General features: G+C 39.9%; 3 protein-coding genes, 1 long non-coding RNA gene and 1 pseudogene across 24 annotated transcripts; 3 read left to right on the top strand and 2 right to left on the bottom strand.

Annotated features, from left to right (window-relative positions):
• Nucleotides 1-51,610: 51,610 nt before the first annotated feature.
• On the top strand, nt 51,611-68,084 carry LOC126074898 (translationally-controlled tumor protein-like; annotated as a pseudogene).
• A 51,241-nt stretch (nt 68,085-119,325) lies between these two features.
• MKX (mohawk homeobox) lies at nt 119,326-200,774 on the bottom strand. Of its 11 annotated transcripts, none has more exons than XM_049881749.1 (8): nt 199,986-200,774; nt 197,446-197,707; nt 195,448-195,607; nt 186,637-186,790; nt 185,874-186,209; nt 129,136-129,231; nt 122,091-122,124; nt 119,326-121,985 (listed from the first exon to the last, which is right to left on the bottom strand). In XM_049881749.1, the coding sequence occupies exons 2-8, from the start codon at nt 197,631-197,633 to the stop codon at nt 121,799-121,801; spliced, it is 1,155 nt and encodes a 384-aa protein (XP_049737706.1). In that variant the 5' UTR covers nt 197,634-197,707; nt 199,986-200,774; the 3' UTR covers nt 119,326-121,798. The 11 variants fall into 11 exon arrangements, with proteins under 11 accessions (XP_049737706.1, XP_049737709.1, XP_049737710.1 ...); XM_049881752.1 differs by lacking the exon at nt 199,986-200,774 and adding an exon at nt 199,685-199,973; XM_049881753.1 differs by lacking the exon at nt 199,986-200,774 and adding an exon at nt 198,983-199,652.
• Nucleotides 195,732-213,018, top strand: LOC126074900 (uncharacterized). 6 transcript variants are annotated; one of them, XR_007517058.1, is made up of 4 exons: nt 195,732-198,140; nt 205,426-205,558; nt 206,569-209,930; nt 210,064-213,018. It is a non-coding gene; the product is annotated as an uncharacterized LOC126074900 (long non-coding RNA). The 6 variants fall into 6 exon arrangements; XR_007517056.1 differs by having other exon boundaries at nt 195,732-199,171; XR_007517059.1 differs by having other exon boundaries at nt 195,750-205,558; nt 206,569-206,788; nt 209,794-209,930.
• Nucleotides 213,019-312,770: 99,752 nt separating this feature from the next.
• Nucleotides 312,771-570,383, bottom strand: ODAD2 (outer dynein arm docking complex subunit 2). Of its 6 annotated transcripts, none has more exons than XM_049881739.1 (20): nt 569,975-570,383; nt 566,063-566,325; nt 559,658-559,815; nt 548,275-548,470; nt 547,582-547,688; nt 547,045-547,181; nt 544,350-544,466; nt 525,747-525,940; nt 520,276-520,371; nt 513,528-513,675; nt 482,070-482,216; nt 481,461-481,670; nt 475,967-476,209; nt 472,530-472,640; nt 470,168-470,322; nt 467,344-467,586; nt 425,444-425,558; nt 387,482-387,670; nt 386,000-386,221; nt 312,771-313,382 (listed from the first exon to the last, which is right to left on the bottom strand). In XM_049881739.1, exons 2-20 carry the CDS (start codon nt 566,284-566,286, stop codon nt 313,269-313,271), a joined length of 3,126 nt encoding a protein of 1,041 aa, XP_049737696.1. In that variant the 5' UTR covers nt 566,287-566,325; nt 569,975-570,383; the 3' UTR covers nt 312,771-313,268. The 6 variants fall into 6 exon arrangements, with proteins under 6 accessions (XP_049737696.1, XP_049737697.1, XP_049737699.1 ...); XM_049881740.1 differs by lacking the exon at nt 569,975-570,383 and adding an exon at nt 569,634-569,905; XM_049881741.1 differs by lacking the exon at nt 312,771-313,382 and adding an exon at nt 363,435-364,088 and having other exon boundaries at nt 569,975-570,382.
• LOC126074837 (uncharacterized) lies at nt 567,401-572,862 on the top strand. The gene is made up of 3 exons (XM_049881625.1): nt 567,401-567,410; nt 569,649-571,705; nt 572,760-572,862. The coding sequence occupies exons 1-2, from the start codon at nt 567,401-567,403 to the stop codon at nt 570,329-570,331; spliced, it is 693 nt and encodes a 230-aa protein (XP_049737582.1). The 3' UTR covers nt 570,332-571,705; nt 572,760-572,862.
• The last annotated feature ends 3,854 nt before the right edge of the window (nt 572,863-576,716 follow it).

The raw sequence follows: 576,716 nt of genomic DNA, 5'->3' as shown, positions 1-576,716 counted from the left end.
AGGAGCCGATCAGCAGGTCTTTCTCTCACGGAAAGGCAACGCTTGGTTAGCAGCTGAGTGCTTAACCGTTATGCCACCAAGGGCTCCTTTGCCTTCCATTTTAGGATTTACTTTTCTCATCCCCTTTAGTTTTATTTGTGAATAAAACATTTATATTGTTCAAAAGTCAATACTGTATAAAAAGATATATCAGAGAAGGTGTGTTCCTATCCCTATTTATCCTGTTCTCACACACTCCCCATATACACTCTTGAACCTTTTTTTTTTTTTTCACGTAATGTACCCTGAAAAATTATATATGATCAGTTCCTAGAGCTCTTCCTCATTCTTGTTATATGGTTGCACGTGCTCCATGGTGTGGAACACGTAGTTCAAACAATTGCCTATGAATGGGCATTTGCAGTGTTTCCAGTGTTTTACAATTAAAAATAAAGCTGCAGTGGTTAACTTTCTATGTATATTGTTTCGTATTCTCAGAGGATGCATTCCTATGGCAATTTTTAAAATCAATCTTTATTGAAGTATATTTTACACATAATAAAATTGACTCATTTTAAGTACATTTCAATGAGTTTTACACTTGAGTAACTTGTGTAAGAGCCCTGGGCAGAGTGGTTAAGCGCTTGGCTGCTAACCAAAAGGTCTGTGGTTCGAACCCACCAGCCGCTCTGCAGGAGAAAGATGTGGCAGTCTGCCTCCATAAAGATTACAGTCTTTGAAACCCTGTGGGGGCAGTTCTACTCTGTACTGTAGGGTCACTATGAGTCGGAATCAACACGACAGCCACGGGTTTGGGTTAACTTCTGTAACCACTACCACAGTTAAGATTTAGAACATTACACTACCTCAAGAATTCCCATGTGCATAATGTTTGGCTCCCGTTCTTAATCCCACCTCCACTATGCCTGACACTGCCTGGAGCTTTTGGGGTGTTCCAGGCACGTTGGCTCCTACTATTACTGCAGTCTCTACCTGTGTGTCCTGGATTGCATTTTTCACCTCTGTTATGCATTAGAGGCATCCATCCTTTTTCCATTTTGCATAAATCTGTAGAAATATCTGTAGAAATATGTTCTTCACTGTCTTCACTATTAGCATTGTTCTTTTTTTCAATTCCTTTAATATATTTTTTAACATAGTCTCAAGTGGAACAACTTATGTGCTTGTGTGTACCACCTGCTAAGCAAGAAGTATATTTTCTTTTAACTCTCATGTTTATTTTTGATTTTTGTGTGGACAAAGTTGTTAATCTTTTATGGCTTCTGGATTTCCATTTTAGTTAAGGAGGCAACCCTACCTCAAGGTTATTCAAATACTCTTGTAAGTTTTGTCTTTTATGTGTTTGGCTTTACATTTCGTGGTGTGCAATCCATCTGGAATTTATTTTTGTTTAGGGTGTGAGGTGTGTCTAAATTTATTCTAGGCTGATGGGAAATTATGCCAACAATATTTTTTCACTGAATAGAAATGCCATAAATAGTCGATTTATTCAACAAAGATTTAATACCTCTTATTTGCCAGACAGTGTTCTAGGCCCTGGAGATACTGTGGAGGATAAATAAAAGTCAGTGCCTTCAAGTAGTGTACGTACTAGGGTGGGAAACAGTGAGCAAATAAATTATGTGATTTTGAATAGCAATAAGATCTAGGAAGAAAATAGACCAGGGAAACAGGATATAAAAGGAAGTCAGGGTCAAACAGTCCCTGCCTGAACAAGTGACATTTGAGCGGAGACCCAAGTGAACAAGGAAGGATCCTGCTCTGCAGAACTCTGGGGAAAGAGCAAGTGTGAAAGGGCCTGAGCAGATCCAGCTTGAAGAGTTCTAGCAAGGCCAGCGTGTTTGGAGCATAGGGAGTGAGCCGAAAGTAGAAGAAAAAAGAAAGCAGGAGTCAGACCATGTAGAACCTTGTAAGCCCTGATGAGAGTTTGGATTTCAGGCTGCATGAGATGGGAAGCCACTGGAGACCTTTGAACGGAGAAGTTGTACCATTTAAGATTAGTTAGGTACAGATGTATATAATATAGTTCAAAATAATAGTCGCTTAAACATGCAAGGATTTATTTTCTTGTATAGACATCCAGAAGTGGCTCCATGGGCCATTTCTATCCTTAGGTTTCCATCTTTGAGACTACCTCATGGTCCAAGCTGGCTGTAAGAACTCCAGCTATCATATCCACATTCCAGATAGCAGGAAGAAGAGAAAGACAAAAGAGCATACTTTGTGACTGCGTCAGCTCCTTCAGGAACCTTTCCGAAGATTTACATAATAACTTTTCTCATTTATTTCATTGGTTGGAATGTAATCACTTGGCCACACCTACCTGTCAGGAAAAGTGGAGAATACTGTCTTGGTTGGGCACATTGCCACCCAACAGCATTAAAGTTCTGTTAACAACTGTTAGTTTCCTAGGGCTGCTGTAAACAGTTACCAGAAACCAGGTGGCTTAAAAATGTGAGAAATGTATTCTCTCACAGTTCTAGAGGCTAGAAGGCTGAAATCAAGGTGTCCACTGGGCCATGCTCCCTCCGAAGGCTCTGGGGGAGGATCCTTCCTTGCCTCTTCTAGATTCTGGTGGTTGTTGGCAATCCTTGTTCCTTGCTTTGCTGCTGCATCACTCCAGCCTCCAATTATCACATGACACTTTCCCTGTGTGTCTCTCTGCCTCCAAATCTCCCTCTCCATACCAGGACACCAGTCACTGGATTTAGGGTCTACCCTGATCCAGTATGGCCTCATAGTAATTATATCTGCAAAGACCCTATTTTAAAATAAGATCACATGAGATTCTGTGTAGACATGAAATTTGGGGGGATACTATTCAACTCCGTACAGTATGGAAAAAGGAGAGGATGTTATTGGGTAGATAATTAACCAACTTTGCCACAGAAGTAATGTGATCTGATACATGTTTCAAAAAAAAAATCACTGAACTGTTGTTATCTGAGAGCAACAGCATGCAGGGAGACCAAAGAAGAGGCTGTTCCAAAGGTCTGGGGAAATGATGGTGGCAGCTTGAACTAACGGTGGTAACAGGGGACATGGTGAGAAGTAATCAGATCCAAGGTACAGTCTGTAAGTATATACAGCAAGATTTGCTCATGCATTGGATGAGGAAGGTGAAAAAAAGAGGAATCAAAGGAGGATTCCTAGGCATTTTCCATTAGCAACTGGGTAATCTGTGTTCCATAGGAGATGGGAATTATAGAGTAAGAAAGAAGTTTGGGGAGGGAAATAATTTTATTTTGGATTTATTAGACTTGAGTTGCCTGTTGGATATCCAACTGGAAATTTTGAATAAAGATTTGGTTATAAGGGCCTGGGGCTCAGAGAGAAGGAGAGCTCTGGAAATATGTATTTGAGAATTATCACCACATAGATGGAATTTAGAGCTACAGACACACATGAGTTATATATGTGATACCGAGGGAGAGAATATAGAGAGAAGAAGAAAGGGCTAAGTAATAAACCCTAGGACTTCACTATTTAGACAACAAGAGGAGGAGCCAATAAAGGAGATTGAGCAGGAGTTGCCAAGAAAATCAGGAGTATATGGTGTCCTGGAAGTCAATTTAAGAAAGGATTTTAAAAGAAAGGTATGGCCAATAGTAATAGTAAAAACCAGTTGCCATCGAGTTGATTCCAACTCATGGTGACCCCTTGTGTATCAGAGTAGAACTATGCTGTATAGAATTTTCAATGGTTGATTATTCAGAATTAGATTGCCAGACCTTTCTTCTGAGAGCCTCTGGGTGGACTTGAACCTCCAGTCTTTCGGGTAGCATAAGCATTTAACTGTTTGCACCACCCAGGAACTCCAATAGTAATAATAGTCAATGCTTATTGAATGCTTATGGTTGGCCAGGCATTTTCAAAGTGCTTTATGTTTATTAAATCATAAAATTCTTCTAAAACTCTATAACATAGTATTACAATAGTATTATCAATCTCTTTTCACAAATTAAGAAAGTTTGGCATGGGGAGATAAGTAACATGCTGTCTTAGTTATCTAGTGCTGCTGTAACAAATACTGCAAGTGGGTGGCTTTAACAAACATTTCTTTTCTCACAGTTTAGGAGGCTAGAAGTTTGAATTCAGGACGAAGGCTCTAGGGGAAGGCTTTCTCTCTCTGTTGGCTTTGGGAGAAGGTCCTTGTCTCTTCGGTTTCTATTCTTTGGCTCCTTGGTTATCTACGTGTGGTGTGATATCTATCTTTCCCCATCTCTGCTTTCTCGCTTGCTTGTTTAATCTTTTATATCTCAAAAGAGATTGACTTAAGACACACCTTACACTGATCCAAATAAATAAATAAAAACACCTGTTGCTGTGGAGTCGATTCTGACTAACAGCCTTGGAAACCCTATGAGGCAGTTCTGTTCTATACAGTTGCTATGAGTCAGAATCAACTTGATAGGCAGTGGGTATACCTGTGGTTTTAATACCGCCTAGGAATGAGTTTTCTTTGTTATATTAATGAGACAGTATTAGTATCATCATCATGTGGTTTCCAAGGCTGTAATCTTTACAGAGGAGCCCTGGTGGCACAGTGGCTAAGAGCTCAGCTGCTAACCAAAATGTCGGCAGTTCAAATCCACCAGCAGCTCCTTGGAAACCCCGTGGGCAGTTCTGTCCTGTCCCATAGGGTTGCTATGAGTTGAAATTGACTCGATGGCAGTAGGTTTGGGTTTTTTGTTGTTGTTTAATCCTTGTGGAAGCAGACTGCCACATCTTTCTCTGCAGAGTGGCTGGTGGGTTCGAACCACTGACCTTTCAGTTAGCAGCCAAGTGCTTAACCACGGCACCACCAGGGCTCTTTAACCACAGGTATAGGGGTTAGAATTTACAACACATATTTTAGGGGATATCTTAGTTATCTAATGCTGCAATAACAGAAATACTGTGGTGGCTTTAACAAAGAGAAGTTAATTTTCTCACAGTGAAGTAGGCTAAAAGTCCAAATTCAGGGTGTCAGCTCCAAGGGAAGGCTTTTTCTTTGTCAGACTTCTCATCAATCTTCCTCCAGACTAGGAGCTTCTCTGCACAGGGACCCCAGATCCAAAGAACGCGTTCTGCTCCTGGCACTGCTTCCTTGGAGATACGAGGTCCCCGCCTCTCTGCTTGCTTCTTTGTTTTATATCTCAAGAGATGCCTCAAGACACAATTCAGTCTTGTAGGTTGAGTCCTGCCTCACTAACACAACTGCCACCATCCTCCATCATTAACATCATAGAGGCAGGATTTACAACATAAGGAAAATCACACAATACTGGGACTCATGGCCCAGCCAAATTGATACCTGCATTTTTTGGGGGACATAATTCAATCCATGACAGGGGAACACAATTCAAACCATCACATTTGCCCAAGTTCTCAGAGCTGATTCAAGACCAGCCATCTGGCTCCAGAGCCTGTGCTGCCCTCTTGTACCGAGCGCTTTGAAACACTATATTCTGCTGTCGAGAGTTGAGACATGTAAGAACAGAGAATTGACACTTAGATTTGGCAAGATGGAGGCCGTTGGTGACCTAGACAGATTTTAGAGGTGTGGCGGATGGAAGCCTGATGGGAGTGAGTTCAAGAGACCATGGGAAAGAAGGAAGCAGAGGCAGAGAGAATCAGCAATTCTTTGCAACCTTTGTCTGTAATGCCTTGGTAGCTGGAAGAGTAAGTGAATGTAGAGAAAGGGCAGGATGGGAGATGTTACAGAATGTTTGTATGCCAGTGGGAACGATCAACTAGAGAGCAAGAAAATAATACACAGGCATGAGAAGGGAAACTTGTAGCAATAAAGCTCTATTCTGATTGTTTCTGTGTTGTCAATGTAAAAAGCAAGGTCAATGACTGAGGTGAGTAGTGGGGAGGGTTTGAGGAAAGAGAAGATGGGAAATAATCACCTAGGAGAGAGGACCACAGCAGAGCCAACAAGCAGTGCAAATGGATCATTTGAAATTTGCGGTCAAAAACAGTAAGAGGCCGGTTAGTTTAATTGTGTGTTTTTCTCCAGGCACGTTCAGCTGGGCATAGAGTGGGTGGGAAGTTTAATTTAACCAGTGCTGGGATCTTCTCAAGGCAATAGGAATGGAGAAGAGACGTACAGTGGTTTGAGAGTGCGTGCAAGGGGCTAAAATTTCAGCGATGCACTGTGGAATCTAATCTGGGTGATAAGGGAAGAGAGGTCAAAGGGAAGTTGTTGACATAAAATAAATAAAACTGGTAGAGCCAAAGGATGGGCATCCCTAATGGGGTCACAGAGACTTGGCCTGGACATACCAAGCGACGTGAACTGGAAAGATAGGCAAGCATCAGAGAGATGCTTGACACTGAGATTTTAGGGGCAGATCAAGGTTATAACCACGTATGGGTGATAGAGGTTGGGAAGAAGAAACAGTTGGAAGTGAGGAGATCAAGGTGCTAGATAGATCATGGATGTTCCTTCAATCCCACACGTAGCTGAATCTGTTTCTAGAGTCTATTCTGTTACACCAGTGTAGTCCTAGGCCAAAATCACAACTGTTTGATTTACAGTAGATTTATAAATCAAGCTCTTACCCACACTATTTTTTTTAAACAATTATTACCTTGGCAACCATTTTATCCAGCTACAATAAAGTCCATTGGCATTCTGACAGAAGCTGTATTAAATTTATATATTTGTGAAGGTGACATTTTTAAAAGTCTTCCCATCCAGAAACATGACATATCTTTCCGTTTACTCAGGTCTTGCTTTATGTCCTTCAATAAAATTTTAGAGTTTCCTTCATATAGGCTCTATTTTTTCATGTATTTCTAGTATTTTATTATTTTTATGACTATAGTGCATGAAAAATGTTCCCACTTCCATTTCTCATTTATTTTTATCTGTAATAAAAAATTACTATTTATATATTTTATTTGTATATTTAGGTAGTGCTTCTTGTTGCCCTGGTGGTGCAATCGTTAACTACTCAGCTGTTAACCAAAAAATTGGTGGTTTAAACCCACCCAGAAACTCCAAGGGGGAGAAGACCGGGCGATGTGTTCACATAAAGATTACAACCTAGAATATCCTATGGAGCAGTTCTACCCTGTCACATGGGGTTGCTATGAGTGGGAATTGACTTGATGGCAAAAACAATAACAAACGTGAAAAAATAGATAATTTTTTCTGTTCCTGATTTTTATGATAATTTAGTATTTTGCCTCTTCATGTAATATTTGTTTCCTTTTATTTCAGAAGTGGTGTTCAATTTTGTCAAGCTGATTTAGTTTCATTCTTTTAATATTTTACATCAATTTTATTTGAATAGCAGTTGAATTTTTTCAAATTCTTTTTTGCCGCCCATTGATATAATCAAATGATTTTGTTGCTGGGTTTAACATAAAGAATTATGATGAAGGTTTCCTATTGCTAAATCCTCCTTACATTTTTGGAATATATCTTACTGTGTGTATTATGTTTTTCTTTAATACATCACTGCATTCAAGTTACTTTTATGTTTATTTATAGCTTTTGCATCTATAAGGTACACAAAGGCATGGACTGGGTTTTGTAAACTAATCTATTGTCAGCACCTAGAACAACAACAGTAGCTCCCCGTAGAGCTCTAGGGGCTCCATTGTGTTCTATGGGAAATGGCATCAAGTGGAGGTTAACCAGGCATAAATTGTGTGGCCATCAGGGAGGCCCTACCCAGAATAATGTCTGATCCTTAGTAGACCAAAAACAAACCCATTGCTGTCTAGTCGATTCCAACTCGTAGTGACCTCATGTGTTACAGAGGAGAACTGTTCCATAGGGTTTTTTTGGAGGTAATCTTTACAGGAGCAGATTTCCAGGCCTTTCTTTTGCAGAGCTGCTGGGTGGGTTCAAGTCAACCTTTAGGTTAGTAGTCGAGCGTGCGCCTTTTGTGTCACTCAGGGACCTACAGTAGATCAGTCTACCCTAAGCTTTCAAATTTATTGCCCTTGACTTATACACCACTTTGTTTCTTACTTTTAATTTCTTTCATAGTCGGGGTCAGATTTGTCGGGGTTTCATGTGTTTTATTTGTATTTTCCCAAAGAACAAGATTTTATTTTTATTTTAAGATTTCAGCCTTTATTATCTGTTAAAACTTCTTATGTTGAAATGATTTTTAAACCTTTTAAACTCAAATAAAAAAAAAAAAACTTTATTTTGAAATAATCACAGGTTCTCAAGAAATTGCAAAGACAGCACAGAGAGGTTACACGCACTCTTCACCCAGTTTTCCCCAGTGGTTACATCGTACATGAGCGGGAGATTGACATTGATACAGTGTGTGTGTGTGTGTGTGTGTGTGTGTGTGTGTGTATTATGCCACTTTGCCACATGTGTAGATGAGTGTAACTGCCACTGCAGTCAAGATACAGACCAGTTCCCCCACCACAAGGACCTCTCCCATGCTCGGTGCTCCTCTACAGTCACACCTCTAACACCTGGCAACCATTAATTTGTTCAAGACGTCCTTCATTTTGTCATTTCAAGAGTGCTATATAAATAGAACCATACACGATGTGACCTTTTGAGATTGGCTTTTTTCACTTAGCATAATGTGCTTGAAATCCAAACAAGCTGTCGCGTGTATCCGTAGTTCTTTTGTTCTATTGCTGAGTAGTATTCCGTGGTATGCGTGTACCACAGTTTGTTTAATCACTCACCTAATGCAGGACTTTTGGTTGTGTCCAGTCTTGGGTTATTACAAATAAAGCTGCCACAAACATGCATGTACAGATTTTTTGGGCCCAGGAGTACAATTGCAGGGTCATCGGTCCTTATTCTTCATTCTCTATGACTTTCTTTTGATGTATCATAATTAAAAAAAAAAATTCTTTAATTGGACACTTAATTTAGTTGCATATTTAGTTACTTATTGTCAGTCTTTCTTTTTTAGTAATACAAGCATTTAATCTAGTTTCTTTTGTTTATAGTTTACTTATATCCAAATAGTTTCATATCAAGTGTTCTTTTTAATTTTTCTAATTTCTAATATCAATTTTAATTATGTCTTTGAGTAGGAACTATTTTAAAGAGTGTGCCTTAATATCGTATTTGTAAGTATTTTGTTTTTGCCTTTAGGTTATTTTTCCTAGTTGTTGTAAATTTCTACTGCAGTTGAGTTTACAATCCAATTGTGGTGAGAGAATTTGGAACATAAAATCCCTTTACTTTTTGGAATTCGTTAAGGTTTTCCTGGTGGCCAACTGTTTGATTTATTTATTTGTTTTCTGGTTGGTTGGTTCATATTTTATCATTACTTATTTTAGACTTGCTGTTGGATAGCCCAGGACAGCCAAGTGCAAGAGCAATAGGTTCCATTCATCTGGCATTCATGAGACCACCTGATTCTGATTCTAAGCTACAATGATGTTTTCATTGTAGCCCAGTTTGGGGCATCTAAAATTTTTCCAAGAAGAAGAGAGCTGGGATATGAAAAAAAAAAAAAAAAAAAATTTTTTTTTTTTTTTATAGACTAAAAAACAGTACTTAAGCTGGCTAAGATGAAGACCAAGAAGAAATATAATTAAAGAAAGAAAAACAGTATTACTTACTGTCTCATGGGTGCCAGGTCTTATGCTGGTCTTTCACTCATTATTCATTAAACCTTCACAGCAGTCCAGTGAGTAGGTGTGACAGTTTTTCTTTGGCAGAGAAAATCAAAGCACACAAAGATTAACTTTTCCAAGGTCACAAAGCTACTAAAAATAGAACTGGGATTTTTGATTTTTAAAAATATTTCATGGGTATAAGAAGTTTAATATATATTATTTATAGGATACAAAGTTTTATATAAATACATCTGTTAAGTAAACTGTTTTTGTATCATTCTATGTCTTAGTTATCTAGTGCTGCTATAACAGAAATACCACAAGTGGATGGCTTTAACAAGCAGAAATTTATTCTGTCACAGTTTAGGAGACAAGAAGTCTGAATTCAGGGTGCAAGCTCCAGGGGAAGGCTTTCTCTCTCTTTCAACTCTTGGGGAAGGTCCTTCTCATCAGTTTTCCCCTGGTCTAGGAGAGTCTTGGAAACCCTGGTGGCATAGTGGTTAAGAGCTAAGGCTGCTAACGAAAAGCTCAGCAGTTTAAATCCACCAGGTGCTCCTTGGAAACTCTATGGGGCAGTTCTGCTCTGCCCTATACGGTTGCTATGTTGGAATCGACTCAACGGCAACGGGTTTGGTTTCTTTTTTTTCAGGAGCGTCTCAGCTCAGGGACCCTGGGTCCAAAGGATGCACTCTGCTCCTGGCACTACTTTCGTGGTGGTATGAGGTCCTACTGTCTTTACTCGCTTCTCTCTTTTATATCTCAAAAGAAATTGACTTAAAACACAACCTAATCTTGTAGATTGAATCCTGCCTCATTAACATCATAGCGGAAGGATTTACAACACTTAGGAAAATCACATCAGATGACAAAATGGTGGACAATCACACAATACTGGGAATCATGGCCTAGCCAAGTTGACACATATTTTTGGGGGACACAATTTAATCCATATCATTCTATAACCATGTTATTTTGTCTACTACAGTCTCAAATTCTGAGAGTTGTATTAGAGATATTATCATGATAGGTGATTTTATCAAGTTCCTATAGCTCTAGAAGTTTTTACTTTAGACCATAAAGAAATGCAATGTGTATATTCGTTATGATCATATCTTTTTTCATTACATGATAAATACCCTCTCTTTGTCCTTTTCATTGTTTTGGGCCTTGGGATTTTGCTTAATCTGATGGTAATATTTCAATTGTGTGCTTTGTTGCTTGTATTTCATTTTTCATAAATATCTATATCTTTATAAAAGAATCTAGGTAATATAGATGTTATAAAGAATAATATGATGAACACCCTTTGAAGTCCTTTTGTGTGTGTGTGTATAATGTATAATTTAGTTTGGTGGTTTGTTTAAGCCTATACATGACAGCCATGGTGATAAAATTTTAAAGGCAAATTTTTTTTAACCTTTAGATATTCTCTTCCGACTTTGGGAAAATTTTGAAGGACATGCAAAATATAAATACAGGAATACAGATTTATTTTCAATCTTTACTTAGATTGTTTAAGTGTAAGCCCCCCAAAAGAGCACAGGACTGGGATGGAGTCAAAGATAGGCAAACAAAACTGTGAAAACCTCACCTTCATACACAGATTTGATGGGGCGGGGACCTGGTTGAAGCATCCAAGGCAAAGAACACGGAAATGCCAAAATTTATTTGGTTCTAATTGATTAAGGTGAACTATTGGAAATGACGATTTCAATCTCCAGTGATGAGTATCATTTGTAAAAATTACATCCGAGGGCATTTTTTTCTGAATCACAAGCCACACTTCAGCATATTCTCCGTCTGCAGAGAAAGACACATTGTTTTACTCTTCCAATAACAGATAAAAGCTCTTTGGAAGCTAATTTATTGTTGTATTTTAAGCTCTGGAGCTTGCAAATTGCTATTGCCAGGATCGCATGGCTTGGGACAGGACTTGTAATTTGTGAGACAACAATATAAAAAATAAAAAGGGAAGATTTTTTGATTTTCAGTCAGTGTGTTGGTTAAGGTTGTGTATCAGCTTGGCCTGGCCATGATTCTCAGTGGTTTGGCAGCTATGTAATAATGTAATCACCTCCACGATGAGATCTGCTATGAGCAGCCAGTCAGTTGAAAGGAAGTTTTCTTGGGGGGTGTGGCCTGCATCCAGTAGATGTGGACTTTCTGGCAAAGCTCCTTGGCTTTTGCTTGCTCTGGATCCTGCAGCTCGCTCATCATCTGACCTCTGGTCCTTAGGACATGAGCTAGCAGCTTACCTGCTGATTTTGGGATTCATCGACCTCCATAGCCTGTAAGCCAGATTCCTGCTGTCTGACGTGCTGATCTTGGGTTTGCTGGCCCCTGCAGCTATGTAAGTCAGGAGGAGCCTCTAGCCTGAACCCACGGACTTGGGACTTGCCATCCTGTACAACCGCGTGAGGCATTTTCTTGATACAAATCTCTCTGTTTCTCTCTCTCTAGATATACATATATACATGCTTCACTGACTTTGCTTCTCAGAGAACCCAGCCTAAGACAGTCAGGATGTTGCAAGGAAGGTCTATGTGGAGCATCAAGATCAACTTAGTTTTGTTATTCCTGAAAGTTTGAAAGTTAGTGATTCGATATGTGAAGTGTATGTTCAGAGCAGAATTGTAGCCTATCACGTCAGCTATTTCTCTGCACAATTAGGTTTGAGGAACAGAAGTTGACTGGTGGTATATCGAAATCCGAATAATAATCAATCACTTATAATGAAATTCTATGTTTTATTCTTTTCATAGGCAACTTTGACCATTCCCCAAATGTGCGACATAATATTGTGCACAGTTATGCACACCACAAGTTGAATTAGTTATTTTTAAGGGAAAAGTATGTCAAGAAAGATGGTTCTTTTCTATAAGAAATGTTTGTGGTGGTTATGTTATTTTCTTTTTAATAGTCAAATAAAAGAGAAAGACAAGATGTAAACAAGCAGCTGAACAATCAGTTTCTAAATAATATTTTCCAACTCCCCATGAGGTGGCAGCAGCTCATAAGGAACCTGACAGATCCTGCCATGAGTGTCATAGTCAGAGGTAGACCCTGTCCCACTTAGAACTTTTCCAGGCTGTGCTTCTTTTGCTAGTTTTGTTCTCCTGTCGCTTTGGCCCCATCCCCCATCCCTTTTTTAGTCAAAGTGCAACCACCAATCACCTTTTTTTATTAGATCTGAGTCTTTTTGTTCTGAAATGGCCTGCTTATGCTGATGTCAACAGACAGACTTTATAGCAGCCCTCAGGGCCAAATCACGGTTGAGTATCCACAGTGGTTGACTTGGCTGAATGTGGAAGAAATGAAAGCTTAACTGATCTTGCATTTTGGAGAAGGGGATTCCTTCTTTCCCACGGTGTGTCTTTTATCTTTTTAAACTGATGTTTCTATGGATTGAATAGGGGTGTTACAGAGAAAAGGAGGGTACCACCAGTATCTATCAAAAACTGAGTTAATTTATGGCTTTAACATAATTCATTTATTTACTTTTATATTTTTGCTTTAAAACCATTTTGGAGATTAAAGACAAGATTGTATTAGGATTCTTTTTGGGAGGAAAGGGAACTGTTTTCTGGAAACACTCAGTTAAAATGATTTAAAATTGCACTGCATTTTCTGTCAAACTTTTAAAAAACTAAATTGTTCAATGATTTTGATTCCAGGATATTGAATACATTTAATTCTAATAGGCTTCCTTCTGTGACTGTTTCAAATTACGACACAATTCTGCCATTGTATTCCTCATCAGAATCTGGCACTATCCCTCTTTTTCCAACTTACTTTGCTTAAATCAATGACACTACGTCTGAACAGAGTCATGACAGACATGCTAGACATAAGTACATGTTTGCAATGTTACAGTTATTCTTCAAAGGTTTAAAAGTCTTTTTTTTCAACTCGAACGCACTTGCCACTAGAAATCTTGGTTCTAGTGCTAAAGTCTACATTTTTATTGGAGATATTTTTATTTCTTTAATTTTTGCTTCTATATTGGTTAATTTCTTCCTCTATATTTTTTTTAGACTTGTTTTTGGTTTGCTTAAAACTTCTTAATTTGAATGGTTAGCTCATTATTTTCAATCCTGCTTGCATTTAAGACTACACATTTTCCTCTTAGGACTACATTTCCTGCATGCTATTGTTTTTTACATGTGACAGTCATTTTCAAATAGTTTGTAATTTCAAACTCCTTAGCATTCTTAACCAAAAATTCTTTATTATAAGAATGTTTAGTTTAGTTCTCCCTCCCCCCACCGCATCAACTGTATACATTTCTGGTGGGGAATAGCAGGGCTTTATTTTGTGGTGTTAATTTCTGGTATCATTGTACTGAGGTCAAAGCATGGCCTTAAAATTTTCTCTGTTTTGGAATTTTTTAAAAAACTTTCCCTTTGTGGCCTGATACTGGGAAAGAAATATAGTAGGCACATTCTGTATCCATGGACACTGACAAACGGTCCTCCAAAGTGCCTATAATGGTTTATCTTACTGTATGGAAGATCTGTTTTTTTGCATCCTTACCAACATGTGGTATTATCATTTGATAGCAAAAGGCATCTGATTGTTTCAATTTAGATTTTTATTGTTACTGAGATTGAACGTTTCTTTATATACTTATTTGCTTTAAATTTTATCTTCTTTTTTTGGAGGGGTCCCTTTTCTCTTAGATTATTAGGATTTTTTTCTTAATGATTTGTAGGAGTGTCTGGTTTTTGCAACTTAGTGCAATTTTTTATTATCACCTTTTTTTTATTGTGCTTTAAGTGAAAGTTTACAATTCAAGTCAGTTTCTCATACAAGAACCTATACACACATTGTTATGTGACCCTACTTGCTCTCCCTACAATGTGACAACACACCCTTCCTCTCCACCCTGTATTCCTCATGTCCATTCAACCAGCTCCTGCCCCCTCTGCCTTCTCATCTTGCCTCTGGACAGGAGCTGCCCACATAGTCTCATGTGTCTACTTGAGCTAAGAAGCACACTCCTCACCGGTATCATTTTATGTCTTCCAGTCCAGTCTAATCTTTGAAGATTTGGCTTCAGGAATGGTTTTAGTTCTGGGGTAACAGAGAGTCCAGGGGCCATGTCCTGTGGGGTTCCTCCAGTTTCAGGCAGACCATTAAGTCTGGTCTTTTTACTAGAATTTGAGGTTTGCATCCCACTTTTCTCCTGCTCCATTAGGGATTCTCTGTTGTGTTCCCTGACAGGGCAATCCTTGGTGGTAGCCAAGCACCATCTACTTCTTCCGGTCTTGGGCTGATGAAGTCTCTGGGTTATGTGGCCCCTTCTGTCTCTTGGGCTCATATTTTCCTGTGTTTTTGGTGTTCTTCATTCTCTTTTGCTCCAACTGGTTTGGAACCAATTGATGCATCTTAGATGGCCACTTGCTAGCTTTTAAGACTCCAGACACCACTCACCAAAGTGGGATGCAAAACATTTTCTTAATACACATTATTATGCCAATTGACCTAGATGTCGCCTGAAACCATAGTGTCCAGAGCCCCGCCTCTGCTACTGTGTCCCTCAAAGTGTTTGGTTGTATTCAGGAAACTTCTTAGCTTTTTGTTTAGTCCGCTTATGCTAACTTTCCCTGTATAGTATGCAACTTAGTGCAATTTTGCAAATATTTTCTCCAAATTGTCATTTGTTTTATATTCCACAATTTTGCATGCATCTTGAAGAGCCTGGGAACAATGAGTTATGAGCTCCTGTTCTGCATATTCTAGTTAGGAGATCTCATCTAAACTCCTGGTTGCAACTTTTGATTTTAAAGTCTATATTTCCCACAGAGACCTTTTTCTGAGGCCCAAATCATTATAACCAACTTTCGAATGCCTCATGGGATCCTTAAACCTCGTATTTCTAAAACTCAATTGACTATTCTCTCCTCCGAGAATGCCTTACTTGTATATCCCTATCTGAACATCAGTTACCCAAGCCAGAAAGCCAGGAGGTCCTAGGCTCTTTCCTCTGACTTCCTATCCAATCATTGACAATGTCCAATAGATGCTACTTCATTAACATTCTTAATTTCTTTCCTTTTCCTTAATCCTCACTGTTTATCCTTAGTTCAGGTCTTCATTAGATATCTCCTCTGTTGTTGTTGTTGTGTGCTGTCGGGTCAGTTCTCAGAGTGGAGCTGCTTCATAGGGTTTCCAAAGCGCAGCTGGTGGATTTGAACTGCCAACCTTTTGGTTAGCAGCCAAACTCTCAACTACTACACCACTAGGGCTTCAAAATACCTCCTTTACTGCAACTATGTCCTGTACTATTAAAGTTTTACAATTGGTTTCTAAATCTGATCTTGCCTCTAATCAATTCAACTGCCACACTTGTTACTAGAATATTTTTTCTAAGAGATAAAAATGATGATGCTTGATAATAGAGGAGTAGTTTATACCAGACTAACCCTCACACAGCTAAAAGTTATAAACTGCACAGATAAAAGTTATAAACTGCACAAAATACAAAAACAACTGTTTGAAGACACTGAAGAGCCACCAAAAACAGGCAGAAAATGGAAGAGATTCAACCTTGGAAGAAAGAGACCATACTGAATGCCATCCACATATGTATGGCTTCTCCCATAAGGGGATACCTTAATCTGTGAGGTGCAGGGTGGCTTGAACTGAAGCAGAAAGCTCCAGTCTTATTGAACTGAGGTCTCAAAGCATGAAATTTGGAGCTACCAGAGCATCTGAAATTTTTTTATCCTAGATAGGATTAAGCTACAAATAGGAAAGCCACAACATAGTTAAAAACACCCCTCAAATCCTGTTCTGTAAACCATGTGTATATCTGAATGCATGTGTAGGGAGACTATAGGGAGTGGGAAGGCTGAAAGCATTGAGCAGGTATCTCAGTCGCTACCCACTAAACAAGTGGCAGAGTTGGAATTCCACCAAGTTAGAGCAGACATGTTGGGCTTTACATGTAATCCTACAATGGCCATGGCTTAGGAGTAAAGACTACATCCCACGACTAAGAAATTTGCTTTGGCACAGCAGTTAAGATCTCGACTGCTAACCAAAAGGCCAACAGTTCGAATCTACCAGCTGCTCCTTGGAAACCCTATGGGGTAGTCCTGCTGTGTCCTATAGAGTTGATACGAGTTGAAATCAACACGATAACAACAGGTTTGGTTTTTGTACAAGTGTTGCTACCTTTTTTTCTCATATAACAACATCTCTGCAAAATATAGGACTTCCAAAGGGTTTATGTTGAATGTTAAGTTGTTTTGTTTGTTTTATACTCACTTTTGGAAGGGCAGAATAAGAAGAAATCAAATTCAGTTGTGGAGGTTAGATGGAATGGGGTAAGAGGAAGGGAGGATGTGGCCTTTTTAAGTCTTTAATGATGTATAATTCACTTCTTAATGGCCCTCTGTTTAGTATGCAGCAAACCAAAACTATAATTTGTAATTCCTTTACTGGTAAATTAGAATAAAGATTGGATGAGTTAAAAACAGAACAAAACAAAACAAAAGAAATTTGCCTTGAGGTGAGGACAGAACTGAAACAGACATGGCCTAACAAAGTTTAAAACTATTCTACAAGAAGTTTAGGGTCATCAGCCAGTGATCGGCCGACTGGGAAACAATCAACAATATTCAGAGGAAGATAACAGAATCCTGAGTCTCTACAATGCATCATTCACAATGCCCTTATGAAAGCAAAATTTAATAGGTAAGTGAATAAACATGAACACAGAGGCAACAGAAACCAACCCTGAGATGGTCCAGACACTAGAATTAGCAGATAAGGACTTTAAAGCAGCTATTGTGAATATGTTCAAAGACTTAAAGGAAAATATGCCATAATGAGTTAACAGAGGAGTAATCTCAGTTAGAAATGGAAAAAAAAAAAGCACATATGGAATTATAGAAATGAAAAGTGCTATATTTGAAATGAAATGTTTACTGGATGAGCTTAACAATGAATTACAAATGGCAGAAGAAAGGACCATAATCATGAAGATAAATCAATAGAATGTATTCAGTCTGAAGAACACAGAGAAAAAAGACTATAATAAATGGACAGAACCTCAGGGACCTGACTGAAAACACTAAGTGCTCTTGTGTGTATGTAATTGGAGTCCCAGAAGAGGATGAGTATGAGAATGCAGCATAAAAATTGAAGATATAATAGCTAAGAATTTCCAAAATTTACTCAAAAATAGAAACCTACTGATCCCCTCCACCCCTCAAAAAATTATTAGAGAACCCAAAGTAATATAAATTTAGGTAAAGGAAGCCACACCTCTGTATGTAATAATCAAAATTTGAAAACAGAGTTTCAAAGAGTAAAACCTTGAGAATAGCAAGGGAAACACGGATACAAATGATGTCTTACTTCTCATCAGAAAAAATGGAGGCCATAAGACAATGAAACAACATATTAAATGTGTTAAAAGGAAAAAAAAATCCTGTTTACCCAGAATTCTATATCCATCTAAAATACCCTTCAGAACTTAAGTTGGAATAAAGACATTTTTTGCATAGAGGAGAACTGAATTTGTTGCCAGCACACTTGCACTACCAGTCTAAAGAAAGTTATTCAGGCTAAGGGAATGACAGATGGAAACTTGGCACTCCAGGAAGGAATGAAGGTCACGCAAATGGTAAATTTGTGAGTTCATATAGAAGAGTATCTCTCTCTCTCTCTCTTTTTTTGTTTCTCCTCTCACTTTCCTAACAAATACAACTGACTTTTTTTAATAACCAAATTATTTTAATATCAATACCGTTGTCCATATTGTCAGTACTGTTGTCAATGCTACTATGGTCAATATTGTTTATTGAATGACTTCAATATTATTAGGCCCTTTGTTGTTGTTGTTGTTAGGTGCCGTTGAGTTGGTTCTGACTCATAGTGACCCTATGCACAACAGAATGAAACACTGCCCGGTCCTGCGCCATCCTTAAAATCGTTGTTATGCTCGAGCTCATTGTTGTAGCCACTGTGTCAATCCACCTCATCGAGGGTCTTCCTCTTTTCCGCTGACCCTGTACTCTGCCAAGCATGATGTCCTTCTCCAGGGACTGATCCCTCCTGACAACGTGTCCAAAGTATGTAAGATTCAGTCTCGCCATCCTTGCCTCTAAGGAGCATTCTGGCCCCACTTCTTCCAAGACAGATTTGTTTGTTCTTTTGGCAGTCTGTGGTATATTCAATATTCTTTGCCAACACCACAATTCAAAGGCATCAACTCTTCTTCGGTCTTCCTTATTCACTGTCCAGCTTTCACATGCATATGATGTGATTGAAAATACCATGGCTTGGGTCAGGCGCACCTTAATCTTCAGGGTGACATCTTTGCCCTTCAACACTTTGAAGAGGTCCTTTGCAGCAGATTTACCCAATGCAATGCGTCTTTTGATTTCTTGACTGCTGCTTCCATGGCTGTTGATTGTGGATCCAAGTAAAATGAAATCCTTGACAACTTCAATCTTTTCTCTGTTTATCATGATGTTGCTCACTGGTCCAGTTATGAGGACCTTTAACATACATTAATTTACTTCTCACAACAAATCTAAAGAGTGGATACATTTTCTATTGTACATTTGAGCGATCTGAGGTAATTGCAACCTACATAAAGTCCCACAGTTAGAAGGGACAGAGGTGGCATTCCAACCTGTTTTTCTGACTGTAATCTTTTAGAGATTTTCTGAGGTAGTTCCCAGCTTTAATATTCTTTGATCTCACAGCCATCTTGGAATGCTCTCATAATTACCATTATGGCAACACAATAGAGCCAGCGGAAACCAGAGATCCAGGATTTGCCTCTTTTAACATATATGCATTCTCGTGGGTTAGTTCTTGAAATGCCAGAGAAACCCTGGTGGCGTAGTGGTTAAGTGCTATGGCTGCTAGCCAAAGTGTTGGCAGTTCAAATCCGCCAGGTGGTCCTTGGACATTCTATGGGGCGGCTCTAGTCTGTCCTATAGGGTCGATATGAGTCAGAATCGACTGGTTTTATTTATTTATTTATTTATAACATATATGCATTCTTGTGGGTTAGTTCTTGAAATGCCAGAGAATTGTGACACTAGTTACTCACATTGCCTTTTTTTTTTTTTTTTAAATTAAATCTTTATTTTAGAATAGTTTTAGGTTTACAGGAAAATTTCAAAGAAAGTACAGAGATTTCCATATACCACACTCCTAGTTTCCCCTATTATTACATCTTGCATTAGTATGGTGTCTTAGTCATCTAGTGCTGCCGTAACAGAAATACCACATGTGGATGGCTTTAACCAAACTAAAAACCAAACCCAGTGCCGACGAGCCGATTCCGACTCATAGCGACCCTATAGGACAGAGTAGAACTGCCCCACAGAGTTTCCAAGGAGCACCTGGTAGATTTGAACTGCCGACCTTTTTGTTAGCAGCTGTAACACTTAACCACTACGCCATCAGGGTTTCCAGTGGATGGCTTTATCAAAGAGAAATTTATTTCCTCACAGTAAAGTAGGCTAAAAGTCCAAATTCAGGGCATCAGCTCCAGGGGAAGGCTTTCTCTATCAGCTCTGGAGGAAGGTCCTTCTCATCAATTTTCCTCTGGACTAGGAGCTTCTTCGTTTGGGAACCCTGGGTCCAAAGGATGCACTCCGCTCCTGGCGCTACTTTCTTGGTGGTATGAGGTCCCCCGCTCTCTGTTTGCTTCCATTTTATCTCTTGTAAGATAAAGGGTGGTGCAGGCCACACCCCAGGGAAACTCCTTTTACATTGGATCAGGGATGTGACCTGAGCAAGGGTGTTACATCCCGCCCTAATCCTTTTTAATCACAGGCAGAGATTATGATTTATAACACATAGGAGAATCACAAAATGGAGGAAAACCACACAATACTGGGAATCATGGCCTAATCAAGTTGACACATATTTTGGGGGGATACAATTCAATCCATGACATATGGTATTTGTGAAAATTAATGGACCAGTAATAATAATACATTGTTATTAGCTAAAGTCCATACTTAATTCAGATTTCATTAGCTTTTACCTAACGTCATTTTTTCTGTTTAAGGATACCATCCAGGATACCACATTACATTTAGTTATCCTGCCTTCTTAGGTTCTTCTTGGCTGTGACCGTTTCTCAGACTTTCCTTGTTGATAACCTTGACAGTTTTGAGAAGTACTGGTCATATGTTTTGTAGAATGTCCCTCGATAGGGATTTGTCCGATATTTTCCTCATGATTAGAGTGGGGGTCATGGGTCAGAGGCAAAGTGACATTTTCTCACATTTTACAAGGACTCGTACTGTTGACATGATTTATAACTACCGATGTTAACCTTCGTTACATGGCTGAGATAGTTTGTCAGGTTTCTCTACTGTAAAGTCACTCCTTTTTTTTTTTTTCTTGTCAACTATGTGCAGCTCACACTTAAGGAGTGGAGAGTTGTGTTCTACTCCCTTGATAGTGACATATCTATCGCAGTTATTTGAAATATATCTGCATGGGATGTGTGTCTCTTTTCCCCCACTTACTAATTTACTTAATCATTTATTTATACTAGTGTGGACCCATGGGTACTTATTTTATACTTAGGGTCATAATCCAGCTTTCAGTTGGATTCTGTGCTCCTTTGACATATCCCCATCAATACGGTGTTTTGGTTTTTTTTTTTTAAACACTCTCTTACATTCTGGCACTACAAGATGCTTCGGGCTATATTTCCCGTCCTGTTCTTAGAATCAGCCTTTTCTACAAGGCCTGGGTTCCTTTTATTGGAGAAGGGTATTAGAAATCCAGATCTGGGTGCTAGGTGTATTCATTGTTACTGGGGTGTCATTGCTTCTAGACCCCTCAGCTGATAAAGCAAGAAAACATATGCGTGGATACTAACCTGTGTATATACACATACCCATAAATATTTCTATTTGGAACTAACTGTATCTATATCATGCTAAACTAGAGTTCATAGTGACACTTCCATCTCTAATCCATTATCACGTGGATCATTCTGGGCTTCTCCCTTGGCTTGTCTGTAACCTCCCACTCCTACAGTGAGAAGCCTCATTGCCGCCATCCATCATCCATTTACTTAATTACTCAGTTACAGTACACATGTATAGAAGTTTCAAAATTGTTAACGTGTATCCCTAGGAAAACAACTTTATCAACTAGAGAACAGTGGTTATGTGCAGTGTTTATGCACTGTTCCTTTATGTACATACACTTCCTTTTCCCTTTATTCTTACAAACTCATTTCCAAAGTTACTTAGGTCAGTACCTTTTCCCCCCAACCTCTTCAGTGAGATTTTTTCATATATTTGTAATACAGTTCAAGATTTTCTTTTTTGTGTGTAACATTCTGTACACCATTCTAGGATCCCCCACAACCTCCTAAATGATTTTTTTTTTAAGTTCTCGTACGTTAAGGTTCACTCTTTGTGCTGTAAAGTTCTATGTGTTTTTGCAAATCTACAGTGTTATGTGTCCACCATTACAATACTGTGCAAAATAGTTTTATTGCCCTAAAAAAGTCTGTACATTACTATTCAACTCTCCCCCCACTCCCAAACCCCTGGCAACCACTGACCTTTTTGTCATCTCTTTAGTTTTGCCTTTTCCAAAATACCATATAAATAAAATCATACAGTATGTAGCCTTTTCAGACTGGTTTCTTTCACTTAGCAATATGCTTTTACGTTTCCTCCATGTCTTTTTGCAGCTTGATTAACAGTGGCCCTGGGCAGGTGGGGCCACCGAGCAGTACTGTTAACCCAGTATGGCCCAACATCCTTCCTCGAGCATGGTAAAGTGTTAATTAAAAGATTAATGAGCTTGACTTGTGCTTATGAGCTGAAATTATTGTAAAGTTATCTAAAAGAAGAGTGTCGTATGTTTAGACAGGGATGGAATTTCAGTGCTTGCATAGGTGCTGTTTTCCGTAGATACACCCCTTGCTATAGCGGGTTAACAGAAACTGCTTAGTGGCACCATATGCCCAGGGCTAGTGCCATACCTGCCATACCCTAGTTACGCCTCTGTCTTGATAGCTCATTTCTTCTTATCACTGAGTAATACTCCATTGTTGGACGTACCACAGTTTGTTTATCCATTCACCTACTGAAGGATATCTTGATTGTTTCCAATTTTGGGCAATTATGAATAAAGCTGCTATAAACATTCACGTGCAGGTTTTTGTGTAGACGTAAGTTTTCAATTCATTTGAGTAAATACCTAGGAATGTGATTGTTGGGTCATATAGCAAGCCTACTTTTAGCTTTGTAAGAAACTGCCAGACTGTCCCAAAGTGACTCTACCATTCTGCATGCCAGCTAGCAATGAATAGCGTTCCTCTTGCTCCACATCCTCACCCGCATTTGGTGTTGTCAGTGTTTTGGATTTTAGCTATTCTAAAAAAAAAAAAAAATTTAATAGGTATGTGGAAACCCTGGTGGTGTAGTGGTTAAGTGCTGTGGCTGCTAACCAAAGGGTTGGCAGTCCGAATCTGCCAGGCACTCCTTGGAAATTCTATGGTGCAGTTCTACTATGTCCCATAGGGTACTGGGTTGGGTTTTAATAGGTATGGAGTGGTAGCTCCTTGCTTTTTCACTTTTGAAAGATAATTTCTCTTGATACAGAATTCAAGATTGGTGGTTTTTTATCTTCAACAGTTCAAATATTTTACTCTGCTGTCTTCTTGCTTGCATAGTTTCTGATGAAAAAACAAAACGAAAAAAGATGCCGCTGAGTTGACTCCAACTTATGGTGACCCCATGTATGTCAGAGTAGAACACTGTGCTTCATGGGGTTTTCAATGGCTGATTTTTCAGTAGATCACCAGGCTTTTCCTCTGAGGTGTCTCTGAGGGACTTGAACCTCCAACATTTTGGTTAGCAGCTGAGGATTTTAACTGTTTGCTGAATCATTTGGGCTGGTTAGGTGGCCTTGGGAGCAGGTATCCTAGGGTAAAGTTAGATTCTTTAATTGCCTTTCTGCCTTTTTCCTCTTGGTCTTCCCACTCCTCACCTCTGTGCTCTGGTCACTACCTCCATCCCTACTAAGTCTGTTTCCTCTCTTTCCTGGTTGCTCCTTGCCTTGACAGTCACTGCTCCTCAACACCAGTGTCTCAAAGTCATTTTACAGGGATGGAGGGGCCATACCACCTAATTAACACAATCCAAAGAATGAATGACAACAATTATACAAAGTAATGGCAGAAAGGATATAAAAAGAAGATATGGTTCTTTATGGATTCTGCACAGGCCTATAAAAATTCAATTTATGTACTACAAAAGATTACACATGTTATACAGTTGAAACGCCTCTACTGAATCCTGAAATGTATATGCGTTGGGCCTGTGTTTCATCTAGGGTTGTCTCTTTATATTATTATATGAAATGCACTTTTAAGGTCTTTGATGAGAACCACATGGTAGAGTGTTGCTGTTTAGCTGTAGAATGGGGTAGGCCCTTTGCCTGTACAATGCATCCCGTGTATATTTCCTGTTTGGTGGATGACCTGCTTTTCTGAGTATATTAACACATGCATCTTTTTGAAACCGTGAAATCTGATGATACGACCCATATTAGTATATTTAAGCTGAGCTGCTGATAGAATTCAAAACTTATTAGCTGAAGGTATCATCCTTTCTGTATATTTAAAATAGAATATTTTTTAAATTGTTGCCGTTGTTGATCTCTCTAACATTCTTTCTGTGTTATGCCTGAAGAAAGGGTAGACAAACAAAAGAACAGAGAAATAAACGAGCAGTAGGCAGAGATGGCAAATCCTAGCAAACTCATTAATCATACATTTTGTATGGAGGCCAGCTGATATTTAATTTTGTAATATTTAAGAATACAGTATATGTTAAGCAATTTAACAGCATGAGCGTTGTCTTAGTTATCTAGTGCTGCTATAATGGCAATACCACAAGTGGGTGACTTTAACAAACAGAAATTTATTTTCTCAAATTTTAGGAGGCTAGAATCCTGAATTCAGAGGGCCAGCTGTAGGGGAAAGCTTTCTCTCTCTCTTGGCTCTGGAGGAAGGTCCTTGTCTCTTTGGCTTCTGCTTCCTAGTTCCTTGGAGATCTCCGTGTGTCTTGGTATCTATCTTCCCTGAGTCTAGGAGGTTCTCAGTGTAGCGACTCTGGGTCCAAAGGATATACTCAGCTCCTGACTCTTCTTTCTTGGTGCTAGTTGTGTCCCTCTCTTCTCTACTTGCTTCTCTCTCCTTTTTTTCTCTTGCAAGATAAAAGATGCAAATCAAGCAAAGGTGTGACTTAAGTAAGGACTTGACTTGAAGAAGGCTGTGACTTGAGTCAAGATATATCCTACACTAATCCTGCCTCATGAACATACAGAAGTTTAGGATTCACAACACATAATTACACAATATGGGGCTCTGGTGGTGTAGTGGTTAAAGCATTAGGCTGCTAACCAAAAGGTCTGTGGTTTGGACCCACCAGTCACTGTGTGGGACAAAGATGTGGCAGTCTGCTTCCATAAAGATTTACAGCCTTGGAAACCATATGGGGCCATCCTACTCTGTCCTATAGGGTCACTATGAGTCACAACTGAGTTGATGGCAATGGGTTTTTTATTTCCAAATACTAAAAAATGGAGGACAATTTCATCAGATCACAAAATGGAGGACAATTACACAATACTGGGAATCATGGCCTAGCCAAGTTGACACATATATTTGGAAGACACAGTTCAATCCATGACAAATGTAATTTCATCTAAGCTCCCAATTGAAAGATTTTTGTTTTTATAAAATATTTTTTAATTTATGAAATATTTCAGAGGTACAGAAAATACAGAGCAAAGCATCTATGTACTTAAGATCCAGATTTAATGAATCTTAACATCTGTCCGATTTATTTTTAAATAAAACAGATATAGATAAAGCCCCCTTTCTGGCTTTCCCTGATTTCGTTATTCTTCCCCTCTCCCTCCATAAAGCTATTCACTCTCTTTAAATTGGTGACTATTTTTCCCATTCAGACTTTTGGTTCTTGTGAAGTTTTTGAACAGTGATAAAAATATACATTTTTGTTTGACATATTTGAAACTTTATATAAACTTATATATATATAATTTGATAAATGAGGAATGGGTACATATAGACCCACTCCTTACTTATTGACATGGTTAGGTTCCAAAAACCAGGTTGTTATGTGAAAATCAACATTATGCAAAAATGGAGGATGACCACATCGGATCACAAAATGAAATATGACTACACCATTACATAACTGCCAAACCACTGAGGATCATGACTTAGGCAAGTTGACATATAACCTTACCCATCACAGCCAGCATTACTCTTGCTTTGCACCTGGGCATTCATTACTGCCAGACATATGTCGTTAATGAGCAAAATAGTCAAATAGTAGATTTTTTACTATTGTTGTAAATGCAAAATGTCAGATGACGAGATAGTCAATAAGTGAGGAATAGGTGAATATCACATCTATCATTTTGCAACTTGTTTCTGTACCTCAACATTGCCTTCTTTAAAAAAAAATTACTGTGGTAAAATATATATAACAAAAAATTTGCTGTTTTAACCATTTTTAAGTGTACAATTCAGTGACATTTATTACCTTCACCATATTGTGCAACCATCTTCACTATTTCCAAAATATTTTCATCACCCCAAACAGAAACTCAGTACCCCTTAAAAAATAGTTCCCCATTGCCCCCTGATCCAGCCTCTGTAACTACTAATCTGCTTTCTGTCTTTATGCATTTGTCTATTTGAGGTATTTCATATATGTGGGATCATACAATATTTGTCCTTTTGTGTCTGGCTTATTTCACTTAGTTTTTTCAAGGTTCCTCTTTGTGGTAGCATGTATGTGAACTCCATTTCTCTTTGTGACTAAATAATATTCCATTGTACGGGTATACCACATTTGTTTATCCATTCACCTGTTGATGGACACCTGGGTTGTTTCCACCTTTTGGCTATTGTGAATAATGCTGCTATGAACACAAGTATCTGCTTGAGTCCCTGCTTTCAAGTCTTTTGGGTATATACCTAGGAGTGGAATTGCTGAGGTATATTATAATCCTATGTTTAAATTTCTGAGGAACTGCCAAATTGTTTCTCACAGTGGCTGCACCATTTTACAATCTGATGAGCAATGCATGATGGTACCAGTTTCTCCACATCCTTGTCAACACTTTTTATTTTCTATTTTCCTGATAATAGCAATCCTAAACCAAAAAAACCCAAAACTGTTGCTGTCAAGTCAATTCCTACTCATAGCAACCCTATAGGACAGAGTAGAACTGCCCCATAGAGTTTTCTAAGGACTGCCTGGTGGATTTGAACTGCAGACCTTTTGGTTATCAGCCACAGCACTTAAACCACTACACCACCAGGGTTTCCATAGCAATCCTAGTGGGTGTGAAACAGTATCTCATTGTAGCTTGGATTTATTTTTTTAATGACTTATGTTAAGCATCTTTTCATACGCATATTTTCCATCTGCATATTTTCTTTGGAGAAATGCCTATTCAAGTCATTTGCCCATTTGGTGATTAGGTTGTTTGTCTTTTTGTTGTTGAGTTGTAGAAGTTCTTTATGTATTTTGGATATTAAACCCTTATCAGATATATGATTTACAAAATTTTCTCTCATTCTGTCTTTTCACTTTCATGATGATGTCTTTTGATGCACAAAAGGTTTTATTTTGATGAAGTCCAGTTTATCTGTTTTTTGCTTTATTGCTCATGCTTTTGGTGTCATATATAAGAATCCATTATCAAAAACAAGGTCTTGAGGCTTTACTCCTATGTTTTCTTATAAGGGTTTTATAGTTTTAGTTCTTATATTTAGGTCATTGATTCATTTTGAATTAATTTTCATTGTGGTGATTGTTGTTAGCTGCTGTCAAGTTGGCCTCTGACTCAGGGCAACTCCTTGTGCAGCGGAACCGTGCACTGCCCCATCCTGAGCTATCTCCATGCTTGGTTGTGGATCAGACCATTGTGATCTATAGAGTTTTCATTGGCTAGTTTTCAGAAATAAATTGCCAGTCCTTTCTTCCTTGTCCATCTTAGTCTGGAAGCTCCACTGAAACCAGTATCAGCAACAACCAGGCTTATACTTTAAATTTTTTTTAAGAATTTTATTTTGTTGTTGTTGCTGAGAATATACACAGCAAAACATGTTTCATGTCCCCATGAAAAAGCCATGAACCTAAACCTCCAAACCAAGGAACCAAATCCCATAAGGTGTTTGGTTGTACACAAGCAGCCTCAGCAGCTACTCTTTTTTTTTTTTTTTTTTGGTTGTCGTTTTAAATATATCTATCACACAACTTTTGCAATTCAACTTCTTACAGATGTACAACTTATGGACAGCAATTACGTTAATCAGCTGTGCAACCCTACTGTTAATCAATGTGACTTTTCCATTACCATAAAGTGAAAGCCTGCAAGCAGCCAACGATTGTTGGCTATTCACCTCAAGCAACAGAGGAAGAAGGAGAGTCAGGAATAGGAGGAGAAAATGGAATGTGTGGCTAATCGCCTCCATGCACAACTGCCTCCTTTGCCATGAGACCAGAAGAACTAGATGGTGCCCAGCTACCATTACTGAGCATTTTGATCAAAATTCTATAGAAGAATCCTGATCAAAAGGGTGACAATACTGAACAGAATTTCAAATTTAATGGACTGCAGATATCCCGGAGCCGTGAAGGCTGGACAAATCCCTGAAACTATTGCCCTGAGATAATCTTTAAACCTTAAACCAAAAATGTCACTGAAGCCTTCTTAAAGCCAAACGATAGTTTAGCTTAACTAGTAAAAAATGTCTGCCTTGAGCATTATGCTCTTTTAAGGTCTGTCTATATGGGATCAAATTGACAACAGCAACTCAAAAGATTTGATGGGAACCTTAGGGGGCAGTGAGTTTATGTTAATGGGGAACAACTCAGAAAAGGAGAATGAGAATGGTTGCACAATTTGAAGAATATAATGTCACATGCAGAAATTGTTGAATTGGTGTATGTCTTCCTGTGTATATTCTCAACAATGCAAAATAAAATTATTAAAAAAAATTTTGCTGATCCTGTTGTAGACAATGCAGATATGCATGTAGAATATCTTTTTTTTTTTTTTTTGGTACTTCACATAACATTTATATCTCTGCAGTGTGAGATATATTCTGAGCACTAATCCACAATACTGCTAGACAGAACTTCTGGTATGGTCCTTTTAATGTCCTCTTTTAAGATCTTTTTAATCAACTGTTGTTACATATTATAAAGAGAGAGCGCCTCTAGGTTTAAACTTACAGACCATCTTCATCAGAACTGAGTATCTACTTTGTACTCAAAGTTACTTTAAAAGGATTCATTTACTTTTAATCGCTAAAGATTACTCAAAATCAGTATAGCTGCTATTCTTTCATTTAGCAAATATTTATTAAAAAAAATCTAAATAGCAGACACTATATTATAACAATGGTTAATAAGTCAGATATAGTCTCATTCCTTAAAGACTTTACAGACAGACTAAAGTGAGATACTGTCAGTTATAATACAGAAGGATAAGTGTTATGAAAAGGCTTATGGTAGCTCGGGGTGGGAATTTACCTTTCTATTTTTCTTTTGAGTTGATAGTCTGCTCCTAAATAATGTAAGGTGTAACTAAACAATATTTTAAATAGATTTTATTTAAGAACAGCTTTAGATTTACAAAACAATTGAGAAAGTAGTACAGAGAGTTCCCAAATATAAATTTTTTGGAATTCTTTTGCATGGGAGATTTGTCTCTACCACAGCACAGATTCATGGATATTTATTTTATACTTTGGTTCATAATCCAAAAGTATGTTGTTTATTGTATTACTCAAATTGTTCTAGCTTTGGCCGTTGGGGGCTTTTTCAGTTGGCTCCTGTGCTCCTTGGACATAACCCTGGCAACGTGGGTTTTTAAAAACACACTTTTGTGATTTCTGACACTACAAGATGCTCCAGGTTATATCTACTGCTCCAGGTTATATCAGCCGTTTCTCCAAGGAGCCCTGATTCCTTTTATTGGAGAAGGGTATTTGTAAAAATGGCATGGGGGGTGATGTCTGACTTCCTCTAACTTCACAAGGGGGAAGGAGAATCAAGATCAACAGCCCAAGGCTGATTCCTATGAGGTGGAGGTCAGAAATGCCCCCTATCCTCCATCTTTACCAATTCTGACACCAACCATCCATCCCATGGCACTCTGTACTGTGCTGAGTTAGATCATTCATTGCAATGACCACACAGAACTCACAGACAATACTCATAATTATGGGGTTTATTAAGGAAGTGATAGGTTACAATTCAGGTTCAGAAATACACAGGATATGGTTCTTCCATCAGGACAGCCTCTTCCCAGCCGTGCTTGCAGGCACACCTTTCCCTGGCCCTCTGCCTCTGCCTCTGCCTCTGCCCAAAGGCACTCGGCTTTCTTACCGCATGGCCAGGAAGCCTATTGTGCGGTCTCTCCTGCCACTGCTTCTCTGCCACCACTTCTCTTCTACCACTTCTTGCCGTCTTCAGGGTTACAGCTTGCTCGGTCTCCTTGGTCCAGGAGCTTCTCGGCACAGGATCCCAGGTCCAAAGGATGTGCTGGCTCCTGGCTGTTTTTCTTTGGTGGTGGTAGGATCTTCTCTTTCCTGGCTCATTTCAAGCCCAGCAGGATGGCAAAACTGACCAATCCCTTTGGTGGGCCACAATTACCCTATCACGCAGTCCCGCCCCATCACTTGGGTGGCAGTTACAAGACCATGGCTAGAAAGGCCACAAAAAAACCATCCATTGCACCACATGCAGTATTAGAAACGAAGACCTGGTTTTATGAAATACAGAGCACTGGAATAATGACCTCCTATACCTACATGGTTATCAGAACCTATACCCCTACCCCACCACTTTAAAAAAAAGTATCCATTTGAATATTGAGGTAAACCACCAGAAATCTTAGAATATTTTATTTAATACAAACATCCATTATGCTCTGAAGGTCAAACAAAGACTCATACATACAGTCCTTCTAAGTACAAATACTAATTCCCAAGGACATTGCACTTGAGATCCGTATTAAGGAAAAGACACATTTTCTTAACATAATATGCACAGAACCCTGCCTACTCTTAGGATAATACTTCTATTATTACAGCAAATAGGCATTCTTCCCTTTGGATGGGGGTCACATTTTGCCCAAACAAATACCCTGCAGATATTTTGTGGGTGAAGATGGGGCTCATGTGGTGGGCTGAACAATGGCCCCCCAAAGTTATCCATGTTCTAATCCTTGGAACCTGTTGCTATAAGCTGGAATTTGTGTCCAGCTGATTGGAAGGTGGAACAGTGTGACAAACAACCATCCTGGGTTCATGTAGCTCACATATTCCTCAGGTCTTTCTAAGTTTCAGAGGAAGTAAATGCTTGCGTTTTGAAACTTTTTCCCCAAGATTCATTGGGCTTCCTCCAGTTTTAACAACTTCCATTTCTGCCTGATTCGGTGAGATTTGACTTTTTTTTCAGGATCTATCCCTAAAAAAAAAAAAAAAAACCTACTTGGGCATACAATTTAAAAGAAAAAAATAAGAGGATAAGATTTCCAGAGCAAATGTCACTGTATTTTTCAGTTTTGCATCCCAGAAACAACGAATTGTCATATGAGAAAACAAAGGTGAAAGGTTAGTAAAAGGAATAAGGGAGACTGTATTTAAACAAACAAATTTCAGTTTAGTTAATGTCATCCTGGAACACTTAACAAGCTCAAATGTTTGTTGTAAGAATTAACTGACTGATTAGAAAAAAACTAAGGTGACATTGTATTGCATTGATGTTTTTAAATAAGACAAATCACGTGGAGTCTGTCATGGATTGAATTGTGTCCTCCAAAAATATGTGTAATCCCAGTGTTGTGCAATTGTCCTCCGTTTTGTGGTATTGTATGTGTTGTAAATTCTAAACCTCAGGATTAGGGTAGGGTGTATCTTGAGCACAGGGACCCTGGGTCCAAAGGACATGCTCCACTCTTGGCTCTTCTTTCTTGGTGGTAGTGAGGTCCCTCTACTCTTTGCTTGCTTCTCGTTCCTTTTATCTCTTGTAAGATAAAAGGTGTGACTCAAGCAAAGGTGTTATTTGAGTAAGGCTGTGACTTATGTAAGGTAGTAACTTGTTTCCACACCTTGATTAAAGGCATGACTCAAGCCAATGCTGTGTTCAAGTCATATACTTGCTTAAGTCACACCTTTTATCTTACAAGAGATAAAAGGAGAGAGAAGCAAACAGAGAGTGGAAGGATCTAGTACCAAGATATAAGAGCTGGCAGTGGAGTGCGTCCTTTGGACCTGGAATCCCTGCACTGAGAACCTCCTAGACCCAGGGGAAGATTGGTGCCAAGACACATGGAAATCTCCAAGGAATGCTAGGCCTACAGATGTTGAAAGGAGACAAGGACCTTCTCCCAGAGGTGACAGACAGAGAAAACCTTCCCCCAGAGCTGGTGCCCTGAATTTGAACTTCTAGCCTCCTTAACTGTGAGAGAATAAATTTCTGTTTGTTAAAGCCATTGATTTGTGGTATTTCTGTTATAGCAGCACTAGATAACTAAGACAGAGCCATTTTAGGAAAAATTAGAAATTCAGGTAACCAACAGATACGGAAGTATAAGAACAAGCTTACATATTAGTCCTCCCCATTCTTGACCCCAAAACACCTCCCCATAGAAAGACTAAAGAAATAAAATATCGAAGTCAAAATACAACAAGTCCTGCCAGATATATTCCACGAACTTCATGGGATTGTTGCTTCAGACATTACAGTTTGGATCAAGTGAAGACAGGCAAGAGAGAGTGACACATCTCTTTTCTTTTTTTGAGAAGGCAGTGCACTTTCCCCACCCCTGCCTTATTCCTCTAGCCAGAGAAAACCACCGCTAACATTTAGGGCTATACTTCAAGACCTTTACTATGATGCATGCATGTATACATGCATGTTTACAGGTCTCCTCCCCATGTGCACACAGCAAACCAACTCCCCTAGCTTAAACAAGCAGCTTTATTTCTGATTACTTTGCTTTAACAGCTACGGAAATGTGAACATGTTTCCAATATGTACATAAACTCCAAGCACTATGAAAAAAATAATGTGAAACACTTTTCCCCATCACTGTCAGCTGGACCACAAAAACATTTTAGTTATTTTGTTTTTTCAAGTAAGGCAAAACAGTTGATCCTGTAAGAAATAGATCCTGGTCCTAATGTGTTCTTCTTTTTTTTTTTTAAGGCATCCTTGAGGGGATTTTGACTCATAGCTACCCCATATGACAGAGTAAAATTGCCCCATAAAGTTCCCTGGGCTGTAATTTTTATGGGAGCAGATTACCAAGTCTTTCTCCAGCAGAGACACTGGGTAGGTTGGAACAGTCATCATGTCATGCCACCAGGCTCCTTTCCTAATGAGTAGGTCTTAGGATAACCAATGAAAAATAGACCTGTATTTCTAATTAAACCACATTTGAGAAGATAAGCTTGGGAGGTACAGGCCTAATTCTGAAGCCAAAAGAGAGTGGGACAACAAAAAAGATTCAACTCCAGCCATGTAATATGGTACACACTAGCTTATTTCCTTGACCCACTTGTCCAGTAAATAAGCATCTTTTTTGTTCTTAATACCCCATTTTAGAAGAGCACGATTTGATTGTGTCATTAGGAGGTCTAGGGAGATTTAAGAAAAAGGGTTTCCCTGTCCTTAATTCCTTTAGCTAACTCAGGAAAAGCCTGAAAGAAAAACAGTGCCTGAAGCGGGATTAGGATTCACTCTAGCAGAGTGCTGATTGTCTCCTAATTTTCATTCTCCCCTTTTCCTGTGGAGAGGGACTCCGTGATTTTTTGTTTAAAACATAACTGACTACTCAGAATAAATCGACACTTGTCAGCCTCCGTTGGTAGGCGTGAATGGTTAAGATTGTATGTCAACTTGGCTGGGCCAGGATTCTCAGTGCTTTGGCAGTTGTATAATGTTGTGATCACTTCCCTGTTGAGGTTTGATACATGATCACCCCCATGATGGGATCTACTGTGACTGGTACCAGCAGGGGCAGGGCCTGTGGTGGCTCACTGCCCTCTCAGTCTTCATCTCTCTGCTTTCCGCCCCCTAGTACTTCCTGCTCTCCTTGCTGGAGCTTTTGTTTGTTCTAGATCCTGCAGCTAGCTCCTGTTCGTTTGACCTCCAGTTCTTGGGACTTGAGCTAACAGCTTACCTGTGGCCTTGCCTGCCAATCTTGAGATTCATCAATCTTCACAGCCTGTGAGCAACAGCCCAGCTCTCCAGTCTGCTGATCTTGGGTTCGCCAGCCCCTGCGGCTATGTGAATCGGGAAAGGATTCTTTGTTGCCCAACAGACTTGGGATGTAACAGCCTCCAAAAAAAAGCACATAAGCCATTTCTTTGATATAAATCTCTCTATATATTTATATGCTTTACTGGTTTTGCTTCTCTAGAGAACCCAGCCTAAGACAGTAGGCATGGCCACATGAGTGAGTTAAGGCCAATAGGATGTGAGGGGAAGTGATCTATACAACTTCTGGGCTGCGTCCATCCTCTTTTCTTGTATCCTGCTGCTTAGAATGTAAACCTGTTAGGAGAGCAATGCTTTACGGATGGCAGAGCAACAAGGTAGGCATAGCCAGGGCCTCTACATCATCTGGGGAGCCTGAACCTGAACAACCCTTGAACCACCTACCCCTGGACTGCTCAGTGAGAAAGAAATAAAGGCCAGTTTGGTTTAAATCATTGTTAATTTAGTTATTTGTTGTATGCATCCAAACTTAAATTCTAACTAATACTTAAATATTTAAGTTTTAACTCATTAGAATCGAATCAAGGTAGCATGTGGTTCTCTCCTTGTCAGTTACTGTATGAAAATCCTTGGAAGTTACATCTCTTTTCTACCCGACATCAGGAAACCCAGAAGGCGGGTCCATTGGCTTGTGAATGATGAAAGTTTATGGGATTGGGGCTAGTAGTGGTGTGGCTAACAAACTATAAGGTAGCCCCATGACCCCTTCCTTCTGTTATGTAATAATGTAATTCCCATAGTAAAGGAAGTAAATATAAATGAACTAAACTCATTAAGGAGAGATAGGAAGGATTGAACGAATTCAGCTATGTGCTGGTTATAAGACATGCCTACTCAAGTAATGCTATGCAGAGTTGGAAATTAAAAGAATGGAAAGTATATCCTACACGCATACTAATCAAAAGATAGGCTAAGTTGTTGCTGGGTGGAAATGCCAGGTTCTGCTCGGCATGACTTGATGCAGCCAATAAACAAGAGGCCAAGGTGGGAGATGAGAAGACACCTTTATTTCATTGTGCAAGTAAAGAAGCAGTTGGGGCTGCTGCATCCAAGACTGCTTGCAGGCAGCTTGGGGAGGTGAGCTTTTACAGACAGCAGACAAGGAAATGCAAATTCACCATGAATATTCAAGATTGACTTTCATACAGGTGCTCAGAGCTTAGGGATGACGAGGTGTTTTCTTTAGACAATGGTTCGATTCTCCAGGACGGAGGAAGGGGTGGATTTTTCTTCATTTTTTTTTTATTAGGATGCTAAGTCTCCACCCAGAGGTGGGTTGAGGCCACCTATAGCCCGTTTGGTGGTTATCTTGTCAAGGACAATTTGAGAAGAAAGTGCAGCTTATGCTGCTCCGTGTAGGAGGATAAGCCACCAGAGCGAGTGTCTCTTAGAAGGGCTGGGCTCTGAGGCTGCCTGCCACAGTGTGACTATATTAACCCTATGGGGCAGCTCTACTCCATCCTGTAGGGTTGCTATGAGTTGGAATTGACTTGATGGCAATGGGTCTATAAGTCAATAATAACAATAAAGAAATATAATATAAAAATCAATAATATAAGTAAATAAAAGGAAACATTACTATAGTTATCCCAGAGATTTAAAAGATGAGATTAATATAAACCAATTTATGCTAATACATTAAAAACCTTAGATAAAATTTTAAAATCTCTGAAAAAATATAAATTCCTGAAACTAAGTCAAGAAGAACTGAAGGTCTGAATAGTCCAAGAGCTATTAAATAAATTGACAGTAGTTTAAAGTCTTCCCACAAACTCCAGACCCAGATGGTTTTACAGGAAGTTCCACTGAACTTTCAAGAAACAGATCATTCCAGTCTTATAAAAAAAAAAAAGCAGGAAAAGAGAGAATATATTCCATTGCATTACATAAGGCTAGTAAAATCTTAGAACCAAGCTCAGAAAAAGACAAAACCAGAGATGAAAATTACAGGTACATTTCACACATAAACATATACACAAAAAATTCTTAAAAAGAAAATGAGTGAAAGAAATCCATAGTGCTGCAGTTTCCAAAGCATGATGGAGCTGCTCAGGGTGCCGTGGTGAACTCCCAGGGGCGCTGCAGGACATTTGAAATTTTGAAGGAACCACAGCGGTACTCAACAGCTGCTGAATACCGTGCAAACTACTGTCTCAAAGTAACCCACAGTTTCAACATTACACAAAGCTACATTCCCTTCAGTAATTTCCTATCTTCGCAAAGCAGGGTTTTTGACATTTTCTGTGATAAAAAGCAAGTTCTGCTTGAAGATCAGTATGGAACAGGAAACAAGTTAGTGGCTAGGGGGTGCTGTGAAAAATTACTGAGATACTACACTAGTTGCTGTCTGTCATGGATTGAATTGTGTCCCCTAAAAATGTATGTATTGATTAGGCTAGGCCGTGACTCCCAGTCCTATATGATTGTCCACCATTTTGTCATCATATGTGATTTTCCTATGAGTTGTACATTCTGCCTCCATGATGCTAAAGAGGTGGGATAGGAGCAGTTATGTTAACGAGGCAGGACTCAATCTAACAAGATTGGATTGTGTCTTGAGCCAATCTCTTTTGAGATATAAAAGAGAGAAGCGAGCAGAGAGACATGGGGACCTCATACCGCCAAAAAAGCAGCACTGGGAGCAGAGTGTGTTCTTTGGACTGGAGGTTCCTGTGCTAAAAAGCTCCCAGACCAAGGGAAGATTGATGACAAAGACCATCCTCCAGAGCCGACAGAGAGAGAAAGCCCTCCCCTGGAGCTTCCCCTGGAGCCCTAAATTTGGACTTGTAGCCTACTAGACTGTGAGAAAATAAATTTCTCTTTGTTAAAGCCATCTACCTGTGGTATTTCTGTTACAGCAATACTAGATGACTAAGACACTGTCAGACTGATTTTAACTCATGGTGAGACCCTGTATGTGTGAGAGTAGAACTGTGCTTCACAGGGTTTTCTTTCTTTCTTTTTTTGCTTTAGGTGAAAGTTTACAGCTCAAGTTAGTTTCTCATACAAAAATTTATACACACATTGTTATGTGACCCTAGTTGCTGTCCCTATAATGTGACAGCACACTCCCCCTTTCCAACCTGGATTTCCTGTGTCTGTTCAACCAGCAACTATCCCTTTCTGCCCTCTCCTCTCACCTCCGGAAGGAGCTGCCAATTTAGTCTTGTGTATCTACTTGAACTAAGACACAATCTTCATGTGTATTATTTTGTTTTATAGTCCACTCTAGTCTTTGTCTGAAGAGTTGGCTTCCTGAATGGTTTAGTTCAGGAATGATTTAGATCTACTTTTCCAGAAGTCTATCTCCAGGCCTTTCTTCTGAGGTGCCTCTGGGTCAACTCAAGCCTCCAACTTTTCGGTTAGCAGCTGAACTCGTTAACTGTTGTGCAACCCAGGAACTCCTTTCCAAAAATGCATTATGCTGTTAATTAGAACTTACGTGACTTCTTTGCCCACTTTCCCCTTCCTCCACCTACCTTCATCCATATTGAGATAATAGGTAGTTCTTTAAAAAGTTGCCCAGAAATTGGTCAGACTTTTGAAGATTGCAGAGAAAAGAAAAAATAATTGAACTGCTACTCTTTACAGGGTTTTCCAAAATTATCCAAAGAGTGGATAAATAGCTTCGTATCTCATTACTCAGGAAATTGGGAATACCATAATCTAAATGAATACATTTTTTAATTTGGGAATATTTTTACTAGACGTCCTTATGGGGGGTTAGTTTAGGAATTTCATTATTTTTGTGTAATGCGTTATACATTTAAGTTGGAGACGCAACAATGGAATGTTCAGTCCATGCCAACAATTCAGATGTTCACCTCAAATATAGCTTCAGTTTTTTTTTTTTAAATCCAGTGTATTTAGGCTGTTGTTTATTAAGAAGGACCAGATAGGCTCTGTTCCAAGCAGATTTGTCAGTAGTTCATTCACTGCCTTTTCCTAGCAGTTCTGAGGCAAATTTATGAATGTGCATATTTTCTGCATCTGTTTGTATTTGGAAGGCTTTTATAAAAGATGACTAGAAAAATAATTTTACCAACATAGAGGACCTGGATGCAATATCAATATATAGTTACATGTGTAGTTTAATTATAATGGTTAGTATTTTTTTTTCTGATGCTTTAAATTATTTACAACAGATAATTTTGCTTTTTTTACATTGCATATAAGCTATTTAAAAAATCTTCTGCAAGAAGATATGTACCTTTATATTTCTGAATGCTTCTGAAAATATAGTTGGCTTGAAGATTAGTGAAGAGCTAACCAATTCTCCAATTAGATTGTTTTTGCCTGATACTGACCTGTTTGACTATCATTGAGAATCAATACTTAAAGTAAAATTGGTCACTTTGTTTTCTTTGGAAGTTTGTTTTAATAAGTCTTAAAAGTCTGTTTTCCAGATGGGGTCTTTCCTGTATGGAACACCCTACACTTGTGTTCTTCTCATGCCTGCTGGACGATAGCAGTTCTTCCAGATAGGAGGGTAATCACTCAGAACTCTTGGGGAAAAGACAGGGAATCATGGATCACTCTGTTAAGGACAAAAGATGAACAATCAAAACAAGTAACTTACAAGCATGTATTAATCAATGCTTGATTTTTAACAATATCCCATAGTTAGTGTCCGTGGGTGTGTCAAATTAAGGACTCAGGAGTTTAAACTGGGTTGTAGTCTTCACATGTCACATGTGTCAAAATCGCTTTTGATATTTGTCTTTTGATATTTCCTTTTCAACATTCATGTCCTTGCATAATCATAAAGTTTAGAGTTGTATATGCAAATGGATGAAAGAATAAGACAGGCTTCCATTTCCAGCAATCTGGCAAATTAGATAACCTAAACATATCTAACACTGAAGGCAATTAAGAATGTTAGAGAATTTATTAAATCTTTTTGAATGAATGGCTGAGCTGGCAAAAAAAAAAAAAAAGAAAAAAGAAATCCACGGAACCCCAAAATGAAGTGAAAGTGAGAAATTTGGAAGTAAGCAAGCTCTAAAGCTGCTCTTGCTCTGAAGGCATCAGTCAAAACTCGGTGATCTTGCCTTTCCTGTTCCTGGTTGTGATGAGGGTATTGGGGACAGGATAAAGTAACCCCTAACCCAACAGAAATAGAGCTCGGGCTCCTAAAGCTGCACCTTCCTTGTGAGGGTAAATCAGATATTAACTTACCACATTGAAGGGGATACAGGGAAATTGGTCTGTTTTGAACTTTGCCCTTATTGGATTAAAAAAAAAAAAACAAACTCTCCCAAGAATTCTTAACCAGAAGCGAGGCCTTACCTGAGCTGGCAGTCCAAATATGGTAACTTGTGATTAAAAAAAAAAAAAAAACTCAAGCAGAAAACTTAATTTAAAAAGATCCAAGTCTGGTAAAGGTGGCAAGAAACTGGCAGAAGCAAACCTATGTCCTTTCTGAGGGAATGAGCTTTAATCCAAGTTTCAAAACATTCTAACAGACAAGATTCCAAAGAACGTGAGTAAAAAATAATAAAAAAAACAGTCGATGAAAAAGAGCCAGTAGAGAAAACAGACAGCTGAATCAGATCTGTAAAGATTTCAGGTATTTGAATTATCACATGCAGAGTAAGAAATAAAGACTGAGAAAATAAGCAATTGCATTTTGTAAAAAGAATCAAATAGAACTTTTAGAAGTGAAAAATAGAATAAATTGAATTAAAAAATGCAATAGGTGTGTTCAGTAGCAGATTAAAAAAATTACCCAGTAAAAAATGAGTTAAAGGTGAAGAAGATCTGAAAAATTATTCAGAGTGCAGCAGAAATATGCAAAGACATAGAAAATATAAAAGAGAGTATAAATAAAAGTTAGAATGAGACTAACACATATGTGTTAAAGATCCAGAGGAGGCATGTGGGATAGTGGGAGAAATCTAATATATTCCAAACAGATTTCCAAAAGGAGATAATAGAAAGAATGGGAAGGATATCATTTTCAAAGAGATAATGGCTATAAATTTTCAAGAACTGTTAAAAGGCACTAATCCTCAGATTCGCCAAAAAGTCACATGAGCTATGCTCATCACAATGAAAAATGCAGAACACCAAAGATAAGAGAATAAGCTAAAAATAGGCAGACAGAAATAACATATTAACTACCTAGGAATGGAATGTAGACTTACAGTTGAATTCCTAACATCTATAATGGAAACAAGAAAAGCGGTAAAATATATTTTATTTTATAAAAAAAGTAAACTTTCAAGCAGAGTTGTATACTCAGAGAAATTATCTTTCAAGCATAGAGGTGAAATAAAGCATTTTCAGTCAAACCAGCATAAGAGAGTTGATGAAAACAGAAGGGCCCTCACTAAAAGAAATTTTGATGGGTGTATTTCAGACAAAAGGAGAATGATCCAAGAAGGATGATCTGAAATATAAAAATGGAGAGAAAAATGATTGTTAAACAAACACTGCCAGTATCAACAGTAATAACAATGTCTCATTTGGGCTATAAAAATAAAATAGGACAAAAATTGAGACAGAGGGATGATCAGAGTAATGTTCTAAAGTTCTTATATTACTAAAGAGGAGGGGAAGATATTGGTTACCATTTACTTGTTAAATATACATGTCAAATATCTAGAGAAACCGGTAAAATTAGATAGTGATTAAAAAAAAACTATCTGAGAGAAAAATTTGATCCATCCAAAAGAAGAAAAAGACACGAAAATGTTGGAAAAACAATGAAAAGACAGGAGAATAGAATGCACAAATTAATATGGGAGAAAAAAATTTGAATGCTGTATATTATTAATCACAATAAATGTAAAGATCCTAGACTCTTTAGTTAAAAGACAAAGATTACTAGATTAGATTTAAAACAACAACAACAAAAAATAGCTACATGCAATTTATAAGAGACACACCTAAAGCAAAGGAACACAGAAAGATTGAAAGCAATAAGATAGAAAAAGATATACCAGGCCACTACTAACCTAAAAAAAAATGGTATTGCTATATTCATATCAGATAAAATATATTTTAAGACAAAAAGTATTGTTGGTGATAAAGAGGGCCCCTGAATAATAATAAAGATTCAAATCACCAGGAAAATAGAACACTCTATATACCTCTATGCACTTAATAACATAGCCTCTAAATATATGAAACATATCTTAAGAAATACAAGGAGAAATTAACAAACCAACCATGATAATAGGAGATTCTAGAACTCATTTCTCAGTAATTGGCTTATTCATTCAACAAATGTTTATTGAGCACCTACTATATACAAGAACTGGGAATAAAATAGTCAAAAATCTCTACCCTCAGGACAGGAAAACTGGTAATGGGGAACACAAGGTTGAGAAGGGGAGAGTGTTGACATGTCATGGGGGTGCCAACCAATGTCACAAAACAATATATGTATTAACTGTTTAATGAGAAACAAATTTACTCTTACAAAATTTCATCTAAAGTACAATTAAAAAAAACAAAGATTACAGCCTTGGAAACCCTATGGGGCAGTTCCACTCTGTCCTATAGGATCTCTGAGTTGGCATCAACTCGAAGGCAATGGGTTTGGTTTTTAAATAGTTTCTACAAGATCATAATTTAATATTTCATAAATAAAATGATACTATTTTCCATTCAAAATGCAAAACCAAAATGGTAAATAAAAAGTTTTGTTAAAAAAAAAAAAAGAATCCTTACCCTCAAAGAAAGTTAATTGTGAGGATAGATTGAGCAGTCAAAGAATTATTAAGGACACAGGAAATTTGAACAGTACAATTAACGATCTTCATCTGCTGAACACTTAGAACATAGTTCTATATCACATGCAAAACATTTATGAAAACTGGCTATCTACTAGGCTCGATGGCAGTAGGTTTTACTAGGCTAAAAGTAAACCACACACACACACACACACACACACACACAAATCTAAGGATTAGTATCATATAGATCATGTTTTCTGACCACAATGCTATTAAGTTAGAAATAAAAACCAAAATTGTAGAAAACATTTTTTTGTACCACTCAGTAAAGCTAAAGATGTGAATAATCCATGACCCTATGATTATACTCTTAGGTTTCTACTCTTGAAAGACTCTGGAATGTGTGAACCAGAAGACACGTACAAGAATACCATAAAAAAGTGTCATATTTGTTCAAAAAAAAAAAGTATTGGAAACAGTTTGGAAATAAACGTTCATCTGCAAAAAATAAATTGAAAATAATCGTGGTCTATTCTTATCATCAGTAAGCATTTATGAAGAATACCTGCACACATCAGCATGTGTCCAAATCTCAGAGGTTTATTTTCATGTTATTTCATATTCTTATCATCAGTAAGCATTTATGAAGAATACCTGCACACATCAGCATGTGTCCAAATCTCAGAGGTTTATTTTCATGTTATTTCATATATACCAAGTTGGAAATTGTGTACTACAAAATGGTACATTACATACTGAGTATGTAAATATGGTAAGAGGTAAAGAAAAGTAACGGAAGGCTACACCCAGAATTCAGGATCTTGAGAAGGGGGTGAAATCAGGGAGGTACTCACAGGACTTTGATAATGTTTCCATCTTTTTACCTGGGTGTGGATGTGCGGTGCGGTAGGCAGAATTCTAAGATGGTACCCATCATCTTTGTGTCCTGGTGTTAAGTCTGTGATTATGGCATGTTACATTGCCAAAGGGATTTTGTAGATGTAATTACGGTTATTCATCTGTTGATTTTGAGTTAATCAAAAGAGAAATTATCCAGGTGGCCTAATCTTATGATATATGAACTCTTTAAAAGGAGAAAGTTTTCTCCGGCTTGTTGCAGAAATGAAGTCAGAGATTCAAAGCATCAGAAGGTTTTGACCCGCCATGTGTCAAGGAAACAGGGACTTCAATTCTACAACTGCACGGAACTGAATTTGGTCAGTGACAAGAGTGAGCTTGAAACCATGTCAGACTTCTGACCTACAGAACGGTGAGCTAATAATGGATATTGTTTTAAACTGCCAAGTTTGTGGTAATTTGCTGTGCAGCAATAGAAACTAATATATATATATACACACACATGAGTATTTATAATATTACAGCTATAAAAAAATACTTCTTACTAATGTTATAAATATCCTTTATTGTGAATTTATTATTTAATAAACTTTTTTCTTTTAAAGAGAAAGCTAGCAATTAATGCTCTTGACTATGTGGGTTTTCGGAACAAGGCAGATGTAACCCAGGGGGACAGTGAACTACACAAAGATTTGACTTAAGGATAAATCATGAGCTATGGGCCATGCCTGAGACCTTTTTTATAATAAGTCTTTTATTAGACTGAAAAAAGTTACCAAGCAAAGATTGTAACGTTGGGCCAAGAATGCGGGCTACTATGTACAGAGACCCAGATTTTGGGAAATACTTCAGTCCTGTTTATTCTCTGTAATGATGTTATTGTTGCATTGAACATAGGGGCTGTAAAGTGATTCTATATGCTAGTTGAAATGCATAAATATTTCTGTTTTGGCATTCTTCTGTACACTGACTGTGAATGTTTTATTATGGTGTGCTTGAATTAAATCCAGTACAATCAAAGAAGGCATTTGAATCTGGAGTGGAACTGCCGTCGCTGCCAGTATCCTGAAGCCATCAGACATGGAATTGCCCCTAATAACCTGAGTGAAAAAAAGGACATAAAATTCTGGAGCCGTAAGAAGGCAACTCCATTGACTCCTGAAAACATTTTAACAGATGTGGGGTGAATGGCATCAAATAAACGAGACCTAATGTGAGTAATCAGCCACAAGATGACATTTGAATACTGATGTATTTAAAGTTTGGGACAGTATTATTGCTTAAACATTGCCTATATTAACCTTGTCCCTTTCCCTGTCACTTTCTATCCTATCACCATGTGATAAGATTGCCATGTTTATTTCCTCCCTAGGCTAATGATCATAAAATGTTATTTAGTTCTCAATTTAATTCTTTTATTTTTTTAATCTCTCAGCTTATTTGTCAGTATTCTGTTGACTAACCCCACTGTAATGAAAGTTTCATCAAGGCGGGGAGGGTCTTTGTCTTGTTTGCTGTTATACACACAGTGTCCAGACTGACCCTTAAAATTGTGCAAACAATTATTGCTGAATGAAAGTATCTTGTTAGGGAAGTAGTGATGCTTTGAGGGCCAAGATGTCAGCTTGAGGAAACAGCATCTACTTGGGTGAGTGGTGAAATAGTGTCACATTGGTATGAAAAGTAAACTGGAAGAAAGTTTTTGAGAAGCATGTTAATACTCAAAGGGAAAGGTAATGTACACTTTGCTAAAAGGAAGGTGTATTTGTTCATGAGCTTTAAATATTGTTTATAGATATTTGGAAATTTTATCTGCTGATACAATTAAATTTTGAGACTGGTACACTGAAGCTCTGGCCAGCACTGCAGTTTGCAATCAGACATTTCTGTTGCCCTACAGAGCCCATGTCATTCAGCCAAAAGCAAACCATAAAGAGACCTGTTTCGGTTATGATTACCTCTATCAGGAAGAGATGGAGGGCCTAGAAATCAAGCGATAGAATGGAAAGCAAATGTTTAAATGTTTTGTTGATGGTTGTCTAGACTATGAATATGAGACAAGGGAATCAAGTGTCACGTTTGTGAGCAGCAAATCCTATTGCTCTGATATCACCATGTTTTAGTTCACAGTGTTTCGAGGTAGGTAAACAAACAAAAAAATCCATTGCTGTCAAGTTGATTCCAACTCATAGCGACCCTACAGAACAGAGCAGAACCGCTCCATAGGGTTTCCCAACAGGGTCTGGTGGATTCGAACTGCTGACCTTTTGGTTAGCAGCCCAATGCTTAACCACTGCGCCACCAAGGCCCCAAGAGGTAGGTAGACCCTCCATTATAAGCAGTCTTTTGAAGTAAAAAAATCTAATGAGAAATATATTCTCCCTAACTGATTTATTTAATGGACTGAGCAGAGTGGGCTACAATCAGGAAACAGCACTGTTTTTTTCTCCCCACTGCCTTTAAACAAGCTCTTTCTGATTCCCTTTCTCTGCCCCTTCATGGTACCACTGGTAGCATGGCCTTTGGTTCACTTTCAGCTCTAAGACTGTCATATTTTTAGATGTTCAAAAGCCCAGCCTGGGAGAAACCCTGAGAGGGTGGCCCCCGGACACCTTTTTAGTTCAGTGATGAAGTCACTCCTGAGGCTCACTGTTCAGCCAAAGATTAGACAGGCCCATAAAAAAAAAAAAAAAAAAAAAACGAGTCTAAAAGGGCTCACCAGCCCAGGGGCAAGGACCAAAATGCAGGAGTGGACAGGAAAGCTGGTAATAGGGAACCCAAGGTCAAGAAGGGAGAGTGCTGACATGTCGTGGGGTTGGTAACCAGTCATAAAGCAGTATGTGTACTAACTGTTTAATGAGAAGCTAGTTTGTTCTGTAAACCTTCATCTAAAGAATTAAAAAAAAAGAAAAAATCCAGTCCAGTGTAACGCAAAACTTCAACTTCACACCCAATTCACAGCTTTTCCTCTCCTTCCTCTCTGGCCCCTAAAGCTTGCTTCAGGAGTCTGGAGTGGGCGTGGAGGGGTGTGGCCTGTGCTGGCTCTCACACTTCTGCTCTCACTGATGTTCTTCCAGGGGGAGGTGGGAGATACAATGGGAGAAGGGATGAGAGGAAGAGGGGCAAAGATTTTTTTTTTAATTGTGGTACAAATATACATACCAAAACATTTGCCAAATCAACGATTTTTACGTGTAAAATTCAGTGACATTGATTACATTCTTCAAGTGGCACAACCATTATCACTACCTTTTGCCAATTATTCCACCACCGTTAACATAAACTCTGTGCCCCTTGAGCCGTAACTCCCCCTTTCTCCCTCCTCCCAGCCCACTGATAAGCTTTGGTTTCTATGTATGTGCCTAGTTCATATTGGTGAGATCATACAGTATTTGTCCGTTGTAAATGATTTATTCACTCAGCATAATGTTTTCAAGGTTCTCCATGTTGTAGCATGTAGCAGGACTTCATTTCTCTTCGTGGCCGAATAATATTCCATTGTATGTGTGTACCGCATTTTATTTATCCATTTATCTGTTGATGGACATTTAGGTTGTTTCCACCTTTGGGCTATTGTGAATTGAATAGTGCTACAATGAACATTGGTGTACAGGGGAAGCAAAGATTTATTTACATAAAAAAACCCACTGCCGCCGAGTGGATTCCAACTCATAGATTGATTAAGCAAACTATAAATAGCACCTTATTTACATAATAGGTGGTATTTATAGTTTGCTTAATCAATCCAAACCCATTACCGTCAAGTTGATTCTGACTCACAGTGACACTATAGAACAGAGTAGAACTTCCCCATAGGGTTTCCAAGGAGCAGCTGGTGGATTTGAACTGCTAACATTTTGGTTAACAGCCAAGCTCTTAACCACTGTACCACCAGGGTCAAATTACCCCTGGTCAGGTAGGCCTCCAAGTACTGCTCTTTGGGGGACATATTAGTGGATTCTGATATGTCCCCTATAGGGACCTCTGCCCAACACTATTTTCTGACACTTGCTGGCTGGCCCTTTTCATCTCTACCTTAGTTCTTACCTCCTCACTCAGACTGGAAGCCACTTCGATGGGATCCTTTCAAGATAGCTCATGCTCAGCTGCCTGCCACACATCTCCTTGGCCCATGGCGCTCATACTTACTTGTGTCCCTCGACAGTGAAAGCACAGACTACTGGACTACTGGTCCCGCTGTAGCCCCGGCCCTCACTCTTTCATTTCAGATTGTGCTGGGATGCCTCTTCCCTGTAGAACCTTCCAGCTAGAAAGCAGACACACCCAATCTATTCCAGTGTTTCTTCATGGAGCTACTCTAAACAGCCTTGGAGTCCCTGCGTGGTACAAATGGCTTGGTTGCTAACCGAAGGGCTGGAGGTTTGAGTCCAGCCAGAGGTGTATCAGAAGGAAGACCTGGCAATCTACTTCCAAATAATCAGCCACTGGAGGCCTCTCGGAGCACAACTCTGCTCTGACACACATGGTGTTTCCAGGAGTCAGGACTGACTCCACAGCAAGGGGGAGCGAGTCAACAGGTCCGGGTGGGGGAGCGACCTCTCCCTTCCCCACGAGGGGCGGTGAAGTTGATGCTCGTCGTTGACTGTCCTCACCTAGCTGCACATTTAGATAATGGGCTGGGCCCCACCCTCTGCCTTTCCCTTTTGACTATGCACCAATCATATCCCTGCTAAGCGTGAGCTTTGGGCCTCTCACTGGCATGGCCCCTTCAAGGCCCTGCGAGGGGCCCTAGGAATGGGTTTATGTGGTCATACAATTTTCAACATTTGCAAAAGTAAGATATTTTAATTTTTTTTAATTAAAGGGGACTCTCCCAAATTTTGTACACCTCAGGCCCCACAAAACCTGGTTCCACCCCTTCTCTAAGGGAAACTGCTCAGATTCAGAGTGAATCCTCCCCTACAGCCAAGATGGATCAAAGATAGGAGATTAAATGGCATGTGTGGTCTAAAAAAAGGCAGCCCAAAATGTCCCATTTCCTCATTATGAGCTTGGTTTGGAGGGCTGCAATTGACTGGGCCTTGTATTTGGTTAAAGGAGCTGGGGAAAAGCACTTTCACCTATCCTCACTTACTCTGGGTAACTCAGGGGCCAATTAGAACACATATCTATTGACCTATGTAGTTGTTTATCAATTTAGCTAGCTTTTTTTTTTTAAAATAAGAACATATTATACACAAATTCTTCGATTTCCTTTTCTCACTTATGTATCACAGACATTTCCTTGTCACCACTTATAAATCTACCTCATTCTGCTTATCCTAAGTGTGTATCATAATTAATGAGACCCTATTAATTGACGTTTAGATTATCCCAATTTTTCCTCATTATAAAAGCACCACTTTTATGCAGTTTTTACTATTAACAGGCCATATCAATTTTCAATCACTGAGACTATATGGCAATACTCATTTTCTCATGCTCCTGATAAAACCAAACCAAAAAATCAAACCCATTGCCATCAAGTCGATTCAGACTCATAGCGACCCTATAGAACAGAGTAAAAAGGCTTCATAGGATTTCCAAGGAGCAGCTGGTGGATTCAAACTACTGACCTTTGGTTAGTAGCTAAGCTCTTAACCACTGCTCCACCAGATCTCCAGTATGTGTTGTTGGTTATGGTTTGTATCCTGTAAATGCCTTGTATTAGGATCTCTAGCATTGATTCTATTTTTTCTTCTATGATCTTTATAGTTTTTGGTTTTGTATTTAGGTCTTTGACCCATTTTGAATTAGTTTTTGTGTATGGTGTGAGGTATGGGTCCTGTTTCATTTTTTTGCACACGGACATCCAATTTTGCCAGCACCATTTGTTAAAAGATTGTCTTCTCCCCCATTTGGTGGACTTTGGGCTCTTGTCAAAGATCAGGTGTCTGTAGGCAGATGGATTTACATCTGGGTTCTCTATTCTGTTCCATTGGTCAATGCATCTGTTGTTGTACCATTACCAGGCTGTTTTGACTACCATAGCTGTATAGTAGGTTCTAAGGTCAGGTAGTGAGAGTCCTCCTACTTTATTCTTCTTCAATAATCCTTTACTTATCCAGGGCCTCTTCCCTTTCCATATAAAGTTAATGATTGTTTTTTCCATCTCTTTAAAGAATGTTGTTTGTATTTGAATTGGTATTGCATTGTATTTATAGATTACTTCGGGTAGAATTGTCATTTTCACAATGTTGAGTCTACCTATCCATGAGCATGGTTTGTTTTCCCATTTATGTAGATCTCTTTTGGGTTCTTGCAGCAGTGTTTTGGAGTTTTTTTTTTTTGTATAGGTCTTTTACATTCCTGGTTAGATTTATTTCTAAGTACTTTATTTTTTTTGTGGGCTATTATAAAGGATATTGTTTTTCTGATTTCCTTTTCATTATTTTCTTCATTGGTATGTAGGAATCCAACTGATTTTTAATGTTTATCTTGTACCCTGTTGCTCTGCTGAATCTTTCTATTAGTTCCAGTAGTTTTCTCATGGAGTCTTTTGGGTTTTCTATATAAAGTATCATATCATCTGAAAATAGGGACAGTTTTACTTCTTCATTAGCAATTTGGATGCCCTTATTTCTTTTTCTTGCCTTATTGCTCTAGCTAGGACTTCCAGCACAATGTTAAATAGGAGTGGTGATAAAGGGCATCCTTGTCTTATTCCTGTTCTCAAGGGGAATGTTTTCGGCCTTCTCCATTAAGAGTGATTGGCTGTTGGTTTTGTATAGATGCCCTTTATTATGTTGAGGAATTTCCCTTCTATACCTATTTTATTGAGAGTTTTTTTTTTTAATATAAGGAATGGGTGTTGGACTTTGTCCAGTGCCTTTTCTGTGTTGTTTGAGATGATCATGTGATTCTTTTATTTGTGTGGTGGGTTATGTTGACTGATTTTCTAATGTTGAACCATCCTTGCACAAAACACCATTGCCATCGAGTCAATTCTGACTCATAGCAACCCTATAGGACAGAGTAGAACTGTCCCCAAAGAGTTTCCAAGGAGCACCTGGTGGATTGGAACTGCTGACCTTTTGGTTAGCAGCCATAACACTTAACCACTACACCACGAGGATTTCCCATCCTTGCATACGTGGTATGAATCCTGTGGTCGTGGTATTACTTTTTTGATATGATGCTGAATTCAATTGGCTAGAAGTTTGTTGAGAATTTTTGCATCTATATTCATGAGAGATGTTGGCCTGTAATTTTCTTTTTTTGTGGTGTCTTCACCTGGTTTTGGTGTCAGAGTTATGCTGGCTTCACAGAATGAATTTGGAAGTATTGGTTTCTTTTCTATGTTCTGAAATAATTTGAGTAGTACTGGTGTAAGCTGTTCCCTGAACGTTTAATAGAATTCTCCAGTGAAGCCATCTGGGCTAGGGCTTTTTGTTTTTGTTTTTTTTTTTTACCTTTTCAGTCTCCTCTCTTGTTATGAGTCTGTTCAGATTTTCAGCATCAATTTGTGATAGTTTGGGTAGGTAGTGTTTTTCTAGAAATTTGTCCATTTCCTCTAGATTTTAAAATTTGTTGGAGTATAGTTTTTCATAATAATCTGTTATGATTCTTTTTATTTTGGTTGGATCTGTCATAATGTCCCCCTTTTCCTTTTTTATCTGGGCTATTTGTGTCTTCTCCTGTTTTTCTTTTGTCAGTTTGGCTAGTGGCTTGTCGATTTTGTTGATCCTTTCAAAGAACAAACTTTTGGTTTTGTTGATTCTATTGTTTTTCTATTCTCCATTTCATTTTTTTCTGTTCTGATCTTTACTATTTAAGGGAAAACATTCTTAACTCATGTGAAAAACCAAGTGTTAATGTTGTCGAGCTTCTATAAATTTCTATGAAAAATGCAACCTAATACAACAACAAAAAAAAAAACAACTGCCGTCGAGTCAATTCCGACTCGACAAAGGCTGTGAAAAATCATTCACATAAGAGAAAAATGCATACTAAATAACCAGTAAACATATTAGAATATGTTCAGCCTTACACACAGGTGAAATATCCAGAATAGGTAAATTCATAGAGACAGAGACTAGATTCGTGGTTGCCAGAGCTTGAGGGAGGGAGAAATGGGGAATGGCTGCTTAATGGGTTTGGGGTTCCCTTTTGGGGTGATGGAAATGTTTTTGAACTAGACAGAGGTAGTGGTTGCACACATTGTGAATGGACTAAATGCCACTGAATCTTCACTTTAAAATGGTTAATTTTATGTTACATGAATTTCATCTCAATTAAAAAAAAAGAAATATCATTATGTCCATCAGACTAGTAAAAAAAAAACCTCAAAACAAAGCAAACCAAAAAACCACCACTACCAACAAAAAAAACATCCAGTGCTCACGGAAGTGTAGAAACAGGCACTTTGATCTCCTGCTGGTGGGAACGAGACTTGTCCATATTGTTTTTGAAAATAACAAGGCAATATCTATTAAGATGTAAAATGTACATACCTGTAAATACTCTTAACCCAGCAACAGTAATTGGCCTCCATCCTCCAGAAATAAAAGCACCATTTTTAAGTATGTGTGTGTGTGTGTGTGAGAGAGAGAGAGAGAGAGAAATATCGAGAGAGCAAGAGCAAGAGAGAGAGAGAGAAGAGTTCACTGAGGTATTGTTTATAATAGAAAGAGAGAGAAAAAAAAAGGAAACAACCTGAGTGTCCATCAATAGGCGGTACAGCCATACCATGGAGTAGTCTGTATCTATAAAAAAAATGTCAAGTGTTGTGAAACTCAGACTTTTCTTTTAATGTGGTGGCTCTTACCCAAGATCATGCCTTTAAGACCTTGTGAGACTTTGCTCTAAATTTCTCTAGAAATTCCCCTGGCTTTGCAATGCTGGCTGAACTTCAGATAGGATAGTATTACGGAAAAATTGTGTTTGTGATCTTGTATTTAGTAGCAAAACAGGTGTCCCTCTCTGGGGCCACCCACACGATGCTGCTTATGTACTTAACGGGTTCACAGCTTTTCCCCCTGTCCCTCTGAAAGGAGGAGGAAATAGCATCATCCTTCTACCCAACTGTTTTGGGTTTCACTGGCCCTGGTGTGCGTTGCTCCAGACCCTTAGAAATATGACCACTTGGGTGGAACCAGGTTGAAAAAGCTTTTTTTTTTTTTTTTTAATGATTTAAGAAAGCTCTGGGGGGTGGCAGGAGGCAGGGATAAAAAAAAAAAAGTATGAGTTTTTCAATAACATCTTGAACTTATAACTCTGTGAAATATTGTCTTTGAGCCATTAATGAAACACACATTGCCACAGTGGCCTTGATGTTGCTCATGGAGGGGGAGGGCAGCTGTATTTACTCTCCTTTGGCTCTGAGTGCCTCATAACACTCCTATTCCTTTCAGGTTTTGAAGATAACTTCTGGTGCTCCCACCACTTATGGGACATTTCTACTGGGAACAACTGGCTTAGAAATTCCAATAACGCTTGATTATATGTTCCATGGGGCCCTAGATGCGCAGTGGTTAAGAGCTCAGCGGCTAACCAAAAGGTCAGCAGTTCATATCTACCAGCTGCTCCTTGCAAACCCGATGGGGCAGTTCTACTCTGTCCTATAGGGTCATTATGAGTTGGAACTGACTAGACGGCACCTAAAAACAACAACATACGTTCCATGCCTGTCCCTGCCGTGACAGCCTGTGTAGCCTGTATTACTTCTGGCGGGCCCTGGCTCTGTCCTAGCCTTCCCGAGCTTGGGTCAATGAGAATTCCCCTAGAGGCTAAACCCTTAAAATCAGCACAGTGGAACAAGAGCAGACCTACAAATTGTAAAGGTCCACAAGGCCTCAAGGAAATTAGAGGCCTTAGAAATCACAGATTTCTCAGCTGGAAGAGACTCTAGAGGTTTTTAATTTTTTTTTTTTTAATCCACCCCCATTTACAGACTGAAAGGAAATATGAATTCAAGAAAGGAAGACTTACTTTAAGCTGATGGTTGCTACAGGCCTAGGCGCCCCCTCAGCCAGGGCTTCTCTGAGTGTGGTCCGTGGACAACTTACATCAAATCACCAGGAGCTTATCAAAAACGAAGATCTCTCTTTTCCACCTGCTCCCCGCTTTACCCCTAGAGCCCTGGGGCTGCACTGTGATTGCTCTGAACTCCCAGCTTCTGCTAAGCTAGCACTGCCGTCGTCTTCCCCCAGCCAACATCACCTGGACCTCATCAGCCATGATGAAATGTTTCCTGCCATTCACAAGATCTGGGAGATACAGGACCAGTTGTGGCTGGGGTTGGAGGGGAAGATGGTCAGAAGGACAGAGGGTAACATTGATGATGCCGTCATTGATGGAAATGCCTCAGTAGGAGGCCCTGATGGTGAAGGAACTTTTGAAAGCACGGTAATCACTGGTGTGGATATTGTCATTAACCATCACTTCACAACAGAAGCCTACAAGAAGTACATCAAAGATTACATGAAATCAATCAAAGGCAAACTTGAAGAACAGAGACCAGAAAAAGTAAAACCTTTCGTGGCAGGGGCTGCAGAACAAACCAAACACATCCGTGCTAATTTCAAAACCTACCAGTTCTTTCGGCACCGAGTACTGGGTACCAGTTCTTTATTGTTGAAAACATGCATCCAGATGGTATGGTTGCTCTGCTGGGCTACCGTGAGGGTGATGTGAACCCATATATAGTTTTCTTTAAGGGTGGTTTAGAAATGGAGAAAGGTTAACCAACTTGGCAATTATTCGGATCTATTACCTGTCAACTTAACTGGCTGCTGCTTTTCACCCACACAACACCTGGGCTCAGACAAATGGACTGATGTCATCTGGAGCTCTTCATTTATTTTGATCTTGATTTATTTGGAGCAGAGGCATTCATTTTTGTTTTTTAAGGAAAAAAATCGTGTAGGTTGTCTAAAAACAAAATGCATTTAAACTAAATAATAAAAAAAGAAAAAAAAATGCAGACCTGGCAGAAACTCCAATTCAGTAGATCCAGAATGGGACCCATTGACTTTAAAGACTTTCAGGTGATTCTTATGTTCTTTAAAATGTAAGCACCCTGTGCTAGGGCTCAGTGTACTTATTATACACGGTGCTGGTGAAGCGGGGGCTGGCAGATCAAAAACCAAACCAAAACCAGTGCCATCGAGCCGATTCCGACTCATAGTGACCCTATAGGACAGAGTAGAGCTGCTCCATAGAGTTTCCAAGGAGTACCTGGCAGATTCGAACTGCCTACCCTTTGTTTAGCAGCCGTAGTGCTTAACCACTACACCACCAGGGTTTTCGGGGTCTGGCAGGGGCATCTGTGAGACAGCTAAGATTTAAAAATCTAGCCCATAAGTCATCTAAGACACTTTCAGTGAAAAATAGAGTTTGTCTTCCTGATCATTTAAAGGATTGTGACTTCCAGTGCTACTGGAATTAAAGTGGACTCTTTGCCTTATTCTGCGCCTAAGTAAGCAAAGCAATTATTCTGCCCATCTGGAGAGTTACTTGTTCTCCTTGAGGTGGAGGTTTGATTTTTCATACTCCTGTGCTTTCTTCTGCCTGCAGAGGGTGCAGAATATTAGCATCTGGCAGGGGTGGAAGGGAGCAGGCTAGAATGGCAGACGTTTTTTCCGTAGAGAAGTATATTTTATACCCTGAGTCTGATGGGCACTATGGACCTCCTCTACAGAATAATGTACACATGCAAAATTTTGCATAAATTCCTGAAGATACATGAACACCACCCCTACTCGTAATCAAGAACCCCTGCTAGAGAGGTAATCATTTCTACTTTAATTGACTCTAGGAACTCACCAAAGCTATATTGTAGTGTGTATGAAATTTAAAACATCAACTTTTAAAAGAAAAACAGCGGGTGAGGTAGAAGCAGCCGTTTTGTACAATGTTGTTGCTGGGCAACAGCTATATGGCAGCTTCCTAATCTATTTTCTTTTGGGTGTGAACATTTTCATAATAAAAAGGAAAAACGTCAAAAGACAGCATCTGATTTTCTTCAATCCAGTTTACATTTGGTGTCTTGGTTATTGAGGGAATCTGGGATGGTAGCTGAATGTCATAGAGGACTGATGCAGCCACAGCGATAAGATACAAATTCCAAATTGTGCGGCCTTAAAATATCTGGTACCAGAGAGAGATGAAGTTCTAATACAAGCCACAACATGGATAAACCTTGAAAATACTGTGCTGAGTGAGGTAAGCCACACACAAAAGGACAAATCTTGTATGATCCCACTTATATGAAATATCTAGAAAGGGCAAATGCATAGAGACAGTAGTTTATTAAAGGTTACCAGGGGCTGGCGGATGGGGAGGGGATCGCTTATCACAGTAAAAAAAAAAAAAAAAAAAATTTTAAGATTAAAAGAAAAAAAATCCTTGTTACACACCAAACGTCAGGTTTCCACCTGTAATTTATAACCTGTCCTATTTTCCATGTGGGCTTGTATTAGTCAGCCCTTGCCACAATGATGCTGCATAACAAGCCACTCCAAACTCAGTGGCTTAATGAAATAAAGTCTTATTCTGGATCATGGGCCCTCTAGTCTGCTGGGGCAGCTCTGATGGTTTCAGCAGTTCAGGTGTGCTCCATACATGTCTCCTTCTTTTGGTATGGTCGAGCTACTCAGGGTGTGCTCTCCTCACAACAGACAGAGGCTCAAGAGAGGGAAGCCTCTGTCTGCATCATGTGCTAACGTCCTGCTGGACAAAGCAAGTCTCATGGTGGAGCCCGAAGTCAAGGGCAGGAGAAGTATACTCCACCTCTAATAGGAAAAGCTACAAAGCCACGCGGCCAAGGGAATGGTTATGGAGTGGCCAGTAATTTACTACAGGGCTAGTCCCTTGGTTTTCACTTCTGGTAGAAAGGATGCCACCAATGGGTATTTGACACTACGCAGGCCTCTATTTCAGGCAGCTCTCCCTGCAAGAAGTCCCTGGGTGGCATGAACAGTCAACATGCTTGGCTGCTAACCAAAAGACTGGAAGTTCAAGTCCATCCAGACGTGCCTCAGAAGAAAGGCCTGGTGATCTACTTCTAAATAGCAGCCATTGAGAGCCCTATGGAGCACAGTTCTACTCTGACACACATGGGGTCACCATGAGTCAGAACTGACATGATTCTCTCCATGCAGAAGGGACCACAGAGAAGCACTCTCTTCAACCCAGATTCCCTCTGATTTTGGCTTCCCTTGGCTTTGGCAGGACTGTTTTCCGGCCTTGGCATTGAAATCTCCTGAAATTATGATGTCAGTGGCTAGATGGTTTATAATATGTAAAATGTAAAAGGCTGTCAAATTGGATCCAGACACCTAAGGGATAAATAAGTGCATGAATAGGGCGAATGTATATATTAAAACATACCGGGTCTGTTTTATCAGAAAGCTGTCTAAAGTCCGAACTGAACAGCTCACACCTACTGAGAAGCTCGGAACTTACCTTCTGTTGTTAGCAGAGATCAGCGAGAGGTCGTCTCTTCTCTGATAAAATTGATGTTCTTTAAGGCCAGATAGTAAAAGAGCCCAAAACTTTAAACCTGATATTAATGTAAAAGGTATTATATTTTTATTTGTATCTACATCCTGCCCCAGTTAATGAAAATATACGTAGTTGTTAGATCCTGAATAGTATCTCTTGGAAGGGTGGAAGTCAACATCAGTTTTTCTTTCGGGACTTCCTGTTACAGGTTTTCATAGTTGATCAATTTTTGCCTTTCGGATTAGACAGGACGAACATTCCTTCTAGGGGAAACTTAAGGCTTATTAAAACCGTTGCTGTGGGGTCGACTCCAACTCATGATGACCCCATGTGTTTACAGAGTAGAATGTCCAAATAGGGTTTTCTTGACTGTAATCTCTATGGGAGCAGGTTACGAGGCCTTTATTCTGTGGTGCTTCTGGGTGGGTTTGAACCCCAACCTCTAGCATCATAGTGCAAACCATTAGTTCCATTCATTTAGGGGAAAGGTATGGTAGATTGATTTTAAAAATGGCCCCAGCTCTCTACCTCTCCTTGGATTCACACCCTTCTCAGTGTAACTTGGAAACATGTCCTCCCACCACTAGGTAGTCTCTTTCCCCTCCACTTGAATCTGGGCCAACCTTGTGATTCGGTTTGGCCGATAGAATCCTGTAGAAGAATGATGTGCCAGCTCTGAGCAGAACACTGAAGGGGCCTTTGCACACTTCTTCTGTCTTTCAGAACCCTGCCCAGCAGTAACGGATCCAGGCTGGGGGATGAGAAACCACATGGAGCAGAGGTGACTCCTCCCAGCCAGCCCCCATCTGATTTTCCATCTGATCACATGGAGTCTAGATGAAATCAGCCAAACTCCCCCGCCCCCCCAGATCAGCGGGACTGGCTGGTGACCCACAGAACTTGTGAGCAAAAATTAATGTTTGTTTTTCTATGCCACCAAGGCATTATGGCAATAAATAAGGGATACAGGAGGAGTGAGGTAGCTCAATAAGAAGTGAACATGATGAACGGGAAATTATGTTCTCTTCCTGGTGAGATTAGGCAACCATGCAGACCAGTCCAAAGGGGAAGATATAGGTAGAAAGAAAATGAATTAGTTAATTTTAAGATGCCTCTGAACTGGCTAATTATATATAGCTGGAATGGTAGACCATTTATTCCACAATATTTTATGAGTATTCTATTATAGTGTTGGGGTTCTCAGATGACATAACACTCTTAAGCAGATGGGTGCTAAAGTGAATTTGGGGAGGGGTGGTGAAAGGGAAGGACTCAGTTAAAGTCAAGCTCTCATGCAGATCTCCTATTCCATCTTCAAGAGATGTGTAAAAGAGTTCTTTCAACTGACTCGTAGTACTCAAGAGGCTCCTTCATGGGAGCCACAACTTAGCGTGGCCAGTGCGTGTTACAAGCGCCCTATACTTTCTGGGTACAGGAATTCTAGGTAGGCCATAGATACCTAGCGAGAGGGGCTTTGTCTTCTGAAATTATGGGAAGTCTAGCAAAAGGCTGAACTGTTTTTCTTCCTGAAGAACAAATCGAAATGTTAGTCAACTTCTCTATATCTTCTTGACAAACAAGACACATGGGTTTGAAAAATGGGATTGCAAGTTCTAGCAAGCCAGGAGTTTCCTCTGAGTTGCCACAATGGAAGAAGCGAGTTCTGTTAAGGAAGCCCATGGACACCCCAGCCTCCTGTCCTCCCAATCCACCTAGTTGTATGCAAATCCAGAACAAGGAGTCTCCTCTCCTTTCTCTACTTGCCACCTTCCGTCCCATATCCGCCTTCAAGAGAAACTGGGCAAAGCCTACTATCCTACGCAGGTAATTACTGGCCCTCTGCTCGGGCTGCCTAGATCAGTCTGGCAACAGTACGCGTCTTGTGTATTTAAGACACTTCATGCTTTAAACATGCTCTTAATATCTTAAATATAAAAAAATGGTGTGATATGAAAGGAAGGTCTTCGTAATATTTTAGAGACAAGGGAAACCGAGACACAAAAACTCAGGGTGGTGATGTCAGGAGCATGGTGACTAAACTCCAGACTGATTGCTGTATGACCCCAACAGACAGGCTGCTTGTATATGTGACGGTGTCTCAGCCCGTAAACTTCCTAACGTCAACCTGGAGTCAAAAGATCCCTGCAAAACACATCTTCACTGAGCACTAGCGTCTTCCTGGACTGACTCTTCTACATGGCTAGCTTGAAGTCCTCTGTTTTGATACATTAAAGCAAGTAACAGCAGACAAGGGGGAAAAGTTGATTTCAATGCTGTTGAATCTAATGAGAAGTAATGGGTTCGTTCCACAGGTACTGTTTTCATTCGCCTTGTTCCATGAGGAGCTCTCCGGAAATTCTGTTACTATCGATTCCTCCAATTTTAATGCTATAATGATACTGTTCCCGTTCACAAGGGAAATGGTTAGGTACACTTGGAATTGTGCGAGTACATGAGTACATATTTATATACAGGTCTTTGTTGTCCTAGCAAAGTTCTCAGTGCAGTTAAAAAGGTGTGCGAATGTCTTTCCTAAATTCCCTCCAGATGTGTCAAAGAAAACCAAAAAGAAAAACCAAACCCATTGCCTTTGAGTCTCTTCTGACTCCTACTGAAGATCAGTCCTTTTTTTGTTTGCTAGTATTTGGTTTTAATGTGCCCAGCATTTTGGATATCACAAAAGAGATTACCATAGAAGGGGTTTGTTCTCTCTCTGTTTCTCGTATTTTCCCTCTTCCAAAGAACTCTTTTTAAATATAAGAAGTCAAAAGCTTCCTGTGTTATTCTTTGGATTTCTCCCTACAACATTCAAACCTTTGTCTGGGCCAGAAGAAGAGCCGAGGAGGCTCCCTCCAGACTGGCAGCCAGCTTTCAAAGCCTTCCCTTTCCAAGTGAAGACATAAATTAAAGCTGACACTTGGAGTGTGTGTACGCCTGCTGCCCTTAAGTTTGTGCTCCGCTCGAGCTTATTTATTTTTGCTCCATTGCAAAAAGATTTATGACCCCTCATTATGAATTCTGACACTCTTGTGCTACATGGATGCACTTAGATTGATTTTCACTTTCTGATGGCTTTGAAAAGCTTTCCTTTTCAAGTATAAACCCTCAAGGGCAGCAAGGGTCCCTTTGTAAAAGCAGGCTTGGCCAGTGCCTCTGCACCTACAAAAGGCCATGTATGCAGGGCTCGGGCTTAATCAGGGCTTGGGGGTTGATGGATGGATAGTCACGTTGGCTGCTGCTCTATTTACTCGTTCTTGGCCCTTTTCTCTTCCAGAGAATTGAAGTGAATGTATAAAAATGTATTTCTAAATAAAAACTGGCAAGCAGAGTGTGAGCCTGGAAATAACCTCTTTAAGATATTTCAGGAAAACAAGAGTCCTTTGTTATTTGAAGTTTTAAAAAGATAACAGTTGATGGCTAATTTGGCTGGGATGATGTTCTTGGCCCAGCAAATGTGAAATTACATTCATTTTGCAAAACAGAAAACCCAACATGACATTCATTGTCAATTCATGAAAACAGACATAGGAAGAGGTGGGATCCTTCTGTTTTCTTCAGCTAATACTTGGCTCACAGCTTTTTTTTTCTCATAACTACGCAAGAAGAGAGGTCAGTCTGATGGTTGAAACTCATTGCTCTTGAGTCGTTCTGACTCATAGCAACCCTGTAGGACGGCATAGAACAGCCCCATAGGGTTTCCAAGGCTGTAATCTTTACAGAAGCAGATTGCCACATATTTCTCCCTTGGAGCAGCTGGTGGGTTAGAACTACAGATGTTTCAGTTACCAGCTGTGCATTAACCACTGAACCACCAGGGCTTCCTGATGGATGATGGAGCAGTAGTTTTAGAACTTGGGATCTGCACAGGCCACTAGCATCCGCAGGAAGTAGAGGGACTATTGCTGGAGAGAGGGAAGGAAATGAGAGACTTGACTATCATCCCAAAATCTAGGCATATCCTGGAGCCCGGTGGATTCTTAACTTCTCAATTCCTGTCTTCCTCTCTTAACCTCAGCTTCCATTTTATCCGATTCTTGGGGCTGAGAGTCGTGGTGGTGATCACCTAGAATTTCACCTGTCACACTGGAGAGCAGACGCTTCAGGGGTAGACAGCACTGTACAGGGTCATCATGAGACCCCCTGGACAGTTGGAATGTTTTTCCAGAAATGCACAAGGGAGAGAAAAATAATTTCATAATTCATATATTTTCAAACATTGTAAGTTTTTAGTTTTTAAAAAAAAAAACCCACCTAGTTACATTAAGGAACAGGAAATAAAAGTGACGTAACAATTGACATAAAATATGAGCTTTGTATGGGAGTTGTCTATCACTCAGCCCTGGTACCTTGGAGGATAAGTTTCAGAAGCACTAGTCTATAGAACTTTCTGTGATTGTCCCTCCCTTGCCCCCTACCCTCCACATGATGAGGTCAACAGAACTGAAATAACCTTCTCTGCTGAAGGAAATAACTAAAATTTGTTGGTAAATTCAACCTGGCAGGAGGGGAGCTAATCAAACAATTCAAACTAAAAAAGCCACTTTTTTCTCCTCCCCTATTTACTATCCTGTTACTGTAAGGAGCCCCTGGGTAATATAAATGGTTAACGTGCTTAGCTGCTAACCAAAAAGTTGGAGGTTCTAGCCCACACAGAGGCATCTTGGAAGAAAGGAAGGCCTGGCAATCTACTTCCAAAAAATCAGCCATTGAAAACCCTAAGAAGCACAGTTCTACTCTGACATACATGGGGTTGCCATGAGTCTGGTTCAACTCGACGACAACTGGGTAAATTATTATCAAGCTGCTGTGGAGACACCCTCAAATGTCTGAGCCAAAGTCACTAATCTGAATCTGTTTCACTAAGGTTTGCTCTAACCACCAAGATTTCTGTACAACTTGCCTCAAAGAGCCCACAAAATGGAATAGGTGCCATGAAGAGCTGTTTGGAAGAGCTGTACTAGCCATATCGCCAACATGTCTGTCAGTTTGTTGTACTGTGGGGGCTTGTGTGTTGCTGTGATGCTGGAAGCTGTGCCACCAGTATTCAAATACCAGCAGGGCACTCATGGCAGACAGGTTTCAGTTGGGCTTCCAGACTAAAAGACAGACTAGGAAGAAGGACCTGGTGGTCTACTTCGGAAAAGAATTAGCCAGTGAAAACCTTATGAAGAGCAGCAGAACACTGTCCGATATAATGCCAGAAGATGGGCCTGTCAGGTTGGAAGGCACTTAAAAGACAACTGGGGAAGAGCTGCCTCTTCAAAGTAGGGTCCACCTAATGTCGTGGATGGATTTGAGCTTTCAGGACCTTCATTTGCTGATGTGGCACGACTCAAAATGAGAAGAAACAGCTGCAAACATCCATTAATAATCAGAACCTGGAATGTACAAAGTATGAATCTGGGAAAATTGGAAATCATCAAAAATGAAATGGGACACATAAACATTGATAACTTAGGCATTAGTGAGCTGAATAGATTGGTATTGGCCATTTTGAATTGGCCAATCATATGGTCTACAATGTGAGAATGACAAATAGAAGAGAAATGACAATGCATACATGGTCAAAAAGAACATTTCGAGATTTATTCTGAAGTACAACGCTGTCAGTGATAGGATAATATCCGTATGCCTACCAGGAAGATCAGTTAATACAAGTATTGTTCAAATTTACACACCAAGCACTAAGGCCAAAGATGAAGACATGAAGATTTTTACCAACTTCTGGAGTCTGAAATTGATCGAACATGCAATCAGGATGCATTGTTAATTACCGGTTATTGAAATGCGAAAGTTGGAGACAAGAAGGATTGGTAGTTGAAAAATAGAGCCTCAGTGATAGAAATGATGCTGGAGATCTCATGATAGAATTTTGCAAGACCAAGGACATGTTCATTGCAAATCCTTTTTTTCACCAACATAAATGACCACTGTCCACGTGGATCTTGCCATACGGAATACACAGGAATCAAAACAACCACATCTGTGGAAAGAGATGATAGAAAAGCTCAATATCATCAGAACAAGGCCAGGGGCCGACTATGGAACAAACCATAAATTGCTCTTATGCAATTTCAAGTTGAAGCTGAAGAAAATTCGAACAAGTCCATGAGAGCCAAAGTACGACCTTTAGTATATTCCACCTGAAATTAGGGACCATCTCAGGAACAGATTTGACCTGTTGAACACTGATGACCAAAGACCAGATGAGTTGTAGAATGACATCAAAGACATCATACACAAAGAAAACAAGAGATCATTAAATAGACAGGAAAGAAAGAAAAGACCAAAATGGATGTCAGAAGAGACTCTGAAACTTGCTCTTGAATGTAGAGTAGCTAAAGCTAATGGAAGAAATGATGAAGTAAAAGAGCTGAACAGAAGATTTCAAAGAGCAACTTGAGAAGACAAAATAAAGTATTATAATGACATGTGCAAAGACCTGGAGTTAGAAAACCAAAAAGGAGGAACATGCTCGGCATTTCTCCAAGTCTGGAGTTGCAATATTGAAGGATTCTAGGGAAAAAATATTAAATGATGCAGGAAGCATCAAAAGAAGATGAAAGGAATGCACAGAATCACTATACCAAAAAGAATTGGTCGACATTCAGTCATTTCAGGAGGTAGCATATGATCAGGAACCTATGGTACTGAAGGAAGAGGTCCAAGTTACATCAAAGGCACTGGTGAAAAACAAGTCTTTATGAATTGACAGAATGCCAACTGAGATGTTTCAACAAACAGGTGCAGCTCTGAAAGTGCTCACTCGTCTATGCCAAGAAATTTGGAAGACAGTTACCTGGCTACCTGACTGGAAGAGATCCATATTTATGCCTATTCCAAAGAAAGGAGATCCAACCGAATGTGGAAATCATTGAACAATATCATTAATATCACATGCAAGTAAAATTTTGCTAAAGCTCATTCCAAAGCAGCCGTAGCAGCACATTGACAGAGAACTGCCAGAAATTCAAGCTGGATTTAGAAAAGGATGTGGAATAAAGGATATCATTGCTGATGTCAGATGGATCCTGGCTGAAAGCAGAGAATTCCAGAAAGATGTTTACCCGTGTTTTATTGATTATGCAAAGGCATTCAACTGTGTGGATCATAACAAATTATGGATAATATGGAGGAGAATGAGAATTCGAGAACACTTAATTGTGCTCATGAGGAACCTGTACATAGATCAAGAGGCAGTCATTCAAAGCCTGAGGGGGACAGGAGCTGGTTGAATGGACATGGGAATACAGGGCAGAGAGGAGGAATGTGCTGCCTCATTAAGGAGAGAGCAGCTGGGAGAACATAGTGAGGTGTGTATAAGTTTTTGTATGACAGACTGACTTGATTCGTAAACTTTCACTTAAAGCACAATTAAAAAAAAAAGAGGTAGTCATTCGAACAGAACAAGGGGATACTGGGTGGTTTAAAGTCAGGAAAGCTATGCATCAGGGTTGTACGCTTTCACCATACCTATTCAATCTGTATGCTGAGCAAATAATTGGAGAAGCCGGACTATAGGAAGAAGAACGGGGCATCAGGATTGGAGGAAGACTCATTAACAACCTGTGTTATGCAGATGACACAAACTTGCTTGCTGAAAGTGAAGAGGACTTGAAGCACTTACTGTTAAAGAGTGAAGACCACAGCCTTCAGTATGGATTACACCTCAACATAAAACAAAAATCCTCACAACCAGACCAATAAGAGACATCATGATAAATGGAGAAAAGGTTTAAGTTGTCAAGGATTTCCTTTTACTTGGATTCACAATCAACACCCATGGAAGCAGCAGTCAAGAAATCAAAAGACGCATTGCACTAGGCAAATCTGCTGCAAAAGATCTCTTTAAAGTGTTAAAAAGCAAAAGGTGTTATCTTGAAGACAAACGTGTGCCTGATCCAAGCCATGGTGTTTTTAATCACCTCCTATGTATTCAAAAGCTGGACAATAAGGAAAACCAAAGAAGAATTGACACCTTTGAATTATGGTGTTGGTGGAGAATATTGAATATACAATGGACTGCCAAAAAATGAACAAATCTGTCTTGGAAGAAGTACAGCCAGAATGCTCCTTGGAAGCAAAGATGGAGAGACTTTGTCTCACATACTTCAGACATGTTATCAGGAGGGATCAGTCCCAGGTGAAGGACATCATGCTTGGTAAAGTAGAAGGTCAGTGAAAAACAGGAAGACCCTCAATGAGATGGACTGGCACAGTGGCTACAGCAATGGGCTCAAGCTTTATGCTTGAATTGTGAGGATGGCGCAGGACTGGGCAGTGTTTCGTTCTGTTTTACATAGGGTCGCTATGAGTTGGAACAGACTAGACGGCACCTAACGACAACAACAACAACGGCTACCCATAAGAAGGAGCCCAGTGGTTAAAGCTCTCAGCTGTTAACCAGAAGGTCAGTGGTTGGACCCACCAGTTGCTCTGGGTGAAAAAGATGTGGCAGTTTGCTTCTGTGAAGATTTACAGCCTTGGAAACCCTATGCAGCAGTTCTACTCAGTCCTACAGGGTCACTATGAGTCGGAATCGACTTGACTGAAGTGGGTTTTGTCTGGTTACTTGCCATAGCAGGAACTTTGCTATTGTGATTTTTTAATCCATGAACTAGGATGCCCCTCGTTTTCATTACGTAGTCCCACAAACCCCTCTATTCAAGAGACAGTGATCTTTTCAAAATGCCAATTGATCATGCTGCTGTCCCACTTGCTGAAATCTCTCTAACAATTTCCCATGAGCTTGAAATAAAACCCAAACTCCTTGGCATGCCTACATAACCCCACGTGATCTCCACTGCCTTTTTCCAACCCCTCCGCCTGCTTCTTTCCCATATTCCACTAAGCTTCAGGTACAGTGCTTTTCTTTCTCTTGCATGAATATGTCCAGCTTGCTTTTATCTTTGGGATTGCGCACTGTGTGGAATATTCTGTCACCAAGATCTTCGCCTAGCTGGCCACTTCCAGTCATTCCTGTTTCTGCCAGTCAGTGATGCTTCTGGGACAACTCCACCTGACAGCCTCCCATCCCCTTCCCCGAGTGCTGCATCCAGAAACACATCACCCTGTTTTAATTTCTTCGCAGAACTTAACAGTATCTGAAGTCATCTTATTCATTTAATTGTTTGCTCATATATTATACACCACCATCCCCTCCAAAATTTAAACACCATGAGAGCGAGGGAGGCTTTTTGTCTTGTTCCACGCTGGCACAGTTCCTGTTACATGGAAGGAGCATAATAAACGTTTGTTGAATGAATGAATGTGCCAGGTATTGTGCTGGGGGCTGAGGATCAACAGTGAACAAAAGCGGATACCCACCTGCCTTCCTGTGGCTTGCTGGCCAGTGGAAGAGACAGAACACGGCGTGATCACCCCACATGCCATTATATAGTCTATGAGTTTCATGGGCTGCTTTAGCAGATTATTGTAAACTGGATGGCTTAAGTCATCAGAAATTTATTCTCTCTCAGTTCTGGAGGCTAGAAGTCTGAAACCAGGGTGTCAGTTGGGCCATGTTCTCTCAAGGCTCTAGGGAATGATCCTTCCTTGCTTCATCCTAGCTTTTGGTGGCTGCTGACAGTCCTTGGCTTGTAGCTGCGTCACTCCATTCTCTGCCTCTGTCATCGTATGGCCGTCTTCCCTCTGTGTATCTGTGTCTCTAAATAAATTCCTCTCTTTTTATAAGGACACCAGGCATTGGATTAGGACACACTCTAATCTAGCATGACCTAGCTTAACTCGACTGCATCTGCAAAGACCCTATTTCCCAATAAGGTCACATTCACAGGTGCCGGGAGTTAGGACCTCAACGTCTCTTTTTGGGGAACATGTTTTAACCCATAACTCACAGTAAGTGCTAAGAGTGAAAAATCTCAGGGTACTATGATAGATTTTAACAGGAGAACCTGGTCTAGATGGAATGGGTGGGCCCAGGGAGGCTTCCTCAGGGAAGTGCAGTTTGGAGACATAATCTGAGTGTTGAGAGAGAATTTCTTCACTGGTAATTTAGTGTTAATTTGGTGATTAGCCTGGCTCTGAGGATAGAATAATGAGAGAAGGACAATCAAGTGAGAGTGAGTGGCTCCCCAGAGGAGCTACCGAGTCTCTCCAAGCCCCAAACAAATCCAAACCAGTTGCTGTGGTGTAGGTTCCTACTCATGGCCACCCCAGGTGTTTCAGAATAGAACTGCACTCCACAGAGTTTTCGGTAGCTGTAATCTCACAGGAGATCACCAGGCCTTTTTTCCACGGCACCATTGGGTGGGTTTGAGTTGCTGCTGGGTGGATTTGAACCATTCCAACCTTTCAATTAGTCAACACTTGAATTCACTGACTTTTTCCCTTTTATTTCCTTTTTTTTTTAAAAAGCTTATCTCACTTAAGAAACTCTCTTCATGAAATTCACTGATTTTATTCCCTATGTTAGCTTTTTTTTCTCCTGAGTTGTTCATGTTTCCAACGTCGAAGCTTTCAAAATGCCTTCTACTCCATACACATTTTGATTTTTTTGTTGTCAAGTGGTGATAATCTTAATGCGTGTTTAATTGGAGTTGAGGTGATCGTACTTCCCTCCACTATCAGCCCAGTGGCTTCCTGTCCTAGCTGCCACCTTATTGCACAAAAGCAGCTTTACCCCAGCAGCAGCTGCCAGGCAGAGCTCAGGGAGCTAGCTGCAGGGTGTCATCAGGGGTGGATGAGATTTTCAAAGGAATAAAGTTGATAAATCAGAACCTTGGCCAGGCTCCATCAGGTACGTTTTTGGTTCTCCTTCAATTCTCTGTGTACTTCAAAGAAAATGTCTTCTGCATGTTTCCTCTTTATTTAAACCAGTTCTCGGAATGATAGTTTTAAGAGCCATTTGTCGCCTCTGCACCTTGGTACCTTCCTCAGAGATGAGCTGTGTCAAAAACAATAATATAACTGGAGCCTAGAGATTCAGTGAGGGTTGTGGTGGCTCAGTGGTAGAATTCTTGCCTTCCATGCCAGGGACCTTGGTTCAATACTAGCTAATGTGCCTCATGAGCTTGTCGGTGGAGGCTCACGTATTGCTATGATGCTGAACAGGTTTCAGTGGAGCTCCCAGGCTAAGACGGACTAGGAAAAAGGGCCTGATGATCTATTCTGAAAATCAGTAACGAAGACCCTGTGGTTCACAACGGTATGATCCCCAACATATCATGACACAGAACTGGGGTGTGCTTTGATCCATTATGCATGAGGTCACCATGAGTCAGTTAACAAGAGCTTCAAGAGCTGTGTGAGGTGTCAGATACTCCCACCTGGGAAAATCAGTCATTCCTTGCTTTATTCTGAGGTCTTTGCTTCTGTGGAGAGGGTCTTCTTTTAAGTTGTGTCCCTACACAAAAGTGAGTAAAGGACTGAGGTGACCCTTTAGGAAAACTGCCAACTCCTACCCTCTGTGCCTTGGTTACCTGTGTAACCAAGGGCACTAAAGTTGAGGCACCTGGCATGACTGAGTGACTAACACTGGGCTGAATAAAACTTTCCTTTTCCCCTGGATTCCTGCTTCTGTTTTCAGAATATGTGCATCTCCCTCGCCTTGAGTGAATCATGCTAACTCAAGTCTATGATTAAAAATGTTTTGTTCTCAGAAAGAACACTTATAACTGATATATGACAAAATTGTGGTATATGAACAAGCAAATGATAAGAATATTCTGGAAGTGAATGCCAAAAATGTTCCCCAAAAGATGTTTATATAAGATTGTTACTCAGAGAAAATTGCTTATGTAGTTTGCCCCCAAGAAGTCTGTGGCTAACTGACATGGTGATAAATCTACTTGTGACTCATATGTAACTTATATATATCCCCCAGCCCTCATGTATAAAAATCCTTCTCCCCTTTCGGATTGGGGAGCACTGGGAACCTCTTCCAGTATTACCCCAGCTCAAGTTGCCCCAACCTGGTTTGCTTCAAATCCAACAAATAAAATTCTATTGTTTCTCTCCTTACAAGAGCTCTTATTTTTTTACACTTAGACACCTGTAGATTTCACAGAAAGTACTTCCTGTCCCGAATCAGATAGAAACTTCAGTTATGGACAGTCAGAAAATGCTAAGTTCCCTGGACAAACATTTCCAGTTCCAACTGCTAGACTGGATGCATGAGCTGCTCACTGGTTGCACACAGCCGTGCTTTGACAACTGCCACCCACAGTGGGATGGAGTCCAATGACATGGAGAGGTGTATCTGAGTCAAGTGCTCTGTGCCACGTACCAGAGAGGTTCTCAAGTTCTCAGGACTCTGCATGCCTTCGTGCCTCTTAAGTAAAAAGAGCAAATGCGTCTTGTGGGCGCTGTTGAGTTGCAGCTAGGAGCTTACTCTTGCAAGGCTATGATGGAAGGATGAAGATCGTTTAAAAGCTGTTTTCAGGTCTGTACGCTTTGAACAATTAATTGCATACTGAAAAAAAAAAAAAAACATTGCTGTCAAGTCGATTCTGACTCATAGCAACCCTATAAGAGAGAGTAGGACTGCCCCATAGGGTTTCCAAGGAGTGGCTGGTGGATTTGAACTGTGGACCTTTTGGGTAGCAGCCATAGCACTTAACAACTGCACCACCAGGGCTACAGGTGCTTATAAAGTTCATGTTTATCTGAAAAACACAACATTTCAAACACTAAATAGACAATAAATAAGTGGTAACTTTTTTTTTGGTGAAGAGTAAGACGGTACACGATACTGGGGAAGCCAGCACAACTTGTCCAAGGCAAGGCCATGGAACCTCCATAAAAAAAAAAAAAAAGAACACATCCAAACACCCTGAAGGACCGTATTACTGGGCTGAGGGCTGTGGGGACCATGGTCTCGGGGAACATCTAGCTCAATTGGCACAACCTAGTTTATAAAGAAAATATGCTGTATTCTACTTTGGTGAGTAGCGTATGGGGTCTTAAAAGCTTGTGAGTAGCCATTGAAGATACTCCACTAGTTTCACCCTGTCTGGAGCAAGGGAGAATTAAGAAAACCGAAGACACAAGGGAAAGAATAATCCAAAGTACTAATGGACCGCAACTACCACAGCCTCCACAAGACTGAGTCCAGCACAACTAGATGGTGCCCCACCACCACAACTGACTGCTCTGACAGGGGTCACAATAGGGAGTCCTGGACGAAACTGGAGACAAATGTAGAGCAAAATTCTAACCCACAAACCAAACAAACAAACAAAAGACCAGACTTACTGGTCTGATAGAGACTGGGGAAACTGAGTATGACCCCCAGACATCTTTACAGCTTAGTAATGAAGTCACTCCTGAGGTTCATCCTTCAGCCAAAGATCAGACAGGCCCATAAAACAAAATGAGACTAAAGGGGCACACCAGCCCGGGGCCAAGGACGAGAAGGCAGAGGGGACAGGAAAGCTGGTAATGGGGGAGCTAAAGTCGAGAAGAGGAGAGAGTTGACATGTCGTGGGGTTGGCAACCAACGTCGCAAAAACAGTATGTGTATTAATTGTTTAATGAGAAACTGGTTTGCTCTGTAAGCCTTCACCTAAAGTACGATAACAACAAAAAACACAAAATTTCAGATAAAAGGGTCAGATCTTTGTGGACAGTGATAAACAGAAACAAAACGATTCCCCTTTGTGGGTAACTGTGCTTAGAAGTCAAGAAGAGAAAACATTCTGGGATGAAACGTTTTTCTTAGGTATTCTTCTAAGTCAGGATTGGTCCTTGCTGTAGGTAAGTATTGAGATGGAAAGAAAAACACATCCAAGGAAACAAAAAAACTTACAACAGCGTTTTGGAAAGGAGGTATTTTTAGGCAGCTGGATGTGGTTTTGGAATAGTTGTTTAACTCTTTGACCTGATAATTGTGCTTAAAATTTTGCAGCTAAAGAATCCTTTTGACGTTGGTTGTACAAGGTCTGGTAAAGAATTCAGCCTTTATTTTATCAAGAGATACATTTGGTCTAATAGGATAAGAATATTTTCTTCCTCTTACCGTTTCTTCAGAATAAGAGGATCTGAATTCAGTATGAAAACTATGGTTTACTCCCCTTGGGGGACAGCTGGCTTCTTTAACAACTGTTAGAGATTTCAAAGAATGAAACCAAAACCAGTTACTATTGAGCTGATTTCAACTCATGGCAACCCCACGTGTGTCAGGGTAGAACTGTGCTTCTTAGGACTTCCGATGGCTGCTTTTTGGAAGTAGATCACCAGGCCTTTCTTCTAAGGCACCTCTGAGTGGACTCAAACCTCCAACCTTTTAGTTAGCAGCAGCTAACCATTTGCACCACCCGGGGACTCCCTCAAGAACTGAGAGCACAAATAAATAGGAAGAAAGGAGGGTAACCATGCCCTAAACATTTGGCTCAAAATGAAGCTACATTCATAGCACTACAGAGAAGTCCTTGATTCCTGGTTTGATTTTTTAAAATAAAACCCTAGAAATCAGTTATTTCTGAGCTGCTCAGTCCCCATTTTTAATAGATATAAAAAATTCTGCTGAAGTTCCCCCACATGCTAGATTTTTCGATGTATGTTTCTTGTTAGATGTACGCAGTATGTTTTAGCTTTTGCTCGTTAACGTTATTTACATGGCCTAAGGCTTTTAAGGTCAAATGGTGTTGTTTCACATTTTGCTTGACTGAAACGCCCCTGGCCTCTATTGTTTTTATAGCAAAAGATCAGTTTCAATGAAGTGGTGGAGAACTTCACTTCTAATGTGTCTGTTTAGCAATACATTAACCAGACGTTCGAATCTTCTGGAGGAGGTATAAAACCACAAGGCCTGTACCTGGAGTTTCGCTGTGGTGGTTCCTGATCTGAGCCAGGCAGGTACGCACGTTGTGATGCTCGCACCCCAGCGAGCGAGAAGGTCAAGCTCAGCATTCTTTCTGACAGAGGCAATGGATCAGTGGGCTTGCTTGTTAGAGGATTATGTAAGAAACTGAGATGTCTGGAGGTCATCGATGGTAACCGGGGGAGAAAATGAAACCGAACAGGCTGCTTCCACTTAGTTAGGCTCCTCGGCGAGATTATTTACAAGTCTCAGAGTCCAGCTCTGGTAGAGCTCAGATTTGTGGAATGAGAGAAAAGCTGTAAAATAAGCTGAAATCAGCCCATCCAACATTTCAAAGGGCAGGAGGGGGAAGGGAGGAAGGAGCTAGGAGGGAAGAAAGAAGACTCATTCCAAAATCTGTCTCATGATTCCTTTGCTCTTTGTTCTGTCTCTTTGGTTTTTGTCTCTTCCACTAAGTCTGCAAGCACAGCAAATGGGGGTGTATGGCCAAAATGGTAGCCATCTCTGCTGCTTTGGTATTAAAACCTCTAGACTTAGGCGGCCATTTTCCCTTGGATCACGGATGTCCAAGGTCACATTCTCTTAGCTCAGCAGCACATGCAAAATAATAACCATAAACCCAGAAATGTGCTGTGGAATTTTCTCCAGCTCTCTTAACGAGCTTTGCAAAACTCCTCTGTCAAGGAGAGCAGGGAATGTGTAATTTCAAACACGTTTTTAATAGTTTCTCTTGGCTCTCTTGGAAGAGGAGGGAGGCAGGCTGACGCAGCCCTAGGAGAAGCAGCAACTTTACAGGAGTGATGTTAAACAAATCACCCAGGTGCTAGTAGCACTTGGAAAGTGTGGGGAGCTGCCTGGGAAGCTGTGGCTCACCAGGCAAAGATCAGCACTGGCGTGTGGTGTGTGGTTCTATAGGTCAAACCACTACGGTTTGTGGCAGGTACCAGTGAAGACTGGAGGCTTCAAAGATCTCTGTTTAAGTCGTTCTCCATTGCATTCCCTTTTCAAAGTTCTTTTTCCTCTTTTAACCAAGGAGGATGTTGAAAGACAGAGGAACAAAGCAGCAAGAGTGGAAATGGTAGCAGGTACTAGACCACCAAGGAGCATCAGTTTGGATGACTGGAGCTCCTGGACCTTGGGTGTAGCAGCAGGTAGATACCTGGTGTCGTTCAAGGTATAAGACTGGAGAAGGCCTGGAGACCAGGGTGGAGGAAGTGTGTGACTCATGGGATTCTCTTTCTCTAGAACACAAAAAAAGACCAGAAGGACATGAGGAACTGACAAGAAAAGCCTTATACTCAGGACAAAAAGTTATATGAAATAAGAGCTCTATGTCTTCCTACTTCTCTCCCTTTTCCCACCAGTATTTATAAGTACTCTCACCATATTTTCTTAACTGAAAATCAGAGCTTATGGTATGATACCAGTAGCCAGTTGCCCTCAAGTTGATGCCAAATCATGGCGACCCATATGTGTCAGAACAGAATTGTGTTCCACAGGGTTTTCATGGTTGATTTGTTGGAAGTAGATCACCAGGCCTTTCTTCTGGGTAAACCAAAAAAACCCATTGCTGTCGAGTTGATTCTGACTCATAGCTACCCTATAGAACAGAGCAGAACTGCCGCATAGAGTTTCCAAGGAGCACCTGGTGGATTCAAACTGCTGACCTTTTGGTTAGCAGCCATAGCACTTAACCACTACGCCACCAGGGTTTCCAAAAACCAACCCAGTGCCGTTGAGTAGATTCCGACTCATAGCGACCCTGTAGGACAGAGTAGAACTGCCACATAGCATTTCCAAGGAGCGCCTAAAGGATTCAAACTGCCGACCCTTTGGTTAGCAGCCATAGCACTTAACCACTACGCCACCAGGGTTTCCACACCTCTGGGTAGCCTTGAAATTTCAACCTTTTGGTTAGTAGCTGAGCACATTAACAATCTGCACCGCCCAGGGACTCCTTGGTAACTTACTGGGTCAGATAGTAGGTCAGAATATTTGTAGTCAGGACTATTTTGGAAAATCCGTGACTGTGGTCGCTGCTATATAGGTTTGATGCAATGAGTCTTCTGAAGTAACTATGATTTTCAAATTAGGTTATGTCCTCTTTTTGAAAAAAATATTTTCTGTCCTTTTATCCTATAACTGATCACGAAGAAGTTATTTCTTCATGATCAGGAAGAAGTTATTTCTTCTTGGTCGGTTACAACGTATTATCAGGCTTTAAGGAAGAGCAAAATCGGGCATTCTTGAATCATGGGGCTAGTAAAGGGATCATTGGTTCCAAAGCCATTGTTTTAGAGGTAAAAAAACTGGGGTTCAAAGAGTGACTGGGAAACCCAGCCCTCCCCTTCAGAGTTCAGTGTTATTTCTCCTACATCCTGCAGCTCTTATGTGTCTACTTCATCTGGGACAGTCTTGCCTTGAGAGGTTCTGTTTCCAGCTATCTAGCCTCAGCTATCCCACCATCTCAAGTGGAAGACAGTGTGATTTCTTTCTCAAACCTTTCACTGCACTGCAGCCTAAGAAGGCTCCTTGGGAAGGAAAATGTTAAGTGGACGCTGGCTTCGGTACAATAAGCTAATCACAGTGAGTGGCTGGTAGGAGCTGCGAGAAAGACGCTCAGGAGTCCTCTGCAGTCTTGTTTTTTCCCCAGAGTCCTGAGTTTGTCCTCCCAGTCTCCGCTAGGTAATCTATTTCTTCCCTGACAAAAACATCTGGTTGTCTCAAAACTGAAATTTTCATACATTTCAGCTCATGTGGGAATGTCGAAAAGCTGTTCTAAAAAACATAGCTTCTCCCTGTGCCAAACCAGTTGGTCTGGAATGAACAACTGTTGTTATAAATCTCCGCTCTGCCTTCTTCAACAGCCCCAGAAGGTACAAAATAGAATGTTTCAGGAGACTAGCCAGACAGATTAAATAAGACCTGACCAAAGCAGTCACGCGGGTTAGAGTATGGAAACACCCCTTTCTCTCTTCTCTACCTCCCCTTCTTTTTCTTTCAGACAATTTCTGGGACTGCTGGCAAGAGGAAAGAATGTCAGGGTTCTGTGTGTTCACAACAAATTCTTTTGTGTCCTTAAGTGGAAAAATATTTTATGACATGGCAGAGCCACTGCTTGTTCTATGAGTGATTCACAAAGAAAACTCAGCGACCTAATGATGTGTGTCCTTGCCAAGAATGAGGCAGGGAAAGGGATACAAAAATGACCCAGAATCAAAAGGCTAAGAGGAACTTTGGAAATTGTTTAAGATGCGAGGCCACCTTTCCACGGAGAACTTCCCACAGTGGACTGTGGGACTTTCTCAATTGCTGCCGGTTATCTCAAACCCATGACATAGTTATCCTTGTCCCCAGAGTGAAGCACTCCATACACAAAACTCCCTGTTCAGTCAGGCTCTGTGTTAATGTTTTATTTGCTATTCATTTTTTCCCAGGAATGTGCATCCTCACCAAGATCGTTACCTCAAGGGCAGAGACTGGGTCTCTTTGTTTAGTGCTTTCTATAATTACCTGTTGCGGTAGTGTTGACTCCAATTCATGACAACTCCGTGTGTGTCAGAATAGAGCCGTGGTCCATTGGTTTCCAATGGCTGATTTTTCGGAAGTAGCTCACCAGACCTTTCTTCCAAGGCAGGATGGGCTCAAACCTCCAATTTTCCATTAGCAGTTGAAAGCATTAACCTTTTGCACCACCCAGGGACTTGTGTCTATAATTAGGAGCTTAAATAAAGTCTCCATGCTCATGAAAACCCTGGTAGCATAGTGTTTAAGAGCTATGTCTGCTAACCAAAAGGTAGCGGTTCGAATCCACCAGGTGCTCCTTGAAAACCGTATGGGGCAGCTTTACTCTGTCCTGTAGGGTCGCTATGAGTCGAATTGACTTGATGGCAATGGGTTTGGGTGTTTTGGTTCATGCTCATGAATGCGAACATTATGTGAGGATGATGCAGAACTGGGCGACGTTCCATTCTGTTGTACATAAGGTCACCATGACTCGGAGTCAACTTGAAGGCAGCTATCTATTTTGTGCTCAGAGAATCAGAAGACACGAAGCAGAAGAGACCTGAGGAATCATATAGATCAATTTTCCACATATTGTAGGACTTCCTTTTGTGAAATACATGTCTTCATATGACTTTGACTTCATCTTTCCAAAGCAGAGACCCTTGTTAGACGGCTGTAAGTGCTAGAAAGTCTTCACTCTGTTGTTGAACAAGAGTCTTATCTCCTTGTCATTCTTGATGTCTGTCTTCTGCAGCAACTTCCTCTTCTTCTTGATAGTCTTTTAAATAGTTGAAGAGAGCACTCATGCTTCTTCAACCTTTCTCTTTCAAAGTCACACATCAAATTTTTTTAGTCATTTCTCATTCCTTTCTGAACTTTCCCCATTCAGTCTTCCTCCTCTGCATATGTTCTATTTATTCTTAATCCTTAGGTCTTTTTTATATGAATTTATGCCAACCTGGATATCCTCCATCATGTGTTCTTCTGTGATTTGTTTTTGAAGACTCAGTGTCAGACTTTATGTCTCTTCCCTGTTTAAGTTCTGTTGCATCAATTTCTGTCAGTGTTTGAGATTGTTGACAGCATTTTGACTTGAGTCTGTCATCTATGGTACTGGCTATCTCTGTTTTTTCTTTTTTAACTTGCAAAGTTGATATTTTCGATGTCTTCATGAAAGTCACTGATAAAAATATTAAAGTTTAGGAACATCTCTCTAGATGTTATCAGTCCATTAATCACTCTTTGGCTTCAATTGTTCAACTATTTTCAAATCCAGCTAACCTTGTTGTCATCCGGCCCACATTTCACCATACTTTCTATAAAAAGATTGTTGGATATTTAGTCATATGTTTTGCTGAAATCATTGCATAGCATGTCTACTGCAGTTTCCTCATCTATCAATCTGGAAAATCTGTTAAAAATGGAAATAAATCTAGTATGAAAAGACTTATCTATATTGGCAGCATGTGTAAAAGCTTTCTTTCCTATATCTAGGTCTCAAGAGCCAATTTGATCAGCTGCCTTGGTTGCTGACACACCTTGATTTTCCTTTTTGGGTTCCTTTTTTTCTCTGTTCAGAGTACCAAGATGCTTTTTGTTGACCATACTTTTGATGACCATCAAAGAATTTATCTACTCACTCCCTGTTATGGATTGAATTACATCCCTCAAAAAGATGTGTTGTAAATCCTAACCCCTGTATCTGTGGTTATAATTCCATTCAGGAAGGAATTTTCTTTGTTCTATCAATGAGACAGGATTAGTGTAGGATGTGTCTTAAGTCAATCTCTTTTGAGATATAAAAGAGATTAAAGAGCAAGTGAAAGAAGCAGAGACAGGTGAAGAGAGATGCCAAGCCACATGAAGACTGCCCAGGATCAGAAGCTTGGAAAAGACAAGAACATTCCTCCAGAGACTACAGGAAGAGAAAGACTTCCTCTAGAGCTGGCACCCTGAATTCAGACTTCTAGCCTCTTAAACTGTGAGGAAATAAATTTCTGTATGTTAAAGCCACCACTTGTGGTATTTCTGTTATAGCAGCACCAGATAACTAAGACAAAATTTGGTACTGAGAAGTGGGGGTGCTGCTCTAACAGATACCTAAAATGTGGAGGTGCTTTTGGAATTGGGTGATGGGTAGAGGCTAGAAGAGTTTTAAGGTACCTAATAGTAAAAACCTAGATTGCCTTGAAGAGACTATTGGTAGAATTATGGGAGTCAAAGGCAATTCTGGTGAGGGCTCAGAAGGAAGTGAGGAAAGCTATAGAAAAATTTCTGTCATCTTAGAGAATACATAAGGTGCTAGCAACAGGAAGTTGCTAGAAAACGTGGACACTAACTGTGCTTCTGGTGAGGCTCTAAAAGAAAATGGTGAACATGTGACTGGACAATGGAGAAAGGCCAGTGCTTTTTATGCAGTGGCAAAAAACTTGTCTGAATCATGTTCAAATGTTTAGTGGAAGGTAGAGCTTTTAAGTGATGAACTTGGATATTTGCTGATCAGATTTCTAAGCAAAATCTTAAAGGGTCCACGTGGTTTATTCTTGCTGCTTACAGTAAAAATGTGAGAGGAAAGGAATGGACTGAAAATGAACTATGCAAAATGACAAGAATTGAAAGATTTGGAAAATTCTGTTGTACAAACTAAGAACACATGTCCTAGAATGTTCACCAAGGATGTTGCTACACAATCTTTTGTTAAAGAGATTAAGCCTGTGACTGATGAATCTAACTAACTACCACAGCAGAAAACCCATCAGAGACAGGACAAAAGGAAAGAAAACTGTCTACCTCTTGGAATTCTACAGGCAGGAAACAGGAGAAAGGAGCTAGATTTGTTGTCCTCAAAGAAAGAAAAGGACCATCCCTAGAGAAGCTCAGAGACGAGCAGAACTGTTGGAAGGAATATGGGAGGCAAGATATTCTTAATTTCAAAGGGTGGCACCATGGTCTCCTGATCGGAAAGAATAGGGCCATGGCCTATCAAAAAGTCAGATCTTTGCCAACTCAATTCTGGAGTGTGGGGCTGCTGTTCACGAGTGCCAGGGGGATGGGGCCACTGCTCAAGCTGACGGAGTGGGACTGTCATACCCCGGGGCAGAAGAACAGGACCTGCCAGGGCTAAAGGGGTGGGATTGCCACTCAGGTGGACTAGGAGAATAGGGCTGCCCAAAGCTGAGGGAGCAGAATTGCTGTCCCAATGGGCCTGGAAGGCAAGACAGAAACCCAGGGCTGAGTGGGTTCCACTCAGAATCCAGAGAGTGTGGCCAACACCAGAGTTTGGAGGGCAGAGCCCTTGACCAGATGATCCTAAAGAACAGAGGATTGTTTTCAAGACTTGAGAGCTAATGTAAACTGTTTTGCTGGGTTTTAGACTCGCTTGGTGCCCTTTATCCCTTCTTTGCCTCCAATTGCTGCCATTTGTAGTGGAAATATCTACCTTGTGCTGTTCCACCATTGTACTTCGGAAACAGGTAACTCGTAGTCTAGACTTCATAGGTTCATAGATGAAGAGGAATATTTCCCCAAGATGGAATACACCTAAAGTATTACCCATACTTGATTTAGATGCTTCAGAAGATGAGATTTTGGACTTGAAGTTGATTTAAAACCTTTGGGATGATGTGATGGGGTGAACGTGTTCTGCATGTGGGGAGGACATGAATTTTGGGGGTCAAAGGGTGGAATGTCATGTATTGAATTGTTACAGCAGCACTACATAACTAAGACACCCCCTTAAGGTTCTGATAGGTTATGGACCTCAACCAGTTGCCCTCCAAGGCAGCACTTGCCTTTTAATAGTAGCTCTCACTGTCTTAACCCAAAAGAGTGCGTAGGTGGAGCTTCTGCAACATCAGTTTCTGGAGCAGTCAAATCTCCTGGGAGGCTGCTTACTGTCAGCTGGCCCCTCTCACATTTGACATTACTAATGCCTTTGGCAACTCTCCACCACAACCAGCCCCCGCACCCTAAAGCCCCACACAGGTAAGAGATACTCTCATTATACAATGGGAATCCTTGATGTTCTGCAGGCTTGTTTTAGCCAGTATTGAAAATGGCCTCAAGGGACTTTTGCTGCCAAAGCTATTTTCTAAACCATGATAACTTGTTTTAGAAGCCCTGGTGACAGTGGTTAAGAGCTCAGCTGCTAACCAAAAGGTCGGCAGTTTGAATCCACCAGCTGCTCCTTGGAAGCCCTTTGGGACAGTTTTACTTTGTCCTGTATGGTTGCTGTGAGTTGGAATCGACTCAACGGCAATGGGTTCGGTATGCAATGGTTAATCTCCGGGCTGCTAACTGAAAAGCTGGCAATTCGAACCCACCCACCAGCAGCTCTATGGGAAAAAAGACCTGGCGATCTGCTCCCATAAAGATTACAACCTAGGAAGCCCAATGGGGCAGTTGTACTTTGTCATATAGGGTCACTATGAGTAGGAATCTACATGATGGCACACAAGAACAAGCTAGCCCATTTTCTTTTTCTCATCTCCTTCCCCAACATTCTTCTTCACTGATGTGATTTTAGTGCATGTCTCCTTTAGCAGCAAGCATGAGTACTCATTCATTCATTCAGAAAAGTCGTTAAGAACCTACCCTGTGCTAGCCTGGAGTCCCTAAAAAATATATGATGTAAATAGTTACTGTGCTCTGCTGCTAACCAAAAGATTGGAAGTTCAGGTTTGCTCAGAGGGGCCTTGGAAGAAAGACCTGATGATCTACTTCCCTCAAATCAGCCACTGACAACCCTATACAGCACAGTTCTACTTTGACACACATGGGGCCAACATGAATCCAGGTTAACTTGATGGCAACTGTTTTTATGTACAATCTGAGGTAGGCACTGGGGATTCCAAGGTGAGCAGAATCCCTGCCCTTGAGGAGTTAACACTCAGTCTGGAAGGACAAGCATTAAACACATAAAAACAGCAGCGCGAGATGGGGGTTATGGGAAGTACAGGAAACATCATGCAGTCTTGAAGTCAGGGCAATGATGTGGGAGGTAAGATAAGAGTGATTCTGAGTGCACCTAAAAGCCTAAGAAATGCTAGCTGCCCCTGGGGATCATGCCCACAGCTATGTCCCCCCATACTGTTTGAGTTCCCCCAAAGGTGAAGGTTCCATCTGAATCTTAGGAAGGGTATCCAATAGGATCTCATTTCACAGCTCATCTCAATTTAAACTCTGGGGCTGTCACAGTCTTTGTTTATCTACAGAATAATTACCTAACTGCGGAGTAATTTATTTTTTGTGGGGAAAATGTCTGTAGTGCTTCCATCTCATTGCTGCAGTTGCCAGTTCCCCCCCACTGAGTCTCCCCTTCCTCTTCAAAACACCAGCTCTGCCCAGAAGTGCCCCGAAGTCGCCTGTTATAATTAGAATTTCTGACTGCTCTATCCCAAGGGCATTTGGATTTAAGAAACCAGGTTTGGGAAATGTGTTTTTGACGACCAAGAGCAAGGCTCCCTTTATATCACCCAGCAGGATCAATGGAGCACACTGTGCTTCTCACCCCCTTCCAGGGCAGTCAGGGTTTCCTGGCCTGGCCTGGCCTGTGTCCTGGCACTGAGACACCCCAGGCCCTGCAGAGCCTGGAGAAGAAAGGAAAGTGAAGAGCAATTTTAGGAGAAGGGTTTTCTCAGGCTTGTCCTTGTCTGCGTCCAAACCGCTTGAGAGAACTGCTGCTCCGTTCCTGCGTCCAAACCTCTCCTCTTCTCTGTCTTGCCCCTGCCTCAGACCCCTGCTCCTCCGGGAACAATGAGCTTCCTGTGTGCTGCAGCCAGACAGCCATCCCTGCCATCTTGCAAACCAGTAAAACCAGTCGCTGGAGAATCTGCTCCGTGTGTGTCAGAGTAGAACTGTGCTCCATAGGGTTTTCAATGGCTGTGACATTTTGGAAGCAGATTGCCAGGCCTTTCTTCTGAGGTACCTCTGAGTGTACTCAAACCTTCAAACTTTCAGTTAGCAGCCAAGCGCATTAACCCTTTGTACCACCCAGGGACTCTTTCATCTTGCAAGGCTCTCTCAATTCCACTTTCCCAGGGATCCTAGGAATTCCCCCCAGAACCACCTCAAAAGGGTGTGAGAGGCTTTGCACAGCAACTCGCAGTTGGAGTCCCTTAAATGGATCTGCAGACGTGGAAATTTTCCCTTTTGCATTCTCCCTAAACATTTGACAAGAATTAAAGTTTCCCCCAGGGGAACCGATTTCACATATTGAAACCAAACTCTTTCCCTTCTTATATTCTCTCCCTCTCTTTCTCTCAGTCCTGGATTCAAAAGAAATGATTTCTTCTGAAATAAAGCCACTTGTGCTCAAGGTACAGTGGTAAACATGGCCTGCCTAGAATGCCCCCGGTTTAAATTAGGGTGCTGCGGGCAGCGGCCATGTTTACAGTTCTGAACGTGTTTCAGGCCCGTCACTACTCATATCCTCCCACGTTACCCGGTCTTGGGGAAAGGCAAAACCGTTTTCCCTGGAAAAATAATAAAATGCTAGGCCGGTTTCTTTTAAAATGGCTTCTGTTTCACAATTCAAGTAGAGTTTTCTGTCAGGAAATGATTACCCATTAGGCCCTTCAGGTGAGGAAGGGGGAGGTGGGGGAGAAGAGGAGGGAGGGAGGGGACGGTGCCAGAGAAGGCAGAATTTAAGGGATGTGCTCAGTCCTCTGCTGTGGGTCAGTCTGGTCCGGAGGAGCACTTGCTGACTGACTTGTCAGATCCTCAACTTGTTCCTCAAATTCTGACAGGATGGAACAATTAAGGCCTGGCAGAGCCTAAGCTCACGACCAAGCCGCAGCCTTTAGCCGTCTGTCTATCGGAGGGTCAGTTATGCAGCTCTGGGCAGGGCTCCCTTCAAACAGGGACGGGGGCCAGCACAACTAGACAGAATATACATCTGTAATGAGGCCAAGCAGCCACTGGATGTCAGCAGCCAGTATCATTTTGGGACCATGTGGCTGGGCCAGGCCTCCGGCGCAGGTCAGCCCCCAGGGAAACAGAAATGGAAACAGGGGCCGGGGCCAGGGAGAGGAGGGCCAGGGCAGACCCAGCAGAGACGCGCCCTAAATATGCATGTCTGGGTGATGTGTATTTCACATCGAAATGCTGATATGCATACCCAGGCTATATTGTAGCATCTTTTTGAACATCACCAAAAGGGTGGAGAGCTCAAATCCACATTTGGAATTTTCACTGGAAACACATGTGCAATTAACAAAACTGAAAGCACATCTTGGGAAAATTAAACACACACCTAAGCAATTAGCAAGTTTGCTCATATTGATTTGCTCAGTTGTGGGGGCTGAAAAGCCCCAGATACTAATGTGGTGGCGGTGGTGGAAATCTAGAAGGCTTTCAAATATGTTTACCTCTACCGCAGGCTTTCCAGATTCCAGCTATGGCCAGGGGGAAGGATGGCGGGCTGGATTTTTTATACGTAACACCGTGTGATTCCCAAGTTGGGAGTCCCTGAGTGACCACAAATGGTTACTAGCCAGAAGGTTGGTGGTTTGAACCCACCCAGAGGGGTCTTGGAAGAAAGACCTGGCAATCTGCTTCAGAAAGGTCAGAGCCTTGGAAACTCTACGGAGTTCGTTTCTATTCTGACACACATAGTTGGAATCAACTTGACAGCAGCTGGTTGGATTCCTAAGTTATCCAGTTTTGAAAAAATATTTAGAGAAAAATTATTCATTTTATTTTGAAACTTTGCATAACATGCAAATACCAAAAAGTGCATCTCTCAGCTCAGTGAATTTTCACAAGCTGAACACATTTGTGCAATCAGCACCCAGCTGATGGAGAACATTAGCAGCACACAGAAGCCTCATCTATGCTCCCTTGCAGGTACTACTTCCCTCCACCCTCTTTGTTCATTACATTTTAAATTACAATTTTCTTGTCAACCACTAATGATGATAGTGATTTATCTTGTGCCAGAACTTCAGGGCAAAGAAGGCTTCAAGTGGGGAGAGTACTGTGTACACTGGTGCCCTCCCTCCTGAGCAGTAAAGACTTTTTGCTTTTACGGTTGTGCCTCCACCCTCTCTCAGTCTGCCTGACACTATCCATTCTTCAGGGTCCTGCTCAAATACCTTTTCCCTGAAATCTCTCCTGATCTCTACTTCTCAGTTCCAGTGGCACTTGGAGCTCATTAATTTGCTAATCTTATATGTATTGAGGGTGTCCCTGGGCGGTACAAAAGGTTAACATGCTCAGCTGCTATCCTAAAGGCTGAAGGTTCGGTTCCACCCAGAGGCACCTTGGAAGAAAGGCCTGATGGTCTACTTCCCAAAAGTCAGCCTATGGAGCACAATTCTACTCTGACAGACCTAGGGTCTCCGTGAGTTGGAATCGTTTTGATTTGCTGGTTTAATTGGTTTTATATGTATTGAGAACCAATACTAGGCTCTCTGCTCTCAAGGAACTTTGCAATCTATGAGGGCAAAAAAGGGAAAAATACAAGTAAACAATATGACATAGTCACTGTTGAGATGGGAGTAGGCACAGGAGGCGGTAAGCACCCAAAGAGGAGCACTAACCAAAAAAAAAAGTCCAAAGCCATTGAGTCAATTCCAATCATAGCAACCCAACAGGACAGACTGAGAACTGCCCTACAGAGTTTCCTAGGAGCATCTGGTGGATTCGAACTGCCAACCTCTTGGTTAGCAGCCGTAGCACTTAACCACTACACCACCAGGGTTTCTGGAGAAGCCTTTAGCTTGGTCTTAAGAAGTCAAGGAAGGTTTCCTAATAGCAGAAAAGCCTAAGCTGGGACCTAAAGAACAATTTAAGAGCTGTCCAGATGAGGGGTGGTTGGTAAGGAGAATTTCAGTAAGAACAAGACCTGCACAAATGGGAGAGGGATGAGAGGTGAGGTAGGAGAGGTTAGCTAGGAGCAGATTATGAAGGTCCTTTATGCTCTGAGTGACCATATGTCCTAGTTTGCCCCAGGATGGGACCTATTCACACCTGTTGTCCTGGTATAGCCATTGTTAACCCTTCCCTCCTCCACTCTCAGTAGTGACTGGTTTGGACAAATGATATAGTCACCCTATTTAGGCCATACAAAGGAGTTTGAGCTTAACCTCAAAGACTCAAGAGTTACAAGAAGGGAAGAAACATGATCACGTTTGCATTGTAGAAAGATCCCTTCAGCTGCAATAGGAGGATGTTTTGAAAGAATACTGGAGGCAAGAGATGTTTTGGAGACTATTGCATCGGTCCAAGGTAGAGATGATGGTGGCCAGGGTTCAGATACTGATGGAAATAATGAATGGGTTCAGGATATATGAGAACGGTTGAGAAGGAGGAGTCACAAGGACTTGGTGATTTTATTTACTGTATGTATATTTGTTGTTTATATATTGCCTTCTAATATTCAAAACTGGGTTTGGCTGGCAGCCTGGTGCTTAGGCTTCAGGAATACAGAGATCTTGCAAGAGCTGGAAGAAGAAAAGACTGAGAGCAGGCACCAGCTTGGTGTCTTCCCTCTTGGAATGCAGAGCTTTCTCACACTCAGCCAGGTCCAAGCAAGCGGCCCAGATTGAGGCCAAGGTCAGGGCTGTGGCAGGGTTGTACTGGTCTGGGGGTGGTACAGACAGCTTATAGCAAGGGGGTTCTCTGTTGAGACATCGTCTTTTACTAAGGGGTGGAGTCCCATCTTGTAGGACTGGGCAATGTTATAGCCTTGTGAATTACATTAAAAAAAATATTTTATCAACACCTCGAAAGTTGTACAAACTCCAGTCAATGCCACATGTGTTTTCCATGTGTGTTGCGACTGCAGAAAGTAACCAAACAACTCTGTATTGAACTTGTCAGACTATAATCAAAAATTCCGCTAATTACTTCAGCATGAAGCCTACTGAGCATTCTCCCTTAATCATCAGAAGCAGGCCCCATTAGCAAGGACCACAGCTCAATAGCACCACTTTATTGTGTTTCTTGGACAACTGCAAAAGCTTATCTTTCGCAGCAAGGTTTTCTCATTTTTGGAAACTTCGTCCCCGTAACAGTCATCATTACTAACTACATCAAGGATGCAGTGTAGGGTGGGGGTGTACCGTGCAAAGAAATTCCTGAAATGGGAAAGGACATTCATGCTAGAGTGGTGATTTTTGCCAGAAAGTTAAACTCTTGCAAATGAATTGGTTTTTCTAGGCTGCTGGCTCCGTTGTCTGAGAGCTGAGCAAGAAGCAAGCATAAAAGTCGGCCCATGTGTACATTTTATTTAGCACGTTTGTTTTATCTCTGAATGGACAATAACAATGACAGAACAAAGTTACAGGAGCTTTGAGCCCAGGAGGAGAAATTAAGAGGTTTGTAACATTTATAAAGGAAAACATTATTTCTCTTTGATCTTTCTCGTCTCTCATTTCAGCTCCCTTTAAGAATCTGCCCAGTCTGGGGAAAAAGCAGGGGGGAGGGGAGTGAAAGCAGGGAAAAGAAATAGTAAGTTCTCAAATAAAGAGAATGCATAATTATTTATATGGATGTGAGAGAACCATGGTGCAGAGCCTGTAAATGTTTATATTTGGTTTTTAAATGAAATACGGTAAGCCCCACTTACTATTCAAAAACCCCAATTTATAAACCAGATTTTTTGTTACTGTTGTTAGTGGGAAGAGGAGGTGGATATGGGGTAGGGTAGGAGCTTATTCATGTCACACACACACACACACAAATTCTTTACTTCGCAAAATGGTTTACTGAAAGCTTCCTTTAAAAAACAGCTCTGCTGGTGGGTTTAATTTACCAAAAAAAATCAATTTTAAACAGAATTTTAGGACTGAAGTATGCGTTATGCAGTGCAAGTGTAGGCAGTTTAAAATAAAAACAGAAGGGAGTGAATCTGAAAATAAGTGTACGTTCCTTGAATAAACTTCTCCTAGGCAAGTGTGGGAAACCCTGGCGGCGCAGTGGTTAAGAGCTCCGGCTGCTAACCAAAGAAGGTCGGCAGTTCAATCCACCAGGCGCTCCTTGGAAACTCTAGGAGGCAGTTCTACCCTGTCCTATAGGGTCGTAATGAGTCCGAATCGAGTCTTTTGGTTTAGGCAAGTGTTAGGGTGGTGGCCTGAGAATGTGATAGGAAGGTCAAGGTCGGGGGAGATAGCAGAAGGAGTAAATTAGGTAGAACTGGCGGAGGGAAAGTAATTGATATATTTCAAAGTGGGACAGGAAGTAATCTAAAGAGTAAACTTCAATTGGAGAGCTTGCTTCAGTAAACGAATGGATTTCTAATTCAAGACGTTAATTTAAGCCTGCAGGTAACTTCCTCTTGTTTTTCTAAATTCCCACGGAAATGGCCAAACAAATATATAACAGAGAAATCTGCATCGGCGTCGCCTGGCTCCTACAAAATCAAGCATGCCAGTTAGAAAAGAAAAGTGGAGGGGCGCTGACCCTCGTAACCATAGGCTGCTACTTCTGGTTATTGTTGTTGTTGTGTGTTGTCCAGTTGATTCCAACTCATAGCGACACCATAGGCCAGAGTAGAACTGCCCCACAGTGTTTCCAAGGCTATAATCTTTATGGAAGCAAACTGCCACATCTTCTTCCCCGGAGCTGCTGATGGGTTCAAACTGCTGACCTTTCAGTCAGCAGCCAAGGACTTAACTAGCGTCCAATCAAGGCTTCTTGTGGCTACTGGGCAGACTGATAAAGATCACTTGAAAGATATTATACATAATGTAAAAGTACTAATATTAATAATTTGGATCTAAAACCTTAGATTATTTCCCCGGTGTCTTAGTTACCTAGCACTGGAACACAAATATCCTAAGTGGGTGGCTTTACAGAGCAGAGATTCATTTTTCTCACAGTTCTGGAGACTAAAAGCCCAAATCTGGGTCTTGGCCATGTTGGCTCCTCCCTTGTTGGTAGTCCTGGGCATTCCTTCATTCATTGGAGATCCTATCATGGCATCTGTCTTTGATGGCGTGTGCTGGCCTCTTGGTCTAATCTGGCCTAAAAAAAACTCAGAAAAGATTAGGTTTAGAACACACGCTACACTGATATGGCCTCATTAACATAATAAAGAAAACTGTATTCCCAAAAAAGATTATATCCACAGGTATGGGGGTTAAGATTCCAACACATATTTTGGGGGGACACAATTCAGTCCACGTTGTTATTGTTAGGTGCTTTTGAGTCAGTTCCGACTCATAGCCACCCTATGTACAACAGAACAAAACACTACCCGGTGCTGTGGCATCCTCACGGTCATTGCTATACTTGAGCCCATCATTGCAGCCACTGGGTCAATTCATCTTATTGAGGGTTTTCGTCTCTTTTGCTAACCGTCTACTAAGCATGATGTCGTTCTTCAGGGACTGGTCCCTCCTGATAATATGTCCCAATTATGTGAGATGTAGTCTCACCATCCTCGCTTCTAAGGAGCATTCTGGTTGTACTTCCTCCAAGACCGATTTGTTGATTCTTCTGGCAGTCCATGGTATATTCAATATTCTTCACCAACACCACAATTCAAAGGTGTCAGTTCTTCTTCAGTCTTCTTTATTCATTGTCCAGCTTTCACATACACATGTGGCAATTGAAAATATCATGGCTTGGATCAGGCGCACCTTAATCTTCAAAGTGATAGCTTTGCTTTTTAATACTTTAAAGAGGTCTTTTTATAGCAGATTTGGCCAATGCAATAAGTCATTTGATTTCTTGACTGCTGCTTCCATGGATGTTGATTGTGGATCCAAGTCAAATAAAATTCTTGACAACTTCAATCTTTTCTCCATTTATTGTGATTTTGCTTATTGGTCCAGGTGTGAGGATTTTTGTTTTCTTTAAGTTGAGGTGTAATCCATACTGAAGGCTGTAGTCTCCGATCTTCATCAGTAAGTACTTCAAGTCCTCTTCACTTTCAGAGAACAAGGTCATATTATCTGCATACCGCAGTTTGTTAACGAGTCTTCCTCCAACCCTGATGCCACATTCTTCTTCATATAGTCCAGTTTCTTGGATTATTTGCTCAGCATACAGACTGAATAAGTGTGGTGAAAGGATACAACACTGACACATACCTTGCCTCATTTTAAACCACACAGTATTCTCTTATTCTGTTCAAATGACTGCCTCTTGGTCGATGTACAGGTTTCTTATGAGCACAATTAAGTGTTCCAGAATTCCCACTCTTTACAATGTTATCCATAACTCATTATTATCCACACAGTTGAATGCCTTTGCATAGTCAATAAAACACAGGTAAACATCTTTCTGGAATTCTCTGCTTGCAGCAAGGATCCATCTGACATCTGCAATGATATCCCTTGTTCCACGTCCTCTTCTGAATCTGGCTTGAATTTCTGGTAGTTCCCTGTTGAGGTACTGCTGCAACCGCTTTTGAATGATTTTTAGCAAAATTTTACTTGTGTGTTATATTAATGGTATTGTTCAATAATTTCCACATTTTATTGGATCACATTTCTTTGGAACGGGCACAAGTATGGATCTTTTGCAGTTGGTTCACCAGGTAGCTATGTTCCGAATTTCTTGGCATAGACGAGTGAGCACCTCCAGTGCGTGTTCCATCAATTCCTGGAATGTCTATATTCTTAGAGTTAAAAACAACAGTAACATTATATTAAAAAGTAAAGTGAAAACTAGCAACAAAGCATTAAATAAGATAGAACTTAGATCAAATTAAGCAGTTACCACATTAAATGTGAGTAGTTAGACTTCTTATTCAGTGTCGAAGACTCAGAATCTTGCACTTTATGTTAGGAAGTCCGGAACAAGGGGAGAAGAATGGGATTTCCAGAACACTTAATTGTGCTCATGAGGAACCTGTACATAGACCAAGAGACAGCCGTTTGGATAGAACAAGGGGATACTGAGTGGTTTAAAGTCAGCAAAGGTGTGTGTCAGGGTTGTGTCCTTTCACCATACCTATTTAATCTGTAGGCTGAGCAAATAATCGAGAAACTGGACTACATGAAGAAGAACCGGGCATCAGGATTAGAGGAAGGCTCTTTAACAACCTGCGTTATGCAGATGACACAACCTTGCTTGCTGAAAGTGAAGAGGACTTGAAGCACTTACTGACGAGGATCAAAGACTACAGCCTTCAGTATGGATTACACCTCAACATAAAGAAAGCAAAAATCCTCAAAACTGGACCAGTAAGCCACATCATAATAAACGGAGAAAAGATAGAAGTTGTCAAGGATTTCATTTTACCTGGATCCACAATCAACACCCATGGAAGCAGCAGTCAAAAAATCAAAAGACCCATTGCATTGGGTAAATCTGCTGCAAAAGACCTCTTTAAAGTGTTGAAAGGCAAGGATGTTACCTTGAGGACTAAGGTGCACCTGACCCAAGCCATGGTATTTTCAATCACATCACATACATGTGAAAGCTGGACAATGAACAAGGAAGAATTGTTGCCTTTGAATTGTTGTGCTGGCAAAGAATATTGAATATACCATGGACTGCCAAAAGAACAAACAAATCTGTCTTGGACTAATACAACTAGAATGCTCCTTAGAAGCAAGGATGGCAAGGCTGTGTCTTATATACTTTGGGCATATTGTCAGGGGGGATCAGTCTTTGGAGAAGGACATCATGCTTGGTAAAGTACAGGGTCAGCGGAAAAGAGGAAGACCCTAAATAAGATGGACTGACACAGTGGCTGCAACAATGGGCTCAAGTGTAACAGCGATCGTAAGGATGGCGCAGGACTGGGCAATGTTTTGTTCTGTGGTACATCGGTTGGCTACGAGTCGGAACCGACTCTACGGCACCTACCACCAACAACAACAACATCATTACACACAAGTAAAATTTTGCTGAAGATCATTCAAAAGTGGCTGCAGGGGTACATTGACAGGGAACTGCCAGTAATTCAAGCTGGATTCAGAAGAGGACGTGGAATGAGGGCTGTCACTGCTGATGTCAGATAAATCTTGGCTGAAAGCAGAGAACACCAGAAAGATATTCATCTGTGTTTTACTGACTGTGCGAAGGCATTCGACTGTGTGGATCATAACAAATTGTGGATAACTTTGTAAAGAATGGGATTGCCAGAACACTTAATTGTGCTCATGAGGAACCTGTACCTCAAACAAGAGGCAGTCATTTGATCAGAACAAGGGGATACTGCATGTTTTAAAATTAGAAATGGTGTGCATCAGGGTTGTATCCTTTCACATGTCATTATTCAATCTATGTGCTAAGCAAATAATCCAAAAATCTTGAGGATATAAAGGAGAACAGAGCATGTGGACTGGAGAAAGACTCATTAACAACCTGCGATACGTAGATGACACAGTCTTGCTTGCTGAAAGTCAAGAGGACTTGAAAGCATTCACTGATGAAGATCAAAGTCTACAGCCTTCAGTATGGATTACACCTCAACATAAAGAAAACAAAAGTCCTGACAACTGGACCAATAAGCAACATCACGATAAGCGGAGAAAAGATTGAAGCTGTCAAGGTTTTCATTTTACTTGGATCCACAATCAACACTCATGGAAGCAGCAGCCAAGAAATCAAACGAGTTATTGCATTGGGCAAATCTGCTGGAAAAGATGTGTTTAAAGTGTTAAAAAGCAGATAAGTCACTTTGAGGACTAAGGAGTACTGGCCCAAGCCATGGTATTTACTTTCCTGCATGTAAGTCATACATATGGATAAGCTGGGCAATGAATAAGGAAGACTGAAGAAGAATTGATGCCTTTGTCTCATGGCATTGGTGGAGGATATTGAATATACCATGGACTACCAGAAAAATGAACACATCTGTCTTGGAAGAAGTACAGCCAGAATGCTCCTTAGAAGTAAGTATGGTGAGACTTCGTCTCATATGTAATCAGGAGGGACCATTCCCTGGAGAAACACATCATGCTTGGTAAAGTGGAGGGTCAGTGAAACAGGAAGGTCCTCAGCGAGATGGACTGACCCAGTGGCTGCATCAGTGAGCTCAAACATAGCAACAATTGTGAGAATGGTGTGGGACTGGGGAGTGTTTTGTTCTTAGGGTCACTGTGAGTCAGAGCCAACTTGATAGTACCTAACAGCGACAATCTTAATGAGAACAGGCTGCGAGCTCTTTCTCCTGTAGAGGCGCTAAGTGGGTTTGAGCTACCAACCTTTCGATTAGCAGCTGAGCTTAACCGTTGTGCCACCAGAGCTCCTTTCAAAGACTATGGGGAAATAATAAAAGCTCAGGGAACTCATTGCCTGCAAATAATGCAACATGGGGGCAGAAAGGTACATGCCGGGGTGTAGGAAATACTTTATAATTTCATTTGGGATTTAGACATACAAGTGTATGCATGTATAACATTCATTCATTCATGATGTGTGTACTTTACTGTATGGAAGTCATACCTCAAGAGAAGAAAAACAATGACAAAGACTCAAACTGAGTAAAAAAAAAAAGTAACTATACTCTGTTTTTAAGAGACCAACTTCAGAATAAATGGCAGAAAAAGTTTAAAAAAATAAATAATGTGAATATTTTCACTCTGTCCAGAAAGCCAACTAAAATGACTATAAAAGCATATTCAGAAAGTCTGAACCCACAGTCAAAAAAGCAGGACAGCAAACAAGATACATGGTCAACATTTTGGAAGTTGGAAAATGGTGACTGAGTTAACAAAGTAGAGAAAGTTGAAATCTAAGCCCACAGGCAGAGAAACCAACAAGAAGGAAGCCAGTTACCAACATAGCCCCAGAGAAGTTCAGTGATTCTAGGTACCAGGTACCTATGAAGTCAAGAGCATAGGTGTGGCTGAAACCAGGTTGGAAAAAAAAAAAAAAAATTTGATGGGTTAAATGTCTGTATCGATCAGTTAGACTCCTGAATCTCTTCCCTGAACCCCATATATCCAGGTCACTACTTCTCCCCACTTTCAGCAGCAGAAAAAAGTTGCCATGAAGTCAACACCCATTCATTGCAACTCCATGTGTGGCAGAGTAGAGCTGTGTTCCATAGGGTTTTCAATGGCTGATTTTTTGGAAATAGGTCACTCAGCCTTTCTTCTGAGGTGCTTGGGCTTGAATCACCCACCTTTCTGTTAGCAGCTAAGTGTGTTAACCATTTGCACCATCTAGGGATTCCTTCAGCAGAGACAGTGATTTTTTCTTTGGAGAGGGTGAACCTGACAGGTGCAGGTCTTGGGCACACTAGGCACAGCAGAAAAGTGAGTGTGAAGTGCCATATCAAAAACAGTGGGGGCCGAATGACAGCTGACATCTTGAATGGTGAGACCTTCAGTCCTCTTCCCTCTGGTCTCAGAATACCAGCTGCCAGCTCTAAGTCTCTAGGCAAAAGAGTAGTTGATTCCTTTCTGATGAAATTGACCAGCCCAAGTCAAAAACTATTCTCATCTTTTCTTGCAAGAGCTCTGTGTTCTTAGAGACCAAGCAACTGGCTTTCAGCAGGACTCAAGTGAATCAAGTTAGCTCAAGAGTCCAAACCACTGGTTCTCAACACTCTACATACCAACTGGGGAGTTCTAGACAATACCCATGCCCTGGTGTCACAGTAGTTGAGAACTTGGCTGCTAACAGTTCGAATCCACCAGCCACTCCCTGGAAACATTTTGGGGCAGTTCTACTCTGTCCTATAGGGTCGCTATGAGTTGGAATCGACTCAAAGGCAACTAGTTTGGTTTTTTTGGTTTGGGGCCCAACCTGTCCTCAGTGGGCCACCTATTTGATAATCTAGCCCTGGACTCTGGGTTTCCCACTGCATTTGGGGAATGGTTCAAGACAGTACAATTTGAATGTCAAAACATTTGCTGAGCTCTGTCAACATCTGGGTTATACTTGTATGACAGTAACATTTTAAAAGAAGAATATTTAAAAATATAAAATTTCCGTGACAATGTTGTTAGGTGCCATTGAGTTGATTCTGACTCATAATGGCCCTATGTACAACAGAAGGAAACATTGCCCAGTCCTGCACTATCCTCACAATCATTGTTATGCTTGAGCCCATTGTTGCAGCCATTGTGTCAACCCATTTCATTGAGAGTCTTCCCTTTTTTGCTGACCCTCTACTTTACCAAGCATGATGTCCTTCTCCAGGGACTGATAACTACATGTCCCAAGTGTGCGAGACATAGTTTCACAAACCTCGCTTCTAAGGAACATTCTGGTTGTACTTCTTCCAAGACAGATTTGTTTGTTCTTTTGGCAGTCTATGGTATATTCAATATTCTTCACCAACACCACAATTCAAAGGTGTCAGTTCTTCTTCAGTCTAAATACACCTTAACTTAACATAAATCCTAATGGAGGTTTTTAATGAAAACAATGAAATAGTCCTAAGTTTCACCCAGAATAATAGATACAAAAGAAAAGATAATTATTTTTAAAGGGTAATGGAAGTGGACTTACAAAAGATATGAAAGGTATAGATAATAAATACACAGAAATTAAAAGAATTGGGTTTTGGTGCCAGAATGTTCAGGTCAATGTAAGAAAATAAAATTGAATATGAGATCTCAGAATATGACAAAATTGGTTTCTTAGTTTCTTAGTGCTGCTGTAACAGAAATACTACAAGTGAGTGGCCTTAAAGAATAAAAATGAGTTTGCTCCCAGTTGGAGGGTAAAAGTTTGGATTCACGGCACCAGCTCTAGAGAAAGTCTCTCTCTCTGTCAGCTCTGGGGAAGGTCCTTGTCTCTTTCCAACGTCTATTTCTTGGTTCTCTGGTGATCTTCTTGTGGTGTGGCATCTTCCTCTCTGTGCTTTCTTCTCTGTGCCTAATCTGCTTTTTTTATATCTCAAAGGTGATTGGCTTAAAGTACACCCTAAACTGATATAGTCTCATTAGCATTAGAAAGAAAGTCTCATTCCCAAATGAGATTACATCCATGGGTATAGGTGTTTAGGATTTACAACACAGGTTTTTGGGGGCACAATTCAACCTATGACAAGTGGCATTTCACATCAGTAGAGAAAGGGTAGATTGCCCAATCAATTATGTTGATAATCACTGGAAGAAGAAAAGCTAAACATTTTAATTTCTTTTTCAAATGGTTAATTGATGAAGAATTATTGTTAACTGGGCATTCCAGGTCAACGCTGGTAATCTTGACCACTCCCAGTTTCTCTATCAGTAAAGAAAATATGGTTGAATTAGTTGTCCTCTAAGATGTTCTGTAGTCAATCCAAACTGAGGTGGTTACTGCTTTTGTTTGGCCTTGTCAAAGCTCAATTGAACAGTGGCATTTGGTAAATCAAAATAGAAAGACACAAGTAAAAATAAACTTGTCTGGCTTACTCTCTTTAAAGAAGAAGGAACATGACTGAGATGGGCCCGAGGGCCTGAGGGACTTTTGGAGCTTTTTGACATGCACTGTTTGTTTTCAATGGGAAATTACTCAAAATGTAATAAGGAAATATTTTGCTGAGTAAATAGATTCGTTTACATCTTGTGGCATGGACGGTTTAAAAGAATCCTGGCCTTTTAGCTCACTTGGCTGAAATCCCTAGTCAGAGAGAGGGATTTCTCTCTTCTCTAGTACTTCTGTCTTTCCAAGGGGTTCTTATTCCTCCTCCTTTTGAAATAAGATATTTTAAGACACTTAAAATCCAAGGAGGGAAAAGAGACTTTATTCTACTGATGGGGATGAAAACTATTCATGTTTTGTGGTCACAACTTCCCCACCCTCCTCACTGCCTCTCTAAAGAGAATTCTAGCTTTGTCAGCTCAGAGCCTGGGGTTTTATGATGCAGAATTGAGGCAGTGAGTGAGACAGAGACAAAACTGGAAAAGTGAACACAGGAGGTTTACTTTGGAAAGGGACAAGATTATTTGTGAGAACAAAAAGTGGACATGAAAGAGAAGTTGGATGGTGAGGGACTTGGGAGTAGTGGGACTTGAGCCTCAAGGGTGATTTGATGGGGAATTAAGACGGAGGGAGAAAGAGGTTTCTGGGGCCAACTACCATTAGTGTAGTGGATATTGAGAGAGGAGGAGACCTGGAGAGAGGGTTCAGGATGATTGGCTGGGCACTAAAAGTATTGCTCTCTCCATATTTCTTGGCGAAATTTCCCTGTCTAAGTAAAAGTTGGAATTGATTTCATTCGTGTTTTTCAGCAGAGTGTGGTTCTTTGAATCAAAACATATGTGCTGAAGCTAGGCCAAGTGGGTTCCAGTTATACTTGGGTTGCACCACAAAAGCCAAAGGTTGTATCACTCTTGGCCCTCCTTTTTCACTTTTCTCTTGGCTTTGCTCCATTTTTTGTTTCATGTAAGGTTTTCCCCATTCCTTGCTCATGAGCTTTATCTTTATGGCAGGCTGACTTTCACTGATTACTTTAACCCCATAACGTGTAAAAATGCACTTTAAAAAATATCAGTCTAGAAGGCGGAGCCAGTGTAGAGCCCCTAGACAGATGAATCATGCCATCCTTCTCCAGCAAAGACCCAAAAAACTAAGTAAAACAGATACAATCATCAATCTTGGAAACCTGAGCATCAAAGAAGGGTTAAAGAACTAGATAGATCAGACACCTAATGGAAGAAGAAACTGATGGAAAACAGAGAACTAGGAGAGATATGCAGTGGAGATCACCTGCCAACTAACATGGGGCAATGTTGCCATCTTGAAACACAGCCAGCAGCAACCCCAGTCAGGGAGTACAGGAAAACAACTTCATGGAGCTCCCAATAGGAGATAGAGCACGTGGTAAGCAGAGAAACATGCTTTCTCATCCTTCACCCTTCTGGTGAGTAGAAGCCAGAACCACCTTCCATCCCGGCAGGGCCCGCTGCTGAGGTCCACAATATAAGCCCCACCCTCACACCCCAAGCCTACCCCACCCCCTCCAGCCGCATGGCTTCTTTTTCTTATCTTTCTTTCTTCCTTTTCTTTCTCCCTCCCACCCAGCTTTGTATGCCGCCTTCCCCCTCATGTATCAGCTCCTGCCGTGCTACTATTTATTTTTATTTCTTCCTCCCACCTAGCCCCATATGCCACCTCCTTCTTCCCACCAGCCCCTGGGTCCATCCCACCCCCACTTGTTGGCCCTCACAGTGCCACCATTTTTTTTTCTTTTCCTCTTTCTTCCTTTCCTTTCTCCCACCCACCTAGGTCTGTATACCACCTGTTTCCCTTCCCTCTGGCCCCCACTGTGCCATCATGGCTAGAGAACCACTGGCCTGCCACCGCCGTGGGTCCATCTCAGCACTACTTGCTGGCTCCTGCTGCCCTGCCATTTTTTTCTTTATTTTTATTTCCTTTATTCCTCCCTCCCACCTAGCCCTGTATGCCACCTCCCCTCCCCACCTGCCCCCAGGCTCCCACCCATTTGCTGGTTCCAACTGTGCCACCATTTTTTATTTTTACCTTTCTTCCTTTTCTATCTCTCTAAACCCAGACCTGTAACTAACGGTTCTCTTCCCACTGGCCCCCAACGTGCTGCTGAGGCTAGATAGCCACTAGCCTACCCCTGCCCAAGGTCCACCCACGCCCACCCACCGCATTGCCATTTAAAATTTTTTCCTTTATTTTCTTTCTCCTTCCCACCTAGCCCCATAAACCACCTCCTCACCTTTCCCACTAGCCTCTGGATCTGCCCTGCCCTCACTCACTGGCCCCACCATGCCACCAATTGTTTTCTCTTTTTTCCTTCCCTGCTTTTCTTTTTCCCTCCCACCTAGCTCGGTATGCCACCTCCCCCTTTCCTGCTGGCCCCCAGGTCCACTCTGCTCAAAACCACTGCCTCAACATGCCACCATTTTTTTCTTTCCTTTTTCTTTTCTTCTATTCTTTATCCCACCCTTCCAGCCTTGTATGCCACCTCCCTCCCCTTCCTGCCTGCCCCTGGTTCTGCCCTGGCCCCCCACACTGGCCCCAACATGCTGCCATTTTTTTCTTATCTTTTTAATTTTTCATTCCTTCTTTTCTTTCCCCATCCCACCTAGGCCTATAGGCCACCTCCTCTTCCTGGTGGCCCTTGTATCTACCCTGACCCCACCCACTGCGTCCCATTGAACCACCCTTTTTCTTTTTCTCTCTTTTCTTTTCTTTCTTCCTCACATCTAGCCCTGCATGCCACATTCTGCACCTTCCTGCAGGCCCCTGCCACACTTCTGTGGCCAGAGTGCCCTAGGTGCTCATGCCCACCACCCCACCATGCCTGCATTGTTCCTCCCATCCCTTCACTTGTTTAGCTGCTGAACTTTGGGAGGTGAGCCTGTACCACTCCTCATCCAACACCCTGCCCACCTGGCAAAGGGCTGTGAACACTCCAACATCAGGAGCCAGACAGCACCTGCCCAGTCCACCCTCAGCCACCTTGCCAAACCAATGTACAGGGAAGTGAATGTGTCCTGCCTGCTGTTGTCCTGCCCACCTAGAAAAGGTGGTGAGAGCTAGCCTACCCATAGGTGAACGAGCAGCAAAGAATGTCCAGCCTGCCTGCCCTGACATATCACACAAAACAAAGAAGCAGGATGAAAAAAATGAACATGCTATCAATAAATAAAGAAAATAATACCTTAATGTCTCAGAGACAGCCGATGATATCAAAACATATTAAAAAATCAGGACAAGATGGCTCTAGCAAGAGTCCAAAATAAAGGACCAGATAACCTTCTGGTAGAAGAAAAGGCAGTGGAACTACCTTATATGGAATTAAAAAGACTAATATTTAGGGCTCTCCAAGAGATGGAAAGTACCAAAAAAAAAAAAAAAAAAAAAGGAGAAAATAGCCAAAATCAAGAAAAACACAGACATAATAGAAGAATTGGAAAATAATACCAGAATAAAACAACAAAATAAATAAACAATTTAAAATAATACAGAAAACAAGAACTAGAAATCCAAAAGACGAATAACAAAATTTCAGAAATGGACAACTCAGGAGAAGGTTTTAGGAACAAATTAGAAACAATGGAAGACAGAATCAGTGAGATTGAAGACAAATGCATGGATGCCATATTGTTTGAGGAAAAATCAGAGAAAGAATGAAAAAAAAGATGAAAACCTAAGAATTATGTGGAACATAATCGTGAGCAAAAGTTTGCATGGGATTGGAGTTCCAGAATAGTTGAAGAAAATGGAAAGTACAAAGAAGATTGTTGAAGATTTGCTGGCAGAAAACTTCCCAAATATCTTGACATATGAAAAGCTGATAATCCAAGAAGCTCAATGAACCCCATATAGGAAAGACCCCCCAAAAAGTCATCAAAATATGTCATAATCACACTTGCCAAAACTAAAGACAAGAAAAGAATCCTGAGAGCAGCTAGAGAGAAACAAAAAGTCATTTACAAAGGGGAAGCATTAAGACTAAACTATGATTGCTCAGTAGAAACTATGCAGGTAAGAAGGCAATAGGGTGACATACATAAAATCTCAAAAGATAAAAAATGTCAACCAATAATAATACATCCTGCAAGTTTCTCTCAAATATGATGACCAAATTAGGACATTTACAGATAAACAGAAATCAAGAAAATGCATAAGAACTAAACAAAACTTTCCAGAAATATTAAAAGAAATCTTTCAGTCAAAGAACCAACATCAAACAGCAATGTGAATTTAGGACACAGGACAGCATCAGCCAGAACTCTCAATAGTAAAATAAAGCTAAACAACTTAACACAGGGTAAAGAACTGTCAATAGTAAAACAAAGTTAAACGACTTAAAACAGGGACATGGAGACATCAATCTGTAAATGACGACAATGTCAAAACGATAAAAGGAGGAATAAACGGGGTAGATGTAGAACTTTCAAATGGAGAGGAAGTCAAGGCAATATCAAGTAACTAAAGACTGGTTCAAGTTTAGGAGGATAAGGGTAAATTTCAAGGTAATCACAAAGAAAGTTAACTTACTCCTCAAAATAAAACAGAAGAAAAAAATTAAAGATTTAGTAAATGCAAAATCTGTAATAATGAAAGAAATGAAAAGAAAGTTCACAAACAAAAAGAACTCAGCACAGGAAAGTAAGAGGAACAGGGAAAATGTCAGCACTAAAACAACAATAAAAACAACAATGTGATACCAGTAAACTCATACCTATCAATAATCACACTGAATGTACATGACTGAAATGCACCTGTAAAGAAGCAGAGAGTGGCAGAATGGATTAAAAAAAAAAAAAAAAAAAAAGACCCATCAATATGCTGTCTACAAGAGACAAACCTTAGATACAAAGATATAAATATATTAAAAATCAAAGGGTGGAGAAAAATACATCAAGCAAACTGTAACCAAAAAAGGGCAGAAGTGGCAATAATAATCTCAGATAAAATAGACTTTAAGACAAAATCCACCATAAAAGACAAAGAAGGACACTACATAATGATCAAAGGGACAATCCACCAAAAAGGCATAACCTTAATAAATATGTATGCATCCAATGACAGGGCTCCAAAATACATAAAACAAACTCTAACAGCACTGAAAAGATAAATAGACTGTTTTACAATAATAGTAGGAGACTTCCTATCACTCTTGGTAAAGGACAAAAAATTTAGAAAGAAACTCAGCAAAGATATAGAAGATATAAAGGCCATAATCAACTATCTTGAACTCGTAGACATGTATAGAACACACAGAAACAATGTATACATTCTTTTTCAATGCACATGGAGCATTCTCCAGAATAGACCATATCTTAGGCCACAAAGCAACCCTTAATAAAATCCAAAACATTGAAATAATACAACGCATTCTTTCTGGTCACAATGCCATAAAAGTAGAAATCAATACCAGGAATAGCAAGGGAAAAAAATGAAATACATATAAACTGAATAACACTTTGCTTAAAAACAACCGAGTAATAGAGGAAATCAAATAGGGAATCAAAAAATTTCTAGAATCAAATGAGAATGAAAACACATCATACCAAAACAAAGGCAGTGATCAGAAGTCAATTTACAGCAATAAACACAAACATCTCAAAAAAGAAGATGGACCAAAATCAAAACATTGGCCCTACTATTCAAACAGAGAACAACAAAAGAAGCCTACAGCCACCAGAATTAAGATTAAAACAGAAATGAATGAAATAGAGAACCGAAAAGCAATAGAAAGAATTGGTTCCCTGAAAAGATCAACAAAATTGACAAGCAACTGGCCAAACAGGCAAAAGAAAAACAGGAGAGGAAGCAAATGACCGAAATAAGAAATGAGATGGGGGATATTACAACAGACCTAACTGAAATAAAAAGGATCATAACAGAATACTATGAAAAATTGTACTTCAACAAATTTGAGAACCTAAAGGAGATGGACAAATTTCTAGAAACACACTACCTATTTAAACTAAACACGCTGAGATAGAAAATCTGAACAAACCGATAACAAGAGAAGAGATTGAAGAGTTAGTAAAAAAAAAAAAAAAAAATCTCCCAGCAGAAACAAGCCCTGACTCGGATGGCTTCATTGGAGAATTCAACTAAACATTCAGAGAAGAGCTTACACCAGTGCTACTCAAACTATTTCAGATCATAGTAAAGGAAGGAATACTCTCAAACTCATTCTATGAAACCAGCATAACTCTGATACCAAAACCAGGCAAAGACACCACAAAAAAAGAAAATTACAGACCAATATCTCCCATGAATATAGATGCAAAAATTCTCAAAAAAGTTCTAGCCAGTAGAATTCAGCATCATATCAAAAAAATAACACACCACAACCAAGTGGGATTCATACCATGTATGCAAGGATGGTTCAACATTAGAAAATCAATCAACATAATCCACCACATAAATAAAAGGAAAGAAAAGAATCACACGATCATCTCAATCAACGCAGAAAGGGCATTCGACAAAGTCCAACACCCATTCCTGATAAAAACTCTCAATAAAACAGGTATAGATGGGAAATTCCTTGATATAATAAAGGGCATCTGTACAAAACCAACAGCCAACATTATTCTTAATGGAGAAAGGCTGAAAACATTCCCGTTGAGAACAGGAACGAGATGAAGATGTCCTTTATAACTACTCCTATTTAACATTGTGTTGGAAGTCCTAGCTTGAGGCAAGAAGATGAGCAATGAGGCAAGAAAAATAAATAAATAAATAATGAATACAAATAAATAAATGAAAGAATGAACGGATATAAATAAAGGACAAACACATTGGAAAGCAAGAAGTAAAACTATCCCTATTCACAGATGATATGATCCTATACATAGAACCCCATAGATTACACAAGAAAACTACTGGAACTAATAGAAAGGCTAAGCAGAGTAGTAGGGTACAAGATAAACATACAAAAATCAGTTGGATTCCTATACACTGACAAAGACAACTTCAAAAAGGAAATCAGAAAAACAATACCATTTATAACAGCCCCTAAAAAGACAAAATACTTAGAAATAAATCTATCCAGCAATGTAAAAGAACTATACAAAGAAAACAACAAAATTCTACTGCAAGAAGTCAAAAGAGACCTACATAAATGGAAAAACATACCATGCTCATGGATAGGAAGACACAACATTGTGAAAATATCAATTCCACCCAAAGTGATCTACAGATACAGTGCAATCCTGATCCAAATACCAACAGCATTCTTTAGTAAGATGCAAAAACTGATCACAAACTTTATATGGAAAGGAAAGAGGCCCCAGATAAGCAAAGAATTATTAAAGAAAACAAACAAAGTAGGTCTTACACTACCTGATCTCAGAACCTACTATATACCCATGGTAGTCAAAACAGCATGGTACTGGTACAATGACAGACACATAGACCAATGGAACAGAACAGAGAACCCAGATGTAAGCTCATCCACCTATGATCTTTGACAAAGGACCAAAGTCTACTAAATGGGGAAAGACAGTCTTTTTAAAAAATGGTGCTGGCAAAACTGGATATCCATTTGTTAAAAAAAAGAAGCAGGACCCATACCTCACAACATGCACAAAAACTAACTCAAAATGGATCAAAGACCTAAATACAAAACCTAAAATGATAAAGATCATGAAAGAAAAAGTAGGGATAACTCTAGGGACCCTAATACATGGCATAAATATAGTACAAACCGTAACCAACTATCAACATACACCAGTAGATAAACTAGATAACTGGGGGCTCCTTAAAATTAAACACTTAGGCTCATCAAAAGGCTTCACCAAAAGAGTAAGGACAGAACCTACACACTGGAAAAAAATTTTTGGATATGACATTCTGACAAAGGTCTAATCCCTGGAATCCATAAAATACTCAGTCCCTTAATTACAAAAAGAAATAATCCAATTAAAAAATGGGCAAAGGAACAGACACTTCACCAAGCAAGACATGCAGGCACTAACAGACACAGGAGGAAACGCTCCAGATCACTAGCCATTAGATAAATGCAAATCAAAACTACAATGAGATACCATCTCACCCCGACGTTACTGGCACTAATCAAAAAAACAGAAAATAACAAATATTGGAGAGGTTTTTTTTTTTTTTTTTAAGAGAGATTGGAACTCTTATGCACTGCTGGTAGGAATGTAAAATGGCGCAACCTCTACATAAAATAATATGGAGCCCCCTTAAAAAGCTACAGATAAAAATGCCACATTGTTGTTTTCAGGTCCAGTTGAGTCGGTTCCGACTCATAGTGACCCTGTGTATAACAGAATGAAACACTGCCCAGTCCTGCGCCCTTTTCACCATCGTTGTTATGCTTGAGCGCATTGTTGCAGCCACTGTGTCACTCTATCTCATTGAGGGTCTTCCCCTTTTCTGCTGACCCTCTACTTTACCAAGCATGATGTCCTTCTCCAGGGACTGGTCCTTCATGATAACATGTCCGAAGTATGTGAGATGAAGTCTCATCATCCTTGCTTCTCAGGAGCATTCTAGCTGTATTTCTTCCAAGACAGATTTGTTCGTTTTTCTGGCAGTCCCTAGTATATTCAATATTCTTTGCCAACACCATAATTTAAAGGTGTCATTTCTTCTTAGGTCTTCCTTATTCATTGTCCTGCTTTCACATGCATATGAAGTGATTGAAAACAGCATGGCTCGGGTCAGGCACACCTTAGTCCTAAAAGTGACGTTTTTGCATTTTAATATTTTAAAGGGGTCTTTCCCAGCAGATTTGCCCAATGCAATAAATTGTTTGATTTCTTGACTGCTTATTTCCATAGGTGTTGATTGTGGATCTGAGTGGAATGAAATCACTGACAACTTTAATCTTTTCTCTGTTTATCATGGTGTTGCTTATTGGTCCACTTGTGAGGATTTTTGTTTTCTTTACGTTGAGGTATAATCCACATTGAAGGCTGTAGTCTTTATTCTTTATTAGTAAGTGCTTCAAGTCCTTTTCACTTCCAGCAAGCAATGTGTGTCATCTGCATATTGCAGGTTATAAGTGTATCTTCCTCCAATCCTGATGCCATGTTCTTCTTCATATTGCCCAGCTTCTCAGATAATTTGCTCAGATTGAATAAGTATGGTGAAAGGATACAACTGTGACACATACCTTTCCTGACTTTAAACCACGCTGTATCTCATTATTTTGTTCGAACGACTGTCTCTTGATTTATGTGCGGGTTCCTCATGAGCACAATTAGGTGTACTGGAATTCCTATTTTTTACAATGTTATCCATAATTTGTTATGATCCACAGAGTTGAATGCCTTTGCATCGTCAAAAAAACACAGGTAAACATCTTTCTGGTATTCTCTGTTTCAGCCAGGATCCATCTAATATCATCAATGATATTCCTTGTTCCACATCCTCTTCTGAATCTGGCTTGAATTTCTGACAGTTCCCTGTTGATGTACTGCCACAACTGCTTTTGAATGATCTTCAGCAAAATTTTACTTGCATGTGATATAAATGATATTGTTCGATAATTTCTGCATTCGTTTGGAACACCTTTCTTGGGAATAGGCATGAATGTGGATGTTTTCCAGTTGGTTGGCCAGGTAGCTCTCTTCCAAATTTCTTGGCATAGACAAGTGAGCACTTCCAGTGTTGCATCCATTTGTTGAAACATCTCAATTGGTTGCTGCATTGAGAACAGACTAAAGACAAGGGAAGAATCAAGGAGACAAGTTATGAAGCCTTTGCAATAATCTAGACAAAGAAGATGGAGGCTCGCAGCAGGGTGGTAGCCGTGGAAGTGATGAGAAATCAGATTCAGTTTTATTTTTAAGGAAGAGCTGATGTGATTTGGTGACAGTTTGGACATAGGATGTGAAAGAAGTACAGAAGTGGAGAATGATTCTAGGTTTTGGTTGGATAGGGTTGCCATTAAGAAGGGAAAGACTGGATGGAGCAGACTTGGAGGAGGATATCAAGAATTCAGTTTTGGACATGTAAAACTTAAGATACCCATAAGATATCCAAATAGAGATATTGGGCAGACAATTGTATACATGAGTTTAGTGCAGTTGTTTGGTTTATAGATATAGATCAGGAAGGTGCCATTACATGGATGGTATTTAAAGCCAAAAGACGGCTTATGATCACCCGGGGGGTAACTATAAGTTAGACAAGAGAAGAGATTTAAGGACCAGGAAATGGAATACATCATTGACGGTAAGTCAGGAAGATGAAGACAAAACAGCAAAGAAGACTAAATAGCGGGGCCAGTCAGAGGTTATCCTGGAAGCGAAGTGAAGAAACACTTCAGGAAGGACAGATGGATCAGATGTCAAATGCTGCTGACACACCTTGCCCCAGCTCATCCCGCTCTTCCCCTCACCCTGTTGGCTATTCTTCCACCGCCTAGCACCACCAGAAATTCTTTTGTGCATTTGTTTGTTTTCTTATTGACTCTCTTTCCCACCACATTAGAATGGCAGCATGTCCAGATCAGAGAACAGAAAGACCTTATTAACTTGTTATTTCCAATGCCTGGCTTCTAGCAAGTCCTAAATAATTATATATTTAAGAATGAAATTTCAGTAGTAAATCCATATTTACCTTAGCATTACTTTCTTTTAGTACGTGCTTTTATGAAACAGAGCCAAAGAGTATTTCATGTTACAAATTGTGTGGGGACTTCTCACTCCGTTTTGCTCTCAGAAAAACTACAGAGAGACATGACCAGAGTGAGAGCTCATGTCTGCGGGAGGCCCCGTATCTTCTAACATAACTAAAGCAGTGTTTCACCCAGGGCAGTGCATAAGGCAATGCTCTGTTAGAAGTTGGTTAAAAAATATTTGTGAGAAATGTTTTTCTTAGTATTCACGGCTTAATGGAAAGTTGTTATTTTAAAGGTGCTGTACGAGGCCAGTCATGTTCCTCGAATGGGTTCTCTATGAAACAGCTCAAAATGAGTTTCGGGTTCCCTGGAGACTTTTTTGATAGAGACCAAATTTCACAGTTCCAGACTTGGCCATGTTTGCTCAGGGATACAGCCTTGTTTGTCCTGCTCAGTAATTGTGAGCCAGAGCTTCCAAAGAAACCAGCCAGTTCCAAGAAGGACTTCTGTGCGTGCGGGCTGACACTCCTGCTGCCTTCCCAACGTGCTTTTCATCTGACTTCGGAATCTAAGCGGATCTGCTGACCTGCTAAACTTCTAATAGCTGTCACTACCAGACACACTCTAGTCAAAATTGCCATCTTTAGAACTAACCCCGGTCCCTGTCAAGATCTTGAAAACAACATCTGGAATCATTTTCAAAGAGTTTTCACTATTCTTGGCCACGGGTATCACACATTACACAGTTTACAGGCTGTTGTTGCCATTGCCGGTTGCCGTCGAGTCATCTCTGACTCGCGGCAACCTTAGGTGCCACAGAACGAAACGTTGCCTTGTCCTGCACCGTCTTCATGATCGTTGGTATGTCTGAGTCCGTTGTTGTGGCCATTGTGCCAATCCATCTTACTGAGGGTTTCCTTTGCTTTCGCTGGCCCTCTGCTTTACCACACATGATGTCTTTCTCCAGTGATTGGTCCCTCCTGATGATGTATCCAAAGTAAGTGAGTTGAAATTTCAGACAATATTCTGTGATGCATAGGGTTTTCCCCAGCTGATTTTTGGGAGCAGATCTCAGGCCTTTCTTCCTAGACTGTCATAGTCTGGAAAGCTCTGCTGAAACCTGTCCTCCATAGGTGATTCTGCTGGTATTTGAAATACCAACGGCATAGCTTTCAGCATCATAGCAACACGCAAGCCACCGCAGTATGACAAATTGACAGAAGGGTGGTGGATAGCATATATAAAACCCACTGCCGTCAAGTCGATTCTGACTCATAGTGACCCTGTAGAACAGAGTAGAACTGCCTGATAGTGTTTCCAAGGAGCGCCTGGTGGATTCGAACTGCCGACCTCTTGGTTAGCAGCCGTAGCACTTAACCACTACGCCACCAGGGTTTCCATAGCATATATAGTCACATAAAATTGTTAGTTCGAACTCCAATTTTATCTAGATCAAGAGCATTCTCATATCTGTAGGCAGAAACTGCACTCCAGAGCCACAGAGTCCTAGCAGATTTTCCTCTCCACGTATGTCTCAAACTCATGAAGTTCAAAAAGGAAATAAAAATTTCCCTCCCACCCCTGCTGACCTGGTTTTCCTTCAGCATTCGCTACCTCAGTCTTTCTCTTATTCCTCCAGTCACCCAAGCCAGAAAGACCCCAGTATCATCCTTACTTTCTGTCCCACATACCCCATGCCCAATCAACCAAATTCTGTAATTTCTCCCAAGCTGGCTACTCTCCATCCCCTGTGCCACCACTCAGTCTGGGCTACCTTTGCCACTAGCCTGGACTCCTAACTGGTCCCGCTGACCATCTGAACTGGCTTCTCTGGAAACCAATCTACTTACTGTACCACAGAGCATTCTCTGTAGAACACACATCCGATGCTGTACACCTGCTCCTGGGATGCTCGTTCCCCTCAGCAGACAGTCTATGCGTGTCGACCTGGCATGAAAGGCCCCCTGTGATCTGCCACCACATCTCCCGGATCTCTCGTGATGCCTCCCATCCCTGCCCCTCAACTCTCCCACTCTTCCCCCACCATGCAGACCTGTGGTTGCACCTTACTCTCTTCCCCTCTCAGACCTTGGTACATGCTCTTCTCTCTACCTCAAAGGCCCTTCTTCCCCTGCACCTCCCTGATCTGACCTATTAGCCCAACCAGTTCCCACCATTTCCTTCTGGTCTGGGCTTCCCTGAACGCTGCCTCTCCTCAGCAAGGTGAAGTGCGCCCCCGCCTGCATCTTCTGTGCCCTCTTCCCACCCATGTGTCGCTCTTACCCGTCCTGTTAACCAGTTGCTGTTGGGTCTAGTCTGACTCATGGTGACCCCATGTGTGTCAGAGTAGAACTGTGCCCCCTAAGATTTTCAAAGGCCGATTTTTTTGGAAATAGATTGCCAGGTCTTTCCTCTGAGGTACCTTTGGGTGGACTCAGACCTCCAACCTTTTTGTTAGCAGCTGAGAACTTAACCGTTTGTACCACCCAGGGACTACTACTCTGTCCTGTTGTTGTTAGGTCCCATCAAGTCCGTTCTGATTTCTATCTATCCTATAGTGCCCTCTGTTCTGTTAGTGCCTCATTACTTGCCTGTCTTCCTAGTGGGGCCACCAGCACCGTGGGGCAGGGACTGTGTCCTGTTCACTCTGAATCCTTAGATCCTCATTGAATTTCTGGCTGTGGTGGTCTTGCAGGAGATAAATAGAGTAGATTTCAAACTCCATGAATAGCCCCTGGGTCTAGGGGCAAGGACAGGTGACAAGGCAGAAAAGGGATGCCCCGCTTGGAGTACTTTTGGGCACTCTAAGGGAGGCTCAGCCCACTGCCCCTGAAGAAGGCAGCCATTGCAAGCGCTAGGGAGCCAGGGCAGCAGCACTGGGGGCTGAGGTCTCTTCAGAAGTAGTAAGGGTCTTCTTTAAACATATCCTCTTCTGGGGTCAAGGTAGGGCATGTGGCTCCAGGAACCTCGTCAGGTGATCAATGGTACGGCACTGTAAAGTTTCTCAGGCGGCGCCACCAGGACGAAGTGCAGAAAGAGGTTGGCTGGGCTGGGAGGCCGTGAGGAGGGGCTGCTCCTGAAGAGGAGCCACAGAGGAAGCTCAGACACAGGGGGAGCTGGAGCCTGGAAAGAACCTTTGCCAAAAAAAGAGAGGAGTCTACCTGCCAAGAGAGCCCTAAATCCTTTCCTGACCCCCTTAGCTAATAGATCATGCCAGCTTAGGATGAAAGACACTTTCCAAAGGACATCCAAGAGGAGTCCTTTTGGGACAAATATTAGGCCTGTATAGGAGTCTTGGAGTCCCTAGGTAGAGCAAATGGTTAAGTGCTCAGCTACTGACCAAAAGGCTGGTGTTTCAAGCCCACCCAGAGGTACCTTGGAAGAAAGGCCTGGCACTCTAATTCTGAAAACTCAGCTATTGGAAACCTGTGGAGTGCAGTTCTACTCTGATGCACGTGGAGTCGCCATGAACTGAAATCAACTCGACGGCAACTGGTTTTGTTTATGGGACTCTTATTGTTTGTAAAAGAGTAGAAAGGAAACAAGTAAAACAAGCCAGCAGTGCAGTGCTTGTCTTTCCACTCACTCCCAGATCCATTCCCTGTACTCCACCTTGCTCTGTGTCAAAGGCTTCCTTGCTCTCTGGAGGCCTGGAGGGTGGGATGAGGGAAGAGCCAGAATGCTCCCTCTAGACTTCAGAAGGAGTTCCCAGTAGTGGCCGAGTCTCCTCCCTTGAGTGCCAGCTCCCATTGGACAGCTGCTTCCTCCAAGGTCCCAGATTTTGCAAGGGCTTCTGGCTCATGGGCCCCTCCAGCATCACGCCGCTCCTCTCTCTCATCCTGGGGTGGCTGCCTTGGCCTGTTGCACCTCTGATCCATTCCATCATCTCCATAACCAATTCTGTCTATAACTTCCCTGCAGGGACAGAGGACTCAATGAGCAAGATATGCATGGCTTACTTGTGCTTACGTACTAATCTGTAGTCAACAATTTCACCTGTTTTTCACTACATCAAAGCCATTATTTTCCACTTTGAATGTTTTGTTGATACCATGTGTTTTCAGTAATGAAAAAACTGAAAAACCCGTTGCTTTCCAATGGATTTCAACTCATAGTGACCCTATAATGGAAGACATGCTGAATCAAGGAGCAGTTCTAAAATTTTGTTATGAAATATGAATTTTGATACATATTTTGTGGGGCACATATGTCCCAAAGAATGTCCGAAGCAGGAAATATTGGTGATATGAGGCAAGGGTGAAATCATCTTATCTTAGCAACTTTTCAAAGTATGGGCCAATACATTAAGGTGCCTGATACTGCTTGCACCTGATTATAAGACTTATTTCCCAGTAAAAAATCCAAAGCAGACAAAAGGTTTGCTAAGCCATACCTCCAGGGTGCACCACCTAAAACATTACCCTTTCAACACACTAATTCAGCTCCAATGTCCTTTTCTTCAGTAACACACAGTTAAACAGGTCCATACCTGGTGGCAGCGTGCACTGAAATCAGGAAATCATCTTCCCAGCAGAGCAGGGAACCCGAAAATGTTTATGGGCGCATTCTGACCCAATGTAAGGTTTAAGCTATTGAGAGTGGTTTTTGTTTTCCTGACTGAACTCTGACTCCTACGGGGCCTGTGAAGAAACACTCTAATAGAAGGAGGAAACCTTGGTACCTGAGAGGCAGAACAATCATACTTTTGTGAAAGATTTATCGCAGAAAAGGGAAGTTGATTTTAGAAAGCATCTGCTATGTGCCCTTAATAAAATTTAAGAAAACGTGCTCTCTGAATAGGAGTGATATAAGTCACCAAACTGAGGTTTGTATAAAAGCTGAATGGGTTAAGGAAGGACTGTTATGAAATAAAAGATTTGAATCGATATCTCAGAACACCAGGTTAGGAATATGGAAGACAAGCCTAAGAAAATGTCCCAGGCTGAAGAGAAAAGGGAAAAAAACATTCTGAGAGAAGAAGATAGTTTTGGAGGCTATCTTTGCAAATTTAGCAAAGAGTTTTGTATTTTGGTAAACACGACATGGAAAATGTAATATAAGGCTGAGGAACCTTGGTTTAAATAAAAAGTTAATTTTTAAGCACAGTATACCCATGTATCATAGTTTGTTCCAGAAATTCTGAAAATTCAGATTCTCTTGAGAACCATTAAAAACAAAACAAAATAAAAACAAAAACAAACAAATTTCTGAGTCCTTTCCAAAGAAGGAAACCCTGGTCGGGTAGTGGTTAAGTGCTGCGGCTGCTAACCAAGAGGTCAGCAGTTCAAATCCACCAGGCGCTCCTTGGAAACTCTATGGGACAGTTCTACTCTATCCTATAGGGTCGCTATGAGTCAGAATCAACTCGATAGCAGCGGGTTTTTTTGGGTTCCAAAGAAGGAGCCCTTGTGATGCAATGGTTAAACATTTGGCTGCTAACCAAAATGTCAGTGGTTCAAAGCCACCAGCAGCTCCGTGGGAGAAAAGACCCGGTAATCTGCTCGTTTAAAGATTACAGCCTAGAAAACCCTGTGGGGCAGTTCTGCTCTGTCCTATAGGGTCGCTATGACTTAGAATACACTTGATAGCACACAACAATCCTGAGATTCTATTGAGTAGGGCTGGGACAGGACTAGAGAATCTATCATTTTAAAAATTAAGGAAAATTTTTTTTAATTAAAATAAATCTCAGTTCATTTTGATGCAGCTGCTCCGGATTGGGGTTTTGGAACTAATTTGAACAATGGAAACCCTGGTGGCATAGTGGTTAAGAGCTATGGCTCCTAACCAAATTTTGGCAGTTCAAATCCACCAGGCGCTCCTTGGAAACTCTATGGGGAAGATCTACTCTGTCCTATAGGGTCTCTGTGAGTTGGAATTGACTAGATGGCTATGGGTTTGGGTTTGAACAACAAAGCTGAAGCACTGCACCACCTAGTGGAATCATACCCTACTTGTAAATTCATTGTGTGTGTGTGTGTGTGTGTGTGTGTGTGTGTGTGCTGGCAGGAATGGTTGCTGGTTTGGATAGTTTATAACTTCTTTTAACGGAATTAATTCTATTGAGCAAAAATGAATAATGGACTGCAAACATAGGAAGGAGGAGACTGTTAAGTGAATTGGACATGAAAAGGCAAAACAAATACAAACTTTCCTAATGAAGTAAGGCCAAGAAACTACTGTTGACTCTATAAGGGTCAGATCGCAACCTCATTGTCGAGGGAGGAGGCTCATCCCCCATTTGCAGGGTCATGCTGGCCTGTGGGACACATCGCTTCCTTAAGACACGCAACATAAACCTTGACAAAGAAGTTCTTTCTTTGACTCTCTGGGAAAATGCTTTAATCATAGATGGGGATAACCAAAGGGAAGTAAATGTAGACTGTGCTGTGAATAGAGGCAGTCCATCTGACTAGGTAGAGATTTAGCCCAAAGGTCACAGAGCCCAGGTGGGGCTCAAGGATTACATCCAGCCTTGTTTGAAACTTTTCCAGATGTTGAAGCCCTGGGGTGGTGCAAACAGTAAGCGCACTCAGCTGCTCACCAGAGTGTTGGAGATTCAAATTCACCAAGAGGTGACTTGGAAGAAAGGCCTGATGATCCATTTCCAAAACCCAGCCCTTGAAAACCCTGTGGGGTGCAGTTCTACCCTGACACACATGGGGGCGCCATGAATCAGAGTCGACCCCTCAGCAACTGGTGATTAGTTTTCTAGCTGTCAGCTTGGAAATGCCATATTTAACACCCACCATTCAGGAGTATTTTCCTAGACATTTAGACTCTTTACTGTCCAGACTAAGAAAAGCTGAACCCTCTTTCACACACACCAAGATCTCCCATTCTTAGTTCCAATTTCCTTTTTGAGACTCAAGCTTCTTTCCCAAAGAAGCTGGCCTGGGAATAATGCCATCTTTTAAGTGAGCCTCCTCCCTTGTCAATGAGATTGCAGTCTGACCCTATAGATTCAACAGTAGACACATACTGGAATACAACACAGTTGAGTCAGTATTCATTCTACAAGGTACCCATATATGGTAAAGAGTAACAAGGAGTTTCCATAAAGAAGTTTTTACACATGGTTGCCGGTTTTGTTTTTTGTTTGTTTATTTTTAATACTAGAGCTCTGACTTCCTCTTGGAGACAAATCACCCAGTAGCTGCATAAAGAGGAAAACGGAGAGAGAAGAAAGGGAAAAGAAGGAAGGGGAGGCAAAGAAATAAAGGGGAGTAAGTAAGAAAAGTAAAGGACTGCGGCCTAGTTAGAGAAATACTGTGCTTGTGAGAGATATTCCAGGAGACAACAATGGCAGAAAAGAAAGTGAACTGTAATTCCAGACACTTCAGTGTTGTAACACTTTGAACCAACCGTGCAGTGCAGGAAGCGGTCAGCTCTGTTCTGGTTTAATGTGATCAAGAGCCTTCCCTCTGGGATGAGATGCTAAATCCACCGGCTCCTTTCTGACAGGCCTTAATGAGTCAGCTTGAAGCTGAGGCTGGTTCTCCATTGGCCAATGGGAAAAGTATGGAAAATTCCAGACAGTGGATAAACAAAAAAATTCCAATGCATTTGGCTTTGGAGTGCATGATATATGATGGTAGGGTTTTCAATAGCAGATTTCCTTCCTAATGATGTTTTTCTTAGGCTAATAAGGCAGTCCCCCCTTTTGCCCCTGCATATTTGGCTGCTCTACCTAGCCCACGCTGCCTAATAAGCTCTGGCACTTGGTTTCTTTCTTCCTTCACCTGCTCATGCGAAAGTTCCTCTGGTGCTTCTTAACAAATTTAAGCAGATAAATGCAATTAGACTCTACTTCCTCACTGTTCCCAGAACACAACTCTGGAACCTGAAATTATTTGTCATAATAGGTAACATAGAAGCCCTAGTGGCACAGTGGTTCAGGTGCAGGTGCTTAGCAGCTAGCCAAAAGGTTAGCTGTTCGAACCCACCGGCCTTTGCCAAAGATGTGGCAGATTGCTTCTGGAAAGATTACAGCCATGGAAACCCTATGGGGCAGTTCTGCTCTGTCCTGTAGGGTCTGTATGAATCAGAATCGACTCGACAGCAGTGGGTTTAGGTAACATAACTTTAATATTTAATAAACATATTGACACATTGGAGTCTCTGGATGGCACAAAACATTAAGAGGTCAGCTACTGAAAGGTGGGCAGTTCAAATCCACCCAGAGGTGCCTTGAAAGAAAGGCCCAGTGATCTGGTTCTGAAAGGTCACAGCCGTTGAAAACCACATGGAGCATAGTTTTACTCTGACAGGCATGGGGTCACCATGAGTAGGAATCAACTCGATGGCAGCTTTTTTGTTTGAATTTTTGGCACATTATCTTTCACCTGCTGTGCCAGTGAGACAAATATTATTTTCCAGGAAATCTGAAGATCAGCCGTATATGAACCAGCATCAGTTCCAACTGGGTGTGCCTAGGCTGGAGACTAGATATTTAGCACTCTCAAAGGAGGTTCTTGGGCCGTTTACTGAAAATCAATTCTCTGAAAGCAAGTTCACTAAAAAAACAATTCATCCAATGACCAATTTCCTGAATTAATGAGGATTTCCCCCAAAGGTTTTGGTTTTGCCTTGGCCTCTGCCCCTCTCTCCAACCCTGCCTAGCTCTATCCTGTCACTGCCATTTTTCATATAAATGAGTGGCTTTCCTTTAACTACAGAAGACAGTTTATTGTCTTCTTTTTTCTGGCTGACTTGGCCCCTGTCCCGGTATTTGCTTTTATCAGAGTATCTGCCCCTGCTTCTGCAGCATTTAGGAAAATGAGCAATCTTTCTTTAAACACTGCTTATAGTCTTTTTCAGGGAGTGTTGATGGTTCAGTGGTAGAATCCTTGCCTTCCAAGTGGAAGACCTGGGTTCAATTACCAGACACCGTACCTCATGCACAACCATCACTCATCTGCCAGTGGAAGCTCTCGTTCTGCTATGATACTGAACAAGTTTCAGCAGAGCTTCCAGACTGAGACAGACTGGGAAGAAAGGCCTGGCGATCTACTTTCAAAAATCAGCCAGTGGAAACCCTGTGGATCACAATGGTCTGATTCGCAACAAATCATGGGGTTGGTGCTGGACCGGGCAGCGTTTAGTTCTGTTGTGCGTGGGGTCACCATGAGTCAGGGGCCAGCTACACAGCAGTTAACAACAACGACTTGACAACAGTCTTCTCCATTTTTGCCAAGTTATGCCATGCAGATGCTCCCGCCCTGCCCTTGCCATGTTCCTATCCCTGCCCCACTCTTTCTGCCAGTGAAGCTACGGGAGCTGTTCCAGACCTAGTTTGCAGGATTTAGACAGAGGTCAGACTGGTCACTTGCCCATTTGGTAATTTGACACATTGGTTCCTGTGAATGGGCCTGCTTCCTGTATCGGAGCTGAGCCTGAGGTTCTGCATGGCCACATTCACTCAGGAAGCTGACTCTTCCTCCCGAGTGCTGTTTGTTTATCTTGAAGGGTTACAAAGGGCACACAGGCCTCAGGTGCAGTGTGTTTTGTCAGATTTTAGCAGGTGCTGGTTGGAATTAGGAAACCCTGGTGGTGTAGTGGTTAAGTGCTATGGCTGCTAACTAAGAGGTGAGCAGTTCGAATCCGCCAGGGGCTCCTTGGAAACTCTATGGGGCAGTTCTACTCTGTCCTATATATGAGTTGGAATCGACTCAACAGCAGTGGGTTTGGTTTGGTTGGTTGGAATTATGATGCCCTGGTGGCACAACAGTTAAGAACTCAGTTGCTAAACAAAGGCCAGCAGGTAGAATCCATTGGCTACTCTTTGGAAACCCTATGGGGCAGTTCTCCTCGGTCCTTAGGGTTGCTATGAGTCAGAATCGACTCAACAGCAATGGGTTTGTTTTTTGGTTGGTTGAAATTATAATGCCCACCTTCCCACGGCAGGGACCACTGCTGAAGGAAGTGTCCCTGTGCCACAGAAGCTAGACAAGTGAGAAGGATCTGAGAGCAGTGGAGGAGCCTGGGGTCAAACTGTTCAGAGGGTGCAGAAGGGCAAGGGGCAGTTAACAGCGGCTTCTCTAGGAGGTGCCACTGATGGTGATGGACAAACTAGGAAGGGCGAAGAAGGTAACAATGAGATGGATCCATTGAGAGATTGCCAAAAGGGCCTCTGCACTCTTGAGTAAGGAGGAATGATCACAGGGCAGACCCCAAGGTGTACTAATGGTACCCTCGGAAAGTGAGTGTGGGGGAAGTGAGAGTCTGGAAGGGACTTCTCGACGTTTCTTTTTAAACCACTGGGCGTCTCCCACTATGGATACCTTTGCAAAAACCCAGAATACTTGATGAGATGCATGAAGTCTTAAATATAATGGAAGCCATTGTCTTAAGAAGGGACACTAGGGCCAGTGGAAAAACAGACCCTTCAGCGGCTCAGGCTGAGGGGTAAAAATTACTTCCTTAAGTAATCTACTCTTTCTCTTTCTATGGAGGTCTCTTCCCTCTCCAGAACTGACCCCATCTGACTTTTTCGCTTGGGCACACTTGGAAGTATGGTCTGGCAGGGAATTAAATATATGGGGAAGGATGACCCAGTGTCCATTTTAATCTCTTCCTATACTTCAAAGGAAAAGAAATGTTCCTAATTTGTGGTTATTTACAGCACTGGGAATCAAGCAGATGCCATGAAGTGCCAATAATTTTTTTTTTTTTTAAATCAGCCTTAAATAGCTAAACACTCAACAGCAGCTCATAAAGTGAGGCTTGGCAGTTGTTCGGTAGTTATGGTTAAATTGACAGTCCTTTGGGGAGTTCAGATATCCAAAAAGCAGAGGTAGTTAAGACTATAGTGATAAATAGTTGGGCTTGTTAGTTGAAGAGATTTTATAGCACATATTTAAGCTTAAACGCCTGTGAGAAAGTGAACAGGAAATAGAGGTTATCACTTCTTCAAAGCTACTCTATTTATTATCGACCTCATGGGGTTTGGTGATACACTAGGAAAACCAAGACTGAGGTTATTTGGAGGAGGAAATCATTTCTAGGTAATATAATATTGTCAGGGCAAAAAAAAAAAAAAGGAGTTGTGCAAATTTAGCAAAGGTACAAAAACAAAAGTAAAAAATGAGATACCATTACAGGAATTTCTAAGATCATGATGAAGAAAAATAATAAGAAACTCGTTTCCTCTGAGGCTTTTGGCAGAAGGTGTTAATGCAAAGTTATACTTACTCTACTCCCTTCCCTAGACTCTCCTACCCAGCACCAACAAAAAGAAAAACAGGGAAAAGTTCCATCTTGGATGAAACTTGGCTTTGGACCCAACCACAGAATATGAAGACTATATGTTATACACAGTGAAATTCTGACCGAATTGGGGGATAATATAAGAGTTGATGCATACTTCTTTACATCTCAAGCAGAGTGTCGTTTGCTCTAAACATAAGTTAAAAAAAAAAAAAAATCCTAAAATAGCCAAGCAATAATCCTTTACTTAGAAAGACAAGGATTTGAGTCATGAGCAGACCACAGGGAAATTGGTAAATCCTGATGAGAGTTTAGTTCCATAACACAGAACTAGAAGGGAAGCAGGGCTGAAAGGCTTATTTTTTCCTACCCAGAAATACACTAGAAATGAGACAGGCCCAAATCTGGTTTGCAATTGCTGACTCAAGTCAGATGAATGAAGAAATGATCTGTGAGAGCTATCGTACTTCACTGTGAGCCACTTCCATGCCCGCCTGGAGGATCTGCCCATCCTGGACATGGGAACTGTGCCCTCATGCAGACATAGGGCAGGTTTGATAAGAAGCACAGGTATGGTCTGTTATTGTGAAACCCAAGCCTGGACTGAACCAGCCAGGGATACTCTTCTCCCCTCCTCCCTCCCCCATAACGTACACTATTCTTGAGCAAAGAGTAACCAACCAGTTGCCATCAAGTTGATTCCAACTCAAGGCGACCTCATGTGTGTCAGAGTAAACCTATGCACCATAAGGTTTTCAGTGGCTGGTTTTTAGAAGTAAATCACGAGTGTGGAGGAACTGAGAGTCCGGAAGTGGAGCCTGAAGGCTATTTTCAAAAAGATGAAAAGTGGATGAGACAGTCTAAAAGCAAATGAAGAACTCACATGAAAATAAAATAAAGAAGGAAATTTCTGACAAATATTACTGTATCTGCTCCAAGAAGATAAAGAGGAAATAGATTTGAAAAGCAAGCTCAAAGAGAAGATAGATAATATAACTATCATGGAGAAGGAGCCCTGGTGGTGCAGTGGTTAAGAGCTCAGCTGCTAACCAAAGATTCGGCAGTTCGGATCTACCAGCAGTTCCTTGGATACCCTATAGAGCAGTTTTACTGTGGCCTGTAGGGCCACTATGAGTTGGAATCTACTCAACAGCAACGGGTTTGGGTTTTTCTTTTTTTTGGTTATCATGGAGGAGAGAGAATAAGAACAAGGAGGTGAAAAGTAAGCTTCCCAAGCACAGGAAAGAAATGGAAGATAACAGTAAAACCCCTAGAGAAATGAAAATCACACACAAAAGACTTGATAGTGCTGAAAACATGTATGAAGGACTGACACAGGAGTTCAACCAGAATTCTGCTGCACTCTTCGATTCACATTACTGAATACCCAACACTTAGCAAAGTGCTAATATAGGCATACCACAGACATTAACAGAAATAAAAGAATAAAGCACAATTGGCAATGCTGAGGAAGAGTACAGAAAAGGGGAACTTAAGAAATTGTGTAAAGAAATGAGAAAGTTTCTCTGAAATAAATTAGTTCTGAATCTGTATATCTGGAAAACAGAATACTGGAGAACAACCCTGATACACAGATACTATGTATACATGAAGTGTGAGCACAAGCTGGTATCTGCACAGAGTTTCTGGAAGCATTCACAAGAAATTGTTGACCATGGTTATTTTTGGATGTGAGATTGGGATGGCACAGAGACAGGGAAGGAGACTCTTCTTCTTGTACCCTTCTATACGGCTTAGGTTTTTCTACAACTAGCATAAGTTACATTTATAATTTTTAAAAACCCATTAAATTTTTTTTTCCTTAAAGTCAAGAATACAAGCTAGATTAGACTTATGGCAGTCCAATTTCCAGAAACTGGCTTTGAGGTAAAATTTGTTTCAGAAGACTTATTGAGAAAATCTTTACATGGGATGAATTCCCATGGAGCCATTTGTGTCAAGATGTAAGAACACATCAGCCTGTTTTTTCAAACTCAAAAATCTGTTTTTCCCACCTTAAAAAGAAAAAAAAGTGTACTATGGCCGATGCATACAACTCTCGAACCAAATTTTTAATCCATCTCGGAGATGGGTCTTGAAGCTAGTAAATAGTGAATTTGGGATTGTACCCCAAGAGCTGTGAAAATCAATCACTTAATTATAATCATAATTGCTACAGAGGAGGAGTACGGTACCACGGGTCTCTTAGTGCTCAAAAGGGCCCAAATATGGTAGACCATAAACACTCATTTGGCAAAATCAGGTGTCCTTTATACTTCATGGGAACTATAATTTATTTTTCCAAAAAGTATGGGATATTAGGCTTTAAGAGGCCATTTGGAACACAGTAATAATCATTAATGTTTGTACAGTGCCTTGCTGGGTGGTTCAAATAATTAAACGCTTGACTACTAGCCGAAATGTTGGCCGTTCAAACCCACCTCGAGGCGCCTTAGAAGAAAGGCCTAGCGATCTGTTCCTGAGAGGTCACAGCCTTGAAAACCCTATGGAGCAGTTCTACTCTGTATACATTGGATCTCCACGGGTTGGAACAGACTCGATGGCAGCTAACAGTAACAACATGCAGTTTACAAAGCACTTTTGTACCCTCTGTTTTAATTCACAGGTCTTAGTAGTAGTAGGTAATATTTCATAGATCTAGCTTTACAGATACAAACATTGGAGTGTAGAGACTGAAGCTTGTTCCTCAAAGTCACAAAGGAGTGAAGAGGCAAAGCCAGGATGGGCCAGCCCAAGCTCTTGCCATTACCTCACAGTGCTTCCAAGGCATGACCATACCTGAGCTGTCCCAGACAGAAGACAGGCTGGCCTGCGCGTTCGTATTCTCTGTGTTTATTTGCATGGTGTTATGCCATTGAGCTGGATGCGTTTAAAAGCAGACCATGGCTGTTGCCACTGTTTGTTAAACATTGCTCCCTGGAGCAGGCAGAGAATACAGACTGCAGTTTGAGTTCTTAGTCATCTTGAATAGTATCAAGCAGGATAAACAGAGGGAAAAGAGGTTCTTAGTTTATCTGAATGAAGGAAGCTATTGTGCACACAGTGGTTTTTACTGGCATGTCTGCTCTTCCTAACTTTTTGCTGCTTTACACTTTTCTCCTGGAAGTTCAAAGAGACAATAATAAAACCATCTCCCTTGAAGGTCTCTCTCTAGCCATGATACCAACTTTCACCATTTCCCTGCAGCCTTTCATGTCAGACATCTTTCATTTTCCAAGGTGCTCTGTTAATCTGGAATCCCCAGGTGGCGGAAAAGGTTAAGCACTTGGCTACTAGCTGAAAAGTTGGAGGTTTAAATCCGCCCAGAGGCACCTTGGAAGAAAGGTCTGGTGACCTGCTTCTGAAGAATCAGCATAGTTCTATGTTGACACATATTGGGTCACCATGAGCTGAAATTGACTTGACGGCAGCTGGGTTTTTGTTTTTTTGCTCCTGTTAATTTACCCACATCTCATATTCCATTTTATATTTCTCTTTTCTTATGCTAAACCTTCTGTGGAGGGCTTGTAAGTATATGGTAATACCTTCCATTTATTGGACGCCTATTATCCGCTAGGCACTGTGGTAGGCACTTTAATAAAAAAGTACTTTATATATTGTATATTATCTTTAAAACTTATACCAAACTCTATAAGGTCCAACTCATTACTCTCACTTTGCAGATGAAGGAACTGAAGCTGAGAGTGACTGAAAGACTGCACCTCACAGAAGCGAGTGGCAGAGCTGGGATTCAGATCTGTCTGGCTTCAAAGCCAAGGTTTTCTTTCCAGTATGTAGCACAAAGTCGTGTTGCTCATTGTAGTAACATGTGAAAGAAGGTATTTAGTGGAAAAGTTCATTTTAAACTTATGTATTTTAATAGTCAGCATCACACTCTCTTTTCCCTGACTCTTAAAAGGTGGGTTGGTGGTCTAAGGTGGCGAAATTCAAACTTAATACAAACTCAGCGCCCCCATATCGTACGCCTTTACCGACCTAAAAAGAATTATGACATATAATGGACCCTTCTGTTCTACTTCTTTTTCCACCTGGTCAACTGTCAAAGGAAAACAAAATTCATATGATCATTGAGTTCTAGAAATTAACTTTTATTTTAAATCTGTCAAGGATTCCTGGCAGGTATTAATTTTATTAAAATGATTACATATGGCAAAACAAAGAAGAGAGGTAATTCTATTTCACTACAACATAAATTATGAGTTAGTTTCTCAGCTGCTGGCTCAGCATTGTTCAAGATTCTTTGAAAGGATTGGGAGGGGTGGATTTTAATTTCCAGAAAATGTTAAAGCAGCAAAACAAAAAAATAAATTAAAGGTAATTGCAATTGGAGATATAGCCAAGGATGGGCTAATTGTAAAACCTTCTTGACATGCTTATGGCCAAATTCCAAAATGTGGTATTTAAAAAAAAAAAAAAAATCATGTTGCTACTGTCCTATATCAGCTTGGCTTTTACGGTTTTTAACACAGAACAAATCTGCTGGTCCTTTTTTTTTAAAAAAAAAAGATGGCAAAAATGAGTCATGACTAATCAAATAAAAAACAACCAGGATTCATACACCTAACTAAATACGTCGAAACAAAAACAATTTATTAAAATATTTAATGCCAGAATAACTTATAATAGTATGAAAAAGAGTGAAGTATTTGTCCTTAGTTTTCATTGACATGATCACATTATGGCAAGAAATCGGTGTAGTAAGATTCCAAAGTTTTTATCATCAATCTGTAACTACTCCAGGATTTAAATAAAGCCAAAGAACTTATACTTCATCTGATCATACAGTCATCACAAACACATCTTGCTTTGCACTTACTGTTACTGCAAACAGCAATTTGAAAAAACAAAGTAAATATATATATATACACACACAAAATATTTTTATATCAAATTATCTTCATTACACTAAATAAACCCCCTCCTCGAATGCTATATTACATGAAAAAGTGTTGCACAATTTATATCAAGACTGATATTGTCTGTATGTTAACTGGAGCAGCCTTTGGTTTTACCAGCATTTTGCAAAATAAGGAAAAATGTCACAACATGGCTGCACTACTGGCTTTCAGACACACAAAAAATGCTTTCCAGTTAAAAAAAAGAATTACAAAAAAAAGATTATATATCCAGGAAAAAAAAAAAAAATCCCACCGTAAAAGAATCAAATCCTTTTAGGTTTTTCTTTAGCACATACACAGTTATATTTGGCATCTCCATTGTTTATTCAAGTTTCAAGTCTTCCCAAGCTGATTAGAATATGACTGTTTGATTGAAAAAGATTCTTCTCTCTTGGTATTGATTATTCTCAGTCAATGGTAGTCTAATTTAGAAACAAAATGTTCTTTCTTTTAATGCATGATTTCATTTCATTTTGACTTTAATGTCCCTACTTGGCAAAACCCAGAGACTGTTCAATGTTTTGCTTTTCATGTGTTTTAAATTTAAAAATCAACTTTATGTATGTATATGTATATTCACGTAAAGATACATTTCATTGTCTTGTTCTCATTGCAACACAAATTGTCCATCAACAACTGTAATTTGAAATGAACCAAATAAAAGGTTTTTGGTTATTCCATATGAAAAACAGTTTCCATCACAAAAAACACTGAGCTGTAACGCAAATGGTACTATGTCTTTAGACTAAACTATAGGTTCAGTTCTATACAGGAAAATTTTGAGTTTTTTATGTAATTATGTCTTTAAAGAACAAAACAAAACCAAACTTTGGCCAAACTCAAGAAAAAGAAAATACAAATTAACTCTAAAGGGCATTGTGGTGATTTCCAGCAAGGCTTGAAAAAAATGTATCAAATCACAATGGGTTCATTGTTATTTCCAGTTAGTTTGAAGGAATCATCTCTTAAATGTACACCTTATGCAGGTCACGGTACCTTTCTTTCATTTTGGAAGTTGGTAACATACCAGTTTTGCAGGCAAGAAACATGCATAAGAATCCCACTGTCCCTCTGAAAAGCACACCGGACAATTTAAAATACTCTAGAATTTTTTGAAGGGAACATTTCTTTTGGGGTGAATAGATTTCCAAGTTTTAACATATGAATTACTGAATACATCGTAAAGGCTTTCAGCAATTATGGTTCCAGTCCCGGGATGCTTAGGTCCACCTGGAATGATACCCACAGACTAATAAGCATAATGGCGTTGTCATTTTGAGGCATAGCTCTTCCCCCATGCCCACGTTGTAGCTTATTTTTGGGAAGCAAGGCACTTACTGGAATGGCAATGCAGACATCTGATGCATAGTTTGAGTAACATAAAATAAGTTAATATTTTTGATTAAAATGAGGTTTTTTTTTTTTAACTTACATGTCATTTATAGAAGCAACTAAATGATATTTTTAGGATAATTAAAAATAAAGGCGAGGTGGAAAAGAACAACTGCTTCTCCGGCCCTGTTGGGAAAGGAGGCATTGCCACTCTGCTGCGGCTCATAGGGTGAGGATGTATGAGGAACCGCTGACGGGAAGAATATCCACTGGATCCTAAAAACCGCCAGTTCCTAGAAGGGCTGCGCCAGCGGCACTTTGACCGTCTTTACTTCTGCTATATGCGACGACTTCTGGATGATGCAGCTGGCTGTGCCCTGCAGCTTGTCTTTTCCCTGCGCAAGATTCGTCAAGGCCATGGCCGCGTTGATCTCCTTCCAGTACGTGTCGTCCTTGCTCGGTCCCTTTCTGTTAGCTGCACTGGATTTAAGCACAACAGGAGGAAAACGATCAGAGTCACTGTAGGCTAAGTTGAAAATGCCGCCACTCAAAAGCACAAACAGCATAAAAAGACATACTGCTCACCTGTCACCCTTATTGGATCCATTTTCCAGAGTGTCTGTAAAGACAAGCAAAGATTGAATTACTTCTCTTCTTAAAAACAAAACAAACAAAAAACCTCAGCAATTTTGCCATTAGCAGGAGTAAAACTTATCAGAAAATACGGTTGAAAATCAGGGTTTATTTTTAACAAAGATAACATAGTTTAAATTATAGTATGTTGTTAGGTGCCGTCAAGTCGGTTCCGACTCACAGCGACCCCATGTACAACAGAATGAAACACTGCCTGGTCCTGCACCATCCTCGTAATCATTGCTATGTTTGAGCCCATTGTTGTAGCCACTGTGTCAATCCATCTCATTGAGTGTCTCTCCTCTCTTTAGCTGACCCTCTACTTTACCAAGCATGATGTATGCAAAAAATAAATAAAATACTAACCTCTTTGCAAAGAAGTGGGAGTAGGATGTCTTCTGAGAGTAAAAAAAAAAAAAAAAAATCAAAAAGAACTTTCATAGATATACCCAGGTGGTACAAACAGTTAATGCACTTGGCTGCTATCCAAAGGGTTGGTGGTTCAAATCTACCCAGAGGTGCCCAGGAAGAATGGCCGGGTGATCTACATCCAAAAATCAGCCATTGAAAATCTTGCAAAGCACTGCTCTACTCTGACACACATGGGGTCACCATGAGTCACTGCTGACTTGATGGTAACTATTTTTTTCTTCAGAGAGATACAAAAATCAAAGGTTGATTTACTCTGAGAAATTGGACCTTTTCATCAGGAGGCAAAATGGCCCAGGGAACAGAGTACTGACTGGACCTTGGAACAGATTCTGGCCATGCCTTATCCCTCACCTACTGTCTAACTTTGGGCAGATCATAATGCCCCACACTGTCTGAGACTCAGTTCCTCAAATGTACAATAAGGGGGTTTCTGAAAGATCTCGAAGGTGCCTCTGGCTCCATATTCTACAATTCCACGGGAATCAAATCTTCATCACAAAAAAATGACTGGCGAATAGTTCCCTTTGGCTAGTCAGCAAATGAGTAACTGACCCAATGCTGATAACAACCCAGGAGTTGTTGGCACATTAGAAAAAGCGGGCATCAGCCCTAACCTTCCTAATAAACTCCACACGGCCCTTCTTGACCAAGCAACAAAGTGAGGATGCTAGCCTTGTGTACTCACTTGTACTTCTGGTTTATATTTGCTCCCTCACTGAAAACACTGATTTCTCTCAACATGGTTCAAATATAGTGAAAGCTGAAAGTGGTTCTTGGTCTTGATGAAATCTCTCTGGTTTAGTCTCTCTGGCTAAAAGAATATGGCAGTGGGAACACAAGAACTGATATACTGGAGGGAAAGAGGCTCAGGGGTGAAGAGGCCACCAGCATGGCATGGGAAGCAAAATGGTGGGCTTGGGACTCCCTGTCAGCCTACGAGACTGCAAAACTACTGCAAAACTAGAGAGTGGTTAAGTCACCACCATCATTACCATCGACAACAATAAACATCTGCTGGGGAGCTATACAACAAGGCACTGCATTGGGCAGAGGAAGCATGACCACAGTGGCTCAAGGCCATCTCAGAGTTCTCTGGCCTTTAGAAAGCTGTCTTTTCCTGCCTCAGTCTTCTCCCTTTCTTTTTCCTTCCTCAGCCCAATACTGCTCAAAACAGTTTTTTTCTTCTCTATTATGCTCAAGGCTAGTTAGATAACGCAGCATAGTTTCCAATTCTGGGCTCCTGAGTCATAGAAGTAGAAGAAGCTTAAGAAAAGGGACATCAACACAATCATAATACAGTTCAACCAGGGCAATGCTTGCCAGAGAAGGGATGGTCAAGAGAAAAGAAGTAAATGGCCATGGAGACCAGGCAGCTGAGCTTCAAGGCCCTCTATGAAGGAAAAGAATACATCCTGACTTGGGGCCTTGAGGTGTACACTGGGAGACAATATTTGGTCACTAATTGAGGTCTAGGAGCCCTGGGTGGCACAGTTAAGTGCTTGGCTACTGACCAGAAGATTGGCAGTTCAAATCCACCCAGAGGCGCCTTAGAAGAAAGGCCTGGCAATATGCTTCCAAAATGTCACAGCCATTAAACACCCTATGCGACCCATTTTTACTCTGATGCACATGAAGTCGCCATAAGTCAGAATCAACTTGATGGTAACCGTTTTGGTTTTGGTTTAATCAAACCCTTCGCACTACCATTCACAGAGGGTTCTGGGGAACTTAAAGAAAAAAGGCAAAACAAAAACATGTAGTGAATAAATGACAAGGTTATTGTGAAGAATGAATGAGATAATGTCCAAAATGGAACAACAAATGTTTGTTCCTTTGATCTCCCTGAGTTGATATTCGGGCACTGTTTTATATGATTTTCAGGATTCTTTGGGGGAATAACTGGATCTGTGAGCAGTTGGATGGTCTTCCTTCTGGAGCCCCATCAGCCGCTGGATCTTCTGGTCCCTACTTCATCAACTTGGACAATCAGCTGCACCTCTGCTACCTTTGTTGTACACAGGGTTGCTATGAGTTGGAATGGACTCGATGACACCTAACAGCAACTGCTGTTTTTGGTAATTACAGAAACCTTGTGAGGTAAGAGTCAGTCCATTGACATTAGCCAGTATGAAGGTAAGGAGAGAGGAAAGGCAGAGAGGAAGGAGAGATGAAACATTTCTTTACTCAGTGCTCCAGGAAGAAGTACAGCATCTTGTGGTAGTTAGTTGGTGGTCAAGTTAATTCCGACTCATGGTGAACCCATGAGTGCAGAGTAGACCTACTCCATAGGGTTTTCAAGGCTGTGATCTCTCAGAAGCAGATTGCCAGGCCTGTTTTCCAGGTGCCTCTGGGTGGGTTGGAACCACCAACCTTTCAGCTAGTAGTCAAGTACTTAACCATTTGTGCCAACCAGGGACTATATCGCTTTTGGTAATTTTGAAATTATAGTAAAACCTGAGAAAGCCAGAACCTATGTCAAGCAGAAACCTGTCAGAGAAGGAAAATTCAAATATTTACCACTAAAATGAGTGACAGAAAAGTGGTAAGACTGCATCTTGTCAAAGGTGGAAAACTTGTGAGACCTGGAAAAACAAGGCAGTCCCACAGAGTTCTGGTTCTCACAGGTTTCACTGTATAAAATTCCTCAGGTAAATGAAGGAAAAATGATAATTTTTAATTCACAGAACTCTGATAATCTTAATTTGTAGATGATTTACTATTGTCTGTAATGCTAAGCACTTTGTGTGTCTTAACTTACATAGTAGGAATGGCTTTATACATGGCTAGCGAGGCTCTGTTATGGCCGTTAGGTCATTCCTTGCTTAGCACTATCATCTGGAATATTTACTCAGTAATGACAGAGACAAGACACTACCAGGACAGAGAACAGGTCAAGGCCTTTGTTTAGGAGGGCGAAAGCCAGTGACGTTGGACTTTTCACAGAGAGAGAGAGAGGAAAAAAAAAAAAAAAAAGAGGCCTTCGCTCAATTTTGCCCACAAATTGCAACAATTCTCTTGCCAAAGTGAAGCAATAGGTTACAGAGATATTTATTCAATGGAAAGCCTTGGCAAAAGCAGAAGAAGTTCCATGAAGCTTCAATAACATTAGGGAAATAACAAAACATAATTTAGCAAAGGCCATGTAACTGATGCTCTGGCTCATGGACGAAGCTGTCTGGCATCCACAGAGGGGACCAGAGTCAGATCCCCGGCCTGAACGGTCGACCTCAGAGTGGTTACAAGACAGGGAGGAAGGAAGCCTGTGGCTATCACATATGTAAGGTGTTACAGAACCCAGAGATGCCATATATGAACAGCGCCTGCCTGTGGACCAGAGACCCTGCATTTATTTCCCTGTTCAGGCCCACAGAGAGGCCTTCTTTAAGATGAACGGTGAAGCTGTATGTCCTGCAGCTCCGTAAAGACCTGGACGCTGCTAGCTTCCCTGTGGCTGCCTCCTTGAACTCCTTCCACTGAGAAACAAGTTGAATACAGCCAACTACAAAATTATAAAATTCTGCTTACTCTTTGAGTGGATGTGTTTTAAAGTTTGGTGCCTATGAAAATACCTTTGAAGTGTAAAAAAAAAAAAAAAAACAGACTTCCTCCAAGTCCCATCCGGGTATTCTTTAATGGGTTTCATGAATTTCAACAATATGCTAGGCAGTAGTCACAAGGCTGAATTTTACATTTTACTTTTAAGGCAGACGGGCACATTTCATGTCATTAGGTATGGGTTCCGGGTCCTTCCCAAGCAACAGAAGAGAAGTCTTCGAGAAACATGATGTAATAGAAGAAACACATCCTGCTTCTCTGTCAATATTGCTGTTGCTAGCGGCTGTGGAGTCGGCCCCAACTCACGGTGACCCCAGGCAGCGTGGAACGAAGCGCTGCCTGGCCCTACGCCGCTCCCGTGATCAATAGTTAATGCTAAAAATGACCAGCGTCTGACAAAGCTCAGTCTCAAAGATTCCAAACCAACAAGAAACAGCGGACTACCACCACTTTCAGGGGTCTCTGTGTCAAGGGTGATTTGGGTTCAATAAAATAAATTGGTGTTAGAAGGGCGTGCTTTCCCTGTTGTCATTGTTGGTAGGCTGCCCGGTGTCTCTAGGGTATTAGGCATCCAACAGCCCCCTCCTGCAGAGCTTTGCATTCTAGTTCCCAGCAGAACTAGCAAAAGGCAGAGAGCAAACAGTGGCCCTTTTACTGCAAAACATTTGTGTTTTTGTAGGAAAGCAAAAGGACTCTGTCCGTCTGGTAGTTTGGGGAGATTTTTCTATTTGTTATCCTGAGATGAGGTCTGGGGAAACATGCCAGCTATTTCAGAGAACTGATACCATTTGAGGGGAACTCAGAACATATATAATTCACTCCTTATATTAAAGATGGTAACATTAATTTTTTTTTATGCTCTTTTCCTTTGAAGTATAAACTTGCCTGTTTTTATCTGTGTCCTCTCAGCCAATTATACAGCCAACTGTCAATATTTAAGGGGCAGTAGCTTTGTTGATGCAGTCCTTAGGTGGGGCAAATGGGGAGGTGCTCAGCTGCTAACCAAAAGGTTGGTGGTTCAAACCTACCCAGAGACACCTGGGAAAAAGGGCCTGGAGATCTGCTTCCCGAAGGTCACAGTCATTGAGAACCCTAGAGAGCATAGTTCTAGACTGTAGCACACGGAGTTGCCATGAGTCAAAATTGACTCCACAGCAACCAGTTTTTTGGCTTTTCTGGGTCTGTTGAGAGGCTTCTGCCACTTCTGCCCCACAGCATAAGGAGATCTCGTAAGCTCCTTTCCAGAAGTAGTACCCAGTAGCTCAAGAAACAATTTGACAGGAAGAAGGAAGGATTTTGAGCCCTGCTGAAAAGACGGCCTTCCGGAGCCTGAGCGAGGTCCGGTCTGCAGAGTCCTCGGTGAGCTCCTCAGCACGCACAGCCGGCCTGCCTGCCCTGCACTGGGCTCGGCTTTCTCTCTCACTCTGCAAGTAGCTTGGCTCAGCCTCGCCAAACGTCTGAGCTAAAATGCCTTTTTAGACTCGAAGCTTCCAAAAATCAGCTACGCTGTCAATTACCATAAAAGCAACTGGTTGGCAGGAACAACGTATTAAGCTAGCCAAAAGAGCGTGTTTTAAGACTGAAAAAGAAAAGGAAAGAAAGAAAGAAAAAAAAAAAAGAGGTGTGTGGTTAGGAAAATCTTGGATGCTGTAAAACTCAAATCATGTTGAAACTTAAAGTAGGGCTATCCTAGGTTTGGACGTGTGTTTCCTTATAAGGTTAAGTACAGAAACAATTATACAGAAAATTCAGTTCTATTGTGACTCGAGATACATAAGCACAAAGCTCTATGGGCAAAATGTCTTTTCAGCTTTGATATATGCAATCTATAAACTACATTAATTCCGACATATATTCCTGAAAGTGACATTTTTAGACATAAAAGAAGACAAAAATGTGGCCAAATCATCTCTCAGGTTCTTCCCCAAATTTAATCAATAAGCCCTTAAGTCGCTAATGTTTTAAAATGTTCCACAAAATATTAGTCACACCACTGAAATAAAAATAAAAATAAGATTAAGATTATGAGTATTTTCTTTCTTTTTTAAAAAACAATATTTATTGTGGTTTCAGTGAACATTTGCACAGTAAATTATGTTCCCATCTGACAATTTCTACACAAACGGTTCAGTGATATTAGTTAAGTTTTTTTGCAATGTGTTCCGTTTCAGTACTCTAGTTTCCTTTGCCCCTTCTCATCTTTGCTATATAGTTAATTGTTGACCTTTTGGTCTCATTTGGATGGTTTTTTAACAGAGCAACGTACTTACAGGTAAACGTCTTTCTTTTGCATGCCAATCTGTTATTTCACTAAAAAGTGACCTTCGGGGATAGTTTCAGTTCAAGGTTTAAAGAGTATCTCAGGGTGATAATCCCAGGGAGCCCTCTAGTTCAACTTGTCCAGTAAAAAAAAAAAAGAAAAAAAATTTTTTTTTTAACTTATGGGCTTTTTTAGAATTCGAGTTCTGCTTTGCACTTTTCTCCTGAAGAATATGATTATTTTCTAATTAATCAAAAATCAGGTATGTTTCCTAATATTAAAATGGAGAGTGGAAGAGAAAGTGTTGGGCCCCTGGAAAGGGAGATAAATGAGTAAGTAAGAAGTTATTACTGAAATAGCTCTGTCAAGGAGGGGTGAAAAAGGCAGGGAATCCTAAGGTTAGCTGGAGGAGGCCACCCAGGTCCTCAGCCAATCAAAGAAGGTCAGCCATCATCAGGACCTGGCCTGGCACCCTTAAAAAGCAAGGGCCTGTGACAATGATCCAGAGTCCCTGAGTGGCACAAATGGTCACTCAGCTATTAACCAAATGGTTGGCAGTTCGAATCTACCCATGGAGCCTTGGAAGAAAGGACTGGCAATCTACTTCTGAAAGATCGGCCATTAAAATCCTTATGGAGCATAGTTCTACTCGGACACATATGGGGTCACCATGAGTCAGAATCAACTCAACGGCAACTGGTTTGGTTTGGTCCAAAGCAAGTCAGACATTCAGATGCTTGAAAACTGTACCTCTGCACACTCGGTCAGTTCTGAGGCCATTACTGGTGATGGTGGGCAGCGAGAGACAGGATTTTGTGTGTCTGATCTCTGAGGTCCAGAGAGCCCCTGGGACAACAGATTAGTTTCTGGGGTTATTTGCACACTTGGAACAACTGAAGAAAAGAACAAGACTTGGGTGAGCAGGGCATATATAAAATCTTACTGCAGATTATGAAATTCTGATTGCTTCAGATCTGCATTACCTTACCAGATGTACAAGGTCCCTGAGTGGCGAAATGCTTTGCACTTCACTACTAACTTAGAGATTGGCAGTTTGAACCCAGCCAGCAGCGCCACGGAAGAAAGGCCTGTAATCTGCTTTTGTAAAGATTGTTGTCAGATGCCATCCAGTCGATTTTGACTCATTTTGACTCCATGCGACAAAGGGGAACTTCCCATAAGGTTTTCTAGGTTGTAATCTTTACAGGAGCAGATTGCCAGGTCTTTCTCCTATGGAGCCTCTGGGTGGGTTTGAACTGTCAACCTTTAGGTTACAAGCCGAGTGCCAAGAAAACCTCATGAACCTCACTCAGTTCTACTCTGTAAGACACGGAATCACCATGAGTCGGAACTGACTCAACAGCAATGGGTTTATCAGGTGCACCAAGCCTTCCCAGGGCTCCCTGCCATGGTCTCTACTTGCCCACACCAGTAGATTCAGGATAGGCTTCTATACACACCTATAGGTAGGCTCCATTTTGACCATGTTTCTTTCTTTTTAAAAACAGCACTTGTTATTCTCTAATAGGAAAGTAAAACAGGTTCACTGCAGAAAGTCTGGGGAAAAGTATAAAAAAGAAAAGAAAGGGCATTTAGGGATAACTTAATAGGGTTGCTATGAGTCAGAATTGACTCGACAGCAACGGGTCAGGATAACTAGAACTGATATTTAGATATATGAACCTTCTGAGCAAGTATGTACACACTTTTTAAAATGGGGTCACCCTGTACATGTTTTATAGCCTATTTTCTCGCCCTCTGTTCATAAACAACATGATAATCTACCATTAACTTTCCCAGACACATCAGCAGCTGTTGCCAGTGAGATAGAAACAGCAAGTCCAGCTCCATCCAGTTTGAACTTGAATATTTAGAGACTCTAATGTTACAAGAAGTTATCTTTTTTTTTTTAATTTTGTTTTTTGGTGAAAATATACATAGCTAAATATACAATATTTTATTAATTTCTACATATACAATTCAGGGACATTGACTGCATTCTTCAAGTTATGCAACCATTCTCCTTATCCTTTTCCAAATTCTTCCACCACCATTAACATAAACTTAATATCCCTTAAGCTTCTCATCTAATAAGAGGTTATTTTTTAAAATAACAATTACTAACATTTACTGAATGCTCATGCTTATGCCAGGTACTATGCCAGCAACTCTCCATATGCTATGTGGTTAAGTGCTTACAGTAGCCCTATGAAACAGCACCATGCCCCTTACTTACAAAAGGCACTGCAGGTTAGAGGGGTCTGGAAACTCTCAAAGGATTCAGTTAGAGAATGGGGCTGTGAGACTCAGGGCCAGGTTAGCCAACTCTGAAGGTCATGTTAACCACTGCATTACCTTATTCAAGGGATCTCTACTGATAAAAACCAAACCAAATCCATTGCCGTCAAGTTGATTCTGACTCCTTGTGACTGTCATGGATTGAATTGTGTCCCCCCCAAAATGGGTGTCAACTTGGCTAGGCCATGATTCCCAGTATTGAGTGGTTGTCCACCATTTTGTGATCTGATTATCTTACATGTTGTAAATCCTAACCTCTATGATGTTAATGAGGCAAGGTTAGGTTATATTAAAGAGGATTAGGGTGGGATGCAACACCCTTGCTCAGGTGACAACCCTGATCCAATGTAGAGGGAGTTTCCCTGGGGTGCGGCCTGCACCACTTTTTATCTTACAAGAGATAAAAGGAGAGAGAAGCAGCAGAGAGATGGGAACCTCATACCATCAATAAAGCAGTGCTAGGAGCAGAGCGCGTCCTTTGGAATCGGGTTCCCTGCTCTGAGAAGCTCCTGGACCAGGGCAAGGTTGATGGCAAGGACCTTCTCCTTAGAGCCAACGGAGAGAGAAAGCCTTCCCCTGGAGCTAACACCGTGAATTTGGACTTCTAGCCTACTTGACTGTGAGAGAATAAATTTCTGCCGTTAAACCCATCCACTTGTGGTATTTCTGTTATAGCAGTAGTAGATAACCAAGACAATGACCCTATAGGGCAGAGGAGTACTGCCCCATAGGATTTCCAAGTCTGTAATCATTACAGAAGCAGACTGCCACATCTTTCCCCTGCCAAGCAGCTGGTGGGTTTGAACCACTGACCTTTGGGCTAGCAGCTGAGCGCTTAACCACTGTGCCACCAGGGCACCTTCCTTTGATAAAGCCAGTGGCAAGAGCCAGGGCGGGGCTTAAGGCATCGTTTGCGTAGAAAGCTTGTGGAAAGATAACTTGTTAAAAACCGATTAAACACCTTTTCTGTACTTTGCTAGTATTTTAGACCACAGAGATAAAAAAGACTTTTTTTCCTTCCATTATGTTTTAATCTGTAATATCAAGACAACAGAAACCCTGCTGGCCTGGTGGTTGAGAGCTATGGCTGCTAACCAAACCAGGCACTCCTTGGAAACCCCATGGGGCAGTTCTACTCTGTCCAACAGGGTCGCTCGCTATGAGTTGGAATCAACTCGATGGCAATGGGTTAGGTTTTTTTTTTTTTTTTTTAAATCAAGGAACCTGCCCAGGACACAGAACAGCCAGTAGCCGTCGAGTCGATCCCCACTCATGGAGACCCCCGTGTGTCAGAGTAGAATTGTGTTCCATAGGGTTCTCAATGGGTAATTTTTTGGATATAGGCTGCCAGGCCTTTCTTCTGAGGTACCACAAGGGAACCTAAATAAGCCCTCTTGAGCTTTTCCTGGCACTTTATTTATTTAATAATTTTTATTGTGCTTTTTTTTTTTTTTTTTATTGTGCTTTAAGTGAAAGTTTACAAATCAAGTCAGTCTCTCACACAAAAACCCATATACACCTTGCTACACACTCCCAATTACTCTCCCCCTAATGACACAGCCTGCTCTCTTCCTCCACTCTCTCTTTTCGTGTCCATTTCTCCAGTTTCTAACCCCCTCCACCCTCTCATCTCCCCTCCAGACAGGAGATGCCAACATAGTCTCAAGTGTCCACCTGATCCAAGAAGCTCACTCCTCACCAGCATTCCTCTCCAACCCATTGTCTAGTCCAATCCATGTCTGAAGAGTTGGCTTCAGGAATGTTTCCTGTGCTGGGCCAAGAAAAGTCTGGGGGCCATGACCACCAGAGTCCTTCTAGTCTCAGTCAGACCATTAAGTCTGTCTTTTTATGAGAATTTGGGGTCTGCATCCCACTGTTCTCCTGCTCCCTCAGGGGTTCTTTGTTGTGTTCCCTGTCAGGGCAGTCATCGGTTGTAGCCAGGCACCGTCTAGTTCTTCTGGTCTCAGGCTGATGTAGTCCCTGGTTTATGTGGCCCTTTCTCTCTCTTGGGCTCATAATTACCTTGTGTCCTTGTGTTCTTCATTCTCCTTTGATCCAGGTGGGTTGAGACCAATTGATGCATCTTAGATGGCTGCTTGCTAGCATTTAAGACCCCAGATGCCACTCTTCAAAGTGGGATGCAGAATGTTTTCTTTATAGATTTTATTATGCCAATTGACTTAGATGTCCCCTGAAACCATGGTCCCCAGACCCCTGCCCCTGCTACGCCAGCCTTCAAAGCATTCAGTTTATTCAGGAAACTTCTTTGCTTTTGGTTTAGTCCAGCTGTGCTGACCTCCCCTGTATTGTGTGTTCTCTTACTCTTCACCTAATACTACCTAATTAGTGGATACCCCTCTCCTACTCTCCCTCCCTCCCCCCTCTCATAACCACAAAAGAATGTTTTCTTTTCAGTTTAAACTGTTTCTCAAGTTCTCATAATAGTGGTCTTATACAATATTTGTCCCTTTGCAACTGACTAATTTTACTCAGCATAATGCCTTCCAGATTCCTCCATGTTATGAAATGTTTCACAGATTCTTCACGGTTCCTTATCGATGCGTAGTATTCCATTGTGTGGATATACCATTATTTATTTATCCATTCATCCATTGATGGGCGCCTTGGTTGCTTCCATCTTTTTGCTGTTGTAAACAGTGCTGCAATGAACATGGGTGTGCATATATCTGTTCGTGTAAAGGCTCTTATTTCTCTAGGATATATTCCGAGGAGTGGGATTGCTGGATTGTATGGTAGTTCTATTTCTAGCTTTTTAAGGAAGTGCCAAATCGATTTCCAAAGTGGTTGTACCATTTTACTTTCCCACCAGCAGTGTAGAAGTGTTCCAATCTCTCCACAGCCTCTCCAGCATTTATTATTTTGTATTTTTTGGATTAATGCCATCCTTGTTGGAGTAAGATGAAATCTCATTGCAGTTTTGATCTGCATTTTTCTAATGGCTAATGATCGTGAGCATTTCCTCATGTATCTGTTCACCACCTGAATGTCTTCTTTAGTGAAGTGTCTATTCATATCTTTTGCCCATTTTTTATATGGGCTATTTGTCTTTTTGTAGTTGAGTTTTTGCAGTATCATGGAGATTTTAGAGATCAGGCACTGATCAGAAATGTCATAGATAAAAACTTTTTCCCAGTCTGTAGGTAGTCCTTTTACTCTTTTTGTGTAATCTTTGGATGATCATAGGTGTTTGATTTTTAGGAGCTCCTAGTTAAAAAAAAAAAAAAATTTTTTTTTTTTAGTTATCTAGTTTTCTTCTGCATTCTTAATAATGTTTTGTATATTGTTTATGACATGTATTAGGGCTCCTAACATTGTCCCTATTTTTTTCTTCCATGATCTTTATCGTTTTAGATTTTATATTTAGGTCTTTGATCCACTTTGAGCTTGTTTTTGTGCATGGAGTGAGGTATGGGTCTTGTTTCATTTTTTTGCAGATGGATATCCAGTTATGCCAGCACCATTTGTTAAAAAGACTGTCTTTTCCCCATTTAACTGTTCTGGGGCCTTTGTCAAATATCAGCTGCTCATATGTGGATGGATTTATGTCTGGATTCTCAATTCTGTTCCATTGGTCCATGTATCTGTTGTTGTACCAGTACCAGGCTGTTTTGACTACTGTGGCGGTACAATAGGTTCTAAAATCAGGTAAAGTAAGGCCTCCCACTTTGTTTTTCTTTTTCAGTAATGCTTTACTTACCTAGGGCCTCTTTTCCTTCCATAGGAAATTGGTGATTTGTTTCTCCATCTCATTAAAGAATGTCATTGGGATTTGGATCGGAATTGCATTAAATGTATAGATCGCTTTTGGTAGAATAGACATTTTTATAATGTTAAGTCTTCCTATCCATGAGCAAAGTATGTTTTCCCCTTATGTAAGTCTCTTTTGGTTTCTTGCAGAAGTGGACTGTAGTTTTCTTTGTATAAGTCTTTTACATCTCTGGTAAGATTTATTCCTAAGTATTTTATCTTCTCGGGGGCTACTGTAAATGGCATTGATTTGGTGATTTCCTCTTCGATGTTCTTTTTGTTGGTGTAGAGGAATCCAACTGATTTTTGTATGTTTATCTTGTATCCCGATACTCTGCTGAACTCTTCTATTAGTTTCAGTAGTTTTCTTGAGGATTCCTTCGGGATTTTTGTGTATAAGATAAAGTCATCTGCAAATAGAGATACTTTTACTTCTTCCTCACCAGTCTGGATGCCCTTTATTTCTTTATCTAGCCTAACTGCTCTGGCTAGGACCTCCAACACAATGTTGAATAAGAGCGGTGATAAAGGGCATCCTTGTCTGGTTCCTGATCTCTGTGGGAATGCTTTCAGGCTCTCTTCATTTAGGATGATGTTGGCTGTTGGCTTTGTATAAATGCCCTTTATTATGTTGAGGAATTTTCCTTCTATTCCTATTTTGTTGAGAGTTTTTATCGCGAACGGGTGTTGAACTTTGTTCCTGACACTTTAGAGCAATCTTTTAATAAATGTGATCTCCCCGTAATCAGTCTTCTATATCTTGGAGTGAATCACTGCTAAATAACTCCTAGACAGCAGGTGCTACATCCCTGTTAGAGGACATTCTTGTAATCCTCTTTGCGGGACAGCTTTTCCGTGATTAAAGATAGGTTATTCTAAGTGATAATTACCAGAAAAAGGACAAAAAACAACCTGTCACATTTATCTGTTAATGACTAAACTATTTCTTCCAGTCCCACTAACCAACAGTGAATTCCACTTTAAAACTTCAGTATGAGCAGAGAGATGGCAACTGAACCTTGGTGAATATCAAGGCTAGTGATCACAGAGGAGTTATTAGACGCTTGGATGTTGTGAGCCCAGAGATGGAGAGGGACTTGGAAGCTTCCTGAATGTGAGAATTCTAAAACGAAACCTACCTCATCTTCATTGATGAGTCTAATATTTCTTTTTCTTTTATAATATACTAACTATATTACTTATCCTGGGACCTTGAAAAATGAGTGGCTTCCAAAATCATTTCAGAGTTTGAAGAAAAATCTTTTCCACAAATTAAGCTAGTGTTTCCTCCAGCCATGACTTCCACCATCTGGGCAAAGATTCTTTTTCTTCCTGCTTCCACTCATGTGGGCTGGCCCCTCACTACTGCTAATGACGCCCAGATGTCCTGGGCCACAGGATCCCGGCCCTCTGATGCCTTTTTGTCTATGTATCACTTTCTATCTCCTACCAAAAAAGAAAATTAGAAACCACATGCCTTTACCCTGCACCAATAGTGAAGAGCTCCTGGGTCAGGATGGGGGTACGCTGACATCTAAATGTTGACACCTGTTGCTGTTCAGTCGATTCCAATTCATGGCAACCCTATGTGTTATAGAGTAGAACTGCTCTGTAGGGTTTTCTTGGTTGTGATATTATGAAAACAGATTACCAGGCCTTTCTTCCATAGCACCACAGGGTGGGTTCTAATTGCCAACTTATAAGTTAGTAGTTCAGTGCAAACCATTTGTGCCACCCAGGAACAAAGGCCCTCAGGACAGGTTATATACCACAACAATAACAGCAAAACATCTTTATTATTCCAAGGAGTAACCATGTGTGTGGGTGGATCTGTGAAAGTGCTGCTTGATAAGGAGCAATTAAAGAAGCTACAGTCTTGTTGACTTTTCCTTATTATGCAGCACAAAAGGACTTCAGGCTGGGTGGCTCCATATTAATTCCCATGTGTGCCTTGGTTCTGGCAGACTGCAGAGTTATTCTGACCTCATCAGTCCGGGCTGGTGCACCAAAGGTGCAGGAAGTGGGCTGTGCAACTTGAAAATAACTTTTCAGAAAAAACAGAATACCACCCAATTATACCGTTTCAACTTCACATTCATTCACATGAACCATATTAAATATTTTATTCTTGATACTAAACTATTCTGCAGAGTTCCAGCTACCCAGTGTGCCCCTCTGTGATCTAAAAGGCTCTACCTTCTCAAAGTCAAAGGCTTTCAGTCTGAGATTTCACTTTGAGGATTAGAATGTGGTCTATGGGGAGGAAATTGTTGGTGAGTGACCAGAATGGGGGTCTGGAAATGTTAAATATTCTCAGCTCATTGTTATTAACTGTGAGGGTGGTCTGGTGTGAGACACAGAAGCAGCATAGTGCAATGGCTGGGAGCCTGGACTCGGAACTAGGCTGCATGAGCTGGACCCTTGCTCTACCACTTACTACCTGTGAGACGAGCAGGCCAGCTGCTTCACTCCTCTGTGCTTCAACCTTCTCACCTATAAAATGGGGGAATAATAGTACCAAACTCAGAGTCATTATGAAGATTAAATGAATTAATATTGTAAAACACCTAGAAGACAGCTTGAGCACATATACCAAATACTATATAAAAACAGTAGTTGACTCTAACGCATGGCCGCCCCATGTGTGTCAGGGTAGAATTGTACTTCACGGGGTTTTCAGTGGCTGATTTTTTTCAGAAGTCAATCACCAGGTCTTTCTTCCAAGGTGCCTCTGGATGGGATCTTCAACCTTTCGTTAGCAGCCAGGCATGTTAACCGTTTGCAGCACCCAGGGACTCCAAGCACTATTTAAGTGCTTGTTAAACAGAAAAAATTAACCTCCTCTCATTTTTTTCTTTTTACATGTAAAAAACAGAGTTGAATGTAATCACCAAAAAAGTTAGCATTGTTCAGAGATTTAATATGAAAGACATTATGTAAGGACAAAATATTTTAACTCTGGGCAAAGCTCATCAGCTCAGCTTAATGGATTAAGTGTGCAGAATCTACCCTCTTCAAAGAGGACATGGCTTTTCTGATGGTAATCTGTGCCAAAGTACCACAACATGCCAAGACAAAGAACACTGTGGCCACGATACAGAACAGCCACTAACTTTAAGTGTCTAATGGGTTCTGTTACCTCATTTTCTCAAGGGGAATATTGGAGATGTTACCCACAATGTTTCATCCATAAAAGCCCATTTTCCAGCCAAAGTCTCAGAAAATGACTTCCTAACTATGTATATGCATGGTAACTTCTGTGTGTGTCTGTGTGGTGCAAGACGTGCTAATTGTTTATAAAAGCACTCCTTTTGCAGTTGGGCTACTAGTTCTGAAAACCAGAGACACTTTGATTCTTTGCTAAACCATAATTTTGTCCCCACATCGCAATATTGGTATTCATCCTCTAAGTTCTTCAACAGCTGAAGGGCTGATTTTCTCCTACATCGACTTTATAGCTGCCACACTGCAGTTCTAGAAGGGTTGGCTTGTTTAATAAATATACAGCTGTGTGGTGTTAGGCTACAAAGTACTAATACTCCTTTCTTCAGCAAAAAACCCTTTTAAATAGAAAAATGTGTATTTATAATAATCTAGAAATTGGCTGGAAAGATCTGGCTCCACTCATGTATTTTGAAGCTCTTCAGTATCTGAAAAACCACCAAAAATTGTTTTTCCTTTGATATATGAACGGTAGTGTATCTTTGAATTGGTGCACATTATTGCCATGTTTTTCAAATTACCATCCTCAGATATGACATTTCAGACGAGGAGGCGTTGGTGTTAAGCCTGTCTGACTGTGCTGAGACCAGAAATGACACAATGAAAGAGATGACATTCACAAACTTCTTGGCTCTTTCAGAAGTGTAGCAAATGACACTTTCTCTACTCATAGTCCATCCGTGGAAACCCCGATGGTGTAGCGGCTAAAAGCTATGGCTGCTAACCAAGAGGTCAGCAGTTTGAATCCACCAGGCACTTCTACCCTGACAGGGATCACAATAGAGGATCCCGGACAGAGCTGGAGAAAAATGTAGAAAAAATTTTAACTCACAAAAAAACAGGCCAGCCTTACTGGTCTGACAGAGACTGGGGAAACTACTGTAAGAGTGTGGTCCCCTAACACCCTTTTAGCTCAGTAATGAAGTCACTCCTGAGGTTCACACTTCGGCCAAAGATTAGACAGGCCTGTAAAACAAAACGAGACTAAAGGGGCACACCAGCCCAGGGGCAAGGACTAGAAGGCAGGAGGGGACAGGAAAGCTGCAAATGGGGGAACCCAAGGTAGAAAAGGGGAGATTGTTGACATGTCATGGGGTTGGTAGCCAATGTCACAAAACAGTATGTGTATTAATTGTTTAATGAGAAACTAGTTTGCTCTGTAAACCTTCATCTGAAGTACAAAAAAAAAATTAAACTCCCTCCCCCCGAAAAAAATACTTGTTACTGTCTAGCTTTGCTTAAACATGAATACCACTAAAAAACCCTTTTTGGGGGGTGGAGGACAAAACATTTTATTTAACTTGCATGGCTCTTCCCAGTTATTACAAGTTTTACTATACTAAGACATGTAATTCGGTGACAATCATTGCAAATGCAAACCTCATAAAAAAGAAACCCAATATTTTCATTATAATACATTGCAGAATGCTTCAGAATAATCAAATCACTCTCCTACATCTAATTGGAACAGCTACGGTAATAATATACTGTTATAAGATCTGTGTTTTCTGTTTTGAAAATAAACATGTTGGCCCGCTCCACATTGCTGTGATGCTGAGGGCTTTCAGTTTTTTAAGTCTTTCTATTTTTTTAATCTTTCCTCTGGGAAAATAAGGCGACACATAGTAACCCACATGGGGTCATCAAAAACTAATTATTCAACCTAACATAGCATTTCTTTCTAGGGTAGGATAAGAAGTTTTTATAAACTAAAGGAAGCTTAGTTTCTGCTGTCCCTGGTAGAATGTTTTACTCTGGCCTGCCTTAAAAAGAACACAGCATTGTTTTATTACGTATTTACACAGTGGTGAGCTTTTACAAACAGACTCTTGGGTTATTTTTAATTTGTTATTTCTCCTGCAGCCCTGAGAGGTAGCTGGAGCTACATGATTTCTAAAGAAGAGCAGAAATGAGTGCAGAACCACCATGCAAGCAGCTTGGCAACCACAGAGAGATACGGGAGTCACTAAGATAAAGCACAGCCAGATATGCTGTGGACCATACTTGCGGAGGAGGGCAGGGAGGGACCTGCTAGGCCTGCTGAAACCTTTGCTTTTGAAAAAAACAACAGAAAAAACAGAAGGATGAAGACATCTGTCAGACGACCTAGGATCAAACAGCAATCTTAGCGGTGTATCTGAGGAAATAGAGGGGTGTCTAAGTCACCTAAAGGTCCAGGCACAGAGGCTGAGAACGGCTCTTGGCTGGGTGTCCGCTAAAGGGTGAGCACTTTCCTCCCCCAGAGCACGTGGGATCCTTCTGTGCTTGGACGTCTGCTCCCAAGGCCTAAGCAGTTAGACACAGCATGTTTTCAACAGGCCTTCAGAAATGCAGTAGTCAGGCGGTGTGCTGTTAGGGGCATCACGAGACATTAAAAGTGCTAACTGGAAGACAGTAATCACCGTCACTGAATTGTACGTGTAGAAACTGTTCAATTGGTCTATGTTTTTCTGTGTGCATTCTCAACAACAACAAAACAAAAATTTTTTAGAAGTATAATATTTAAATATGACGAGACATTGGTGGTTCCATGGTAGGCTTTTCACCTCCTATGCAGGAGACCCGGGTTTGATTCTGGCCAATACACTTCACGGACTGCCCCCACCTGTCTGCCAGTGGAGGCCTGCATGTTGCTATGATGCTGAACAGGCTTCAGCGGAGCTTCCAGACTAAGACAGACTAGGAAGAAAGGCCTGGTGACCTACTTCTGAAAATCAGCCAATGAAACCCCGCCGGATCGCAATGGAATGTTGTCTCGTAGGAAACCCATCATGGGGTTGGCGTAGGACCCAGCAACCTTTCTTGCCATGAGTCAGGGGAGGGGCCAACTTCATGGCAGCTGACAACGACTTAGACACAAGTCAAAAAACCATAAAGAGGGAGAGGGAGAGAAACTTTATGATTTTGTAGCAAAAAGCCTTAGAGCTTAACGACCACAAGGAAAGGAGGAAGAGTGTAATATACAGAAGAGTGCTGGCAAGGCAATTTCACGGAAATTTAAATACAAAAGAATGGAATGCATGCTGACGTGATTTAAACATATTTAAATGCTAAGCAGCTGCCATACATACTGTCTGATAAATGTCATATGCTGTTAGAACTGAATTAAAAAAAACCAAAACCAAACCCACTGCTGTCGAGAAAATTCCAACTCAGCGACCCTATAGGACAGAGTAGAACTGCCCCATACGGCTTCCAAGGAGTGCCTGGTAGATTTGAACTGCTGACCTTCTTGGTTAGCAGCCATAGCACTTAACCACTACGCCATCAGGGTTTCCTAGAAGTAAATAAGTCACCTTAAAAATAAAAAAGAAAACATATTTGTTGGAATCATTAAAAATTACTGATTTGGAGAAAGCGACAACCAACCCAACGCTTTTGGACAAGGTGCAGTCCTCTGTTAAAATTCCTTATCTTTTCTACCTTTGCCATCTCTTTTAATGATGTTAGAGAGATATTTAATATTTCAACAAAAAATAATAGAATCTTATCATTTTAAAAATAAAAAAAGAGAAAGACAGAACGGGTTGTAAGAAAGCAAAGATCTTTTTCAGGACAAACCAGATCCACTGCTCCAAATGTATTAGGTTGGGTAATAAACTATACTACACATACTCGAAAGGGGTTTAAATGTTATATGTGCACTTACCACAATAAAAAAATAATTTTTTAAAAAAGTGGTTTAAAAATTAAATCCCCCAAATTCTAAACTCTCTCCAGACATCCAGAAATAGATGGTGAATGAGCAATGACAAGACAGTAGTTCCTGCCTTGAATCAAAGCATTTTACAAAAGAGCCCAAAGCCTGCTCTCATACACAAGGGTAAACAAACTACATATTTTTGTCATGGAAGCTGCAACAACAAAAGCAAAAAATGCTTTTTTTTGGCGGGGGGGGGAGTAGATTATTAGCAAGCAGGAAAATCATACATTCCCTGCAATATTTCCAAGCTCTTTTGGGCATATGGCCTTCTCTGTCTCTGGCGTAGTAGTTCTAGTCATCTTTCCACCACTCAGGAGGTGGAAGTAATAGTGGTGGGTAAAACCAGCCTTAGATTGGCAGAATAGTTTCTCACAAGAAACCAAGAGCCATGAGGGCCCCTGATTCTAGAAGCATGCCTCAGCCCTATTGCTCATGACATCCCTATTATTTCAAATGTCTATCCAGTTAGATTCACACCCAGTTCCTGCCCAGCATGAGTTCACCACTCTGTTATACATACGGTATGCATATGAGTCCAAACCCAAACGAACGGAAGCCACCTACTGAATGTGGAAGGAGAAATGACCCTTCCCAGGCCACACACAAAGGGCGCTGAACACAAGACGTTAAAATCACACATGAAGAAGTGAGCCATTGTTTCAGGTCTCAGGGCAGTATTTGATTACACAGCCCTCGTGGTAAGACGAGAAAGAAGGTGAAAAAGATTTTCAGCAAAAAAAAAAAAAAAATTCTCTTATGTTTCAAATTCTAAGAACTGGATACATTATCCAGCTGATTTTCACCTTATTTCAGGAGATTTATAAAAGTTTTCCTACAAGATAGTTTATTAGGCAATTTAATATCTAGATACTTGGACAGGAAGATGCACAAAATATTTTCAGAGTGAAACAAGCAAGGAATCTGTGTGTTGACTTATAGGCGCTCACAGGAGAAGAACAAGGAAATGAAAGACGATGATGATGATGGTGGTGAAGTTGAAGAGCCCTAAAGGTGAAAATGAATTTAATTATTTGTTCACAGGACTAATCACAGTAAGGAGAGTCTCTGGGAGGGGAAAACAGTTAAGTACTGGGCTACTAACTGACAGGTTGGCAGTTCAAACCCACCCAGAGGCACCTCGGGAAGGAAAGCCAAATCCCAGCCTTAACCACACTATGAAGCAAAGCTCTACTCTGAAGCTCATGGAATTGCCATGAATCAGGACTGACTCTGTGGCAACTGCCTTTTTTTGTTTTTAATTATGGTAATAATAAAAATACTTGGCAGAGATAAGAACAGCACAAAGTGGGCCCAGAAATGGAAAAAGACAATTATTTTTGTGCTGAAGAGGAAGTAATGGGAGTTGTGTGGGGCAAGTGTTGGCAGCATCAATCCAAAGGTGGTTTTATTAAACAGGAGTCAGTTTATGACTAATTGAAGAACCATTCAAATGCAGACTCCCCACTACAGTAGTCTGTAAGGCACAGAGAAAACAGCCCATTTAGCTACTCGGATTCCTCAAGCTGCTTTCTTATGGGAGTCATGCCTCCCTTGATTTCCTTTGAATTGAATGCACCTGTTCACTCCTAGTCAGTGTGAACATGAAGGGTGGTGTAATTTAATCCCACTTTATTCCTCCAACAGTCAAGAACACTGGAAAGACAACAGATTTGGCACCAGAGACACTGGGGTCTGGATCCCAGCTCCGCTGCGGATTAGCATGTGGGTTGGGGCAGGCTACTTAATCTCTCTGAGCATCATCTTTTTTTTAATTCTCATTTGTAAAACAGATACAAGAACACCTACCATTATCATTGTTGTGACAATTAGAAATAATCATTGTAAGATACCTGGCTCTCAGTGATACTCAATTAATAGCAGCTTTTTTTTTTTTTTTTTTCACAGTTATCCCATGTAACCCTGGTGGTGTAGTGGTTAAGTGCTACGGCTGCTAACTAAAGGGTCAGCAGTTCGAATCCGCCAGGCTGTCCTTGGAAACTCTATGGAGCAGACTCGATGGCACTGGGTTTGGTTTGGGGGTTACAGTTATCCCACAACTGCAAATACTCTTTTTGTAGCTGCAGCAAACTTTCCATGCCGGTCGAAGACTTGCCTTGAAATAGCACAGATAACAAGTATTGCAACAGTTCAAAATAGTTTTGTTATTTGAATTGTCTAAGCTAGGTCAAGGGCAGCTCCGAATGTTGTGTCTCTGATTCTCTATTGTGGAAAATTCTGAAAAGAGAAAAACAGGGTATTACAGAGGCTTCTGTTTTGCAATAGTTTGGAGACAGCCACTTTAGTTGCTTGGTAGCCATAATATGCAAAAGATTAGGATGGAATCTTCAATGAGAGTGAGAATGAACACAGTGATGCAAATTCCAGGATCCTGTCAGCAACTAGTCTGCTGCAGTTCACTTCTGGGGTTGTTCTGCGTAACAGGTACTGAACTAGTTAGTAGCTTACACACATCTTACCCATTCAATCAGACAGGTAGGTTAAAGAGTAATTTACTCTTAATAGCTTTGAGAAAGTTTAAGTGTGAAGGTCCTTACTCAAGATAGAATATGGCATTTGAATTTGGGGAATGGCTTTTGAAATTCTCAATTTTTAAAAGCCACTTCTCTAATCTTTAAGAAGAATTTTCTACGAAGATCTAATCAACTGGAATGCCTATTCTTTTCACAAGGGACAAAATAGCTCCTTAAAGCATATATAACCCAGAAGACCTTAATTGTATCACCACTTCAATCTTAAACCAGTGGAGTTGGTATCCTTAGATCCTTAACTGACCATGCCAAGAATGTATATTGTTGTTGTGTGCCACTGAGTTGATTCCAACTCACAGAAACCCTATAGGGCAGAGTAGAACTGCCCCCTAGGATTTTCTAGGCTGCAATCTTTACAGAAGCAGATTGTCAGGTCTTTTCTCCTACAGAAAGGGTTGGTGGCATTGAACTGCTGACATTTTTTGGTTAGCAGCCAAGTGCTTAACTACTGCACCACCAGGGCTCCTTGCAAGAATGTACTGATTAGTTCAAATACTCCCAATATTTTACTAATAGCGGGACAGTTACAGAAGTTCTTTTCACTGCCTAACAGAATGGGAAGAATACTCAATCCCCTTGAAATTTTTTGCCAACTTTGGAAGCCTGGGGCTTTGATAGAGAATGAGTAATACCATTGCTGTCAATCTGAACTCATCTAAGTAAAAATCAAATTATCTTTTTGTGAGTGTCAAATGGAATAAAGGAAACAAAACAAAACAAAACAAACTATACTTGGTAAACAGCATTTCACCCACCCTACTTTTTTTCTCTATAATTAAGGGCCAGGCTGTGGAAACACAATGCATGGTGATAATAATATTTATTGAGCATTTCACAAGTCATAAGTGCATAAGGTCATGAGCACATATTATTTTCAAAACAGTCCCCATTTTAGAATGTGGAAATTAAGACTCAGAAAAGCTAACTGTCTGGCCCAAGGTCAAATCGTTTGTAAACAATGTGACCAGTACTAGAAGCTGGATCTAATTTCAAGTGCAACAGAATTTGTTCTTCTCTGTGTTGTGTTCATTTATTTACTCACGGGTTCATTGGTTGATTCAGCAAACACTTACTGAAAGCGTACTATGTGCCAGGCACCATGGTAGACCTTAGAGACACAAAAAAGATTCATCCCCAAGAAGCTCACATTAAAAAAAAAAAACAAAAAAACCCATTGCTGTCAAGTCGATTCTGACTCATAGCAACCCTATAGGACACAGTAGAACTGCCCCATAGAGTTTCTAAGGAGCAGCTGGTGGATTCGAACTGCTAACATTTTGGTTAGCAGCCATAGCACTTAACCACTGCACCATCAGGGTTTATGTGGTAAATAATAATAACAGTTTAATCAGGTAAGTGCTGTGGAAGCACAGAAGAGGCAGCAATGGCAGGGGGTATGGTGGATGGTCATGAAAGGTATCAAAAGGAGACAACATCCTTGGGGCAGTGGGGTCAAGGCCCTGGGCACTTGCTTCCAGCAGCCTCCTCCATTGACCCCAATGTGCCCAACACACGTTACCATTATCTGAGTATCAAGATGTGAAAAAGATAGGAAGCACAGGCCTGAGATTAAGACGAGCAGAAGATGCAGAGGAGCCTTCCAAGATAAGGGCACAGCTGTATGAAAGTGCAAAGTCATGAAATTCTGCTACTCCTTTGGGAAACTCTTTGAGTATCCTTCAAATGAATGGCATGTGTGAAGGGGCAGTTGGGAAATAAACCAAGAGAGAGAAGCAAAGGCTGGGCCATTGAGGGTTTGTGGTTCTGTGTGCCGAGATGAAGAATTTGAACTTTATCTTGAAAGGTATGGGGAGCCACTAAAGAATACTTAACAGTGATATGACCAGATTTGGATTTTAGAAAAATCCTTCCTGCCGTTGTGGGAAAACTGAATTGGCAGGACCACCGCAGGAACCTGAGGGAGAAGCCAGGAGTCCCAGGATTAAGGAAGTAGCAGTGGGAATGGGAAGGCAAGATTTGAGACGTATTAAGGGGACCAAAACCCAAACCTACTGCTGTCAAGTTGATTCTGACTCATAGCAACCCTGTAGGACAGAGTAGAACTGCCCCATAGAGTTTCCGAGGCTGTAATCTTTACAGAAGCAGACTGCCACATCTTTCTCCCTCAGGGCAGCTGGTGGGTTCAAACCGCTGACCTTTTGGTTAGCAGCCGAATGCTTTAACCACTATGCCACCAGGGCTCCTATGAAGGGAACAGACTTGCTAAATCATTAGCTGGGGGAAGGACGCAAGAGTCTGAAGTGTTTCTGAGACTTCTGCCTTGGGTGGCTGGGTGGATGATAATAACATTCACTGAGATACGGATCAAGAGAGGAAAAGTAAGTTTCACTGTGGGAGGAGGTGGGACATAATGAGTTTGACTCTAACAGATTGATAGTATGACATATTGACCTTGAAGTGCAGACGCTGATGTACTCTTACAGATGAATGATGCAGCTCTTAACAAAAAAGATAAAACTGGGTTGCTGGATTACTTAGCATTCCTTTTAATGTGAAAATTCAGCAGCATATAAGAAAAAGAGGCATGCAGATACATACATATATACCGTACTTTATGCAAATAACGTGTGCCTTCTAGGTTTGTTTGCCAGCCACTTCCTCCCCCTGAGAGGTATTTTCGTAAGTGCCACTATGCCAATTTTTCTTTTTGCACGTGTTGCTGTAAAAAAAAATTAGCATAGCATGCTTATGAAAATACCTCCCAGGGGGCGTGTTTGGCAAACAAATGTAGAAGGCAGTGTTATTTGTGTAAAAATTTGGTATATATATAAATACATAAATAGAGATGAGTCTTATTTGAGCCTAATTACAGAACACTACTTTAGCACACAGATATAAATATTTTTCCATATACTCAGCATGTGATTTTTTTAAAAAGTATAAAATACCAAAGTCTTGCAAGATGTCTTATTTTAAAAATCTTTATTAGTCACACACCCTTAATATATATATATAGCATTTACTCCCAGAAGGAAATGTACACACAAAGGGTGAAGGAGAAAGAAATCATTTCCTTAAGCAAAGGAAAGAGCAGAGGACCTAGCTGGCTCCTGGCCAGTCAGAGAATATTGAAAAGCTGGGAGTTTCAAGGCAAATCTCTACTAATCCATCTTTTACCAAAGTTCTCACTTTAAGTCCCACATTTTGACCTGAAATATTTAATAGGAACTTTACTTTTTTTTTTTTACTTTAGCCACAAAGTACCCTTAAAAATGTTTAATATTGGGCTGCTTACTAGGCTAAAATAAAAAGGTATTAGATGACTGAAAAAACCCATGTATTTAACAAAAAGGAGAGGGAAAAAGAGACTTGTGTAAAGCATAAAGCAGTTAACGAGAGTTTCCACTGAAAACAAAACGTTAACGACAAGACAACGTTCCTTCCCTATCAAGGACAGATGCTTCTTAAAGAATGGAGAAGTCAGTAACGTTCCCTTTCCAGAGGCATCTGGAACCACACTTTTAATCGGCTGAAACGGCCTAAAGACAAAAACAAACACAAATAAGCAAAAAAGGTTTTCTTGTAGAAAGAAAATCCATTTAGTGGATTTCCGCCCTAGCCTAGCTGGTTTATCTTCAACTCCTTAAACGGGAACTACTCCCTCACGGAGGTAGCTTTTTGCTGGATGCGTGCAGAACGTTCATTTGTCTTGCATCTAAAAATTAGAACGTAACAAGCTTTTAATCATCACTTGTTAATTCGAAACAATAAGAATTCATTTTTCCATTGAAAGCAGATTGTAGTGAAAAAGCAGCATTCTCCAAGGTCATATGGTGTTGGCAAAGCTCAAAAAAAAGCCTTGTAGTCCAACTTGCTTATGTTCAGCTGTGTTTACTTAGATTTAACTTGACAAAGTCTGCCTCTGATTATACCGAGCAGGCATCTGCCCACAGATAAATAGATATTACACAAACTTTTGGAGGGAATGACATTTGGCCTCCATAATTTTGGAATAATTTACTATGTACCCTCAACTTAAAACACCAAAATGATTCACAGTATGTTTTTTGGGATTCAAACATAAATATTTCATTTTACAAAGGGAGCAGTCTCCAGGACCTTTATGGATTTTAGGTGATTTACTAAAAAAGTATGGTTCTACTTGGAGGGCGTAGAGTAGCTCTGAAACAGGCAGTTTCAGGCAACATTTATTTCAGCCTTTTCAATAACCATCAAGATTTCAAGGAATTTCTGTAAACAAACTGTCACTTAAAGAAAATAACTTTCCATCAATTTTTGCAACAAGTCTCCAGAACAGAACATGCATATAAAAATAAGAGTTGACAAAATTATTTCCAGAGACCACATTGTGGAGTAATGTTTACATTATCAGTAGAAAGCAAAACCTCCATGTTTTACCACTATATCTTACACTAAATGCAAAATGTTGCTTTTGGAGTAATGTAAACCATTTCCACTGCAGAGAGTCTGTTCCTAATTACCTAAGAATGGATTCTGGGCCATCGTATTTACTTTTCTTGCTGTTAAATTTACATAACAAAAGATAGACGCACTCTCCTCTCCAAACTAAGATGGTTTCAAAGGTGGAAGTACTTAGTATATTCCCCAGTGACCAACCAATAAACCAATCAATCAACAGATTTTTATTGCATTTGCTAATACAGTAGTGAACAAGAGGGAGATGTCCCTCTCCTCTGAGGTTTATCTGATGAGAAAGTCATAAACTGAACACATATTAGTGTTTTCTAGGTGGCTTATTTAACTTATGGAATTATGAAGAGCTTATGCAAAACTTTTTCCTGCTGAAACTAACATTTTCTTCCCCAACTCTTGTTTTATTACTGAATTAGCTTGGGGGATGACGCTCTTCATTTGGAATGGCTGCCTGTTAAGGATGCCTCGAATATCCCGCTATGCCAGACCCCTCTAGCAGTTCAGGTTATATCTGTAAAGGTGTTAGTTTGTTTTTTTTTTTTTTTTGACTGACTCACTTAGTACTTCCTATGTTGGCTTTTCTTATAATTCGCTGGATTTGCTCTGAGAAATCCTCTGCAAAGCAAGCTCATGTAAACAATGACGCTGCTACTGCTGGAGCAACAGCTATTTACTTTTTTCCCTTTTATTGTAGTAAGTATACATGTAACAACACATTTGCCATTTTAACATTTTTTTACATGTACAGTTCAGTGACATGAATTATGTTCATCATGTTGTTCAGCCATCACCATTAACTGTTTCCAAATTTCTCCACCACCCTTAAGAGAAACTCGGTGTCCCCAAAGCAATGGATGCTTTAGGCTTTCCATACACCCCTTCCCCTCCCCACCCCGCCCATCACTGGTAAGCACTAGCCATTTACTTTTAATAGGCAAGGGTTTTCAGAAGCCTTTCCTTTTAAAGTATCAAAGTGATGTACCTACGGCACCTTTCTACATTGTTCTCTCTCATTGTGCTTTTGCTTTGAGATTCACAAAAGATGATTTTATTTATATTACATACACACATATGTGTGTATATATATATATATATACATAAATACACATGTATATTTATATATATAAATATATATACACACACACATATACTTTTTTAAAGGGAATATGACTAACATCATTGAAATGTACATGTAGAAATGATTGAATTGGCATGTTCTGTAGTGCGTATTTTCACACACACATACAAAAAAGGGAATACGTTCTCAAATGTGCGTGCCTTTAAGGTCAGCAGACAAATCCATACCATGTGCTGGAGACTAATGTCCTCCTCGTTACAGTCTCCACTAGACAATGCCTACATCAAGGCCTCATTAGCTTTTAATGCAAAACTGTACCCATAATCATTCCAGAAAAGGCAATTCCTTAGATTTGAAGTGTGCTCAGGGAACTGAATCCAGGAAAATGAGGGAGTACAAAGCTCACTCCTGAAGCCCAACCACACGACAAAGTCGGAGGCATCGCCAAAGCCACCGACGCAACAGCAAGCCAAGTGAAGAAGGCTGTTACTGCTCAAAAAATAACTTTCACAGCTTGATACCTAAGTCCTCTGAGAGCTGTCTGAAAGAGGAAGGTGAGCCATGTTAGAAAACATAGGAGACATACAAATGACCACACATTCTATTTTTCAAACTGCTAAGTGCGTGGGGGTAGGGTGGGGCAGCCGATATATAAAATTTTAACCAAAAAGCTTTGAGGAATGGAGCCACTGGCTGCATAGTTTCTTACAAAGAAAAAGTAAACTCGTGAATCTTACTGGATTGGACCAAGACATAGCTCAGCATAGGAACTAGGAGGACTGCTCATTTTAAAAAATAAATACAAAAATACAACATACCCAAATTATTTTATCTTCAGTGCAGGCTATCATGTTACGTCTTAGGGAAAACAGAAGGCTAGCCATTAATATCTCTAGACAAACAATTCATTCTCTAAAACCCAGAAAATGTTAATTGTGGATCACTGAACACAATTAGTTTGTAAACTATCTGCAGTTGAATCAAACTTCCATAGCATTCTCCATGTTAACCAAAGGAGGAGGGGAGAAAGGCAAGCTTTCACAACCAAAAATCTTGAAAAATTTCCTATATTTTCTGGTTTTATTTTCCCAGAACTGAAACACCACAAAATAACAACACTCAGTGCACTCACTTCCAGCTCAGTCAGGAAGTACTGAGGTGCATAAATACTTTATTTCACTTTTTTACAAGAAGGTGACCAACATTTTCTTAGCCTTCCAAAAAGCTTCAGGTTTGGAATATATTTTGGTTAAATGTCAGCAAAGGAATTTGCTCATCGTTCAAAAAACACTTTTTCTTTCCAAGCTTGGAATATATGTAGAAACTGTGTTGTGAATGGAATTACAAAAAGGCTCAGAGCCACAAAGGGAAATCCAGTATTACAATTCCTGAGTTTTGTAGAGGAGCTTTCTCTATAGGCAGAAATAGGAATAACAAGGAATATTTATGTAGCATGGTTTACCTTTCACAATTATTGTACCTGAAGCTCACAAGAGCCCCATGAAGTAGGTATTTTTATTTCCTTCATATTACTCATAAGAAAACAAATAAGAGAAGTTACGTAAGTTATCTAAGATTTCTCAGTTAGTAAGTAGTAAAGAAGAAAATCTGAACCCAGATCATCAAAGTCTAAAACCATAATAAGAGTAGGCATTGATTAAAACCCAAAAGCTAGCATCATATTTCATGGGAAAACACTACAAGTATTCTCACTAGGGTTAGGAATCTGCACTGTCGTCACTATTATTGAACACTATGCTAGAGGTACAATTCAATGCGGCTAGCCAGAGAAAGAAGCCCTTGGCATAAAATTCAGAAAGGATGCAAAACCATCACTATTTGCAGATAATTTGGTTGTATTACAAGAAAATTGACTGAAAAATTACCAAAAATTATCAGGAAATTTTTGGTGGTCACAGAGTGCAATATTAACATACAGAAGTTAACAGCATTCGTATACAAAAAACAACAACCACTTAGAAACTGTAATGGAAGAAAAGATCCCACTTTAAACAATAAAACAACAAGTAGATAAAATGCCTAAAGATAAATCTGTCAAGATATGTGCAAGGTCTATTTAGAACATTTTAAAACACTACTAATGGCCGAAAAAGAAGGCAAGAACAGATGTATCGAGTTTTTTTCAAAAAATGTCAAATTTCTATAGTTAATTCATCACTATAAACAATTCCAACATAAATAACATATTTTTTTTTGAGTAGATAAGTTGACCCTAAAGTTAATATGGAAAAATAAATAAGCCAGAATAGCCAGAAAAAAAAAAAAAAAAAAAAAGAACAGTGAAGGAGAATAAGCAAAATCAGATATCAAACACAATATAAAGCCTCAATAATTAAAATAGTGTGGGGTTGGAAGATGAAAAAAAAAAGAAAAATCAGTATAAGAGAATAGAAAGGCAAAATTCAATTTAAAATATGGCATTTCCAACAACGGAGGGGGAAAATATACACCGATCAATAAATGATATTGGGATATCGACTGACTACATGGGAAAAAAAGTTGGATATTTTCCACATGCCATAATACACACACTTCAAACTCAGAAACATCCCAAATAGATCAAAGATTTAAGATAAAAATTGAGATCACAGAAATACTAGAAGATTCCAGCAAAGTATCAGGATACAAGATAAACATATAAAAATCAGTTGGATTCCTCTACACCAAGAGAAAGAATATCGAAGAAGAAATCACCAAATCAATACCATTTACAATAGCCCCCAAGAAGATAAAATATTTAGGAATAAATCTAACCAGAGATGTAAAGGACCTGTACAAAGAAAACTACAAGACACTACTACAAGAAACCACAAGTGACCTACATAAGTGGAAAAACACACCTTGCTCATGGATAGGAAGACTCAACATTATGAAAATGTCTATTCTACCCAAAGCGATCTACAGATAAAATGCAAACCCGATCCAACTTCCAATATCATTTTTTAATGAGATAGAGAAACAAATCACCAACATCATATGGGAAGGGAATAGGCTCCAGATAAGTAAAAAAAATAAACAAAAAAACTCGCTGCCATAGAGTAGATTTTCACTCATAGCAACCCTATACAACCCTATAGGACAGAGTAGAACTGTCCTATAGAGTTTCCAAGGAGTGCCTGGTGAGTTTGAACTGCCGATCTTTTGGTTAGCAGTCATAGTTCTTAACCACTATGCCACCAGGGTTTCCCCAGATAAGTAAAGCATTACTGAAAAAGGACAAAGTGGGAGGCCTCACACTACCTGATTTTAAAGAACATATTATACCGCCACAGTAATCAAAACAGCCTGGTACTGGTATAACAACAGATACACAGACCAATGGAACTGAATTGAGAATCCAGACATAAATTCATCCATCTATGAGTGACTGGTATTTGACAAATAAATGCCCAAAGTCTGTTAAGTGGGGAAAAGACAGTCTCTTTAACAAATGGTGCTGGCATAACTGGATATCCATTTGCAAAAAATGAAACAAGACCCATACCTCATGCCATGCACAAAAGCTAACTCAAAATAGAACAAACACCTAAATATAAAATCTAAAATGATAAAGATCATGGAAGAAAAAATACTGACAATAGGAGCCCTAATACATGGCATAAACAATATACAAAACATTACTAACCATGGAGAAACTAGATAACTGGGAGCTCCTGAAAATCAAACATTTATGCTCATCCAAAGACTTCACCAAAAGAGTAAAAAGACAACCTAGAGAGTGGGGAAAAAAAATCTGGCTACAACAAATCCAATCAACATCTAATCTCTAAAATCCACAGGATACTGCAAAACATCAACAACAAAAAGACAAATAACCCAATTAAAAAACGGGCAAAGGGAGAGGTGGGGCCCAGATGGCAGAGTATTTAGACGTTTCTGGTGAACCCTCTTACAAAAAAGACCCAGAAAAACAAGTGAAACAATGACATTTATGACAACCTAGAAGCCTTGAACATCAAAGGCAAAGTTAGAAAACGGACTGAGTGGCAGGTAGAGGGAGAGACGGATCAGAAGCGGAGAGGAGTTGCTGGACCTGAATTGCCGGGAATCCTCAGGCTGTGGTGGGCTGGTGGTAGCGTTTGGCCTCAGTTTCCTCAGGGAGAAACAGTCAGCTGCACAGCCTACTCACACCTCTGGAACCAGAGAAGAATGGCACTCTTGGCAAAAGCTAAGTACTTGCATATATTTTACCGTGCCCCCAGCCCCGAAGCTGGCTTCATTGGCTGTTGATTTCCCTGGGCCTGAGATAGGCACTGTTAAGCATCCTGAGCCGTTCTCCCAGCCTTGGAGGTGCAATAAATTCACAACTGGGGGAAAAGATAATTTGCCAGCTCCACTAACCTGGGGAGCTCAGGAGAGAAACAGCTCCTGTCCAGGCATAAACGGTCTGGGGGCTTTGAATACCTTTCCCCCTTGCATGGACCTGGGTGGGCATATTTCAGGAGAATAGGCCCTTGTTGGCAGACTGCAACTGTTTCAGCTGTGTGGTAGAGAGGTAGGTGTTTGAAGTTTGACACCACTTTGTCTATTAAACAGTCCTCACCTACCCACATCAGAGGCCTAAGGACTGGTGGCCCCACTCATGTCACCCAGCCACCTGCGACAGGGGTCCAAGGATAACTGGTACCTCCCAGTCCTTACAACCAAAAGCATTGGGTGCCCATGGTCCATATGCTGAACCCACCCACCTGTGCAGTCTAGGGAACAAGGACGTGCCTTCCTCACAGACACTCAGAGGACGGCTGTCAGCCCACTGCCTTGTTCAGAGTGTGACCCCCCCCGCAACCAGATACCCGTACCTACACTAATCACCCCTGCCCCTCTAAGACTGCAGGACAGAGCCTGTACCACATACTTGATAGCCAACTACCTGGACACCTGAGCTGAATCCATACAAGAAAAGTGAATGGACTCCTAGGCTCATATACCTGGAAACAGCTCTAGACATCTAGTGACAGGACGTTAGAGCTTCAAAGGTGAAAATAATCAAGCTAGCTCACTCAAGCAACCTATCTGGACATATCAAAACAAAATAAAAAGCAAGAAGCTAGGATACAGTAAGCAAACATAAAACAAACTAATACAGTAACTTATGGATGGCTTGGAGACAACAGTCAATATCAAATCACATAAAGAAGCAGACCATGATCACTTCAACAAGCTCTTGAAAACAAAGCATCCAGGGATCTTCTAGACGAAGGTGCCTTCCAGGAATTACACAATGCAGAATAAAAAGATTAATATACAGATCTCTTTAAGACATCAGGAATGAGATCAGGCAATACTCAGAACAATCCAAGGAACACACAGATAAAGCAGTTGAAGAAATTAAAAAGGTTATTCAAGAACAGGACAAAAAATTTAATAAGCTGCAAGAATCCATACAGTGACAGAAATCAGGGATTCAAAAGATTAACAATAAAATTACAGAATTAGACAACTCAATAGAAAGTCAGAAGAGCAGAATCGAGCAAGTGGGAGGCACAATTGGTGAGACTGAAGATAAAGCACTTGGCACTAATATATTTGAAGAAAAATTAGATATAAGAATTAAAAAAAATGAAGAAAACCTAAGAATCATGTGGGATTCTATCAAGAGAAATAACTTATGAGTGATTGGAGTACCAGAACAGGGAGGGATAACAGAAAATACAGAGAGAATTGTTGAAGATTTGTTGGCAGAAAACTTCCTTGATATCATGAAAGATGAGAAGATATCTATCCAAGGTGCTCATCGAACTCAACATAAGGTAGATCTTAAAAGAAAGTTACCATTCAGTAACCCAGTTGAAAGTTACCAAGACATATTATAATCAAACTTACCAACACCAAACATAAAGAGAGAATTTTAAGAGCAGCTAGGAATAAACAAAAAGTCACCTACAAAGGACAGTCAATGAGAATAAGCTCGGACTACTCAGCAGAAACCATGCAGGCAAGAAGCCAGTGGGATGACTTGCACAAAGCATTGATGGAAAAAAATTGCCAGCCAAGAATCATATATCCAGCAAAACTGTCTCTGAAATACAAAGGCAAAATTAGGACATTTCCAGATAAACAGAAGTTTAGGGAATTCGTAAAAACCAAACCAAAACTACAAGAAATACTAAAGGGAGTTCCTGGTTAGAAAATCAATAATAACAGATACCAACGCAAGACGAGAACACTGGACAGAGCAGTCAGATCTCAACCCAGATAGGGAAATCACAGAAATAAATCAAGATTAAAAAATGCTCAAAACAGGGAAACAGCGATGTCATTATGTAAAAGAAGACAACACTAAAACAATAAAGAGGGATTAAGAAATGTAGTCATAGGCCTTTCATACGGAGGGGAGGACAAGGTGATATAAAGAAATAAAAATTAGGCTTAAACTTAGAAAAATAGGGGTAAATATTAAGGTAACCAGAAAGGATACTAATAATCCTACTCATCAAAATAAAATATAAGAAAAAATATAGACACTCAGCAGAACAAAATCAACTGCAATGAATAAGAGGAAAAGACAATATATAAAGACAAACTACTCACACAAAAAATTAAGTGGGGAAAAGAAACTGTCAACAACACACAAAAAAAAGACATCAAAATGAGAGCACTAAACTCATACCTACCCGTAATTACACTGAATGTAAAATGGACTAAATGTATCAATAAACAGAGAGTGGCAGAATTGATTAAAAAAACAGTCTGTCTATATGCTGCCTACAAGAGACACACCTTAGACTTACAGACAAACAAACTAAAACTGAAAGGATGGAAAAAAATACATCAAGCAAACAACAATCAAAAAAGAGCAGGAGTGGCAATATTAATTTCTGGCAAAATAGACTTTAAAGTTAAATCCACAACAAAGGATAAGGACACTATATGATTAAAGGGACAATACCAGGAAGATATAGCCATGTTAAATATTTATGCACCCAATGACAGGGCTGCAAGATATATAAAACAAACTCTAACGGCATTGAAAAGTGAGATAGACAGCCCCACAATTATAGCAGGAGACTTCAATATACCACTTTCGGTGAAGGACAGAACATCCAGAAAGAAGCTCAATAAAGACACGGAAGATCTCAATACCACAATCAACCAACTTGACCTCGTAGACATATACGGAACATGCCACCCAACAGCAGCCAAGTATACTTTCTTTTCTAGTGCAAACAGAACATTCTCTAGAATAGACCACATATTAGGTCATAAAGCAAGCCTTAGCAGAATCCAAAACATTGAACTATCACAAGGCATCTTCTCTCACCATAAAGCCATAAAAGTAGAAATCAATAACAGAAAAAGCAGGGAAAAGAAATTAAACACCTGGAAACTGAACAATACCCTGGTCTAAAACGACTGGGTTATAGAAGACATGAAGGATGGGATAAAGAAAAATGTCTATTCTACCAAAAGCCATCTATAGATACAACACAATTCTGATCCAAATTCTAATGACTTTTTTTTAATGAGATGGAGAAACAAATCACCAACTTCATATGGAAGGGAAAGAGGCCCTGGATAAGTAAAGCCTTAGCGAAAAAGAAATACAAAGTGGGAGGCCTTGCTCTACTTGATTTTAGAACCTATTATACTGCCACAGTAGTCAAAATGGCCTGGTACTGGTACAACAACAGATACATAGACCAATGGAACAGAATTGAGAATCCATCCACATATGAGCAGCTGATATTTGACAAGGACCCAAAGTCAGTTAAGTGGGGAAAAGACAGTCTGTCTAACAAATTGTGCTGGCATAACTGGATAAACACCTGCAAAAAAATGAAACAAGATCCATACTTCACGTAACACACAAAAACTAACTCAAAATGGATCAAAAACCTAAATATAAAATCTAAAACAATAAAGACCATGGAAGAAAAAACAGGGACAATGCTTGGAGCCTTAATACATGGCATAAACAGTATACAAAACATTACTAACAATGCAGAAGAGAAACTAGATAACCTGGAGCTCCTAAAAATCAAACACCTATGGGTTTTTGGTGGGTTTATGCTCATCCAAAGACTTCACCAAAAGAGTAAAAAGATTACCTAAAGACTGGGAAAAAGTTTTTAGCTATGACATTTCCAATCAGCATCTGATCTCTAAAATCTACATGATACTGCAAAAATTCAACAACAAAAAGACAAATAACCCATATTAAAAATGGGCAAAGGATATGAACAGGCACTTCACTAAAGAAGACATTCAGGTAGCTAACAGACACATGAGGAAATGTCCACGATCGTTAGCCATTAGAGAAACGCAAATTAAAACTAGAATGAGATTGCATCTCACTCCAACAAAAAAAAAAAAAAATTTTTTTTTTTTGCATTAATCCAAAAAACAAAATAATAAATGTTGGAGAGGTTTTGGAGAGACTGGAACACTTAAACACTGCTGGTGGGAATGTAAAATGGTATAACCACTTTGGAAATTGATTTGGTGCTTCTATAAAAAGCTAGAAATAGAACTACCATACGATCCATCAATCCTACTCCTTGGAATATATCCTAGATAAATAAGAGCCTTTACGTGAAGAGATATATGCACACCCATGTTCATTGCAGCACTGTTTACAATAGCAAAAAGATGGAAGCAACCATGGTGCCCATCAACAGATGAATGGATAAATAAATTATGATATACTCACACAATGGAATACTGCACACGAATAAAGAACAATGATGAATCCCTGAAACATTTCGTAACATGAAGGAATCTGGAAGGCATTATGCTGAGTGAAATTAGTCAGTTGCAAAAGGACAAATACTGTATGAGACCACTATTATAAGAACTCAAAAAATAGTTTAAACAGAGAAGAAAATATTCTTTGATGGTTACGAGTGGGGAGGCTGTGAGAGAAAGGGGTTTTCACTAATTAGATAGTAGATAGGAACTAATTTAGGTGAAGGGGAAGACAACACACAATACAGAAGAGGTCAGCGCAACTGGCCTAACCAAAAGCAAAGAAGTTTCCTGAATAAACTGAACAGTTCGAAGGCCAGCGTAGCAGGGGCGGGGGTTTGGGGACCATGGTTTCAGGGAACGTCTATGTCAATTGGTGTAACAAAGTGTATTAAGAAAACATTCTGCATCCCACTTTGGAGAGTGGCATCTGGGGTCTTAAAAGCTAGCGAGAGGCCATCTAAGATGCATCAATTGGCCTCAACCCACCTGGAGCAAAGAAGCATGAAGAACACCAAAGACATAAGGAAAATATGAGCCCAAGAGACAGAAAGGGCCACATAAACCAGAGACTCCACCAGCCTGAAACCAGAACTAGATGGTGCCCGGCTACCACCAATGACTGCCCTGATAGGAACACAACAGAGAATTCCTGATGGAGCAGGGGAAAAGAGGGATGCAGACCTCAAATTCTAGAAAAAAGTCCAGACTTAATGGTCTGCCTGAGACTGGAGGGACCCCAGAGGTCATAGTCCCCAAGACTCTCTGTTAGCCCCAAACTGAAACCATTCTCGAAGCCAACTCTTCAGACAAAGATTAGACTGGACTCTAAGACATAAAATGATACTGGTGAGGCGTGTGCTTCTTAGCTCAAGTACACACATGAGACTGTGTGGGCAGCTCCTGTCTGGAGACTAGATAAGAAGGCAGAGGGGGACAGGAGCTGGTTGAATAAAAAAAAAAAAAAATTTTTTTTTTTTTTGGTTGAACGGACATGGGAAATACAGGGTGGAGAGGAGGAATGTGCTGTCACATTGCAGGGAGAGCAACTAGGATCACATAACAATGTGTGTATAAGTTTTTGTATGAGAAACTGACTTGAATTGTGAACTTTCACTTAAAGTATAATTTTTTTTTTTTTTTTAAAAGAAATACTGGAAGGAAACTTGGGAACCCTTTTTAAAATTTTAGATTGAGAAACTTCACGCCATCACTCAAAATCCAGAAACTATAAAAACAGTCATTGCATTTTTTTAAAAAAAAAAGGTATTTGATTTGTGATCAGATTGAGATATACACTTATGTTTTATGTACTTTTCTATAACTATTTTATACTCCAATTTTAATACGCTTAACAGTTTTCTAGATCAAAGCCCATTTACATTTTTAAAACTAATGTTTGTTGACAAATTTTCTCAGGAAAGCTGTATCAAAATGTCTTCCCACAAAGAGTTTCTCTAAATGCTTCTAATATCAGATATCATCAAATATTTCATATTTCAATTTAGTGGATAAAAAATTGCTTCTCCCATTATTAATGAGGCTAGAAATTTATGTTTCTTTTATGAATTTTCTGTTCATATCTTCTGCTGTTTTTCCACTGAGTTGTTTTTGTTTATTTTTTGATTTTCTCAGGAGCACTTTACATACAATGGATGTTAATCCTTCCTCTAGTATATGCTGCAAATATTTTTCCTATTTGGAGGTATCTTTTATAAGTTTGTTTTAGGTGTCTTTTGTCAATCAGACATTTTAAAATTTATATGCCAAACTATGTTTTTTTCTTTTTTTGTATCCCTAGGGGTTTTTAGAACCTAGGACCATGAGGAGTCATGTAAAAAAATAATTTCTCATAGCTTCATTTGTGGTAGATGGGAATATGAAGCAGCTGTGTGTTCATTCTTAAGGAGGCTGAATGTACTCTAAAAAAATGGTTAAAATGACAAATGTTTTATTCTACATATTTCACCACAATAAAAATAAAAAAAGAAAACTACATGGAAAAAATGATAAGGAAAATAAAAAAATACATAACTGGTACAAAATATTTGTTACTCACAAATGTCACAGGCTAATCTCTACTCCTTAAAGTGCTCTTCCAATTAATAAAATATGATTAACAAGATAGTCCATATAAGAAAAAACATGAATGCATGGTTCACCAAAACATGGAATTACAAATAGTTTTTACACATAGGAAGAGCTGCTGAGACTCATTCTTAAGAGAAATGTTAATTAAAACTGCAGTGAAATATCATTTTCATCAATCTGATGGATAAAATACTCTGTGAATTTAGTAACACTATGTTAGAGGGGCCGTGAGAGGTACTCTCATATGTGGTTAGCCTGAGTGTTATTGATCCCAAACCTACGGAGGGCAATTTAGAATTGAGATGGAATGCTAGACAGCTATAAAAAAGAGAATGAGAAAGCTCTCCATGTGCTATTATGGAAAGCTTTCCAATAACCCAAAAACCCAGTGCCAATATGTGTTATTAATGAAAAAAATTCAAGGTACAAAACAAAACAAGGCTACATTTTATATACGATGAGGGAAAATAAGAATCTACATTCACATTTGCTTTTCAATAAATAATCTTTATAAGGATATACTAAAAATTAAATATTTTAAAAATGTAGTTAAAAGTACTTACCCTTTGACATGGAGTTGATTCCAAATCACAGCAGCCCTATAGGACAGGCTAGAACTGCCCCATAGGGTTTCCAAGGAGAGGCTGGTAGACTCGAACTGCCAACCTTTTGGTTAGCAGACGAGCTCTTAACCACTGCACCACTTATATGTTGTGTAGTACCCTTTACTTCTCCTTTGTAGCATTCAGCATACTTCTTTGTTCGATGCTTTCCTCCTGCAATATGCTGTTTGTCACATTCATTTCTTTAGCCCCAATACATAGCAGAAAGGATTCTCAATGAATATTTGTTTGCAGATTGACTAACTGATGAAAAGAGAGTAATTTAACACACTAGAACAGATATATATCATCAGGATACTGAACTGTCTGATCACAAAAGAAGCCACTTTGGAAAGCATAAAGAAGAGGCCTGGGAGTTATGGGGTGGGGTAAGGACCTCACTATGACTTTGTGGGTCCCAGGTACTTTTTGCCTTTGTAGCTCCGTAAAAATGCATTTAAAATTATATTTTATGGCTGCATCAGAATAAAGGCTTAAATAATCCAGGCTGGATTCATTATTATATATTCATGATTCATTATTACATGTTCATTATTATTATTATTATTATATTTGTTTTCCTTCTCTTTTTAAAAGTCATTAAAATGAAAATATTTTCATGTTCCCCCAAAAGTATCATGAGCCCTAGGTACTTGGCCTATTGTGCCTAGTGGGTAAGTCGGTCCTGGGTGAGGTAGCCAAGGAAAAAGCAGTGATTATGAGATATTTCTGAAAGAAAATAGGCCTGTGGCACCAAAAGATGTGGGCCTGGGTGATTAGGCAGCAACATGAGGACTCGGGAGCCCAGCATGTGGGGAAGAAGTAAACACAAAACTTCAACCATTTTGAGGCTCACCTTCCCCACTTCTACATCACTGCCTCTCTGCCCCTGTGACAATTACTTTTCACCACCCAGAGGAGCCTCAAAAGAAAGGCCTGGGCTCTCCTTTTGAAAAATCAGCCGTTGAAAACTCTATGGAGCACACATGGGGTTACCATGAGTTAGAGTTGACTCAATGGCAACTAGTTTGGTTTGGTTTTTAAGGCATGTACATCAGCCAGTCAAAGGGGTGCTGGCTTATAAAGAACCAGTAGGAACCACCAGTGCACACTGGTGAACATCTAACCACATGCTGTAGAAAGAGTTTTGCTTCTACCCTGATCTAGCTCACTGACCGTCACAACGTGCTCAGCCATATGCCTGCATCTATATTTTCTTCTGTACCATTTATTTCTTTGTCTCTTTAACACAAAAAAATCTGACTATGCGCCAGATAATATGTTCGGTACCAGGGATGAACAAGACAGAGTCCATATTAAAGAGGTGTCACAACCTAGTTCTTTCCTTCACACTGATATCTCATAGGTCTGGTAACAATAACCAAAGTTAAGCCGATATGGGGATGTGGCCTCTGCCATATGCAAGATTGGCCAGGAAGATAGGACAGCTTCTTCAGAGTAGGATTCTGTGCCCCTCTAGAGTGGGGGTGAAGGTGGTATCAGCCAATTTCCAGGCAAATGGTACTCTGACTTCCTTTTCCGTGATGCCTCTTCCTCTACGTCTGTGAGTTGCAATGAGGAGCTCTTTCCCTACCTTGCCTCCCACCACTACCATTTTGGAAGCCCTATTACTTCCTAAGGAAGGAACCCAGGTGGCACAATGGTTAAGCGCTTGGCTGCTAACCAAAAGGTTGCCGATTTGAACCCACCAGATGCTCCATGGTGGAAAAGAGGTGGTGATCTGCTCCCTTAAAGATGATAGCTTAGGTAACCCCATGGGCAGTTCTACTCCGTCACGCAGGGTCACTATGAGTCTGAGTCGATTCAATGACACAACAACAACAATTACACTAAGGCAGTGCTGGCCAATAGAAATATAATGTGAGCCACAAGTACAAACCACATATGTAATTTTAAAATTTACTAGTAGACACATTTAAAAAAGTAAAAATAAAAAGTTAAAATTAATTTTAATAAATTATACTTAACCCAATATATCCAAAATATTATCATTTCAACATGTAAGCACTATAAAAGCGATTGATGAGATATTTTACAACCTTTTTCACTTTGTATCAAGTTTTCATAATGCAGTGTTCATTTTATACTCACAGCATATCTCAGTTCAGACTAGTCACATTTCAATGTGCTATCACTCTGTGGGATCTCGAGCTGGGACAGACACATCAACCACGGCATAAACTTTATGGCCATTCCCTTCACAGTGACAGTCTCTACTCCAACCCCTTGCATCCTGAGGAACCTTGAGAAGTACAGAATGCCCACAGCTTCCTAGAGCATCCCTGTGAAAGCACAGATCTCTGGAATTGTCCTGCAATAAAGAAGCTGAAGATAAACAAGGGCTTAACCTGGGGTCATGTATTTTGCTTCCTAATATTAATCCCTGGTTTAAAGGAACTTCTGATTCTGGATTCACCACTAATTAATCACAATGGTTACATTCCCCTCTCACCAGCTTGTGTGTAGTTGATGCATGGGCAGAAGAAGGAAACATTCCCCGATGTTGCTGACTCAGTGCACACTTCAAGACTTTTTTCCCCTAAAGGTGCCTTCTTATCATGCTCATGGGCCCCTGGGAGAAGACTGGACCAGGCTTATGCATGAATTCCACCAAAACAAACAAACAAACAAACAAATAAACCCAAACCTGTTGCCGTCGAGTCAATTCTGACTCATAGCAACCCTACAGGACAGAGGAGAACTGCCCAATAGGGTTCCCATGGAGCAGATAGCAGATTTGAACAGTCGACCTTTTGGTTAGCAGTCAAGCTGTTAACCACTATGCTACCAGGGCTCCCATAAGTCCCATGGTACTCAATAAATACATAAGAATACTATTTTAAGGACTTACACAGCATTACTCAACATGGAATTCACAAATGCCTCTAAGAACCCACTGAGGACCTAACTTATCAATAATTACTTCCTGATATGTAACTCTGATCCTTAGCATGTAGAACCTGAAATAAGAGCCATTCTCTCTTATATTCCTATTCCCCCCCGCCTTTTTTTTTCCCCTCACAGGCAGCTTTATTCTCTAGCTCTCTCCTTTTTCAACTCAACTTTTCAAATGCCCTTTCTCCTACATTACTGTGAGGTTTTCTTGATCATTCTCCTCTAGATTTTTCTTACCTATTACTCACTATTCTCTCTTTCTGTCTCTGACCTCGTTATTTCTTATACCTGGCATGTAATCATATTTACATTTTGTATTTGTTCTAGCTTTATTCTGTCTCAAAATCAGATCCTTCAACCCTTTTATTAAGGCTGATTTTATCTGACACATTGTCAAATACTAAGACAACCCACCTTTCTCATGAAAGAAAAAAAAATATATAGTTACCCTCAAGCACCAAATGTAGATGTTTTGACACCACTCTCAGGTTTTAAAGAGTGAATGGAATGGGCAAGTCTGTCAGCATGGGTTCCCCACGCACAGCAAGGAGCACCACCCCAGTGATCCTGACCTGGACACACCACCGCAGGGCATGAAAGAGTGCTCTGTGCTAAACACCAGCTCTGCTAGAGAGGAGTCTAAAGAAAGTTCTAAACTCACACAGACCCAAGAAGACCAGAAACGCCACAGCTATCTCTAAATACAGCTCTTCACCTACAGGGGCCCACCACTGGGTTTCAGGGAGTCCACTCCCTCCCCATCCTGCAAAGCTTATGAACTATAAGGCCCTTCAGGTTTGCTTAGCAAGTTGGTTGGTGGGTTTGAACATGCAAAGGTAGACCTGGAACAGAAATTGGAAGCTGAAACTGGAGCTGAGCTACTCTACCTAATTGAATGAAAAGAACGTGGAGATTTTGAGGCACCTGGGGAATTTCGGGATGAGTAGGGAAGTGTAGAAGAGAGAAGGGCAGAGCTAGTGAGGTGCTGTGAGGCTGGGGACCGTGTTGGGGGTGGGTGGGGGGAGCAGGCAGTGAAGAGTCCCACAGTGGGGTGGTTAAAGGACATTCAAGAACAAGGAATAGCTATGCTCTGTGTGAAGTTGGGTGTATTGTTGTAAGGCCCTCCTTCATGCCCTCTGAATTTTCCATAAAGTCTGCTACACACACACATGCTTTGTGAGAGACAGGGTCTTTTGCCCTTTAAAGAAGGGGGTGCGTTACATATCTGTATCAAAGTGATGCAGAACAGGGGCCGCATGTGTGGGATGCAACGCAACGTATAAACTAAATGCACTTTGGAAAGTATGCGGTGCCATACGCTTTGGAGCCAAGCCCTTAGGCATCTGCAGAAATCCCCAGAAAAGTCCAGCCTTCCACAGCATGGGATAAAAGGTCCAAGGGAATCCTATTTATGGCTGACGGATCAGAGATACCCTCGCTGATGTCTGGGTTGCACAAAAGTGTGCTGGGGAGTGGGAGGAGGTGGACATGCATTTTTCTGGAGAAAGTTCCAAAGCTTTTATTCAATTTTTAAAGTAGTCTGTGTACAAAAGGAGAAACTGCTCCAAATAAGAGTCACTGTTTTAGAGGGCTCTTCTCTGTAAATGATTTTTTATTTTGAGTACACTTAACCAGGATGGAAAACACCGTAAAATTGAGTGGAAAGAGCCTGAACGGGGAGCCCAGAGACTTGACTTCTCTTTCTGGCTCTGCCATTAAATAGCAAAAGCGGGTCACTCCCTCCCCATCCTGCATGAGAAGGGGAATAATTATCCTTATTTTCACCTCATAGAGTTGTAATGAGGATCAAATACAATAACAGATGTTCACACACTTTCTATAGTACATAGCACAGCACAACAGAAGAAAGATATTATTAGATCTAATCTGGCATTAGATTCGCTAATCTAATACCAGAATAGTAAATTAAAAAAAAATGACCTTAGTAAAAATAGTTTTACAATTCAATCATGGATAGTGTCCCTCTCCCTTGCCATAATAAACAATGGTGTTCTGCTTTAAATGATATTTTTATGGCACATCCAACTTGTGGAGTTTCACTGTGTTCCAGCCTCACCTTCCTTCCCACTTTTATTGTGTGACTTTTCCTACCTATTGCCACACTGCTCTGCAGGTGAGTACAACAGGTTCGTGCAAAGGCAAAAGAGGCTTCGCTTGGTTTTTTTGTGCACGGCAACTGGCGTGACATTTGATCTTACACAGGGATTAAGTCATTCATGAGTAGAGCCCAAAGGGAGGAACAGCTCCAAAAAAACAACCAGACGTGCGGGTACTACAACATCCAGCAATTCAGTCACTACTGCTACAGTTACAATTTGTAGTCTGTCTGGCACTGAAGAATCTAACTGCCGGTCTGCGGTTTAAATAAAATGTATCTACGGCAGCTTGGATCCATGTTTTAAAATGTTCCATGTTATTTTAGTTCAAGGACAAGCCTTTTAAATTTAAAAGAAAGCTTTGGTTTTAATTATAGATTAAAAACGAAAGTTATCTTAAAGGAATGTTATTGAGTCCACTGTTGGAGAAAGCATTGGAAATTTAAAAAAAAAAAAAAAAGAATTCTTCTCCTAAAGTAACAATTGTCATTAACATATGAAGATCAAAAGCTGAGAGAATACATTCACACACAGAGACAACATTTTTGTGGTTTTTAAACTATGATAGTCACAGTTCACCCACTCGGTATTATATTTTCCAGTGATTTCGGTTACACTTTATGCCTGGGACGTGATATTTTAATACGTGTTACTGCTGACACAATGACAGAGCTACTAAAAGGCAGTTGGTATTGTTGGTTAACCTTAAATTTAAGAAAAACCCAATATCTTAAAATCGAAACTTATGAAACGCAGAAGTTGATTACATTGTTCAGGTAATAAGATTCACTACAGGGCTGTGTTAAAACACCAAGTGTCTGTTTTGTCCTTAAATTTTGATTCAGCTTAAACCTAATCTTTTTGGAATATCCCTGGGTGGTACAAATGGTTGACACATTTGGCTGCTAACTGAAAGGTTGAAGGTTTGAGTCCACCCAGGGGCTCCTCAGAAGAAACGCCTGGTAATCTACTTCTGAAAAACCAGCACTTGAAAACCCTGTGGAGCCTTGGTGAGTGGCGTCTGGGGTCTTAAAAGCTAGCAAGCAGCCATCTAAGATGCATCAATTGGTCCCAACCCACATGGAGCAAAGGAGAATGAAGAACACCAAGACATAAGGAAAATATGAGCCCAAGAGACAAAAAGGGCCACATAAACCAGAGACTCCATCCATCAGCCTGAGACTGGAGGAACTAGATGGTACCTGGTTACCACCAATGGCTGTCCTGAGAGGGAACACAACAGAGACTCCCTGATGGAGCGGGAGAAAAGTGGGGCACAGAACTCAAATTCCAGTAAAAAGGCCCAGACTTGATGGTCTGAGACTAGGGGGACCCCAGAAGACACAGCCCCTGGATCCTCTGTTAGCCCAAAACTAAAACCATTTCCGAAGCCAACTCTTCAGACAAAGATTAGACTGGACTAATGATACTGGTGAGAAGTGTGCTTCTTAGCTCAAGTACACACATGAGACTGTGTGGGCAGCTCCTGTCTGGAAGCGAGACGAGAAGGCAGAGGGGAACAGGAGCTGGTTGAATGGACATGGGAAATACAGGGTGGAGAGAAGGAGTGTGTTGTCACATTGTAGGGAGAGCAACTAGGATCACATGACAATTTGTGTGCAAGGTTTTGTACGAGAAACTGACTTGAATGATAAACTTTCACTTAGAGCACAATAAAAAAAAAATATTCTTAAAAGAAAATCCCGTGGAGCACAATTCTACTCTGACACACATGGGGTCGCCATGAGTCGCAGTCAATTCAATGGCAACTGGTAGGTTATCCTGAAAATCAAGGCACAGCTTTATTTTCTTTGGAGTTACAGTGGTCTGAAGTAAAAGCCGTAAGGGAAATCTATAAGCAAAAGCAGTAAGGGTGTGTCTAGATCTCTGGTAAGCCCCTCGTCCTCCCCTGCCATCTGTACTCTGGAGCCACTCCAATCTTTGGACTTTAGGAAAAAGTCACTGCAAACATGCTTGCTTTTCTCACCAGACTGGCTGCCCCTTCCAAAGGAACAGCTGCTCCAAAGGCCCCTCGCCATTGTTCCCTGTGATTGTTTTACCTGCCTCCATTATATTATTGGACTCCAGAGCTGTCAGGAGGATTGCTATAGGCAGACGCCTGTCTCCTTCCAGCTGCTCTGTTATGACCCAATTTCCTTCTCCTTCTACAGAGATGGAGTCCCTGGATGGTGCAAACAGTTAATGTACTTAGCTGCTCACTGAAACTCTATGGAGCACAGTTTTGTTCTGACACACATGGGGTTGTACAGAGATGCTCGACACCCCAATTTAGGATTGGGACTCTAAGGCCAAAATGTCATTGCTGTGTCCTACAGAGAAGAAATCTCAGTTCCAATGGCATCATTTCCAGCCTCATATGCCCATACCATGACTCTGAAGAAAAGGACCTGCAGTAAGATGGAAGGAGGAGATGAAATATATGCCAGGCCGAAGGCTGTTACCAAGGATGAGGGAGCCATGTTGCCGACCCTAATCTGCATTCGGAAAGGATTAGATGGCTGACAGTAGCCAAGGAGTCTCCCTTAAAACTCTCTCTCACACATTCTCATACATCAATGACTGTGAGATGTGTAAATTCTGCTTTTTAACCATCCTGTGAGAAGAAGGTATCACTAAGCTTTAATTATCTGATCTTCAAAATAGGAATAATAATGGTACCTACCTCATGGAGTTGTCATGAGAATGAAGTAAGAAAATGCTCATCAAGTGCTTAGCACTGTGCCTGGCACTGCTAAATGCCAATAATTATCAGCCATTGTTGTTGTCATCACTGTGCCCCCATGTAAGCTATTTTGACCATGCTGTTTTTATCGCCTCACTGGTATCAGCTAACCTGAGATGAGGGCCTATGACTTTTGACTGAGACATGGTTATCCAACCTCTAGAGGACTGAAGGGGTTACGGTGTGCTGCGGGTAGAGCATGGCATAAGGACATGGGTGCCTTTGGAGGTAAGGATAAAAGGAGCCAGGAGGTAGAGAAAGACTTAGAAAAGGCTGTAGAAGGACCTCTCAAAGATAAACTACCATCTCTGTAATTCTTCCCAGGTTTGGGAGAAAGTAAAAGGTAGTTAGTGGTCAAGAGCAAGGTTTTGGAATCAATTAGATCTGAGTTTGAATCCTGGCTGTACAACATCACAGCTTATGGGGACAAATTTTGCTACTTCAGTCTGTTCTCTCATGTATAAAATAAGAATGAAAGAACATACATTACAGAGCTATTGTGAGCACTAAATAAAATAATGCATGTAGATGAAGCACTAAGCACAGTGCCAGGCCCCAGTAAGTGCTCAATAAACAGCAGCTGTTATTATGTTATTATTATTACTATGTTATTACGGTTAGTCAACAATCACCACACCCCTGGAATTACCCAGCTAGCTACCTTAGAAGTACATTGTCAGCTGCCCGATGCTGGCCTGCATGTTAAGATGCCTGTATCACATTATAAGGTGAAATGTATGTAACCTTGAGGAAAGCAGGATTATCTGGCAATATCAAGAGAGTACATTTGCATGTATTTTGTGTTCATATATAAATAACTATGTAAATTTCAATGAACACATCTAGATAGGATTTGATTGCTCAATTTATAGATTATCCAAACTAAAAGAATGCAAAGCAGTAACGTTTTAGAATTTATAGCTAAAAGACCACACTAATGATGATGATTATTTTCTAAACGTTTGAGGCTGAAAGGACAAACCACCACCATCGCTACCACCACCACGGCTGTTGAGTAGATTCCTGCTCATGATGACCTTATGTGTGTCAGAGTAGAACTGTGCTCCATAGGCTTTTCAATGGCTGATTTTTCATAAGTACATCACCAAGCCTGTCTTTCAAGGCACCTCTGGGTGGACTCGAACCTCCAACCTTACCAAAAAAAACAAAAACAAAAACAAAAAACCAAACCAGTGCCGTCGAGTCGATTCTGACTCGTAGTGGCCCTATAGGACACAGTAGAACTGCCTCATAGAGTTTCCAAGGAGTGCCTGGTGGATTCGAACTACCGACCTTTTGGTTAGCAGCCGTTGCACTTAACCACTCCAATCTTACAGTTAGCAGCATGTTAACAATTTGCTCCACCCAGGGACTCTCAAAGCCCCCTGCTACACGCTCTATGCTGAGATAGGCAGAACTTTTCCCCCAGGACATTGCACCCTGGGGTCACACCCATGAATAGGTTATGTTGTTGTTGGGTACTGTTGAATCAATTCCAACTCATAGTGACCCCATGTGACAGAGGAGAACCATAGGGTTTTCTTGGTTGTAATTTTTTACAGAAGCAGATCACCAGGTCTTTCTCCTACGGAGCTGCTGGGTGGGTTTGAACCTCCAACCTTTCAGTTACCAGACAACTGCTTAACCATTGCTCCACCAGGGCTCCTTGAGTAGGCTACAATACATGCCAACAGGGACTTTGCAGATGTAATTAAGATTACTAATCAGCTGACCTTAAAACAGGAAGATTATCTTGGATCATCTGGGTGGGCCCAATGTAATCACATGAGTCCTTAAGGGCAGAGGTTTCTCCTGGCGATAGGGGAGGAGGAAGGTAGAGAGAGAAGTCAGAGAGGTTCAAAAATGAGAAGGACTGGACAAGTGGTTGCTGGCTTGAAGATATAGGGGGCTCTGAGAGAAGGCATGTGGGTAATCCCTAGAAACTGAGAGGTGGGAAATGGGGACTTCAGTCCTACAACAACAAGGCACTGAATATGTCAATAATCTGAGTATGCTCGTAGGCGGATTCTTTCCCTGAGCCATAGGTTAAGAGCCCGGTTTGACTGATATCTTGACTTTGGCCTTGTGCTGATCAAAGGACTCAGCCATGCCGTGCCAGACTTCTGACCTACAGACCTGTGAGATAATAAACGGGCATTGGTTTAAACCGCCAAGTTGGTGGCAATTTGTTATGCACCAATAGAAAAGAATGCATATGCATAAAACTGTTCTCTGATTTACAACCATCATCACCCAGTTTTGAACCTGTCATTGTTAATTAACTCAAAGACAGCATACCCCGGTTCTGACTGCTACATCTGGGCTATCCCTTCCTGGAAATATATGTCCCATGATCTCAAGCTGGCCTTCGGCACTTTTCTTATCCTCTTTAGTTTCATGGGATATTCTGCCAGCCATTAGCATCTCCAACAGAGGGTGTACAGGATCACTGGAAAAAAAAACACTTCAAATTCCTGTATTCTAGGGAAAGAATTGTAAATATGCTACGAAATATGCTGCAATTATCGACTAGGAGTTATTCTGGGTATTTACTGTTTCTGTCCACTGGTATGATCAACTAGTGATACTATGTGAAGCTCCTGGCCTCCTCTGAATTATCCTAGTGCTTCAAAGGATGTTGCAAAGCATTGGCTACACAATCCAGAGAGACCCACCCAGTATAACGAATACGACCTAATCCAACGACAGGAAATCCCCTGCAAGAAAAAGACTCTCAAAATGGTAGGTGCTCCAATAAAAGAGGGTGCTGCTCTGGGAAAGATGTCAGGGACAGTGGCCCATTTGAAATTCATTACTGCAGAAGCAGTACAGTTTCCACATGTTGACAGCTGGACATTCAAGCTTGTCCCTGAGGGAAGAAAGAAAACTCAGAGAATGGTATTCTGAGGTAAATTCCTCACTGCCCAGAGACAAGGAAGTGTGGTGCAATCGTCAGTCAGCTCAGCCATGGACAAACCAAGGGAGAACCTGAACAGGAGAGCCCTGAACCAAAACAAAGCACTTTACGGTCAAAAAAGAATAAAGAAAGAAGAAGGTATCGGGGAAAGCAAAGATATGCAACATCAAATATGGTAACTTTAGCAGACACTTTACTAACGTGATCTCTTTGAAACACGCTAATCCTCTTTTCCCCGTGGTATCTTTTAATTCTGACTTTTAACTTTAATCAACTATATTTGTAGCATTGGGTAAAAATTGTTAAAGTAACCCAAGAACAAAAAGGCGAAAAAAAAAATCATTATGAAGCATATGATATTTAATGCTCCATTAATTGATAATTTTGCTGAAGGAAAGATTGGCAAAAAGGAATGGAATTTTTAGCTCCTTGTTTTTGTTCTAAAAGTGCTTGGCTGCTAACCAAAAGGTCAGCAGTTCGAACCCACCAGCTGCTCCTTGGGAGAAACATGCGGCAGTCTGCTTCCATAAAGATTTACAGCCTTGGAAACCTGTGGGCAGCTCTACTCTGTCCTACAGGGTCGCTATGAGTCAGAATCGACTCGATGGCAGTGGCTCTGGTTTGGTTTTTTGTTTTTACTTAAAAATTCCCAACAGAATGCACTGAAATAAAAAACTTAAGTTTTCCATTGGAAAAGCAAAAAGAAAAGTTAGGTCTATCAGGCTCTGCCACATGCTTAACTAGAGAGTAAAACAGTATGCATTTGGATTCTAATCACATTTCTAAAGTGTAGTATTTACTAGGTATGTAATTGCCAAGTACCACTATTATCATAGTATTAGAATTACACACCTTTTATTTAACTAAATGGTATTTATCTATTTTAAGAACTGTAGTTTGTAAAATCTTAACCACTGTAATGCGTCATGTGTATATATGTGGAACCTCCTGGAAACTTTCCAGGGGTTCCTGCTTCCCCTTTCTGTATGCAATTACTCTATATGTACTGTAGTTGTGTCCCATTGAGTCAATTCCAACTCACAGTGACCCTATAGGGCAGTGTAGGGTTTTCTACTACCGTACTGCCCTACAGTGTTTCCTAGGCAGTAATCTTTATAGGAGCAAAACGTCAGATCTTTTCTCCCACAGAGCCACTGGTGGGTTCGAACCGCTGACCTTTCGGTTAGCAGCTGAGGACTTAACCACTGCATCACCAGGGCTCGCCCCTGTATTTACTACTCCGTGATATTCAGCATCTATGCATAATTCTGAAGGTGTGTGAATTTCTTTTAAAAAAAATCAGAAAAAAGAAACAGCTTTTATGATGAAATAATTTACTAAATGTCTATATTACAGCGTTCTCCTTTAAGATGGTACGCTAAATACGCCTATTCTCTTCTCTCTCAAAATTCCATTAAAATTTCTGAAAACAAAGGCCAAACAGTGCTTGAAAACAATAAAAGGTACCATTGCTGAATCAGAAAATTTGAGAAATTCAGGAAAGATAAAATGCGTATGGCATTAAGTTGGTGGAGATATCTGTCAAACAGAAAGCCACAACTCAAAGCAGGTGGAGGGCAAGACAGTGGCAATGTGAACTGCTTCACCCCTCAGGGCACAGTAGACATTCCAAGCCAGCAGTTCACAGTCAGAGAAAAAGTGGGCTATGAGGGGTCTCATCAAGGTGACCAGTTAAATGACAGCCATTAGAAGAGCTAGGCCATACCCTCCTTCCTCCTGAGTGCATAGAGTGGCTTTGGGTCATTCTGACCCCAGAATCAAGCTGCCGTGCAAGTCAGGGGATTTGCTTAAGAAGGGCCCCTAGCAAAGACATTAGGGCTGCGAAGAGGTTCAGGGTAGAGGTATAAGGTACTTATGGATTATCTGGTCACGTTTTACAGCTAAAGAAAGTAGAAACCAGTTGCTATCAAGTCAATTCCAACTCGTGGTGACCCCATGTATGTCAGAGTAGAGCTGTGCTCCATAGTGTTTGCAACGGCTGATGTTTCGGAAGTAGATCACCGGGCCTGTCTTCCAAAGTGCCTCTAGGTTAACTTGAACCTCCTACCTTTCGGTTAGCAGCTGGATGTGTTAACTGCACCACCCAGGGACTCCAAAGATAGCAAGACCTGGGTTTATAAAGGGACTTGCCTTAGAACACATACCCGTTAACTAGCAGATTTTGGCCAAATGCAGAGCTCCTGATTTCTATTGCAGTGCTCTCTGTTCCTTCCACGTAATTGCCTCTGGCCTCACCTGCAAGTGAGTAATTTCAGGCCAGGCAAAAAGGCTGAATGGACAGAAAATTTGGGCCAGGCAAAGTCATTTTCCAAATCACAGTAGAAGCCACAGGAATTGAACTAGAGCCAAAATATAGATTAAACTCATATTGCTTCCACCAAGCCCTGAAACCAACCTTTAGACCATCGTTTTAATTAAAGCACCTGAGAGACAGGGTGAGATCAAAGAGAGTACAGACATCATGACTCTCAATGGTTCTTCTCTGAACTTCTTATTAGCTTTTCATGGAGTGTGTATGTCAGAAGAGGTAGGGTTACGAGTGGTATTTGGGGATCAGTAAGGTGTCATGAAATCATAAATTTGAACTCTTTGTATTTTCCTAATGAGAGGAAAGTTATTGTTAACTATAAACTAAATTTTACTGCTTCAATCACGGTAACCATGAAATAGTCCTCAAACAACTTTCAAGATAGTCGAGAATTAATATTCCAGATGATTTATGTTTATACCTTTTAAAGTCCATTTAAAGAAAAAATATAAATTAAAAAAGAAAAACTTCTGAAAGAAAAAAGTACACAGGTTAGATAAATTGGAGGCCCCACGGGTTCTGAGTAAATCTGAATGGGTGCCATATTTCTTAAAAGGGCTAAAAGAAAGGAAACCAGGAGACACAATAAAAACTAAATCAAGACCAATTGTACTACTGACAAGGTTGTGAAAAAACTCCCTGGTCCAGCTGGATAGATTCAGCAGCTCAGAAGAGCATTAAAGGAGAAAACATAGAGCAAGAATACCAAGACAACGATGAAAGAAAATAACCGCATTCAACCTCAGCTGGTAATAGTGAGGGCTGTGTCCCTGGCAGCCACAACATTGCAACCATCTAGCTTCGTGCTAGGCTAAGACATCACGGCAAAGGTACTTGGCATCAGGCATCCTCTAGCCAGGAATTTTAGGTTTAGAAATGTAAGACCCAGTAACATTTAAGGAATTCTCCCTCTTGCCAGATAGCCATCCTCTTGCCCTGAAGCCAAGTGACAAATGATCCTTAATACCATTTTGTCGTTTACGCATCTGCTGTCTAAATCAGTGTAGGAACTGGAAGGAGAGACTCTGAATTTTGGCCCTTTGCAAAAGGGTACATTTTAGTATCATAATGACAGTCTTGGCAGAACAGGGCATTCTTACTTGAAATGTCTCTGCCATACCGAGAGATTTGCTCACCGTACCCTGAGTCTGGCTTGGTGGAAGGGACTATCAGTTCTCAATTTTAAACACACAGGCAGCTGTGTGAAAACTTAAAGAGCAAACACTGCTTTTTGGTGATCCCACTTTATGAATGGTGCTCTCTGATGACCTTTTAGCATTTTTGACAATTTCATTCTCATTTGAGTCCTTCTTTTTTCCATTTTAATTTTATATTCCCAAAATAGTCTGCTCTAAATCACCATTTTTAATTATTTATTTATTTATATAAGTCTAATCAAAGTCAAAATTGTTTTTGTGTGCAATATATACATAACTGTTGCAGTCGAGTTGATTCTGACTCATAGCAACCCTATAGGTAGGACAGAGTCAAACTGCCCCATAGGGTTTCCAAGGAGTGGCTGGTGGATTCGAACCGCCAGTCTTTTGGTTAGAAGCCAAGCTCTTGACCTCTGCACCACCAAGGCTCCATTATATACATAATGGTAGCAAAAAGACAACACATTCTTTCTATCAAAGATGTGTATCTTGATCACTGTATCAAAGATGCACCAAAGCACTGAAGTCACAGGCAAGAGGCAACATCAGACTGTATCTGCAGACCAGTGTTTCTGGTAGACACAACCCACACTTAAAAGCATCTTGGCCACACTGCCATCCTAAGGCGCTACCCAAATCTGTGAGGCAGATGGAGCCTAAACGTCCATTTTTGTTATTTCTAGGTACTTCTAGTGACATGCCTGACCTGAGGAAATGCCAAATGTGAAGTAGACCTCGCAGTAACTCAGCCTGTCTTGCATGGCACCTTCTTAGCCCAATTGCCTGTGCTTGGAAAAACAGGTCACGACTTTCTCTTCTGGCTTAGAAGGCTCAAAACTGTAGGAAGCAGATGAGCGGTGGTGTTGCTTAAAGTTGAGGCTGATCAAAATATCTTCCCCTAACCACTTTCCAATCGGGTTGTTATCATTCAAATTGTTTCTGACCACTTCCAGGTAATGACTTCAGTGCCTCCAGAGTTTGCACAAAGGGAAGGAGAGATATCACTTCATTTTCAAAAACTATTCTGTTTTCACAACTATGCTCAGTTTGTAAATTCATATATAACTAGTGTTGTTGTTGCTGCTGCTAGTACTACTACCACTACGCACACACACACCACTACACACCCCTCCTCCTCCCATACACACCACGGAAACTTCTGGCCACCAGTATTAACTGTTAAGGAGCCCCAGTGGAGCAAAGGTTAAGTGCTCACTACTAATAGAAAGGTTGGCTGCTCAAGTCCACCAACAGCTCTAGGGGAGAAAGACCTGGTGAACGGTTTCCATAAATATTATAGCCCAGGAAACCCTATGAGGTGGTTCTACTATGTAATATACAGTCGATATGAATCAGAATCGATTTGAAGGCACCTAACAACAATTTTTTTTTTTTTTTTTAACTATGAGATGGTCCCTAGGTGTTGCAAACAGTTTTTGCTCAACTGCTAACCTAAAGTTTGGTGGTTCGAGCCCACCCAGCGATACCTCGGAAGAAAAGGCTTGGCAATCTGCTTCCCCAAGGATGACAGCGAAATAAACCCCATGGAGCAGTTATACTCTGTAACACACGAGGTCACCATGAGTCAGAATCAATATGACAGCAATCAACGACAACAAAGTAACTTTTAGGAATCTTTTGCAAACCATTCCCATTTCCCTTAATAACCAAGGGATGATCCCTAGGCATTGCATGGCTATTTTAACCTGTAATTTGTAATGTCTGTATCTGTAAAAACCTTTGCACTGCATCAATTAAAACCAAAATTTTAAATTCACATATACCTACCCCAAGCACTCAAAAGTTTAATGCTATGATATAAATATTTTTAATGTAAAAGTAAGAAGCTGAAATTGCCATTTCCTGCAAGAGCCATTAGCCTTCCAGTAGCCATCAGGATTACATCTCCATACAACTGAGCAACACACATTAAAGAAAAAAAAAAAAGCTTCCGCTCCCAGTGTAAAGTCTACAGCAATTTCCTAAACCGTAATGTAAGAGATCAAACAAGGGGCTTCTTTAAAGTTCACTGCTGGATTTATAAAAATCCCTGACAAATTACCTCTTTAGTACAATCAAGATGAGAGTAATTGGGTAACAGAGCTGTCAGAGAAGAAAGAGAGAGAGAGAGAGAAAAGAGCTATTGTACAGCTATGATTTAAACACGCCATTCTTCACTTAAACTAAAAACCAAAAAAAAATACAGACTTGTGAATGAAATTGGGCAAAGCGAACAACATGATCATTTTTTTTTTTGGCTTCCTCAAAACTCATAATTATAAATCATATCATTTCTAGTAGAAAACAAGAATGCAAGTTTCCAAAATTTGAAAGTACCAAAAATCTGGACTGCAAGAAAACACATATTTATCTTGAGTAAAAATCCTTTTACACCAACAGGACAAATTTTGACATAGAAAAATACCTCTTTAATTTTAGAAACAAAATAAGGAGGCAGAAGGGAAAAACTAACTGCAACTAACCAAAAAAGGAAATAAAGAAAAGAAACCACTTCCATATTCACTAAATAGAATGCCTTGTTATTTTCACAGACAGTAAAATTTTTTTGACATTCTTTAATCCTAGGCTGGAGAGGTGTCAGTGAATCTTATTTGGTCTTATTAGTGTGTAAAGAGTTTACAAACTGCACTAAATGCAGAATCACTGGGAGTTATACACATATATTCCTTATACATAGGGGAAGGAAAAAAAAAAAGTAACCCTTTTATGCCAGCTTTGAGTTTGGCTTGAATTTTTATGGCTTATTTAGAAGCCCCAGGGAATGAAAAAGTCTTTTAATGGAAATACTGACACAGTCTTAAATATAGTGACAGGAGCACTTTTATGAAAGTACACCAGGATGTGGCTGATCACCCTGGCAAGTCTGAAATGCATAGAGTATCTGAAAAACAATTACAACTGATTTTATTAGTATGATTGATAAATTAACAATTTGTCAAATTTAGGATAATTTACGATTGATAAATGCCAGTAAAACAGTAATGCCAAAATGTAAAGCATGCCTCTGCAGAAACCAAGTTTCATGTTGATAAAGCTGTTTTTAATAAGAAAATATAAAACGTATGGGATCTTTACTCTCACACATGAAGGAGAGTGAAAATGCAAAATTTCGGCAGAGATGTTCTCCAATTAAATATAGTTGCTCTTAAAAAGTCAAAGATGTCTTGTTAACCACCCTGAGAGTGAATGTAGCCAAGTTTAGAGCAAGAGCAGAAGTCTTTAAACCAGTGGGTCTGTTTTTGCTTTCTTTCATGTCACTTAAAAGGCTATGCACTAGATAGATACAGACAATAAATGCCATTGCTTAAAAATAATTTATAAAAAGCTCCGTTTGTTCTTAATTGTGTATCTGCTATACTTTTTATTCTTCGGTGGCTTTTCTTGAAACTCACTAATCTTTTCCATTTATCGTCTTTGCATTGCCCTGGAAATCACTCTTCTACTTCAAAATCAGTTTAGTTTCATTTTATACTTTCTAAGTTTTTGTTTTGAATCTCTTACACATCTCATTGTTTTAAGCTTCATTTTGTTGAATTTTTTCCCTCTGATTTTAATTTTTTTACCTGTGCTTTAAAAAACAAAAACAAACCCGATTTAAACCCTTAGGGCCCTTTTCTTTCTCTTGTCCTGTTCACAGACACAGATCAACATATGCATATGTACATTAAAATGTCTTTTATGATTTAAGAGGCAGACAGACTAAATCATTAAAACACTGACTCATTCATTCAACAAACATTTATAAAGCAAATATGTGAAAGACACTGTCCTAAGGGCTACGGGGACCATAAAAAGTAATAAAAAGCCATTTCAGGCCCTCGAAGAGCTTTAGTCCACACGAGGTTGTGGGTATCAGCGCAAAGGGAGACGTGGAAGGCAGCAGCCACGTTTTAGAAAATAGCTTGTCTACAGGGCAGACAAACCTGAATTTGATTTGCTGTCTTTCTTAGGCCTCACCTGAAGGAAACACGACGTAAAAGGATAAGAACTTCAGGATTAAACATAGCGCTAAAACGTTGACACATTTTCTAAGCTGAGCTGCCTTATACTTTCGATTTGTTTCTGAGCCCTGTTGTTGTGAGGCCTCAGCATCGACATTTAGGCTTTTTCAGGCTCTCACAGGATACGGAATAAAAAACAAAGACAAGTGAATAAAAAGCTACCCCTGATGGAGTGGGCAAATTGTCCATGACAATGTCTGTGCTCTTTTTCCATTTTTGTCTGTCATTCATCTCTCGGTTCCTAACAGTGGATGACACGCTTGTGCAAATTCATTTAAATTTGGCAAGTGAAGCCATAAACCAAATGGAACGCTCAAAAAGCAAATTAATTTGAATTTCAGAAGCAATCCTTGTAAATATGCTTGCCACCATTACCACTGATAATATTTATTAAGAATCCACGGTGTCCAGGAGAGTGTTTCCATTTTTATACTTCCGTAGTAACTGCACACAGATCCGGAGGTCAGTTTCTATAAATCTCATTTAAACGTTACTGCTTTGAAATAAGTAATGAGGAAAGGTCCCTTAAGAAAGGGCTATCAAAAAGACATTGTTCTGTACTCAAAGGAGTTAGGGGCAGGTTTTGGATTCTGGTCAACTCTGAATTCACTGATCTGAAAGGCTGGGCTAGTATAGAAGAAGCAACAGTAAGAGGGAGCTTACAAAGGAGAATGGATGCTAAGGCTCACCCCAAAAGTTGTGTTTAATGTTAAAAGTTCAGGAGAGCAGAAAATTCCATTTTTTAAAAATTGGAATTTCAATTTAAAATTCTGCTATCTGGAAAATGACATGTGGAATACCTCATTCCCAGATGGTGTTTGATAAGTGGGGTATTATTGTAGTAAAGATACAAGACAAGGACTTGGATAAACTTTCAAATATCCTTTAAATGTCACTAACTGGGCTGGTGATAGAGGGTTTTATTATTCTCTTCTGGAGCACATCAACAGTCATATGCGTGCCAGGAAAAGAATGTCTGGAATAATCCAAAATGGCAAAGTTTAATTCTTTCACTAAAGACAAGGAAGTGGCAAACACATGAAGGGAAATAAAATAAGAAAAAAGTATCTGAAGTAGACGTACAATAAAATCCCAAGGAGAAACTTAGCATGGTCACAGATACCCTCATACACTATTCCTGGCTCTTGGCCCAATCCCCCTTGACTGCCATAAAGGTCTTCCTTAAGCTACCTTCCAGATATAAAACTTAAAATTGATGAAACAAATAAATTAGGGATGATTACTCACTGTTCAAAATGATCTGCCAAGGCATCTCTTTAAATCTTTCTTCTGCTTCATTTAAATATGGTTTCGTTGACAAGTAGCCTAGCACATAACACAGGGCCCCGGTGAGCCTAGAAAAAGGTCTGGCTGGAGTGGCTCCTAATAAACATTTTTGTGTGTGGAATGAATTTGTGAGAGTGCCTCATAAATGAATCCACTATGTCCCAGAAATGTACTTGTTAAATCAGTCGTTTAGAACTGAGAATGCATTTCTCCGAAGAAACTATGTTATAAATTAAGATTAAACCTCAGACTACCCCAATGGTTTATTTAGCTTGTCAGCATCCCTGGATTTATTTGATTACTGATAATAAACCGACTCATGGTGACCCCACGTATGTCAGTAGAATTGTGCTCCATGGGGTTTTCAGTGGCTGATTTTTTCAGAAATAGGTTGCCAAGACTTCCTTCCGTGGTGCCTCTGGGTAGATTTGAACCTCCAACCTTTTGATTAGTAGCTGAGTGTGTTAACCATTTGCATCACCCAGGGACTCCAGAATATCTACCTCCATTTGTGTGGAATCAGTGCCATCTTCTCCAGACTTTTTTTTTTTTTTTTTTTGCAGCCCCTCAGGGACCATCTTGAAGAAGCCATCCAGCATCTGTCCCACCTTACAGAGCGAGTCCTCACTGGAACTTTTCCTAACTTGGGTCAGAGTTTGACTCACCCTCAAAACCAAACCTATTCAAACATCCTCTACCAAAGGAGAGAGGAGTGGCTTCTAAGAAGTATACTGATGGGGAAAATCAGGCAAGTCTTAACATGTGTTCCCTCTATTTTTGCCCAGTTTGAGGACAAGTCCCTAAGAAGTTCTTTCTTTTCAGAGCTCACAAATGACTCACCAAACCCACTGCCATCAAGTCGATTCCGACTCATAGCAACACTATAGGACAGAATAGAACTGCCCCATAGAGCTTCCAAGGCTGTAAATCTTTAACGGAAGCAGCATACTGCCACGTCTTTCTCCTGTGGAGTGGCTGGTGGGTTTGAATCGCCAACCTTTTGGTTAGCAGCTGAACACTTTAATCATTGCGCCACCAGGGCTCCTTGCTCACAAGTGAACAACTTATAAATGACTAGCACATTCAAACAGTCACACTCTGAGCCCCCACTGCTCTGGTGGTACGTAACTGATAAGTTTAACCTACTCCCATATGACTGATTTTTTAAAACTTCATCTTGTTAAACTGCCTAAAATTGCTGTTAATTAGGTCCGTCTGGTGTAGTGCAAGTCTACAGTCTATAGTCGGATAGGACTCTTTTCTACGTTCCCATGAATTCATCAGATTGACTTCCCCTGCACCTGATGCAGGTGACTGTCTCTGAAGAAACCGAGAGAAAAAAGCAGCTGTTTATTTGGTACGCAGGATGCTTTGCGGGGCAGAGTCCATTTGGCTGGCCTGCCGTGGTTGGGGAATTTGAGTAAAAACTAGGCATTTTTGTTATTGAGGCACTAGAAGTAGAAGGAAGGTTTGGGAGGATGACAAAGGCCATTTTGAAACATTATTCCTTGTTTAATGATGACCCCAAGAGGAGAAGATGTTCTTTTCCTTTTTTTTTTTTCTCTCCCTTCCTGTATACTCATGTACTTTAGAATTTAAGCTGGTATTAAAAGTAGTAGGAATCCCTGGGTAGTGCCAATGGTTAACACACTCAGCTACTAACCAAGAGGTCGGTGGTCTGAGTCCAGTCAGAGGTGCTTGAAAAAAAGTGCTGGTGATCTACTTTTGAAAATTGAGTTATTGAAAACCCTGTGGAGCATAGTTCTACTCTGACACACATGGGTCGTCACGAGTTGGCAACTGTGTTTGTGTTTATTATGGCTAGAATCCTAACCTGACACCTCTGAGAGAGGGCCCACCTAGGGCTTAGAAGCTGGATGTCAGTTTGTAATGGGAACTCACTCCAACCAACATCTGAAAATTGTCATCTGCTAATCTAACATAATGAAAATGGACTGTAATTTTAATTTAGATGAATTAATTCAACAGAGGACACTGAGTGACTAAAGTTCCTTAACTACGTTTGGAGGCAACGACCTTAGTAATTTGGATCAATTCTAATGTTACAACTGCTACTGTCAGAAATGCCTCAACCACTTTAAGAGCCTACTACGCACCTGGCACAAGGCCAAAGACGGAGCATTACAAGAAATATTTAAAGTCTACATAAAATCAATACAACCACATTTGTATCTGCTTTGATGGTTTCTAGTACTATCTTCTGGAAACCCTGGTAGTGTAGTGCTTAAGAGCTATGACTGCTAACCAAAAGGTCAGCAGTTCAAATCCACCAGATGCTCCTTGGAAACCATATGGGGCAGTTCTACTCTGTCCTAGAGGGTCGCTATGAGTCGTAATTGACTCGACAGCAATGGGGTTTTTTGTTTGTTTGGTTTTTTAGTACTATCTTCAGTTAGGATTACTACTTTATAATACTGCAGGCTTCTGCCTCCTAGAATTTAATAGGGACAAGTGAAATAACATTCAATGCAAACTATCCTTCCACACGCTAAAGCTCTCATTTGGCCTTCTGAGTCCATATGTTTAACGAAATGCATCGTGAAGTAGCAACTCTTTTACAAAAGATGAATAAATGGATAACATTTCTAAGCAGAGATGAATCAATAAATTGTATTTAAGGGTGATCTGTTCCTGAAAAAGAATTTAAAAGTTAAAATCTCTATACTACTTTAGCACCGCTTTGCAGGGGGGAGTGGGGTGCTGTCAATAGCAGACTTTGGAGGTTTCTATTTAGGTGAGGAAAGCTATAACCAGATGGAATTAAAAGAATTTGGAATAAGCTTGTCATGCCAGAGAAAACTGTAGCAGTTACTCAGAAAGTATTTATTTAAATCCCCTGTGCTCCTATTCAGGCATGTGTGGTAACTCAGCTACAATTGTGGCAATACTGTCACTCAGTTTCCACAGGAGACAGCCGCTCACTATTGTCGTCTACAGGTCAGCAGGCCAGTCTTAGGCCACCAGTCTTTCAAAATTCTCCACCCACAAAAACAAAAAACTTTTTTTTTTTTTTTAAGCTTATATGCATGCATTAAAAAAAAAAAAACAAACCAGGAGTTCACATGTCTAGGTTGCTTTTCCACTGCCTGCATAACTTAAAAAAAAAAAAAAGTTGTTTTTTTTTTTTAAATAAAACTTGGCAAGGGAATAGTCCATAATATGGACCGAGTACATTTGGAATGCTTTAATAAAAATAAACGGCCAAGATATTTAACTTTGAAAAGCATCAGCTACACAAGCACACTGTTCCCTCTTTGACTTTATATTTTGCCACCTTTGAAAAAAGCATTTTCAGAAGACTCACCACACTGGGGAAATTTTGTAGATACATTTTGTAGACTTGGTTTTGCAAGACTTGATTTACTGGGCAACATAAAGAAACATATAAATCTTGTCCTTTTCAATAAAAGACCTCTAATTATCCCAATTCATCAAAATTAATTGCATTTTTCCAAAAATCTTTCTTGTTTTTGTGCGGACACAGCTGTATTGTCATAATTGTATTCAGTGTTTCTATAATTTTGAATTGTTTTTCAGATAGCATTATATTATCAATATTTCTCATGTTTCAGGGTCAGAATCAGTATCATAAGTAAAAATTTTGACTTTTATGCTCCCTTCATCTGCTTTAGGACTAGGATAGCATTTACATTTTATAAATCTGGGATACTACCCATATTTTTACATGCTCCAGAAATATTTATAAAACACAAGAATTATTTCTTCAAAGTTGGGGGGGGAACCTTACCAATGACTCTATCTGTCATATTTTTGGGAAACTGGTTAACTATACAGTTCTTAATTTTTTCTGAGTTATTGGTCTTTTAAAACTTTTTTAATTATGAATTTATAATGTAATTTGTGTAGATAATACCAATCTATTTCCTTTACACATTCACATACATTGTTAAACAGCTGTGCATAGTACTTTACAATTATTAAAAATCTTGTTTCTGTAATAATTATGCATTGCTTGATAGATCTCCTTTCTCATTTCCAACTTAGCTTCTTTATTCTATTTTTGCTTTCAAAGAGTCACTCTTGATTTACTTATCTAGTTTCCAGCTTTCTATTTTACCTGATTTTATTTTTATTCTTTTTTTTCCAATTATCCATACTTGAATGACTTGATTTCTTTTCCTTTGTCTGAAAATAAATATTCATAAAGCTCTGAATTAACTCCAAGGTCTGCTTTAGTCCCATCACTCAGGTCTCAGTATGGATGATTTTCATTTTCATTATTCGCTGAATAGTTTTCTGTTGTGTGTCTTTTACTTCTTTCCAGACCCAGTTATTACTTAGAAGGCTACTTTTGCATTTCTGAGTATTCCGAGTTATTTTTATTGTTAGAGTTGGGGATGCAAAGAGAAAATGAGGTTGATTAAAAAAATTTTAAATATATTGAGATTATCTCTGAATCTTCACAGATCATGTGTCTTGTACACATTTCTGTAGACACTTGAAAATCAGACTTCTAGAGGGCATTAAACAGACCAAATTTAGATTCTTTTATAAAGCCATATTGTTTATACATCAAGTTCCTCCATATTATGGAGACTAAACGTTTGTGCAGTATTTAGCACAGGGCCTAGCACATCACGACTACCCAACAAATGACCGGTGGCACAGTTGTAATAATAACAGTAATATTCTAATAGTAGTGATATTCCTTCTATGTCTTGTGCAGGCTCAGCTACACTACTGATCTGGAGAGCAGTAACCAGCTATGTGGTTTTGGTCTGGATTTCCTTATCTGCAACATAACGTGGCTGGACTAGATGCTTTCTGGTCTAGTCAATTTTCAGTTCCAAAATTCTAAATCTTGTTGGCATTTTTGGATCCAGAGTCTATCCGCACAGAATGTAGGTCACACACATCCCTTGTTCCTAAGGAATATGCTCCAACACTCTAACAACAAAGCTCTCTGGGAAACGAAGTCAAGATAGAAAATGTTACCAAACCTGCAACTGAAAGTTTTGAGCAGGTAGGAAAGTCAAATTTTCAAAGCTCTTCATCAGTCCTACTTGTGCTTTCTAGGAATGCAAGTAAAATTTCCAAAGCAATGTTAAGCCAGACCTATTCTTTTCTTTCATGAAAGCCATGCTACTTTGTGGTCATTTCCTATCAGTATTAGCAATCAAAGAGTTTAAGCGAAAATATGGAACACAAAGTATTTCCATGGCTGGCTATACTCCAAGACATTCCTCCATTACAGTATATTCATAAAAGCCAACATATACCTTCCCTAAGGAAGTTTATCATGAAGATTAAAAACAAGAGTGAAATTCTTATCATGATTAAGAATGAAAATTTCCCAGTGTCTATAAAAAACCATCATTCTAACAAATACATTAATTGGTCATTAAAAGCAAAGCAAAAGTTTTGAAACCAAATTATGGGCAAACTACGAATAACCTGATGCAAAAGCAGTAAGAATTATGTTTTTATATCAGTCAAAATAGGTCCCTCTTTTTTTTTTTTTTACTGTAGTTTTAATTCTATTCTAAACAAGATATCTATAATTACTATAAAATTCACAGACTTACCCGTACGGTAGACAAAGTTGCCTTCAGTTTCCGATGATGATGGAGATACCAATTCTTCCTCAAATTCGTTGGAGCTAAATGACCCCGAATGGTTTCTTTGCCTTGTTTTTCCCATCATGGCAGCATTTGTGGCCATGACATGTCTCAAAGAGTCATTAAGGTAGCGGTTCAGCAAGCTGTTCTTATATTTCGGGGGTGACACGTAGTCCTCACTTGCACTTGACCCTGGTCTCACTCCGGTTTTGATGACTGAGCTCTCACTTTTCATCACAGGATGGTGAACAGGCTTGTTATAGCCCCCTTCATTCATGTGGTTTCTTGGAGGATTTTCTCCATCTAAAGGAGAGAAATACCACCAAGTAGTACTTAAACACTTTTACACAACTGCTCAATTGTTATCTTTAACCATTAAACATACATAAAGAAAAGTATTTAAAGGGTATCAAATTATCTTTGCTATTCAGGATTAATTTTTTGGCAAAGGAAAGCAGGAATTGTATGTGATTTCTCTGTATGGTAGTTTAATTTGAATGAATTTTACAGAAAACATTATTCTGACACACAGTGAATTTATAAATGAGAGGAAAGGGCCATAATTCCATTGATCATTTACAGTACAGAAAAGTGAAGTTACCTCATGCAATAAAAAACAACCGTTATGGCATCATCAAATTTTGTGGGCTCAGCCCTAAAAATAGCAATTGAGGTGAACTTCTTGTCACAGACACAAGGCAGAGAAAGCCAAGTAAAAATATTAACGAACCTTCAGAGCATGAGTCATCACTGCTCACGCTAAGTCTCTCAGCATTTCCTTGAACATACTTGTTGTATAATTTTATCCTTAAAGCCCAGCTTAAATCTGGCTGCCGAACAGTATTCTTAAGGCGGCGTCTTGCGTTGGCAAACCAATTTGAGACCTAAAAAAGTATTTTTCAATCAACAAAATATACAAACATAACCCACGATATGATTACGATACCATAAAGGATCTAAGCCTTTCTTAGCATCTCTGTTGTTAGATATCCTCAGGACTTAATGGTACTGGACATTGATATTCACTCATTCAACAAACATGCTGAACTCAGCACAGAGACTGAGCACTTACTGTATTATGAGAATAAAAAGAAGAAAAAAAAAAAAAAGAGGCCTTGCCATCAAGAAAATTTCAGTCCAGTAAGAGAGAAGATGTTGTTTTGTTGTTGTGTGCCACTGAGTCAATTTCAACTCATAGTGACCCCGTGTGACAGAGTAGAATTGCCCCATAGGGTTTTCTTGGCTGTGATCTTTACGGGAGCAGATCATCAGGTCTTTCTCCCACACAGCTGCTGGGTGGGTTCAAACCGCCAACCTTTCAGTTAGCAGCTGAGCGCTTAAGAGTTTGCACCACCAGGGCTCTTTAGTAAGAGATATAAGATAGTATACAAAAAATTCTAATAGAAGAAAGAATGTGATAAACGGTATAAAAGACATTAAAATAAAACGATACCAGAGTCGAAAGGAAGAAGGGATTACTTCCATTGTGACTCAAGACTTCATGAGAAATTTAAGCCAGGCTTTAGAAGAAGGACAGAACGTGTCAGGTAGAGTGGGTAGGGAAGTATATTCCCAACAAAGAGGATGCAGGAACAAATATAAATTAAATTCAAGAGACATTGGAGAAAGAGGAATGAGTTAAGGATGACCTTGAATAATCATCAACCCATGTAATCAAAAGAAGGGTTATTGTTCTTTGGTGCAATCAAGTCAATTTTCAACTCCTAGCGACCCCGTGTAACAGAGCAAAACTATCCCATAGAGTTTTCTTGGCTGTAATCTTTATGGGAGAAAATCCCTGGGTCTTTCTCCCATAAAGCCATTGAGTGGGTTTGAGCCGCCAACTTTTCAGTTAGCAGCCAAGCACTTACCCATTGTGCCACCAGAGCTCCTACAAGAAAAGGGTAGGTGGTACCATTTTGAAAAAGAAAGTAGGCTTGTTTGAGGTGAAGTGATGTATTTGGTTAGGGGAATGTTTAGTGTGAAGTACTAGAAAAGTATGCAGATAGAATGTCCCTCAAGAATATGAAAGTTGCGGCAGAGACATAAGGGAGAGAGGGATCCGATCTGGGAGTCAAATGCACAGAGGTGATAGTTGAAGCTGTGAGAGCAGGTAGGAAGAAGTGTTCAAGGACCAACCCTTGGAAACCATCACCAACGGGCAGGACTATGAAAAAAGGAGCTAACGAAATGGTCAGAGACACAGGGATTAGAGAGGTAAGGGGAGGAAGGAAAAGCGAAAGGACAGCCCTGTGTAAGCTAAGAGCCGAGTGCTTCCAAAGCAAAGAGGTGATGGCAAAGAAATGGAGAAAACACTCCAAAACAAAGAAAAATTACTAGTGGTTAAGAGCTATGCCTGCTAACCAAAAGGTTGGCAGTTTGAATCCAACAGCTGCTCCTTGAAAACCCTACGGGGCAGTTCTACTCTGTCCTATAGGGTCTCTATGTGTTGGAATTGACTCGACAACGATTTTTTTGTTGTTGTTTTTGGTTTTATACTATAAACACATAATTTTTGCACATGGCTCAAGCCCTAATTATTGAATGGATCTGTGGTTAATTCTACTTAAAGGAAAGAAAAGAAAAAAAAAACTACTACATTATTTTTCCCTGTCCTGATGGGTACAACATGGTAGTTTTCTGTAGTTTATAATATGATGATGGCCTATTCAATATTACCTCCTTTGCACCTTAAGCAATGGTAATTGTCCTTTTATGTTTATAGAAGCACCAAGTAACTGGTCGCTTTCTTCATTACATTTCTCAAAACTCTCTCTTATTCTCCAACTCACTGCCAAAATATTTGTCCAAGTCCTGGCTACTACTAATTGAGAATTAAAAAAAATAAGTCTTTTTAACTTCTCTGCCTTCACTCCATCCCCTTGAATCTATCTTAAAAATCATCATGAAACCCAAGTGTCCATGCATCATTTTGATCTAATCACTTAACTTCTTCAGATCCCCTTTGATGTCCGTTTATCCTATAAATGTGGTACAATAGAGACCTGGTTTTCTGAATTTGCCAAACCATGCTGTGTGACTTTAGGTAAGTCACTTAACTTTTCAGAACTTTAAATCCATCTATAAAATGGTCCTTAACATCCTTGCCAACTCTAAAACTGAAGTCTATGAATACAGTTCAAGTTTTCCTAAGAAGAATGTTAATTCCCTCTACCCAAAACCAACCTCGCTGCCATGAATCCGACTCATGGTGACCCCACGTGTTACAGAGTAAAACTGCTCTATTGAGTTTTCTTGAGTGTAATCTTAACGGAAACCATTTGCATCTCCCAGAGACCTAATTCCCTTTACAGGTGATACTAAACCATCTTCTGCTCTCCACCACTAGCCTATATGCAATCAGTTATGTGTGTTTATGCCATTCTTTATTCTTCCCACACACTGAGGAATGCCTTTTAAAAAAATCCAACTCCAAACCATCTTTGTAACTTTCTTTACTAAATAGCATATAATTCAAATTAGCCTTAAATCTTAGCACAGAATACACTGTAAAATCCAATTCTTATGAAACTCTTCATAAAATAAAAATGTAATGGCCTTCCAATTTAAAAAACATACTTAATGCACTGTAATTTTAACGTACAAAGATGAAAAACCTTTAAATATCATGGTGGGATTAACTAGCTTTTTATATATAGGGGGCCATACCTTTATCTCAGGTTTTATATACTCAGAGTTCTTACCATATTACAATAGTTACACAGTAGGGGATTTTCTAGAAAGGTTTGCTAATGTACAACATAGGCTGTTTCTAAACTGATTTCATAAATTTGACCAGAACCCAATCTGCTAATAGATTTACTCTGCCAGTATTTCGGAGTCCCTAAAGTTTACATTATAACATAAGGGCTGGATTTCAGGCCTAAAACAAAAAACAATGGAAAAAAATCAAAACCTATTGCTGTCGAGCCAATTTTGACTCATGGCGACCCCACGTGTTACAGATTAGAACTGCTCGACAGGGTTTTCTTGGCTGTGATCTTTACAGAAGCAGATTGCCAGGCTTTTCTTCCGAGGAGCCACTGGGTGTGTTCAACCACCAATTGTTTAGTTTAGCAGCAGACCACAAACGGCTTAAACCACCCAGGCTTCCAGTATTATAGCCCTAAAAACAAACAAAAAAACTCGTTGCCATCCAGTTGATTCTGACCCATAGCACCCCTATAGGACAGAGTAGAACTGCCCCATAGGGTTTTCAAGGAGCAGCTGGTAGATTCAAACTGCTGACCTTTTGGTTAGCAGCTGCGTTCTTAACCACTGTGCCACCTGCCAGGGCCCCAATTGCTGTAGAGTTGATTCTGACTCATAGTGACCCTATAAGACAGGGTAGAACTGCCCCATAGGGTTTCCAAGGAGTGCCAATAGCCCTAGGTGTTTAATATTCACTTGTATTAAGTTGTGCAAACAGCAGACAAATTAGTTGGTTAATTAATTTGCATAAATAATTTGTCTGCAATTTTTTTCTTGATGAATTAATGCAAATTCCCTCTGTTTCCCCCGAAGGTAAAAATACCAGTTCAAAAGTCCTACCTATCACCACCATGGATTTTTTCAGCTTGTCATTCAGTTTCTCTTTAAATTCTATTTTACATGAAGCAGGTCTCCTTATCAAAGGTATGTTCTGGAATGGCATTTTAATGTCAAACTCAGAATTTTAAAAGCCTGGTATTTTATAGAAAAAGCTTAGAGAACCAAATCTCTAGAAACTGGAAGAGAAAAAACTAATTTTCATCCTACTCTAACAGAAGTGTTTACATTCATCATATTGACAGAGCAATCATTATAGTAAACCCAAAGGAATACATTGGCATCTGTCCACCTTCAAATAACCTGAGTTAACAAACTTATTCTGGGTTATTTAACCAAAACATTGAGCACCATTTCCATACCACGTAGTGTAACACTTGGGATAATGCAGGAGGACTAATCTAAGATTTTCTTGAATATTTAACTGCTGTTATAAGCCTTGTTGCAAACAGTTAATGTGCTCAGCTGCTATCCAAAAGGTTGGTGGTTCAAGTCCACCCAGAGGCTCCTCAGAAGAAAGGCCTGGCAATCTATTTTCACAAAACCAGCCACTGAAATTCCTGTGAAGCATGGTTCTACTCTGACACACGTGGGGTTGCCAAGTAATAGGAAGCGAACTGACGGCAACTTTTTTTTTTTTTTTTAAGGAGCTCTGGTGTGCAGTGGTTAAGCACTTGGCTGACTGATAACCAAAAGGTCAGTGGTTCAAAACTCCCAGCTGCTCCAAGGAAGAAATCTGTGGGAGAAACATTTGGCAGCCTGTTTCCTTAAAGATTATAGCCTTGGAAACCCTATGGGGCAGTTCTACTCCATCCTATGGAGCTGCTATGAGTTGGAACTAACTCGATGGCAATGAGTTTTCTTAAGGATTTTTTTTGTTGTTGTTATTATGCCTTGTAGTTAATAACTGTATATGCATTCAGCAGAAGCACGCAATGCCAAGCAAAAACAGATATGTCAAAATAGGGGGCAAAATTTTGCAACATAGCAGCTTTAACCAAATGATACATGGACATATCACAGGAATTTGAAATTTCTACTGTAAGCAGAGGAAGCATTAAAATGTAATATCAAACTCCACCTGCACTACACTCTGGATTATAGTTAGGAAAGAACTCATCCCAAGGAGATGTTGTATCTTATACTCCAGAAAAAAATACAAGTCTAATATATATATATATATATGTATACAGTTGAATAATGGGAAATATTGAAACCAGATATAGCCCCCATCTGCTCTTCTTTTAAAAAATTTCTCCAAAGACAATTATTCCTTGGTAAGCTACATATTTACAATATTACAAACCTTAATAGGATAGCAGTATATATTTATTCCACAGTAAAGCTGTTTATATTTTGAGAGTACAAAGTATATTTTTATAATCTTTGAACAATGGATAGCGATTGGAACCAAGCAGAGTGAAGAATTTTCCTTGGTTAAAGTCAAGACAAGGTCCCTGGGTGGCGCACACAGTTTGCACTGGGCTAGTAACTGAAAGGTTGGTTGTTGGAACCCACCCAGTGGCACCGCAGAAGAAAAGGCCTGGTGATCTCCTTCCGTAAAGATTACAGCCAAGAAAACCCTATGGAGCAGTTCTACTCTGTAACATATGGGGTTGTCATGAGTCGGAACCACCTGGACAGTGCACAACAACAACAAACCCAAGACACACACACACACACACACACACACAAATCATCTTCCTGCTAATTTTATAAAAATACTTGCGTCTCAGTAGAAAGGTGCCAGGTTAATAATGCAAATGAAAGTCAAAGATAGTTACATCAAATTAAGATAAGCTGCCAAGTCTAATGAGTAGAAATAAATGAAAGTTGTATAAATGAGTCTTTCTGCTTCATTTTTCAAGGATGAAAAAATGGAGGTATTGATTAATGTCCTTAGAGTTTCTATTCATCAGAAAATGCTCCTTTTTAAGTCTTAAAAAATATTTCTTCCACTAAAATTTCAACTTTTTTATTTGTAGGCCTCACAGGAGATTGCCAACCAGGTTTCACACCCCCCCTTTTATCATTTTTTTAAATCAATTTAAGAATAGTGAAATAAAGCAAAATTACTTGTCATGAAAACTTGACAGTTCGACACAATGGAAAGAAAAGCATTAAGTGTAAAGAAATTCTCAAAATATAAGACACACTTGTAATTAAGGACTAAAACAATTATGTTGACAGCTTGTTAATATAAGCCATGAGAAACAGGAGGTAGGAGGCATTGCAATGAGCAAGAAATAGGAATCTGGAGCCAGAAATAAGGGTGGCACTCCATATTTGTGTATAGACATAAAAATTTTCAGACATTTTGAAAATACTAAAATGAGCTATACTTGTGCTAGTGCTCTGCAAAGCCATCCTAAAGATAATGAGCTACCTTCTGCGTATTTCCTAGAATGGGATAGATTTTCAAGCTGATACGTCTTAGATTTCTCTAGTTGTCAGAGGGTATCTGGGAAAGCCACATGACGTTTATATTGTTGTTTTCCAAATGGAACTTACTTGTTCTACAAGCATGTATTGAGTGTTTACTATATAGAAACCACTGATATGGGGGTACAAAGATGAATAAGACTTGATCACTGTCCTCAAGACGCTTGACTCCACAGGAGCAATTTATTCACTGGGAGAACCTGACTCACTAAATGGAGGACTCATTTGCAGGGAAGAAAAGCTTTATTCAGATTGTTGTTCCATCTCTCCCCCCCTCCCCCCGCCCCGAAATGTAAAATATTTATATAATTGATTTGGTTTCCCATAAAGTCAGAATTTGTTGTGGATGTCATATACATACATACATATATATATATATATACATATACTCTCAGTTATACTATATACTTCAATTTTTTCCCACTTTTTAAAGTCCCAGAAATCAACTTCATTTATGGTAAAATTTGCAAATCATTATACAGGTACCACTCATTATTATAAATAATTATCTCTGTGCCATTTGAAGTTACACAGTTTTGGGCCTTTTTATTTTCTGAGGACTAGTATCAGAAAGAAAAGAGTTTTGAATTGAAGAGAAATTTCATGTAAATAAGAAAAATAGTCTTACCACAACCTAAATGCAAAAAGAACTGTTATTTGTATTTGAACCATCATATACCGGGATCAAATAATTTCACTCTGTATCAAAATTATGACTGCTTGTGTTGCCGCTTGACAAAACTACTAAGCAAGAAAATTTAAATGTCTCTGCTAATAATAAATGCTGTTTCACAATTTTAAAAAATGCTCTAAGATATTTCATAAATGTTTTTTGCTTTCTGTATGAGAGAATGTCAAGCATAAAATATGGAACTATATAATCAACCAATATAATCTAATGTTTATTGTTGACAACATTGTGAAATATACAAATAGCTCTATGAATTAGTGTATTTTAAAAATAAATAGCCTACTTATTTAAACTGAAATTTGAACCCATGCACTTATTTTCATAAGTCAAGTTTTTCTGACTGGAATAACTGATCTAGAAACTATTTTTGCAAATCGTTGAAAAGTTCATAGTTTTATATTATTTAGCCAAGAACACTATATTAATTTTCCCCTCCAGTGGCACAGCAAATGACTACTAATACTATTGGCTGTTAATGTGAAGGAAAGCAGAAGTTCTTCTCTATAGTTATTTTCTGAACAGTAGACAAAGCACATGATAGTTTTGATAAGCCTGAATTTTCATGCTTTGTCAAACTTTCCAGTAATTCCTAAATGACAACTCTAAATACTTCGGAAAGCAAATGTAATGTTTTACTTTTATCTTAGTTAAATATTGCTTTTTATTTTAGGATTCCTCTCTTATTGGAAATTTAATGAAATGTCCCAAATTTCACAAATGCAACTACTATAATATATCAAACTTATCAGCTCATCCAGCGCTTCCTCCTCTTTCTGAATAAAGTTTGCTCTCTTTGCATGTAGAAATGTTCATGTCACCATATTTGTTTAAGAAAACCGGGATGTGACAGCAACAGCATTTGATCTAGAATTATTTTATTTCCAGGCCCATCTCTGGCCCTTACTAACACTTAACTGCCACCTGCCTTGGTTAAGTGATAGGTAAAATGTGGATGGCTGCCCCGCCTCATCGTGTTGTTATGATATCAGATAAGGTTATGTAGGAAGGCTAGTCAAATGTAGGAAAGTGCTGTTTGCTAGAGAAGAAACAGGCCTACACCATTTCTCTACACGTGACAAAGTAACCCAACCATCTGAAATCTCTCTTTTCTCTAACCAGTCCAAGCATACAAGCAACCAAGCGTTGTGGGTTGCAGCTGATGCCTACAATGCCTCCTATTGAAAAAACAAAAATCCGGAAACCACTTCTTGTCCTTTGACCCCATCTCCTAGTTCTGTTGGTTAATAGCAATTGTGAAAGTTGTACTTGATTTTAATATGGGGCCTTAATACCGGGTTCATTGTGTAAGGTCCGGTGTGGTACAGGACCAGCAGCTTCAGCATCTCCTGAGAGCATGTTAGAAATGCAAATTATTGTTCCCACCCCAGACCGACTGAATCAGCAACTCTGGGCTGGGATCCAGCAGTTTGTGTTTTAACAAGCTCTCTGGGCGATTCTGATGCACACTAAAGCCTGAAAATCGCCGCGGGTAGTAGTATCTGTATACATCTATATATGGTTGGTGAGCCCAGATTCCCAGCTACCTTCTCATAACTCTGCAACTGACTTTTCACTTCCCTCTAATAAAACATCATGCAAGTCCTCCCGGACCAGGCTTTCCCACTGAACTGATAGATAAGGATGAGATGAAACCAGGAAACTCTTCCTAAAATAGAAGAACTCTGCACCTATGCCAACTCCTCATCCTCAACAGCAGCAATCCGCTGCCAGAGCATCCGGCCTGGGCCTCTCTCCCACCCGCCCCACCTCCATCCTTCCCCAGGGAGAAGAGCCACTTGGAAAGCTGCACAAACGCCAAGTGCCGGGAGATGGGTGGGGAGCTTGGTGGGGCCGGATTACCTGAACTAGCGTCATCTGCGAGCCGAGGGCCAAGAGTATCTTCTCGGTCTTCGTGGGGTACGGGTTGTCACGATGCTTGTAAAGCCACTGCTTGAGGGGCCGCGCCATGTCTTGCAGGGCTTGCCGCTTGTGCCTCACCTTCCCGCCATTCTGCCGGGTCCTGGGACACGGGTGGAGGAGGAGGCCCTGGTGAGCGGCCCCGTCTGTGGGCTGCCCGCCGGGATCCTCTATGCCTTCGCGCATCTCAGACGCGGTAGCCCCTAGCTTGGCCCGGAAGGGACGTCGAGCCCCCACCCAGCACCCCAGGGCATCCAGCCTGGATCTGCGCCACGACCTGCGCGCGGGGAGGTGGGGGGGCGGGTGAGCCGAGGCTGGAGCAAAGCAAGGATTGGAGCCACACTATTACGTCTGTTTCTGGGTGGGGGTGTCGTTTCCGCCACATCTCTCTTTGAAATAGCCTGGTTGTCCCGGGGGTCATGTGGCACTGGGGATGCTTGGTTTATCTTTGAAAGGGGGTATTTTGAACCCAGTTATCCGAGGTTAGAGGTTTAGGAGACAACGGCTAAGTGACCTGGGCAGCAGCACCCACTGACATCCTTCCCTGCGCCGGGCAACGCGCCCTCTGTGGCCTTGGCCTTGCGGGCGACGTCGGGGCTGCAGGCTCTCTAACGTCCTTCAGGAAACGCCCCCCTGCCATCCGGGGCTTACGGTCGCCGGAGGTTAAGGGAAAGATCGCCCTCAGGACAGCGGGGATAAAGCAAGGGATGACGGCCGCCCCGCCACACGCACTCCTATCTTGCTCCCTCCTATTTCTTTTGATCCTCTGGAAAAAGGAACTAGCCAAAGGAATAGCGTTTGTGTAGGAAGGATGCAGAGCCTAACACTCTAGGGACAGTTTCCTGGCACAAGGAAGAGTTAAATGGAAAGCTCTGTCCCATCAGGTAAAGTAAAAAGACCTCAGGGAAAACCATGTTTAAAGGACCCGAGACAGAGGCAGCAGAGGTCGGGAGCCGGCGGCGGGCGCTGCGCTCCCGGGCTGCTCCGGGAGGTGTCGCCGCGCCGCCGCCCGCGCGCCCCGCGGTTCCGAAAGGCTCGCGCGCCTGCGCCGCAGCCTCCTGGGCTTTTGCCTCTTTAAATACTTTGAAATGCAATTCCACCGGAATGGAATGGTAGTAACATTTTGACGAAACCTAATCTCTATTTTACTAACCAGCAACGCCGCAGAACAAGCAGCTGATGCAATCGTTAAGGTCGAAACAGCCAGAACGATCGCCCCTCCCCCAGCGGGGCGCTCCAGAAGCCGCTAAGGTCTGGCGGGGATACAGACAGCCCTTCACGCACAGGCAGGCAGCAGTTCTAGCAGCTTTCCCACCCCGGACCTCCCGTACCCCACCGGCCCCCTCATCCATCTAAGCCAAAACACTACAGGCACACAGCCTCTCCCTCCGCGCTCGCAGAGTGCTCAGCAGAGCCAGGTCCGCGCGCCCTGGGCGTTCTGCGGCGAGCCGACCTTCTCAACACCTTGCGGATGGCCAGCCACGCGGTGAGGCCGTGGCGATGTCCTCTTCTTAGAAGACAGGGGGCCCACAGGTCCTGCCCACGTTGACCTGACTTGGGAATTCCCGACTGCTTGGCCCTGCACTGTGTCACGCGTAGGGGTTTTTCCCTCTTTCTACGCATCCTGGCCAGTACTGTCTGCCTCGCCCTCAGCCGCGCGTCTGCAACCGCGGGTCCTGAGAGGGACAAGTAACCCCCTACTCCCGAGGTCCAGGTATCGGAGGGCTTAGGGGCAGCTCCTAGTGTTCTTTTGAACTGTCCTGACTAATTGACCCCTTCATATTTTGAGAGACTAAAACCTTACAATGAGACGCGCGAGAGGAGGAGGAGGCCTGCCCTCCCGGGAAAACTGTTTGTCACTGGCACTCCCACGCCGCTCGCCCATCCCTACCGGCTGCAGGCGGATTAACAGGTCAGGGGTCCCAGGAGGAATGAGCATACCCTGTCCTCCGGTGTCTCAGGCCGAGGTTGTTCTTGAGGGGCGGGCCGTCGGGAATGCCTACTTCGGTGCGTGCGTGGGGACTGTCCAGGACGGCGCCATAGGGCCTGCTGCCCCTCTCCCGTTCCGGAGCTCCGCTGTCCTCAAAAAGCACGGCGCCGCTGAGCTTGTTGAAGACGATGGTGTTCATGATGCGAGCTGGCGGGGGCGCGCGGCGCTGCAGCGCCTTGGGACCAGGCCGCCGGGCTCAGCTGGGCTTGGGTTCTAGGAGATGAAGTGCATCACGTTACTCAGGGAAAGTGCTCGGATTCCTGCGAGTCCCGGGCTCCGAATTTGGCGCTGGGCTGCGGGGCCGAGGGGAGGAGCCGCGCACCTGGACGAGGAACCCACACCTCTCCAGACCTTGGTACATTCCCACCCCGGCACACTCCCGGGGCACCCTTGGGTAATGCCGGCAGCCCACTCACGGGGCCCTTGCTCTCCTTCTTAACCCGGGAACCGAGTTCCCCAGGGAACCTCAACCAGGAATAATTTAGCCGCAGGACAAAAAGGAAGTAATTTACAAACTAGCCTCTCGGTCTGGGTTTTAATCTGGGAGAAGCACACTCTAGATAGCTGAACGGGATGTGCGGAGAGTCGTTCGTGGTTCTTCAATTTCAAGAGAAGACTAAAGCCTCTCCGAGTCCTTTAATCGAGGGTAAGGAGGAGTTGGAAGGGGGGGAATATTGTGGGTAGCATGAGCAACTGTATCTATAAGATCCGGTAAATGAGCGCCTGGCCATGCCCAGATTTGCGGGATCTTCATGTTTTCTAGATCCTGACTGGTTTGGCTGAAACCTCGGAGCCCGTCTTCGGGTTAAGGTCCGCCGGGGTGGAGGGTGAAGGCGGGAAAAGTTAGGAATGGACTCCAGAACAGGAAAGTTAAGCGGGGGAGGGGGGGGTGTCAGGGACAAATGCGAAACATTCCTATCCCCGGTCTTCCTACCATACCTCAGCCCCTCCTCAGGACGCACAGGGTCCCAGCAGGTCCCCCGAGCCCGCGGTCAGTATTGCCCTCTTCCACTGCGCCTCTACGAAAGGAAAGCTTGGAGTCCCTCCACATCCGCCCCCTCCCTGGGGTCGCGAGGAAGTATATCAGAGGCTGGAAGGGTGTCAGAAGCCGAAGGAGGTAGTTGTGCAGGGCGGTCTGCGCACCGCCGGGCCCATCTCCTCTGCGTTTCGGAGCAAGCGGCCCCGGTAGCTGCGCAGCGGCTGTGGCTGCTACCTCGGGGGAAAGCCTCCAGCTCACCTCCGGAGTCGCGGCGGCCGGGAGCCTCTGCTAGCCGCCTGCGGGCGTCACGGGCAAGTTCGTGCCGTGGACCAGCAGATGAGTTACCGCCCTGAGGCGCGCAGCTGTCCTCACCCGCCCCATCTCCCCGCCTTGCGCCTCGGGGCAGCTCCCCTTTCACCGAGCGGCCTCCCCTTCGTTACCAGTGCCCCTTCACCCCGCCCCGCCGCGGCGTGGGCTGCCACCCCCCACGCACACACTCTCTGCCTCACCAAGCGCCCACAATCGCCAGCGCCCCCCGCACGGCCCGCCGGCCACAACAGCAGCAGCCACGAGCTACATTTAGGGCTGTGACCACAGCGATTAAGTAACGGCTACCGTCGATATTTGTGGGGAGGTGAAGTCAGACCTCTGCTGGCTACCCGGCGTGTCTTAGGACTGAGTCCTCCCTGCGCAGACAGGTACGTGACTGCAAATGTGTACACACTCTTAGCGATAAGTGTTAAAATACATTTTTATGCTTGCAGCCCCGGTTCTAGACACAGGACTCGCCTTTTTTCCCCTTTTTGAATCAGTGCGCTCAGTGATTTGTATTCACGCTGCTCTATTTGTAAAACACCCTGTTCCGCAGCCCCAGCGCCTCCCCTCACCCCAGCCTTGTCCTTCTAGGTGCAACGGCATGTTTTTCCTAGCGAAGCCGCGGCAAGGCTTGCCATCTGGGACCCTTCCCAGGCTGCCCCAAGCACACATAGCGCGACCTCAACCACACAATCTGGTTCTGTCGGGAACCAGATGTGCAGGGAGTAGGCTCAGTGGGAGCGGGCGGGAAAGGTCTGAGAGATCTGGCCTTTCGCACCCGGGCCCCGGGGGCATGTCAATGCCCCGGCGCATAGCGGGCGGCGGCTCCTAACCCTCCCCAGGAGCCAGCGCGAGGTCCCCAGTGCCTCTTCTCCGGCCCTGGTCGCTCTACTTACCAATCCACTCCAAGTGCCTCTGGGGAGCTCACTCCCTGAGGAACAGCCCCGCCCAACGCCCGCGAATAATTTCAAAGCAAAGGCTGCGCGGCCAGGTGGGCTCCCTAGCTCCGCGGAGACCCTCGGGCCAGCCTTTGGCGCCAGCCAGGCCTTGTCTCCACCAGACCTCGGGCCAGAGGTGGGGGGAAGGGCAGGGAGCGCCCAGTGAGCTCAGGCCATAGGGAATGAGCGGCTCTGGAGCGAGAGCGACCCTCTTGTCCCGCGAGCCCCGGGTGGGGACGCCCCGACGCGAGGGCTGTACCAGTGGCGGCCGGGCCGGCGGCCTGCGGCTGGGCGGCTGGCTCTCCCTGGTCGAGGCTAGGCGCACTCCCATCCCCGCCGCATGTTCTTCGCGCGGGCTCCAGCGCGCACACCGCCGCCACCGCCGTCGTCTCGGCTTTATTTACCCAGACGGGCGCGCGCGGCCCCGGAACAGGAATACCGAGGCCTTCTCATGTTTCCTGACTGCCGGGCCCAGCCGGCGAACATCCTGCGATCGCGGTATCCACGTTCCCGGGACAGCGGAGAGGAAACCTCCGCGCGCGCCCGGCCGCCGGGGCTGCTGTTAACCCCTGGCAGAGGAGCTGTGGCTACGGACGCTGCTCGGGCGCCCCCGGCCCACCAAGTTTCCCCACTTGCATGCGGCTTCCAGATCTGCTGGCCTCGCAGTCGCTGAGCAAAAGGGGCTAGTTCCTTCGCACTTAGGGGACAAATTGGACAAGCCGCCGGGAGCGCCCGGCTCTGGCTCCAGGAGCTGAGAGGCTGCGATGCAAATCCGGTGTCCCAGCTGACTGGAGTGCCGGAGATTTCACTACGCGTGGCTAGGCGGGAGAGGCCACTGTGACGCGGCCCACATTTCCTTACGATTAGTAGAGTGAAGTTAGAGCGCGGATTTACGCCTACATCGCATGAAGGTATTGACTGACATGCTTGAGCCCCGGGAGCCTCTTTTCTGGTATCGCTGGCCTTCCGAGGTCCTGGATGTCTTAGTCAAGGCCAGGCACACGTTCACCTCCCGGGATTAGCTCTGGAGAGGCTGTGCTCGCCGCCGGGCAGGGGTGGGGAGTGGGAGAAGCTCGGGGCGCGGCAAGCCTAGGTGACCAACCTGCGTGGCCCGGATGTGAAGGAGACCGCGGGCTCAAAGACAGGGATCCGCACGGAGCAGAGGGGATGGAACTTGGAAGAATACCGAACTGGTACACAGTGCAAAGAAAGACAGTGGCTCTTAGAATCGCTTATGGGTGATTAATTTGCTCCTCACCATCACTTCAAATCCACCAGTAGCTAAAGCTGCAGTTTAGGTTCCTCCGGAAGCTCAGAACTTTAGGCAGCCTAGAGGATCTCCAAGGCGCCAGGCGCGAAAGCACCCTGGCTCTCTCCGCCCGCCCTGCTGCCCAGCGACATCTTTCATCTCTCTTAAGAGTGAAAGTAGGTTTTGCAAAATCTGAAAGATTTGTCTTTTTCCCTTCTAAAGGAGGCTAGCGCTGAGGCGGTGGACCACCTAAGCATCTTTCTTTTATATAGCCTAAAAGTGGTTAAAATATACACTAAAGTTATTATTTCCAAGGCTAATAACATCAAGAATCTTCAAACATGCTATTTTTCAAAATACAAGAAGGCAAATGCTTGCGGTGGCACAGTAAGCAGAAAGGGACGGAGGTTTACATTTTTTCGCACCAGCGAGATGAGTATCATTTGATAAGGTTTCCGGATATCCTCAGGTCTCTTTATTACATAACTCGGGGTTATAGCGCTAACGCTTCCACCATGTAGTTGACGCTGCGCTTGACTTGCCGTAGTGTCGCTCAGCATAAACTTAAGTCTGCAAACTTTGCTGTAGGGACTTAAGGATAGAATACCCCACAGAGTTTCAGCCACGGACTTTCCGCGAATACCTTTCACAACAAAAGGGACCGAACTGAAAATTCATTGGAGGAAACACTTTCTCTTCTATGGTCTCTATGAATGATGATGGCTACATTATAATTAATCCAGCTGTAATTATATCCCACCGACATAATTTCCGGTCAGCTCTCCTGAGGTAAAGCAACAGGCACGTATATAAATTCCTTGCATTTCACACTCCTCTGCTGATTTATTGAACTGTTTTTATGTTGTAGCTACCGAAACGCTAGAATAAGGCAAACGAATTGTGCTGTTTTGTATTTAACTGTATTTCATGATTTTACCACCACTCATCTGTCAGTTTGTCTACTGTGGTGGCATGCCTGTTGCTGGGATGCTGGAAGTTACGCCATTTGCAAATATCAGCAGGATCACGCTGGCGGACAGGTTTCATCCGAGCTTCCAGACTAAGACAGACTAGAAAGAAGGACCTGGCAATCTACTTTTAAAAAATTGGCCAGTGAAAACCTTATGAATAGCAGCAGAACATTGTCTGATATAGTGCTGGAAGATGGGCCCCTCAGGGGCTGGGGAAGAGCTGCCTCCTCAAAGTAGATTAGACCGTAATGACATGGATGGATTAAAGCTTCTGGGACCTTCATTTGCTGATGTGGTGTGACTCAAAATGAGAAGAAACAGCTGCAAACATCCATTAATAATCAGAATATGGAATCCAATATAATCTAGGAAAATTGGAAATTGCCAAAAATGAAATGAAACGCTTGAGATAGATGTATCTTAGGCATTAGTGAGCTGAAACAGACTGATATTAGCCATTTTGAGTCAGACAATCACGTGGTCTACTATGCTGGGAATGACAAATTGAAGAGGAACTGCATGTCAAAAAGAACATTTCAAGGTCTATGCTGGAGTACAACACTGTCAGTGATAGGATAATATGCATATGCCTACAAGGAAGACCAGTTAATATGACTATTATTCAAATTTATGCACCAACTAGTAATGCCAAAGATGAAGAAATTGAAGATTCTTTTTTTTTTTTTTACCAACTTCTGCAGTCTGAAATTGATCAAACATGTGATCAAATATGCAATCAAAATGCATTGATAATTACTGGTGATTGAAATGAGAAAGTTGCAAGCAAAGAACAAGGATCAGTAGTTGAAAAATATGGCATTGATGATAGAAACAATGCTGGAGATCACATGATAGAATTTTGTAAGTCCAGCAACCTACTCATTGGAATATCTTTTTCAACAACATAAACTGTGACTGTACATGTGGACCTCACCAGATGGAATACACAAGAATCAAATCGACTACATCTGTGGAAAGAGACGATGGAGAAGCTCAATATCATCAGCCAGAACAAGGCCAGGGGCCAATTGCGGAGCAGACCATCAATTGCTAATATGCAAGTTCAAGTTGAAGCTGGAAAAAAATTAAAGCATGTCCAAGAGAAAGTATGACCTTGAAAATATCCTACCTGAGTTTAGGGACCATCTGAAGAATAGATTTGGCACACTGAACACTAATGTCGGAACACCAGTTGAGTTGTATGATGACATCAAGGACATCATACATGAGGAAAGCAAAAGGTCATTGAAAAGATAGGAAGGAAAGAAAAGACCAAAGTGGTTGTCAGAAGAGGTTCTGAAACTTGCTTTTGAATGTAATAGCTAAAGTGAATGGAAGAAATGGTGAAGTGAGAGAGTTGAACATAAGAAGATTTCAAAGGGCCGCTCGAGAAGACAAAGTATAGTATTATAACGGAACGTGCAAACACTTGGAGTTAGAAAGCCAAAAGGGAAGAACACACTCGGCATTTCTCAAACTGAACAAACTGAAGGAAAAAAAATCAAGCCTCAGGTTGCACTATTGAAGGATTCCACGGGCAAAATACTGAATGATGCAGGAAGAATCAAAAGAAGATGGAAGGAATATATATAGTCACTGTACCAAAAGAATTCGTTGACATTCAGTATTTTAAGAGGTAGGATATGATCAAGAGCTGATGGTATTGAAGGAAGAAGCCCAAGCTGCACTGAAGGCATTGGCTAAAATCAAGGCTCCAGGAATCGATGGAATACCAACTGAGATGTTTCAACAAATGGACGCAATGCTGGAAGCACTTGCTCATCTATGCCACGAAATTTGGAAGACAGTTACTTGGCCAGCTGACTGGAAGACCCATATTTGTCCCCATTCCAAAGAAAGGCGATCTGACAAAATGTGAAAATCATTGAACAATATGATTAATATTACACACAAGTAAAATTTTGCTGAAGATTCGAAAGTAGTTGCTGCAGTACATCCACAGGGAACTGCCAGAAATTCAAGCTGGATTCAGAAGGGGCTGTGGAGCGAGGGATATCATTGCTGATGTCAGATGGGTCTTGGCTGAAAGCAAAGGATGCCAGAAAGATGTTTTCCTGTGTTTTATTGACTATGCAAAGGAACTCAACTGGGTGGACCATAACAAATTAAGGATAACATTGCAAAGAATAAAGAGTTACCTACCTATTATTTTTACCTATTACAGAACACTTATTTATGCTCAGGGGAAACCTGTACATAGACCAAGAGGCAGTCCTTCAAACAGAACAAAGGCATACTGAGTGGTTTAAAATCAGGAAAGGTGTGCATCAGGGTTGTATCCTTTCACCACACTTATTCAATCTGTATGCTGAACAAATAATCGGAGAAGATCAAGTATATGAAGAAGAATGTGGCATCAGGTTTGGAGGAAGACTCACTAACAACCTGTGATATGCAGATAACACACCTTGCTTGCTAAAAGGGAAGAGGACTTGAAGCGCTTATTGATGAATATCAAAGACTACAGCCTTCAGTACGGATTATACCTCAACATAAAGAAAACAAAAATCCTCACAAATAGACCAATAAGCAACATCATAATAAATGGAGAAAATTTTGAAGCTGTCAAGGATTTCATTTTACTTGGATCCACAATCAACAGCCATGGAAGCAGCGGTCAAGGAATTGCATTGGGCAAATCTGCTGCAAAAGACCTCTCTAAAGTGTTAAAAAGTACAGTTGTTACTTTGAGGACTAAAGTAGATGCACCTGACCCAAGCCATGGTATTTTCACTCACCTCATATGCATGCAAAAGCTGGATAACAAATAAGGAAGACTGAGAAGAATCGATGCCTTTAAATTATATTGGCAAAGAATATTGAATATACCATGGATTGCCAGAAAAATGAACAAATCTGTCTCGGAAGAAGTGCAGTCGGAATGCTTCTTAGAAGCAAGGTGGCACAGTGGTTAAGCACTTGGCTGCTAACCAAAAGGCTGGCAGTTCGAATCCACCAATTGCTCCTTGGAAACCCTATGGGGCAGTTCTATTCTACCCTGTAGGGTTGCTATGAGTCAGAATTGACTTGACGGCAATGGGTTTTTTGGTTTCAGTAAAGAAAGAAAGAGGGGCTTCAGTTTTAGCATTTTGGTATGTTACCAATGTACCCTGCTATTTCAGAACAAACATGGGCCAAAGTTTTTGAAAACCAATGTTTTTTAAACTTCCTTTTCCATTTACTACTTATAGGCAATGAAATAAATTACAAAGCCAGGAATGGCTGTCACTTTCCTCCCAAATGGTATAAAATAGTAAATTTATGAATGGATAGCAGGTTCCCACTACACTTGGCCAGTTAGACTTGCAGAGATGTATCTTGGAGGACATAGTGGGACACCATAACAGGCAATGAAAGATGCTTCTACCGTTTCCTCTATGAGCAAACTAGTAGAATCGTTGGCACCAACGTGTCTCACAAACATTTTTGCTTTGTTTATAATTTCACTTTAATTACAGGATAAACAACGCTTTCTGTCTTAGGGGGTCTTTTCCATAAATTCCCTCTCAAACAATCATAACAGAGTACAAGTGAAAACCCCCCTTCGGCTACCTCCACGCAGTCGAATTCCCCAGAGGCAGCCATTCAGAGGTGGGTATTGCTGGCCTGATGTGCACTCTTTCAAGTTTTTCTATGCATTACATACATGAATACAAACAAAAATTTATGGTTTTGTTTTTGAATACTTTTTTTTAGATAAATGGAATCACAATGTAAGTATTATGCTACAACTTGCTTTTTTCTACTCTATAATTTCGTAGAGAACTTTCATATTAACCAAAAACCAAGCCCATTGCTGTTGAGTTGATTCTGACTCATAGCTATCCTATAGGACAGAGTAGAACTGCCCCGTATAAATTCCAAGGAGTGCCTGGTGGATTCAAACTGCTCACCTTTCGGTTAGCAGCCGTAACCCTTAACCACTGCGTCAGCAGGGCTTCTGATAAATGTAACCCGTTCTTTTTAAATGTGACATAACCAGTTGCTTTCAAGCAGGTTCTACTCTGTGTGTCAAAGTAGAATGGTATTCCATAGGGTTTTCCATAGCTGAATTTTTATAGAAATAGATTGCCAGGCCTTTCTTCCCAGGTGCTTTTAGATGGACTCAACCTTCCAATCTTCCTGTTAGCAGCCAAGCTCGTTAATGGTTTGTACAACTAACTGCTTATGTAGTGTCCACACTCTATTTAACTGTTCTCCTCTGAACATTTATGGTCCCTGAGTGGTGCAAAGTGTTAATATGGAGAAGACTTTTGACCATAAGCTAGTAGAACTACCTGCATTTGAAGGCTAACAGACTTAAGGTCCTCCACAGCTTTTTAAAATTTGATTAATGTAGAGCTTCATGCTGCATCAAACTTTCGGTTGATCCCCCCAATTCATCCTCCCTGCTCCCATTTTCCACCTCTGTGTAGGCTATGGAAACCCTGGTGGCGTAGTGGTTAAGTGCTACGGCTGCTAGCCAAGGGGTCGGCAGTTTGAATCCACCAGGTGCTCCTTGGAAACTCTAGGGGGCAGTTCTACTCTGTCCTATAGGGTCGCTAGGAGTCGGAATCGACTCAACAGCACTGGGTTTGGTTTTTTTTTTCTGGTTTGTGTAGGATATGTGAAGAAGTCACCAAACGAATGTGAGCAGAAGTGATGTGTGCAACTTCTTCACGTGCTTAGAAGGAAGTTTTTTTGCCCTCCCTTTTAACTTTCCCTGCTTCCGAGTGCTGGAATATGGAAGTGGCAATGGGCCAGCATCAGCTGAGCAGACGACAGCGTTAAGGCACAGCAGAGCCACAAGCAGGAAGGAACCTGGGGCCTTAAATGGAAACAGTGAGTGAGAACTGCCCTGCCAGCCTAGACCTGGGTTTGGCAAACAGTCAATGTTTCCAGGCTTTGCAAACCTTATGGGCTCTGTTGCAATTCTTCAGCTCTGCCACTGCAGTGCAGACGCATTCAGAGACAATACTTGCTATGAATGAGTCAATAAATTTGTGTCCCTATATTTCAATAAAACTGTATTTTATGGACACTAAAGATTGAATTTTATATAATTTTCATGTGCCACAAAATATTTTTCTTCCTTTGATTTTTTCCAATCATTTGAAGATATGAAAACCATGCCTACTTCAGAAACAGCAGGCCAGATTTGGCTCCAGGGTGGTGATTTGCTGACCCCTGACCTAGACTAAGGATGCTGGTGGCACAGTGGGTAAAGCAATTGGCTGCTAACCAAAACGTCAGTTGTTCGAAACCACCAGTGGCTGCACGGGAGAAAGATGTGGCAGTCAGCTTCTGTGAAGATTTACAGCCTTGGAAACCTTATGGGGCAGTTCTACTCTTTAGAACCCTGGTGGCACAGTGGTTAAGAGCTATGCCTGCTAACTAAAAGCTGGGTAGTTTGATTCCACCAGTCGCTCCTTAGAAACCCTATGGGGCAGTTCTACTCTTTCCTACAGGGTCGCTATGAGTTAGAATCGACTCGACAGCAATGTGTTTGGTTTTTGGTTAACCTAGGCTATTCAGCTCTAGACTGTTGTGGCCGAGAAATAAACTTCTCTTTACTTAAGTCACTGTATTTGGAGGTTTCCTTGCTAAGGAACTTAGTCTATCCCCTAAATAATGCACACCTGTACCAAGAGGATCTTAGTTGCCACAGGTGGGCTTCAGAGAAGTGTTTTCTAGATGACTAGGGGCTCCACAATCAAGGGAACTAGAAAGACGGAATGGAAAGGGCTTTCTCCCTGCCACTCCTGAGGACGGGTTGCATGTGCTGGGGGAATCACCCTCATTATTTTTACTTTTTACGATGCGTGTTCTTTTTCATTATTATTATTTTAGCTAGTTTTTTAAGGAATTGATGTACACGTAGGCACAGTATTGCTGTTCGGGTTTTGATGCTTATGCTTTGTTGTAATTGTGAAAAATGCAATTTTTAAGAAAAAATAGAGAATTAATTTTTAAGCATTACCGTTTTCTTACTATTTTTTCATGTTTAACTATATTTTCATTGTTTTCTTTTTAACAATCAACAATAACTATTTATGGAGCACCTGCGTGCAAAATCCTGTGCCAAGAACTGCATCGGATTTGATTGAAAAGACATGCTCCTTGCCTAGCTTACGAACCTGTTAAGAAAGCTCAGGAAAACAAATATACCTCATCGAAAGAGTTTTAGGGTATCTGATATAAAGCTTGCTGGAATCCAGTAAATCTATAAATCATCTGTAGAAATTCACAAGGGAGCTTGAAGACGATAGAATGACTATTTTATGTTTCTGCTAAAGACTTTGTACCCATATTACCAACATCCTTCCCGAAAACACGCAAAAAGGACAGCATTATTTCAGAAATCTGAGCCTGATTGAAAAACAGCATTTTCATCTCTTACATCAGGATTTTTCAAGTTTTAGACCAAAAACCTCTGGGTTTTGAGATTTGCAGGGCTTCCGTTGGGGGAAAAACAAACAAAAAAAAAACAGTGTGGTAACAGTAAACACATGGTCTTTCTTTCATTCCCTTGTCCGTGTTTTGTCTAACCTGCTTCATCACCTGTCCCTCCAATTTTACACCCGCTTTTGGGATAGTGTTGAAGGGAGAGGGGGCTTGGAGGAGAGGAGTTGTGAATAGACTTTTTGTGTGTAGCAGTAAAGTAACTCCGGGGGCTTGTAGAGAGAAAGGAGCCCTGGTGGTGCAGTGGTTAGGTGGTGGGCTGCTTAGTGAAAGGTCGTTGGCTTGAACCCACCAGCCAGTCTGGGAGAAAGATGTGGCAGTCTGCTTCTGAAAAGATCACAGCCTTGGAAACCCTATGGGACAGTTCTCCTCTGACCTATAGCTGGGGCTGCCACGAGTGGGAATCGACTCGAGGGCAATGGGTTTTGGGTTTGGTTTGTAGAGAGAAGCCTCCCCAGCGTGAGGAGGTGAATGCTTGCCCAAGTCGCTGGGCTGCAGCCCTGCAGGCCGGCAGCTGGTGGGAAGGAGCGGTCAGATCTGCATACGAGGACTACACAGTGAGCCCAGTGATTAGGCATCTTCCGTTTTGTTTTTCCTTGACGCTCGTTAAATGTGCTTTGATGTTGTAACCATCTGTTGCCGTGGAGTCAGCTCGGACTCATGGTGACCTCATGTGTGTCAGAATAGAACTTGGCTCCATAAGGTTTTCAGTGTCTGGTTTTTTGGAAGCAGATTGCCAGGCCTTTTTTTCGAGGCAACCCTGGGTGAACACGAACGTCCAACTTTTCTGTTAGGGGTCGAGGGGTTTAACCACTGGCTCCACCCAGGAACTACTCCGATGTTTTAGGTGAACACAAATACTGTTTAGAAGGGAGTTTGGGCTAGGGGAAAGGAAAAAGGAAAAAAAGGTCTTATGCCAATTAATTGTGTAATTTAAATAGTTTGAAGCCTAGGATAAGGGGACACTTAGAGTGTTCAAATGTCACAAATTCTGGTTGGACCTGCAGTAGCAGTCAGCTCAAGGCATATCTCTTGAAAGTGGTCTTCCAGAGTCTTATAAATGGGGACATAATTAAGGATATTTAAAAATTTTACCTCATAGTTAAAAAAAATCAAATCAAACTAGTTGCTGTCAAGTAGATTCCAACTCATGGCAACCCCATGTGTGTCCGAGTAGAACTGTGCTCCATAGGGTTTTCAGTGGCTGATTTTTCAGAAGGCCTTTCTTCCGAGGTGCTTCTGGGCAGATTCAATCTGCCCACCTTTCATTTAGCAGCCAAGTGCTTAGCCATTTGTGCCAACCAGGGATGCCTCCTGATACTTACACAGCACTTACTATATGCCAATGGACTGTTCTAGACACTTAACTCATACAATTCTCACAGTCACTCTTTAGGGTACATATCCATTTTGTAGAAGAGGACACCTGGGCCTAGAATTGCCTGAACTCTGTGACGTGTGGAGGCAGGATTTGAACTGAGTCAGACATCAGAGTTTGTGTGCTGAATCACCTAACTTGAAGGTAAATAGAAAGGGCAGAGAGAAAGAATTTTAAAAGCTTGACTGCGTTCAGCTAAATATGTAGTTGCACAACTTTAAGCTCCCACTAAACAACAAAAAATTCAAGGTCAATGTGTTTGTCTTTCCTTCTGTAGATGACATTTTTCCCAGGTGGAGACAAGTGGAATCTCAGTGTTACCTGGCATACGATAACTTCACAGCCCCAATATCATGGCAAAAAAAGCTGTACTTCTTGCTGGCCTTCATGTGTGAGCCGGCACTGAAAAGCCAGGACCTGTTGAACATTCTGAGGGGTCCCTGAATCTGGAGAGCATCCTTTCCACTGGACGATGAAGTGGTGTGGCAGTGAAAAACAGTGTGCCTTGGAATAGCCCCTGCAAGCCTAAAATTTTGTTTTCTTTCCGGAGTAGATACAGCATGTATGTAAGTAGCTTATCTAGAGCGGGATGACACTGAGTAGCTTTGATTTAGGAGCCTAAGGAGATGATACTGGCCACTACAAGTTCACACACCTCTTCTAGTTGTTTTGTCTCTGTTTTGGTTTGTTTTGTCTTGTTTCTTTTGTTGTGGTTGTCGGGCCTGCCCTCAACATTAATTAGCCCAAGGCAAGAGTACAAATGAACGCCCACATACCATATGTCTAAATATTTAAAAAATGATAAATTGAGCTAAAAAAAAAAAAAAACTGTTAAAGAAAATCAGTCCCAACCTCCCACCTTGACAAATATACCATCTTAATGAGAAATCAACCACTACGTGTAACACTATCATTTTTGTTGGCAATATATCAAAGACAAGTACATTTAATTGTTATTGCACATGTCTGGATATTCTGTTGTTGGGCTGGCAGTGTTTAGATGAGTAATAAAACGAAGGAGACATAATAGGTTATTATGTATTTATTCCATTAAATTTATTTTTCTTGTCATTTCAGCAAAAATCACTAATTGTGTTATTATCAATATTCTCTCATATTTGTGTTCTAAAGGATTGCAAGTAAAATGCAACTATTAAAAGTGTCCAAAATTTGAATATACTTTCATGAAGAATCTCATGAAAGTACATTCTATATTAAATGTTGAAAATCTAAAAATTAAACTCATTTTCATATATGTTATGTATGAAGTGCTACTTTTATTCTAAAATACTCAAATTATCTATTAAAATTAAGAGGGGGAAAGAAACACAATGAAGACAAACATTTTAAATGAAGCTGAAATTTTTACTTAATTTTTTTGGAAAATAAAATTATTTTCAGTGCTACTGTTCAATGAACAGCGAGTTGTCAACACAAAGTGTTGGTATCAGATTTCATGAATGATTTGTCTGGGTTTACATATGTACAAAGTTAGGAGTAATAGGAATTGTTCAGTATTGCAAAATGTTTTCATTTGTTGCCACGTGAAACTGCTGCAAAGACTTCCCTAACTGTTGAATACCTCCAGAACCATGTACTAGAGAAATGGGAAAGAGTGCCAGGCACTACTGGGAGATAAGACGCAGTAAGGGAAGGCAGAAATATACTGCATCCATGGTATGGGAGAAGAAGGATGCGCCAAGCTGATTAACATGCCTTTTCCCCCTGCTCTCTAAAGCAGGATCCATCTCCAGTGTTCTTAGAAGCACAGCCCAAACCATTGCAACATTTGAATGTGATCAGCTTTTACATTGAGGACATAAGGCAAAAGATGTACAGACGCATTTCTGTGGGAGCTGAATGGTGTTAGTCACAAGAGCAGATGTTTAGGTGTAGAGTTGTGCTGTGCCCTGTTAAACGCTAAATCCCAACGGATGGAGTTGCCCATGTGTTCTTTCATGTATGCATATGCGTGTGTGTGTGTGTTATGTGGCCCTTTAAAAAGCTGGGCTCAGAGCAGTGGCCCTTTGCCTGTGTCTTAAGAGGGGTACTAGTTGCTGGGAATGTTTTTAGTGAATTAACTAAGCTTGTCTCTCTGATGAATCAAAACGAAATTGTATTTACTGAAGCCTCTTCATGAGTTTACCCTCCAATGCTCCCATGATGATTAATACATGCCACCACTGCTGGAATTGCAGAAAACAGGCTCATTATAAAACCCTGCCAGGGACAGTTGATGCAGAATCACAGCTTCAGGAAATAACGTTTTCACTAAGGATCAGAGATTTTATACACTAGAACAAGGTCAATTTTGCAAATTCCTTCCCTCAACAAAACTAGCAAGGAGACAGCTGACTATAGGCACTGCATGTGTGGAATTGCTTTATTTACAATCATGTGTGGCCTCCACAGTGTCTCTGGGTGGTACAAACAGTTAACTAAAAGCTTGGAGGTTCAAGTTTACCCAGAGGCTTATCAGAAGAAAAGCCTACCAATCTACTTCAAGAAATCAGCCACCAAACACCCTACAGAGCCCAGTTCTACTCTGGCACATGTGGGGTTGCCATAAGTCAGGGTTGATAAGAGGGCAACCGATGTGATGGTCTGCACAGAATGCCTTTTCTTTCCTTCAGTGCCATGTTTTCCAACATGTAGCCCATGAGTCACCTTAAGCGGAATCATCTGAAGGTACTTGTTAAAAATGCAGTTTCCAGGGCCCAACCATACTCAAAATCAGGTTTTCTGAGCTTCAAGCTCTATAGTGATTCTGATTCAGATCCTCCTCAAGCCATACTCTGGGAAAAACTGGTCTATAAAAATGTTTTTCAGTGCAATCTTATCAGTAGAAGTATTTTGAGCCCCAATCCATTGCCATCCAGTCAATTTCAACTCATAGCGACTCCATAGAACAGAGTTGAACTGCCCCATAGGGTTTCCAAGGAGCAACTAGTGGATTTGAACCACCAACCTTTGATTAGCAGCCAAATGCTTAACCACTGTGCCACCAGGGCCCCCGTATTTTGAGCAAGTGGTTCTAATACCCAACCCACTGCTGTCGAGTCGATTCCGACTCATAGCGACCCTATAGGACAGAGTAGAACTGCCCCATAGAGTTTCCAAGGAGCACCTGGTGGATTCGAACTGCCGACCCTTTGGTTAGCTGCCGTAGCACTTAACCACTATGCCACCAGGGTTTCTGTGGCTCTTTTATATATATATATATATATATATATATATATATATATATATATATATATAACACACACACACTTATAAATGGTACATTATGCTAATTTTTTATAAATTGTAAAACACGCAAACAGTAAATTTTTAAAAGACAAAGAAGAAATAAATGATATTTTAAGATAATTTTTGTTTCTATTAATGTTACAAAATATTTTTGCTCCTACCCGAATATTATTGTTAATGATTAGTTGTTAATATTATCAGGAATGCTATTTTTGGTGAGAGCAATGCAGTTTGAATTGCTCCATGCTTTTTGAAACTCTTGATTGAACAGTATGAGGTACAGTGATTAAAATGTTGGAACCGAAGTGTCATGGATTGAATTATGTCCCCCCAAAAATGTGTGTATCAACATGGTTTGGCCATGATTCCCAGTATTCTGTGGTTGTCCTCCATTTTGTGATTGTAATTTTATGTTAAAAAGGATTAGGGTGGGATTGTAACACCACCCTTACTGAGGTCACCTCCCTGATCCTGATGTAAAGAGAGTTTCTCTGGGGTGTGGCCTGCGCCACCTTTTATCTCTCAAGAGATAAAAAGGAAAGACAAGCAAGCAGAGAGTTGGAGACCTCATACCACCAAGAAAGCAGCACCAGGAGTAGAGTGGGTCCTTTGGACCCGGGGTCCCTGCCCTGAGAAGCTCCTCGACCAGGAGAAGATTGAGGACAAGGACCTTTCTCCAGAGCTGATAAAAAAAGAAAGACTCCCCCTGGAACTGACACCCTGAATTTGGACTTGTAACCTACTAGACTGTGAGAGAATAAATTTCTCTTTATTAAAGTCATCCACTTGTGGTATTTCTATTATAGCAGTACTAGATGACTAAGACACCAAGTTCAGTTTAATTGTTGTTGTTGTTAGGTGGAGTTGATTTTCGACTCGTAGTGACCCCATGTGACAGAATCGAACTGCCCCACAGGGTTTTCTAGGCTGTCTTTATGGGAGCAGATCTCCAAGTATTTTTCCCGAAGAAAGGAGGTTGGGTGGGTTTGAACTGTTAACCTTTTGGTTAGCAGCTAAGTGCATACCTGTTGTGCACTGGGGCTCTTTCAGTTTAATTAGAGACTTGGGTTTAATGTTGTCATCTCTAATAGAGATACCCAGGAAAGTACATAGATTCAAATGGAAAAGTGGATTTCCTACTGTGTTTACTACTCATTTTCAGCTCCATTCACCAATAATGCAAAGGGCTTTGTTAAAATTATGTTTACAAATTTTCCTGACATTAATCAGTTCTTCTTGCAAATTAGTTAGAAAATGCATTTTTTTTTTTAGCTAATGACTCTAAAAATTCAGTGTAACCCTTTATTTGTAGAATGTTAAAATAGGTTTAAAAATTCTGTTTCCAAGGCTTTAAAGTGTGGAAAGTGTTTTAAAAGGGGATACAAGCCATTGTCAAGGACAAAATCACACAATGATGTGTACCTTTCGAAATTATGAAAGCAGTTACATTCTCAGTTATTGTTAAATGTTGTCTTTATCTGAACAGGCAAGATGAAAGGTTTTATTTGTTTGTTAAAAAAAAAACTGTAAATTAGATTTCCACTGACAAATCATTATGGCTTAAGGCTGAAGCTTAGGAGCTATGAGGGAAATAGAGAAAATTTGACTGGCAAGAAATAGGCAAAGGCTTGCTATGGTGCAAATGGTTAATGAGCTTGGCTGCTAATGAAAGGTTGGAGGTTCAAGTCCACACAGAGGCTCCTTGGAAGAAAACCTTGTTGATTTGTTTCCAAAAAGATCAGCCATTGAAAACCCTATGGAACACAGCTCTACTCTGACACACATGGGGTTACCAGGAGTTGGAATTGATTTGATGGCAACCTGTTTTTGGTTTAGGTAACGGAAGACCTATCTCTTACCCACACTACTTCAGGCTTTTATCCTATGAGAATTATGTGAAAGAACGATTAAAAAGGCGTTGTTGTTGTTAGGTGCCATCGAGTCAGTTCTGACTCATAGCAACCCTATGTACAACAGAATGAAACACTGCCCAGTCCTGCACCATTCTCACAATCATTGTTATGCTTGAGCTTGTCGTTGTAGCCGCTATGTCAGTCCCTTTCATTGAGGGTTTTCCTCTCTTTCGTTGACCCTATACTTTGCCAAGCATGATGTCCTTCTCCAGGGACTGGTCCCTCTTGATAACATGTCTAAAGTATGTGAGAAGAACTCTTGCCATCCTCACTTCTAAGGAGCATTCTGGCTGTACTTCTTCCAAGACAGATTTGTTTGCTTTTCTGGCAGTCCATGGTATATTTAATATTCTTCACCAGCACCAGAACTCAAAGGCATCAATTCTTCTTTGATCTTCCTTATTCATTGTTCAGATTTCCCATGCATATGAGGTAGTTGAAAATACCATGGCTTGAGTCAGGCACATCTACCTTAGTCCTCAGAATGACATCTTTGTTTTTAACACTTTAAAGAGGTCTTTTGCAGCAGATTTGCCCAGTACAACACACTGTTTGATTTCTTGATTGCTGCTTCTATGGGTGTTGATTGTTGATCCAAGAAGAATGAAATCCTTTACAACCTCAGTATTTTCTCCGTTTATCGTGATGTTGCTTATTAATCCAGTTGTGAGGATTTTTGTTTTATATTGAGGTGTAATCCATACTGAAGGCTGTAATATTTTGTCTTCATTAATAAGTGCTTCAAAACCTCTTTGCTTTCAACAAGCAAGGCTGTGTCATCTGCATATCTTAGGTTGTGAATGAGTCTTCCTCCAATCCTGTTACCATGTTCTTCTTCATATAGTTCAAATTCTCAGATGGTTTGCTCAGCATACAGACTGAATAAGTATGCTATGCCACTGGTATTTCAAATACCAGCAGGGTCACCCATGATGGAAAGGTTTCAGCTGAGCTTCTAGATTAAGACCAACTAGGAAGAAGGACCAGGTAATCTACTTTTGAAAAATCGGCCAGTGAAAACTTTATGAATAACAGTGGAACATTGCCTGATATAGTGCCAGAAGATGAGCCCCTCAGGTTGGAAGACACTCAAAATACCAATGGGGAAGAACTACCTCTTCAGTGTAGAGTCAGCCTTAATGACATTGATGGAGTAAGGCATTTGGGACTTTCATTTGCTGATGTAACATGACTCAAAATGAGAAGAAACTGCTTCAAACATCCATTGATAAACAGAAGGTGAAATGTACAAAGTATGAATCTAAGAAAACTGGAAGTTGTCAAAAATGAAATGGAACTCTTGAAGATATATATCTTTGGCCTTAGTGAGCTAAAATGGACTGGTATTGGCTATTTGAATCAGACAATCATATGGTCTACTATGCCGGGAATGATAAATTGAAGAGGAACAATGTCACATTCATTGTCAAAAAGAACATATCAAGATCTATCCTGAAGTACAATGCTACCAGTAATAGGATAATATCCATATGCCTACAAGGAAGACCAGTTAATACACCTGTTATTCAACTTTACATACCAACCACTAATGCCAAAGATGAAGAAATTAAAGATCTTTACCAACTTCTGTGGCCTGAAATTGATCAAATATGCAATCAAGATGCATTGATAATTACTGGTGATTGGAATGCAAAAGTTGGAAGCAAAGAAGAAGGATCAGTAGTTAAGAAACATGACATTGGTGATAGAAATAATGCCAGTGATCACATGATAGAATTTTGTAAGATCAACAACCTATTTATTACAAATACATTTTTTCAATAATGTAAATGGTGCCTATCACATGGACCTTGACAGATGGAAAACACACAAATCAAACCAACTACATCTATGGAAAGAGACAATGGGAAAGTTCAATATCATCAGTCAGAACAAGGCCAGGGTCCGACTGTGGAACAGACCATCAATTACTCATATGCAAATTCAAGTTGAAGCTGAAGAAAATTAAAATGAGTCCATGAGAGTCAAAATACAATCTTGAGTGTATCCCACCTGAATTTAGAGACCATCTCAAGAACATATTTGACAGATTGAACACTGATGACTGAAGACCAGACAAATTGTGGGATGACATCAAGGATATCATACACGAGGAAAGTAAGAGGTCATTAAAAAGATGGGAAAGAGAGAAAGACCAAAATAAATGTCAAAAGCGACTCTGAAACTTGCCCTTGAACGTAGAGTAGCTAAAGCAAATGGAAGAAATGATGAAGTAAAAGAGCTGAAAAGAAGATTTCAAAGGGCAGCTAGAGAAGACAAAGTAAAGTATTATAATGAAACATGAAAAGCCCTGGAGTTAGAAAACAAAAAGAGGAGAACACGCTTGGCATTTCTCAAGCTAAAATAACTGAAGAAAAAATTCAAACCTCGAGTTGCAATATTGAAGGATTCCATGGGCAAAAATATTGAATGACACAGGAAGCATCAAAAGAAGACGAAAGAATACACAGAGTCACTGTACCAAAAAGAATTGGTCTATGTTCAACCATTTCAGGGGGTAGCATATGATAAAGAACTGAGAATATAGAGGGAAAAAGTCCAAGCTGCACTGAAGACGTTGGCTAAAAACAAGGCTCCAGGAGTTGACGTAGCATCAACTGAGATGTTTCAACAAAGGAATGCAATGCTGGAAGCACTCATTTGTCTATGCCAAGATTTTGGAAAACAGGTACTTGGTTAACCCACTGGAAGAGGTCCATATTTGTGTCCATTCCAAAGAAAGTTGGTCCAACAGAATGTGGAAATTATCGAACAATATCATTAATATTGCACACAAGTAAAATTTTGCTGAACATAATTCAAAAATGGTTGTAGCAATACATCCACACAGAACTGTTGGAAATTCAGTAGGACGTGGAAGGAGGGATATCATTGCTGATGTCACATGGAACTTTGCTGAAAGCAGAGAATACCAGAAAGATGTTTCCCTGTGTTTTATTGACTATGCAAAGGAATTCAACTGCGTGGCATGGATCATAACAAATTATGGGTTACATTGCAAAGAATGAAAATTCCAGAACACTTAACTTGTGTCTATGCAGAACCTGTACATAGATGGTGAGGCAGCCATTCAAACACAACAAGGGTATACTGCATGTTTTAAAATCAGGAAAGGTATGTGTCAGGGTTGTATCCTTTTACCATAAAGAAGTATTAACAGAGATAATCTCTGGGTAGTAGGAATATGATGACTTTATTTTCTTATTTTTGCCTATCATATTTTCTAACTTTCTCAATGCACATATATGGCTTTTGTAATAAAACTTATTTCTTTATTAAAAAATTAAAAGAATTGTGTGCCTTGTGTGGGAGTGCCATGGTTCAATGCTATTAGAGTTTTAGACTCTTTGGTACCTAGTGCTAATGACTGCAATAATTTTAGATGTATATATGTGTATGTATTTTTATGACAATGAAATAATACTGTACAAGCTGTTTTATAACCTGATATCCTTAGTTAATGATCTTTACCTCTGTAAGTCAATAAATTTTTAGCTCGCCTAGTAGTCTATACATATTGAAGCTTCCTCAGTTATCCCCCAATTAGAGCTTATTTTTCCAAACTAGTGTTTATCCAGGTCCACACATTGAATCTAGTTGTATGTCTCTCAGCTCTCTGCCGCTCTATCACCACCCCTTCGTTTTTTCCCATTGCACACTGACTTGTTAGATAAGCTTGATCAATTATCCCACAGAATGATTCACCTTATTCTGTCTGGGTGTTTCCTGGTGCTACTGTTTAACTTTTCATCACCCCCTGTACTTTCTATAAACTGAAAGGTCTAAAAGTTTGCTGGACTCGTGTTAAACATTTTGGCTAGATTATGTCATCAGGAGCCATAACACTTGTTTCTACCATTAGCGGGGCTAAATTTGATCACTTGGATTAGGGTGATGAAATGGATTTTCCTCCAATTCTGATGCTCCATTCTTCTTCATATAGTCCAGCTTCTTGGGTTATTTGCTCAGCATACAGATTAAATAAGTATGGTGAAAGTATATAACCCTGACACACACCTTTCCTGACTTTAAACCATGCAGCAACCCCCTATTCTGTTCCAGCAGCTGCCTCTTGATCCATGTACAGATTCCTCATGAGCACAATTAAGTGTTCTGGAAGTCTCATTCTCCACAATGTAATCCGTAATTTGTTATGGTCCACACAGTCGAATGCCTTTGCATAGTCAATGAAACACAGGCAAACATCTTTCTGGTGTTTTCTGCTTTCAGCCAGGATCCATCTGAAATCAGCAATGATATCCTGGTCCCAGGTCCTCTTCTAAATCCAGCTTGAATTCCTGGCAGTTCCCTGTCGATGTATCGCTGCAGTCACTTTTGAATGATCTTCAGCAAAATTTTTCTTGCATGTGATATTAATGATATTGTTCAATAATTTCCACATGCAGTTGGATCACCTTGGGAATAGGCATAAATACGGATCTCTTCCAGTGGATTGGCCAGGTAGATATTGTCCACATTTCTTGGCATAGATGAGTGAGCACTTTTCGCACTGCATCCGATTGTTGAAACATCTCCACTGGTATTCCGTCAATTCCTGAAGCCTTGTTTTTCTCCAGTGCATTCAGTGCAGCTTGGACTTCTTCCTTTAGTACCACAGGATCCTGATCATATGTTGTCTTCTGAAATGGCAGAACGTCAACCAATTCTTTTTGGTATAGTGATTCTGTGTATTCGTTCCATCTTCTTTTGATACTTCCTGCATTGTTTAATGTTTTCCCTGTGGAATCTTTCAGTATTGCAACTGAAGGCTTGAATTTTTTCTTCAGCTCTTTCAGCTTGAGAAATGCTGAGTGTGTTCTCCTCTTTTGAATTTCTATCTCCAGGTCTTTATGCATGTCTTCATAACACTTTACTTTGTCTTTTCTAGCTGCCCTTCGAAATCTTCTGTTCAGCTCTTTTACTTCATCATTTTTTTCCTTTCACTTTTGCTACTCGACACATTCAAGAGCAAGTTTCAGAGTCTCTTTGGACATCCATTTAGGTGTTTTTTGTTTTTTGTTTTCTCTTGTCTTTTTAATGACCTCTTGCTTTCTTCATATATAATGTCCTTGATGTCATTCCATGACTTTTCTGGTCTTCAGTCATTCAAAGCATAAAATCTACTCTTGAGATGGTCTCTGAATTCAGGTGGAATATACTCAAGGTCATACTTTGACTCTCGTGGACTTATTCTAATTTTCTTCAGCTTCAACTTGGATGTGAGTAATTAATGGTCTGATCCATAGTTAGCCCCTGGCCTTGTTCTGACTGATGACATGAGCTTTCCCATCATCTTTTTCCATAGATGTAGTCAGTTTGATTCCTGTGTATTCCATCGGGCAAGGTCCATGTGTATAGCTGCCATCTATGTTGGTGAAAAAAGAATAGACAGAGAGATACACGCAAGGGGGGGAGAAAGTCAGACAAAAAAGACAGTTGCATCTATAAGCCCAGGTATGCCAATGATTGCTGGCAGCTACTAGAAGCTGAAATAGATAAGGAAGACCCTCCCCCTAAAGCCGTACCTCCTAGCCTCCTAAACTACGAGAAAATAAATTTCTCTTCTTTACAGTCACACACTTGTGGTATTTGTGTTATAGTAGCACTCTAGTATTTTTGAGATTGAAAGAGCTAAGGAAGTTAAAGATTATTTGCTACTTGATGCCAGTGCAGAAGAAATGAAAAGTAGGATCCTCAAACTACTTTTTCACACGAGTCACCTGGGGAATCTTATTAAAATCAGATGCTGATGCACTGAGTGTAGCCCAAGGTTCTACATTTATAACGAGCTCCTGGGTGAGGCTGATGGTCCCAGGACCACATTTTGAATAGCAAGATTGTAAAGAGCTCAGCTGTAGCTTAATTCAGCCTTTCTTCTTTTAACCTAGAAAAACAAATAGCACCTCATGAAATAGTGTTATAATACAGAGGGGTATGGACATGAGTAGGGATGAGAAAAACTACCTTCATGATAGTATTGGGTGTAGAGACATTTGTAACACTAACTAAGAAAGCTATTTCTGTGGTCCACTGACTTGAATATAGATATAATTCTGAACACTACATGCAATGGCAGTTTAGCCTATAGTTGCTCAGCATTTTAATTGTGAATTGTAATACACACTTTATAACTAGATTTAGACCTGCTTTACTCTATTAATAAGACTTATTTTTCTCCATTTCACATCATGAAAATATCAAATAACTTTCTGCAAAAAATCTTTATATATAGAAATTTGGTATTGCAAATAAATTTTTATATTTTTATCTAAAGGTGACATTTAGATCTTTTGAATCAAGTGCCAGTAGCCTTATTTCATGTACTGCATACTTCAGTTTGTGGTCATTTATTAATTCAGCATATTTATTTATTGAGCAGCTTCTCATTAGTTTTCTATGCCTTTTGAATTTTTGCCTTATCTTTTGGGATTGTTTGGTTGTGAATAACAAAAAAACCCCAAATCAAGATGGCTTAAACAAGATAGTAGTTTACTTCTTTCTCATATTCAAGAAGTTCGCCTGACATTTCAAGATGTCAAAGATCTAGTCACCTGCTGTCTTGTTTTTTACCAATGTATGGCTTTTTGTCCTGATATCACTATCCAGTCCAAAATGGCTTCTGGAGTTTCAGCCATTATGACCACATTCCAATGTGGAAAAAAAAAAAAAAAGGGAGAACAGGAGATCGAAATGAATGCTCCCCTGACCCTCACCACTTCTTTAGGGGCCTTTCCTGAGTTGCACACATCACTTCTGTTTGCATCCCATTGGTCACATTTAATCACATGGTTATACCTAGCTGCAAGGAAGCCTGGGAAACTTTTTCATTCCAAGTGGCATGTACCCATTACAAAAACTGAGGACAGTATAACTTTGGAGGAGTCCCTGGGTGGTTCAAACAGTTAATATGCTCGACTGGTAAACCAGAGGTTGGAGGTTCAAGTCCACCCAAAAGCACTTTGGAAGGAAAGTCTAGTAACCTACTTCTGAAAAATCAGCCATTGGAAACCCCATGGAACAAGTTCTGCTCTGACACACATGGGGTTCCCATGAGTCAGAATCGACTCAAGAGCAGCTAGTTTATTACTATGGAAGAGGGATTGGCAAACTATGGTCTGCAAGCCAAACCCATCCCACTGCCTGTATTTGTAAATAAAGTTGTATGGAGACATAACCACACTATGTCTACGGCTATGTTAGGTATTGTCTGTGGCTGCTTTCACGCTATAATGGCAGAATAGAGTAGTTGTGAAAGAGACTGTATGACTCACAAAGCCTAAAATATTTTTTCTGGCCCTTTACAGAAAATATTTGATGATTGCTGCTATGGAAGAAAGAGGACAGCCTGCAGCCTCTGTCATATTTCTTTGGCTATTTCCCTTTTCTCTCATCTTTACCCAAGTTCAGCTCATTTATAAAATCCAGCAGCTCTACAAAATGCTAAGAAATAGGGTCTGAGCAAGAGCTGCGCTTATCCTGGTACAGTATGCTAGGGAGAATATTTGAGTAAGTGACCAAGATGTTCCCATATATTACTATCTTTATTTTATCAAGGTAAGATTATAATTGTTCCACATTTGGGTCTTATATCAATCAGGGCTTAACTGAGGAAAACAAAATTCGCTCCAGCTAGTTTAAGCAGGAAGGGGCTTATTACAGCATATTAAATGACATGCAAAATAATTTAGAGCTTAAGAGTAGAGACATGCTAAATAAGTAAACTGTAGGTAGATTTTTGAGAAATAACTCCCTAAGTACACTACAGAGAGGACCACCAAAAGAATTTCTCTCTCTTCCCTCATTAGTGAGTTACAGGAAGGGCTTCAAATAAGTTTGTTGTAGTTTGAACCCCTAGTGAGAATTTACATTTCCACTCCAGATATACTGAATCAGAATCTACAGTTTAATAGGATCCCCAGGTGATTTTTATGTATGATAAATTTTGAGAACCATTGCTCTACTAGTGGTTCTCAGAACTGGTTCCTAATCAGCAGCATTAGCATCCACCTGGGAACTTGTTAGAAATGCAAATTCTCAGCAGGGGTTTGAACCAGAGCGAACTGCTTGAAAACCCTGGTTATGGGAGCTAATAACTCCAGAACTTCAGCAGCATTAAGCCACAGTCAGGGAGGCACCGCGATTAAGAAGACACCACTGCTCCTTCCTCCAGAACCACAAATCATGCCAGCAGCTTCGATGGCCTGCGTCATGCCCCTGACACCCAGGAAACTTGTGCATGGATGCTGGAACATCTGCTATCATCTGGTATGAGAAACTTAAAGTGTCTCCATGGTGAAGCTTGCCAGAAGAAACAGCAAATCAGCAGAAGTGAGGCCTGCACTTTACTTCCAAATTCCAAATCTCACACAGAGTACTCTGATTCACCAAATCTAACTCCCGTTCAGAATCTGTGTAGGTTGGGTACTTTAGAGGAGCAAAACCAGTGAAGCATATATGTAAATATATATAGAGAGATTTGTTTTATGGAAATGGCTCACGTAGTTGTAGATGCTGGCAAGTCCCAAATCCGTAAGTCAGGCATCAGACTGGAGGCTTCTCCTGTCTCGTTGGTTGTAGGGGCTGACATACCCAAGATTGAGTGGTCAGATCACAGGCTGCTGGCCCACAGGGTTGCAGGAGCTGGTGAATCCCAAAACTTGCAAATCAGGTGGCAGGCTGCTGGCTCACATCCCAAGAACCAGAGATCAGAGGGTGATGAGTCAGGTGCAGGATCGAGGGAGAGCAAGTTTTGTCAGAGCATCCATAAATACATTGGTTGTAGACCACACCCCCAACATCAGTTGAAACTCCCCTTTCAACTGATTGATTGCTTACATCGGATCACGACATGCATGATGATTACATAACATCTGCCAAACCACTGAGAATCGTGGCCTAGCCAAGTCGACACAAACCTTAACCATCAGAGAATTTAAGCTGCAAGGGAGTCTGGAAATGTAGATTTCAGTTTTCCAGTCTCAGCAGTAGGAAGACACACTAGAAAAAGGGTGGAATGGATTTTGGGCACCAATACTTCATGTCTACCACAGCTAGAACAGAAAATCAACATCTATATATGTGATGATATGTTTTCTTCTTGAGTCTGGCAATCAGGAAGTCAATTTATTAACAAAAATTTCCTTCAACTTGGCCAAACCCTGAAAGTTGTATAATTTTAAAATTGTATCAAAATTAGGCAGTCATATTTGAAATAATCATTTTTATCATTGGCTCAGTGCCTTCCCACATTTTTTAGCCAGAAAACTCTTTCTTCAAATAAAATATCCCTTGGAAACATCATCTACCAGAAAATAAGTAAATAGCTGCTCTCATTGCAGCAGGGGTAAGAACTTACGGCAAAAATATTCTGTGTTCCCAGTACATAGAGCATCCCTCCTCTATGTCTCCCAGTCTCCGTGAAATGAGGTTGGGACCATGTGACTGAGTTCTGGTCAAAGACCCTAAAACCCTCTGTTTCTCTCTTTCCTGTCGCAACAACAGTTGCTGTTAGCTGCCGTCGCATCGCCTCAGCTTATGGTGACCCCATGCAAAACATAGTGTAGTCATTGGCTGATTTTCAGAAGTAGATAGCCAGGCCTTCTTTCCTAGTTTGTCTTAGTCAGGAAGCCCCACTCAAATGTGGTCAGCATGACAGCAACATGCAAGCCATCCTGTGATGGCTACACATGAGGTGCATAGGCTGGGAATCCATTCTGTGTCTCCTGCCTGGAAAGCAAGAATTCTTCCACTGAGCCACCCATGTCCCTCTCATCGAACACTACCTGTAATAATCTTAGATTATTTTAAGATTTTTTATGATCTCTCTATATAATTGCTATAAGAGACCAAGCCGTTGATATGTCTGATACATTGGAAGCTGGACTTTGTCACTGTCATGGTCTCTGGGGCCCATGATTATTCCTGCCTGCCTCGAGGGTGAGGAGCACAAATGAGAGTGAACTGAATGGTATCTCCATGCTTCTGTAAGGTGAGCTCCTGTCAATTCAGAACTCCACTCAAATGCCTCCTCTTCAGGGAGATCTTCCCTGACCACCTTGTCTAAAATAGCTGGACTCCCCCTGTCCTCACTCCACTGGTTTCCAGCCCTTGCTTTACCTTGTTTTCTTCATATCACTTGTAACTAACTGAAACGATATTGTTTTGTCCTGTTTCTCTTCTAGCACATAAGCTCCATGAAGGAAGAGATGATAATCAACACCACTGTATTGCCAGCAAATGGAATATTGTCTAGCACATAGGTGTTGTTGGGTGCCATAGAGTTGGTTCCAACTCATAGCAACCCTATATACAACAGAACGAAACATTGCCCAGTCCTGCACCATCCTCACAATAGTTGCTATTCTTGAGCCCATTGTTGAAGCCACTGTGTCAGTTCATCTCTTTGAGAGTTTTCCTCTTTTTCGCTGACCCTCTACTTTACCAAGCATGATGCCCTTCTCCATAGACTGGTCCCTCCTGATAACATGTCCAAATTATGTGAGACGAAGTCTCACCATCCTTGCTTCTAAGGAGCATTCTGGCTGTACGTCTTCCAAAACAGAGTTGTTCATTCTTCTGGCAGTCCATGGTATATTCAATATTCTTTGCCAACACCATAATTCAAATACATCAATTCTCCTTCAGTCTTCCTTATTCCTTGTCCAGCTTTCACATGCTGGACATAGCAAGCACTTGATATTTTTAATGAATAAGTGCCCTAAGAATATACAGCCATCAGTTGGTTAACTATAATTGCTTGCTCCAGGTTTGAAGATCTGAATTTTAAGTATTGCAGAGTAAAACTGCACTCCATAGGATTTTCAAGGCTTATAAGCTTCCTGAAGCAGATCACCAGGTCTTTCTCATCAGGGACCTCTGGGTAGGTTCAAATTAGTAGTCAAAGTCAATGTGTAACCATTTTGTGCCACCCAGGAACTCCTTATTTTAATCAATCACAACATATTTGTATAAAGAAAACCAAACTTGTTGCTGTCAAGTTGATTCCAACTCAAAGCAACCCTGCACGTTATTGTATAGGAAGAGATAAATTTTCATACCAACGAATGGTTCTTCTCAAACATGTGATGATCCTCAACGATTCAATTTTTTATTACAACAGATTTTTGTATAATGCAGAGAAGAGTATATGTAAGTTATATCGCCCATTAGTCAATAGTTCCCTAAACTGTAAGCAACATTTTCTAAATGTATTAATTATGGTGTAGGCTAAGATGCTGTAACAAACAACTCCATAATTCACCAGTTCAAACATAATAGAAGTGTACAAACATTTCTTATTTGTTTAAAAAACAGCCTGGAAGGAGGTGGGTGCTCAGGTTGGGTGGGCCAAAGATCATGCAGGGACCCAGGTTCCTTCCATGTTGTTGCTCCAATGGCTTGTTCTTATCTGAGTCATTGAAATTGACACAGTTCCTTGTCCACAATTCAGCCCACAGGAAGGGATAATGAGACAATCCAGAGCAAGCAGTTTTCTTTTAAGCATATGAAGCAGAAATTGCACAATCACCTCTGCTCACTTTCCACTGGCACAAACTTAGTCCAATGGCCAACTCACTGCAAAGAGGGCTGGGAAATGTAGTCTCTAGCTGTATGGCTGGCTGAAGATAATGACTTCCGTGATCAACTAGCCACCTTCAACACTCCAAAAAAAAAAACACGGCACCTTCAGCACTAGGTGACTCTAAAATATGTGTACAAAGTAAGCTCAACGGTTTTAAAATACATTTTGAAGTCTAACAAAAAGCAAAACACAGATGATAGCAATATCAGTAACTTTCTATTCTTGAAAGGTATATTCAAATGAAAATCTTATGCTACATATACCTAAGGAAAAAAATTTTTTTTTTTTTTTTTAAGACACTGCAGAAGATCAACCTTAGTGATTTTGCAGTATTTTAAAGAGTAATCAATATATAATCCTGATCCTGGCTGTTTAGTTAGGAAGGACTAAATATATTCAAATATAAAGTTGTGTGTGTGTATGTGTATGTGTGCATGTGTTGTTGAAGACGCATGTGAAACAGTTTTAGTGTAGTATTTGAAGAAATATATTCCAGCAGCCAAAAGTAACTTAAAACGAACTGCAATATTTTATCTGCATTTCTCAAGAAACTTTAAGGGGAATCTATTTTTTTTTTTTTTTTTTACATTATAACTCACAATGCACTTTTCAAAAGACACCTCTCCTCTTCACTTCTTCCATACTGTGTATTGTTTGAGTCTCCGTTTTCAAATTTCCCAAATTTTGCCAACATCCACCCAGTCTGGAAACCCTGGTGGTGTAGTGGTTAAGTGCTACAGCTGCTAACCAAGAGGTCGGCAGTTCAAATCCACCAGGCGCTCCTTGGAAACTCTATCGGGCAGTTCTACTCTGTCCGTATAGGGTCGCTTTGAGTCGGAATCGACTCGACTGCAGTGGGTTTGGCTTGGTTTTCCACCCAGTCTGGCTTTTGTGTCATCCTTTTCCTGCCAACACATCAAACCAAAACAACCAAACCCAGTGCTGTCGAGTCGATCCCGGCTCATAGTGACCCTATCGGACCGCGTAGCACTGCCCCATAGAGTTTCCAAGTAGCGCCTGGCAGCTTCGAACTGCCGACCTTTTGGGTAGCAGCCTAGCGCTTAACCACTATGCCACCAGGGCTTCCTTCTCCTATACCAAGATCTTTCTTATTTAGATCAATTGAGACTCAGGCTTCTTTTTATAGTTTCATTTCTGCTTTGCTCATTACCTGGATTGTTCACAAGAGAGAACCCAGGGCTGACCCAGAAAGCGAAAATCCTTTCCATTTTCTTTAGGCATCTCTGGCCAGGTCGCTCTACCTGTCTGCTAATTTTGCCTTACAAAAATACCAGAGCTAAGCCGGTGAGGAAAGCATTCCTCAGGTGGCGGGGGAGGGGCAGACTCTGCACAGACAGGAGCAGGCGAGGCTATGAACACTTGCACATTAAAATGGCTTTTGTTTCCATCACACATATATCATTAAGAGCTCAAGTGAGGATAATGTGGGCTGCTTTAACTCCCAAACAGATGGAAAATCTCTCAGTTTAAAAATATTCACCAGGCTGGATTTATACAGATGTTCCACCTGAAGGCAGAGCTGAACAAATTAATGCTCACAGTGGACTAAGAAACTCTAATCTGTGAAGTGGGAAGGGAAGGGAAGGAAACAGAAATTTATCGAGCACTTACTCAAGCATTGTGCTAAGCTCTTTAAACGTTGTCCTGTCATTTAAAACCCCCAACAACACTTCAGATCAATGTTCTCAACTTGGAGATCGGCAGACCGTAAGTATTCTCAGTAGTACGTGAGCGATGTTGAAGGGTAAAAACGTCTCAAAGTTTAGTAAAGCAAAAAGGAAGTTTTATTCGGCATACAGTCAAAAAGGCAAAAGCTGAGAAGTGGACAAGCATGCTGCCAGAGCCATGCCTGGCCCAGTCCAAGGAAATATTACAGAGTAAGCAAGAATGGGAAAATGGACAAAAGTGTTGCCACAGCCATGTCTGGCTGAGTCTAAGGAACGTTATAGAGTAAACAAGAATGGGAAAACGGACAAGAGTGCTGCCACAGCCGTGTCTGCCCGAGTCCAAGGAATATTACAGAGTCATCAGTACACATTAACATTCCAAATGGGCAAAACCATTGAAAGCTTCAGCTGTTCACAGATGGGCTAGAAACTGTCATCCTACGTTTTGAATTGTTGCTCTCTACAATCACTGGTACAGGTTTCAGTAAGGACAGTCAGGAGGATCTTCATTGGTCCAACAAACTTCTATTCACTAAATGTTAATAGAAAAAGATAGAGTGGAAAGTCTTTTGTGTTCTGGCTTATACGAAAAGAAAGGTTCCCTAAAAAGATATTTTCCAAGATTATCATATCTATTGTCTTTATACCTCAGGGCCCAGCTGATGTGTCCTTGTGAGTCCTTGTGAGCCCAGTTCCAGCTGGGTCACATTCTCTATGCTGAAGGACAGGGAATAAGGACTCCAATATTTCCTAAATCAGTGGTGAGGCTTAAAAATGCTTGTGTTTTTATGTCAAAACTAATAGGAAAATTGTTAACATGGGTATATCTTGGATTACTAGGATCACCATTTTATAATCATATAACTAAAAGGTGACGCAGTAGCCCATGTTGCTGTCTGCCCTCGAGTCGATTCCGACTCACAGTAACCCCATGTGGTGACAGAGTAGACCTACCCCAGAGGATTTCCAAGGCTGTAATCTTTATGGGAACAGATGGCAAGATCTTGGCTCCTGCGGAATCACTGGTAGGTTTGAACCTCAGACCTTTTGGTTAGCAGCTGAGTGCTTAACCATTGCACCACCGCAGCCTTACAGTAGCCCATAGTGCTATTTTAACTGAGGTAGGCAAATGAGAAAGGAACAAAGGTGGACTTCATATATAAATGTCACAGATATGCTCAGTAGAGGCCAAGTGACCTGGTGCATGGAATGAATGATGGCTTTGCGGGAATTCAAATTCAGATTAGGGCTAAGGGACTCGAGGCACCACTTGGCATGTGGTAGTATGGTCATCCTGTAAAGAACTTGCATCATAGCAGTATCATATTCCTGTTGAGTTATGATTTGATATAAGCAGGAAAGCAACAGCACATTAAATTAATATGGTTTCTTTGAGTTTCATCATTTTTACGAAAGTGATTTTATAAATTTACAAGTTTGTTTTGATTTATAGCAGTGTGGTAAATTGAATTATTGTTCTCAATTCCTCACTTTCTCTCTAATGTGGAATTTTTGTCCTGAGATTTAGCAGCATTTCCCATTAGCATCGGCGGCATGTTATAGAAAGCTGGAAAAAAGGATCTGCATTATGTGGTAGTGACATTTGGGAAAGCCGTGACTTTTAATAACATAGAAGGCAAAAAGAAACATACTTAATGAACTTGTGGCATTGGGTAAGGAGTTTTTAAAGCAGAATGTTCAAAGTGTGAACAGACTGCAGTTGGCTGCATTTGAAAAGGTGCAACAAAAAAGAGGTGAACTCAGAAAAGAATTGGCCAGTTTGCAAGGGAACCTAAGAGGGCCTGTCGAGAGCCTAGAAATTCCAGAAGCTGTGATGTTGATAGACAAAACTGTTTCTCATTCCCAATCAATGCAATATGCTGTTGCTGTTGTTGTTAGGTGCCATTGAGTCGATTCCGACTCATAGCGACCCTATGCACAACAGAACAAAACACTGCCCAGTCCTGCGCCATCCTTATAATCGTTGCTATTCTTGAGCTCATTGTTGCAGCCACTGTGTCAATCCACCTCGTTGAGGGTCTTCCTCTTTTCCACTGACCCTGTACTTTGCCAACCATGATGTCCTTCTCCAAGGACTCATCCCTCCTGACAACATGTCCAAAGTATGTAAGACGCAGTCTCGCCATCCTTGCCTCTAAGGAGCATTCTGGCCCCACTTCTTCCGAGACAGGTTTGTTCGTTCTTTTGGCAGTCCATGGTATATTCAATATTCTTACCCAACACCACAATTCAAAGGCGTCCACTCTTATTTGGTCTTCCTTATTCATTGTTCAGCTTTCACATGCACATGATGCGATTGAAAATACCATGGCTTGGGTCAGGCGCACCTTAGTCTTCAGGGCGACATCTTTGCTCTTCAACACTTTGAAGAGGTCCTTTGCAGCAGATTTGCCCAATGCAATGTGTCTTTTTTTTTTTAATTTTTTTTTATTAACTTTTATTGAGCTTCAAGTGAACGTTTACAAATCAAGTCAAACTGTCACATATAAGTTTATATACACCTTACTCCGTACTCCCACTTGCTCTCGCCCTAATGAGTCAGCTCTTCCAGTCTCTCCTTTCGTGACAATTTTGCCAGTTTCCAACTCTCTCTATCCTCCCATCCCCCCTCCAGACAGGAGATGCCAACACAGTCTCAAGTGTCCACCTGATACAAATACCTTGCTCTTCATCAGCATCTCTCTCCTACCCATTGTCCAGTCCCTTTCAAGTCTGATGAGTTGTCTTCGGGAATGGTTCCTACCCTGGGTCAACAGAAGGTTTGGGGACCATGACCGCTGGGATTCCTCTAGTCTCAGTCAGACCATTAAGTCTGGTCTTTTTATGAGAATTTGGGGTCTGCATCCCACTGATCTCCTGCTGCCTCAGGAGTTCTCTGTTGTGCTCCCTGTCAGGGCAGTCATTGGTTGTGGCTGGGCACCAACTAGTTCTTCTGGTCTCAGGATGATGTAGGTCTCTGGTTCATGTGGCCCTTTCTGTCTCTTGGGCTCATAGTTATTGTGTGACCTTGGTGTTCTTCATTCCCCTTTGCTCCAGGTGGGTTGAGACCAATTGATGCATCTTAGATGGCCGCTTGTTAGCATTTAAGACCCCAGACGCCACATTTCAAAGTGGGATGCAGAATGTTTTCAAAATGGAATTATTTTGCCATGGAATTATTTTGCCAATTGACTTAGAAGTCCCCTTAAACCATGGTCCCCAAACCCCCGCCCTTGCTCCGCTGACCTTTGAAGCATTCAGTTTATCCCAGAAACTTCTTTGCTTTTGGTCCAGTCCAGTTGAGCTGACCTTCCGTGTATTGAGTATTGTCCTTCCCTTCACCTAAAGCAATTCGTAGCTACTAACTAATCAGTAAAAAAACCTCTCCCTCCCTCCCTGCCTCGTAACCACAAAAGTATGTGTCCTTCTCAGTTTATACTATTTCTCAAGATCTTATAATAGTGGTCTTATACAACATTTGTCCTTTTGCCTCTGACTAATTTCACTCAGCATAATGCCTTCCAGGTTCCCCCATGTTATGAAATGTTTCACAGATTTCGTCACTGTTCTTTATTGATGAGTAGTATTCCATTGTGCGAATATACCACAGTTTATTTAACCATTCCTCCGTTGATGGACACCTTGGTTGCTTCCAACTTTTTGCTATTGTAAACAGAGCTGCAATAAACATGGGTGTGCATATATCTGTTTGTGTGAAGGCTCTTATTTCTCTAGGGTATATTCCGAGGAGTGGGATTTCTGGGTTGTATGGTAGTTCTATTTCTAACTTTTTAAGAAAACGCCAGATAGATTTCCAAAGTGGTTGCACCATTTTACATTCCCACCAGCAGTGTATAAGAGTTCCAATCTCTCCGCAGCCTCTCCAACATTTATTATTTTGTGTTTTTTGGATTAATGCCAGCCTTGTTGGAGTGAGATGGAATCTCATCGTAGTTTTAATTTGCATTTCTCTAATGGCTAATGATCAAGAGCATTTTCTCATGTATCTGTTAGCTGCCTGAATATCTTCTTTAGTGAAGTGTGTGTTCATATCCTTTGCCCACTTCTTGATTGGGTTGTTTGTCTTTTTGTGGTTGAGTTTTAACAGAATCATATAGATTTTAGAGTTCAGGCACCTGGTCGTAGATGTCATGGCTGAAAATTCTTTCCCAGTCTGTAGGTGGTCTTTTTACTCTTTTGGTGAAGTCTTTAGATGAGCACAGGTGTTTGATTTTTAGGAGCTCCCAGTTATCTGGTTTCTCTTCGTCATTTTCGGTAATGTTTTGTATTCTGTTTATGCCTTGTATTAGGGCTCCTAACGTCCCTATTTTTTCTTCCATGATCTTTATCGTTTAGGTCTTTATGTTTAGGTCTTTGATTCACTTGGAGTTAGTTTTTGTGCATGATGTGAGGTATGGGTCCTGTTTCATTTTTTTGCAAATGGATATCCAGTTATGCCAGCACCATTTGTTAAAAAGGCTATGTTTTCCCCAATTAACTGACACTGGGCCTTTGTCAAATATCAGCTGCTCATATGTGGATGGATTTATATCTGGGTTCTCAATTCTGTTCCATTGGTCTATGTGCCTTGTTGTTGTACCAGTACCAGGCTGTTTTGACTACTGTGGCTGTATAATAGGTTCTAAAATCAGGTAGAGTGAGGCCTCCCACTTTCTTCTTCTTTTTCAGTAATGCTTTGCTTATACGAGGCTTCTTTCCCTTCCATGTGAAGTTGGTGATTTGTTTCTCCATCACATTAAAAAATGACATTGGAATTTGGATCGGAAGTGCATTGTATGTATAGATGGCTTTTGGTAGAATAGACATTTTTAGTATATTAAGTCTTCCTATCCATGAGCAAGGTATGTTTTTCCACTTAAGTAGGTCCTTTTTAGTTTCTTGTAGTAGTACTTTGTAGTTTTCTTTGTATAGGTCTTTTACATCTTTGGTAAGATTTATTCCTAAGTATTTTATCTTCTTGGTGGCTACTGTGAATGGTATTGATTTGGTTATTTCCTCTTCGATGTTCTTTTTGTTGGTGTAGAGGAATCCAAGTGATTTTTGTATGTTTATCTTATAACCTGAGACTCTGCCAAACTCTTCTATTAGTTTCAGTAGTTTTCTGGAGGATTCCTTAGGGTTTTCTGTGTATAAGATCATGTCATCTGCAAATAGAGATAATTTTACTTCCTCCTTGCCAATCCGAATGCCCTTTATTTCTTTGTCTAGCCTAATTTCTCTGGCTAGGACCTCTAGCACAATGTTGAATAAGAGCGGGGATAAAGGGCATCCTTGTCTGGTTCCCGTTCTCAAGGGAAATGCTTTCAGGTTCTCTCCATTTAGAGTGATGTTGGCTGTTGGCTTTGTATAAAAATAGATGCCCTTTATTATGTTGAGGAATTTTCCTTCAATTCCTATTTTGCTGAGAGTTTTTATCATAAATGGGTGTTGGACTTTGTCAAATGCCTTTTCTGCATCAATTGATAAGATCATTTGGTTTTTGTCTTTTGTTTTATTCATATGGTGGATTGCATTAATGGTTTTTCTAATATTAACCCAGCCTTGCATACCTGGTATAAATCCCACTTGGTCGTGGTGGATTAATTTTTTGATATGTTGTTGAATTCTATTGGCTAGAATTTTGTTGAGGATTTTTGCATCTATGTTCATGAGGGATATAGGTCTGTAATTTTCTTTTTTTGTGATGTCTTTACCTGGTTTTGGTATCAGGGAAATGGTGGCTTCATAGAATGAGTTAGGTAGTATTCCATCATTTTCTATGCTTTGAAATACCTTTAGTAGTAGTGGTGTTAACTCTTCTCTGAAAGTTTGGTAGAGCTCTGCAGTAAAGCCATCCAGGCCAGGGCTTTTTTTTGTTGGGAGTTTTTTGATTACCATTTCAATCTCTTTTTGTTATGGGTCTATTTAGTTGTTCTACTTCTGAATGTGTTAGTTTAGGTAGGTTGTGTTTTTCTAGGAATTCATCCATTTCTTCTAGGTTTTCAAATTTGTTAGAATTTTTCGTGATAATCTGATACGATTCTTTTAATCTCAGTTGGGTCTGTTGTGATGTGGCCCATCTCGTTTCTTCTTTGGGTTATTTGTTTCTTTTCCTGTATTTCTTTAGTCAGTCTGGCCAATGGTTTATCAATTTTGTTAATTTTTTTGAAGAACCAGCTTTTGGCTTTGTTAATTCTTTCAATTGTTTTTCTGTTCTCTAATTCATTTAGTTCAGCTCTAATTTTTATTATTTGTTTTCTTCTGGTGCCGGATGGATTCTTTTGTTGCTCACTTTCTATTGGTTCAAGTTGTAGGGACAGTTCTCTGATTTTGGCTCTTTCTTCTTTTTGTATATGTGCATTTATCGATATAAATTGGCCTCTGAGCACTGCTTTTGCTGTGTCCCAGAGGTTTTGATAGGAAGCATTTTCATTCTCGTTGCATTCTATGAATTTCTTTATTCCTTCCTTAATGTCTTCTATAACCCAGTCTTTTTTCAGAAGGGTATTGTTCAGTTTCCAAGCATTTGATTTCTTTTCCCTAATTTTTCTGTTACTGATTTCCACTTTTATGGCCTTGCGGTCTAGAAGATGCTTTGTAATATTGCGATGTTTTGGATTCTGCAAAGGTTTGTTTTATTACCTAATATGTGGTCTATTCTAGAGAATGTTCCATGTGAGCTAGAAAAAAAAGTATACTTTGCAGCAGTTGGGTGGAGTGTTCTGTATAAGTCAATGAGGTCAAGTTGGTTGATTGTTGTAATTAGGTCTTCCGTGTTTCTATTGAGCTTCTTACTGGATGTCCTGTCCTTCTCCGAAAGTGGTGTGTTGAAGTCTCCTACTATAATTGTGGAGGTGTCCATCTCACTTTTCAGTTCTGATAAAATTTGATTTATGTATCTTGCAGCCCTGTCAGTCATTGGGTGCATAAATATTTAATATGGTTATATCTTCCTGGTCAATTGTCCCTTTTATCATTATGTAGTGTCCTTCTTTATCCTTTGTGGTGGATTTAAGTTTAAAGTCTATTTTGTCAGAAGTTAATATTGCTACTCCTCTTCTTTTTTGCTTATTGTTTGCTTGATGTATTTTTTTCCATCCTTTGAGTTTTAGTTTGTTTGTGTCTCTAAGTCTAAGGTGTGTCTCTTGTAGGCAGCATATAGACCGATCGTGTTTTTTTATCCAGTCTGAGACTCTCTGTCTCTTTATTGGTGCATTTAGTCTATTTACATTCAGCGTAATTATAGATAAGTATGTGTTTAGTGTTGTCATTTTGATGCCTTTTTATGTATGTTGTTGACAATTTCATTTTTCCACTTACTTTTTTGTGCCAAGATGTTTTTCTTTGTAAATTGTGTGTTCCTCATTTTCATAGTATTTGACTTTATGTTTGCTGAGTCTTTATGTTTCTTGGTTTTTATTTTGAGTTATGGAGTTGTTATACCTCTTTGTGGTTACCTTAATATTACCCCTATTTTTCTAAGTAAAAACCTAACTTGTTTTGTCCTATATCGCCTTGTATCCCTCTCCATATGGCAGTTCTATGCCACCTATATTTAGTCCCGCTTTTTGATTATTGTGATCTTTTACATATTGACTTCAATGATTCCCTGTTTGGAGCATTTTTTTTTTTTAATTAATCTTAATTCGTTTTTGTGATTTCCCTATTTGAGTTGATATCAGAATGTTCTCTTCTGTGACCTTGTGTTGTGCTGGTATCTGATATTATTGGTTTTCTGACCAAACAATTTCCTTTAGTATTTCTTGTAGCTTTGGTTTGGTGTTTGCAAATTCTCTAAGCTTGTGTTTATCTGTAAATATCTTAATTTCGCCTTCATATTTCAGAGAGAGTTTTGCTGGATATATGATCCTTGGCTGACAGTTTTTCTCCTTCAGTGCTCTGTATATGTCATCCCATTGCCTTCTTGCCTGCATGGTTTCTGCTGAGTAGTCTGAATTTATTCTTATTGATTCTCCCTTAAAGGAGACCTTTCTTTTACCCCTGGCTGCTTTTAAAATTTTCTCTTTATCTTTGGTTTTGGCAAGTTTGATGATAATATGTCTTGGTGTTTTTCTTTTTGGATCAATCTTAAATGGGGTTCGATGAGCATCTTGGATAGATATCCTTTCATCTTTCATGATGTCAGGGAAGTTTTCTGTCAGCAGATCTTCAACTATTTTCTCTGTGTTTTTTGTCGTCCCTCCCTGTTCTGGGACTCCAATCACACGCAAGTTATCCTTCTTGATAGAGTCCCACATGATTCTTAGAGTTTCTTCATTTTTTAAAATTCTTTTATCTGATTTTTTTTCAGCTATGTTGGTGTTAATTCCCTGGTCCTCCAGATTTCCCACTCTGCATTCTAATTGCTCGAGTCTGCTCCTCTGACTTCCTATTGCGTTGTCTAATTCTGTAATTTTATTGTTAATCTTTTGGATTTCTGAATGCTGTCTCTCTATGGATTCTTGCAACTTATTAATTTTTCCACTATGTTCTTGAATAATCTTTTTGAGTTCTTCAACAGTTTTATCAGTGTGTTCCTTGGCTTTTTCTGCAGATTGCCTTATTTCATTTCTGAGGTCATCCCTGATGTCTTGAAGCATTCTGTAAATTAGTTTTTTATATTCTGTACCTGATAACTCCAGGATTATATCTTCATTTGGGAAAGATTTTGATTCTTTTGTTTGGGGGGTTGTAGAAGCAGTCATGGTCTGCTTCTTTATGTGGTTTGATATCTACTGCTGTCTCCGAGCCATCACTAAGATATTGTAGTGATTTATTCTATATTTGCTCACTGAGTCTTATGTTGTTTTGTTTTCTTTCAATATACGTGGATGGGCTACTAGATTGAGCTGTCTTGATTGTTGTAGCCCTTGACTTACTTATGACCTATTACCAGCTGGTTTGGGCTGTTACCAGATGTATATACCTGAGTCCATTCACTATTCTTGAGTAGAATCTGATTTTGGGTCATCAAGTGCGTGATGCACCCCATCACCCATCCACCTTGAGAAGTAGTGGTGATAGTTGTGTGCACCAGATTCTAGTAGCAGCTGGGGTTCATGCTCTGGGGGGACAGGATGCTGACAGGCTTCCCCCAAGTGTCATTGAGGTAGGTGTGTCTCTATTCCTAAAGCACCTTGTTGGGTGGGCTCTGCAGCTGTACCTTAGGCCCTTAACGCAAGTACCTCTACAGATTGGTAGGTGTCACCCTCCTTAGACCCCTAAGGCAGGAGGCTAGGTGGTCTGGGGGGAGCTTCAGCCCTCAGTTCCCTGTTGTGGGTCAGTGAGGGCTCTGTTGAATACGCAGAGATATCAGACCTGGGAAACTTGTCTTTCCAGTAAATCCACTAAAAAAAAAAAAATGCAGTCATATCCCTATCAGAAATGCCTTTGCATTATAATAACCACCTTGTTCTCTGTAGGGATGAAAGCCTGAGACTGTGGATCACATATGCTTGGCTGGAGCTGGTTCTGCGTTTTTAGTCCAATTAGGGAAGGATTTTTGGTTCCTGGGTTTTTTGTGGTTGCTTCTCTCAGGCCAGAAGAATGGGTTAGGAAAAGACCAAAAAAAAAAAAGGGAAAAGAAAAACCACGGAGCAGTTCTCCCTCTGGCTCAGGAAATTCCAATGTTAATGAAGCCACCTGGGAAGGGGAGGGGAGGGTTCAGAAAAACAGGAGAGAGTAGCACCCCGGAATATAGACAAAGTTACTTATCTTGCTTGGGATGACTATTTGATCTGAGATTCCCGAGGGGCGTGTCGCCTACGTGTGCTGGCTGGGCAGAGATTGCCCCCGAGGGTCAGGCCTGCAGAAGCTGCGGTCAGTTCCTCCGCTGCCAGTCCAAAGCCCAGCATCAAGGTTCCCTGGCTGGGACGCTGCACTCGCGGCTCCAAAACCAGTTGCTGCCTCCCGGGGACTTCTCCTCTCTCCAGCCGCGTGGCTGCGCCGCCCGCACGGACTGGCTGGGCCCCTTCCCAGGGTCAGTTCAGGGGCGTAGGGCTGCGCTCCGTGTTTGCACCGTCACAGGATGTGGTGCTCAGCTCCCCTGTGCCCAATCCAAAGCCCCCCGCCAAGGTTCCCCGGTGGGGATGCTGGACTCCCGGCTCCAAAATCAGTTGCTGCCTCCCGGCGACTTCTCCTCCCGCCAGCCGCGTCGCCGCGCCGCCCGCGCTGACTAGCTGGGCCCCCTCCCGAGGTCAGTTCAGCGGGGTAGGGCTGTGCCCCGTGTTTGCGCAATCACAGGATGTTGTGTTCAGCTCCCCTGTGCCCAGTCCTAAGCCCGGCGCCAAGGTTACCTGACTGGGACGTTGGCTCCAGGCTCCGAAAACAGTCTCTGCTTCCCCGTAGTTGTTCGTTTTCCGTCTCTGTCACTCAGGTCAACTCTTTAAATCTGTGTTTGTTGGTCAGGGTTCGTAGATTGTCATGCATGTGATTGATTCACTTGTTTTTCCGAGTCTTTGTTGCAAGAGGGATCCAAGGTAGCATCTACCTAGTCAGCCATCTTGGCCCCCTCCTCCGCAATGCGTCTTTTGATTTCTTGACTGCTGCTTCCATGGCTGTTGATTGTGGATCCAAGTAAAAGGAAATCCTTGACAACTTCAATCTTATCTCCTTTTATCATGATGCTGCTCATTGGTCTAGTTGTGAGGATTGTTGTTTTCTTTATGTTGAGGTGCAATCCATACTGAAGGCTGTGGTCTTTGAACTTCATTAGTAAGTGCTTCAAGTCCTCTTCACTTTCAGCAAGTAAGGTTGTGTCATCTGCATAATGCAGATTGTTAACGAGTCTTCCTCCAATCCTGATGCCTCGTTCTTCTTCATATAGGCCAGCTTCTTGGAATATTTGTCCAGCATACAGATTAAATAGGTATGGTGAAAGAATACAACCCTGACACACACCTTCCCTGACTTTAAACCAATCAGTATCCCCTTGTTCTGTCCGAACAACTGCCTCTTGATTGATGTAAAGGTTCCTCATGAGCACAATTAAATGTTCTGGAATTCTCATTCTTCATAGTGTTATCCATAGTTTGTTATGATCCACACAGTCAAATGCCTTTGCATAGTCAATAAAACACAGGTAAGCATCATTCTGGTATTCTCTGCTTTCAGCCAGGATCTATCTGACATTAGCAATGATATCCCTGGTTCCATGTCCTCTTCTGAAACCGGCCTGAATTTCTGGCAGTTCCCTGTCGATATACTGCTACAGCCGTTTTTGAATGATCTTCAGCAAAATTTTGCTTGCGTGTGATATTAACGATATTGTTCTATAATTTCCACATTTGGTTGGATCACCTTTCTTGGGAATAGGCATAAATATGGATCTTTTCTGATCAGTTGGCCAGGAAGCTGTCTTCCATATTTCTTGGCATCGATGAGTGAGCACCTCCAGCACTGCATCTGTTTGTTGAAACATCTCAATTAATATTCCATCAGTTCCTGGTGCCTTGTTTTTTGCCAATGCCTTCAGAGCAGCTTGGACTTCTTCCTTCAGTACCATCGGTTCCTGATCATATGCCACCTTTTGAAATGGTTGAATATCAACTAATTCTTTCTGGTATAATGACTCTGTGTATCCCTTGCTGATGTGGCATGACTTAAAATGAGAAGAAACAGCTGCAAACATCCATTAATAATCAGAACCTGGAATGTACGAAGTATGAATCTAGGAAAATTGGAAATTGTCAAAAATGAAATGGAAAGCATAAACATCGATATCCTAGGCATTAGTGAGCTGAAATGGACTGGTATTGGCCATTTTGAATCGGACAATCGTATAGTCTACTATGCTGGGAATGACAACTTGAAGAGGAATGGTGTTGCATTCATCATCAAAAAGAACGTTTCAAGATCTATCCTGAAGTATAACGCTGTCAGTGATAGGATAATATCCATACGCCTACAAGGAAGACCAGTTAATACGACTATTATTCAAATTTACGCACCAAACACTAGGGCCAAAGATGAAGAAATAGAAGTTTTTTATCAGCTGCTACGGTCTGAAATTGATCGAACATGCAATCAATATGCATTGATAATTACTGGTGATTGGAATAAAAATGTTGGAAACAAAGAAGAAGGAGCAGTAGTTGGAAAATATGGCCTTGGAATAGAAACAATGCCGGAGATCGAATGATAGAATTTTGCAAGACCAACGACTTCTTCATTGCAAATACCTCCTTTCTCCAACACAAACAACGACTATACACATGGACCTCGCCAGATGGAACACACAGAAATCAAATTGACTACATCGGTGGAAAGAGATGATGGAAAAGCTCAATATCATCAGTCAGAACAAGGCCAGGGGCTGACTGTGGAACAGACCATCAACTGCTCATATGCAAGGTCAAGCTGAAACTGAAGAAAATCAGAGCAAGTCCACGAGAGCCAAAATATGACCTTGAGTATATCCCACCTGAATTTAGAGACCATCTGAAGAATGGATTTGATGCACTGAACACTAGTGACCGAAGACCAGCTGAGTTGTGGAATGACATCAAGGACATCATCCATGAAGAAAGCAAGAGGTCACTGCAAAGATGGGAAAGAAAGAAAAGACCAAGGTGGACGTCAGAGGAGACTCTGAAACTTGCTCTTGAGCGTCGAGCAGCTAAAGCAAAAGGAAGAATTGATGAAGTAAAAGAACTGAACAGAAGATTTCAAAGGGCAGCTCGAGAAGACAAAGTAAAGTATTATAATGACATGTGCAAAGAACTGGAGATGGAAAACCAAAAGGGAAGAACATGCTCAGCGTTTCTCAAGCTGAAAGAAAAGAAAAATTCAAGCCTCGAGTTGCAATAGTGAAGGATTCCATGGGGAAAATATTAAATGATGCAGGAAGAATGAAATATAAAATACTTTGCATTTGCAAGACCTTCTAAAATAGACTCAGGGAAATGACAAAATCTGGAGCACAACCTCATTAAGACAAAATCTCAGGGTAATGTCCAACTCAGTGTTACAGCCATTCCATCTTTGCTCAAGATCTCGGAAAGGATTAACGCGGTACACAGTAGATACTTTCACCTGGACAAAATGACTTTTAGAAAAGTGCCTGAGTCAGTGGTCCCACTAATACCAGAGATGCTCAAAGTACCTAAAATTAAGCGTTACAACAAATTGCAGGTGTGAATTTTGCCACATGGAATTGCCTGTAAATAAATGCATCAAAAACCAAGTTTTGAGGGAGTTATATTGCAAAAGCGCAGCCACGTTAGATTAAAAAAGACTGAGTTGGAAAAAAGATCTCTGAGCTTCCAACTTCCTACAGCTAGGCCAGAGAGCTGCTCAGCCACCAAGCAAAACATATTCTCTGCTCTTCTCTTCAGATAGAGCCAGGAACCATGATGGAAAAGGAAAGTCGTGCCAGAGGGCAAAGCTGGGCCCATGGAGAACAACAGACTGGGGAATTACGTTCAGGGAGCAGAGCCGGGGAACATTCCCTACCCCAGGGAAGGGGGCTTGACAATCCTTTCCCAGCAGGGTTTCAGAATTACTGTGTACCTGTGATGAGTCTGTGTCTTCCAGTCTTTCCCTTTTTGAATGAGGGTGTTTAATACTATTCCTTGTCCCTATTTCGCCATTGTGTGTTGGATGCGTAGGGTGACAGACACCTTGTCTTTTTAGTTCATAAACCTTTGGATCAAGAAGAGCTACATTTGTCCCCATGGTAGAGCACAAGATCCTGTACTTTGATGCCATGATTGGAAAAGACTTTTGATATGTGTTGGAAACTAAGGGGCATTATATCCTATGGGGTCGCTGTGAGTCGGAATAGACTTGATGGCACCTAACAACAACAACATAGAAGCAAAGTGACTAATTATGATCTAAGGGAGACTGTAGGGGGCAGTGGTGGTTCAGTGATAGAATACTCGCCTTCCATGAGGGACATGGATTCAGTTCCTGGCCAGTGTAGCTTGTGTGCAGCCACTACCCATCTGTCAGTGGGGGCCTGTGTGTTGCTATAATACTGAAGGAGTTTCAGCAGAGCTTCTAGATTAAGACAGACTAGGAAGAAAGGCCTGAGGATCTACTTCCAAAAAAATCAGCCTATGAATCACAACAGTCTGATCCACAACCAATCTTGGGGTTGGTGCAGGACCAGGCAGCATCTGGTCCCATTGTGCATGAGGTTGCCACGAGAAGGAAGCCAGCTTGATTGGCAGCTACAGCAATAAGGGAAACTGGTAGATGGAAATATTGTTCTCAGTTCTTCACTTCCTCTCTGTTATAGGTTGATAGCCTCCATGTCCTTTCCCATGGGACTGTTCAATACTTCCCGCTAGAGTAAACTGAGTCTATTTCCCTACCCCAGTGATGCTGGATTTGGCTGAATGTTAGTGAACACAAGACTTGAAATATGTCTACACGATTTGGCTTGGCCTCTGTGAAGCAAACATGCCCATGTAGCCTCTGATTCCAGAGAGTAGACGTGGGAGCAGGACGGAATCTACTTGGAACCTGGTGGCAAACCTAACCCAGCCCATGTGTGATCAGCCAAACCCACTGTGAGTAAGAAAAATAAATATTTATTGTCGTAAGTCGCTGAGATTTGGGGGGTTGTCAGTTACGCAGCATTATTTAGCCATAGTTGACTAACAAGACTGGTGTTAGAAGCATGTTGTTGGGTGCTATCTAGTCAATTTTCGACTTATAGAAACCTCGTGTACCAGAATAGAGCAGCTCCATATGGTTTTCTTGGCTGTAATCTTTATAGAAGCAGATCGCCAGGTCTTTCTCTTGACTGCCAACCTTTTGCTTAGCAGCTGAGCACTTAACCCTTGCACCACCAGGGCTCCTTCCTAAGAAGTATAAACGTCAAGAATTCATACCTAGTGTTATGTTTATAAGGAGCCCTGGTGGCACAGTAGTTAAGCACTCAGCTGTTAACCAGAATGTTGGTGGTTCAAACCCACCTGCTGCTCTGCGGGAGAAAGATGTGGCGATCTGCTTCGGTAAAGATTACAGCCTTGGAAACCCTATGGGACAGTTCTACTCTGTCGTATAGGGTCACTATGAGTCAAAATTGACTCAGTGGCAATGGGTTTTACAGGTTATATTTATACATATTTTAATAACATTAAAGAACTTTTTGAATGAACGTTAAGGCTCTATTTTTTAAAGGTTTTCATACATTAATCGAGTTTTAGAAATCCTGCTTTAGATAGGTCTGATTAACCCCATCTTATGGATGAGAAAACTGAGGCTCGGAGAGGCTGGTAGCTCCTTCGAGTCATAGAGTCTGACTTAGGTCAGCCTGACTACCACCTAATGATGTTTCTAAGGTATGTCTTGCTACCTTTTTGTATTAGTTTTAGGTAGTATCCCCTTTGTCTAGGTAGTTATTAAATTAAATTTGGTATAAGAGCATACAGAGATCAAAGGGAAAAGAAAAAATACTTGAAAATGGAGAGACAGAAAGGAAAAAAAGATAAACTGCTCATTTTAGATGATGAAACCTGGCAGAATAACTCTGTGCAAAACTGTGAGTGTCCAAATCCTGTCAGAGGGCTTCACCATCAAAGGACTGACATACAAGGCTCATGTGAAGCTACTTTTAGCAGGCAAGCACTGCTTACAAAATGCTTCAAAACCTTATGGCCCTCCACCAATAAGGCTGATACTGACTTCAAAATATGCAGCCTTAAGAAAGAGAGAAAGACAAAGGCACTAAAGGATCCTGCAGAATTAGACCTGGAATGAAAGGATTTTTGGAAATAAAAGTGCAGATTACAAAACAAATAGATTCTTTTAATGTTCAAGAGTGCTTTGTTTAAGTTTTCCTCACTGGAGCGGTTTCAGATGTTAATCACATCACGGAGGAGGCAAAAATCCTCCAAAGTATTATTTTTTCATGTGGCTCAGTGTTAACAGGCCCTTTAAAACTTGGATGAAATTTGTAAGCTCATTGGGATAGTTTTCACAAACTGCCGGTAAGAAGTACCCTTCAGAGCCCTGTCTTAGTCAGGGCACCCTGAGGTGCATTGCTTCCTTAAATCATTGTCTCTTTTTGGTTCTGGAATACCCCAAAGGGAGCCCTGGTGGTGCAGTGGTTAAGGGCTCAGCTATTAATGAAAAATCCACCAGCCGCTCCTTGGAAACCCTGTGGGGGCGATTCTACTCTGTCCTATAGGGGCATTATGAGTCCGAATCGACTCCACAACAGTGAGGTTGGGGTTTTGTTGTTGTCGTTGTTGTTGTTGTTTTTAGTATCCTAAAGGCATGCAAACCCTTCAGCAGCCCAGCTCCTCCCTGTAGATGGAACCCTGAGGACTGCACTGGTTGTATTTACAGAGCCAAGTTCCTTAAGGAGAAAGCGTTTTTCATGAGCAATCACTTCCTCAAAGAATGTTTTGGAAGAACTAAAGTGGTGAAAAAAAGATACCAACCAGTTACTGTTGTGTCGACTCTAACTCCTGGTGATCCTAAGTGTGTCCGAGTAGAACTGTGCCCCATGGGGTTCTCAGTGGCTGATTTTTTGGAAGTACATTGCCAGGCCTTTCTTCTGAGGCACCTCTGGGAAGACCTGAACCTCCAATTTTTCAGTTTGCAGTTGATTGCCTCAACTGTTTGCACCAGTCAGGGACTCAGAAGAAGAAGAAAAAAGAAAACTAATTTTAAAAAAGGAGACTCCCTCCCCCCAACTTCCTCTAGCTAATTTCCTTATTTTAGAAAATTTTCTCTTTATTTCTGAAATATCTCAAAAGATGCCCACTTCTTAATTCACTGACCTTGTCCCTGGAGAAAGTACTTGGCTCTTTCATATGCTTCCCTTCCCCTCTTCCCTCACTGGAAGGACAGCTTCTCATAGATGGGAAGTCTTTCTGTAGGAAAACCAAAAAGATCTGAAAAAAACCAAGGTAGTTCGGGGTTGGGAGGTGAAACGCCTATAAAAGGCAGCATTTCCAGGTGACAGACTTGTAGACTCACTCTCCTGGAAAGTCACTCTTGGCAGTTTTAAGGTTTTTGTGGGCAAGTGTCTGCTTTCAGACTTCTTTGTCATTGATGGCCTTAAGAGCAAGAGAGCAGCTGTTTATTAAGGGCAAGTTTTGTTATGGCGTAATGTAAGGAAAACACTTCAGAGAAATCATATTAGCATGGATAACTCCATGTTCTTTATATAACAGGTAGTTCTTCTGTTTTATACATCATTTTCTCTTAGTCCTTGGGTTGTATTTTCTGTGACTAAGAATTGCTCACCTTTTGTTGTTGTATGATCATTTCTATTATTTTCTTTGCTGTATGTAGATAATTAGATAGATAGGTAGATAAATAGCTGCCATTGAGTTGACTCTGACTTACATACAACAGAACGAAATGTTGTCTGGCCCGACACCACCCTCATGATTGCCAGCATGTTCAAGTTCATTGTTGTGGTTATTGTGCCAATCCATCTCACCAATGGTCTCCCTCACCCTCACTGGCCCTCATTTCACCTCTAGCGATTGATTCTTCCTGATGACGTGTTCAAAGCAAGGGAATTGGAAAACCTTCCATTGTGACCCACAAGGTTTTCATTGGCTAATTTTGGGAAGTAGATGGCCAGGCCTTCCTTTCACGCAAGCCACAGCAGTACAACAAGCTGACAGATGGGTGGTGGTTGCTGTATGTAGTATATTTATGTAGTTGCCATGTTATTTCTTTACCGTAGGCAGCTCTAGTGAAGCTTCTATTTCATCTGAACGTCTTTGAGTTAATTTGGTTCTCTTCTCGCTTATCTGAGACCTCAGGATGTTTACGGCTGAGATTGCTGCTCTGGCTGCTTTTTGGAAGCTGAAGCGGAGAGGGAAAGCTCAGTAACAATGTGGGGTCAATCATATTTGGTGAATGAATTCTGCTCTTCCTTCTACAATTTAATTTCAAGCCCTGTAATGGGATTTATTCCATCTAAAAAGCAAAACAAAACAAAACAAAAACCCAAACCCGTTGCTGTCGAGTTGATTCCAACTAGTAGTGACCCTGTAGGACAGAGTAGAACTGCCCCATAGGGTTTCCAAGGCTGTAATCTTTACAGAAACAGACTACCACATCTTAGTCCCAAGGAGCAGCTGGTGGGTTCAAACCGCAACCGTTCTGTTAGTGGCCAAGCACTTAACCACTATGCCACCAGGGCTCTTCTTTAATCCATCTAGCCAGTGGTGTATCTTATTCCCTTAGTTTCCTTATGCTTCAACTCCTTCCCCAATTCCAATTCTGGATGACGCACGTCACTGGAAGTCTCTTTACTTTTGCCAGTCCTCCCAGCAGGTGTTCACACCCCTCTCAGGCTTTATCTTTTTGTAAATAATAGTTTTATTGAGATACATTCACATACCATGAATTTATCCTGTTACAGTGTACAATTTAGTGTTTTTTAGCATATTCACCAAGTTGTGTAACCATCACTACTATCTAATTTTATAACCCCAAATAGAAACCACATACCTATTAGCAGTCACTCCTCAATTCCTTCTGCCCACCCCCTTCAGTCCCCGGCAACCATCAATCTGCTTTCTATCTCTATCCAAATAAACCAAAACCAAACCTTTTGCTGACGAGTAGATTTCAATTCATAGTGACCCTATAGGGCAGAGTAGAACTGCGCCATAGGGTTTCCAAGGAGTGGCTGGTGAATTCAAACTGCTGACCTTTAAGTGAGCAGCAGAGCTCTTAACCACTGCACCACTGGGGCTCCCGTATCTCTGTAGATTTGCCTATTTCATGTAAAAGAAATCACACAATACGTGGTCTTTTGCGGCTGGGTTCTTTCAGTTAGCATAATGTTCCCAAGGTTCATCCATATTATATAGTACATGGCATCAGTACTTCATTCCTTCTCCTGCCAAATACTATTCCATTGCCCAGGCATACCACATTTTGTTTGTATATTTATTTGTTGATGGACATTTGGATTGTTTCCACTTTTTAGCTATTGTGAATAGTGCTGCTATGTCTTAGGGTTTTAAGAGGGGAGGATCCTAAGGGTTTTGGTCCAGAAGTTCTTAGATGGGAAAAGGGTGTGGGAGTGGTAGAGATTCCCCTCAGTCTCTTCACCTCAGTCTCCTGCTCCCTCCCATAGTCTTGCCCCATTTCTCCTTTGCTTTTTGTTCTGGTAAATCCTTGCTTATTGCTCAGCTAGCTGTCTCTGCCTCATTTTTGACTGTCCCACAGTTCCCTCCATGGTTTTACCAAACCAAAACCAAACCGAACCTGTTGCCATCAAGTTGACTCCAACTCCTAGCGACCTATTCAAGGAAAACAAGAAAGGTGAACAGTTTTCCCTAACTCTGGTGAGACAGGGAGTGCGTGGAAGTACCTTCTCATCTGTAGAAGTTGGTTGTTTTTTCTTCTCCATACCACCCTCCCACCCCCAGTTTGCCTCTCCCTAAACTAAAAGATCAGCAAAAATGTTTAGGATTTTATCTGCTCACCTTCCTTCTCTCTCCCCACCTGCAGACTGCTTGGGGATGGAGTTAGGCGCTCATCCAAGTGGCATAATTTGTTGGTCTCTCTGTTGCCCTGATGGTCACTTGTCAAGAATTATTATAGGATGTTGGCCCTTCCTTCTAAGTGCTTTTTTTTTCTTCTGTTTTTGCTCATTTCATTAGTTTTAAGGGGATATTTTGCCACTTGGTTTCAGTCTTTCTGAGAAAGTCTTTAGGTAATTCTCCAAAGAGTATTACAAATTATTTACTTAATGGCTGTATAATAATCCACTGAGTGAACATAACATAATTTATTTAAGTACTCTTTTATTTTTGGACATTTGTTTCCATTTTTGGATATTATAAATAATGCCGGGAGGAGCAATTTTTGCAAAAACCTCCTTTTTTTTTTAAGATTATTTTCTTAGGTTAAAATGCCAGATGTATAATTACCTGGCCAAATAATACGATAGTTTTAAGGTCTTTGAAACATCTTGGTCAAATTGTATTCCAAAAGGATCATTCTAATTTGAGCTCCCAATCACATGGTTTAAGTGTATTTCTTTTAGTAAAACAAAACAAACAAACAAATACAACATACAACTAAGTACTTATTTTTAGAATTTTAGCAATCGTAGAAATAATTAGAGTTTCCTTAAAAGGCATAGGAGCCCTGGTGGCACAGTGGTTAAGAGCTATAGCTACTAACCAAAAGGCTGGCAGTTTGAATCCACCAATCGCTCCTTGGAAACCCTACGAGGCAGCTCTACTCTGTCCTATAGGGTTGGTACAATTTGGAATCACCTTGATGGTTTTTTTTTTTATTATTATTTTTTTTAAAGGCATGAACTTGTGACATTTGGTATTTTGTTTTTTGTATCTGTGTACTTTTTGATTTGTTGTGTTGTTGCTAGTTGCTGCTGAGTTGGCTCCGGCTCGTGGAGATCTTGCGTATAAGAGAATGAAGTGTTGTCTGGTCCCACACCATCTTCACGGCTGTTGGTATGCTTGAGTCCGTTGTTGTGGCTTTTTTTGTCAATCCATCTCATTGAGGTTTTTCCTCATTTTTGCTGACCTTCTACTTTACCAACCATGATGTCCTTTTCTAGAGATTGGTCTTTCCTGAGGGCGTGTCCAAAGTAAATGATCCAAAGTCTCTCCATCCTTGCTTCGAAGGAGCATTCTAGTATTTTTTCTAAGGCTGATTTGTTCGTTCTTCTGGCAGTCCATGATATATTCAGTATTTGTTATTGTTTTTGTCAAGTCAGTTCCTACTCATGGTGACCTCTTGTGTGCAGAGTAGGACTGCCCCATAGGGTTTTCAAGGCTGTGACTTTTTGGAAGCAGATCATTAGTCTTGTCTTCCTAGGTGTCCCTGTTGTTGTTGTTAGGTGCCCTCAAGTGGGTTCCAACCCATAGTGACCCTATGTACGACATAACAAAGCACTGCTCGGCCCTGTGCCATCCTCAAAATAGTTGTTATGCTTAAGCCCATTGTTGCAGCCCCTGTGTCAATCCATGTTGTTGAGGGTCTTCCTCTTTTCCACTGACCCTCTACTTTACCAAGCACGATGTCCTTCTCCAGTGGCTGATCCCTCCTGACAACATGTATGCAAGACAAAGTCTCACCATCCTTGCTTCCAAGGAGCACTCTGGTCATATTTCTTCCAAGGCAGATTTGTTCATTCTTTTGGCAATCCATGCTATAGTAAGTATTCTCAAACACCACAGTTCAAAGGTGTCAATTCTTCTTCAGTTTTCCTTATTCAGCATCCAGCTTTCACATGCATATGAAGCAATCAAAAACCCTATGGCTTGGGTCAGGGGCACCTTAGTCATCAAGATGACTTCTTTGCTTTTCAACTCTTCAAAGAGGCCTTTTGCAGCAGATTTGCCCAATGCAATGTGTCTTTTGATTTCTCCACTGCTGCTTCCACGGGTGTTGGTTGTGGATCCAAGTAAAATGAACTCCTTGACAACTTCAAACTTTTCTCTGTTTACCATGATGTTGCTTATTGGTCCAGTTGTGAGGATTTTTGTTTTCTTTATGTTGAAGTGTAATCCATACTGAAGGCTGTGGTCTTTGATCTTCATCAGTAAGTGCTTCAAGTCTTCTTCACTTTCAGCAAGCAAAGTTGTGTAGACTGCATATTGTGGGTTGTTAATAAGTCTTCCTCCAAGGCTGGTGCCCCACTGGTCTTCATATAGTCCAGCTTCTCAGATTATTTGCTCAGCATACAGATTGAGTAAGTATGGTGAAAGGATACAACCCTAATGCACACCTTTCCTGACTTTAAATGGCGCAATATCCCCTTGTTCTGTTTGAATGACTGACTCTTGTTCTATGTACAGGTTCCTCATGAGCACAATCCAGTGTTCTGGAATTCCCATTCTTCGAAATTTTATCCGTAATTTGTTATGATCCACAGAGTCAAATGCCTTTGAATAGTCAATAAAACACAGGTATACATCCTTCTGGTATTCTCTGCTTTCAGCCAGGATCCATCTGACATCAGCAATGATATTCAAGTCCTCTTCTGAATCCACCTTGAATTTCTGGCCGTTCCCTGTCAATATACCGCTACAGCCCCTTTTGAATGATCTGAAAAATTTTACTTGCATACGATATTAATAATATTGTTGGATAATTTCTGCATTCAGTTGGATCACCATTTCTTGGGAATAGGCATATATATGGATCTCTTCCAGTAGGTTGGCGAGGGAACTGTCTTCCAATTTTTTTGGCATAGACGAGTGAGCTGCATCCATTTCTTGAAACATCTTGAATGGCATTCCACCAATTCCTGAAGCCTTGTTTTTTGCCAATGCTTTCAGTGCAACTTGAACTTCCTTCAGTACCAATGGTTTCTGATCATATGCTACCTCCTGAAATGGACATTGACCGATTCTTTTTGGTATAGTGACTCTGTGTATTCCTTCCATCTTCTTTTGACTCTTCCTGCACCATTTAATATTTTCCCCCACGGAATCCTTCACTATTGCAACTCTAGGCTTTAAGTTTTTCTTCAGTTCTTTCAGCTTGTTCTTCTCAAACTGCCCTTTGAAATCTTCTGTTCAGCTCTTTTACTTCAACCTTTCTTCATTTCGCTTTAGCTACTTGACGTTCAAAAGCAATTTTCAGAGTCTCTTCTGACATACATTTTGGTCTTTTCTTTCCTTCTTGTATCTTTAATGACCTCTTGCTTTCTTCATGTATCATGTCCTTGATGTCATTCCACAACTTGTCTGGTCTTTGTCATTAGTGTTCAATGCATCAAATCTGTTCATGAGATGGTTTCTCAATTCAGGTGAGATATACTCTAGGTTGTACTTTGGCTCCCATGGACTTGTTTTAATTTTCTTCAGCTTCAACTTGAAATTGCATATGAGCAATTGATGGTCTGTCTGTTCTGCAGCTGGCCTCTGGCCTTGCTCTGATGGATGATATTGAGTTTTTCCATCAGCTCTTTCCACAGACGTAATCGATGTGATTCCTGTGTATTCCATCTGGTGAGGTGCACGTGTATAGTCATCATTTATGTTGGTGACAAAAGGTAATTGTAATGAAGAAGTCTTTGGTCTTGCAAAATTCTATCATGTGATCTCCAGCATCATTTCTGTCACCAAGGTCATATTTTTCAACTACCAATCCTTCTTCTTTGTTTCCAACTTTCTAATTCTAATCACTGGTAATTACACAAGGTATCCTGATTGCATATTCGATCAATTTCAGACTGCTGAAGTTGGGAAAAATCTTCAATTTCTTCATCTTTGACCTTAGTGGTTGGTGTGTAATTTTGAATAATAGTCATATTCACCGGTCTTCTTTGTAGACGTATGAATCTTATCCTGTCACTGACAGCATTGTACTTCAGGATAGATCTTGAAATGTTCTTTTTGATGATGAATGCAATGCCATTCCTCTTCAAGTTGTCATTCCCAGCATAATAGACCATATGATTGTCCAATTCAAAATGGCCAACACCAGTCCATTTCAGCTCAGTAATGCCCAGGATATTGATGTTTATGCTTTCCATTTCATTTTTGATGGTTTCCAATTTTCCTAGACTCATACTTTTTTCATTCCACATTTCGATTATTAATGGATGTTTACAGTTGTTTCTTCTCATTTTGAGTGGTGTCACATCAGAAAATGAAGGTCTCAAAAGCTTGACTCCACCACATCATTAAGATCAACTCTACTTTGAGCTCTTTTTGCCTTCCAACCTGAGGGGCTCATCTTCTGGCCCTATATCAGACAACGTTCAGCTACCATTTATAAGGTTTTCACTGGCTAATTCTTTTCAGAAGTAGACCACCGGCTCCTTCTTCCTAGTCTGTCTTAGTTTGGAAGTTCAGCTGAAACCTGTCTGGTATGGGTGACCCTGTTGGTATTTGAATACCAGTGGCATAGCTTCCAGGATCACAGCAACAGACAAGCCCCCACAGTATGACAAAATGAGAGACACGTGGTGGTGCCCCTGGGTGGGTTCATGTCACCAGCCTTTCAGGTAGTAGTCCAGCAGAAAGACACTTGCTCGATCAGTGTGATCTAGCAAGTTGGGTATAATTAAACAGATTTTTAAGAATTTGACTTCAGCTGGGCCATTTTTTTTTTTTTAACAGTTTCACTGAGGTATAATTGACATACAACATACTGCGTATTTTAAAGTACAATCTAATAATTTTTGACGTATGTGTACACCCTTGAAACCATCACTGTAATCAAAATAATGAACATTTCCATCATGCCCAAAAGTTTCTTCATGTTGCTTTGCAATCCTTTCAGCCCCTTTCTGCCATCCAGTGTTTTTTGGTTAGCTTACCTTCTCTAGCATTTTAAATAAATGAATGCTAAAAATTTTTTTTTATATAATACACTACATACTCTTTTTTTGTCTGGCTTCTTTGAATCAGCATAATTATTTTGAGATTCATCCATGTTGTTTAGTTTCCAGCTGGGACTATTACAGAAAAGCTGCTATAAACATTTGTATACAAATCTTTGTATACAAGTATGCTTTCTTTTTGGGGGGTTAGTACCTAGGAGAGGGGTGGCTGGATAATATGGTAGGTGTATGTTTAACTTTTTTTTTTTTTTTACTGTGTTTTAAGTGACAGTTTACAGCTCAAGTTAGTTTCTCGAACAAAAATTTAAACACGCATTGTTATGTAGCTCTTTTTGTTCCTTGGGCTAATATTTTCCTGTATCATTGGTATTCTTCATTCTCCTTTGCTCCAAGTGGGTTGGGACCAATTGAAGCATCTTAGATGGCTGCTTGCTAGCTTTTAAGACCCCAGGTACCACTCACCAAAGTGGGACGCAGAACATTTTCTTAATAAACTTTGTTATGTCAGTTGACCTAGATGTCTCCTGAAACCATGGTCCCCAGACCCCTACCCCTACTACTCTGTCCCTCAAAGTGTTTGGTTGTATTCAGGAAACTTCTTAGCTTTTGGTTTAGTCCAGTTGTCCCGACTTCCCCTGTATTTTGTATTGTCCTTCCCTTCACCTAAGATAATTCTTGTCTACTTTATCTAGTTAGTGAATACCCGTCTCTCTCCCCCTCCACCCTCAAAACCATCAAAGAATGTTTTCTTCTGCATTAAAACATTTTCTTAAATTTTTATAGTAGTGGTCTCATACAATATTTGTCCTTGTGTGACTGAATAACTTCACTCAGCATAATGCCTTCCAGATTCCTCCATGTTATGAGATGTTTCACGGATTCATCATTGTTCTTTATTGTTGCATAGTATTCCATTGTATGAATATACAATAATTTTGTTTACCCATTCATCTGTTGATGGACACCTAGGTTGTTTCCATCTTTTTGCTATTGTGAAAGTGCTGCAATGAACATGGGTGTGCATATATCTGTTCATGTGATGCCTCTTATTTCTCTAGGATATATTCCAAGGTGTGGGATTTCTGGATCATATGGTACTTCTATTTCTAGCTTTTTAAGGAAGCACCAAATTGATTCCAAAGTGTTTGTACCATTTTACATTCCCACCAGCAGCCTGTATCTCTGCAACCTCTCCAGCATATATTATTTTGTGTGCTTTGGGTTAATGCTAGGCTTGTTGAGATGAGATGGTATCTCATTGTGGATTTGATTTGCATTTCTCTAACGGCTAATGATCATGAGCATTACTTCATGTATCTGTTAGCTGCTTCAGTGTCTTCTTTGGTGAAGTGCCTGTTCATGTTTGCCCTTTTTTAATTGGGTTATTTGTCTTTTTGTTGTTGAGATTTTGCAGTATCTTGTAGAAATTAATTCTTTTATCTGATTTTTCCTCAAATAAGTTGGTGTCAAGGGTTTTATCTTCAATCTCATTAATTCTGACTTCCATTGCCTCAATTCTGCTCCTTTGACTTTTTATTGAGTTGTCTAATTCTGTAATTTTATTGTTAATCTTCTGGGTTTCTGTTTATTGTCTCTCTATAGATTCTTGCAGCACGTTAAATTTGTGATTATGCTGTTGCATAACCTTCTTGAGTTCCTCTATTGCTTTATCTGTGTGTTCCTTGGCTTGTTCTGCGTTTTGCCTGATCTCCTTCCTGATCTCCTGGAGAGCTCTGTATATTAATCTTTTGAATTCTACCTCCAGTAATTCTAAGACATTATTTTCCTCTGGAAGATTCCTTGATTCTTTGTTTTGGGTGCTTGCTGAAGCCATAATGGTCTGCCTCTTTATGTGATTTCATATTGACTGCTGGCTCTGAGTCATCAATAAGTTATTATATTTATTAGATTTGGTTACTGTGTCCTAGCTTATTGTTTTGATAGGCCCAAATAGGCAGCTCATGTGAGCTAGTTTGATTATTGACACTTTTGAAAATCTCACATCCTGTCACCAGGTTGTTAGAGCTGTTACTAGGTATGTGAGCCCAGGAGACCGTTTATTTTTCTTGTATAGATTCAGCTCATGTGTCCAGGTAGTTGGTCACCAAGTGTGTGGTGAATCTTGTAGGTTTTAGAGATTAGACTCTGATTGGATATGTTGTAGCCAAATTTTTTTTCACAGTCTGTAGGTTGTCTTTTTACTCTTTTATTGAAGACTTTTGATGAGCATAAGTATTTGATTTTTAGGAGCTGCCAGTTATTTAGTTTTTCTTCTGGTGTTTGTGCATTGTTAGTAATATTTTGTATTCTGTTTATACCATATATTAGGGCTCCTAGTGTTGTCCCCATTTTCTCTTCCATGATATTTATTGTTTTAGATTTTATATTTAGGTCTTTGATCCATTTTGAGTTAGTTTTTGTGGATGGTATGAGGTATGGGTCTTGTTTCATTTTTCTGTAGATGAATATCCAGTTATGCCAGCACCACAGAGACTGTCTTTTCCCCATTTAACGGACTTTGGGACTTTGTCAAATATCAGCTGCTCGTAAGTGGATGAATTTACATCCGGATTCTCAATTATTTTCCATTGATTTATGTATCTGTTGCTGTACCAGTACCACGCTGTTTTGACTGCTATGGTGGTATAATTGGTTCTAAAATCAGGTAGTGTGAGGCCTTCCACTTTGTTCTTCTTTTTCAGTAATGCTTTACTTATCCAGGGCTTCTTCCCTTTCTATATGAAGTTGGTGATTTGTTTCTCCACCTCATTAAAAAAAGTCATTGGAATTTAGATTGGGATTGCATTGTATCTGTGGAGTGCTTTGGGTAGAATAGACATTATCACAATGTTGTGTCTTCCTATCCATGAGTAAGGTATGCTTTCCCACTTATGTAGGTCTCTTTTGTTTTCTTGCAGTACTGTCTTGTAGTTTTCTTTGTATAGGTCTTTTATGTCTCTGGTTAGATTCATTCCTAAGTACTTTACCTTCTTGGGAGCTATTGTAAATGGTATTGATTTGGTGATTTCCTCCTTGAAGTTATCTTTGTTGGTGTAGAGGAATCCAGCTGATTTTTGTATGTTTATCTTGCATCCTGATACTGAAATCTTCTGTTACTTCCAGTAGTTTTTTTCTGGATTCTTTGGGGTTTTCTGTGTATAAGATCATACCATCTCCAAATAGGTATATTTTTACTTCTTCCTTACCAATTTAGATGCCATTTATTTCTTTCTCTTGCCTTATTGCTCTGGCTAGGACCTCCAGCACAATGTTGAATAAGAGTGGTGATAAAGGGCATCCTTATCTGGTTCCCATTCTTAAGGGGAATGCTTTCAGACTCTCTCCATTTAGGATGTTGGCTGTTGGCTTTGTATAAATGTTCTTTGTTATGTTGAGAAATTTTCCTTCTATTCCTATTTTGCTGAGATTTTTTTTTTTTTTATCATGAATGGGTGTTGGACTTTGTCAAATGCCTTTTCTGCATCAATTGATAAGATCGTGTGGTTCTTGTCTTTTCTTTTATTTTTGTTATGGATTACATTGATTGTTTTTCTAATGTTGAACCTTCCCTGCATACCTGGTATGAAACTCACCTTGTCACGGTGCACTATGGTTTTGATATGTTGTTGAATCCTATTGGCTAGAATTTCGTTGAGGATATTTGCATCTATGTTCACGAGGGATATTGGTCTGTAGTTTTTTTTTTTTTTGTGGTGTCTTTACCTGGTTTTGGTATCAAGGTTATGCTGGCTTCGTAGAATGAGTTTGGGAGTATTCCATCCTTTTCTATGCTCTGAAATACCTTTAGTAGTAGTGGTATTAACTTTCCTCTGAACATTTAGTAGAATTCTGCGGTGAAGGCATCAAGGCCATGGCTTTTTTTGTTGTTGTTGTTGGGGTTTTTTTAATTACCTTTTCAATCTCTTCTTTTATTATGGGGTTATTTAATTGTTCTATCTCTGTTTATGTTAGTTTAGGTAAGTAGTGTGTTTTTAGAAATTTGTCCATTTTCTCTAGGTTTTCCAATTTGTTGGAGTACAATTTTTTATAGTATTCTTTTATGATTCTTTTAATTTCAGTTGGGTCTGTTGTGATATCACCCATCTCATTTTTTATTTGGGTTATTTGCTTCCTCTCCTGTTTTTCTTTTGTCAGTTTGGCCAATGGTTTATCAATTTTGTTGATCTTGTCGAAGAATTAGCTTTCGTCTTGTTCATCCTTTTGATTGTTTTTCTATTCTCTATTTCATTTAATTCAGCTGTAATTTTTATTATTTGCTTTCTTCTGTTGCCCAAGGGCTTCTTTTGCTGCTCTCTTTCTACTTGTTTGAATTGTAGGGTTAATGTTTTGATTTTGGCCCTTTCTTCTTTTTATATGTGTGAATTTATTGCTTTAAATTGACCTCAGAGTACTGCTTTTACTGTCCTAAATGTTCTGGTAGGATGTGTTTTCATTCTCATTTGATTCTGTGAATTTCTTTAGTCTGTGCTTAATTTCTTCTATAACCCAGTAGTTTTTGAGCAAGGTATTGTTCAGTTTCCATGTATTTGATTTTTTTCCTGGCTTATCTGTTATTGATTTGTAGTCTTATGGTTTTATGGTCAGTAAAGATGCTGTGTAATATGTCAATGCTTTGGATTCTGTTAAGGCTTAATTTGTGGCCTAATACATGGCCTATCCTGAAGAATGTTCCATGTGCGTTGGAAAAGAAAGTATACTTGGCTGCTGTTGGGTGGAGTGTTCTGTATATGTCTATGAGGTCATGTTGGTTGATTATGGCATTTAGATCTTCTGTGTCTTTATTGAGCTTCTTTGTGGATGTTCTGTCCTTCCGAAAGTGATGTGTTGAGTCTCCTACTATTATTGTGGAGCTGTCTATCTCGCTTTTCAATGCTGTTAGAGTTTGTTTTCATGTGTTTTGGAGCCATGTTGTTGGATGCTTAAATATTTATTATGGTTATGTCCTCCTTATCCTTTGTGGTGCATTTAACTTTGAAGCCTATTTTGTCAGAAATTAGTATTGCCACTGCTGCTCTTTTTTGAGTGTTGTTTGCATGGTATAAATTTTTTCCATCCTTTGAGTTTTAGGTTGTTTTTGTCTTTAAGTCTAAGGTGTGTCACTTGTAGGCAACATACACAGGAATTGTTTTTTTTTTTTTATCCATTCTGCCATTCTCTTTATTGGTGTATTTAGTCCATTTACATTCAGTGTAATTATTGACAGGTATGAGTTTAGTGCTGTCATTTTGATGTCTTTTTTGTGTGTGTGTTGTTGACAGTTTATTCACTTAATTTTCTGTGCTGATTTGTTTTTCTTCCTGAATTTTCTTTTCATCTTTTTCATTGATGTTTATTTTGTATTTGCTGAATCTTTTTTTTTTCTTGTTTTATATTCTGTTGTGTAGGACTGTTAGTTTCCTTTGTGTTTACATCAGTGTTTACCCCTATTTTTCTAAGTTTTAACCAATCTTTTATCTTTTTATATCGCCTTGACTTTGTCTCCTTGTGAAAGACCTAAAACTACATTATTTACATATTGATTTCTGTTTCCCTATTTTCAGTGTTTAACTTTGATTTATTTTTGTGATTTCCGTATCTGGGCTGATATCTGGTTGTTCTGTCCTGTGTCTTAGTCCTGGGTTGTTATATGATGTTACTGGTTTTCTAATCAGAGGACTCCTGTTAATTTTTCTTATAATTTTGGTTTGGTTTTTACAAATTCTCTAAACTTCTGCTTATCTGGAAATGCCCTAATTTTGCCATCATATTTGACACAGACTTACTCAATATATAATTCCTGGCTGGCAACATTTCCTTCAAGGCATTATATATGTCATCCTATTGCCTTCATGTCTGCATGGTTTCTGCTGAGTAATCAGAGCTTAGTCTTATTGACTTTCCTTTGTAAATGACTTTTTGTTTATCCCTAGCCAGTCTTAAAATTCTCTCTTTATCTTTGGTTTTGGCAAGTTTGATTATAATATGTCCTGGGGACTGTCTTTTGGGACCTACCTTGTGTGGGATTTGATTAGCTTCTTGGATAGATATCTTCTCATCTTTCATGATATCAGGGAAGTTTTCTGCCAACAAATCTTCAGGAAATGTCTCTGTATTTTCTGTTATCCCACCCTGTTCAGGTATTCCAATCACTTGTAGGTTATTCCTCTTGATAGAAAAAAAAAAAAATGAGTCCCATATAATTCTTAGGTTTTCTTCATTAAAAAAATTTTTTTTTAATTTTTCCTCAAATAAGTTGGTGTCAAGTGCTTTATCTTCTGTCTCAGTAATTCTGTTTTCTGTTGCCTCAGTTTTGCTTCTATGACTTCTTACTGAGTTGTCTAATTCTGAAATTTTATTGTTGATCTTTTGGATTTCTGTTTGCTGTCCCTCTATGGATTCTTGCAGCCTGTTAAATTTGTCATCATGCTCTTCTTTAACCTTCTTAAGTTCCTCTGTTGCTTTGTTTGTGTGTTCCTTGGCTTGTTCTGCATTTTGCCTGATCTCCTTCCTGATCTCTTGAAGAACTCTGTATATTAACCTTTTGAATTCTACCTTCAGTAATTCTGAGAAGTTTTCTTCCTCCAGAAGATTTCTTAATTCTTTGTTTTGGGTACTTGCTGAAGCCATCATGGTCTGCCACTTTATGTGATTTGCTTTTGACTGTTGTCTCCAAGCCATCAGTAAGTTATTACAATTTGTTTATTGTTTTCTTACTGTGTCCTAGCTTCTTGTTTTGTTTTGATATGCCCAGATAGGGTGCTCATGTAAGCTAGTTTGATTGTTGGTACCTTTGAAGCTCTCATATCCTGTTACCAGGTTGTTAGAGCTGTTACAAGGTATGTGAGCCCAGGAGACTGCTTAATTTTCTTGTATGGATTCAGCTTAGGTGTTCAGGTAATCTGTCACCAAGTGTGTGGTGCAGGCTGTAACCTACAGTCTTAGATGGGTAGGGGTGATTGGAGTAGGCACAGGTATCTGGCTGCAGTACGTGGTCATGTGCTGAGCCATGAAAGGGGCTAATGGCCGCCCCTAAATGCCTGGAAGGAATGCATATCCTTATTTGCTAGAGCTCATAGGTGGGTGGGTTTTGCAGCCAGACTATGGGCACTCAGTGCTGTTGGTTGTAAGGATTGGGAGGCACCAGTTATTCTTGGACCCCTATTGGGGGTGGCTTGGTGACATGGATGAAGCCAGCAGTCTTCTAGCCCCTGACGTGGGTAGGTGAGGATCCTGCTTTATGGGCAGAGCAGTGTCAAATGTCAGGAATCTGCCTCTCCCCCTTATAGCTGATATAGTTGAAAATAGGCTTCAGGTATGTAACCTGTTGTATTGTGCTAATGAGGGCCTATGCTGTTGAAAAGGGCCCACAGAGGTCTATAAAGGGGTGAAAGGCATTCAAAGTCCATGGATCAATTATGCCTGTGACTAGACAAAGAGGCTGTTCCTTTCCTGAGTTCCTGGCTTAGAGGAGCTGACAGATTATTTTTTCCTGTTTGTTATTTTGTTCCCTCTTCAAAACTGGGAGAATGGCTCAGGATATGAGACAGGTCCTACTTCTGGCCCAGGGGACTTGGCAATCACTGAGGCTGGCACAGACTCAGTATAGAGCGGGGAGGAGACAGGTAAATGGGAGAGAGGTTTTTCCCAAAGTGGGTGTTTTTTTGCTTCACACAGTAGGTTAGACGCATGTACTTATCTTTTGCCAATTGAGCACTGCTTCTCACTGGTTCTGGAGGGTTGAGCAGACTGTCCACCACTTGGTCTTTCCTGATGTGGAAAATTCTTCCTGAGAGCCACTGCTTGCCTCACCACACATGTCCGCCGATCTAGCTTGCAGGATGCCAGTTACCACCTGGTTAGGTCTGGCAACTCCTTGCTGCTTCTGAACTGTGTCTCCCTCCCCCTGCTGCTCAGTCTGATTCCTCACCTTTGCCTTCGATGTTCAGAGCTCCTAGATTGTCATAGGTAATTGATTCACTTGTTTTTTTTTTTTTGGTCTTTGTTTTACAAGGGGCCACTGGAAGTGCCCGACTACTCCACCATCTTGGCCCCGCCTCTGTTTAACTTTTAAGGAAACTGACAAACTGTTTCCAAAGTGATTGTACCATGTCACATCTCACCAGCAGTGTATGAGAATTCCATTTCCTCCCTATCCTCACCAAAACTTTGTATGGTTAGTCTTTTTTATTTTAGAGATTCCAATTCTAATGGGTGTGCAGTGATATCTCTTTGTGGTTTTAACTTGAATTTTCAGCTGGGATTCTTTGATACTGTTAAGGAGGAAGAGGGGTATAGAGGAGGTGTCATTTCCCTCCACAGTTTTGTGACCTTGAATAAATTGTTTAATCTCTCTATGCCATAGTTTACTCATCTAAAAATAGAAAGATGATGAAAACTATACTACGTATTTCAACAATGTTGTTAATAAAATTAATAGACATAGTTAATGTAAAATGTCTTATAAATTACATAACTATTAGATTGTCGTGATTGTTGTTAGTTGGTGTCAAGTCGATTCCAACTCATGGCAACCCCGTGCGTGCAGAATAGAACTGCTCTCCATAGGGTTTTCAAGGCTATGACCTTTCGAAAGCAGGTCATCAGCCTTATCTTCTGAGGTATCTTTGTATGGGTTCGGACCAACAACTTTCCTGCTAGTAGTTGAGTGCTTAACCATTTCTGCCACTCAGGGATGCTACATACTGCCTCAATGATGGTTAAATAGCTGCATGATTTTGGACAAATCACTTCAACTTACTTGAGAATTACTTTCACTTCTCTAAGTAGAGGGACTAAGTAAGTTGACCTCTAAGTTTCATTCAAGTGCAAGTATGTTCTTGCCTAAGAAATGTATGGATATTCCAATACCACGTATGGAAAAGAACTCTTTTGTGTGGAAAAAAATGATAACAAACATAAAAAAAAACATGCATACTTTGTACTTTCTTATTATCTTACCAAATCTATGCCAGATTTAAAAATTCTACCATGGATATCTTTTTTCTTTTCTGTGCCTTATGTAGAAATGGTTAGCAATAAGTCCTTCCTTTGTTTCTGTAATTAATCTGATCCAATGAGAAAGCAATTTTAGCACATACATAGAAACTCCTCAGTATTTCAAAGCTTCAAAATAATGTGGTAATTTCACTCAGTGTTATGCAGTCAGTTCAAAGTTTTTTCTGGGTGGGGGGAGGTAACATTAAAATACTGTATCTAGTTATCCAGATCAACAGCCAGACCAAATTTTGGGATATGAAAAGTCTAAGAATCACTGGATTTTTAGATGAATGAACTTTACTTAAAGGAACACATAGCTAAAATTGAGGAAACTAAGAGAATTAGGGTATAGAACTGTTAGGAAAATGCCAGGATCCTTATTTTAATAGTGTTAGTCCAAACATAGAGCCCTGGTGGTGCAGTGGTTAAGAGATGGGCTGCTAACCAAGAGGTCGGCAGTTTAAATCCACCAGCCACTCCTTGGAAACCCTATGGGGCAGTTCTACTCTGTCCTATAGGAACACTATGAGTCAGAATTGACTTTGCGGCAATAGGTTTGGTTCTTTAGGCAGTCCAAACACACATTTGATTACTTAAGATCAGGTAAATACGTTTATGAAATTTGATAAAATAGCACCTCAAAGTTAATTTTGAAATTATTAAGAGATTTAAAAATATAGCTAGTTGTACCTAACTAATGTAATTCTTAATAGTTGACTCAAACAATTTCCCTTAAAATTTCAGTGATTTATTGATTTGGATAACCTTTTATGATACAGTTTAACTACATTGACTTAAAGTGTACTCACAATTATGTATTCTTTCTTTAAGTTTGCTTTTAAATACATAGTTTAACCCATATCCTATATGGTTTAATAGCCTTACTTTAGGTAGAGGAGGGATAGTGGAAAGTAGGTGCCGATTCCTTCCTTCATAGTCTCCAGCATTTAGCACATTCAAAGGTGATGATATCACATCATTTGGTCTTCCATTTCTGTTTAAAAATTTCTGTCTTTCCACCATTGTCTTTCACCATATCATCTTTCTTTAATGCCTATACTCCATTTTAAAGCTTGATGTTATTGGATTATTTTTTCAACAGTTGTAGCATTTCGAAGATGGCTCCATTTCTCCCTATATTCATACCTTTTGCCCTCCCACTTCAAATGGGTGGGGTGACTGGCCCATCCTTTAATACTAGGCCCAGCCATGTGACTTGCTTTGGCCAATGGGGTGTTAGGTGAGCTGACACAAGCAAAAGCTTGCAAAGGGCTTGCACATTGTGGCTTGCTCTCTGGCGCCACTGCCATTGCCGTAAGAACATATTCAGGTTACCCTGGTGGAGAATGTGAGACATGTCAGGCAAAATTAACTCATCATATTCAACCCTAGTCATCTGGATCAGATAATGGCCAGTTGACCCCAGTTGTGTGAACCAGCCAAGTTCAGCTAAGCCAACCCTCAACTCACCCCAGATGCAAGAGCAGTAAATACTTGATGTTCTTTACCAGTGAGGGTTTGTAACTGTTTGTTATGCAGCATTGTTATGGCTATAGAAGTTGGCACACTAAGTTTCACTTCTAAGGAACTTCCTATCATGTATATAAAGGCTTTTTTTTTTTTTTAAGTAAAGAGAATATGAAAGCATAGTAATCTAGGAAAAAAAGCATAGACAAATTATAAATATTAAGATGTTAGTATGATCTTTTCCTTTAAAAATTTTCATGAATATTTTTGTTTCATTTAACTAAAATGAATGGTCCATACATACCTCAAATGCCCAATAAGAGGATCTTGTATTCTAGAAATCAGAGAAAAAACTACTCTAAATCTTCTTTTCTCTAGGGTTTGCATTCTCATTTTCCATAGAGTCAGGGTTCTTTAACTAGGGCCCAGGGATGAATTTATGGGTTCATAAATCCACTGAAATTATAGTAAAAATTTTGGAGGATGCGTGCAAGTATAGAATCCATAGTTTTCATCAAATGCACATAAGAGTTTGTGACCCCCAAAAACATTAAGAACCTATCAGGTATTGAATAATAGATACCAGAATAAAAGCTTAATCTAATCTGCCTCTATAGTATTAGAACAAGAGCCCTGGTAGCGCAATGGTTAAGTGCTCGGCTGCTAACCAAAAGGTCCGCAGTTTGAACTCACCAACTGCAAGACCTGATGATCTTTCTCCTTAAAGATTACAGCCTAGAGAAACCCAATGGGGCAGTTCTACTGTGTTGTATAGCATTGCTGTGAGTTGAAATCAACTCAATGGCACACAACAACAATAGCATTAGAAGATTAAAGCAGCTTAGTCCTACCAAATGACATTGAAAAGTAGAACATCTGCTGCAACAGTCCATGTTGTTGTTCTTTGTCCTAAGTCTACAAAGTACTGTTTTTTAAAATTATTATTGTACTTTAGATGAAGGTTTAAGGAACAAACTAATTTCTCATTAAACAATTAGTACACATATTGTTTTGTGACATTGGTTAACAACCCCATGACATGTCACCACTCTCTCCTCTTGAGCTTGGATTCCCTATTACCAGCTTTCCTGTCCCCTCTTGCCTTCTAGTCCTTGCCCCTGGGCTGGTGCGCCCCTTTAGTCTCATTTTGTTTAACGGGCCTGTCTAATCTTTGGCTGAAGGGCGAATCTCAGGAGTGACTTCATTAGTGTGCTAAAAGGGTGCCCAGAGGCCATACTCTTGGGTTTCTGCAGTCTCTGTCAGGCCAGTAGTCTGGTCTCTTTTTGTGAGTTAGGATCTTGTTCTACATTTTTCTCCACCTCTGTCTGGGACTCTCTATTGTGATCCTGTCAGAGCAGTTGGTGGTGGTAGCCAGGCACCACCTAGTTGGGCTGGACTCTGTCTGGTGGAGGCTGTGGTAGTTGTGGACTAATCTTTCCTTTGTGCCTTTGGTTTTCTTCTTTCTCCCTTGCTCCAGACAGTGTGAGTCAGTGGAGTATCTTAAACAGCCGCTCATGAGCATTTAAGACCCCAGATGCTTCTCACCAAAGTAGAACATAGAACATTTTCTTTATAAACTATGTTATGCCAGTTGAGCTAGATGTTCCCTGAGACCACGGTCCCCTCAGTCCTCAGCCCAATAATTCGGTCCCTCAGAGAGTTTGGATGTATCTATGGAGCTTCCACGACCTTGCCTTGGACAAGTTGTGCTGTCTTCCCCAAGTCTAAGTCCACAAAGTCTTTCTTGCTTGCTCTCTGAGATACTGAAGGCAGAGCCTTGCAGAGATTGCTTAATGGAGACTACAAGTCAGGATTGGAACAGGAGTTTGATGTGTACAGCCTCAGTCTCAAAGTACAGATGTAAATATACTGTAGCAGAGAGATGGAGCGATATAATCTTTTCAAGCTTGAAAAAACAGTGAATGCTTTGAACTGTTTGCTCATTTAAGAAGAAATCTATTTCAAGATTTGATTACCACTAACTCAGACAACTTTTTCATCACTAAATCCTTTCAATTCCATATCATGTGTTTTAAATTTTGTCTGTGTAACTTATTTTTGTTCTACTTTTCTGTCAAAAACAATGTGGAAATCCCAGGTTATATAATTGAGGTCTTGGAGAGGCAATATACATCTAGCCAAACAAAACAGAATGAAAGCTATTATCATGAAACATGCTTAAGGAAGTCTATCCTTCATTCGGTTAAGGATGCCAAAATCTGTGATCTTAAAATGAAGTCAAAGGAAATGAAAATGGGTTTTCCTTAACGCAACCATGTGCGAAATCACTCTTCACTCTAGGAGACGATCTGTAAAAATATTCATGCATTTTTAAACACCCATGAGAAGAAAATGATTTTAAGTAAAATAATAGGGTATTATTTTTATAATATACTCAAAAACTGAAATTATTCTATTCATCTTTCTTAATTGGGTTTATTATCATTCCCATTAGACAAATCAAGTGAAAACCTCTCTGCAAACCCTCAGTACACACAGTAGATACTAAAATGTTTCTTTCTTTCTTCCTCCTTCCTCACATCAGCTTGAACATCCAATTCATTTGAGTTATGCTGGAACTGAAATTCTGCACAGCTCCAACTATTCTCTCTCTTTTCCCTTTTTAAATTTACATATGACAATATTTGAGAAAGAGGAGGTTGCCAATGTGCAGAGTTCTTAAGCTAGTGATACAGTCCAATGATTCTGGTTAGCAATACCCTGGGGCAATTTAGACCTCTTTGGGGAGTGGTCAGAGAGGGGAGTAAGAAACTCTTCTGATAGCCACCTGATTAGAATAAGGAGAACATTCCTCTGTAGGGGAGCAGAGCAGAAAGGCTGCCATTGCTGGACTGGCTGTTTCTATAAAGTTGCCACAAAAATGCTTAATAAAAAGAAAATGAATGGCATATGGGCTCTAGCTGAGACTGTGAAATCATCAGATTAAAAACACCCAGAGAGAGAAAGAACAAGGGCAGTCTTCACAACGTACATGGAAGAAGGAAAATGTTTTCCTATCTTTTTCTATCAATGTCAACATTTTGGATGGAAATATGCTGTTAGAGAAAGATCAGCTCTGGTTTGCTCAGAAAGGATCTTTCCTTTAAATAATCTTGTGTGAGCTTTTAATGTGTAGTGTTTACATGGGCAATCTGTTCTATTTTGTAATTTTCAGTATGCCTTCTTTTTTGACCCATGAATTATTCAGAAGTGGGTTTTAAAATTTCTAAATATATGGTGTTTGGGGGCAATGATTTGCTATTGATTGCATTTCTAATTTTATTACGTTTTTTGTTGTTGAGTTGTGCATTGTAGTCAGTATGTGGTCAATTTTTGTAGATGGTCAATGGGTACTTGAAAATAATATGTATTTACTATTTTGTTGTTTTGTTTGTTTGCTTGTAGGACTGTGTGATCGTAAAGGTTGTGTGTCAAGCTGGCTAGGCCATGATTCTCATTGGTTTGGCAGTTATGATGTAGTTTGGCAGTCATATGATGATGTGATCATTTCCATGATAAGATTTGATATAATGTGATCACCTCCATGATGGGATCTGCTGTGAGTAGCCAATAAGTGAAAGGAAATTTCCTTTGGGGTGTAGCCTGCATCAAATATAAGTGAACTTTCTGGCAAGGTGCATGGGCTGTTGCTTGCTCTGGATCCTGCACCTGGCTCGTGTTCATCTGGCCTCTGGTTCTTGGGACTGAGCCAGAGGTTGCCTGCTGTCTTGCCTCCCAATCTTGGGATTTATTGGTCTTCACAGCCTGTGAGCCAAAGCCATGCTGTCTGACCTGCCGATCTTGGGTTCTACAGCCCCTGTGGAAGCCTCTATCCTGACCATAGACTTGGGATGTTCCAACATCTACAACCATGTGAGTCATTTCTTTGAAATAAATCTCTCTATATAAATATTTATATGCTTTGTTGGTTTTCCTTCTCTAGAGAACCCAGCCTAAGACAGACCGCATGCAGGCACATTGTGTATACACACACATATATTATGTCAAACCATAACTCTGCCATTCATATTTTCTAAATTCTTACCAAATTTTGGTCTAGTCGGTCTGTTTTTGAGAAACATATGTTAAAAATTTTCACTATGGTCTGTAATTACAGATGGCATATTTCCCCTTGTATTTCTGCTTCATATATTTTGATGCTATGTTTTTAGGTAGATACATGCCTCCCTCATGAATTTATTGTTAAGTAAATCAACGCTTGATCTTTAATAAAGCTGTTTTTTTTTTGCCCTTAAGTATGTTTGGTAGGTTTCGTCTTTCTTTTGGTTACTACTTGCCTGGTGCTTTGATCATCACAGGCTGCCTAATTAGAATCCACTTATCCTTCCTTCCTTCCTTCCTTCCAAAAGAACCTCAACTTTGTTCAGGTAGCCACCTTTTCCCCACATAGCTAAATGTGTTAGGTGAAGGTGATGGGTTTGATTGCTCTAAGGATGATTCTATCCCATTTTTGAGTTGATCGCTTATTGAGCATGTGACCCAATGCTGGTGAAAAAAGAAATGTGGTTGTGGGCAGGGAGACACTGTGAAAATTTCCTTCTCCTGAGAGCCACGGTCTTTTCATGGTCTCTTATCTTCACTTGAATATTGCTGTTTCTGTATATGACACCTGCCATTGCTGCAACCATCTTGCTATCAGTCTAAAACTTAGCCTGACGTGAAGCATGTCAGAGAAGAGAGAAGGAAAAAACCCAGGTTCTTAATGTGACCGTTCAGCTGCTAAGCCAGCCAATTCTGAAGTCTACTTCATTCTATGAACTAATACATTTCTTGGTTGTTAAGAAAATTTGAGTAGAAATTTCTGCTACCAAAATTTTTAAATTACTTTCCACCTTGATGTGTATTGTGCTTTAGAAAACTGTATAAAGATAGGTCTGATGTAGTTCAGAGCATCATGTTATTAGAACCAGAAGTCACAATCCATGTTTAAGCTTTTTCAATGAGTTGGAAAATGACTATTTTAAATTATCAGAAAACAGACTAGCAGTGATTAAGCTAAAAGATTTCACCGTTGTTGTTTTTAACAGTATTTAAGCTGCTTCTTAATGGTTTCTTCTAAGAATCAAATGTTGTTGCTAGGTGCCGTCGAGTCGGTACCGACTCATAGCGACCCTATGCGCAACAGAACAAAACATTGCTCGGTCCTGTGCCATCTTTACAATCGTTGTTACGCATATTGTTTAAAAAATAATTTTAAGACTTTGAACTTTTTGTTGTCTTGAATTTATAACATGATGTAGCATTTATGGGTGATAAACATTTATTAGTATGATAGTCAGCTAATTTGTGTGGTAGGCAGAATTCTAAGATAACTATCAATGATCAAAACCCTTGAAAAATCTCTTCCCCATTAGTATGATAAAAGAAAAAAAAGTATGATAGAGACTTGAAAATATGAAGAGATATCACTCCCATGATTAGGGTGTGTTGTGTGATGCAGTTGACTTTAAGATTACCCTTGGTGGGCCTGACCTAATCAGGCTAGCCCTGTAAAAAAAAAAACCTCACTGTTGTCAAGTTGATTCTGACTCATAGTGACCCTATAGGACAGAGTAAAACTGCCCCACAGAGTTTCTAAGGAACGCCTAGTGCATTTGAACTGCCAAATTTGGATAGCAGCCATAGCTCTCAAGCACTATGCCACCAGAGTTTCCAGCTCTTAAAAGAGACAGGGCTTTTCCTGAAGAAAGGGACCTGTAGCATGAGAGGCATTTGGTGTGAGGGAGAGTTTCCATTGCTGGCTTTGAAGATGAAGGGGGACACATGGCAAGAAATGTGGATGGCTTCTAGGAGCTGAGAAACAAGGACTTCAGTCCTAGAGATGATAGGAACTGAGTTCTACCACAACCCTGTGAGCCTGGAAGAGGACTTCCATCAGCAGATGAGAATGCAGCCAGTTGACCTTTGATTTCAGCCTTTTCAGACCCTGAGCAGAGAACCCAGTCACACCATGCCTCGATTCAGACCTACAGGACTGTGAACTAATAAATGTGTGTTGTTTAAGCCACTAAATTTGTGGTACAGGTAGATGCCGACTTACAACGTATTCAGGTTACAACAAAGTGCACTCATGACCATCTGATTTTCTTTTGTATATCTTACCATTAGTAAAATATACTACATACAGTGTGGCAGCATGTAATTTGCTGATACTATCATTCTCAGATGTAATGTTTCCAACCCCAAAGACAAATAAAGATTGGATTTATAAAGATACTGACAATAAAAGGCAATAATAATGAAAACTAAAAAAAAAAAAAAAAAAAATGAGATATTCGATTTATATCAGAAGCAACTTAAGACGGACTAATCATAGGACTCCTGTAATTTGTTACTTCACAATGAAAAGCTAATACAATTTGTTTAACGAAATAAATGCTGATGATGGGTGCCCCCTAAATCTGTTCTTCTATATGTATGATAAAGCCTGATTTGTAGCTAGACACATAAAAAAAAAAAAAAAGACACATAGCCACCCAATAAATGCTGCAGTTACCAGTCTCTATTACCACTAGATGTAGACATTCCGGCCCTTGGGATCTGAGTAGAAATGATGTATGAAAGTTCCGGGTTGTGACCTTAAAGGGAAAGGCAAGCACTCTCCTTCCCTTTTTGTCTCCTACCAGCTGGTTAGGATGAAGATGAGGGGAATGCCATCTTGGAGCATCTGGAAGTGGCAAGACCCTAGAAACGGCAACAAGAGAAATGGCCAAGTCCCCGAAGGCTTCAGGAAGCAACTCACCATTCTAGCTCAGATGTCTATGTGAGGGGAAAATAAATTTCTACCTTAGGTAAGCCCTTGCAACTTCCCAGTTATCTACCACATGTTACTAATTCAGGGCCATACTACCAACAATCAAAAACAACCAGTTGCCATCAAGTTGGTTCCAACTCATCGTGACCCATGTGAGTCAGTAGAACTGTGTTCCACAGTGTTTTATTTCTTAAATTATTTTTTAAATTTTATTAATTTTTTTCCAATTCAACAGTTTTTATACATACAATTCACTGACATGGATCACATTCATCATATTGTGCAGCCATCACCATTATCTTTTTCCAAGTTATTCCACCTCTGTTAACAGATACTCAGTGCCACCTAAGCAATGGCTTCTTTCTCCCATTGCCTACCACCTTTGGTAACTACTGATAACTTTGATCTGTATGTATTTGCCTGTTTCATGTAAGTAGGATCATATAATATTTGTCCTTTTGTGACTGACTTACTTAACTCTATGCAGTGTTTTTAAGGTTCATTCATGTTGTAGCATGAATCAGAACTTCATTTCTCTTTATGGCTAAGTAATATTCCATCACATGCATGTACCACATTTTATCCATTCATTTGTTGATGGACATTTAGGTTGTTTCCACTTTTTGGCTATTGTGAATTTTGCTACAGTGAACATTGGTGTACAAGTTTCTGTTTGCATTCTTGCTTTCAGTTCTTTTGGGTATATACCTAGAATTGGGATTGCTGGGTCATATGGTAGTTCTTTATTTAACTTTTTGAGGAGCCGCCAAATTGTTTTCATCAGTAAACTGTAACATTTTGCATTCCCACCAGTAACGGGTGAGGGTTCCATCAATAGCCTTTCTTCTTCTTCTTTTTTTTTTTAATTGTGCTTTATGTGAAGGTTTACAGAGCAAATTAGTTTCTCATTCAGTAGTTTATAAATGAATTGTTATGTGGCACTGTTTGCAGTCCCCACAATGTGTCAGCATTCTCCCTATTATCTAAGTTCCCCATTTCCATTCATTCGGTTTTCCCACCCTTTTCTGCCTTCTCATCTTTGCTTTTGGGAAAATGTTAATATTTTGGTCTCATTTAGATGGTTGTTCTAAGAGAACTTTCCTCATGGGTGTTATTGTTTATTTTACAAGCCTGTGTATTATTTGGCTGAAGGGTGATTTCCGGTAATGGCTTCAGTTACAAGTTAGAAAGGTGTCTAAGGACCATAGTCCAGTCTCTATTGGACCAATAAGTCTGATTTTTTTTTTAATGAATATGAATTTTGTTCTACATTTTTTTCCCCACTCTAACCTGGACCTTCTATTGTGATCTTGGGCAGACCAGTTGGTAGTGGTAGCTGGGCATCATCTAGTTCTTCTAGTCTCAGGATAGTGGAGGCTGTGGTTCCTGCAGTCCATTAGTCCCTTGGACTAGTCATTTTCTTGAGTCTTTGGTCTTTCCACTCTCCTTTGCTCCAGATGGAAAGAGATCAATAGTTGTGGCTTAGATGGCTGCTCACACACTTTTAAAAACCCAGACACTACTTACCAGTAGAAGGTAGAATGTTGTCTTTATGAACTATGTTATGCCAATTGACCTAGATGTCACCTGAGACTATGGTCCTTAGACTTCAAGCCCAGTAACTCAGTCTCTCAAGGTATTTGGTTGTGCCTAGGATGTTTCCATGACTGTGCCCCCCGTACACTCTATTATACACGCAGTACATACAAAATACGTGTGTAGAAATATCCACAGCCAAACCTATATATGCAAATGGGCATATGCCCATATGTCCTTCACAACTTTTCAGCATACCTATCTACCGATGTATCTACTCATAATTTGTTATTACTGTTGTTGCAGGATTATATATATTATATTACTTACCTTCATTTACTTTTTTTCTTGAGTATCTCTCAGTGTTTTCCCTTGCCTTGGTCATGCTATGCTGACTTCCCCATGTTATGTACTGCATTTCCTTTCACCAAAGTTTACACATGTCTACAATACCAGAAAGATGTTTACCTGTGTTTTATTGACTATGCAGAGGCATTCAACTGTGTAGATCATAATAAATTATGGATAACATTTCAAAGAATGGAAATTCCAGAACACTTAATTGTGCTCTTGAGGAAACTACACAGATCAAGATGCAATCATTCAAATGTAACAAGGGGAATTCTGCGTGGTTTAAAGTCAGGAAAGGTGTCAGGATTGTATCCTTTCACCATACTTAATCAATCTGTATGCTGAGCAAATAATCTGAGAAACTGGACTCTATGAAGAAGAACGTGGCATGAGGATTGGAGGAAGACCCATTAACAACTTGAGTTATGCAGATGACACAACCTTGCTTGCTGAAAGTGAGGAGGACTTGAAGCACTTACTAATGAAGATCAAAGACCACAGTCTTCAGTATGGATTACACCTCAACATAAAGAAAACAAAAATCCTCACAAGTGGACCAATAAGCAACATCATGATAAACAGAGAAAAGACTGAAGTTGTCACGGATTTCATTTTAATTGGATCCACAATCAACAGCTGTGGAAGTAGCAGTCAAGAAATCAAAAGACACATTGCATTGGGCAAATCTGCTGCAAAAGACCTCTTTAAAGTGTTGAAAAGCAAAAATGTCATCTTGAAGACTAAGGGGCACCTGACTCAAGCCTTGGTATTTTCAATCACCTCATACGCATGTGAAAGCTGGACAATGAATAAGGAAGACCGAAGAAGAATTGTCACCTTTGAATTATGGTGTTGGCGAAGAATATTGAATATACCATGGACTGCCAAAAGAATGAACAAATCTGCCTTGGAAGAGGTACAACCAGAATGTTCCTTAGAAGCAAGGATACTTTGGACACATTATCAGGAGGGATGAGTCCCTGGAGAAGGACATCATGCTTAGTAAAGTAGAGGGTCATTGAAAAGAGGAAGATCCTCAACGAGATGGATTGACACAGTGGCTGCAACAATGGGCTCAAGCATAGCAAGGATTGTGAGGACGGTGCAAGACCGGGGAGCGCTTCGTCTTTGTACATAGAGTCGCTATGTGTCGACAGCACCTAACAATAACAACTACAAGTCTCTAGTTAGTGATTTTTTTCCTCCCTCTCCCTCCCATCGCTGATAACCTTCAAAAAATGTTTCTTTCTGTCTTTTCGTGATTATTTATCATAGCGGTCTCATACAATATTTGTCCTTTTGTGATTGACGTATTTCACTCAGCATAGTGTCCCCCAGATTCATCCATGTTGTGAGATGTTTTGTGGATTCATCATTATTCTTTACCTTGGTGTAGTATTCTATTGTGTGTATATACCACAGTTTGTTTATCCATTCATCTGCTGATGGGCACTTAGGTTGTTTCCATCTTTTCTCTATTGTGAATAATGCTGCAATGAACTTGGGTGTGCATATGTCTATTCTTGTCACGGCTCTGATTTATCTAGGATATATACCTAGGAGTGGGATTGCTGGTTCATATGGTATTTCTGTTTTTAGTTTTTTTTTTAATCCTTTTTTTAAATTGTGCTTCAAATGAAGGTTTATGGAGCAAATTATTTTCTCATTAAACAAGACACATATTATTTTCTGACATTGGTTGCCAACCCCACGACTTGTCAACCCTCTTCTCTTCTCACCTTGGTTCCCCATTGCCAACTTTCCTGTCCCCTTCTGCCTTCTTGTCCTTGCCCCTGGGTTGGTGTGCCCATTTAGTCTTGTTTTTATCTTGCGGGCCTTTCTAATCTTTGGCTGAAGGGTGAATGAACTTCAGGAGTGACTTCATTACTGAGTTAAAAGGGTGTCCAGGGCCATACTCTCTGGGCTTCCCCGGTCTCTGTGAGACCAATAAGTCTGGTCTTTTTTTGTGAGTTAGAATTTTGTTCTACATTTTTCTCTAGCCCTGCCTGGGACCTTCTATTGTGATCTTTGTCTAGTGGTCGATGGTGGTAGCAGGCACCATCTAGTTGTCCTGGACTCAGTCTGATGGAGAGTGTGTTAGTTGTGGTCCATTAGTCCTTTGGACTAATCTTTCCCTTGTGTCTTTGGTTTTCTTCATTCTCCCTTGCTCCAGATGGGGTGGGACCAGTGGCATATCTTAGATGGCTGCTCACAAGCTTTTAAAACCCCAGATGCTACTCCCCAAAGTAGGATGAATAATATTTTCTTTATAAACTGTATTTTGCCAGTTGAGCTAGATGACCCCTAAGACCATGGTCCCCAGCCCTCAGCCCAGTAACTTGGTCCCTCAGGGAGTTTGGATGTGTCTACGAAGCTTCCATGACCTTGGCTTGGTCAAGTTGTCCTGACTTCCCCAGTATCATGCAGTGTTTTACCCTTCACCAAAGTTGCCACTTATCTATTGTCTGTTTAGTGTTTTTCCCTCCCCCTCCCCTAGCAATCATCAAAGATTGTTTCTTCCTGTGTGTAAACCTTTTTGAGTTTTTATAATAGTGGTGTCATACAGTATTTGTCCTTTTTTGATTGACTTATTTCATTCAGCATAATGCCCTACAGATTCGTCCATGTTGTGAGATGTTTTACAGATTCACCATTATTCTTTATTGTTGCATAATATTCTATTGTGTATATGTACCATAGTTTGCTTATCCAATCATCTGTCAATGGGCACTTAGGTAGTTTCCATCTTTTTGCTGTTGTGAATAATGCTGCAAGGAACATGGATGTGCATATGTCTATTTGTGTGATGGCTCTTATTTCTCTTGGATATATCCCTGTGAGTGGGATTGCTGGATCATATGGTATTTCTAGCTTTTTAAGGAAGCACCATATCATTTTCCCTAGTGCTTGTACCACTTTACTTTCCCATCAACAGCGTATAAGAGTTCCAGTCTCCCTGCAAATTCTTCAACATTTGTTGTTTTCTGATTTTTTGATCAGTGCCATTACCGCCAAGATGAGATGGTAAACTGATTTTGCTTTGACTCTATAACTGTAGTATAATAAATTCATGTTATTTGAAGCCAAAAGTTTGTGTTAATTTGTTGCAGCAAAAAAGCAATAGGAAATGAATACAACTTCTATTATAAAATTTATTTCAGTCTGTTTTCTATTGAAGATATTTATGAACGTCCATTTCCTCCAATAATATTTGGACTTATAGGAAGCGGAAATCCAGTCTTATCATGGTGTACATCACAATGCTTAGAGCAATGTTGTGCACAAAGTAGGTGCCACGTATATGAATAATGAATTGAACTGAAAATCTCTAAAGAAATCCTCTGCAAACTGAGAGTGCTATCAAGACCAGGTTTTGTAAATTAATAGTGTAATCAAGGATGGCTAGGGGAGCTGGCAGTTCCAGGTGTTCTCTGCAAAGAGATGTGTCAGGGACCCTGAGAAATCTTTTGTGCAGTCATCTTTAGTGTGCTTATTTGGGTCCACTGGGAAGTAGACATCAATGTGGGTTAAAAGTGCAAGAGATTTATTGGTGGTAATGCTTGTAAAAGGTAAAAGAATGATGGGAGCAGGAAAAGGCAGAGAGACTCAGGGAACATCTAGCTCAGTTGGCATAATATAGTTTACAAAGAAAATGTTCTACATTCTGCTTTGGTGAGTAGCGTCTGGGGCTTAAAACTTGCGAGTGGCCATCTAAGATACTCCACTGGTCTTACCCCGTTGGGAGCAAGGGAGAATGAAGAAAACTAAAGACATAAGGGAAAGATTAGTTCAAAGGACTAATGGACCACAACAACCACAGGCTCCACCAGGCTGAGTACAGCACAACTAAATGGTGCCCAGCTACCACCACTGACTACCCTGACAGGGATCACAAGAGAGGGTGCCTGACAGAGCTGTAGAAAATATAGAACAAAATTCTAACTCACAAAAACAAAAACAAACAAACAAAAAACAGAATTACTGGTCTGACAGAGACTGGAGAAACCCTGAGATTATGGGCCCAGACACCCTTTTAGCTTAGTAATGGCATCCGTCCTGAGGTTCACCCTTTGGTCAAAGATTAGACAGGCACATAACACAAAATGAGACTAAAAGGGCACATCAGCCCAGGGGCAAGAACTAGAAGGCAGGAGGGGACAGGAAAGCTGGTAATAGGGAACCCAAGGTTGAGAAGGGAGAGTGTTCACATGTCGTGAAGTTGGTAACAAATGTCACAAAACAATATGTGTACTAATTGTTTAACAAGAAGCTAGTTTGTTCTGTGTATCTTCATCTGAAGTACAATAATAAAAAAAGGAAAAAAAAAAGGGCAGAGAGCACCTTCAAACTATAAAGCAATCTGATACCTGTGAAGGGAGAGGGGGAAGGAAGGAGGATTGAGTAGGAAGAGCTCAGACTGAGGTGTAGCTTTGAGAAAGACTCAGTCAGGCTAATGGGGAGCCCCAAAGCAAAAATTTCCATTAACAAAAATGGGCAGTTATGGCCAGGCCCTATTAACTGTGCTGTGCTCGCTAATTGGTGGGCTGTTCATAGCAGGGAGTATGTCTTCGGCTGGAATGCCGCGGCAGATTCCAAGAGCCATGCAGCTGGAGGCTGTAAGCTGACTGTGTGTCTGAGGCAAGGTCTCTTTTTGAAAGGAGTTCTGAATGGTGCATACCCATGACTACCACATAAAAACTCCCCCATCACACCCTAAAATAAATAAATGTCCTTAGAATTCCTAGCTCTTTTCCTTTCCTCTCCCCTTCCCCTTTTCCCTCTCTCCTCTTGTCCTTCCTTTTTCCCTCCCTCCCTCTCTCTCTTCCCTCTGTCTCTCATATCTCTCTCTTTCTTTCTATCTGGAATTTGTTTTGATGTATGGTTGTTTCCCCCTTAGAAGAAGAGTCACCTTTTTTATAGTCTGTATCATTATAGTTCATTTCAACAAACATGTACTGAACATCCATGTGGCAGTCACTGGCTAGGTATTAAAGAGACAACAGTAGAACATACAGACATGTACAGACGAAGATTTGGAATCTGTATTTATTACCCTTATAGGCAAATAGTGGGGAAACAAAAGCTTGGAATTATCCAACTTTATTAATTCTCCTGTACTTTTTTTAAAGTTCATTAATTTTTCTTTCTGTTTTTCCCTAGATTTGTTTCATTGTTTTCTAAGTTTTTAAGATGGGGCCATACATAGTTCACTACTTCCAATTAATTTTCAGAGTTTCTGCTGTATAATTGCATATTTAGTTTCTTCCTTACACAAAAGTTAATTGAAATTTTTTTAATAAAAAGGCAAGTTGTGAGGTTTACTTCAACTGTTATTTTAAATTTTCATTCCACAGTAGTCAGGGAACGTGCTGTTCAACTTCTGCTTTCAAGAATTTAATAATGGTTTTTAAATCTATGCTTGTCTCATTTTTGGGAGATTCTTAAAATAAAAATTACCAATAAATGTATTCTTGTATGTCAGAATTTTCTATAAATAGATCATAAACATATATATGTTAAAGTATACATATTATATTATTTAGATTCTCTGTATCTTTTTAAATTTCTGCCCTTTTGATTGATCACTGAGGAAGGTGAGTTAGATTCTTTCATTAATATTTTGATTCTATAAATTTCTACTTGCAATTTTAACAGCTCTGAATCTGCATGTTTCAAGCCATTTTATTAGGCACAGACCTTTGGGACTTTTTTCTTTGTGTGGATTCTATTTCAAATCACCAGAATGATCATTTTGCCTGACTCAGTACTTTTTTGCTTTAAATCCTGGTTGGTGTGATATTAATACATCTTACTTCTTTTGATTTGTATTTGTCTAATTTATTTTTGTATGCCCTTTTAACTTTTCTGAGTAACTATTGCTTATTGCCCTTGGATAACTGAGTAAAGATGAACTGCTATGAGCCCAAGTAGAGAAGGTTTTTCTTTTTTCCTTTTAAAAGGTACATTCATCCACTTATACTATTTGCTCATCTGTCATCTTATTTTGCTGCGTTAAACGTCTTTGCCATTTCTTTTGCTTTCAGCCTCTTGTTAAATGTACTTTGATTGTCCTTTTTCCTTATAATTTTTGAAAATTATAAACTTTTTTTTACCTTGCAAGCAGTTGCCTTTAAATTATTTTAAAAATTATTGATGTTCAATGACACATTTCTAATAGCGAAAATTGATGGACTCTAAATGTTAACAAGGATTAAATAAATCATTTTATATACACATAATAAAATGTTTATAAGCAATTGAAATGATAATATTGATAGCTATTCACCTGGAAATTTTTCAAGATGATAAAAGCTGCTCCTAAAACTGTATTTATAGTTGGCTTTCTGTGTCTTCCCTTAGCCCGTTCCTATTCCCATTATATTTAGCAGTAATTCTGTTAAGTTTCTGACATGTAGATGTTACCTTTTCCTAGTTCTCACGGCTAATTCAGGCTTTGTCAGTATTATATTCCTTTAGTCATATCATTGGCCTGAATGGTAGTATAAGGATTAGTATTTCCATCTTTCCTGTAAGCCTCTTTTTTTCTGTTAAAATTAATGTCATTATCTATGCTTCATTCACTCATTTCTTCAATAAATGTAAACTTTTTACCTACTCTGTGGAGCCCTGGTAGTGCAGTGGTTAAGCATTCAACTGCTAACCAAAAAGCTCAACCGTTGGAATCCACTAGCTGCTCCTTGGAAACCCTATGGAGCAATTCTACTCTGTTCTGAACCTTTGCTATGAGTCTGAATTGACTTGATGGCAACAGGTTTACTTACTGTGAGCCAGATATTTAAGTCTTATTGTAAGCCTAACTGTAAGATTATATAATCTATACAATAAAATTAAGAAAAGGATGAGACAGGAACATAGATGGTATCTAGAATAGAGATGCCCAATGGAGTAGGCTTGATCATGAATGAAGAACAGAGATAGATAGTCTCTCATTCATGCATGTACCACGTTTCAGCTTAGGGTAGTAATCAGAAGAAAGTTCAAGCAAAGTAAAAGTAAACCTGAAGTTACTTTTAAGCTGTGACTCTTGCTCATAACTTGCCCAGAAAAAAAGTTCTGCTACCTTTTGTTGTTGTTGTTAGGTACCGTCGAGTCAGTTCCGACTCATAGCGACCCTATGCACAACAGAACGAAACACTCCCCGGTCCTGAGCCATCCTTACAATTGTTGTTATGCTTGAGCTCATTGTTGCAGTCACTGTGTCAATCCACCTCATTGAGGGTCTTCCTCTTTTCCGCTGACCCTGTACTCTGCCAAGCATGGTGTCCTTCTCCAGGGACTGACTGATCCCCCCTGACAACATGTCCAAAGTATGTAAGACGCAGTCTCGCCATCCTTGCCTTTAAGGAGCATTCTGGCTGCACTTCTTCCAAGACAAATTTGTTCATTCTTTTGGCAGTCCATGGTATATTCAATATTCTTCGCCAACACCACAATTCAAAGGCGTCAGCTCTTCTTCGGTCTTCCTTATTCATTGTCCAGCTTTTACATGCCTATGACCATGGCTTGGCTCAGGTGCACCTTAGTTTTCAGGGTGACTGATATTTTTGCTCTTCAACACTTCGAAGAGGTCCTTTGCAGCAGATTTACCCAATGCAATGCATCTTTTAATTTCTTGACTGCTGCTTCCACAGGTGTTGATTGTGGATCCAAGTAAAATGAAATCCTTGATAACTTCAATCTTTTCTCCGCTTGTCATGATGTTGCTTATTGCTCCATTTGTGAGGATTTTTGTTTTCTTTATGTTGAGGTACAATCCATACTGAAGGCTGTGGTCTTTGATCTTCATTAGTAAGTGCTCCAAGTCCTCCTCACTTTCCGCAAGCAAGGTTGTGTCATCTGCACAACGCAGGTTGTTAATGAATCTTGCTCCAATCCTGATGCCCCATTCTTCTTCATATAATCCAGCTTCTCATATTATTTGCTCAGCATACAGATTGAATAGGTATGGTGAAAGAATACAACGCTGACGCACACCTTCCCTGACTTTAAACCAATCAGTATCCACTTGTTCTGTCCGAACAACTGCCTCTTGATCTATGTAAAGGTTCCTCATGAGCACAATTAAGTGTTCTGGAATTCCCATTCTTTGCAATGTTATCCATAGTTTGTTACGATCCACACAGTCGAATGCCTTTGCATAGTCAATAAAACACAGGTAAACATTCTTCTGGTATTCTCTGCTTTCAGCCAGGATCCATCTGACATTAGCAATGATATCCCTGGTTCCATGTCCTCTTCTGAAACCGGCCTGAATTTCTGGCAGTTCCCTGTTGATATACTGCTGCAGCCGTTTTTGAATGATCTTCAGCAAAATTTTGCTTGCGTGTGATATTAATGACATTGTTCTATAATTTCCACATTCGGTTGGATCACCTTTCTTGGGAATAGACATAAATATGGATCTCTTCCAGTCAGCTGGCCAGGAAGCTGTCTTCCGTTATTTCTCGGCATAGACGAGTGAGCACCTCCAGCGCTGCATCTGTTTGCTGAAACATCTCAATTGATATTTCATCAATTCCTGGAGCCTTGTTTTTCACCAATGCCTTCAGAGCAGCTTGGACTTCTTCCTTCAGTACCATTGGTTCCTGATCATATGCCACCTCTTGAAATGGTTGAACATAGACTAATTCTTTTTGGTATAATGATGCTGTGTATTCCTTCCACCTTCTTTTGATGCTTCCTGCATCTTTTAGCCTTATTTTTATTTCTCTGCACCCCAATTTCCCCCTCTGTAAAATGGGGTAATAAATAATACCAACCCCCTAGGTCTAACACGAGGACTGAGTGAATACAGGTAAAGGTTTTAGACATGTCTCACACTGTGGTAGTTACTTTTCATGTGTGAGTTTCTTTAATCCTCATGTCACCCTATGAAGTAGACACAATTATTTTCATTTTGCAGATGAGGTTGAGTGGTTCATTACAAACGTTTCCTCTAAGAGATGAAACTTTTTTTTTCCCTAGAAATTTCAAAACCAGCAAAACTATGGGGAAAAATGAAAAACTAACTATGGGGAAAAATGAAATTATCCTTTCCAGAGCAAAAATCTTGTTGTTGAATTAAGATCTTAAAGATGTGTCATACACATTTATTCTCACCAATTAAATTTCATTGAAATTAAAACAACTTATTGAGACAGTAATTACTTATGGGACCACTGGATTTGAATCAAAGTGTTTTCAGTTTTATTATGAAGTAAGTTGTAAGTATAAGTGTTTGACACTTTTGAAGATCAAATGTGAGAGATCGGTATTCAAATCCTCCCAAATTCAGTGATTATAACTTAGAAGGTGGATGGCTGTATAACAGCTACTCACACTTCCTAATACATGCAACTGTTGGTTTTCTTTAAAACACAAGTGGGAGAAATCTTCTCCTGAGAGATACAGGCTAAAATTCATCCCTGAGAATATTATGACTTTTACATGACAATCCTGTTTCTGATTGTCTGTTTATTTACCTAAACCAGAGCGGATTGGTAAAGAAGCATCTATTCCTGCTTTTCCTTCAAAGCCCAAACTATGGAGGCAGCCATTTTACTTCCTCCCTTCCCCTGCACACTTTCCCACTGAGAATCAGCCTTGTGGGTTGGGTGAGATTCAGGCCACATGTTTCAGGCTCTAAGTGACCCAAGTAAATATTCATCATAATCTGTCTCCCTTACCAGTGACTTGTTCAGGGATAGACACATCTAGGCCAAAGCCAGTCTGTATGATAATGACCTAAGTTACTTTAATCAGCATGAAGCTCAGTTACTTCAGTGGTTAAAGGAAGAAAAACTCTTCTGAATGTTGTGGTATGAAGATATGAGATTTGGAATCCTGCAGCCATTTTGTTACCATGAGGGAAGCCAGCTTGAGCATGAAACTGACATATAGAGGTGGGGAGCAGCCCAGATAATTTCAGAAAAAAAAAAAATTGTAGAGTTGATTCCGACTCATAGCAACCCTATAGGGCAGAGTAGAATTGCCCCATAGGGGTTCGAAGGCTGTAATCTATATGGAAGCTGACTGCCATATCTTTCTCCTGCGAGCAGTTGGTGAGTTCCAACCGCTGACCTTTCGGTTAGCAGCTGAGCACTTAATTACTCACCACCAGAGTTCCTTCATTTCAGAAAACTAGAATTCAAACCCTAATAAAACTTTACCTGCAGATCACTCTACCTTTGGGCTTTTCAGTTACATGAGCCACAAAATTCCCATTGTTTTTAAAAGCCATTCTGAGGGGGTTTCTGCTATTTGCAACTGAAAGCATCTTAGCTGATACAGATTCTGGTGCCAGGCAACAGGCCCTCAGAGAAGGGTATGAAATCCAGGACTGGTTATTTAGCCAAATGGAAACATTATCAACACTAACTTGGTTTTTATTAATGCAGTTGATGAATGACTTCCTGAGGCCTTTGATGTCTACCTCACACGCATTATCTTTCTCGCTTTTGATGTGGTCCCTACATATGTGGCCATGGTGTTTTGTTCATCCTTGGTGATCTGGCTGGATGTCTTTTCATGGTTCTCTAATTTGCCTTTCAGGAATGGAACAGCTCTGTTCTGCCAGTTTGGCACACAGCTCCCTATCCTGCACTTCCCATGTAGTTTGTTCACCTGCCAAAATTGTTTGTTTAAAGAGCATCCAGCTCTTCTGGCCCTCTTTCTTTCTTCCATCAGGACTTCTCTGCCAGTGCACTTGTTGAAATTTGCTCTCCCAGAACTCATTTTTTCCCCCTTCCCCATCAGCTTCTTTCCTTTTCCTTAGGAAAGGAATGTTATGCTTTTATTATTATTATTACTTTCACAGAAGTTTCAGTTCTCTTTAATTCTTTATTAACTCTACCATGATTGGAAATTGAATTAGAAAGGACCTTTGCCTTATGATGCATTTTGTAACACGTAATTATATTCAGTGTACTTTCAAATCTATTTTACAGTGTGTGATTGACCCATTTTTCACAGCAATTACCAGGGTAGTTGGAAACCTGTCTGATCACTATCACTTTGGGTGTGAGGATGCATGTCATCTTATAATTCTGTGTGAGATGAAATAAATTAAAGCACAAGTAAATATGTGTTTGTACTGTTTGCTTATTTTAAAGACACTATAATAACAAGCTTTGAAGATAAAAAATTATCACCATAGTCCCAGGAGCCAAAACTTACTTTTTACAATAACACGCAAAGATACACTCACACACTGGCATTATTTCCCTGTGTTCTTAGGCAGAAAAAAACTCCAGAAGTTTAAGAGGTAACTGCAAAATTCTTCAGTTCTTCGGAGGGGAGAGAGTGTCTTTTAATATGAACAACCTAAAGACTATTTTGGTTATGAAAAATTAGCCCTTAAGATTTGTCCTGAACTACTTGGCAGAAACCATGCAGGCAAGAAGGCAATGGGATGACTTATATATAAAAGACTGAAGGAAAAAAAAAAAAACAGCCAGCCAAGAATCATATATCCAGCAAACTGTCTTTCAGATATGAAGGTGAAATAAGGACATTTCCAGATAAACAGAAGTTTAGGGAATTCATAAAAACCAAACCAAAACTACAAGAAATACTAAAGGGAATTCTTTGGTTAGAAAATCCACAATATCAGGTATCGACCCAAGACTAGAACACTGGGCGAGGCAATCAGAAGTCAACCCAGAAAGGGAAATCAAAAAAATAAATCAAGATAAAAAAACTGCTCAAAACAGGGTAACAGCGATGTTATTATGTAAAAGAAGACAGCATTAAAACAATATAGAGGGACTAAATGTAGTCATAGATCTTCCATATGGAGAGGAAGATAATAAAAGTTAGCTTTAAATTTAGAAAAATAGGGGTAAATAATAAGATAACTACAAAGGAGACAAACTATCCTACACATCAAAATAAAATACAGGAAAAAATAGAGACTCAGCAGAAACAAAACCAACAACAACAAATATGAGGAAAGGATAATATATAATCTACCCAGCACGTAAAATTAAGTGGGAGAAGAAACTGTCAACAACACACAAAAAAAGACATCAAAATGATAGCACTAAATTCATACCTATCCATAATTACGCTGAATGTAAATGGACTAAATGCACCAATAAAGAGACAGAGAGGGGCAGAATGGATTAAAAAACAAGATCCACATATATGCTGCCTACAAGAGACACACCTTACACTCAGAGACACAAACAAACTAAAACTCAAAGGATGGAAAAAAATATATCAAGCAAACAACAATCAAAAAAGACCAGGAGTGGCAATATTAATTTCTGACAAAATAGACTTTAAAGTTAAATCTATCATAAAGGATAAGGAAGGACACTGTATAATGATTAAAGGGACAATATACCAAGAATATATAACCATATTAAATATTTACGCACCCAATAACAGGGCTGCAAGATACATAAAACAAACTCAACACTGAAAAGCGAGATAGACAGCTCTACAATAATAGAAAGAGACTTCAACACACCACTTTTGGTAAAGGACAGGACATCCAGAAAGAAGCTCAATAAAGACAGAGAAGACCTAAATGCCACAATCAACCAAAATGACTTCATAGACATATACAGAACGCTCCACCCAACAGCAACCAAGTATACTTTCTTTTCTAGTGCACATGGAACATTCCTTAGAATAGACCACATATTAGGTCATAAAGCAAGCCGTAGCAGAATCTAAAACATTGAAATATTACAAAGCATCTTTTCTGACCATAAGGCCAAAAAAGTAGAAATCAATAACAGGAAAAGCAGGGAAAAGAAATCAAACACTTGGAAACTGAACAATACCCTGCTCAAAAAAGACTGGATTATAGAAGATATTAAGGATGGAATAAAGAAATTCATAGAATCCAATGAGAATGAAAACAGTTCCTATGAGAACCTTTGGGACACAGCGAAAGCAGGGCTCAGAGGTCAATTTATATCAATAAATGCACACATCCAAAAAAGAAGAAAGGGCCAAAATCAAAGAATTATCCCTGAAACTTGAACAAATAGAAAGGAAGCAACAAAAGAAACCCTCAGGCACTGGAAGAAAACAAATAATAAAAATGAGAGCAGACTAAATATATAGAAAAGAGAAAAACAATTGAAAGAATTAACAAGACCAAAACCTGGTTCTTTGAAAAAATCAACAAAATTGATAAACCACTGGCCAAACTGACAAAAGAAAAACAGGACAGGAAGTAAATAACCTGAATAAGAAATGAGATGGACAATATTACAACAGACCCTACTACTGAAATTATAACAATCATATCAGATTACTATGAAAAATTGTATGCTAACATATTAGGAAACCTAGAAGAAATGGATGAATTCCTAGAAACACACTACCTACCTAAACTAACACAAACAGAGGTAGACCCATAACTAAAGAAGAGATTGAAAAGGTAATCAAAAAACTCCCAACAAAAAAAGCCCTGGCCCAGATAGCTTCACTGCAGAGTTCTACCAAACTTTCAGAGAAGAGTTAACACCACTACTACTAAAGGTATTTCACAGCATAGAAAAGGATGGAATACTCCCAAACTCAGTCTATGAAGTCAGCATATCCCTGATACCAAAACCAGGTAAAGATACCACAACAAAAAAGAAAGAAAAGAAAATTACAGACCAAAATCCCTCATGAATTAAGATGCAAAAATCCTCCACAAAATTCTAGCCAATAGAATTCAACAACATATCAAAAAAATAATTCACCCTGACCAAGTGGGAGTCATACCACTTATACAGGGATGGTTCAACATTAGAAAAACAATTAATGTAATCCATCATATAAATAAAACAGAAGACAAGAATCACATGATTTTATCAATTGATGCAGAAACGGCATTTGACAAATTCTACACCCATTCATGATAAAAATTCCCAGCAAAATAGGAATAGAAGGAAAATTCCTCAATATAATAAAGGGCATTTATACAAAGCCAATAGCCAAAATCACCCTAAATGGAGAGAGCCTGAAAGCATTCCCCTTGAGATCCGGAACCAGACAAGGATGCCCTTTATCACCACTCTTATTCAACATTGGGCTGGAGGTCCTAGCCAGAGCAATTAGGCTAGATAAAGAAATAAAGGGCATCCAGACTGGCAAGGAAGAAGTAAAATACCTCTATTTGCAGATGACATGATTTGATACCGGAAACCCTGGTGGCGTAGCGGCTAAGTGCTATGGCTGCTAACCAAATGGTCGGCAGTTCAAGTCTGCCAGGCGCTCTTCGGAAACCCTATGGGGCATTGCATAGGGTCGCTAGCACTGTTTTTTTTTTTTTTTTTTTTATGATCTTATACACAGAACACCCTGAGGAACCCTCAAGAAAACTACTGAAACTAATAGAAGAGTTCAGCAAAGTATCGAGATACAAGATAAACATACAAAAATCAGTAGGATTCCTCTACACTAACAAAAAGAATATTGAAGACGAAATCACCAAATCAATACCATTTACAGTGGCCCCCAAGAGGATAAAATACTTAGGAATAAATCTTACCAGAGATGTAAAAGACTTATACAAAGAAAACTACAAAACACTTCTGCAAGAAACCAAAAGAGACCTACATAAGTGGAAAAACACACCTTGCTCATGGATAGGAAGACTTAACATTATAAAAATGTTTATTCTGCCAAAAGCAATCCACAGATTTAATGCAATTCTGATCCAAATTCCAGCGACATTTTTTAATGAGATGGAGAAACAAATCACCAACTTCATACGGAAGGGAAAGAGGCCCCAGAAAAATAAAGCATTACTGAAAAAGAAAGACAAAGCGGGAGGCCTCACTCTACCTGATTTTAGAACTTATTATATACCGCCACTGTAGTCAAAACAACCTGGTACTGGCACAACAACAGATACATGGACCAATGGAACAGAATTGAGAATCCAGACATAAATCCATCCACATATGAGCAGTTGATATTTGACAAAGGCCCCGAAACAGTTACATGGGGAAAATACAGTCTTTTTAACAAATGATGCTGGCATAACTGGATATCCATCTGCAAAAAAATGAAACAAGACCTATACCTCACTCTATGCACAAAAACAAACTCAAAATGGATCAAAGACCTACATATAAAATCTAAAACGATAAAGATCATGGAAGAAAAAATAGGGACAATGTTAGGAGCCCTAGTACATGGCATTAACATTATTAAGAATGCAGAAGAAAAACTAGATAACTGGGAGCTCCTAAAAATCAAACACCTATGCTCATCTAAAGATTTCACCAAAAGAGTAAAAAGACTACCCACAGACTGGGAAAAAGTTTTTACCTATGACATTTCTGATCAGCGCTTGATCTCTAAAATCTATAGGATACTGCAAAAACTCAACTACAAAAAGACAAATAACCCCATTAAAAAATGGGCAAAAGATATGAATAGACACTTCACTAAAGAAGACATTCAGGTAGCTAACAGATACATGAGGAAATGCTCATGATCGTTAGCCATTACCACCCAGTGCCGTCGAGTTGATTCCAACTCATAGTGACCCTGTAGGACAGAGTAGAACTGCCCCCCGTTAGCCATTAGAGAAATGCAAATCAAAACTACAATGAGATTTCATCTCACTCTAACAAGGCTGGCAATACTCCAAAAAACAGAAAATAATAAATGTTGGAGAGGCTGTGGAGAGATTGGAACACTTATACACTGCTGGTGGGAATGTAAAATGGTACAACCACTTTGGAAATCAATTTGGTGCTTCCTTGAAAAGCTAGAAATAGAACTACCATACGATCCAGTAATCCCACTCCTTGGAATATATCCTACAGAAATAAGAGCCTTTACACGAACAGATACATGCACACCCATGTTTATTGCAGCACTGTTTACAATAGCAAAAAGATGGAAGAAACCAAGGTGCCCATCAACAGATGAATGGTATATTCACACTATGGAATACCATTCACCCATAAAGAACAGTGATGAATCTGTGAAACATTTCATAACATGGAGAAACCTGGAAGGCATTATGCTGAGTGAAATTAGTCAGTTGAAAAGGCTAAATATTGTATAAGAACACTATTATAAGAACTCAAGAAAAAGTTTAAACGGAGAAGAAAATATTCTTTGATGGTTACAAGGCGGGGGGGACGGTGGGAGAGGTGTATTCACTAATTAGATAGTAGATAAGAACTACTTTAGGTGACGGGAAAGACAACACACAATACAGGCGAGATCAGCACAACTGGACTAAACCAAAAGCAAAGAAGTTTCCTGAATAAACTGAATGCTTCAAAGGCCAGTGTAGCAGGGGCAGGGGTTTGGAGACCATGGTTTCAGGGGACATCTAAGTCAATTGGCATAATAAAATCTATTAAGAAAACATTCTGCAACCCACTTTGGAGAGTGGCATCTGGGGTCTTAAATGCTAGCATGCAGCCATCTAAGACGCATCAATTGGTCTCAACCCACCCGGATCAAAGGAGAATGAAGAACACCAAGGACACAAGGTAATTACGAGCCCAAGAGACAGAAAGGGCCACATAAACCAGAGACTACATCATCCTGAGACCAGAAGAACTAGATGGTACCCGGCTACAACCGATGACTGCCCTAACAGGGAACACAACAGAGAACCCCTGATGGAGCCAGGAGAGCAGTGGGATGCAGACCCCAAATTCTCATAAAAAGACCAGACTTAATGGTCTGACTGAGACTAGAAGGACCCCAGTTGTCGTGGCCCCCAGGCCTTCTGTTGGCCCGGAACAGGAACCATTCCCAAAGCCAATTCTTCAGACAGGGATTGGACCAGACAATGGTTTGGAGAGGGATGCTGGTGAGGACTGAGCTTCTTAGATCAGGTGGACACTTGAGACTATGTTGGCATCTCCTGCCTGGAGGGGAGATGAGAAGGTAGAGGGTGTTAGAAGCTAGTGAAATGGACATGAAAAGACAGAGTGGAGGGAGGGAGCGGGCTGTCTCATTAGGGGGAGAGCAACTGGGAGTATGTAGCAAGGTGTATGTAAGTTTTTGTGGGAGAGACTGACTTGATTTGTAAACTTTCACTTAAGGCACAATAAAAATTTAAAAATTAAAAATAAAAAAGATTTGTCCTGAATGGATTTAGAGTGAGGCAAAGAGGATTAAATGGCTCTATATAAGAGATCCCTGGTGGTGCAGCGGTAAAGAACTTGTCTGCTAACCAAAAGGTTTTCAGTTCGAATTCACCAGCTGCTCCTTGGACGCCTTATGGAGCAGTTATACTCTGTCCTATAGGGTCACTACGAATCAAAATTGAGTCTACGGCAATGGTATATATATATATATATATAAATTTTTTATATATGTATACATATATATATATATATATAAAAGACAAGGAGCCCTGGTGGCACAGTGGTTATGTGCTTGGCTAACTGAAAGTTCAATGGTTCAAACCCACCAGCTGCTCTGCAGGAGAAAGATGTGGCAGTCTACTTCTATAAAGATTTAGTCTTGGAAACCCTGTGGGGCTGTTCTACTCTGTCCTATAGGATCGCTATGACTTGGGATGGATTTGATGGCAATAGGTTTGGTTTTCTAGTTTTGGCTATAAGAAACACCACCCATCTGTCAATTTGTTATACTATGATGGCTTGCATGTTGCTATGTTGCTGGAGGGTATGCCATTGCTATTTCAAATATCAGCAGGGTCATCCACAGTGGGCAGGTTTCAGCAGAGCTTCTGGACATACTAGGAAGAAAGGCCTGGCAATCTACTTCAAAAATTATTGTTGTGTGCCTTTAAGTCAATTCCGGCTCATAACGACCCTATAGAACAGAACAGAACTGTCCTGTAGGGTTTCCAAGGCTGTAATCTTTATGGCAGCAGATTGCTACATCTTTCTCTCAGGGAGCAGCTGGTGGGTTCGAACCAGTAAACTTCCAGTTAGTATCAATTAACACAAACAGAGATAGAAAATATGAACAGAACCATAACAAGAGAAGAGATTGAAGAGGTAATAAACCCCTCCCAACCTCCCCCACAAAATGCCCTGGCCTGGGCAGCTTCACTGGAGAATTCTACCAAACATTCAGAGAAGATTTCACACCAGTACTACTCAAACTATTTCAGAGCATGGAAAAGGAAGGAATATTCCCAAATTCATTCTATGAAGCCAGCACAACCCTGATACCAAAGCTATGCAAAAAAAGAACCATGGAAAAAGAAAATTACAGACCAGTATCTCTCATGAATATAGATGGAAGAACTCTCAAGAAAATTCTAGTGAATAGAATTCAACATCATGTAAAAAACAAACAAAAAATATACCACAATCAAGTGGGATTCATACCAAGTATGCAAGATGGATTAACATTAGAAAATCAGTCAAAGTAATCCACCACATAAATGGAACAAAAGAATGACATGATCATCTCAATCAATAAAGAAAAGGCATTTGATAAAATCTGACACCCATTCCAGATAAAAACTCTCAATAAAATAGGAATAGAAGGGAAATTCCTCAACACAATAAAGTGCATCTATACAAAACCAATAGCCAACATCATTCTTAATGGAGAGAGGCTGAAATCATTCCCCCTGAGAATGGGAACAAGGCAAGGATGCCCTTTATCACCACTCCTATTTAACATTGTGCTGGAGGTCCTAGCTAGAGCAATAAGGCAAGAAAAAGAAGTAAAGGACATCCAGATTGGAAAGGAAGAAGTAAAACTTTCCTTATTCACAGCTGATATGATCCTATACACAGAAAACCTCAAAGATTCCACAAGAAAACTACTGGAATTAACAGAAAGATATAGCAGAGTAGCAGGATACAAGATCAACATTCAAAAATCAGATGGATTACTACACAACAACAAAGGGAACTTCAAAAAGTAAATCAGGAAAACAATACCATGGTATTTATAAAAGTTCCCAAAAGATGAAATACTTAGGAATAAATCTAACCAAAGATGTAAAAGACCTATACAAAGAAAACTACAAAACAGTATTGTAGGAAACTGAAAGAGATCTACATAAATGGAAAAACATACCATGCTCATGGATAGTAAGACTCAACATTGTGAAAATGTCTGCATTATCCAAAGTGATCTACAGATATAATGCTTCATGATCCAAATACCAGCAGCATTCTTTAACGACATGGAAAAACTAATCACCAATTTTATATAGAAAGGAAAGAGGCCCTGGATAAGCAAAGCATTACTGAAGAAAAAGAACAAAGTTGGAGGCCTCACACTACCAGATCTTAGAACCTACTATACAGCCATGATAGTCAAAACAGCCCGGTACTGGTACAATGACAGACATACAGACCAATGGAACAGAATCGAGAACCCAGTTGTAAATCCATCCACCTATGGTCAGTTGATCTTTGAAAAAGGACCAAAGTCCATTAAATGGGAAAGAGACAGTCTTTTTAACAAATGGCGCTGGCAAAACTGGATGTCCATCTGTAAAAAAATGAAACATACCCATACCTCACACCATACACAAAAACTTACTCAAAATGGATCAAAGACCAAAATATGCAACCTAAAACGATAAAGATCATGGAAGGAAAGATAGGGACAATCTAGGGGCCCTAATGCATGGCTTAAATGGAATACAAATCATAACTAACAAAGCACAAATACCAGAAGATAAATAACTAGGAACTTCTAAAAATTAAGTGCTTGCACTCATCAAAAGACTTCACCAAGAAAGTAAAAAGAAAACCTACAGACTGGGAAAGAATTTTTGGCTTACATATCCGACAAGGGTCTAACCTCTAAAATCTATAGAATATTTCAAGACTCAACAACAAAAAGACAAATTATCCAATTAGAAAATGGGCAAAGGATATGAACAGACACTTCACCAAAGAAGACATTCAGGTAGCTAACAGACACATGAGGAAATGCTCCCGATATTAGCCATTAGAGAAATGCAAATTGAAACTACAATGAAATACCATCTCACCTTGAAATTACTGGTATGAAAAAAAAAAAAAAGCAAAACCTAAAATAACAAATGTCAGAGAGGTTGTGGGGAGATTGGAAATCTCATGCACTGCTGGTGAGAATGTAAAATAGTACAACCACTATTGAAAATGTGGTTGTGTCCTTAAAAAGCTAGAAATAGAAACACCATACAATCCAGCAATCCCTCTCCTAGGAATATATCCTAGAGTAATAAGAGCTGTCACATGAATAGACTTGTGCACATTCGCATTTATTGCAGCATTATTCACAATAGCAAAAAGATGTAAACAACCTAAGTGCCAATCATCAAATGAATGAATAAACTTATAGTACATATACACAATGGAATATTACGCAATGATGAAGAACAACGATGAATCTTTGAAACATCTCACAACATGGATGAATCTGGAGGGCATTATGCTCAGTGAAATAAGTCAGTCACAAAAGGACAAATATTGTATAAGACCACTATTATAAAAATTCAAGAGAAGGTTTATACACAGAAGAAAAAATCTTTGATGGTTATGAGTGAGGGGAGGGCTGGGGAGGGGAAATGACTAACTAGATAGTAGACAAGTGCTAACTTTGGTGAAGGAAAAGACAACACACGATATAGGGGAAGTCAGTACAACTTGACCAAGGCAAAATTATGGAAGCTTCCTAGACACATCCAAACACTTTGAGGGACTGAGTTACTAGGGCTAACAGCTGGAGACCAAGGTCTTGGGGGACACCTACGTCAATTGACATAACATAGTTCATAAAGAAAATGTTCTACATCCTACTCTGGTGAGAAGCATCTGGGGTCTTAAAAGCTTGAGAGCTGCCATCTAAAATACATCTATTGATCCCATCCTACCTGGGACAAAGGCGGACAAAGAAAACCAAAGACACAAGGAAAATACTAGTCCAAATGACTAATGGACCACATGAACCACAGCCTCCACCAGCCTAAGCCTAGAAGAACTAGATGGTGCCCAGCTACCACCACCGACCACTCTGACAGGGATCACGATAGAGGGGTCTGGACAGATCGGAAGAAAAATGGAGAAAATTCAAATACATGCACACACACACACATGCACAAAGACCAGACTTACTGGTCTGAAAGAGACTGGAGGAACTCCTGATACCGTGGCCCTGGATACCTTGCTAACTCAGAACTGAAGCCACTCCTGAAGTCCACCTTTCAGCCAAAGATTAGACAGACCTATAAAACAAACAATAACACATGTGAGGAATGTGCTTCTTAACTCAATCAAGTATATGGAGCCAAATGGCAATAAAACCAAAAAAAACCCAGTGCCGTCGAGTCAATTCCGCAAAACAGAGACGAGAAGGCAGGAAGGGACAGAAGAACTGGACCAATGGACATAGAAAGCCCAGGGAGAGTGTTAACACATTGTGGGGATTGCAAACAATGTCACAGAACAATTTGTGTATAAATTTTTGAATGAGTAATTTGCACTGTAAGCTTTCACCTAAAAAATAGTAAAATAAAATAAGAAGAAACTGTAATAAATCATTTGCTAAAATGGCCAGAATTATTGCACCCTCCTCCCGCAACATGCAGGATTTTGTTTTTACGTGACTTTGTAGCTCTTCCCATCAAGTAGAGACTGCGTGACTTGCTTTGACCAATAGAAAGCAGCAGAAGAGATGTAGCCCCAGTTTCTTGGCTTCAGGAAGACTTACCCGCTTCTTGTTCCCTGGAAATCCAACCCATTCTCAGTGTGAAGTAGCCCAGGCTAGCCTACTGGAGGATGAGAGGCAATGTGGAGCCCATTCAAGCCATGCAGTTGTCAAGACCTGTGAGAGCCCAGCCAAATAAAGCAAAGGCAACCTGCAACTGACTAAAGACCCATGAGGCTGCCTGGCTGAGTCCAGCCCAAATGGCTGACCAGCAGAATCACCAGCTAAATAAATAGTTGTTCTGGAATGGTTTGTTAAACGGCAAAGGCTAATTGATACAGAAATACTTAAATCTCAGGATAGCATTGTGGGAGATGCCAGGAATGAAGAGAGGCTGTGGGAAAGGAAAAAGGTGGTAAGGAAGAAAGAGTTCGACAAGGCCCGTCAAGTCACTGAGATGTTCTTGATTGTGTGTGGCTGTGGGACAGACCAAAGTATGGTATTACAGAGTTAAGCTTTCTCCAGTCCTGCCCAAACCCCTGAATCTTTAGTAAAAGTCTACTATTCATATTTGCCTTGTATGAGGGGTATTTTTGGGAAGCCAGAGAAAGAGGCCATGTTACATGTCTGAGCCTACAAGTGGATGACGGGAGGAAGGAAAGAGGGATTGATTGTTGCAAGAGACGAGACTAGAGAGAGTTGAAAGTTTAGAGAAAGCAGGCAATGATCCATATCTTGAGGTGACTTGGGAAAGAACTCCTAGAAATACCCAGAAGAGAGCTGAGTTGTCCACTATATGTGGGTCCAAGACAATTTTATCTAAATCTTAGTGGATAAGGTAATAAATAAATAAATAAAAACAGTTGCCGTCGAGTTGATTTCAACTCAAAGCGGTTTTCAAGGCTGTGACCTTTTGGAAGCAAATTGCTCTCTAGGCCTTTCTTCTGAGGTGCCTCCAGGTTGGTTCAAACCACCCGCCTTTTGGTTAGTAGTCAAGTGCTTAACCGTTTGCACCACCCAGGGATAAGGTATCCCCACAAACTGAAGACCTTTCAGCCATCTAGAAGCCAATATCGTGTTATAGAAAGTTTCTATCCATATACAGAATATTTTGCATTTTCACTTGTTTTTCAGTTTAACAGGGCTGCTGAAGAAAAACTGTGACACAAATTCAGTTCTGGCCTCAGTAAGAAATCATTTTTATTGCTGACTTTTCTTTTAATAAATCTGGAATTAAAGGAAGAATCATACACATTAACCAATGGACAAAGCCAGGCAACGACAAAGCAAGTATGAAGTTAAAACTGAATTCCTGGACTTCATTGAGATGACAGGGGCGACACAGGCAAGAGATATAAGCAGGACAGTCCAGCACCCGAGCAGATGAGAAACAGTTTTGTTTGGCTGATTGTAGTGGGCAATACTTTGAAACACCATATGATGTACTTTTCCTCCTCAGTATTTCCAGAGTTGTTTTGTCTGTTTGTTTTGTTAGTTGCTTGTTTTTAAAACCCTGCAGCCTTCCTTGCATTAAGCCAAGAAGCTGGAGATAGATTTTGCAGGGAAAAAAAGACAGAATGCCACCTCGAACAGAGGTCTCCTCAACTTTTAATTTCAAACTAGATTTAAAAAATAACGCTTATAGGAGTGAGAAACTAGATTTAAAAAAATAACGCCTATTATAGGAGTGAATTTCTTTGCTCAAGTAGACACAAGAGACTATGTGGGCAGCTCCTGTCTGGAGGGGAGATGAGAAGGCAGAGGAGGGCAGAAGCTGGCTGAATGGACACGGGGACTACAGTGTGGAGAGGAGAAGTGTGCTGTCTCATTAGAGGGAGAGCAACTAGGAGTATACAGCAAGGCGTATATAAATTTTTGTATGAGAGACTGACTTGATTTGTAAACTTTCACTTAAAGCACAATAAAAAAAAAAAATAGCCCTCCTAGCTAATTAACAGTCTCAAATATTAGACTTTCTAGCAGGAGTAGAAAGCTTTCTCTGGCCTCTTAGACCAGAATTTCTACACAAAGATCTAAAGCTTGGAGAACTAGCCCAGGGAAAGATGAAAGATACAATTTGGAAGAAGTTCCTGCCACACAGAAGTAAAAAACCAGTTGCTGTCGAGTCAAGTTTGACCCGTGGTGAGTGACTCCATATGTGTCAGAGTGGAACTGTGCTCCACAGAGCTTCAGTTGCTGTTTTTTGGGAGGCCTTTTTTTCCAAGGTTAGAATCTGGAGGAAATGTCTAAGCCAATGAATAAGCCTATGAGCAGGCTCACAGTTCCCCAGGCAGGGCTCTCTGGGGAGGGAAAGCAGCCAGAAGCTCCCAGGTCCAGGTAGGGGCCCAGCCAAGAAGACCCGAGGCCAGGAGCTCTAACAAGAAGCTGCAGAAGGGAGTACCTCTTGACTAGGAGCCATGACAGGCTCCAGACATCAGCACAGGTGCTGGCACAACACCCCAAAAGCAAGCCACACATCAGAGGCCACCACCCCAAGATTCCCAGTGACCCAGGGAGGCTCAAACTCCTGGAAGCATGACAGTGAGGATGCGGGCTGATGATGAGAGCAAGCAGGCAAGGTAATTTACCTGGAGGTTCCTAACTTCTCCCAGAATTCCCCCTGCCAACTAGGGAAGGAGGTTAAGGAAGGGCAGAACACTTGAGAATGGGAAGACACTCTGAAAGGCTTAGTAGGTATCCAAAAGAAGCTATTCTAAATCAATAGAGGTTATGGTACTTTTAACTGGCAAAGTCAAGTTTTCCCCCTATTAGTGGAAAGACATGAAAAAAATGAAAGGAAGTTACATATACTTCTGCACATCTGAGTCAACATACGTGATTTTTATTTTGTACTAGAGTACATGTATGATGTATTTGAAGGAGAATAATGGGAGGTAAATTGAAATTAGAACACTTAGGTTTGGAATGAGTGGAAGGGAAATCAAAGAAGGCCATGTTGACTCCCTTGAGCTCCTCTGAACAGAAGGGCCAGGCTACATCTGATAATATCTTAATGAATTGAATGTTTTGTAGTGCTCAGTAGGAATGCCTCCTTCCTTCTCTGAAACATCAGTCCTCTGTCTAAAGTGCATAAATAAGAAACACCTTCTCTGAGATAGTGATTCACAATGTTATCTTGACAAGGAAAACCTCACACAGCAATGGTGTAGGCCAAGTCAGTTTTGGCACCCCACGGCATGTGTACAGATATCTGCAGGAGAACTCTAGGAAGTCTGACAAGTTCTCGGCTAGAGACATCTGTCCTGCACATTCACAAAGTTCATATGCATAGAAAATAAAAGACTTCTCCTTTACACCTTCATGCTTTGTCATTTTAACTCAGAATTACTTCAGTTTAAGAGAATAATCCAAACAAATCGGCCTCAGAGATTAAACTGTGTTAATTTGTCTTCTGTTTTAAATCAGTGCCAGCAGTTATTTATTGCTTCAAACAGGACCAAATGATTAAGGTGATCCCTTAATGTTTTGAACTTGCAATGGAAGATGAGGAATGGCCATCAAAGCTTAGGAAAAGCAACACATCTCCTTGAAGGCCATCCTGGGGATCCTCCCCACATGTGTACCACATTCAAACAAGATAAGTGTTGGTTGGGGCTACAATTTCTATGTAAATGGAAACGAGTTGCCATTGAGTCAACTCTGGACTCGTGGTGACCCCACGTGTGTCCGAGTAGAACTGTGCTCCTTAGGGTTTTCCATGGCTGATTTTTTGGAAGTAGATCACCAGGGTTTTCTTCTGAGGTGCCTCTGGGTGGAGTTGGTCAGTAGTCATACAGGTTAACTGTTTGCACCACCCAGGGAGTCCTCTGCAAATGAAGGGGTAGAAACAAAGAGCTAGTCTCAGTTTTGTTTGGGTCATCAGCATGTCAATTTGGATTACTTCCACGATACAAATTGAACAAATTCTCATAGCAGCAGCCCACCTGAGAAATATTTCTCACTGCTTCAGCACAAACTTTTTGGAGGCCTTCAGCCTCTTTTTTCTCTAAAAGTGGCTAACTATACACAGGCGTTGCAGAAAACTCACGTTTGCCCATTAGCGTGATCTAACCATCACACAGTAGTCCTTATGAGAGTCAGGTTCATTTTTTCAGGCCGCCTTGGTACTAATAGTGGCGGCACAGTTACAAGACCTTACTATTATTCCAAAAGTATGACTATATCTTCTTAAATGCCTAATTTGTGTTCACTGAATCACACACTGGAAGAACTTGGCTCATTCAGAATTAAAAATATACTTAACTGACTCAAGTTAACTTGAGGGGATTCTTTGTCTTATGAGTCTGGGACTGTGAAACTGTTGGAATGCTTAACGAACAGACCTCCCTTACAGAAGACTGTCTGACTGCATCCAAGATTCACTAAGCCTGCTGGGGTAAGAATGCCCCAAACCTCCTGTTCTTATTTCCGGTGCGAATAGTTAGAATTAAAAAAAAAACAAAAAACTATACTTAAAATAAAATTTTGACTACAGTCTTGTAGATGCATTACTGAAATTCATATACATTTAGATTTAAAAAGCCATCATGTCAATAGAAAGAGCATGACCCTGAAAGCTCTGTCAACAGAGAAAAAAGCACTGAGAATAGCTGATGACCTGGCATAACCCAAAGAAATAATGAGAATTTACGTAAATTAAAGCAACCATGTTCATAAAATGAATCCCTTAACAAAGTAGACAATCTAAAATTTCTCCAATATGTTAGACACGAGCCACATGTGGGAGTCCCTGGGTGGCAAAAATGGTTAAGTGTTCAACTACTAACCAGAAGATTGGTGGTTCAAACACACGCACAGGCCCCTTGGAAGACAGACCTGGTGATCTGCTTCCAAAAGGTCACAGCCTGGAAAACCTTATGGAGCACAGTTCTACTCTGCACACACGGGGTCACGACGAGTTGGAATCGACCCCACTGCAACTAACAACACTAGCCACACGTGGCTCTTGAACATTTAAAATGTGGCTAGTCAAATTGAACTGTACTGTAAGTGTAAAACACGCACCAATTTTGAAGATTTAGTGCAAAAAAAGTGAAATATCTTAATTTTTTATATTGGTTTCATGTCGAAATAATACTTCAAATGCATTAAAGTATATATATTAAATATGATTTTACTTTGTTTTTATTTTTTTAGATACATCTAGTAGAAAATTTAAAATGATATACATGGCTCACAATATATTTCTGTTGGTTGTGTACTCATTCTTTCAGGCATAAGAGAGAAGCATTGTTGGCAGTCCTCTGTCGGTTTGTCATACCGTACTGGCTTGTGTGTTGCTGTGATACTGGAAGCTATGTCATCAGTATTTCAAATATCAGCAGGGTCACCCAAGGTGGACAGGTTTCAGCTGAGCTTCCAGACTAAGACAGACAAGGAAAAAGAACCTGTCGACCTACTTCCCAAAAAAAAAAAAAAAATTGGTCAGTGAAAACCTTATGAATAGCAGTGAAACACTGTCTGCTACGGTGCCAGAATATGAGCCCCTCAGGTTGGAAGGCACTCAATATATGACTGGGGAACAACTGCCTCCTCAATGTAGAGTGAATCATAATGACGTTAATGGAGTAAAGCTTTTGGGACCTTAATTTGCTGATGAGAAGAAACACCTACAAACATCCGTTAAAAGTCAGAATGTACAATGTATGAATCTAGGAAAATTGGAAGTCGTTAAACATGAAATGGAACACATAAAGATCAATAGCCTAAGCATTAGTGAGCTGAAATGGACTGCTCTTGGCCATTTTGAATTGGACAATCATATGGTCTACGAGGCTGGGAATGACAAATTGAAAAGGAATAATGTGTGAAAAAGAACATTTCAAGGTCTATCCTGAAGTACGATGCTGTCAGTAATAGGATAATATCCATAAGCCTATAAGGAAGACTAGTTAATATAAATATTATTCAAATTTACACACCAACCACTAATGCCAAAGATGAAGAAATTGAATATTTTTACCAACTTCTGCAGTCTGAAATTGATCAAACATGCAATCAAGATGCACTGATAATTACTGGTGACTGGAATGTGAAAGTTGGAAACAAAGAAGGATCAGTAGTTGGAAAACACGGCCTTGATGATAGAAACGACAGCAGAGATTGCATGATAGAATCTTACAAGACCAATGACTTCTTCATTGCAAATACCTTTTTTCAACAACATAAACAGTGACCATACACTTGGACCTCACCAGACGCAACACACAGGAACCAAATAGACTACATCTGTGGAAAGAGACAATGGAAAAGCTCAATATCATCAGTCAGAACAAGGCCAGGGGCCAACTGCGAAACAGGCTGTCAACTGCTTATAGGCAAGTTCAAGTTGAAGCTATAGAAAATTAGAAAAAGTCCATGAGATCCAAAGTTCGACCTTGAGTATATCCCACCTGAATTTAGAGGCCACCTCAAGAATAGATTTGGCGCACTGAACGCTAATGATTGAAGACTAGACGAATTACGGACTGACATCAAGGACATCATAATGAAGAAAGCATGAGGTTATTAAAAAGACAAGAAAGAAAGAAAAGACCAAAATGGATGTCAGAAGACACTCTGAAACTTCCTCTTGAATGTTGAGTAGCTAAAGCGAATGGAAGAAATGATGAAGTAAAAGAGCTGAACAGGAGATTTCAAAGGGTAGTGGCTTTAGAAGAAAAAGTAAAGTATTATGATGACACGTGCAAAGATCTGGAGTTAGAAAACCAAAAGGGAAGAACACGCTCGGCATTTCTTAAGCCGAAAGAACTGAAGAAGAATTCAAACCTCGAGTTGCAATATCGAAAGATTCTACAGGGAAAACATTGAACGATGCAGGAAGCACCAAAAGAAAATGGAAGGAATACATAGAGTCACTGTACCAAAAAGAATTGGTTGATGTTCAACAGTTCAGGAGGTAGCATATGATCAAAACCCAACGGCACTGAAGGAAGAAGTCCAAGCTGCGCTTAAGGCATTGATTGGCTAAAAATAAACCAAACCCATTGCTGCAGAGTTAATTCCAGCTCATAGCAACCCTACAGGACAAACTAGAACTGCCCCATAGTGTTTTGAAGGCTGTAAATCTTTACGGAAGCAGACTGCCACATTTTTCTCCCATGGGTTAAAAACATGGCTTCTGGAATTGACGGAATACTGGGATGTTTGAACAAACAAATGTAGTGCTAGAGGCATTCACTTGTCTATGCCAAGAAATTTAGAAAACAGCTGCCTGGCCAAAAGACTGGAAGAGATCCATTTTTGTGCCGATTCCAAAGAAAGGCGATCCAACAGAATGTGGAAATTATCAAACAATATCATTAATACCACACGCAAGTAAAATTTTGCTGAAGATCATTCAAAAGCAGTTGTAGCAGTACATCAATAGGAAACTGCCAGAAATTCAAGCCGGATTCAGAAGAGGACATGGAACAAGGGATACCATTGCTGATTTCAGATGGATCTTTGCTGCAAGCAGAGAATACCAGAAAGATGTTTGCCTGTGTTTTATTGACTATGCAAAAGCATTTGACTGTGTGGATCATTATGAATTATGGATAGCATTTTGAAGAATAGGAATTCTAGAATGCTCAGTTGTGCTCATAAGGAACATGTACATAGACCAAGAGGCAGTTGTTTCAACAGTACAAGGGGATACTGTGTGGGTTAAGTCAGGAAAGGTGTGCATCAGGGTTGTATCCTTTTACCATACTTATTCAATCTGTACTGAGCAAATAACCTGAGAAACTGGACTATATGAAGAATAACATGACATCAGGATTGGAGGAAGACACATTAACAACCTGCAATATGCAGATGATAACCTTGCTTGCTGAAAGCGAAGAGGACTTGAAGCACTGATGAAGCTCAAAGCCCATATAGCCTTTTTCAGCATGGATTGCACCTCAACATAAAATCCTCACAAGTGGACCCATAAGTGTCATGATAAACAGAGAAAATATTGAAGTTGCCAAAGATTTCATTTTACTTGAGACTGCAATCAATGCCCATGGAAGCAGCAATCAAGAGATCAAATTACATATTGCATTGGGCAAATCTGCTGCAAAAGACCCCTTTAATGTGTTAAAAAGCAAAGGTGCCACTCTGAAGCCTAAGGTGCACCTGAGCCAAGCCATGGTATTTTCAATCATCTCATATGTGTGTGAAAGCTGGACAATAAATAAGGAAGACCAAAAAAGTATTGACACCTTTGAATTATGGTGTTGACAAAGAATAGTGAATATACCATAGATTGCCAGAAGAACAAACAAATTTGTCTTGGAAGAAATACAGCCAGAATGCTCCTTAGAAGTGAGGATGGCAAGACTTCATCTCATGTAGTTTGGACATGTTATTAGGAGTGACCAGTCCTTGGAGAAGGACATCATGCTTGGTAAAATAGAGGGTCAGTGAAAAAGAGGAAGCTCCTCAATGACATGGATTGACACAGTGGCTGCGACAATGAACTCAAGCAGAACAATAATTGTGGAGATGGCACAGGACTGGGCAGTGTTTCGTTCTATTGTGCATAGGGTCTCTATGAGTTGGAACTGACTAGACAGCACCTAACAATATAACAACATTGTTGGTTAATTTAAGACATCGTCAGCCTGCTAATTATTTTCTTAAATTTTTTTTTTTCTCATACTTGCTTCTCTCTATTCCTAGTTTCTAGCCTTGGCCCTTTACAACTTTATACTAGCACAGTATAACTCAATGCCAATTAATCTCATTTCCTCTTATCATATATTTAGTATATCCCTACCAGATTAACTTTCAGGTTTTCTTTCCCTCAGAAAGTTTCTGTGATAACAGCGTGAAGGAGCTTGTTAAAAATGCAGATTATGGGCCATCCTAGAGATTCTGATTCAGTAGGTCTGGTTTGACACCCAGGGCTCTGCATTTTAACAGGTATCAGACTAGTCTTCTGCAGGTGCACTGAGGAACACTGGCCTGTAGGATCCAGCTCAGATTCCTCTAACTTTCAAGGCTCTTTTTACCTCCACAATTTGGCTTGAGTCCCAACCTAAGGAAGGATGGGAAGCATCTACCCCTAGAAGACCTCTGAAGAAAACAGGCCTTGGTCCTGATTGGTTTTGACACCTGTCTAATTGAGGGCAGGGGGTTGGCCCTACAGATGCCACCAACTCTGCTATTCTATGCTTCTAAACTTACCATAAGGAGCCCTGGTGGTACAATGGTTACACACTGAGCTGCTAACTGAAAGGTCAGAAGTTCGAACCCACCAGGGGCTCCATGGGAGAAAAGACTGCCGATCTGCTCCTGTAAAGATTACGGCCTAGGAAACCCCATGGGGCAGCTCTACTCTGTCCTCTAGAGTTGCTATGATCTGGAATTGACTCAATAGTACGCAACAACAACAAACTTACCATTATGATTGTCTACGTTCAGTTTTCCAAGGTCCTGTCTGAATGTAGGGAAACCAACCTGTTCAATGCAGGTAGTTTTGACATACGCTGTTTTTCATCAATCATTTTCCTTCAGTGTCTAAGTGTCTATTGATTATCTTCAGGCATTTTTAAGGATGCAAATATCAAGACTTAATCAAATGAACTCTGAATGTAATACAGAAAGATTCTGGTGCTGCATGCTGGTGAACTGAATGAAGGCCTTGTAATTGCTTTTTCTGAACGGCTGACAATATTTAAAATGTGTGAGGTTGTATACAAAATTCTGAATTTCTTTTGAAAAATTTTAACTCTAGCAACAAATGGCTGGAGGTAAGTAGTAATTTGTCCTTTGAGGTTTGCACTCTTCAGTAATCCCCCGTCTCCACCAGTCCCTTTTGTCTCCCAGACATGCACGCTAAGGGTTAGTTGGCAATTATATCAGAATTAGTTTTTAAAAATATATATCTAGCTCTTTTCACTCACTTATATTACTTACTTGGCCCTTAAGGACACTTAAGTTTGTAAAGCTGATAATGTAAGTAATTTACTGGCAAAGGACAGTTTTCCTTCCAATAATGAGAAAGGATTTGCATGTAAGTATTCATAATCTTTGTCTGAAATCCCTTTTGATACATAGTCTTCCTTTATGAGAAAACTATTCAGCTATAGATTTGTCAAGAGTATTTGAACCATACTGATCTATACTAACATACGTTCCGATCATGAAAATAAATTAGGACATACATCTACGCTATAATGACTAATCTTAACTGTGAACATCATGGGTAATTTTGCAATTTATAAATGGTGCCTTTTATCAGCTACTAAATCAGGGTGTCATGAAGTGGCAAAGGAGAATCTCCCTTTTATCTTGACAGATGTAAAGAAAGAGTAAGTCCATTTTATTTGAAAATAATGGATCGGGAGAATAAGGATGCCGTCTGTGGCATGATTTCAAAACAGCCATGATGCCTGTGTATCAGAAACATATTGAAATATACATTTTACATCTTGCATTTATAGAAATTAAAGCACATAAAACATTTTAAGTGCCAGAAAACGCAATATCCATTTGCCAGAGAAAATGGGAGGAAGAAGCTGGAGACATAGAGATTAGAATGGTGGAAAAATAAGAAAGGAAATAAATGCCAGCATGAAGAGAAATTAATGTAACAATTAGAGCATAAAGAAATGGCACATGGGAGACAAAATTTAGATGCTTCTAAGGAGAACAGCAGTTGATGAGACTGTGCTAAGCTTATTTTTCACATTTTGGCTGGGTATGTACTTCTATTAGCTGTGTTAAGCAAAACGTCTAAAGAGACCTAGTAAATCACATAATAGTTCATCTAGGCACCTACAGTGGAGTAAATGAATGGATCAAAAGCACTCTTTTCTTCTCAAAACATCAATATTGTATAAAATAATCTATCAATGATCTTTTGAGTTACTATTTTATTCATGTGCTTTGTATGTTCTTGGAATAGAATTCACTGATTAACTGGCAAAAGCCAAAATAAGGAAAACGTTCAGAAAGTGCCTGTGAGCCACTTGCATATGTTTCACGTATACTGTACTATTTTATTAGAGTCCTTTGCTCAGCTGCAAACTAAAAAGCTGGAGATTTGAGTCTACCCAGAGGCCTCCTGGAAAAAAGATCTTGACATTTACTTCTGAAAAATCAGCCATTGAAAACCCTGTGGAAGTTTTTGTGTGAGAGACTGACTTGATTTGTAAACTTTCACTTAAAGCACAATAAAAAATTTAAAAAAAAAAGAAAAAGAAAATCCTACGGAGCACCGTTCTACTCTGACACATATGGGGTTGCCATGAGTTGAGCAGAGTCCATGGCAACTGGTGCTGACACTCCTATTAGTTGTAGCTGAAAGTTATTACAATGTGTATTTTGTCAATCAAGACTACTTCTACGGTATTTTAGACGTTGAAACAATTATTCTCATTTTTACAAAAAACTCATTGATTTTACATATGTGTTCTATATCCCATTTGTAAACTGAGGATCCCTCTTTCAAAAGCTAGTGTTAGGAAGTAAGAAGAATGTCTGCTTTAAAAGTTTCCAAATAACAAAAAAATTAACTGGGAGTGTTTTCATTAAAAAAGTTATTCATGCACATTGTGAAATAGACCAGAAAACACAGATGCAAAAAATAAAACAAAATAACTCTTCCACCATTCAGAAATAATCACTTGTTTACAGTTTGGTGTCTATAGGCCACAGCTTCTTTCTTTGTGACTATTTCGCTGCTGCTGTTCATGTTGTTAGGTGCCATCGAGTCAGCTCCTGCTCATAGCGACCCTATGTACCACAGAACGAAACACTACCCATTCCTGCACCATGCTCACAATTGTTATGCTTGAGCCCATTGTTGCAGCCACTGTGTCAATCCATCTCATTGAGGGTCTTCCTCTTTTTTGCTGACCCTGTGCTTTACCAAGCATGATGTCCTTCTCCTGGGACTGATCCCTCCTGACAACATGTCCAAAGTATGTAAAACACAATCTCCTTTTTCTTCCTTCTAAGGAGCATTCTGGTTGTACTTCTTCCAAGACAGATTTGTTTGTTCTTTTGGCAGTCCATGATATATTCAATATTCTTTGCCAACACCACAATTCAAAGGCGTCAATTCTTCTTCGGTCTTGCTTATTCATTGTCCAGGTTTCGCATGCATATGATGTGACTGAAAATACTATGGCTTGGGTCAGGCGCACCTTAGTCTTCAAAGTGACATCTTTGCTTTTCCACACTTTAAAGAGGTCCTTTGCAGCAGATTTGCCCAATGCAATGTGTCTTTTGATTTCTTGACTGCTGCTTCCATGGGTCTTGATTGTGGATCCAAGTAAAATGAAACGCTTGGCAATTTCAATCTTTTCTCCATTTATCATGATGTTGCTTATTGGTCCACTTGTGAGGATTTTTGTTTTCTTTATGTTGAGGCGTAATCCATACTGAAGGCTGTGGTCTTTGATCTTCATTAGTGAGTGCTTCAAGTCCTCTTCACTTTCAGCAAGCAAGGCTGTGTTTGTCATCTGCATAATGCAGGTTGTTAAAGAGGCTTCCTCCAATCCTGATGGCCTGTTCTTCTTCGTACAGTCAAGTTTCTTGGGTTATTTGCTCAGCATACAGATTGAAAAGGTATGGTGAAAGAATACAACCCTGACGCACAGCTTTCCTGACTTTAAACCAGTCAGTATCCCCTTGTTCTGTCCAAACAACTGCCTCTTGATCTATGTACAGGTTCCTCATGAGCACATTGTTACTGGAATTCCCATGCTTCGCAGTGTTATCCATAATTTCTTACGATCCACACAGCCAAATGCCTTAGTATAGTCAATAAAACATAGGTAAACATCCTTCCGGGATTCTCTGCTTTCAGCCAGGCTCCATCTGACAAGAGCAATGATATCCCTGGTTCCACGTCCTCTTCTTAATCTGGCCTAAATTTCTGGACGTTCCCAGTCGACATACTGCTGCAGCCTATTTTGAATGATCTTCAGCAAAGTTTTGCTTGTGTGTGGTATTAATAATACTGTTTGATAATTTCCATGTTTGGTTGGATCACCTTTCCTGGGAATAGGCATAAATATGGATCTCTTCCAGGTGGTTGGCCATGTAACTGTCTTCCAAATTTCTTGGTATAGACAAGTGAGTACTTCCAGCACTGCCTCCATTTGCTGAAACATCTCAATTGATATTCTGCCAATTCCCGAAGCCTTGTTTTTCGCCAATGCCTTCAGTGTAGCTTGGACTTCTTCCTTCAGCACCATTGGTTCCTGATCATATGCTACTTCTTGGAATGGCAGAATATTGACCAATTCTTTTTGGTATAATGACTCTGTGTATTTCTTCCATCTTCTTTTGATGCTTCCTGCATTGTTTAATATTTTCCCCATAGAATTCTTCACTATTGCAACCTGAGGCTTGAATTTTTTCTTCAGTTCTTTCAGCTTGAGAAATGCTGAGCATGTTTTTCCCTTTTGATTTTCTATCTCCAGCTCTTTTCACATGCCATTATAATACTTTACTTCGTCTTCTCAAACCACCCTTTGAAATCTTCTGTTCAGCTATTTTACTTCATCAATTCTCCCTTTTGTTTTAGCTGCTTGACATTTAAGAGAAAGATGCAGAGTCTCCTCTGACATCCATTTTGGTCTTTTCTTTCTTGTCTTTTTTAATGACTTCTTGCTTTCTTCATGTATGATGTCTTTGATATCATTCCACAACTCATCTGGTCTTCTGTCATTAGTGTTCAATGCATCAAATCTATTCTTGAAATGGTCTCTACATTCAGGTGGGATATACTCAAGGTCGGCAACCCTGGTGGCATAGTGGTTAAGAGCTATGGCTGCTGGCCAAGGGGTTGGCAGTTCAAATTCACCAGGTGTGCCTTGGAAACCCCGTGGGGCAGTTTTACTCTGTCCTATAGGGTCGCTATGAGTCAGAATTGACTCGATGGCAACAGGTTTAACGGGTTTACTCAAGGTCGTACTTTGGCTCTTGTCGACTTGTTCTAATTTTCTTCAGTTTCAACTTGAACTTGCATAAGAGCAATTAACAGCCTGTTCCACAGTCAGCCTCTGTCCTTGTTCTGACTGATGTAGTCATTTTGATTCCTGTGTATCCCATCTGGCGAGGTTCATGTGTATAGTTGCCATTTATGTTGGTTAAGAAAGGGATTTGCAATGAAGAAGACGTTGGTCTTGCAAAATTCAATCATGCGGTCTCCAGCATCGATTCTATCACCAAGGCCTTATTTTCCAACTACCAATCCTTCTTCTTTGTTTCCAACTTTCACATTCCAATCACCAGTAATTATCAATGCATCCTGATTGTATGTTCGATCAATTTCAGACTACAGAAGCTGGTTAAAAGCCTTCAGTTTCTTCATCTTTGGCCTTAGTGGTTGCTGTGTAAATGTGAATAATAGTCATATTAACTGGTCTTCCTTGTAGGCGTATGGATATTATCCTGTTACTGACAACGTTGTACTTCAGGATAGATCTTGAAATGTTCTTTTTGAGTATGAATGGAATAACATTCCTCTTCGTCATTCTCAGCATAGTAGGACATATGATTGTCCTATTCAAAATAGCCAATGCCAGTCCATTTTAGCTCACTAATAACCAGTATATTGACGTTTATGCATTCCATTTTTTATGATTTCCAATTTTCCTAGATTTATACTTTGTACATTCTAGGTTCCTGTTATTAATGGATGTTTGCAGCTGTTTCTTCTCAAGTCATACAACATCAGCAAATGAAGGCCCCCAAAATTTGACATGTCATTAAGGTGGACTCTACTTTGAGGAGGCGGGTCTTCCCAGTTGTCTTCTAAGAGCCTTCCAACCTGAGGGGCTCATCTCCTGGCACTGTATCAGGCAATATTCAGCTGCTATTCATAAGGCTTTCACTAGCTAATACTTCTTAGAAGTAGACTGCTGGGTCCATCTTCCTAGTCTGTCTTAGTCTGGGAGCTCAGCTGAAACCTGTTCTCCATGGGTAACCCTGCTGATATCTGAATACCAGTGGCATAGGTTCCAGAATCACAGCAACACACAAGCCCCCACAGTACGACAAGCTGACAGACATGTGAGTATCTAACTACATGTATATAATTTTTAAAAAATGCTCACACTATATATCCTGCTTCAGAACCTAATTTTCAATTTAACAATGTATTGTGAAAAGCTTTCTATGTCATTATTATTCTACGACATTGTTTTTAAGGATTGTGTAATATTTCATTGTGTGGTTAAGCTGTAACTGGGTTAACCAAAATTTTTGTCCAACATTTTTACCACGATAAACATGATGTGGTGACCACCACCATAGATAAATCCTTGGGCATATCAAAAAGGTGCACGAAATTATAAAACTTTTGGTATGCGTTGCCAAATCACCCTTGCAAAATGATAGTGTCCATTTAGATCAACCCTAGCAAGATATGAGAGTATCTTTTTGACCAGTTCTCCTGTATTTTAAATGAGATCATGAGTACAAAGTACCTAAAACACAGTGACTGTGTATAGCAGCATTATATAAAATTTGGTTCCCTTTCTACTTCATTCTCAGGGAAAGAATTCCATTTTCTACATTTAAATACATGCGGGACACTTTTGTTTGGACATTTAGTGCACCTGAGGACACCTGAAGCTTTTAAATAAGAGAGTTTTCTTATTTTCTCTGAAACACAGTATGATAGTTAAGGCTGTATGGCAATTTGGCTTGGCCATGATTCTCAGTGGTTTGACAGTTATGTAATGACTGTGATGTGGTCAGCCAACCAGTTGTAAGGAGAGTTTCCTTGGGGGTGTGGCCTGCATCCTATATGTATGTGCGTGCATGTGTGTGTGTGTGTGTGTGTGTGTGTGTGTGTGTGTATACAGACCTTCTGGCAAAGCTTGCTTGGTGCTTTGGATCCTGCAGCTGGCTTGTCCTCATCTGACCACTGGTTCTTGAGGCTTGAGCCAGCAGCCTGCTGTATTGCCTGCCGATCTTGGGATTCATTAGCCTCCGCAGCCTGTGAGCCAGCAGCCTGCTGTATTGCCTGCCGATCTTGGGATTCATTAGCCTCTGCAGCCTGTGAGCCAGCAGCCTACCATCTTACCTGCTGATCTTGAGTTTGTCAGCTCCTGCAGCTTTGTGAGTCAGGAGAAACCTCCAGCCTGACGCTTGACCCATGGACTTGTGACTTGCCAGCCTCTACAATTGCATGGGCTATTTCCTTGAGATAAATCTCTCTCTCTCTCTCTCTCTATATATACCTACATATATATGCTTCACTGGTTTTGCTTCTCTAGAGAACCCAGCCCAAGACACACAGAAATAGACATAGCATAATGGAAACGCTGGTGGTGTAGTGGTTAAGTGCTATAGCTGCTATCCAAAAGGTCAGTAGTTCAAATCCACCAGGTGCTCCTTGGAAACTCTGTGGGGCAGTTCGACTCTGTCCTATAGGGTTGCTATGAGTCAGACTCGACTTGATGGCAATGGGTTTGGTTTTTTTGGATTATTCCATTCCCAAGTCTTCCAGGGAATGAGATTAACAACCTTCAATTATTTGAAATTGGGAAAATCTCCTTATCTTTTTAATTTAAAAGGATTTTTTAACCATTAGGTAAAAGAGAAAGAAAGGGTTTACTTAGGGCAATTGGTTTTCTGTGCAAACAGCAGAGATTCTCATTCCCCCAAGTGAAAATAAACTTTCCTAATATTTTTGATTATGATTTCTCAGTCCATGCAAATATATTAGAGATATATAGTGATATCAAAATAACAGGATTTGCAGTGCCATACCCCAAGAAAACTAACTTGCCATTTATTTTCAGAATGTAGAAAAATTTTAAAACAATTTATTTTTAGTACATGTGATCCTGATGGTCACAAACGATATTGACTGCAAACTGCAGAATAATCATGGCAAAGAATGTCTAAATGAAAATCTTATAAACTAAAGAGATTGGAAGGTCAAAGAATATCTAATTAAAATTTCTTCCACCTTATACTCCCTTCCAACTGGAACAGACATACATTATCAAGACAGCATATTGGATTCCCTGAACAGCCTGGGGAAGTAAAAAGCCTAAAAAATAAACTTGTTTCCAAAAACTTACAGAGAATTAAGATTGTCAGCCTCAAATAGAAAAAAAATAAATATAACAACAACAACAAAAATCCTTACACAAAAATTAGTGGAAAAACAAACAAGTACACAGATACTTGTACACCAGTGTTCACTGCAGCATTATTCACAATAGCCCAAAGTCGAAAACAACCCTAGTGATCATCGACACACAAACGAATACACAAAGTCTGCGCTATGCACACTAAAAAAAACTAGGGAACATTATTCAGCAGTAAAAAGGAATGAAGTTCTGATATATGCTACAACATGGACGAACCTTAAAAACATCCTGCTGAGTGAAACAGCAAAACCCAAACTTGTTGCTGCTGAGTCAATTCCGACTCATAGGGACCCTATAGGACAGTGTAGAAATGCCCCATAGGGTTTCTAAGGAGTGGTTGGTGCACGCCAACTGCTGAGCTTTTGGTTAGCAGCCAAGCTCTTATCCACTGTGCCACCAGGGATCCTGAGTGAAATAAGGCGGAAACAAAAGGACAAATACCGGATGATCCCGCTTGTATAAAATATCTAGAATAGGCAAGTGTATACAGACTTAAGTTATTAGCGGTGACCAGGGGCAGGCAGGGGGTGGGGACTTACTGCTAGGGGACACTGAGTTTTGGTTAATGGTGAGGGAAGAATTTGGAAAAGAATAGTGTTGATGGTGACACAACATGGTGAATGTAACTAATGTCACTGAACTGTACAGGCAAAAACAGCTGAAATGGCAAATGTTTTGTCATGTATATCCTGCCAAAATTAAAATACAAGCAAAATACCACAAACAAACCAGAGAGTGCAGTATGTGGTAGCAAAGACATGGTGTGACCTTCCACAGGTACGTTCTCTGGCAGCTATGGGTGCTTTCACCGGCTTTGACGGTTGTCTAGTGAAATAAGAGTTTTCTGTTATGCCATTTCACAAAAAATAAGCCACTGACCTTTTAAATTCAATGTCTTATTTGTTACTCTAAAGGTACTACATTTCTGGTGTTTAAGTATTTAAAAAAATTCTTAGCGAGGAATATTCAAAACAATCTTCCTGCTAATTTGCCCTGTTTGTTTTCAAGTGCTTCATTTCTTTTAAAATAGCACCATTGATTTTATTCCATACATTTATTAACCATGAAAACAGAAGCTTCAAGTTTCCTTCTACCCAGCACATTTCAAAGGAACAATCCTTGGACATTTACACATCTTTCTCTCACCCTGTTACCTCCCATCACCCCCAGTGGGGGGCGGGAAATCCAAACCCCCAAACCCACTGCCATTGAGACAATTCCAACTTATAATGACCCTACAGGACAGAGGGAGACCCTGGTGGTGTAGTGGTTAGGTGCTACGGCTGCTAACCAAAGGGTCAGCAGTTCGAATCTGCCAGGTATTCCTTGGAAACTCTACGGGGGCAGTTCTACTCTGTCCTATAGGGTCGCTATGAGTTGGAATCGACTTGATGGCACTGGGTTTTATAGGACAGAGTAGAACTGCCCATAGGGTTTCCAAGCCTCAGGAATTCTAAGAATATGAGGACAATGGTGGAAGTCTCCTTTAAAAACAATCTAAACAATGGGATGTTTATTCATTTTCTATAGCTGTTATAATCTATCATTTCTAGATATATTTTTAATGCTAATGAAACCAAAGTAAAAGGCGACTTTAATATTAGAAATATCTCCTACTGACAGTTAAAGGATTTAAACTGTAATTTAAATTCAATTCTAAGTTAGCACTAAGACCATTTCCTGGTTCATATTCTCCTCTTTTATAACCCTTTTAAAAAGCTATGAAGATGAATCGGTGTTTTGCAAAACTTTGGAATTCTCAGAAACGCCTTAGCTTTTTATTGTAGAATCTGTTGCTGGTATAATTCTCATCTGTACAGGTTCTTCATGTCATATGAGTTATTTACATTTGATGTGATTACATTTATTATCTTCTCCAAATTATGACAAACATACACAGGGCTTAATGTTTTTTTTTTTTTTTTCATTAAAAACGGCTTGCCTCTTCTTTGAAGCATTAACTGAGATTGCCGGTTTCATAGCTGATGCATATGAAGCTATTTTTCTGGCTAGCTTTAGGTGCTCGGTACAGTTTCCAGACTCCAGCACACCGAGGCTTCATATTATTCTTTTAAGTGGGTTCTATTTTTTTTTAATGTTTCTATAACCTGATAAACCACTATTAATCCTCTGTAGCCCCATTTTTAAAAAGTACTGAGTGTGCTGAAAACAAGTTCAGAGATTCAAAGTAATTTTACTGAAGTAATATTATCCTTACATCAGGATAAATGAGTTCAATAAAAGAGGTGGTGAATCCTTGCGAGGGAAATAAAACATACCATTGTTTACGCTCTGTACATCCAAAAGGAAAAATACTCACTCATTGCTTATGTTTTTGTGATTTGTATGATCTGATACAGTGGCAGTCATACACTACCTTCTCAGATGTTTTTGGTAGTATTTAGGAGAAACTGGGATGACCTGGGGATGATCTCTCTAACTCCAGCTGCTTGACTCTAAATTCTATTTAATAACAGTTTGTGAAATCAGCACATCTCATCAGAGCTCTCCTGTGGGTTGCAAGTGATCAAACAGACCAAACCATAATGACAGGACGATTAGATCGGTTTAACAGAAAGGGAATTGAGAAGACATTCATGAACAGGGACAAAACTCTACGCGGGAAGACAGTATCCTTTATTAAAATCACCACAAATAAAAAAGCTTCACTGAAATATGTATACATAGTACGCACTCATTTTCTAATTCCTGAAAAATTATCACAAATTTATTGGCTTACATTTCATGGCATGGCACATACCCCCAAATTAAATCACCCCAAAAGCATCCACACAATTTCTGGATGAAAAGCATCCTCTGTATTTGTAATTCGTGTGTTTTCACTTAGACATTGTCTGTAGCTAAAGGATTTGCTAATACACGTGTCCCCATTTAGGCTTCCTGCCCAGGGGAGTGACATGTTCTGTGTCATCTAAAATTTCCTATCTTATAATGTCTGTTTACGTTTCAAGTGTATCTTGCCTTTTCTGTAGCAAGAGCCAGCCTGCGGATGTTGGATATACAACCAGCTGCAGCTTCCTGGAGGTCCTGATCGGGAGACCCAACCATGTCCAGCAGAAGCTATAATAAATAGAAGAAGAAGAAGGAGGTAAGAATCAAACAATTAACCTAAAGACAAAGTGAAGCTATGAAAATTATTTTAAATACTAATTTTTTTTTAAAGTCACAAAAATGTATAAGAAATTCCATTTAGACTAATACAAATATAAATGGTGCTAAATCACACACAGGAATTTTTCATGAGATTCTTATTTTTTTATTTCCTGGAACCAAATAGACCCATCATTTCTCTCTTCTTTCTCAGGCCATCTAACTACTATGGATTCTACCTCTGAAATGTCTCTTGCATCGTTTCTGGCTTTTCCACCTCATACCATGCCTAGATGCTCAGTATAGGAGCCCAGGTGGCACAATGGTTAAGCACTGGGCTGCTAACCGAAGGGTTGGTGGTTCAAACCCACCAGCCACTCTGCAGGAGAAAGATGTGGCAGTCTGCTTCTGTAACAATCACAGCCTTGGACACCCTATGGGGCTGTTCTACTCTGTCCTATAGGGTCACTATGAGTCGGAATTTACTAGACAGCACACAACAATAACAACAGACTATTAGCACATCTCCTTAGATTTAGTCTGTCTGCACTCTAGTCCATCTGATCATGTCACAACCTAATTATACAGTCCTTTAGTAAAGACTTCCCTTGACTCCCAATTCAAACCAAACTACTAACTCATCATTTAAGGATTTTTTTCACTCTGACCTCAATTTACCTTTCCATTCTGATTCATCAGACTCTTGCTCCTTCAGATACTCCAAGATTGTACTTCTTCACTTCTCTTGTCTTTATTGATGCTACCCCTCTATCTAAAATGCCCTCCCAACACACTCTCTGACTTTCTCAATCTTATCCATCTTTCAAGACCCAGCCAAGTCTTCTACAAATCCTCCACAGGTTCCCATCAAACAAAATGCCATTTCTCTCCCACCAGAGCTCTCATACCAGTTTACTGAAATGTCTGTTGGTGCACTTATATTTTTCCCTTCCTAACAGATACTTGTGCTAACACTTTCTCTCCTCCTTTAGATTATACATGCTGGAAGAAACTTACAATGCACAAAGTACCTAGTACTTAGATGTCAAAATAGATGCCAGAAAAATGAATTAGAACTTAAAGAATCTATCAATTTTGATTTTAATTAAGAGTTCTGATAAAAGATAGGAAAAGTTTAGTTGTATAGTCTAAATCCTAAACAGTGAGCATTGAGAACAGAGGTGGATAATGTCAGAAAATGAGCATGATTTGATATGCCAAAGAAATATTGTAACGAGAAATACTGTGAAACATATATGCCATGCTTAGGAAGGCGGCTTTTATCCTGTAGGTGATAGAAAGAAGTTATATAAGCACTTTAATCAGGAGTGTGACATGATCATATCTGTACTTTAGAAAGACAGCTTTTATAGCAACTTACAGAATACAGAATGTAAAGAAATGAGACTGAAGAGTATTACAGTACTTAATATTTATTAAGGACTAAATAAATCAGGGACTATTCAATAGGGAGGAACTCTGGTGGTGCAGTGGTTAAGCGTTCAGCTGCTAACTGAAAGGTTGGTGTTTGAGCCCACCAGCTACTCCACAGGAGAAAGATGTGGCAGTCTGCTTCTATAAAGAAAGATTACAGCTTTGAAAACCCTATGAGGCAGCTCTTCTCTGTCCTATAGGGTCACTATTAGTCAGAACTGAATGGATGATAACAGGCTTATTGAATAGGACAGAGGGAGTACATTCAGGGATATTTAGGGTTTTACCCACAGGACTTGGTGATAGGTTGGACATGGAGAATGAAGGGAAGAGAGCAGTCAAGAATGAAAGTCAGGGCAATTCTATGTCCAACAGCACAGCAGAGTAGATACCCTAAGGGACATAATTAAAACTATTATGTTGGGTGAAATATAAAAACATCTTTTTAAACACATTGATGAGTGGAAAGAAATTAGAGATTCCTTAGAGGCCATAAGCTAAGTGAAAGCAAGAGCCAGAGAGAGAAGCAGAGCACCAAAGTTAGCTTGAGTGGCATTTGTGAAATTGAGTTTTGGTCTTTATGGGCTTTCATAGTGCAGGGGGTAGGGAGAAAGCTTATGTGCAAGGTGGGGAGTCTATTAGGAAATCTCTGAATAAAGGAGAGTGAACAGAGCTACCCGTTCAAGATAAGAGTCACCAAAACCCACTGCCATCCAGTCGATTCTGACTCATGGTGACCTTATAGGACAGACTAGAACTGTCCCATAGTGTTCCCAATTCTGTAGTCTTTTTAGGAACAGACTGCCATATCTTTCTCCCAAAAAGTGGCTGGTGGGTTAGAACTGCTGACCTTCTGGTTAGCAGCCAAGTGCTTAACCACTGTGTCACCAGTGCTCCCTAGGTAAGAGTTAACTAGAAATAAACTCTCTCACCCACCACAGGGCAATCAGGAAAATTTCCACTGGTGGAGAGATAAAGAATTAGTAAATTGGTAAAAGCTATTAGTAGTAGTAATAAAGCTATAGGAATTAAAAATTTGGTGTATTTTTGTAGGAATAGACAAATAGACCAATGGGATTGAATAGAGGCACCACAAACAGATCCATGTTTAAATACAAATTTGACTTATGACAGAGCTGGTATTGTAGAGTGCCAAGGATAGAGAGACTCAGTCAGTAAATGGTCCAAGGACAAATGGTTATCCAGATGGAAGAAAATGAAAGTAGTAATCTCACGCCACACACAAACATCAATTTCATGTGGATTAATGGCTTAAATAAGAAAGGAACATATAAAAGATATAGAAGGTAGTATATGAGAAAATGGAGCCCTGGTGGCATAGTGGTTAAGAGCTTGGCTGCTAAGCAAAAGGCTGGCAGTTCAAATCCACCAGCTGTTCCTTAGAAATCCTATGGGGCAGTTCTACTCTGTCCTATAGGGTCGCTATGAGTTGGAATTGACTCAATGGCAATAGGTTTGGTTTTTTGGTATATGAGAAAATCTTCATCGAACTTGGGTATGGGAGCATGTCTGGCTTCACAGTTCTTTGATGTCCTCTCTGTCAGTGATCTCCACCACACTTTAGCATCCCTCCCCACTCCCACCATCACACCTGGCCCTTACTTTTCATCATTCTCCACAGTCCAACCTGTGAATTCTCTGATCACAATTTCTTTTCCTATGATTTGGCCATTCGATGACTCTCACTCATTTGATTTTTTACCTCATCTTGACCTCTAGTCCATCAGTCCATATACTTTTTCTTTTCCTTCTCTGAAATACATCTTTTCAATCATTTTCTTACCAATTTCTTACACCTCCATATGACATCCACCCAGAAAACCCTAATCGTACATAAATCCAACTCTCTGTCTTCCCATGCCTTCACCAATAACAGTGCTATTGGAGAAAATCATACAATAAGGTAAGTAAATTCACTTCAGCTGGATTCTCATCACGGCCAAGCAATCCAAGTACGTCTCTAACTAGGTCACTTTCTCACTCTTTTCAATGCCTATTTCAAATCTTCATTCTTCTCCAATCTCCAACTCTTCCTTCCAACCCTCATTCTCAGCAGATGACCAAATGGCTCCTTCATAAACAAGAACCAATCTAATCAATCTACAAACCTACCTCCATCTTAGCCATCTTTTCCTCCTCTCTTCCAGTTATAAAGGAGTCCTCTCTCCTTCTATCCAAGGCCAACTATTCTACTTAAGTTCTCCATCCAGTCTTCTTCTCCTTAGAACATTTTACTGCTGGGTACCCCCTCTCTTGTTACTTAAACATCTCCCTTCCTACTGATTCCTTCCTATCAGCATTTAAATTCAAGACTTTCACCTTTTTAGAAAAACACTGCTTTGACCCCTCTTTCTTCCCTTCATAGCCAGGTTTCTTGAAAGAACTATCTGACTCACTGTCTCCAGTCTTAAATTCCATTCAACTCACTCCAGGCTGGCTTCTGCCTTCAGCTCTCCAGTGAAACAGCCTTCAAAAACTTCCACATTGCTAAGAATTTTGCTGTTGTTAGCTGCTATCGAGTTGATTCTGACTCATGGCAATTCCAGGTGTACAGAGTAGAACTGCTATATAGGGTTTTCAAGGCTGTGACCTTTCAGAAGCAGATTGCAAGGTCTATCTTCCAAGTTGCCTCTGGGTGGGTTCCAACTGCCTACCTTTCAGCTACTAGTTAAGCATTTAACCGTTCTCACCACCTAGGGACTCCTTGCTAAGAATAAGGGGCACTTTTGAGTCCTCATCTTATTTGACCCCTCAGTAGTATTTGATATATTAACCATTTTCTCTTCTGGAAATTGTCTCTGCTATTGGCTTCTTACACCACTCTCCTCATTTCCCCCCTGTTTTTCCTCATCTTCTCTCTTAGTCTTTTTTGATAGTTTTTTTCTTCTTCTCCACACCATAAAGCATTAGAGTTTCTCCACAAATTCCTCTTATATTTTCACTCTGTTCTGTCTCCCTAGATGATTTCTTTCATGACCTCGCTTCAAATATCATTCATACGGAGCCATCTTCTAAAGTTATGTCTCCACCTCAGAACATTCTTTTGAATGGCATGCTTGATGTCCAATATTTCCTAGACATCTCCACTTTGAGGTCTCTCTAAACCCTCCTGGTGTTCTACCATATCAAGAACAACCACCATCACTTATTGCTCAGGACAGAAATCTCCCTGCCTCACACTAACTCCCACCCTCAATCTCCCTCATGTCCCATCCCATCCAACTAATAATCATATCCTTGTGATAGCCTTTTACTGCCTACACATCTTTCAAAGCCACTCATTTCTCTCCACCACCACTGTGCCCATCCTTGTACAAGCTCCCAGCTGGCTGCCTTGCATCCCCTCCTCTTGATCCTACCAATCCATTATTCATACTGCATCCAGAGTAATTACCTAAAATGTCAAGCTCACTAATGACAGGCAAGATTCTAGAGAAACAAAAAGGAATGAGACATGATGGTCTGCTGAGATTCAAGAGAAAAGGAAACAGGGAAGTTGGGGGAGCTCATGCCTTGTGAGCTTTGAATGGTTAAGTATTTTCTCCAGCATCTTTCAATAAACTAGGTGTAGGACAGAGGAAAGAGATTATAGGATTGTAATTCATTTTACCAACCGTATGATCCATGCTGGGCTGGAAGGGAAGTAAAAACAAGAGGCTACTGATAATCTGGAGCCCTGGTGGAGCAGTGGTTAAGAGCTCAGGCTGCTAACAAAAAGGTCAGCAGTTTGAATCTACCAACCGCTCCTTAGAAACCCTATGGGGCAGGTCTACTCTCTCCTAGGGTCACTATGAGGAAAACGAAGAGATCAAGTGATTAGTAAAGATCACAATGCAGTAGGAAAACAGTTTTATTGGAATTGAAGTATAAGAAGAAGTTGAAAATAGGATATTACAGTCTGAGGATGGACTACTTAGAGTTTCTTTCACAGAGTTGCTTTGAATATTGACAAGGTCCAGAGTGTGGCCATGGGAATGTTTTGGCAAAGTAGAAAATAAATGTTCTTTTAGTGTTGCTATGAAGACTGCATGAACTTATGGTGCTGGGTAAGTGATTCCTATGGATATTATAATCATCCAAGACAATAGTAGGACTTATGATTCAAAGGAACAGGTGCAAAAGGTTTCAGTGAATATGTCTGAGAATTCTGTAGGTCAGTACGGGATTGTTATGCAAAGACACACAAGGGGATCTACACAAGGGAGAGGAGATATGAAGAATTCAACTGTTGTCCACTGCCTACATCTATCTCTACGTCTAAACACACACACACGACATACCCCAGATCACACACATACACGTAGACACACAACATACCCCGGACTACACACGTACACACACACATACATACTCACACAACATACCCCAGACCACATACACATACACACTCACACAACCCCAGCACACACATACATACACACTCATACAACATACCCCAGACCAGACCACACACACATACACACTCACAAACTTGCACAACATACACCAGACCAAACACACATACATGCTACTCACACAACACACTCCAGAGCACACACACTCACACAACACACCCCAGGCCAGACTCCCCCACCCCTCATACACTAAATGCATTTATCATATCATATATTCTGTCTCAGTCTCTCTCTCTAGGAGGAGAAAATAATGAGGAGGAAGAACAGAGCAGCAAGTTCCCCTTGGTTACTATGACACATGGCTTAGAGGTCTTCATATAGAAAATTTACACTTAAATCCCTTTCCTAGTTTGAAACTTTTAAATCACGGTCTATAGTTCAGTATTTTTATCAATCTATTTATTTGTTTATATCTCGTCTTACTATGGAAAGATTTTAAAGCAGATACAATCACATGGAGTTCAGACGATTTCTCTTCACACAGAAGTTCATCCACCAATTTTTTCATTCTCTCACAACTTTTAGTGATTTACTTTCTGCCAACTCCATCATTTTAACCTTTCATTACTCCCACATATTTCTTTTTAGTGTACTTTAGATGAAGGTTTACAGAACAAACTTGTTTCTCATTAAACAGTATGCACACTGTTTTATGACATTGCTTAACAACCCCATGACATGTCAACACTCTCCCTTCTCAACCTCAGGTTCACTATTACCAGCATTCCTGTCCCCTCCTGCCTTCTAGTACTTGCCCCTGGACTGGTGTGCCCCTTTAGTCTTGTTTCATTTTATGGGCCTCTCCAATCTTTGACTGAAGTGTGGACCTAGGAGTGACTTCATTACTGAGTTGAAAGGGTATCTGGGAGCCATACTCTCAGGGTTTCTTCTGTCTCTATCAGGCCAGCAAGTCTGGTCTTTCTTTTTGCATTAGAATTTTGTTCTACATTTTTCTCCAGCTCTGTTCAGGACCCTCCACTATGATCCCTGTCAGAGCAGTCAGTGGTGGTACCCAGCACCATCTAGTTGTACTGGACTCAGTCTGGTGAAGGCCATGGAAGATGTGGTCCATTAGTCCTTGGGACTAATCTTTCCCTTGTATCTTTAGTTAATTGGATTATTTTTAATTGGATTATTTGCATTTTGTTGTAGAGGTGTTGGATTTTCTTGTAAATTTTAGAGATTAGACTTTTGTCTGATTTGTAATAGCCAAAAATTTTTTCCCAGTCTCTTTTTTTTTTTACTGTTTTGGTGAAGTCTTTCGATAAGCATGTTTAATTTTCAGAAGATCCCAGTTATCTAGCTTATCTTCTGGAGTTTGTGTGTTGTTGGTTGTGGTTTGTATGCTGTCAATGCCATTTATTAGGGCCTTTGGCATTGCTCCTGTTTTTTCTTCTGTGAACTTCATGGTCTTTGATCCATTTTGAATTAGTTTTGTATATGGTGTGAGGTATGGGTCCTGTTTCATTTTTTTTTGCAGATGGACATCCAATTTTGCCAGTACCATTTGTTAAAAAGATTGTCTCTTCCCCATTGATGGACTTTGGGCCCTTGTTGAAGATCAGATGACCATAGGTAGATGGATTTACATCTGGGTTCTCAATTCTGTTCCATTAGTCAATGTATCTGTCGTTGTACCAGTACCAGGCTGTTTTGACTACTGTAGCTGTATAGTAGGTTCTGGGTCAGGCAGTGCAAGTCCTTCTACTTTATTCTTCTTCAATAGTAAAGCACTTCTTCGGGTTTCTTCCCTTTCCATACAAAGTTAATGATTAGTTTTTCTGTCTCTGTAAAGATTTTGTTGGTATTTGGATTGGGATTGCACTGTATTTGTAAATTGCTTTGGGTAGAATTGTCATTTTCACAATGTTCAATCTACCTATCTAGGAGCATTATATGCTTTTCCATTAATGTAGATCTTTTTTTGGTTTCTTACAGTAGTGTTTTGTAGTTTTCTTAGTATAGGTCCTTTACATCCCTGGTTAGATATATTCTTAAGTATTTTATTTTTTTTAGGGGCTGTTATAAATGATCCTGTTTTTGTGATTTCCTTTTCATCATTCTCTTTATTGCTGTATAGGAATCCAACTGATTTTTGTATGTTTGTCTTGTATTTTGAAAACCCTGGTAGAGTAGTGGTTAAGTGCTATGGCTGCTAACCAAAAGGCTGGCAGTTCAAACCCGCCAGGCACTCCTTGGAAACTCTATGGGGCAGTTCTACTCTGTCCTATAGGGTTGCTATGAGTTGGAATCGACTCAACGGCAATGGGGTTTTGTTTTTTTTTTTAATCTTGTATCTTGCTGCTCTGCTGAATCTTTCTATTAGTTCCAGTAGTTTTCTTGTAGAGTCTTTTGGGTTTTCTATGTACAGTATTATATTATCTGCAAATAAAAATAGGGATAGTTTACCTTCTTCATTACCAATTTGGATGCCCTTTATTTCTTTTTCTTTCCTTACTGCTCTAGCTAGAACTTCCAGCACAATAGGAGTGGTGATAAAGGGCATCCTTGTCTTGTTCCTGTTCTCAAGGGGAATGTTTTTAGCCTCTCTTAATTAAGAATGATGTTGGCCATTGGTTTTGCATAGAAGCCCTTTATTATGTTAAGAAATTTCCCTCCTATACCTATTTTATTGAGAGTTTTTCTCAGGAATGGGTGTTGGACTTTGTCAAATGCCTTTTCTGTCTCAACTGAGATGATCATATGATTCTTTTCTTTTATGTTGATTGATTTTCTAATGTTGCACCATTATGAATCCTACTTGGTCATGGTGTATTATTTTTTTGATATGATGCTGAATTCTACTGGCTAGAATTCTGTTGAGAATTTTTGCAACTATATTCTTGAGAGACATTGGTCTATAATTTTCTTATTTTGTGGTGTCTTTGCCTTGTTTTGGTGTCAGGGTTATGCTGGCTTCATAGAGTGAATTTGAAAGTATCACTTCCTTTTCTATGTTCTGAAATAGTTTGAGTAGTACTGGAGTAAAAAGCTCTTCTTTAAATGTTTGGTAGAATTCTCCAGTGAAGTTAACTGGGCCAGGGCTTTTTTTTTGTTGGGAGTTTTTTGTTTTGTTTTGTTTTGTTTTTACCGTTTCAATCTCTTCTCTTGTTATGGGTCTGTTCAGATTTTTTTAACATCATTTTGTGTTAGTCTGGGTAGGGAGTGTATTTCCAGAAATTTTTCCATTTCCTCTAAGTTTTCAAATTTGCTGGAGTATAGTTTTTTATAATACTCTGTTATGATCCTTTTTGTTTCAGTTGGGTCTGTTGTAATGTCCCCCATTTCATTTCTCATTTGGGTTATTGGCCTCCTCTCGTGTTTTTATTGTCAGTTTCGCCAGTGGTTTGTCAATTTTGTTGATTCTTTCAAAGAACCAACTTTTGGTTTTATTGATTCTTTCAATTGTATTTCTGTTCTCATTTTCATTTATTTCTGCTTTGATCTTTATTATTTCCTTTCTTCTGGTGGCTATGGGCTTCTTTTGTTGTTTTCTATTTGTTCAAGTTGTTTAGTTAATGTTTTGATTTTGTCCCTGCCTTCTTTTTTTGATTTGTGCATCTGTTGCTATAAATTGACCTCTGAGCACTGCCTTTGCTGTGTCCCAAAGGTTTTGATATGTGTTTTCATTCTCATTTGATTCTAGGAATTTTTTAATTCCATCTTTGATTTCTTCTATTACCCAGTGGTTTTTAAGCAGGTATTATTCAGTTTCCCTGTAAATAATTTTTTTTCTTGCTCTTCCTGTAGTTAATTTCTACTTTGATGGCATTGTGGTCAGGGAAGATACTTTGTATTATCTCAATGGTCTGGATTTTGTTGAGGATTGCTCTCTGGCCTAGGATGTGGTCTATTATGGAGAAACTTCCATGTGTGTTGGAAAAGAATGTGTACTTTGCAGCTGTTGCGTGGAGTGTTCTATACGCGTCTATGAGGTCAAGTTGGCTGATTGTGCCCTTTAGCTCTTCTGTATCTTTGCCGAGTTTCTTTCTAGATGTTCTGTCCTTTACAGAGAGTGGTGTGTTGAAGTCTCCTACTGTTATTGTGGAAGTGTCAATTTCTCTTTTCAGTGCTGTTAGAATTTGTTTTATGTATTTTGGAGCCCTGTCATTGGGTGCGTAGATGTCTATTATGGTTAAGTCTTCATGATGGATCATCCTTTAATCATTATATAGTGTCTTTCTTTGTCTTCTATGGTGGATTTTGTTTTAAAGTCTATTTTATCTGAGATTAGTATTGCCGCTCCTGCTCTTTTTTGGTAGTTATTTGCTTGATATATTTTTTTCCATCCTTTGATTTTTAATAAATTTACATCTTTGTTTCTAAGGTGTGCCTTTTGTAGATAGCATATTGATGAATCCTGTTTTTTTATCCATTCTGTCACTCTGTCTTTATGGGTGCATTTAGACCACTTCTATTCAGTGTAATTATTGATAGGTGTGAGTTTATTGCAGTCACTTTGTAGTGGTTTTTTTTGTGGTGCTAACATTTTCTTTGTTCCTCTTACTCTCTTGTGCTGAGTTCCTTTTGTTTGTGGATTTCTTTTTCATTTCTTTTGTTTTTGTGGATTTTGTTTTTATTGAGGCTTTAGGCTTTTCTTCTTTTTTTGATGAGTAGCTTTGTTAACTTTCTTTGTTGTTACCTTAAAATTTATCCTAATCTTCCTAGGTTTGTACCAGTGTATTATTACTTGGTAACATCTTGTCTTCCTCTCCATTAGAAAGTTCTGTACCTACACCATTTATTCCCTCTTTTACTGCTCTGACTTTGCTGTCATTTAAGATTAATCTCTCTGGTTCCCTGTTGTAATTCTTTTGGTTTTGGATAGTCCTTGAGCATTCATTTCCTGGGTTGGTATCTGGCTGTCCTAGATTCAGGCTGTGGTCTGATGTTGTTTGTTCTCAGATTGAAGGAATCCTTTTGATAATTCTTGTAAGTTTGGTTTGGTTTTTACATACTCCCTTAATTTCTGTTTCTCTGGAAATGTCATAATATCACCATCATATTTGAATGAGAGTTTTGAAGAATACATTATTCTTGGTTGGCAATATTTTCTTTCAAGGTTTTCTATATGTCATCCCATTGCCTTCTTGCCTGCATGGTTTCTGCTGAGTAATCAGAGCTTAGTCTTATTGTTTCTCCTCTGTATGTGGCTTTTGGTTTTTCTCAAGCTGCTCTCAGGATTTTTTCTTTGTCTTTTGGTTTTAGTGAGTGTGATCATGATATGTCTTGGTGATTTTCTTTTGGAGTCTATCCTATATAGGGTTTGTTGAGCTTCTTGGATGGTCAGCTTTTCATTTTTCATGATATTAGGGAAATTTTCAGTCAGCAATTCTTCAATAATCCTTTCTGTGTTTTCTGCCCTACCCCCCCACCCCCACCGCCCCATTCTGGAACTCTGATCACTTGCAAATGTTTGCTTTTGATTGTATCCCACGTAATTCTCAGGGTTTCTTCACTTTTCTTTGTTCTTTTTTCTAATTTTTTCTCAAACAGAGTTGTATCCAACTTTTGTCTTCAATTTCGCTGATCCTGTTTTTTATCATTTCAAGCCTGCTCCTCAGTACATCTAAGACTCTGTCCATTTCCAAAATCTTTTGAATTTCTTATTGTGGTTTTTGTATGATTTCTAGTTGTGAATCTATTTTGGCATTTTTTTTCCTGTATTATTTTCCTGAATTCTTCCTTTTTTTTTTTTTTGTCTGTATTTTCCATGAATTTGTCTATTTTTTCTTCATTTTTTTTAAAAAATATTGTGCTTTAAGTGAAAGTTTACAAATCAAGTCACTCCGTCACATATAAGGTTATATACACCTTACTACCTACTCCCATTTACTCTCCCCCAATGATTCAGCCCTCTCCCTCCTTCCAGTCTATCCTTTTGTGACCATTTTGCCAGTTTCTAACCCTCTCTACCCTCCCAGCTCCCCTCCAGATAGGAGATGCCAACACAGTCTCAAGTGTCCACCTGGTACAAGTAGCTCACTCTTTATTTTTCCTCATTTTTGTCTGCTTTTTTGCTTCAACTCTTGGACAGCTCTGAATATTAGAGATTTGTATTCTCTATCAGGTACTTCTAGTGCCTTTTTTTCTACTGGAAAGTCATCTGGTGTTCTATTTTGGATGCCTACTGGAACCATTTTCTCCTTTTTTTAAATATGTTTTGACAATGTCTGCTGTCTTTGGGACATCCAGTAGTTATTTCTTCATTTATTGATTGTAGATCTGTTTGTTTTGCCCTGCTTTTTTGTTTTATTTGGTTATGTCTGAGCAGGCAGACTGTGCATTCTTTGTTGTTTACTTGTCTGTGGTCATGATACTTTTCACCTTCTTGTCCAATGGTCAAGGTGAGTCACTCAGCTATGGTGCAGCAGGACAAGTCTAGCTGAAGGGGAAGGGCTGAGATGGGTTGTTTGTGGCATGTACTAGGGCTGACAGGGTGGGCCAGGAATCAGTGCTGGGCAGGTTCTGGTAGGCTGTACCTCTGCTGCTTAGGGATGTGATGTTCAGTGCACAGTGCAGGTAGGCAGGAAGGAAGGGGGAGGTTGTGATGTGTGGAGCTAATAGGGGTGTGGGAAAGAGGAGAGAGAGGAGAAAGAAACAGGAGCTAAAAAAAAGAGTGCTAAGGGAGCTTGCACTGGAGTGGAGAGATGAGAAACCAAGAAATGCAGAAAAACAAAAAGAAAGAAAAAAAAGTAACTAGATAAAAATTTGGAGGAGAAAAGAAAGAAAAGAAAAGCCTCCAGGGTCCCACTGGTGTGGCTAAAAGACCGGGGAAATGGCTCCCAGATCATGCAGTATAATCTGGATAGAGGGGTTATAGATGTCACACAGTGCCAGGTATTCAGGAGCCAGGAAAAAAGGTAAGCATAGAGAGATGAGAACTGAGAAATGAAGAAATATAGAAAGGAAAAAAGAGAAATGTCCCCAGGGATCCTACCTATGCAGCTGTGCAGATTGAGGGGTGGGTCCTAAGCCATGCAGTGCAGCCCTGCTAGAAGGGGCTCCCAAGCTGAGAAAAGAAAAAGAAAACAAAGCAAAAAAAGAGAAAAAAGCCCTGAGGATCCCACCAGCGTGGTGTCACAGGCTGGGGGAGTGGTTCCCCAGTCGAGTGGTGCTTCACAGCCTTTCAAGACAGGCAAAGATAGCACATGGAGCCAGGTGTTTGAGAGAAAGGAGGTGGAGGTGGTGGGAGGCACGGAATAGACCAAAAGAAAAGGAAAAAAGCAACAGCAGCTACAGACAAGTGGCACTGAAGGAGCTGGCCAGCTTGGGCAGGGTGAATCTAAGCAGCCCGGCGCCGGAGCAGTTGCCTCCTGGCGAAGAGACTGCTGCCGGCAGGAAGGAGAGGAGGCTCGGGGTGGGAGAAGAAGTGTGGGAATTAGGAAAGCATATATAGCTGGTTATTGGGTGTTCTGTCTCCTGCTGGGAACTTCGTGAAGCTGCTTTCCCTTACTCCCTGTTTGCTGATCTCCAATGTGGGTGGGGCAAATCCAAGTGGCAAGGATGCTGCACTTCCAGGCTGGTTGAGCCACCACTGCCAAGCAGGAAGCACACAGGTAGAGCAGCAGGGATAAGATGGGAGGTGGGAAAGCATGTATTGCTAGTTACCAGGTGCTTTGTCTTCTGCCGGGAGCTCTGTGAAGCTGCTTTCCCATGTTCCCTGTCCGCCAGTCTCTGATAGGACTCCAAGACGGCGAATCTGTGCTGTGTTAGCTGATAGGGTACCTTCGCATTTATCTGTCCTTGATCTCTGTCTGTTTTCTGTCAGTTTTTTATTGTACTTGGTGCTTGGCTGAGTTCTTTATCTCTTCATTTGACACTTTGGGTTCCAGGGCTGACATGTGTCTCTGTTTTACTTAGTTTTTTGGGTCTTTGCTCTGGAGGGATGGCGTGGTGCTTCTGTCTATAGCTCCACGTTGGCTGGAAGTCACTTTCACATACTGAGTGCTAGGTGTAAACTAAAATCTGTGGAGATTAATTCCTCCAGATCATTTACTAAATTATTAAATAAAAGCAGTCCCAGCGTTGATCCTGAGAAAGCCTGATGTTAATACTTCTCTACTCCCAGACAGTAAGGCATTGGTGGTTGAGTGGCGGAATTCTTGCCTTCCGTGAGGGAGACCCAGGTTCGATTCTCAGCCAATGCACCTCATGTGCAGCCACCACCTGTCTGTCAGTGGAGGCTTGTGTGTTGCTATCATGCTGAACAGGTTTCAGCGGAGCTTCCAGACTAAGATGGACTAGGAAGAAAGACCTGGTGATCTACCTCTGAAAATCAGTCAGTGAAAACCCTATGGATCATAACAGTCTGATCTGCAACTGATCATGGGGATGGCTGGCATAGGACGAAGCAGCATTTTGTCCCATTGCTTATGGAGTTGCCATGAACTGGGGGCCAACTCCACAGCCAACTAACCACATTCCCAGATGGGCTTATTTTTCCCCTAATTCTGCTTTCCAATCTTTAAATGACTCCTTTTATCAAAATAATACATTCCAACCAATTTTCTGGTAAATTACTTAATTCCTTGAAGATTTCTAAAAGTTATTAATAATTTTTCTGTCACATGAATTATTTTCTCCCGTTTTCCCAAGTAGATGATTCATAAGGGCTCATGAGTCTCCTTATTGATTCCATTGTTTTATAAGTATCACATTAAAACTCTCCAAAAAGGCTAAATTCATTTTAATAGATAATATTTACTACTATGTTAATTTTGGAGCCCTGGTGGCACGCTGGTTAAGAGTTTGGCTGCTAACCAAAAGGTTGGCAGTTCAAATCTACCAGCCACTCCTTGGAAACCCTATGGAGCAGTTCTACTCTGTCGTATAGGGTTGCTATGAGTCAGAATCTACTCGACGGCAACAAGTTTTGCTTTGTTTTAGGTTAATTTTGTTATTATAGCCAAGGCATCACAATGAGTAAAGTAGAACTTCCTGGGCCCTGGATTAAGAACCACTTGGCCTGATGGCATGTTATAAGCTTGAATTCCACAAACAATAGGATGTAGAAATAATCTAGTCTCTAATTGCCCTATATGTGTTGTTCAGGTAATTTGAAGGAAAAATAGATTGCTAGGTATAACAATTCCAGCTAACATCTTCTTCATAGGGCCAGTCTGCCTTGCTTCTTTCTGCTCCCTTGTCTCTTCAATAGTTTTATTGTTGTTCTTGTGTTTTAAATCTGGGAAGAGATGGAATACATTCCTAGCTGTTAGCCCAAACCAGCTGGGTAGGGAATTAGACACTTGCTTATCCTTTTTGGCTCCTTTCTAGGAAAGGCAGTGTCAAACAGTAGTCAAGAGTGTGATACAAATACCACCCTGGATTGTATCCCAACTTTTCCACTTAACTAGGCACGTCACTGAACTTCTTAACCCTTAAACCTCATATGTTTAATGGGATTACCTAACTCTTGGGGGCTATTGCAAAGATAAAACGTATGAACATCCGTGTTCACAGCCTCTGGCTCACCTTATATCCTTTGATTTTCCCTCCCCTTTCTCCTCTTCCAATTTTGTCAGATTTCTCCTGAGCTTTTTATACAGATCCAAATATGAATGCATGAGAAGGAAAACTGGAGAAGTCCAGGTGGGGAGAATTTACACCGGAAAGGGCGGAGGATTCCTTGTGGGAGAGAAGAAAACAAAGATGCGGAAGGAAAGGAGGAAAGGGGACAGGGAAAAGAGCTCCCATCCCGTTTTGAGGAGAAAGTTGAGAGAACTCGGAGTTGGGGGGTTATTTTAGGAGCAACTCTAGAGTGAGAGAAGTATACTGAGTATAAGAAAGATAGGAGGATTTTAAAGAAGTTTAGGAGCACATGCTTGTGCTATTTTCAAGATAGAGTGGAACTAGGATTAAAACTTCTCTCAACTGCAGTTGAGTTGCCAGACTTTTACTTCTTTGACTGCATCTTCCTGTCAAGACTTGACCGTGAGGTAGCTTGACTTCATACAGGTTATGCATTTAAATCACACAGTATGGTGGCCAGTACAGAGTAAATGCACGATAAATGGTATTTATAATCACGGTGATTATTCTGTCAGTTCCGAAGTCTGGTTCTAGCTTTTATTAGCTGGAGGCCAGCCCCAGTTAGTTTGGGAAGAATGAGGAAGAAGAAATTTTGGCCCTGAGGTCAGCCTAACTCCTGTCAGCACTTCCTCCAGACACCACCTTGCTTTTGAGTTACCTCCATTTGTAGTGACGACCCAAGCATCACCAGGCCCTAGCTGTTGCTGCCCTGGCGTGCTCCCTTGGAAAGAAACCCCTTGATTCTGCTGCCTCCTCAAACTGGCCCTAGTTCTGCCCATGCTCCCTCAGCCCTGGTTGCTGTTCCATGGTCCCCACCTGGTTTTCCAGGAGTCATTTGTATTTCTTCCAAGACTTCTGATGCCAGTTACATAATTCCATCTTACATAAACTGATGAACTATGAGTGCAAAAATGCACTAGTCACAACATTTGGAATGAGGTTGGCATCTCCCAATATTTCACCGAGGGCCTACAGCACGTGGGTTATTTCAGGAACCATTCAGATGAGAGTTGTTTAACTCAGAGAGCAGATACTGTGCGTTCACTGTTTTATGTTAAAACAAAATGTTTAATCAATGCACGTACCATTTTTAAGACTCAATCCTATAAATTATTTTTCTATTACCTGACTAACTTCTAGTCCTGAATGCACTAAGAGGGTTATTACTTTTGGGGGAATTTATTTTGCCTAAGTTTCCTGAATGAGGCTTCCCTTTATATCTCGCATGATGGCTAGTGAGGTTTTAGCCTAAAAACTGACCAATGGAGTCCATCAGTCCACTATATTAAAGGTCTGAAGTGTAGACCAAGTCCCTGGGTGGTGCAAACAGTTAATACACTAGGCTGCTAACTGAAAGGTTGGTAATTTGAGTCCACCCAAGAGGCACCTGAGAAGAAATGCCTGGCAACCTACTTCCAAAAATATTAGCCATCAAAGACCCTGTGAAGCACAATTCCACTCTGACACACATGGGGTCACCATGAGTTGGCGTTGACTCTATGACAACTGGTTGAAGTATAGGCCAGGGGGAAAATTATAAAAACAAAAACAGAAAGAGAAAAAAAGTTGCTTAGAATGGTACATGTAGTGGGCAGTGATAGTTACTTCCTTAAATTTACTGTGAGTCGCTCATTGGTGTCAGGCCCATAGGTGACCTAACATTTGTATAATTCAAAATGATTTTATTAGCTACCAAGCTTTCTATGTGCCAGGCACTGTGATTTATTCTTTACTGGCTAATTTAGGCTGCTCTGCCCATTTTACCTAGCCAGGAACATTCTCATTCAAGGGTATAGAGTTAGAGGTGCAGAATTTTCTGTGTGCTCAGGATATGAACAGCTTGATATTTGAGAAGCAGTCCTAGGATCCTCTCTTGGTTATTACGCTGGTATCCAAATGTATCGTTTTTCCTGAATTTCCTGTCGTCAGTGAATGATACTCATTCCATTGTTACACACTCAGAGGCTATGCATCTAACGTTGTTTTACACATTGAATAAGGACATGCCACTTTCCCCAAACCACCAATGCTACAAATATGCATTATATAATGTGTGTTGGTTTTTAAATCAGGCTTAGGAATATCTGTTTTTATTTTTCTTAAGGGTTTCACGAGCAAACTAGGGCACTCAGAGGAATGCTTTCAAACCAACATAAACATCCACATAACAGAAACTTAGTGCAAAATCCTGAAGGTGATGGACAGCTGACAGAAAGTAAAAGGAGCGGCACATGTTTTCCAGTCGCTAACACACAGAACAGGGTGGAGGTGGTTTGTAACACCTTGCGATAATTACTTAAAAGGAGTACTTTTCTTAGAAAGTGAGACACAAATTGGGTTACACGTAAATATGGAATTGGTATCCACTCATTATACCAACAGATTTTTTTGATCTTCAGACTTTTTCCGACTATAAAAACATTGTTAATATTATAAAGAGGAAAAACACCCCGGGTTTACCTTTTTGAAGTGTTTGTGCCTGTAGAAAACCTTCCTCTTTATAATTCCCCTTGCCCCCAAATACACCCAAGGACTTTAAATTTATGGGGCAGTTTCATATATAAACTGAAGGAAAACTAGCCCCCTTGCTTTAAAACTTAATTGCGTAGAGCCCTTTAAAACATCATTCAAACAAGTAACTTTTTACAACGTTGGAGTGAAAGAGGACGTGGTGACTGGCAAAATGCGTGGTTTATGGATCGGGCTAACGCAAATACTTCCGCCGTCTTAAAAAGTTTTGATGTTAAAACCGATGCCCTCAGTACGCAGCTGTGACCTGTGGCTCGCATTCGAGGGAAGGTGAGACAAAGGCAGCATGAGAAGCTGGTGTCTGCATTCAATTTTTACTTTTATGTTTAACAGTTCATGATTTTATGTAACATTTCAGTTGTACGAAAAATACGTACCCATTTCAGTGATAACAGAGTTTCTTGTGGTTTGACTCGACATTGTTTGGGTGAATGCAGGCTGGAAACAAGGGTTTTAATTAGAGCCGGATGAGCAATGAAATACCTGCGTGCACACTGAGCTTGGCGGGTTTTCCAGAAATGTCTTGAGTTCCCGGAGCTGATTTGAACTGTGAACCCGTGTTTGTTTCCCGTTTACAAGGCGTCGCAGTGAGGCTACAACTCTAATGCCCAGCCCAGGGACATGACATGCATGTGGGTTTGTGTCTACCCTGCCGAATCTCTTCACAGCTAATCAGCTTGACCAGGTTCTGCTGCTGTTGCAGTGGAGACCCCACAGCGGTTTCTCTCAGGTCCAGAATCTTAGCTTTTGTAATTTATTTCATATGACAGCTCGTCAGAGTTATGGGCCTCACAGCACGCTGAACGTTTCCTGGTTGGGCAGAACCTTTCATTCTGTTTGGTTGGAGCAGTGAGTCAAGGGGCTTGAGGCTAGTGGTTTCTATCCACCTCCTGATGACACTGTTTGCCATGTTGACATGATCTGAGGGGTGTAGGCAGTGAAGTCCATGTCCACGGAATTTCAAAGTGAATTTCACTTTGATACATTGCCCTTTCTATGAAGACATTAGCTCATATTAGAATAAGTTTTGTCCTCTGGGTTTTCCTCTGACTTGTTTTTTCACAGGCTTTTGTACACAAAGTCGTCCCTGGGTGGTGCAAATGGTTAAGCACTTGGCTACTAACCAAAAGGTTAGTGGTTTAAAACCACATGGAGGTACCTCAGAAGAAAGGCCTGGTGATCTATTTCTGAAAAATCAGCCACTGAAAAACCTATGGAGCACAGTTGTACTCTAACATACATAGAGTTGCCGTGAGTCAGAATTGATTCAATGGCAACTGGTTTGTTTTGTTTTCATGCCCAATCGGACACATGCATATGAGATTAGAGCATCAGGTTTGTAGTATTGGGGGGAGTAGAAATGGAGTGTATAATAGAGAGAGCCCTGACTACCTTATTCTAAAAATACTCGAAATTGAGAATGACTTGGTTGTTGTATGGTCAGGAGATTATGGAACTCTGGTTCTACACCAAATGAAAAGGAAACAGCAAGTCCCAGCATGCTGAGAGTAGAAGTTCATGTTATCATACTGTGATGGTTAAGGTTGTGTGTCAACTTGCTGGGCCATGATTCTCAGTGATTTGGCAGTTGTATGATGTTGTGATTACTTTCAGGATGAGATTTAATATTACGTAATTGCCTCCATGATGGGATTTGCTGTAAGCAGCTAGTCAGTTGAAAGGGAGTTTCCTTGAGTGTGTGGCCTGCATCAGACATAAGCGGACATTCTGGCAAACAAAGCTGGAGGGCTTTTGCTTTTTCTGGATCCTGAAGCTGGCTGCTGTTCATCTGACCTCTGGTTTTTAAGACCTGAGCTAGCAGCTTACCTGCCATCTTGCCTGCTGATCTTGGAATTCATTGATCTTCACAGCCTGTGAGCAAGAGCCCTGCTTTCTGACTAGCCGATCTTGGGTTCGCCACCCCCTGCGGCTACCTGATCAGGAGAAACCTCTAGCCTGACCCACAGAATTGGGACATTCCAGCCTCTACAACCGTGTGAGCCATTTGCTTGATACAAATCTCTCTCTTTATGTATGTATTTATGCACTTTACCGGTTTTGCTTCTCTAGAGAACCCAGCCTAAGGCATGTATGACATGGCTTTGAGTTGCTTTTCGATTTTGATTCCTATTAATATAAAGAATACTTGTGAATACTGAGGTTTCCTGGATAAAACTGCTAAAGAAATGACAGGATAAGGACAGATAAAAATATATACATGGATTCACCTAAAGCAAGAGAGGAAAAAGGAGAGTCAAGAGTAATAGGAGAAAATGGAATGTGTGGCCAATTGTCTCCATGAAAAACTGCCTCCTTTGCCATGAGACCAGAGCTGGATGGTGCCCAGTTATCATTACTGAACATTTTGATCAAAGATTCCATAGAAGAATCCTGATCAAAAGGAGAAAAATGCAGAACAGAATTTCAAATTTTCATGGACTCTAGACTTTCTGGAGCCATGGAGGGCGGATGAGCCCCTGAAACTATTGTCCTGAGATAATCTTTAAACCTTTAGCCAAAAATATCCCCTGAAGTCATCTTAAAACCCAACAAGTTTAGCTTAACTAGTAAAAAAGGTCTGCTTTAAGCATTATGCTCTTTTAAGAACTATCTATATGGGATCAAATAGACAACAGCAACTCGAAGGATTAAATAGGAACCTCAGGGAGCAGTGAGTTTCTGTTAATGGGGAAAGAACAACTCAGAAAAGGAGGGTGAGAATGGTTGCACAACTTGAAGAATGTAATCACTAAATTGTACGTCTAGAAACTGTTGAATTGGTGTATGTTTTGCTGTGTACATTCTCAACAACAAAAAGTAAATAAATAAAATTTAGGAAAAAAATATATACATGGATGTTGCTGCTGTTGTTGTTAAGCGCCATTGAGTTGATTTTCAACTCACAGCGATCCCGTGTGACAAAACAGAACCGACCCCTAGGATTATCTAGGCTGTAATTTTTACTGGAGTAGATCGCCAGGTCTTTCTCACATGGAGCCACTGGGTGGGTTCCAACCACCAACCTTTTGGTTAGCAGCTGAGCACTTAACCATTGTACCATATAGAGGTGTTTAAAATTGCATTTTGCTATTGGATAGATCATGTGACAAAGATAATTCTCTGAAAGTATGTCCCCATAGGTTATATACTTTAGTGACTATGAGTTCATGCTTTGGATTCAGACAGTCTGGGTTTGAATCCTTGTTTACCTCCTCCTAACTATGTCTTATGCACCAACCACTAAGGCCAAAGATGAAGAAACTGATGATTTTTACCAACTTCTGCAGTCTGAAATTGATTGAACATACAATCAGGATGCACTGACAATTACTGGTGATTGGAATGCAAAAGCTGGAAACAAAGAAGAAGAACTGGTAGTTGGAAAATACGGCCTGGGTGATAGAAAGGATGCCAGAGATTTAATGGCTGAATTTTGCAAAACCAATGACTTCTTCATTGCAAATACCTTTTTTCACCAACATAGATGGTGACTGTACACATGGACCTTGCCAGATGGAATACACAGGAATCAAATTGACTACATCTGTGGAAAGAGACAATGGAAAATCTCAATATCATCAGTCGGAACAAGGCCAGGGGCCGAATGAGGATAAGACTATCAATTACTCATATGCAAGTTCAAGCTGAAACTGAAGAAAATTAGAACAATTCCATGAGAGCCAAAGTATGATCTTGAGTATATCCCACCTGAATTTAGAGACGACATCAAGAATAGATTTGATGCATTGAACACTAGTGACTGAAGACCAGACAAGTTGTGGAATGACATCAAGGACATCATACATGAAGAAAGCAAGAGGTCATTAAAAAGACAGGAGAGAAATAAAAGACCTAAATGGATGTCAGAAGAGACTCTGAAACTTGCTTTTGAACGTTGAGTAGCTAAAGCAAAAGAAAAAAATGATGAAGTAAAAGAGGTGAACAGGAGATTTCAAAGGGTGGCTCGAGAAGACAAGATAAAGTATTATGATGACATGTGCAAAGACCTGGAAATAGAAAACCAAAAGGGAAGAACATGCTAAGCATGTCTCGAGCTGAAAGAACTGAAGAAAAAATTCAAGCCTCAAGTTCCAGTACTGAAGGAGTGTATAAGGAAAATATTAAATGATGCAAGAAGCATATAAAGAACATGGAAGGAATACACAGAGTCGCTATACCGAAAAGAATTGGTTAACATTCAACCATTTCAGGAGGTAACATATGATCAGGAACCGATAGTACTGAAGGAAGAAGTCCAAGCTGCACTGAAGGCTTTGGTGAAAAGCAAGGCTCTGAGAATTGACAGAATACCAATTGAGATGTTTCAACAAATGGATGCAGTGCTGGAAGTGCCCATTCATCTATGCCAAGAAATTTGGAAGACAGCTACCTGGCCAGCCAACTGGAAGAGATCCATATTTATGCCTATTCCCAAGAAAAATGATCCAACTGAATGTGGAAATTATTGAACAATATCATTAATATCATATGAAAGCAAAATTTTGCTAAAGATGATTCAAAAACAGCTGCAGCAGTATATCGACAGGGAACTGCCAGAAATTCAAGCCAGATTTAGAAGAGGACGTGGAACCAGGGACATCACTGCTGATGTCAGATGGATCCTGCTTGAAAGCAGAAACTACCAGAAAGATGTCTACCTGTGTTTTATTGACAATGCTAAGACATTCAACTGTGTGGATCACAACAAATTACGGATAACATCGCAGAGAATGGGAATTCCAGAAAACTTAATTGTGCTCATGAGGAATCTGTACATGGATCAAGAGGCAGTCGTTTTAACAGAACAAAGGGATACTTTATGGTTTAAAGTCGGGAACGGTGTGCATCAGGGTTGTATTCTTTTACCATACTGATTCAATCTGTATGCTGAGCGAATAATCTGAGAAGCTGGACTCTGAAGAAGAGCGTGGCGTGAGGATTGCAGGAAGACTCATAACAACTTGCATTATGCAGATGACACAACCTTGCTTGCTGAAAGTGAGGAGGACTTGAAGCACTTACTAATGAAGATCAAAGACCACAGCCTTCAGTATGGATTACACCTCAACATAAAGAAAACAAAAATTCTCACAACTGTACCGACAAGCGACATCATGATAAATGGAGAAAAGTTTGAGGTTGTCAAGGATTTCATTTTACTTGGATCCACAATCAACACTCATGGAGGCAGTAGTCAAGGAATCAAAAGATGCATTGCATTGGGCAAACTGGCTGCAAAAGGCCTCTTTAAAGTATTGAAAAGCAAAGATGTCACCTTGAGGAATACGGTGTGCCTGACCCAAGCCCTGGTGTTTTCAATTCCCTCATATGCATGCAAAAGCTGGACAATGAATAAGGAAGACTGCAGATGAATTGACGCCTTTGAATTGTGGTGTTGGCGAAGAATACTGAATATACCATGGACTGCCAAAATGACGTACAAATCAGTCTTGGAAGAAGTACAACCAGAATGCGCCTTAGAAGCAAGGATCGTGAGACTACGTGTCACATACTTTGGATATGGTATCAGGAGGGATCAGTCCCTGGAGAAGGACATCAGTCCCTGGAGAAGTCCCTTGGTAAAGTAGAGGATCAGGAAGAAAAAGGAACACCCTCAACGAGATGGACTGACATGTTGGCTGTGACAATGGGCTGAAGCATAGCAACAATTGTGAGGATGGCGCAGGATTGGGCAATGTTTCGTTCTGTTGTGCATAGGGTTGCTATGAGTCAGAACCAACTCGACAGCACCTAATGGCAACAACAACTGTATGTGACCTGAAGAGAAGCAACTTTCTCTAATCCTCAGTTCTCTTATCAGCAGAACTAGGATATCTTAACAGTATCTTTCCCATAGGATTTTGGTGGTGATTAAATGAGATACTGAACATATAGTGCTTGTACAGTGCTGTCTTAGTTTCCTAGTGCTGCTATAACACAAATACCAGAAGTGGGTGGCTTTTAAGAACAGAAATTTCTCTCACAGTTTTGGAAGCTGAAAGTCCAAATCAGGATCTTGGCCTACTGTGAGCCTCTCTCCTAGTTTCTGGTGTGTACCAGGCGATCGCTGGAGTCCCTCTCCAGGTAGATAGTCTCACATGTCATCTGTTTTCCCTGGTGTGTATGTGTCTGTCTATCATGATTTTTTGTAACTCACTAGTGATTAGGTTTAGAATCTACCTTACACTGCTATGCCTCAATTGATTGATTACATTACATTAGATTACATTATTAAAAAAAATACATTATAGAAAGTGATTATTATATTATGTGTAAGGTAATTCCATTCCATTAAACTATGGAAGGTAACTTGCTCATTATACCAAAAAGAATTGGTCAATGTTCAACCATTTCAAGAGGTAGCATATGATCAGGAACTGATGGTACTAAAGGAAGAAGTCCAAGCTGCTCTGAGGGCAATGGTGAAAAACAAGGCTCCAGGAATTGACGGAATATCAATTGAGATGCTTCAACAAACAGATGCAGTGCTGGAGGTGCTCACTCGTCTATGCCAAGAAATTTGGAAGACAGCTTCCTGGCCAGCTGACTGGAAGAGATCCATATTTATGCCTATTTCCAAGAAAGGTGATCCAACTGAACGCGGAAATTATAGAACAATATCATTAATATCACATGCAAGTAAAATTTTGCTAAAGATCATTCAAAAACGGCTGCAGCAGTATATCGACAGGGAACTGCCAGAAATTCAGGCCAGTGTCAGAAGAGGAGATGGAACCAAGAATATCATTGATGGCAGATAGATCCTGGCTGAAAACAGAGAATACCAGAAGGATATTTACCTGTTTTATTGACTATGCAAAGGCATTTGTCTTTGTGGATCATAACAAATTATGGATAACATAGCAAAGAATGGGAATTCCAGAACACTTAATTGTGCTCATGAGGAACCTTTACATAGATCAAGAGGCAGTTGTTGGGACAGAACAAGGGGATACTGCTTGGTTTAAAGTCAGAAAAGTGTACATCAGGGTTGTATCCTTTCACCACACCTATTCAATCTGTATGCTGGGCAACTAATCCGAGAAGCTGGACTATATGAAGAAGAATGGGGCATCAGGATTGGAGGAAGACTCGTTAACAACCTGCGTTATGCAGATGACACAACCTTGCTTGCTGAAAGTGAAGAGGACATGAAGCACTTACTAATGGAGATCAAAGGCCACAGCATTCAGTATGGATTGTACCTCGACATAAAGAAAACAAAAATCCTCACAACTAGACCAATGAGCAACGTCACGATAAATGGAGAAAAGATTGAAGTCGTCAAGCATTTCATTTTACTTGGATCCACAATCAACAGCCATGGAAGCAGCAGTCAAGAAATCAAAAGATGCATTGCATTGGGTAAATCTGCTGTAAAGGACCTCTTTAAAGTGTTGAAAAGCAAAGATGTTACCTTATAGGCTAAGGTGCGCATGACCCAAGCCATGGTATTTTCCATTGCATCATATGCATGTGAAAGCTGGACAATGAATTAGGAAAACCGAAGAAGAATTGACGCCTTTGAATCGTGGTGCTGGCGAAGAATATTGAATATACCATGGACTTCCAAAAGAGTGAACAAATCTGTCTTGGAGGAAGTACAACCAGAATGCTCCTTAGAAGCAAGGAGGGCGAGTCTGCGTCTTCCATACTTTGGACATGTTGTCAGCAGAGATCAGTCCCTGGAGAAGGACATCATGCTTGGCAAAGTACAGGGTCAGCGGAAAAGAGGAAGACCCTCAATGAGGTGGACTGACACAGTGGCTGGGACAAGGAGCTCAAGCGTAACAATGAGTATAAGGATGGTGCAGGACTGGACAGTGTTTCGTTCTTTCATGCATGGGGTCACTATGAATCAGAACCAACTCGATGGCACCTAACAAAAACAACTTGCTCTACCAAATAGGTGAACTGATTTAATCACATGTAACTACTTCATGACAGCAACTAGCCTAGGGTTTGGCCAAACTACTGGGAAACACACGCTAGCCCAGTTGACTCATAAAATTAACCAGTGGTGGCTATTACTGTTACTATCATCACTGTTACATTGAATTGGAGGTTGGTTCTTTTAGAGTGGAAAGACAGATTATAATAAAATTTCCTGTTGGCTCATTTTCTTTGAAGGAATTCTAGTTGGATTGACCCCAATAAGCAATTTTAGTCTAGCTATAAAACCAAACCCAGTGCCGTCAAGTCGATTCCAACTCATAGCGACTGTATAAGACAGAGCAGAACTGCCCCATAGAGTTTCCAAGGAGCGCCTGGCGGATTTGAGCTGTCGACCCTTTGGGTAGCAGCCGTTGCACTTAACCACTACACCACCAGGGTTTCCAGTCTATCTATATGTAGAATTAATACGTTAACAAGAAGCTGTGGTGTCCTGTTAAGTGTACAAAAACAGAAGTCAGGGCATTAGCACTAACACATTTCTTTGTTTGTTGTAATAGGCTGATCAGTTCTAATCAAATTAGTTTCTGAGTCAGTCTCTAGTCCAGAGGGACATCAGACTCCAGAGACATGGAATAAAAATTTTTAAAAAGATGGGATAAAGACATTAGATTGAAATATCTGTGCAATGGGAAATAAGAAGTTGGAAGAATAAGAAGTGGTCATAATTTTAAATATACAAAGGAAAAACAGCCAAAAGCAAACACGTTGCCATGGAGTTGATTCTGATTCATGGCAACCTTATGTATGCAGAGTAGAACTGCTCCATAGGGTTTTCAAAGCTGTGACCTTTCAGAAGCAGATTGACAGGCCTGTCTTCTGAGAGGACATTCAGTTGGTTCAACCAATCTTTTAGTTAGTAGTTCAGTGTTTAACCATTTGTGCCACCCAAGGACTCCCATTCAAAGAAATGAGGCTATGTCATTTTTGTATTTATGTTAAAGGAAAAAAAAAAAGAGTTCACCCACACCTGTGTTATTAATTTGATAAAACAAGTTTACGTTCCTCTTGCAAAAGGTTATCCTGTAAACTCAAGTTTGCAAGACTGATCAGAACTCAAATGCTTTTTTAATTCAAGTACTCTACTTCCTATTGGGCTAGAATTTTTTTTTTTTTAATTGTACTTTAGATGAAGGTTTATAGAACTAGTTTCTCATTAAGCAGTACACATATTGTTTTATGACACTGGTTAACAACCCCCTGACATGTCAACACTCTCCCTTCTCAACCTTGGGTTTCCTATTACCACGGGCTGGAAATTTTTGAAATCAGAATTCAACCTCAGCAAAAGAATATGGAGAAGACACAGATAAGTGAAATAAACTGATAATTTAATATTTCTGTTAATCTTTTCTCCTGCCTGACTTTTACAAGAAAGCTGAGGAAAGTATCTGTACCCAGCCTGCAACTGTTCTCAAAGGTAGGCAAAGATGAGTCTGGAAAACACGATAAGGGCCCAGGAGAATGTGCATGGGAAAGCCACCTCTGACAATCGCGTGTTTATTATTATCTAAAATGCCTCAACAAAGGAGACAAATCTATATTTGTAAAGCACCCAGAACAGTAACTGCTCTCTAGGGATCAGCCATTATTACTCTAGTAGGAAACACACTTAGTCACTGTAGATTTGTCCTGACACTGGAGTAACAGGGGACAAAGTGGGTCTAGTATTGACTGGCATAACTGATCCTCTTAGGAGCAGGTGGCTGGTAGTCATGTGGTAGGCACCTCTGTGTAAGAGTTGGCAGTAGGGACTCAATGCAAGGTAAGCAGAAGAGAGTCTATGCATCTCTGTCAAGTTCCACTTCTTTAAGAAGTTCCAAGAGTTCCTTCTGGAGAAATGAGTGAGGCCCAAGAGGCAGGACTCACAGCAGTCAGGCTGTAATATGGACCAGAGCCCCATAGAAATATAGTATATAGTAGAAGGAATGGACTGCTCTGTATTTTCTGCTTTGAGTCGTGCTATGGCCTCCCTCTAGTTCTTGGCAGTAGGTGGAAGAATATTTCTGTGGAGGGTAAAATGAGTGTCCTCAGCTGATCCAGGAATACTGCAGTCAGGAATTTCATCAATATGTGGTCAAAACAAGGCTGAATATGGATGAGGATATGGACTGGGCTCACCAACAGTCCATCCTAAGGTTTAAAAGATGATATTGGTATAACCATATCCTCCAGTAGCTTCTTGAAAACCATGCAAGGGGGTTACTCTCTTGAAATTTACATGTCTGCCCTAAAACTTAACAATTTCCCTGAGTACAGAACTCTAGGTTGGAATTAATTTTTCTTTAGAGTTTTGAAGGCATTGCTCCATTGTCTTCTTGCTTCCAGTGTTGCTGTTGAGAGGTTCAGAGTATTTCTTATTCTTGATGTTTGACTGTGGTCTCTCTCTCAGATTGTAGAATTGTGCTTTTTTTTTTTTTACCTTTGTAGTTAATGTTTTAAAATTTCACAAGGCTCTATCTAGGTAGCTACCTTTTTGTTCATCGTATGAGAGCAACGTGATGGACCCTTTCCATCTGGCAAGTCATGCACTTGAGTACTGGGAACTTTTCTTGAATTACTGAATATTTCCTCCTCTCCATTTTCACTGTTATCTGTTTTGGGAGCTGCTATAGGGTTGCTATGAGTCAGAATCAACTCGATGGCAACAGGTTTGCTTTTTATTATTCTGATGTTAGCGCTTTTGAACTGGTTCTCTAATTTTCTTATCTGTCCTATTTTTATCTCTTTATTGTTTTGTTCTAATTTCTGGGAGACTTCTCTATTTCCTAACCCATCTATTGTGTTTGTGTTTTCTGAATGTTCCTTTTTCTTTAAATAGAATCTGTCCCTGGTTTCATGGAGGCAGTACCCTTCCTATCACTCTGAGGATATTAAGGATAATAATTAATTTTTTTTTCCTTTTCTCTGTCATATTCCTTCCAAAGATTTGTTTCAGTTTGTTTTGGTCACTATCTTCCAAATCTATGTTCAAGACGTCCCTTAGCTGTCAGTTAACGGTTGGATGACTGGGATTTCTGAGCACATAGATAGGGCTTATTTTATTGACTTTGTACTTCACTACAGGGTGATCCGGGTGGTCCCAGGGAAATTCACAGTTGTAGATTTTGTGCCCGACATGAAGATGCCAGGTTGAAGGAGGTTGAAATGCAGCCCTCACTTGCTCACCAACTCATGAATCCTGGGTGGGGGCTGTGTCTCCCTGGAAGAAAGGATGCCTTTTTCTTCCCACAAAGGTGTGACCTGCTTTTTAAGTCATATACTAGCAAGGCTACCTGTGCCCATAGGGAACACCTTTCTCTAATTCATGCGGTGGCTTCCTATAGGCCAACAGAGGCCCTGGGAAGACTGGCTAGAGTACTCCCCAGGTTAATATCTTAAAATCTTTTGTCTTGAGTGAGTCAAACTCCCTAAAGTAGAGCTTTTCAAACTAGCCAGCAGAATAAGGAATAGGGTTTTAAGGTTTAGAGACTGAGTGGAGGCAAAGAGCTCCATTTAGTTTCAGTATTCATATGACCACTTAATCTCCATTTTCAGTAGAGTACCCACTCCTTCACAGGGGATATGTCCTCTAGTCAGGAGACCCTCTGTCTTACCCTCTGCAGATAGCTGCTGGGTTGGGGGGGGCCAGTGAGTCAGCTGTCTGAAGGATGGTGGAGGGGCTCTAGCTTTCACTCAATCCTCTTTATTTTAGCCCCCACCCTCATCAACCAACCCATTCCAGAGGTACACGGTGCTGCCAGTTTCCATGTCTTTCGAGGCTCTCACTGTGTAAATCAGGTTTGTTCTCCACTTTACCCCACTGTTGACTTTGCATTTTATTCCTCAGGTCTGCTAGGCAGTTGTCCCTCTTCCATTTTCTTCTCAGTTTACAAAAATTTTGTTTCCATTGTCTCCTCTACAACTGTGGGTCTATTTTTTTTTTTTTTTTTAAAGTCCCTTGGATGTGATGTTAGTGGAGTTCAGAAGGAAACGAAATTAGCTTCACGAGTTTAATCTGCTACTTTACCTGCAGTAATCTATAGGTTTCCTCCAGGCCCTAAGAATAGTGCCCTCTTGATATCGACTCTGGATAAGTACCTGCAGTTAACTTGGGTTATCTCCCACTGGGGAGAGACTGGAAGTCCATGTGATTCTCTATGTCCTACTGTTACAATTTTGTGACAGAATATTTAGAAATGTATTATTTCAAGAATGTTGTATACGTACCGCAGTCAGGAGATTGGCACTTGGTAGACTGAATTGTGACTCCTCTGAAGTTCATTTTTCCAGCCTTGAGCTGAACTCCAGACCATCCAATTGCCTACTTGACGCCTCCACTTGGATATCAAAATGGCACCTCAAATTTCTTATGTACAAAGCTGAATTTCTGATCCTCCCCTCCAACACCTGCATCCCCACAGTTTCCCCATCTCATTTAATGTCTACTCATCTCTCTGGTTGCTCAGGCCAAAACCTTTGGGGTATCCTTGACTCCTCTCTTTCTCTCATATCTCTTACTCAACACATGAGCAAACCCTGTTGGTTCTACCTTCAAAATATATCCAGAATCCAACCTCTTCTCATTACCTCCACTGCTATGGTCCAAGCCATTATCATCTATTGCCTGAATTTAATGATCAGGTCAAGTTTTCATCTGCAAAAAAATATCTGGAGCTGACTTTGCAGGTAAGGCTTGGAGAGAACTAAATCACTCAGACCGCGAATTTAGGAGATTCTTCTTTCTAAAGAAAGAAGGCAGAGAAGAGGAAAAAAAAGAGCTAAGTGATCTACCAGGAGAATGAAAGCCTAGTTCAGAAATAGTCATGGGACTTTTTGAGAACTGACATGTCTAATATTCAAGTTGTAAGTTGCTGGCATTGCTGAAATATATATTCCTCTTCCATTACTCCAAATCTTTAATTTTTTAATTCATACACAAAAGCCTTGTAAGAATGTTTTTGTTTCATTTGTTTTTGGTTTGTTGTTTTTATGGGGTGGAAGCAGTTAGTGGGGAGGACAAATAAAAAAGGTTGAATTTAAAATCCAGGCCAGCTCCATGTAGGATTGAGACCACATGTTCAGAAGAGCAAGACAATGCATAACCTGAATAAAGTTATCAGAAGCTGGAGATGACTGTGATAATATATAGGATTACCCCCAGTTAGACTTTGTCTAGAGCATGGGAAGCAGAGGGGGGTCTGACTCAGTATTTCCCGCATGATAAGGGGAAGGGTGGCCGTAGCTAACAACTGAGCTACTGAATATGTTTTTGAAATATGACTAAAATTGTGACAACGACAATGACATCTCATTCCACAATAAAACAAAACAAAAAACAGTCCGACTCAAACAATACCCTCTCCTCTTATTCAGACCTTGACTACCTCAGCTAAGTCGATCTTCCCTTCTATTCCACAGCGATTAATCAACGGTTCTCATGGTAACACTTGGACCTTATTAACACCAGCAACTGCTCCACCTGTGCCTCTATTTGCTCTCTGTCAGGAATTCCAGGTTCCTGAGGAGACAGAACATGGAATCAGTAACACAAGAGGTGCTTCTCTATCTTCACAGTGTCCCTCGTCTAGCCTATACTCTATGGTCCATCATGTCAATTGCTTTTCCATCACTAGGTGTAATTCTTTTCTCTACTATTCTCCTATTAGACCAATATGGCAAATTGGATTCCTGGATTTGAACCAAGCTTCTGGATCATGCTCCCAACCTGATTGAATGGCACATGCACCCCATGCATTCATGACCTGACATCTGTCGGCTCTCAGTTCTACCTGGCAATCCACCTATAAGCCTCTCTCATCAATTTTCATTCTCACCAGCAGCTAATTAAAATCTTTTCTACTCTCCTCATATTACCTAACTTACCACTTCGGTTCCCTCATGGCATATGCCTTTGCCTCCTACTTGATGGGGGAAAATAGAAATCACAAAAAGAGAAATTGCTCAGCTGCCTTCCACTGCCCTCACATATCCTTGGTGCATGTGCACCAGCTTTTCCTCCTTCCCATCTGTCCTGGTAGAAGAGCTGTCTGTCCCCCCAGCTAAACTCATGTCACTGCGCTCGGCTTTGCATTCCCTGCCTCTCCGCCTGCTCTGGAACTTCACTCCGCCATTATCCCCATCCTTTCCCTGTCTCCCCTCTCTTCCTGCTCTTGCCAATTAGCATTTAAACATGCACAGGTCTCTTCTGTGTCAGAACAGAAACTAACCAATCGAACAAAAAGAAAAACCACAAAATCCTGCCTTATTTTCCACTTCCAGGTACCGTCCTAGCCTCCTTTTCTTCTCAGCCAAACTCTTCAGAGTGGCCTCCATCTGCTGCCTCCATTCCCTCACTGCTTTTGTCAAGGTTGTCAGCAGTCACATCGTTACTAACCCAGCGAACAGTTTCTTCTCATCTTACTTCACTTTTCAATAACATTTGTCCCACAGGCAATGCCCTTATGCATAAAATACTGTCTTCTCCTGGCTTCTTTAAAATAACACTTTCCTGTGTGGTTGGTTTGGAATTTTTTTTTTTCCTTTGATGCTTGCCTTGCTTCTTTTGTAGACTCATCTTCCTTCGCCCATCATGCCATGACTCAGAACTTCATGGTATGTACTTTAACCCTCCTTTTTTTCTTTTCCTATATACCTTCCAAGGGAAATTTCATCCACTCCCATTATTTCATGAACCATGACTCCTAGATCTGATCTTTAAGCCTGTATCTACCCATCAAACATATGTATAACTATGTCCATTGTATATCTCCCGAGATGTTCACAGACGATACACGTTCCAAATGAACTCTCATTTTCTTCCACAAAAGCAGAATAATTCTCTTATGTTTTCTATTATCCCTAAAATTAAGTTGTTTGAGCCAGGCATTTAGGTGTCATCTCTCATCTCTTTACCCTCTTATTCTTCACATCCCAAAAGTCACCAAGACCTATTGTTTTTACCTCCCAAATATTCCTTGAAAACACCTATTTCTCTCTATCCCCAATGTTATGAGCTTAGTTGAAGCCACCATCATCTCTCCCTGAACTACTGCCTAACTCATGTTCCAGCCCTGTTCCCATGCATTCTCCAACCAACCAACCCATTGTCGTTGAGTCAATTCCAACTCACAGCCACAGTAACGTCTAAAAGGCAAATGGAACCTACTAGCTCTCTGCTCAAAATATTTCGGTGGTTAACAAATGCTCTACATGTAAAACCCTAATTCCTTAAAAGGGCTCTCAGAGATCTTCCTAGCAGCCCATTTTCCTGTTCACTCTCCTTGTACACCACTCTTCTCCCTGCACTGTCTTCTGGCTAATTCTTTGAGTTCTGTGAATACCCTATGCTTTCACTGCTGGGCCTTTGCACGTACCTGGCTAAGTCCAATGCATAGCCTCACTAAGACGGCAAGTCCTTTGGGGAAGCCTTTCCTGATACTCAGGAAAGAACTGGATGCCTGTCTAATTTATTTTCAGAATGTCTAGTATTACTTATCACAATACATTTCACTCGCAGTTGCAAATTTCCTGTGTAATGGTCTGTTTTGCCCAACAGATTTTAAACTCCTTGAGGATAGGAACCAAGCCATACTTACCTTAAAGAAAAAAAAAAATGTGTAAAGGACATGAATAGGCAATTTAGAAAAGAAATATAAATAGCAAAAACACATGAAGAAATGTTCAGTCTCACTAGTTACCAAAGGAATGCAAATTAAATCGCCTAATGCTCATAAAAAAAAAATGCTCATAGTCTATGTAAAATGCTAAGCAAATAGGAGGTGATAAACAAATTTCTATAAGAATAATATTAACTTATCTAATTTTAAAATGTTAAAGTCATAATACCCAATGCTGCTGATAAAAGTATAATTTGGAGCAAACTTTTGGAGGACATTTGCAAATATGTATTAGAAGTCTTCATATACGCATACATGAATATGGGAATTATCCATCCATGAATTCATTCTAAGAAAATTATAAAGTGTATCACAGATGGTTTACAATGGTAAAATAAATTATAGTACATCTATTCAATGGAATCCTAGGTAGTCATTATTAATAAAGTTTTATAAGTATATTTACTAACAAATACATTCACAGTACCTCTAAAAAGTAGTAGTGTGACTCTATTTGTGTGTATTTTTTTTTAAAGTATATAAATATATACCCAGAGAAAACCATTTCTAAGGTTTTACAGTGAAGTTTTAATAGTGGTATCCTGTCAGAATGATGGTTGATATTTTTCCCTTCTGCTAATCTGTTAGTTTCTAATATTTATTCAGTGAACATTCATTACCTGTGTTATTTTAAAAGTGATAACAAAAAAATTTTTTAAAAAGTGATAAGTGGATTGGACAGGAAGAAGTGGGCCTTCAAAGGGGATGAGTCATCAGAGAGGTAGGAGGACACCCAGGAGACTGAGGAATCATGGAAGTCAAGCAAAGGTGACATTTTGAGGGAATGGTGTGGTAGATATAATATGCCCTGGAAAGGTTAAGTAACTTAAGGACTGAAAAGAATCCCTTGGACATTTAGAAATCCTGAAGATTATTGATAGTGCAGTCTCTAATGATTTGAAAGTAAAAGCTAGTTGGCCGTGGACTGAAGAGCCAAGGGGGTTGGGGAAATGGGGACCTTCAGAAAATGCTACTTCTGATATGGTAGATTCCAGCAGTGGATGTGAATCAGTTGATAGGCTTTAGGAAATGAGCAAGTAGTAAGGAGCGATTGAGATTGACTATGGAGAAGTAAGGGGCAGTGGTGTTCCAGTGGTAGAATTCTCACCTTCTATGTGGAAGACGTGTACAGTGTCATGCACAGACACCACTCGTCAGTCAGTGAAGGTCTGCATGTTGCTATGATGCTGAACAGGTTTTGGCAGAACTTCTAGACTAAAACAGACTAGAAAGAAAGGCCTGGTGATCTAGTTCTGAAAATCAGCCAGTGAAAACCCTATGGATCACAATGGTCTGATCTGCAACTGACCATGGGGATGAAACAGTGAGCTAGGGGGTGACTCAAGGGCAGCTAGCAACAACAACATGGAGAAGTAAGAGAGACTAGCCAATATTGGAATGCCCAGCTTCTAGAGGAGACAGAATGGGAATAAGAGTACATAGGATGAAAAGAGCCAGGAGAAGAAATTGTCAAAGAGCGGAGGGAGGATGTTTAGGCTAGGTGTAGCTACAGACAAGTTTGTAGGTGTGGGACAGGAAGTTGAAGTATTTTATGCCTATAACTTCAACTTTCTTTTTAATATTGAGGGCAAGTTCATGTTAGTAATATCCCTAATTAATATACACATTGGTTAAAAATTGATAATTTAGAATAGAAACATTTTAAAACAATAAAAGATATGTACTTAATTAGAAAATAATTACCTTAAATATATAAAGAAGCTTTTCACAGAAGGATTTTGTTTTTGTTTACAACTTTCCCCTAAGAAAAGCAAAGAATTTATAAAATCTGATATAAAACTAAAAAATTAAATCTAATCAAGCCAAGAAAAATTAAAAAAATTTTAAATGTAAGAATAAGGAAAGGCCAAGAATTATCCAGACATACTAAAATGGATAATAATTTTCACAATCTTCCTCAATATTAGAGTCAGTGTAAAATTCTTAATATTATATTTAGGTTTGTATTTATATTTATCTCTCAAAATTGGCTACATTATTAGAAGGAATTCAAAAGTAAAGACATGTCAATATTTAGAAGAGGGTCACTATGAGTCGGAATCGACTTGATGGCAATGGGTTTGGTTTGGGTTTGGTTTGATCAAAAGGTTGGAGTTTTGAGTCCACTGAGAGGTGCCCCAGAAGAACGTCCTGGTGATCTATCTTAGAGAAATCAACCACTGAAGACCCTACAGAGCACAGTTCTCCTCTGGTACGCACGGGCTGCCATTGGTTGGAACTGACTCCATGGCAACTGTGTTTTTTTTTTTAATTGGATATAGAATTCATCCCCTTGTGGGGGCGGAGGCAGGGGGAGTAGGTTTGGAAAGATGTTATCCATAGGAGATGAAATCAAAAGATTGAAAAGGGGAAAAACTGTTTAGTTAAACAACTTTCCCAATTTTATTTCTATTTCATTTCAGCTTTCGAAAGCAAATTAATATGGAAAAAATAAAGCACAAGGCTGGAGAGAAGGGTCACAGTTTTTCTTCAGTGTTAAAGGAATAGCTTTCCCTGCTCCTAATAAATTGGAACTAAGCTTGTAAGGATGGAAATAAAATGACTAATTTCTTGAGAAATAACCTTAAGTGAAAGATTCTTTTGGCTCGACAATTGCTTTTCTTAAGCTCCCGTTGGTTTAACCTCATTTTCGGGCGCTCTTCCGCCCTTCCTTTCAGGGCATCCTCTTAGTATCAAGTGCACCTTAAAATTCTGTCCTGTCACCGGCCACCCATTTGGGGAATGTTTTTCTCCTCTCATGCAACTATTGGGAGGAAAATGTGAGATGTGGTCATGCTTTCTTAGTTTCTTTAGGGGAAAAAACTTATTTCTAGTAGAATTTATCTAAGACCTTTAAAACTGGAACTTAAAAATATATGACAGTAAAATTTCACAAACCAGTAAGTTTTTACCACCCCAGGGGGCAAAAAAGCCCATAATTACCCCTAAAATTTTTAAATATGTATCTAAATATTTATTTTAGTCTTCTCTTTTTACTAAAATTATATAAAATGATACTACTTAATTTCACATGTATAAGAATTTCAAAGTTCAGTGAAAAAAATGAAATTAAAATTGAGAGCAGAACGAGCCTTCTTCTGCCAAAGATGGTGTTCATGTCAGAGGGCATCTTGCATGATTTTTGCCAAAGTAGCTTTTCTGATCAGGAGGGCTGGCCCTAAGCAAGGTTTCTAGGCTAGTGATTGAAAAAAATGAAAAAAAAATTTCAACAGCGGAACCCTTTCCCCCACCCCCAAACAAAGCCTAACTTGTCTATGGAATTCACATACATAGAAACATACATGTTGTTAGGTGCTGTTGAGTTGGTTCTGACTCATAGCAACCCCATGTAAAAAACATAAGAAATGCTTCCCAGTCCAGCACCATCCTCACAATTGTTGTTATGTTTGAGCCCATTATTGTAGGCACTGTCAATCCACCTCGTTGAGGGTCTTCCTCTTTTTCACTGACCCTCTCCTAAGCGTTGAACATACATACGGAGGATAAAATGGAGCGGCTGAAGAGGAGGTGGGTATCCGGGTTCTTGGAATTCCACCTCTTCCTTCCTGTTCCCCATGATGACCCTAGAGATACCATCTTGAATTCCATGACAGACATTTTTGCAAGCTGCTCATTTTCAGACTACGAGGGGGCTAATCTTTGGTCTCCTCAGCTTTTTGTTTCCTGGCATTTCCTTCTTACTACTTAACATCTAAGGAGCCCTGGGGTCCAACAGTTAAGTGCTGAGCTGCTAAACCAGCAGCTGGAGATTCAAACCCACCCAGTGGCTCTGTAGGAGAAAGAGCTGGCAATCTACTGAAAACCCTATGGGGCAGTTGAAATCAACTCGATGGCACCTAACTACAACATTTAACATCTCTCCTTGCCCCTTCTTCCTCAGAGGGTGACCTTAGCCTACCCATGGCTCATTCATTCCACACAGATTTGCTCAATCCACATGTACTCTTCCAACAATTGCCCCAAACCACTTTACCCAAACCACAATCCTAAAATCTCTCAGTTCTGATAGCCTGAGACATTTGGACATTTGGAAAAGGTAGTTTCAACACATTCATATTAAGTTATAAATGACTGCTGTTGTTAGCTGTTGTCGAGTTGATTTTGACTCATGGCGACCCCATGTGTGCAAAGTAGAATTGCTCCATAGGGTTTTCAAAGCTGTGACCTTTTGAAAGTAGATTGCCAGGCCTATCTTCTGATGCACTCTGGGTGGGTTTGAATTGCCAGTGTTTTGGCTAGTAGTTGAGTGCTTAACCATTTGCACCACTCAGGGACTCAATATGACCGATAGTCTTGCTTAATCTTCCAGATTTAAAATTTTGTATTTTAGTGAAGATAATTTTGAAGCAAATATTTAGTTCTGGAGTTTCAAATTATATATCAAAGTAAAGCATTTTAGGCAGCACAAATGAAATAGTTTCATTAGTAAGGCCTTTCCCCCCTGCTGCCCCATAGGACATTGTTGTTGTTGTTAGGCGCCATTAAGTCAGTTCTAACTTATAGCAACCCTATGACAACAATAAATACACTGCCCGGTCCTGTGCCATCCTCACAATTGCTGTTATGCTTGAGACCATGGTTGCAGCCACTGTGTCACTCCATCTCGTTAAGGGTCTTCCTCTTTTTTGCTGACCCTCTACTTTACCAAGCATGATGTCCTTCTCCAGGTACTGGTCCCTCCTGATAACATATACAAAGTACGTGAGACAAAGTCTCAACATCCTAGCTTCTAAGGAGCATTCTGTCTATATTTCTTCCAAGACAGGTTTGTTCATTCTTCTGGAATTCCACGGTATATTCAATATTCTTCAAGAACACCATAATTCAAAGGCATCAATTCTTCTTTGGTCTTCCTTATTCATTGTCCAGCTTTTGCATGCATATAAGGCTTGGATCAGGCGCACCTTAGTCCTCAAAGTGACATTTTTGCTTTTCAACACTTTAAAAAGGTCTTTTGCAGCAGATTTGCTCAATGCAATACATAGTTTGATTTCTTGACTGCTGCTTCTGTGGAGGTTGATTGTGGATCCAAATAAAACGAAATTCCTGACATCAATCTTTTCTCTGTTTATCATGAAGTTGCTTATTGGTCCAGTTGTGAGGATTTTTGTTTTATGTTAAGGCATAATCCATACTGATGGCCATAGTCTTTGATCTTCATCAGTAAGTGCTTCAAGTTCTCTTTGCTTTCAGCAAGCAAAGTTGTGTCATCTGCCTAATACAGGTTGTTAATGAGTCTTCCTCTGATCCTGATGCCCTATTCATCTTCATATAGTCCAGTTTCTCAGCATACAGATTGAATAAGTGTAGTGAAAAGATACAACCCAGCATCATCACAACATGCTAGCCACCACAGCAGGACAAACTGAAGACATGTGGGATTTAAACCCATATCCTTTTTAAATGTACTTGAATTGTTTTTCTCTGGCACACAATTATACTTATCAGTTACTCTTTTGCCTGAGCACAATGACTCCTGATTGTCCTGGTTTGGTATTCCTAACAGGTTAATTATGTTAATTGTATAGATAGACTTAATGATTTCATTATGCATCTTTCAAATATTTTTAAAGGCTTCAATAAGATTATTCCTAGTACTGATCCTTAAGGATGCTGTTAAAAACAAGTTGTCATCAAGTCAGCTCTGACTCATGGTGACCCCATGTGTTTCAGAGTAGAATTGTTTTCCATAAGGTTTTCAATGGCTGGTTTTTCAGAAATAGATTGCCAGGCCTTTCTTCCAAGGCACCTCTGGGTAAACTTGAACCTCCAACCTTTTGGTTAGTAGCAGAATGTGGTAACCATTTGCACCACCCGTTGCCAACTTATCTCTTGTTCCCTGTTGCCTGGCCAGTTTCCCTAGCCATCACAATGCTTAACTTCTTTGCCCCTCATGTTGTTAGGACTCATAAACGCACAAACTCAAATGCCCTCACACACACATTTCTATGTAATCGCTTTGGTATAGAACTTGGTCAAAATGACCTGGAAGTCTACGCAGTGATATGGCTTGTTCCTTTTGGAACTACGGTAGTCAAGGAGACCAGAAGCTATTTGTTAGCACATGTCATGAATTACCAGCAATACACACAACCAGTAATGCTATTTTCCCCTCAGTCTTCATTGCTTAACAAACAGGGCAGAAGGACTTAGTGTTGCACTTCAGCAGGGTACGTTCACAGTGCAAGTCTCATTCTCTATGATCCCACGGTAGATTAAAACTCTCACGTATTATAGCTAAGCCTCTCTTGCTCAGTATATCAATTTACTCTGATATAAGCAGTTGGTGAGAAAATTATCATAGTGAGCACTGAGCTAATAAGTAATAGAAATAATCTTTTTGATTGTGTCTGTAACGTAGAAAAGGAAAGAAAGTAACAGTGCAATATGGCTTTTCCAACTTGGCAGTGGCAGGTGGAATCTGTGATGAAATTTTTACGTTAACTCAACAGATTGACTTTCTCCTTCGCCTGGCTGTGCTTTAGTGAAGTTTTTCATGTACCACAAAATCCATAATAAAAGGCAGCTCAATTTACTCTGAACCCCAGCTACCATGACCATAACATATTTGGAGGTTGCTTGGCAGTACATTCCTGAGTATGGCACAACACTTTCTAAATTTACAGTCTGATTTCCTGCTGCCAGCTATGACTACCAAATGCCTCTGACAGTGTGGGCAGTCTGTGGCGTCCCTAAAAATCATCAGCAATTTGGGGGAAAAAAAAAAAAATTGAGCCCAGCAAGTGTCCTACTTTGCAAGCAGTGCCCTTATTTACCACCTTACTTTTTCAGGGTATAAATGGACAAAATCAAAGAAAAAGAAATGAAAAGAAAAAAAAGAAAGTTGAAAATAAAATACATTATGGGAACTCTGCCCATTTTTGCGTTTAAAAAAACTAAAATAAGCAGTTTAGGCTCTGTGGTTTCAGTGGCTGCATATAAGAAAATATTGTAAATATGCACCCCTCTTCAGATTTTGCTTTTTTGGTCTTGACATTTGCAGGGTATTTTGATATTAGGATATTATGGTTATGTATTACGGTTATGTGGTGCGATGGAAGAATGGAGAGAACAGTTCATTGCTTCATACAACAAATACCGACAATGTTTGCTCCGTGGTGGGCACTGAATTAGGCCCAGGGAATGTTTAAGAGGGGAAGAAGCAGCGTGACTTTTGCCCTCATGAATCTTAGTCTACTGAGGTGACTGAGTATTATGAAAATAATTATATCATTACAATATAGAAGAAGAGATGTACAGGGGCCTGGGAAAGCACAGACAAAGGGGTAAACATAGCCACCTCTGAGGAACAAGAATGAATCTGAGGCCTGAAAGATGGACAGAAACAAGGCAAAGTGTCATGTGGGAGTTTGGAGAGCATTTCCAGCAGGCAAGAGCATTTGTGAAGGCCCCGAGTGGGGCCACCTTAGAGGGCTTTGCTGTTTGGGCACAGCCCAAAGGTAAGGGGACTCCAGCCCCTTCCCTGCTCTCCAGCTTGTGCATGTAGGCACCTCCATCCAAGAGCCTCTTTCTCTTCACACAAAAGTGGCCAATGTTTGAAAGCAAATGTCCCATGAGCGTATTAATTGGGGTACAGGCTTGTTATGGATTTAACTGTGCCCCCTGCCCCAAAGTATGTGTTGTAAATCCTAATCCCTGTACCTGAGGTGGAGACCCTGGTAGCATAGCGATTAAGAGCTGCAGCTGCTAGCCAAAAGGTAGGCAGTTCGAATCCACCAGCCACTCCTTGGAAACCCTGTAGGGCAGTTCTACTCTGTCTTATAGGGTTGCTATGAGTTGGAATCAGCTGGAAGGCAATGGGTTTTTTTATACCTATGGTGATAATTCCATTTGGGAATGGGTTTCCTTTGTTAACTCAGCAGGATTAGTGTAGGGTATCTTTTAAATCAACCTCTTTTGAGATTTAAAAGAACAGATCAAGCAAGCAGCAAAAAAAAAACACAAACCCTGGAAGACAGATGTCTTGTCACATGAAAACTCCAAGGAACCAAGAAACAGGCTGAAAAGAGATAAAGACTTTCCCCCAGAGCCCACAGAGACAGAAAGCCTCCCCGTAGAGCTGGTGCCCTGAATTTGGACTTCTAGCCTCCTAAACTGTGAGAACATAAATTTCTGTTTGTGAAAGCCAACCACCAGTACTATTTCTGTTACGGCAGCACTAGATAACTAAGACAAGGCTAAACTGCTTTAACATAAAGATCTCAGTATTTAGTGATGTAAACAACCTAGGAGTTCGTTTTTTTCTCTTGTAACACTGCCCAGGAGAGTGGTCTCGGGTCCTGGTCTGGTAATGCAGCTCCACAATTCCCAACATGTGGGGTCCAGACCTGCTCCAGTGGCTGCTATCCCTCAGCCTGCAGGAAAGGATAGGTCCAGCAAGGACATGCATCCCTTTATGTAGGGCAGGACACAAAACTGGCACACATCACTTCTTACACCTCGATTACCAGGACTGAGTCATATGGCCACACCTAGATTCATGGCAGGCTGGGAAACACACTCTTTTGCAAGCAGCCAGCGCTGTGCTAACACTGTTCTCAAGGAGGGGAGGACAGATGTGGTGGGTGTCTGGCAGTCCACACCACAGGGAGGATGGGGAGAGAAGGCAAGACGATAGAGAGGCAGGCAAGGCTGGTTAAAAGAAAAGGAAAACCATGTCAGTGTTTTTTAAAAGTGCAGTGGTAGATTTGTGATTATTTGTTGGCTTTTGTAGAAAAGGCTTAATCTGCACAGATAAAACCGAAAGGTTTCCCAGCGATGTGTCCCATTTAGTTATCATATGTCCTTGTTTGCAACAACTCAATTTCTGCACGCAGAGGATACACACCAGTCACATGGTCTCTGAAAAAGTTGCCTAAAAGCTTAAAATTTTAACAGGAAGTTTTTCTTTAGCCTAAAATTTCCAGTATTGTTCAGCTTTTACTGTCAGCGACCCTGAACGTGCACACGGTCACACAAGTCCTCACAAAACACAGAATTCTAAGGCACGGAAGTGGCTGAACTGGCACATCTGTAAGTACAAGTGTGATCCCGCATCCCAGCCATGCCACCGGAGAACAAAACCTGTTCACTTGTCCTCAAAGGTGGTGAATTCCTACCTGCAGCTATTCTGAGGAGCATCAGACCCCACTGCAAAAATGGGAACTATCCACGTTGCTTCTTAGGCCCTGGGAAATTTGCTGCTGAAAGCTGGCACCTCAAATTGTATCTACACTTGTTGTTGTTAGGTGCTGCCGAGTCTGTTCTGACTCATAGAGACCCTGTGTACAACAGAACCAAACAATGCCCAGTCCTTTGCCATCCTCACAATCATTGTTATGCTGGAGCCCATTGCTGCAGCCACTGTGTCAACCCATCTTGTTGAGAGTCTCCCTCTTTTTAGTTGACCCTCCACTTTACCAAGCATGATGTCCTTCTCCAGGGACTGATCCCTCCTGCTAACATGTCCAAAGTATGTGAGATGTATCTCCATTCTTGATTCTAAGGACCATTCTGGTTGTACTTCTTCAAGACACATTTGTTCATTCTTTTGGCAGTCCATTCAATATTCATTACCAACACCACAACTCAAAGGCACCAATTCTTCTTTGGTCCTCCTTATTCATAGTCCAGCTTTCACATGCATATGAGGCAATTGAAAACACCATGGCTTGAGTCAGGTGCACCTTAGTCTTAAAGGTGATATCTTTGCTTTTCAACACTTTAGAGAGGTCTTTTGCAGCAGATTTGCCCAATGCAATGCGTTTTTTGATTTCTTGACTGCTGTTTCCATGGGTGTTGATTGTGGATCCAAGTAAAAAGAAATCCTTGACAACTTCAATCTTTTCTCTGTTTATCATGATGTTGCTTATTGGTCCAGTTGTGAGAATTTTTGTTTTATTTATGTTAAGGTGTAATCCATACTGAAGGCTATGGTCTTTGATTTTCATTAGTAAGTGCTTCGAGTCTTCTTCACTTTTAGCAAGCAAGGTTGCATCATCTGTATAACTTAGGTTGTTAATCAATCTTCCTCCAATCCTGATGCCTGTTCTTCATATAGTCCAGTTTCTCGGATTATTTGCCCAGCATACAGATTGAATAGGTATGATGAAAGGATACAACCCTGACACACACCTTTCCTGACTTTAAACCACGACCCTTTAAAGCTTTAAACCCTTTAAACCTTTAAACCCTTGTTCTGTTTGAAAGACGTGGTCTAAGTCCAGGTTCCTCATGAGCACAGTTAAAGAGTTCTGGAATTCCCATTCTTCACAATTCTATCCATAAATTTGTTATGTTCCACACAGTCAAATGCCTTTGCATAGTCAAAAAAACACATGTAAGCATTTTTTCTGGTATTCTCTGCTTTTGGTCAGGATCCATCTGACATCAGCTATGATATCCCTGGTTCCAGGTCCTCTTCTGAATCTAACCTGAATTTCTGGCAGTTCCTTGTCAATATACTGCTAGACCACTTTCGAATGATCTTCAGCAAAATTTTACTTGTGCGTGATATTAATGATATTGTTCAATAATTTCTACATTCAGTTGGATCACCTTTCTTGGGAAAAGGCATAAATACAGATCTCTTCCAGTCAGTTGGCCAGGTAGCTGTCTTCCAAATTTCTTGGCATAGAAAAGTAAGTACTTCCAGCGCTGCATCTGTTTATTGAAACATCTCAGTTGATAGTCTGTCAATTCTGGGTGCCTTGTTTTTTGCCAATGCCTTCAGTGCAGCTTGACCCTCTTCCCTCAGTACTGTCAGTTCCTGATCATATATATGGTACCTCTAGAAATGGTTTGAACATCAATCAATGCTTTTTGGCATACTGACTGTGTATTCCTTCTACCTTCTTTTCATGCTTCTTGTGTCATTTAATATTTTCCTCATAGAATCCTTCAATATTGCAACTCAAGGGTTGAATTTTTTCTCAGGCTGGAAGAACTGAAGAAAAAACTCAAGTCTCGAGTGCCTACACTTAACAACACTTAAAAAAAATAGAGGCTGAGAACTCAATAGCTGCCGTCTACTTCAGTTCAATGTGTAGGAATAGTGTTTGAATCAGAAAGGTCAGGTGGAGGAGGAACGCCTTAGAAAATCACCCATCTCACATCCATAGGCTTAGTTTGACAGAATTCTACTTCCAATTATAACAATGATAACAACAATGAGAGTTAATATTCTGATGCACTGGAAACCCTAGGGGGCAGTTCTACTCTGTCCTATGGGGTGACTACGCATCAGAATCAACTCGACGGCAATAGGTTTTGTTTTGGTTTGGGTCATATAGGGTCACCATCGACTGTACCCAACCCACTGCTATCTATTCTGACTCAAACCCCACAGGGTTTCCAAGGCTATAAATCTTTATGGAAGCAGACTGTCACATCCTTCTCCTTGAGGCCGCTGGTGGTGGTTTTGAATCACAAACCTTTCAGTTAGCATTCAATTGCTTCAACCACTGCACCACCAGGGCTCCAAACCCACTGCCTTCGAGTCAATTTGGACTCATAGTAACCCTACAGAATAGAGTAGAACTGCCCTATAAGGTTTCTAAGGAATGCTAGTGGATTCGAACTGCTGATCTTTTGGTTAGCAGCCAAGCTCTTAACCACTGTCCCACTAGGGCTCCATAGTGGCAGGACTTCATTTTATGTACTTTGGACATGTTATCAGGAGGGACCGGTCCCTGGACAAGGACCTCATGCTTGGTAAAGTAGAGTGTCAGCGAAAAAGAGGAAGACCCTGAATGAGATGGATTGACACAGTGGCTGCAACAATGGGCTCAAACCTAGCAACTATCATGAGGATGATGTAGGACCGGGCAGTGCTTCATTCTGTTGTACATAGGGTCGCTATGCATCGGAATTGACTCGACGTCACCTAACAACAACACTGTGTAGTGCAAAGGATCTCTGGTGGTGTAAATGGTTAAGTGCTCAGCTGCTAACCAAAAGGTTGGCAGTTCAAACCCACCCAGTGTTCCTGCAAGAAAAGTTCCCAAGAAAACCTTATGGAGCTCAGATCTACTCTGAACACATGGGATGGCCATGAGTAGGAATCAAGTCGATGGCAACATTTTTTTTTTTAACTGGGGTTCCAGCAGTTAACATGCTCAGCTTCTAACCAAAAGGTTAGAGGTCTACCAGAGGTGCCATGGAAGAAAAACCTGGCGATCTATTTCCAAAAAAAATGAGCCACTGAAAAACCCTATGGAGCACAGTTCTACTCTAATACACATGGGGTTGCCATGAGTTGGAATCGACTAGTTGGAATCAACTTTTTTTTATGTTCAATAATTACCATGGTAAAAACTTGAAATGTGGAGGACTAATTTAATTAAAAATAAAACCTAACCACGATAAAAACAAATCTTAAAAAAACATCAAACTTAGAGTACAGATGAGTGAATCAAGACTGAGTAAGTATCAAAATTATAAACGGGATTTGCCCTGGCTTTGCAGAGGAGAGCTGGATTGAATGTTTCTTAAGTCAGACTTTTGAGTTCCTTTTCCAAATCCCAAACTGCCCCACTGCAAGGATTTCCAGGACTTGTACAAGCATAACTGAGGGTAGATTTTGGCGCAAAAAAGGTATATTCAACCAGAGGGGTAATTTTTTAAACACGATTTCACTTTGAAATAGACTGGCATCTTTGCTGCCTCTCCTAGCAGTGGTGAAAACATGGCACTTTGATTTGCAGTGGGCTCTGACCGTGTGGAATTGGGCTCACGGCACGGAGAGCGGTGCCTGTCTCCGGGCGATCTTGCGACACATTTTAGACAAGTATTTCTACCTTTGGCAAAGACGGCCATTTTCAGAGAAGTTTTCATTTTTACTTCTCTGCGTGCAAAACAGAATGAAAAATATTGGGTTGACATTCTGACAAGTAGTTTCATTGGCAAGTGACCATTGAAGGAAAAATGTCTTAGAAATTTATTTGCACAGAAATCTGATCATATTTCCCCCAATCAGAAAATCATGGTCTAGTGAAAGTATCAACATTTGCAGTAGCTTGTGTGCATATTTTAAGTTATTTCGTATAATAAGCTGAAGTATAAGTACTGACTACCCCCCACATTGTAAAGTGTCCCCCTCATTACTGAACATCAGTTTGCATTTCTGTAAACCGAACACTAGGGGTGCTTTTCTCATTTTCTTCCCCTCTTAGGGATTCAAAATTTAAACTTTGATTGTAAAGAATGATAGCTTAAACTTTAGAAACATTTTTCTTACTTTTATTCATGGGTAAACAAAGACCCCCAGAATGAAGTGGTTTTTTTTGTTTTGTTTTTTGCATATTGCAAACTAGGATAGCATAAACGGGTCCTGACTTGTTAATCATAGGGGTCAGCCATTGTGTTCAATCACTCTGGAACCACAGATACAGTTGTTCTGACTGAAATTTGCATGAGTTATAATGAATTGGGTAACACAATCTAACTTTTGTTTAACAACTGTACTTTCAAATTTGTGGCCAAAGACATTTCAAAGGGTGACAGCTTATACCATGGCAATGGGCCGGGAAATACACAGATCACAGTTCCTAAGAATCTAAGGGTCTTGTTTTGTTTTGTTTTCGACAAAAACAGATTGATTCTGCAGAAAGCGAAAAAAGGGAGTCTTAGAAGGGACTGTTAATGCATGCATATTTTTGGTGCATTAAAGATTCCAAAGTGCTAATTCAAGTACTGTTTACTTTTGGTATATAACAGAATTGCTGTTTTCAAGGGAAAAACAGAAGTTATTTTCTGAGTGCCAAAAACTACTTCTTCATGAAGTCTGAAATACCATTATTATTATTATTATTAATTCTTGCATTTAGCTTCTGTGAATAGCTTCTTATACAAGGAAACTATTGTGGGTCAGCTGAAGGCCAAAAATAATGAGCAGGCAGGTTGCCTTTGTGTATGGAGTCAAATAGCTGCCAATTAATAAAATTGATTTATTTATTTTTGTTGTTGTTGTTCCTGGGATAAATTTCAAAGAATGCAAACAAGCTTTGCATATATTTCCTATGGGAAAAAAATCTATTTCTCGCCAGTTGAAGGTCTGACGGCACTATAAGTAACCAACAATTGCGCCAAGCCGTCCTGTGTATTTCTGTGGGTTAGCAGAAGTGCCAAGTCGGAAGGAAAAGACATTCCCAGCATTTTCTAAAGCTAGATAAATACAGAAAAGAAATATAGATGAAAGATGGAACTGTTCTCTGTAGCCCCTGCCAGATTCCTCAACTTTTTGGCATACTGGTTGAATCTGGCAAATGTAAGCAGTAGCAATCTTTTCCATTAAAAGGAGCAACATATACTTTATTTTACCATACTCCGCGCATTTTTGACCCTCCAAGAGATCTTTTTTTTTTTTTTTTTAAGAAAGTGATTCTTTCTGCAGAGTTGGCTGCAACTTCACTCATTGGAAATGGATAATTTATCACCAAAAAAGCTGTGGGGCACAGCTACTGTTGAACAGCTCCAGTGAACCTACAGCTAGGGAGGAAAGCATCTTCTTCTGAGACCAAAAGATGTTTTAACATGTGCCAACAGCATCCTATGCCAACCTAAAGCCTTGGTATGCAAGCCTATTTAAATTTGAGGACTGTACAGTTTAGACAAGATAAGCCACCCAGCCCTGTCATTCTCTTCTATTTGTGAGCCGAACAACTGTCATGTAGCCTGACGTTCCTAATTTTGGTAACATGATGATTTTCAGAGAAAGTATAACTCTCCCATCCAGGATCTTATTTTCATGGAATTTTCTTAACCCTAAGATTTTTTTCTTATCTGGCAGAGGTTCTGTAGCAAATTTATTAGAATATATAAGTAACAATCTCTAGAAATGGAATGCTCAGGAGAAAGTATCAAGGCAGTGGTTTCCGGCTTTGCCCAACTCAGGAAACGGAGGCTCACACCTGACAGGCCTTCTGCCCAACTCAGATGGAAATGACTTCCACTGCTTTCCCCTGAACAAAAACAAAACATAAAAAATGAGGGCGTTCACCTGTTGCTGTGAAACTTTTGAGTGCCACATGATGGACAGAGTTTTGTTTTGTCAGCCGCCAGAAACTCAGGCTGACTTTGTATAGTTGACAGCAATCTGGATATATTATTGGTATTAAATATTACTTGCCATCTAGTGCACTCTTTCTTAATCATTAAATAGCAGCCAATTTAAAAAAAGAAAAAAAGGATGCAGTGGAGGTTCAGTGATAGAATTCTCACCTTCCATGCAGGAGACCCAGGTTCAATAACCAGCCAAAAACTCATTGCTGTCAGTCGATTCCGACTCATAGTGACCCCATAGGACAGAGCTGAACTGTCCGATAGGGTTTCCAAGGAGCGGCTCGTGGATTCGAACTGCCAACCTTTTGGTTAGCAGCCATAGCTCTTAACCACTATGCACCAGGGTCAAGTACCCAGCCAGTGCACATCATATGCAGCCATCAAATGTCTGTCGGTGGAGCCTGGCATGTTGCTATGATGTGAGGAGGCTTCGGTGGAGCTTCTAGGCTAAGACAGAACAAGAAGAAAGGCCTGGAAATCTACCTCGAAAAATCAGCCAGGGAAAATCCTATGGATCAGAGTGGTTCAACTTCGTTATGTATGGAGTTGCCATGAGTTGGGGACGACTCGAGGGCAGTTAGCAACAATAATTTAAAGCAAGGGAAAAGCATTAGTTTGGAGTGCCAGATAAACCCTGTGGTTTCAACTTAAAAACTGGAGCCAACACTGAGAGTTATAAAAATGTGAATCTATAATTTGCCAGGTTAAAAAATCTAAAAACCAACATGTGAATTCTTCATAATTATGTATGTGCATAAAATGGACTATTTTGCATAGATTTAAAATGATGAAGGAATGTCTTTTCTTAAACTTAAGTTGACAGTATAGTAGTATGCCTCATATAATCACAAAGTATTTGACAAAAAAAAAAATATATATATATATATATATGGCCAAATGTTATTCTGTTTAAAGTCCAGACTACTAAATCCATACCAACAGTTGGCAATAGCTAGGTCTGGAATATTTACAATAAAGATGATAAATAATTACCTTTCACATTTTACAATTTATACCAACTTATCTCACAAAGCTTGCTTTATGAAAGAGTTCTTTAATAAAAATAAAGCAATAATAAGAAATAAAGCCAGCTAAAGCTGTTAGCAAGAATTTGTAATTTTAGAAAACAAGGAACAACACTCAGGAAGTTAAGTATTGGATAAAATGCCCTTCGTACATCTTTAAAAGACTTGCAATGATAACCTCACAAGAGAAGTATATATAGCTCTAAAATAATGGATGACAATCAAAGAGAGTGTCAGCTGACTTAAGAATATCTCCTGTCAGTCTTTTCAGAGATTTAAATCCTAGATTGTCAGTATTGTGCACACCTTTTAGGGTCTTTTCCCAGCTCACCATGAATGCCCTTAATTGTCCAGGCCCTCATCCCTCCCCCCGTCCCTCCCCCCACAGTGATGAACCTTGGAAGCCATTTTGTAAAATATCACACTGTTTTCTTGTCCCCAGTTGATTGGACTAGGGTTGAGTTCTTTCCCCAAACTGAACCAATCAGATTTCTTTCTGTGAAACTTTTGAACTGAGAGTGAGAAAAATTCTTGGCCTCACTAGGTTATTGGATGTGTACACCTAGGAGAAACAATGGAGAAACAGAGAAAGCCAACTGGCAGACAAGGGATAAAATGAAATAAATACAGAAAGGAAGAGAGATGACAGAAAAAAAAGATGCTAAAAGTCTTTTTGGTCCCTTGTCCCAGCCCCTTTTATGGCTGTGCTGCATTCTTGCCCCTCAGATCTGCCGAATGTCCACATATTCCTTTCTTAAATTCCCTTTGGTTCCTAAGTTTACTTGAGTTGTTTATGTTGCTTGCAATCTAATGGATCCTAGTTGGAAAAGGTACGTGGCAGGATTGTATCCTTTCACCTTATTCAATCTGTAAGCTAAGGAAATAATTTCAGAAGCTGGACTATATGAAGAAGAATGCAGCATCAGGATTGGAGGAAGACTCATTAACAACCTGTGATATGGAGATGACACAACCTTACTTGCTGAAAATGAAGATGAAGCACTTACTGATGAAGTCAAAGACTCCAGCCTTCAGTATGGGTCACACCTAATTGTGAGAAAACAAAAATCCTCATAACTTGGTCAATAAACAACATCATGATAAATGAAGAAAATATGGAAGTTGTCAATGATTTCATTCTACTTGGATCAACAATCAATGTCCTCGGAATCAGTAGTTAAGAAATCAAACAACGTATTGCATTGGGAAATCAGCTGCAAAAGACCTCCTTAAAGTTCTGAAAAGTGAAGATGTCACTTTGATGATTTAGGTGTTCCTGACCCAAGCCACGGTCTTTTCAATTGCCTCATACGCATGTGAAAGCAGGATAATGAAAAAAGAAGACTGAGAAGAATGGATGCATATGAATCGGGATGTTGGCAAAGACTATTGAATATACCATGGACTGCCAGAATGAGCAAATCAAACATAGAAGAAATAGAACCAGAATGTTCCGTAGAGGCAAGGATGGGGAGACTTCCTCTTGCTTACTTTTGACATGTCATCAGGAAAGATCAATCACTAGAAAAACACATCATGCTTGGTGAAGTAGAGAGTGAGTGAAAACGAAGGAAACCCTCAATGAGATGGATTGGCACAATAGCCTCAACAATGGACTCAAACATACCAATGATCATGAAGATGGCACAGGACCAGGCAACATTTCCTTCATAAGCTCATTATGAGTTGGAGCCAACTTGATGGCAACTGACAACAAATAATTCATAATAATGCATTCTATCTATGGGACTTTGGACATATCATTTAGACTGTCCTCATCTTTAAAATGGCGACAATAATATCTGCATTATTTTGAAGATTAAATGAGATAAGGAAGAAAGCATTTAGCAGAGTAGTGAACGCTCAGTAGCTGGTTGCTACTTTAATAAGACATTATGCTGTAATGCACATTTTATAAAATATACCAAAAACCAAACCCATTGCTGTTGATTCTGACTCATAGCGACCCTACAGAACAAAGTAGAACTGCCCTATAAGTTTTCCAAGGAGCAGCTGGTTGATTCCAACTGCTGACCATTAGGTTAGCAGCTGAGCTCTATAAAATACATATAGGTATTTATATTAACTATTTGCTGGTTTAAGAAAAGCACTGCAATCTCTTATTATTAAGCCTAATATTCTAATATTATTAATCATTCATTTAATGGGTGACTCCAAATTATTTGCTGACATTTAAAATAAAAATAAGCTTTTTAGCATCTCTTATCACTGTGGTTATTTTCTCTTTTTTGTACAAAACTTGTAAGAAAGGTCTGTGAATGGGTCCTTAATTGTTCCAGTTCCACTAATTCCTCACCCAATCTGTACCAGCGGCTTAAACAGGCCACCATGTTCTCTTGCACAGACAGCTCACCAGCGTCCCCAGTGGCTGTCTGCCTTTCACACCTACTCCCTACACACTTTCAAGAGTAATTTTCTAAAACACAAATCGGATCCTGTTATTGTTCTAATTAAAAATTTTAAAAGGTTTCTCAATATACAAGAAAAAAATGCCAATTCCTTACCATGGCCTGGGGATCCCCATGTAATCTGGCCTCCGCCCGGCTCTCCAAACACATCTTGTGTCACTTCAGTGTGTCATACACACATTAATTATTTTTCTGCTAAGGTGGGGTGAAGGTTAGAAAGCACGGTTCTAGAGGACAATCATATGATGCCCTTTGGCACACTTTCAAGGGCAATAAAATGAATTGGATTGACCAGGGGTCTGGCACACTGTGTCAGATCTTATATTCCTATGTTCAAAGCTTACAGCTTTGAAGATAATGGTTTTAACTAGGTCATATGCAAATTCAGTTTTCTTTCAGTTATAGGAATTTACATTTTGTAGTATTAGCAGAAAGTCTTCGTTCTTGTATTTTCTAGGAGAAAGAACAACTAAAGCATCCTAGACAAACTGCTTTCACACTTTGCACTAATACTGCAAAGCCAGGTTCCACTCGTACCTGCCTGTCCTCATTTCATATGGACCAGGGCCACACTCACTCTGCCCAGCAAGACCTCCATTCTCAGGGCTACACACACGGCAGCATTCTAAATGGGCACTGAGTATTTGTCGGGTGAATGAATTAACGAGCTTTCCATTCAATGGATTAACCCGCATCCTCATCAGTAGTTCCCTGGCCTTTTCCATGAAAAAGGTTGATTTTTATTTCCCTTGTGATCAGCATCATGGGGAGACGAATGTCAGTGGCAATTTAGCTCTCGTGTGGCTGAAACCCCTGCAGGTCAGTGGCTTCCAAACTTTGGTGTGCTTCCCAGTTACCTTAGGAGATTCTGTATCAATTGACCTAAGGTATGGCCCAGAAACCTGTACTTTTTTTTTTAAAACAAGCCCCCTGTTTTTTCTAGAGAGATGGCCTGTAAGACCACGTTGGGAGAAACACGCTGTGTGTACCACAGTACATCAGTGTGGCCCCAGAGTAACTGTTGAAAGTGTACCATGATACTCGGTGTAATGTGTAAGCAGACCTGAGAGTCCTGCCTCATGAGCTATATGACTTTAAGAACGGACTGCTATTATTCATCATATGATGAGGCACGGAAGATTTTGTTCCAAGTTTCCAGTTTAAACTTAGATTTTCCATTTAACTTTTTTGAGTAGGGATTTTACTTTTTATAATATAATAATAATCTAGAGGTATGCGTCACTTAACGTCCATGATATATTCTGTGAAATAGGACATTCTGGGATTTGGATGCTGTGCGAGCATCATATTATATACAGGAGAGAGGCATGCAGGATGGTTGTTGGGTGGGCATAGGACCTACATTACTGCTGCTGCACCGAGGTACTGTACAAAAACTTTGGCTCCACTACTGCGGGTCTTGCATGGTCACTGAGAGCAGCATCCAACCCGACACAGTGCACACTCGCTGTCCAGCCAGCCACCTGCAGGCATACTGCTGGCACCTGTCCCTTCCTTCCTCCCTGCCTGCCTTCCTTGCAACTCCCCCCCCCCCACCCCACCATGGGCTTTAAACTCTTCCAGGCCGCCCACCTTTCTTCCCTAGATGCGTTGCTCCTCCTCCCACCACCACTGCAGCCTAGACTGCTTAGTGGCCACCACTGTGGAGGGAAGGAGCCACAGTCTCGGGCCTGAGCATGACGTGTAGGGCGCCCTGGCCGAGTGAGGCAGCGACCTCACGGAGTATCCCCCTCGGCAGCTCTGGTAGCATCTGTGCAGTCCCACAGAGGTGGGTGCTGGGACCTCTTGCCCTGCCGCCCCAGAGTGGGGGCTGACACAGGATCTGGAGAGCTAGTGAGAGACAGATAGGATCTACAGTACTTAGCAAAGTACATCCACTATGTCCTGTTCTCCAATTGGGATTTCTGAACTCTATTATAACTTTATGGGACCAGGGACTTATATGCAGTCAGATGTTGCCCAAATGGATGTAATGCGGCACGTGCCGTATTTATAATACCTGGAAGTGTGCCCCTGGTGGTGGGAGATATTTTTAAAAGTAAAAAGTACATAGTTAACTAGTTAAAAAGAATCTTGGACTTTTGGAACACGGCTTTTGGTAAGTTTAGAAATGTGACATATGTCAGTTTTTTTTTTTTTTAACTTTTATTAAGCTTCAAGTGAACGTTTACAAATCCAATCAGTCTGTCACATATAAGTTTACATACATCTCACTCCCTACTCCCACTTGCTCTCCCCCTCTTGAGTCAGCCCTTTCAGTCTCTCCTTTCGTGACAATTTTGCCAGCTTCCCTCTCTCTCTATCCTCCCATCCCCCCTCCAGACAAGAGTTGCCAACACAATCTCAAGTGTCCACCTGATATAATTAGCTCACTCTTCATCAGCGTCTCTCTCCCACCCACTGACCAGTCCCCTTCATGTCTGATGAGTTGTCTTCGGGGATGGTTCCTGTCCTGTGCCAACAGAAGGTCTGGGGACCATGGCCGCCGGGATTCCTCTAGTCTTAGTCAGACCATTAAGTTTGGTCTTTTTATGAGAATTTGGGGTCTGTATCCCACTGATCTCCTGCTCCCTCAGGGGTCCTCTGCTGTGCTCCCTGTCAGGGAAGTCATCGATTGTGGCCGGGCACCAACTAGTTCTTCTGGTCTCAGGATGATGTAGCTCTCTGGTTCATGTGGCCCTTTCTGTCTCTTGGGCTCTTAGTTGTCGTGTGGCCTTGGTGTTCTTCATTTTCCTTTCCTCCAGGTGGGTTGAGACCAATTGCTGCATCTTAGATGGCCGCTTGTTAGCATTTAAGACCCCAGACGCCACATTTCAAAGTGGGATGCAGAATGATTTCATAATAGAATTATATTGCCAATTGACTTAGAAGTCCCCGCAAACCATGTTCCCCAAACCCCCGCCCTTGCTCCGCTGACCTTTGAAGCATTCATTTTATCCCGGAAACTTCTTTGCTTTTGGTCCAGTCCAATTGAGCTGACCTTCCATGTATTGAGTATTGTCTTTCCCTTCACCTAAAGCAGTTCTTATCTACTGATTAATCAATAAAAAACCCTCTCCCACCCTCCCTCCCTCCCCCCCTCGTAACCACAAAAGTATGTGTTTTTCTCAGGTTTACTATTTCTCAAGATCTTATAATAGTGGTCTTATACAATATTTGTCCTTTTGCCTCTGACTAATTTCACTCAGCATAATGCCTTCCAGGTTCCTCCATGTTATGAAATGTTTGACAGATTCGTCACTGTTCTTTATCGATGCGTAGTATTCCATTGTGTGAATATACCACAATTTATTTACCCATTCATCCGTTGATGGACACCTTGGTTGCTTCCAACTTTTTGCTATTGTAAGCAGAGCTGCAATAAACATGGGTGTGCATATATCTGTTTGTATGAAGGCTCTTGTATCTCTAGGGTATATTCCCAGGAGTGGGATTTCTGGGTTGTATGGTAGTTCTATTTCTAACTGTTTAAGATAACGCCAGATAGATTTCCAAAGTGGTTGTACCATTTTACATTCCCACCAGCAGTGTATAAGAGTTCCAATCTCTCCGCAGCCTCTTCAGCATTTATTATTTTGTGTTTTTTGGATTAATGCCAGCCTTGCTGGTGTGAGATGGAATCTCATCGTAGTTTTAATTTGCATTTCTCTAATGGCTAATGATCGAGAGCATTTTCTCATGTATCTGTTGGCTGCCTGAATATCGTCTTTAGTGAAATGTGTGTTCATATCCTTTGCCCACTTTTTGATTGGGTTGTTTGTCTTTTTGTGGTTGAGTTTTGACAGAATCATGTAGATTTTAGAGATCAGGCGCTGGTCGGAGATGTCATAGCTGAAAATTCTTTCCCAGTCTGTAGGTGGTCTTTTTACTCTTTTGGTGAAGCCTTTAGATGAGCATAGGTGTTTGATTTTTAGGAGCTCCCAGTTATCGGGTTTCTCTTCATCATTTTTGGTAATGTTTTGTATTCTGTTTATGCCTTGTATTAGGGCTCCTAGGGTTGTCCCTATTTTTTCTTCCATGATCTTTATCATTTTAGACTTTATGTTTAGGTCTTTGATCCACATGGAGTTAGTTTTTGTGCATGGTGTAAGGTATGGGTCCTGTTTCATTTTTTTGCAAATGGATATCCAGTTATGCCAGCACCATTTGTTAAAAAGGCTATCTTTTCCCCAATTAATTGACACTGGTCCTTTGTCAAATATCAGCTGTTCATACGTGGATGGATCTATGTCTGGGTTCTCAATTCTGTTCCATTGGTCTATGTGCCTGTTGTACCAGTACCAGGCTGTTTTGACTACTGTGGCTGTATAATAGGTTCTGAAATCAGGTAAAGTGGGGCCTCCCACTTTCTTCTTCTTTTTCAGTAGTGCTTTGCTTATCCGGGGCTTCTTTCCCTTCCATATGAAATTGGTGATTTGTTTCTCTATCCCCTTAAAATATGACATTGGAATTTGGATCGGAAGTGCGTTAAATGTATAGATGGCTTTTGGTAGAATAGACATTTTTACTATGTTAAGTCTTCCTATCCATGAGCAAGGTATGTTTTTCCACTTAAGTATGTCCTTTTGAATTTCTTGTAGTAGAGCTTTGTAGTTTTCTTTGTATAGGTCTTTTACATCCTTGGTAAGATTTATTCCTAAGTATCTCATCTTCTTGGGGGCTACTGTGAATGGTATTGATTTGGTTATTTCCTCTTCGGTGTTCTTTTTGTTGATGTAGAGGAATCCAAGTGATTTTTGTATGTTTATCTTATAAGCTGAGACTCTGTCAAACTCTTCTATTAGTTTCAGTAGTTTTCTGGAGGATTCCTTAGGGTTTTCTGTGTATATAATCATGTCATCTGCAAATAGTGCCAATCCGGATACCTTTTATTTCTTTGTCTAGCCTAATTGCCCTGGCTAGGACTTCCAGCACGATGTTGAATAAGAGCGGTGATAAAGGGCATCCTTGTCTGGTTCCCGTTCTCAAGGGAAATGCTTTCAGGTTCTCTCCATTTAGAGTGATATTGGCTGTTGGCTTTGCATAGATGCCCTTTATTATGTTGAGGAATTTTCCTTCAATTCCTATTTTGCTGAGAGTTTTTATCATAAATGGGTGTTGGACTTTGTCAAATGCCTTTTCTGCATCAATTGATAAGATCATGTGGTTTTTGTCTTTTGTTTTATTTATGCGATGGATTACATTCATGGTTTTTCTGATATTAAACCAGCCTTGCATACCTGGTATAAATCCCACTTGATCATGGTGAATTATTTTTTTGCTGTGTTGTTGGATTCTATTGGCTAGAATTTTGTTGAGGATTTTTGCATCTATGTTCATGAGGGATATAGGTCTATGATTTTCTTTTTTTGTAATGTCTTTACCTGGTTTTGGTATCAGGGAGATGGTGGCTTCATAGAATGAGTTGGGTAGCATTGCGTCATTTTCTATGCTTTGGAATACCTTTAGTAGTAGTGGTGTTAACTCTTCTCTGAAAGTTTGGTAGAACTCTGCAGTGTAGCCGTCCGGGCCAAGGCTTTTTTTTGTTGGGTGTTTTTTGATTACCGTTTCAATCTCTTTTTTTGTTATGGGTCTATTTAGTTGTTCTACTTCTGAATGTGTTAGTTTAGGTAGGTAGTGTTTTTCCAGGAATTCATCCATTTCTTCTAGGTTTTCAAATTTGTTAGAGTACAATTTTTCATAATAATCTGAAATGATTCTTTTAATTTCATTTGGCTCTGTTGTGATGTGGTCCTTCTCGTTTCTTATTCGGGTTATTTGTTTCCTTTCCTGTATTTCTTTAGTCAGTCTAGCCAATGGTTTATCAATTTTGTTAATTTTTTCAAAGAACCAGCTTTTGGCTTTGTTAATTCTTTCAATTGTTTTTCTGTTCTCTAATTCATTTAGTTCAGCTCTAATTTTTATTATTTGTTTTCTTCTGGTGCCTGATGGATTCTTTTGTTGCTCAGTTTCTATTTGTTCAAGTTGTAGGGACAGTTCTCTGATTTTGGCTCTTTCTTCTTTTTGTATGTGTGCATTTATCGATATAAATTGGCCTCTGAGCACTGCTTTTGCTGTGTCCCAGAGGTTTTGATAGGAAGTATTTTCATTCTCATTGCTTTCTATGAATTTCCTTATTCCCTCCTTGATGTCTTCTATAACCCAGTCTTTTTTCAGGAGGGTATTGTTCATTTTCCAAGTATTTGATTTCTTTTCCCTAGTTTTTCTGTTATTGATCTCTAGTTTTATTGCCTTGTGGTCTGAGAAGATGCTTTGTAATATTTCGATGTTTTGGACTCTGCAGAGGTTTGTTTTATGACCTAATATGTGGTCTATTCTAGAGAATGTTCCATGTGCGCTAGAAAAAAAAGTATATTTTGCAGCAGTTGGGTGGAGAGTTCTGTATAAGTCAATGAGGTCAAGTTGGTTGATTGTTGTAATTAGATCTTCCGTGTCTCTATTGAGCTTCTTGCTGGATGTCCTGTCCTTCTCCGAGAGTGGTGTGTTGAAGTCGCCTACTATAATTGTGGAGGTATCTATCTCACTTTTCAATTCTGTTAAAATTTGATTTATGTATCTTGCAGCCCTGTCATTGGGTGCATAAATATTTAATATGGTTATGTCTTCCTGATCAATTGTCCCTTTTATCATTATATAGTGTCCTTCTTTATCCTTTGTGGTGAATTTAAGTCTAAAGTCTATTTTGTCAGAAATTAATATTGCTACTCCTCTTCTTTTTTGCTTATTGTTTGCTTGATATACTTTTTTCCATCCTTTGAGTTTTAGTTTGTTTGTGTCTCTAAGTCTAAGGTGTGTCTCTTGTAGGCAGCATATAGTTGGATCGTGTTTCTTTATCCAGTCTGTGACTCTCTGTCTCTTTATTGGTGCATTTAGTCCATTTACATTCAGCATAATTATAGATAAATAAGTTTTTAGTGCTGTCATTTTGATGCCTTTTTATGTGTGTTGTTGACAATTTCATTTTTCCACATACTTTTTTGTGCTGAGGCGTTTTTCTTAGTAAATTGTGAGATCCTCATTTTCATAGTGTTTGACTTTATGTTAGTTGAGTCGTTACGTTTTTCTTGGCTTTTATCTTGAGTTATAGAGTTGTTATACCTTTTTGTGGTTACCTTATTATTTACCCCTATTTTTCTAAGTAAAAACCTAACTTGTATTGTTCTATATTGCCTTGTATCACTCTCCATATGGCAGTTCAGTGCCTCGTGTATTTAGTCCCTCTTTTTGATTATTGTGATCTTTTACCTATTGACTTCCATGATTCCCTGTTATGTGTATTTTTTTTTTTTAATTAATCTTAATTTGTTTGTTTTTGTGATTTCCCTATTTGAGTCAATATCACGACGTTCTGTTTTGTGACCTTGTGTTGTGCTGATATCTGATATTATTGGTTCTCTGACCAAACAATATCCTTTAGTATTTCTTGTAGCTTTGGTTTGGTTTTTGCAAATTCTCTAAACTTGTGTTTATCTGTAAATATCTTAATTTCGCCTTCATATTTCAGAGAGAGTTTTGCTGGATATATGATCCTTGGCTGACAGTTTTTCTCCTTCAGTGTTCTGTATATGTTGTCCCATTGCCTTCTTGCCTGCATGGTTTCTGCTGAGTAGTCTGAACTTACTCTTATTGATTCTCCCTTGAAGGAAACCTTTCTTTTCTCCCTGGCTGCTTTTAAAATTGTCTGTTTATCTTTGGTTTTGGTGAGTTTGATGATAATATGTCTTGGTGTTTTTCTTTTTGGATCAATCTTAAATGGGGTTCGATGAGCATCTTGGATAGATATCCTTTCGTCTTTCATGATGTCAGGGAAGTTTTCTGTCAGGAGTTCTTCAACTATTTTCTCTGTGTTTTCTGTCCCCCCTCCCTGTTCTGGGACTCCAATCGCCCGCAGGTTATCCTTCTTGATAGAGTCCCACATGATTCTTAGGGTTTCTTCATTTTTTTAAATTCTTTTACCTGATTTTTTTTCAGCTATGTTGGTGTTGATTCCCTGGTCCTCCAGATGTCCCAGTCTGCATTCTAATTGCTCGAGTCTGCTCCTCTGACTTCCTATTGTGTTGTCTAATTCTGTAATTTTATTGTTAATCTTTTGGATTTCTACATGCTGTCTCTCTATGGATTCTTGCAACTTATTAATTTTTCCACTATGTTGTTGAATAATCTTTTTGAGTTCTTCAACAGTTTTATCGGTGTGTTCCTTGGCTTTTTCTGCAGTTAGCCTAATTTCATTTGTGATGTCTTTAAGCATTCTGTAAATTAGTTTTTTATATTCTGTATCTGATAATTCCAGGATTGTATCTTCATTTGGGAAAGATTTTGATTCTTTTGTTTGGGTGGTTGGAGAAGCTGTCATGGTCTGCTTCTTTAAGTGGTTTGATATGGATTGTTGTCTCCGAGCCATCACTGGGAAACTAGTTTTTCCAGAAAATCCGCTGCGTCCAGTCCAAATCCCGGCGGGATGGTTCCCCGGCTGGGATGCTGCTCTCCCCGTTCCAAGACCAGTCACCGCCTCCCGGGGACTTCTCCTACCGGCTGCGTCCCACGCCGCCCGCGGAACCGGCTGGTCCCCCTCCCGGGGTTAGTTCAGGGGGGTGGAGCAGCTCTCTGTGCTTGTGCCGTACCTGACTGGTACGCTGGCTCCAGGCTCTGAAAACAATCGCTGCTTCCCCATATTAGTTCATTCTCCATCTCTAAATCTGTGTTTGTTGTTCAGGGTTCGTAGATTGTTATGTATGTGATCGATTCACTTGTTTTTCCGTGTCTTTGTTGTAAGAGGGATCCGAGGTAGCGTCTGCCTAGTCCGCCATCTTGGCTCCGCCCTGTCAGTTTTAATTAAAAGCTTAAATTAAGTCCAAAGTTCATGTATTCAAGTTTTTTTGGTTTCAATTTTTGTAATTCTGAAAAGGTCAAGTATATATTAACACACACACAAACACAAATAGCAATCTAAAATACCATTACCTTTGGACACTGTAGCTCCCTTTATTAAAGACTGTGTAATCAGTAGAAATGCAGAGCATTTTAAAAAATCCTCTTCTTTTAACTTCCTATGCTATGACTCTTAATAGTGGTAATGTTTAATTGGAATAAGTTAGGAGTGTGCAAAAGATGCAAGGGCAGCAAGCAAGGCTACAAAGTCATTACAATGTAGGAGGAAGTAGAGTATTTTGGACATATATCTTCAAGGGAAGATGTGACAACTGTAACTGGAAGGGGCAGACACCACTCTACCATAAAACAAAGATCTTCTCTTTCAAGTTTCCTTCCCATTTGTGTGGTCTGCTTTACCTCAAAAACCAGAGCTTCTCAACCAGATTCACTCCTTCAAAAGCAACCCTGTACCCACACATATGCACCGGGATACTTCCGGCTGCACCTTCTCAAGAAGGTTAAGAGAGCAGACTTTGGAGTCAGCTTTCTTGGTTTTGAATGCAGGCTCCTCTTCTTAGGACCTATGTGATTTTAGGCAAGTTACTTAACCTCTCTGAGACTCTGCTTCTTCATCTGTAAAATGGACATAATAAAGTTCCCACCTCATTGGGCTGTGGAGAAGACCGAATGAAAGAATGTGTGTAAATGCGCCTTTTGAACAGTGAATATAGGAAGCTCAATAAATGCAAATGATATTATTATTGCTTGCATCATTATCTAGCTCTTTTGCTACACTTGCAGGCAGTTCTGTTTTCCATCTTTTCTCACCTCGAACTTTCAAGAAAGGGAGAGAAATCTTTTTTGGCAGGGGTTGAGGGTGAAGTGTGGTGAGGGAGTTGAATATGGTGAGTAGGTTCAGGTCCAGACAAGACACCCAGAGATTTAAAGAAGCAAGGTGGATTCATTACAGTGAAGCAGGTCTGGCATGCATGAAGGAGACACGTGTTCTATTACAGAAGTCCCTCCTAGGCGCATTCAATTTTTCCCAAGTGCTCCCTGGATATTTTAGAAGACTACCAAATAACCTAAAGAGCAAAGACATTACCTAGAGCTCTACAAGGAAAACTCTACAGTAGTAGTTAAAAACCTTCCAACCCCTCAAACAAAACAAAACAAACTTCAGGTCCAGATGGTTTCACTTTTGAGTTCTACCAAACACTTAAGGGAGAAATAATACCAGTGGATAAAACTCTTCCAGAAATTGAAGGGGAAGGAATACTTTCCAGCTCATTCATTGAAGTCATCATTATCCTGATACGAAAACAAAGACATTACAAGAAATGAATACTACAGACCAATATCCCTCAGGAACATACATGTAAAATTCTAAACAACATTTTAGCAAATTGAATTCAACATGCATTAAATGGGTAATATATTATGACCCAATGGGTTCATCCCAAAAATGTAGGGTTGGTTTAAGATCTGAAAACCAGCCATTGTAATCCACCATGATAACAAACTACAAAAGAAGAACCATAAGCTTATCTCAATAGATGCAGAAAAAGCATTTGTCAAAACCCAACATCTATCCCTGATAAGAATTTCTCAGCAAAGTAGTAGTAGAAGGGAACTTCCTCCATCTGATTAAGGTCATCTGTTAAGAAACTAGAGCTAACATACTTAATGGTGAAAGACTTTGCCCAAAGATAAGAAGGCTAGAATATCTGCTCTCACCATTTCTTCCGGAGGTTCTGGACAGTGTGATCAGGCAAGAAAAAGAAATAAAAGGAATCCAGATACAAAAAGAAGAAAGACTTTATTTTCAGATGACATGATTGTTTTTATCAGGATGTGGCAAACTACCACTTGTTTTTGTATGCCTCACTGAGTGAAGGATGGGTTTTATGTTTTTGAAGGGTTGTAAACAACAATAAAAAAAGGGAAAAACCTGCAACAGAGGCTGTATGTAGTCTTTAAAGCTGAAAACATTTGTTGTCTAGCCTTTTGCAGAAAGTTTACCAATCCCTGGGCTATATGGAAAATCTGATGGAATCTTCAAAAAGCTACTGAAACTAATAAGTGAGATTAGCAAGGTTGTAGGATACAAGATTAATATATGCAGTTACATTTTTATATAATACCAATAAACAATCAGAAATTGAAATATAAAAAAATGCCATTTATAGTAGCAGCAAACAACATTAAATACACAGGGATAAATCTGACAAAAGATGTGAAAGACCTGTATGCTAAAAACTACAAAATATTTGTGAGAGATACTAAAGAAGACCTAAATTAATGGACAGATATTCCTTGTTTATGGCTCAGAAGACTCAATATTGTTAAGATGTCATTCTCCTGAAAAAGATGTATAGATTCAATGCTGTTCCAATCAAAATCCCAGCAAATGTTTCCTGTAGAAATTGACAAATGGATTTTAAAATTCATATGGAAATGTAAAGGAACTAGAATAGCCCAAACAGCTATGAGAAAGGAATAACTTTAAGCCTTCTTATAAAACTATAGTAAAAACACAGTGTGGTATTGGCGTCCAAAAAACCAAACCGAACCCACTGTCGTCAAGTCGATTTCAACTTATAGCGAACCTATAGGACAGAGTAGAACTGCCCCATAGAGTTTCCAAGGAGCACCTGGCAGATTCGAACTGCCAACCTTTTGGTTAGCAGCTGTAGCACTTAACCACTACGCCACCAGGGTTTCTGTGGATACTGACAAATAGAGCAATGGAGAAAAACAAATATTCAATTGATTTTTTTTTTTTCAAATTTGCAAAAGAAATTCAGTGGGGAAAAGGACAATCTTTTCAACAAATGATGCTGGAATGTGTGCCTCCAAAATGAACTTCAATTCATAACTGGCATCATAAACAAACATTTACTCAGAAAGGATCACAGATCTAAATGAAAACATAAAATTACAAAACTTCTAGAAGAAAACATTGAAAATCTTTGTGACCAGATATCAGGCAAATGTTTTTTAGCTATGACACCAAAAGCATGATCCATTAAAAAAAAAAAAAGGTAAACTGGACTTAATCAGAATTAAGAACCTCTGCTCCTCAAAAGACATGTGCTAGAGAAAAAAATGCTAGCTACAGACTGAGAGAAAATATTTACAAATTACAAATCTGGTAAAGAACTTGTATCCAGAATACATACAGAGCTTTCAAAACTCAAAAATAAGTAACTCAATTAAAAATGGTCAAAAATTTTGGACACTTCAAGAAGCTAAACAACTGGCAAATAAACACATAAAAAGATGTTAAACATCATTAATTATCAGGAAAACTCAAACTGAAACCACAAGGACACATCACTACATGCCTATTAGAATGTTTAAAATGAAAAAAAAATTAACCCGGTCATGCCAAGTATCGGTGAGGAAGCTTTTATATACTGCTAATGGTAATGTGGAAACCCTGGTGGCATAGTGGTTAAGCGCTATGGCTGCTAACCAAAAGGTCGGCAGTTTGAATCCACCAGGCGCTCCTTGAAAACTCTATGGGGTAGTTCTACTCTGTCCTATAGGGTCGCTATGAGTCTGAATTGACTCGATGGCAATGGGTTTTTTTAATGATAATATAAAATGTTACAATCACTTTGGAAAACAGTCTGGCTGTATCTCTAAAAGTTAAAGATATACCTACCATACGAGCCAGCCATTCCTCTCCTAGATCTTTACCCAAGAGAAGAGAAAGCGTATGTCCATACAAGATGTGTACGTGAATGTTCTTAGCAGGTTTATTTGGATGGGCCAAAAATTGGAAATAACCCAAATGTCTATCAATAAGTCAATGGATATACGAATCGTGACACATCCATATAACGGAATGCTACTCAGAAATAAAAAGGAGTAAACTACTGATATGCATAAGAACATGGATGAATATGAAAATAACTATGCGGAGTGCAAGAAGCAAAAAAAAAAAGTACATACTGTACTATCCCATTTATATTAAATTATGGAAAATGCAAACTAATCTATATTGACAGAAGGCACATCAGTGGTTGCCTGGGGACAGATGGGCTGTAGGGAAGGATTATAAATTAGCACAATGAAACTTTGGGGTATTGTGCAAGTGTTCATTATCTTAATTTTGGTGTATGTGTTTGTACGTGTGTGTATGTCAAAACTGACTAAATTATGCACTTTAAATATGTGTGTGGCAATTATACCTTAATAAAGCTATTAAAAATGTTAAAGTAAATTAAAAAAAAATGAAACATTATAAACTACAATCTAACTTACTGGACCCCTTAAGTAATTATAAATTTCTGCCTCACTTTAGAGGAAAAATACAAATAACGAAACAGTCAGTCAGAAACAAGTCTGTATATGACTCCAAAAAAAAAAAAAAAAACACAGTTTATGTCAAGTTGGTTTTGACTCATGGGGATCCCATGTATATCAGAGTAGAATTGTGGGCCATAGGGTTTTCAATGGCTGATTTTTGGGAAGTAGATTGTCAGGCTTTTCTCCCAAGACACCTCTGGGGAGACTTGAACCTCCAATCTTTCAGTTAGCAGTAGAGTACATGAATTGTTTGTACCACTCTGGGACTCCGTATGACTCCATATGTGGTATAATATATTCACTGATACCTAAAAGTTCTACTAAATTATTTAATAGGATATTGCCAAGTAGACTATCCCTAGTATTACAGGAAATATCCAAAATGTGAGAGAAGTACTCAAAACCACAATGTTGCATTGAAAAGTTTAATTAACAGCAAATATCATGTTATAGACCAAACATTAAGTATGTAGACTGTGTACAGATACAGAGAGTTTCTGGGGGACCTCTGTTTCTAAAATCCGTGTACTTGACTCACAAACATTGGTGATATTTTTCCTGTGTCAGCATTCAAACACTACGGGGTGTGCTTGCTTCTGGTTCATCTTCCCAGTTCCCAGGGATCCCAGGACATGTACTGAGTCTGGGAGGCAGCCAAGAAGAGCCTTCCCATCCCACCCAAATCGAACAGTTCTCCCCTCGCTCTGCCAATGCCGGGCCCACTTCTGGTTGTATTTTCTTCAATTTCTTGCCTTCCAGAAAGTTACAGGCAGTTTTCACCTCCCTGGCATAGACATTGGCAAAAACAAACCCAGTGGCACTATAAGGAAAGGAGCTTAATGCCTTTATAGGCACCCATCACCTTTCTACTCAATCACTTTTTTTGTCTTTAGGCAACGTCCTGTCTGCCTGTTTTTTTTCCTGCAACTTCTTCCTCTCCTTATATTACTTTCCTATATATATATATTTTTTTTATATTAAGGTTTTGTTATATTTAGCAGGTTACTTTGGTATATTTCATAGATTCCATATATTTTCAATATAATTTCCTACAATTCTGGATCCATGTTCCCAAGATATAGTAATGATACAAGTCCCTGGGCTGATAATTTTGTGAAGAACCAGTCCAGTTGCTGTTGAGTTGACTCCAACTCGTGGCAACCCATGTGTGTCAGAGTAGAACTGTGCTCCATAGGGTTTTTAATGGCTGATTTTTCAGAAGTAGATTGACAGTTCTTTCTTCCAAGGTACCTTTGGGTAGACTTGAACTTCCCACCTTTTGGTTAGTAGCCAAGCATTGTAACCATTTGTACCACCCAAGGAAGAAAACCTGGATAAAATCGTAATGAGTGTAAGGATTAGATTATTCCTATTACAATCTATTTATCAGAGCAGAGGATTTATGGGCGAATTTAGAACAGACTTTTACTGGAAAGAATCTAACAGAAAGGATTATTTTTTTACATAAATGAATCAGGAAATCCTTGTTGACTTCTTAGCAGTTTTTAAACACATATCCTTTTGAAATTTTCCCTTCTTTTGGCTTCTACAACTCCTGGTTAACCTGTTAACTTCTCAAATTTACTTTGACAGCTCTTCCTAGTTTACACATGCCTTAAGTGAAAATGTAGACACTTCCCAGGCTTCTCTATACTGTCTGCCAAAAACATCTCAGCCACCCTCATTCATGGCTTCCTATCACCTCTCTGCTGATACTCCCCGAATCTTCACCTTTCTCTTAGTCTCTAAACTTGGGCTGCCTAATAAGGTAAGCACTATCCACACAAGGCCCGTGAGCACTGGTCCAAACAAATGTAATATAAAAGTAAAATACACACTGGATTTCAAAGAGCGCAAAAGACAGAGAGAGAAAGAACACAAGAGAGTTCATTAACTTTTATGTTGATTACATGTTGAAATAATAATTTATTTTAGCTCTGGTGGTGCAGTGGCTAAGTGCTATGGCTGTTAACCAAAAGGTTGGCGGTTTGAATCCACCAGCCGCTCCTTGGAAACCCTATGGGGTAGTTGGGCAGTTCTACTCTGTCCTAGAAGGTCGCTATGAGTGTGAATTGACTCTGTGGCAACTGGTTTGGTTTGTTTTTTTAATTGAGTTAAGTAAAATTATATTATTAAAATTTGTTTCACCTGTTTATTTTTGCTTTTTTCTTTAACTGTGGCTGCTAGACAATTTAATATTACATACGTGGCTGATATCTATTGGATGGCATGGCTCTAGATCTAAAATTCAAATTAAACATATTCGACACTGAACTCATTTTATTCCAGACCCTCAAGCCTGCCCCTTCACTGAAACTATAACATAAATATCAGTAGACATGAGCCAGGTAAGTTGCATAATGTCAGCTCTCGCTGTTGAGGAAATTGCTTAACAAAGGAATTGCTTATGACCAGACAGGATGACTCTGATAATTGCCAAAGAGCCTGTAGAGAGTTGGTATGCAGCCCTGGGGAAGAGCATCACAAGCATTTGACTAGAAAGGTGCACTAGCAGTTGGAAACAAACAAACAAAAAAAACAGCGATTTGCCAAAATAGTGGATAAGCCTTACATGTATTCCAAGTCAGAAATGTCAGCGGCTCCACACTGTGACCCCGCATTCACTGCAGGTCATCTAAACCAAAAAAACCAAACCAGTTGCTACTGAGTTGATTCCAACTCGTGATGACCTCATGTGTGTCAGAGTAGAACTGTGCTCCGTAGTGTTTTCAATGGTTGACTTTTCAGAAGTAATAACCAGGCCTTTCTTCCGAGGAACTTCTAAATGGACTTGAACTTCTAACCTTTCAGTTAGCATTTGAGCATGTTAACCATTTGCACCGCCTAGGGACTCCTTAGTGGACTGCACCAGGGGACACTGTCAGAGGGGTGACATCAAAATGACTGTCTATAAAATTTTTGTGCAGGGTTTCAGCAGAAATTTACCATTTTTTATAAAAATATCCCTGTAGTTAGTTGTAACAACAAAAAATTTTTTCATAAGCCTAGCTTACATCTATCAATACACCTACAAGGCTAAAACTCTATGCTAATTTATTTTTTTGAACCTTCTGTCAGAGCTGTCATTATTTATCCAATTACAATGACACTTTGAATCACATGGCTTTGTCTGCACACACTACACACGAGTGCTGTTGTTTTCCTTTCTGCCGGTGTTTTTATATTTGCCAAAATTTCTGATGTTTTAGTTACAATATTGTGGTAATTAGCATGGGGGGTGACCTTAGCAACATCACTGGGGCTCCTGCAGGTAATTTTGTTTTCGTTAGGCGCCGTTGGGTCGGTTCTGACTCACAGTGACCCCATGTACAACAGAACGAAACACTGCCCAGTCCTGCACCATCTTCACAATTGTTGCTATGTTTGAGCCCATTGTTGCAGCCACTGTGCCAATCCATCTAATTAAGGGTCTTTCTCTTTTCTGCTGACCCTCTACTTTACCAACCATGATGTCCTTCTCCAGGACTGATCCCTCCTGACAACATGTTCAAAGTACATGAGGTGAAGTCTCGCCATCCTCACTTCTAAGGAGCATTCTGGCTGTGCTTTTCCCAAGACAGATTTCTTTGTTCTTTTGGCAGTCCATAGTATATTCACTATCCTTCATCAACACCACAATTCAAAGGCATCCGTTCTTCTTCAGTCTTCCTTATTCATTGTCCAGCTTGCACATGCATATGAGGTAACTGAAAATACCATGGCTTGGGTCAGGCACACATTAGTCCTCAAAGTGACGTCTTTGCTTTTCAACACTTCAAAGAGGTCTTTTGCAGAAGATTTGCCCAGTGCAATAAATATGTCATTTGATTTCTTGACTGCTGCTTCCATGGGTATTGATTGTGGATCCAAGTAAAATGAAATCTTTGATAATTTCAGTCTTTTCTCTGTTTATCATGATGTTGCTTATTGATCCAGTTGTGAGAATTTTTGTTTTATGTTGAGCTGTAATCCATACTGAAGGCCGTGGTCTTTGATCTTCATCAGGAAGTGCTTCAAGTCCTCTTCACTTTCTGCAAGCAAGCTGTGTCCTCTGTATATCGCAGGTTGTTAATGAGTCTCTCCATTCTTACAATGGAGGTTTGTCAGCACAAATATACAATGCGAAGGTGGGGTCTCCCTTTTTCCCACCCTGTCTTCTGAGCCTGAGCTTGAGCTAGAAGGGGTAGCTCCAAAAAGCCAAGACCTCTTGGGGTGGCAGAAGAAGACTAAAGACCATTAAGGAAGAAAAACACAGGTAATTTAACCACCCTAAAATAAAAATGCCCTGATGTGAACTTCTGTGGAGCTGCAAGGATAGAGATCAGCAAAAGGTAATGATAATCCTGGAGTCTGGGAAGGCAGACCAGGGGAGCAGCAATACCTATTAGAGAAGGAGCCTGAATACTGCCGGGCCCTAAGGTACCAAATATTTTCTTGAATTATCTTGGCTGATGGCATCTTCCTCTATATCTAGCCTGAACTGGAGTCAGTATTGATGTATTTCCCATATCTAAGCGACTGCCAAATCTCATTTATTCTACTAACACCCAGTATTTCATGTCTTTCTACCCCTTAATGGTCCTTATGCTTCTCCTGCTACTCCAAGAGGCCTCGGCTCAGAGGAGAGGGCTGGAAAAAGGGAGATCCTGCCTCCACATTGTACATTTGTGCCGTAAACTTAACAAAATAAAAAAGTAAAGTCCTGTTTTTCATATTCTCAAGTAGAAATAACAGGTAGTTAGGAAGGCAAACACTTGAGACACAGAGGCCCCTAAGATCCCTGAGGGTAACCTGAGAAAGAGTCTGTCGTTAGCTACCGTGCAGTTGACCCCTGTCTCACGGTGACCCCACCCCAACAGAAGGAACCTCTGCCTTCACCAGCCCCGTGACTGGTTGTGGATCAAACTGTTGCGATTCATAGGGTTTTCGCTGGTTGTTCAGAAGTAGATTGTCAGGCCTTTTTTTCCTAGTCCATCTTAATCTGGAAGGGCCACTGAAATCTGTTCAGCACCGTAGCAACCTGCAAGCCTCCACTGACAGAGGGGCGGTGGCAGAGCGTGTGGTACACCGGCTGGGAATTGAACCTGGGTCTCCTGCATGGGGGGCCAGAATTCTACCTCTGAACCAGCACTGCTCCAGGAAAGAGTCTGAAGAGCAATAAACCTTTTTTTCTTTCTCTTTCCTGCCCCTTTTTATCCTCCTCCTTTTGAATGCCTCTTTTTTTTCTAATATAACTGCATGGATGGGTAAACGCAGTTTGAACACTTTATACAGAATACAATTCACAAATGATTTTGGATTCTCCACTAACTTTCACTAGACGAAATAATTGAGGGTTGCATATACACATGGCATATAAATCAACTGAACCAAAACATATGAACCTTATTAAATTTTAGATAAATAAAACTTTTGAGTAGTCTAGAAATCCTCCTTCTAAACCAACTGGCAATTTTCTAAGCATATGTTATATGTCAGACACTTTACTAGGCTACTTAATTTTTATAGCTGTGCAAGTCTTCCCTCTATTATCAAATGTACACTTTTATATTAGAGATGTATTCGTTTTAGAAATGTAAACATAATCGTATCAAAGTGAGAGCATTTTTTTTCCATCAATCTTTAGCTATTGGAAGTTAACATTCCAATACATTTTTTTTTTTTTAATCATTTGCTTTTAAAAATTGGTGCTTAATTTAAAAAGGTATTTTTTTCTGCCAGGTTTTTGCTTGCTGGAACTAATTTGGCCTAATTTATGTGTCATAAAAACAGACTTATAACAGAAAGATTGACACATTTAAATGTAAATTAGGCTTAATTCCAGAAAAATTAACACGTTCTTCAACTGTAATAGGTTTGAAAAACAAATTAAAATAATCACCCCAAGATAATATTGGAATTTTAAGTTTCTTATTCCTCCTAAGATGTTTCATATTTGCCACATCTATAGCCCTGGTGGCACAGTGGTTAAGCGTTTGGCTGCTAACCAAAAGGTCAGCAGTTCAAATCCAATAGCTGCTCCTTGGAAACCCTATGGGGCATTTTTACTCTGTCCTATAGGCTCCCTACAAGTCAGAATCGACTCGACGGCAACGGGTTTGGGTCTAGATTTGATTAGACATGATTAACTGGAGATTTTAATAACTTTTGTCTGAAAGCTCAAACCTAGTTTGGCCATATATCTCAAATTATAAAGGCATCTGGTTGTCATAGGCCCCAAATGGGGATAATACACAGCAAAACAATACTGTACAAAGAAACAAGCTATAGGAAAGAAAAGAACTAATATTTTAAATCTGTTTTTTTCTAATACATGTGAGCTGTTAATTTAAATATTTTTCATATTTATTGTCATCAAAATATTCAATTCAGAAGTGCTAGGTGATTTCCAGTGTGTCATTACATGGAAGTCTATGTGCAGAAACTCTCCTATCTGTATGTGGGTTAACCAGTTGTCATAGAGTCAATTCTGACTCCTGGTGCCCTCATGTGTGTCTGAGTAGAACTGTGCTCCATGGAGTTTTCAGTGGGTGATTTTCCAGAAGTAGATCACCAGGCTTTTCTTCCACAGCACCTCTGGGTGGATTCAAACTGCCAACCTTTCAGTTAGCAGCCAAGCACTTAACTGTGGGACTCCTGTATATCGGCTAAAGGCACAGAAAGCTTGATGCCCAGATATTAAAAAAATCAGGTCTTTGAGTTGGTCTTTTGTTACTATGGTGACAACTGTGAACCCTAAGTCCTGTTGACAGCCAGCTCCTTTGCTGTTTATGTTGTGCCTACATGGTTATGAAGGAGCTCTGGTGGCACAATGGCTGAGTGCTCTGTTGCTAACCAAAAGATTGTCAGTTCAAACCCACTCAGCGGCTCTGCAGGAAAAAGACCTGGCCATCTGTTCCCGTAAAGATGACAGCCTAGGAAACCCTTCAGGGCAGTTCTACTATGTCATATGGGGTCACTATGAGTCAAGATGAACTTGATGGCACCTAACAACAATGACATATGGATATGACTATCTTTTATTATTTACCTGCCAAGTAAACAATATATTAAATAGAATTGTGAATACTACTGATTGTTCACGCACTGTGTGCTTGCTTTAACCAAATGCAAATTATGGAATGATTACTTATTTTGCTAAGTACATTCTATATTCTTTGGTCTTAGAAAAATTCTATATCTATACAACTTTTCTACAGCACAGCCATGATAACTTGGCTCATTAAAATACCCTCTTTAGTAAAACCTTAAAATCACTTACGTTTTTTCCAGCCTACACTTGCCTAACTTGGCCTAAATCACAAAGGCATTCCACTGTACCTTTACGGCTCCATTCTCATGCATGGTGATACAGTTATCAGCGTCTTCTGAGAGTTGGTACAAGGCCTGAGCTGTTGCTCGGTGCACGTTGGTGTCATCTGATTTCAGGTAACGCACTAGTGGAGCCACTGCTTTGTGCTCACCGAAGGCCACTCTGTTTCTGCCCCACATACAGCAACGTGCAATTGCTTCTGCTAGATGACGCCTCAGTTTATCGTTATTCTGCACAAAGGAGAATGAATTGTGGTAAAGGCATTTTAATGATCCTGTGAGATCATGTTTATGTGTTAGATTTTTATTACCAACTAAGATGTCAATGAGTCAAGAGAGGGCTACTTCGGGGGTGTCTTAAGGGGAGCTAGTGCTTTGGTGGGTCATCAATGGAGCAAAGTTCAACCATAACTTGTGTCATTTTCTGAACTTAATGGAGATAGTTTGCTCAAAAGTGATCAGCCATTTGCTCGAGGCTTGATTTCCTCGTAAGTCCACCCAGAACACAAAGTTACAGATCAGCAAATTGTTTAGCAATAAAAATATTTACACTGTTAGATATTCTTAAGGGAATTTTTCAAATAACTGGGATAAGTAGATTGCCTCTACTTCTTCACCCTAGGAATACGTCTATATCAATAACACACCTTGGTTTCTGAAAGGAGAAGACAGCGTGTCAGACATAATGATGTGCTTTGAGTCTTCCTTTTTTCTTTTTGTATTCTTTACGCAGATGATACCCCTCTGCTTGTATATAAGTACCTCATATAGATGTAATATAACTGAATAGGATTTTATTTTCTCTTTATTAATTGTGCTGTTCTCTTGATTCAGGCCACAACTGAAACTGGCAGATACTCTTAGCAATTCAGTATTAGGTTGGCCCTAAAAAGTCCTCTAGACCAAGAATCCTTCCGATGTTTGAATTTCTGATCCACAACATTTGTTCCAAGTGGTAGTCCAAGTTATGCTCAAATACTTCTGGTCGTGGTGAAGTCATTGTCTCTTAAGCCTGCTTATTTCATCTCACAACCCAGTGAGTGCCAAAGTCTTCTAGCTCAAGAATGTCATCGATTCGAGCTTGCTAAGCCAGGGAGGCACATTTAGCTTGTAATATTGGCACAGACAATTATCTTAAGGATAATAATAGTGACGATGGTGGTGAAGATGAGAGGAAAAAAAAGGAGCCCTGCAGATGAGAGTTAATACTTTTTAATAGTACTTATATTTGCCACCACTTTACTTGCCAATGACGAATAACAACAAGCCTCTTTTTTACAAGAACCTTGCATATTAACATTTTATGGTTTAAAATACATTTTCACATATATTAGCCTCAGAAATTAAATAAATTGACCAAAACTGCAAACCTCATAAGTGATGAATATTAAACTTGAATCCAGGTATCCTGACTTTTAAGCTTGTCATTATTGCCACTAAGCCCTGACATTTTGTGACATGTATTAAAATAAAAGCATGTGTGTTACTTACTGTATTTGCGAGTTTGGACAATAAAGGGACGACCCCATGATCTGTAATAACAGCTAGATTTTCTTGATCTTTTGCTATATTGGTGATAGCAGCACAAACACTCGCCAAAACTTCTTTGTTGTCTGACTTTAGTAAATTGACAACAAGTTCCAAGCCACCAACAAAAGAACGAACCATTTCTCCAGCATCCTAGATAAAAATAAAAATAAAGATATAATAAAAACTAAACCTATATTTATGGGTATTTTTTCCTAAAGCAGAAAGCAGCGATACATCTATGTGGTACACCTTTGGCGTGAAAGACAAACTCACTTTATTTTTAAATTGCACATAATTTCTATGTATGTATGTATTATATATATATGTATGTCTATAATATCTATACATAAAACCCATTGCTGTTGAGTAGATTCCAACTCATAGCTACCCTATAAGAACAGAGCAGAACTGCCCCATAGAGCTTCCAAGGAGTGCCTGGTGGATTTCAACTACCAACCTTTTGGTTAGCAGCTGCAGCTCTTGACCACTACGCCACCAGGGTTTCTAATATCTATACATGCATACATTATATATATATATATATATATATATATATATATATATATATAAATTACACACACATATATAATACACACATAAAATTAAGTTTCAAAAAATATTTATAGAATGACTATTACATGGGAGACACTGCTAGCTATTAGGGATATAACAGTAAATAAGAAATACGCTGTTTTGCCATCATGTTGCTTATAATGTAGTGGGGAAAACAGGCACTAAAAAATCACAAGTATTATGACCAGCACTAAGGAGAGGGAGGTAAAGATACTACAATACAAACAACAAGGGAATCTTAGCTAGTACAGAGATTCAAGGACTGCCTCCCCAAGAGGATGTTTGTAAGCTAAAGCAGAGGGGATGAGTAGTTATCCAGTGAGAAGGGGACTCTGGGTGCAGAAATCATCCTTTAATACAGATGTGAGAGTGAGAAGGAGCCCTGGGAGCCCAGTGGCTAAGCACTTGGCTGCTAAGCAAAAGGTCAGCAGTTCAAATCCACCAGCCACTCCACAGGAGAAAGATGTGGCAGTCTGCCTGCGTAAAGATTACAGCCTTGGAAACCCTATGGGGCAGTTCTATCCTGTCCTATACGGCCACTATGAGTCCACCAAACCACACTCTCTTGTCTTATTCCCCAGTATACGCTTTTGCATGAACTATACTCCAGCCTCACAGAATTATTGCTGTTCCCTAAAGTGCCACGTTCTTTCACATCTTTGAATATGTTATTATCTTTGTTGTTGCTAGTTTCGGTCAAGTTGGCTCTGATGCATGACAACCTCATGTATCAGAGAATGAAATGTTGTCTGGTCCTGCCCCATCTTTAAGATTCTTGGTATGTCTGAGTCCGTTGTTGAGGCCATTGTGTCAATCCATCTCATTGAGAATTTCCCTCATTTTCCTTGGCTTTCTACTTTTACTTTCTTTTTCCTTTTTCTTTTTTGTTTTTACCTGCAAGCTCAGACTCATAGTAGTAGCTTAAAAAACACCTCCTCCATGAAGTTTTCCCTATCCCTTTCTTATTATTGGTTACTTCCTCCCCTCCATACTCTTAGAGTATCATTTTCTCCAAAATCCATTTCCCCAATTCTGCCTTTGTGGCCAAGCCTTGATTTTGTTTGGGTGTCTACCTCTCACACACAAGAATTAAAGAAAAAGAGCCTCCACAGTCCAGCGCTAATTCCTGATTGGCCTAAACCCACCATGGGAGTCACATCCTTCTTGCCAATGATTTGCTTAGCCCAGTTGTGGCCAGTGTAGTCTGAGAGGATGTCTCCTAGGAATCTTCTGGGAAAGTTTTCCTACTCATGAGAAGGAATCATTACAAGTCACACTGGGAATGGGAGAAAGAGGAAAATAGCCTCAGTCCTTGAAGACATTGTTGAGCTGCCAAATCAACTAAGCCTAAAATCTGATTTCAAGTCATTTGCAGTCAAGGGCATCTGTAGCCTTTTGTTCACTGTACTGTAATTATTTGCCTGTGGGTCCTTCTCCCAATAATTTGTGAGCTCTTCAAGAACAGAGACAGCTGGTCTTGTTCTTCTTTAATTCCCCCTTAGGAAATAGCCTTCTGTCTGTAACACAGTGGATATTCAATAAACCTGCTGAATCATTAAAAAAAAAAAAAAAAGTATAAAGGGGACTATATCTTTAAGATGGAGCCCCTGGGTGGTGCAAAACTCGCTTAGCTGCTAATCAAAAGGATGAAGGCTTGAATCTACCCAGACACGTCTCAGAAGAAAGGCCTGGCGATCCACTTCTGAAAAATCTGCCAGTGAAAACCCTAAAGAGCACAGTTCTACTCTGACACACATGCCATGAGTTGGAGTCAGCTCAGTGGCAACTGGTGAGTTGTGAGATGTTTTTAAGATTCTTAGTCACAGTCACAAATACAAAAAAGTAAAAAGTATTAACTACGTATGATGGAATATAAATTGATAAGATTGGTTCAACAAGACAAATGTCGAATCAGCCTTGCTACTCCCAAGTCAACGTCATAAAGCATCTCATGACTTCTTGACTCCCTCACTGCTTTATCAGCGGAGAGAGCAAGCCATAGCACTGGGGCCATGCTGGGAAAAAGATCAAAAGTGATCACATCTGCTGCTGGTCCAAGAACTTCCTAAGGTGCATGGTATGAGATAGAGGGAGCCAAGGTCTCAATGAGATCATGGGCATGGCTCACTGAAGTCTTATAACGTTCACAGTTCTTGGGACAGTGAAACGTTAGATCCAAAAGCCTACAGACCCCTCTAAGTTTCGTTTGTTTTGAAGGTGAAATTTTTTTTCTCTTTAGGTTTAAAGATTTTAAACATATGACGTATTGCCTCCATAGCTTCTGTGGAAAGGAAGACAGTATATTTGAGGATGGAAAAAGGAATTACTCTGCCAAAACTGTCTTTTGCTGATGCTAAACGACTGGGCAAATTCACCACATTCCCCACCTTCTCACATATCATAAAAACTAGTCTTTGCCAATTGCACCACCGGTACAATGTTGGTTATGCACAATTCAAATTTTTCATCTGCAATGCGAAAACCCTCAATCACAATAATACCAAAAAAAAAAAAAAAACCCAAACCTATTGCCTTGGAGTCAATTCTGATTCATAACGACCCTATAGAATAGAGTAGAACTGCCCCATAGGTTTTCCAAGGAGTAGCTGGTGGATTCGAACTGCTGACCTTTTGGCTAGTAGGCGTAGCACTTAACCACTGGGCCACCAGGGCTCCAATAACAGTAAGAGTATAAACAATGACAGCCTGATTTTTGCAGTTTAAAATCGACTTCCACATACATCTCCCTTAAGGAAGTCATGACATCCCCTTTTTATAGACGCAGAGGCAACAAAAGTTAGGTGATTTGTCCAAGGCTCCTAGATAGTTAATGACAAAATTGAAAATTAACCTCAGATTCCTGATGTCTCATTTACTGTCTTTTCACTATACCCTGTGTACTTAGACTCGTTGCTATCGAGTCAATTTCGACTCATTGCAACCCTGTAAGACGGAGTAGAACTGCCTCATAGGGTTTCTAAGGCTGTAATCTTTATGGGAGCAGACTGTCACAACTTTCTCCTGCGGAGCGCCTGGTGGGTTCAAACCACCATCCCTTCAGTTAGCAGCCAAGCACTTAACCACTGCACCACCACGACCCCTTGTGTCCTCAGAAGTACCAATAATTAAATTTTTCATATTAAGCCATATTAAACAATCAGAAGGATCTTTACAAGTTAAGGGGTTAATAGTTTCAAAAAGATCAACTTATTTTGCCAATGATATCTGCCAATGGTAAGACAAACAAAAATAGTAATTGAGAAAGAGAATATGAAACACCTTTATAATGCTATTAAAATACAGCTTGAATGATTGGAAAAGTAGGAAAAGGTGTCAAGTTCAAATTTTACAAAATGAAGTACATACATAAGTTGAAAACTGTAAAACCGCAAAATATTGATGTTCACTTAAAATTCAACTAATAGGAAAATATTAAGATGCTGTTTACAGATTAAGGAGGAAAACAGAAAACTGGATGTTTTGGCAAAGAGCAATTAAACCAATGGGTATGAAAGTCCCGCTCTGCCTCCAGCAAAAAGAACTGGCAGTGGTGTGAGGAGGTGAGATACGCGTACTGCAACTTTAAAGCAGATACAAGGCGAGTGCAACACGACTGAAGATAAAGTTGTTTGTAACTGGAAGAGCTATAAAAGCATCACTTTGTGCCACAGAGAGAAGGTAAGATACAGAACAGAGTATTTGGAAAAGACTTAAAAATAGCATATTGTGATAAGAAGTTTCAAAAATGCTACCTTCAGAGCAGAATAAGCAAAAGGTAGCTTCCGATTTACAACGGGATTCCATTCTGACAGTTCCATCGTAAGTTGGTTCTGACGAAAATCGAATACCTCATTTTTTTTTTTAGTTTTCATTATTATTTCCTTTTATTATCAGTATCTTTATAAATCCTGTCAATCTTTATTTGTCTTTGGGGGTTGGAAACATTACTTAAAAACTTACAGATAGATATATTTTAACATTTTATGTAGTATGTGGAAACCCTGGTAGCATAGTGGTTAAGAGCTACAGCTGCTAACCAAAAAGGTCAGCAGTTCGAATCCACCAGGTGCTCCCTGGAAACCCTATGGGGCAGTTCTACCCTGTCCTATAGGGTTGCTATGAGTCGGAATCGACTCGACGGCAATGGGTTTGGTATGTTTTTTTTATATGCTACTAACTATAAAAAAAAAAAAATTTTTTTTTTTTTTAACTATAAGATGTACAAAAAAACAAAACATAAGTGCAGTTGGTCATAACTTGAATACATTGTAAGTTGGGGACTATCTGTGTACGCTCAAGGAGAACAGAGAGTTTGTTTGTGTGGCTCTACCACAATAAGATCCTAGCTCTGTTCCTAGTTGTTAACAAGTCCTACAGCTTTTTAAAAAAATTATCACTGATTCAGCATTACCTACACTCTTAAATGTAGTTCAAAACTCGAAATTATAATATCAACTATTACCCTTTTCCTTCTAAATTAAAAAAAAAAAAATTAAAGGAAATATAAATTAGTTTCAGGTAAAAAAAATTGATACAGTCCTCATAGTCTAGATCTACATAGCATAAAGTTTATTATACTTTGAGGGGTAGCTTTACGTAACTAGATCACCAGTAAAATAAGGAGAATAGATTTAGTGGTGGGTTTTCTCCCCCCTGCTTCCTTAGCTTAATTTTTTTTAAATCTTTTTAAATATCCCAGACATCTGTGATTTTTCCATTTTACTATGTCTTGTGGAGATTCTGCTTTAGATGCAATATTCCATGAATAAGGAGGTCTGTATTATGAGGCACTATTGTATGTCTGGAGCCCTGGTGGCACAGGTGGTTAAGAGTTACGGCTGGTGACCAAAAGGTTGGCAGTTTGACTTCACTAGCCACTCCTTGGAAACCCCATGGAGCAGCTCTACTCTGTCCTATTGGGTCGCTGTGATTTGGAATCAACTCAATGGTGAAGGATTTTGGTATTGTATATCCAGAGGCTTAAACAGTTAATTCAATGACATTCTTAACCAATGACATATTTGCAAGAAGTTTGTAACAAGTGCGAGTACTAAATAAATGTAAGTCATATTATCATAAAATAGCTATCATTTGTATGATTTTTTGATATACATTTTTCCAATTTTCCCCCTTATTCTCAGTAATCAGAGTCATGGTGGAACAGTGGTTAAGACCTCAGCTGCTAACCAAAAGGCTGGAAGTTCAAATCCACCAGCTGCTCCTTGGAAACCCTATGGGGCAGTTCTACTCTGTTTTATAGGGCTGCTATGAGTCATAATCAATTCCATTGCAGAGTGTTGGTTTACTCAGTAATCAACAGATTCATTAAGATAAAGAAAGTACTTTCCTGTTAAGATTCAGTCAAATGCTGAATTACCTGGAGTTGAGCTAAGTTACCTGGATCAGGCTAAGAACAAAACTTGAAACCATAATCTTGAAAGAAAACAAAATTTAACTATATGAATTACTATACTCCAAAAATAGAAGTCTCCAACATATGAAGTGATTGTTTTCCAATCTCTTCTGTTGTTGGGCCTATTACATCACATTTTTTCATGAAAGTGTGGTTAGCTTCCCATTCAGCAGATGAGCGTATTTAACTCATAACGAACCTGAAATACAATATTATGTTAATATAACAAATGCTATTCTACATGAATGTTCTTCTCATATTTGAAGCCAGCTGTCCAGTCTCCCTTGTTTTCTCTGTTGTGATGAAATATCCCCAGTACCTTCAAACAATTTTCATATAAAATTATCTTAGTTATCTAGTGCTGCTGTAACAAAAATACCACAAGTGGCTGGCTTTAACAAACAGGAATTTATTCTCTGTCAGTTTAGAAGGCTAGATGTCCAAATTCAGGGTGCCAGCTCTAGAAGCCTTTCTCCCTCTGTTGGCCCTGGGGAAAGGAGCTTCTCAACACAGGGACCCCTGGTCCAAAGGATGCATGCTCCTGGTTCTACTTGCTTGGTGGTAATGAAGTTCCCCAACTCTCTGCTTGATTCTTTCTTTTATATCTTAGAAGAGACTGATTTCAGACACAGCTTATTCTTGTAGATTGAGTCCTGTCTCATTATCATAACTACCTCTAATTCTGCCTCATTAGCATCACAGAGACAGGATTTACGACACATAAGAAAATCACATCAGATCACAAAATGGTGGACAATCACACAATACCAGAAATCATGGCCTAACCAAGTTGACATATATTTTGGAGGGACACAATTCAGCCCATGACAAAAATGGTTTCATAGATCTCCTTTATCAAAAGTTCCTCCAAAAACACACCAGAGTTTAACATGGATCCCAGATGTGATCCAGTCAGAGCAGAGTGTAGCGGGAGTCTTAACTCCCATGATCTAAACACTATACTCCTGGAAGCATGGCTGGCTTCAAGAGCTATTTCAGCAGCTTTGAAGTCAGCTGGAATCACTGTATCTTTTCCAAATGAATTACTGTACACTCAAGATTTCCATATAGTGCACTTAAGGAGCTTCTAAACCAAACCAAAACCAAACCCACTGCCGTCGAGTTGAATACGACTCATAGCGACCCTATAGGACAGAGTAGAACTGCCCCACAGAGTTTCCAAGGAGCGCCTGGTGGATTTGAACTGCCGACCTCTTGATTAGCAGCTGTAGCACTTAACCACTACGCCACCAGGGTTTCCAAGGAGCTTTTAAACCCTTTATTGTATTAATTGGGTTGAACAATTTTCATATAAAAGAGATATGGTTGAAAAACCAAGTGAGTTATCTATATATTTTGAAGTAATTTATTCAAGCATTATTTTTTTGAAAATTTGTTTTAGAGAAGCAGAAAACACAGTTGTTAAGACAATGGTTCTCAAACTTTGTTTGCACACTAGAATCACCCGAGGAGCTATTCAAACTCCTCACACCCAGCTTGCACCCCATATCAATTAAATCAGAATATCTGGGGGTGGGAGCCAGCATCTCGGATTTTTAAAGATCTTTAAAAATTGTTAGTTGCTATTAGTGTGGTTATTTTTTTAATCCTTTTGAAAATGTTTTTCTTATTTGTCAAAATAAAGCCTTACTTATAAAACACAGGAGTTTTCCTCAAAAAAATAAAGCCTTTATTATTTCTATACACACAACAGAAACAAAATCAAACGTATTTTATATTTTAGAGAATTTCTAAAAGCTTAAGTTGTCAAAATTTAATTTGATCAAATATTTGTTGTTAGTTGCGGTCGAATCAGCTCCAACTCATAGTGACCTTATGTTAACAGAATGAAATGTTGCTTAGTCCTGCGACATCTTTATAACTATTTGTACGGTTGAGTCTATTGTTTCAACTTCTGTGTCAATCCATCTCATTGAAGGCTTCTATCATTTTTGCTGACCCTCTACTAAGCATGATCTCCTTTAAATAGTGAGTAGGGGAATTTATAGCTGCAAATGCTTTTATTTAAAAAGATCTCAAACCAATAACCTAACCTTTCCAACTTAAGAAATGAAAAAAGAAGAGCAAACTAATTTTTTAAATGAAATAGAGAATAGAAAGACAAAGAACTTCAAAAATAGCAAATGTTGGTTCTTTAAAAAGATCAACAAAATCGACTTTTAGCTAGACTGACCAAGGGAAAAAAGATAATAAAATCAGGAATGAAAGAAAGGCATCACCATCAACCTTACTGGAATAAGAAAATCATAAGGGAATACAATGAACAACTGTATGCCAACAAACCTAGATAACCTAGATGAAAGGAAAAAATTCCTAGAAAGACACAACTACTGAAACTGACTGAACAAGAAATAAGACCTATGGAAAGTAACCACAGTGAGATATCACTTCACACTCACTAAACCAAAACCAAACCAAACCAAACCAAACCACTGCCGTTGGGTCGATTCTGACTCATAGCAACCCTATAGGACAGAGTAGAACTGCCCCATAGAGTTTCCAAGGAGTGCCTGGTGGATTCGAACTGCCGACCTTTTGGTTAGCAGCCGTAGCACTTAACCACTACACCACCAGGGTTTCCTCACACTCACTAGGATGGCTATATCAAAAAGATGGACAATGGCAAATATCGGCTAGTATATGGAGAAGCTAGCACCCTCGTACACTGCTGGAGGGAACGTAAAACGGTGCAGCCACTTTGGAAATCAGTACGGCTATTTGTTAAAATGTTAAACATAGGATTAGCATACGATTCAGCAATTTCACTCCTAGGTTTATACCCGAGAGAATTGAAAATGTATGTTCAAACAAAAACTTGTGCACATATGTTCATAGCGGCACTATTCACAATAACCAAAAAATAGAAACAAAACCGAATGTCCACCAACTGAAGAATGGATAAACAAAATGTGAAATGTTCATACAACTGAATATTATTCATCAACAAAAAAGAATACTGTAACCTGGGTGAACCTTAAAAACATACTAAGTAAAAGAATTCAATTCACAGATGGTCAAATACTGTATTATTCCATTTACATTAAACGGCACAGTAGGCAAATCCATAGAAACAGAAAGCAGGTTATTAGTTGCCAGCGGCTGAGGGGATGGGTCAATGGGAAGTGATCACTAATGGGTATGGACTTTCATTTGAGATAATGAAAATTTTCTAACGTTAGTGGTGATATTTGCACAACTCTGCCCAGACACTAAAAATCAGTGAATTGTACACTTTAAAAGGGCAAAATTTATATGTAAGTTATATCACAAAAAAGCTGTTCAAAAAGAATAAACACTTTTTTTTATTACAGCTCAAAGTTTAAATTTTAACCTGTAAAATAAGGAAACTATTGTTCATTTTGGAAAGAATTACAGAAAGATTGAGTTCCTTTTATTTCTCTGTAATGCTTGAAGGAGTGTCAATTACCCATGAAAACTGATCCCTAAAAAAACCATTAATAACCTGCTGTAACAGCAGACAGAAGGAAGCTCTATTTCTTCAGTCTCTGCAGGTGAATTCATGCTGGTGAAATTTTGATATCCCTACAGTTTACTGCTACAGTGAAAACTATCCTGTCATTTTGCTGGAATGTGAAGGGTCTCATTTTTGAGGAAGGCTTCACACTGCTCTCTTTTCCTTTCACTGACTAAAAGATACATGATACAGAAAGGACATAGACAGCAAGAAGAATTTTTGTCCCCATCCCCAAGGGGGACAATGTGGGAGATGTGTACAGGCTTGGAGGAAACTATGGTGTCAGTAGGTGCTGTGCACAAGCTTAATTCTGCAGCAGATTTGTCCGCTCACGAAAATGCTTTGGTAAAAAAAAAAAAGTACCCAAGAATTCAATGGTTATTTATGGAGCACTTACTATACTCGGTTAGCGGCTATAGCTGCAGCAACAAACTGCTTAGGTCCTTCATTTCATTCCAATGCTGGGATAAGGATACACCACTGGGGAGGTGGGGACATACAAGAGAGACAGACAATAAACAAGATACATAGAAAGTGTGCTAAGTGCTTAGAAGAAAATGGACAGAGCAGCATAAAGGAGAACAGCTGGGACACTAACTCCAGATAGAGCAGACCTGAGGATATAAAGGAACCAACCATGCAAAGGCAAAATGAACACCATGAGCTGAAAAAAGTTTGATGTTCTCAAGAAAATGAAAGAAGCCATTGATAGATGCCTAGAGAATGGCCCAACTGAGACAAAGTTTTGAGATAGGAAAGGACTGGGTCACAAAGGGACTTGAACATCCTGTTAAAGTTTTTGTAATTTCCCCTAATTGTAATGGAAAGCAGTTAAAGGGTTTAAAGAGGAAAACTACATAATCCTATTTATGATCTTAACATGCTATTCTATATGTATTCTAAGATTGAAGGGGTAAGAGAGTGGAAGCAGGAAGGTCAGATAGGAAGTGACTGCAGCAGTGTAAGTGAGAGGCAATGGCGTCCTAAGCTGGTTTGTGCGTGGATAGGCTAATGAATAGGCTAGATTTGTTTGAAACATTCCCAGTTTTAGCATTGAGAGTCCCACATCTGGAAGCCTCTTGGTCCTGGGCAAACCAGAACAGTTGGTCACCCTTGCAGTGGAAATAAAAAGCAGTGGATTGATTTCAAATACTTTAGAGTTAGACTCATAGGTCTTGGCATGGACCAGACATGGAGAATAAGAGCAAGAGAAATATCAAGGATTAATTCCAGGTATTTTGTTTAAGGAATGGGAAAGACAGTGACTTCCTTTATTAGAATATTATCATTTAGGGAGAGAAGAAAAGAGTTAAGTTGTAGAAGTATTAACTATGAGATGCTTATAAAATACCCAAGTGGATCCAAGTTGAATATATAAGTTAGTAGATCACAGAGAAGCCTGAGTCAAGTTGTTGGCAAAGAGGGGCTCTTTTAAGGGTTGTAAGGTAACTTGCAGAGAAAAGATTAGAGAATGAGAAGGAAGTCCAGAGATGAGCAGTGAGAGGCTATCATTTTGGGGGGACCTTGAAGAAACAAGGCTAACAAACAAGATGGAAAATTAGTGGCTAAAAAGATAGAATAAAGGCAAGGATGATTAACTGCCACAAAATTCAAGAAAAGATTGTTTTCAAGAAGAAAACACATGGAGTGCTACTAAGAAGAACTGACACATTTAAACTGTGGTGCTGGTGAAGAATATTGAATATACTGCAGACTTCCAGAAAAATGAACAAATCAGTCTTAAAAGAAATACAACCAGAATGCTCTTTAGAAGTGAGTATGGCAAGACTTTGGCTTGCTTACTTTGGACATAGCATCAGGCAAGTCTAATTGTCAGAAACAGACATCATGTTTGGTAAAGCAGAGGGTCGGTGAAAACAAGGGAAATCCTCAATGAGATGGGTTGACACAATAGTCACTACAATGGACTCAAACATAGCAACGATCATGAAGATGGCGCAGGACTGGGCAACGTTTAATCTGTTACATACAAGATCACCATGAGTCAGAGCTAATTTGACGGTAACTAACAACCCTGGTGGCGTAGTGGTTAAATGCTATGGCTGCTAACCAAAGGGTCCGCAGTATGAATCCACCAGGTGCTCCTTGGGAACTCTATGGGGCAGTTTGACTCTGTCCTATAGGGTCGCTATGAGTCGGAATTGACTCTACGGCACTGGGTTAACAACAACTAAGAATCTTAGCTCCTAGACTAAGACAGACTAAGAAGAAAGGCCTAGTGATCTACTTCCAAAAATTGGCCAATGAAAAATTTATGGATCACAATGTCCAATTCAAAATCGGTCACAGGGATGGTGCAGGACTAGGTAGCATTGTGCACCATTGTACATGGGTTCATCATGAGTCAGGGGCTGGCTTGATAGCAGCTAACAACAGCTAAGAAGTTTAGTGAAATGAGGATTAAGAATTTTTCATTGGATTTAACAACATGGAGGACTTTGGTAACCTTGGCAAGAACAGTTTTGATAAAGGAGTTAAGTTGGAATTGACCGAAGGGTGAGTAGGGACTTTGAGTTAGGATGGTATTGTAAGCAAGGACAGGCACATCTCATGGCTGGCCCTGGTAGGATCCCTCCACCAGGAAGTCTGTCTGGTGATAACAGCACAAGTACACTGTGTCCCTGGACAGCAGCTGCCCAAGCTCTGACTGGTTTTCTCCGACCTGCAAAGCCATTCTCATACACATAGCAGCCCCTATTGCCAAAGGTGTGGCCAGGTGTTCCCTGTTCTTTCTAAATTGCCCTTTAAAATGTACAGTAACAAGGGGTAGAGTCCTTCTCCTGAAGAACAAACCACAGAGGTCCTTGGATCCTGCAAGGCTCTCCCTGGGATGTTAAGAAGTTGGAGGACCACATACATCCAGCTGACCTTCAATCTAACCTAAAAGTTTCTCCAACAAAGGTTGGCGCCTGCACTGCTTGACACCACGTTGGATGCCTTCACTCACCACATCACAGTTAGAGTTATCTTTCTGCTCTAAACACATAGTAATATTACCTTAAGAGTTAAAAGGGAAAAATCACCACTACACACCTATTAAAAAAAAAAACACCTATTAGAATGGCTGAAATCCCTTCCCCGCCCAAAAAAAAAAAAAAAAACTGACAGTACCAAATGCTGAGAAGGAGATGGAGCAGCAGGAACTCTCATTCACTGCTGGTGGAAATAAAAGATGGTACAGCTACTTTGGAAGACAGTTTGGCAGTTTCTTACAAAGCTAAACATAGGCTTACCATATGATCCAGCAACCATGCTCCTGGGTATTTACCCAGATGAATTGAAAACTTACATTCACACAGAAACCAGCACCTAAATGTTTATAGTAGCTTTATTTATAATCACCAAAAACTGGAAAGAACCATTAAATGGGTGGATGGATAAACTGGGATATACCCATACAATTGAATATTATTCAGAAATCAAAGAAACGAGGTATCAAACCATAAAAAGACATGGAGGAACCTTAAATGCATATTACTAAGTAAAAGAAGCCAGTATGAAAAGGTTGTATACTGTATGATTACAACTGTATGATATTCTAGAAAAAACTAGAGATAATAAAAGATCAGTGATAGCCAGAGTTCAAGGGGAGGAGGAGGGAGTGATGAATAGGAGGAGCATAGTGGATTTTTTGGGGGCCATAAAACTATTCTGCATGATGCTGTAATGGTGGATACACAGTATTATGTATTTGTCAAAATCTATAAAACTGTATAGCACAGAGGGTAAACCCTAATGTAAACTATGGATTTTAGTTAATAATAATTCATTGGTTCATTCACTGTAACAAATGTATCACACTAGCGAAAGATTTAATAATAGGGGAAAATGTGGGAGAGGGGTACATGGGAACTCTCTATACTATTTGTTTAATTTCTCTGTAAATCTAAAACTGTAATGATATGGATTGAAATGTGTCCCCGAAAAATGTGTGTCAAATTGGCCAGGCTGTGATTCCCAGTATTGTGTGATTGTCCACCGTTTTGTCATCTGATGTGATTTTCCTTTGTGGTGTAAATCCTACCTCTATGATGTTAATGAGGCAGGATTAGAGGCAGTTACGCTAATGAGGCAGGACTCAACCTATAACATCAGGTTGTATCCTGAGTCAATCTCTTTTGAGATATAAAAACTAGAAGCGAGCAGAGAGAGGAGGGACCACATTACCAACAAGCAAGAACCAGGAGAGGTGCGCATCCTTTGGAACCAGGGTTCCTGCATGGAGAAGCTCCTAGACCAGGGGAAGGTTGATGACAAGGACTTTCTCCCAGAACCAGCAGAGAGGTAAAGCCTTCCTCCAGAGGTGACACCCTGAATTCAGACTTCTAGCATACTTGACTGTGAGAGAATAAATTTCTGTTTGTTAAAGCCATCCACTTGTGGTATTTCTGTTATAGCAGCACTAGATAACTAAGACACTGTACTAACAAAATTAAATATCTATACATACAGAAACACATATGTGTATATATGCATGGGTGTGTATATGCCATTGATATATCCCTATGTTGTTGTTAGGTGCCATCGAGTCGGTTCTGACTCATAGCTACTCTGTGAACAACAGAATGAAACACTGCCCAGTTCTGTGCCATCCCCATAATTATTGTTACACTTGAGCCCACTGTTGCAACCACTGCACCAATCCATCTTTCCAAGGCTCTTCCTTTCTTTGCTGACTCCTTACTTTACAAAGCCTGATGTCCTTCCCCGGGGACTGGTCCCTCCTGATAACATGTCCAAAGTGAGACGAAGTCTTGCCATCCCTGCTCCTAAGGAGCATTCTGGCTGTACTTTCAAGACAGATTTAGTCATTCTTCTGGTAACCCATGGTATACTCAATATTCTTTGCCAACACCATAATTCAAAGGCTTCAATTCTTCTTCAGTCTTCCTTATTCATTGTCCAGCTTTCACATGCATATAAGGTGATGGAAAACACCATGGTTTGGGTCAGGCATACCTTAGTCCACAAAGTGACATCTTTGCTTTTTAACACTTTAAGGAGATCTTTTGCAGCAAATTTGCCCAGTGCAATTTGTCATTTGATTTGACTGCTGTGTCCTTTGGTGTTGATTGTGGATTGAAGTAAAATCCTGGATAACTTCAGTATTTTCTCCATTTATCCTTATGTTGCTTATTGGTCCAGTTGTGAGGATTTTCGTTTTCTTTATGTTGAGGTGTAATCCATACTTAAGGCTGTAGTCTTTGGTCTTCATCTGTAAGTGCTTCAAGTCCTCTTCGTATTCAGCAAGCAAGGTTGTGTCATCTGCAAATCGCAGGTTGTTAATAAGTCTTCCTCCAATCCTGATGCTGCATTCTTCTTCATATAGTCCAGCTTCTCAAATTATTTGCTCAGCATCAGATTGAACAAGTATGGTGAAAGGTCACAACCCCGATGCACATCTTTCTTGATTTAAGTTGTACAGTATTCCCTTATTCCATTCAAACAACTGCATCTTGGTCTATGTACAGGTTCCTCATGAGCACAATTAAGTGTTCTGGAATTCCCAGTCATTCCAATGTTATCTGTAAATTGTTATGATCCAATCAGTCAAATGCCTTTCATAGTCAATAAAACATAGGTAAACATCTTTCTGAAATTCTCTGCTTTTAGCCAGGATCCATCTGACATCAGCAATGACATCCCTGGTTCCACATCCTCTTGCGAATCTGGCTTGAATTTCTGGCAGTTCCCTGTCAATGTACTGCTGTAACAGCTTTTCAATGACCTTCCTTAAAATTTTACTTGTGTGTGATATTCGTGATGTTCAATAATTCCCACATTCTGTTGGATCACCTTTCTTTGGAATGAGTACAAATATGGATCTCTTCCAGTTGGTTGGCCAGGTAGCTATCTTCTAAATTTCTTGGCACGGACAAGTGAATGCTTTCAGTGCTGCACCAATTTGTTGAAACATCTCAACTGGTATTTCATCAGTTCCTGGAGCCTTGTTTTTCTCCAATGCCTTCAGTGCAGCTTTGACCTCTTCCTTCAGTACCATCAGTTCTTGATCATATGCCACCTCCTGAAATGACTGAACATCAACCAATTCCTTTTGGCACAGTGACTGTATTCCTTCCGTCTTCTTTTGATGCTTCCTGCATTGTTTAATATTTTCCTTGTAGAATCCTTCAATATTGCAACTCGAGGCTTGAATTTTTTCTTCAGTTCATTCAGCTTGGAAAATGCTGAATGTGTTATTCCCTTTTGCATTTCTATCTCCAGATCTTTCACATTTCATTATAAGACTTTACTTTGTCTTCTCGAGCTGCCCTTTGAATCTTCTGTTCAGCTCTTTTATTTCATCATTTCCTCCTTTTGCTTTAGCTATTCGACATTCAAGAGACATTTCAGTCTCTTCTGACATCCATTTTGGTCTTTTTTTCTTTCCTGTCTTTTTAGTGACCTCTTGCTTTCTTCATGTATGATGCCCTTGATGTCATTCCACAACTCATCTGGTCTATGGTCACTAGTGTTCAGTGGGTCAAATCTATTTTTGAGACGGTCTCTAAATTTAGGTGGGATATACTCAAGGTCGTACTTTGGCCCTAGTGGATTTGTTCTAATTTTCTTCAACTTAAACCTGAATTCGCGTGGGAACAATTGATGGTCTGTCCCACAGTCGGCCCCTGGCCTTGTTCTGATTGATGATATTGAGCTTTTCTATTGTCTCTTCCCACTGATATAGTCAATTTGATTCCTGTGTATTCCACGTGTATAGCTGCCTTTTATGTTCGTGAAAAAGGCTATTTGCAATGAAGAAGTCATTGGTCTTGCAAAATTTTGTCATGCGATCTCCAGTGTTGTTTCTATCACCAAGGCCATATTTTCCAACTATCAATCATTCTTCTTTGTTTCCAACTTTCGCATTCCAATCACCAGTAATTATCTATGCATCCTGACTGCAGAAGTTGGTAAAAATCTTCAATTTCTTCATCTTTGGCCTTATTGGTTATGCATAAATTTGAACAATAGTTGTATTAACTGGTCTTCCTTGTAGGTATATGGATATTATCCTATCATTGACAGTGTTGTACTTCAGCATAGATCTTGAAATGTTCTTTTTGACAATGAACACAATGCCATTCCTCGTCAATTTGTCATTCCTGGCATAGCAGACCATATGATTGTCTGATTCAAAATGGCCATTACCAGTCCATTTCAGCTCACTAATGCCTAGCATATCAATGTTTATGTGCTCTATTTCATTTCTGATAACTTCCAATTTTCCTAGACTCATACTTTGTACATTCCAAGTTCTTATTATTAATGGATGTTTGTAGCTGTTTCTTCTCATTTTGAGTCGTGTCACATCAGCAAATGAAGGTCTCGAAAGCTTGACTCCATCCACGTCATTAAGGTCAACTCTACTTTGAGGAGGCAGTTCTTCTCCAGTTATATTTTAAGTGCCTTTCAACCTGAGGAACTCATCTGCTGGCACTGTATCAGGCAATGTTCTGCTGCTATCCATAAGGTTTTCACTGGCCACTGTTTTCAGAAGTAGACTGCCAGGTCCTTCTTCCTAGTCTGTCTTAGTCTGGAAGCTCCACTGAAACCTGTCCACCAAGGGTGACCCTGTTGGTATTTGAAATACCAGTGGCAAAACTTCCCATATCACAGCAACATGTAAGCCACCACAATAGGACAAACTGACAGACACACGGTGGCATATTGCTATATATATTGCTATGGGGGGTGAATATCAGTTTTATGAGACTAGAGAAGGTGTGCAATCATTGTGGAATCAGAGTCTGCATGCTGGAGAAACACAGTCATGTTGACCATTTGAGATTAGTAATCGAGAATTTTTAATGATAATAACTGGTCCGACTGCATGATTTCCTTCAGCAGCATTTTACTGCCAGAGGATAATCATGTGCAAGATAGATGGTTAAGCCCATCCAGGGAGGATATCAGGCAGGTACAATGGAAAGAAAAAGGGCGAATGGACTTGAGGGTATTTGAAATAAAGTGAGTGCAATGATAGATTGGAGTCCTTGGATGGCAGAAATGGTTAATACGCTTGGCTGCTAACTGAAAGGCTGTTCAAGTCCGCTAAGACGTACCTGAGAAGAAAGTCTTGGCGATCTATTTCTGAAAAATCAGCCACTGAAAACCTAATGGAGCACAGTTCTCCTCTAACACACATGAGGTCATCATGAGTCGAAGTTGACTCCATGGCAACTAGTGGTTCATTCATTTATTTATTTTCACTTTTGGCCCTTCAGGCCCTTGAAAATCTAGTATACAGATAAAAAACAAAAAAAAACTTGTAATACAGTTTGTCATTTTAATCTTTTAAGATCTTAGGGATGGGAGCCTGATAAGGAGCATACTTAAAACTATTTGGTGACTTAAGATGGTAACACATAGAAGGCCATAAACACTGATTGTATTTAAAGAGGTTTTAGATTTTTAAAGAAGCTGTGTGGATTCTTTGGCACACCGTTGGACAGATATACATTCTGCGACCCAAACATGACCAACTCGAAGCCCATAAACCTTGTTAATGGCAGTATTCGTGGTATGAAACTACATGCCTTCTCGAAGTTCCCCCTGACTTCCTCATTGGGCATGGCTCATTGGAAAGCTGAAGTTAAACAGGGAGTGATGTTGGATTCCCGCCCTGTTTGATCAGCTGTGTTCTGTCACACCTGTGGTCAGGAAGGTGGCCTCATCCCTACAAAGTGCTCAACGTTCCTTGCTAAAATGCCATGCTTATATTCCAGCCTCACAGAAAATAACTTTCTCTCTACTCTTTTGGAGAGTCTTCCTCAAATTTCTCTGTTTGGAGCAGATCATTGGCTTTAAAACGTACAGAGATTTTTTTCCCCTCCATGATCAATACTCAAACCAGACATTTTCTAAACAAGACGAAAAATTAAGTTTAAGAAGGTTTACAAAGCTAAATGATTTTATGAATACATTATTAATTTGGAAGACATATTGAGTTTTCTTCCTAATTTCTATAACTGACATATTCAGAGTATTTATGTGGCAAATAATTCCTCACAGAGTACTCTTAGGGGGAATAAAATCAGCAATGAGGAGTCCTGGTGGCGCAGTGGTTTAAGAGCTTAGCTGCTAACCAAAAGGTCGGTAGTTGGAACCCACCAGTGGCTATGTAGGAGAAAAGACCTGGTGATCTGTTCCCATAAAGACTACAGCCTTGGAAACCCTATGAGGCAGTTCTACTCTGTCCTATAGGGTCACTAGGAGTCAGAATCAACTCGATGTCAATGGGTTTGTTTCCGGTATTATAAAATAAGAATGCCTGTTTCCTATTAATTCTCAAGGAAGTTCTGATTATAAATTAAGTATACTAATCACTTCTTAAAAGATCCCTGGGTGGCGCAAATGGTTTGCACTTGACTGCTAACCTAAAGGTTGGTGGTTTGAACCCACCCAGCAGTCCCTCAGAAGAAGAGGCCTGGCCATCTGCTTCTGTTAAGATTACAGCCAAGAAAACCATATGGGGCAGCTGTACTTCATAACATATGGGGTTACCATGAGTTGGAATCAACTCAAGGGCAAGGCAAATGTATGTAAGCTTTTACTTTTTTATTAATAAAAATCTTTTTTAAATTTTTCATTAAATGAAAAGAAATGCATTTTTGAGGAAAGTACTATAAATACTACCTTGCAATAAAAATATTTACAAAAAATAATATCGGAAATACAGTGATATTTTAAGAAAGAAACAATGATTCTTATAAGTTTTGCCAAAAGGCATGAAAGTGATTGTAAGCAATGTAACACAATTATACATTGTTTACAGAAGTTCCGGTATTTTTCAATATCTTATTGTTCATGGAGCACAAGTCTGAGTTGACATTATACAACAGGCAGTTTTGCTTCTTAAGAACAAAGAATTTAATACATGGATTTTTGCCACATTCAGTTGTTGCATTCTTTACATCACAAGTTCGTAATACTGAACACCTGTTTAATCACTGAATTTCTCCAAAAATGTGTTTGATCATTCACCTCACCTCGAAAGGAACAGCTTTTCACTTTCATTTACAAATCTCTCGCATTTCTCACAAAGCAATTATTAGTCTGCAACCAGACTTACTACATTTACAAAATAACATCGCTATAGAGGTCAAATCTTGGAACCACTGTCTTTTTAAGCAGTCTCAACTGAGAGAAAAAATAAATAAATAAATAAATTTTTTTTAAGCCCAATACTAAAAACACCTTGAATGGGAAACTCCTACATAAAACTATTTAGAAAAATATGCTGTGAAGTTTCTGTAATTAAGTTCACATTAATTCGACCTTCTGTTCTTTTGTTCTTGATAGACTGACGAAACTGAGTAGTGGCTTTTTAATCCATGACGCTTATTTCTTGTTTTAAATATTCTTTCAAGTTTTTTATAAGACTATAAAACTGACTCACCTTTAGCACGCTGATTTTCCAATCATATAAAGAATGGGAGAGATACTTGTTAAGCTGACAAAACACATCTTTTTCACCTAGAACATTTTCTTGATCACTGATCGGCTATCCAAAAGTATTATTTATTTTCTTCAAACTGAAGGAACGTTTTAAACTTTCTGAGATGCTGGTCTACTGCTGAAAAGGTCAATGTTTCTTACTACAAAAATCGTGCATTCCATTTGTTTTATGCATCCAATAACAAAGTAATCACAATGCAAAATTCAATGCAAACTGACATTGTGAATCTTTGTGTCAATTATTCCATAATTCACCACCGAGAAGCCTTTGGTTCTGGTACTTTGTTGCCTGGTTCATTCACTGATGTTGTTAGCTGCTGCTGAGTTGGCTCCCAACTCATAGCGACCCCATGCACTCAGAGAGACCCCATGCACAAGTGACCAAAACACTGCCTAGTCCTATGCCATCCTCATGATTGGTTGAGGATTGGACTGTTGGGATCCACAGGGTTTTAATTGGCTGATTTGCTAAAGAAGATCACCAAGCCTTTCTTCCTAGTCCGTCTTAGTCTGGAAGCTCTACTGAGTCTCCACTGACAGATGGGTACTGGCTGTGCATGAGGGACACTGGCCAGGAAATGAAACTGGGCCTCTCATGTGCAAGGTGAAAATTCTACCACGGAACCACCACTTCCCCCCATCGTTCACTGATAACCAAAATTCGTTGCCATCAAGTCCATTCTGACTCACAGCGACCCTATATGACTGAGCAGAACGGCCTCATGGGGTTTCCAAGGAGCAGATGGTGGATTCAAACTGTGGATCTTTTGGTTAGCAGCCAACCTCTTAACTACTGTGCCACCACTCTCTGATAACCTGTTGCTGTCGAGTCGATTCTGACTCATAGTGACCCTATATGACCGAGCAGAAGCACCCCATAGGGTTTCCAAGGAGCGCCAGGTAGATTGGAACTGCTGACCTTTTGGTTAGCAGCCATAGCTCTTAACTACTATGCCACCCAGGTTTCCATCCATTGATAGATACCTTCAAATATTTCTCAAACAAGAAAAGATGTAACATTCACTAGAAATAATTTTCACATTTCATTTTCTCAGACCTGAAAATGTTTTCTAATGTATAAGCTCTATACAATATAAAAAATGGATAACATCTGTTTTGAACACTTGATGTTTCACCATATCCACACCACATGGAAACAAACTTAGTGCACTAAGGTTTCATGATGCCTGGTAACCATCACCAAAACTCACCAAACCAAACCCATTGCCATCAATTCAATTCCAACTCATAGCAACCCTATAGTACAGAGTAGAACTGCCCCATAGGGTTTCCAAGGAGTGGCTGGTGGATTTGAACTTCCAACCTTTTGGTTAGCAGCTGAACACTTAACCACTGCGCCACCAGGGCTCCAGGACCAAGAATTAACAATAACTCACCTGGAGGCCTGGCTTGCGCTTTATCCCGTTTTGGGTTGCTCTTAGCTATGAGTGACACTGGCTAGTTTCTACAGCACTACTACCAGGAAAACCCTATGGGGCAGTTCTGCTCTGTCACATGGGGTCACCATGAGTCTGAACTGTCTGGATGGCACACAACGACAACTCTCAGTACCACTAATCTAAACAGCGAAGTTACTTATTTCAAAATGGTGTTAAATACTATGATTCATAAGTTAAAAGTCTAAAGTTACATGCAAAAGCATCTTACCTAGAAAAAATGTGAAAGTGCTTTCTTACAAAATAAAAAATCACCTTTCTTAGAAAGGTGAGTCATTAATTTATCTGAATGGGGGAGGGCTGGGGAGGAGGGGAGCAGAGTGCACCAAAATCTCTGTCGAGATCTCCTCTAGTTCCGTTATTTTCCTGCAAGCTCCGCGCCCCAGCAAACTTAAAACACAGATTTCCTGTCCCTCTTCTCTCTCAGAAATCATAATCACATTCAAAAATAATTTAGCTCACCTAAAACAATAGAAGATCATAGAAAATACCGCTCAAAAAAGCTACATGAAATATAATCCAGTATGAAAAGTTTTGGATGATGAAATAAAATAAGAGACACAAGACTTTAAAAGAGTTCCAAGAACACATAACTTTTTTGTGTATAGACATGTACATGTATCTTTGCCCATATTATTTCAGCAAAATCCAAAATTCAGTTGACTGTAAAATGTGCTATTATTTTACATACCAGCAAGAAAGAGAAAATACTGACCGTTAACTTGTGACAACTGTGAATAAGACCAATCCTTATTTCAGAGATGTTGAAGTAAAAACAAAAACAAAACATAGCAGTACAAAATTTAATAAACTAGGATACCTACACAGGGTCTGGCGCACAGTCAGTGCTTAATAAACATTAATGAAATTATAAGATTTGTCTAGAGGTCAGGGATTTGCTATTTTTTTTATCATATTTAATTACTGCCACAAAGCTTTTGAAGGCAAAATTAGAACTTAAATGTGTTCATGAAATATAAGCCCAGTCCAGGAACTAATTATTAATATCATAACATGTTCCTCTCTAGTATAGCTTTATATTCTAGGGCTCTTACATTTACCTAAAGATAGTTAAAGGACGTAACATATGTTCGTCTCCTTGGGTAGAATGCATGGGTGAAATGGAGGTAAAAGTTCATTAAATCTTCAGGATATTATGTTTTAGGTTAATAAATCAAGTCAACTAGAAATAAAACTTTTTCTGTCCTTGATTTGGGGCCCTGATGACAAAGTGGTTAAGAGTTTGGCTGTTAAACAAAAGGTCGGCAGTTCGAATCCACCAGACACTCCTTAGAAATTCTATGGGGCAGTCCTACTCTGTCCTATAGGGTTGCTATGAGTCGGAATCGACTCCATGGCAATGGGTTTTTTTTTTTTTTTCTTGATTTATAATCAATTGTTGGTACAAGTATGGGGGGGAACAGATCAACAATGCATGGATTTTAACTATTAATTTGGTTTAGTATGAAAAGGATTGATTAAAAAATTTAAAATATTGTTTAAAGCTTAACTGAATATAGTATGTCTTAGTGAAGTTTTAAGCTGTAGTTATTTCAGAACTATAAATGTTTCAAACTTTAAAAGTTTAATAATATACATTTCATTTTCACTTAGTTTCGTGGATTTTGAAAAAGTACATTTTTTAATTTTTATAATCTCTCAGATGAATCGACTCGATGGCACTGGGTTTGGTTTGGTTTTTTTTGGTCTCAGACTGAAGATGGCAGATATTGACTGAAACAAAGCATCTTAGTTAAAAATTTGTTTTCAAAGTTTCCAAAACCAAACAAGTGTAAAAGAAGGTTAAATAATAAAACTTTCAAATAACATACAGTTTGTAGCATTTGCATTTCTCAAGTTCTTACAGCTGAAAACAGCACTAACACTTTTGGAACATCCTGTATTTTCAAGGGCAATAAGGGTATTCTTCACCCAGAAAATCTTCTTGAGTCTGATGGGAACACCATATGCACTTGATCATTGATGATATTTTAGTGAAAACTGCATAGGATATAGAGTGATAACTGGGTTCATACCCTGGCTCAATCACCATATCAGACATGTCATCTGGAGCAAGTAATTAAACATCTCTGAAGGTTTCGTTTCCTCAGGAATGAAAAGCTAGTTAAGCAGCTAAATGAGATAATGCATGTGAAAAGACTTTGCGCTATATAAGTATAAATCATTATTGCTATAGTGAAAATAGTAGAATGACTGTCTAGTGTGAAAAGAGATGGATAAATAAAATGTAATCTGCCCAACACTATAATCCGAACTAGCAGTTGTTGTCGTTGGGTGCCGTCGAATTTACTCCAACTCACAGCGACCCTGTGTGACAGGGTAGAACTGCCCCATAGGGTTTCCTAGGCTGTACACCTTTATGAGGGTAGGTTGCCAGGCCTTTTCTTCTGAGGAGCCACTGGGGGGATTCAAACTGCCAAGCTTTTGATTAGTAGCCAAGTGCTTAACCATTGCATCACCAGGGCTCCCTGAACTAAGACTCAAGAGTCTCAAAGAGCTGCATCTCTAGTTATGACCCTCTCAGTTAAAGAAGAAAGTCTCTGGCCAAATTAATCTATAGCCGTGCTTCTTAACTGTTTAATGGAAACCGTGAGCTGGTTTAATGAAAGCCCCAGGGAACTATGCACACATTTCTACCAATGGGTCAGAGGTAACTTTATTTTCTCTCCCTAGGTGAAAAGAACATTCTAAAAATTTCATATGTAATTTTTGCTTCACTTAAAATCACTCTTTTTTTTTTAACACTGGAAACTTAATTGCATAAATCAACTATGATATAGACATATAATAAAATACTATTCAGCCAAAGAAAATTAGATAGGCCATAGGAAGACACACAGGGGATCAGAGAGATATTCGGAATTCATTTTTAAGGAAAAAAATCTTCACTCTTAACAATGGTTATTTCTGGATGCTTAAATTATAGGGTAATCTTACTTTCTTCCTTTTGCTTTTCTCACTAAAATTTACATATTGAACATGTAACTGTAAGCAACTTTCGTTCTTTAGGTTTGCAACTCTTTGCAGCAGCTGCCTTACAAAAACAACTCTTCATTACTTGCCTATCTTAGACTTGCATTATCCACTGTAAGAACCACTAGCCACATGTGGAGGTCCCTGGGTGGCACAGACAGTTAGCCACTCAGCTAGAAACCAAAAAGGCTGAAGGTTCGTGTCCACCTAGAGGTGCTTCAGAAGAAAGGCCTGGCTATCTAATTTCCAAAGGTCACAGCCATTGAAAACCCTATGAAGCACAGTTCTACTCTGACACACGCAGGGTTGCCATGAGTTGGAATCTACCCAACCGCAACTGGTAGCCACATGCGCAGTGTAATTCTTGGTGAGAGAAGTAAATGAGCAGAGATCTCTTCTTCATGAGTCTGTCTTTCCCTTGGAAGTGGTAAGAAGGGAGCTCAGATTTCTTATTGAGAAGAATTCAAAGATAACAAGTTAGCGAGGGTTGGGCAGCTTGCAGGTCAGGTTTAAGAGAAATGGAACAAGAAGGAGCTCTCCATGGAGGTGTGGATCTAGTCTAGGTCCCATGGGTCAAGGGCAAAATGGGAGGTAGGCTGGGTCATGTTTAAAGCTTAAGCATGGTCCACCGTAGGTTGCTAGCATAGCCGAGCAGTCACATATTCAGGGTAGAAATCCTGGGCAGGAATAATACATATGAAAATGTCTGGAGTATCTCTTAAAACCAGTAATAGATAAATAGGCAGACTTGGAGGTGAAGTCAATAAGAGGGTAGGGCATAATTCACACATAACAACACTAAGCAGAAATTTTATGTATACAAAAATGGTATCTCAACAATAATAATATTAGATTCTATATTTAAATGTATAATTTCAACGACCATTGAGAATTAATCGGTTTTTTTATAACATCTTTTTCCAGTATAACTTCTTTTAAAAAAATATTTTGTGTTTTAGGTGAAAGTTTACACAGCAAAATAGATTCCCATTCAACAATTCATAGACAGCTGGTTCTGTGACATTGGTTAAAATCCCGGTAATGTGACAGGATTCTCATCGTTTCTACTCTGCCTGCCCCGTTTCCATCCATCCAGTTTCCCTACCCCAACTTGCCTTCTTATCTTTGGTTTTGGGTAAATGTTGCCTGACTGGTCTTCTATAGTTGACTGTTTAAAGGAGCACATTCTTCACAGGTGTTACTGTTTCTTCTAGAGGCCAATCTATTATTTGGCTGAAAGGTGACCTCTGGGAGTGGCTTCAGCTCCAAGTTACAACGGTATCTTACGGTGATAGTCTTGGGGGTTCCTCTAGTCTCTATCAGTCCACTAAGTCTGGTCTTTTTTTATGAATTTGAGATTTGTTCTACATTGTTCTCCCATTCTAAGCAGGACCTTCTATTGTGCCCCTGGTCAGAAAGGTCAGCAGTGGTATTCAGGCAACATCTAGTTTTTCTGGTCTCAGGTTGGAAGAGGCTGTGGTTTTAGCATGGGCAATTAGTCCTGCGGACTAATGTCTTTCTCGAGTCTTTGGTTTTCTTCACTATCCTTTGCTTCAGACAGGAAGAGACCAACAATTGTATCGTAGATGGCCAACTGAAAGCTTGTAAGACCTCAGACGCTAGTCATCAAACTAGGATGTAGAACATTATCTTTATGAACTGTTATGCTAATTGACCTAGTAGTCTGAGGATACTATGGTCCTGAGCCTTCAAACCCAGTAAATCAATTCCAGGAAGTGTTTTGGTATGTCTCAGAAGTATCCATAACCGTGCCCCCTAAGTGCTTTATTGTACATATGAACATATATGTAGCACATACAAACGTGTATATACGTATACCCACAAATATACCTATATATGTACATGCATGTACTCCCACACGCCTTCCCACACCCATATAGCATACACATCTATGTAACCACACACATATTTTTTGCTTGTTATTTCTGTTGTTGCAAAACTGTATGTTACAGCATATTTTTAAAAATATTGTGTTATAGGTGAAAGTTTACATAGCAAATCAGATTCCCCCTCAACAATTCATACACAAATTGACATTGGTTACAATTCCCCTAAAGTGTCAACACTCTCACCATTTCTGTACTTATTGTGTTTGAGGTGAAAGTTTACCAATGCAAATTAGTTTCTCATTCAAAAATTTGTACACAGATTCTTTTGTGACATTGGTAGTTCTTTATTCCTGTGTATCTCTCAGCGTCTTCATTTGCCTTGGTCAAGTTGTGCTGACTTCCCTTATATTTTGTATTGCCTTTCCCATTTTTATTAACACGTCTACTATTTTAGTAAGTGATTGCCTTCTCCTCTTCTGTCCCTGGTAACCATCAAAGAACGTTGCTTCCTGTGTTTATACCTGTTCTTGACTTTTTATAAAAGTGGTTTCATGTAATATTTCCCCTTTTAAGTTTGACTTATTTCATGCAGCATAATGTCCTCGAGATTCATCCATGTCATAAGATGTTTCATGGACTCATCATTATTCTTTATCATTGTGTAGTATTCCATTGTATGTACGTACCACAATTTGTTTATTCATTTACCTGTTGATGGGGACTTTGGTTGTTTCCAACTTTTTACTATTGTGAATAATGCTGCAATGAACATAGGTGTGCATACGTCTATTCAAGTCACTGCTCTTATATTTCTAGGATGTACTAGGAATGGGATTGCTGGATCATAAAGTATTTCTATTTCTAGCTTTTTGAGGAAACATAATACCATTTTCCATAGTAGTTGTACCATTTTACAATCCCACCAGCAGTGTGTAAGAGTTCCAACCTCCCCACAACCTTGTCAGCATTTGTTGCTTTTTGTTTTTTCCTTCAGTGCCATTTTTGCAGGGGTGAGATCGTATCTCACTGTAGTTTCTATTTGCATCTCTCCAATGGCTAATGGGAGCCTTGATGGCCCGGTGGTTAAGAGTTACTGCTGTAGCCAAAAGATCTGCAGTTAGAATCCACTAGTCACAACTTGGAAACCTATGGGCTAGTTCTACTCTGTCCTATAGGGTCACTCTGAGTCAGAATCGGCTCAACAGCAACAGGTGACGATGGTGTGATGATAACCGGCTAATGATGACAAGCATCTCTTCACGTGTTTGTCAGCTGCCTAAATGTCTTCTTTGGTGAAGCATCTGTTGATGTCCTTTGCCCATTTTTCTGATTGCATTGTTTGATTGCATTGAGTTGTTGAAGTTTTCTATGTATTTCAAAGATTGGACCCTTGTCAAAAATTTTTTCCCACTTTGTAGGGTCTTTTTTTACTTTTTTGGTAAAGTTGTTTGATGAGTAGAAGTATTTAATTTTTTAGGAGGTCCCAGTTGTCTAGTTTACCTTCTGTTGTTTGTGCATTTTTATTTGCATTTGATGGTGTCTTTACGCCAAAAGTTAGGACTCCACGCTTTTTCCTTATGTTTTCTACCAAGAACTTTATAGTTTGTTTTAACATTTAGGTCTTTGATCCATTTTGAGTACGTTTTTCTGTGTGATGTGAGGTATGAATCCTGTTTCATTTTTCTGCAAATAGGTATCCAGTTTTGCCAGGACTATTTGTTAAAGAGACTTGCACGTCCCCATTGAATGGACTTCAACTCTTTGTCAGAGATCAGCTGTCCATAGATGGATGGATTTACTTCTCGGTTCTAAATTCTGTTCCACTGCTATGTGTCTTCTGTTGTACTAGTACTAGGCTGTTTTGATTACTGTGGCTGTATAATAAGTTCTGAGATTAGGAAGTGTGAGGCCTTCTACTTTGTTGTTCTTCTTCTTCAATATTGCTTTAGTTATTCAGGGCCTCTTTATTTCCATATGAAGTTGGAGATTAGATTTTCCCTTTTGTTAAAGAAGGTTGTTGGGATTTGGATCAGGATTGCATTATATTTATAGATCACTTTGGGTAGTATGACATTTTAGCAATGTTAAGTCTTCCAACCGATGAGTGTGGGATGTTTTTCCATTCATGTAGGTCTCTTCTGGTTTCTTGAAGTAGTGTTTTTGTAGTTTTCTTTCTATAAGTCTTTTGTGTTCCTGACTAGATTTATTCCTAGGTATTTTATCATTCTGGGGGCTATTGCAAATGACAATGTTTTCTTGATTTCCTTCTTGGAGTTCTCCTCGTTAGTGTAGAGGAACCCAACTGATTTTTGTATGTTGATCTTGTACCCGGCCACTTTGCTGAACCCTTCTGTTAGTTCCAGTAACTTTCTTGTGGAACCTCTGGGATTTTTTACATATATATAGGATCATGTCATCTGTGAACAGGGATAATTTTACTTCTCCTCTACCAATTTGGATTCCCTTTATTTACATTTCTTGCCTTATTGCTCTGGCTAGGACTTCCAGTGCAATATTGAATAGAAGTGGTGATAATGGGCATCCTTGTCTTGTTCCTATTATCAAGGGGAATGCTTTCAATTTCTCTCTGTTAAGAATAGTTTTGGCTGTTGGTTTTGCATATATGCTGTCATGGATTGAATTGTGTCCCCCCAAAATACATGTCAACTTGGTTAGGCCATGATTCCCAGTATTGTGTGGTTGTCCTCCATTTTGTGATTGTAATTTTATGTTAAAGAGGATTAGAGTGGGACTGGAACACTCTTACGCAGGTCACATGCCTTATCCAATGTAAAGGGAGTTTCCCTGGGATGTGGCCTGCACCACCTTTTATCTGTTAAGAGATAAAAAGGAAAACTTACGCCACCAAGAAAGCAGCGCTGGGAGTACAGCATGTCCTCTGGACCTGAGGTTCCTGCACTAAGATGCTCCTAGACCAAGGGAAGACTGATGACAAGGACCTTCCTCCAGAGCCAGCAGAGAGAGAAAGGCTTCCTCTGGAGCTGGTGCCCTGAATTCAGACCTTTAGTCTACTGGACTGTGAGAGAATAAATTTCTTCTTGTTAAAGCCACCCACTTGTGCAATCTTCTGTTACAGCAGCACTAGATGACTAAGACACCCCTTAATTACGTTGAGAAATTTCCTGTCTATTTATATTTTGCTAAGAGTTTTCATCAGGAAAGGGTGTTGGATTTTTTTCAAATGCCTTTTCTGCATTGATTATGATTATGTGATTCTTTTCATTGTTCTATTTATGCAGTGAATTACATTGATTGATTTTCTAATGTGGAACCCCTTTTGCATCCCTGGTATGAATCCCACCTGAGCATGATGTATTATTTTTTTAATATGCTGTTGTATTTTGTTGGCTAGAGTTTTTTTTGAGAATCTTTGCATCTATATTCATGAGGAATATTGGTTTGTAATTTTCTTTTTGTATGGTATCTTTGCTTGGCTTTGGTATCAGGGTTTTGCTGGCTTCACAGAGTGAACTATAGTCCTTCATTTTCTATGTACTGGAATAGTTTGAGTATAATTAGTGTCAACTTTTCTCTGAATGTTTGGTAGAATTCTCCAGTGAAGCCATCTGGGCCAGGGCTTTTTGTCATTGTTGTTGTTGGAAGTTTTTTTTTTTTTTTTAAACATCTACAATTTCTTCTTATGTTACAGCTCTGTTTAAATTTTCTACCTCTATTCGTGCTAGTTTAGTTAGGTAGTGTGTGTTTCTAGAAATTTGTCCATTTCTTCTAGGTTTTCAAATTTGCTGGAGTACAATTTTTCATAATACTGTTATGATCCTCTTTATCTCAGGTAGTTCTGTTGTAATGTCACCCATTTCATTTATTTTGGTTATCTGTGTCTTTTCACTTTTTTCCTTTGTCAGTTTGGCCAGTGGTTTGTCAATTTTATTGGTTCTCTCAAAGAACCAACTTCTAGTTTTGTTGATTCTTTCTATTATTTTTCCATTTCCTTTATTTCTGCTCTGATCTCTATTATTTCCTTTCTTCTGGTGACAGTGGGCTTCTTTTGCTCTTCCTTTTCTATTTGTTCAAGTTGTTGGGTTAAGCTATTGATTTCGGGCCTTTTTTCTTTTTTGATGTCTGCATTTATTGCTATAAAATTTTCTCTGAGCACTGTTTTTGCTGTCTCCCAGAGGTTTTGGTATGTTGTGTCTTTATTCTCATTTGATTCTAAGACATTTTTTCATTTCATTTTTAATTTCTTCTGCGACCCAATAGTTTTTAAGTGATGTGTTATTCAGTTTCCACGTATTTAATTTTTTCCTTGCTCTTTCTGTTATCGATTTCTAGTTTTATACTGTTATGGTCAGAGAAGATGGTTTGTATTATGTTGATGTTTTTTAATTTATTGAGGCTTGCATTGTAGCCTAGAATATGGTCTATTCTGGAGAATGGTCCATGTACATTGGAGAGGAATGTGTAGTATGCTGCTTTTGGGTGGCGTGTTCTGTATATGTCTATGAGGTCAAGTTGGTTGATTGTGTTATTTAGATCTTCTGTATCTTTACCGAGTTTCTTCTGTCCATGGTCGAAAGTGATGTTTTAAGTCTACTACTATTATTGTAGAACTGTCTATTTATCTTTTCAATTCTGTTAGAGTTTGTTTTATGTATTTTGGAGCTCTATCACTGGGTGCAGAAACATTTATTATGTCTTCGTGGTGAATTGACCTTTTAATCATTATATAATGCCCTTCTTTGACTCTTTTTTTTTTTTTTGACTCTTAGAATGGACCTTGACTTAAAGTCTATTTTATCCAAAATTATTACTGCTACTCCTGATGTCTTTTAGTTACTGTTTGCTTTATATAATTTTTCCATCCTTTGATTTTTAACTTAGTTATGCCTTTGTGTCTAAGGTGTGTCTCTTGTAGGCAACATATTGATGAGTCATTGTTTTTATCTATCCTGTCACTCTTTGTCTCTTGACTGGTGCATTTAACCCATTTACATTCAGTGTGATTGTCTTCATTATCTAGGGCTGCTAGGAGAGAAATAGCACAAGTGGATGGTTTTAACAAAAGGAAATTTATTCTCTGACCGTCTAGAAGGCTCAAAGTCCGAATTCAGGGTGCTAGCTCCAGGGGAAGGCTTTCTCTCTCTGTCGGCTCTGGAGGAAGGTCCTTGTCTTCAATCTTCCCTAGTTGAGAAGCTTCTCAGCACAGGGACCCAATCCAAAGGATGCACTATTCTCCTGGCTCTTGTTTCTTGGTGATACGAAGTCCCCTGTTTGCTCCTCTCTTTTATATCTCAAAAGAGATTGACTTAAGACAAAACCTAATCTTGCAGATTGAGTCCTGCCTTATAAACATAACTGGTTCTAATCCTGCCTCATTAACATCAGAGAGGTAGGATTTAAAACGCATAGGAAAATCTCACCAGATGACAAAATGATGAATAATCACATAATGCTGGGAATTATGGCCTATCCAAGTTGACACACATTTTGAGGGATCATAATTCAATCTTTGTCATTGATTACCAATAGGTAATAACTCATTGCTGTTATTTCATTAATTTTTTTGTGGTGTTAATAGTTTCTTTGCTCATCTCAATTTTCTGTGCTGAGTTCTTTTTGTACATGGATTTTCTTTTCCTATTGATCATTGTTGTTTTTATGTTTACTGAGCCAATTTTATTTTCTCCATTTTGGAGAGAAGATTTATTCATTTTCGTTGTGATTACCCTGAAGGTCACCTTTATTCTCTTAAATTTAGAACAGTCTGTTTTATCTTGGAATCACCTTGACTTCCTCTCTATATGGAAGTTTATTCCCTCTTTTTGTTTTGAAGTTGTCATTGTTTACAACTTAACACGTCTCGTCCCCTGTAGTCAGTTTTATAGCTTTATTTTACTTTCGTGACATCTTTATCTGGGTTAGTATTTGGGTGATGCTGTTGTGTGTCTTTATCTCACGTTGTCATCTGATGTTGTTTGTTCTCTATCTGAAGGATTTCCTTTAATGTTTCTTGTACGGCTGGTTGGGTTTTTATGAATTCCCTTAGTTTCTGCTTATCTGGGAGTGTCTTTGTTTTTGAAAGACATTTTTGCTGGATATATGATTCTTGGTTGGCAATTCTTTTCTTCCAGGATTTTATACATGTCATCCCATTGCCTTCTTTCCTGCATGGTTTCTGATGAGAAATCAGCACTGTCATGGATTGAATTATGTCCCCCCAAAAATGTGTGTATTAACTTGATCATGCCATGATTCCCGTATTCTGTAGTTGTCCTCCATTTTGTGACTGTAATTTTATGTTAAAGAGGATTAGGGTGGGATTGTAACACCCTTACCAGGTCACATCCCTGATCCAATATAAAGGGAGTTTCCCTGGGGTGTAGCCTGCACCACCTTTTATCTCTCAAGAGATAAAAGGAAGTAAGCAGAGAGTTGGGGACCTTGTACCACTAAGAAAGCAGTGCTGGAAGCAGAGCACGTCCTTTGGACCTGAGGTTCCTGTGCTGAGATGCTCCCAGATCAAGAGAAGACTGACAACAAAGATCTTCCTCCAGAGCTGACACAGAAAGAAAGACTTCCCCTGGAGCCGATGCCCTGAATTTGGACTTCTAGCCTATCGGACTATAAGAGAATAAATTTCTCTTTGTTAAAGCCATCCACTTGTGGTATTTCTGTTATAGCAGCACTAGATGACTAAGACAAGCTCTTAGTCTTATTGATGCCCCTTTGTAAGTGATATTTCATTTTTCATGAGCTGCTTTCAGGATTCTTTCTTTGTCTTTGATTTTGGAAAGTTTGATTATGACATGTCTTGGTGAATTTCTCCTGGGATCAGTCCCATATGGGGTTTGTTGGGCTTCTTGGATGGAAAGCTTATGGTCTTTCATAATATTTGGGAAGTTTTCTGCCAATGCATCTTCAAAAATTCTCTCTGTACTTTTTTTTCTTCTCCTTTTCTGGAATTCCTATTATGAGTAAATTATTCCTTTTGATGGTATTCCACATAACTCTTAAGCTTTCTTTGTTTTCCTTCATTCTTTTTTTCTGATTGTTCCTCAAAGAAATTAGTATCAAGGGACTTGTTCTCTATTTCACTGATTCTTTCTTCCATTGATTCAATTCTACTTCTGTGTCCTTCCATTGTGTTATCTCTTTCTGGCATTTGTTTGTTAATCTTCTAAATTTCTAGTCGTTGTGTATGTATGGTTTCTAATTGTCTAATTGAGTCTGTCATTTTCTTCTTGTACTGTTTTCCTGAATTCTTCTAGGGTTTTCCTTGATCTCTTTGAGGATCCTAAATATAAGTCTTTTGAATTCCTTCTCAGGTAGTTGTCATTTATCCCTCAGGAAGGGTTTCTTTCCCTTTATTTTGCTCACTTGTTTGACCTGTCTTATCCTGTTTTTTTCATATGATTTTTTACTGTCTGCTGTCTCTGAGGTATTAATGTGTTATTTTATTTATATATTTATTGATTGTATATTTGTTTTGCCCTTTTTTTGTTTTGTTTTGTTTTGATATATCAGGGCAGGAGAGGCAGGTGTGCTCCACTGATCACTGGTCTGGTGGCTTGGGAACACTAGCCACCTATTCCCAGGTGGTTGGGGCAGTGGTGGGAGACAGGTGGGGTGGGTACATATTGCTGCTGTTCATTGGTCTGTTGGTGCAGGAGTGTATGCTGCTGCTTGCCAGGTGAGCAGGATGGTGGGGGGTTGACAGGCAGGGCAGATGGTGTGCTGCTGCCAATCACCAGTCTAGTGGCATGGTAATGCTCTCTGTCACTCTCCAGGTTGGCAGGGCAGCAGACTGGAGGCTGATGCATGGAGCAGGCACATGCTGCTGCTGGTCATAGGTCCAGTGGTGTGGGGGCACACACTGCTGCTCATCGGGTGTACAGAGCTGCTGTGTGGGTGGCAGACAGGCCAGATGCATGTCGCTGGTCACAGGAGGGGTGGGGTGGCGGGGCAGGGAGGGTCATACCATGGTCCCCAGGCCAAGTGGGCAGCAAGAGTGGGGTGGAGAGCTCTTGCTGCTGGTCACTGGGAGTGTAGAGGGGAGCAAATTCCTCTGGTTACTGGGCATGGCATGGGTGCCAGGGCACTCCCCGTAGGCTGCAACCAGCCATCGGGGGGGCCTGGACACAACAAATGCAAGGAGGATGGGGGCTGCCTGGACTCTGGTCCAGTGGCAGACCTCCTGCTGACACTCTATAGATCTTTTGCACCATGTGCACTACCCACTCTAATGGTTGGGGACTGCCCCGGTGAGTAGTCCTGTCTCTGGTTCCTAGCTCCCTCTCTCCTCTGTGGACACCAGGATCCCTGGAGCTCTCACTCACCTTCCTGTGCTTTCCCTTCTTAGATCCAGTTCATGTCCTGCTCACCTTGCTTCACTCTGGGTTTGTTTACACAGCTTCTCTGTCTGCTATTGGGAATTCTGTGAAGTTGCCTTCCTGTGCTCCTCACTGGGGTTGCTGCCCACTTTGTCTCAAGATAGACACACTGGCAAGGCACCTCTGATCCATAACTTCCTCATTTGCTGTTTTTGTTCAATTGCTCCTTCCAGTTGGTGTTCTGTCTAATTCTTTGTCCTTCCTTTTGATCTCAGGGTTCCAGGATTCTCATCTGTATCTGTTTCATTTGGTTTCTTGGGTCTTTGCTGTAGGGAACAGCATGATGTGTCTGACTAAGCTATCCACCATCTTAGGCTGTCTCCCTTTAGTATGCTTTTACTTCTTATCTCCCCATTACCTAACATGTTTGGTTAAATCATCTGATAGTTCAGATCCAGGTTGTTATTGTGATAATACTATTCTGTTTTTATTTTATGTCATTATTTTAACTCAATTCTTAATAATTTGATCAAATCTGAAAGCAAATTATAAAACAAGTTATATTTAACTTGTTTATTGGTTTATTTATTTATCATTGCTTCTTATAACTCACATTGTTCTCTTTCATAGAATCTTTTTTTTTTTTTTTGGTTGAAAAATATTCTAAAGTAATTTGACAATTTTTCAGAAAAGGTATATGGGGTACCTGTAGTATTTTGTTCTCACTTTGTACTAACACTTGAACGTTAATCTTTCAGGGTATAGAATTCCAGGAGAAAATTATTTTTGCCTAAGGATAGTAAAAAGGAGCCCTCATGGTGCAATGTTTAAGCACTGGGCTGCTAACCAAAATGTCTATGGTTCAAACCCACCAGCTGCTCCTCAGGAGAAAGGACCCAGCAATCTGCTCTTGTGAAGAGTATAGCCTAGAAAACCCTATGAGGCAGCTCTACTCTATCACACTGGGTCTCTATAAGTCAGAATCAGCTCAATAGCACATAACAGAAACAAGGACGGAGTAAAGGCATTGCTCAATTTTTTTTTTTTTTTTTTAGTTTTTCAGGATATAGAATTTCAGAACAAAACTTGTTTTCCTCAAAGGACAATAAAGGTATTGTTTATGTTTTTCTTTTTTTTAGAATTCATTGTAGTCAATGTTAAGTCTGTCACTGTTATTCTTGCTCTTTTGAAAACTTTTTTCTTTCCTTTAATTTCAATACCAAGTTTGAATTTTGACTAAGTGTGGACATTTTTGTTTGCTTATTTTTCCTCCTTGATACTAACTGAATCTTTTCAATCTAAAACTAGAGTTTCTTCAGCTCTTTAGCTCACAGAAGCATCTCTCTCTTTTTTTAATGTAAGTATGTCTTCACTTCAATTACTCTTTTTCTTTCTTTTGAGTTTTCATGTCCTATTTTTCTTTTTACTCTTACTTTACAATCTTAGTTGTGATTTTACCTTCCAGCCAGATCCATCCTAATACTCACACCTTCTATTAAATTTATTATTTTTCCAAGTACATTTTTTTAATTTTCAAGAATGATTTCTTAATCTATGAATGTTTCCTTTTCAATAACAGCCTATTTGGACATAGTGTCCCCCTTGAATCTCCTGAGAATATTAATTAAAAAAATTTAAAGTTATCTTCTGTCCTTTATATTATGTTTCCTCTGAAGTTAGTTGTCCTGCTTCTTAATCTTGGCTTGCCTCTTTAATGCCATTAGTCTTCCTTAAATGTTTGATGATCCTTAGTTGTTCATTTTTATGAATGAAGGACTGGGCTGATTAGTTCAAATAACTAACGTGGATATCATTCACGGATGTGTAACAAACTTTCCCCAGTAGACTTCTTTCTTGCTCACGAAAGGATATTGTTTAAATTTTGTATATTTTTGAAATTCACTGAACTTTATGACAATGCAATCATATTGTATGTCTATTTCTGCAACTTTTTTTTCTGTTCAATATGTTTGTGCTGTAAAAAAAAAAGTGCTATATTGATGAATATATTGCTGAAATACATTCATTTTTCATTGCTGCTTTGGTGTAAAATATACTACCACCTTGTTGTCCATTTTCCTGTAGATGAACATTTAATTTGTTTTATTCTCTTTCTCTTTTTTTGCTATTAAAAATAATGATTCCTTTAACAAGTTGGTAGCATACTCCTAGTATGCAACACAATTCGCTCTTTATAAAAAGTTATTTCTAGTCAAATATTTTGGATGATATTTAGAGTCATGTTGTTTATTATAGAAATAAAACTCCCTAGATAAAAATACTCAGCAAAGAGAAAAAGATTCAGCAACAAGGTTCTTAAAGAAATCCTTAGACCTATAGCAAATTTTAAAGTAAATATAACAGGAACAGGCTTAAAAAAGATCTTTAGAGAAAACAGAAAAATTTACAAATGAAGAACTAAAAATAAACTTTAGAAGTCTCTAGTTTCTACCAGCAAATAAGAAAGCTGGGACTTGGTGAAATTATGTGACTTTTTCAAGGTAATAAATAACCTTAGTGATCTGTCACTAAGGAGCCTTAGTGGCACAATGGTGAAATGCTCAGCTGCTAACCTAAAGGTTAGTGGTTTAAACACACCAGCCGTTCCATGGGAGAAAGATGTCGCAGTCTGCTTCTGTAAAGATTTACAACCTTGGAAACCCTATGGGGTAGTTCTACTCTGTCCTATAGGGTTGCTATAAGTCAGAATTGACTCAACAGGAATGGGTTTTGGATCTTTCACTGCAAGATATAAATACCGTGGAACCAGTCATCACAGACATGCTGTCACTCCCTGTAAGGAGCAGGTAAATGCAGACTTTTTTTCTATCACTCAGCTGGTAAGAACAGTCAACTTTTCTTCACCCTGATTTACCTGGGACACTTGTTTCCATTTCACCAGCCAGATGGAACATGGTAAGCACTGCCATCTTAGGCTAGTTTTACTTGGCATTTTAAAACTGATCAGGAAAACGCATTGTTCAGAAATTATTTTGGCATAAAAATTGTTCAGTGCTGTTTTGCACAAGATAATTCTGACCAAAAATAAGTCCAAAGTTGTTAGTAAACTCTAGCGTCATTATACCGAGTCCCTGGGTGGCACAAATGGCTAAGCACTCAGCTACTAACCAAAGGGTTGACAGTTCAAGTCCACCCAGAGATGCTTTGGAATAAAAGCCTGGCGATCTACTTCTGAAAGGTCAGAGCCTTGAAAACCCTGTGGTGCACATACTCTGCACACACGGGGTCACCACAAGTAGGAATTGACTCAACAACAACTGGTACGAGTAGTGACATTATTCAATACAGTATTAGAAATTTCTAGAATGAATTTACAGTCTTTTCTTACCTTAGCATTTTCAATGCAGGGGCAGAGGGCCCACGCTGCACTGGCCTTCACATCTGGGTGGGGGTTTTTTAGCAATGACCACAACAACCGAACTCCATCTAAGCGGTCAATGATCCTATTTGAAAACATAATGATATAAAGTGTATAAATTGCATAAGTTGTAGTTAGTGGGTGAAAATGAAAACTTACATGACCCAACTATTTACATGATTTTAATTACTTTTCTCCTTTTCACATCTTGATCGTGTGTTTCTTTGCAAAACTTTAAGAACAGTGTGGATATAACATGCTGTTGAATGGTCAGCCCTTTGGTTTCAGTTTTCAATTCATGACATGGCAAGCAAGTTACACGATAATGACCAGCCGTGTAAACTTAAAATCAATCCGTGTCATTTCTTAATTAGCTGGACGCAAACCATGACCTAAATTTAAACATACTGGACCCTTTCAGATGGTAACATCTAAACACTTTCCAAAACAAATATTTATGCCTCAGAACTGTGCAGTTACCTTTTTTATTTGGTCTAGGCTTAATTTACTCACGGTACTCTATGACATAGTTTAAACTCCTTCAGTCCTAATCTAGCATTAGGAATTAAAATCCTTACACCACAGTGCATCCTTTGTTGAGCACGAATAACACGTAACTTGTTTTCCGTATGCTCCCTTACCAGCAAGACTAACACTGCACATTGCGTTATAATTACTTAAACACACTGTAATCAAAATATCTTCATGACTAGCTGAAAAATGAATTATCATCAGAGTCATCTCTACACCATCTGTCTTCTGTTTATATATCAATCAGTCTGAGGAGCATAACCTCACATTAAGGTCCACAGAGTACTTTCAATTGAGAGGAAGGCCAAACAAAACTTAATATCCTTTACAAACATGGCTTTGTTCAGAAAGAGATGTTAAACTGAAAGCAGATGAAAAAAGATAAAGAACATCAAAATTCCTTTGATTTTTAATCTCAAGTTAAGTTAAACACATGTAGTATTTAACCACAGATATGATAAATACCATTAGCCTAAAATACCAGTCAAATTCTTTCTTGAAAAGTGATGTAAAAACATCTACATTTCTTGATTATCTGAAATGAGTTTCCCAGAAAAAGAGAAATGGATTATTCCAAAAGTTCCAAGTAGAATATTGGTTTTACATAACCTTATAAGATGATGAGGCAAATAACCCTTAGTAAGACAGAAACTGTCTCTTAAAAAAAATGACTTTTAATAAGAAAAAAAATGTATTAAGAAAGTAACTTGAAGTTTAACTAAACACCTTTTCTAACTTCAAAAGTTTTCTGTCATGTAATACGGAGATAAAAGTTTTCTTTCTCAACTATAAAAATCAGCTTAGGTGAAAAAATATACTGGGCATTACACAATGAAGAATTTACTTTAAAAATGAAGTTTAAAATGTTCACTGTCTTACATATGCCACTGAAAATATAATGAATTCCATCCTTTGGGCCTCTACGTATTTTTTTGTATTTCAAGTTCATAATTAATGATAGTGAATGACAGCCTGAGCTACCCTCTCACAAATTTAACAGTAAAATTAGAATTAGTAATATACATTGTTGGACATAATTTCTTATTAGAGTAGAAGTCATTTGGATGTCATTTGGATGGCACACATTTTCTGGTTCACACATACACAAAAAATTCAATTCTGTACCTCCTAGGCAAAATTTCACAATTAATTAAAAATTTGCTGTAATAATTGTAAAAATAGATATATTTGTCCCCTTGCTCACCCTAAACCCTAGGCACTTCATCAGCTGCTTAGTTATAACAATGAAGATTTTTACCCTGTTACTGGTGTCTTAAAAGAAAGACTCAGCACAGTACAGAGTAATAACCTTATATTAAAACCAAAAAACTAAACTCATTGCCATCGAGTGAATTCCAACTTACAGTGACCCTATAGGACAGAGTAGAACTGCCCCATAGGGTTTCCAAGGAGCAGCTGGTAGTTTTGAACTGCTGACCTCTTGGATACCAGCCAAGTTCTTAACCACCACGTCACCAGGGCTCCAACTTCATATTAGAAAACATTATTAAAAACATTTTTAAATACAAGAGCTAACAAAGTCAGGTGGCATCAGGAAAAGCCAGTCAATAAACTTCACCTTGTCCCTTTCATTTCGCTCATCCTCTATATCCAATCAGTCACCGCTGATTTTTACTTCACAAAAACTCAAGTATCTGTCCTTGATTGTTTCATTCTCCCTGCCAGCATCTGAATCCCTTCACTACCCCTACCAGCTGCATATACCAAGTGGAGTTCCATAAGAATGAATAAATCCACCCCAGAAGAAATACAACCAGAATATTCCTTACAAGAGAGTATGGCGGCAGGACTTTAGCTAAGTTGCATTAAGCACTTCACTAGGAAAGAAAATCACGGTTGGTAAAGCAGAAGGTCAGCAAAAATGAGGGAAACCCTCAATGAGACAGATTAACACAATAGCCTCAACAATGGACTCAAAGATGCCAACTATTATGAAGATGGTGCAGAGCTAGGCAATGTCACATTCTGTTTTCCATAAGGTCACCATGAATCAGAGGTACTTGATAACAACTAACAACCAGTTCCATAACTGTTGTATAACTTCTTTTATGCCTTCCAATTTTTCTCAATTCCAATCTATCATAAAAATCACTATGAAATTAATCCTCCTAAAGAGCCATCTAGAGCTTCCACAGCAGCCACTTGAAAGTAAGGTCCCAGGAATGTTCATTTGGTCATTGCAACACCCAGCACATTCAATCAATACTTGTTGAATGATTCACAGTGAAAAGGTCGCTCCCATGAGAAAAGCTCTCCAATGGCCTCTCATTGCCTGTGTGACACTAAAACCCCAATTCCTGAGCTCAGCATTTCGAATTTCCAGTGAGCTGGTTTATTCCTCCCAATTCACTGTTTTTTGGCATTTGCTCATGAAACACTGTTTGACCAGCTACTAAACACTAAATGCCAGGCATCCAAAAAACAAATTTTTTTTAATTGTGCTTTAAGTGAAAGTTTACAAATCGAGTCAGTCTCTCATATAAAAATTTATATATACCTTGCTATATACTCCTAGTGGCTCTCACCGTAATGAGACAGCATACTCTTTCTCTCCACCCTCTGTTTCCGTGTCCATTCAGCCAGCTTCAGCCCCGCTTTGCCTTCTCATCTCCCCTCCAGATAGGAGCTGCCCACATAGTCTCATGTGTCTACTGGAGCCAAGAAGCTCATTCCTCGCCAGTATCATTTTCTATCTTACAGTCCAGTCCAATCCCTGTCTGAAGAGAGTTGGCTTTGGCAATGGTTCCAGTCTTGGGGCTAACAGACAGTCTGGGGACCATGACCTCTGGGGTCCTTCTAGTCTCAGGCAGACAGTTAAGTCTGGTCTCAAAAAAAAAAAGAAAGAAAAAAAGGTATTTTAATTATCCTTCAGGAAACTACAGTCTCGGGTGGGAGATAAATAACCCAAAAAACCAAACCTGTTGCCACAGAGTCAAGTCTGACTCATAGCAACCCTATAGGACAGAGTAGAACTGCCCCATAGGGTTTCCAAGGCTGTAATCTTTACGGAAGCTGACAGAGTGCCACATCCTTCTGTGGAGGAGCTGGTGAGTTCAAACCACCGACTTTTCTGTTAGCATACAAGCACTTAACCACTGTGTGACCAGGCCTCCTTCTGGGGATAAATGGACCACTTTAATCTGTTATAATAAATGCTGCTATAGATATATGCATAGGGTTTTATGTGAACTTATCAGAGAGACATGAGCTTACTGATGATACCATAGATATCCTTCTCCCAACTGTAACCCTTTGTCCATGCTGCCTCCATTTTTTACTATAATAATGTATCTTTTAAGACCTATAACAAATCTCTTCCACAAATCATCTGGCTTCTCCTCCCTTTAAGCCCTCTAGTGAATTTTGCTGTCTCCCTTCCTGGCATTCATAACATATTGTCTTGTAGTCTTGAGTTGCTTTTACCTCCCCCATTACTGTGTAATCGCCTTGACAGCAGGAATCATGTATTGGTCACTATGCTTCAAAAAAAAAAAAAAAAAAGCCAATCCCATTACCATCGATTTACTCATAGCGATCCTATAGGACATTACAGAACTGCCCCATACGATTTTGGAAATCACTAGGGCAGGTGGTGGATTCAAACTGCTGGCCTTTTTGGTTAGCAGCCAAGGTCTTAACCGCTTCTCCACTAGGGCTCCATGCCACGCTTAAAACCAAAAAAAGCAAACCTGCTGCCGTTGAGTCGCTTCTGACTCATGCGACCCATGTTTAGGACATGCTAATATAGACAGTGAACAGTGGTTACAAGGATCTGAAACAGGACAGTCTTTGCTTACTCCTTTTTCCATTAATCCAAAAATCTCTGCTAACGCAAATATTTATTTTTTAAACCTCATGCATGCGAACTACGTGTTCAAATTCTAAACCAAACCATTAGAATTAAGTTTTCATTTAAAGCTGTCTTCTAAGTGCATTTTCACAGAATTTCTTTAATACTTTATTGCTTTTTGCATATACAACGACGGATTTATAGATAGAAATAGACAATTGCTGTTCAGTCAACTCCAACTCATGGCAACCTTAAATATAAGAGAATGAAAGGCTGCCCAGTCCTTCATCATCCTCACAATTGCCAGCATGTTCGAGCCTATTGTTGCAGCTCTTATGCCACTCCACCTCACTGAGGGTCCTCCTCGCCCTCTCTGGCCTGCTACTTCACCAAACACGATGTCCTCTTTCAGCGATTGGGCCTTCCTGATGACATGTCCAAAGCAAGCAAGTTGGACAGTGTTGTCTTGTGATTCATAAGGTTTTCACTGCGGGTTTTTAATATTACAAAGTAGATCACCAGGTCTTTCTTTCCAGAATGTCTTAATGTGGAAACTTCCCTGAAACCTGTCCACCACGGCGACCCTGTTGGTATTTGAAATGCCAGTGGCATAGCTTCCAGCATCACAGCAACACGCAAGCCACCACAGTACGACAAACTGACAGGTGTTAGGACAGACGTGTAGGTGGTTTTAATTTACTCCACTGTCCATTATTCCCTTTTGTATAGGTCTTTAATGTGGTTAGCCTCTCTGTATTCAATTCCAGTGGCATGTTAGTTAGCTCTTCCTGTATTTATAACATGAGAATTTTACACTCATCCTCTGATATCATAAAACCAAAACGGAATTATCTGTTTTTGAAATCTTCAACTTTATCAGAAAAATCACTCTGCCTGGCTGGCAGAATAACAGCTCCAGAAAAATGAGGACATTTTCATATTCTGTTTTGTTTTTTTTTTTTAAAAAAAAAAAAAAAAGAAATCCAACAAATCAAAAAGATGCTTATTATGTTTCTTTGTCTCTTTTGTTATAGTAACCTTTTTCAGGACTGTTTAAGAAGTCTGGTTGAGGACAAACGTATGAACAAATGTGAACAGTGGGCGCCCACATCATAGACAAGGCTAAGATTGTGGAGTTTCTTTCTGGCAACGGCAGTATATGTATTTTGAAACGACAATTCTGCATGTTTTCTAAAAATTTTACAACAGTTGCTGAAAACTGCACTGATAAATAGTATTATACGACAAGGGCTGAAATTAAATGTGAGTAGCCTAAAAGAGTATAATACTCTTAAACCACAACATTAAAAGATGCAGCTGAACCTACAGATTTTGAAACTAAGTTGGCAATTCAGTAAAATGGATACATAAATGTATGTCAGAATTAAATGATAAATCTGCGAAAAACTATGATTAGGAAAAAGTATTTTACAAAAAAATCCTCAAAAAAAACTGGAAATATTTTAGACATTATACCCTAAACCTCGCCCAAAAAATGTAACTTAAAAAAATCCTCAAAGTTTTCATTTATATATTATCTACAAGAGGCTGCGGAAGACCAAATTTAAAGATGTGAGTATGATGGTTTGGGAAGGAAAGTCATGTATTCCCAGAGGTCCTTGGCCTTGGCTAAGCATAAGGAGAATAGTCTATCTTTTCCTAGTTGGTGTAAACAATATGACTGAAGTCCTTCGGTGCTGTGCTCAGCTGCAACCAAAAGGTTGGAGGTTTGAGTCCACCCAGGGGCATCTTCGAAGCCTGGTGACCTACTTCCAAAGAGTCAGCTATCAAAAACCCTAGGAAGCACAGTTCCACTCGGACACACATGGAGTTGCCATGAGTCAGAGTTGGCTCAATGACAACTTTTTTTTTAAAGCAATATGATTAGAAAGATTCTAAAAACTTCCTTTCAGACAAAAACTTATTTAATACAGTAATTATTAATTGAGCATCTACCAAGTGCAAGGTCCCCAGGTGGTGCAAACGGTTTGCACTCAACGACTAATTAAAAGGTTGGTGGTTCAAACCCACCCAGTGGTGCCACAGAAGAAAGGCCTGGCAATCTGCTTCCATAAATGTTACACCCAAGGAAACCCCACGGAGCTCAGTTCTACTCTGTAACACACGGGGTCACAGTGAGTTGGAATCGACTCCGCAGCAACCAGTGTTTGGTTTTGTGTCATGTGCTGGGCATTTTTTGAGGCACTGGGGTTTTTCAGTGATGAAAGCAAATAAAAACCCCTACTCTCTGGGAGCTTATATTATTTTTGGGAAATGACATACAACCAATGAATAAAAGAGCAATCGATATACTAAATGTTGGTAAATGATTAAAAAAAAAAACCAAACCCACTGCCATCAATTGGATTCCTACTCCTAGCGACCCCATAGGCCAGAGTAGAACTGCACCATAGAGTTTCCAAGGAGCGCCGGGCGGATTCAAACTGCCGACCTTTCAGAGAAAAATAAAGCAGAGAAGGGGAACAGGGGATGTTGGGGAAGAGGTGGCAGGTACACCGAGACAATACTCATTGAAACAGTGACATCTGAGCAAAAAGCCTGTCACCGTGGAGAAAGGTATTCCAGTTCCTAGCACAAGTTTCAGCACAGTGAACAAGTCATTCTCGGTAAATATTAAATCAAAGTTACTCATCATTACATTCATCGACTATTAGTGCTGGATCTTAGAGAACATCTGCTGTAACACTTTCATTGTATAATGAGAAAACAGAGGTGAGGTGGCCTCATGCGTTTGTTATAGAAGCAAATAGAACATAATGATTTGGGTGAGAGCATTAAAGCCAGCTGATGGAAGGTTCCCAAAATAGAGAGCAAAACATAATAATACAAACGTCCAGACGTATGGTCACCAACACAGTGACAAGACACCCATTCCACTACCCCTTCTGGATGTAGGAGAAAAATGTAAAAATGGTGTGATGTAATTATAAAAATCCCCCAAATACTGGAAGTAGTAAACACACACCGTCCCTAAATAGATTGACATTAAAAATTATTATTGGATAAATCTACATTACTACCTCTAATTTGGGGATTTATGACTGTGATGAAGTGGGTACTCCGCAAAACAACAAAACACACACAGGGAGCAACCTAAGGGTAGTTGGTGTCTTCCTTATGTACCACCACCACTACCAGTTGCCGTCAAGTTGATTCCGACTCATAGTGACCCCACGTGTGTCAGAGTCGAACTGTGCTTCATAGGGTTTTCAATGACTGATTATTTGCAAGTAAATTGCCAGGCCTTTCTTCCAAGGTTCCTCTGGGTGGGCTCAAACCTCTAACCTTTCAGTTAGCAACCAAGTCCATTAACCATCTGCATCACTGACCTTATGTATACAGCCTTGTACTGTTGACAGGTCTTAGATTAGATAATTGTATAGCCATGGGTTCAAATCCTGAGACTGCTATTTATAGCCACAACTTTTGGTAAATATTTAATCTCCTGGATTAAATAATTAATTCTCATCGATTAAAATCAGGATAATACCCATCATCTAGTGAAATAGCCAATATAATACCAGATAGATAGTAGGAACTGAGTTAAGGTTAGTTTCAATCCAGGGATTGATAAATATGCAAACAACTTTAGATAATCTATGGTTATATCCAGTAATACGAAGTAATTATATCCAGAAATTAGGCTAAGTCAAGTTTTATTTAGAATATAAAAATCCATTGCCATTCAACTCAGAGCAATCCCACAGGACAGAGTAAAACTGCCCCATAGAGTTTTCAAGGCTGTAATCTTTACAGAAGCAGGCTGCAGCATCTTTCTTCCATGCGGCTGGTGGGTTTGAGCCATCAACATTTCGGTTACCAGCCGAGCACTTAACCAGTGTGCTGCCAATGCTATAAATTTACTAATATATACTAAAAATATACTATAAATTGCTGAACTAAAACTTCTGATTTTATCCAGGCATATAGCCTCACTTGATTTTATGGGCACCATGTTAACCGTACAGATAGAAAAAACAATCTGGTTCATTTTGGTTTGAACTCAATAAGGTACACTTGCATTAACAGTTCATATGGTCTATGAAATATTTTGTTCTAACTTATGTAACAAAGACTTATCATACACTTTGATTAGAACTGTGGTGTTGGTAAAGAACATTAACTACACCGTGTACTGCCAAAAGAATGAACCAATCAGTCTTAGAGGAAATATTACCAGAATGTTCCTTACAAGTGAGGATGGCAAGACTTCATTTGTCTTGCTTACTCTGGACATGTCATCAGCGAAGACTGATCACTAGAAAAGGACATCAGATTTGGTAGAGTGGAGGGCTAAGGAAAATGAGGGAAACCCCTAATGAAATGGATTGACACAATGGATTCAAACATACCAATGATCATGAATATGGCACAGGACTGGGCCTTGTTTCATTCTGTTACACATAACGTGGCCATGAGTCAGAGCCAACTTAATGGCAACTAACAACAATGATACTGATTAGAAGTTTTGCAAGTAATCTATTTTTAATCTCCCATTTAAGTTCCTATCTCAACTTCACCAAGGATTTCTAAGTTAACTGTAGAGAGCCTCTGGGAATTGAGTAAGGAGTTTTCAGACCAGGAAGGAGAACAGACAGAGGAAAGAGTAGCCACAAAGAGATGGAATCATGAAATGGCCAACAGGTTTGGGGGACCGCAAGTAGCATGATGTAGTTGGGTTCTGGGTGTGGTGTGCTTGGGGATGGTAGATGAGTCTGCAGAGTTAGTACAGGCCAGGTTTTGAAAGCTTTGTGTGAAAACAAATAAATGAAAGATGAAGGGATTCCTGTTCTCGAAGTTCAGAATCCTGGTTAAGCATTCAACTGCTAACCAAAAAACCAGTAGTTTGAATCCACCAGCTGTTCCTTAGAAACCCTATGAGGCAGTTCTACTCTGTCCTATAGGGTCTCTATGAGTTGGAATCAAAACTCGACTGGCAACAGGTTTATCCCAGAAGTTCAGGTTTCCAGTAAAAATTAGCAATATATTCAATTGCAGGAGTCTGCTTATAAAAAACTACACAAAGACCATACATTGCTAATTTTTTCCAAAAATCAATAGAATGCTAACATAGGGAGCCACTTTAGTAGATCGTATAGTAAATATGATATGGTTTCCTGTTGCTGTTCTCTTTCGCTTACATTTTTCATGAGTATTACTTATGTCATTAAACAGTCTTCAAAGCATCTTTGCTCTCCCCCCACAAAGAAAGTTTTTCTAGTTAGAATTATTATTGGATATTATTGGATAAATCTACATTATTACCTCTAATTCGGGGCTTTATGACTGTGATGAAGTGGGTACTCTGCAAAATAACACAACACACACAGGGAGCAACCTAAGGGTAGTTGGTATCTTCCTTATGTACCACCACTACCAGTTGCCGTCAAGTTGATTCCAACTCATAGTGACCCCACGTGTGTCAGAGTCGAACTGTGCTTCATAGGGTTTTCATTTGTCTTGCTTAATTTGGACACGTCATCAGTGAAGACCGATCACTAGAAAAGGACATCAGATCTGGTAGAGTGGAGGGCTAAGGAAAATGAGGGAAACCTCTAATGAAATGGATTGACACAATAGAGCAACAATGGATTCAAACAAACCAATGATCGTGAATATGGCACAGGACCAGGCATTGTTTCATTCTGTTACACACAACGTGGCCATGAGTCAGAGCCAACTTAATGGCAACTAACAGCAACAATACTGACTAGAAGGACTTTTTTTTTTTCAAACCATCCCAAATCCTCCTCTTCATCATCTCTGTGATCATTTATGTGAAGAACTGTTCAGCCCCTAAGCAAACATAAGTGCATCACATTATGGGATCATCCTATATGGGTTGTTTTATAATCTGCTCTTAAAATTCAATAATATACAATAATCTAGAATATTAATATATATATATATATACCATGTTAATGAATTGGTAGACTGAATATAGTTAAGATTGCCAATCTCCCGAAATCAAACTAAATATAGATTTCTAACAATACTTATTAAAATATCAGAAAGCTTTCTAAAAAAATTAGACAAGATGATTCTAAAAATTTATATACAAATGTGAAAGATCTAGAATAGCCCAAACATCTCCAGAAGTTGGAGAGCTTACGCTATTATAAAACTATAGTAATCAAGAGAGCATGGAGTGGCATGAGGATAGAAAAATAGATCAATGGGGAAAGGAATCCAGGAATAAACTCACCCATATACAGTCAACTGAATTTCAACCAAGGCACCAAGTTAATAAAATGGTAAACAGATAGTGATTTCAATAAATGTTGCTGGAACAATTAGATGCTGTATGAAAAAATTAACTTTGACTCTTTCTTTACTTAAAAAACTAATCTTATAGATAAAATCAATGTACGATCCAAAATGCATCCAGAATAAAATAGGAGGAAATCTTCATGACATTGAGGTGAGCCAAGATTTCTTTGGCAGGACACAAAAAGCAATAACCCTAAAAGAAAAATTGATAAGTTGAGCTTGATCAAAATGAAATGTTTCAGCTCAAAAGACAGCCTTGATGCTGACTAGGAAAAAACATTTCACAGCACATAGATCTGACAATACATTTGTACCCAGAATATGTAAAGAACTTCTACAAATCAAGAAAAAAGACAAACAACCCAATTAAAAATGGGCAAAGGACTTGAACAGACTACACAAAAATATATACATGTGGTTAATAAGCACATGAAAAGTTACTCAACACCATTAGTTACCAGAGAAATGCAAATTAAATCTATAATGATACACCATATCATCCAATTAGAATGGCTAAATTAAAACAAAACAAAAAGACTGACAACACTAAATGGGAGCATAAAATTGTACAACCACATTGATGTACTATTTGGCAATTTCTAAAAAAGTTAAACATCTACCTTATGACCCAGGAATTCCACTCTAAGAATAGGCAAAACTAATCTATAATGATGGAAATCAGAAAGTGGTTGCTTGGAGTGGGGGTGGAGATTATTTAGGAAATGACATGAATAAGCTTTCGTGGGTGAAAGAAATATTCTATATCTTATTTTGGCTGCTGGATTTACAGGTCTATACAATTGTTAAAGCTCACCAAACTGAACATTCAGATGTAAAAATAAACCATACATTTGAGCAAAAAGAGTTCAGACAAAACAAACAAATACTATATGCTTCTATTCAGATATACTCCAAATGCAAACAAAACAAAACAAAACAAAAGCATTCTCAGGTGTAAAACTATGACAACAAAGGAAGATACTAATTACTTTAAAAAGCAAGAGAGGGACTGCCTCCAGAGTGGAGAGCAGTGCCACTGGGTGTGTTATAATAAGGAAGGGGCAGTCAGGAGGTTTCTAGGACAATGATAACATTCTACTTCTTGGCTTGGGTTGCAGTTACAGAAGTCTTTCCTTTCTAATAATTAGCTAACATGTACATTTACATTATTCAGTTTCCTGTATGTGTATTGCATTTCACAAGTTGAAAGTTTTAAAAAAATGTGTTTTTACTTAATGTAAGCACACATATACATTCTATCTCTCACAGGAAATAGTACTGACCAGCCCATTTACTCAGTTATTAAATCTAGGGCACGTCACACCTGGTAGATGATACGTGTGTGTGTGTGTGTATATATATATATATATATATATATATATACATATATAAAACGACTGAAGACCAGACGAGTTGTGGAATGACATCAAGGACATCATACATAAAGAAAGCAAGAGGTCATTAAAAAGACAGGAAAGAAAGAAAAGACCAAAATGGATGTCAGAAGAGACTCTGAAACTTGCTCTTGAAGGTCAAGGAGCTAAAGCAAAAGGAAGAAATGATGAAGTCAAAGAACCTGAACAGAAGATTTCAAAGGGTGCCTCAAGAAGCAAAGTAAAGTATTATAATGAGATGTGCAAAGATCTGGAGATAGAAAACCAAAAGGGAAGAACACGCTCGGCATTTCTCAAGCTGAGAGAACTGAAGAAAAAATTCAAGTCTCGAGTTGCAATACTGAAGGATCTATGGGGAAAATATTGAACGATGCAGGAAGTATCAAAAGATGGAATACACACAGTCACTATACCAAAAAGAACTGGTTGACGTTCAACCATTTCAGGAGGCAGCACATGATCGGGAACCATTGACACTGAAGGAAGAGGTCCAAGCTGCACTGAAGACACTGGCAAAAAACAAGGCTCCAGGAATTGACAGAATACCAATTGACATGTTTCAACAAACAGATGCTGGAAGCCCTCACTCATCTATACCAAGAAATTTGGAAGACAACTACCTGGCCAACTGACTAGCAGAGATCCAAATTTATGCCTATTCCCAAGAAAAGTAATCCAACAAAACGTGGAAATTATCAAACAATATCATTAATATCACACGCAAGTAAAATTTTGCTAAAGATCATTCAAAAGCAGCCACAGCAGTATATTGATAGAGCACTGCCAGAAATTCAAGCTGGATTTGGAAGAGGATGTAGAACTAGGGATATCATGGCTGATGTCAGGTGGATCGTGGCTGAAAGCACAGAATACCAGAAAGATGTTTACCTGTATTTTATGGACTATGCAAAAGCATTCAACTGTGTGGATCATAACAAATTATGGATAACATTGTGAAGAATGAGAATTCCAGAACACGTAATTCTGCTCATGAGGAATCTATACATAGGTCAAGAGGCAGTTACTTAAACATAACAAGGAGATACTACGTGGTTTAAAGTCAGGAAAAGTGTCAGGGTTGCATCCTTTCACCATACCTATTCAAGCTGTATGCTGACCAAATCATCAGAGCAGCTGGACTATCTGAAGAAGAATGTGGCATCAGGATTAGAGGGAGACTTATTAACAACCTTCATTATGCAGATGACACAACCTTGCTTGCTGAAAGTGAAGAGGGCTTGAAGCACTTACTGATGAAGATCAAAGACCACAGCCTTTGGTATGGATTATACCTCAACGTAGAATAAAAATCCTCACAACTGGACCAATAAGCAACTTCTTGATAAACAGAGAAATGATTGAAGTTGTTGAGGAGTTCATTTTACTTGGATCCACAAGCAACACCCATGGAAGCAGCAGTTAAGAAATCAAAAGATGCACTGCATTGGGCAAATATGTTGCAAAAGACCTCTTTAGAGTGTTGAAAAGCAAATATGTCGCCTTGGAGACTAAGGTGCTCCTGACCCAAGCCATGTGTTTTTAATCACCTCATATGTGTGCAAAAGCTGGACGATGAATAAGGAATGAATAAGGAAGACAGAAGAAGAGTTGACACCTTTCAATTGCAGTTTTGCAAGGAATATTGAGTATACTATGGACTGCCAAAAGAATGAACAAACCTGTCTTGGAAGAAGTACAACCAGAATGTTCCTTAGAAGCAAGGATGGTGAGCCTACGTCATATATTGGACATGTTATCAGGTGGGATCAGTCCCTGGAGAAGAACATGCTAGCTGAATAGAAGGGTCAGCGAAAAACAGGAAGACCCTCAGCAAGATGAACTGACACAGTGGCTGCAACAATAAGCTCAAGCCTAACAAGGTCTGTGCGGATGGTGCAGGACCAGGCAGTGTTTCCTTCTGTTGTACATAGGGTCACTATGAATGGGAACCGACTTGACAGCACCTAACCACAACTAACAATATATTTTATATACACAGATGGATATATATTTATAAAATGTGGAGAAATAAAATCCACATAATCCTCAAACAAGAAAAATAAAATCCCTAGAGCTTGTTTTGGGGAAACCCTGGAGCACAGTGATTAAGCACTCAGTTGCTAACCCAAAGGTTGGTGGTTTGAATCCACCAGCTGCTCCAAAGGAGAAAGAAGTGGTAGTCTACTTCCAGGAAGATTACAGTCTTGAAAACTTGATGGGGCAGTTCTACTCTGTCCTATAAGGTTGCGATGAGTCAGAGTCGACTCGACGGCAGTGGGTTTGGTTTCTTTTGGTTTAGAGCTTGCTTTAAAAGAAAAAACTAAGTTCAGAAGATTAAATGATTCACTTGATTTTCATCTGGCTTTTTGGTATCTCAGTTAAGCCTACATAATTTTAAAAGTTAGACATTTTAGTCAAAAATAAACAACACAAAGGAAAATCTGAAAGGCATGAAAAATGTTCTTATTGATACAAACATGTAAAACATATATTCTACTTTATGTCTTGCACAAAGCCTAAAATGTCACAAAGACTGCTTCTGTGGCAAAAGAAATATCTGAGCAGCCGCAAAAAGATTAAGTCTCTTCTCTTATGCAAACAAGCGTAGCTTTACTTTCTTTCTTCTTAAAAAAAATAAACCCAATGCAAAAAAAACCCTATGTAAATGCAACATAATTATATTTAAACCACAGAAGATAGGAAACTTAGAGATTCTATGGTAAGTTTTAATTTTATCCTTGTGTACATATTTTATAAAATGGTCTTTCATTACATGATCACATAACACTGGACCATATAACAGTTCAACAAATGTTTATTTTATAATGTGTGGGAGGAAAATATTTTATAGGATAAATTGTGGGAAATTAGTACATTATTTGGGTAAACGGATATGTAAGATTTCTTAGAACCTTGAGCATTTACAGAATATAATAAAAAATGTTTTTGTTGTTTACCTTCTGAAGAACATGAAATTTAACCGTTTTATAGGCAGTTCCTTACTTACATTTAAAAGCTGACCTTTATATTTTAAGATTATTTTAAAGTAATGGAAAACTTAGGACAGTAAGAAATCAGCCTGTTTTGAATCATGTATGCCAGTCATTTTGTATAAAAGGACATTTTGTATAAAAGAACTCATGAATATTCATGAGTTCATAATAAATCCAAGACATGCCCTTATCATTAGGGTCCCTATCAACTCATATCTCTGAATATTAATTTTTTAAAAGCAAGGATAAAGTATTCATCCTACTTTTACTATATAAGATATATTTCAGGTTCACCAAATACAGGAAAAATTAACCCATAGCGATCAACATTGAGACAAAACCTAGTAAAGTGTTAGATTACAAACGCAAAGAAAAAGATCCTCAAGTCCTCCAGGCAAAAAGATTAAAAGAATTAGACTGGTATCAGATTTTTCAAAAAATGTTACAAAGCAAGACAACAATGCAGCCACATTTGTTTTAAAAATTCAGTGAAAGAAAATAGGAACAAAGACTTTATATCTAGCAAGGCTGCCCTGTGAGTGTTTATAGAAAAACAGTTTAAACATACAGGAACTTAGGGAATATTCTGCATACATGAGCCCTTCTTGAAGAGTCTACAAGTAAAAGATGACTGTAAAGCTTCAGCAAAAACTGATGATGAGTGTGTATACATATATATATATATATATATATATTTGCTATTGTTGTTGAGTGTCGTTGGGTTGGTTCTGGCTCATAGCAACCCTAAAACAACAGATCGAAACACTGCCTGGTCCTGTGCCACCCTCACAATCATTGCAATGCTTGAGCCCATCAGCTGCTAGCCAAAAGATTGGTGGTTTGAAGCCACCAGCCGCTCTGTCGGAGGAAGATGTGTCCGTCTGCTTCCATAAAATACTTACAGCCTTGGAAACCCTATGGGGCAGTTTTACTCTGTCCTATAGGGTCACTGAAGAGACAGGAAAGAAAGGAAAGACCAAGATGGATGTCAGAGGAGACTCTGAAACTTGCTCTTGAGCAACGAGCAGCTAAAGCAAAAGGAGAATTGATGAAGCAAAAGAACTGAACAGAAGATTTCAAAGGGTCTCTCGAGAAGACAAAGTAAAGTATTATAATGACATATGCAAATAGCTGGAGATGGAAAACCAAAAGGGAAGAACACGCCTGGCGTTTCTCAGCCTGAAAGAACTGAAGAAAAAATTCAAGCCTCCAGTTGCAGTAGTGAAGGATTCCGTGGGGAAAATATTAAACAACACAGGAAGCATCAAAAGAAGATGGAGAAAGACCTATACAAAGAAAACTACAAAGCTCTACTACAAGAAATTCAAAAGGACATACTTAAGTGGAAAAACATACCTTGCTCATGGATAGGAAGACTTAACATAGTAAAAATGTCTATTCTACCAAAAGCCATCTATACATACTATGCACTTCCGATCCAAATTCCAATGTCATTTTTTAAGGTGATAGAGAAACAAATCACCAACTTCATATGGAAGGGAAAAAAGCCTCGGATAAGCAAAGCATGACTGAAAAAGAAGAAGAAAGTGGGAGGCCTCACTCTACCTGATTTCAGAACCTATTATACAGCCACAGTAGTCAAAACAGCCTGGTACTGGTACAACAACAGGCACATAGATCAGTGGAACAGAACTGAGAACCCAGATGTAAATCCATTCACATACGAGCCGTTGATATTTGACAAAGGCCCAGTGTCAGTTAATTGGGGAAAAGATAGTCTTTTTAACAAATGGTGCTGGCATAACTGGATATCCATTTGCAAAAAAATGAAACAGGACCCATATCTTACACCATGCACAAAAACTAACTCCAAGTGGATCAAAGACCTAAACATAAAGACTAAAACGATAAAGATCATGGAAGAAAAAATAGGGACAGCCCTAGGAGCCCTAATACAAGGCATAAACAGAATACAAAATATTACCAAAAATGACAAAGAGAAACTAGATAACTGGGAGCTCCTAAAAATCAAACACCTATGCTCATCTAAAGACTTCACCAAAAGAGTAAAAAGACCACCTACAGACTGGGAAAGAATTTTCAGCTATGACATCTCCGAACAGCCCCTGATCTCTAAAATCTATATGATTCTGTCAAAACTCAACCACAAAAAGACAAACAACCCAATCAAGAAGTGGGCAAAGGATATGAACACACACTTCACTAAAGAAGATATTCAGGCAGCTAACAGACACATGAGAAAATGCTCTCGATCATTAGCCATTAGAGAAATGCAAATTAAAACTACGATGAGATTCCATCTCACTCCAACAAGGCTGGCATTAATCCAAAAAACACAAAATAATAAATGTTGGAGAGGCTGCGGAGAGATTGGAACTCTTATACACTGCTGGTGGGAATGTAAAATGGTACAACCACTTTGGAAATCTATCTGGCGTTATCTTAAACAGTTAGAAATAGAACTACCATACAACCCAGAAATCCCACTCCTCGGAATATACCCTAGAGAAATAAGAGCCTTCACACAAACAGATATATGCACACCCATGTTTATTGCAGCTCTGTTTACAACAGCAAAAAGCTGGAAGCAACCAAGGTGTCCATCAACGGATGAATGGTTAAATAAATTGTGGTATATTCACACAATGGAATACTACGCATCCATAAAGAACAGTGACGAATCTGTGAAACATTTCATAACATGGAGGAACCTGGAAGGCATTATGCTGAGCGAAATTAGTCAGAGGCAAAAGGACAAATATTGTATAAGACCAGTATTATAAGATCTTGAGAAATAGTATAAACTGAGAAGAACACATACTTTTGTGGTTACGAGGCGGGGAGGGAGGGAGGGTGGGAGAGGGTTTTTTACTGATTAATTAGCAGATAAGAACTGCTTTGGGTGAAGGGAAGGACAATACCCAATACATGGAAGGTCAGCTCAACTGGACTGGACCAAAAGCAAAGAAGTTTCCAGGATAAAATGAACGCTTCAAAGGTCAGCGGAGCAAGAGCAGGGGTTTGGGGGCCATGGTTTAAGGGGACTTCTAAGTCAATTGGCAAAATAATTCTATTATGAAAATATTCTGCATCCCACTGTGAAATGTGGCATCTGGGGTCTTAAATGCTAACAAGCGGCCATCTAAGATGCATCAATTGGTCTCAACCTACCTGGAGCAAAGGAGAATGAAGAACACCAAGGTTACACGATAACTAAGAGCCCAAGAGACAGAAAGGGCCACATGAACCAGAGACCTACATCATCCTGAGACCAGAAGATCTAGTTGGTGCCCGGCCACAATCGATGACTGCCCTGACAGAGAGCACAACAGAGAACCCCTGAGAGAGCAGGAGATCAGTGGGATGCAGACCCCAAATTCTCATAAAAAGACCAGACTTAATGGTCTGACTGAGACTAGAGGAATCCCGGTGGCATGGTCCCCAAACCTTCTGTTGGCCCAGGACAGGAACCATTCCCGAAGACAACTCTCCAGACATGAAAGGGACTGGACAGTGGGTAGGAGAGAGATGCTGATGAAGAGTGAGCTAATTATATCAGGAGGACACTTGAGACTGTGTTGGCACCTCCTGTCTGGAGTGGGGATGGGAGGATAGAGAGAGTTGGAAGCTGGCAAAATTGTCACGAAAGGAGAGACTGGAAGGGCTGACTCATTAGGGGGAGAGCAAGTGGGAGTACGGAGTAAGATGTATGTAAACTTATATGTGACAGTCTGACTTGATTTGTAAACGTTCACTTGAAGCTCATAAGAGTTAAAAAAAAAAAAAAAAAAAAAGATTTCACCAAAAGAATAAAAAGAGAACCAACAGACTGGGAAAAAATTTTTGCCTATTACAAATCAGACAAAGGTCTAACCTCTAAAATCTACAAGAAAATCCAACGCCTCTACAACAAAAAGACAAATAATCCAATCAAAAAATGGGCAAAGGAAATGAACAGACGCTTCACCAAAAAAGACATTTAAGCAGCCAACAGACACATGAAGAAATGCTCACAATCACTCATCACTAGAGAAATGCAAATCAAAATCAGAGTGAGATACCATCTCACCCCGGCATTACTGATTAAATAAAAAAAAAAAAAAACAAGAAATAGCAAATGTTGGAGAGGCTGTGGGGAGACTGGAACTCTTATGCACTGCTGGTGGGACTGCAAAATGATACAGCCATTTTGGAAAACAATATGGCGCTTCCTTAGAAAGATAGAAATAGAAATACTATATGATCCAGCAATCCCACTCCTAGGAATATATCCTAGAGAAATAAGAGTCATCACATTAATAGACATAAACATACCCGTGTTCATTACAGCATTGTTCATAACAGCAAAAAGATGGAAACAACCTAGATGTCTATCAACAGATGAACGGATAAAAAACTGTGGCATATACACACAACAGAGTATTATATAATGATAAAGAACAAGGATGAATCTGTGAAGCAACTCATAACATGGATGAATCTGGAGGGCATTATACTGAGTAAAATAAGTCAATCCCAAAAGGACAAATATCGTATGAGACCATTACTGTAAACACTCATGAAAAGTTTTACACACAAAAAGAAAGAGTCTTTGATGGCTACGAAGGGGGGTAAGGGTGGGGATGGAAAAACACTAAATAGAAGATAAAAATATTGGTAATGTTGGTGAAGGGTAAGAGAGTACACAATACTGAGGAAGGCTGCACAAGCTGTACAAAGCAGGGTCATGGAAGCTCCATAAACACATCCAAGTCCCTGAGGGATCAAATTGCTGGGCTGAGAGATGTGGGGACCATGGTCTTGGGGAACATCTAGCTCAATTGGCATAACACAGTTTATAAAGAAAATGTCCTACATTCTACTTTGGTGAGTAGCATCTGAGGTCTTAAAATCCTGGGAGCAGCCATCTAGGACACTCCACTGGTGTACCCCTTCAGGAGCAAGGAATAATGAAGACAACTAAAGACACAAGTAAAAGATTAGTCCAGAGGATTAATGGACCACATCTACCACAGCCTGCACCAGACTGAGTCCAGTACAACTAGATAGTACCCGGCTACCACCACTGACTGCTCTGACAGGGATCACAACAGAGGGTCCCAGACAGAGCTGGTGAAAAATGTAGAACAAATTTCTAACTCAAAAAGAAAGATCAGACTTGCTGGCTTGACAAAGACTGGAGAAACCCTGAGAGCATGGCCCCCCAGACACCCTTTCAGCTCAGTAATACAGTCACTCCTGAGGTTCACCCTTCAGCCAAAGATTGGTCAGGCCCACAAAGCAAAACGAGACTAAAGGAGCAAACCAGCCCAGGGGCAAGGACTAGAAGGCAGGAGGGGACAGGAATTCTGGTAATAGGGAACCCCAGGATGAGAAGGGAGTATTGACATGTTGTGGGGTTGTTAACCAATGTCAAAAAACAATATATATATAAAAAAAATACTAACTGTTTAATGAGAAACTAGTTTGTTCTGTAAACCTTCATCTAAAGTATAATAATAATAATAAAAAGATCTTATATTAGGTTACAAAAAAGTAATTTCCATAAAAGTAGAAATGAAACAACACATTCTGACTAAAATGTAGGATAGTAGGAATATCTGACAAAAATAAAAAAAGTATCTTCCTCCTGGAATTAAAAAAAAATTCAATTAAATAATTCTTGAATTGAAGGGGTAATACAAATTTTGAAATTAAGGAGCTTCTAAGAAAGTAATGATAATGAAAACCCTACATATCAGAATCTATAAGGTTACTTTTAAAGCAGTGTCAAAAGAAAACCTATAGCACTAACTACTTTTATTAGTTAAAAGAATAAAAATAACTTCCCAGCTAAGAAAGCCAGAAAAAGAATAAGAAACACTAGAAGAAAGCAACAAGAAAGAAATAAAGATAAAATCAGAACACATACTTAAAAATTAAAAGTGACAAGGGCAAGATAACCATTGAAAGCAACAAAATTAAAGAATTACAGGATAGTGCTTTGCTGACCACTATACAAATATATTTGATAACCTAAATGAAATGGGTAATTTCCTAAGGAAATACAGATTGCCGAAATTGACCACATTAGGGCTAGACAGCATAAATAAACCAGTTTCCACAGAAGAAATACAGAAAGCTATTAAAGAACTAATTAAAAAGCAGTAGGCCCATATGATAGTATAGGAGACATCTACAAAATCTTCAAAGCCCAGACAGTCCCATTACTCTATGAATAGTTCCAGAATATTGACTGTGAAAGAACACTTCCCATTTCCTTTTTTGAAGCAAGTGTAACACTGATAACTAGATTTGATAAAGATAGTAAAAAAAAAAAAAAAAGCTACAGATCACTATCACTTATGAATGTCACTATAAAAATACAATATAAATATTATCAAACAGAATCCAACACAACATTAAGAAAATAAAACACCTTGGCTAAGTGAGACTTAGTCCAGGAATGCAAGGTTGGTTCAAAGTTTAGAAATCCATTAACATCATTCACTATATTAATAGATACAATGGAAAAAACTTCACAGTCTTCAAAAATGCTCAAAAACCTTTGAAAAAAATCAACAGCTCTTCCTGATAAAAATGCTCAAGAAAATATAAATTGAGAGATACTTTTCTAACTAAAGCCATTTAGTACTAAAGCCATTATCTTAATGGGGAAACACTGGAGACATTTCCACTAAAATCATGGACAAAGCAAAAAGGCCCACTATATCCATTACTGGAAACCCTGGTGGCATAGTGGCAGTTCGAATCCACTGGGAGCTCCTTGGAAACTCAATGGGGCAGTTCTATTCTGTCCTATACAGTCTCTATGAGTTGGAATTGACTCGATGGCAAAGGGTTGGTTGGTTGGTTTTTATATCCATTACTACTCAGCATTGTACTAGGGGCATTAGCTGCTGGATTTTGACAAGAGAAATCAGTTTAAAGCATAAGAATTTGCAAAGAAGAAGTAAAAGTTTCTCTGGAACACTTTAGAGAAGGGGTCAACAAATTTTTCTGTAAAGGGCCAAGTAATAAATATTTTAGTCTTTGTGGGTCATTTAGTCTCTTTTGCAACTATTCAACTTTGCCATTTTAGCACAAAACAGCCAAAGACAATATTTAAATGAATTACTCTATGTTCCAATAAAACATATTTATAAAAACAGGTAGCAGGCTGGATTTGCTCCATGGGCCATAGTTTTCCAACCACCGACCTAGAAAAGTAATAATAAAATGAACTCAAGCAGTAAGAGAATTCAGTAAGGTAGCAGGATACAAAATTAACACAGAGAAATCAATAATGTTCATATAGACAAACAATCATCATTTGGAGGACATAATGGTAGAAAAAACCCATTTACAACATCAACAAAGACACTGAAATTAAAAAGCTACACTTGGACAACTGGAAGGACATCTTCCTATTCTCGGACAAGGTGACTCGACATTATAAAGATGTCAGTCCCACGAAAGTTAGTTTATAAATTTAACGCAACCCAACTAAAAATACCAAAAAGCTTTTTTTTTTTATGTAGTTACCTAAGTCGATACTAAAGTTCGTATGGGGAAAAAAATCATGCTAGTCAGAGAAACACTGAAAAATATATACTAAAAGGAGAACCTACAAGACAAAGCTTCTGTAATTAAAATGGTGTGGTACTGGAATATACATAAATAAATTGAGCAGTGGGATAGAATAGAAAATTCAGAAATAGACCCAAGGAGATATCAATATGCATTATACAATAAAAGTGACATCTCAAATTACTGAAGCAAAGAAAAATAATTAATACAATGTGCTGGAAAAAACTGAATACTTCACATTGTACTCATGAATAAACTCTTGGCTTTATAGAGAGAGAGAGAGAGAGAGAGAGAGAGAGCGCCTGTCTCTGTTCACTGAGTAGGCCTAGAAGCTATGCAGCCCAGTAGCAATGAACACACTTAGGGTCTAGATTTTGATTTCTAAATACTACTTTTCTATAAAAGAAACCAGGTATCCTTGGAGCAATGGTTGATTCCGTGGCTGGGGCAGAAAATATACAAGATGATGCTGGGACATAGAAGCCAACTTGAAGGAGCTCCTTATGGCCAAATATGGGACAAGTCGAGCTACCAAATAAATAACAATAGTAATGGATCATAACCCTTAAACTAACCTAAATATCTATGAAGCCATAATGATAAAATAAACTGAATGAATGTGGAAACAATGATGAAATTATAAAATTACTCTTATGCAAACACCACAGTAATAATTGCTGTGGGCAAGAAATTTGTGAGCAAAAGTGATGATAAACAGAATATATACACACAGTCTCAAAGTATTTTCCCACAAGATACTTATGAATTACAAAGGGGAAAATGGCGCCTTTGCAGTGGAGAAGCCTGACAGACACTACTTTAACCAAGGCCAATATCACCAGTAATAATACATATCAACATCACGTACCCCCTGAAATGATGCACTGAAAAGGGCACAGCATCACTTCTGTGGTATTTTTGTCAAAAATGCACACCCATGATCTAATCATGAGAAAATATCAGGCAAACCAAGATTGAGAGACACTCTACAAAATGACTGATCAGTGCTCTTCACTGCCCCATTTCCTGTCTAATCTTCTGAGTTGCTGTTGTCAATTTCATGCCCTACAGAAAGTTCTTTAAAAGAGCATAATGCTCAAGGCATTCTTTTTTTGATTGTGCTTTAAGTGAAAGTTTACAATTCAAGTCAGTTTCTCATACAAAAACTTATACACACATTGTTATATGACTCCAGTTGCTCTCCCAACAATGTAACAGTACACTCCTCTCAACCCTGTATTTCCTGTGTCCATTCAACCAGCCCCTGTCCTCCTCTGCCTTCCCATCTTGCCTCTAGACAGGAGCTGCACACATAGTCTCATGTGTCTACTTGAGCTAAGAAGCACACTCCTCGCCAGTATCATTTTATGTCTTATAGTCCAGTCCAATCTTTGTCTGAAGAGTTGGCTTTGGGAACAGTTTCAGTCCTGGACTAACAGAGAGTTTGGGGACCATGACATCTGGGGTCCCTCCAGTCTCAGTCAGACCATTAAGTATGGCCTTTTTACTAGATTTTGAGGTCTGCATCCCACTTTTCTCCTGCGACACCAGGGATTCTCTATTGTGTTCCCTGTCAGGGCAGTCATTGGTGGTAGCCAGGCACCATCTAGTTCTTCCGGTCTCAAGCTGATGGAGTCTGTGATTTATGTGGCCGTTTCCTTATCTTGGGCTCATATTTTCCTCGTATCTTTGGTGTTCTTCATTCTCCTTTGCTCCAGGTGGGTTGAGACCAATTGATGCATCTTACATGGCCGCTTGCTAGCTTTTAAGACCCCAGACACCACTCACCAAAGTGGGATGCAGAACATTTTCTAAACACACTTTGTTATGCCAGTTGACCTAGATGTCCTCTGAAACCATTGTCCCCAGACCTCCACCCCTGCTACTTTGTCCCTCAAAGTATTTGGTTGTATTCGGGAAACTTCTTAGCTTTCATTTTAGCCCAGTTGTGCTGACTTACCGTGTACTGTGTGCTGCCATTCCCTTCACATAAAATAATTTTTGTCTACTATCTAATTAGTGAACACCCCTCTCCCTCCATCCACACCCTCGTAGCCATCAAAAAATGTTTTCTTCTGCGTTTAAACCTTTTCTTGAGTTCTTATAATAGTGATCTCATAAAATATTTTCCTTTTGCGACTGACTAATTTCACTTAGCATAATGCCTTCCAGATTCCTCCATGTTATGAGATGTTTCACGGATTCCTCATTCTTCTTTATCAGTACATAGTATTCCACTGTGTGAATATACCATAATTTGCTTATCCATTCCTCTGTTGATGGGCATCTTGGTTGTTTCCATCTATTTGCTATTGTAAACAGTGCTGTAATGAACATGTTGTTGTTGTTGTTAGGTGCTGTCGAGTCAGTTCTGACTCATAGCGACCCTATGTACAACAGAACGAAACACTGCCCAGTCCTGAGCCATCCTTACAATCGTTGTTATGCTTGAGCTCATTGTTGCAGCCACTGTGTCAATCCACCTCATTGAGGGTCTTCCTCTTTTCCACTGACCCTGTACTCTGCCAAGCATGATGTCCTTCTCCAGGGACAGGGACTGATCTGTCCTGACAACATGTCCAAAGTATGTAAGGCGCAGTCTCGCCATCCTTGCCTCTAACGAGCATTCTGGTTGTACTTCTAAGAGAAATTTGTTCTTTCATTTCACAGTCCATGGTATATTCAGTTTTCTTCACCAATATCACAATTCAAAGGCATCAACTCTTCTTCGGTCTTCCTTATTCATTGTCCAGCTTTCACATGCATATGATGCGATTAAAAATACCATGGCTTGGGTCAGGCGCACCTTAGTCTTCAGAGTGACATCTTTGCTCTTCAACACCTTGAAGAGGTCCTTTGCAGCAGATTTGCCCAAGGCAATGCTTCTTTTGATTTCTTGACTGCTGCTCCCACGGCTGTTGATTGTGAATCCAAGTAAAATGAAATCCTTGACAACTTCAATCTTTTCTCCATTTATCATGATGTTGCTAATTGGTCCAGTTGTAAGGATTTTTGTTTTCTTTATGTTGAGGTGTAATCCATACTGAAGGCTGTGGTCTTTGATCTTCATTAGTGAGTGCTTCAAGTCCTCTTCACTTTCAGCAAGCAAGGTTGTGTCATCTGCATAACGCAGGTTGTTAATGAGTCTTCCTCCAATCTTGATGCCCCATTCTTCTTTATATAGTCCAGCTTCTCGCATTATTTGTTCAGCATACAGATTAAATAGGTATGATGAAAGAATACAACCCTGACCCACACCTTTCCTGACTTTAAACCAATCACTATCCCCTTGTTCTGTCCAAACAACTACCTCTTGATCTATGTAAAGGTTCCTCATGAGTACAATTAAGTGTTCTGGAATTCCCATTCTTTGCAGTGTTATCCATAGTTTGTTATGATCCACACAGTCAAATGCCTTTGCATAATCAATAAAACACAGTCAGAACAAGGCCAGGAGCCGACTGTGGAACAGACCATCAATTGCTCACATGCAAGATCAAGCTGAAACTGAAGAAAGTCAGAGCAACTCCACGAGAGCCAAAATATGACCTTGAGTATATCCCACCTGAATTTAGAGACCATCTGAAGAATAGATTTTATGCATTGAACACTAGTGACCGAAGACCAGACGAGTTGTGGAATGACATCAAGGACATCATCCATGAAGAAAGCAAGAGGTCACTGAAAAGACAGGAAAGAAAGAAAAGACCAAGGTGGATGTCAGAGGAGACTCTGAAACTTGCTCTTTAGCGTCAAGCAGCTAAAGCAAAAGGAAGAACTGATGAAGTAAAAGAACTGAACACAAGATTTCAAAGGGCCTCTCGAGAAGACAAAATAAAGTATTATAATGGCATGCGCAAAGAGCTGGAGATGAAAAACCAAAAGGGAAGAACACGCTCAGCATTTCTCAAGCTGAAAGAACTGAAGAAAAAATTCAAGCCTCGAGTTGCAATAGTGAAGGATTCCGTGGGGAAAATATTAAATGATGCAGGAAGCATCAAAAGAAGATGGAAGGAAAGCACAGAGTCATTATACCAAAAAGAATTAGTCGATATTCAACCATTTCAAGAGGTGGCATATGATCAGGAACCGATGGTACTGAAGGAAGAAGTCCAAGCTGCTCTGAAGACATTGGCGAAAAACAAGGCTCCAGGAATTGATGGAATATCAATTGAGATGTTTCAATAAACAGATGCAGCGCTGGAGGTGCTCACTCGTCTATGCCAAGAAATATGGAAGACAGCTTCCTGGCCAACTGATTGGAAGAGATCCATATTTATGCCTATTCCCAAGAAAGGTGATCCAACCAAATGTGGAAATTATAGAACAATATCATTAATGTCACACGCAAGCAAAATTTTGCTGAAGATCATTCAAAAACGGCTCCAGCAGTATATCAACAGGGAACTGCCAGAAATTCAGGCCGGTTTCAGAAGAGGACGTGGAACCAGGGATATCATTGCTGATGTCAGACGGATCCTGGCTAAAAGCAGAGAATACCGGAAGGATGTTTACCTGTGTTTTATTGATTATGCAAAGGCATTTGACTGTGGATCATAACAAACTATGGATAACACTGAGAAGAATGGGAGTTCCAGAACACTTAATTGTGCTCATGAGGAACCTTTACATAGATCAAGAGGCAGTTGTAATGAACATAGGTGTGCATATATCAATTTGTGTGAAGGTTCTTATTTCTCCAGGATATGTTCCAAGGAGTGGGATCGCTGGATCGTATGGTAGTTCTATTTCTAGCTTTTTAAGTAAGCACCAATTCGATTTCCAAAGTGGTTGTACCATTTTACATTCCCATCTGTATTGTGTAAGTGTTCTAGTCTCTCCACAACCTCTCTAACATTTATTATTTTGTGTTTTTTGGATTAATGCCAGCCATGTCGGAATGAGATGGTATCTCATTGTAGTTTTGATTTGCATTTCTCTAGTGGCTAATGATCGTGAGCATCTCCTCGTGTATCTGTTAGCTACCTGAATGTCTTCTTCAGTGAACTCCCTGTCCATATCCTTTGCCTATTTTTTAATTGGGTTATTTGTCTTTTTGTTGTTGAGGTTTTGCAGTATCTTCTAAATTTTAGAGATTAGACCTTGATCAGAGTTGTCATAGCCAAGTTTTTTTTCCCAGTCTGTAGGTGATCTTTTTAGTCTTTTGGTGAAGTCTTTGGATGAGCATAAGTGTTTGATTTTTAGGAGCTTCCAGTTATCTAGTTTCTCTCCTGGTGTTTGTGCATTGTTAGTAATGTTTTGTGTACTGTTTATGCCATGTATAAGGGCTCCTAGCACCGTCCCTATTTTTTCTTCCATGATATTTATAGTTTTAGATTTTATGTTTAGGTCTTTGATACCTTTTGAGTTTGTTTTTGTGCATGGTGTGAATTATGGGTCTTATTTCATTTTTTGCAGATGGATATCCAGTTATGCCAGCACCATTTGTTAAAGAGACTGTCTTTTCCCCGTTTAACTGACTTTGGGCCTTTGTCAAATATCAGCTGCTCATAGGTGGATGAATTTATGTCTGGATTCTCAATTCTGTTCCTTTGGTCTATGTATCTGTTGTTGTACCAGTACCAGGCTGTTTTGACTACTGTGGTGGTATAATAGGCTCTAAAATTAGGTAGTGTGAGGCTTCCCACTTTGTTCTTTTTCAGTAATGCTTTACGTATCCAGGGCCTCTTTCCTTTCCATACAAAGTTGGTGATTTGTTTCTCCAACTCATCAAAAAATGTCATTGGAATTTGGATCAGAATTGCATTTTATCTGTAGATTGCTTGGGTAGAATAGACATTTTTACAATGTTGAGTCTTCCTATCTATGATCAAGGTATGTTTTTCCACTTATGTAGGTCTCTTTTGGTTTTTTGCAGTAGTGTCTTATCGTTTTCTTTGTAAAGGTCTTTTACGTCTGTGGTTAGATTTATTCCCAAGTATTTTATTTTCTTGGGGGCTATTGTAAATGGTATTGATTTGGTGATTTCCTCTTTGACATTCTCCTTGTTAGTGTAGAGGAATCCAACTGATTTTTGTGTGTTTATTCAAGGCAGACATTCTTAATGAATTAAACTAAACTGTTGTTTGGTATAAAGAAGGCTTCGGAGGATATTTTTAGTTTAAGGTTTATGGTTTAAAGATTATCTCAGGGCAAGTAGTTTCAAGGGTTTGTTCAGACTGAATGACTCCAGAATGTCTGGATCTATGAGAACTTGAAATTATGTCTCAAATTTTCCTCCTTTTGATCAGTATTCTTCTATAGACTCTTCAATGAAACTGTTTAGTAATGGTAGCTGGGCACCATCCAGTTCTTCTGGTCTCATGGCAAAGGAGGCAGTTGTTCATGAAGACAATTACCCATTCATACTATTTCCTCCTACTACTCCTGACTCTCCTTCTTTGTCTCCAGGCAAATAGAGACAAATTGTTGCAACTCGAATGACTGCTTACAATCTTTTAAGACCCAAGTGCTTCGCAACGAACTGGGAGGTAGAATGGAAGCACTAAAAATGATATTAGGGCAATTAACTAAGATGTTCCATGAAACCATGACCCTAAACCTCCAAACCAAGAAGGCAAACACCATGAGGTGTTTGATTAATTTCTTGATTGTCTGTATTTTTTTCATCAAATACCTTTTTTTTTTTTAATTAACTTTTATTAAGCTTCAAGTGAACGTTTACAAATCCAATCCGTCTGTCACATCTAAGTTTACATACATCTCACTCCCTACTCCCACTTGCTCTCCCCCTCTTGAGTCAGCCCTTTCAGTCTCTCCTTTCGTGACAATTTTGCCGGCTTCTCTCTCTCTCTATCCTCCCATCCCCCCTCCAGACAAGAGTTGCCAACACAATCTCCAGTGTCCACCTGATATAATTAGTTCACTCTTCATCAGAGTCTCTCTCCCACCCGCTAACCAGTCCCTTTCATGCCTGATGAGTTGTCTTCGGGGATGGTTCCTGTCCTGTGCCAACAGAAGGTCTGGGGACCATGGCCGCCGGGATTCCTCTAGTCTCAGTCAGACCATTAAGTCTGGTCTTTTTATGAGAATTTGGGGTCTGTATCCCACTGATCTCCTGCTCTCTCAGGGGTTCTCTGTTGTGCTCTATTTTTTTTTTAATTAATCTTAATTTGTTTGTTTTTGTGATTTCCCTATTTGAGTCGATATCAGGACGTTCTGTTTTGTGACCTTGTGTTGTGCTGATATCTGATATTATTGGTTCTCTGACCAAACAATATCCTTTAGTATTTCTTGTAGCTTTGGTTTGCTTTTTGCAAATTCTCTGAACTTGTGTTTATCTGTAAATATCTTAATTTCGCCTTCATATTTCAGAGAGAGTTTTGCTGGATATATGATCCTTGGCTGGCAGTTTTTCTCCTTCAGTGTTCTGTATATGTTGTCCCATTGCCTTCTTGCCTGCATGGTTTCTGCTGAGTAGTCTGAACTGATTCTTATTGATTCTCCTTGAAGGAAACCTTTCTTTTCTCCCTGGCTGCTTTTAAAATTCTCTGTTTATCTTTGGTTTTGGCGAGTTTGATGATAATATGTCTTGGTGTTTTTCTTTTTGGATCAATCTTAAATGGGGTTCGATGAGCATCTTGGATAGATATCCTTTCGTCTTTCATGATGTCAGGAAGTTTTCTGTCAGGAGTTCTTCAATTGTTTTCTCTGTGTTTTCTGTCCCCCCTCCCTGTTCTGGGACTCCAATCGCCCACAGGTTATCCTTCTTGATAGAGTCCCACATGATTCTTAGGGTTTCTTCATTTTTTTTAATTCTTTTATCTGATTTTTTTTCAGCTATGTTGGTGTTGATTCCCTGGTCCTCCAGATGTCCCAGTCTGCATTCTAATTGCTCGAGTCTGCTCCTCTGACTTCCTAGTGCGTTGTCTAATTCTGTAATTTTATTGTTAATCTTTTGGATTTCTACATGCTGTCTCTCTATGGATTCTTGCAACGTATTAATTTTTCCACTATGTTCTTGAATAATCTTTTTGAGTTCTTCAACAGTTTTATCAGTGTGTTCCTTGGCTTTTTCTGCAGTTTGCCTTATTTCATTTGTGATCTCTTGAAGCATTCTGTAAATTAGTTTTTTATATTCTGTATCTGATAATTCCAGGATTGTACCTTCATTTGGGAAAGATTTTGATTCTTTTGTTTGGGGGCTTGGAGAAGCTGTCATGGTATGCTTCTTTAAGTGGTTTGATATGGATTGTTGTCTCCGAGCCATCACTGGGAAACTAGTTTTTCCAGAAAATCCGCTAAAAAAAAAAATGCAGTCAGATCCCTATCAGAGTTCTCCCTCTGGCTCAGGCTATTCAGATGTTAATGGAGCCGCCTGGGAGGGTGGGGGAGGGATCAGAGAGCTAGGAGTGTAGCACCTCAGAATATAGCCAGAGTTGCTTGTCTTGCTTGGAATGACTATTATATCTGAGATTCCCGCAGGGCGCGTCGCCTATGTGTGCTGGCTGTGTGGAGATTGCCCCCAGGGGGTCTGGCCCACTGGAGTCACGGTCAGATCCTCCGCTTCCAGCCCCACGCCCAGCGTCAAGGCTCCCCTACTGGGACGGTGCACTCTCGACTCCAAAATCAGTCGCTGCCTCCCGGGGACTTCTCGTCCCTCCAGCTGCGTTGCCCTGCCGCCCCCGAGAACCAGTTGGGCTGCCTTCCGGGGTTAGTTCAGGTGGGTGGAGCAGCTCCCTGTGCTTGTGCCGTGACCGAGTGTCCCGGCTGGGACGCTGTGCTCCCCGCTCCAATACCAGTCGCTGCCTCCCGGGGACTTCTCCTACCGGCTGCATCGCACGCCGCCCGCGCGACCCAACTGGGCCCCCTCTCAGGGTTAGTTCAGGGGGGTGGAGCAGCTCTCCGTGTTTATGCCGTACCTGCGTCTAGTCCAAATCCCGGTGGGATGGTTCCCTGGCTGGGACGCTGCTCTCCCCGTTCCAAGACCAGTCACTGCCTCCCGGGGACTTCTCCTACCGGCTGCGTCCCACGCCGCCCGCGGAACCGGCTGGTCCCCCTCCCGGGGTTAGTTCAGGGGGGTGGAGCAGCTCTCTGTGCTTGTGCCGTACCTGACTGGTACGCTGGCTCCAGGCTCTGAAAACAATCGCTGCTTCCCCGTATTAGTTCGTTCTCCGTCTCTAAATCTGTGTTTGTTGCTCAGGGTTCGTAGATTGTTATGTACGTGATCGATTCACTTGTTTTTCCGTGTCTTTGTTGTAAGAGGGATCCGAGGTAGCGTCTGCCTAGTCCGCCATCTTGGCTCCGCCTCCCATCAAATACCTTTTTGAGAAGAGTTAATAAACACTATATTCTCTAATTTCTTGTATGTTTGAGAACATATTGCCTCTGTAATTGAGGGACAACTTGCTGGGTAAGAAATTCTTGGCCAATATTATCTCCCCCTCAGAATATTGTAATAAATGTCTTTTAACATTAAAAGAAGCTGTGGGGAAGTTTAAAGTCAACATGCCCTCAAGATTTGCTGCTTTTGCCTGGATGCACTTACAACTCTTTTTCTTTATTTTTGAAAGTGCAAGTAATTTTATCAGGATACATGGTACAAGTGGCCACTCTGTACCAATATTGATAGGACCCAATGGTTCTTTTTGACCTACAGATTCACAGGAAAGTTTTCTACTGATATCTTTCATTAGGATTATGTTCTATTGGTTCCAACCTCTTCTTGAGAAACTGAAGTTATGGTCACATTGGATCTCCTTGAGTGCCATATTTATCAATTTATCTATTATTGTTTTTATATATTTTTCCTTCTCAATTCATTTTGCTATTTTCTGTATACTGCACTCCTGACTGTGTTTTCAGTTTTGTTTACTGCATTTCTTTTGCTTCTACCCAGGCTTTTGGTTTAATAATTTTTCTGTCTATTTTCTGAATTCTGACCATTTGCATTTTTAGGCTACTTAGGCTGTCTTATAAAGAATTTTTTGTAAAACCTAATGTAATTTCTTTACGCTATTTTGTTAAGAGACATCTGCAAACATCCATTAACAATCAGAATGTGAAATGTACAAAGTATGAATCACAGAAAATTAGAAGTTGTCAAAAATGAAATGAAACACTTGAAGATCATTATTGTAGTCATTAATGGGACCAGTATTGGCCATTTTGAATCAGACAATCATACGATCTACTACGCCAGGAATGACAAATTAAAGAGACCAGCATTTTGTTCATTGTTCAAAAAAAAAAAAAAGTCAGGATCTACTCTGAAATACAATACTGTCAGTGGTAAGACAATATCCATGCTCTTACAAGGAAGACCAGTTAATACGACAATTGTTCACCTTTACACACCAACCATTAATGCCAAAAATGAAGAAATTGGAGACTTTTATCAACTTCTGCAGTCTGAAATTGGTAATACATGCAATCAAGATGCATTGATAATTACTGGTGATTGAAATGCACAAGTTGGAAACAAGAAAGATCAGTGGTTGGAAAATACAGCCTTAGTGACAGAAACAACACAGGAGATCACATGATAGAATTCTGCAAGACCAATGACTTCTTCATTGCAAATGCTGTTTTTCAACAACATAAACAATAAGTATACACGTGAACTTCACCAGATGGAATACACAGGAATCAAATCGACAATATCTGTGGAAAGGGATGATGGTGTAGCACAATATAATCAATTAGAACAAGGCTAGGAGCAAACATGGAACAGGTCATCAATTTTTCATATGCAAGTTCAAGGAGAAGCTGAAGAACATTAAAAACAAGTGCATGAGAGCCAAAGTACTATCTTGAATATATCCCACCTGAGACCATCTCAAGAATAAATTTGACACACTGAACACTAATGACTGAAGACAAAACAAGTTGTGGGATGACATCAAGAACATCATACATGAAGAAAGCAAAAGATCTTTAAAAGACAGAAAAAAAAATCAAAATGGATGTCAGAAAAGACTTTGAAATTTGCTCTTGAATGTAGAGCAGTTAAAGCAAAAGGAAGAAATGATGAACTAAAAGAGCTGAACAGAAGATTTCAAAGGGCTGTTTAAGAAGACAAAGTAAAGTATTATAATGACATGTGCAAAGACCTGGAGATAGAAAACCAAAAGGGAAGAACACACTCAGCATTTCTCAAGCTGAAAAAACTGAAGAAAAAATTCAAGCCTTGCGCTGCAGTACTGAAGGGTTCCACTGGCAAAAATTTGAACAATGCAAGAAGCATCAAAAGAAGATGGAAGGAATACACAGAGCCACTGTACCAAAAAGAACTGATCAACATTCAATCCTTTCAGGAGGTACCACGTGGTCAAGAACCAATGGTACTGAGGAAGAAGCCTAAGCTGCACTGCAGACATTGACAAAATGCCAGTTGAGATATTTCATCAAAGAGATGCTACACTGGAAGTGCTCACTTGTCTATGCCAAGAAATTTGGAAGATAGTTACCTGGCCATCCAACTGAAAGAGATCCATATACGTGCCTATTCCAAAGAAAGGTGATCCAACCGAATGTGGAAATTATAGAACAGTATCATTAATATCACATGCAAGTAAAATGATGCTGAAGATAATTCAAAAATGGTTATAGCAGTACATCAACAGAAAACTGCCAGAAATTCAAGCTGGATTCAAAAGAGGATATGGAACTGGAGTTATCATTGCCGATGTCAGATTGATCTTGGCTGAAAGCAGAGAATACCAGAAAGATGTTTACCTGTGTTTTACTGACTATGCAAAGGCATTTGACTGTGTGGATCATAACAAATTATAGGTAACATGGTGATGAATGGGAATTCTAGAACAGTTAATTGTGCTCATGCAGAACCTGTACATAGACCAAGAGGTACTGGAACAGAGCAAGGGGATACTGCATGGTTTAAAATCAGTAAAAGTGTGCATCAGATAAAGGAATAAAGGGTATCCAGATTGGTAAGGAAGAAGTAAAAGTATCCCTATTTGCAGATGACATGATTGTATACACAGAAAACCCCAAAGAATCCTCAAGAAAACTCCTGAAACTAATAGAAGAGTTCAGCAGAGTATCAAGATACAAGATAAACATACAAAAATCAGTTGGATTCCTCTACACCAACAAAAAGAACATCGAAGAGGAAATCACCAAATCAATACCATTTACAGTAGCCCCAAGAAGACAGAACACTTAGGAATAAATCTTACCAGAGATGTAAAAGACCTTTACAAAGAAAACTACAAGACACCACTGCAAGAAACCAAAATAGACCTACATAAGTGGAAGAACATACCTTGCTCATGGATAGGAAGACTTAACATTGTAAAAATGTCTATTCTACTAAAAGTGATCTATAGATAAAATGCAATTCTGATCCAAATTCCAATGACTTTTTTTGATGAGATGGAGAAACAAATCATCAACTTCATACGGAAGAGAAAGAGGCCCCAGATAAGTAAAGCATTACTGAAAAAGAACAAAGTGGGAAGCCTCACACTACCTAATTTTAGAACCTTTTTTTTTTTTTTATTATACCACCACAGTAGTCAAAACAGCCTGGTACTGGTACAACAACAGATACATATACCAAAGGAAAAGAACTGAGAATCCAGACACAAATCCATCCACATATGAGCAGCTGATATTTGACAAAGGCCCAAAGTCAGTTAAACGGGGAAAAGACAGTCTCTTTAACAAATGGTGCTGGCATAACTGGATATCCATTTGCAAAAAAATGAAACAAGATCTATACTTCACGCCATGCACAAAAACGAACCTAAAAGGTATCAAAGACCAAAATATAAAATTTAAAACGATAAAGATCATGGAAGAAAAAAATAGGGACAATGCTAGGAGTCCTAATACATGGCATAAACAGTACACAAAACATTACTAACAATGCACAAACACCAGAAGAGAAACTAGATAACTGGGAGCTCCTCAAAATCAAACACCTATGCTCATCCAAAGACTTCACCAAAAGAGTAAAAAGGTTACCTACAGATTCGGAAAGTTTTTTTTTAGCTATGACATTTCTGATCAGCATCTGATCTCTAAAATCTACATGATACTACAATAACTCAACTACAAAAAGACAAATAACCCAATTAAAAATGGGCAAGGATATGAACAGGCACTTCCCTGAAGAAGACATTCAGTAGCTAACAGATACATGAGGAAATGCTCACAATCATTAGCCACTAGAGAAATGCAAATCAAGACTACTATGTGATACCATCTCACTCCAACACAGCTGGCATTAATCAAAAAAACACAAAATAATAAATGTTGGAGAGGTTGTGGAGAGACTAGAACACTTATACACTGCTGGTGGGAATGGAAAATGGTACAACCACTTTGGAAATGAATTTGGCACTTCTTTAAAAAGCTAGAAATAGAACTACCATATGATCCAGCGATCCCACTCCTTGGAATATATCCTAGAGAAATAAGAGCCTTTACATGAACAGATATATGCACAGCCATGTTCACTGCAGCGCTGTTTACAACAGCAAAAAGATGGAAGCAACCAAGGTGCCCATCAATGGATGAATGGATAAATAAATTATGGTATATTCACACAATGGAATACTATAATACTCAACAAAACACAATGATGAATTCGTGAAACATTTCATGAATGGAGGAATCTGAAAGGCATTATGCTGAGTGAAATTAGTCAGTTGCAAAAAGACAAATATTGTATGAGACCACTATTATGAGAACTCAAAAAATAGTTTAAACAGAGAAGAAAATATTCATTGATGGTTACGAGAGTAGGGAGGGAGGGGAGAAAAGGGTTATTCACTAATTAGAGTAGTCAAGAGCTATTTTAGGTGAAGGGAAAGACACACAATACAGGAGAGGTGAGCGCAACTGGACTAAACCAAAAGCAAAGAAGATTCCTGAATAAACTGAACGCTTCGAAGGCCAGCAGGGGCAGGGGTTTGGGCACCATGGTTTCAGGGGACATCTAGGTCAATTGGCATAATAAAATCTATTAAGAAAACATTCTGCATCCCACTTTAGAGAGTGGCACCTGGGGTTTTAAACGCTAGCAAGCAGCCATCTAAGATGCATCAACTGGTCTCAGCCCACCTGGACAAAAGGAGAACAAAGAACACCAAAGACACAAGGTAATTATGAGCCCAAGAGACAGAAAGGGCCACATAAACCAGAGACTACATCAGCCCGAGACCAGAAGAACCAGAAGGTGCCCGGTGACAGCCAATGACTGCCCTGAGAGGGAACACAACAGGGAACCCCTGAGGGAGTTGGAAAGCAGTGCGATGTAGACCTTAAATTCTCCTAAAAAGACCAGACTTAATGGTTTGACTGAGGCTAGGAGGACCCTGGAGGTCATGGTCCCCAGACCTTCTGTTAGCCCAAGACAGGAAATGTTTCCAAAGCCAACTCTTCAGACAGGGATTGGACTGCATTATGGAACAGAAAATGATACTGGTGAAGAGTAAGCTTCTTGGATCAAGTAGACACATGAGACTATGTGGGCAGCTCCTGTCTGGAGGGGAGATGAGAGCACAGAGGTGGTTGGAAGTTGGCCAAATGGACATGAAAACAGAGAGTGGAGAGAAGGAGTGTGCTGTCTCAATAGGGGGAGAGCAACTAGGAGTCTATAGCAAGGTGTATATAAATTTTTGTATGAGAGACTGACTTGATTTGTAAATTTTCACTTAAAGCAAAACAAAAACTAAAAAAAAAAAGTATGCGTCAAAGTCGTATCCTTTCACATACTTATTCAATCTGTATGCTGGGCAAATAATCCAAGTAGGTGGATTATATGAAGAAGAATGCAGCATCAGGATTAGAGAAAACCAATTAACAACCTGCAATATGCAGATGACATAACCTTGCTTGCTGAAAGTGAAGAGGACTTGAAGCACTTACTGATGAAGATCAAAGACCATAGCCTTCAGTATGGATTACACCTCAACAAAAAGAAAACAAAAATCCTCACAAATGGACCAATAGGCAACATCATGATAAACAGAGAAAAGAATTAAAGTTGTCAAGGATTTCATTTTGGATCCGCAATCAATGCCCATGGAAGCAACGGTCAAAAAATCAAATGATGTGTTGCACTAGGCAAATCTGTTGCAAAAGGCCTCTAGAAAGTGTTAAAAAGCAAAGATTTCACTTTGAGAACTAAGTTGTGCCTGTCCCAAGCCATGGTGTTTTCAGTCTCCTCATATACATGTAAAAGCTGGATGATGAATAAGGAAAACTGAAGGAGAATTGATGCATCTGAATTATGGTGTTGGCAAAGAATATTGAGTGTACCACAGACTGGAAGAAGAACAAGCAAATCTGTCTTGGATGAAGTACAGCCAGAATGCTTCTTAGAAGTGAAGATGGCACAACTTCTTCTCAAGTACTTTGCACATGTTATTGGGAGGGATTAATCCCTGGAGAAGGGCATCATGCTTGATAGAGGGTCAGCGAAAAAGAGAATGACCCTCAACAAGATGGACTGACGCAGTGGCTGAAACAATGGGCTCAAACATAGCAATGATTATGAGGATGGCACAGAAGTGGGATGTGTTTCTTTCTGTGTCCCCAGGATTGCTGTGAGTCGGAACTGACTTGATGGCACTTAACAACATTAAGAGACAGTATGTTGTCTTTATAGCACTGTGACTGTGGGGAACTTATTTGTCTGAATTTAGCTGTTTCCTTTGGTGATGGAATTACCTCAAACACCATTGTACAAAACTCTTGTTATTCCCTTTGCCTGGGTGCCCATCTCCACTCAGACTTTAGCAGTCAGACAGTGAATATGGGTAACTCCAAATCTCTACCAGTTTATAGGTTCACTGTGTTGCGATCTGGCAATCTGTCTCTAGTGCCTTTTTCACTCCATGGTGTCCCAGCAGTCCCCTGGCCTAGAAGACAATCACAGGCAATATAAAATGACGAGTCCATATGGCTTTTCCTTAGGGTCCACTTCTCCTGGTGTTTTACAACGTAAAACTAGGTCTCTGATGGGAAATTCCCCACTTCTTCCAAGGCCCGTTCACTTCCCTAATTTCTGTTTACTATGAAAAAAAAAAAATTTAGCTACACCTTTCACAACCATAATACTTATGAGGGAGGAAATCTTGAGCTTTGAAGAGGCATGTATTAGCTCTCAACATAGTACGGACGGGTCAGTCATTCGCAGCATTTGGCAGGTTGTTTCACAGCTTAAGATTTAGACATGAACTCTTCCTTGTTTTGGAGAATGAGTTTTTCCTACTTTTGCTCTTTTTTTGTAGTTTTTATACCATTTGCTCTTTTTTTTAGTTTTTATACCATTAACCAGAAGTACAGGTTCTCATAAAATTCCACAAACTAGTTTTGTGTTGTTGTTGCATGCCATCAAGTAAATTCCAACTCACGGCATCCCTATAGGACAAAGTAGAACTGCCTATAGGGTTTCCTAGACTGTAAATCTTTACAGGAGCAGATTGCCAGGCTGTTTCTCCCATGAGGTGGCTCGTGGGTTCGAACCACCAACCTTTTGGTTAGCAACTGAGTGCTTTAATCATTGTGCCACCAGGGCTCCTTATAAATGTAGAAGGCAGAACCAGTCCAGGGTGCTCACCAGATCCCATTTCATACTCCTCCTCCCTGGGTGTGTGGATTCATGACTCGTGGTGACCCCACATGTGCAGAGTAAAACTGCTCCATAGGATTTTCATGGCAGTGACCTTCCAGAAGCAGATTGCCAGGCCTTTCTTCTGACGCACCTCTGGGTGGGTTTGAACTACAATCTTTGCAGTTAGTAGTCAAGTACTTAACCATCAGCATCACCCAGGTTTATGTACAGGTAGTCCCCAACTTAAAATGGGGTTCTGTTTGGTTCTGATGTTAAGTCAAATACCTCAATTTTTTTTTTTTTTTTTTTTTAGTTTTCAATATTATTGCCTTTTATTATCAGTATCTTTGTAAATCCAGTCTTTATTTGTCTTTGGTGGTTGGAAATATTACATACAGACTTACCAAAACCCAAACCAAACCCAGTGCCGTTGAGTTGATTCCAACTCATAGCGACCCTACAGGCCAGAGTACAACTGCCCCATAGAGTTTCCAAGGAGCACCTGGCGGATTCGAACTGACGACCCTTTGGTTAGCAGCTGTAGCACTTAACCACTACACCAGCAGTGCTTCCTATAGACTTACAGATATATTTTAATACATACATACATAAAAAATACACAAATCATTTAAAAAACAGAGTTTTAAATATAATTCATCATAACTAAAATACATTATAATTCAGGGACTACCTGTAAAAAAAAAAAAAAAAATTACCAAAAAATCCATTGCCGTGAAGTCGATTCCGACTCAAAGGGACCTTATAGGACAGAAGAGAACTGCCCCATAGGGTTTCCAAGGAGTGGCTGGTGGATTTAAACTGCCGGCCTTTCGGCTAGCAGCTGGGCTCTTAACCACTGTACAACCAGGGCTTACTAAGAAATGTTTATTTACTTCCATCTCATATCTACTCTACTGTTTTAAAATTATCACTCTACTTGTCTGCTTGCCCAACTCAATTGTAAGATCCTTGAGGCCTGTTGTTTACTGCTGAATCTTTTTCTTTTTCTTTCCATTTTGCTACCTTAAAACCTAGGTTCTTTAAGATTCCGAAGACAAAGAGTATAGACGTTTTCTCTGGCCTTTTCTTGAATGGATTCAATTAAAAATCAATAACTATAACACTACTTAAACTATTTATATTAAGGAGAGTTTGAAGGCCCATTGCAGAAAGTTATATACAGTTGATATTTAAAAAGAATTTCTGGTTGCCAAGTGGACAACCAGGTAATGGTGTATGTGGAGACCATTAAAGGTGAGACATAGACTAGAAGTAGAGGCTTTGCGAGAGTAAGTTCTAACTTATATAAATTACATTCAATATATTTATTAATAAATTAACAGTCATCGGGAGATAAAAAAGATGATTTGTGACATAGTCTACCAAGTAACATATTACTAAGAAGGCAGAAAAAGATACCTTCTGCATTAAAAGTACAAAAAATTCCTTCAGTAGCACACAGATTCCACAAATCCCCAAGGTGGAGGTAAAGCTTCAAAGAAAAGTGACACATGAGTCAAACTGATGGATAACAAGGATTTCAAAACATTGATATTCCGAGTTAAGTTAAATATAAAGTAACCATATAATTTATTATCCCAATTAGGATAATTTGGGGAGCGAAAGGAACCAGTTTAATGACAGCAGAACAAAAGATGTAACCTGGACGTGCCTTTGGCAAACCTGGTGAAATACTAACATGAACATGCAGGCTATCTCCTACTACCTCTTCCTCAGATTGGTCTTCTCAGTCTCGCTTATATGTGCCATGTTCCCTCCTGCTCGGGTTACTATTTGTGTGGTCCCTCAATTACACAGTCATACTTTTCCACCCACTCAAATAGGTTCTATTCTTTAAGGATACACTTAAGCTCTACTTCTCTTCAGAATCCATTATGACAACTTTGACCCATATGAGCTAATCCCTTTCTGGAATGTATATACATAATTTTTATCTAGGTCCCTGGGTGGCACAAATGCTCCACTTCTAACCCACCCAATGGCTCCATGGAAGAAAGGCCTGGTGAACTGCTTCTGTAAAGATTACAGACAAGAAAACCCTATGGAGCAGTTCTACAGTTGTCACATGGGGTCTCTATGAGTTGGGATCGACTTGATGGCAACAGGTTTGGTTTTGATTTTATAATCTTCATATATAACCTCACTATTATTCTTAACTTGTACTGCATTCAAATCTTTTCTTCCTAATTAGACGATAATTTGCATAAGGACCAAGATCACAGATTAAAAGTCCTTTGTGTCTTCCCCTCATCAGCACACAGCTCTTGTTAGGTGCTCAAAAACATGTATGCTGACTCGAACTGAGAAACAAGGATACTATGAGAGTGTTACTCAGAGGTAGGACCCCAGTTAGGACAAAAAATGAAGGAAGGAAGAAAGAAAGAAAGGAAGGAAGGAAGGGAGGGAGGGAGGGAGGGAAGAGAACAGGGATGGACAGATAATTCTTCCCTAGGAGACAGAAAAAAGTTCAGTTGATTGTTAACAAGGTTTCTGCATAAGCAATTGATGACTGGGTCCTGCAGAATCCACCTAATACGCCCAGCTTCGGCCGTCCAGCTCATTCGAGGCAACGTTTTGGCTATATAAATTATGATTTGATAAACTTATGGCTATTTATATAATAACACATTTTACTTTTCACCATTCGTGCACGCCAATTCTAAGTGATGACACTTGGTATTTCCCATAACACTCTCATGTAACATCTTTCCATCTCTAGGGCCACTTACATCATACTTTCAGGCTCGACAGCACAAGCGCCAACTGCTTTTGTGACGTTCACAAGAAGAGACTGGTTAATTCCAACGAGGAGGTTGACAAGAGGCTGAATGCCGCCACACTTCCGGACAAGGACACGGTTTTCATGTTCTTGGCAGCACTCACCCAGGGCACCAACCACATTCACAAGTACTTCTTCTGGCTGATCAGTTAGAAGTCCCACCAAGGTTTCAATGGCTTTGTATTCACGAAACCTAAGTTCGTCCCATGAAAAAGAGAGAGGAACAGTATTATTTTTAGTATAAAGTTAGTGATATTAATAGTAGGAATAATAGCTAAAAGCCACTAAAGGCTAACCGCATGTCCATTTAATTGTTGTTGTTTGCCATCAAGTCAATTCCGACTCATAGCCACCCCACGTGACAGTGCAGAACTGCCCCAGGGGGTATCCTAGGCTGTAATCTTTACAGAAGGAGCCCTGGTGGTGCAGTGGTTAAGCTCTCAGCTGCTAGCCAAAATGTCCATGGTTTGAACCCTCAGCTGCTCCATGGGAGAAAGACGTGGCAGTCTGCTCCCATAAAGATTACAGCCTTGGAAACCTTATGTGTCCTATAGGGTCGCTATGAGTTGGAACTGACTTGATAGCAATGGGTTATGGGAATCTTTATGGGAGCAGATTGTGTGTTCTTTCTCCCATGGAGCTGCTGGGTAGGTTTGAATCACCAACCTTTCGGTTAGCAGCCAGGCTCTTAACTGGTGCACCACCAGGGCTCCTTCATTTAACCGTAATCCTATAATATAATGTACATACTATTATAATCCCTGTTTTAGGACAGCTAACCTGAGCCCTGGTGGTGCAGTGGTTAAAGCAATCGACTGCTAAAGAAAAGGTCAGTGGTTCCAAACCACCGGCAGCTCCACGGGAGAGAGATGTGGCAGTCTGCTTCCACACAGATTTACAGCCTTGGGAACCCTGTGGGGGTCTCTGTGAGTCGGAATCAACTCAACAGCGGTGGGTACCAGTTACCGGCTGGTAAATAGTAAAGCTGGCGTTCACACCCAGCCATCGGACTCCAGATCTGTCCCTTCAACATCGACACCACACCGCGTCCAAGACAACTGGTGTCTTTTCTAGATCTGAGAGTCTATGATTCTACTCTAAGAATTCTTTTCCCATCTTACAGAAACTATTTTATATGAACAAAATGTTTAATGAAATAATTATATATTTATGCTTTTAAACACACCAAACATGAGCTCATGTACCTATTTGGGTGTGACAAGTCTTTCCAAATAAGTGGTACCTTGTGCTACTTGGGTAGAAAGATCATTCACAATCAGGGAGTTTCAGTACTAACCGTTAATAAATTTTACTACCTCTTTTGTCATGCAATTTCAGTCTGATTTTTTTCCCTGTAAATATACCACAAGGAAGGATGCTGCATACAAGTACACATTCTTCTATATAGGGCATGTTCCTTTATATAAGCAAGAAACTTCAGCAGTATTTTCAAGTACTATAATGCAGTTGAATTTTTTAAAGTTACTTAATAGAGCCACCACCACCATTACAAGTTGCCCTTGAGTAGAATTTGACTCATAGCAACCTCGTGTGTGCAGAGTATAACGGCACCCCATAGGGTTTTCAGGGCTGTGACCTTTTGGAAGCAGATCACCAGGCCTTTTTCCTGAGGCTCCTGAGGGTTCAAACTTCCAACCTTCCAGTTAGTAGTCAAGCACTTAAATGTTTGTGGTACCTAGGGACTCATTATCAGAGCCAAGTAACTTTTAATAAAGTGAAAAATTTGTTAAGTTTACTTCTAATCTAGTCAAACCATTGCTTTATTACACATTCTCTATTAAGTAAGCCCGTTTTGTGTCAAATAGTCAGGACGTGTGAATCTCTTGTTAAAGGGAGCCATCACGTCAAGACTAGAAAGAGTTGCCTCAGAACATTCACCACTGAGAGTGTGAACTCTTAAAATATATAAAGAGGTAAGTCTGAGGATTAAAACAAATCAAATGGCCATAAAGTTTACAAATATTTTTAAATAAAATGCTGTGAAACCATATTTGTAAATGGATACCCTTTAAGGGTAGCTGGCTAGCTGGCATTTAGCTGACATCTTGTTTATCTTTAGAAAAGGAAAAAGGATGTAATTACTCCCAGATCTAAAGATTCAGTGGGAACTTCATCCCTTCTCTGAGAGTTCTCACCAGAAAACATCAGAGATACTTCTAATATAAATGGCTGTCCCTATGTAAACCAGCCCTTTCGCACAGAAAGATTAAGTCAGCAAGCCCCTTGGCCCTACTGTTGTTGTTATCTGCCTTCCAGTGGGTCCAACTTATGGGGGCCCCATGCACATCAAGATCAGACTGTTGTATCACAGGGTTTTCAATGGTTGATTTTCAGAAGTAGATCACCAGACCTTTCTAGTCTCTCTTATTCTGATTGCTCTGCTGCAATCTGTTCAGCATGTTAGCAATAGGCAAACCTTCACTGACAGATGGGTGGTAGCTGCACATGACATGCACTGGCTGGAACTAAACACAGGTCTCCCACATGGAAGGAGAGAATTCTACCACTAAACCACCACTGCCCTCACGCAGGCCCAGAAAATCATTGCCAGGTGGTGGGGCTGGGGTAGAATGTCTTTCATTTCTAAAACTCTCTTAATGATGCCAACTTAAGGTTTTGGGTGGGAACCCAGAATATATATCTATGAAAACTACAGCGGTAGCATTAGAATTGACTATTAAAACAGCATTAACTACAAGGATGTGTTTCAGTGCCCATGTTTGTATTACAGACTATTCAACGTCTTCTCTTACTTGGTCACATTCTCTTTGCTGATGGAGCATTTCCATATTGCCCCCGTGACGGCGGCTAACCGCTCTTTATTGTCAGTTTTACTGAGCAGACTGGCCAGTGGTTTCAGTCCCCCATGCAGCCTCACCAGGTCCCGGGTCTCCTCATCTTCAGCACACTGCACAAAAAGTCAACCAGAGGCTGTCAGTGTCAAAGTGCAGCAAGCTCCCGGTGATGACTAAAGAGGTTGCCAGGCTAACAGTTATTAAACTTCTTTTCAGAGAGTATCATTTTCTGAAGGAGCCTCCAAGTAAAATATCATTCTGCCCTCTGACAGCGTGTCTCTTCCCAGAAGTGGTTTTGGCAGTGTAGTTCCTACACCCTTGGCAATTCTCCCAAACCTGTTCCACAGTAGCCTGGGCTTCCACCAAGACAGAGGCAGAGGTCAGTAAAAGCCTACAATGCCACATGCATGGACCAAGTATTTCTCCAGGGACCCAAATCAGAGTCTTGGGAAAATGCAGTGGAGAAGATGGATGAGTGACAGGGATTCCATCAGATTTTCAATGACCCCAAAACTAAGAGATGAAGAATTTTTCCCAATAGAGTCTCTCTCCATGCCCCTCTTAGAGTAACAGGTTGTATTACCAGACCTGACAGTTGATTCCAACACACGTTTATCCACATTTGTGTTATCCTTTGAAAGATTTACTGCATAGATTTTCCAAACTGATCATCCTCCTCAGGTTATAGAGCCAATGGATGATTAATTTAATACAGATTTGGTGATTATCCTAAGCATACAGTTATTTCTTGGTGCCATGCAACACAGGTGCATGTCACGCACCATTCATGAGGACCACAAGAAGAAACCGTGCAACAAACGCACCACAGAACTGCGTGTTCATCCGCCACGTTATCTTCTAGGTGTGACTTTCAGTTCCAGTTCAGTTACAACTTCTAAAAATTAATCACTATTTCTAACTGAACCCTCAATGGTTGCTCATGCTATGTGTATATATACGCCTCTGCTAGAATGAGTTCCCCTCTGACACTATCTTTCTGGCTTGTTCTCTCACTTAGCACATCTTAGGTGCGTTCCTAAGCTAAAACAACCAAACAAAACCCATTGCCGTCCAGTTGATTCCAACTCATAGCGACCCTATAGGACAGAGTAGAACTGCCCCATAAGATTTCCAAGCAGCGGCTGGTAGATTCGAACTGCTGACTTTTTGGTTAGCAGCACTAGCTCTTAACCACTACACCACCAGGGCTCCAGGGCACTCCTCTATTAAACCACTTGCCGTGGAGTCGATTCTGACTCATAGTAACCCTATAGGACAGAGAACTGCCCCATAGAGTTTCCAAGGAGCACCTGGTGGATTTGAACTGCCGAACTTTTGGTTAGCAGCTGTAGCACTTAACCACTATGCCACCAGGGTTTCCAGAGCAGTCCTAGATCTAGGAAATCTCCTCTGATTAGGTAGAAGCTGGCACAGCAGTGGCCAGCCATCGCTAACTGGTCCAGGCCATCTTTCCCCTTTACCATTCTAATCTGTCCTCCAGTATACTATAGAAATTATTATCCACAAGAAGTTAGTGAAGATTAAGTAAATTAATAAAAAGATAACACAGGAATACACACATAAACACACACTCATTTATCCATCCCAAGATCATTGTATTTAAACGTTGTTTGTTAGCTAGCTGCTGTCAAGTCAGCCACTGACTTGTGGCGACCCCACGCACAGTGGAATGAACGCTGCCCAGTCCTGCACCATCCCCATGATGGGTTATAGATCGGACCACTGGGCTTTCATTGGCTGCTTTTCGGAAGTAAGTCACCAGGCCTTTCTTCCTAGTCCATCTTAGTCTGGAAGGTCCCCTGAAGTCTGCTCAGCATCATAGCAACACTCGAGCCCCCACTGACAGATGGGTGGTGGCGGTGCACGACGTGCGTTGGCTGAGAACAGAATCGGTCTCTGGCATGGAAGGGGAGAATTCTACCACTGAGCCACCTACGCCCCATGTGTTTAAATAGGATCTATGAAAAGCAATATAGAGGTACCATGTACTTATTTTGCACTTTTACACTAAGTAAACTGTTTTAGGAGAAAGACAGAGATGGTCATATAAGTTTCTTCTAGAAATACAAATCATAGGGCATGTGGGCACAATTTTCTCTCTGACATGCATAGTTTTCGCTCTGTCACTGCCACAGGGCAGTGGTTCTCAGATCTCTGTGTGCATGAAAATCCCCCAGGGTGCTTGTTAAAAATGCGGATTCCTGAGTCCCATCCCCAGAGAAGGAGACTGCATGTTTAGAAACCCTAGTGTAAACTATGTGAAAGGGACAACCGCGATGCTCGGGTCAGCTCCTCAGACCTGATAGATGGCCATGGCACAGTGCTCTTGAAGCTGCTCATTCTCACTATTCAGGTTCTTCACTAGGTTCTCAATGATCCGTTCTGCTTTGATCGCAGCTCGGTAGTTTTCCTAGGAATATAAGCGGAAATATTTATGTGCATGTAATTTATGAATATAAGAACAACCTAGTATAAATATATTTTAATATAAATTTGAATATACCTCTTTTCAGGGCAGTTTCCTTTTCCCTATTCTGTCACTGATGTCTGGAACTTGAACTATAAATCTGAAGCTTTCTTTTTCATTAGTAAGGTAATTCTCAAGGATTTGTAAACTTTTAGCAAGTCGGATCATAGATATAATAAAGCTGGTAGAAAGAACACTAAATTATCTGGTTCTTGTTTCTCTGGGCTTCCTACCTCAATGTCACCCCAAAATCATTGCAGAGTGAAGGACAAATATCTCTTCCTTACCTCACCCTGCATATCTACATGTATCCAAGCAACCATTTACTAAATGGAAATTCAATGTCATACGTCTCGTTTCACTAATATTTTTAGGTCAGCTTTCCAATATAGCAACACAGCTTTAGCAAAAAATATTTTGAAAAACTTCTTTATACTCTTCGCATAGAAAACACAATGTTTTATAATGTTTTGTGAATTCTGTAAATCTCTTAAAATGAAGAGATTTGGCATCTGATTCTTTGGCAGATTTGGCCGCAGTTTCGGGAATATTCTAGATACATATCACACATATTTCAGAGGCCGATAAGAAGCTCAGTATGGTTGAAGGTGGGTGTCTTAGTTATTTAGTGCTGCTGTAACAGCAATACCACAAGTGGATAGCTTTAACAAACAAAAATTTATTCTCTCACATCTAGGAGGCTAGAAGCCCTTATTCAGGATGCCAACTCCAGGGTAAGGCTCTCTCTCTGTTGCCTCTATGGGAAGGTTCTTGTCATCAGTCTTCCCCTGATCTAGGAGCTTCTCAGTGCAGGGACCCCAGGTCCAAAGGATGCACTATTCTCCTGGCTTTTGTTTCTTGGTAGTATGAGGTCTTCCCTGTCTCTGCTCCCTTCTCTCTTTTAGATCTCAAAACACAAAACCTAATCTTATAGATTGAGTCCTGCTTCATTAACATAACTGTCACTAATCCCTCTTTATTAACATCATAGTAGAATTTACAACACATAGAAAAAGGACATCAGATCACAAAACGGTGGACAATCACACAATACTAAGAATCGTGGCCTAGCCAAGTTGATACACATTTCTGGGGAACCCAATTCAATCCATGACAGTGGGTTAGCACTTTTTTTTTTTTTAGAGTCAATGGAGAATTCACTTGTTTACTATGGGAAGAGGTGTGTCGGGTGAATGGTCTGCGTTTTCACCTCCCATCCAGGCTGCCTCAGTAAGACTTTGGGACCAGAACATTCTCAGATAAAAAGGCTGGGAGTTGGGTCACTCTCTCTCCAAGTTTCTTCTCCTTATCAGAGAAGCCTTCCCCCCGTTCTGGACACACAGTAACTTTTTCTGTCTCTTGCACATGCACGGGTACCACATAGCACCTGGCCAACCCCACTTCTATCTATATCTGTATCTATATCTGTGTCTGTGTCTGTATCTCTGTCTGTATATATCTCTATCTCTATATCATCTATATCTATATCTATTCCCAGTGGGGTGGAAACAGGGTATCTCGTACTACAGCACAATAGGGAAAACATGCTAGATTGTAAGAGGTGGGCTGAAACGGTGGACTGAAGGGGAAACAGGCTTTGTGAGGTCAAACATGGCACCCTCATGAGTTCCATCAGTTCACTACCATTTGCTAAGTCATCCTTACATAAGGCCCTGGCATGTAGCCACCACTGTCTACCACCCCTATAAAACCGCTGCCCTCCAGCTGAGGGGTGCGGAGATCTGCTTTGGTCTTGCATCCACCCAGGACTGCCTAGTAGGTCAGTCTCCCTAATAAATTCCTTTGCTGCCACAATGGAGTTGCTGGCCTCTTCCTTCAGTCTCTTGGCATCATCCATTTTTGGAGGCACATTTCACATTACTGGTCCATGCCTGGACAGGGTGTTGGAATAAGGGAAGAAACACTATTTAGATCATGGAATAATCTAAGTCCTTTTTCGTGGTGGAATTTTTCTGAACAAACCTTCTTAGAAAAGAAACAGCAACCTCCAAGTTAAACATGTCTATATAACAATATGAACATTTAGTCAAATATTTTAAAAAATATTACAGTGGTAATGTCATGGATTGAACTGTGTCCCCCCAAAAAATGTGTGAATTGTCTAGGCCGTGATTCCCAGTATTGTGTAATTGTCCTCCATTTTTATGATCCGATGTAACTGTCCTCCATTTGGGGTATTATGTAATTATCCATTTTATATGCTATAAATCCTAATCCTATTTTTTTTTTTTATATATATGTAGGGCAGTAGCAAACCAAAAAACCAAAACAAACCTGTTTCTATTGAGTTGATTCCAACTCATAGCAACCCTATAGGACAGGGTAGAACTGCCTTGTAGGGTTCCCAAGGAGCAGCTGGTGGATTCAAACTGCTGATCTTTTGGTAAGCAGCCTGAGCTCTTAACCATTGCACCAACAGGGCTCCAAGGGCAGGATTAGTGTGGGGTTTATCTTAAGTCACTGCCTTACTCAAGTCACCGCCTTACTCAAGTCACACCTTTGCTTGAGCCACACCTTTTATATTACAAGAGATAAAAGGAGAGAGAAACAAGCAGAGGGGAAAGGGACCTCACTACCACCAAGAAAAAAGAGCCAGGAGTGGACCCTGTCCTTTGAACCCGGGGTCCCTGCTCTGAGAACCTCCTAGACCCAGGGGGAGATTGATGCCAAGACACACAGAGATCTCCAAGGGACACCAGGCCTATAGATGTTGAAAGGAGACAAGGATCTTCCTCCAGAGCTGACAGAGAGAAAAATCCTGACTCTAGCCTCCTAAACTGTGAGAAAATAAATTTCTGTTTGTTAAAGTCATCCCTTTGTGGTATTTCTGTTACAGCACCACTAGATAACTAAGACAGGTACTGATTTAATTAATGTTCTATTAGTTTGATCTTCACTTCTGATAGAATGCTAACTTCTTGAAAAATAAACTGTTTTAGTCATAATAACTTCAAAATTATTTTTTGACTGAAGTCATCAAAAAAAAAAAAAAAACAAACCAGTTACCACTGAGTAGATTCTGCTCATGTCAACCCCAAGTGTGCAAGGTACAAATGCTCCATAAGGTTTTTAAGGCCATGACCTTTAGAAAGCAAATCAACAGGTCTTTCTTTCAAGGTGCTCTAGGTGGGTTCAAACCACCAACCTTTCCGTTAGTGGTCAAGTGTTTATTTGAACCACCCAGGGACTCAAAGACTAAAATAAGTCCAGGTAAATGAAGGCAAAGGGGGCAGATCTGGTCTGGGTACCTCTGATGCGCATTCTTGCAATGTCCCCACCACTGGAATTAACATGTCTTCGTGAGAAGTCTTCAGTAATCGAGCCAACAGAGGGATGCCTCCAGCTTTACGAATGGCTTCTTTATTGGCGTAACTTTTACTGCAGCTCCACAGTGCCTGCGCACCGCAGCGAGCTACCTCCACGTCTCTGGTCTCATAGAGAGAGGGTTGAGGAGGTTCTGATGAATTCTGTCCGCAATCGAGTAGAGCAACCTACGTGAACAGATAAACACAATATACATGGAAATCTTAAAAACTTCATGCACCCTTCAATACCTACAAGGTCAATACCAAGCTCACCTCCATCAAAAATAATAAACTAAGAAATCAATTATGGCACTACATGGCATCCAGTAAAAAGAAAGAAACAAACTAAGCTGTTCAAGATATCTTTCTCCAAATTTGGTGGGTTTTATATTTGTTTTCTACAAGAAATTTTATCTCACCAAGACAGCATTTTCTTTAATATGGCTTTAATATTTACATAGGACCACTGGGTGGCATAAACAGCTAAGCATTTGGCTACTAACTGAAAGGTTGGCAGTTCAAATCCACCCAAAGGTTGGCAATTCAAATATACCCAGAAGTCCCTCAAAAGAAAGACCTGGAAATCTACTTCTGAAAAACCAGTCATTGAAAAGCCTGTGGGGTACAGTTCTACTCTGAAACACATGGGGTTGCCATGAGTCAGAATTAACTCAACAGCAGCTGATTTAATATTTACATTCATATTTGTAAACCATATTCTCAGTCCTGATATCTCAGAAAACTAGCCTCCCTAAAGCCATGTGGAAATTTCTAATGAGAACGGGATGGACTGTCCACTCTTAAAGTCAAAAGAACTTTTGGGAGGACACACCCCACCTCCTGTACTTCCATAGCCAATCAAGTCAAATGTCACAGCTGCTAAGGTTTCTTTTTTCTTTGCAATAACCAAAGGTACTGAAGACCTCATGGAAAAAAGGCAATTTACTGGAAGTATACAGCAGTATGTCAGGGTACCCCACGGAGGAACTAAAACCAGACCTCCCCAAAGACGGGATTGGAACCATGAAGAGGAAGCTGTGAGACTTCTGCAGACTTACTGTCTTTCTCTGGGGACCCAAGACCCATCATCTATGAATTTCCCACCCAAATCTCTATGAATTTATCCTCCATTATTTCCCCTTTGCAGGTCAAAGTTCATGGATTCTGACCACATAATCATAACGCACAGATCTAAAGTTTATAATGGAGTAGCCCAGACTAAGTAGAGTCTCTCCATCCAACTACAAATTCCTAGGGAAGAGAACTGTTTGGACCAGCTTAAGTCAGGTGAGCACCCATGGCTTACAGCTCAAGTAAGGACAGGAGACAGGAATATATAGATATAGATGATATAGATACAGATAGATATAGATACAGATATATAGATATAGATACATATGTATGGCTTCCAGGGACCTACTGGGGGTGGGATAGCAATGAAGGGAAGATATTCTAAGATAATGAGATTGCGCACAGGACTAAAAGGTATCTGTCTACTGTAGGTATTTCCTCATTATCTATACAAAGTCCAAATTTCTTAACTCATTGGAGAAGGTCCTGTATGATCATCAGGGTCCTCCATCGTCATCTCTCACTACTCAGCACATCTCACCCTAGGTCTGGCCACATTAAACCACTTGCAATTTCCAAACGCCCAATGCTGTTTCCCAGTTCTGGGTTTTCACACAGCCTCATCTTCCTGAAATTCCTTTCCCCAGCACATTTGCCTGACAAATACTTACTCCTCTTTTAAGATGCAGAAAAAGCAATGTTTCCTTTCTCCAATCGTTCTTGACACTCCTCCTCAAAGCAGAATCAATTGATCACCTCCTCCACCATTTTGTTTTTTCAATACTCCCAGTACTGACTTCAATTAGATACATAAAATGCACCATTACACTTATTTTTTTCACCTATGTTCTCCCTGTCCTTATCCCCTACCACCAGTCCACTGTGAGATGGCTGTGGTCAGGGACATACATTTGTTTATATTCCCAGCACCGTACAGATAGTGTTGTTATTGTTAGATGCCATGAGTCACTTCGGCTCATAGCGACCCCATGTGACAGAGCAGAACTGCCTCATAGGGTCTTCCAGGCTGTGATCATTATAGGAGCAGACTGCCAGATCTTTCTCCTGAGGAGTCGCTGGGTGGGTTCAAACCACGAACCTTTCAGTTAGTAGCCAAGTGCTTAACCATTGTGACATTAGAGCTCCTCAGACAATCATTCGGGAAATGTTTGTCAAATGAAAGGGTCAAAATGCTACGGATACAGGGAAACATGAAAACTGGACACAGGAGTAACAGCACAGCTGTGTGTAAATACTCACCCACATCTTGCATAATATCTCTGCCTGGAACGTTCTTCTTGTTTGCTCAGACCCCACGTCTTCTACCCACAGTCTTCTATCAGTTGTGCCTCTCCAGAGACTGCCTCCATCGAGCTGTACAAACCCCACGTTGTCCACTGCCTTCTTGCCCACTCTGATCTTGACGTCAGTTCATTTGCCCTAATACCATCCCTGGCTCACTGCACCACCTCTCCTGTTTCTGTAGTGAGTGACTACCCTCACTTCCAGTCTACTGGGGTCTCCTGCTTGTATGTCATCTATCCCAGCCCATGCCTAGGAAACCAAAACCAGATCCCAATCCCTATCCTTCCCAGAAGTGCTCTCGGCCAGCAATTACAAGTCCATCATTTACATTATTAGACTTTCCTAGCCCTAATTTAGCTACCCTTTAAAATTATATTACAATGTGGTCATTACCTTGACTAGGTTAATACAATTGTTCAAATACTAGATTCCCAAACATGATGCATGTTGTTGCTGTTAGCTGCCATTGAGTCGATTCCGACTTATGGCGCTCCCAGGTATACAGCTCATAAAAAACATACTTTTAGTTTTAGGTCACGTTATTCATTCTTATTACTTAAAGGGAGATGAAGCAGTTCCGGTGGACAGCTACATCAACCTATCACGCGATTTCATTATTGAAGCAGAATAATGATAATCATTGTAATAATTACACTTTCCCTCAACATTTCGTTATGAAAATTTTTAAACATACAGAGAAGACTTGTACAGCAAACACACATCTATCTACCACCTCAGTTGTGTCATTAACCATTAGCTGCATTTGTTTTATCACATATCTAGCCACATACCCATTCATCAAGGAGACCCAGTGGCACAATGGTTAGAGTGCTCAGCTGTCAACCGAAAGGTCTGCAGTTCAAACCACCAGCAGCTCCACAGGAAAAAAGACCTGATGATTTTTCTCCCATAAAGATTAAAAAATATATTTATAGATACAGCCTAGAAAATCCTATGGGGCAGTTCTTCTCTATAGGGTCACAATGAGTCAGAATCAACCTGATGTCACACAACAAGCCATCCATGTCTCCATCTATAAGTCCATCTTATATTTGGAGCAAATAGTCACATTTTTATAGTCCTCTGCAGATTATTAGTGAACACACAGAATCTCGTTTGGTAAATTTCCTAGCACATTTCGTATTGTATGTATTCACATTAAAAATCCATACAAATTCAATGGTATTTATTAACCCTTGATATGTATAAGGCACTGGGCTACATGCTATGGAAGAGACAGAGATCAATAGGGACTGAACATGGAGAAAGTAAAGTACAATTAAAATTGTGGGAGACACAAGATCCATTGATTCTTCTTAAGGAAGATGAATATGCATTTCTTTATTGCATTTCATTTCTCAAGGTCTTTCCTGCCATGTCAAGGGTGGTAAGCAGAATGATAAATCTTTTCCTTTCTCTGATAGTTACTGAAATAATCACTTTTTCTGATTATAAAAGTGATATATGAAGATAGAAGACAAATCAACAAATGTAGAAAATATGAAGGAAAAACAGTAATCAGTATCCTAGAGAAAACCACTGTCAACAATTTTGTGTATTTCTGCCTAATGTTTTTTCTATACATGCATATGGGTCTTTAAGAATTGGGATCATAGGTACCAGCAGTTTCTAATTCTGTTATAATTTTATATAACATTAAATGTGGTACATTTTATTCTTTGCTACTAGATATACTCCGAAAACACAAGACTAATAGCTGATTATATAAAAAAAAAAAAAACCCATTGCCATCGAGTCGATTCCAACTCATAGCAACCCTACAGAACAGAGTAGAACTGCCCCACAGAGTTTCCACGGAGCACCTGGAGGATTTGAACTGCTGACCCTTTGGTTAGCAGCCAAAGCACTTAACCACGATGCCACCAGTGTTTCCAATAGCTGACTACAGATGTTTTTCTTTATGGATATATTGCAAATTTATTTAACTCCACTCCTAAAAACATGCAGGCTGTTTTCCGTCCATATTCTTATAACTAAGAATGGGATAAGTGTTTACAACTCGGACCATCTCCTCGGGAACTAGTGCTCACAGTGAGACACTACATTGGAGGGCACAGGTCACTACAAGCCTCTTGAGAATACCAATAACCAGATGGCTTTCCAGGGAGCAGGATCTCACCACCCTCTTACCAACACCATGCACACACACAAGCGGACCCCTACCAACGTGACAGGTGAAGACTACATCTCATTTTTAAACTGTGTATTTATTTGAAAAGTGAGGTTGCTCTTGTTTATTGGGTACTTGCTGCTGGACAATGAAAAAAGGAAAACAAAGGAATTGATACATTGAAATTGTAGTGCTAGTAAAGAAAATTGACTACACCGTGAACTGCCAGAAGAACGAACAAGTCAGTCTTAGAGGAAATACAACTAGAACGCTCCTTAGAAGTGAGGATGGCGAGACTTTGGCTCACTTACTTTGGACACGTCATCAGGAAAGACCAATCGCTGGAAAAGGATATCACGGTTGGTAAAGTAGAAGTCAACAAAACGGGGGAGCCCCTTAATGAGATGAACTGACACAAAAGCCACAGCAGTAGACTCAAATATACCAATGATCATGAAGATGGCACAGGACTGGCAACGTTTCATTCTGTTATTCATAAGGTCACCATGACTCAGAGCCGACTCGATGGCAACTAACAGCAACAAACCAAAACGAAAAAAAAATGAAAAAACCCACTGCCATCGAGTCTATTCCAACTCATGGTGGCCCCATGTGTTACACAGTAAAACCGTTCCATCAGGTTTTCTTGGCTATAATCATTATGGAAGCAGATCACCAGGTCTTTCTTCAATGGTGCTGCTGGGTGGGTTCAAATCGCCAACCTTAAGGTTCATAGATGAGTGAAAACCATTTGTACCACCCAGGGACCCTCAATAACAAGCTAATATAAATAAACAAAAATGATATTTAAAGGCATGCAATACAAAAAGAAGGCCCCGAGAATACACCCTGCTGGCTACTTCACGTCTGGGAGTGGGCAGGAAGGACAGCTGGGAGCTGACTTGCAGTAGTGGCATCAGTGGTACTCACCAGCTTGGTAATGCCCCCGTGCTGTCTCACTGCCTGCCGGGCACGTCTAAACTTGGCTACGTTAGCAATTGTCTCAGCTGCCAAGCATTTCAGATTCTTGTTTGGAGAATCAAGTATGTTAACCATAATTGGCAAACCCCCAAGATCCACAATATTACGTCTGATTTGAGGATTATGACTGATTTCCTTCAGGATTTTTAATGAACCAATCTAAATGAGAAAAAAGTTATATGTGAACGAGTGCTTAATACATAGCCAGTGCTATATTTTTTAAGAAATCCAAGTCTACCTAAAATCCTTCCCCTGTTAAGTTCTTTAAGAAATAGTTTCCATTCCCCGGTGTTCCACATATCCTCCATTTTTCCTCTCAACTATCTAAACAAACACTCGTCGGTCAAGAAGTACGTGAGACTAATGGAAAAGAACAAGAGAAGAAAAGCTGAGAGAAGAAAAAAGAACAGCTAACGGTAGTAGCAGGTTGATTATCAGTAATAATACCAGGTGAAAATAAGAAACAAGCAGCAAGGAATGGCGGAAACCTAGAGCCGAGAAGACCTCCCAGAGGAAGTGGGAACAAGACTCCCCGTCCATCGTGACAAAGCCACTCACCTTACACTTGACTTCATCGGTATCCAGTAAATTTATTAAAACTTCAAGGCCTCCAACATCCCTAATTGCCAACTGGCAGGTCTCTTGAGCTAAGTTGAAATCCCTCATTGAACACAATGCGATCACTGTAGCTGTCTGATTTCCTCCCTACAAGGACACAAAACCAGAGAAAAGTTAACTAAGATCACACTCCCATAGAAACTCACTAAATGGTGACAAATCCATGAACTAGGAAACGTGTTTCCCCATCCACCGCACATTAATTTTTTTTTTTTTAAGTTCTCTGAGTGGGCTATAATTTGTTGAAGGAATCACGTAGGGCTGAAGCATGAAAAAGCTGTATAGAGTGTCATAAAACATTCTTCCAACTGAGAGTCAACATTTAAAGGCAGTCTGTCTCGTTTAAAGAGCTACAATACTAGGTGGTAGTAGTATATAAAATGGAGCTGAGGGGCACACCCTGAAAGACCGACTGAGGAATTTAAGCTTTATATGGAGGTAATGGGTAGTCTTCACAGCTCTTCAACAGTATACTTGCAATGCAAACCGAATCTGAAAACTACGCCTACAGTTGTATGTAGAACAGTCTGGAACCTGGACAAAGAGAAGCCATGTGGAAGGCAGCTACAACAATCCAGACCAGGACCTAGAGCAGGTGGACTAAGGGCTGGGGCTGGGAAACAGAGGAGGTAATTCCAGGAGGACCTAGAGATGAATCAGATGGGGGGGATGAAGGAGGAAAAAAAGAACACTTCACTGCTGTGAGGTGAATGGTGGCCCAACTTAGAGAAAGCACGGGAGTCATAACGTTGTCTTAGCTAATCATCACATGTAAAGGCTAGTAATAAGCTGCTCCTTTAAGATTTAAAAAAGAAAAAAACCTGAGATTAAAAAAACATATTAATGATTGATCAGTGAGCCAGACCTGCCAGGAAATTAAAATCAAAGTTCATTGCAGCAATACCCACTGCTCATTACTGCTTCAGAAATCTGATGAACACAACATAATACATTTTACTGCTATTGCTATAGAGACTGGTTGGTAAATTAGAATTCTAGCACACACTGAAATAGTTCATAAGACACAAAAGCAATATTTCTGCCAAGCTAAAAATAAACTTTATCTCACATATGTTGGACATGTTATCAGGAGGCATGAGTCCCTGGAGAAGGACATCATGCTTAGTAAAGTAGAGGGTCAGCAAAGAAAAGGAAGACCCTCAAGGAGATGGACTGACACAGTGGCTGCAACAATGGGCTCAAGCATAACGATTGTGAGGACGGTGCAGGACCAGGGAGTGTTTCTTCTGTTGTGCATAGGGTCGCTATGAGTTGGAACCGACTCGACAGCAACCATCAACAACAACAACAAGAATAACTGTTTTGTAAAAGGTGCTTGTTAAAGACGACCTTTACTTCCTTCCTCAAAACATAGTGCCCATAGGGAAAACTCTCTCAGATTACAATTACGAAAGTAGTCATTTTATATTGCCATTATTTTTGTAGTGCCATTATCATGTAGATAATATGTAGACTTAGCACAGAAAACATATACAACCCCCTCTCTTTCATATCACACACATACACACACAAATCCTCTTGTAGGTTCAAAACAATGTCACTTTTAAAATAAGAAATTAAAATGGGATTATTAGAGGGCACGCATGAAAATGGGCTTAAACATAGTAACGACTGTGAGGATGGCGCAGGGCCGGGCAGCGTCTTGCTCTGTTGTAGGTGGAGTCGCTATGAGTTGGAACCGACTTGTTGGCACCTAACAACATGCATAAGAAAGTGAAGGTGGGAAGGTTTAAGACTTCAGCCTTTCCTCACGCTCCTTTTCAGAAAATTCCTTCCACATCTCTAAAAATGTTATGAACAATTCATTATTCTGTGGTGATGCCACTGTTAATCTCTTGTTGTTCATACTAACGCACCCTACCAGTAATCCCAGCTATCCTCTATATTCAAGGCCGTTTATAAAGACAAGAGTCTTAATTTTATTGTTTACATTTAACATAGTAAGTTCTGTCCTTTAGAACTCCAATTATAAAGATATATATATATATACTTCCAGTTTATAGTCTTTTTTTCCCCTAATTTCAAGAGAAATTTTAAGAACACCAATTTTCCTACAGTTGGTTTTAAAATATAAAATAATAAATCCTTTACTTATTCAGTTTCATAAACTCCCTTGTTTGAGAGCATAGACACCCCCACATGTTAGCACTTCCGTTTCCTCTTCAGGAAAACAAAAGGCAGATACATTGTAACCAGAATATAAATGCTAGTCATAACTAATTAAAGGAAATAAAAAAATACACAAAAAGGAAAAGTAAACAAAATAAGAAAAATCACTTATTAAACAAGATCCTTTGTCTTGCCTGGGGTATCTGAGGGAACAGAGCTGAGTTTCAACATTAAGAGTCTGAAAATCCAAACCAAGAGCTGCAAGTGGAGAAGTTCTTGAGGTAGAGGGGTCCTTCACTTCAATTTCAGACTCCAGTATGATGAGAAACCGAGAGGACATCAACAGGGCATTACACCTCAGTCAAGTGGAACCCTCTCATTCCAGGTCTAATTTCAATGAGGATGTTGGTGTTAGCTGTTGTCAGGTCAGCTCTGACTCACGGCGGCCCCACGTCCTGCCTGCTCCTGCACCATCCTCATGACTGATGGACACCGCATATTTTGAGTACCTTCCAATCCAGGGGGCTCATCTTGCAGCACTACAACAGACAATATTCTGTTGTGATCCAGAGGGTTTTCATTGGCTAATTTTCAGAAGTAGATTGCCAGACCTTTCTTCCTAGTCTGTCTTAGTCTGGAAGCTCTGCTGAAATCTGTCCACCATGGGTGACCCTGCTAGAATTGGAAATGCCAGGGGCATAGCTTCTAGCATCACAGCAAAACACAAGCAACCACAGTACGACAAAGTGATAGACTGGCAGTGTACTGTCCTGATAGTCTTAGTTGTATATGAGCAAGGGCTTTCTCAATTGCTATTGTAGCATTATAATATTTTCCTTGGTAGCAATTTTCTACTTACACATTCAGCAAAAATTTTGTTCCTATTTCAAGTTTTCTAAATTTTTTTCTTCTAAACTGGTTCATCTTTTGAGCTTTATTTCATTATTTACCATATGACCAATGATATAAATTATTTAAAAGTCATTTTATTACAACAAATGCCAAAAACTTAAGATTTTATTTTTTTCTGAATTATCTCTAGGCCAAATTTAAAGTCAAAGGATTGAAATTTTATGTTTATCATTAAGAAATAAGATCCTTACAGGGAAAAAAATTCTGTAAATCATCAGCTTTTTCTCAAAATCTGGAAACACATTCATAGCTTGAGGGATTTTTTTTTTAGAAGAGTTTTATATTAGGGAAAGTTAGTTTTTCCACATTTCAGGATTTAGTTCTACTCTTGTCACTGACCACACTCCCAAAAGGGTTATAAATCTTTCAGAATGAATACCAGAGGTTGGGAGCCAAAATATTTGACATACAGAGCCACAAATGTTAGCCAATTGCTATTCTTTAAATACCAGCTATGGCAAAGGATTTATGAATGTTCGTTCTACTTTGCCCAAATGTCGTAAACATCGAACCGAAGAGAAGCAATGCAAATACGCTCCTTTTTAAATTAACCCTCCCTGGGAATGCAATTAGTTGCCAATCCTTATTTTCATATTTTATCACACATTTGCATTTGTGGGGTTTTAAGAGCAGGAGAAAACACACTAAAATGTTATTTTACTGGCTTCTTAAGAGTTCTGAGGAAAGCTTTCACAGGCTTTTCCATTTCTGAAATTAATGCAGTCCTTTTGCTGAGCATCTTCCTGCTCCTGCTTCTTCAACAGCATTTCCAGGGACTGTTGGCCTCTGAATCTTTCGCAGTTCACATTCCTTTGCACGTTCGAGAGGCACTTGTTCGTTGGCCTCATTGTTTCAAGCTTGCCAAGACTGGGTAGTTGCTGCTTTCTCTCATTTTTTTCAAAACTTCTTTTTGAAGGAGGAGAGGAATTGAGATTTTCCCAAACAGTGTTTTTCATCACTTTAGATAATTTTTTTTAAATAAAGAAACATTGCCTTGTCTAGTATACAGAGTCACGCCCTCCATTCTGTCGATAAGGAAGAAATGAGTATTTTCGAAGCTGAGATGAAGGAGCTCTGACCCCAATGGTGACGCGCTTGGCTGCTAACGAGAAGGTTTTTGGACTGAACCCACTCAGTGGCTCTGCAGAAGAAAAGACCATACCATCTGCTCCCGTAAAGATTACACTCTAGAAAACCCTACGGGTCAGCTGTACTCTGTCACACCGGGCCACTATGAGTTGAAACAGACTCAATAACACTTAACGACAACAACAAGTTGAGATGAAGAATGTATTCAAGAGGAAACAGAGAGCAAGTCGCTAAGGTCGTTTTTGTATTCTTTCATTCAGTGCATTTATTGCACACTTACTATTGGCCCAGCCTGATTCTAGGCACTAGAGATGTGCTAAACAACAACAACAACAAAATAGACATGGTCCTTGTCTCATGGAGCTTCCAGGCTAGCAGAGTGAAAAGATCTTCATTTTCTTAAAACCTACACAAATAAATAAAACCTGTAAGTCTGCGAAGTCTACAAGGGAGAGTTGCCTGGGGCTGTGGAAGCATCCAGGGTGGACTTTCACCTAGTCTGAGACATCAGGGAAGGTTTTCCTGAGAAAACAATGCCTGAGCTGAGATCAGGGCATGGTGTAGAAACTTTCCCTAGTAGAAGTAAGGGAAAGCACACCAATCAGGGAAACAGCAGGTGCAAATGCCCTGTGGTGGAGTGGAGTACAACATGTTTAAAAACTAATGGTGGCCAATGTGGCTGCAGCCCAGAGAACGAGTGGAAGGGAGAGTGTACGAGACAAGCAGAAAAGCTAAGTGGACAACAGAATCTGCAGGGCCCACAGGCCAGGTGGAGGGTTTTAATCTTTATTTCAAGATTGATGGAAAATATTGAAGGGTTGTTGTTTGGAGGTAGAGGGAGGGTTAACAAGAGCTGATCACATTTTTAAAAGATCACTCTGGCTGCAGGGGCCTCTGGCTGGAAGGAGGGAGTGTGGGTATGTGGAAGCCATTCGGAAGGTTACAGCAAGTGTGCAGAGAAAAGACGATGGCTTAGATTAGCAGGCTGAGGTGACTTATCATGGGTCGAAAATGAAAGATTGAAATGAAATGAAAGATTCAATTAAGTTGGCTCAGAAAAGGATACTAGAAGCTAGCTGATGAAACTCCAGTGGGTAACACGCTAAACGAAGTCATCATTGGAAGCCTCAGGTCAGAAGCCCATAGACACTGAGACAAGTAGGAAGACAAGAGACGTAATCAAGACCAGGATGCCTCTCTTATCCTGCTCCCCACCATCTGCAATCAAGAAGCAGCAGGCAGGCCTGGGAGGCGACACAACCATTACACAGCCATTCCAACTGGTTTCCTCCAAACATGCCACTCAGAGAGCAAGAAGAGTGAACTCCTGCCAATAACTGGCCATTAATGATGACAGAGGGCCTGGAGCCCAGCACAGAGGTTGGCAGAAAGATAATTACTCTTCTCTTTCCAAGATCAGAAATGGTAAAAGCTAAAGTGCTCGAAGTGAGTGGCATATAATCATGCAAGTCAGGGTAGTAAAACATATTGCTTTGCCTTGTATTTATCTGCAAACCTACCCTGTCCTGATGATTCAGCAGTCATAAACCTAAGCCTCCAGAGATGAGATGCAAGAGAATGCCAAGGAAAAACAGAAAATCCTGTTTCCAGGAGAAAAAATATAATAGTATCCTTAGAGAAATTAGACTCAGATTGATATAGTACAAGCTTGCTAAGAATTTTTATCAGGAATGGTTGAGGAACAAAACAAGGACTCCCACAGTGACTATTATGTTCTTACAGGAATAATGCGTGCCTTCTACATTTGTTTGCCAACTGAGCCCTGTCCCATGAGGTTTTTTCATAAGCAACTCTATGCCAATTTTTTTACATGTTGCTGTGAAAAAAATTAGCATAGCGTGCTTACAAAAATACCTCGAGGGGTGGGGGGGGAAGGAAACGTAGAAGGTGCGTGTTGTTAGTGTAAAAATACAGAACACATTCCTTTTCGATAGCCAGGGAACATCTACAGAAATTGACAATTTACTAGAAGGTCCTAATCAATGAAATGAGAAAAAAACTTCACTATTTGCAGCAAACATAATTGTCTTCTTAAAAACATTCAGAAGAATGATTAATTAATTAATAAAAGTAGCTCAGTAAAGTGGCTGGATACAAGGGCAACATTAAAAAAATGCATATATGTCCATATACTAAGGATAACAAATCAAAATGTGTAATTTGAAAAAGTTCCCATGCCCAGTATTAGCAAATAACAATAATAAACAAAAATATCTATGAGTAAATCTCAAATGAAATGTGCTGGATGTATGTGGAAAAAAGCTAGTGAGTTTCAATAAAAAAACATAAAAGACTAAATAAATGGGTGAGCATACAATGTTTCTGTGTAAGGGAACCCGATGTTATTAAAATCACAGTTTATCCCAAGGTAATTTATAAATTCGTGCAAACCAATTGAAATTGCAACAAAATTGTGTTTGTTTAACTTGATTCTCAGCTCATTGTAAAAATGATCTAGAAGGGAAAATAATCAAAAATTGGTTTAATTTTTTTTTAAATATCTTGCCTACCAGATAAAACATAACACTGTTGTTTTTGTTTTCTTTTGTTTTGTTTTTTTACCAGATATTAGAACATACCAAAGTTGTAAGAATTAAAACAGCATGGAACTGGCAGGGGAACATCGAAAAAAATCAATGACATAAAGAAAGAGACCAGAAATAAACTCTCACCATTAGATTATAGTATTAGATAAAGGTAGCGTTTCAGATTATTGGAAGAAAGAGTGGATCTGCCAATAATCTGTGTTGATATAATTAATTATCCATTGGGAGGAAAAAAGTAAAGCTAAATATCTACCTCACACTCCACATAAAGTAAATTCCAGATTGATTAAAAATCTGAATGTTGAAAAGAAATTATAAAACTACCAGAAGGAAATACGAAATACGTTTGTTCTCTTGGAATGGCTTCAGAAAATCCTTCCTATCCCTAAGACACAAAATCTATAAGCCAGGAAGAAAATGGCTGATATATTGGTTAATGTATAATTTTAAAACTTTTGTAATAAAAGAGTAGATAAAAAGGAAAATGACAAACTTCAAGAAAATATTTGCAATTAATAAAACAATCAAAGATTACTGTATTTTTATGCAAATAATGTGCACCTTCCATGTTTGTTTGCCAGCGTCACCGTCCTCACATGCAGTATTTTCATTAAGCATGCCATGCTAATCTTTTTACAGCAACATGTAAAAAAGCTGGCATAGCAGCGATCATGAAAATACCTTGAAGGGGAGACGGTATGGTTGGCAAACAAATGTAGATGGTGTGTGTTATTTGTGTAAAAATACAGCAACTTGCATCATCAAAAATAAAAAGACAACCAACCAGAAAAATAGGCAAAGGATATAATACAATGACTATTTGACATATGGAAAAATTTATCTGCCTCGCCAATCAGGAATACATAAAATCAACCAAGATACAGTTTTTCCCCTATCACAATTGACCACAAACAAAACACGTTGCTGATTGATTAGAATTTATAAAAGTGGATCTCAAACCTGGATGAACAATTTTAATAGCCTGGGGAATTTTAAAAACTATCACTGCTCACACATCATCCCAGACCAATTAAGTCAACATCTCCATGGATGGTACCTGAGCATTAGGGAATTATGTTTGTTTATAAGAGCCTGGCCATTTCACTTTGTATCCAATGATATGTCACCCTAAAAACACCAGTAGAGCATAAATTTGCTCTCTGTAAAGAGCTATCGAACTTTCAAAGTGCAATTCCATCTCAAAAAATCCATTCCTATACCAGGGGTGCACATAGTCAATGGATATACAAAAATATTTGCTGCAATATTATTTGTTACAATAAAAATTGATTTGGGAATATGAAATAAAATTATAAGCTTTGCTTTATGAAAACAGATAATTCTCTTACATTACTAAAGTTCATCTTATTAAATGTTAGAAACCTATGTGCTTTATAATCAAATATATATTTGAAACCCATAGCTATGCCTTAAACTGTAACTAATCTTTAGAAGCAGCCTGTCTTGTTTCACATAACTGCATCTCGGTTTTCAGGCTCACTGAAACACTTGAAACTTATTATTTCAGGGAACAATAGAAGATTCATGAACATATCCGTTTCCAAGACTCCAGATCTTATGATTGTCTTAGTAAGCTTTGATAATATTTGAGTACATGTTGTTGTTGTTAGGTGCCGTCGAGTCGGTTCCGAGTCATAGCGACCCTATGCACAAACAGAACGAAACACTGAGCGACCCTATGCACAAAGAGAACGAAACACTGCCCGGCCCTGAGCCATCCTTACAATCCTGCTATGCTTGAGCTCATTGTTGCAGCCACTGTGTCAATCCACCTCATTGAGGGTCTTCCTCTTTTCCACTGACCCTGTACTCTGCCAAGCATGATGTCCTTCAGGGACTCATCCCTCCTGACAACATGTCCAAAGAATGTAAGACACAGTCTCGCCATCCTTGCTTCTAAGGAGCATTCTGGTTGTACTTCTTCTAAGACACATTTGGTCGTTCTTTTGGCAGTCCATGGTATATTCAATATTCTTCACCAACACCACAATTCAAAGGAGTCACTTCTTCTTTGGTCTTCCTTATTCATTGTCCAGCTTTCACATGGATATGACGCGATCGAAAATACCATGGCTTGGGTCAGGCACACCTTAGACTTCAAGGTGATGTCTTTGCTCTTCAACACTTTGAAGAGGTCCTTTGCAGCAGATTTACCCAATGCAATCCTTCTTTTGATTTCTTGACTGCTGCTTCCATGGCTGTTGATTGTGGATCCAAGTAAAACGAAATCCTTCACAAATTCAATCTCTTCTCCCTTTATGGTGATATTGTTTATTGGTCCATTTGTGAGGATTTTTGTTTTCTTTATGTTGAGGTGCAATCCATACTGAAGGCTGTGTCTTTGATCTTCATTAGTAAGTGCTTCAAGTCCTCTTCACTTTCAGCAAGCAAGGTTGTGTCATCTGCATAATGCAGGTTGTTAATGAGTCTTCCTCCAATCTTGATGCCCTGTTCTTCTTCATATAGTCCAGCTTCTCGGATTATTTGTTCAGCATACAGATTGAATAGGTATGGTGAAAGAATACAACCCTGACGCACACCTTTCCTGGCTCTAAACCACTCCGTATCCCCTTGCTCTGGCTGAACAACTGCCTCTTGATCTATGTAAAGGTTCCTCATGAGTATAATTAAGTGCTCTGGAATTCCCATTCTTCGCAACGTTATCCATAATTTGTTATGATCCACACAGTCGAAGGCCTTTGCATAGTCAATAACACACAAGTAAACACCCTTCTGGCATTCTCTGCTTTCACCCAGGATCCATCTGACATCAGCAATGATATTCTTGGTTCCACGTCCACTTCTGAAACCGGCCTGAATTTCTGGCAGTTCCCTGTCAGTATACTGCTACAGCCATTTTTGAATGATCTTCAGCAAAATTTTGTTTGCATGTGATATTAATGATATTGTTCTATAATTTCCACATTCAGTTGGATCACCTTTCTTGGGAATAGGCATAAATATGGATCTCTTCCAATCAGTTGGCCAGGAAGGTGTCTTCCATATTTCTTAGCATAGATGAGTGAGCACCTCCAGTGCTGCATCTGTTGAAACATCTCAATTGATATTCCGTCAATTCCTGGAGCCTTGTTTTTCGCCAATGCCTTTACAGCAGGTTGGACTTCTTTCTTCAGTACCATCGGTTTCTGATCATATGCCACCTCTTGATATGGTTGAACATCGGCATATCTTTTTGGTATAGTGACTCTGTGTATTCCTTCCATCTTCTTTTGATGCTTCCTGCATCATTTAATATTTTCCCCATAGAATCCTTCACTATTGCAACTCAAGGCTTGAATTTTTTCTTCAGTTCTTTCAGCTTGAGAAATACCAAGTGTCTTCTCCCCTTTTGGTTTTCCATCTCCAGCTCTTTGCACATGTCACTATAACACTTTACTTTCTCTTCTCGAGACACACTTTGAAATCTTCTGTTCAGTTTACTTCTTCAATCCTTCCTTTTGCTTTAGGTGCTCCATGTTCAACAGCAAGTTTCAGAGTCTCCTCTGACATCCATCTTGGTCTTTTCTTTCTTTCCTGCCTTTTCAATGACCTCTTGCTTTCTTCATGGATGATGTCCTTGATGCCATTCCACAACTCGTCTGGTCTTCGGTCACTAGTGTTCAGTGCATTAAATCTATTCTTCAGATGATCTTTAAATGCAGGTGGGATGTACTCAAGGTCATATTTTGGCTCTTGTGGACTTGCTTGGATTTTCTTCAGTTTCAGCTTGAACTTGCATATGAGCAATTGATTGTTCCACAGTCAGCCCCGGCCTTGTTCTGACTGATGATATTGAGCTTTTCCATCGTCTCTTTCCACAGATGTATTCAATTTAATTTCTGTGTGTTCCATCTGGCGAGGTCCATGTGTAGAGTTGCCGTTTATGCTGGTGAAAGAAGGTATTTGCAATGAAGAAGTCGTTGGTCTTGCAAAATTCTGTCATTCAATCTCTGGCATTGTTTCTATCACCAAGGCCATATTTGCCAAATACTGATCCTTCTTCTTTGTTTCCAGCTTTCACATTCCAATCACCAGTAATTATCAATGCATCTTGATTGCATGTTTGATCAATTTTAGACTGCAGCAGCTGATAAAAATCTTCTATTTCTTCATCTTTGGCCCTAGTGGTTGGTACATAAATTTGAATAATAGTCGTATTAACTGGTCTTCCTTGTAGGCATATGGATATTATCCTATCACTGACAGCATTGTACTTCAGGATAGATCTTGAAGTGTTTTTTTTGACAACGAATGCAAAACCATTCCTCTTCAAGTTGTCATTCCCAGCATAATCAATAAAACACAGGTAAACATCTTTCTGGTATTCTCTGCTTTCAGCCAGGATTTATCTGACATCAACAGTGATATCCCTGGTACCTCATCCTCTTCTGAATCCAGTTTGAATTCCTGGCAGTACCTTGCTGATGTATTGCTACAATCACTTTTGAATTATCCTTAGCAAAATTTTACTTGTGTGTGATATTAATGATATTGTTCAATAATTCCTGGATTCTGTTGGATTGCCTTTCTTACATTTCTTTCAGTAGCCATTACCTACCTACCTGTTGCCATAGAGTTGATTTTGACTCATAGTGACCCTGTAGGACAGAGTAGAACTGCCCCATAGAGTTTCTAAGGAGTGCCTGGTGGATATGAACTGCCGAACTTTTGGTTAGCAGCCGTAGCTCTTAACCACTACTCCACCAGGGTTTCCTCAGTAGCCATTAGAGAGATGCAAATTAAAACTACAATGAGATACCATCTCACCTAAACATCAATGGCACTAATTAAAAAAAAAAAAAGACAACAGGTGCCGGTGAGATCGTGGGGAGACTAGAACTCTTACACACTGCTGGTGTGAATGTAAAATGTACAACCATCATAGAAAATGATATGGTGCTTCCTTAAAAAGCTAGAAATAGAAATACCATATGAACCAGCCTTCCCACTCCTAGGTATATACCCTAGAGAAGTAAGAGCCATGACACAGATAAACATTTACACATACACAAATAAACATTTACACATCGATGTCATGGCAGCATTTTCCACAACAGCAAAAAGATGGAAACAACCTTAGTGCCCAAAAACGGATGGATATACAAACCATGGCACTTACACACAATGGAATACTCCACAATGATAAAGAATAAAAAAGAATCCACAAAACATCTCACAACATGGATGAATTTGGGCGACATTATGCTGAGTGAAATTAGCCAATTACAAAAGGAATAATATTGTATGAGACTACTGTTATTAAAAAAAAGTAAAACAAGAAAATGTTTACACACAGAAAAAACACATTCTCTGATGGTTACCAAAGAAAGGAGAAAGAAGGAGAGTAAATTACTAAGTAGATAGAAGCCACGTGGTAATATTGGTGAAGGGAAAGGCAATATACTCTACGAGGAAAGTCAGCACAACATGACAAAGGCAAAGAAAGACAATGAAAGAAACACAAGAACAAAAGGCAACTACGGCAATTACTATAACACAGGCAATCCTGCAACAACACTATTAACAAACAATAATTTACAAGAGATACATAGGTAGATGGGTATGCTAAAGAGGCATGGGATGGTATAAGAGAGCATACCCATCAGCAGATATAGGTTAGGTTGTGAATATAGCTACATACATATCTATAGATGTTGCATGTATACAAAGACAGACAATAGAGCACACAAGAGGTACAGTCACGGAAACTACTTATGCACAACGAAACATCTCCTGGGATGAAGATACTAGGCTTGGAGGCTAAGGACCATAGACTCGTGGGACATCTATGTCAACTGGCATAACATGGTGCATAAAAACAATGTTCTATATCTTACTTTGGTAAGTAACATTTGGGGTCTCTAAAGCTTGCAGGTAGCCATCTCAGATACACCTAGTGGTCTCTTCCCATCTAGAGTAAAGAAGAGTGGAGAAAACCAAAGACTCAGGGGAGCAATTAGTCCAAAGAGCTCATGGGCCACATGTACCACAGCCTACAGACCCTGAGACCAGAAGAACTTGATGGTACCACTATTGATCACTCTGAGCAGGATCACAATAGAGCATCCCAGACAGAGAGGAAGAAAAATGTAGAAAAATCAAATTCATAAAAAAAAGACCAGACTTACTGGCCTGATAGAGGCTGCAGGAACCCCTAAGACAACCCTCCGACTTAAAACTGCAGCCATTCCTGGAAACCACTTTTCAGCCAAGCAATAAACAGGCCTATAAAATATACAATGACACCTGAAAAGAGTGTGCTCCATAAAGAAACAATTATATGAGACCAAAAGGGCAACATTTGTCCAAAAGTAAAGATGAGAAGGCAGGAATAGGTAGGAAATCAGATGAAAGGAAATGGGAAACCAGGGCAGAAATGGAGAGTGTTGACACAGTGTGGGGATTGCAACCAATGCCATGGAACATTTTGTGTACAATTTGTTGAATGGGAAACTAATTTGCTCTGTAAACCCTCACCTAAAACAGAATAAAAAATACATTTTTAAAAAAGCTATCAATAAGGAAATAGTTAAATTATTGAGCTATATATATATATACAATGAAATACTGTGAAATAATTAAATTGACCGAGCCATATATGAAAGACAACCAAGACATAATATTAAATATAAAAAGCAAAATATAGAATAATAGTTTGATTCCATTTCATGTGTAAAAATTATATATGTGTATGTATATAAACAGAAAAAACATCTGGAAGGGGACTTTTATTCTTTCGCATTTATTGAATTTTTATAATAAGCATATATTAATGTATTATTTTTATAATACTTTAAGATTTTAAACACAGAAAAGAGTAAGGGAGCACTAGAAAAGAAATATATCCTTCTTTTATGCCCTGCATGCCACAGACATATCAGCAGGCCACAGCCAGCCAGCCAAACCATTCAGAGACAAAAGCTGGGACAGGAGTCCCCAACCCTGGCCAGCAGGGAATATCAAAGGATAGTGGAGCTTCCAGACTAAAAAGAAAGGCCTGGTGATTTACTTCCAAAAATCAGCCAGTGAAAACCCCATGAATCACAATGGTCCAATCCCATTGTGAATGGGGCCGCCATGAGTTGGGAGCCGACCCGACAGCATTTAACAACAACAATGGACCAAAAAGGACATGGATTTTAATATCTTTCCTAAAAATATGCAGCGTACATTAATGATTAGAATAGGTTTATAGATATAGGTAAAATGACAGATTGTTATCAAATCTGGTAACTCTTACACTCTTCTTAACGCTTATATTTAGAAATACTTGAGCAGGCAAACCTCTGTAAAAGGACGTGAGTATGTGTTCTTAAAACAAAAAGCACAATAGCCTAGTGCATTATATAAACTGGAAACTAGAAAATGCTACTTTTCTAAATCCATTTAGCTTCTCGAATAAATTTGGGGGTAAAACATATCTTGAGGAGCAAACATAAATCTTGCTGCAAATACATCGAGCAACAAATTCCCCAGGAGATCTATGATATTTTCAGATCATTACATAAAATTCAAAATTCTTTCCAATCAAAAATCATATAAATAGCTAGATGGGTGGTGTATGTTACATAATTATGCTCTAGCGGCCTAGCTCACAGTACATGTGAATGAATGGATGGACGAATGATGGATGAACAATGAGTTAAAACTCAAGGGATCTCCCTTGAGAGCTTTAATATTGTAATTTTCCAATAGCTAGAGAGACGTGGTATTAAAATGCTAGGTAAACAGTTATGAGCCAGTAGCACTTGCGTTTATATGCATACTCCCTGTTTATATCCATACTCATCTAATTTTCTTGACTCTGCTTATTTTCTACTCTTATTTATTGATGATAGCCAATAAGCAAGGAGAGTTTAAAACTTAAAAAATAAAGAAATTAATATTTTACCTCTGAAAGTACAGATTCCCCTCTGGAGATGGGAAGCCTCCCCATCACTTCCACCATCTCCTTTGCCCTCTCCCCCTCCACCATTTGAGGCCCAGGCCTGGATCTCTCAAAGAATCAGGAAAGCCCATTAGCACTAAAGTTATGCAAATCACAACTAGAGTTATGGCAAATTGGATGTGATGTATTGAATTGTGTCCCCCCAAAAACATATACCGTAGTCCTAACCTCTGGTACTGGTGAATGTGACCTTGTTTGGAAACGGGCTTAGAAGATGTTATCAAGTAACAAGAAGTCATAGTGGAGTAGAGTTCATCTTAATTCATCCTGACAGTGATGTCCTATAAAAGAGGAGAGGAGACAGAGAGGGAAGATGGCATGTGAAGACCGTCTACCAAGGAACACCAGGGCTTCCAGAAGCTGAGAGAGAAGGGAAGCATCTTCCCCAAGAGCCTTCCCAGAGAACTTTGTCACCCTGCTGACTCTGAATTCATACTAGCCTCAGGAACTATGACACCATACATTCCAGCTCTTTAAAGTTATCGACTTTGTAGAATTTTGTTATGGCAGCCCTAAACAAAAAACAAACCCACTGCCATCAAGTCAACTCTGACTCATAGGGTCCAGTCCCCAGAGAAGGGCATCACGCCTGGTAGAGAGTGAATAAAACAGAGGAAAACCCTCAACAAGATGGATTGACACAGTGGCTGCAACACTGGGCTCAAACATAACAATGGCTGTGAGGATGGCGAAGGACCGGGCAGTGTTTTATTCTGTTGTACATGGGGTTGCTATGAGTTTCCACCAACCTGACGGCACCTAAGAACAACATTGTTCCAGGAAAGGTTTAAGGTGGCTTAGATACAAGTGAAGGAGTCTTGGCTGTGCAGTGGTTAAATGCTCAGCTGCTAACTGTAAGGTTGGCGGTCAGAACCTACCAGCCGCTCCTCAGGAGAAAGATGTGGCAGTCTACTTCCATAAAGATTACAGCCTTGGATAAACTCTACAGGGCAGTTCTCTCTGTCCTGTGGGGTTGCTATGAGTCTGAATCGACTTGACAGCAATGAGTTTTTGGTTTTTTTTTAGATATAAGTGAGGAATCCCTGGGTGGCACAAATGGTTAAGCACTTGGCTACTAACCAAAAGGTTGGTGGTTCAAATCCACCCAGAAGGCACCATGGAAGAAAGGCTTGGTGAACTATTTCAAAAGGTCACAGCCGTTGAAAACCCTAAGAAGCAGTTCTACTCTAAAACACATGGGGTTACCATGTGTTTTTTCTTTATTTCTAAAATGAAGGAGAAAAAATAAGAAAAACTGGTACAAAGGGAAAATAGGGCTAGGAAAATTAAATGGGGCTGGAAGGAGGGTTAACATACCAGACAGATGCCAGGAAGGCCTCAACACTAACAAGCGAGCCACAGGTTTTCTTCAGGGCTTTTTAGCAATTAAGGCAAAGTGAAGCAATACAACATATGGGGAATGGGGAGGGAAGCGTGGAAACACAATTGTCCAGGAAAAACACAATTATTCCTGAAACCAAGACTGGAGATGATTATCTCTACCGGTCCTCATAGAAAACTGTCATGTCAGAGTCACATTTTACTAGGCTATGAGCCAATGACCTCATGCTACTCAATAAGGAACTATACAACGTAATCTCAGTTTGCAGCTTCTTGTTGATCTAGCTTTTCCAGAGGTAGCTTTTGAAGGATGCAGATGAATGAGAGGACTACGTATTCTTCAGGCAGCCAACCACATACAGGGCTTCTCTGAGCTTTTGAAAGGTGTTACATGGAAGCAACTATAAGATTACCCTGTAGTTAAGTCCATTTATGTACGATAGAGTTATTTTTTTCCTAAAGTTTCAAAATATCAAGTTATTTAATCCCATCATGAATCACTTTGTGCGTATATTCTCAGGAAAAAGAGATATGATTTTAAATATTCCTTTTTGATAAAATACGTCATTTAATTAAATTTAAAATAATTATGTAAATCATTTTAAAGAGTTCTTTTTTATTGTGTTTTAGGTGGAAGTTTACAGGGCAGATTAGTTTTCATTCAAAAATTTATACGTAAATTGTTTTGTGACATTGGTTGCAATTCCCTCAATGTGTCAGCACTCTCCCCCTTTCTCTTTCCACCCGGAGTTCCCTGTGTCCCTTAGATCAGGTTTCCTGTCCCTTCCTGCCTTCTCATCTTTGCTTTTGGGCAGGTGTTGCCCTTTGGTCTTGTATACTTGACCAAACTAAGAAGCATGTTCTTCACATGTGCTATTGCTTGTTTTATAGGCCTGTCTAATCTTTGGCTGAAATATGGACTTCGGGGATGGCTTCACTTCTGAGTTAGGGTGGCAGGGGGCTATAGTCTCTGGGGTTCCTCCAGTCTTTATCGGACCAATAAGTCTGCTTTTTCGTGAATTTGAAATTTGTTCTACATTTTTCTGTCCAGGACCCTCTATTGTGATCCCTATCAGAGCGGTAGGTGGTAGTAGCCGGGCTCTACCTGGTTCTTCTGGGCTCAGGCTGGTGGAGGCTGTAGTTCACGTGGTCCATTAATACTTTGGACTAATATTTTCCTTGTGCCTTTGGCTTTTCTTCATTCTCCTTTGCTCCAAACATGATGAGACCAACAAATGTGTCTTAGATGGACGCTTGCAAGCTTTTAAGACCCCAGGCACTACTCACCAAAGTAGGATGTAGAACATTTTATGAACTACGTTATGCTAATTGACCTAAATGTCCCCCAAGACCATAATCCCCAGCTTTCATCACCAGTGACTTGGTCCCTCAAGGTGTCTGGATGTTTATAGGAAGTTTTCTATGACTTTGGCTTGGTCAGTTTGTGCTGACTTCCTCTATATCGTGAGTCGTCTTCCCCTTGACCAAAGTTAACACTTGTCTACTATCTAGTTAGTGATTTCCACTTCCCGTCCCTTCTCTCCTTCATAACCATCAAAGATTGTTATTTTCTGTGTGTGAACCTTTTCTTGGGTTTTTGTAATAGTGGTCTCATACAATACTTATCCTTTTGTGATTGACTTATTTCACTCAGCATAATGCCCTCCGGATTCATCCATGTTGTGAGATATTTCATGGATTCATCATTGTTCTTTACGGTTTATAGTACTCCATTGTGTGTATGTACCACGATTTGTTTACCCATTCACCTGTTGATGGGCACTTGGGTTGTTTCCATCTTTTTCCTATTGTGAATAATGCTGCAATAAACATGAGTGTGGATATGTCTATATGTGTGATTGCTCTTATTCCTCCAGGATATATTACTAAGAGTGGGACTGCTGGATCATATGGTATTTCTATTTCTAGCTTTTTAAGGGGGTGCCATATCATTTTCCACAGCAGTTATACCATTTTACATTTCCACCAGCAATGCCTAAGAGTTCCAGTCTCCCCACAACCTCTCCAATATTTATTTTTTGTTTTTGTGTTTCTTTTGATAAGTGCCGGTAATGTTGGGTTGAGATGGTATCTCATTGTGGTTTTGGTTTGCATTTCACTAATGGGTAATGATCTGGAGCACTTCCTCATCTGTCTGTTAGCCAATTGGATGCATTCTTTGGCGAAGTCTGTTCGTATCTTTTGCCCATTTTTTAATTAAATTGTTTGTCTTTTGTTGTTGAGGTGTTGAAGAATTCTACAGATTTTAGAGATTAGACCCTGATCAGATATGTCGTAGCCAAAAAACTTTTCCCAGTGCATAGGTTCTCTTTTTACTCTTTTGGTGAAGTCTTTCGATGAGCATAAATGTTTAATTTTTAGGAGCTCCCAGTTACCTAGTTTATCTTCTGGTGTTTGTGCATTGTTAGTTATGGTTTGTACCAAATTTATGCCATGTACTAGGGCCCCTAGCATTGTCCCTACTTTTTCATCCAAAATGATCCTTATCATTTTAGGTTTTATATTTACGTCTTTCTTTGACCCATTTTGAGTTACTCTGTGAGTATGGTGTGAGGTATGGGCCCTGTTCCATTTTTTTACAGATGGACATCCAGTTTTGCCAGCACCATTTGTAAAAAGACTGCCTTTTCTCTATTTCATGGACTTTGTTCCTTTGTCAAAGATCAGCCGACCTTAGGTGGATGGGTTCTTGATTCTGTTCCATTGGTCTGTGTGTCTGTCGCTGTACCAGTACCAGGCTGTTTTGACTACAATGGCTGTATAGTAGGTTCTGAGATCAGGTAGTGTGAGGCCTCCTACTGTGTTCTTTTTCTTCAATAATGCTTTGCTTAACGGAGCCTCTTTCTTTCCCATGTAAAGTTGGTGATTAATTTTTCCATCTCATTAAAGAATGCTGTTGGTATTTGGATTGGGACCACATTATATTTGTAGATCACTTTGGGTAGAAATGACATTCTCACAATATCGAGTCTTCTTATCCATGAGCATGGTATGTTTTTCCACTTATGTAGCTCTCTTTTGGTTTCCTGCAGTAGCGTTTTGTAGTTTTCTTTGTATAGGTCTTTTATGTCCGTGGTTAGATTTATTCCTAAGTATTTTATCTTTTTGTGGGCTACTGTAAATGGTACCATTGTCCTGTTTTCCTTTTCATAGTAGTCTTTTTTGGTATATGGGAATTCAACTGATTTTTATATGTTGATCTTGTATCCTGCTAGTCTGCTGAATCTATTAGTTTCAGTACTTTTTTTTATGTAATCTTTGGGGTTCTCTGTGTATAGGAGCATATCTGTGAAAAGGGATAGTTTTACTTCTTCCTTTCCATCTTAGATATCCTTTATTTCTTTTTCTTGCTTTATTGCTCTAGCTAGGACCTCCAGCACAATGGTAAATAGGAGTGGTGATAAAGGGCATCCTTGTCTTGTTCCTGTTCTCAGGAGGAATGCTATGCTTTAATTGAGGAAAAGCAACCCCAAATCATATACCAACTAGAAAAAACAGTATTTTTATATTACTTCAGTTAACTGAGTTTCAGAATCAATGTGCATGAAGGAGTCTACCTCGGGATAAAAATAAACCAAAACCAAACCTGTTGCCATCACGTTGCTTCTGACTCATAGAAACCCTGTAGGACAGAGTAGAACTGCCCCACAGGGTTTCCAAAGCTGTAATCTTTATGGAAGCAGACTGCCACATCTTTCTCCTGCAGACCAGCTGCCAGGTTTGAACCACCCACCTTTCAGTTAGCAGCCAAGTACTTAACCACTGTGCCAAAAGAAAAACACTGTACTATCACATTCTTCATCTCTTTAAGTAAAAACTTAGTGAAAAAGCAGACTCTAATACTGCCTTCCAAAAATGAATACTGAATTAGCTTTACACAGTGGGAGTGCTGTAGTCAACGAAGTTTATCTGAGGCACAATTAGTACTAATTCAAAACTTTTTCCAAAAATGAGTAATGAATTTCCCTTGAAATAAAAATAAAAGGAGAATAATTCTTTTTGTGTGTGGGCAATGTAAACATACAAGCAACACACATTTCAAGGAACCCAAATACTTAAAATGTGTTCACTTCTTACACTAATGTAAGGAAACATAACTGCAAACTCTATTGAGTAGAAATTTTGCTAGATGATGGGATTTAATCTCTAAAGTCAAAAAAACCAAACCCATTGTCGTCAAGTTGCTTCTGACTCCTTGCCACACTATGGTATAGAGTAGAAATGTCCCATAGGGTTTCCAAGGAGCAACTGGTGGATTCAAACTGCTGACCATTTGGTTAGCAGCTGAGCTCTTAACCACTGTGCCACCAGCTGGTAATTATTTTTTTAAAGGTCAAAAGTCCTCCTACAGAAAAAATAGGGACAATGCTAGGAGCCCTAATACATGGCATAAACAGTACATAAAACATTACTATCAATGCACAAATACCAGAAGAAAAGTTAGATAACTGGGAGCTTCTAGAAGTCAAACACCTATGCTCATCCAAAGACTTCACTAAAAGAGTAAAAAGATTACACACAGATTGGGAAAAAGTTTTTAGCTATGACATTTCCAATCACCATCTGATCTCTAAAATCTGCATGATACTGCAAAAACTAAACAGCAAAAAACCCAATTAAAAATGCGCAAAGGATATGAACAGACACTTTACTAAAGAAGACATTCAGGTGGCTAACAGATACATGAGGAAGTGCTCACGATCATTAGCCACTAGAGAAATGCAAATCAAAACTACAATGAGATTCCATCTCACTCCAACAAGGATGGTATTAATCCAAAGAACACAAAATAATAAATGTTGGAGAGGTTGTGGAGAGACTGGAACACTTACACACTCCTGGTGGGAATGGAAAATGGTACAACCGCTTTGGAAATCAATTTGGCACTTCTTTAAAAAGCTAGAAATAGAACTACCATATGACCCAGCAATTCCACTCCTTCAAATATACCCTAAAGAAATAAGAGCCTTCACACAAACAGATATATGCATACCCACGTTCATTGCAGCACTGTTTACAATAGCAAAAAGATGGAGGCAATCAAGGTGCCCATCAATGGATGAATAAATAAGTCATGGTATATTCACACAATGGAATACTACGTAATGATTAAGAACAATGATTAATCTGTGAAACATTTCATAACATGGAGGAAACTGGAAGGCATTATGCTGAGTGAAATTAGTCAGTTGCAAAAGGTCAAAAATATTGTATGAGACCACTATTACAAGAAATCTAGATAAAGTTTAAATGCAGAAAAAATATTCTGGGATGGTTAAGAGGGTGGGAAGGGAGGGAGAAGGATATTTCACTAACTAGATAGACATAGATTTTTTTAGGTGGAGGGAAGGGCAACACACAACAGAGGGATAGTCAGTACAACTGGACTAAACCAAAAGCAAAGAAGTTTCCTGAATACAACCAACTGCTTTGAAGGCCAAAGTAGCAGGGTTGGTGGTCTGGGGGCCATGGTTTCAGGTGACATCTAGGTCAACTAGCATAACAAAATCTATTAAGAAAACGTTCTGCATCCCACTTTGGTGAGTGGCTTCTGCAGTCTTAAATGCTAGCAAGCGGCCTTGTAAAAAAAAAAAAAAAAATGCATAAATTGGTCTCAGCCTACCTGGAGCAAAGGAGAAGGATGAACACCATAGACACAAGGTAAATATGAGCCCAAGAGACAGAAAAGGCCACACAAATCAGAGACTCCATCAGCCTGAGACCAGAAGAACTAGATGGTGCCAGGCTACCAACAGTCATTGCCCTGACAGAGAATACAACAGAGAAACCCTAATGAAGCAGGAGAACAGTGGGATGCAGATCTCAAATTCTCGTAAAAAGACCAGACTTAATGGTCTGACTGAGATCAGAGGAACGCTGACCGTCATTTTCCCCGGACCCTTTGTTAGCCCAAGATTGGAACCATTCCTGAAGCCAACTCTAGACAGGGATTGGCCTGGGCTAATAAGATAGACAATGATACTGGTGAGGGGTGAGCTTCCTGGCTCAAGTAGACACTTGAGACTATGTGGACAACTCCTGTCTGGTGGCGAGATGAGAAAGAAGAGGGGGACAGGAGCTGGCTGAATGGACACAGGGAATACAGAATGGAGAGGAGGAATGTGCTGTCTCATTAAGAGGAGAGCAGCTAGGAGGACACAGCCAGGTGTGCATAACTTTTTGCATGAGAGACTGAGCTGATTTGTAAACTTGTACCTAAAGCACAATAAATAAATTAATTAATTCAACTATTTTTTAAAAAGTCCTCCTACTCTTCATGTCTCTAAGATACTTTTTAAAGTTAACCAACATCAGTGTAACAGCCTATGTATTAACTTAAAGAACATTTCTCATGAGAGTGGCACTAATTTTCCTTCCTAACTACTGAAGTTTATTTGGGTACAGAAACCCTATGAGGCCGTTCTACTCTGTCCTTTAGGGTCGCTATGAATCAGAATCGATTCAATGGCAATGAGGTTAAACTGTGAACATTGTTTTCCATTTTAGTAAGATTCTTTATAAAAGGAAAACATTGTACCTTCTTCATCTCTTTAAGTAAAAACTTAATAAAAAAGCAGACTCTAACACTGCCTTCTAAAAATGAATATTGAATTAACTTTACATGGTGGTAGTGTCGTAGTCCACGAAGTTTATCTGAGGCGCGAATTAGTGCTAATTCAAAACTTTTTCCAAAAATGAGTAATGAATTCTAAGTGTTCCCTGTTTAATTAGTCCCTTACTCAAATGAAGAAAACCAAACAAAAGAGAAGACCCAAAGACACATCAGCAAAGTCTGTAGGCCTTGTGGGTCCTGAATTACTTGACAGTGAAACAGAACGAACAGGCAGCAGGCAATAAAGATAGAGCCCTGGCCTTGGTCCCAGGCCTCTGCGCGGCCTGGAGCAAAGGATTTCTCAGCTTTTCCACCAGCGCGACCACAAAGCACTACCTGCCGCTCAATATCCAAAACCCGAGTAATGGGAAAGGAATTTAATTAACTGTAATGGATTATAATGCACATCAAATTCCTCCGATGAAAAATCACATAACTCCCAATTACCACTTAGAAGAACTCGTTAACCAATTTAGGTTTTGTGGGCTTTTTTTAAAAAATCAGTTCATTCAAGATCATACAGGAACCAAGCCCCACAAGAGCACTCTTGACAACGGTTTTCAAGCCTGAAAAATGTCTCTACCAAGAATCTCCCCTCAGAGAGGAAATCCAAAACGTCGCAGGGAGGGAGCCCGGGAGTCTATTCTGAGGTCTCGTGGAGTTTCTAATATGAATGTCTTCTACAGGTCGCTCTGGAGAACAGTACTAGTCACGACCGCCCTGCGGAACCACCAAGCATGTTCACTTATCATGACCTGAAAACTCTGAATTTGTGGATATGTAACAGAACAGGTTAACCAGCAGAGCTCCCTGGTTCACCTGCAAGGTAAAATTCACACCAGCATTTTCTGAGCTTGGTTCTACAGGATAAACATATTAGGCCCTGCATCTCACCAACACTTCGTGGGTACTGATGTCAAGCTGACTCTGTCTCATGGCAACCCCACGTGTTACAGAGCATAACTGCTCCATGGGGTTTTCTTGGCTATAATCTTGGTGCAAGCAGATCCCCAGACCTTTCTTCCGCAGTGCCACTGGGTGGATTCGAACCACCAACCTTTTGGTTAGTAGCCTAGGGCAAACTATTTGCACAACCCAGGGACCGAGATTGTGGATGGGGAAGACAGTAATATGTGTGCCCAGCTATAACCCTATCCCGCCAACAATAGTCTACATCAGCCCTTCTTCTCTGCTGAGTTACATGTGTCCAGAATTTTCCACACAGATCTCAACCTCACCATTCCCCTAGAATCTGGATAATCATGATTGTCCCAAAAGAATCCTCAAGAGTGATGTCATATTTGTGAATTTATATTAATTAATCAACCCATCATTTCCCCAGTCTTTATATCTAGTTCCTTGTAGTTTTAGAGTGCTATTGTTTTTAACTGTTATCCAGTCAGTTCCAACTCATGCTGACTTTATATAATAACAGAAGACAACGTCGCCTGGTCCTGTGCCTTCTTCATGATTGTTGGTGTGTTTGAGCCCACATCTGCGGCTATTGTGTCACTCCATCTCATTGCAGGGTCATTGAGAGATCATTTCATTCAGTGTGCAGGAGCTTTCAAATGGAAAGACACTAACTTCAAAAATCGACATTTTTCTCTTTTGCTTCACATTTTTTCTAATCATTTCCTTAATCACTGCTTTAATCAATGTTTTTATTTGCTAGCTATTTGCATAAAATTACTAAATAAAATGTTTTCTTCAAAATTTAAAAAAGATTGATGAACCAATCTACTTACAGGGTGGCAAACTAATACGTAATGAAACACTGTTAGTTAAATATAGGGATTTCGATCCAAAAATATGGCCTTATCTGTATTAACTCAAATGAGGCAGCTACTTTCTGATTAGCTATTAAGAGGTCACATTCAAAAATGAATGAAAAGACATAGACACAAACAGGTCCACACACTCCACACTCTCTTTTCAGTCCCATTAATTTCCCTGGCTCCCTAAACAGCATTTCTATTTCAAATAAATAATTTGAGTTTCAGTTCTTTATTTCCAACTGTTGCATGGGCTATTCTATTTGAGTATTTCACTCTTCTTAAACATAATCTTCTCTGAGCCAAACACTCCCCATTAGCTCACTTATCTTCTTTCTTGGCCATTTCTTCACAGCTTCCAAGGACACTACCCTATTCCCAGCCCCCAACACACCCTATCAATGCAACCCCCTTGTTACAGACCTCCTGGCTCTCCCACTCAGATTCACTCTGCAAACCACCTGCTCATGGGTTCATTTTTCTCTGTCATCATGACTCCCTGCTACTCCAGCTGGACTCTGATCAAAATCCCAGGTGCAGAAATAGGCATCCCACAGGGAGGAGGTATGTCAGGAGAAACGGCTCAGGGAATTAACCTAGATTCCTCCACTATTGCAGCGAGCGAGTACTCAGAAATGCTCTGGGCTTGCTACCAATCACTCACCCCTGGTAAACAAGCAGGCAGGCAAGCAAAACCAAAAAAAAACCCACTGCCATTGAGTCAATTCCAACTCATAGCAACCCTATAGGACAGAGTAGAACTGCCCCATAGAGTTTCCAAGAAGCACCTGGCAGATTCTAACTGCCGACCTTTTGGTTAACAGCCGTAGCACTTAAACACTACGCCACCAAGGTTTCCAGCAGACAGGTAGCACAGTATAAAACCTCTGTGAGAACAAGACAGATTCTTCAAGGACCCAATGGGATGCTCACCCTGATGAATGATATCCTCCACAGCAAGGCATCCTAGAGGAAAGTCAAGGCCAGGGAAGCTCACTCTCCATAGGAGAGAAGGCCGTTGTGTCTCCTGCTTTGTCTGGTCGAGGAAGGTGTATGCTTTATATTAAAGAAACTTATATCCTTTGCCTGCATCTGTTAGTGTCTTTCCATCAAGTGTTGTCTCCTTTGTGACAGTTTCCCACCAGGGAAAATCTACGTAGGAGGACATGGGGCTAAAAAGCAACCAGCCTCCGCCTGGACCCAGATAACACCCCAAATATACTGAAAGAGATGGCACACACTCGTATCAGGTATAGCCACAACAGTCAAAGTTAGTGACCCAGACATAGCCTGCCCTGGGAGCCATTTGAGGCTGAAGTCTGAGCTTCTCCCGGTGTGCCTTCTCTGGCCATGAGCACAGTCTGGCAGCCCTCACATGGATATTGTATAGAACGTGAGCTCTGAAGCCCATCTGCCTTGATTTAAATCCTGCCGCTCCCCTTTTACTAGCAATTACTTCTCAGTGCCTGCACTATAAAATGGTTAGCCATTAGTATCTAGTTAGATCCAAAGCCAGCTTGCAGCCTGTTATCAGAATTTCATAGCAGCATTTCCTCATCCACCTGCCACAGAAGAACCAGGCTTCCCAAGAGCCCCTAAAGTCCCACTGCCGTAAGCATGGCCCAGCTGAAGGAAACACTTTGAAGTAGAGGCAGCTGCCTCCAATGTTGCTATGAGTAACAGTACCTAGCTAAGCCTGGGGCTGATGCCAGGAAGGTATCTTATCCATTAGTGGCAGCCCCAGGGAAAATGCCCACAGGAGAGGTAAATCATGATTCTACACCTAGCCTCAGAGATCTCTCCAAACTATTTAGAAGCTGACTGACCATTTTCTAGACATCACCCTAGTCTTCATGATTTTCCTCTTGGGTTTACTGATTCTATAGTATTAAATTCCATACCTGATCCATTTCAATCCACAGAGAAGCGGATTTCATGAGGCTTTCAAGAAATCAGGATTGAGCAATGTTTTTTCTGTTACGCATGAGGTCACCGTGAGTTGGAACCAACTCAACAACAACTAACAACAACACTAATGTGTATGAAATGCAGAACTATGTATAATTATGACTTCTGAACATTTTACCTAGCTTAAAAGCACTCATTATATTAATTTATAATATACTTGTGAATAATAAGTCCACATTTCAAAAAACAATCCTACAACTCTCCTATTACTTCACAAAGGAGTTCTCCATATACCTTAGTCAGAAATGGGTGAAACTTGACTGTATTTTTAGAGATATTCACAGAACGAATGTGTGGCATACCATCTCCCCCAGTCACTTCAACTGATCAAAAGAAAAACATCCTAATTGTAAGATTTCAAAGCAGTCCTGGCCAGAGGAGAAAATGCTGTCCATGTAAAGCTAGTAAAGGCACCATAAAATATACATACAAAGAAAAAGTGAGGAAAGACGGGAACCAGAGAAGGTGCGGAAAGACGTTAACAGCACAAAGAACAAGTCTGACTCAGGGCGAGGAAAAATGGCTCTTATGGAGCTGAGAGGGAAGAACAGCCAGACCTTGCTCCCTGGAGGCCTCGTTCTCTCCCCCTCATACCATTTGGGCAGGAGATGGAAGAAGGAGGCTGTGCTCATTAGCAAGACACCCTGGGGAATACAGAAATGAATTTAACACAATCCCACTGCTCAAGGAGTAGCTGATAAGACACACAACCCAAAGCCCAACAATAGTAGAAGGCAAAGGGTATTAATCAATAACAGTAGCTGAAATAGGGGTCTATTGCTTCATTTAAAACTAAAGCACAAAGTTACAAGCTTTGAGGGGAAAAAAAGACATTTGGAAGTTGATGGGTAAAAATGCAATCTATTCATTAATTTAAAAATTAAGTTGCCTTCAAAAAATCTGCATTAAAAGAATATATACATAGATAAAACTTGCAAGTTGAAATGAACATATGTCAAAACCAAAAAATTAAATACAAACTCCCTTTACTTATGTGCCAAAATCTGAGCTCATAGTTCTGGATAAATAATAAGCTATAGTTCACTGACCTGATTGCGTATTAACGAGTTCATCAAATTTTTTTTCCAATAATCACAGACACTGCTCTACTTGGAAAATGGTAAGTAGAAATTCAGATCGACGTTAACATTTCTCTGCTAGTTTAAGTCTACATGAGGCATAATTTTATAAATTAAAACGTCAGTTGTATTTATTTTGAGATGACTTGGAGGCATTCAATCTTGCATTCATAGACTTTTAACATCTCTTTGTGTCTCCATATAAAACATTTATCAAAATGTCAAAAACCTTGAAATCATTTGTAGATATACTTTCTCTTTTATTGGTTATGTTAAGAATATTTACCAGTGGGAACTATAAGAAGTCCAAGAAATTTACTGTCTGGCCAAAAGTATCACATTTGCACATGATTTATTGATGAGTAACTTGTGCAAGCTTAAGTAGCACTTCATCAATAAATGTTTTCCTTAGCTGTTCTGGGGTAGAAATAGTGCATCCCTTTTTGGCCTAATACTATATGGACTTACCCTAAAGAGCTGAAACACTCACGACAGTTGTCTACTAATTGGACTGTTACGTGAAACTCTTCGTCATGTTCACTGGGCGGGTATTATTGAGGATGTCCACTCCCTCACTCCGTGTCTGCCCCATTAAGGCTCAAAGGGGAAAATTCGTTCTGTTCTTAGCACCAGGCTGAGTTATCCTCATTGGCAACTGGTTTATTTTTACCTTATGATGGTAAGAGTCTCTTAACTGATTGTACTTTTCCTCCGTTTATTGGTTGCTAGAAAGCATAAAGCAAAAATTGAAGGCCACCTGTGCAAGTCAAGAGGACTTTGTGCTGTACATTTTCTATAATAATATGCAATGTAAGTAATCATTGCCAACAGTTAAGTACTTTGTACTAAGCATTTACATGTGTTATATTTCATTTAATTTTCATAATAATACTAAATTATGAGAATATTAACTTTCTCATCTTGACCAATGAGGAAACTGAAGCTTAGAGGGCTTAGGTGACTCACCCAAGGCCACTGAACTAGTAAGTGGCAGAATCCCAACTCCACCTAAATCTGTCCAACACCAAAGACCATTATTCTAACTACCCCCTTACTCTGCCTCCTGACTCCTGTTATTTCTCCACACCTGTGACTCTGTTTCCTTTTACTAACGAAATAAACCTAATGGGCCAGGACTCTTTGGATAAACATCAGTGACTCCCAGTTCTTCTTCCAAAGGCCATGTCCAAGCCCCTAAGACTCAAGCCACTGGCTCCAGCCACTCACATCTGAGAGAGTGGTGAGTGTCAAAGTTCTCTGCCGCCAGTCCCCATTCCCCACCCCAGAAGACATGCTTTTTAAGTGTTGAGGGAGAGGAACCACTACCAGCCCTGTTGTTCAGTAAAGGAACAGAGGTGTCAAGGTCTCCTGAGGGCCCCGGGTCCAGCATTGTGGCTGTGCATGCCAGGCACTGGGTTCAGTTGCACAGTCTGTGCACTGCACAAAGACACCTGTCCGAGGGGTTTAGAGGAGTGTGAAAGCCTGCCTGCGCTCCACACTACAGTTTCCAAATTCCTGACAGATATTAATCTCTGTGATTCAGGAATAAAAAATGGGAATTCCCAAGAATTCTCAAGAATTCCCAAATCCTAAGTTATTCTGTATTTTTCATATTTATGTGATTTTAAATAATAATGAGTGATCATAACCGTAAGTGAATAATTTTAGGTAATGGAGATTGTCTGTAAAAAGAAAAAAAAAGTCTATATAATATATGCACAGTTCATTATTACTATAAAGCAATATATTATGACACAATTATACATGTAGAAATCACCTCTATCTGATATAGGCATTTGATAATAAAAACATTAAAAGAGGGGAACATTAACACAAAATATATGTCAAATAGAAATCATTAAAAATTTAAAGATAAAATTAAAAATATTTTATATCATTCTTAAAGTGGAATTTTAAAACACACAAGGCATTGATTGTCCTATTGAATAGTGTTGATCTTCGTTTCACGACAAATATTCCAGAAGTAAAAAAAAAAAAAAGTTTAGTTTTGCATTGATATTGGTCAAATCATTAGGAGGCTTCCAAAAGCACTGCCAAGCTGGGCATGAGGGTTTGCTTCATTTCCTTTTTTAATGTTACAAATGTTGCATAGGCTTGCCCTGATTTTGATTTGGCCACTGAAATAGATATCGTTTTTGCTAATTCAGATTTTAGATGGGTTTCTGGTTTCCTGTTGGAATGTTCCACAACATGAACATCTCCTCTGCTAAACTGCTTGCAGAGAGCAAGTTGCGGTTTATAACAAATACTCAAAAACTGGAAAATGCCAGCAAATATTACAGGGTATATCTAAATAACATAACATTTGGACCTCCAAACCAGCTTGATAAGACTACACAGGATCACAGGAATTTCTAACTTAAGGACTTATTTTGCTACCAGTATAGGACTTGAGGAAACCCTAGTGGCGTAGTAGTTAAGAGCTATGGCTGCTAACCAAAAGATCGGCAGTTCAAATCCACCAGTTACTCCTTGGAAACCCTACGGGATAGTTCTACTCTGACCTACAGGGTTACTATGAGTCAGAATCAACTCAATGACAAAGGGTTTAGTTTTTTTGGTTTTATACGACTTGAAGGACCCCCGGTGGTGCAGTGGTTAAGAGCTCGGCTGCTAACCAAAAAGGTTAGCAGTTCAAGTCCACCAGCTGCTCCTTGGAATCCCTATGGAGCAGTTTCTACTCTGTCCTATAGGGTCACTACAAGTTGGGATCGACTCAACGGCAATGGATTTGGTTTTTTGTTGCTGGTGGTGGTTTAATCAGATTTGTATAAAGTATACTATACATGTAAACATATTAATATTTATTTTTGCAACAAGGTCTCACCATTAGCAGCAGACAAAGCCATGAACACACTTACAACATGCAAAAAGCTATAAGCGAGACTGACCATGAGCTTAGTCGTGACCACTTCTCTCCTACCTGGCTCCTAAAAGTTGTCAGCATTTCCTGTTCTTGCTTTCCACGATACCAGTGGATTCCTTCAAACCAGTAATGTCTCTATGTTGATTATTAAACTTTAATTCTTAAAGGAGAATTATAACACTTTTCTCCATTTTTTCCAATCTGTCGCCTAATTTGTCTGGGATCTGAGATTCAGAAAAGCACATAACTTTTTCTGAAGAATTCTGGGAATTCCAGCTGAGGCAGGAATGGTCAGCTTGTTTTACAATTAGTAAAATTAAAATATGATATTTTTGTGACTTAATCACCATTTCATGGTGCAGTGGAAAGAGCATGAGTTTGTGAAATCAGACGTATGCTAAGTTCTAGGCTGTGTCACTTACTAAGCACCTCACAAAACTATCTGGCTACAGCTTAGGCTTTTACCATCACATAAATACTGCTCACATTTCCACTGCAGTAATCCCTTTCCTTCATATTTTAACTTCATTAATTGTAAAAAGAGCTAAAACTATTAATATAATAAATCTTTTTTACAAAAACTGTCAAGTTCAGTCTCACACTGCAAGTAGGCTGATAAGGCATGAGGGACCAAGTATTTATCCAGAAAGAATCACTCAATGCGTTATCTTAGTCACATTCACTGCAGAATAGCATCAGCTGGAATGCTTTGCAACTGGTGGGAATTCTTATTGCCACGCTAGCATCAAGCTCGAGGGGTAGGGAAAGCAGTGCCGCTGCGGTGACTGCCGCTGCCAAACTCCCCTCTCTCTAACCAGGGGAGAGGGCCGGTACTGGGCAGCCTGGCTGTTCCATGCGGACTAACCTCACTAACCTAGGGTAATGAGACCTTCCCCTGTGAACACTTTTTTTTAATACATAATAAGAGGGATGCTTACTGCCCTTATTGGAAAGAAATATATAATAAACTTGGAAGCAGAATATCCATTTTGGGGAAAGGATTTTTAAAATGAACATTGAAAATAAAGCACAAAAGGTCTTTCTTACCTTTAAGTATTTCACCAGCTTCTGAATTTGCCAATATTCAGACGGCAAATCAGCATTTGCCTCCTGACGATGATCGGGTGGTTCTTCATCTTCCTCACTCTCTGAGGAACTCTCACTAATAATTTCCTCAGGCTTGTCAGTAGCCTTACTAAGAACGACACCAATAAAAATATATGTAAGCTACAGCATGAACATGGTTATAATGATAATATTTCAGCAACACGTGTATAAGCAACAGATAAGATACCAGCACCTCCTGAATTCTAGATCTTTGTTAGGATCTACATGAGGAGGTAAATAAGTCCATGTCTCTAGAGCAGATGCGGTTGAGTATTATTGCCCTAAAACCAAAAACCAAACCCATGGCCGCCAACTCATAGTGACCCTATAGGACAGAGTAGAACTGCCCTGTAGAGTTTCCAAGGAGCGGCTGGTGGATTCAAAGTGCTGACCTTTTGGTTAGCAGCTAAGCGCTTAACCACTGTGCTACCAGGGGCCCATTATTGCCCTAGGTTCAATAATAATAGAGAAAAGAGTGAAATATGAACAAGGGAATTAAGTAAATGTCCTAAGACTGTGCTATATAACAAGGTAGCCACTAGCCACATGTGACTATTTATATTTAGAGTTACTTAATTTTATTTACTTAAATAATATTAAAAATTCAGCTCTTTAGGCATACCAGCCACATTTCAATTACTCAATAGCCCATGTGGCTAGTGGCTACCATGCTGGACAGTGCAGATATGGACCATTTTCATTATTGCAGAAAGCTCTATTGCTCAGTCCTGCAAATACCTTAAAATGAAAGAGTCTCCCTTACCAAAGGAAGTCAGTAGTTAGCACCTTCCTATTCATGATGCCTAAACTATTCGGAAGGGCACAAGATGTCAAAGAAGACCAATGACCTAAATCAGGTTCAGGAACAAGGAGTTAACTACCAACTCCGAGAGACATTAGCACGCTAAATGCTGAGTTCCATAGATACAGACCACATTCGACAGTTTAAGGCATAGACAACATGATCACAAGAACTTTGGTAGATCACTAGGAGTGGTTACAGTCAAAAACACAATTTGAAAAATCAATGAAACAAAAATGTACCCTGACTGTATTGGCCTAATACCCTATAGAGCTCCTTCCTGCACACTCATTGCACCAGCTGGTCCCCATCTCCCCATCCATGAATGCATGTCTTCCAGCTGCTAGCTTATTAAACCCACAATGATGTCTCAAGGACTCTCATCCATCATTCACATGTGAGGAGGTAGTCAACCCGAGATATTTATCTTGATATTGTTTCCCAGATCTTGTATTTACATGACAGAAATAAACTCTCAATGGTCCTGTAGTGAAGCAGGACTTGAGGCAAAGAAGATCTGTAAGAGAATCACTGCCCTCATGGAAGAGGTTCGATAAATGCAAAGAAGGGGAGAGAGTGAAGCTTTCGGTGTACAGGATGAGGATGTACGGAAATTCATTTCTTTATAATACGAGAGTGTCAGAGGAAAAGGCTTCTGTTAGAAGGAGGAGAGAAGAGGGAGGCTCATTCAGATGAAAGCAGTACAGAGCATCATGGGGAAGAGAGTACTGGAAGAGACGGTCTCAGATGAATATGCATTTAGTGCCATACCCAGGGATAAGAGGTGCCTGTCACCCCCTGGAGCAGTGTGTCCATTCCAGGTCCAAATACTTATAAACTAAACAACACACCTCTAAATAATCCATGGCTCAAAGAGGAAGTCTCAAGGGAAATAAAAAAAAAAAATACACTGAACTGAATGAAAATGAAAACACAACTTATCAAAATTTGTTGTATGTAGCTAAAGCAGTACAGAGAGGGAAATACATAGCACTAAATGCTTACATTAGAAAAGAGGAAAAGTCTCAAGCCAATAATCTAAATTCACACCTAAGTAAACTAGAAAAGAAGGAGCAAAATAAACCCAAAGCAAACAGAAGAAAGGAAATAATAAAGAGCAGAAATCAGTAAAATTGAAAACAAAAACACAATTTGAAAAATCAATGAAACAAAAAACCACTGCTTCAAAAGATCAATAAAACTGACAAACTTATAGCAAGACTGACAAACAAAAAAAGAGAGAAGACACAAATTACCAATATCAGGAATAAGTTAGGGTATATCACTGTAGATCCTAAAGACATCAAAGGGATAAAGAAATACTACAAACAACTTTACATAAATTTGACAACTTAAATGAAATGAATCAGTTTTAAAGTACCAAGTACCACATCTCACCCAACGTGAAGTAGACCATTTGAATAGCACTACAACTATCAATGAAATTTAATTCATAATTTTAAAATTCCCAAAAAGAAATCTTCAGGCCCAGATGGTTTCACTGGAGAATTCTACCAAATGTTTAAAGAACTAACACCAATTCTATACAACCTCTTAGAAAATTGAAGAGGAGGGAACAATTCCCAACTCATTTTATGAAGCCTGATATCAAAATGAGACAAAACAGTACCAAAAAACAAAACAAAAAAAACCTCATGATGACCCAGTGAAACCCAGTGCCGTCGAGTCGATTCCGACTCCTAGCGACCCTATAGGACAGAGTAGAACTGCCCCATAGAGTTTCCAAGGAGCACGGCGGATTTAAGCTGCTGAGCCTTTTGTTAGCAGCCTTAGCACTTAACCCCTACATCACCAGGGTTTCCACCTCATTCTATATGCCAATATTTTGTTAAGAATTTTTGCATCTATAATCACCTCATGATTACAGATGCAAAAATTCTTAACAAAATATTAGCATATAGAATTCAGCTACATATAAAAAGAATTATACACCATGATTAAGCGGGGCTTATTGCAAGGACACAGTCTGGTTGATATTTGAAATTCAATGTAATCTAACCATATTAACACACTAAAGGAAAAAACTCACACAATCATATCAATTTATATTAAAAATGCATTTGACAAAAGTCAATGCCCATTCATGATAAAAACACTCAGAAAATGAGGAATAAAGGAAAACTTCCTCAACCTTACTAATATGTACAAAACCTACAGCTAACATCACGCTTATTGGTGAAAGACTAAATGTTTACCCCCTTAGACTGAGAGCAAGCAAGGATGTCCACTTTGACTACTGTTATTCAGCATTGTACTGGAAATTCTAACAAGCACAATAAGGCAAGAAAAGGAAATACAAGGTACACAGATTAAAAGAAAGGATTATAACTTCCCTTTTTTGCAGATGATGATTTATATGGAAAATCCCAAGGAATATTAAAACAAATTCCAAGTACTAGTAAGTGGCATACAAAAATTGGTTGTATTTTTATGTACTAGCAATGAACACACAGAAACCAAAATTTAAAATACAATTCCATTTACAACTGCTCCATAAAAAAAGACAAAACAAAATGCTTAAATGTAAAATCTAACAAAACATATATAGGATTTGTATGGCGAAAACTACAAACACTAATGAAAAAGAAAACAAAGATGATCCAAATAAATAGACATACCACGTTCATGGTTTGGAAGACTTCATTTAGTAAAGATGTCAACTCTCTCCAAGTTCATATACAGATTTAATGCAATTTTATATATATATATATATATATATATATATATATATATGTAGGTAAGATTTACCTAAAATTTATAAGGAGAGGCAAATAAACCAGAATATCTAAGAAATTTTTGGAAAAAAAAAAGAATACGAGGAATCACTCTACCAGATTTCAAGATTTATTATACAGCTACAGTAACCAAGACTTTGGTGGTATCACCAGAGGGTTAGACACAAAAAATCAGTACAACAGAACAGAGACCCTGGTAGCCCCACACAGGTAAAACCTACTAATTTTTGACAAGGTGTAAAAGCAATTCAGCAAATGATGCTGGAACAATTGGATATCCACAGGCCAAAAAAAAGGAACCTCGACCTAAGTCTCATACTTTATTTTAAAAATAAAATAGATTACAATCTTAAATGTAAAACTATAAAAACTTTTCAAAAAAAAAAAGAAAGAAAAGAGATAGTCTTTGGGACCTAGGGCTTGACAAAAGCACAATCCACAAAAGAAAAAAAAAAATCAATGAATTGGACTTCATCCTAATAAAAACTTTTGTCCTGTGAAAGACCCCGTTAAAAGAATGAAAAGACAAGTTACGGAGTTGGAGAAAATATCTGCAAACTACATATCAGACAAGTGTCCAGTACCCAGAATACATAAAGAACTCTCAAAACTCAGCATTTGAAAAAAACAATCTAGTTAGAAAATGGGCAAAACATATAAAGAGACATTTCATCAAAGAGAATATACAAATGGCAATAAGCATATGAAAATATGTTCAACATTACTAGCCATTAGAGATGTACTAAGACCACAATGAGATATCACAACACACCATTTTTGTTGTTGCTGTTGTTGTGTGCCATCAAGTCAATTCCAATTCATAGTGACCCTATATGACAGAGTAGAACTGCCCCATAGAATTTCCAAGGAGTGGCTGGTGGATTCAAACTGCCAATCTTTTGGTTACAGACTGAGCTCTCAGCCACTTCGCCACCAGGGCCCCACACAACATTTAGTACTTCTAAAATAAAAAATAGTGGCAATACTAAATGTGGTCAACGTGAAAACCTGAATCTCTTGTGCATCACTCATGGGAATGTAAAATGATACAGCCACTCTGGAAAACAGGTTGGAAGTCTCTTAAAAACTAAACACACACTTACCATATGTGTCAGCACTTTGACATTTATCCAAGAGAAACGAAAACTTACATCTACACAAAAACCTGTATATAATTTTTCGTAACAGCTTGATTTGTAATAGCCCCAAACTGGAAACATCTAAAATTTCCCTCAGTAGGTGAATGGTTAAATAAACTGTGGAGCATCCACACCATGGAATACTGCTCAGCAATAAAAAAGGAACAAACTCATAATATATCCAACAACTTGGATAAGATCTTGAGCTCATTATGCTGAGTGAAAAAAGTTAATTTGAAAAGGTCATATACCATATGATGCTGTTTACATAACATCCTCAAAATAACAAAACTACAGACATGGAAAACAGATCAGTGGCTGTCAGAGATTAGGGATGGTGGAGGGGAGGAAGGTGAGTGTGATTATAAAGGAGTAACATGAGGAGGGAAACCCTGGTGGCCTAGTGCTTAAGTGCTACGGCTGCTAACCAAAAGGTCGGCAGTTGGAACCCACCAGGTGCTCCCTGGAAACCCTATGGGGCAGCTCTCCTCTGTCCTATAGGGTCGCTATGAGTCAGAACTGACTCAACGGCAGCGGGTTTGGTTTTTGGTTTTGGAACATAAGGAAACTCTTTGTTGTGAAGAAACTGTTCCGTATCTTGATTGCCATGGTGGTTACATATATTCACACATGTGGTAATGACACAGCTCTACACATACACATTGTGCCAGTGTCAATATCCCAATTTTGTACTATAGTCATGGAAGACGTAATCCTTGGGGGAAGCTTGGTGAAGGGAACATGGAACCTCTCTGTACTATGCTTGCAACATCCTGTGACTCTATAGCTATTTCAAAATAAAAAGGTTTTAAAAAATTAACTGTCAAACAAATTTAATACTTTATTATGTACATTTAGCATACATTTAGTAGAGCATCTTAAAGTTTGGCTTTTCGCTTAGTGTTGTTGTTAGCTGCCATCAAGTCTGCCCCTGATTCATGGCAACCCCATGCACGACAGAATGAAACACTGCCCAGTCCTGCACCATCCCCATGATTGGTTATATGTTAGACTGTTGTGGTCCATAGGGTTTTCAGTGGCTGGTTTTGGGGAAGTAGATTTTTCTCTCTAATCTGTCTTAGTCTGGAAGCTCTGCTGAAATCTGTTCAGCATCATAGTAACACACAAGCCTCCACAGACAGAGAGATAGTGGTTCTGCTTGAGGTATATGGCCATGAATCGAACCAGGGTCTCCCACATGGAAGGCAAGAATTTTAGCCACTGAACCACCAACAAACCTTTATAATGTGAAATTTCTGATGTTTTCTCCCACAACCCCTCTGAAACTCTCAAATAAAAGTGACTGATGCTTTTCCCTCAAATACTTTGCTTTTGTCGTCACACTGAAATCAGGTAAGAAGTCTATCAGTTGACCTCATATTAATAGTTCATTGTTTTAATTAGAGATAAAATATCACTTTAGAATCGCCACAGTCATCAGTGATCAGGAAAGTCAGGGTCAGACAGATGACATAGCTTTGCAAATGATCAACTAAGAGCCCAGTTTTCCTAACACTTAGTTCACTGCTCTTTGCATTAAAAACATTCTTTTTTATAAACTACCCTTACCTATGGCTGCTGAGTCAATTCCGACTCACAGTGACCCTACAGAACAGAGTAGAACTGCCCCATAGGGTTCCCAAGGCTGTAATCTTTATGGACGCAGGTTGCCACATCTTTCTCCCATGGAGCAGCTGGTGGGTTCAAACTAACCTTTTGGTTAGCAGCTGAGGCTCAGCCACTGCACCACCAGGGTTCCTCATAGTTAACTAATACCAGTAAATTCTTGTATTTCAAGTAACTCTGAATTAGGATACTTTGTAAATATGTTTAAAGAAATCCAATGTCATTACTTTTTTTTTTTTTTACTAACATTCCTAATAACTTGGAACCCTGATGTAATCATTAAGAACACCTTTAATTAGTGGGGCTAACTAGTCGAGTGTATAAGAGGTGGCTTTCAAGAACTGGTTATGTTATTAGAAACATACCGAGCTAATTGCATTCTTCCAGGTGCCACAGATGGTCTTCCCTTTTCAAGTCTTGCATGTTTTTCCTCTTGGGTGTCTCTTCCTAAACTTTTGCGGCTAAAAAAATATTAATTTGATTCATTACTGTGATGGACTGAATTGTGTCTGCCCCAAAGATATGCTGAAGTCCTAATCTGTACCTGTGACCTTGTTTGGAAATAGGGCTTCATTGTTGTTATCAGTTAAATTAAATGAGGTCACACCAGAGTAGGGTAGGTCCCGATCCTAATAAATGATGAGTGATGTTTTAGGGATAACAGACACAGAACCAGAGTCGTACACACGGAGAAGACAGACAACACGTGAGGATTCGTATCCAAGCCAGAAGCTGAAAAAGACAAGGAAGGGTCTTCCCCTAGAGCTGAATGTCACGGATTGAATTGTGTCCCCCAAAAATATGTGTCCATGTGCTTAGGCCATGATTCCCAGAATTGTGTGATTGTCCTCCATTTTGTGATTGTAATTTTATGTTAAAGAGGATTAGGTGGGATTGTAACACCCTTACTAAGGTCACATCCCTGATGCAGTGCAAAGGGAGTTTCCCTGGGGTGTGGCCTGCACCACCTTTTATTTTACAAGAGATTAAAGGAAAGGGAAACAAGCAGAGAGTGGGGACCTCACACCACCACGAAAGAAGCACCAGGAGCAGAGGGCGTCCCTTAGACCTGGGGTTCCTGCATGGAGAAGCTTCAAGTCCTGGGGAAGATTGACAAGTAAGACCTTCTTTCAGAGCCAACGGAGAGAGAAAGCCTTCCCCTGGAGCTAATGCCCTGAATTTGGACTTCTAGCCTACTAGACTGTGAGAAAATAAATTTCTCTTTGCTAAAACCATCCACTTGTGGTATTTCTGTTATGGCAGCACTAGATGACTAAGACACTGACAGAGAGGGAGCCCTGCTGATTGATGCCCTAAATCCAAACTCAGCTTCCAGAACTGTGAGGCTGTTTTTTTAAAGCCACTCACTTTGTTGTATTTTGTTACAGACACTAAGACAATTAGTTTGTGCTAATGACTATAAAATGAAAGATGGAAAGGTATACAAATATTTCATCATTTTCATGTACCAAATGATGTTTTCCTGACATGGAGAATGGCTGAGTTAGAAATTTAATTAAAACAAACCAGTTAGGTTTTAGTTGTCGAAGGTACAATTTTAAAAGCTTTAAAGCACTCTTAACATATAAAGGAACAATCTTCAGGTTGGGTCTAGGATCTCCCTGTTGGGTAATTATGTGCTTGTTTTTGCCTTGTAGGTGCAATTGTTCCTATATGGTTTTTCTAGATCAGCAGTTTTCAAATCTCTCACACAAAACTGGTAAAAATGGGAGCCTGGCACTGGCACACACCACTAGCATGAGGATCCGGCCTCCAGCCAGTGACCGTTCTGTCCAAGTGAATCACCTCTCACTGCAACCACAGGCTGTTGGAGGAGTTTCCCCTGGAATGAATGGGGCAGCCCCAGTTTCCTCTGTCACCAGAGTTCGAGGCTTCAACTTCCTCTCCAACTATGACAATGAGTTCCCGCCTCATCTCTGACATGTAGAGATTCCCCTTTTGCACTTCAAGCATAGCAATGTATTTAACATATTCGAGAAATACTTTGTTCAGAACTTCTTCATATTAGGAACAGGGCTTCACAGACTGCCATCATTTCTCCAAGTCCTTCACCCTGTGCCTTCGACTCCTATTCCAGGTGCTTAAACCAGTCGCCGTTGAGTCAAATCTGACTCATGGTGACCCCATGTGTTTCAGAGTAGAACTGGGCTCCACATGGTTTTCATTGGCTGCTATTTTGGAAGTAGATTACAAGGGCTTTCTTCCTAGGTGCCTCTAGGTGGAATTGAACCTCCAACCTTTTGGTTAGCTGCCAAATGATATTAACTGCTTAACTCCTCCAGGCACTTACCACCCTAGATTAGAGTTGCCTATTATCTTCCCTACCAAACATTACAGCAGGATTTGTATCTGATTTTCTAGGTATTCCCAAGCTTAACCTAGAACCCGATAGCACACAATGAGTTCCCATTAAACACTTGTTAAATAAATTCATAATTCGAAACAAAAAAAAGCACATGAAAAAGCAGTATTTTAAAAGTCACATCCTTGTTACTCCAGTTGCCCATACATTTTGTTGTTTTCAGACTCACACTTTTGAATGCTGTCACAAAGGTCAAACACCCCAAAATCAATGAGAATGAAAGCAGCAAGAGTCTATCCCATTTCCACAGGATTCCTTCCTTCTGACAGCTCTTTGGGTTTGTTTCCAACACATAATCACCCTGTGGTTCTCAAAATCCATACAGTAAGGGCCCCACATAACCAGCCAGGAGTCAGTGCTCAACCAAATCGTGTGACAACATGTTATAGTTAGGTGCCACCCAGTGTACAACAGAACAAAACATTGCCTGATCCTGCACCATCCTCATGATCATTGCAATGTTTGGGCCCATTGTTGTTGTCACTGTGTCAATTCATCTCCTTGACAGTCTACCTCTTTTTCACTGACCCTCTACTTTACCAAGTATGATGTCCTTCTCCAGGGACTTCTCCCTCTAAATAACATTCCAAAGTGCACGAAAAGAAGTCCCACCATCCCTGCTTCTAAGAGTAATGGCTGTACTTCTTCCAAGACAGATTTGTCCATTCTTCTGGCAGTCCATGGTATATTTAATATTCTTTGCCAACACCACAATTCAAAGGCATCAATTCTTTTTTCAGTCTTCCTTATTCGTTGTCCAGCTTTAGCACACTATGAAAAATTTTTTTTTTTACTATGAGGAGACTGAAAATACCATGACTTGGGTCAGGTGCACCTTAGTCCTCAAAGTGACATCTTTGCTTTTTAACACTTCAAAGAGGTCTTTTGCAGCAGATTAGCCCAATGCAATACACTGTTTGATTTCTTGACTGCTGCTTCCATGGACATTGATTATCAATCCAAGCAAAACGAAATCCTTGACAACTTCAATCTTTTCTTCATTTATCATGATGTTGTTTATTGGTCCAGTGTGAGGATTTTTGCTTTCTTTATGTTGAGGTATAATCCATAATGAAGGGTGTGGTCTTTGACCTTCATCAGTAAGTGCTTCAAGTCCTATTCACTTTCAGCAAGCAAGGTTGTGTCATCGGCATATCACAGGTTGTTAATGAGTCTTTTTCCAATCTTGATGACATGCCCTTCAACATACAGTCCAGCTTCTCAGATCATCTGTTCAGCATACAGATTGACTAAGTATGGTGAAAGGATACAACCCTGACACACACCTTTCCTAACTTTAAACCAGTTCGAACAACTACTTCTTGGTCTATGTACAGATTCTACATGAGCACAATTAAGTGTTCTGGGATGCCCATTCTTCACAATGTTATCCATAATTTGCTATGATCCACACAGTCAAATGCCTTTGCATAGTCAATAAAACACAGGCAAGTATCTTTCTCGTACTCTACTTTCAACCAAGATCCATCCGACATTAGCAATGATATCCTTCTTTCCATGTCCTCTTCTGAATCCAGCTTGAATTTCTGGAAGTTCCCTGTCAATGTACCGCTGCAACGTTTTTGAACTACCTTCAACAAAATTTTACTTCCATGTGATATTAATGATATTGTTCCATAATTTTTGTACCCTGTTGGATGCCTTCCTTTGGAATGGGCATGAATATGGATCTTTTCCAGTCAGTTGGCCAGATAGCTGTATTCCAAATTTCTTGGCATACATGAGTAAGCACTTCCAGTGTTGCATCCATTTGTCAAAACATCTTAATTGGTATTCCATCAATTCCTTCAGCCTTATTTTTTTGCCAGTGCCTTCAGGGCAGCTTGGACTTCTTTCTTCAGTTTCATCAGTTCTTGATCATATGCTACCTCCTGAAATGGTTGAACGTCAACCAGTTCTTTTTGGTACAGTGGTTTTGTGTATTCCTTATATCTTCTTTTGATGCTTTCTGCATCATTCAATATTTTGTCCGTAGAATCCTTCAATATTACAATTCAAGGGTTGAATTATTTCTTCAGTTCTTTCAGCTTGAGAAATGCTAAGCGTGTTCTTCCTTTTTCGTTTTCTAAGCAGCTCTTTGTATATTTCATTATAATACTTTACTTTGTCTTGCTGAGCCCCCGAAACCATCTATCAGCTCTTTTAGACTCCAGACTAAGACAGACTAGGAAGAAGGACCTGGCAATCTACTTCTTAAAAAATTGGCCAGTAAAAGCCTTAGGAATAACAATGGAACATTGTCTGATATAGTGCTGAAAGACAAGTCCCTCGGGTTGAAAGCACTCAAAATATGACTGTGGTGAAGCTGCCTCCTCAATGTAGATTCAACCTTAATGGTGTTGATGGAGTAAAGCTTTCTGGACCTTTATTTGCTTACGTGGCACAACTCAAAATAAGAAGAAACATCTGCAAAAACCCATTAATAATTGAAAGTGCTCAAAGTATGAATCAAGGAAAATTGGAAATTGTCAAAAAATGAAATGGAACCCTTGAAGATAGATATCCTAGACACCAGTGAGCTGAAATGGACTGGTATTGGTCATTTTGAATTGGACAATCGTATGGTCTGCTACGCTGGAAATGACAAACTGAAGAGGGACGGTGTTGCATTCATTGTCAAAAAGAACATTTCAAGATCTATCCTGAAGTATAACACTGTCAGTGATAGGATAATATCCACATGCCTACAAAGAACAGTTAATATGACTATTATTTCATTTTGTGCCCCAATGATTAATGCCAAAGATGAAGAAACTGAAGATTTTTACCAACTTCTGCAATCTGAAATTGATCAAACATGCAATATTTTTGAGATTCTAGCCCTTTCATACCCCATTCCCCATTGCCACTGAATCAATTCTAACTCACAGTGGCCCTCTAGGACAGAGTAGAATTGCCCCATATGGTTTCCAAGGAGCGGCTGGTGGATTTGAACTGCTACATTTTTTGGTTAGCAGCTGAACTCTTAACCACTGTGCCACCAGGGCTCCAGCCATTTTGTGGTACTTACTTAAAGTTCTGTTAATAGAAAAGATTCCCTTGAAGAATTCCCTGATCAACTTCATATAACTTTAATAATTCCAAATTCTCTAGCACTTACTTAACCAGGTCCCTACCACTGGTCTTATACTCCCCATGTGATTTATCATCTTTTTCACATGTCGTTGGTCGTGATCAACACATGGAAGTGAATTGTGTTCTTACTTCCCCTTCACAATGCTCCCCACATAAACCCTATTGATGTCAAACCTTTCAGCTTGGAATATAAAGATGGGCAAAAAGGAGTCAACCTGCACTATGGAGGAAAGTGTAAATATATATTCTATATTTTTTTACTATGAAATAAAATTCTGTAAAAAATTGGGCAAACATATGCTTAATGAGGATTTAACTTAATGTGTGAGAAAACCCATCATGCAAATGCCTACATACTCTTTTAAATCAACAGTGTTCTTCCAATTTAAACTTGGCTCTAATCTCTTGCCAATTGGGTTCCTCCCAAAATTAATTTGGTTCTTCTGCAGTGTAGTCTTTTCTGTGTCAGCTTTAGTGGTTGCTTCTTCCTTCTTAGGTGCCTCATCAGGCTGAAACTTTTCTTTCTGTTGTTCTTCATTGAATGTATTCTCCTTTATAAGAAAAAAAAATAATAATTTTTATAATGATATTATCCCTTCTGAATTATCTTGTTATTCAAACATTAACACTGATGATAAATTTGGAAAGAGAAGTCTTAGATGTGTGTCTGATTTGTGCTGCTTAGTGACACCAAAGTTGAATAAGGGCAACTTCAGGACCATGGCCTGCTTCTATTTGAACTAACAGTAATGTGGCTAATAGCAACGTGATATTCCAAAATTCATACCTCTGCTGCAGCAGACACAGGTACAATAGCAAGGCTGGACCTACTCATACCTCACAGCACTAGACAAAAATTAAAATCAAACTCTATATTGACCAGGACACATCATGTTCAAATTGCTGAAAACCAGGGATAAAGGGAAAATGTTGAAGGCAATTAGAGATAAAAGGCATATATAGAGGAAGAAACAAAAGCATTAAAAGGAACTTCTTGTCAGAAATGATGCAAGCCAGTGGAAAAAGGAGTAATATCTTCAAATTACTAAAAGAAAGAGAAAAAAAAAAAAAAAGCTGTTAACCCAAAATGCTATACCCTGAGCAAAAAGAATTTTTTAATTAAAAATGAAGACAAAATACTTTCCCAGAAGATAAAAAGCTGAGAGAAATGTTACAAGAAATGTTAAAGGAAGTTCTTCAGTCAGAAGGAATATCATATTTGACAGAAACATGGATCTACACAAAAGAATTAAAAAATTGCAAAAATGGTAAAGCTGATAGTAGACATAAAATACTTTTTGTATTATTTTTAATCATTCTAATATATAATTGACTACCTAAAGCAAAAACAGTAACAATGTTTTGAGGGGTTTCTAACATGTAAAAGTAAACTCTATGTCAATAATAGCACAAAGGATAGAGGAGACACATTGCAAGTATACTTTCATAAGATCCTTCAGCAATTTGTGGAATGGTACTATATTAATTAAGGAAAAACATGACAAATTAGAAATATATAAGTCCTAGAGCAACCACAAAAACTTTTGAAAAGAAGTATAACTGATAAACTACTAGCATAAATAAATGGAATCATTCTTTAAAAGCTCAATTAATTCAAGAGGGGGCAGAAAAAGAGCAAAGAACACAAGGAAATAACAAATACAAAACAACTAGCAATATGGTAAATTTAAACCCAATTATATCAGTAGTTACTTTAAATGGAAATGCTTTAACACCCTTAATTAAAAGAGAAATTGTCAGATTGGATGAAAAAGAGAGACCCAGCTATTTGTGGTCTAAAAGAAACCACTTCATACATATAAAGATATAAATACATTTGGAGAAAAAAGTTGGAGATAGGTATTCCATGTAAACGCTAATCAAAAGAAAATAGGAGTCTCTACATTAAAATCAGCAGGAGCCCTGGTGATGCAGCGGTTAAGAGCTCAGGCTGCTAACCAAAAGGTCACCAGTTCAAATCCACCAGCTGCTCCTTGGAAACCCTATGGGGCAATTCTCCTCCATCCTATAGGTTCGCTACGAGTTGGAATTGAGTCGATGGCAACAGATATATTAAAATCAGATAAAATAGACTTCAAAACAAGGAACACTATCAGGGATAAAGAAGGGCATACACAATGACAAAGAATCACTTAATACATAATCCTAAATGTGTATGCAACAAACAACCGAACTTCAAAATACATGAAGCAAAAACAAATGAACTAAAAGGAAAAGTAGATAAATCAACAAAACTTTTCACTCAACAATCAATAAAATAAGGAGACAAAAAATCAATAAGTATATAGAAGACCTGAGCAACACTACCAGTCAACTTGATTTAAGTGGCATTTATAGAACACTCCACCCATTAACAGCAGAATACACATTCTTCTCAAACACCCAAAGAATATTCACTGAAATAGACCATATTCTGGGCCATAAAACAAAATTCAACAGATTAAAAGAACTAAAATCATACAAAATATATTTTATTAACACAATGGAATTAAACTAGAAATCAGCAACAGAAAGGTATCTAGAAAATCCCCAAATACCTTGATTGAATGAAAACACAACATATCAAAATCTATGAGACACAGTTTATGCAGTGCTTAGAGACAAATGTACCACATTAAATCTTACAGTAGAAAAGAATCAAGGTCTCAAGTCAATTATCTAAGCTTCCAACTTAAAAAATTAAATAAGAGAAGCAAAGTAAACCCAAAGGAAATATAAATAGAAAGCAGACAAACAATAGAGAAAATCAATGCATCGATAGCTGCTGCTTTGAAAAGAACAATAAAATAACAATATATCTCTAGCTAGGCTGATCAGAAAAAAAAGAGAAGACATAAGTAACCAATACTAGTAATTAAAGAAGGGTGATCACAGCAGATTCTACAGACAATAAATGATAATAATGGAATGTTTTACTCTATATCAGTAAGTTACATAAGGTAGAAGAAATGTGCAACTTCTTTGAAAAACACAAACTTCCAAAGCTCACGCAAGAAGAAAGAAAAATTCGAGTATTTCTGTATATATTAACGACATTGAATTCTCAGTTTAAAAACCTTCCAACAAAGAAAGTTCCAGGTACAGATAGCTTCACTGGCAAATTCTACCAAACACTTAAGAAAGAAATATTACCAATCCTACACAAATAATTCCAGAAAGAAGAAAAGGAATGAATACTTCCCAAGTGGTTTTAAGGACACCTTACCCAGACACCAAAACCAGACAAAGACATGACTACTAACCAATATCCTTCCTGAACACAGACACAAAACGCCTCAGCAAGATGTTATCCAATTGCATCCAGCAATGTATAAACAGGATAAGACATCATGACCAAGAGGGTTTATCCTAGAATACACTGTTAGTTTAATACTTGAAAATCAATATAATCACCATATCAACTGAATGAAGAAAAACCATATGATCATCTCAAAAGATGCAGCAAAATCACCACCTTCCAGCAGTAATGAGGCCCCCTCCCATGATTTAAGTGGTGGTCATATGGGAAGCAGTAACAAGGTCCTCTCCATCTCCCAACCAAAGTACTGCCAGCAGAGGCCTCGTGGGAAGATTGAACTTCTAGCGCTGCCCAGAAGTAATTAGGTTGTCAGTGGAGGCTGGGTGGGAAATCTGGACTTTCACCCCACCTGGCAATGACAAGGCAGTGCCCCCACGCTCCCATTAGTGAATTGTCAAGAGGTCTGCTAAAACAAAAGATTTAAATAAAATTCAGACTTCCATAACATAATGCTAAAAATGTCCAAGACACAATTGAAGATCACTCATCATACCAAGAACTAGGAAGATTACAACTTAAATGAGAAAATGTGATGAACAGATGCTTACATCAAGATGAAACAGATGATAGAACAATCTGATAAGATTTTAGAGCAGCCATCATAAAAATTCTCCAATGGGCAATTACGAACACTTGAAACAAATGAAGAAATAGAAAGTATCAGCAAAGAAATAGAAGATACAAAGAGGAAACAAATAGAAATTTTGGAACTGAAATTTACACACCAAAATAAAAACTCACTGAACAAACTCAACAGCAGAACGGAGAAGATAGAGAAACGAATTTATGGACTTGAAAATAGAACAATATAAATTACCGGTCATGGAATGAATTGTGTCCCCAAAAAATATGTTTGAGCTTGGTTAGGCCATGATTCCCAGTATTACGTGGTTGTCCTCCATTTTGTGATTGTAATTTTATGTTAAAGAAGATGAGAGTGGGATTGTAACACCCTTACTAAGGTTACATCCCTGATCCAATGTAAAGGGAGTTTCCCTAGAGTGTGGCCTGCACCATGTTTTATCTTACAAGAGATAAAAGGAAAGGGAAACAAGCAGAGAGAGGGGACCTCATACCACCAAGAAAGCAGTGCTGGTAGCAGAGCACATCCTTTGAACCCGGGATTCCTGCACAGAGAAGCTCCTAGTCCAGGGGAAGACTGATGACAAGGACCTTCCTCCAAAGCCAACAGAGAAAGCCTTCTCCTGGGGCTGATGCCCTGAATTTGGACTTCTAGCCTATCATACTGTGAGAAAATAAATTTCTCTTTGTTAAAGCCATCCACTTTTAGTATTTCTGTTATAGCAGCACTAGATGACTAAGACATTACCCAACCTGAAAAACAAAGAGAAAATAGATTGAAAAAATTGAACAGAGCCTCAGGATATACCACAAAAGATCTAACATGTCATCACAGTACAAGAAGGAAAGGAGAAAGGAATGGGACTGAAAAAGTATTCTAAGAAATAATGGCTGAAATTTCCCCAAATGTGGCAAAAGACATAAAGCTACGATACAAGGAGCTCAGCAAACTCCAAACAGGACAGACCCAAAGAAATCCGTGACAAGACACAACATAATCCAACTCCAGAAAACTAATAAGGAAAAAACAAATTTCTTTTTTGTTTTTGGCTTTAAAATACAGAAATTTATTTTGTCACAGCTTAGGAGGCTAGAAGTCTGAATTCAGGATGCCAGCTTTAAAAAGGAATGGAAAGCTCTCACTCCATCTGCTCTGAGGGAAAGGCATTGTCTCTTTTCAGCTTCTGTCCCTTGGTTCCTTGGTGATCTTCATGTGCCCTAGCATCTGTCTTGCCCCATCTCCGCTTGCTTCTCTATTCCTAATCTTCTCATTTTATATCTTAACAGTGATTGGCTTAAGAAACACCCTACAGTGATATGACTTCATTAACAAACCCTACTCCCAAATGGGATTTCAGCCATAAGTATAGGGGTTAGAGTTTACAACACACATTTTTTTGGGACTCAATTCAATCCATAACATTCCACCACCTATCTCCCAAAATTCATGTCTTCCCACATGCAAAACTCATTCACCCCATCACACCATCCCAAAAGTCTTAAATCAACTCTAAGTTCAAAATCTCATCTTTTGAATCACCTAAGTCAAATATGGATGAGACTTTGGGTGTATTCCATCCTGAATCAAAATTTCTCTTCATCTGTGAACCTGTAAACGTGTGAACAAGTTGTCTGCTTCCAAAATACAATGGTGGAACAGGCACAAGGGAGACATTTGATTACAAATGAGAGAATTTGGTGGGAAAGAAGGGATAATGGGTACTAGGCAAGTCCAAAACCCAGCAGAACAAATTATATTATCTCTCAAGGCTTGAAAATAATCCTCCGTTCTTGATAAGGAAAATTTTTGAAAGCATCAAAAGACTAGCAATACTTTTCCTGTAAGAAAAACACAATTAAAATAGCAGTGATTTCTCATCAGGAACCATGGAGGCCAACTGGCACAACATTTTTCAAGTGCTGAAGTTAAAGAATTGTCAAACCAGAATACTATATCCAGTAAAAATACTCTTCAAGTATGAAAAGGAAATTGAGACACTACTATATCCTAAAAGAACGGCTAAAGGAAGTTTTTGAAACAGGAAAAATATGATAAAGGAAGAAAACATGGAATATCAGAAAGAAAAGAATAATAGAAAGAGCAAAACAATGGGTAAATACAACATAATTTCCTTCTCTTGAATTTTCTACATGAAATTTGACAGTTGAAGCAAAAAATTACAACATTGTCAAATGTACTTAGCAATGTATGTAGAGGAAATATTTAAAACAATAATAAATCGGGAAGGGTGGAGGATGTAAAGGGAGGCAAGGTGTCTACACTTGACTCAAACTACTAAAATGTCAAATGAATAACTTGTGATAAATTATGTATGCATAATCTAATAATGAGAGCAATCATTAAAACATTTATACAAAAAGATACACTCAAAAATGCCATAGATACATAAAAATGTAGGTCTAAGGAATGTTCAAGTAACCTACAGAAAAGCAACGGAAAAAAAAAAAATGAAAAACAGAAGGAACAGACAAAACAAAACTAAAATGCAGACTTAAGCTCCAATACATCAATAATTATATTAAATGAAGATGATATAAATATACCAATTAAAAGACACGGTGAATTTAAAAAATGACCCAACTATATGCTCTTTACAGAAACTCATGTCAAATATAATAATATAGGTAATTTAAAGGTAAAATGGTAGAAAAAGATGTATCAGGCAAACAATTAAGAGGAAGCAGGTGTGGCTTTATTAATATCAGAGGAAAAAGAATTCAGAACAAGGAAAATTACCAGGGACAGAAAGGGACACTACATAGTAATAAGAGATCAATCCACCAAAGAAGATATGACCCATTGCCATCAAGTCAATTCTGATTCATAGCAATACTATAGGACAGAGCACAACTGTCCCACAGGGTTTCCAAGGCTGTAAATCTTTACAGAAGCAGACTGCCACATCTTTCTCCTGCAGGGTAGCTGGTGTGTTCGAACCACTGACTTTTTGGTTAGTACCCGAGTGCTCAACCACTGTGCCACCAGGACTAGCAATCCCAAATGCATACACAAGAAACAACAGATCTGTAAAATACGTGAAGCAAAAACATACTAAAAAGAGAACTAGACCAATCCACAATTATACTTGAATACTTCAACACCCATCACTCAACAACTGATAAAAAAAATTAGCAAGGATGTAGAAGAACTCAACACTATCAGCCAACATGATCTAATCCATAACTACAGAACATGCCAAAACAGCAGAATACAAATTCTGTTCAAACACTCAAAGAACATATAACAAGATAAACCATATCCTGAGTCACAGAATAAACCTTAACAAGTTTAAAAGAATTAAAATTACTCAGAGTTTATTCTCTGATCAAAATAGAATCAAACCAAAAATCAATAACAGAAATGTAATAGGAAAGTCTCCAATCCAAAAACCAAACCCACTGCCATCGAGTCAATTCCAACTCATAGAGGCGTACAGGACAGAGTAGAACTGCCCCACAGAGTTTCCAAGGCTATAAATCTTTATGGACGCAAACTGCCACATCCTTCTCCCGACCAGGGGCTGGTGGGTTCCAACTGCCAACTTTTAGGTTAACAGCTGAGCACTTTAACCACTGCCCAACCAGGGCTCCTGAAAAATCTCCAAATACTTGTAAACTAAACAACATACTTCTAAATAATCCATGCATACTTCTAAATAATCCAAGGATCATGAGAAAGTTTCAAGAGAAATTTCAAAAAAATACACTGAACCGAATGAAAATAAAAATGCAAACTATCAAAATTTGTGGTAGGCAGCAAAAGCAGTGATGTGAGGAAAAATTATAGCACTAAGTGCTTACATTAGAAAACAGAAAACGTCTCAAATCAATAACCTAAGCTACCACCTTAAGAAACTAGTATTTTTAAAAAAGCAATGTAAAGCCAAAACAAGCAGAAGGAAGTAAAAATAGATGCATCTACACAAGACGTCAACCATTATGGAGAGAACAGTAATATGAAGGCTGCCTTATATCTTACCATTGTCCTGCTCCCAGTGAGATGCAGCAGGAGATTAATGCATCCCCTGAATTTCCTTGTTCAAAACACAAACAGCTTCTCTACAGCAGAAAGTAGGTTTAAGAGAATTCTTTTGACGGTGCAAATATTTTTAGTGCATGACTCCTTGTTTTATATACTCTAAGTAAATTACAGCTGCTAACCAAAAGGTCAGCAGTTCAAATCCACCAGGCGTTCCTTGGAAACCCTATGGGGCAATTCTACTCTATCCTATAGGGTCACTATAAGTCGAAATCGACTCGACCACAACAGGTTTGGTTTTTTACAGGTTTAAGTAAATGACTACGCACATCTGAAATCATCACAATTTCTTTGGTACAAGTATGACTATATTAAATTAAATGGATGATAAAATTTTAAAAACTAGAAAAAATAAGAGAAAATGAAACCAAAAACAAGCAGAAGAAAGGAAATATTAAACATCGAAGTGGAATAAAAAAAAGACAGAAAAACCAATAAAACCAAAAGCTGGTGCTTTTAGAAGATTGATAAAATTGATATACCTCTACCCAGATGGATCAAGAAAAATAAAACACAAATGACCAATATCAGGAATGAGAAAGGTAACAAAGCTATAGATTTTACAGACATTAAAAAGTTATTTAAATAATAATATGAACAAATTTATGCCAATAAATTTGACAACTTAGAGAAAATGGACAAATTCCTTATAAGACACAATTTATCAAACCTCACGCAAGCAGGAATAGATAACCTGCATACCAAAAAAAAAAAAAAAAAACCCGCTGACGCTGAGTTGATTCCGACTCATAGCGACCCTATAAGACAGAGTAGAACTGCCTCATAGAGTTTCCAAGGAGCACCTGATGGATTCAAACTGCCAACCTTTTGGTTAGCAGCTGTAGCTCTTAACCACTACACCGCCAGGGTTTCTGATAACCTGCATAGGCCTATACTAAAGAAATTGAATTTGTAGCTAAAAATTTTCCTACAAAGAACATTCCAGGCACAGATGTTTACTCTGGTGGATTTTACAAATATTTAAGGCAAAAACAATAGCAATTCTATACAAACTTCCAGAAAACTAACAGGAAAGAAAAGTTCCCAACTCATTCTATAAGGCCATTACTACTCTGATACAAAAGTCAGAGAGATATAAAAAGAAAACTACACACCAATAATGTTATGAACATAGATATAAAAATTCTTTAAAGTTTTTAGCAAATCAAACCCAACAATATATAAAAAACAATATAATACATCACGAGCAAGTGGGGTTTGTCTCACAAATATAAGGTTGGGTTATCATTAGCAAATCAATGTAATTCACCATATAAACAAACTAAAAAAGAAAAACTATATGATCGTCTCAATAGGTACAAAAAATTCAAAATCCATTTCTAATAAAAATTCTCAGCAAACTAGGAATAGAGAGGAACTTCGTCAACCTTGTAAATGGCGTCTCTGTAAAACTTAGAGTTAACATCATACTTAAAAATGAGAAACTGAAAGTTCTCTCCTTAAGATCAGTAACAACACCATTTCTACTCAGTTTTGTACTGGAGGTTCTAGCCAGTGCACTAAGAAGAGAAAAAGGAAATGAAAGACATTGAGTTTGGAAAGGAAGAAGTAAAATGATCTTTATTCACAGACAATATGATCATCTACCTATATAGAAAACTCTCTGGAATCCACAAACAAGCTATTAGAATTAGTAAGTTAATTTAGCAAGGTTTCAAGATATAAAATCAATACACAGATTCAACTATAACAAGGACCAATTTTGGCAAAGGGAAGGACAACAAACAATTCAGGGGAGGTCAGCATAACCAGACCAAAGCAAAAGCAAAGAAGTTTCCTGGACATCTACAAACACTTTGAGGGACAGAGCAGCTGGGGCTGGGGCCTGGGGACCACAGTTTCAGAGGACATCTAGGTCAAATGGCATAACATAGTTTACTAAGAAAATGTTCTACATCCTACTTTGGTGAGTGGCGTCTGGGGTCTTACCAGTGGCCATCTAGGATACATCAACTGGTCCCATCCCACTTGGAGCAACGGAGAATGAAGAAGACCAAAGACACAAAGAAAATATTAGCTCAAAGGACTAAAGGATCATGTGAACCAGAGACTCCACCAGCCTGAGACCAGAAGAACTAGATGACCACCAATGACCACCCTGACAGGGAACATGACAGAGAGTCCCAGGCAGAGGAGGAGAAAAATGTAGAAGAGAACTCAAATTCATGTAAAAAGACCAGAGTTAATGGCCTGACAGAGACTGGAGGAACCCCCAAAGCTATGGCCCCCGGACACACTGTTAACCCAGAACTGAAACCATTCCCGAAGTCCACTCATCAGACAAAGATTAGACAGGACTATAAAACAAAAAACAATACACGTAAGGAATGTGCTTCTTAGTGCAATCTGATATAGGAGACCAAACGGGCAGCTCTTGTCCAAGAGCAAGATGAGAAGGCAGGAAGGGACAGGAACTGCTCGACTGGACACAGGGAACTCAGGGTGGAAAGGAGGAGTGTAGGGATTGCAACTAATGTCACAAAACAATATGTATATAAATTTTTGAATGAGAAATTTTTTCAAAAAACTCAACTATATTCCTACATGCTAGCAACAATCAGAAATTGACATTTAAAAAACTTTTTACAATAGCACAAAAAGATGAAATACTGTCACATAAGTTTGACAGAAGATATGCAAGACCTGTACACAGAAAGCTACAAAACATTGCTGAGAGAAATAAGAGTTAAATAAGTAGAGAGACACGCTGTGTTCAGTTTGGATTTAAAGACTCAATACTGTTATGATGTCGGATCTCCCCAAATTGATCTATAGATTCAACACGATCTCAATTATAATCCAAGCTTTCTTATGTAGAAACTGACAAGTTGATTCTAATATTCTTATGACCGTGCAAAGGACCTAGAAAAGCCAAAGAACTTTGAAAAAAGAACAATGTTGGAGGACTTAAACCACCTGACTTCCAGACTTACTATAAAGCTACAGGAATAAAGATCATGTAGGATTGACACAAAAATAGACAAATGGATCAATGGAACAGAATGAGGGCTCCAAAAATGCTGTTGTTGTTAGGTGTCGTTGAGTCGATTCTGACACATGGTGACCCTATGCACAACAGTCCCGTGCCATCCTCATAATCGCTGTTACACTTAAGCCCACCAGTGCAGCCACTGTGTCAATTCATCTTCCTCTCTTTCACTGACCCTCTATTTTACCAAGCATGATGTCCTTCTCCAGGGGCTGATCTCTTCAAAGTATATGAGATGTTGTCTCACCATCCTTGCTTCCAAGGAGCGTTCTGGTTGCACTTCTTCCAAGACAGATTTGCTCATTCTTTTGGCAGGCCATGGTATATTCAATATTCTTTTCCAACACCAAAACTCTTCTGTCTTCACATACACATGAGGCGATTGAAAACACCATGGCTAGGGTCAGGTGCACTTTAGTCTTCAAGGTGATACCTCTGCTTTTCAATACGTTAAAGAGGTCTTTGGCAGCCGATGTGCCCAATGCAATGCATCTTTTGATTTCCTGACCACTGCTTCCGTGAGTACTGATTACAGATCTAAGTAAAATGAAATTCTTGACAACTACAATCTTTTCTCCGTTTATCATGATGTTGCTTATTGGTCCAGTTGTGAAGTTTTGTTTTGTTTTTTTTTAATGTTGAGGTATAATTCATACTGAAGGCTGTGGTCTTTGATCTTCACCAGTAAGAGCTTCAAGACCTCTTCACTTTCAGCAAACAAGGTTGTGTCATCTGCAAAACATAGGTTGTTAATGAGTCTTCCTCCAATCCTGATGCCTCCTTCTTCATGTATTCCAGCTTCTCTGATTATTTGCTCAGCATACAGATTGAATAGGTATGGTGAAAGGATACAACCCTGATGCACACCTTCCCTGACTTTAAACCATGCAGCGTCCCCTTGTTCTGTTCCATAATTTGTTATGATCTACACACTCGAATGCCTTTGCATAGTCACTAAAACAGAGGTGAACATCTTTCTGGTACTCAGCTTTCAGCCAGGATCCATCTGACATCAGTAATGATATCCCTTGTTCCACGTCCTCTTCTGAATCCAGCTGGAATTTCTGGCATTTCAGTTTCGATATACTGCTGCAGCTGCTTGTAAACGATCTTCAGCAAAATTTTGCTTGAATGTGATATTAATGATACTGTTCAATAATTTCCACATTCGGATGGATCACCTTTCTTGGGAATGCACATAAATACGAATCCCTTCCAATCGGTAGGCCAGGTAGTTGTCTTCCAAATTACTTGGCATAGACGAGTGAGCACTCCAGCGCTGCATCCGTTTGTTTCTATCACCAAGGTCATATTTTCCAACTACTGATCCTTCTTCTTTGTTTCCAACTTTTGCATTACAATCACCAGTAATTATCAACGCATCCTGATTACATGTTCAGACTGTAGAAGTTGGTAAAATCTTCAATTCCGTCATCTTTGGCCTTAGTGGCTGGTGCATAAATTTGAATGATAGTCATAGTAACTAGTCTTCCTTGTACGCGTATAGATATTATCCTATCACAGGACAGATGTTTCAATCTCAATTGATACTTTGTCAATTTCTGAGGCCATGTTTGTTCACCAATGCCTTCAGTACAGTTTGGACTTCTTCCTTCAGTACCATTGGTTCCTGATCAAATGCTACCTCCTAAAATAGTTTAATGTCAACCAGTCCTTTCCAGTATAGTGACTCTTTGTATTTCTTCCACCTTCTTTTGATGCTTTCTGCATCGTTTAATATTTTCCTGGTAGAATCCGTCAATATTGCAACTCAATGCTTGAATGTTTTCTTCAGTTCTTTCAGCTTAAGAAATACTGACAATGTTTTCTCCCTTTTGGTTTTCCATCTCCAGCTTTTTGCACATGTCATTACAATACTTTGTCTTTTAGAGCTGCCCTTTGAAATCTTCTGTTCAGCTCCTTAACTTCGTTTCTTCCTTTCACTTTAGCTACTCGACGTTCAAAAGCAAGTTTCATTGTCTCTTCTGACATCCATTTTGGTCTTTTCTTTCTTTCCTGTCTTTTTAAAGACCTCTTGCTTTCTTCCTGTATGATGTCCTTGATGTCATTCCACAACTCGTCTGGTCTTTGTTCATTAGTGTTCAATGTATCAAATCTATTCTTGAGATGCTCCTGAAATTCAGGTGGTATATGCTCAAGGTCGTACTTTGGCTCTTGTGGACTTGTTCTAATTTTCTTCAGTTTCAACTTGAACTTGCATATGAGCAACTGATGGTCTGTTTTGCAGACTGCCCCTGGCCTTGTTCTGACTGAAGATATTGAGCTTTTCCATCGTCTCTTTCCACAGATGTAGTCAATTTGACTCTTGTGTATTCCATCTGGCGAGGTCCATGTGTATAGTCACCATTTATGTTAGTGAAAAAAGGTATTTGCAATGAAGAAGTCATTGGTCTTGCAAAATTCTATCATGTGATTTCCAGCATCATTTCTATCACCAAGGCCATTTTCCAACTACTGATCTTTCTTCTTTGTTTCCAGCTTTTGCATTACAATCACCAGGAATTATCAACACATCCTGATTACATGTTCAGACTGCAGAAGTTGGTAAAATCTTCAATTTTGTCATCTTCGGCCTTAGTGGCTGGTGTATAAATTTGAATAATACTCGTATTAACTGGTCTTCCTTATAGATATTATCCTATCGCTGACAGTGCTGTACTTCAGGACAGATCTTAAAGTGTTCTTTCTGACAATGAACGTGACGTCATCCTTCTTCAAGTCATCATTCCCGGCTTAGTAGACCATACGATTGTCCAATTCGAAATGGCCAATACCAGTCCATTTCAGCTCACTAATGCCTAGGATATCCATGTCTATGTGTCCATTTCATTTTTGACAATTTCCAATTTTCCTAGATTCATACTTCATACATTCCAGGTTCCGATTATTAATGGATGTTTGCAGCTATTATTTCTCATTTTGAGTCATATCACATCAGCAAATGAAGGTTCCAAAAGCTTGACTCCATCCACATCATTAAGGTTGACTTTACTTTGAGGAAGCAGCTCTTGCCCAGTAGTATTCTGATTGTCTTCCAAGCTGAGGGGCTCATCTCCTGGCACTATATCAGACAATGTTCTGCTGCTATTTGTAAGGTTTTCACTGGCTAATTCTTTTCAAAAGTAGACCACCGGGTCCTTCTTCCTCATCTGTCTTAGTCTGGAAGCTTAGCTGAAACCTGTCCATCATGGGTGACCCTGCTGGTGTTTGAATACCAGTGGCATAGTTTCCAGCATCACAGCAACATGCAAGCCACCGCAGTATGACAAACTGACAGACACATGGGGGAGTCCAAAAATAGACCCACACATATATGGACAACTGATTTTTGACAAAGGTATAAAGGTAATTCAAGGAGCCCTGTGATGCATTCATCAAGAACTCAGCTGCTAACCAAAAGGTTGGCAATTGCAACCCACTCAGTAGCTCCGCAGGAGAAAGACCTGGCAATCTGCTCCTATAGAGATTACAGCCTAGAAACCCAGTGGGGCAGTTCTACTCTGTCACGTGGGGTCCCCATGAGTCGAAATAGACTCAACAGCATCTAAAAACAATTCAGTGGCAAAAGGATAGTTTTTTCAACAAATGATCCTGGAACAACTACATATCTATATGCAAAAGAAATAAAGTGAATTTTGAACTTGTGGTTGTTAGGTGCCATCAAGTCGGTTCCACTCTAGCAACTCTATGTGCAACAGACTCTATGTGTACCATTCGCACAATCATTGTTACACCTCAGCTCATTGTTGCAGCCACTGTGTCAATCCATCTTGTAGAGAGCCTTCCTCTTTTTCACTGCCCTCTACTTTACCAAGCATGATGTCCTTCTCCAGGGACTGGGCCATCCTGATAACATGTCCAGAGTATGTGAGACAAAGTCTTGCCATCCTTGCTTCCAAGTTGCATCCTGGCTGTACTTCTTCCAAGACAGATTTGTTCATTCTTCTGGCAGTCCATGGTATATTCAATATTCTTCGCCAATGCCATAACTCAAAGGCATCAATTCTGATTTTGACCTTACCTCATACCATATACAAAAATTAACTTCAAATGAATGAATCATAGACCTCAACATAAAACCTAAAAATAAAAGCCTTCCAGAAGACAGGCTTAAAGAAAATCTTTGTGACCTTGAATTGGCAAATATTTATTAGGTACAACATCAAAGCCTCATCCTGAAAAGAAAAAAAATTGATTAGTTGGACTTCCTCAAAATCAAGGACTTTTGCTCTTTGAAAGACAGTGTTTGGAGAATGAAAATGCTAGCCACATAGTAGGAAAATACATTTGCAAATCATGTATCTGATATACACACCAAGGAAAAAATATGTAACATAATGAGCTCTAACAACTCAACAAGAAACCAAACAACCCAATAAAAAATGGGCAAAAGATCTGAATAGACACTTCCACTACAGAAAGCGTACAAATGGCAAACAAGCATATGAAAAGATGCATTTGGGAAATGCAAATCAAAACCCAGTGAGGTACCAGTACACATCTACTAAAACCAGTACCCAGTGCCGTCAAGTCGATTCAAATGCATAAAATTAAAAGGACTCACCATACCAACCGCTGAAGAGTATATGGTGGAAATGGAACTTTCATACAGTGCCAGTGTAAATGTAAAATATTACAAACCACTGTGGAAAATAGTTTTCCAGTTGCTTAACTACCATATGACCTTGCCAATTCACTCGAAGGTTTCACTCGAGAAAAAATGAAAGCATATTTTCATACAAAGACTTGTATAAGACTGTTCATGATAATTTTATTTGTAACAGTACCAGATTTGGAAAAACCCAAACATTCATCAACAGGTGAATGAAATGAATAAACAAATTATGGTATATCCATACAATGGAATAGTACTCATCAATAAAAAATAATGAACTACTAATAGTTGCAAAACATAGATGAATCTCAAAAACATTATGTTGACTAAAACATAGTGTATCATTTTCATTATTTGAAGGTCACAGGCAAAACTTGTTTATAATAATAGAAATCAAAACAGTGGTTATCAATGGTAGGTAAAGATAAATGAAAGCAAGTATAAAGGCATTTTCTGGAATGATAGATATGTCCTATACCTTGATGTCCTATACCTTGATTGAATGTTAGTTCTATTGACATATACATTTTTCAATAATCACAAAATTGTATTGTATACTTAAGATCTGTATATTTCACTGCATGTAAATTTGATTTTAATCAAATTAAAATAAAAACACATCAAAGGAAAAATGTACATTAGATTTTTAGTTCTAATAAGGTGGAATAAAGTTCTTTCTACTCCCAATTTACTCTCTACAATCACCTCCAAAAGAGTAAGAACAAAAAACAACTACATAACTCTAGTCTTCATGAAAATAGGAAACACACATAAAAAGACAGCCTTCTAAGGAGGAATGGTGAATGACTACGGAAGGTAACAAAAACCCATTGCCATTGAGTCAGTTCCAACTCATAGCGACCCTACAGGACAGAGCAGAACTTCCCCATAAGGTTTCTAAGTCGTGGCTTCTGGATTCGAACTGCTGACCTTTTGGTTAGCAGCTGAGCTCTTAGCCACTGTGCCACCAGGGCTCCAAGGAAGGTAAACAATACAGAAAAGATGCTGATGAAAAGTAAACTGATCTGCCCAACGCTGCCCTCAGAAGACTCAGGAATTAGAAGCTTCAGGTACAGAAGAAGGTGAGGGAAATGTGGAGAGGGAAGTTGCTGAAAACAGTGAGGTTATTTCAAAGTCTCTATTGAAAGTAGTTGGGCTCCAAGAACATTCCCTAACAAAGACCCCCCAGCCTGGCAAGTCTTCTACTACTCATTCACCCCTGCAGGAAATGAGAGGTATTCTAGAAAAAGGGACCAGGGAGCTCTAGACCCAAAGGTTCCAAGCGCAGATGGAAGCAGAAGTGACCCCTGAGCCTGAACACAAGAGAATTAAGTGAAATACTACCTCATAAATGGTAAAATCTCCAGCCCATTTTCCTACCCACCTCCAGAAAGGCCACAATCAGGTTCATACTCCCCCAGGTAGGCCATCAAAGAAGTCTTTTCTGTAGAAAGTGAACCATCCCAGAGGAAAGTCTTACAGATTCTTACATTAAGAGGTCCCTGAACAAAAGACAAGGTTCCTTCCCAATCACCTTATGGTGAAGCCCCTAAGTCAAGAGGACCAACCCACAAACACAGCTTTGCTGGTTTGCTTTTTGGAGAAATTTAGAGAATTTCACACTATTATGAGACGTATACAAGAGACTAAAACAAACAAAAGGAACTTAAAGGAAAGTGAAACAAAAGTAAGCTTAAAAAAAAACTAATATACTATGGGAGAAGATAACACATTCATGAAACAAGAGCCAGATTCTGTAAAAATAAATATTCAAAAACAAAATTAAAAAAAAAGTAAGTGCTTAAATTTTTAAAATATGTACAATATTTGGAAGATAAAACCAAGGAATTTTTTTCAGAAAGCCAGAGAGAGAGACAGACAGAGGGAGACTGAAAATGAGAGAAAAGAAATTGAGAGGCTCAATCCCAGAGATCCAACATCCAAATAAGTTTCAAAAAGAGAACAGAGAGAAAGAAAAGATTAAAGACATGATACAAAAAAAAGTTTTCTAGTTCTGAAGGACATATGTCACCATTAATGAAAAACAAACAAAAACCTTCATAAAACCATAAAACCCGTTACCCATTGCCACTGAGTCTATTCTAACTTATAGCAACCCTAGATGACAGAGCAGAAACCATAGGGTTTCCCAGGCTGTAATCTTTACGGGAGCAGACTGTCGCATCTTTTTCCCTCAGAGCAGCTGGTAGGTTTGAACCACAAACGTTTCAGTTAGCAGCCCAGCACTTTAACCACTGTGCCATCAGGGCTCCTTTCACAAACCCATATTATCATGAAAATCAAGAAACACCAGGGATAAGAGGAGATCCTAAAAGCCCCTGAAGAGAAAAATCCAAAACCAACAAGTTACACAGGGGAAAAGAAAAAAAAAAAAAAAAGGGCCTTTAAAATTTTAAGTAAAACTGACTTCAAACTATCATTCTAGAAACAACCACTACAACCACTGAGAAAGAAGTATAAAGATATTTTCAGTCCTGGTAACTCTCAACTTTTTTCCTCCCATATACATCTTTGCCTCAGGAACCTCCACCAAAATAACAAAGCATACCAAAAAAAGGAAAACTGGGATCCAGGAAACAGAATCCAACAACAGGAAACAAAAAGAATTTACAAGATGATGCCAAAGAGAAGTGCCAGGACAAGAACAGTGGCAGTCCAGCAAGAGAACGGGGGACTCCTGCAGGGCAGGGCCAGAAAGAAACGGCCCTGACAACTTATCTCATGTGGGAACTTGTGGAGATGGCATAGTCTTGGCAATCAGCCTGGAGATAATTTAAGCTTAAGTGTTTCACTTTAGTATTACTTGCATCTCCTTTTTCTACCATCATCAGCTTTAACCAAAATTTTATTTAGCCAAATATTTTATTAAGTGATTTCTATGTCCAGCACTATTTCAAAAACCATAGAAAATACAAAAGAAGTACTTTTCTTGTCCACATACAGACAATACACTTACTAGTGACAATCCAACTAGGTAGTAATTTTTTTTTTTTTTCCAGAAAAGAAAAAACAAAATCAAGACATCTAAGCTATATTAATGGCTGGGCCCTTTGTTCTCAGTGTTAATTAATTCAAAAGGAAAGATAAAAAGTCCTATTCAGGAAACAATTCGAAAATATATACCTATTTTTTTTACCTAAAGAAAATCAGAGAAATTCTTGAAGTACTCTGTTTACAATATTTATTACAACATATCATGGAAAAAAAAAAAACTAATATTTAAAAGCTGTATCCAAAATTATGCAAAATTACTCTCTAATTTTCATATTTTATGAAAGATGTAGTTAAATAATATGACTTTATGAAAGTTCAAAAGAAACTATACAACTTACCTGTTTGGCCATATTCTTTGAAAACGTTGCTGATTTTTCTCTTAAAATCGTGATAAGGTCTTTATAAATTTTACCTTTTCTCTCATAATTAATTTCCCTCTCATCATCTGTTTTGCCCTTTGAGGGGAAAAACGTTCAGTGTTATTATTAATGTAAGAGCAATATAAGAACGTGGTCAATATATTACAACCTAAGCACACGTACTGTTTTCTAATGGGTACAGGTGGTGGTCTTTATACAAGAAATGTATGGGCAAAACATACATTCCCCCCTAAGTTAATGTTCTCTCCCCACTCATTCATTCACGTTTACTGAGTACCTGCTATGAGCATGAAGGGGACTCTTGTTATCCAATAGGGGAGTGAAGCCTCCTTTCCTCTGCACCCTTTCTTCTACTGTGAAAATGCATTATGACATCATGAGCCTTAATGATGAGGTCATAAAAGGTCTGAAGATGAGAATGCCACCTAGGAAGGGCCTACGTGCCTGTTGATCACACTCTGCTGTTGTTCTGTAGGTAGCACGGTTGTGGTCGGCTTATTTTCTAGGGTCATGATCTCCAGTAACCATCTGCCCCTCCACCTTCTTCCATCTCGCCTGTGTCCGGTTCTCGTTTTCCCTTTTCTCCCTACCCCTATTATTCTCCTATAACAGATCACATGTATATATTATGTGCTGTGTTGTAAACTTTGTTGTAATTATTTAATAGTTTTACATTCCTTGTCTTTCGCTTTTACAACTTAATGGAATACTTAGATGTTTTCACATCAAATAAAATCATGTGTGTACATACACATACATACATATACACACCTCACACACACACACGTTTGTTTGACAGAAGCAAAGATGCCTTGCCTGACTCTAGAAAACCAAAGAAAATCATTCCTTCTTTTATTTCCCTATTTCCTAATTCAAGAGTTTACTTCTCTAAAAAATCAAAGCAAACAAACAAAAAAATCACATTTAGGTCATTTACCTTAGCTCTGCGGAAATAAGCTAAATGTGATGCTAACAAGAAACACAGCAAATGGGCATGTAAGAAAGAAGAGACGCTGATGAGGAATCAGGAAAGTGGCACCGGCATTTAGAGATTAACTCAAGCCAAGGTACAACGACTCTGCAAGCAGTGCCCCAGGATAGCTGGGTCCCCATTAAGGATGTGGGTCCTTCCTGTAGAATATGCCTGGGAGTTCCAAAGGTACACTGAAGACTCTGAGGGCAGGATGCTGCAGAGGAGAAAGCTGAGTCCCGCTCCTTCTAACAAGGTTCAGTGAATAGGTATGAGACCAATCACAAGTTTTTTAATCCACAAAATTCAGAAGGCTATGTGCTGTTTCTCTCTTGGCTCACAACCCACCCATCCATACTCTGCTTTGTGATACTCAGGGCTGGGTGTATTTCTCTCTATTTCTCCTTTGCCAGGTTAGTTTAGGTTCGGTCAACAAGAAGCTAAAAGAAGACTGAAGGTTGAAGGAAGGACATGCTATGCTCCTTCCTGTTTACCCACTGTCCCTGTTAGAGTCACCTCAGCAACGGCCCTTCACCTCTGGCAGTGGCAGTTGCTTCCAGTAGCAACAGTTGATTCTAATTTGCAGAGTTTTTTTTCCCCCCCTCACAGTCCAGGGATGCTGAACTAGGCTCGTCCCCTCAGAAATACCATTATCAGCTGATGAGTGCTCCATCCTCAAAGGTCTGGGCCCAACTCTGTCAGCTCTACAAGGATCTTCCTCTGAGCTCCCAAGGTACCGGCACAATTATGGCAGCTCTGTGGGGCCCTCCTCTGAGCTCCTAGGGGACCAGCATAGTCTGGAAGCACCCCTTCCCCAGAGGTCTGGGTCCCAGCTTCGTGGGGCACTTCCTCCAAGCTTCTGATAACCACCTCTTCTTCCCTTGGCCCCCCAACCCTTAGGACAGAAGCTGCCATTATTACTTCTATATTTCAATGCTCCCTTCTTGCCTTTTCACTCCTTCAATACCTGAGTGAATATTCTGTGAAATGATTGTTAAAGAAGTTTTAATTTATAAAGTAGAATGAGTCACTTTGAAGCCCCTTTCTTAAAAGACTGACTTAATGACCTGGCAATGGCGAACAACGAAGCTAATTCTGAGACCATTTTAGATTTGTCCAGAAAATGCATAGCAAATGAATCTGCTCCAATCTCACAGAACAGCGTTTCATACTCTGCGGTCATATGGATATAATCCTTGAGACACACCAGCATCAATTACAGATACCTAGCTAAGGTCTAAAAGGAGCCCTCGTGGTGCATGGGTTAAGCGCTCAGCTGCCAACCAAAAGGTCAGTGGTTCAAACCCACCTGCCGCTCCGTGCGAGAAAGGTGTAACAGTCTGCTTCCATAAAAATTTCAGCTTTGGAAACCTTATGAGGCAGTTCTACCCTGTCCTATAGGGTCTCAGTGAGTCGGAATCTACTGGACAGCAACAGGTTTGGTTTGGTTCGGTTCGATTTGGTTCGGTTCAGTTTGGTTTAGCTAAGGTTGGTTAACAGCTCGGCTGCTAACCAGGAGGTCGACAGTTCGAATCTACCAGATGCTCCTTCAAAATCCTGTGGGGCAGTTCTACTCTGTCCTATATGGTCCCTTTGAGTTGGAACCGACTTGATGGCAATGAATTTGGTTTTTTGGCTTAAGGTCCAAATTCAACTGGTTTTAGTTTTAAAAAAAATACTTACACCATTTAAAAATACTCCTTCTGTGCTGCAAGTGATGCACAAAGTCTCAACATCGTGCGGTTTCACCAGCACGTAACACATTTCCCCATAAATCTGTCTCCAAGGTGGGGCGCGACATCCATTTGAAAACTCATAATCTGAAACCAAGTGTCAGTCAGTTAATAGGAGTTCCTTAGCCTAGAGTTTTGTAAAACGTGTTGGCTTCAAAACATAGATATTACTGAAAATTTTTCATTTTCTTAAATGTAGCCATTGAAGCATTTTTAAAAATATAACTATGAAAGCGTACATGACATAGGAGTCCCTGGGTGACACGAATGGTTAAGCACTCGACTACTAGCAGAAAGGATGGCGGTTCAAACCCACCCAGAGGCGCCTCGGAAGACAGGTCTGGCAAGCTGCTTCTGAAAGGTCACAGCCTTGAAAACCCTATGGATCAGTTCTACTCTGACACATGGGGTCGCCGAAAGTAGAAATCAACTTGACGGCAATTAACAGCAAATATATAACATAAAATGAATCTGAAAAGATATAAACCTGAGGTATATTCGATAGATTCCAGGACTGTTTGTTCTCCTTTTCCTGAGTAACGTTTCAGCAAATCTATATCGTTCTTAATGGCTGATGGATTTAAACGTATTTCTCTGAAATAAACATTAAAAAAAATAAGTTTAAATGCTTTAAAACAGAATCTATAGAAAACCCATGAAAATATTGCATTACATTGGGGAGATATCTCTTTTGTAATTAAAATTGAAGTTTATTTTAGCCAGGTTATAATCTTGTAACAGCACTGGTAAAACTTTGAGAAACTCATGATTTGCACTTAATGTGACATTAAATATATTCAGCTAAATATTTATTTCATCACTTAATTGTAAGTATTTTAATCATCCCAGAAAAATAAACACGTTCTGGACTACACAAGCTCTATATTTGCATAATAACTGAATCATTTATATAACATTCTTAAGAGTCTTTGAAAATAATAAGGCCACTTAATGTCTTCAGAATTAGATGAAGCCTCACTCAAATGTTTTGGCGATGTGAACTGTAAATTTTAATTTTTCAAACCATAACCACCCAATAAAACTAAAATTTTGTTCCAGTAAAATTTAATGTTAAATCAATAGCAACAGCTCCCGTGTTTTATTTTTCATGCGTTTTCTCTAAAATGCTGAAAGCAATTTTCAGATAATTTTTAGAAGTTTCCTTTTCAAAAAGACTCACAGCGCAATATGTTTTAGTGAATAATTGAGTAGATGCATGTCCAAGTGCTGAATCAGCATGGCAACGTTCGTCTTAATCTCTTGCTCAGGGTCATCACCTTTGGTCATTTTATCAAGACCATTGAACGTAGATGAGTCTTCTCTCTTGGTTGTACTATAATCCGAGCCCAGAATTTTTACTACAGGGTCTCTATTAGCTGACAATAATAAGTAAAAATTCATTAACAACTAAAAATTATTCTCTTGGCTCCTTTTAAACAAAGAATAACAAACCCTTTAAACCCCACTCAAATGTGTTACTTTCATTAAGCTTTCTCTGACGGACCCAACTATGATTAATCTCTACTTCTGAGAGTCTACTGTACTTAGCAATTTTCTTACAGCTCTTGAGATGTTTTATAATTACCTTGTTTTATATATATTATCTATCTATGTCCTCTAACAGGACCAAGGACAAGACTCGTTCATTTGTTTATTGATGCTGGGGCATTCATTGTTCAGAATAAGCACTCAATAAGTATATTAGGAACTGATTTCAAGATAAAGAAATACTGGTTTCTTTAGAAAAATCATCACTAGAAGTGTGTATGTGTGCACCAGTGCTTAGTATTCAGAAATGCTTTCTTCCTAAAATGGTATGTTTCTCTCAGCCTACAGATCTATTGCCAGTCCTTCCCACCTGTTTAAACTGCTTTGATTCTTAACGCCTTTTGATGTTAGTTAGAAAAACAAATCTAACCAGTATTTACATACATACCAAAATTATAGTGAGAAGCTCAAATACCAACCTAATGATCAAGGCTTACATAAGATGTGAATGTTGACCCTAAAGGTGTTAAAAACAGAATTTGGTAAAGGTCAAGGGACGGTATGACTGAAAAGGAGGAAGAAAGCAGCAAAACTCCGTTTATAAAGGAGGAATTCAAGTAAAAGATGAAAAAATATATTTGCACTGGGACAGGGAGAGGGAAACGCCTTTGAGACTATTTAGAAAGTCTGCCTCAATTAAAATAAAGAGAAGTGTAGTGGTGGCATTAACTCTCCAGCAGGAAATGGGTTACGACACCAGAAAATAGCATAAAACGCTTAGGGTTGAGGAAAGGACTGCATGTGGGGAGGAGCAAGAAAATATCCATTTATTGAGCATCTCGACTTATCAGCCTTATGGCTTTTATCTCATAAAGATTTATGAAAAGAAACGGTAAGTGAATTCTGGGGAAAGAAATAAACCTGACTACCAAATCACTATGTAACATGAAATCCGGACCTACAACTAGAGGGTATACCTACAGTCCTATAAGGAAGGGCAAAATATTCCAAAGAGTAAACATTTAGCTAAACTAGAGATATGGCAATCTATGTGTTAAATCTACTCACTAAGCTGAATTTAATGAACAGCCATGCATCTATTAGCTATTTCACTGAATTCATTTTTTACTGTCAAGATTCCCTCCCTCCTTAATAAAGTAACTTTGATGCATAAAAAATAGAGAGCCTAAAATACGGAAGCGAAGGACAGAGATTTAATTAAAAAAAAAAGAGGCTGCTGGAACATCTAGAAAGAAGATCAATAATAACATAGAGGACTTGAACAATACTATAAACCAATTAGGCATAACAGACATATATAAAACACTCCACCCAACAATGGTACAATACACATGGATCATTCTCCAGGACAGATCATATGCTAGTTCACAAGTGTCAATAAATTTTTAGAGATTGAAATCATGCAAAGTATCTCCTCTGATTACAATGGAATATAACCAGAACTCACTAACAGAGGAAAACTGGTAATTACACAAATACGTGGAAATTAAACATCACACTATTAAACAACCAGTGGGTCAAAGAAGAAATCAAAAGGGAAATCAGAAAATACTCAGAAATGAATGAAACTGAAAGCACAGCATACCCAAACTTACGGAACACAGTGAAGGCAGAGCTTAAGCGGAAATTTACAGCGGTAAATGTTCACATTAAAAAAAAAGACAAAAGATCTCAAATTAACAACCTAACTTTACAAGTTGAGGAACTAGAAAAAGAAAAGCAAACTAAACCCAAAGTTACCAGAAGGAAAGAAACAACAAATTTCAAAGCAGAAATAAAAGAAACAGAACAGAAAAAACAATAGAGAGAACAACTAAACCAGAAGTTGGTTCCTTGAAAAGGTTAATAAAATGGACAAGCTTTTAGTTAGACTGACAAAGAAAAAAGAAAGAGAAGGTGCAAATAACTAAAATCATAAATGAAAGGGAGGACATTACTACCAACCCACAAAAATAAAAAGGATTACAAGGAAATGTTATAAAAAATGGTATGCCAATACACTGGATAACCTAGGTGAAACTAACAAATTCTGAAACACATGAACTACCTAAATTAACTCACGATAAAAACAGAAAATCTTGACACAACCACAGCAAGTGAAGAGATTGAATTAGTAATCAAAAACCTTCCAACAAAGAAAAGTCCTGGACCTAATGGCTTCACCAGGAAATTTCATCAAACATTTAAAGAAGAATTAACATAAATCCTTTTCAAAAACTTCCAAAAAAATAGAAGAGGTGGGAACATTACTTAACTCATTCAGAAATATAGACCAATGGGATAGAATTTGGAGTCCAAAAATAAACCCATATATCTACGGTCAACAGATTTTCGACAAGGGTGCCAAGTCCACTCAATAGGGAAAGAATGGTCTCTTCAATAAATGCTGCTAGGACAACTGGATCTCTACATGCAGAAGAATGAAGTTGGATCCATACCTTACACATGTGTCAGTCATCTAGTTCTGTTGTAACAGAAATACCACAAGTGGATGGCTTTAACAAAGAGAAATTTATTCTCTCACAGTCCAGTAGGCTACAAATCCAAAGTCAGGGTGCTGGCTCCAAGGAAAGGTTTTCCCTCTCTGTTGGCTCTGGAGGAAGGTGCTTGTCATCAGTCTTCCCTTGGTCTGGGAGCATCTCAGCACAGGAACCTCAGGTCGAAAGGATGTGCTCTGCTCCTGGCACTGCTTTCTTGGTGTTATGAGGTCCACATATCTCTCTGCTTGCTTCTCTCTTTTATATCTCAAAAAAGACTAGCTTAAGACACTATCTAATCTTGTAGATCTCATCAATATAACGGCCACTAATCCATCTCATTAACATCATGTTGTTGTTAGGTGCCATCAAGTTGGTTCCGACTCATAGTGACTCCATGAACAACATAACAAAATATTGCCCAGTCCAGTGCCATCCTCACAATCACTGTTACACTCAAGCCCATTGTTACAGCTACTATGTCAATCCATCTCATTGAGGGTCTTCCTCTTTTTTGCTGACCCTCTACTTTACCAGGCATGATGTCCTTCTCCAGGGACTGATCCCTCCTGACAACATGTCCAAAGTATGTGAGATGTAGTCACACCAACCTTGCATGTGAGGAGCATTCTGGTTGCACTTCTTCCAAGACCGATTTGTTTGTTCTTTTGGCAGTCCATGGTATATTCGATATTCTTCTCCAACACCACAATTCAAAGGTATCAATTCTTCTTCAGCCTTCCTTATTCATTGTCCAACTTTCATATGCACAGGAGGCACTCAAACACATGGCTTGGCTCAGGCACACCTTAGTCTTCTTAGTCATCTTTGGTTTTTAGCACTTTAAAGAGAGCCTCCCCCACGTCTGTCAGTTTGTTGTACTGTGGGGGCTTGTGTGTTGCTGTGATACTGGAAGCTATGCCACCGGTATTCAGATACCAGCAGGGTCACCCATGGAGGACAGGTTTCAGCTGAGCTTCCAGACTAAGACAGACTAGTAAGAAGGAACCAGCAGTCTACTTCTGAAAAGCATTAGCCAGTGAAAACCTTATGAACAGTAGCTGAACATTGTCTGATATAGTGCTGGAAGATGAGCGCTCCAGTTTGGGAAGCACTCAAAAGATGAGTGGGGAAGAGCTGCCTCCTCAAAGTAGAGTAGACCTTAATGACGTGGATGGAATAAAGCTTTCAGGGCCTTCATTTGCTGATGTGGCATGACTGAAAATGACAATAAACAGCTGCAAACATCCATTAATAATCGGAACTTGGAATGTACGAAGTATGAATCTAGGAAAATTGGAAATCATAAAAAATCAAATGGAACACATAAACATCGATATCCTAGGCATTAGTGAGCTGAAATGGACTGGTATTGGCCATTTTGAATTGGACAATCATATAGTCTACTATGCTGGGAATGACAACTCGAAGAGGAATGGTGTTGCATTCATCGTCAAAAAGAACATTTCAAGATCTATCCTGAAGTACAATGCTGTCAGTGATAGGATAACATCCATACGCCTACAAGGAAGACCAGTTAATATGATTATTATTCAAATTTATGCACCAACCGCTAGGGCCAAAGATGAAGAAACAGAAGATTTTTATCAGCTGCTGCAGCCTGAAATTGATCGAACATGCAATCAAGATGCATTGATAATTACTGCTGACTGGAATTCGAAAGTTGGAAACAAAGAATAGGGGTCAGTAGTTGAAAAATATGGCCTTGGTGACAGAAACAATGCCGGAGATCAAATGATAGAATTTTGCAAGACTGACTTCTTCATTGCAAATACCTTCTTTCACCAACATAAACGATGACTATACACAAGCACCTCGCCAGATGGAACATACAGAAATCAAATTGACTACATCTGTGGAAAGACATGATGGAAAAGCTCAATATCATCAGTCAGAACAAGGCTAGGGGCCGACTGTGGAACAGACCATCAATTGCTCATATGCAAGTTCAAGATGAAACTGAAGAAAATCAGAGCAAATCCACAAAAGGCAAAATATGACCTTGAGTATATCCCACCTGAATCTAGACCCCATCTGAAGAACAGATTTGACATATTGAACACTAGTGACCGAAGACCAGACGAGTTGTGGAATGACATCAAGGACATTATACATGAAGAAAGCAAGAGGTCACTGAAAAGGCAGGAAAGAAAGAAAAGACCAAGGTGGATGTCAGAGGAGACTCTGAAATTAGCTCTCGAAAGTCGAGTAGCTAAACAAAAGGGAGAATTGATGAGGTAAAAGAACTGAAAAGAGGATTTCAAAGGGCAGCTCGAGAAGACAAAGTAAAGTATTATAATGACATGTGCAAAGAACTGGAGATGGAAAACCAGAAGGGAAGGACACGCTCAGCATTTCTCAAGCTGGAAGAACTGAAGAAAAAATTCAAGCCTCGTGTTGCAATAGTGAAAGATTCCACGGGGAAAATATTAAACGATGCAGGAAGCATCAAAAGAAGATGGAAGGAATACACAGAGTCATTATTCCAGAAAGAATTAGTCGATGTTGAACCATTTCAACAGGTGGCAGATGATCAGGAACTGATGGTACTGAAGGAAGAAGTCCAAGCTGCTCTGAAGGCATTGGCAAAAAACAAGGCTCCAGGAATTGATGGAATATCAATTGAGATGTTTCCACAAACAGATGCAGTGCTGGAGGTGCTCACTTGTCTATGCCAAGAAATACGGAAGACAGCTTCCTGGTCAACTGACCGAAGAGATACATGTTTATGCCTATTCCCAAGAAAGGTGATCCAACCGCATGTGGAAATTATAGAACAATATCATTAAGATCACACCCAACCAAAATTTTGCTGAAGATCATTCAAAAACGGCTACAGCACTGTATCGACACGGAACTGCCAGAAATTCAGGCTGGTTTCAGAAGAGGACATGGAACCCAGGGATATCACTGATGATGTCAGATGGAGCCCGGTAAAAGTAGAGAATACCAGAAGGATGTTTACCTGTGTATTATTGACTATGCAAAGGCATTCGACTGCGTGGCTCATAACAAACTATGGATAACATTGCGAAGAATGGAATTCCAAAACACTTAATTGTGTTCATGAGGCACCCGTACACGGATCAAGAGGCAGTTGTTCGGACAGAACAAGGGAATACTGATTGGTTTAAAGTCAGGAAAGGTGTGCATCAGGGTTGAATTCCTTCACCATACCTATTCAATGTGTATGCTGAGCAGATAATATGAGAAGCTGGACTATATGAAGAACGGGGCATCAGAATTGGAGGAAGATTCATTAACAAACTGCGTTATGCAGATGACACAACCTTGCTTGCTGAAAGTGAAGAGGACTTGAAGCACTTACTAATGAAGATCCAAGACCTCAGCCTTTAGTATGGATTGCACCTCAATATAAAGAAAACAAAAATCCTCACAAATGGACCAATGAGCGACATCATGATAAATGGAGAAAAGACTGAAGTTGTGAAGGATTTCATTTTACCTGGATCCACAATCAACAGCCACGGAAGCAGCAGTCAAGAAATCAAAAGACACATTGCATTGGGCAAATCTGCTGCAAAGGACCTCTTTAAAGTGTTGAAGAGCAAAGATGTCACCTCGAAGACTAAGGTGCACCTGACCCATGCCATGGTATTTTCAATTGCATCATATGCATGTGAAAGCTGGATAATAAATAAGGAAGACTGAAGAAGAGTTGACACCTTTGAATTGTGGTGTTGGCGAAGAATATTGAAACTACCACGGACTGCCAAAAGAATGAACAAATCTGTCTTAGAAGAAGTACAACCAGAATGCTCCTTAGAGGCAAGGATGGCAAGACTGCATTTACATACTTTGGACATGTTGTCAGGAGGGATCAGTCCCTGGAGAAGGACATCATGCTTGGCAGAGTACAGGGTCAGCGGAAAAGAGGAAGACCCTCAAGGAGGTGGATTGACACAGTGGCTGCAACGATGAGCTCAAGCATAACAATGATTGTAAGGATGGCTCAGGACCAGGCAGTGTTTCGTTCTGTTGTGCATAAGGTTGCTACGAGTCGGAACCAACTCGACAGCCCCTAACAACAAAAAGACGGCCTTGCAGCACATTTGTCCAATGCAATGTGTCTTTTGATTTTTTGACTGCTGCTTCCATGGCTGTTGATTGTGGATCCAAGTAAAATGAAATCCTTTACAACTTCAAACTTTTCCCCATTTATCATGATGTTGCTTATTGGTCCAGTTGTGAGGATTTTTGTTTTCTTTATGTTGATGTGTAATCCATATGGAAGGCTGTGGTCTTTGATCTTCATCAGTAAGGGCTTCATTAACATCATAGTGATAGGATTTACAATACATAGGAAAATCTCATCAAATGACAAAATGGTGGACAATCACACAACACTGGGAATCATGGCCTAACCAAGTTGACACATATTTTGGGGGGACAAGATTCAATCCATGACAAACCATATACAAAAATAACTCAAAATGAGTCAATGATCTAGACATAAGAGCTAAAACTAGAAGAAAACTTAAGTGTAATAGTTTGGGATTTAGCTTTCAACAATGAATTCATAGGTATGACACCAAAAACATAAGCAACAAAAGACAAAATAGATAAATTGGACTCATCAAAATTAAAAACTTTTGAACATCAAAGGACTTTATCAACAAAGTGAAGAGACAACTTACAAAATGGGAGAAAATACTCGGTAACAATATATCTGACTAGGGTTTAATACTCAGAATATATGAAGAACTCCTATAACTTAACAATAAAAAGCCAAACCATTTAATCAAAAATGGGCAAAAGACTTGAACAGACATTTCACCAGAGAAGAAATACAAATGGCCAGTAACTCCATCAAAAGATGTTCAAAGTCATTAAACTTTGCTGTTTTTAGGTGCCATCTAGTCAATTCTGACTCATAGCAACCCTGTGCACAACAGAACGAAACACTGCCTGGTCCTGCACCATCCTCACAACTATTGCTATGTATGTGTCCACTGTTGCAGCCACTGTATCAGTCCATCTCGTTGAGGGTCTTCCTCTTTTTCACTGATCCTCTACTTTACCAAGCATGATGTCCTTTTCCAGGGACTGGCCCCTCCTGATAACATCTCCAAAGTACGTGAGACAAAGTCTCACGCGCCATCCATGCTTCTAAGGAGCATTCTCATTGCACTTCTTCCAAGACAGATTTGTTCATTCTTTTGGCAGTCCATGGTAGTTTCAATATTTTTCTCCAACACCACAAGTCAAAGGCGTCAAGTCTTCTTCGGTCTTCCTTATTCATCGTCCAGCTTTCGCATGCATATGAAGCAATTGAAAACACCATGGCTTGGGTCAGGCACACTTTTGTCCTCCAGGTGACATCTTTGCTTTTCAGCACAAGAAGTCTTTTGCGGCCGATTTGCCCAAAGCATTGCGTCTTTTGATTTCTTGACTGCTGCTTCATGGCTGTGGATTGTGGATCCAAGTGAAACGAAATCCTTGACAATCTCAGTCTTTTTTCCATTCATCATGATGTTGCTTACCGGTCCAGTTGCGAGGATTTTTGTTTTATGTTGAGGTGTAATCCACACTGAAGGCTGTGGTCTTGATCTTCATTAGTAAGTGCTTCAAGTCCTCTTCACTTTCAGCAAGCAACGTTGTGTCATCTGCATAACACAGGTTGTTAAGGAGTTTTCCTCCAATCATGATGCTGTGTTCTTCTTCATATAGTCCAGCTTCTTCGATTATTTGCTCAGCATACAGACTGAACAGGTATGGTGAAAGGACAAAACCCTGACGCACAACTTTCCTGACTTTAAACCATGCAATGCCCCCTTGTTCTGTCTGAACAACTGCCTCTTGATCCATGTACAGATTCCTCATGAGCACAACTGAGTTCTCTGGAATTCCCATTCTCTGCAATGTTCTTGATAATTTGTTGTGGTCACACAGTCAAATGCCTTAGCATAGTCAATAAAACAAAGGTAAACATCTTTCTGGTATTCTCTGCTTTCAGCCAGGATCCATCTGACATCAGCAGTGGTATCCCTGGTTCCATGTGGTCTTCTAAATCCAGCTTGAATTTCTGGAAGTTCCCTGTCGATATACCGCTGCAACCACTTTTGAATGATCTTGAGCAAAATTTTGCTTCCATGTGATATTAATGATATTGCTGGATAATTTCTGCATTTGGTTGGATCACCTTTCTTGGGAACAGGCATAAATATGGCTCTCTTCCAGCCCTTTGGCCAGGTAGCTGTCTTCTAAATTTCTTGGCATAGACAAGTGAGCACTTCCAGCACTGCATCTCTTTAATGAAACTTCTCAACTGGTATTCCGTCAATTCCCGGAGTCTTGTTTTTCGCCAATGCCTTCAGTGCAGCTTGGGCTTCTTCCTTCAGTACCATAGGTTCCTGATCATTTGTTACCTCTTGAAATGGTTGAACATCAACCAATTCTTTTTGGTATAGTGACTGTGTGTAATCATTCCATCTTCTTTCCCCATGGAATCCTCCAGTATTGGAACTTGAGGCTTGAATTTTTTCTTCAGTTCTTTTGGCTTGAGAAATGCTGAGCGTTTTCTTTCTTTTTCTATCTCCAGTTGTTTCCACATGTCATCATTATACTTTACGTTGTCTTTTCAAGCCACCCTTTGAAAACTTCTGTTCAGCTCTTTTACTTCATCACAAACCACAATGAGATACCTCTTAACACCCACTAGGATGACTAATACCAGAAAGACAAAAGATAATAAGTGTTGGCAAGAATGTGGAGATATTGAAACCCTCACCCACTGCTGTTGGGAATGTAAAATAGTACAGCCACTGTGGAAAAAAATTTGGCAATTCCTGAAAGGGTTAAGCATAGGAATACCATATGACAGGAATTCCAGTCCTAGGTATACATCCAAAAGAATTGAAATGAGGAACTTAGATACCTGTACACCAATGTTGACCGAGCGTTATTCACAATAGCCAAAAAAAAAAAAAGGTGGAAACAACTCAAGAGTCTATCAGCAAATGAATAAACAAAATGTGGCCTATACGCACAATGGAATATTATTCAGCCATAAAGAGAAATGAAGTTCCGACACATGCTTCAACAGTGGATGAACCATGAAAACATTATGCTAAGCAAAATAAGTCAGGTATAAAAGGACAAATACTGTATGATCCCACTTATATGAAATACTTAGAATAGGCAGATGCAGAGAGACAAAAGTTCGTTAGCGGTTACCAAGAGCTGAGGAGAGGAGGAAATGGGGAGTTATTACTTAAAGGCTTCTGTTCAGGGGAATGAAAAACATCTGAACATGGATAGTGGGGATGGTTGAACAACACAGTGAATGTAATTAATGTCACTGAATTGTATACTTAAAAATGGTTAAAATGGAATGTTTTGTTATATATGTTTTACCACAATTTACAAAAAAAAAGGGGGGGGGCTGCTGTCCTAAGGTTGATGCCTTTTTGAAAAGGGGGAAAAGGATCGTCTTCCTATTTCACAGGGGAAACCCTGGTGGCGTAGTTGTTAAGAGCTATGGCTGCTAACCAAAAGGCTGGCCATTCGAATCTACCAGGTGCCCTTGGAAACCCTATGAGGCAGTTCTACTCTGTCCTATAGGGTTGCTATGAGTCAGAATTGACTTGACAGCAATGGGTTTGGTATTTTTTTGACAGGTTCGCTACGAGTCAGAATCAGCTGGATGGCAACAAGTTCGGTTTTTGGTTTATTAGGTATTACTACTTTTAAGATAGTTTCAGAGCACAATTGTAGCAGGCAATCAATCTCATTTTTTTGTGCATCTATATATATATATATCTTTAATGAAGAGGAAAATATTTTCCACAGAACTCAATTGAATATAATAATTCACAGAAGGCTGTGACGTCCACAGTGGACTACGGCGGCTGACAGAAATGGAAAGTGCTATTATTATAGGGTATTTCCGCTAAAGGAAGAGCCTACTTTCACGGTAAAAGGAGCTCACTGTCGTCCATCATAGCAGTAAGGTTGAGGCTGGATGAATGCAGATGTCTGCCCCAGTAACATGTCTCATATCCTGAAATGGATTTTAAAGGGGCTCTAGTCCTTCCAGAAGCGAAGAACCAGTAACCCGTTGCTGTCAAGTTGATTCAGACTCATGGCAATGCCATGCATGGCAGAGTAGAACTGTGCTCCAAAGGGTTTTCAATGGTTGATTTTTTGGAAGTAGATTGCCAGGCCATTCTTCTGAGGTACCTCTGGGTGGACTTGAACCTCCAACCTTTTGATTAACAGCCTAGCACGTTAACTGTTTACACCACTCAGGCACTAGAGTGTGGTTCTCTTTAAACTACATGCTAAAATTAACATAAAATTAGAAACCTAGAAGCCCAGTAATGGTAAAGTAGTAGGCTTTTCATTTTAAAGTAACCATTTGAAATAACATGTTAGCCAGGAAAAAATTAATGATATTTTTATTAAGTTGTGCATACGCATATGACTTCTTAACTTTTAGATTACAGAACATTTTTTTAAAGAAACTATAACAGATGATTCCACCACGATTATGTTTCAAAAAGGTTGAATCACAAACTGGAGTATAAATACCACCTTCAAGACATGCTTGTGCTTCCTTCAGCTTTCTATCTTTGGCAATATATAGCAAGCGTGACAGCTGCCCGAAGTTCCTAACTTTAATTTGCGGTACAGAGAGAAATAGCAAAGGCTCTCCATTTTTATCAACTTCTTCCGATTTCACTGTATTTTCACTAGAAAGTAAAAAAAAAAAAAAAAAAAAAAAAAAAGCTTTATGTTACCTGCAGGTCAGTAGAAGTTAAATTTCAGACATTTAGACAAATTATTCCTGTATGTCATTATAAAACACAAAAATAAAAATACCCCTGGTAAGCTTACCTATTTTCCCACTTTAATCCACACCCAGACTCTTAAATCTCCAAACTTACCACAACCACAGTAAACAATATATCAGGAAAGAACATTTTAAGCAATTTCTTGAATGTCTTTGTTTTTGCTTTTCTAACAATGCCTTGGTTTCTGACATCTTTCAAGAAAAAAAAAAAATCATCAGTTCTACAGAACCATTCAGGCTTTGAGGATTTCTGATGTTATTTTATTTATAAAATTTTTATACCACAGTCATTAGTGGTTAAGAATTTTCTGGGCTACTCTGTGTTTATGACAAAAAAAGCCATGAAAATAAAAAAGGCAAGCTAGATCCTCTCTTGTGGATTATTTTCCCACCTCAAACCCCTTAGGATAATGAGCAAATTACTAAACAAGCTTTTCCTGATCAGAAATTACTGAGTCTCCTAGATTTGTGTTCTGCCCAATTTATCAACTCTTTAGGTTGGCATTTAAAAAATATTAAGAAAATGTTTTATGGGAGTGATATCTCTATAGATTCTACCACTTACAACATTAAGTGAACTGCCTAGTCTTTTTTATTACATACTGATACCCCTGATAAAATTGTCCACATCTTAAGATCTGATCTAACATATTTGAAATTGCAATACAGATAAATGGATGTGAGATGTTGCTAGGTTATCAGAAAGAGTAAATCTCACAGGCCCAGGTTACCTACTACTAACACTACGGCCCACCACCCATCTGTCAGTTTGTCGTACTCTGGTGGCTTGTATGTTGCTGTGATGCTGGAAGCTATGCCACCAATAGTTCAAATACCAGCAGGCTCGCCCATGACGGGCAGGTTTCAGCAGAGCTTCCAGACTGAGGCAGACAAGGAAAAAAGACCTGGTGATCAGCTTCCAAAAATCAGCCACACAGTGGCTGCAACAATGGACTTGAGCATACCAACAATTGTGAAGATGGTGCAGGACCGAGCAACATTTCATTCTGCTGTACTCACGGGGTCACCAGGAGTCAGAGCTGACTCAAAAGCAGCTAATAACGACAACAACAACACTACTTCACTAGAATATAAACAAGAGGATAGGGACTGCAGTAGGCAGAATAATGGGCCCCCAAAGACGTCCACATCCTCATCTCCAGATTCTGCGAACACGTTACCTTCCATGGCAAGAGAGGCTTTGCATTTGAACTAAATTAAGTACCTTGAGATGGGGAGATTATTCTGGATTATCCAGGTGGGCCCGCTGTAATCACACGAGTCCTTATGTGGGTCCTTATAAGGCAGGAGGATCAGAGTCAGATAAAGACGTGACGACAGAAGCAGGGGTCGGAGCAATGTGGCCATGAGCTAAAGAATGCAGGTGGCCTCTAGAAACTGGAAATGGTAAGAAAACTGATGCACCCCTAGAGCCTCCAGAGGGAATACGACCCTCTGAACACTGGATTTTAGGACTTCTGACCTCCAGAACTGTAAGATAATCAGTCCATGTTGTTTTAAGCCACTAAGTTTGTGGTCATTTGTTACAGCAGCAACAGGAAGTAAGGCAGAGACTTCATCCCTCTCGCCCACTGTGCTATCCAAAGTACCTGGAACAGTAATGCATGTAGAAGGCGCTCAATAAATATGTGGAATAAAGGAATGAATAAAATACCTCCAGACCTGCCACTGACATACACCGTGTACAAAGTATATATTTTCTCTAAAATAAAGCTTCTGGAAGAAAGTCCTTAGGCTTGAGGCGATTTCTTAAAGGCCTGTACTAGGGCAGATGAGCGGTGCGGCGGATGCCGGTAGGGCTAACTTATAGGCTGACTGAGTGGCAAAACCATCAAGCTACTTAACTCTGAAAAGTGAAACTCCTGGTGAGAATCTGGAGGGCTAGGGGCACAGGCGGCATTTTTCATTGCTCCTTCCAACTTAAGCCTGCAGCTTAACAGGGAACGAGGAAGTAAAACCTGCTATCGAGGGAATATTGAAGAACAGGCGTCAGTTTCCGGGCTCAGAGTTTATATAACGCCTGAAGAATAAGCTCTTGGAAAGAAAAATATTGTATTCACCTCATGAAGATCAAGAAGAACGTGCAGCAAAAGCAATCCGCTGGGCTGATCAAAAGACATTTAAACTGAAATTTGAGTAAGGGGCTAGAAACACTCAGCTTATACTATAAAGCCAGCAAGCAGGAACAGGCCTTACTGATTTAATCCTCAGTGTCTAGTTCGGTGCCCAGAACATAGTAACTACTCAATAAATGTATGTCTAAGTAATAACCTAGGATGTAAGGTGATAGTTGAGAAACTACTCAGCAATTCTCAGGGACAAAAAATAAAGCCCAATAACAGAACCCATGGCCACTGATATTACTACCGTAACCTAGAAATTTTACCAAAATACAAGGATTATTGTCTCATAAAACAATACCATTTTAAGGTTGGACCAAACCTTGTTGCTGTATGCCATCAAGTTGATTCTGGCTGGTAAAAAACAAAAGCCAAACCCATCGCCATCGAGTGAATTCCAATTCATAGCGACCCTCTAGGGCAGAGTAGAACTGTCCCATAGGTTTCCAAGGAGCAGCTGGTGGATTTGAACTGTCGACCAAATTTTGGTTAGCAGCCCTAGCTCTTAACTACTGCGCCACCAGGGCTCCTCTTCTGGCTGATAGTAACCCCATATGACAGAGGTTTCCTAGGCTGTAATCTTTACAGGAATAGATCATTAGGTCTTTTCCTCCACACAGCCACTGGTGGGTTCGAGCCACCGACCTCTTTGTTAGCAGCCAAGCACTTAACCATTGTGTCACCAGGGCTCCTAAGCCAAATCTCGGAGACCATGTAATTCAACCCTTTGTTATACTGATTGGGAAATCAAGGCCCAGAAATTGGTAAGACTAAGTGTGCATTACTGGGGAAAGACAGCCATCGCTCAAGTGCCTTGCCTTCCAGTCCATACAAAACTTCTATGAGGATATAATTTTTGCCTCAACTCTATACATCCTGGAGGCAGTGGAATGATATTCATAACTAAATACAGCAATCTTAGAGCAGATATGATTTTTTAAAATAATTCAAAAAAACAACACAGTTCTGCCAGAGAAAGAGCGAAAAGCACAGGTAATAGCATCTTCACAGAGTAATTCTGAATGCTTATCAAACTGATAAATTTCCCAGGCTATGTATGTTCCAGAGAATCAAAGCCCCTCCTTGGCTCCGAGTGCCACCAGCGGGTGGGGTCACCACCGAGCGGTGTCATCTGTCCTTACTTGAGAGTGAATTGGGGCTTCGTTCTGAGATGTCTGAGGAAGATGAGTAATCCCATCTTCCAATAAGAACAAAAGAAATGTAAAATGGCAATAAGAAGAAACCTAAAATTTTCATGAAAATGAAAGTAGAGATATTTTCCCCCTAAACTGAAAGTGGAGCGATGATGACAAATACTCCAGGATGAACGACAGCACGCTGGGATGACTCTAAAGGGAAAGACTGAACTGAGCAACATGTGACAAGTGCTGTGTCTGTCCAGTGACTTAACAACAGCTAGATGAGAACACAGAGACTGCTGAGTCAGCCCTGCCGGCTGTTCTATCCTTGAGCAATAACTGAAGGTGGACAGTGCTGAATGAATGAAGTATTTCTAGACTTGCCGGTGACATGCGTTGTGTACAAAAGCAAGTCTTCTCTAAAAGAAGACTTCTGGAAGGATGCCCTTAAGACAAAAGGCAGGAAGATGGTGGGTGAAACGTAAAACCTTTTCCATATGCAACAAAAGGATCAGCTTCAATACCAGATGCCTACTGGCGTCATTCAGAAAAAGGCTGATCAGGCTTTTACGGAATGCTACAGAGACAGCATTTGGAGACGCACAACATGAAAGCAAGAAGTGAGGCCAAAGTATAAACACATTCCAAAAATATCTTCAGAGATGAACAAAAAGAAATAGGCTACCTACTTCAACTGACTTTCAGTACAGATAAAACTGGCCTATTTTGGAACAATATGCCTGAGAATGTATATCCACAAGGAGAGGAATAGGCCTTTGTTTTAAAATATCAAAGGACATTCCTACTTGGTAAAAACACAGCCAGAGACATCAAGCTTAAACCCTTCATGATGACTTTGGCCTTCCCGACTTAAATGGACTTAACAGGTCTGAAACCTGTTTGGAAGGAGAACAGCTTCCCCCACTGTAAAGAAATGCATAAACAGAGTACTAGGGGCTAAAAAAATACTAGCAGCTAAGAAAAGAGAGAGAGTGCGAACTAAAGGGCAAAGAATGAGGTGGCTGGGATTATGTTTTAGTAATAGATTCCTCTGACCAATGAGGGCATCTCTGGTTTACATCACATGTTATGTTGCTAGAAGTAGCAGACACTCAGTGGCTATGGGTTGCTAAAACTTCTTTGATTTGGGGAGTAGAGTAAGGGGTATGGTCAAGACCTGGATGTGAAACCATTTGGTATTTTCCACTATTGCCAAATCTCAGATGTATTCCTCATCAGGGCAATCAATACCTGGCTGGTTTTCATCAAGGCCACACAGGTAGGGTTTCCTTCAAATGTTGTTGTTAAGTTGCCTTTGAGTCAGCTCTGACTCATGGTGACCCTATGTACAGCAGAAAAAAATGCTGCCCAGTCCTGCACCACCTTCATGATCATTGCTGAGTTTGAGTCCGTTGCAGCAGCCATTGTCAATCCATTTCATTAAGGGTTTCCCTCATCTTTGTTGGCCCTCCACTTTACCAAACACGATGGTCTCCTCCAGTGATTCGACGCTCTGGATATGCACCCAAAATAAGTAAGTGAGTTGAAGTCTCAGGCAATATTCTGCAACCCACAGAATTTTCACTGGCTAATTTTTGGAAGTAGATTGCCAGGCCTTTCTTCCTAGTCTGTCTTAGTCTGGAAGCTCCACTGAAATCTGTCCACCTGGGTGACCCTGCTGGTACCCGGAATACCAGTGGCATAGCTTCCAGATCATAGCAACATACAAGCCACCACAGTGTGACAAACTGACAGATGGGTGGTGCTTTCTTCAGATACAACTAGTGATATCATCAAACCCCGTTCATCCTTTCGAACTTTAAAGATATCAATAAAGGTCAGAAACCAAAATAATGGATAGAAAAATTGGCCCAAGACCAAGTTACATGGTAAATTTGACAAAAGACAAACAGACCAAAAAAAAGGGAGGGGGTAATGGTTTTAAAACACTTGTGGTATCAAAATGTCAAAACTTCTTGCTTAGAGGAAACGCTGTACATAAAGACAGTGTGCAGAGATACAAGAATGGAAATACAGAAAAAAGAATGTAGACAAGGACAGAGAAAGAGTAATACAGTCATACATTTCAGGAGTGTGTTACAGCTTACCTAACGAGGTGAAAGGTGTGGCCACGTCTGTATAAGTCAGAACACAAAACTAAGGCTGGTTAAAAAATTATATATATATATTTATGAAAAAATATATATACACACATATACATCCACACACATACATCTACATATACATACACATACATATACATATACATACACATACACATTTTTTTTTATACATATACATATACACACGCCAAGTTTAGAAAGGCAAAAGTTGACAGCCCACTGTTAGAGACAGACATAGATACCGGATTTTTTTTAAATCTCAGATTTGGAAAGATTTTTACAAGTTCTCATTTGGGGACAGCTCTAATTGTTAAGAATTCTCACCCTTACATCGAGCAAAACTTTCCACCCTCCCCTGATGCTCCCAGGAATGGACAGATTTAAACACCAGAGGGATTTTCTCTAAATCAAAGGGCACAAAACCAATGCCTACTGAGGTCTGTCAGGTAATAGAGATGGGTGGATAGGCCAGGTATAAAGCAACATGGAATGTTAGGAGTGTGGTGAACTGGAGAATACATCTCCTATAAAAAGCAATTCAAATTAAATGTTAAAAAATAGGTTAACATTGCATTGGCCAAACAGGTATCTCCTGATTTCACCTGAGGGCCTCCAGCTTGCAACCCCCAGTTTAAAAGATTTCTGAGTTTCAGAGCAGTTAAATGACTTGCCCCAAACATACAACTAGTCAACACAAATTGAACAATAAAACAGCAAATTCTAGAAGCAGTTAACTGGCTTACCTGACAACATAACCTGATCCAAATGCTGAGGGCTCCAAATTTGTTTTCCATCCAAGTGGCTCTACGAAAACAAATTTTGCCTCTCGGGGATACATATAGATAAAACTCTCCACAAACACAATAATTTCTTTCAGTATCGCTTCATTTAGGGGGGTAACTTCCAGAGTTGCAGTCCCATGTCCAGCAGCAGTCCACTGGGCTGACCTTGTCAGCGCTACGCCCATGGCATCCGAGAATGCTCAAATCTGAGCTCAGCATACACGCTACATCAGAGGAGAAAGTTACAAAGAGAACACAGCGCACAACTTTTCATAAAAACATTCTTCATTTTTAAGATTCTAGACTAGTACTACCCAAACCCACATTCTGCTTAATTAATCGTAGAGATGCATTTTTTAGTTATCTAATAGCTCTTCAGAAGGTCCCTGGCTGGAATAAACGGTCAAGCATTCAACTGCTAACTAAAAGGTTGATGGTTCAAACCCACCTAGCAGCACCACGAAATAAAGTCCTGGCAATCAGCTTCCATAAAGATTATAGCCCAGAATACCCCGTGGAGCAGTTCTACTCTGTAATGCACGGGACTGTCATGAGTCAGAATCGACTCAACCACAAACGTTCTTTTTTTGTTTTTACTTGTTCTACAATTCGATAGAAAAGATAACTTTCCGACTCCTCAACTCCCCACAGAAAAACAAAAAACCAATTGCTGCGGAGTCAACACACACCTGCATCGGCCTGCATTTGGAGCTGCTCTGTTCACAGTAATTCCACCTAAGGCCTCGAGCATCTGACTGCTCCATGATATACTCCAGTGTGCTGGCACCCAACCATTTACCAACCGATATTGTCTTACAACTACTATCCTTTTAATTTTATTTTACAGCTAGAGCACTGTATCAATCTTTAAAATTATGAACACAGGTAGGATTATTAGCCATGATTTCTACTTCAGAATAGTAAAGTGGGCATTAGAAAATATTTGCTATACAACTGGGTACTGGATGCGATTGGATTGACCGCTACTCATCTAGATAAGCGCTTGTTGTTGTTGTGTGCCATCGAGTTGATTCCGACTCACAGCAGCCCTACAGGACAGACTAGAACTGCCCCATAGAGTTTCCAAGGGGCGGCTGGTGGATTTGAACTGCTGACCTTCTGGTTAGCAGCCAAGCTCCTAACCAGTTAGCCACCAGGGCTCCAGATAAGTGCTAGTTAACTAAAATATATAAAGTACATATTTGTCTCTTTTTTATATGTTGCATTTGTTTTCTTATCCCAGTGTGTTGCTTCTATGGCTAGTTGACGGAAAATGATTAAGATTCTGAACATATAAGCATGTGCCGATGTATGTGTGTGACACTCTTCAGTTTCAGAAAGCACAAGTATAAAAAGTCTTAACTTACAGAGGATGGCTTAAGTGGACAGGTCTGTTTGCTTTTAACCTCAAATGTAACACTTGGTGATCCTATATCACCAGTCCACAATCAACAGCCATGGAAGCAGCAGTCAAGAAATCAAAAGACACATTGCATTGGGCAAATCTGCTGCAAAGGACCTCTTCAAAGTGTTGAAGAGCAAAGATGTCACCCTGAAGACTAAGGTGCGCCTGACCCAAGCCATGGTATTTTCAATCGCATCATATGCATGTGAAAGCTGGACAATGAATAAGACGCCTTTGAATTGTGGTGTTGGCAAAGAATATTGAATATACCATGGACTGCCAAAAGAAAGAACAAATCTGTCTTGGAAGAAATGCGGCCAGAATGCTCCTTAGAGGCAAGGATGGCGAGACTGCGTCTTACGTACTTTGGACATGTTGTCAGGAGGGATCAGTCCCTGGAGAAGGACATCATGCTTGGCAGAGTACAGGGTCAGCGGAAAAGAGGAAGACCCTCAACAAGGTGGATTGACACAGTGGCTGCAACAATGGGCTCAAGCATAACAACGATTGTAAGGATGGCGCAGGACCTGGCAGTGTTTTGTTCTGTTGTGCATAGGGTCGCTGTGAGTCAGAACCAACTCAACGGCAGCTAACAACAACATAAAGATAAAACCAAAACCAAATCTGTTGCCATCAAGTTGATTCCAACTCATAGCCACCCCAAATCTGCCCCATAGGGTTTCTAAGGAATGGCTGGTGGATTCGAACTGCCAACCTTTCTGTTAGCAGCTGAGTTCTTAAGCAGTGCTCCTCCTTCTTTCACCTTTTTAAAGAAAAATGTGAAATTACATAGATTACATTACATAACGCTGTGGCAGACAGCATACCATATAGTAACATCTTAAAAAAAAAAACCTTAGAAAACCCTTAAAAAGGAGCTAAGAAAAGCAAAACATTGTTCTTTTAGTTGTGATAAATTTTACACAACTGTAAGGATAGATTATATGTAAGGTTATTCAAATTGTTTTTCTGAGTCTTGTGAACCAGGATTTGAAGAAATGGCAGGCTTTATTCAAGAAGGATGGTTAGTAGAAGGCCTGAGAAAGCCTGAATGAGGCAAGCACAATATTTAAAAAAAAAAAAAAAAAAAAACACGTGGACCAGGGTCCCAAAGTAGAAGAGACCATGTATAAAACGGTTAAAAAAAGAAGAGGAAGAGGAAGAAGGGCTTTGCAGGCCTAACCGAATGAGTTTTTAAAAAATAGGGCAACCGGGTGCACCTTAAGTAGAAATTTCTGATGGCTTCTTAATTTACCAAGAGAACCAAAGATACAGCATTTATTCCACTACTTCCAGTGGTGTCTGAAAGTGATCAGTATAACTCAGGGAAAGATACAAAAACTAACACGTTTATCAAGGCTGCTGTTCTCAGTTACTACCCACTACCAACCCATCTGATCCATTCCATACTTAGAACACATGTGAAAACACAGTACGTGTCTTTGAATTAAAAGTAAGATTTCATAGAAAAAACATTTAACTATTAAAAGAAAAAAGAAGTTCTTATGTATGTGTGCCTGTTTACATAAACTGGGAATGACTTTGCACTCATTTTTCTTTTTTCTACCAATTAAATAGATACGGAATTTGTGTTTTGTTTGTTTTAAGGGTCATTTTCAAACTTTCAGTAACATTAATAACAAAATAAAACCCATTCGTGAATAATTTCTGTATAACACTTAAGGAGAAGCAAAACCAAGCCGGTGAGGCTACAGAAATGCGTCCCCTCTGAGATATGTAAATATAGTTGGTAACATCAGTTGGAAGTCAGCTCACACACCAGAATTCTGAGAACGACGAAGCCATTCAGAAAGATCTGCAGAAAAAACTAAAATTTCAGATGACAAGAGATGGGCCCTAAATGGAATCAAACCCAAACCCCGAGCGGAGATACTGCGAGATGGCCCAAACCAGACGCGTTTCAGGAAGAAGGCGTTTCTGAGTTGGAAGCATAGGTTTCCGGGGATTGGGAGGTAGGGGGTGCGGTGCGCGAATGGGGCTGTGAAGGCCAAACAAAAGAAGGCAAAGCTGCAAGGGCGGAGGAGAAAGGAAACGGTAGAGACAGAAGGGCTGAGAGTCAGGGAAGCGGCCGGGGAAGTGGGGCGGATATAGAAAAAGATTTGGAACCTGCAAGGTGAAAAGGCGGCGCGGAGTCGGAGGAGCAGAGGTGCAAGGCCTGGGCAGTTCTGGGTTCCCGCGGGGGCGGGGGGAAGAGGGTAGGAGAAAGAGGAGGAAAAAAGGATCTCGGGCCAGAAAGGGAAGGCGGCGAGAGGAGCGCAGCGGGGCCTGAGAGCGGGCCCCCTTTCTGGAACAACTCCTACGGCTGCGAAGACTCCAGCGCGCGGCTGGCGCAGGCAGGTCCCGCGGGAGGCGGCTTGTCGCGCGCTCGCAGCCGGGTCGCCGGGACCCTGGCAGTAGCGAGACCCTCGCCCGCCTCCCGCCGCCTTGCGCCCGCGGGCTCCGCTCACCTGCCGCCGCCTCGGCTCCGCGCCCGACGGTGCCCTACGCCGCGGCCGCTCCGCGCCCGGGCTGTTGCTAGGATGCGCGGTAAACACTCGGCTGAGGAAACCCGAGCTCCGCGCGCCCCCTCGGCGGCGGCCGCGGCCAGCGGAATTGCCTTTGCCTTTAATGTTGCCCTAACGCGGACCCGGCACCGGCCCAGGCGCCCCCAGGCTCACGCCGTCTGCACCTCCGCAGCGCGCCGCTTGCCCGCTCCTCCCCGCAGGTGCCGCGCCCCGCCGCGCTGGCCGGGCCTGGCACAGGCAACCGCTGCTCTCCGTCATCCCCTGCCTGGAGACCTCCAACCTCACTCCACGAGCTGGTGAAATGTTTACGTTAATGTGCAGCTAGAGGGTTCAGCGGCAACTCCAAAAACTAACATTTCCTGGACAGGAAAACTGGACTAGTGGACACGGAGAACCCCGGGGGTGGAAAGGGGGAGATTGCTGTCACATTGCCGGGATCGCAACCCATGTCACAGAACAATTTGTGTATAAGTTTTTGAATGAAAAACTAACTTGCTCTGTAAACCTTCACCTAAAGCACAATAAAATCACCCAAAATCTTCAGTGAGTTCTCAGAAATAGCATAGGGCCTCTCCTAGGATATTTGAGGGCTAAATTTCCTTTCCAAAAGGCAAATGTGGTAACATTGTACTCACTGGGAAAGTAGAGACTGCATTTCAATAGTCTAGTTCAGAGAATGGAAATGAAACAGACACTTGCCCATCTTTTTAAATGCTTTTTACCTTTGACCTTTTGGATGGTCTTCACCCGTAGACACTCACCAGCAAGAGTTCCAACTCTGAAAAAAACAGTGGAGGTTGAAGAAGTCAATAAAAGGATATTTGGGGGAAAAAAGAATGGGCAATACACCATCTCGGAGTGGGTAGAGTGATTGAGGATCAAAAGCAAACGAACGTTTTGCGTTGCAGGGGACGTGACAATCCCATGCTTTATGGAGTAGAACTGCTGCACAAGCTTTACAACTGCTTTACAGAAGCAGATTGCCAGGTCTTTCTTCTGCAGTGCCACAGGTGGGTTCAAGCCATCGTCGAGCGCAAATCGTTTGCTCCAGCCAGGGACCGACTGGGGACCACAGCTGTATAATTTAGGGTGGTAAAGTGTGATGCCAGTGGTTAACATGCTTGGTGCTGACCAAAATGTTGGAGGTTCAGATACACCCAGATTGGCCTCTAAAGAAAAGCTTGGTGATCTACTTCCCAAAAGAGCCGCCATTGGGAACCCTACGGAGCACAGTCCTACTCTGACACACGTGGGACCCTAGAGTCAGAGTCAACGCCGCAGCGACTAGTAGGGGGTTTAGGAACTAGAACTGGATCTCTTCCAACTTTGAGATAACAAAGATTCCTCCTTCCTAGAACTGATATGCACTCCAAATGTGGGTCTGCCTTCCCTGTCACAGTGCCTCTGTCAGCAACACTACCACAATGCCTGACTCACCAACATGGCGTCTCACACAGCATTGTGTGTGGCCAAGAGAAAAAGATGCAACCATAGGCCCATGATTGTGAGAGTCGCTGCTCTTACCACAACCACATCACTCAGAAGCAGCCTGCCTGATAGAATACTGGAATGACCTATTGAAGGCTCAGCTAAGGTGCCAGTATGGAGAAACACTTTGCAGGGTTGGGTCTCCATCCTCCAAGATGTGGCATATCACTGAATTAAAGCTGACAGGTACTGCTGTTTTCCCCAAGACCTAGAACGCATGAGTGTGTAAACCAATATGTGACCCTTCTCACTATAACTCCCAGTGGCCCACGTGTGGAATTTGGGCTTCCCATTCCCACAACCTTGGGCTCTGCTTCCCATGTGGAGACTGCTCCCATCAGGGAATACAGAAAGGGTTCCATTGAACTTGAAGTTGTGACTACTACTTAGCCATTTTGGGCTCCTCATGCCAGTGGACCAGCAGATATGTGTGTGTCTGTGTATATGTGTGTACGTGTGTGTATATGTGTACACACACATATATAATTTTTTTAATGGAGTTACTATGCTGGTCATGTAACTGATTGACCATGATTACTATGAGAGCAAGGATGCTATCATCACGAAGGAGAATGTTTAGAACCCAAAGCATTCAGTTGGGCATCTCTTAGTACTCCATGCCCTCCCATAACTGTGAATAGGAAATGACAGCAACCATGGGCTGACCAGGTCAAGGCAACTAAGGGCTCAGGCCCAGGGGTGGATTTACCAGTTAGCAAGGTATGCACAGTAAACCAGGTGTGCATGGGCTTAATTGTGTTTGCTTATTAATCGGTAGTGAGCAATTTCACATGGGTTTCACAGGTGAAATTGTCTACCAGAGATTAGTAAGTAAGCGCAAGTAAGTCCATGGGTACCTTGCTTATTGGGTGATCCGTCCCTGCTCAGACTCCTTGGAAATAGAGTTCTGGGTTGTCCCACCAGGCGAGCATCCCAGACTAGCCAAAGTGCCAGCCAAGGTCAAGGGAAATTTAGAATCGGTGGTCAGCTCTTCTTTCTAGCTTGTCTTCACTATTTCCTACCTGCAGTTTCACTACAATCCTTCAGGATAAGAAAGGAAGGGAAGGGAGAAAAAGGAAAAAGGACCAGGAAACTTCTTAACTGCCTGGTTCTGTCATTAGCTAGCTTTGGAGTCTCTGGGTGAAGCTGAAGGTGGATCTTTCACTGGTGGGTGTTTTTCTTGGCTCTTAGAAAACTTGCATTATTGGTGCCCTTTTACCTGTGTTTTGCTCCATCCCAGAACGGCTACTAACTGGAAGCTTGGAGGTTTGAGTCCGCTCCGAGGTACCTCAGAAGAAAGACCTGGCAATCAACTTATGAAAAATCAGCCGTTGAAAACCCTATGGAGCACAGTTCTACTCTGACATACGTGGCATGGCCATGAGTCGAAGTCGACTGGATGACAACTGGTTTGTGCTGTCTGCTGAGCTCCTATAGCCGTTGTCCCCCTCTCCTTCCTCTCATAAGTGCATAGGATTTTTCCCCCATAGCCCACATCTGGTCCACGGGAAGCACTTGTTGTTTGCCCAGCAAACTCTGGAAGTGCAGGTCAATTGCAGCACAGTAGATGTTCTCCTCCACTTTGCTGCCAAAGCAGCTACTACCCAGCCTGTCTCCCGTCACCCAGATTCCTCAGGTGGAGTCAGGCACCAGTCCGCTGTGTCCTTCCCTGCCGCCAACTGCAAAGGGCAAAGAACACATATGAAGCCCTCTAAGTGGTCTCCTTGAAGCCCTTCTCCCCCTCCTTCTCTGACATAAGGTCGGGGTGGAGGGGAGCAGCAAGTAGAAAGGAGATGGATAGTACAGGTCTCTCCAAAGTGCTCCTCCCTGGAAATCCACTCACTTTCCTCCCATAACTTCAAAGTGGGTGAGTCAGGTAATTGACTTTCCAGTTATATCCTGTAAAATTTTACATCTCAGCCTAGTACCTCACTCTGGGATCAATTATCTATTGTATCTCAAATCCAATATTGCAAATTAGTGAACAATTTTAACCTACTAGTTCTATTGTATATGTACAAATTGTGGATAATTTCACACAAAACCAGTAATCTAGGTTGCATTAGAGAGTTAATGGGGGGAGGGAAACTATTAATTATTTTTTGATTTGTTACAATAAGCCTGTGTTCATGTAGTAAAAAAAATGAGGACAGTATAGAAAAAAAAAGACAGGACATATGAGTAAATTTAAATGGTATACATTAAAAATTAGACCTTTTTATTAGATAACAAAACAGATTATTTCATGGGTACAAACAGAATGATTTTGATTCTACATTACAGTTGTAGGATTAGCTTACATGTTTTGTCTTGAAGCAACTTCATGGAGAAAGATTAATTATAAGTGTTTTCTCTGGTCCTTATCTGGCGTTAAGGAGCGCTTGTGGCAAAATGGTAAAGCACTTGGCGGCTAACCAAAAGGTGGGCAGTTCAAACCCACCAGCTGCTCCACTGAAGAAAGATGTGGCAGCCTGCTTCGGTAAAGATTACAGGCTTAGAAACCCTATGGGGCAGTTCTACTCTGTTCATAGGGTCACTGTGAGTCAGAATCCACTTGACGGCAACGGGTTTTGATTTATCTGGCGTTTACACATAATGCAATTGGTTGGCCTTTTAACTGGAAAATAATAAAAATGATTGGAATCTCAGATTGCTATTTGGGGGACAATGAAAACATGTCACGAACCTCAGTATTATTTAGAAGAAAAGCTTGAAAGAAGATTTTGGAAGAAAACCTATGGTAATGATAAAAATAGGTTTAATGGTGTTTTAAACCTATAAGCTACATCACCAAACTTCCAGTTAAATATGGGAATTGCACACATCCTAAAAAATACTCACTAAAATTACAGCGGGAAAAGAGCATGGAAGGGAAGACGAAATAGATGAAACAGGTCAATAAATTGTGGATAAGAAAGCAGATAACCTGTTGCCATCAAATCGATTCCAACTCATAGCGACCCTGTAGGACAGAGTAGAACTGCCCCACAGGGTTTCCAAGGAGTGGCTGGTGGATTACAACTGCTGGCCTTTTTGTTAGCAGCCAAGCTCTTAACCACTGTGCCACCAGGGCTCCAGAAAACAGAAGAGTTGAAATAGCTTAGCAGAGAGGAGAAAGCTAAAACCTAGTAGGTTGGGACGGAGGTGGAGGGGATGTCAAAGCCAACAAGAATAAAATATTTGCTAATCACAGACCCTGGAGAGACTCAGAATTTGTAGGTATCCCTAAAGGCCATGGTGCGCGTGGTCTAAAACGAAAATTCTTGAAGACCTTGTTCAAAGGTTGGCTGGACCCCCACATCCTCTTCTCAACAGCAGGGCACCAGGCACAGTGAGAGCATTGTACTGAAATCATGGGGAGGAAGCAAAAACGCACACACTGAGTCTTGAGGAGCCTGGGGTCCCTTCTCCTAGCTGCCTTCCTCACACTGGCAACTTGGCTTCTGTCTTTAGTTAGATCTGAGACTGCGCAGCCTAAAAGAAAACATCTACAGGCACTGACATGGAATAGTCCTTGCAACAGTATATCCAGGTATAGGGACAGGGGACATGGTGGCATTGGTATAGGGTAAGAATGGTGATAATGTAATGGTAAGAAGTCAATAATAATCTCTTAAAATGAAAAATCAAAGAAATAATAGTTTAAGCATGCTATTTAGAAATATGGAAATGTCTGGACAACAGTAAAAACAGTTGTTGCCCATCATTGTGTTTTTTAAGAAAAAAAGAACCAACCAGCTGCTGCACAGCCAGCTTCGACTCATAGTGACTTCATATGTGTCAGCATAGAACTGCCATTCATAAGGTTTTCAATGACTGACTAGGTGCCTCTGGGTGGACTTAAACTTCCAGCCTTTCAGCTGGCAGCCAAGTGCCTTAACTGTTTATACCACCCAGGAACTCCAAGAAAAAAATAGCCAGAAGTAAATCAACTTCTCAAGATGAACCAGAGCCAACCACATAGCAGGCTTGTTCCCCATGACCCAGGTTGGATTAATTGTCACACAGGCCTAAATAGATCCAGTCCTGATCAACACAGACCATCAGGGTAGGTAAGGTTTCCGTGACAATCAACTGTTGCTGCAATAATGCTACATAACAAATCACCCCCACACCTCATGGGTTTATGCTCACACTCATGGATCTGGCAGGTCAGTTGCAGCTTGGCTGATTCAGACTGGCCTCTGCTTTAGGCTGTGTGTCTCCTGGGCTTGGCTCCAGGCTGTGAATCTGCTCCACGGGTCTCATTCTGGGACCCAAGCTAAGGGGTGATGGCTACCTGTGCCAAGGTAAATTATTTCCATGGACATTCCAAGCCTCTGGTGGCATGATGGCCACTGACATTCCATTGGCCAAAGAAAGTCACATAATCAAGCCCAAAGTCAAAAAGTGAAGAACTACTATTTGCCCACCATGAAACCACAGAAAGGGTGTGAATGTACGACACTGCGAAAGGAGGATGAAGAAATAATTGGAACTAGTTAATTCAATCTTCCGAAGCACTCTTCATCTCCTTCAACATTCTTCAAACCTGTTATCTTGATCTTTATTCCCATTACATTACCATGGTGTTTCAGCCACTTTAGCAGAGTCTTTATTCTCTAGCAATAATACCCGAGACAAATAGTCCGAATTAATAGTTAGGTGTACAAATTCGCTTCTGTTATTTTTTCATGCCTTTATCTTTTTCAAATTATTTTACTCCAAGTCTCTCTTTCTTATTCTAAGATTTCTCTTGTACCTAAATAAGAACACTGTAAAACATTTTTTAAACCCATTTTATGTCAAGCAGCACTTGGTCCCTGTTCTGGATTTTTAGAAAATGGAAACTCAGAGCAAAATACACTGGAATGTAGGGGAAATTATTTGATATAGAAAATGTGTAGTCTAGCCAAGAAGTGATTACTCCAGAAATCCGCATGGAGAATAAAGGATTTAACGTGAGACTTGATATTTTGGAAAAACAAACTGAGGATTAATAATATCCGGGTGATGTCTCAGAGTAACACCAAAGGAAACACTGAAGACGTCTTGAAAGAATGGCTTCCAGATGCCTAGTAAATCACGTGTCTCTACCCAACGAGAACGTGGCTAAGGGAGGCTATCTCTTATTTTGAGAAGACAAGCATTCTTTGGGTGACTAGTAGTGTTTTGCAGCTCAACTTTGTAATATTATTAAAGAGAGTAAAGCCAGGAG

The sequence above is a fragment of the Elephas maximus genome, chromosome 4, assembly GCF_024166365.1.
Source record: "Elephas maximus indicus isolate mEleMax1 chromosome 4, mEleMax1 primary haplotype, whole genome shotgun sequence".
In the NCBI taxonomy this organism is placed as follows: Eukaryota; Metazoa; Chordata; class Mammalia; order Proboscidea; family Elephantidae; genus Elephas; species Elephas maximus.
The sequence above is the reverse complement of the archived record's forward strand: the minus strand, read 5'-3'. Positions and strand labels throughout refer to the sequence as shown.

Bases quoted from the DNA above. Each gene is read 5' to 3' on its own strand.
- MKX (XM_049881749.1), bottom strand. From the start codon at position 197,633: ATGAACACCATCGTCTTCAACAAGCTCAGCGGCGCCGTGCTTTTTGAG. The intron at 129,232-185,873 runs GTAAGTCTGTGA...CTGTTGTCCCAG, and splicing joins CAACTTTGTCTACCGTACGG to GGGCTCTCTGGACCTCAGAG. The intron at 121,986-122,090 runs GTGAGCAGTATG...GCTTAAATCCAG, and splicing joins GGATCCAATAAGGGTGACAG to TGCAGCTAACAGAAAGGGAC.
- ODAD2 (XM_049881739.1), bottom strand. From the start codon at position 566,286: ATGGGCGTAGCGCTGACAAGGTCAGCCCAGTGGACTGCTGCTGGACAT. The intron at 548,471-559,657 runs GTGGTATTTATA...TATTATTGTCAG, and splicing joins AGCACAAGCATGTCTTGAAG to CTAATAGAGACCCTGTAGTA. The intron at 544,467-547,044 runs GTAAGTATTTTT...TTCCCCTCAAAG, and splicing joins AAGGAGTATTTTTAAATGGT to GGCAAAACAGATGATGAGAG.